The following is a 576,716-nucleotide window of genomic DNA, read 5'->3' as shown; positions in this document are numbered from 1 at the left end:
ATCTTAACATTTTGGTGTATTGAGATAGTTATTTTGGGATACTATTCAGAAAGTGCTATAATATAAAATTACTGCTTATTAATTGATGCAAATATGTGAATATGATTAACTTTATATATTTAGCTTGTAAAGACTTGCGTACTCTAGTGCCTGGAAGCCTCAAAGAAAGAGAGGAGAGGGAAAGGACTAGATTTATTGAGACAGTCGTTGTATTGATAATGCAAGAAGCAAGCTTATGTGATAAAACATTTATCTTGATGATGACCCCATCAAATGGATATTGTTCTCATTTCCATTTTTATTTAAATCATATAACCGAGGGCACAGAGCTAGGATGCAGTGGGTGACCTTGGGATTGAACTCGGTCTGTCTCACTCTCCAAATGCATATTCCTTCCATATTATCATGTGATTTCTGTGGTCTTACCTGAGACCTCAGAGAGAAGCATTTGTGTTGCCCTTGGAGATGGTCAAGCAGAGACGGCCACTGGCCATCCACTGGGTGCTAGCGTTGTATCCTTATCAAGACGTCTGATGGGCTCAGCCCTGGGTGAGCCACTAGGACCACTCACGGGAGCAGGCCCACCCCTGTTGCCAGGATGCTTTTCTGGTCTCCGTAAGACTCAGAGGAGGGAAAGGCCTTCAGAGTGTCAGCCATGGGAATGAAAAGGAAGGATGACTTTCAGAAACTGCAGATACATCTTTCCACAGTGTAGTAGAAAATGCAAAGCTGAGGAGGGAAAAATTCAAATGTCTGCTGTTCAAAGAGCAGAGCCTATGTTGCGTGAGTCATCTTTTTAACAAAATACTTCCCCCAGATGAAGTCTTAGATGGGAGATCCATACGCAAACACATTAAAAATGGAGGTTTTTTTGCAGATTGGTCTGGGTGCCAGATCTCTGCACGTTGGGATACTCCTTCCTCCATTTGGGAGCAGACATTTAGCTGCTCACACTGGTATAACCATCCCTCTAAACTAGTGGGTCACTAGGCATTTCCCTGAGTCCTCTCTCTGCCCCTGCCCAACATCTTCCAACCATCTAGCCCCTACCACTTCTGCCTTTGACTTCTCAACAGTCCAGAAACTAACAGGAAGGGCCTGGCTCAGAGAAGAGCTCTGGAACTCTGTTCTCCAGAGCCGTGGCTAGAACGCGTTCACTCTTTGCTCCCTGCCATACCAGTTGGGTTGGGTGTCACCTGTCTTTGGGTCTTGAACACCAGCCATACCCAACTATGAACATTTTTCTCACAAACATCATGCAGATTCTTCTTTCTTGGAATGCCCTCCTCTCCTCATTCTGCATGGTCAACTCCTACACATCCTTCAAGACCCACCTCTGTCACCTCCCTCATGAGGCCCTTCCTGCTATTTCCAGGGAGTTTTCATGGTTCCCTCTTAAACCTAACTCTGTTATGTTCCTTTTCATGCTGAGTGACAGACACCTGTCTACCTGCCTTTTTTCCCCCACCAGGCTCTGTGTGTTTTAAAAAGGCAGACTGAGCCCAAGTCATTCCCTCTCCAGTACATAGCCTGTATTAGGCACTCAGTCCGGTGGGATAAATGTCTCTAGGGCCCATCAGTTCATTTGCTTAAGGGCAAGCAGTGCTGGTTCTATATTTCTGAGGAGCACATTCTCTACATAATTAAAGTATCTTAGAGGAGGGCTTTGTCTAACTCATCAAGGTATCCCCTAGTTCCCAGGACAGAGCCTGGCACACAGGATGCCCTCCACCCACGTTTATAGAAGGCAGAACATCCTGAATCATGGTGCTTTGGTAAATAGTATGCATGTGTTATTACCACAACCCTGTGATATGGGCCAAACACTATACTTATTTGTCTCCTGAGGGTATCACATGAGGCTGAGAGGTGTTAAGTGGCTTGTCCAAGGTCACTGGTAGTAACTGGTGGATCTGGGACTTGAACTCCAAAACCCAAATTCTGCTTCACCTCTGCCCTGCACTCTGCTCCCTTCATGGGCCTGCATGGCTGGTGTGTGTGTATGTTACTTGCTCAGTAGTGTCCGACTCTTAGCGACCTCATGGACTGTAACTCACCAGGCTCCTCTGTCCATGGGATTCTCCAGGCAAGAATAGTGGAGCGGGTAGCCATTTCCTTCTCCAGGGAATCTTCCCGACCCAGGGATCGAACCCGGGTCTCCTGCATTGCAGGCAGATTCTTTACCGTCTGAGCCACCAGGGAAGCACATCTGATCCCCATCCTCAGATATCCATCCTCCAAAAGAACTTGCCAGGGTACCCTCCTTCAGTGCCTCGAGGCCAGGTGCCATAGCGCAGGACGGGGTCCACTGCCCGGGAGGAAGACTGGCCATTTGGGCTTTGTGCCCTCGGTGTGGCCGTCTCGGCCTCTGGGCCGCTAGGCACTGCCCCAGCTACTTCTGGGTCCCCTTCTTGTCACAGTCTGCCCCTTGTCCCTCCGTGTCCTTCACCACCCCCCACCCCCCATCTTTTTCACAGCTCTATTTCCCCTCTTGTCAACAGATCGCTCGACAAAATGTTTTCCATCATTGCCGGCTAATTTTAGCCCTTTATCGGAGTTATTTCCTTTGGTAAATAGCTTCCTGGCACGGGGTGGGCAGCCTGGCTCAGGCGCCAGTGAGCACAGGCGGGAGCAGGAGGTGTGGGGCGGTGGGTGGGCACTGGGGAGCCAGGGAAGAATCCAGCGACTCGGGCCAGGCCCGGCCCGTGGGGACTGCTTTCCGCTCTGCGGACAGGCGGCGGCATTAGCAGCAAGATGCTCATTCAGTCCCCGTTTCAATTTGTTCAACCCGTGCTTTGAGAAGGCGGCGGCGTGTGCGGAGGGCCTCGGAAGCAGACAATCAGCGGCAGGCGCCCAAAATAGCCTCGAGAAATCAGCAGCGTTTTTGCGCTGCTCCCGGCTTTTCGTGCCTGCGAGGGGAGGAAAGAAAGGATCCAGAGCATTTTCTGCGTCCAAACACACATCTCTTTTACAATAAGACAAATGACTTGTATTCCTGCTATTAAATCCAGCAGCGTCCCCTCCCCAACCCGCCACCCCTTCTCCCAAGACCTCGCCAACATTTCCTTTTGTGGCTGCGAGAGGAGAAAATAGCAGCAGCGGGCCTCTGCCTCCAACAGCTCTGCCGGCAAGCTCGGCTTTTACAAGCCGGGATTTTAATAAATTAACGCCACGCGTGCTGCTGCAGCTGCTGTAATGGCTTTCCAGAAGGTGCTGTGAGAGAGCCAGGCTCTGCTGGAGAGAAATGAGCCAGTGGTTTGCTGGTGGAAGCTTCCTGGCCCCCGTCAGAGGTTAAGCCAGGCGTCTGCAGGAGCCCCGAGTTTCTCTCCGAGTGCTGCCTGCTGACCCCGAGCCTCCAACAGGGCGGCAGGACCAGCCTCTGTTCCTGGAGGAGATTCTCTGATGGCCAGGGAGGCAGCGTGTGCCAAGGGGGAGCCCCAGGGGGCCAGCAGGAGACCTGGACTCCGGTCCCAGCCCTGCCTGACTCACAGAAGAGCCTCGTCCAAGCTGCCAACCCCCCGCTCCAGAGCAGTTCCTGGGAGGAATAAACTCCCAGAGAAGGGTGATCCCTCTCCTTTATAGCACATACCCAATGACAGCTTAACACTTACTTGTGGAATATTTTGACCATCTCTATCAGGAGTCGGCACACAGGCCCCTGGGCCAAATCTGACCCTTTGCATCCGTTCATAGCCTCAGCTGCTTTCACATTGCATTAGCAGAGTTGAGAGTTTGCCGTGCAGGGACCGGATGGACCCCAAAGCCTAACATATTTTCCCCTCTGGCTTTTCATTGGAAAAAGTTCATCAACAGCTGGTCTAGGTGGTTAAGTTCCGTGTAAGTAGAAACTGTATCCCCTGTGAAAGGTTTAGGGACATTCTCGAGGTTACTCAGCTAGTAAGTGGCCTAAAAGTAGATGTGCCCAAGGAAGGCTCAACATCCAGGGCTGTCAGAAAAGTTATCAATTAAATGTGCACGGATGGAAGTGAACGTGACAAAAAAGAAATCTCTCCCAAGAGTAAAAGTCATGTAACACATTGAGGGGTACGGTCAGATCTGGGATAAGGCTTCTGAGCAGGGACGCAGCTTGGGCACACTCACCACCACTTTCTAACCACATGGCCTTGGGCAAGTATATACTGGAGCTCTTCCAGCCTCAGTGGCCTCAGTTGTAGAATGGGTACAGTAATCCTTACTCTGCAGGACTGCTGTGAGGGTTTAGCATGATAATCCAAGCAAAACGTTGCATAGTGTCTGGTAAATATTGAGAGCTGTCTTCAGGATTTGTTCCCCTCATTGGTCTTGCTTCTCACCTGAGCCTCCCCTGATAATGTCCCTCCCCTGGCCTCCATCTACGTGTCCTTCCCAAAGCAGCTTATTTGGTTAGATGGAGTTGGAGTGAGGGCCCTGGGGTCCTGAGTGGTAACAGAATGCAGAGGCTGACATATTTAAGAATCCCTGGACCTGGGATTGGCCTTGCCCTTCACTGAGCCATTTTATCTTGAGCATGGTACATTGACCTCTCCAAGCCTCACTTTCCTAATCTGGAAGATGGAGGGAAATAGACCCTTCCTTGTAGGTGAGAAATAAAGACTAGATGCGTTCATGTGTGCTATCTATTTGGAACACTCAAGAATAATAGGTAGTAAATGCTTAGTTTGTACTCCCTTCCCAGATGAGCTGGTTTAGGTAGATTCTAGTTTTGTCCGAGTTGTCACAGGAAGGACTAGTTTTGGGTATCTCTAGGCCCCTTGTGGACCACACCTTGGGGGTGAAAGGCTCTGAGAAGTCTTCTGTCCTGTCTCACTGAAGTGGAAAGTTTCATAAAACTCAGAGGCGTAGCACGCCAAACCAGCTCAGCTACAGTCCTGGCATGAAGACCAACCAGTGACTTTGAAAATGTGTGTTTTCCTGGATAAAACCTCTAATTGGACAATTGTAGGTCTTCTGGCTTTATGTCGACTTTATGACTCTGAAAGCTCTTAAGCTGGGGTGAGGAAAAATTTATGAATGGGATTTCTCTATTTCTGTACACTCTGACTCACGCTGTTGACCCCACAGCGGGGCTGGGCTTCCATGACTTCTTCATTTCTCTTTGCCAGGTGGTCCTTACTCTGCCTGCTCCCTCGCTGAGCCACAGGTCCAGTGACAAGAACCCAGGCAAAGGGTTTCTGGCTGCTTAAAAATTTGTCCCATGCCCAGATTGATTTCCCAGGCAAAGGAATATGGTGCTTGGGAATTTTTCAGGGAAGCTTTACAGTTTTCTCTCAAATTTTGAAAGCTTGTTTTACCGGAGTTTTAAAGTTCTTCTCATAGAAAACTCTCATAATCTGTATTAAAGTCTTAGAGGAAAGGCTGATTTCTGGATAATAAACATTTTCTTCAGGTCTCTGCATCCAGGAATGTTTTGAAGGTAGGCAACAGAGCTACAAAAATGTGTCTGGACCAGTGTGGTAATGAGACCGACTTCACTCAAAAATTGTGTTAGTTAGGGTAATGTAAGATGTGAGTGTGAGTGAACTCTGGGAGTTGGTGATGGACAGGGAGGCCTGGCGTGCTGCAGGGGTCGCGAAGTCGGACACGACTGAGCGACTGAACTGAATTGAACTGAACCTTCTATAACAAAAAGACCCAAAATATATAAAGGCTCAACATAATAGAAATATATTTCTTGTTCACATAATAGTTCAAGGCTGATGTTTTTGATCAATGGGTGGCTTTTCCTCTATCCAGTGATTCAGGAATTCAGGCTCCTTCATCCTATGGTTTCACCATTGCCTCTAGCCAGTGGAAGGTGGAAAGGAACGTGGAGAAGGCTCAGCAGCCTCATAAAAGCCTCAGCCTGGAAATGACTCTCATCATCTCTTACGTTCCATCAATGAGGTCACATGGCCACACCTGGCTATAAAGGGGGCTGTGAGCAATGCAGTTGCTCCATGGGAAGTCCCTTCACATGGATAACTATATACTGTGGAAGGAAGAATCTGAATTTTAGGGGCAGATAATTCCATAAAGAATTAAATACAGCTGGGGTGCCATTGGGTCTAGCTCCTGGTCAACAGTGTCACTATCTCTGTCTGAATCCCCAGCTCTTAGAGCAATACCCAGCATGTAGTAGGTGCTCAGTAAATTCTGGAGCAAAGAACAAATGGATGAATCTATGACTATTCTCTCAGCTCTGTTCCCTTTGTCCCTGGCTTGAACCTCCGAAGAGAAAAACCAATTTCCTGGCCAGCTGCTTCTGGCCACCTGAAGAGTGCACCTGTTGGGCCAGACTCCAAGAGTTGATCAAATGTGCCCCCTCAAAGAATCCAGACACTTATCCAATTTACAAGTGGCTTTTGTTGAAGAGAGTAAAAGTTATCCAAATTTAGGGTCATCTCAAATAATCTCCCGTATGGATGTTAAACCTAAGCATCTACAGGATTTCTGATTAGAAGCTCCCTTAGTGGGCATCTAGGTCCCCAGCTGTAAAAATGACCCAGCTTACAACCCCACCCCCTTGACAGTGGCTGTCCAGCATTGGCTTCTGAGAGAGAATGTGCTGGGATTGATCGGCGAGGTGCTCCATTGGCAAGGGGAAGGAAATGGTTAAGCAAGTCCCATGTTCTTGAGAGATGATATCAATCTATAAAATACAGATTCCTATATTTTATATAGAAAGGAGATGTGGAAAGCCCCTGCCATGGAAGATGTAGGCTGGACAGCCTAGATAAGGGGGTGATTGGAGCCAAGGACTAACTAGATGAGGACAGAGAGGGGTAGACAATTAGAAGAGGGTACGCTGGAAAATTCTCTTGGAAATTGAGATAGCTAAGGGCAAGGGACTGCCAGTTACCGTGGCTACTTCTAAGAGGGAAAAGTGGAAGCAGAGCATGGCGTGGGGTGGGATGGGGAGTCTGAGACTGACGTGACTCCTTCTGAGCTTGGTCAGCCTCAGTGGGGTGTTAGGGGCCAAATTATGTTCTGCCCTAATTCCTATGCCTGAGTCCTGACAACCAGTACTTCACAATGTGACTGTTTCTGGAGGGAAGGTCTTTAAAGAGGTCATTAAATTAAAATTTAAGTGGGCCCTAGTCTGATATGACTCGAATCCTTATATAAATAAATTAGGACATAGATACACACACAGAGGGAAGACCAGGTGAAGGCATGGAGAAGGTGGTCACCTACAAGCCGAGGAAAGAGGCCTCAGAATAAACGAACCCTGCTGACACCTTGATCTTGGACTTCTAGCTTCTAAAGTTGTGAGAAAATAAACTTCTGTTGGGCTTCCCTGGTGGCTCAGACAGTAAAGAATCCACCTGCAATGCAGGAGACCTGGGTTCGATCCCTGGGTCGGGAAGATGCCCTGGAAGAGAGCATGGAAACCCACTCCAGTGTTCTTGCCTGGAGAATCCCATGGACAGAGGAGCCTGGGGGGCTACAGTCCATGGGGTCACAAGGAGTCCAACATGACTGAGTAACTAAGCACACAAATTTCTGTTGCTTAGGCCCCCAGTGAGTGGCAGTACTTTGCTATGGCAGCTCTAGAAGACTAACAGGAATGAAGTGAAGTCCGCTGCTCTTGCCCATGCCTCTCTCCAGGGCTTCTGCCATGCAGTGGCTGCGTGAACTTGGAGAGTGGGTAAAAAGGGCAGGAGGTTCTCCTGGGTCTCGAGGATGCCTTGGAGCCTACAGACCCACAGGCCTCCCGTGATGACCTGGGCACCACGGGTGCCTTCCAGTCTGTGAACACCATGACTGCCACCTCCTGGTTCCTCCTCTGTGCCTCCCTGTGTTGGCACCTGGGGGTCCTGAGACTCCTGGGCCATGGCCTCCAATCCAGGTGAGCTCGGTCCAGAGGGAGCCAGAAGTGCTGTGTCTCCAAGATCCTAAGATGACATGGCTTACAAAACACTGTCCATTCAGTAACAGTGTTCCAGGAGGCAGGAAATCCTCTGACTCCAAAGCGTGAGTTGTAAGAACAACCCTGATTTTAATCAAGGGAAAATGGGAGACCTGCCTGTCTTTGACGGAAAAGGCAATGGCAACCCACTCCAGTACTCTTGCCTGGAAAATCCCATGGACGGAGGAGCCTGGTGGGCTGCAGTCCATGGGGTCGCTACAAGTCAGACATGACCGAGCGACTTCCCTTTCATTTTTCACTTTCATGCATTGGAGGAGGAAATGGCAACCCACTCCAGAATTCTTGCCTGGAGAATCGCGGGGACGGGGGAGCCTGGTGGGCTGCCATCTATGGGGTCGCACAGAGTCGGACACAACTGAAGCGACTTAGCAGCAGCAGCAGCCTGTCTTCGAACCAAAGCAGTGGAGTCAGTCGGTGGTTCTAGCATAGGGCTGTGTGCTGTGACAGGGAGGGTCCTGGGAGAGAGTGGGTGATTCTGCCCTAGGCAGGGGGAGGTCAGGACCCTTGAGAGACACATGTGACGGGGAGAAGGCCAGGCCGACAGGGCAGGAAGGGTATTCCCGGCAGAGGGAGCAGAATAGACAAAGGAACAAGATGTATGCATATCCACATTAGCAGGAGTGTATGCAGCGGAGAAGATGGAGGTGAGACGGGACAGACAGACAGTGAGAGGCCTGGCTGCAGGTCCTCAACTGCATCTAGAGCAGAGGGTGGGAAGTGAGACTCAGGCCAGGTGGGCACCCCAGGCACATTCAAAAGAGGGGCTCCAAAGCGGATCTCTCATCACAGCTCCATCTCCTTCAGAGGCTCCCTTCATGAGAGCACAGATGCTTGGTAACCAAGGGATGGTCTATTTAAAGCTGCTTGTGAGTTTCTTCTAGAAAGTATACTGCAGGCTGGAGAGGGAGGAGGGAAGGAGATCCATCAGGAGGAAGAAGGCCCTGAGAGGGAATGGTCTGCCCTGAGCCCACCGTGGGATCTAGCGCCAGTCCCTGCCTCTCCCTGGGCCTCACATCGTCTGTACCTCATGGTGGAAAATTGTTCAGGCTCAAGGGGCAGCTGTGTGCGTTCAAAGCCGGGCTCCATCTCTTGTGGTGTATATGCTTTGGCAAATGACTTAAGTGCTGGGCCTAAGTTTTCTCTTATGTTAAGGGCATGATAATGGTGCCTACCTTTCAAAGGTGCTGTGAGTATTAAATGAGATAATGCACATAAAGTGCTTTTAACAGTGTCTGACAAATGCAAAACACTCAACATCAACTATTGTAAAACACGATGAGATGGTGATGATGATGATGGACTAGCTTTGTGGGCTTTAAACACGAAACAGTATTTTTTTCCAGCAGAGTTGGAACTTGAATGTATAAGAAAGATTACATTGAGCTCTTCTGGTTGATGCTGGTAGAGACCCTGAGCCCAGACCCTCAGCATCCCTCCATCCACAGGGCTGTCTCCCATCCCACCCAGGATACATCTACAGAACTCTCAGGCTCCAAAAACTCAGGTTGAAAGCGATCGTCTCAGAAGATTGCTGAGGTCTCTTGGCTGCTTTTTTTGGCTTCTCTTTTTAATCTTTTTAATCCTTCTGAAACCTAAATATACATCTGGAATAGCTATCCTTTACAGCACAAAACCATTTGCAAAAGCATCAGCTGAACCAGGACTCAGGGACAGTCTGGGAAAGGCCAACCAAAGTGGACACAGAGAGGTGAGAAATTTATTTGAGCAAAAATCCTGATTGCAAAGACCCACAGAAAACCTGGTACCACCTTCTCATTTTTTTAAGCCAATACCTTTTTAGTTAAGGAATTTCACATGCTGTAATTCATTCCAGTGCCCATCAAAGTCACCTTAGCTCTCCCAAAACGTGAGTCAAAACTTATCCTCGAGACAGGCCTTTTTAAGAGATCCCACACTTCACCCACAGCTGTTCTGTCAGTCAGCCTGGTAGCAATTTTCTTAGCTGAGTTTCTTTTATCTCTACTTGAATAAGAACATATTGATGACATGCTTCAAAAAGTATCCCACCTAGAATCTATGTGATCTAGTTTTTCAAATAATTCGCTTTAGGGCTCTAGAAGTTGAACTGCAATGAGTACCTTGCTGTAGTGGCGAATGATCTTAAACATATTATTCCTTAACACATTTCTCGTGTTACAGTTGTGGCACAGTTTTCACTCATGACCTTAGCCAAAATATGAGCAGTCTCATTAGCACCGTTGCAATATGCTTACTGTGATGTAAGCAGAACCTGTGTCTCAATTTAGCCCCATTAACAAACTCTATGACAATATGACCCACGGTGGCCTTCTCACTAAGAATGAGGGTTTTTTTCACCTCCACAGTTTTGTTTTTTTTTTGAGGTATAGTTGATTTATCAGATTATATAAGATGCAGGTGTACAATGTAGTGATGTGTAATTTTGAAAGGTTATACTCCATTTATAGTTATTATAAAATACTGGCTATACTCCTCGTGTTGCGCAACATGTTCTTGTAGCTTATTTATTTTGTGCATGGTAGTTTGTGCCTCTTAATATCCTATTCCTGTCTTTTCCCCTTCCCCTTTCCCTCTCCCCACTGGTAATCACTGTTCTTTACATCTGTAAATCTGTCTCTTTTTTGTTATAGTCACTGGTTTGTTGTATTTTTCAGATAAGTGACATCATAGAGTATTTGTCTTCCTATGCCTTACTTATTTGGCTTAGCATAATACCTTCCAAGTCCATCCATTTGTTGCAAATGGCAAGATTTCATTCTTTGCCATGACTGAGTAGTATTTCCCTGTATGTGTATACCACACCTTCTTTATCCATTTATCTGCTGAGGGACACTTAGTTTGCTTCCGTATCTTGCCTATTGTAAATAATGCTGCTATGAACACTGAGGTGCATGAATCTTTTCAAATTAAGGTTTTCATTTTCTTTGGATATATACCCAGGAGTGGAAGTACAATTAAAAATAGAATGGCAGTTCTGTTTTTAATTTTTGAGGAATCTTCGTATTGTTTTCCACAGTAGCTTTAGGAACACATTTTTAAAAGGTGAGTCGTGCGGATGTGACCATCTCCACCTGTCACAGTCCAGGGTAGTTTCTCATCCCTTTGTCTCTAGATGGTTGGCACTACCCCTGCCCTGTGTTTGGTGCCCTGGCCTTGGCTCTTCGCCACTGTAGGACTGCATCTTGTTCTTTCACCTCCAGTCCTAGCACAGGGTCTGTTTTTAGCTGGCACCCAATAGATGGTGCCTTCCAGGTGGCACAGTGGTTAAGAATCCACCTGCCAGTGCAAGAGATGCGAGAGACTTGGGTTTGATCCCTGGGTTGGGAAGATCCCCTGGAGGAGGAAATGGCAACCTACTCCAGTATTCTTGCCTGGAGAATCCCATGGACAGAGGAGCTAGGCAGGCTGCAGTCCATGGGGTTGCAGAGTCAGACACAACTGAGCAACTGAGCACGCATGCATGCAATAAACAAATATTGGATTGACTGAATGGAATTGAATATGGAAACTTTATGTGGCTAACTCCAAGCTGTATTCAACAATGACCCAGAAAAACCTGGATCCTGACTGCACGGCGGTTATTGATGGGGTGGGAAAATTACTAAGTACCATTATGATAGGGTTCATGACTTAACTGTTGAAAGATAAAATTCCAAAACCCATAACGGGCAGGGGTTTGCCTTCAGGATCTGCTAGGGCTGGTCTTGGGAGGACCCTGGAACACATCACCTGGAGGTCCTGAAATGGGAGATCTCCTTATTTCCTGGGACCTGAGAACCCACTGCAGAGCTCTTCCCAGCTTTTCCAGCATAAATAGAAGGCTGATGCCTTGTCATGCCCTGTTTTCCGAGTGCATACACTTTAGACGTGGACCCTGTGGCTTCCAGAGCACACTCCAATTTGCAGGCCAGGATGAGCAAAAGCTGGCAGAACAAGTCCAGTCTCCAGCCCTTTCTCGCTGCCTGCCCTCTGCTTCTCCCTCTGCATCTGCCTCTGGTCACACAACAGCTGCTTCAGCCTCCTTGGGCTTGTCGCTGTTCTCATGCCTTAGCAGTCACGTTCTCTCGACCTGGAATGCCCTTTCCCGCACCTCTGCCCCTTCTATATCTATTGAGCTCCTACTCATTCTTTAAAACAATAGCAAATGCCACCTCTTCTAGGAAGCCTTCCTAAATCTCTCCAGTTGGAATTTTTACCTTTTCATTCTCCCATCCTTCCATAGAACTTATACAGCATGTATGGTATTCTGCTTGGGTTTGTGTTATATCTCTTACTTCCATTGCTATCTTATAAACTCAGTGAGGGCAAAAGATTTTTATTTTACTGTGTACTTGCATATATGTGTGAAGTCCTTGGATTTGGATTTTAATCCCTAGGTCTTTATGAATATGTAAATTTAGGCTGTTAGCTAATGTGTCTGTGTCTGAGTCTTAGTATTCCAATCTATAAAATGGAGGTTAAAAACCCTTTTTTTTCATAAGCTTATTGTGAACATTAAATAAGATGAAGTAATAATAAAAATGAAATAATAGTGAGAGCTAACATTGATTAATTGCTCACTTAGGCATTGATCTTTAAACTCTTTACAAATTCATTTAAAATTATTCATTTTTTAAATTTTAGAAACGATTATAGATTTGCAGGAAATTGCTAAATTGGGTGGAGAGACCCTTTGCACGCTTTACCCAGCTTTCTCCAGATCTTACATGATAATAGCACGTGGTTAAATGTTACATGATTAAAGCACAGTATCAAAAACAGGAAACTGACATCGGCATGATGCTGTGCGAGCACAGTTCTGTGTCCCCTTGTGTAGATTTGTGTAACCACCACCACAATCAAAATGTGGACCTGTCTCCACAAAAATCTCCCTTACGCTATTTCTTCATGGTACCAGCAACCCTTCTCCCTTCTGCCGTGCTTGATTCCTGGTTATTAGGGTGCTTTCCACCTGCATTTGGCTTTCCAACGCAAAACACTTTTGTCATCTCAACAGCATTATTTGAATGGAATGACACAGTGTGTGACCTTGCAAGTTTAACCTTTCTCACTCAGCATAATCCATCCGAGTTGTTTTATGCACCAATAGTTCATTCATTCGTTGTTGCCGAGTAATATTCCATGGTATGGATGTACCGTGGTTTAGCCATCCAAGGACCTCTGGGTTGTTTCTAGTTTGGGGTTATTACAAATAAAGCTGCTACAAGCATTTACGTATAGGTTTTTATGTAAATCTAAGTGTTCACTTCTCTGAGACAAATGCCCAGGAGTATAATTTTTGGGTTATATGGTACGCATATGTTCAATATTTTTAAGAAAAGTCAGCTGTTTCCTAGAGTAGCTGTACTATATTTCACTCCCACCAGCACTGTAAGAATGGTTCAGCTTCTCCACATCTTTGTCAGCATTTGGTGTTGTCGCTGTTTTTAATTTTAACTCTTCTGATAAGTATGTTAGGACATCTCACCATGGTCTTACTTGCATTTCCCCAGTAGTTAGTGATGCAGAGCGTCTTTTCACATGCCTATTCATCATCTGTATATCCTCTTTGGTAAAATGGCTCTTCACATCACTTGTTCATTTTCTAATTGGATTGTCTGGTGTTTTATCATGGAGTTTTGAGAGCTCTTTTTGCTAGCTATGAGTCCTTGATCAGATATGTGCTTTGCACAGTTAGCTCAGTTAATCTGCAAAACAATCCATGAGGAAGATGCTAAGGTGATTTCAAGGTACTGGATGAGGAAGCTGAGGCCCTGAGGTCAGCACCCTGCCTGGCAAGCAGCAGATGGGCAGTGAATAATCACCGTGAGCTATGCAGATGAAGCTCAGACCGTGATCAGGTGCAACTTACAAGACTTTGGTGGAAATGGTGAGACTGCTGGAGATTAGGAGGGGAAGGTAAAAGTTGAAGCCAGCAGTGAGCTGTGGTTGTTTAGTCACTAAGTCGTGTGTGACTCTTGCGACTCCATGGGCTGTAGGCCACCAGTCTCCTCTGTCCATGGGATTTCCCAGGCAAGAATACTGGAGTGGGTTGCCATTTTCTTCTCCAGGGGATCTTCCCAACCCAGGGACTGAACCCGGGTCTCCTGCATTGCAGGCAGACGCTTTACCAACTGAGCTACAGTGGCGCTAGAGGTAAAGAACCAGTGTAAGAGATGTGGGTTCAATCTCCAGGTTGGGAAGATCCCCTGGAGGGGGACCCACTCCAGTATTCTTGCCTGGAGAGTCCCTATGGACAGAACAGCCTGTCGAGCTGCAGTGCATAGGGTGGCACAGAGTCGGGCACGGCTGAAGCGACTTCACAGGCATGCATGTATCAGCCTTGTTTAATGGGCTGAGAAGCTGAGACACAAGCAGTAGCACAGAAGTCTGTCTGGGAATCCCAGTAAACCTGCTACAATCATCCTTTCCTTTCATCCATGTCTTACATCTCTCCTGTGCCATAGGTTTGATGAACAGCTGCCAGTTTCACTGCAAAGGGAAGGGATTTCTCCCATGCCTGCCCTTTCCAGGGTACTGGGAAGCAGCCTGATGTCATGGGAAGCACAGAGCCAGGAGTTGGAATGCTGGGTGCTGGGCCCAGCCAAACAGTGAGTGTTATTGGAATTGAGCTCTTTGCCATCTCCACATCTATAAATTGGGAGTAACAGTAGCCAACTGGCAGGCTAGTTGTGTGGATTACATGGAGAGCAGAGGGTGAAACAGGCCTTGGTAGCACACATGGGTTCAGAATGGAGAGCTCTCTTTTCTATCTACGTGACCTTGAACAAGGCATTTAACTTTCCTAAGCCTCGTTTCCTTCTCTGGAAAATGGAGACAATCAGTTCCTCCCTTATAGGGATGGGGTGAAGATTGAGACGAAGCATGTAAAGCATTCGCACAGATCCTGTCTCTCAGTGAACACGGTTCATACATGAAGCACGTCTTCACACCAGCATCTGCTTGTCTTACGTCATTGTTCGGTCCCCAAGTTGTGTCCGACTCTTTGTGACCACATGGACTGCAGCACACCCGGCCTCCCTGTCCCTCACCATCTCCCAGAGCTTGCCCACATCTGTGTCCATTGAATCGGTGATGCCATCCAACCATTTCATCCTCTGTTGCCCTCTTCTCCTTCTGCCTTCAATCTTTCCCAGCATCAGGGTCTTTTCCAATGAGTTAGTTGTTTGCAAATGAGGCACCAAGACCAGGATATAGGTGCAAGAAGTTTCCTTGGGAGCAGATTCCAGGAAGCAGAGAGAGAGAGGAAGGGAGACAGGAAGGGAGTTGTTCTGTGGGCATCTGGGGCTCAGAGAGATGGTGGCGGACACACCCCAGAATCATTGCGCTGAGCAATGAGGAGGCTGCAGTGCTTACCCACCATCTCCCAGTCCTCCTAGGCTGAGGGTCACTCCTGGGGCAGTAATTCTGCCCTGCTTTTTTACCTGCTTTGCACTTGAACTAAGCATATTCCTACAACCAGAAAAAGAAAGAGATTCAGGAAGGCACGTATGGAGAGCCTGAACTTTCTCCAAGGGGACTTGGGTGGGTGCTGGCAGCCTCTGTTACAGTGCGTTAAGCACTTAAAACATTAACCCATTCTATCCCTACAACTACTTTAAGAAATGAGCTCTGTTTCCTTCCCCATTACGATCCAGCTTCCAAACACTCACAGACACATTAAGAAATGAAACTTCCACAATACCAATCCTTGCTCTGTGCAATGCACACTGAAATTTTCTGTATTTTTTATCACGTTATTTTAAAAATGCTATTTGTCACCCACTAAGCTGTTTTCATTACCCAGGAACGGACTGCAATCCACAGTTTTGGAAAAAAAAAAATGGTGCCCTAACATTTGATTTAATAGGACAATGTTGATGATAGTGATGATGTCATAGGACTGGCACCTAGCCTGGTGCCCAGAAGGTGCCCAGAGAATGTTGGTTTCCTTGCTTGCCCCTCTTGGCAAACCAGAGCCTGTGAGCAGCTGCCTCACAGGCTTACAGACAGAGGCAGGGGCTGGCCCAGCCTGTCTCCTGCTCTGACCCAGACTTGCCCCAGTGGGGTCTGCTTAGCCTCCTCCAGGGGGATGGGTACCCTCTTGGGCTGTGACCTCCAAGTCACCAGCTCCCCAGAAGCCAGCCCCTCCTTGGGAGATGAGGTTATGCCCTGTCCCCACGACGCTGTCACTTCCTTCCCTTGAGTCTTTCTGAGTGAGGATTGTTCCCCTAATCAGGATGGAGACGCAGCTCATTACAAGCTGGTGAGGCAACGGCTCTGTGCTCCAGGCCCGAGACAGGCTGTCTGGGAGCTTGGCCAGCTTCCCACTGCCCTGGACACCAGGGCAGTGGCCTCAGAGCAGAGCCAGCCCTCTGGGTTGGTTTACCCCCTTCCCAGGGGACACAGGCAGACAGACACTCTGCGGAGACTTCCACCGTTTCCACTATTGCAAAATTTCAGGCGTGCTCCGACGATGAATTTCTTCCGACCCTTCATGCTGCATCGAGGGCATCTCAACAACATCTTTAATAATAACTGGCATTTACCAGGCACTTATCCTGCACTGAGCACCACGCTGCACACTTTATATGCAGCATGTGAAGTTTGCGGTCTTTATAGCAAACTCACTATAGTGAGTTACAGTGTGATCATCCCCACTCCACAGATGCAGAAACTGAGGCATGGGATGTTTTCGTAACTTGATAAGCTCACCAGGCAGTTAGCAGCCGTCCCCGGATTCCACACCTGCTTTACACACCACCAAGCTGCCTTCAGGAACGTCACCCAAAGTCTCCCTTCCTCCTGATTTCCAACCCTGGCTTCACTCTGAGTGACGGCTAGGTGAGTTCCCTCAGATGACTTCACCTCTGGGAGCCCAGTTGCCCTCATCAGTTCCTACCCTTCCTTCCTCAGGCCGTTAGGAGGAGTAAATGAAATAACGTGTGTAAATGAATCTCCGACAGCTCCTGGTACGTTCATAGCTTCTCAATAAATCCACTTATAAAAGAGTCAATTCAGCTGTTTTCCCACTGACTTGATAGCATCCTGCAGCCATTTCCCACAGGCATGATGTCACCATCCCCAGGGGGATGACAGCTGATCTAGAAACCTCCCTGTGCTCGTGAGCTTCTCACTTGTGCCTTGTCTCACCCCACTGCCTGGCCACACTGACTTCCCCCGGGGAAGAAATCTCCAGCATGACTGCTGTCTCTTGAAGGGTTATGAAGAAACCGTTTATTTCCTCCAACGTCAGACCCCTTCGCCCAGGCTGGGGGGAATCGTTGTGTGGTGGCGGGAGGGCCTGGTGCCGAAATCCTCATTAGCCGCAGTTTAATTGCTGCCTGCAATATAGGTTTATAATAACAGTAAGTCTCAATTAGTTGCTTGTTACTTGAGAAACAATGACTGATCGTGGCTCTTTTGTCTTTGCCCTTGTTCCAGCTTGATTCCCAAGCTGGAGGAGTCTAAATGGAAACCTTGGGGTTCTGGGGGGTGCATGTGGAATGTTTGCACAGTGGGTTGAGCTGGAGTACGTGTGTCCATCCGAGATGTGCAGAGGCGTGGCAGTGGTCAGTTCTCCCCTGCCGAAGAGGCTCTGCAGAGAAAAGCCCAGGGCCTTGATCCTGAGTGGATGATGAAGATGCCTCTGCTCTCAGGGCAAGTGGGTCAGAGACGTGCCACCCTCTGCACAGACAGACCTCACTGTGAACCGTGCCTGTGACCTGCCCCTCCGCTGCCCTGGGCCAGCAGGGGCGGTGGGCGAGGGGGTGGTGAATGGGCAGGCAGCCCTGCCCGCGAACCATGGCAGTGACAGGCACAGCCGGACAGCTGAGTTACTTTCGCGGGCGAGGAGGGGGTGTGCCATTTCCTCTGTGAGGACAGAGCCCCGGTCTCGGCCACGCCTCTGATCCACAGTCTAAGGGGGCCTTCCTGCCACACCGAGGAGAACTGGGGCATGCAGGGACCCCCGGCTTCCCCAGCACGGGAGGCATGCACAGCGACCGGCCGTCTGCGCTCCATGTGGGATGCGCTCAGGTAAGGCCCTCCTTGACTTTGTTCCCGTCTCCTAGCTTCAGGGCATTCTTGTCTGCTGTGAACCTGCTTTCATGCTGCTTGGCCTTTTCAATTTTTCTTCTCTTGCACCTGTGAGAATATTGTAGTGCTGAGGAGCTATTGTCTTTGGAAGTCATGTAGTAATTAGAGCTAACCTGTGTTGGGAGCTTAACTGTCTGGCAGACACTTTGCTGCTTTAGACATATTTACTCATGGTCATCCTCACAGACAACTCCCTCAAGTAAGCTCAGTTCTTATCATCAGCCCTGATTTGCACGTGGGGAAACTGAGGCTCGGAAAGTTTATGTGATTTGCTGAAGTCACCCAGCCCATCAGTGGTGTAGCTGGGGATTCCCTCCCGGGCAATTTGGCTCCATGGCCAAGCTTTTGACAGCTAGGTAATCCTGCCTCTTATTGGAAGAACTTGAACCCTTAGCAAACTGGGTGCCTCACAAGGCAAATATGCTGGCTGATTTTTCTTTAATCAGCTCTGAATAATATGTTCTTTCATGGTCAGCTTTCTTTTCTTTTTTTGTTTTTAACAAAAATTCTTGTTAAAAATTCTTCTCCATTCCAAGTGTGTTCTCTTAAAGCTTCTCCCCCTGTGGACCCTCACGGGGGGCTCTGGCCAGACGCCCTCTCCTCTCACTGCTTCTGCAGCTTCAGGGATAAAGGAAGTGGGTGGGGAATCTTTGGGGCCTGGCCCAAGGGCTGTGACTCGGGCCACCCGCATTTCGAGGTGACCAAGTCCACTCTCCGAGCTCTCAGCCCTGTCCCAAGCATCCTATCCTTCCTTCATGACCAACTTGTCAAAGGACAAAGCCACACTGCTGAGACTGTAATTTGCTTTTTCCTCCCAAGTTCTTTGGTCTCTTTCCCCATGAGGATCCTTTCCAATGAAATTGCAAACTATTTGGCTGGAGGAAGCCACTGAAAATTCATCCTTTCTCATGTTTTCCCTCTTACCTCCTGTTCATTTCATCCGTCGGCCCCAGACACGATGCTGTCACACTGTCAATCATCTGGGCTCGTCTGTGTTTGGTGTTCATTTGGAAAATTGGGTTTAGGAGGCAGAGATGCTCCACTCCATCCCAGACACAAAGGGGCCCTTTGAAGGTGCAGAGGGTGTGGGATTAAGTAAGCAAGCAAACGAACGTGGCCTTGGAGGGAGAGGAGTGTGGGAGGGTGAGGAGGAAAAGAAAACGGCTTCGTAAAACTGCCTCAGTTTATTTAGACAAAGGGAGATTATTTGTGTTTATTCTGTGCTCACATCCCAGAGCTTCAAGGAATGCCCCTGGAATCTGCTCCAGAGGCATGAGGGTTCCGGCCAAAAGTCCCCTGAAGGCTGGTCTTTCCGGAGTGTCAGGTGAAATGTGGGCTTGGGGGCTGTCCTGTTTGAGAGCCCACATGAGGGGGACCTCGCGCATTTCCCCACTTCCCAGCCCTTTGCCTCTTCTATGCAAGTGCTTGCTTGTGCCTCTCCCTTCCCCAGCTTTTCACCTAGCTACGTGTGTCCAGAAAAATCTCAAGCCTCACAGGTCATAGCTCTTCTCTTCCTCTCTCCCCAAACCGCCTTGTACCCCTGTCTCAGTCTGGGGTCCTCCTAGACTGACCCTGAGGGAAGGATTGCAATGCACAGAGATTATTTGGGAAGTAATTCCAAGCAGCACTGTGAGAGTGGGGGGTGGTGAGGCAGAGAGAGGAGGAGGTCAATAAAAGGGGCATTGTGGGTGGGTAACTGTTGTCGGAATCTGGGGCTCAGTCCTGTTGGGGACCCTCTGAGGGACACCTCAGAATTGGCCCACTGATGGGATATTTATCTACCAACTCACAGGCCTTGTTGGTTGAGGGGTGCTCCTGGGGTGTGAGCACCCTAGTACCTCTGGCCTGCCGTGTTTGGTGGCCAGGAATCTCTCAGGGAGGGAATGGCCCTGTGCAGAGGGGCACTGTCACTGTGGGTGAGCTCTAGGCTCGCCGATGGTGAAGCCAGGGTGCCAACAGCATCCGCTGAAGCAACCAAATGCTCACACATCATGAGCGTTGGACCAAAGAATAACCTTGGGCAATGTTCACCTCTAACCAGTGTCATGTATATTAATCTTAAGGTTTGCCAAAACCTTAGAGGTAGGGCCGCTGTCATTGTCTACAGTATAGCATTGCGGCTGAGCACACGGACTCTGGAGCAGGAATAACTGGGTTCAAGTCTCATCTCTTCTGCTGAGAAGTTGTGTGAATGAGTGACTCAGCCTTGTGGAGCCTCAGTTTCCACATCTGAAAAATGGGAGTAACAGTAGTACCTATTTCATAGGGTTGTTTTGAAGACTAAGATAGTTACTACATAGAAAAGTTCTATAACACTAGCTGCCCTCCAGAAGGGATTCAGTGAACACTAGACACAATCGTTCGACAGATGACGATGTCAAATTTGAAGGGTTATCATGAGCTACACGGAGGATGCAAAACCTTAAGTCAGACTTTTGCAGCCACAAGCACCCTTTTCCTACTGTACCACAGGACTTTGTAATCATTAATTCATGAGAAAGCACTTTAGAAACTGTAAAATGCTTCACAAATACTTTGGTTATGACTATTTCCTGGTCCTTGTAACAGCAGATATAGTGTTGTTCTCTTGAGAGCGCCAGTCTAGCCTTTGAATTCTGCTCTCTGTCATTGCTGTAGAGCTGGCACTGGGCGCAGTGCCTGGGTGGATGTCAATTAAGTGGGTAAGTGACCCAAGGGCCCAGGACGGGCCCCACTGACACTTTCCATCAGACTTCCCTCCTTGGAACTTCCACTTGAGTCCAGCCTTATCTCCATCACACACCCACAAGCCCTGCTCGAAAGTGCTCCCTGCTCCGCCTGCCTTCTGCCTGCTCCAGCCCTGACTGTCACCCACACACGATCTCACCATTTTCCGCTTCCCCTGGCCTCTCCCTTCAAACCTCCCTGACCAGCCCCTGGCTCAGAGCTGCCCTCTGCTTGCTCCTACCTCGACCCCAATATCTGCCTCATCTCATGTCCCTGCAGCATGTGCAAGAGGGGGCCCCCAAATCTTGCCTGGAAGCTCCTGTGGGCAGAGCCGAGTGGCAACCATCTTTCATTCAGCTACTTAAGCACTGCGGTACCAGACACTATACCTCAGTGGGTAATTAATTGGAAAATCCAGACACAGAGGATGAGCTTGGTCCATGGCTGGAGGAGCTCAGTCTCAGGGGAGAATAGCATGCAAACAGCCCTAACGATGACAGTGAATCTTGGTGGGGACACAGAGCTGAGTGCCCAGAGACTAGGATCATCTCTCTCTGTGCGCTACAGTCAGGGAAGCCCTCAGAGGAATGACACTGGAGCTGAGCTCTGAGCTTAGGGTTGATGGGGTTGCAAGGAGAAGCCACCTTCTCTAAGAAAAACCAGGTTGAGACAAAGAGGAGGGAGGCAAGGAACCTTTGGAAGAAAGAGCAGGAGCTTCCCCGGGAGCGGGGGTATCATCAGGACCCCTGCCCTCCTCTATCAGTGTCTGCCCTGCCCCTCTTTATGCATCTTCCTGTCCCCATACAACCCAACACGGCTCAACCCCGAGCCTACATGACCACCCCCACCTCACCCCTTGGCTTCACCATATAGTTCCCAGTACCTGCGACACTTACCAGCCCATCCCGGCTCTGATCAACTTTGGCCAGGGATGCAGCGGCATCTTTACAAAAAGGCCACCTCAGCCCCTCCACCCTGCCACAGTGCTGGGAGGGGAGGACTGCATCTCTGCAATGGTTTTGAAGGGGAGTGTGTTACTTTTTTGTGGCTGCTATTAAAATCACCATAAACTTGATGGCTTAAAACAACAGACATTTATTCTCTCACTATTCCAGAGGCTGGAAGTCCAAAGTCAAAGTGTTGTCAGGATTGAGCCCGCCCCCAACCAGAGACCTCTGGTTTTGCCTCTTCTGGCTTCTGGTGGCCCCTGGCACCCCTGGGCTTGTGGCAGCATCACTCCAGCCTTTGTCTCCATCTTCACATGGCCGTCTCCTCAGTTGTTCCCTTGTGAGGACACTTGTCACTGGATTTAGGGCTCAACCTAATCCATGAGCCTCTTGGTGTGAGATCCTTAACTCAGTTACAACTGCAAAGACCCTTTTTCTAAATAAGAGTCATGTTCACAGATTCTGAATGAATGTATCATTTGGGGGCCACTATTCAAGCTTCCACAGTGAGAGTCTGACAGAGAAGGGAAAGGAGTGTGTCCCAAGCTGGGGAACAGCACAAGCTAAGGATCATTGCTCAGGAAACAAAGACCTTACACCTGCAGGGCTTGCTGATGGCAACATAGGGGCCTGAGGTTAGGTGGGACCAGACCACCAAAGGCTTTCTGAGTGTCATAGGAGCTTTGCCCTTTCAGCAAAGAGGGGGCCACTGATGGTTCTTGAGCAGTGAAGGAGGATCATAAAATGTGTGGTGGGCAGAGCATTGTGGCCACCGCCTGGAGCTGTATTAGAGGCCGACAAGAATGGAAGGAGGGAGGTAGTCATTCAGTGAATAGTGACAAAGCACCTACTATGTGCTCTGTCTTACGAGACTTGGAGAATAGCAATGGAGAAAAAGAGCTAAACTGCTGCTGGTCTATTGGGTCTTAAAACTAAAGGAAGGAAAGGAAGAAAAAAGAAAGAAACAAAGATTTTTCATAGTGTGTGCATGTGGGTGTGCTACGTTGCTTCAGTCATGTCTGACTCTTTGCAACCCCATGGACTGTAGCCCACCAGGCTCCTCTGTCCATGGGATTCTCCAGGGAAGAATACTGGAGTGGGTTGCCATGCCCTTTTCCAATTAACTAGCGATAAAAGCTGCAAAGGAAAATAAAGCAGAAATGGGTATAGTGAGCAATAGAAGTTTCCTATACAGGAGATCCAAGGACAACCTCTCAGGTGAGGTGATGTATGAGCAAAGCCTGAAGGAAGTGACGGAGGGAGCCATCAGGTTTCTGAGGAAACCGTATCCTAGGCAGAGGGAATGGTAAGTGCCAATATCCTGAAGCAGGAACATTCTTGGCAGGTTCAAGGAATGGCAAGGAAGAGAGAGTGGCTGCAGGAGAGTAAGAAGGGAGAAGCCGTCGGTGAGAGCTTCAGAGAGGAAGTGGGGCCAGATCACACGGGACCTTGGAGGCTCTGGGGAAACCTGGTGTTTACTCTAAGATGGAGAGACTTTGGAGGATTTTAAGCTGAGAAACATCATTGGACTTTAAAAAAAAAAAAAAGATTGCGCTAGAGGTATGTGGAGGGGTGATTAAGGGCTGGGGGAGAGTGTGGTGGAGGGGTGCTGTGATGGTAAGGATGAAGGATGACGTTGGCTTGAAACGGGTTGTTAGTGGCGGGGTAGTGAGAAGCAACCAGATTCTGAATGTATTTTAACGGGTTTGAAAATTATTTATTTATTTATTTATTTTTGGCTGGGCTGGGTCCTCCTTGCTTCGTGGGGGCCTCCTCTAGTTGCCACAAGCAGGGCCTGGGGTTCATGGCAGTGCACGGGCTTCTCACTGTGGGGCTTTTCTTGCTGCCGAGCGCAGGCTTCGGTAGTCACAGCTCGCGGGCTCTAGAGGGTGGGCTTGGTAGCTGTGGCGCATGGACTCAGTTGCCCCGTGGCATATGGGATCTTCCTGAACCAGGGATCATACCCATGTCCCCTGCATCAGCAGGTGGATTCTTAACCACTAGATCACCAGGGAAGTCCCTGAATATGTTTTAAATGTAGAGTTGATGCGACTTTCAGATGGATTGCCTGTAGAGAATAAGAGAGAAAGAGGAATTTTTAAAAAATGACTCCAAGTTTAGGCTTGAGCCGCTGGCAGGGTGGGGCTGTCATTTTCCCAGTTGAGGGGTTCCATGGAAGGACTAGGGAAGGGTTGACAGGTAGGGGACATACTATTTATTGGTAGTTTGGGAAATACTAAGTTATTGAATCTTGCTTTGTGCCAAGTGCTGTTCTAAACCCCTCAGAGGTATTGATTCCTTTGAAACTCACAGCCACCCCATGAAATGGGCACTATAACCACCCCACTTACAGGTGAAGACACTAAGGTACTGACAAGTTAATTAACTCACCCAAGGTCCCCCAGTTAGTGAGTTGCTGAGCTGGGATTAAGTCCAGGCATGTTTCTGACAGTTCCACAGGACTCCCACCAGTTTTTTGAAAGGTCAAAGGGGAGGAGGTGGACAAAGGATATTTATTTAAGAAAAAAACACCCAGAGGAGACACTGACTTGCCTCTGCCCAGCCTCCCCTCGGCCCCCACACTCATCTGGATCTTTTGGCCTTTGGAAGAAACTCTTAATCCTCCAGCCCAGCTCCGTCTAAGATCCTCTTGCCAGGAGGGTAAAGGGGCACTCCTCTGTGCTGAATTTAAATGTATTTACCATTTCTTCTTATTCTGTTTGTGAAATGCTGGCTTTGTTTCTATCTGCTTCAAAAAATACACTGCAGGGGAAAAAATGACTCGGTGGAAATATTTAAGTTTCTGGGCCCCAAACCATTTCTAAATATTATTTTTTTAAAAAGAAAAATAATAATAATGAAAAGTGGCCTAAGCTCTGCATAGTTGAGAAGGCCTGTCCAACAGGGTGAGTGAGCATGGGCGTGTGGGGGCAGGAAGGAGAGGAGGAGGGGGAGGGGGCAGATGGCCCTTCTCGCATCCCCTTCCTGGTAGTGGCTGCCGGCTGCATCCTTTGCTTCATTTGTTTGCCTGGAAAGCATTCATGTCAGAGGCTGACTCTCTCTAAGGGCCTCTAGCAAGGACCCTGCAAAATGGGTCATTTCTTTTCTTAGCTGCATCAGATTTCAGATTTGGATGGCCTTTGGGATTCAGGACCCAGGGCCCAGGCTGTGTAGCCTCCCCAGGACGCCCTGTTCTCGTGCACCAGACCACCCCCCCGCCGCCCCCGCCCCCAGCCCACCAGCAGCCTTCTGCTCATCTTGGAGTCTGTTCTGAGAGAGAGCTGGCGGATGATTTCAGGAAATCTGCAGGCCTGGGGAATCACACCCATTCACATTGAAGCAAAAGGTTAATGGGAATGAGCGAGAGGCCTGCATTCAGGGCTGATTTTAAATTCTATAATTTTATCTGTTTGAGTTCCATTTAAGTACTTAGAGGAAGTTCAGCAGAGATCTGAGGGTGGGGGGCTTGCTTGATTAAAGAGTTGGGGATAATTTGTGTGCAGCTTCTTGGCAGCACAGCCAAGCTCCTTTGTTTGGCTGTCAAGACCCCGCACAGGCTAAGCCTGCTTATTCACTTTTTACTTCAAAAGGTCTAGGATACTGGATGCTATTATGGGCCAGGTAATACTCTGGTTACTTTCACATTCGTTGCTTTATTTCATCCCCACCCTAATCCTGAAGCCTAAATGTTATCACACTCACAGACAAGGAAACTGAGGCTCAGAGAGGTCACCCTGCCCCCGGTTCCCGACAAGGGCTCTGTGTCCAGTGCTCCTCGGTGACCCCACCTCAGCACATCCATCTTGCGCCTCCCAGCACCACTGCTCCAGCTGCCTCAGCCAAGCTCTGCTCTGCCCCAGCCCTGTGTCTGTGCTCCGCGGGCTGCTCAGCTCAGGCTCTGGCCGTCAGTCAAATCCAAACCCCAAACCCTGCCCCAGGCCCCTCGTTATCCTCCAAGAAGAGAGGCCACGAGGAAGCGAGAGCAACCAGATCCCTTCTGCCAAGAGACGAGGTGTCCCGAACACCATGGGAGTGGGGAGCGAGGTCTCCGGCAATGTTCTATTCTTGTCTTGGAGTTGTCGTTTATTTTTACACTTTCTCAGACTAACTGCCAACCCAAAGGTGGGGGCACAGCATGGCCTTACCTGACGACGTGACAGGAAGGCAGACTCTCAGGCCTCACTCCAGATCCACTGAGTCAGACGATGCATTTTAGCAAGACCCCCAAGTGGTTCAGAGTGCATGCACCGACCTCAGAGGTGCGATCCTCTGGCTGGTGGGACTCGTGTGTGACCACGGATTGCTTCCCAGCTGGGGAGCGGGGTCTTGCCCACAGGTCTCTCTCTCAGGAGAAGAATGACCCCCACTACTCAGGAGGTGACTCCGAGCTGCACAGTGGGCCCTTCAGCTTCTGCTCAGATAGGCCCCCAGGGTTGGTTGTGACCCCCCAGTTCAGTTCAGTCACTCAGTCATATCTGACTCTTTGCAACCCCATGGACTGGAGCACGCCAGGCTTCCCTGTCCATCACCAACTCCCGGAGTTTACTCAAACTCGTCTCCGTTGGTCGGTGATGCCATCCAACCACCTCATCCTCTGTCGTCACCTTCTCCTCCTGCCCTCAGTCTTTCCCAGGGTCTTTTCCAATGAGTTAGCTCTTCGCATCTGGTAGCCAAAGTATTGGAGTTTCAACATCAGTCCTTCCAATGAATACTCAGCACTGATCTCCTTTAGGATGGACTAGTTGGATCTCCTTGCAGTCAAAGGGACTCACCCCTCACCAGATCCTGACTTCTTTCCCAGATCTCCCCCTTGTCTGCCCTTGGCACTGGGAACCCTCTCGGCCCAGAGCCAGGTCAAGATGTTTTGTTAAAACTTCCCACTCGACTAGGTGAGGGGCTCTGCCCTGCTAAGCAGTGTGAGGGCAGCCGTCACGTGAGGTTGCAGCTGGAAGTTGACCGGCTCTGCGTTTCAGTGTATCTGGCTATACTTGACCCTAGATGGCCGGCTTCTGTGGACGGTACTCCTGGCCCCAAAGGCGCGAGTAAACAGGTATCTCTCCCTTACAGCTCAGCTCTTTCCCTTATCAGCCTCGGAGCCCCTAATGAATGGGTATGGCTGGGCTGAGTTCATGACTGAGGGATGAGAAAGCAAGCAGGTCCACTGAGCAGGAGGCGAGGTGGGAGCGCAGATTACCAGCTTCTTAATCACCGCGTGGAAGAGAAGCTTCGTGCCTAAAGGGAGCCAAGGATAAAAAAATAATTCGTGCCTCTGGAAAACTTTCAGCAGAGGTTCCTCTAATGAGATAATTGACCACAGAACCCTAGTCTGATTTCTTTATGATCTTTCGTGTTCATTTTTTATGCTTATCAGGAGCCTAAGTGCCAGAGCTCTCACATCCCCCTGAGAGGTACCTCTCTCCAGGGATTGTGCTGCTGCTGCTGCTGCTAAGTCGCATCAGTCATGTCCGACTCTGTGCGACCCCATAGACAGCAGCCCACCTATCCCTGGGATTCTCCAGGCAAGAACACTGGAGTGGGTTGCCATTTCCTTCTCCAAGGGATTGTGCAGTGCCCATAAATGCATTATCCCCTTGTGTGTCCAGAACCACCCTATTCTCCCATTTTACAGATGAAGAAAAGAACAGTACCAACCCGAGGGACCACAGCCAGTAGGAGCCAGTATGCAAAGGTGCAGTTTTCTGCATCACCATGTTCTACTACATCCCAGCAGAGCAAATGGGCCATTTAAGGGCTTTTCAGAGCTCCATTTATCAAAGACATGGAGTCAGTTCTTCTAGGAGAACTTGTGTTTTAACTGTAAAAGCGTAAGTGCATTTCTAAACAGCAAAATGCCAGGGAGACGCTGCCTCTCCTTGGGTCTCGGCTCCCACCTCCACCGCCCTGTGGGCCCTTGTGCACGGCGCCCAGGCTGCCAGCTGAAGACCAGCAGATGTCACTGTGGAAAGCCAGCCTGAGAAAAGCAAGGCCAACTGCCTTGCAGCGCTCAGTGGTGCATGAATACAATGATGCTCTTGATGTCTTTTCAGAGGAAGGGGTGTGCAGGCCAAGTCCATGAGGCCTGTGAACTAGACTCCACCACACAAAGGTCCAATTGAGATGAGAGCATCCATTTCTTTTAGGGAAACTTGTCCTGTGTCAACCATGATCTGGGGGAGAAAAGATACCATATGCCATATGGGCAATTCCCATCTCTCTCTGTCTCTCTCTCTCTCACACACACACCCTCTCTCACTCTCACAAAATCTGGCTATCCTGACACTAAGCAGTAAGAACTCTCTTGTGAGAAACTAGAGTTTCCATCTCTCTCTCATAAAGCCAGCTCTGTTAGTTTCCAATTGCTCCTGTAACAAATTACTAACTCTGTGGCTTAAAAACAACACACATTTATTATCTTCTGGAGGTCAGTCTAAAATCCAAGATGTCAGCAGGGTTTCTGGAGGCTGTAGGGGAGACTCTTTCCTTATCTTTCCCAGTTTCTTTCTTTCTTTCTTTGCCTCTCAGTCTGTGGGATCATAGTTCCCTGACCAGGGACTGAAGTCAGCCACTTGGCACTGAACACATGGAGTCCTAACCACTGGACTGCCAGGGAATTCCCACCTAGTTTTCAGAGGGTTCCTGCATTCCCCGTCTGGTGGCCCCCAGCTGGCCATCAATCCCATCACTCTGACCTCTGTTTTCACCAGCCCATTTCCTTCTCCCCACTTCGGCCTCTCTTCTGTCTTTAAGGGCCCTTATGATTACACTGGAGAAGGCAATGGCACCCCACTCCAGTATTCTTGCCTGGAAAATCCCATGGACAGAGGATCCTGGTGGGCTGCAGTCCATGGGGTCGCTAAGAGTCAGACACGACTGAGCGACTTCACTTTCACTTTTCACTTTCATGCATTGGAGAAGGAAATGGCAACCCACTCCAGTGTTCTTGCCTGGAGAATCCCAGGGACAGGGGAGCCTGGTGGGCTGCCGTCTATGGGGTTGCACAAAGTCAGACACGACTGAAGCGACTTAGCAGCAGCAGCAGCAGCATGATTACATCGCGTCCACCTGGGCAATCTGGGCTAATCTCCCTGTTTTAAGATCCTTATTTTAATCATATCTACCAAATTACTTTTGTTGTATAAAGGAACGTATTCACAGATTCCAGGGCCTCTAGAGGGCTATGAGTCTGCTTACCGCAATAGCGTAGGCCTTTGTGAAAGCAGATAACACATGAAGTTTATTCATTAGTAACCACAGACATGTTTTTAGTCATTTACATTACTATAAAAGAAAAGCAAGAAATTCCAAGTATAAAAACGGGTACAAAAGTTGAAGGTGAAAGTTGACAAAATGGAAAGGAGGGGAGGGAGAAAAAGAAAATGCAAAACATATCAAGACCAGGTATGTAGAAAGACAAGGAAGGCCTGGAGAGAGAGAGTACGCAAGGAGAAGAAGTGGGAGGTGGGGTGGAGAGGAGAGAAATGCGCAGGGAGACTGGAGGGGTGGAAAGGTGTTACAAGTGGAGGAAACAGCATGGACAGGACAGGATGGAGACACAGACGGCTCATTCTTCCTGCTGCTGCGGCTGGTGGTTTGCAGATCGGTCCCCTTTGGTGGATACTGGGCTCTTTGAGAGCAGGGACTGTGTCTTCCCTTCTGGGTACCCCGAGGGCTTAGCAGAAGACCTGAGCCCTGCAAACCTCACCCAGCCTCCTACCCATTCAACATCCATCCAACATCCATGTGTCCTCTTATCCATCTAATGGGGATCTTTACCACTGTGTCTAAGATCCCTTGAACAATTGATTCTTAGCCTTGTGAGCCTCTATGTCCTCAAAGATCCTATTCCCGCTACCCTCAAAAGCTGAGAGGGAGGGAGAAGGCACAGCTCAGGCTGTCCACAGGGGCTCTAGTGCAAAGATTTAAACTCAAGTTTGGTGTTGTTGTTCAGTCGCCCAGTCGTGCCCAACTCTGCAACCCCATCAACTGCAGCACACCAGGCTTCCCTGTCCCTCACCATCTCCCGGAATCTGCCCAAGTTCATGTTCATTGTGTTGGTGATGCCATCCAGCCATCTCTTCCTCTGACGCCCTCTTCTCCTTTTGCCCTCTATCTTTCCCCAGCTTCAGGGACTTTTCCAATGAGTTGTGACTTGGCCCTTCAAGAAGCAACTGTCAGACCCGATTTGGGGCATCTGAAGGGGAGACCCCAGCTGCAGTGCCCTGTAAAATGGGAGTTCATCAGTTCCTGGCCTGCAGGACTGCTGGAAGATGTGTGGGGAGAACTCAGTGGGGTTAGCTGCTATTCGCTGGTAGGTTTAAATTACCCATGAGGTAAACTGAGTTTGGCCTTTTATGTATAAATGGCCTTCATGATTCAACTTTATTCTAAAAAGGATTTGAGGAAGCTTAAAATATATAAACTAATGTAAGATGATAATCTATAGGTAGTCAAGGAAGTCAGAGAAAAGCAGAAAATAGAGAGGGAAAATCAGATTATATCCAGGGCAATGAGGCCCACAGGGTCACATATGCTACCTGGATGTGGGCTACCACTGTGACTCTGAGCTTTCTATAAAATGAACTGCCTTCAAAGTTTTAGAAGTCTCTTTTTGCTTTATGATATGCACATAACATAAATATCCTCTCACAGGGAAAATGTCTCATTGCTTGGAGAGCTTTGTCACAGCCTGCCCGCACCCAGCTCTCAGACAGTGGCCTTCAGTCTTTGGGAGGAAGCCCAGGGGTCAGAAGAGCAGAATGTGGGCACTTATTCTTTGTAGGCCCAGCAGATGGATGGATGGATGGATAGATAGATGAATGATGGTTGGATGATAGATGGTGGATACATGGATAAATGAATGGATGGATGGATGGATGGATGGATGGATGATGTTTGGATGATAGACAGTGGATACATGGATAAATGGATGCATGGATGGATAGATAGACGGATGAATGATGGTTGGATAGATGGTGGATACATCATGGATAAATGGATGGATGGATGGATGGATGATGATTGGATGATAGACGGTGGATACATGGATAAATGGATGGATGGATAATGAATGGATGCTGAATGGGTAGGTGGATGGATGACAACAGTGGAAAGAGCCTGAACCTACCTGCCTATGTGCCTGGACATCACACACCATCTTGTCTCCATCCAGAATCAGGCTAACCCCCTCCTGGATCAGAGGGATCCAGCTGTCAAAGTTCTACAAGTGTCTGGGGTCCACCCAGTGTCTGGAGCTGAGGATGTGGATGGAATGGGAGGCTTTAGGAAAAGAGATCATGTTTTTAATCTTGCTTTAAAAATTATTGTTCTGAGTATGCCTTCTTGTTTCCTTTCCTACCTCCACCTGTACATCAGACAGGCCCTGGGTATGGGTGAGTCTCCCAGGCAATTCTGCCATTGGCCTCCAGGCTGGGAGTCTCCTGTTGTTTGTTAGGTGATGGGGAACCAGCCATCCCATGCCCTGTCCAGAAGTCTGCCCAGTAACGAAGCCTTAACGAGGTGGAAGGCCAGCTGAGCTGTGCTTGGGATCTGAGCCTCCCCAGGACTTGGAGAGGTCACTACAATTCTCCCAGTCCAGGTTTCTCTGAGTCTGAAACTTTTCATGGCGAATAAGAGCCAAACTGCCAGAGTTGGAATCTCTGCTTCTTACTAACTGTGTGACCTTCAGCAAGTTATCACACTTCTTGGTTCCCCAATTTTCATCAATAAGCATATCACTTACCTCCAAGATTTGTAATGAGGATCGAATAAGCTAATTCATTTGCAGCAACGGACATAGTGCCTGACCCACTGTAAGCATCTCAGTGAAAGTAATGTAAGATGGGTAAAACCAGAATTGCCTTGCTCATCTCTTAGGTTTGCGGTAATATTCATTCATTCACACAATAGATTATTGAGCACTTTCTATGTCCCCCACCTGGAACTAGGGCCTGAAGGTGAGCTACCTGTCTTTGGGAGCCCTTTTGTGAAAGGACTTTGCCAACTGCAAGCTTGTACAGATAGACAGAGGACTGTGCTTCAGTCCCTGAAACAGACATCTTCAAAACACGACCAGCAGCACAACCTTCTTCAACCAGAGTTTAGGCAGCGCCCCAGTTCAGAAAGCAGTGGAAGTAGGGCGGCTCTGGCAGCATAGATGAGCGTGTAGCAGGAGGCAAATCCTGCTGGTCCGCTGGCTCTGTTCCTCTCTGCTCCAGCCCCCGCACCTGGTGGCCCATAAGGCACCTTCCAGAAACCCCTTGGCTGCTCCAAGCACAGATGAAGCCCTCTGATTTGGCGTGGTTTGTGTCTTTCTTTTGGCTCCCACATCTCTCTCTCTCTCTAATGAATGTATTTTTTGAGCACTTTTCTGTTGACAGTAAAATAATGGCAAAGCACAGAGTTCTCGTATGCCCCCATGTCCCCTGCCTCCAACCCCACAACCTCTCCTGTGACCAGCATCCTGCGCAGGTGGTGCATTTGTTGCAATGCCTGCACTGATACAACGTGATCACCCCAAATTTCTAGTTTACAATGGGGTTCGCTCTCTTCTAAACACACTCTCTTGTTAGCTTCCTGATAGCTCAGTTGGTAAAGAATCTGCCTGCAATGCAGGAGACCCTGGTTCAATTGCTGGATCAGGAAGATCTGCTGGAGAAGGGAAAGGCTACCCTCTCCATTATTCTTGGACTTTCCTTGTGGCTCAGCTGGTAAAGAATCCACCCACAGTGCAGGTGATCTGGGTTCGATCCCTCGGTTGGGAAGATTCCCTGGAGAAGGGAAAGGCTACCCACTCTAGTATTCTGGCCTGGAGAATTCCATGGACTATAGAGTCCATGGGGTTGCAAAGAGTCGGACACAACTGAGCGACTTTCACTTCATCTGTCAGCTTGGTGGGTGCATTTCTGGATGCTGGCATCCAGGGGCACGCAGCTCCATGGCTGGGCAGCAGAGGTCATGCTGAATGGGGGTGCCTGCTGTGTAGCCATGGCTTTCCTGTTCTCCTCAGAGTCTCCATCTGGAACCTCCCCCAGCACCTTCTATATAGCGGATGCTCAAGCCCTCCAGGCCACAGTGAGGATTATGGTCAGGACTTCCCCCAATCCCTATGTGCCCTCTGTTTTCTGGAACTTCTCCTTAAAGACCCTTCTGACCACTATAAAATTTTTGTTTTTAATATCCAACATGATCCTCTCCTTTGTGACTTTTGGCCCACCTCCTGTTCCATTCCTTCATCCTCAAAATACTGCCCAGAGGAGAGACAGACTGTGGTGGAGGCACCAGATGGCTGTGTGCTTTCAACCGAGGCAAGCTCTGAATGGGCAATTCGCAGTCATCGTCTGAGATGCTGGGGCTGCTAGTGCCCACTTGACTATTCTGGCTGACTTCCCTCGACAGTAAATATATACAACAAGCACACGCATGTGCGTGCGCACGCACACACACACATATACCCTGAGTTTTCCAGCATTTAAATGGATTTGCACTCATATTCAAACTCCGCTTAGCTAACTTGCTTAAGTCCTCTGTGCCTCTATTTCCTCATCTGTAAAATGGGTACAACCATACTACCTCCTTATAGGGCTGTCATGAAAGTCAAATAAGATAATACAGATAAAGCTCTTAGGACAATGCAGGGCACTGCATGACTATTCAGTAAATGATGGCTGTTGTTTTTGCACTTACTGTTATTACAAATGCAATATTCATATATACTATAATATATATGTGTTTTATATAATATAGCATATATCTATAATACTGTATTATATTAACATTTTCTGAGACAAGCAGTGCTATAAATGAATCAGCTCTGAAAGGGGCAGCGTTGAAGGTAGCAATGGAATGATTCACATATCTATCACCCATAAGCCTAGTTACAACAGTTTTCAGGTCCTGAGTCCCTGAGATGTGCCAGTTGATGTGCTTTGAATATTATTTCACTGCATCTTGGCAAAGCAACCATTAGAGTAGGCTTGGTTTTTTTGTTTTGCCTTTCAGGAAACTAAACCCATAGGCCCTTCAGCTGGAGGCTCCAGCTCCCTCCGTACCAGCTGTTGGGGGACCCTGTCCTCTGCCAGCTGCAGCCCAGCCCTGTCAGCAGAACGCTGGCCTCTCCGCCAGCATGTTCTCCGAGCTGTTTGCTTTTACACTCCCCACTTTATCTGACAGCCCACACACAGCTCCATGGCTCGGGGGGCGTCTCCCCAGGCTACAGAATTTTTACAAGCAGCGCACAGTGGAAACATTGTCAGGCTTTTTTTTTTCCCCTTTTTATTTTCCAAAATACAGCCCTGCACCCTGTGTGTGAGTGTCCACAGTTAGGCCTGTGTGTCCTTCTTGGTGTTCAGAAGCTCAGAGCCTGTGGCTTCCGGCTGTTTATGTGTCTATTTTAGTGTGAGCCCACCTCTATTTACCAGTATGCCAAGAGAACCATTTCTGCCTTTCGGGGTGTGTGAGTGTGTGTGTGTGTGGTGTTTGTGGATCTCTGGGCTGCTCTGCCTCCCCCAGGCAGTGTCCAGAGGCTCACTTTCCCCTGCGTGTGTGTGTTTGTGAGCCTGTGTACATGCCTGCGTCTCTCCCAAGGGTGTCCAGAGACACGTGTAAACTATCCTTCACTCATGTTGTTGAGACTCTCCTAGGATACTTTGGCCCGGACAAGCAGGGAGAGCTGGGCATGGGAGTGTTTAGTCTGGAAGGCAGGCAGGCGGGCAGCAGAGACTCCCGGTGGAGCACCCTGGCGGCAAGCCGGACCCCAGGGCCCCTCCAGAGCTCTGGATGATGGGGTGGTGGTGGGGGACATGTTCCAGGGCCACGTCTGGGATCCACGGTGCTGGGTGTTCCTGCTTGGGCAGTGCTGGGCTCAGGATGATTCCTCTGGCCTGAGGACTGAGCCGGCTCTCGGCCAACCCCAGCCTCGTGGAGACAGGTTCCTTATTGTTCTTGTTTTCCTTTTCTGGGTTTTTTTTTTTTTCCAGTCCTCAGAAGAATAGATTTTCATGCTGAATTGAAGCTGGATTAGCACAGGCATATAGAAAGAGCTAAGTCGTGTCCGACTCTTTTGTGCCCACATGCAATGTAGCCCGCCAGGCTCCTCTGTCCATGGAATTTCCCATGACTCTCCCAGTCCTGGAGTGGGTTGCCATTTCCTTCTCCATTAGCTCTTCCCTACCCAGGGATCGAACTCGCGTATCCTGCATCGCAGGCAGAATCTTTACTGCTGAGGCACTGAGGAAGCCTGTATAGAAAGAGCAGGAGGCTTTAAAGTCCTGGTTCTGTCATACACTAATCATATAATATTGAGATGGGAACAGTTACTGAACTTCTGCCTTAGTTTCCTCACCTGTGAAGTAAGTATAATAGCATTACATTGCAGACTTTTTCAGGAGCCTAAACCATAAAATCTGTGGAGACGACCTCACAGATTCTCTATCCCTTTTCAGTCCTCTTGTCTCTGTGGAATTTTCTGGGTAACAGCTTAATGACGGGAATAGCAATGCAATGCTATGAATTTCTAGGAACAAAGCTTTTTATTTTATGACCTAGTTGAGGGGCAGAGAGGAGGGCTTAGCTTCCCAAATGTTTTCTTTTTGCTGGCTTAAACCTTCATATTTCACATTAGTCAGTGTTCGAGGGCATTTAAGGAAACTGGAGGAGGGGGAGGATGGACTTTCTGCAGAAAGCATGTACCTGCCTTCCCAACAGGAGCAGGTTCATGAGCAGGGATCTGGGATATCCCAGGCGCATCAGCTATTAGCAGGCTGGCCATGGGGGTAACAGGTTGCTGCATTCCCTGCATGATGCTTGGACACTGTTTTAGGCAGTGTAGACTCCTTGCTAAACAAGAGACAGACACGGGTCCTGCCCTCAAGAAACTTCCAGTTTCTTGTCTGGAGATAGAAAGTAAACACAGGGACCAAGGAAATGCATACTAGCTAACTTGTAGGACATGAAGTTAAATATGGGCATTGTGATAAAGAGTGAATGGTGACATGTGGGGTACATGCATGCTTTGTCGCTTCAGTCATGTCCAACTCTTTGTGACCCCACGGATTGTAGCCCACCAGGCTCCTCTGTCCATGAGGATTCCCAGGCAAGAATACTGGAGTGAGTTGCCATGCGCTCCTCCAGGGGATCTTCTTGACCCAGGGATCAAACCCGTGTCTCTGACATTGGTGGGTGGATTCTTTACCACTGAGCCACTGGGGAAGCCCCGAGATGTGGGATACCACTTACAAGAGGTGGCCCTAGGAAAGGCCTCTCTGAAGAGACGGCTTTGGTCCAGACCTAAAAGATAAAAAAGACAGCAAAACAAAGATCTGGGACAGGAGGCAGGGGTAGGGAGAACTTCTAAAGTCTTCTTCCTCTCAGAGTACACACCCAAGTCCTTACAGTAGCCAGTAAGTGCCTATGTGATCTGACTTGCTGCTCCATTGCTGTCCCCAAGTCTCCAGCCACAAGGGCTCACATCTACCTCAGGACCTTTGGACCTGCTATGTGTTCCACCTGGAGTACTCTCCCCACAGATATCCACATGCCTAGCTCACGCTAGGTCTTCAAGTCTTGCTTAAAGGTCAACTTCTCAATGGGCTTCAGACTCTCCTTTTACCCTATGCTATTTTCTAACTTACTTGTAATTTATTTATTTATTTTTGTATTTCTCTCACTCCTGGATGATAAGAACCATAAGGGTGGGTGTTTTTGTCTGGTTTTATTTGTTGATGTAAATAAGTACCTAGAACACTGCCTGGAGCATAACAGGTGTTTAATAAATACTTGCTGGATGGATGGGTGGGCTCCTGGGGACTCGAGGCCAGTCCTCATCACTAGAAGAAGCAATTGGTACAGTCTGAGTCTCTCCCATGGGTCCGGCCATGGGAGAGCCACGGGAGAGTTTCTCCCTGTGGTGATGGGGAGCCCCAGATTTGACATGAAGATGAGGGCCAAAGAAAAAATTAGCAGAAGAGTCCTGAGTCAAGTTGGGGAGAACAAGGATCTGAGGGTAGGTACCTGGGTGCCCCTGAGGATGATGAGAAACCTGAGAAGGGGCGAGTTAGGGGTGGGAGAGAGATAGAGATGAGTGGTGTGAGGAAGAAGTCCTCTCTGGGATACAGGAGGAGAGAGACCTATCTTAGCTAAAGCTAAGGTGTTGGGAAAGGGTGGAAAGATCCGCCAGTACCAACATGCATACCCAGACACACATGCCCACATTCTTATAATGTGGTCCCAGGCATCCATGCACAGAAGCACAGTGATGCTTCTCACCGACCTGAATTCATATTCACCTCTGCTCCTTACTCCCTGTGTATTCTGGGGTAAGCTACTTAACAGATCTGTGCCCTGTCTCTGATCCAAGGCTAAATATTCCTTACCTCACAGGAGTATTGTCAGGGTTATAACTTCATTATTAAATACATCAGCTTTGAAATCAAGTCCAAATTCAAATCCTGGTTTCAGTTTTTATGAGCTGTGTGTCCTTTGGAAGGTGACTTAACCTCTCTGATCCTCAGTTTCCTTAATTGCAAAACGAGACTAACATCAACCTTATAATAGAGTTATGGCAATGAAATGAGACAATCAATGGAAAGTAGAATATATGCTGCATCTGACCTGAAAGGACTCAGCACAAGGCCTGGCACATTGTAGATCCTCACACGCAAAAGGGTTGCGTGAAGAAGGCGAGACTGGCTGAAGTGCGTAGGATCGGCTAAGGACCCAAAGACTCATGTGTGTGCTGGGCCAGGGCTCTGTCAGCTTGGGGTCCATGCTGGCCATGGGAATGGAAGGTTTTCTGTGGTGAAGTTCCCTGGTCACGGGCCATAGGAGCTGCAATTCTGACCTCATCAGTACTGGAGAAAGGAGGCAACTTGTGCAGAGGACAGTGTGCCTCGGACTTTTATGTAAGGCCTTTTCCCAAGTGGAGGGTTAATCAGAATTGTCTCCAAGGTCCCTTGCCACAGTGACCGCCCACCTGTTTCCAGGGCTTTCAAGAGGGTAGCTGGGAGCAGAAGGAAGCCTGGTGAGAGAGGGGCTCCTCCTGGGGTGAGGAGGAGTCTCCCATCAGGTTCCTGTCTGTGCCCTGAGGATGGCAGCCAGATGGGCGGCTCGTCCTGCCTGCAGGGTGACAGCTCGGGCTCCGAGATGGGGAACCGAGGTTCCCATCCACCCCACTGCCTGTGGCATCTGAGACGGGTCCCTTAAGCCAAGCCTCTTTCCTATTCTGCAAATGAGATAATGGTAACTCGTGGCCATGGAGGCCGTGGGGAGGTGGAAATAAGTTTACTCCTGTGAAAAGCTCTGCGTGGGGCTGGCGCAGGGCAAAGGCCATGAAAATGAATGAGGGTTCCTTTCATCATGCCTGGGAGGGTCTCCTGTTGCTGACACCCTTGGAGCCGGTGCGTCTCCCTCCCACTCTGCCCCTGGGGTTTTGGCTCCCTGGATGCTTGCTGTCCTGGTCAGGAAGTGCCTTGCAGCCCGAGGCAGCCGGGGAGTTGGACTCGTCAGGCAGGAGAGGCGCCAGTGGACATTATGTTCCTTCCCAGGAATGGGAAATCGGTGATGTTCCTGGGCAAGGAACAGGGCTCTGGGGCGAGCACGCCGGGAACATCCACTCCCCCTCCTGTCGTGCTCCGAACCTCGCTGGCCCTGCTGGGCCCCGTGGCAGAGGAAGACACGTCACAGGGGCAGCCAGGCCTGCATGGGGCCCCTGGTGCATCTGTGCACACCCTTGCAGAGTATACAGTCCCACACGTTCACAAATAACCCCACAGCCCTGCACACACACAATAACACACTGACAGGCAACCTCAGATACGTGTTCATAGGTCCACACCCGCATGGCTACATGCTAGTTTCTATTCATTTGTACACATGGAACCCACAGGTGCTGAAGTTCCAGCCCTGTGTGCATGCACTGGCGTATATACACAGGATATAATAACTTAATCATTTCCATCATTTACCCACACTCACGGCTTCCCAGGTGGCTCAGTGGTAAAGAATCTGCCTGCTAATGCAGGAGACACAAAAGACACAGGTTTGATCCCTGGGTCAGGAAGATCCTCTGGAGTAAGAAACGGCAACCCACTCCAGTATTCTTGGGACAGAGGAATCTGATGGGCTATAGTCCATGGACTTGCAAAGAGTTGGACACGACTTAGCAACTGAGTATGCACTCATACCCAAAAATACACACACTTTTACCCACACAATCATACAGGTGTTGATACCCATGAATACACAGGTGACTGTGCATACCATAATTATGCACGTGCATGTAATTCCACACAAGTAACCATGTACACCAAGTCCCCTAGCCGTTTAGCCTTCTGGAAGCATCCATTACTATCCTGTCCAAATACAACAGCTCAAGCCCTGTCACTGCGGCTCTGACCAGCGCCCTCTCCCCAGCATCGCCAGCATCGGCTGCTCGCTCCACGGTGCAGCAGTCTTCCTGGCCTTACTCCAAGCGCCTGAGGCCAGGACTCTCCTTCCAGCGCCCATCTCCATTCCCAAATGTCACTGCCGTGGGACCTCGTGGCCACCAGGCTTTTGTGGAAAATAAGAGTGGGCAGAAAACAGGTCTTTTTACCCAGAAACCAGGTGACAATTCTCTGTCTCCACAGAGTACACTCCCTGCCTGTTTGGGGTTCTGTTTTCATTGCCTCTGCACACCCCTCTTTCTCACCACTCTGAGTCCTTTCCCCCCAGCCTGCACTCATCAGACCTCTGCAGGTCTTAGGGATCTAAGCCCAAATGGCCCTTTAGACAGAGTAATTTAGTCCTCTCTTGTTTCTCCTTCCCCTCTCGGGCCAGGAACCAAAGAGGCCCATTAAGACATTTTCCTAGACGACAACAACTACTACTGCTAACAATGTTAGTAATAAAGCTACGTCAGAAAAACTCCTCTGAGTTAACTGCCTCTCTCCTAAAAGGCGGAGTAGCTTCTGTGTTTGATGTTAACGGTATTTTTTCTTACATGGACATCACACGCATATACATACACACACACACATACACCCAGCTTTGAGGAATTAATTTCCTTTTTCCTGCTCTACCCCCCACTTCCCCCTCCCATCATCAGGACAGTTGTTGGAAAGGAGGAAGCTGAGCCCCCAAAGAGATCCCAGAATGGCAGGGGCGGGGCGGTGGGGAGGGCAGGATGGAGAAAGCTCCTGGTAGGAAGCGGGGCAGGGAAGACTGGATGGTCCCAGTTTTGGAAGGCCCCGTGTGTTCACTGAATCGTACCCTGCACTTCCCTGTCTCTCTGCCTTCTCTCTGCATCCTGGTTTGTGAGGCAATCCTGGCGCTCCTGTTGGTCTCCCCAGCTCTTTGGGAATTAGGGCCCATGTTTTCCCAACTTTGGGTCTCAAATATACCCACACAGCTTAGTGCAAAGAATGCTCAATAAATTACATATCTTTATCTTTAGTTCTCTGTATCTACATATCATTAATATTTATATCATCTATATCTATCTGCATAGTAGTTTAGAGCAGAAAAAAAAAAAGCTGCCTGGCCCAGCCAAAAATCCTTGGCCTGAACAGCAGAAAGCCTGATTTCTGGTTCTGCCTCTACCACTCCCTGGCTTTTTGACACTGAATAGATCATTTAGTTTCTCCAGATCTCTCATTTTTCGTGTGCGAGGGGTTGAACGAGAACGGTGGTTTTCAAACTGGATTGCCTGGAACCCTAGGGTTCCAGGAAGCTGCCGTGGTAGGAGCAGGGCAGGAAGAGAAGAGGGCAGTGGCCATCGGACAGGCTCTCACTCCTGGGAGTGCAGCTCCTCCTGGCTCTTTGTTATCTACTAAGTTTTCCCTCAATTGCATTTAAACAAAGGGTCCTATTGTTTACAAAAGAAAAAATTTATAAAGCACTGGCCTAGATGCTCTCTGAGGGCTTTTCCAGCTTTGAGGAGATAGGATTTCTCATCTATTTCATCCCAGAAAGTGCCCTTGTAAGGAGAAAGCAAAACCAGTTCTTTCTCTCTGGGTTTGGGGCTAGTTTTCCTTTTGTTTCTGGAGTCACCACCCACCTTTCACCTCCCCACTAAGACCAGGGTGTTCATATCACACACCCCCACCTTACCTCTACTTCCTCAGACAGCAAATGAGGACCTTCCCAGCACTAAACTCTCAGGGTTTTAACAAGACACTGGTATTCAACAAGTGGTGAATGCAAAGCCCCAGCATAGGAGGTGGTATCTGAACAGTGACCTCTGAGCAGTGGCTTTGGTGACGGCCAGCGTCCCAGGAGATGGCTGTGTCCCTGGGCATCCTGCCTGGCTCGTGGCTGGGGATGGCAAGCTCGGGGTGCAGACTGCTCCGTGCTGAGGAATCAGTGTGCTGTGAGGCATCTAATTAGCCGTCATCTTCCCAGGAGACAGCTCAGTTGTGTAATTGTTATTTCTATATTTTACACACCCTCCATCAGCAAGAGAGACTCGGGCCAACCCTTCACCAGCTCCATTGTTTGCTTGCCTTCCAGCTGTGCCAATTGCCCTCTTCTCATCTTTCCACGGCTCCCACCCACCAGGGAACATGCCTGCTGGCGGGCAGGGTAGGGGTGCAGGGAATGGCTTTCACATGTGTCTTTAAAGACCCATCTCCAAGACCAGCACACTGAGAGCAACTGTGTTGGCTGGATTTCCTGTCTGGCTCGGAGGTGGGGGTCGTCCGTGACGGCATACCCTCCATGTGCCATCTGTTCGTAGGCAGAGACGTGATGTGGTGTGAAAGATACTGGGTTTGCCATCAAACAGGAGCCATCATTTTCTAGCAATTTAATTTACCTCTCTAAGCTTTGGCTTCCTTATCAGTTAAATCAAGACCCCAATACCTTGTATCATGAGGCTATTGCAGGCTTCTATCATTCAACACATATTTATTGGGTTTCCCTGGATGAAAGAATGTTTGTGACAGGGCTTTGCAAACTGAAAATTTTGCTGTCTAGATAGGAGTTATTTTCATCATTGCAGTCTGGCGTTGATTATCGGAGGAGCTTTTACCAGGTTTAGATTATCCAGACTCATTACTGTGAGATTATCAGACAAGCCAACCTCTCCCCGCCTGCTGTTGCCTGTTTTAGTGGTTTTCATCTTGGTCAGTCAGAGAGGCTGATTCCTTGGAGGAAGCCCAGTAGGGAGAGACTACATCCTGAAGCTGTTATTGATGGCAGTTTTTTTCTATTCCATTAGGATACGCGTTTGACCTCTTTCTTACGTAGAAAACAGAATGAGCAGTGCTAGGCTAGAAGCCATCGGTGCTGTAAATAAATACAAGCCCAGGTCCCTGACTTCCACACACTCCATGTAAGTGGGAAGGTAAAGATCCACGTGCTGTTTAGGAAGCACCATTTCTATGAGCAAGGCACTTTGCCAAGTACGATAACCCATATGCTTCTCATCCAAACCCGTTAAATGGATATTACTAGCCCCACTTTGCAGATGACAAAACTGAGGCCCAGAGATCTTGTCACTTGTCTAAGGCCACACAGCTAGTAAATTCTATAGCCCGAAGAAGCTGCCTGCCTTTGACACTGGACTGTGCGCCCTGTGTCCACCTCCTGCTCTAGACTCTGAGCTCCTTGTGGGCAGAAGCTGTCACTATATCTGCTCATCACCATGCCTGGCAGAGGCCCCTCCTGAGATGCTGGCCCCTGAGCTAGCTCATTCTGTACCCCCAACTCGGCCCAGCCTCTCCCCACACACCTCGCCTGCTCGTCACATCCCAGAAGGACTTCGGCCTTCCTGATCTCCCTGCCAGCAGTTCAGGGCCCTCTGCTCAGCTGCCAGGTTGCTGAGGCAAGTGAAGGCTCTGACCGGGGCCTGGGGCTCCTGGCTGTACTCCTGGATCTGTCTCTGTCTCCCCAGACAGAGGGGGCGGTCCCTGGCATTCAGGGCCCCAGGCCCTCACCTGCCAGCAGGGCTGGGGGGATGCTCAGCCCGCCAAGCGGCTGCGCCGCTCGCAGCTGCCAGTGAAGATGGAGCCCGGAAGGCCTGGTCAGCGGTTGCCTGGGAGTTGAGAAATGTGCTGGCTCCAGCCTGGCTCCCTCATCTGAGAAATCAGGGGAACCTGACCCAACAGCCCGCTGTTTTGTTTCCGCAGTGTCTGGGGCAGCTGCGCAGATCAGGCCTGCCTGACAGAGCCGGGGCCAGGGAAAAGCAGACTGTTCCTTCCCTCTCCTCTGAGGTCCGTGTTCAACGGATCGCTGCCAGGGGAAGCATTCTGAGTGCTCTGCTCGGGCCAGGGCTGAAGTGCAGGGGCCAGGCCTGAGGCGTCACGGAGCAACCAGGCATGTCTGGCTTCGGCCTCTGTCCCCCTGAGGTACACTGGGAGGATCCCTGCTCAGAATTCGGGTGGGTCTGGTTTGGATTCCTGCCATGCTGCTTGCAGCTGTGTGCCCCTGGACAAGTCCCTTGACTTCTCTGAGCCAAATGTGGATAATAGTAGCAAACTTAGAGCATGGCTGTCAAGATAGACTCAATGCAATAATATATTTAAACTGCCCGGCACATAGTAGATGCTTCATAAAAGTACATTCCTTTCTCCTTCCTCACCAGGCTGAGGTTTCCTGACTTTCCCTTGTCCGTCACCTGTGTCTACAGCACAACAGAGAACCCAAAGCTCTGGCTTCTATATTGACCACTGTCCAGAAGTCTTGCCTTGTGGGTTTTGCTACGACCTGGGCTGCTGCCCACATTGCCCCACATTGTTCTCAGCACACATGTGAGGAAGGCAGCATTATGTAAACGTATCGGTTATGATCACAAATCTATATGTGATCATTCACAAACCTATGTGTTAACTCACTCCATTGATTCATCCATTTATTAAAAACCAAAAAACAACCTTCACTCAACTTTTCCTCTGAGAAAGGCCCTATCCTACACCCCAGGAATAAAACACAGTCCCTGCCCAGGGTCTACTAATGGGAAAAGTGGAACAAGTGAAGAGAGAAAGAAATTCCACGGACTAGATACACCAGCAGAAGCAAAGCACTGATTTCTAGGACACTTCAGAGATGAGTCCTCACTCAGCTTGGAGAACTAAGGTAGTCCTCCCAGAAGAGGTGGTGTCAGAGTACTGAAGGATAATTAGAGATTTTCTAGCCAGAAAATTAAGGGAAATTTTCAGGGAGAATTATCACAGGGAGAGAGAGTACACACACACAAGCCTATTGGCTAAGAGAACGTGCCTATGTGTTAGAGTTCATGAAGTACTACAAAAAATTTTCAAAATTTCAGTGACTTCATAAGTTTCTTGTTTATGCAATGGCCAGCACTGGTATTCCTGGTCAGATGGCTCTAGATGGCTCTCTTTCGTGCAGTGATTCAGGGATGCAAACACTATCCATTTCTGATTCTGCCATCCTTTATAGCCTTAGAATCAGCCACTTGTAGCCATGAGCCCAGCGGGGGAATGAAATGACTTTTGGTGAGTACACAGTAGTACCTCCATCGTCCTGCATGAAGAAGTTCTAGGGGCTAAAGAAAGTTGGAACAAAAGCTGAGCGACAGGGAGTGGTGAGATGTGGCTGTACTACAGACAAGACCAGAATGTGTGGGTGATATAGACAAGCTCAGGAGTTTTGATTTTTATCCTGAAAGTTGTGCAACATCATCAGAGATGTTTAAATGGGAAACTGCCATCATCAGATTTGCTTTTTTAGATGAACGACTCCAGCTGCAGGGTGGAGGATAAACTGGAGGGAGAGAGACTGCAGGCAGTAGAACCAGTCAGAAAAACATTCTAGTAACCCAGGCCGTCTTCCCTAAGGATGGGTGAGCAGTGGCGATGGGGAGGGAGAGAGAGCAATGTTGTCCTGGGAGGCAGTCTGGGTCATGGATTGGAGTCTGCTTTGCAGCAAAGCTTCAAATAGCTTTTGGGTTCATGTCTAGTGCAATAGCTAATTGAACCTCAAGCTCATGAAATTACAGTCAATACAAAGCAGCTTATTTGAGCTCTGTGTTTCCACAGGCCTGAATCTCATGCATTAGGGACCTGGTCAATAGATGTGGTCAGTGCAATTGCTAGTTTTCGGAGAAATTAGAAATGGTGGTGGTGTTCTCCGAACATCTATGTGTTTCTGTTTAGCACTCTTTTCTTCATGTCCACTTCTCCACACATTGGTCTCCCTTACAGAAGCAAGGACGTCCCTAAGTATTCATGGGAAAATGGAGATTTCCTTACCCTTGGAAAGGGGCCCTGGGTGTGTGGCTCTCTATGTTCCCTGTCTTCCCGATGGCCCCACATATAACTCAGGGTGTCCAGGAAAGAACCCTACTGGCCACACGGTCTTGAGCCCAGGGGGCTGCCAGCTTGCCCCACACTGTGAGAGAGAAGGGATTCACGTCTCTGCAGGCAATGCTTTGCTTGGAATCTTAGGCAGTGAGTTCTATGATCTTTAAGTCTTCTTTCACTTACTCAGAAGGATGCTGGAACTTCGGGCTACCTTGCAGGTTAATCTACACAATCTAGTTGGTCCAGGTACACTTGGTATGTAGACCCACACCTCGTGAGATGTGGCAGTGAGTTTCCTCCTAAGGGAGCTTCAGTGCCAGAAGTTGAAAATATTTAACTGGGCCAGATGTGCTCCCAGTGTAGCACAGCAGTTCCGAGTTAAGACTTCCACGAAGGAGCTAATGACAGTAACTCTGGGTCTCTTTTTCTGCTCCATTCGAGAATTGCGGTGTGGTCTCTGGCCATTTGAAGGACCATCAATTTCTTCGTGGCCTGACCGCTAGCCTCTGTGTTCCCTGACTACTGGCCTTGCCTGTGCTTTCAGTCTCTGCATGCTCTCTTCAGCCCCAGTTGACCTCTATGCTCACAAACCCCTGACGCCTACCCTCCTCAACATTTCCTGCCAGTGCTAACACGTGCAAAATGTTTTGAGGTCCTTCATAGCTACTGGTGCTTTTCTCCTCTTGGTTTTTGGTGACTTCTTAGGTTAGACTAGTAAACTGGTTTTTCTATCAGATATAGATTTCTGACTAAGTCATTATTTCTGTAATTTACTGAACACTTACAGAAGCATTCTATATATGTTGTCTTATTAGATCCTTGGAATAACTGTGAGAGGTGCACTTGTAAGAGACACTTACAGGATTGTCTGCCTGAAGCCTCTTTTTCTAGGAATCCCTTTCACAAATCCATACGATTTCAGTAGAACCTACCAGATTTCTATGTGGCCCCTCCCCTTCGGGCCCATGTGATTGATCCCAGGGTGAACACTTGTCAAAGGCTGGAACAATCATTCCCTTTGGTGGGAAGTTTGGTACTGGGACTGGAAGAAGGGAATCCATTTCTCTTTCAGGGTCTGAACAGTAATAAGCAGAACAGCGGGCCCTTCATAGCCGTGCTTTCTACCGCATGAACCAAAACAGCAAGCTTTGAGCTTGAGAAAGCAGAACTGGGCAAAAGCAATAATGCAGTATAGAAAAACAGATATGGTGGAGAAAGGCCAGAATTCAAAGGCTCAATTTGCCAATTACTAGTCATGTAGTTTAGATTAATAATACAATACTAATGCTAGTATTATACTATCCAATATTATTGAGTCCTTACTGTGTATCAGACACCATTCCAAACACTTTACGTGCAGGCTTATCTGTCCTCACAACAACATAAGATCGTTTCTGTTATTAATCCTATCTTTTTCCCATGAGGACATTGAGGCCCAGCATGATTTATAATTTGCCCAAACATACACAAGTGGTTGGGGGCATCTCTTGAGCCTCAACTTCAGTTCAGTTCAGTCACAGTCGTGTCCGAGTCTTTGTGACCCCATGAGTCTCAGCACGCCAGGCCTCCCTGTCCATCACCAGCTCCCAGAGTTCACTCAGACTCACGTCCATCGAGTCAGCAATGCCATCCAGCCATCTCATCCTCTGTCATCCCCTTCTCCTCCTGCCCCCAATCCCTCCCAGCATCAGAGTCTTTTCCAACGAATCAACTCTTCACATGAGGTGGCCAAAATACTGGAGTTTCAGCTTTAGCATCATTCCTTCCAAAGAACACCCAGGGCTGATCTCCTTTAGAATGGACTGTTTGGATCTCCTTGCAGTCCAAGGGACTTGCAAGAGTCTTCTCCAACACCACAATTCAAAAGCATCAATTCTTCGGCGCTCAGCTTTCTTCACAGTCCAACTCTCACATCCATACATGAGCCCTGGAAAAATCATAGCCTTGACTAGATGGACCTTTGTAGGCAATGTAATGTCTCTGCTTTTCAATATGCTATCTAGGTTGGTCATAACTTTTTTTCCAAGGAGTAAACGTCTTTTAGATTCATGGCTGTTGTCACCATCTGCAGTGATTTTGGAGCCCAAAAAAATGAAGTCTGACACTGTTTCCACTGTTTCCCCATCTATTTCCCATGAAGTGATGGGACCAGATGCCATGATCTTCGTGAGCCTCAACTTACTCATCTGGAAATAGAGTACTGGCCTTTGTATAGAAAAGTGTTAACATAACAGTCTGAGACTGCCATCCTTAGCAAGTTTTGTTCACAAGGTTGGCCCTTGTCTGCTGGATTTCCAGAGGGTTTCTACCATTCCCCAATAAGGATGGTACACTATGCCTGAAATGTTTGTGCAAACAATAAGCTTTGGCTTGAGGCCCCCTTGACACAGCTCTCCCTCATGTCTGTTATATGAAGCAGAGGATGTAGTAGACTCAGTACTTTGCAGAGGGTTTGGTCACAGGAGCACCTGTGAAATGCTTCAACCCTCTGTGAGCAGCCCCATATGGAGGGCATAGCCTCCGTAGCCCCCCGTGAGGCCCCTGGAGCCCTTCCACCACCACCGCTGTTCCTATTTTTAACCCTCCAACAATTGCAGTTTAGGATTGGCAGCCTATGCAGAATGGCAAAATATTTCTAGATGTTTCATCAACAAAGGAAGTATTTATTTTGAGAGGTTTTTCCAGTTTTTAATAAGGTTGTGCATGGGGAGGACACTTTCCGTTGCTATATTTTTAGGTTAATTCTCTGGGAAACTGACTGCCACAAGCCCGGTGACGTGGAGGTGGCTCAAACAAACCCACTACCGACAACAGACGCCCTAATGGTCTCCTGCTTCCTTTGACAGTGTGGGAAATGGAGGTTCGGGCGAAAGTGATTCCCTGGGTGTCTCCCAGGAGGCCCAGGGCCACCTTCTCCACCTGTGCCAGTGAAGCTAGGTGACCCACCACCTTCTGGCCTTGTATGTGAGCAGGATCAGGAGTGATCCATGGGGAAAACGTGGAGAAAAGGCTCAACCGTTGGGATCGCCTCCTAGGAACCAGCAACAGGGTGTAAACATTCAATTCCATTCAGACCTGGTTGGCAGCCAAGGGATGGCTTGTCTGAGTTCAGCAGGGCGGCGGGGGAAGAAGGAAAGTGACTAACGGCCTCCTGCTCACTTGCCAAAACCTGTGTGTGTATGTAGATGAAGCCAGGTCTGTAAGTGCCAATAAGAAAAACAGAATCCATTAAGCAGGTAATTGAATTCAAAAACACCATTTGGGCTTTAAAACATCTAAATGGTTCAGGGCAAATTGGGACTTGGGGGCTTAAGTTAGACAGATAACAAATTCCATCTCATAACTCAGTCATCTGGAATGGCATTCCCTAAAGCAGAGCTATTAATAGTAAGTGTTCCGGGAATAAAGATTGCTTTGGTCAATAAGTTTAGGTAATGTCCCAGTCAACCAAACTGAATGGATATCTTTACTCTAGGACTTCTCAGACAGAGCCTACTCATGCATATCATGAAACTCCAAGAGAAGATTATAGTATAGTATTTTAATATAATGTATACATGTATGTTTTATATATATATGTATATATACACACAAACATAACACTTTACATTATTATACACAGCATTCCACACTTCTTCACCTGAAGATTCCTCTTCCCATGCAGTATCTGATGGCATCATTTTTTCAGAGCCTGCTTTGGGAAGCACAGCTCTGGATAGAGTCACCCATTCCCTAGGCCTAGAGAACATTTTAGAATAGAAAAATCATTCTGCAAGGGAAAAGGTAAGACTGAAGGGACAGAGTTTGGCTAATCCAGTTCTCTGGGCCAGGTGGCTGGGTTGTAAGCTAAGGACTACAAACGTAGGCCTCAAGAAAGATAGCATCTTGACATCTGGTCCTTTGGGGATTCTCTGAACCTGGATGTGTTACAGTCCAGGACCCACACCCAGGTGCTGACCTTATGAAGGGACACTGTGGCAATGATGTCACACCAGGTGGCCCTGAGAAACTGTAGACACTAGGGATTTGGGGCCTGGAAAAAAAGATGGCCCAGGACACCTTTAGCACTGCCCACAATTCTCTAAATCCACCCCCTATGGAGAGGGGCTTGCCATTGCCTCATGACCCTAAGGGAGGAACATAGCCAGGGCCAGAGTTGAGTGCTTTGGAGAGGCAGTGTTTAGCACCACCCAAAGGAGAGCTCTCCAGGGATTGTTGCTATCTCTCAGGCCATGGGCAGGCTGGATCCTGTGCTAGTTGATACCATCATCTGGAAGCAGGGGCTGATGACCTCCCGGTGGGGGCAGGGAGCTAATGCAAACTCCAGATGAGAAATGATTCTGAAGGTCTCTCGCAACCCTGGGGGAGAAGGCAATGGCAACCCACTCCAGTACTCTTGCCTGGGAAATCCCATGGATGGAGGAGCCTGGTAGGCTACAGTCCATGGGGTCGTGAAGAGTCGGACACGACTGAGTGACTTCACTTTCATGCACTGGAGAAGGAAATGGCAACCCACTCCAGTATTCTTGCTGGAGAATCCCAGGGACGGGAGCCTGGTGGGCTGCCGTCTTTGGGGTCGCACAGAGTCGGACACAACTGATGTGACTTAGCAGCAGCAGCAGCCCAACACTGGGATGTTTGACTCCAGGTAATTCAACTTTATCATATTGACAGATGACAGCATTCTCCAGGCTCCTTACCATCTACGTTCAAGTTATCAGCAGGGCCATCTCTTCTACCTACAATCCAATTTCCAATCCATCTATTACTCTCCAACTCCACCACCACTTCCCCAGTCATCTTCTGCCCAAAACACTCTAGGAGCTCTAGCAGCCACTTAGCAGGTTTCTCCACATCTACTCTTGTCCCCTTTTAACCCGTCTTACACAGCAGTCAGTGAGTTAAGACTCTTGGAAGAAGGGCTAACTCCTCACCGTGACCCACAAGACCCTTCCTGAGCTGGCCTAACACCACCGGTCCATCTCACCTTGTCCTGCTCCCCCTTTTGCTTACCAGGCTGCAGGCTTATTAGCCTCCCACGACTGCAGCAGGCTCTCACCTTCTGACTATGTCTAAAACACGGGTTTCTCTGCTCTTCCCTTGTCTGCTTCCTACTCATCCTCCAGGTTTGGGCTCAAATGGCACTTCACAGGGGCTTCTGTGTTCACCTTAAATAAATATAGCCATAAATATAGCCTTCCATCCTCACCGCCTCTGCTCACTTCTCTTTCACAGCTCTTTGTCTATTTCTTTCCTAGCAATTACAACAATCTGAAGTCTAATTTTTATTTCCTGTCTCTCTTTTCCTGATGTATCTGTCTCATCCCTTCTTCCCATGTCCATCTCAAACGCAAGCCCCCTGGGGGGAGAAACCTGGTTTTGTGACATGTATTCCCAACTGGAACAGTGCTTGGTGAATTGCAGGTACTAACAAAACTTGGCTAAAAAAATGACTGAATCAGTAACCACTTTATGTTTGTTGGGGGGTGGATCGGGTGTCGGGGGAAGTGTCCTCTCGAGTTAACTTTAGGTAAAGGTCTCACTTTAGGTGAAGGATGCATGCTATGAGGAATTCCACTGGGTCTCCTTCATCTCCACATTCCCATGAGGGGCTGGTCCCTCCAGACTTGCCCCTCTGCCCCTTCCCTGCATGGTTCAGCCCCTCCTTGTAACACTCTAGGGAGGTGGCCACAGTCTGAGTAAGCTCTGGAGTGTTTCATCAGACCTGCACCAGAAAGCCCTCTCCTAAGTATGAGAATTGTTCGATAGAGTGTTAAGAACTCTTCCTCCCTGGAGTGCTTTTTAAGCAGGCTGATTTTCACCTTTCTGGGGCTGCCTTGAGTGACTTCCATCTGGAGGTGAAAAGTGAGACCAATTTGGGACTTGAATGACCTCGGGAGGCCCTCCCTGATCCCGATACCTCCATTCTTGTCAGACCTGGAGTTCCACCGCTGGGTTCTCGCTGTCTCCTCAATTATCTGCTTTGACTTCTTCCTCTCCACCTGGGCTCTGGATGCTCTAAGGCGCTGTGCTCGGAGTCGACGGCTTTGATTAAGCAGCTTTGATCTCTGTTGAGCATCTCAGAATAATATCTTTGCTCTCAGCATCTGTGCCAATTCCCGAAATAGTCTAGCCCAGCCAAGCAGGAGGGGGGCTGGATTGCAAAGTGTATTATAGGACAGATTTAAAAAGAAAAGGCAGCTGCAAACAGTCAGGGGGATGTGTGTGTGAGAGCGAGAGAGAGACATACTCCTGTAAATGTGAGCACCCAAGGCCCCTGGGAAATGATCACCATGCTCTCAGCATGCTCCAGCCCTGGGTTCACAGTGGCCGCCTGCTGCAAGAGTGGGCAGCTTGCAGCAGTCGGCTCCTGAGTCAGGTGGCAGTCCTGTGGCAGAAACAAAAACATCAAAGGCCTTTGCTTCTGTTTACTTGGCTTTCCTTGTTTTCACTAAGGCATTTGGAGATTGTCTGCCAGGTCGTGTTCTGCACGGCTGTCCCCCTGGTGTGGGTGGTGGTATGTGTGGGGGTCAGGGCAGGGCAGGAAATTACTGCAGTTTTGAGGTATTGATCGGAGATGCAATTATTAATTGTATGTTTGCCCCAAGATGGAGATGGCAGGGCTTCTCAGTACATGTGTTAGGTCTGGGTACGTGTTTACCATGAAGTTGGTATTTAGTGTTAGTCTCTCAGTTGTGTCCAACTCTTTGCGACCCCATGACTGTAGCCTGCCAGGCTCCTCTGTCCACTGAACTTTCCAGGCAAGAATACTGGAGTGGGTTTCCATTCCCTTATCCAGGGGATCTTCCCAATCCAGGGATCGAACCTGGCTCTCCCACACTGTGGGCAGGTTCTTTACCATCTGAGCCACCATGTAGCTTATTTAACGGCCTCCATGTAGTTAAACGTGTATGTGTCTACATGTCTTGGGTTGGTAAGCCGTCCCCTGGGTCTGTGCACTGTGATGCCCGCCTGTGTGCTTTCCCATCACAGAGGTGAGCATCCTGATGCTTGGGTACACGTGTGTGCACACATGTGTCCATGGGCTGACACACACATGTGCACACAGCGGTCTGTGGGTCAGGCTGTCCTGGAGGGGTTGGCATGTTCACAGGCAGAAGGCTGCCTGTGTGGTTACATTTGCATAGGGTGGACTCCAGAAGTGGGTGCTGCCTAGAGGTGTGTGATGTCAGGACACTTTGAACAGTGAGTCATGATGTCCTCCCCTTCGGCGCCATCCCCTGGGAGCCTGTCCTTGTCTACAGCTCCTCCACAATCAGAAGTGGAGGAAAAGCATCTCTATTTGGAACCGTTTGTTCCCCCATAGGAAGCAGTCCTTGGTGCTGGGTGTTGTTACAAGAAGCCTTTGTTCCTCTGGTGGCCACAGGCTGGTGGATATGAATGTATGCATCTCCTAAACCCCTCGTGGTGAGGGCCTTTGTACTGAGGCTGGGGGAAGTGAGAACTGGGAGGCAGACTGTGGTCTCTCATCCTTTCTGATCCAGCCCTTCATGTGGGTTCCTTTGCTCAGAGGATCCGCCAGCCGTGGGTCACAGGACAGCTGCGGAAGCCAGACCCTTGCCAGAGCTGGGAGAAGAAAGCTTCGGGAAGGAGAAGTCTGTTTTCTAGGGCCATTAAGCCCAGAGCTGGCTGGGGTGTGGACCTCAGCTTGTTGGGTTTCCAGAAAAGGGGAAATCAGTAGCAGAGCTGGGACCTGGGAGGGTCCCATATCAGGACAGATGGGCCATCAGGTCAGGACGGGCTGTAATCAGAGCCCTGGGTGATGAACGGTTTTTGGCATTCTGTGTGGCCCAGGGGGGCCCTGACGGAAGGTCGCATCTGGTATTTCTCAGTGGTGGCTGCCTGGAGCGCTATATTGAAAAGAATTCTCAGGCCAAGTGGATTCTTCTGGGGGAAAGATGATGAGTGTATCAGTTTCCTATTGCTGATGTAACAAATTATAAAAATTTGGTGGCTTAAAATGGTGCGCGTTTATCCTCTTACAATTCTGGAGGTCAGAAGCCCATCACAGGCCTCCCTGTGGTAAAATCCAGGTGTCCGGAGGGCTGTATTCCTTCTAGAGGCTCTAGAAGAGCATTCATTGCCTTGCTCTTTTCAGATTCTGGCAGCAGCCATATTCCTTGGTGTGTGGCCCCTTCCTTCATCTTCAAAGTCGGCAGTTGCTGGTCAGGTCTTCCTCACACTGCAGCTCTCTGAGCCTGACTCCCCTGTCTCTGTCTTACACTCACAAGGACGTGCGTAATTCCATCGGGCCCACCCAGATCATCCGGCATCATCTCCCCAGCTCAGGATCCTTAATAATCACATCTGCAAAGTCTCTTTAGCCACAGCACATCACGCATTCACAGGTTTCAGAGCTGAGGATGTGGACGTCTTTGAGGGTGTAATTCTGCCTGCCGTAGTAGGGATAGATTCGTAGTCACATCTGCCAAGGCACTGGAAGGTGCAGATTGGGGTGATGAGAATGCCAGATGCTGACCATCTCTAGTCTGGGAACCAAGAAAGGTAGAGTTAGACAAGAGATGTCAACGGACTGGGAGGGATGAAAAGAAAAGGAAGCTAAGATGTACTGAGCCTTCACTATGTGCCAGGCACTGACTGTAATTCAAAGACATGTCTCATTTCATTATCACCACATCTCTTTGATCGGGTGAAAAGGTGACTGGTATTCTATGGTGGAGAGAACTGAAGCCCAGAGAGGTTATGGGACTCATCCAAAGTTACCCAGCTGGTAAATGACACGGTAGAAATTCAGACCAAGTCCCAAACTAGCCCATGGCTGAAGCAGAGAACCAGGGCAGCTCCTGACATGGCTGTGATGGCCTTTCAAGTCGAACGGACTGCCAGAGGCAGCAGTGTCATCCGGGATCGATGACAGCGCCTGACGCGGAGTTTTTCTCTGGAGCCATGCCCACCTTGCAGATTATCCCCCGGCTTTGCAAGTGGGGTTGAGCGAGAGGCCAGGGCTGGGGGCTTCAGCCCCATCAGCAGAAATGCTAATGGCCTCCCGAGCAAATGTCAGAAAACGCACAGCCAGCATCTCTGAGTGTGACTTTACGTGAACGTGGTTTGCGTTCCAATTGTCTTTCATTGCCGACCTCGAGGGGCTGCAGAGGGAAGCCAGCTAGGGAAAAAAAAAAATGGACGTATGGGGTTGGAGCTGTTTCTTTTAATATAAATATTCTAATTGACACATCAGGATTGTTTGAAATGGGGCAGAGGAGGCTGGCAAGCCTGCTTCCTCCTGCTTTTTGTCTTTTGTGCAGACAAGTGTTGGGCAGCTGCTGGTGGCAGGCAGTGAAGTGGATTTATTACCATATCTGAGCTGAAGTCCCGTGGCTTTATGTGCCACGTGCCACAAACTGCTGGAGGTCAAGGGGCATAAGGGAGGGTGGGCTCAGTAGAGTTAGGGTGTAGGGCCTGGGGAGCTTGCCCAGGGTGGGATTTCTCGGAGTGCATGTTAGGATTGGTGGTGCTAGCCAGAGACAGGTGCCAAGAGATGCTTATTTAGAAAGAATCAGACAATTTTCAAATAGTAGTTATGCTCCAGCTACTATGCTAAATGCTTTAAATATAAAACCTTAATCCTATCACCAACACTTTGAGGTCAGTATTTCCCGAATTTACAGGTATGGTTGATGTGGCCCAGAGAGGTTAAGTAACTTGCACAAAATCACACAGCTTGAACATGGCAGAACCAGGCCTTGAGCACAGGTTTGACTTACCCTACAGCCCACATCCCTTCAAGCACTGCAAGAGGACACTGCCCCTGGCAGTCAACAGTTAGGCTCCAGAATTCCTCAAGAGTCTGCTGTAGGCAGGAGGCAGGTGTGCTGTGAAATGCCAGGCCTTCCTGCACCAAGCAAAGGTCAGGTAAGAGATGGCAGTTTCCCTCTGGGTGTCTGGCTTGAGCTGCTCTAGCTTGCCATCCTTGGGTCTGCGGTCAGGAATGGCCAGGTACATTTCCCTTGGAGAGCAGGCCTCAGCACACAGAAAACCACAGTCCTCATGCGGACAAGGCTGAGCACACACGGGCTTGCACCTGCGTGTGTTTGCCCACTGTTGCGGATCTCATAGGCTGACGGGCTCCCAGTAGGCATGGAGAGGCTGGCATTGCTGATGTTGCCATGGCAGAGTGCAGAACAGGCCTCTGGTCAGACCTAGGGGTAAAACTCTCCCTGTCCCCCTCTACCCCCAAGCCCAGAAATTCATAAACCTAGCTGCGGTACAAAACCAGCATCTGCGAGGATGGGGGTCTGCTTCCACCACCAGCCGCACCAGCACCAACCCCCACCGTCATTATGACTGTGGGACAGGCTGCTTGGCCCCCTTCTACAGATGAGAAAACTGAGGCTCAGGAAAACTAAATGACTTATGAAGCTTCTTCAACAAACAAGCGGCAGTGCTAGCGTGTGCATCCATTTGTCCCAGCTATCGAACCTGTACCCCCACCCACCCTGCTGTCTCTGTGGCTAGTCACACTTAGGTGATGAGCACTGGTCCCTGATGGATGTGGAATGGATGCAGAGAGTCCGACCTCCTGACCCACCCTTTCCTGGAAATGAAGAGGGAGAGAAGAGGTGGGAACTGAGTAGATTGGGGGGGGGGCGGTGCGTGGAGGGGCGGTGCCTCTGGCTTGTTCTCTTGACAGTACCGGCATTAGAGAATGTTTGGTCGTTCAGCCCTGATTGTGTGCCAGACACAGTGCTAGGGCTTTCCCGTCACTCCTCCCCACCATTGTGAATTAGGTAGCTGCCGTCTCTGGGGTCGCACAGAGTTGGACACGACTGAAGCGACTTAGCAGCAGCAGCAGCAGACTCATAGGAAAATGAGAACACTGAAAGGCTCAGTTTAATAGTTTCCTTGCGTATGCATGAGTCAGGGCCTCTCTCCAGGCCAGGCACCCTAATTGGCAGTGATATGCTGGAGTTGGCTAGTACCTTGCACAAGAGCCAGGTATTAATTTTCAGCAATTTTGTGAGCTCCTTGTTAAAAAATAGTCATTATTAAAAATTAAATTATATAACCTGACAATGAAATGCATTGTATTAAAAATGAAGGTAATAAATACTCAAAACTCATCACTTCTTAATACCTTTACTACTTCCTGTGCTCTTAAAGTTATTTACGTCTACTGTTTCAGGGTCATGGAAATACTATTTAAAATACTGTGGAATGGTTTGCTGTGCTCAGCTCTTCCCAATGCTACATCCAATGATGTCACATCCGTAGCTTGCAATCAGCCTTGAGGGTGGTATTTACATCACAGAAATTGGCAGACATGCCAAATCAGGGCTGGTTTTAGTTCTCCTGGAGACCCAGCTTTTAAACATTCACTCGCATACCACGACGTAGGCCTCCACTGTGTCAGGTTTCAGGGTGGGTCCGATAATCCGGAGGAGGGGGTCAGGGTCCTGGGTCTGGGTAACCCAGCCCTCACGGTGGCTCTTTGGCTGGCTGAATGTTGGTTTGGTCCCACCATCGCTGATGCAGCTAAGGTGTGTTAGGTAGCACCAGTCCCCCCAAAATCACAAGGGTGTTTTCTTTCTACTCTGCTGTAGCCAGCCTTCAGGATAACAAAGCTAATATCAAATGTTTGTCTTTTGAAAATCATGCCCTGGAAGTACCATAATTCAACCCTTGTATAATTATTAACCAAATGTAGAGAAACAAGAGCCTATGAATAAGTCAAGAGCAAATTAAAATTACCAAATTTTAACCCACCTGCCAATGCAGGAGACATGAGAGATGCAGGTTCGATCCCTGGGTTGGGAAGATCCCCTGGAGGAGGAAATGACACCTGACTCCATATTCTTGCCTGGAAAATTCCATGGACAGAGGAGCCTGGCGGGCTATCGTCCATGGAGCTGCAGAGTCGGATACAAATGAGCGACTGATACACCACCACCTAGAAACAATTACTGTTAATACTTTGGTGTACTTTCCACCTGATACTTTTCTATGCCTTTTGTGAATACTTTTGGAAGGGTAATATTACACATGATATTATATTACTGGCTTTTTTCATCAACATTATATTTCAAGCATCTTTCCATGTTCATGTTTATAGCATCTGTTTTAGTGTATCTATAGTATTCTATCACTTAGACTTACAATATCTCCTCCTCTTTGGGGGCATTTAGATTAATTCCAGCTTTTCTCAAATATAAACTGTGCTAGGAAGCATATTCTTGTCATGAAATTCTTGTATATCTCCTCAGGATAAATCCTCTAGAGTAAATGTGCTATGTTAAAGGACATCATACAATTCAGTATTTATGTCTGGTCAGTGCGTTAAACATTCCCATCAGTTTGACCATTCAGTTTGATATCAAACCAAGGAGGTCTAAGGGACTTTAGAAATGAGACTATCACTCCAGGTTTTCACATGGTCTGGAAAGAATATATTATAAAGGCCACTTATAACTCATTAAGAAGTAAACAATTCACTTAAAAGCTGGACAAAGTATTTGGACAAACACTTGCCCAAATAAGATGTGTGGATGGCAGGTATACACAGAAAAAGACACTCGGCATCACTGACAGTCAGGGAAATGCAAAATAAAACTATAACAAGGGAGCTCTACACACCCGTTAGCGTGTCCAAACACAGGAGTATGACAACTCCCAAGTGCTGGCAAGGATCTGAAGCAACTTGGAAATTTCCTATATTGTTGTTGAGAATGTAAAGTGATGCCACTACTTTGGAAAACAGTTTAGCAGTTCTTATGAAACTGAACACCTACTTACCATATGTTATAGGTCAAACTGTATCCTCATCAGAAAGGGATGTTGAAGTCCTAACCCCGGGTACCTGTGCACGTGACCTTATGTGCAGATATGGTCAAGTGAAGATGAGGTCTTTAGGGTGGGCCCTACTCCAACATGACTGATACTCTTGTGAGAGGGGGAAAATCTAAACGCAGACATGCAAAAGAGAACCCTCCATGAAAACACAGACGTAGAGGGAAGAGGGCTGTGTGAAAACGGAGGCAGAGATTGGAGTTAGACTGCACAAGTCAAGGACCGGAGCTAGACTCTGGATAAAGCAAGAAAGAATCGCTGCCTAGGGGCTTCTGAGGGAGCATGGCCCTGCCAACACCTTGATTTCAGACTTCCAACCTACAGCACTAAGAGATGGTAAGTTTTTGTTGTTTTGAGTCACCCAGTTTGTGCACTTTGTATGGCAGTCCTAGGAAACCAACACACCCACGTGATCTGGAACTTCCATGCCTAGGTATTTAATCAAGAGAAATGAAACCGTGGAGTTACACAAAAGACTTGTTTACTTATGATCACAGCAGCTTTATTCATAACAGCCCCAAACTGGAAACAGTCCAAATATTCAACAAATAATGGCTATGAAAACTGTATTAGATTCATATGATAATTCCACCAATTAAGAGGAATGAACTACTACTGGTCCATGCACCAACATGAATGGATCTCAAAAACATGCTGAGTGATAGAAGCCAAGCAAAAGAGACCACATACAGAATGATTCCAGCTGTATAAGATGCCAGAAAAAGACAGATTTAATCTCTAGTGATCGAAAGCAGGAAGTGGAGCTTTTGGAGTGATGGAACGGTCTGTACAGTCATCCTCCACCTTATCCACAGTTTCACTTTCCATAGGTTCAGGTATGCACAGTCTGAAAATGTTAAACGGAAGATTCTAGAAACAAACACATCATAAGTTTTAAATTGTGTGCCATTCTCAGTAGTGTGATGAAGGCTCACGCCATCCTGCTCTGCCCTGCCTGGGATCCACAACCGCTGACATAATCGGTTTCTGATGTCCAGCGGACAACATGGTCATGGCTCGAGGATCCAGGATCATACTAAGCACATTATCTTCCTTCTGACACACCGTGAGAGGGTCATAGGCTAACATTATGTCACAATGGCTACCTCATTCACCTCGCTTTGCCTCATCATGTAGACATTATTTCATCTCCCTTCATCACAAGAATAAAAAGGAAGACTATGGTACAGTAAGATATTTTGAGAGAGAAAGACCTCATTTACATGACTTCTGTTACAGTGCATGGATCTTTGCATGCTAAGTCGCTTCAGTCATGTCTGACTCTTTGTGACCCCATGGCTGTAACCTGCCAGGCTCCTCTGTCCATGGGATTCTCCAGGCAAGAATACTGGAGTAGGTTGCCATGCCCTCCTCCAGGGGAATCTTCCTGACCCATGGATCACACCCATGTCTCTTATGTCTCCTGCATTGGCAGGCAGGTTCTTCACCACTAGCACTGCCTGGGAAGCCCAACTTTTATTACAGTATGTTGTTATAATTGTTGTGTTATTTATCAGATATTGGTATTAATCTCTTAAGTGCCTGATTTTTAAATTAAGCATTATCATGGGTATGTATGTATAAGAAAAAACATAGTAACCACAGGATTCAGTACTAGGTGAGGTTTCAGGGTTTTGGAATGTGTCCCCCCTGGAGAAGACCAGAACACATTGTGTCTTGATTGTGGTGATGGTTACACAAATACCGCATTTATAAAGACTCATTGAACAGTTTAAATGGGTGCACTCTGTGTAAGTTTTTTTTTTCTTTCAATAAACTAGGCCTAAAGAAGCAAGGGTCATGTAGTTCTGATGGCCAAGGCTAAACCTGAACCCCATCATCTTAGTCTTAACTCAAGAGAGCCCTTGAGAGAAAACAACACCCCACCCGATCCACTGTACAGAACCATTAGGTTTGCTGTTAGACCTTCTTGACATGCTTGAAGAGCCTTCCCCTGGAAGGCATTCTTCACAGCTCATCTCCAGGGAGGATGTCTTTTCTCAAGGGTCCTGTATAAGCACAGAGATTAAGTAAGAGCTTGACTGAAGCATTTTCAACCTGCCTGGCCCCATCGGGGAGCAGAGCCCCAGTGCACTTCCCGTGGGACAGAGAGACAGAGCTATGTGAAGCCTGTGATGTGCAGGGGGCACATCCATGGCAGCACAGAGGACGCACTCACAGCACACCCCAACAGGCTGCCATGGCTGCAGAGGCGCCCGCACGTCTGTGAGCTCCCGCTGAAGAGAGTGCCTCGGGGAGGCAGGACTGCCTAGAGGTCAGGAAGCCCCTTCACCTAATGCTCATTGGGCCTCAGTTTCCTCAGCTGTAAAGGGAGCACATGATACTCTGAAATTTCACTGTGAGAAATGAGAGAGAAAATATGTGAAGCTCTTGGCTCTGTGTGTTTTTGTTATTTAGTGGCTCAGTCATGTCCAGCTCTTTTGCAACCCCATGGATGGTAGTCCGCCAGGCTCTTCTGTCCATGGGATTTCCCAGACAAGAATACTGGAGTGTGTTGCTATGCCCTTATTCAGGGATTCTTCATTCTTGACCCAAGGATCAAACCGGTGACTCCTGTATTGGCAGGTGGATTCTTTACCACTGAGCCACCTGGGAAGCCCTTAGCACCATGTGTTATGAGGCCGAAGCTCAATGCATGGGAGCTTGCTTTATCACTTGAATTATTATCACCAACCCTGCTTCACTAAAGAGTCTATCTTTGATCCAAGTGTAAAAATGAGGCAGGTAAACCAGCTGGTCATCCCCTTTGGCCTTCTTAGCCAAGGCAGGGCAGATGGCAGCCTTGACAGATGGCATCTGTTTCTAAAAACCATTTCTGGCAAGAGGAGTCACAAAGCATAATAGGCTATGCTTCCATTCTCATCTAGAAGGATGGATATCTAGTTAAGACAGACCCTGGAGGACCCTGAGGGCAGGCATACGGACTTTGTATTGTGTACCATGCTTTGCATTGAAATGTTGGAACAGAGAGTATCCTGGAGAAAGGAGTGACCTGATCAAGATGGATCTAGGATGTTAACAATATTAAATGAAGCCTTTTGGGGAAAAAAATGTCATTTGTGCCCTCTGTGATCCCAGCTGATAGGAACCTTCATCCAGGGTCTGTACCCGGATGCTCTGAGGGGGAGTGCTTGGCGGGATCTTGGCTCACCACCAGCACCCTTGGGACAGCTTCCTCCCAGGGCCCCTCTGGCCTGAAGGAGGCACAGCTGAGCCACAGTGTGAGTACTGGCAGGGTGCTTGGTCAGAGAAGCCCCGATCCCAACCCTTCTGCAGATGTGCAAAGAAGCATGTCATTGATTGGCATTGAGGTGTAAATGTCTGGACAAATCTCTGAATGTATGGTGATATGGAGTGCTAAGGCAAGGCTTCCTCCAGACCCTGAGCATTCTTGATTGGATGAGCTTGGGTGTACGGACGAGAAATATTTGTTTTCCCCCTCCTTTCTCCCCCTCCTTTTTTCTCCTTTAACTTCCCAGGTAATGCACATGTGAAACAATCCGTAACACAGAAGTATATGTGGTACTTCTGTGGAAGCGTGACTTCAACCTCCCTGCCTGCCCTTGCATGCCCTTCCCCCTGCCCGGAGGTAACCACTGCGAACAGTTCATGCGTTTACATGCATATATGTCCATATACAACTACAGAGCTTTTTTCACATAAATGGAACCATCCCGTACATAGCTTTCTCCTCCCCGCTTTTTCACTTGGCAGCTTTCCATGGCAGCGCATATAAATTCACTTCTTTCCTTCTAATGGATGCAAAGTACTCTATACTTTGCATGGACTATAATTTCTTTAGCTCCCTGTTGATGATTATTTGGGTATTTTCCACCTTTTTTGAGACTATAAAGCATTTTTTTTTCAATTTACAAACCTCCAAGGAAGGCAGAAGGTTGCCCAGCATTGAACCCTAGCCCTGCACAGTCAGCTTCTCAATCACCATGCTTTTTCCAGGCTCCACTTAAGGCTCCCCCTACGTCTCAGCCTCTCCTGCCCTCGGCCTTAATAACATGTGACATTTGGCACAAGAACCGCAGAGCCATGGAGAAGCTCCACTGTCTCTCTGATACGCTGTGTTTCTTTAAGAGTTCTTGTTAATGTTTCATGATGGATGGCGACGAAACCTGGGAAATGTACCAGCCTGGATTCTTATAAAGTATCTGCTCGAACTAACTTAATATATTCATTTATTCAGTGTGACAGTAAAGAGGAAAAAAAAAGACTGTGAATGCAGAACAAGCTCTGGAGGGAGGTAAAGGAGGACGAGAGGGAGGGAACTAACCTTTATTAGGCCCCAGCTAAGTGCCAGGCATTTTCCATTTATGTGCTCATGAATCCTCCTCATGTACCCACGCGCTTACTATTAATAGCCTCATTTTGCAGATGAGAAAACTGAGGTGAAGCCACTCATTCAAAGACATGCAGACAGAGAGAGCTGAGATTCAAACGCAGATGTGCCTGGCATCAAAACCTCGCCCTCTTTCCATCTAACTCTGCCACTCCGGTTGCCGTGTTACTGGAAGATACCAGAGATAGTGAGGCATGACAATAATAACTAACACTTATTGGGCGCTTGCTGTGTGCCAGGTCCCATTCTGAACACATTGTGCATATGAATACGTTTATATCCATGTGAGGTAGTGAACTGCTGCTGCAAGCATTTTACAGACAAGGAACGCCAGGCTTAGAGAGCTGACATAGCTTGCCCTTGGTTGCAGGATCCTGGTTGGCAGAGCTGGGACTTGAACCTCTGCTTTCTGCCTTCCACCTGGATGACCTGACAGGCTAGAGCTTTAGGGGTGACTGCCAGGATCAAAACAGCAGCCTGGCACACCTCTGGGGCCCTGATCGGAGGAGGAAGATTGTCCAGCTGTTCTCTTGGTTTCCAGGGAGACAGATGCCCAATGAGGGTCAGGGGGACCATTTGCTTGGCATTTGCCTTCAGAAGACCTTCCCGTGCCATGTCCAGTGGCCTTGCGGGACTATGGTTAGCTCATGTCACAGCTTCAAGCCGAGCTTCTCCCTGAACAGCAAATAGAAATGACAGAATGCAGGGCAGTGAGTGACAGCGTGCAGGGACCTCCATCGCCAGGGGGGACTGTCTGCAGGAGGAGCCCCGGGTCCATCCTCGGTGGTGAGGGCCCATCCCCCATCTCACAAAGGACTCCATCTCACTTGTCGTCACGGAGCTTCCTGCTGTACTGGACTCACCAGCTGAGAATTCACGGGGCAGAGGGACCAGGAAATGAAAAGCCGCTGAGAGGGGAGGCAGCCTGTGCGTGTGTTTGAGGGACAGAGAGAAGGGCATCCTGGAGAAATGCAGTGGCGTCTGAGAGATGCTAGCACTGAGGTTGGGGAGGGAGCCCTGAGCCAGGTTGTGCTGAGATTTGCGGGTCAGGTTGACATTTTGGATTTAACTCCCTGTTGGAAGGAAAGATGTTGGGGGTGGGGGCAGTGGTTGGTTGAGTAGGAGAGTGATTTGATCTGATTTTCGTTTTGTAAGATTCCTCTAGCTACTGAGGAGAAGGTGGGCAAGAGTAGAAGGAGGTAAACTCAAGAGAACCAGCAATATCTGTATCACCTGGGAACATGCTAGAAATGCAGACCCCCCAGACCTTGCCCCACATACGCAGAATCTGCAGGCTCTGCAGGGGTGACAGTGAGAATCTAAGATATGATCGGACTCAGGATATATTTTAATGGGAGAGCTGACAGTGTTTGCTAATACTTGGGATGTGGGGTGTGAGAGGCAAAGCCTCCAGGCTCTCACCGGTCAGCTTGAACAGCTGGTTCCATGAAGAAGCTGTTTACTCAGATGAAAAATTCTGGGGTGGGGAAGGCCTGTAGGGGAGTTCTGTCTTGACTGTGATACAGTAAAGCTGCCTTTTAGACATCCACGTAATACAGGGAGTTAGCTCTACAGATTCAGAGTTGCAGGGAGAGATCTGGGTTGGGGATATAAATCTGGGCATTTAATTCATGGGAACTTTGATTGAACATGACTAGGAAGGGCAGATGCTGAAGCTGAAACTCCAATACTTTGGCCACCTGATGCAAAGAACTGACTCATTTGAAAAGACCCTGATGCTGGGAACGATTGAAGGCAGGAGGAGAAGGGGACGACAGAGGATGAGATGGTTGGATGGCATCACCAACTTAATGGACATGAGTTTGGGTAGACTCCAGGAGTTGGTGATGGACGGGGAGGCCTGGCGTGCTGCAGTCCATGGGGTTGCAAAGAGCTGGACACAACGGAGCAACTGAACTGAATTGAGAGAAGAATAAGACCAAGGGCTCATGCTGGCCCTCCAATATTTCAAGTTGGAAAAAGCAGAGAGTCTAGGGTAGACTAGGAAAGCCACCATCCTGGTCATTCCTTTTTGAGCATCCAGTTTGTGGCAAGCACCTATGTGTGGTTTTTGTCTGTCTTTCTCAATGCAGCTACACAGGTGTAAGTTACTTTGTACATCTAATACACCAAAAAAAAAGCTGTGGTTCAGAGAGGGAGGTATGTAGCTGAGACTCTGAACTCCAATCAGTTTTGTTTTTATGTCATGCCCAAGGCTGATCTTCAAGTGGGTTCTGAATACTAGGGAAATGTGTCTACATCTGAGTTCCTGCCCATTTCCCATCATCCTTAGGCTCCCTGAAACCACGCCACCCTATATCCTGATCCGGCCAGCAGCATGTGGGTCAGTGATAGCAGGCAGGGTAGACCAGACAGGGGGCCTTGACTAGAAGCCTGTGCTAATGTCCCTCAGCCCCGAGCAAGGCTTGTCGGCTGTCCCGGGGCTCCAGAGGCCTGCACAAGCAGGAAGTGGGGCAGGGAGTTTTGAAGAAGGGCTGGGTGCCCTGAGAGGTGTGATGAACAACAAGTTGGAGTGATGAGACCTTGCCAAAGAGGAGCCTGCGCTGAAAGACGGGAGCAGCTTTCTGAACACATCAGGGACAGAGGCATGGGGTGATAGAGACCCAAATATTACATCTGGGACACAGGGGGAGACTTGGACTGGGGAACACAGCCCAGGATCAGGTATTATTAATAAGAAAGTTGTTTTCATCAAGCACTTACTGCGTACCAGACACTGTGCTAAGGATTTTTATATGTACTGCTATAATTTAATGCCAAATATTAATAGCTTTTATTCTATGCTATGATTCTGTATTCACTGTCTAATTAATTTTCACGACTCTATGAGGCAAGTACTATAATTATTTCATTTTATATCTTAAGAAACTGAAGCACAGAGAGGTTAAGTAACTTGTCTAAGGTCACACAGCTAATAAGTGGCAGAACTGAGATTTGAACCCAAGGTGTCTGACTTCAGAGTTCAGACTTTTAAATTACTATTCTATAGTGAGCACTTTACACATAGAAACTCACGTAATCAGTACGACAACCGTATAGGGACCATTATTATCTCCACTTTACAGAGGAATAAAGTGAACTTTAGAAAGCTCTGCTATTTATTAAGCGTCATGTACCCCACTCCAGTAGTCTTGCCTGGAAAATCCCATGGATGGAGGAGCCTGGTAGGCTGCAGTCCATGGGGTCACTAAGAGTCGGACATGACTGAGCGACTTCACTTTCACTTTTCACTTTCATGCATTGGAGAAGGAAATGGCAACCCACTCCAGTGTTCTTGCCCGGAGAATCCCAGGGATGGGGGAACCTGGTGGGCTGCCATCTATGGGGCTGCACAGTGTCGGACACGACTGAAGCGACTTAGCAGCAGCAGCAGCAGCTTAAACACAAGGAGCTGGATTACAGACCCTACTGTCTGAACTTTGAACCACCAGCCATAGCACCCCATCCATGCCACCTAATCAAAAGTGGGGCTGGCAGAGAGGGGACTTCGTGGCATACCCTTTGAGCGTGGAAGTCAAACTCCTTAAACCCCCTTACCAAGGATAAGAGGGACTCTGGGTCTGAATGAGCCTAGTAATGTGCTAGAGCAGGCTCTTCCTGATTCATAAAAGCTAACTGCATGAATTTCTTCCCAAGTCTGCAGTCTCAGATGTCACAGTAATTGCTTGAAATCAGTTACAGTGGGAGTCTTCACACCATGGAAATCAGCAAGGGCTACAAATCAGGGATTATTTTTTCCTGGAGAGCCAAGGTACCAGTGCACCACTGATTAGACTTGAACTGACATTTAGAATCAAGAACGCTCCACTGGGGCCAGAGGAAGGTCATGGAGTCAGGAAACCAGGTCCATCTCTGCACTGGTCCTGGGGAAGACGGAAATCAGCAAAAACGTTCTACAAATGGATACTTAGCAGTTCAAGTGTGCTGTGTTGTCATAACACCAGGCTCTGGAAATACATCAGTGACTTCAATAGACGTGTCCTTGATCTTGTCACACTTTGAGTCCAGTGGGAAGACGGATAAAAATAAAGAGGTGGAAGTGTACATTTTCAAGTTGTGATATTGTGGAGAAAACAGAGCAGAATCGGGTTGTACAAGGAGTCAGGGAAAGTGGTTGTCAAGAGTTGACATTTACACCAGAGACCTCTGGGATGAAAGGAGACAGCAAGACCCAGGTAATGGGAGGAGTGTGTGTGTGTGTGTGTGTATGAAGGTGAAATACTGGGAAGAGAGTGTCAGGTCAGGTGGAGTGGGTAGTGGGCAAAGGAAGCATAAGATATGGCCAGATGGTGTGTGTGTTGGGGGTGGGATGGGAGGGGTGACCTGCTCTGATTTCTGACAATGAAAAATGGCTTTGGCTCACGTGTGGCCAGTGGGCTGGGAGAGTATGGTCAGAGTAGAAGCAGGGTGATCTCTTAAGAAGAAATTACAGGAACTTGGGCAAGAGAAGCTGGTGGCCTAGACTATACGGGAACACATTTGAGGTGTATTTAGGAGGGACAAGCTGATGGATTGATGTGGGTTGCAAAGCAAGAGAGAGGGTGGAATCAAGGAGAGTTCCCTCGTCTGGACCTCAGTTTCCTTGACACGTTAAAGATGAGAGCCCAAAGCAGACTTTATGAATTCAAATCCTGACCCTAGCACTTGCTGGCAATGTTGCCCTTTACAAGTGACTCAGTCACTAAGGGCCTCAGTTTCCCCATCAATAAAATGGAACTCATAATCCACAGAGTTCTTGCAAGGTTTCCATGAGTTATTCTGTGTCAAGGGCTTAGTATAATATCTGAATTTAGTTAGCCTTGCCAAAAAAACAATGATTACTCTTAGGATTACTCTGTTGATCATTTATCTGCCTGCCATTAAGAAACGGAGCCTTTCAAGGCAAGCAGCTCTTGTTTGGAAAGAAAACATTCCAAAGAGGAGGACCATGGGCATCCCTTCTTTCTCTGTTTGTGTTCCCTTTCCCAGCATGAATGTGGCAGGCAAAGCTGTACGAAGTAAACACAGGTTCAGTGCTCTCAGATAATATCAGGTTAGACAGCACAGCAAAGGCCAGACAAACAGCACTGCTGGACAGGAGGAAACAGGCTGGCTTTATGCTGACCTCACCAGGCATGGTGTGCCAGCAGCTGCCCAGTGGGGCAGGACCTCCCCGGTGTGTGGGTGGGGCCTCCATCCGGGAGCCCATCACCTGTGCTGTCTGATCCTTTCTCTGGTGTGGCCCGGGATGAGTCACCACTATCAGTCACCACCTCCCAGCCTGGACACAGTGATTCACTGGCTCCCCAAATTGACATCGAGGGGGCAGCAAGAGGTGAGGGCCAGAAGAAAACAAGGAAGAACAGCAGTACTAGACTGGGTTGGGAGAGACTGGAGGGGTACAGGGCACTGGGGAGGGGGAGGCGGCCAGCACATGGGCGGGGGCCAGCAGATTCTAACAGAAGCCAGAGGTGACCAACCACCCCCAGCTTCGGATACCTGACTCAGGGTTTCTCAACCCTCTGACTCCCTGTCCGCCCAGTCTGGAAGATTTAGACAAGGTATATTACAAAAGTAATAGGTAACTCTGGTTTCTAAATGTAAAACTGCAACGTTGGATATGTTTCTAACCCATAACCAGAGTTGTGTCTGCCACTCTGAGATTCTGATGTGTGATGGTGTCGCCCTGCTAGAGAATGGAGAATAATTAGCCCCTTCTAATTATAATAGCGCTGTACCACGCTAAGTCGCTTCAGTCATGTCTGACTCTTTGCAACCCTATGGATCTTAGCTCACCACCTTCTCTGTCCATGAGATTTTCCAGGCAAGAAGACTGAAGTGGGTTGCTGTGCCCTCCTCCAGGGGATCTTCCTGACCTAGGGATCAAAACTGCATCTGGTTCTTTACCACTAGTGCTACCTTGGAAGCCCAATTATAATCGTATAGTAGTAGTAATTGGAGAAGGCAATGCCACCCCACTCCAGTACTCTTGCCTGGAAAATCCCATGGACGGAAGAGCCTGGTAGGCTGCAGTCCACAGGGGTCACAAGAGTCAGACACGACTTAGCAACTAAGCTGTCACCACCACCAGGTACCTCATAGAAATGTAATCATAGTGTTTTTTTGTTGGTGTCTGGCTTATTTCTCTTATCACAATGTGTTCAAGGTTCATCTGTGTCATAGCACGTGTCAGAATTTCATTCCCCTTTGAGGCGGAATAATGTCCCATTGTACGGACATAGCATGTTTGCTTACCCATTCACCCCACGTACATTTGGGTTGCTTCCATTTTTTTGGATTGCTATTGGGTGTGTTGAAATGATTCAAAGTCAAAAATACTGTATAATGAGATACATGGGTATCTTCTGTTTGTACGGTGTTTTTAACTTGTCAAAGGGCTTTTGAAACTCAGGTGTGTAGGTAAGAACAGGAGTTTGATGGCCAGATAGGCCTGGATTACAGTCTTGGCTTTGTCCCTTTACTAGATATGTGGCTTGGAATGAGGTTCTTAGATGTAGCATGGCACAGTGTCCTTATTGGAGAAGTGAGGACATTATGCCCAGTGTGGACGGTTATTATGATTCTAAATAGGAGAACAAGTGTGAAAAAGTTGAGCAGTTTGACATTTAATACTCAATGGCTTTCATTGTTAATTGTGTTGCTTCATTCAAATGAGAATCTGTGGTTACGTAGGATATGAAATATTTGTCTCCTATAATGGATAAGGAGACTAAAGCACTCAATGAATTAATGGTCAAGGTCAGATTAGAACCCAGGTCTCCTGAATTTCAGATGAGGGAGGATCAGGAAGATCACATTTAACTTATGTGCCAACCCCAATCGCTTGCCAGTGGCTGCCTGGAATGCAGTAGAGGAGTGCTGTGTTTGATTAGCAATGTCTGCCATGGGTGTGGGAATGGGCAGTAGGGGCCCAGCAGCCAAGTATGTGCCCCCTCTGGCCTGGATTATAGTTTATAGCATCTTTTACCTTAAGGGGGAAAAAAAACGTTCCAAAGAGGATTCTCTGCTGTGTGTGTGTTTTAAAACAGGTTCATTGCAGAGATAATAGGGAAAAAATGGTTGAATGAATGTTAGATTTCTAGTTTGCCTACCATCAAAGACCAGAAGGTTGTGGTCCAAAGCAGTTAAGAACAATATTAAGCTTGCCAGCTGATCCCACACCAGAAGACTGCTTGCTGTGGTCAGAGTCGATCTGGGTTTCAGAGTAAAGCAGCAGACAGCCCAAGGAGGCCTCACTGGCGAGACTGATTAAATGTATGACCAGCTCACTGTGTCCTCAGGGAGAGAATAGCAGTTGTTCCTTCTATCCGCCTTTCAACCTTTCAAAGTCCAAGTGGGTCTCATGGCCCTGACTGTCCTCCCATCCCTGCCAGCCACCATGTGCCAGGCAGCTGGAGGGACAGTTGTGTGGCCCTGCAGAGTCAGCACTCCAGTGGCACCAGACAAGCCTGCCCTGGAGTCTTCCTTCCATTCAGGCGCTATCCTATGGTGAAGCTGTGCCCGTTAGCTCCAGGATTCGGGTAGAAGCACAGAACTGCCCATAGCAGCACCCACCTGTCTCCCCTCTGCCTGTGACACTCAGGCCCTAGGTCCAGTGACAGGTGGACTATGCCTTTCGACTTCATTCCACAGCCTGGTGTACCTTCCCCTTGCCACACTACTGCCTGATTTCATGTACATGTGACCTGATGCCAGCTAGGGCCCTCCTCCTGACTTGGGGGACCGTTTATACTTGGCTTGAGACCCTCACTCTCTGCCCTGTAGAGGTCCAAGGTTCTCCCCAGTTTCAGTCAATTTTAGAACTCTAGTGGGTTCCCGGTAAGAGATCCATCTGCTCAGTCCCCTTAAGTTCCTCCACTCTCGCCTCTTAGTTTAACAGTCCTTTTCCCACTCTGTCCCTGTTGACTCTGCACCACATTTTCTGGGTTAGAAACCCAATCTTTTTCACACAAAGCGATGTGTATGTGTGTAAAGTATACCAACAATTTGCTGGCGAGACAAAGAGGGGGGTATGTATTTCAGAAATGCTTGTAACTTTTCATATCAAATATTAGATACTGTTTGGGGGCGAGAAACAAAAAGAACAAAAGCTGATGTTTACTGGGTGCTTATCATATGGTAGGCAATAAATACACTAAGCACTTTATGTGCATGATCTGATTTGATTGGCCCTACAATGCTTGGAATTAGACACTATTGTTATGTCCCGTGTGTAGATTAAACTCAGGCTAGGGGCTTCCCTGGTGGCTCAGAGGATAAAGCGTCTGCCTGCAATGCAGGAGACCTGGGTTCAATCCCTGGGTTGGGAAGATCCCCTGGAGAAGGAAATGGCAACCCACTCCAGTATTCTTGTCTGGAGAATCCCATGGACAGAGAAGCCTGGCGGGCTACAGTCCGTGGGGTCGCAAAAAGAGTCGGACACGACTGAGTGACTTCACTTTAACTTTCACTTTAGAGATGTGTTTGAGGTTACATAGCTGGGAAGTAGCAGAGCTGAGGAGGTGAACTCAGGCAGTCTGACTTCAGAGCCATCACCCCAACAGCTCCTGTGCTCCCCAGCCTTCCCCCCCGACACCCGACTGGTTTGATTTTTCGTTGTCTGCTTCATCCAGCACCCCACCCCCCACAACCCCCGCATCCTGGTAACATATTCTCTTTCCTTCCCACTCTCATTTCTTATCTTCCTCTCTTTCCTTCCAGATAAGTGTAGAAACTCCAAAACTTTCTGCCTCTGTTCTGAAGAACAGTTCAAGTTTCCCCAGCCCTTGGCTCCTAACGTTTTCTCAGATTCCATCGAGGTTCTCAGCAAAGCAAAAAGCCTCTCATATAATAACATCCACACACCTTTGATGTTAGGCGTGTGGACGCAGACGGTGCAGGTTTTCTGCCCTAGGACAGAGAGGACAAGTGTGTGGCATGTGGCTGCCCCTCCCACTCCCAAGGCAGGCATCACTAATTAATGACAGCTCTCCTTCCTGCAGAGCCCAGACACAGCACAGAGCTCCAGAAAGCCACCGCCAACTGAGCCAGGCTGTTGCATGGAATGAAACCTTCTTCCTTCTCTCCCACAGGGTAAGGCCATGACAGTATAGGAAGGGGACCAGACCATCCTTTAAGGGGAGAGGCGAAGCCTGATCCCCATCATTGAAGGAGACCAGGCCTGAAAGGTGGGCCTTCCAGCAGCCCTAGACTCCTTCTCTGGGCCTCCTTCTTTTAGCCTAGACTGTCTGTTGAAGGCTCTTTTGAGTGAGAGGAGAAAGTTAATCCTTTGTCACAAGAATGTTGGTCCCACAGCTGAGCACAGAGGCAGCTACTGGGGATCCCAAACTGTAGACAAACCAGATTTGTCAGTTTCTTGGCCCTGCCTGTGTTTCCTCATTGCTTTCCCTGAGTCTTTCGTAGTCTTGTTGCATATCTCAGACCATGACTGGGCTTCAGGCTGCTGATGGAGAGGCCATGAGTCCAAGATTCATTTAGAGCTGCCTAGAGAAGCACTCCCTCCCTCCAGCCCAAAGGATAGTTACAAGTTGACCAGAGAAATGAGTCTCCTAGAATAAGGAAGAGAGGCCGCCATCCTTAGAGCTTCTGGTGGGTGGTAGAGCTCTGAATTTCAGAAACAGAGAGCAAGATATCACTCAAATCTCAAGGCTCAGCCTGGTTGAACCTAAACCAGCAGCTACATCCTGAGGGCTTCAAGATACCAAGAGGCTCTTGCCAAGGAAGAGAATATTGAACGCCACCTGCCCAAGGAAGGGGAGGGAGTAGATGAACATTTATTGAGCACCAACTATGTGCTTGCAGTGTATAAGACATATTTATATCTGTTCTCATGTTCAATTCTCAGAGCAGTTTGTGAGGACTCTCTCCTCTTCACAGAAGAGAAATCTAAACTCAGAGAAATCAAATAATTTGCTTAAGTCACACAGCTACTGAGTAGAAGAACTGGAGTTCAGACCTAGGTGTTATGCAACTTGAAAGCCAAGGAGCTTATCACCTGTGCTGTATTTCCTGAGGGTAAGGACTCAGGGAGAGTAGCCCCAGGCCTGGGAGGCTGAGCAGAGAGAAAGCCATTGCCAAGACCATCACCATGTTCAGAGCTAAGGTGACCGCTTGACAAAACTGAGAAGTCAAGAGGTATGCATACTTGTGCCCACTCCAGGCAATGGCACCCCACTCCAGTACTCTTGCCTGGAAAATTCCATGGACGGAGGAGCCTGGTGGGCTGCAGTCCATGGGGTCGCGAAGAGTCGGACACGACTGAGCGACTTGACTTTCACTTTTCACTTTCATGCATTGGAGAAGGAAATGGCAACCACTCCAGTGTTCTTGCCTGGAGAATCCCAGGGATGGGGGAGCCTGGTGGGCTGCCATCTATGGGGTCGCACAGAGTCAGACACGACTGAAGCGACTTAGCAGCAGCAGAAGCGGCCCACTCCAGGGACAGCAGCTTCTGCCCTGTGGCTCCTGGACTCTGTGGGCTGCTGACGACTAGTCAGGGTCCTCTTTTCCTCCCATCTCACTGTTACCCCTCACTGCTTTCAGGCCTTTGCAGCTGATGCTATTCCTGAGGCTGAGAAGCAGGTGGGGCATTGTTGGGCGTGGGGCGGTGCGTGCCTCACACCCCTGCGCATGGCTTCCTACAGCTTATAAGCCTCTCTTTGCATGGCAGCTCCATTCAGGAAGCTCAAGGAAGAGCCTTGTGGCTTTTTTTCTCTAAGTATCTGGCTCTTCTGCAAAATGGAGATATTAATATTTACCTGAGAAGGTGGTTGCTTATATTAAAATCAATATGTGTAAAAGCCTTAAGAGCTCTGAAACACACATCACCATTGCTCTTATGATCTGCTCATCTCTGACTCATAAGATACAGATTTGAGGACAAACATATCTCGAACTTCACACCATTCAAAGTGTTTATCATCTTTTCTTGGAAGAGCAGAGAAGCATTATAGAACCAATTTAATAATGAAACATTTGGCAGAGTGTTCTTAGCAATCTTCTTATAAAGAACGTTTTTAATCAACCAAAGTCTAAACTATGAATATGGTATTGGTGATCAATTACAATCATACTTTGATTATTTCATTCTAGAATTGTGACTCACAGTGTAAATTCAAAGAAAAAAATAGCATCATCATTACCATCATTACCACACCATCATCATCACAATCTTGTGTCACAGTCAATCGGACCCCCCTCCCGCGAATACACTGCTACTCTCAAACCCCCCACATGCCTACCAGGGAGGTATTATAAATCTCCTTCTGCAAATATACCGCTGCACTTCCAAGAGGTTAAATATCTGTGTTAATTCAAGTAACGAAGTTTCAGGGCCAGAATTTGAACCTAGTTTTATCTGATGTTAAAAAAAATTCACATGCTGTTTCCTCTATATTAATTGACTTCTAGCATTTCCCCTGACTTCACTAGCCAGGGATTCTGATTCAGTTAATCTGGGGCGAGGCCCAACATGTATAATGGAAGCTGGATTCCCTGAATCAATATCTCAGTTCAGTTCACTCAGTCGTGTCTTACTCTTCGCGATCCCATGGACTGCAGCACACCAGGCTTCCCTGTCAATCACCAATTCCCAGAGCTTGCTCAAATTCATGTCCATCGAGTTGGTGATGCCATCCAACCACTTATCCTCTGTCATCCCCTTCTCCTCCCCTCTTCAATTGTTTCCAGCATCAGAGTCTTTTCCAAGGAGTCAGTTCTTTGCATCAGGTGGCCAAAGTATTGGAGTTTCAGCTTCAGCATCAGTCCTTCCAATGAATATTCAGGACTGATTTCCTTGAGGATTGACTGATTTGATCTCTTTGCAGTCCAAGGGACTCTCAAGAGTCTTCTCCAACACCACAGTTCAAAAGCATCAATTCTTCTGCACACAGCTTTCTTTATGGTCCAACTCTCACATCCATACATGATCACTGGAAAAACCATAGCTTTTACTAGACAGATCTTTGTTGGCAAAGTAATGTCTCTGCTTTTTAATATGCTGTCTAGATTGGTCATAGCTTTTCTTCCAAGGAGCAAACATCTTTTAATTTCATGGCAACAGTCACCATCTGCAGTGATTTTGGAGCCCAAGAAAATAGACTCTATCACTGTTTCAATTGTTTAAGAGCTAAAATGACTGCTTGACAAAACTGAGAAGTCAAGAGGTATGCATACTTGTGTCCACTCCAGGGACAGCAGCTTCTACCCTGTGGCTCCTGGACTTTCCATTGTTTCCCCATCTATTTGCCATGAAGTGATGGGACCAGATGCTGTGATCTTAGTTTTTTGAATGTTGAGTTTTAAACCAGAATTTTCACTCTCATCTTTCACTTTCATCAAGAGGCTCCTCAGTTCCTCTTTGCTTTCTGCCATAAGGGTGGTGTCATCTGCATATCTGAGGTTATTGATATTTTTCTCCCGTCAATCTTGATTCCAGCTTGTGCTTCATACAGCCTGGAATTTCACATGATGTACTCTGCATAGAAATTAAATAAGCAGGTGACAATATACAGCCTAGATGTACTCCTTTCCCAATTTGGAAGCAGTCTGTTGTTCCATGTCTGGTTCTAACTATTGCTTCTTGACCTGCATACAGATTTCTCAAGAGGAAGGTAACGTGGTCTGGTATTCCCATCTCTTAAAGAATTTTTCACAGTTTGTTGTGATCCACACAGTCAAAGGCTTTGGTGTAGTCAATAAAGCAGAAGTAGATGTTTTTCTGGAACTCTTGCTTTTTCTATGATCCAGCAGATGTTGGCAATTTGACCTCTGGTTCCTCTGTCTTTTCTAAATCCAACTTGAACATCTGGAAGTTCTTGGTTCATGTACTGTTGAAGCCTCACTTGGAGAATTTTGAGCATTACTTTGCTAGTGTGTGAGAGGGGTGCAATTGTGTGGTAGTTTGAGCATTCTTTGCCATTGCCTTTCTTAGGGCTTGGAATGAAAACTGACCTTATCCAGTCCTGTGGCCACTGCTGAGTTTTCCAAATTTATTGGCATATTGAGTGCAGCACTTTCACAGCATCATCTTTTAGGATTTGAAATAGCTCAAGTAGAATTCCATCACCTCCACTAGCTTTGTTTGTAGTGATGCTTCCTAAGGCCCACTTGACTTTGCATTCCAGGATGTCTGGCTCTAAGTGAGTAATCACACCATCATGGTTATCTGAGTCATGAAGATCTCTTTTGTATAGTTCTTCCATGTATTTTTGCGACCTTTTCTTAGTATCTTCTGCTTCTGTTAGATCCATACCATTTCTGTCCTTTATTGTGCCCATCTTTGCATGAAATGTTCCTTTGGTATCTTTAATTTTCTTGATGAGATTTCTAGTCTTTCCCATTCTATTGTTTTCCTCTATTTCTTTGCATTGATCACTGAGGAAGGCTTTCTTATCTCTCTTTGCTATTCTCTGAAACTCTACATTCAGATGAGTATAGCTTTCCTTTTCTCCTTTGACTTTAGCTTCAGTATCTGGGGTGGTATAAAGGACCACAACAAGCCTGTGCAGAAACCAATGGGAGCTCCTGGTGCCAGCATAACCCTTACCAGTCTAGATGTTTTCAGAGCTCCTCCTCCAGCAGCCTGTCCGCAGCAGAGAGTAACCACCACTCAGTATGGCTATTGTCAAGGGAGATTTGAAGTGATGACCTCGCACATGGGCGATGACCTCGCACACGGGTAGCCCTGGATGTTCACTTTCCCCCTGGAATCGAGTAGGTAGGCTCCCAGGCAGCTTCTAGAGCTTGTGACATTCTTTGTGAATTCAATGGGCACTGACGGCTGGCTCTACGATGATGCCCTCTCTCCCTGTGTTCCCCTCTGCCTTACTGTATTTCTTTTCGTTCCTAGGCTATACCAGGCTCTTTTCCAGTTCAGAACTTTTACACAGGCTAGTGAGGAATAGTCTTACCCACCCCACCCCTCAACCTCCACCTCTGCCTTCACCCAGCTTGACGAGACTCCACCCTGGCCTCTCACACTAGAATCATTTTGCGTGTGTGTTAGTCACTGATTCCTGACTCTGTGCGACCCTATGGACCATAGCCCACCAGGCTCCTCTGTCCTTGGGATTCTCCAGGCAACAATACTGGAGTGGGCTGTCATGCCCTCCTCCAGGGGGGTCTTCCTGACCTGGAAATTGGACCCGCACTTCTTACGTGTCCTGCTTTGGCAGGCAGGTTTTTTACCACTAGCACCACCCGGGAAGCCCTAGAATCATTTCAGGAAGTTAAAAAAAGAGACTGTTCAGGCCTCACCCCAAGTCAAACACTTCAGAATTTCTGGGGGTGAGGCCTTTCCCCAGTATTTTTATATCATTCTCCAGATTGTTTTTATATGTAACCAGTGCTGAAAACTGCTTATTGTAGTTAGTTCCTACTTGATTTAAATGTCACTTTCCTCTAGAAAGCCTTCCCCAGCCTACCTCTCCACCCCAACGTCCCCACCCCTGGACTGGGCTCATCCCTTCTGCTCTCTGCTCCTGTCATCAGGGTCCCAAGAAGCTACTGGCTCTCATGCAGAGTGACCGTGCCGGCCATGTTCACCAGCTGGGCCTCAGAGCCAGTGCAACCTGGATGTGCCTGCTCCGCTTTGCTGGCTGATAGAATGAGAACCAACAGATATTTTCAAAATTCCACAATTACCCACTGATGCCTGCTCTGTGCCAGACCCTGTGCTGGGCTCTGGGGATTTAAAGCTCAGTAAGGCATGGCCTTTGACCTCGTGATGTTCATAGTCAGGCAGGGAGGACCAAAGTGTGCACAAATAATTTCAACGTGACATCTGACTTGAGGCACAGGGGGAAGGTTGGCAACTTCTTCAGGCCTGAGGACACTAGTCGGGATAGCCAATACCCACTGGTGAGCTTTGAGGGACGCCAGGAGGTGGGGGGAAAGAGTGAAGGTGAGAAGACATCTTGATTGGTGGGTGGCAGGACCCAGGTCTGGGGCTGGGAGGCTGGAGGAGGAACCATTCTGGGTACCCTGTGCCCAGAACAGGTCCTAGAACATGCTAGGTGCTTGTTAACAGCTTCTTGAGTGAATCAATGAATAAATGACTGGACGAGACAAGTCAATGCCTAGTCTCTGAGAAACTGGAGAACTCATTGGGCAAGGATCAATGTGTGTTTTATAGATTTCTTTGTCATGAGCTTATAATGAACAAGCAGTGACCTCTAGGCTTTAGGTCCAGAGCAATGTCATAGCTAAAAGAACACAGTGCAGAGACCAAAAGGGATTTCAACATAGGTCAAGTCCTTTGTTTGTGTTTCTCAAACACCATGAAAGTGACTCAAAATCCACAGTCATGCATCTCAAGGTGCTTGCTTGCTTAGTTTCCACACTCCCATCCATTGACCTTGTAACTCTCAGTTCCCTTGGAGCCTATCTTAGCCAAAGCCTCCCAGATTCCCCCAGGGGTGAGCTCTAGGGGCACCAGGAGGTGGGAAGAGAGAGTGAAGATGAGGAGACAGCTCATTTGTTGGGTTGCAGTTCCCAGGGATGGGGGAGCCTGGTGGGCTGCCGTCTATGGGGTCGCACAGAGTCAGACATGACTGAAGCGACTTAGCAGCAGCAGCAGTTCCCAGACCAGGAGCTGGGAGAGGTCCCATGCTGAATCCCAATGAATGTCCCTCCTCCCTCTGTCCTCCCAGGTCCAAGGAGATACCTCCAGGGAGGAAGAAGGACAGAGGAGGCAGGGATTCTGAGCAGCCAGAACAGGGAGGGAACTGTGTGGGAATGTATAAAAGACAACATTAAAGAAATCACATATACACAAGATTTGCACTTCCTGAAATGCTATTTCCATCAATGACCTTGAAAAGTAACCTTGGTTCTTTCTATAGCCCAGAGGTGTGAAGTGTGTTTACAGTTTAACCCTGGTCTTGAATCATCTCAGTCCAGGTGGGATACTCCCTCTCTGTCCCTCCTTATTTGAGGCCCTTCGCATACCCCTGTTTCCAACCTCAGCTGAGGAAGGAGACTCTGAGCCACCTTGCCCTGTGCCCAAGCTGTGGCTGCCCAGAATTCAAGTGCTTTCCCATCAAGTCATCTATTCATAGAGTCAGAGGTGAGACTGCCAACTCCCTGGCTGTCTCTTCTGGGGTATTAAGTAGGCTTCTGTTGACACAAAACACTCAAAACTGAGAATAATGTCCCATTTCATTCTTAAATGATTCCCTCTACACTGCAGGCCTATGGGAGACAGTTAGAAGACCTTGGGTCTTTATCTATTGTCCATCCTCTTCGAGTACCAGTAAAATGAAGAATAAGCAGATGGATACATAGACAAATGGAGGGATGGGCAAGTGACTGACCACATGGCAATTAAAAGAGATGAGAGGTCTGGCCGATACACCCGCTGCACAGAGGGTTCATCCGGCAGCTAAGGTTTATCAAGCTACTCCTTGATGTCAGAAGCCGCATTGCGCCTTTCTGTGTAAAAGGTCATTTAGTTGCATAAGACATCTGCAAAATGCCCACATTCACTACCATCATCTTGGTCTCTTCAGCTCCATTTCATCTCACTTTCTTCCCCCTAAGCCCCAGCTGACCTTTCTGTTCTTACCTCACACATTCATTTTACATGGCTCTACCACTTCCTTGCGCTAGAGCCTCAGGCAAGTTCCTTACCCTCTCTGGGCCTCTATGTGGTCATCTGTAAAGTGCAGGTAACAATAACACTTCTCTCATAGAGCCTAGGGGTAACAGGATGAGTTAGTATATGCAAAGCACAATGCCTGATGCACAGCATGCGCCACTCCAAGTGCTAACTCTATAGATCACCCACTAAGTGCCAGGAGTGGGGAGCCATGCTGTTCACAGCCTTGCTCACCTTCCTCCACTGGAGACACCTGCCTGTGATGTGGCTCAATACTTGTGAGCAAGGGGCTTTGAGCCAGAGGTACCTAGCTGCATGGTGTGCGCTTGGCCAGAGGGTCCTACCCTGTCCCTTTCCCTTTGCTTCTTAGAAAAACCCCAGGTCATTCAACTGCCTTTTGAGGCCGGGTTCCCACAGGGGGACCCAGCTTGCCCATGATGGCCGACCGTGGATGGGACTCCTTCCTGCCTAGTCCTGGGTGATGCCTAGTGGGTCAGAAAGGGGCTCCCACTTGGGATCCAGATTGCAAGTTTCTCTGAAATGCTAATCTAATCATGCCTCTCCCCAGCATATCATGACTACTGATGCTCTGGGGAGAAATCCTCCTGCTTTCAACTTGGGACAAAGTCTCATGTGATCTGGCTCCTGCCCACAAAGATCCAAGACCAGATCTCATCATGTCTACCTTGCACTCTGACCCAGCCTTTCTGAACCTCAGTCCCCCCAGTATGCTCGCATCTCTGGCCTCTGCTATCACTCTGCCTGGAACGCTCTCCACCCACACCCCGACACTCCCCTCCAGGGGCTGCCCCGACCCATTAGATCTCTGCTTAGCCCCCGGCTCCCCTAGCTATTCTCAGCCCCGAAGTCTGGATATGCTGCTCCCTGGCCTAACCCTGAGCTCCCCGGCGGTCTCGGCCTCGCTGGGTTCCCCGTGAGGTCCGGGAGAAGGGCCCAGGCCTCTCCTTGTCCCTGCTGCATGCCCGGTGTCTCTGCTGGGTCTCCACACACCATGAGCTCCATGTGCCCAGGTACCTGCCTTTGCTCGGGGAGCTCTGGGAGCGGGGGACCTGTGCTCTCCCCTGCCCAGTTCCAAGGAGAAGGCTCAGCTTCTCTGTAGCTCCTCACCCAGGTTGTCTGGAGTCCTCAGGGGCCAGGGTGGCAGAAAGGGGCTGCTGACCAAGCACGTCTCTGACTCACTGGGCAGAGGAGGCAGGAGGTGTGTGCTAATTGCCTGGTCCCTCCGCACGCAAGGAAAAGCCCAGGCTTTGAAGCTGCAGCTGAGTCTCGGAGTGGGCGGGAGAGGCTGATGAGGTGATGCCGTGGCTGCGGGCACCTCTGAGCCCACAGGAAATTATTAATAAAGAAACAACAACCGCGGAGCACTTTGTGTGGATAAATAATGACACCCTGTCTTCTCTGGCAGCATGGCCTAAGCACTTCCCAGCCACAATCTGGTTCATCTGGCCCCCTTGGAATGTCAAGGCAATTAATGGAGGGGCCCCGTGCATCCTTCCAGCCCCAGCCCCACCCCAGTGCTGCCCACCTGGCTAGGCCAGCCCTCCTGGCCCCTCTCCTCAAAGCTCCTGTTAAACTGGATGGAGTTTGGGGACTCCATCTAGTCTAAAATGACAAGTTGATTACATGTACTTCAACTCCAAATGGGCAGGGTGAGTGGGGCTGGAGCCTAGGTGGAGAGGCAATTGAAGCTACATCCAAGCCTCTCATGAAACAGCGTGGTGATCAATTAGTGCCGTTTGCTATGTTTCTCTGATCTAGTTCTCAACTGTTTGTCTCAGACTGTTTGGCCTCTTTCTCGTCTCCCCAACAACCTGTACGTCCTTTAAAAGCTCATTACAGGTAACGAACGGGCTCTAGCGCACACGTGCTTGTGCTCACAGTCATTCCTCCATGATGGACGGTGTGATTTCTCCGGTCTTGTCTTCTTTATACAGGGCCTCTCATTTCACTGAACTTTTGTGTGTCATCCTTCAGCTGGGAGTGCCTCCTATTTATAGTGACTAAGGGAATCCTCCTCACCCTTTGAACTCAGCTGCCTCCATGAAATCTGTCTTGAGCATCCCCGTTCCAAAGGCATCTGGCGTTATTTACTCTCTCCCTGTCCCTGTGGCTCCTGTCTTCTCCTGCATCCAAATAAGCTTCTTGGGGTCAGCCTGAACCCCGCTCATCCCAGGAGCTCCCCTGCCCATCCCAGGAGCTCCCCCGCCCCACCTGCCCCTCAAGGCTTAGTTGCAACACTTAGAACAAGGTTTGGCACACTTTTTCCGCATAATCCCCAGGGAGTAAATACTTTAGGCTTTGCAGAACCATGGTGTGGTCTCTGTTGCATATTTCTGCTTTTCTGTTGTTTACAACCCTTTAAAAAATACAGTATACTAACTCATATATATGGCATTTAGAAAGATGGTAATGACAACCCTGTATGCGAGACAGCAAAAGAGACACAGTATAGATGTATAGAACAGTCTTTTGGACTCTGTGGGAGAGGGAGGAGGGGGGATGATTTGGTATAATGGCATTAAAACATGTATAATATCATATGAGAAATGAATCACCAGTCCAGGTTCGATGCAGGATACAGGAGGCTTGGGGCTGGTGCACTGGGATGACCCGGAGGGATGGTATGGGGAGGGAGGTGGGAGAGGGATTCAGGATGGGAACATGTGTACACCCATGGCAGATGCATGTTGATGTATGGCAAAACCAATACAATATTGTAAAGTAAAATAAATAAATTAATTCATTAAAAAAAATGTAAACAGCATTTCATCTCAGGGACTATTCAAGAACAGGCCAAAGGCTGGATTTGGCCCATGGCCTTAGCTTGCCAGCTCCTGATTTAGATAAGCAGAAGCTTTAGGCACTCCTACTGTGTGCTTGGTGTGATTCTAGGTGTGTGAAAGACAAAGATGTACAAAACACATCCACATCCGTAGGGAATGTCCTGACTAGAGGGAGAGACATTCACAAACAGGCCGTTTCAATAAGGTGATAGGGGTCCCCAAGAGAACTGTGGGGATGTAGATTTCCTGGGGAGGGTCTCTGATCTGAGCCTGAGCATCCATCGAGAAATGAGATGGAAGAGGGGAGGGGTGAGATCTAGGCAGAGGGGACAGCAGAGTAAGGGCATGCGGGGATAAACCAGCACTGTGTGTTCCGGGCACTCCAAGTGGAGGGTACTTAGCACAGTCCCCCGCACAGAGTACAAGTGCAGTGCTCGAGCAGCTCCCATCACAGTCCCGGCCAATGCCAGATCCTGAGTCGGCACTCAAGAAATCTTTGAGATTTGTGTGGTTGTTTAATTTCTTCTCCATATTTATTTAATTATCATAAAGGCACAGAGCTTGAATCCAACCCTTAGCAGTGAGACAGGCCCACTAGGGAATGGGTTGCTGGTCACAGTGACCACTGGCACATCTTCCTTGACGCGGGGTGTATTCCTGCCTCTGTCTCTACCTGACCTCAATGAAGCAAGTTATTCTGTTTCTCCAGGTCTTAACTCTCTCCCCATAAAACAGGCAGAATGATGGGACCTGCCTCTTGGAGGGACCTTTGGGACTCAGTGAGCCCTCGGCAAATGCCCCGTGAAGGTGGCCAGCAAGAGCACTCTCCCCTGTGTGGCCCCAGGACACGGAGGGCATTAGGGATGCATTGAGGGTGATTGGCACAGACTGAGCGGCAGACGGAGGGTGTGAGGAAGAATCCTGACAGAAGCTGAGAGCGTACACATCCCGCCTAGACCAGCTTGGGCTCTGGACTGGCCGGCAGGGAGGCAGAGTGCCCTTCATCTCTGAGTCGTTCAAGGACCAGGGACCGTGAAGCTCCCAGCAGGCAGCTTATGGCATCTTCCAGACAAAGAGGATTTAGGTCTCAGAGAGTCAGGCAGAGACACAGGGCAGAGTTCCTGAGGCACAAAATGTAGACTTGTTGTGTGAGTCTGTTTATTTACTGGCTCCTAAATGGCAACCCACTCCTGGAAAATCCCATGGACGGAGGAGCCTGGTAGACTGCAGTCCATGAGGTCGCTGAGGGTCAGAGACAACTGAGCGACTTCACTTTCATGCATTGGAGAAGGAAATGGCAACCCACTCCAGTGTTCTTGCCTGGAGAATCCCAGGGATGGGGGAGCCTGGTGGGCTGCTGTCTATGGGGTCGCACAGAGTCGGACACGACTGAAGCGACTTAGCAGCAGCAGCAGCAGTCTTTATCCAAAGGAAATTTGAGACAGATTGCAAGAAACATGCTTACAAGAGGGTTGCTAGAAAGAGAAGTCGGAAACAACTGTACCCCAAAAGCTGGATTAGACATTGGATCTGGTTCTGAACCTCTCTGCGGCTGAGGCATAAGCAGAGGCCAGGGAGAGAAAGAGAAGGGGACAGATACTAAAAGAGTACCATTATCTTGGAAGGTATTCTCACACGGCAGTTTATCTGATGATAAACATTATTATCTCCATTTACAGGACCAAGAAGTTAGAGGAGCTACATTGTGTTTTATAAACGTATTTATGCACAACTGTGTTTATCGAGCATCTACTATGTAGCAGGCACTGTGCCCTATGCCTTATACACAGAATTTTAATTCTTTTAACAATTCTCAGGAGTGGATATTATTATTATCCTCATTCAACAATAATCCTCTTTCAACAACGACCCTCATTTAACCAATAAAAATCAGAGAGGTTAACTGATTTCCTTAAGGTCACACAGCTAGTATTTAAATCCAGAGGAATTTGATTCTAAACCTCTTGTCTCACCACCCTCTTAACCCAACTTCTCTGACAATAGGCTCCTTCACACTAAGTCCTATAAGGAATTTCTCATATGGAGTCTTAATTGGAGGGAGAAGGGGACACTGAGTGACATAATAGTCAGTTATAAAGAAATCCCAGAATTGGTTTTAAAGGAAGGATTAAAAGTTTTTATACATTATCTTTTTTTAAAAGTAACTGAACAATTAATTAGGCTGTGCTGGGTCCTAGTTGTGGTATGTGGGATTTTTTTTTTTCAGGTTGTGGCATGTGGGATCTAGGTCCCTGACCAGGGATCGAACCCAGGCACCCTGCATTGGGAGTGCAGAGTCTTAGCCACTGGACCACCAGGGAAGCCACCGTGCAGTATCTTTTGCTTTGATGAAATAGCACACGTGCACCAAAGCTCTGTGTCCTCCCAGGACCTGTTTGCTTCCTTCCGTGACGGGCTAGGCATGGGCCCAGCAGGACTCAGGGGCAGGGACCCGGGCTCCCTCCAGGACAGGATGGGCCGCGGCTGTTAGAAACAGCACATCCATTATGATTTGAATTTCCCGCCCTGCCCTGCCCTTTCCCCTTCATGGGGCTGTGTTTTTATGACACTCAGTTTGCTGCTTCTTGGGGCCAGGCACCTCCTCCGAGCTGAGCCAGCCTTTTATGGCCACGGAGCTAATTAAGTAAGAGCAACTCAGGGGCACTTGGAGAGTGGCTCTGGTCCTCGTCAGGCCTGGGATGAGCGGCCAAGTGCCTCTGGCCCGGGGAGTGAAGGAGCTCTTGGCTGAGCATCAAGCTCTTCCTCTCTCCTGCTGGTCCCACTCACCTTCTCTGTTCCCTCTGATCACAAGCGCTGCAGTCAGTTCTTCCCCAGGCTACCTAGGGGACCTTCGGAGACCGGCCTAACCATCACCATGTCCCAAGCCTTATTTTCATTTACACTCTGGAGGGATTTTTGCACAAGAGGACTGTGAGCACGAACTCTCAGAAGGCACACATGTGTCTGCCTTCCTTTCTGGGAAGACAGCCCTTGTGCGTGCTGCCCTTGACAGGCAGGAATGGCGGCAGCTCCCAGACAGTTTTTCTCAATGGAAGGTTACCAGCAACCAGCCCTGCAGGTTGAATTCCTTTGCTCCCTTCTCCCAGCATCAGAATGGGGAGTTTGTTCTCCCAGGATTGTTATCCTGGGCCAGGCTTAGATTCTTCAAGAAAAAGGAGACAGTCCCAGAAAGGAATCTCAATGGACATGTGGTGACAGCTGGAAGTTTCTGTGGGTGAGGTCACCCAGAGAGCAGGTTTTCCTGAATTTTGGGCTTCCTGGGTATTTCTTCACTTCTCTGCTTGGCATGTCAGGCTTTCTACCCTCGGCCTTCACCCTCAGGCCCAGTGCCCGAATTCACAACTTCTCTCCTGGCCTCTTTGAAACGTGCCACCTGTTCACGGTGAGATGCAGCGGCCACTGGAAGGGGAAAGAGCCAGCCTACTTGGGATTGAATCTGGTGTCAAACTTTGGCAAACCTCGGTTTCCTCATCTGCAAAATGGGGCAATTGTGGGACCACCCTGTGAAGTTTGGGTGAGGATTAAAGTAGGGAATCCATGAAAAGGGATGAGCAAGGATCCTGGCACAGAATAAGAGCTCAAAATAAAGGGGGGCTCGCCCTCTAACCTCACGGCTACTATCCTAACTCTCCCAGGGCCTCTGTGGACCTCTAGTCACATCCCTCATACACACAGCAACTTCCTCTTCTTGTCTTAAGTACAGGAAACCTCCATGATCCTTAGCATAGCGCGGAAGACCCTACACAACCTGACCCCAGCCCTCTTTTCCATTTCCTCTCTCATCCTCCCCTCTTCCGCAACCTCCCCCAGCTCTACACTGCGCTTATGCACTTGAAACACTAATCGTATGTTCCCCAGATGCCCTGAGATCTTTGTAGCTATTGCTTCCTTTTCCACCTCTGCCATCTCCCACGTCGGTGTTGTTTAGTTGCTAAGTCAGGTCTGACTCCTTTGCAACCCCATGGATTTTATAGCCCCACAGGCTTCTCTGTCCGTGGGACTTCCCAGGCAACAATACTGGAGTGGCTTGCCATTTCCTTCTCCAAAGGATCTTCCAGACCCAGGGATTGAACCCACATCTCCTGCGTTGGCAGGTGGATTCTTTACCACTGCACCATATGGGAAGCCCCTCTCGTACGTCTCCCTTGACGAACTTCTATGTACCTTTTAAGGCTTAATTTAAATGCCCCCTTTCATGGAGAAATCTTCCCTGCCCACCATCACACACACACACACACACACACACACACACACCCCTCTCTCTCTCTCTTTCTCCTGTAGGGATCTTCCCCTGCACAACCATTGTACATGTCCCGCTGGAGGAGGCAACACTCTGAGTGAACATCCAGTGTGTTCGCCCCTCTCTCTTCTTCACAGTCCGAGAGGTTCTGGAGAGCAGAGACCATGTCATATTTCTGTATTCCTCTCGGCACAAGGCATGGCATACACTAGGTGCTCAGTAAGAACTAACATAGGTGGGACCAACGCTCGCATCGCTGTTCTCCCGGAGGGATGTGCGTTGGGAAGTCTCCCCTCCCCCGGTAAATCAGGGCTTAAGGGCCTCTGTGTACAGTCATGTGGCTTGGAGGGGGGTAAGTTGCCTCATGCACAGCCATTTCCAGGGTCCTGCCATTAAGTTAGCCCCAAGTTCCCCTTAAGTTGTTGATATTTGCACAGCAATTCATAATTTATAGGTTTCTTTTCACAAATAGCATAATTAGTAATGATTGATAACAATAGCCAGAATGCTTACGTTCACTCTGTGCTTACTCTGTGTCACACATTTGACATGGATGATTTTACTTAATCTTTATAAAAACCCTATGAGGCAGGTAAGTTTATTATGCCCATTTCTACAGATGTGAAAACAGGCTCAAACTGAGAGTAGGGACGGTGGCCGTTAACCTCAGGCCCTTCCCTACCAAATCCTGCGATCCCTCCACCCACCCTGAGAGCCTGGGGAGCCTGGTGCTCGCTTGCACATCAGAAGCTACCAGGGACCTCACTCCTCAGCTCCCTAAGTTCTTTCATTTTTAATTTTTGGCTACACCTAGGGGCACCATGTGAAATATTAGTTCCCCAAACAGGGATCGAACCTATTCCTCCTGTGGTGGAAGTACAGAATCTTAACCACTGGGCCGCCAGGGAAGTTCTCTCCACTCTCTAATTTCTGATTTAGCTCCTTCCCTGTCCCCTTGCTCCTCTCTCCTACCCCTCGCTCCGGAGCCTCAGTGGTAAGAATAATCTGGATTATATAATCTCCCAAATCCTGGTGTGTACACTGAAAAGGAAGCAAGCACTAGAGTGTGACAATCTTGGGTTCCAAACTGCTCTGCCACCTTCCATCTGGGTGTCTGTGGGCAGGTGTCCTAGCCTCTCTGTGCTTCCATATTTTCATTTGCAAAATGGAGATGTTACCACCAAACCCAGTGGCTTACTATGAGCATTTAGAACCTAGTTCAATGCCTGGATTATAGTAAACATTGAAATAAATGTTTCCCCCCTTACGTCTCCCTGAAAAAAAAAAAAAGAAAAAAACAGAAACCTTATTTTTTTTTTTAGAAAGCGATTTCTATGGCATTACGCTCAAGGAAACCATAGCAACCCGTTTCCTGCGGCTTGGTTTCCGGCCTTCCCCAGCTGTACAATGGTGCTGGGACACAGCCTTTGTTATCCCAATACCCCAGGGAAGATGGGAAGTCACGCGCTCTGTGGGGTGGAGGCATCTGCTAGGGAGAATTGCCCAGGCTGATGGTCGTGTCATTGCCATTGGCACCTCAGCTCCTGATGAGCTGAGCCTGGCCCCGTCCTGTCTCCCAGCGGTCAGGTCACAAGGGTGCCGTGGTTCCCCACTGCTGACTCAATTCATCTTCTAAGGCCTGCCTTGTTATGGGTCAGGCTGGAGCAGCTGGTTTTCTTTTTTATAGGGATAAAAGCAGCATTTGGTTGGGTCTGGAGAGCTTCCTGACTCTCCTTAGATCTTTAAGACATTTCCTAGGCCGTAAAGACACAGGGTGATTGTGTGCGCGTGTGTGCGCGCGTGAGTATGCGTGTGTGTGTGTGTGTGCGCTCGTGTGTGTGCCTAGGAAGCACGCCAGGAGAGGACGCAGCACGTCTGAAGGGCAGAATGAAGGCTTCCGGCTACAAAGAGGCTCTAAGATCGGCCTCACAGAGCAGGGAATTCTGTGACCCCACTGGCCTCCGAGGCACGCTGTGGTCTGGTCCGGTCCGTGGTGACACCACACCCAGCCGGCCTGGCTACTGGCACTTTGCAGAGAAGCTGCCCTGGGTACTTGGCGTAGTCAGACATGAACTGTGACACTCCAGCTATGGAAGGAGTTCCCAGCAAGCCATTCAGGCAAGAGTAACCTGGCTGCATCGCAGTGTGGGGCTGAACATCGACCAGGCCCTCGGGGACAGATTACAGGGGTCCCAGGCAGTGGGGAGGAGGGCAGCAAGGGGTATGGGGCAGCATCTGAGGTTGCTCTGGGTACCCAAGTGTCTGTGACTTGTTTAGTCGCTCAGTTGTTTCCAACTCCTTTGCGACCCCATGGACTGTAACCCACCAGGTTCCTCTATCCATGGGATTGTCCAGGCAAAAATATTGGAGTTCATAGCCATTTACTTCTCCAGGGAATCTTCCCAACCTAGGGATCAAACCCGCATCTCCTGCATTGGCAGGCATATTCTTACCACTGAGCCACTAGTTCATGACTTATGTAGCAAACTCAGGGCCTGCCCAGCCCAAAGTCTCCCCCTGGGCACGTGGTCCAGGCTCAACGATTGATGGAGCTCCTTTGCTTTATAGAGGAGAGAATTGACCTGGAGAAAACAGAGTTGCCCAATGTCACACAGCTTACTAAGCACAGAGGTATTGCACTTTAGAGACAGAATGGTTCTTAAACATGATCTGTCTTAATCTCCTCAATGGATAGATGAAGACTCTGAGCTTTCAGGGCAAGAAAGGAGTTTCTCAGGAGTACAGAGCAGAGAAAACCCACAGGCCCTGACTCCATGAGGGTGTAACTGGTCTACCCAAGGGTCCGTCAAACATGGCCCTTGGGCCAAATCTGGCCTGCCACCTGTTTTTGTAAATAAAGTTTTATTGGCGCATAGCCATGACCTTTCATTCCTACATTGTCTATAGCTGTTTCTGTGCTACTAATGTGTTGAGTAGTGACAGCAGAGACCATATGGTCTGCAAAGCCTAAAATATTTCCTATCTGTAATGGCTTATATAGGAGAAAAATCTGAGGAGGAGTGGATATATGTATATGTAATACGTGAACCGTGAACTTCCAGATGTTCAAGCTGGTTTTAGGAAAGGCAGAGGAACCAGAGATCAATTGCCAACATCCTCTGGATCATCGAAAAAGCAAGAGAGTTCCAGAAAAACATCTATTTCTGCTTTATTGACTATGCCAAAGCCTTTGACTGTGTAGATCACAATAAACTATGGAAAATTCTGAAAGAGATGGGAATACCGGACCACCTGACCTGTCTCTTGAGAAACCTGTATGCAGGTCAGGAAGCAACAGTTAGAACTGGACATGGAACAACAGACTGGTTCCCAATAGGAAAAGGAGTACGTCAAGGCTGTATATTGTCACCCTGCTTATTTAACTTATATGCAGAGTACATCATGAGAAACGCTGGACTGGAAGAAGCACAAGCTGGAATCAAGATTGCCAGAAGAAATATCAATAACCTCAGATATGCAGATGACACCACCCTTATGGCAGACAGTGAAGAGGAACTAAAAAGCCTCTTGATGAAAGTGAAAGAGGAGAGTGAAAAAGTTGGCTTAAAGCTCAACATTCAGAAAACTAAGATCATGGCATCTAGTCCCATTACTTCATGGGAAATAGATGGGTAAACAGTGGAAACAGTGTCAGACTTTATTTTTTGGGGCTCCAAAATCACTGCAGATGGTGATTGCAGCCATGAAATGAAAAGACGCTTACTCCTTGGAAGGAAAGTTATGACCAACCTAGATAGCATATTGAAAAGCAGAGATATTACTTTGCCAACAAAGGTCCATCTAGTCAAGGCTATGGTTTTTCCAGTGGTCACGTATGGATGTGAGCGTTGGACTGTGAAGAAAGCTGAGCGCCGAAGAATTGATGCTTTTGAACTGTGGTGTTGGAGAAGACTCTTGAGAGTCCCTTGGACTGCAAGGAGATCCAACCAGTCCCTCATAAAGGAGACCAGTCGTGGGTGTTCATTGGAAGGACTGATGCTGAAGCTGAAACTCCAGTACTTTGGCCACCTCATGTGAAGAGTTGACTCATTTGGAAAAGACCCTGATGCTGGGAGGGAGCATCAAGAGTAAAAACAGTAGCTAACAGTTGTGATGGTGTGACAGAGTCTCTTAGAAGGTCTTTTTGTGTAGGATTGAACCTCACAGCAACCTGGAGAGATAGGTACAGTTAGTGTGATCACTTTGCACAAGAGAAGTTGAAAGCTGGAGAGATTTAGGAACTTGCAGAGCCTGCTAAGTGGTGGAACCAGGCGTGAACCAGGGGAAGGCTTACTCTGGGGCCCCTGTCCTCCACCAGCTACAGGATCTGGGTTGGGAGAAGGGGGAGGGCAGCTCACTTGAATTAGGAGAGGTCAAGCCGTGACCCTGTATTTTTCTTCTCCGTCCCTTTGTCAAATGCTTAGTGACCACTTTTTGAGCAAGAGTCACCATGGAGCTGTGCTGGATTCTGTGAGTCAGAAGGAGAGAAGAGGAGAGAGAGAAATGTCAGGTGTGGAGCCTGTATCTGAGGAGCCCACCCCAGAGGACAGAAGGCAGCTACACAATTAATGACTGTTTTCAGTAGAAACTGGCAGTGTCAAAAGAGAAGTGCAGATAAGATGCCAGGGAATTCAAGGTGCTTCATGGTCTAGAATATGACATAACCATACGAATGTTCAGGATCAGGGGCTCCTATGTCAGAGCCTGGACCAGCCAGGCATGCGATGTAAACAAAGGAGCAGATCTCATTCGCATTTAAGACAAGGAAAACGCTCCTTGGGAAGAAAAAGCTCCCATAGTCCAGAGCACTAGGTGTGCAAGTGCAGACTTTGAACAGGAGCCAAACAGAACCTCTCTCGGGGCAGATAAGTCATGACCTCTGTATTATGTTGACTGGTATATACTGACATGAAAAGATCCCATGTTGCTAAATGTAAAAAGCAGACTAGAGAACAGATTAACATCTTTCAGTACTTTTTAAATGTATATGTCTACACACATAGAAATACACAGAGGGATGGCTGGCAGGAATTGCTCCAAATTTTTGACGGGATTTAGAGAGACTGTTATTTTGCTTCTCTGGGTTTTTTCCTCCATTTCTCCCCCCCACCTTTTTTTTTTTTTTTGTCAAAAAACTTCTATTACTTGCCTGAATTTTTATTTTTGATAGTTTAGAAGACAGATTATTTTATATGCTTTCCCAACTCACCATCTCCTAATTTCTACATTGCAAGATTCAACTCAAACATCCCCTCCTCCAGGAAGCCTCCCCTGCTTCCCAGAGTGGGTTTACCCATATCAGAACTCTTCTTATGTGGAGATTACTCTCCATTTATGTGTATACATCTGGTTCCTCACTGAAGGGGATACAAGACGTGAGCTTCCAGAAAACGGGGACTGTACCTAACCCATCTTTGTATTTCTAGCAATTACCGTGGAATTTAGTATACTATGTGCTCTACAAATATTTGAGGAGCCAAGGCCTGAATTTGGAGCTGGAGGCAGGAGAGGAGGCCCAGTGAAGAAGAGGCAAAGAGTGGACCCAAGGGCTGGAAGGGAACAAGAGGCAAGAACATTCCAGGCATTAAAGGGAGCAAGAGGGCATCCGAGGGATGGTGGACCATCCCAGTTGACTGGAGTGTGCAATGTTTCAGTGAGAATAGAAGGAAATCAGGCTGAGAAAGATGGGGGAGGCTATGGACAGGGGCAGGAGCGTCCGACTTGGGAGTTTAGATGTTGTTCCAGAAGCCAGGGCAAGCCCGGTCCCTCCCTTACAAAGCATCTTTTACTCCAGGTCATCATTCCTTTCATCTCCTGCTCTGCGGCACCACGACCATCCCACCCAGCCCCTCTAAGCCCTCTGGCCAGAGCTTTTTCCTGCCTTTCTGGCACTGAAAGCAGTGCTGGCTTCTGTCCCGAGCAGCGTGACCTGCTGCCCATGAGTCAGGGGCTCAGCCATTCCTCAGTGACTAAGGCTGTTGCTTCCCGCCAGTTTCCCGTAACCGCCTGAGTTAAGACTCAGTCTGAATCACCGTTTATTGTTTTTAGAGTTTTGTTTTTTTTTTTCTTTTCTCCCTACCCTCCAGTTTTTAAAATATCAACCGCCTCAGCCAGCCCAGTGGAGCTGAATGATGCTGAGGAACTAGTCGGCACACCCACACCCACAAAAGAGACCCAGAGCCCCACTCTGTTGAGGTAAGCAAGGCGGCTGTGGCTGTGGAGCCAGACAGACTGGTGTTCAATCCTGCTTCTGTCCCTGCCCACTGGGCTCCCCTGAGCAAGCCACTTCACCTGTCTAAACCTCAACTTCCTTATCTGTAAAATGGGGATGCATACGAGAGTGGCAAATCGTCTCAGTTGTGTCCAACTCTTTTTCACCCTGTGGACTGTCCCCCACCAGGCTCCTCTGTCCATGGGACTCTCCAGGCAAGAATACTGGAGTGGGTTGCCATGCCCTCCTCCAGGGGATCTTCCCTACCCAGGGATCAAACCCAGGTCTCTTATGTTTCCTGCATTGGTAGGTGGGTTCTTTACCACTAGCATCACCTGAAGAGCCACAAAATGGGGATAACAATGCCTACTTTAAAGGGCTATCATAAGGATCGGGGGTAAAAATCTGTAAAGCAGCAGGCACATGGCAGGCATCCTAGGAGTGGCAATTGTTGTCAGAAAGTGGAGCTCCTTTGCTTGGGAAGGAACTGATGCAGGAGAAAGCTGTGGGTCTCATGCCTTCTGCCCATCTGTCATTTCAGAAAGGCAGGGCGATAATGAGTTCCTGAAATTCACATTTCCGGAGTGCATTTTAAGCTGATGAGAAATCACTTAGTTCTATTATGAATAGCCAACATTTACTGAGCACTTAGTATGTGCCTGGCACTGTTCTAAGTACTTTAAAAATTTAGCCATCTTCATAAGCTCATTGAGGTAGGTACTATTATTATCTCCATTCACAGATAGAGAAACTGAGGCACAGAAAGGTTAACTAGCTTAGTGGAGAGGCAGAGTCAGGATCTGAATTCAAACGACCTACTTTCAGGGGACTGTATCGTGCACAGCAGCTAGTCTCTCAGGGATGTCCCTGGCCTGGGTGCTCTATGCTTTAACGGGGTCCTCATTAAATAATGGCAGTGTGCCATGCACTAAACTGAGGAGTCATCAGCTTTCAGTTTAATTTTCACAGCATTTATTAAGGATAGGGTTGATAGTCCTCATTTTCCAGCTGAGGAAATTGAGGCTTTGAGTAGGGCTACTGGTTAGTGGCAAAGTTAGTGCTTAAACTCAGTCTTCTCCTTCTCAAAGTTGGGGGTGGCTCCACCACTCCCGGTGAAACGGCTGGCTGGCTTGGCAGCAGGCTGATTTGAGTCTTTTTGAAGCTCATTGACCTGATTCTTTGACAGTAATGCCCCACTGGTCTGCCTAAATCCTCCAGAACAGGAGACCAGATTGTTGGAGTCTAGCGATGGATTCCCCATCTTGGGAAAACCATCTTTGCGCTGATGATGGTCTATGACTCTGAGGCCCCGGGCAGCCCCTGGCAAGTCAGGGTTTGAGGTCCAGGAATTCCGTCCACAACAGTGCATGTCTAGTATCCAGAGACTTGCATGGATGCCCACTGAGGACTTCCTGCAACCAAATGGTCAGGAAGCCACCTGGGGAATCTACACATACAGAGAGAAGGGGCTGATAATGCTAATGTGCTAGTAACAATTGCTTCCATGTACTGCTTGCTAAGCACTGGGCTAAACCTTTTACATACAGGCATTAGCTCCTGTAATCCAATTATTATCCCCACTTAACAGATGGAACCACTCAGCCTTAAAGAAGTTAGTAAGCTGCCCAAAAGGAACTATGGACTGGGCACTGGATGGACAACATGGCCTAGTTAACCCCTGAGGGACCCCTGGAGACTGGTATGTATTTTGCATGTTTTCAGTTGAAAACATTGAAGTTCAGAGAAGTGAAGGTTCGCCCATGGTCTCACAATTAGGATGGAGGAGGCCTAGACTCCAGCCTAAGTTCCTCTGTGGTTTGTCCATTATGATAGCCTGGCCCCGGCTAAAAGTTAGATGACCTGGGTTTTAGTAGCAGCTTTCTTTGCCTTTTATACACAAAATGGGAGGTGTTGGATTAAATTATCCTTTAAGTTTGTTGCAGTGTTAATATTTTGTGATTCTCTGAGGCAAGAATGCCTTGGATTTGGGGGAACCATAGGTGGTCTTGTTCTGAGATCCGTCTAAGCCCATTGACCAAGGACAGCTAGGGAGAGAGAATGGTTTGGTGTTTCCACCAAGCAGGGTGTCCAGGAAGCAGAAAACCTCATGGCAACAGCTGGGGGATGAAGGTTCAAAAATGTGTTTTCCTAAAAGAGAAAAGAGAGATATTGGGCTTCACCCCAGAGGCCTGCAAGCCCTGTACTTGCCCAGCATCAAGACGGAAGCAGAAGCCCAGAGTCAGGGACAGAGACATCCACGGTTTAATGGATGGGGGACCTTACGTGTTTGAACCAAGGTCCTGGAGCAACACCTCATTGTGTGCGGCAGATGGCCAGCAGGACATGGCAGTTGTCTTCGCTTCCAGTGGGGAGGGTGGACGGAGGAGTTACCAGATATAGGGGAAACTGACATCAAATTGGCTGTCAGTTACCAGGGAAACCAGTAGAGAAGCATGCCCCTCACTACCCTTTTGATAAGCTATCAAACTGGAGATGTTGTGATCTAAAGATTAGAACAGTCACTAGCTGGGGCCTGGGGGCAAGTATGTAGGCATTTACTGATTAGGTTCCATGATTAGAAGGGAAGGTCAGTCGAACGAGTGGAGCCTGGGGCTGGCCAAGCAGGGGATATACGGACAGCAAGAGAACCAGCATCCTGTATGGCCTGACCATATTGGAGACTTGGGCTGCCTTCTTCTTTAGCTACTTGTGTCCTGGCAAAGTTTGGATTGTTAGGTGCCCTACTTGGTGCAGAGGAAACCATGCCGTGCTGAGTTCAGCAAACTCCTCCACGCTGGCGTTACTTGTTGATTTCTCAGCCCAATGGTTGAGCTCATCCAAGAGGCCAGTGGACAGGACAGTCAGACAAGGCCCTGGAGCACCCCCAGAGAGCATCTATAGGTCCCCTCTGCCCTGAACACAAGACAGCACAGCTAGTTCTGCCTCTTTTTGGCTAGGTGAGTCACTCAGTCCCTGGAAATCCCAACTTGACTCCACATTTGTCACTCCAAATGACAAGTACAGGGCCACCTCTCACAGGTCTTCAAGACTGTGAGAAGGATATTCAATTAAATCTTCAACACTTTAACTCTATTAAGTTTAAAAAACCAGCCTTTACACTCATTAGCTTATCTGCTTCATTGTTGACAAGATCCTTTCTTTTACCTGAAAAACAATAGTGAATGGAGATGTTAGCAATTTGAAGGTTTTACATTCCTAATTTAGGAATACTAAATAAAAGTGAGCAAGCCAGTGTGCTCCTCCAGTGTTTTTCAACTTGCTCATTTCTGAAATCTAAAAGCTGGAGATCACTCAGAATATTAGTTTCTTTGTCTATAAAGTGGGGATAAGAATTAGGCCTGTTTGCCTTAAAAGGTTACTGCAGTGAAAAAAAAAAAGTGAGGTAATAGATAATCTGTATGTCCCTAAACTCAGTTCAGAATAGAGTTATGTTTCCTCTTATGTCAACCATTATGGTCTGAGTTACTTTATTGGACATTAGCCCTTGCGGCAGTGTCCCCCCACTATTTCTGAGGGGTTCTCCAGTGTATTGCTTTACATGTGGTCCAGAGGGAATCTCAGGGGTTCTGCCATCCCATGGTACCCTTTTGTCCCCACACCACAGGCTGGGTTATTTTTTTGTTAATTTTTTGGCCGTGCAGTACAGCATGCTGGATCTTAGTTCCCTGACCAGGGATTGAACCCATTGCCCCTGCAGTGGAAGCCCAGAGTCTTAACTGCTGGACTCCCAGGGAAGTCCTTCACAGTCTGGGTTATTCTTGCCCTGTGTGAGGTCATTAACCGCTTGGCTGGCTCAGCTATCATCACCGCTGGCCTTCTCTGAGAGCCCAGGGGCGAAGAGGAAGTGCTTGCCTCAACTCAAGGTCAGTCTGGGTTGCTCCCACTTCTCAGAGGAGAGGCAGATACTCAGTCATGCCCCCTTGAGCATCACATAAATGTTGATTATCACCAAAACTTGCTGTTTCCTTGAGCTGCTGTGGCTTCCACCATGGTAAACAGTGGTGGCGAGGTGCTCTCTGGCTCCTGGATGGTGTCCATGTAGCTGAGGGCAGCCCACTGACCCCCAGACCCCTCATGGCCTCTCCATACAGCAGGTCTGATGCAGTTTTCCATGGTGAAGAACACCTCTCCTTCATCCCTCAGCCAGTCCAGAGCCTCATCGCATTTCCTGCACCTCCAGGGTGATCAGCTATGGGAATACCCCTTCCCTTCAAGGGAAGAGGTTTCCCTATACGCCCAGGCTGGTCTTGTCCCCTGTGGCCTAAAGAGCCACTGGTTGAACCTTGCTGCACACTGGGCCATTATACGCATGGTCCCCAGCACAGTGCTGGTATGTGGCAGGTGGTCACTGGGTGTTAATTTCCCATCCTAAGTCCTTCCCTCCATAAGTACAGATTCAAGCAGGGCCAGGACCTGGAAATCCACTTCTCAGAGAAAGCCAAAGATTCTTCCTGTGGTCAAACTGGAATTGCACGGGAGAAGGGGGCAAGGCCCCAACGCTGACCCCAGTCTATACCCACAGAGGAGCCCCAGCTGTGAAGTCCACCCTGGGCCCTGCTTCCACAGCAACCCCAACAGCTTCATCCCTGAAGGCCCAGCCAACTTCTCAGCTTGGTGTGTTTGGATGACTTGTCCTACCCTCTCTGTTTGGAAGCTCTGCCATCTGGCTTTGAATCACCTTAATTTCCAGCCTAGCAGGAGTTTTCCTCTTATTTCAAAGGCCCATGATATCATCCATCTGCGGGGACCAGTTGAGGACCAATCCTTGGGAATGTCCAGACTCAGCCATAGATAGGGGTGAGGAAGCTGACTCCAGGCTGGAATCGTGCCCATGGCCACACTCCTTCCCAGTCTCTACTTAAACAGGTCTGCTGATGCAGCCAGGCTGAGGTTGGGCCCCAAGATACTGTAAATGAAGAGGAGGAAGGAAGAACTGAGTGACTAGGGAACAGATCGAGGGCCCGCATAAAAGGCCATGCACCTAAATGCCTACGTTCTGCAAAGATGTGTTTTGTGCCTCTAGACCTAAAACATGTTCTTTCCTACTTAAGAGTCCATTGATCTGTTTGGGGTTAAAAGACTTTCATGCAAATGAGTGAGACCTCCATGCAAGTCAGGGATGACTGTGGGTGCAGCAGGGACTGTTCCTGGAGACAGGGGAAGCAGACCTATCATCTCTGCCTCTAAGCTGCTGTGTTACGCTTGCCAAGTCACTGTCCCTCTCTGGTCCTCGGTTCCCCCATCTGTCCAGTGAAGATGCTCCGGCCCCTAAGGGGACCCGCTGCTGCGGCCACGGGAGTTGTATGAGGCTACAGGATTCCACCCTGTACCCATTGCTGCCTTTGGATCTGGGCTCACTCAGAGCTCCTTTCCAAAGAGCAAATCTCATTATATCACTTCCCAGCTTGCAATCCTGTGGTGGCTTCTCACATCCCTTAGGGTAAAGTCCACAGTTCCCAGCAGGTTGAGGAGATCTTGTGCACTCCCCTGGCTCCCTGTGCTTTGACTACACTGGCCTCTTTATTGTTCTATTCCCTGTGCTGTGCCCACCTCACCCTAGCGCCTCCCCATAGGCTCTTTCTGGGCTCTTCCTTTCTCTTAGGTCCCCTGCTTCTCCCTTGTATAACCCATCTCCTGCTTGTCATCATCATAGTTTGGTGTCTCTCCACCCACCATCTCCCAGGAAGGCAGGACCCTCTTGTTCCCCAGGTTGTCCCCAGCCATGTCGCCTGTGCCCTTAAGGAGGCACCAGACTGACAATCCTTGTCATTGTCACATCCTGGCTCTGTGACCTTCAACAAGGTACTCCCTTCTCTAGGTCTTACTCGTCTCACATAAGTGAGGGGGTTGGACTGGATTATAACATATAGTCATTAATGGGTGCTTATATTTTTGCAGGCCCTGGGCAAAACCCTTTATATGCAGTACAGGTAATTCCTACAGCAATCAACACTGTCATTAGCCCCATTTTACAGATGCAGAAATTGAAGATTAGCAAGTTCATCTCATTTTCCCAAGGTCACATGGCTACCAAGTGGCAGAGTCAGAGTTTCAACACAGGTTTGTCTGTCCGCCTCTGAACACTTAGGTCCTCTGCTCCTCCTTTGCATAACTCACCTCTTGTCATCACCATAGTTTGGTGCGTCTCAGACTGTGAGCTCACAACCACCTTGCCCCTTATCTAAGGGCACAGAGGCTCTTCACCTCCTCACCATATTCCAGGAGGGTGAGTCTGCCTAGAGTCTCAGAAGGGGCAGCGTGAAATTAAAGACAACTATGCTGTCAATACAGATTTCTTCCTGGAAGCAGGGAGACAGTGCCAGCCTTCATCCTCGCATCTTTGAAACTGTGGCAGCTCCAGCAGCCCAATAGCAACTGTATTAATAGGTGAGAACCAGAAAAAAGAGCTGGAAAGATTTCTTGTCCAGACAGCAGGTCTCCAGTTAAAGGCTTCCCTCTCACCCTGTGCTAGTTTTCAAATTTAAACTTCCATTGAAGTAGCACATGCATTCAGAAGAGAGCACGCATTATACGTATAGAGGCGAATGAATCATCTCAAAATGAACACACCCAGGTAATCACCACCCAGGTCAAGACACACAACATTATCAGCAACCAGCGTCCCCATCAAGCCCCCTCCTAATCATTACCTTCCAGGACCTGTGTGTTTTGATCTGAGGATATTTCCTGGAGCTATAGAGAAAGACTGGGAAAATAAGTTATTTTTTAAATTATACTTTCATCTCCAGGGAAATTGTAAGTCTGCTGGAAGGAGGTAAAGGAGGGGAGGAAGGAATTCAACACTAGATGTACTAAATCCTCAGACATGACAAATGGCTGCAGGTTCCAGACTGCGAGATCACAAAGGTGAGAGCCTTGCCCTTGCTGCAGGGTTAGATCAGGCCTCGTGAGGAAGTCACACTCAGCTAAATCTAGGAGATTGGGCCCAGAGCCTCTGTGCCCTAGGCCGCCCCTCAGCCTCCATTCAGATGAGACTGCTGGGGACTTTAGCACTCTGGATGTGACTGCTGGGGGAACTGCTTCCTGGTTTCTTCAGAAACCACGGAATGGGATGAAAGGGGAGATGGGGCCCACAGAAACACCCCCCATTTGAGGAGGGTCTCCTTCAGAGGTGGTCTGTTGTCAAGCTCAAGCGTCTCTATGTAAGGGGAAAAAATATCCCACCTAGGACTTTGAGCTGCGTGATCATGAAGCCCCCAAGACCCTTGCATGGGTGGGGGGGTTGGTTGTTGGCCTTATATTTGTCATATGTAGAGGAACAGCTTGAAGGTAGAGGAGAAGAGGGAGACAGAGGATGAGATGGTTGGATGGCATCACCGACTCAATGGACATGAACTTGGGCAAACTCTGGGAGATGGTGAGGGACAGGGAAGCCTGACATGCTGCAGTCCAGGGGGTCGTGGAGAGTCAGACACGACTTGGTGACTGAACAGCAACGAAAGAGGATCAGAAGACTCAGTACAGGGGAGGGTCAAGTGCTTCGGCAAGCACAGACACTGATCTAGATCTTGGTCTGTAGAATTCTCACTCATCCCCACAAACACTTTGGACATGGTGAGTTTAAGTGGTTTTGTGGCCACCCTCCTACTACACCAGGTGTGAGGCTGTTGTCGTGCTTCTCAGATGACACTGTGGAACTAGGGGGCACACAAAGCCCCGGGGTAAACCCACAGCTAGCGTCCTCCTGGGCATCAATTTCACTTTACATTTCGAGAATAGAACCTATAGGTATTTTTTAAAAGACAAAATGAGGATATATTATTAAATAGAATGACAAAATGTATCTACCTTTCCAAGACTTCAAAGGAAAGAGCTGTTGTCAGGAAGCTTTAGGTGGTTCCATTGTAGAGCTCATCAGTCACCTGGAAAACATCAGCCATTAGGGTTACTTTTTGTGGACAAGTCTCAGTGAGACTCACCAAGGGAGGCATTGGTTCAGTGTGTACAACATAGGGCGACAGTTATTACCAGGCTGTATCACTGAGAAGGAGGTTGGGCTCTGAGTAAGGGTACTTTATAAAGTCCCCCAGTTAGCCTGGGACAGTCCCCGCTTATGCCTATTGTCCAGGCGTGATTATTAATAGCATCAATTTCTGCTGCCAAAGGAGCCCAACTTAGATGAAAAATCATATAGTCATTCTAGCTCTGCAAACCTAGCAAGATGACGGGAGGAGGCCTGGAAGCTCAGTTCTTAGCTGGGAGTAACTCAACAGAGGGTAAGCCTTGTATGTCCCCGAAAGGTGTTCCCAGAGACTCTGGGATCTGTTCGGAGAATCCCGATGTGGTCTTTCCAGTGATCCACTCTTGGTCCCTGCCCACCCCACCCCAAGTCAAGGCAAACCTGCTGTGGACACAGATCATGTGACAATGCCAGGTCAGAGTCACAGAGAGCAGGCTGAGCCAGCCTCAGCCAGTTTCTGGAGCAGCCAAAGAGGAATCATCTACCGGAACAATGTAAATTCTAGTCTGAGAGGGTGGCATTGCCAAAGTCAAGGTGATGTGTCAGTTCCAAGGGATGAGGACAAAAGCATCATCAGGAAATGAGGCAAGAAGCCTGGAGCCAGGAATAGGATAAAAGTTTAGGAAGAGGTGTGCCAGGTAGAAGCAAGGGCTTGGGCATTGGGCGAAGGCTGTGACAACACTCGAGGCTGAGGGTTGGCACAAGAGGGGATGTGCTGGGTGGGAGACATCGACCAGGCTGGACAAGCACGCCCCAGACTGCATTCACAATTGGCCAGCGAAACTGCCTTTTCGTGTCTGGCTACGGTGGCCTTGCTATGATTATCTTATGAGTAATTATTTTTACTACTCATAAAAAAATTTATTCATGAGGGAAGAGAGGGATCTTTAAAAAGGAAAGGGCTTATTTTAGCATTAACCCTTTTCTGATTATTTCCTTGGGGACAAATTAATCAGCCTGCCCCATCCATTTTAACTAGCCTTGTCAGAATGTGTGGGTACTGGGTATCGATGTCAGTATGGCAACCGGACAGAATGTCTTTCCCAGGAGACGTTTGTCACGTGGGTGCTGAGTTCAAAGAAAGAGATTGTCGTGGTTGCCAATGTATGATATGGACCATCATATGGGAATCGGGCAAATGCTGCAGAAGATTCACTGGTATCAATCGTAACACTTTCCTTTTTCCTCCCTATTTCTGCCACCTAACAGTCTCAGGCTACCTCTCTGGGCCTTTCCTCTCCTGGCCAATGACTTCATGGCCAAAGTCAGGGCCAACACACCTGTGTTGAATGCTTGCTCCTTGCATGGAGCAAGAATATGGCACCCTGGCTGCTCTGTCTTGTTCCCCTTAATCCACTGTTAGGGCTGGGAGGCCAAGGGGACAACCAGCAAGGTGTGGTCTCTGCAGTTTTGGTTTCAGCAGTGTCAGGGGAAGATTCTGAACCCTGGAAGCCGAAAGCAAATGTGGCAAGTTGAGAAGAGGCATCCTGGCAGGTTGGGGCTGAAAAAAATGTGTAAGAGTTTCAGAGCAGCCCCAGAAGGAGTTTATTGTTTTGGTTAAGGATGAAAAGTTGGGCTTACCTGGAATGAAATCCAGACTTGACCACTTACCAGGTGTATGATCTTGAGCAATTTAATTAACCTTTCTGTGCTTTAATTGATATGTATACATGTAAAGTTATGGTGAGACCTACTTCTTGGGGTCATTGCAAGAGTTAAGTGAGACAACACATGTAAAGTATTTAGAATCAGTCCCAGCACATAGTAATCACTCAATCAAATACTGTAACAAAAAATTAATTAAATTTCTCAGCACTCAAGGGAGAATATACTAGAACATATGAAAACGTATATATCAATTCAACACTGTATGTGACTGTTTTGAGTGGAATGGATGCAAAAGCCAAAGTGAAAGCCAAACTTTCCCTCAGAGCTAGAAAAATGATACTGATGAACCTATTTGCAAAGCAGGAAAAGGAACATGGATATTAGAGAGCAGACTTGTAGAGACAGTGGGGGAAGGAGAGTAGCGTTGAAACATACATTACCATATATAAAACAGATAGCTAGTGGGAAGTTGCCCTATAACACAGGCAGCTCAACCTGGTGCTCTGTGATGACTCAGGAGGGTGGGAGGGAGGCTCAAGGGAGAGGGGATATATGTATACATATAGCTGATTCATGTTGTTGTAGGTCAGAAATCCACACAACATTGTAAAGCAGTTATCCTCCAAATAAAAAATGTTTTTAAGTTACAAAAAGGAAATTTTCACAAAGGGAACCTTTGTGAAAGAAGCAGATTCCAGTCACACCAGCAGGTATGAGGGAAAGCTCCTGGACAGGCTTTAAAGGTCTTCTAGTCCAGGTTCTTGATTTGCAGGTTGAGAAACAGGTCCCAGAGAGGGGCAGTGACCTAACCAAGGTCACACAGCAGTTTCCAGGCAGCATCAGGCATAGGAGCCAGATCCAGTGACCTCGAAACTAGGGCTCCTGTCACAACACTGCACAGACCAGAGTTTTCTTTCCTGGGGTCTGTTCCACCATCAAAGCTGAGCTTCACCCATGAGGAAGCCAGGAGTCCTACACAATGGCCTAGGCCAGGGCTTCTCAGATTTTAACATGCAAATGCTTCTCCTGGGCATCTTGTTCAAAATGCAGGTCTGGGTGGACCTAAGAATCTGCATTTCTGAAAGCTCCCAGGTGATGCTGCTAATTGGGATCAGACTTGGCCTAACAGGGCTCTAGGCCAGTGCAGTCCAATAGAAATATCATATGACCTGCATATGTCATTCTCAATTCTCTAGGAGCAACATTAAAAAAGAAACAGATGTCACTCATTTTCATACATTTATTTCACCCAGTGTATCCAAAATATTCTCATTTTAACATATAATCAGTATAAACATTATTAATGAGACATTTTACATTTTTTCATACAAAATCTTCAAAACTCAGGGTGTGTTTTACCCTTAGAGCACATCTCCATTCAGATTTGCTATATTTTAAGCATGAGGTTGCCACGTGTAGCTATTGGGTGCAGGGCAGTTATAGGTAATCCCTCTGTGGGTCTAGCCCTTTGCACCAGCTGACAGTAACCATCTTGGATCTTCCTCTGGCTTTTCCCACTTTGGTAGGCCCACCTAGCCCACTCTTTTACCTTTTTTGTGGGTGAGGACAGCCCTAAGCCTTGAAGAATAGCAGCCGAGGGCCGCACCAGCCCAGCTTCCTGTGAATACGGTAGCCTGTGCATGCTAAGTTGCTTCGGTTGTGTCCAACTCTTTGTGACCCCATGGACTGTAGCCCATCAGGCACCTCTGTCCATGGGATTCTCCAGGCAAGAATACAGGAGTGGGTTGCCATGCCTTCCTCCAGAGGATCTTCCCAATCCAGGGATCGAACTCGTGTCTGCCTGTGTCTCCTGCATTGGCAGGTGGATTCTTTACCCGCTGAGTCACCTGGGAAGCCAAGTAAGGAAGGCCAAAACTCACCTTCCCTTCTTTATCTGGGTAACCCTGGGTTTATCTGGACCCAAAGACCTCTGTGTGACTGGCACAGTGGTGTCGGAATATACAATTAAATGCTTGAGAGTCTGTGTGCTCTGTTCTCAATTAGAAGAGCCCAACTGAGAATACTTTCCATACGGCTCAAGCCCTGCCACTGTCTGGCCTGGTGGCTGGAAGGTTTTTCTGTGGGGCCAACCATGATGGTGAGAGACACAGGCCGTGATTCCATGGCAGAGTGCCAGCATGACATCTGTGGGCCCTCTGTGACTTCGGGCGCGGTTCTGCTCGTGCCAAAGAGACATCAATGGATCATCCGACAGCTCTGACCGTGCTCACACACTGGTTGGGAGGAATCCCCGCACCGGCCCGGGGCCTCACTGGGGGCGGTTTCGGGTCTTGTCTGAGCCAGAAGGAAAGCTACAAGCATCTTCCCCAATCTGTGGCTTGCAGGTGACTCACCAGACCCTTCTGTTCACATGTACCCACATGTACCCCCCTGGAAGCCCATGTCTGAGAAGCTGGGGCATTTGGCTCCTTGACCAAATGTTTGCATTTTCTTGCTTTTGTCTGAGAAAGCTCATAGTTTGGTGCTATCTAATGCTAAACATATGAATATCTGGGAACATCTAAATACGCTGTGCTCTACAGACAAAACATCTACACAGGGATGTTCTGATGAATGGAGTTTTCCAGTAAAGCAGATACTGTTCCTTGTTTCATTCCTTATGGTTGCAAAGCCTCCTAAACCTGGATTGACTTTTCCTCTACCTCAGCAAGTGGAGTGTAATGAGCAAAATCCGATCTTATCTAATCGTTGGCTGTCATTATTGCCTCCACCGACATTTTTGCGTCTTGATCGTATAGGCCATTTTATTTCATTCATTCAGTCGACAAATACATATCGAGTACCTGCCATTGTTCTAGGTTCTGAGGATACGTCAGAAAGAAGTCCCCACTCTTTTGGAACTTGAATCCAAGTGTGTGCCTGTGTGTTGAGGTGAGGGGATGAAGGACAGGGATGAACAAGAAATGAGCAAATGACATATAAGCTTGGTAGTAAGTATTCTCGGTGCTGATGTGCACTTAATGGGCCCCACGCTGAGGCCACTGGGCAGCTGAGACTCCTCAGCAGTGGGCTGACCCCCACTCAGAACAGGTTTTGTTCCCTGGCCAGGGTCCCTGCTGCCTGGGGGCCTGACCGATACCTTCTCTCCAAGCTCAACAGCTCCCTAGTTCCTTCTGGCTGAGATTTGCCAATTAAGCAGATCATTTGGTGCCCGCCTGCTCCGATATTTTCAGGTTCATTTTCTCTGTCGCTTATCTGCCACCAGCCCATCTCTGCCTGGCTCTTGGTTTCCTCTGTGATTGAAGCCATGACTATGTGTGATGCTCAGCCTCCATAGGGTCCCCTCGTGACGGGAGGGGAGGCTGTGTTTGTGGTGAGATAGCAGATGGACTATTTGCACCGTAAACTTTCCCCATTGTCATGAGGTTGGAGCAGTGATAGCTAGAGGAAATATAAACAACAATTTTCCCTGCACTTTTCTTGTCTCTGTCAGTCAGGTGTGCCATGCTGACATGAACACAGGAGTCATTTGTTCTGTGTTTGAAGCTGAAATGTGCCATAAATACACCATGGCCCTTCAAAGAGTTGGTTCACAACAGCCTGTTCTAAGAGGCCACCAAAGTCATCTTTTCAGGAAAATAAAACAAAAATATGTTTACAAAACATTGCCCTTGGGAAAAGTTGAAAACATTTTTCCTATTTATGATCTAGTCTTTTTCCACTTGACAAATATTGATTGCTCTCTCCCAGCCACACCCCTGCCCTTCCTCCTGTTTTAGGTGGGGTCCCAATTCACATGGGCTTCTGGTGAAATAACAAGTGTATTTGTACCTAGCCCAGGAGAGTCCAAAAGCCAGCCACGGAGGGGACATTCGAGGCCAGTCCTATTCTAGGAAGGGGACAGAACAGAGAGAAAAGACAGTCTTGGGAACCCACCGGAATAGGCTGTGGTCTTCATTAGAAAAAGTTTGTCATTGTAGCTGGTGAGAGAATGTTAGGAGACTGGATCTATCATTAAATATCATTAAACGATCCATATGAAAGTACCATTTGGGAGTCACAAATAGTCATTATTGGTGATTTCCAATAATGGTTCCATCTGAAAATGAACAATAGCTACTAGTTATTGATTCCTGCTTGTGTGCCAGGCATTGAGCTAAGCACTTTCCAGCAATGATGTCATTTCATCTTCACAGTATCCCCAAAGCATGGTGTCTTTTCCAGAGGCAGACTCTAAGATGAGGATTTGTGATTTCTTTAAAGAAGTACTCCCAGGAAAAAAGCAGGACAGGGACAGGGATGAAGCCAAGTGAGGGTATGTGTTTTGGGCAAAGTCTCAGCTCATCCTATGAAGAGCTGCAGAGCTTCAGTTACCTCTCAGTAACTCAAGACAAGAGAGCTGGGCTTTTGTGTGCCCACAGGCCGTCACTGGTAATGGGTGCCCCAGGAGCCCATGCTCAGGCTCCCTGGACTCTCTTGCACACCTAGGTGAAGGGGCTCCAGTAAGCCACTGGCGGCCTGTGAGCAAGATCAGAGGTACCACCAGTGGAGGCAAAGCAGGTGGAATCCGAGGGAGGGGAGGGCCACGGAAACAGTAAGGGGGCCCTGGCCTCCAGGCAGAACACCTTCAGAGTCCGCTGGAGGTGGGAGTTCATTTTATTGCCCTTTCACACGTGAGGCAGTTGAGGTTTAGAAGGATAAAAGGAACTCAGCTCTGGCCATGAAGAGGTAGGGCCAGAACTCTGCTGTCCCTAATTGGCCACTGTCATCCTCTCGGGGGCAGTTCCAGTGTCACAGGGGTCAAGCTGGTGGCACCTGGCTCATCCTTCCCTTAGACTGAGTTTTCAGAATCTACTTGTCTCATTTGGATGGATTTGGATAGCAGGGGTAGGGCACGGCGGGGCTCACCCCAGTGTCCGACAGCCATAACCGGTCGAAGTCCTTTAAGTAGGGAGCTGGACTTTTCATCACATTAGCTCTCCCGTGTGCCTCTCTAGGTGGGTAAAGGGGCTCTGTGAGATCTGCTCTCATGTCTCCTTCCAGGGGCCTAGAGGCTGTCCTCTGACTCAAGGGTGACTCCCACTCCCATGGCCATGGCTGATGGCAAAGTGCTGGGCAAGGTCACTGCCTGAGAAGGCAATCGCTGCTGTAATCCAGAGTTCACTCCAAGCTGAGCCAGACCAAGGGACGCATGGGCACCAGAATACCTGGGGAAGGCATCCCCTCTAGCTGTTGCCTCCGCCCACCCTCCCTGGCCAGGTGTGGTCACTTGCCCTCGGTGGCCTTCCCCCAGGGAGCTGAGTCAGAGCTTTCCAGCCCAGAAGTGGGAGGACACAGAGTCTGGAGGCTGGGTTGGAGTTCATAACTCCTGTTCATCCACTTACTAACTGGAGTGGTTTTTTGACTTTGTACCTCCATGCTGTCATCTATAAACAGGAAATGGCAATATTCTACCCTGCAAAGAATAAATAAGATGTTATCAGGCAGTGCCTAGCACGGAGTGGGCATTTGAGAAATGTTTGGTCCCAGCCGTTTTCCCTTGGTTTTGCTGGCACTGCTTCCTGTCCCATTACCTGTCTTAACTTTGGGTCATTGTGTGTAATTCAGTCCAGCTGCCCTGGTCTTGCTTGGGTGCAAGGTACAAGCCAGAGAAATGTGTCCTTTATTGTCATGTGTTTTGAAAGGTTTTGTCCCTTCTGGGTTACTCTCTGAGTGCTGTCCAAGAACACAAATGGCCTGCTTTTTTTTCCTCCATTGATCTTGACAAATGCAGAGCTAGCACCTGGCCCTCTCCATTGAATTCCATTATACTCCATATGCTGATAGCTCCTCAGATGAGCCCTCTTGGATGGCACACCGCAAGAGAAAAAGCGAAACACTACAAGACACGGAGATTCTGGGTCCTGCCCCACTCCAACCTTCTCCCCCATACATAGAAACACTGTCCTAGTTTTCAGCAGCCTAATTGAACATCCATCACATAAGGAAAAAAAAAAACCCTGGCTTGCCACCCACACCATTGTGCTAAGAATAACTTCTCTCCCAGCAGTAGAGCTGGTCAGAGTCATTTCCTAATGTTTCCATCTGGAATTAGGTGTGAGGATTCAGAAAGCGCATTTGTCCATTTTGAGTCTGAAGCTGGCATGGGCTCTGAAACTTGGAAGTCTGACAAAAAACCAAGAAACCTAGAGTAAACATCCAAACACTTAAATACCCCCAAATCTGTCTCCTGTTGAAAGCCTTTTTTCCCTTTTGTGTGTTGTTTGGATCTCATTGAGTCTGTTCTTCCTAGTCTGTCCAGGAGTCAGTTTTAAATACTGACTTTATTTACTGAGACGGGGTTCAGTTGAGCTCAGCATCTCACAGCCGAGTTCCCAAGCGCAGGACGTCTCGATGACCAGGAGCATGGGTTTACTGGTTTCAGGTTGAAATTGGCTTTTTAGAGTGATTGCATGCCTGGCTTTGGGGAAAGGATCATTTGTCGTTTAATCTTCCAAATAAATAGAATCATCCGTTCATTCAAAATCTATTCCCAGAAGGCAAGCTTTGTGCCGGACACCGTGCTACTTAAGCACCAAGACCGTGAAATACACACAGTAAGATATCCTTCTCGACTCTGTTGGAGGCTGGAGTCTGATACCTGAGATTCCCTAACTCCAGCAGCATGGCAGAATCATCTGGAAGCTTTAAAAAATATATATTATTTATTTATTTTGGGCTGTGATGTGTCTTTGTTGCTGCACAGGCTTTTCTCTAGTTGCGAAGAGCAGGGGCTACTCTTCGTTGAGGAGCACAGGCTCTAGAGCACCCCAGTTTCAGTAGCTGCTGCACGTGGGCTCAGGGATTGTGGTTCCCGGACTCTAGAGTGCAGACTCAGTAATCTGGTGCATGGGCTTAACTGCTCCGAGGCATGTGGGATCTTCCTGGAGCAGGGATCAAACCCTGTCTCCTGCGTTGGCAGGCAGATTCTTTGCCACTGACTGAGCCACCAGGGAAGCCCTGGGAGCTTTTAAAAAAAAGCTACTTTGTGGGTGTGTTTTCTCAATCCTTACAATAATCTTCCAAAATATTGCTACTGTCGTCATCTTGAAGATGTGGAAACTGAGGCACAGTAGCAGGAGTCACTTGCCCAAGGATATTTAACATCTCGGAAAGGGCGTAGGACCCCAGGCGCTCTGCCTCCAGAGAGCTGCACTTACCACTGAACTGTCCTGCCTCCTCATGCATGGAAGTGTGAGAGGGACTGGCAGGCCTGGCTGGTGGGGGCAAGTGGCGAAAGAGAAACTAGCAAGGGGAAGCTGGAGAGGTGGGTTAGGGCAGGGCAGGAAGGGCCTCGGGCGCCCAGACTAGAAGACAGGATTTTATCCAGTGAATGAGCGGAAGACCTGCCACCTATACCAATGAGAGCAAGAAGCCACTAGCTAGGGGGCTTGGGGTACATTTCTACATGACAGAAAGTAGGTCAGTGTTTTGGAAGGGAGCGCGGAGGTGCAGGCGCTCGGTGATGACAATCAGCTCTGACAGCAGCTCCGTGCTGAGTGGGGAGGAATGTGAGAAGGACCTCCCGCTCCTTCTCCCCACTGAACTCTTGCTTCAACATGTTATCTGGACCTCACGGGTCAGCCCCAGAGCAGCTGGCTCTGTGCCTTCCTTCCCTGACAGCCGCATGACCTCCCCAGCACCGGTGCCCACCACAGCCTTCCCACGCAGCTGCCGGGTGCAGCTCATCAGAGCACAGGGGTGAGGGTGGCCACGGAAGAACCAGAAACCCGCGTCCCTGCCCTTGATGTAAGCCAGGACAGAGGCTGCCTAGCCCCTCGGAAGCAGTAGGTGGTAACAGTTAAACATGTGATCCTGGGTTTGAATCCCAGCTCCGGTGCTTAACTGCGTGATTTGGGGGCAAGTCCCTTAACTGCTGTGAAGATCAGTTTCCCCACCTGTAAAATGGGGTCGCCATTCCTACCTTGCAAGTGTGTGTTTTAAAAATTGGAGCTATCAGTCATAACACCCCTGGTAATAGTGTCTAAGACTCTGAGCAAATGACAGCTCTTATTATGGTTAATGGCCATGACTGTATCCCAAGCCCCTGTGGGTCTTGATAGCCCAGAATGAGAGGCCCTTATTTTGCAGCTGAGAAAACGGAGGCCTGAAAGGGATCCATGGCTTTTCCAGGGTCACCTGGAACCTGAACAGCAGAACCGGGAGCAGGGGATACCTTTGAGAGGCCTCACCGAGCAGGGGTGAGAAGTTCAACTCAGGATTGGCCTCGGCCACTCCTAGCCTTTGCTCTTTCTCCCTCCATGATGGCACAGATACAGCCTTTCTGGAAGGGTTTTGTGGACGAATAAGCTGTCATTCCAAAGTGCTGAAAAGCACTCCAGGTGCCAAACCATGACTCTCCATGGATTTCAACACCTCGGCTGGCATGCCTTTCTGCCAGATGCACGCTGCATGAGGACTGCGTGTGTGTGTGTGTCGGTGTGTGTGTCTGTGTGTGTGTCTGTGTGTGTAGAGGATAAGGAGAGGGACAAGGAAGGAGAAAAACACACAGAAGAGTCCAGATTGTCCAGAACCTCTTTTTATACTTGAACCCCAGTACACTCTGGCTTAGCCCCCTGCCCTGTCACTCAGACAGAGCTGCCCTCGTTCTGCCCAGGTTCTTTGCAGCCTATGTTCAGTCACCTGCTGCGGGAAGGTGTGAGCCACTTTGCTCTGCAGCAATGATTTGCCCAGCCTTCAGTCAACAGAGTCAGGGACTCAGTCCCGGGTGGCTCTTGTCAAATAGGGTGTCATGGAAAACCATGGCATTTGGGATCAGACAATAAAGTTTTGAATCCCAGTTCTACTGCTTCTTGGATGACCTTGAACAAATTACTATTGCGCCTTAGTTTCTTCATCTGTAAAAAGGGAGACATTTTGGATTATTTGAAGACATTAAATGAGAGGACTACCCTGACATACAACTGTTTCATTCCCACCCCAAACCCTGCTCCCATCCCAGTGGCTTCCTGCACCTGGATTCCCGAGGTGCCCTGGGCCGATACTGTGTGTTGATTTGAATTGTGGATTGGGAAGTCAGAGAGGTACCAGGATGAAGAGGTGGTTGTTGAAAGCACAACCTGCCTCTCCCAAAAAGGCATCTTTGTGGAGAGGATGGCCTCGGGACCCCAGGCGTTTGGGAGGAAAGCAACCATGTCGGGGACACCCACATTTGACACCCTGTGGCAGAAGAATGGCACAGTGCCCTGAATGGATGTCTTGGGTAGAACGCGTATGCTCATAGCCTGCCTGTGTACCTCTCAACCAACGGAGTTTGGCAGGAGGCCAGGTGGGGTGGGGGCAGATGTGAACTGGGGCTGCAGTGAGACGCGCTAGACCCCGCTGTGCTTCTCCCAGTGAGCAGAACTGCAAGGCAGATGTTTGCAGATAGCTTCCATGACCTCTCTCTAGCTTCTTTTCCCTGCCTGGCCCGTTGTGTGTGCCCCAGATCTGGGGATACGGATCCCTGTCCCGGTGATGGTGGGTGGTGTCCATGAACCCTTCTCAGAGACGTAGGGGTCCCTATTGAACCCTAGCCTCAGGTTCTGGGTCTTCACTCAGTGTGTTAGCAATGGAAATGTCCACATACCCAGACACAACCACAGCAAGGTGTCATGCGGTGACCCCAGGGTAGGTGGGGGGCAGGTGACATGCGGTCGATGGGGAAGAACTGTGGCTTGAACTTACTGTATACCAGGAAAAACCATCATCATAATGGTGGTAGCAGTGATCATGAGCACTGATTAGTGCTTTACACATATCAATTCATTTAATCCTTCTAGCCACTGTAGGAGGGAGGTACTGTTATAAACCCCATTTTACAGATGAGAAAGCTGAGGCATTAAGTGGTTAAATAACTCATCAAAGGTTACATGGTTGGTAAGTGGCAGAGCTCAAGGCCATGCGGTCAAACGCATGCAGTCTAATTCCAAAGTTATCCTCTTTTCAACCACTGTACCCACCTCTACTGCCTCTCCTACTTAATCTTGCTCCAGAGTCCCAGGAGGTAACTGTAACCTCCTGCCACAGATGGCATATTGTTGCTGTTGTTCAGTTGCTGAGTCATGTCTGACTCTTTCTGACCCCATGGACTGCAGCACACCAGGCCTCCCTGTCCTTTATTGTCTCCCAGTTCAGTTCAGTTCAGTTCAGTCGCTCAGTTGTGTCTGACTCTTTGCGACCCCATGGACTGCAGCACACCAGGCCTCCCTGTCCATCACCAACTCCCAGAGCTTACTCAAACCCATGTCCATTGAGTTGGTGATGCCATCCAACCATTTCATCCTCTGTCATCCCCTTCTCCTCCTGCCCTCAATCTTTCCCAGCTTCAGGGTCTTTTCAAATGAGTCGGTTCTTCACATCAGGTGGCCAAAGTATTGGAGTTTCAGCTTCAGCATCAATCTTTCCAATGAATATTCAGGACTGATTTCCTTTAGGATTGACTGGTTTGATATTCTTGCAGTCCAAGGGAACTCTCAAGAGTTTTCCAGCACCAAAATTAGAAAGCATCCATTCTTTGGCACTCAGCCTTCTTTATGGTCCAACTCTCATTGATGAAACAACTGAGACTCAGAGAGATGTGGTGACGAGCCCAGGTCACACAACCAGTTAAGTATCTATGCTCATCTGTGGGACTCTTTTCACTACTGAAGGACGTCCAGGAGAGCAACTGAAACCTTGACATCATCTCTTATGGGTAAGAGGGAGGAGTATGCGTTGGGGGCACCCAGGTCTTTGCTCACTGCCCAACCCTCCACCTCAAGCACAGTGGCAGGCAGGAAGGAAAGCCCCAACCCTGCCCCTTTGCCTTTCAGACCTCACCCCAGCATCACCCCCACATCACTTTTCCAGGAGCCGTGACAGCCTCAACAGTCTAGGTTCTTTCCTGCTAACGTAGCACTTGCCTCACTTAGTGATTATACATCCATGTGATTGTGTAAATATTGTCCATTTTCCTGATTACATTGTAAGTTCTATGACAAAAAAAAAAAAGCCTTGGTCCTTATTAACATTTTATCACTAGTGATTAGCATGCTGTCTGGTATTCAGTGGAACTGAACTATGATTTAAGTAAATGAATGAATGAATAGAGCACCTACAAGAATCTAGACTCACACCAGGCCCTGTACTCCCATTATCCCACATCCTTGCAACAACCCAGTGAGCTAGTTACCATCATTCCCATTTTCCTGATGAAGAAACTGAGGGCCAGAGATGAAGTGACCCTTGCTCAGTCAATGGGAAGTGAAATCAACATTCACTTATGGGTTTGCCTGACTCCACCCCAGTCTTCTCGCTCCTTCACGTCACTCAGAGAAGAACCTGGAAATAGGAAGCAGTGATAAGGGGGGGAATTCCCAGGCTGTCCAGAGGTTAGGACTTTTCACTAGGACTTTCACTGCCAAGGGTGTGGTTTCAATCTCTGGTTGGGGAACCAAGATCCCACAAGCCACGTGGTGTGGGCAAAAAAAAAAAAAAAAAAGGAAAAAAAAAATAGCAGTGATAAATAGCCCAAGCTTCTGCTCTAGGGAAAGAAGAAGAAAATGGGTTTGTGGGTACCAGACAGGACTGAAAGTCAAGAATAAAGGACCAAAGTCAAAGAAAGAGCTAAAATGGTCATGGGAGGAGATTCTAGAAACCTGTGTTTGATAATTCAGGAGAAAGTCAGCCACGAAGACCCAGGTGCCTTGGAAGACTGGATTCTCCATTCTCCAAACTCAGCTCTTCAGGGTTTCTCCTTCTGCCTTGGGAAGGATAAAACCTTAAGAAGCAAATGACTGTGAGTAGGAATTCATTTGCCATCCCCAAATTTGAAGACAGTCTTTGTGGAAACAAGGAAGCTAGGGTGATATGCTTGACAGTCTGCTTTGCAGCCTTAGGGAGTCTGAGTGTGTTAGATTCATATTTGATGCATGTCCAGACTGCCTTGAGGAAAAAATTTTGATAAATATATCAGTGCATGTCTAAAATTCTTGCACAATGTGGAGCTTCAAGAAAGATGCCAATTTTTTTGTAAAAGACTGAATGGTGTCTTGCCCCATTGTTTGTAAAACCATCTTTCTAAGCCAAAAAATAATAATAATAAAATCCTTGTATATTTTATTCTTTTCCACCCTTCGAGCTCTAAGGTTTTATCTGCCTTGGATTGGGAGAGCGAGTGGAAATCAGCACAGCTGTTTATGTTTAGTGGCTTCCAATGACCTCAGGGCGCAAAAGATCCTCACGGGTGTCTCTGCTTTGTTGACAGTTCTGAGACCAGCTTTGAGCTCAGCCAAGGGGTAGTGTGAACGAGAATTCCTTTTCACATGTGCCCAGCAGTGTTCATTTCAAGCACACTGGGACCTACTTTCCTCTCCATCTTCTCTCCTTCTGCGAGATCAGGACTCCGTCTTCAGGCTAGCATGATGGCTTATAGAGACAGTTTGGTAGGACAATCAGAAAAGGACGGATTTCCTAGTCCCTCTGCTCAGGGGTGGTCTTGGCACTTCTGCAGAGGAGGATTCTATTAGGAGCTGTTTCCCTGGAAGAGAAGGAAAACAGGGAGGGTGTCTGGAGTAACTGTTCCTGCCTGTCTTAGAAGGAGGGAACCCTGCTTGTCAGTGACTTTAGATAGACAGGCATCCCTCAGCAAATGCAGGGGATTAGTTCCAGGATGCTCTGATTCCAAAATCTGCAGGGTATTCAAAACCCTTATATAAAATGGTATAGTATTTGCATATAACCTACACACACCCTCCTAAGTAAGTCATCTCTGGGTTACTTACAATACCTAATACAATGTAAATGCTATGTAAATACTATGTAAATAGTTGCTAGGGCATGGTAAATTCAAGTTCTGCTTTTTGGAACTTTCTGGATTTTTTTTTTTTTCCATCTGCTGTTGGTTGTATCTGTGGATGCAGAACCCATGGATACAGATGGCCAACTGTATATAGATCTTATATATATAACTAAACTGGATTTAATTGAACTAGATTTGAACTAAAATTGGATTTTAATCTTTCTTTGAGAGCTAACAAAGTTTCTGTCTGTTTGGGAGATGACTCAACTCCTCTACCTGAAAAGGCAGAGGGCAGAAGTGGATGTAAGCCAGCTAACTTCCCTATGACCAATATTTGGCACAAGGCTTGGCTCCCTATAGCTCAGTTGGTAAAGAATCCTCCTTCAGTGCAGGAGACCCCAGTTCGATTCCTGGGTCAGGAAGATCTGCTGGAGAAGGGAAGGGTACCCACTCCAGTATGCTTGGGCTTCCCTTGTGGCTCAGCTGGTAAAGAATCTGCCTGCAATGTGGGAGATCTGGGTTTGATTCCTGGGTTGGGAAGATCCCCTGGAGAAGGGAAAGGCTACCCAGTCCAGTATTCTGGCCTGGAGAATTCCATGGGCTGCGTAGACCATGGGGTCACAAAGAGTCAGACAGGACTGAGTGACTTTCACTTCACTTTGGTTCTCTGTAGAGGATAATGAGCTTTCCTTGAATAAATAAAAGATTCAAACAAGTAAAGATGTTTATTTGAAAAAATGCAGAAAAATCCCGTGGAAAAGTAAGTTGAAATCAATTATAATTCCAACCCTTTAAAGCAGTGATAGAAAAATAAGAAATGACTAGTCCCCTAACTTGCTCCTCAAAAAATTACTATTAGTAGTGTGGTGTGATGCCTGCCTTCTCTTTTCTCTTAATAAATGTATGTATTTATACATTGTAAACACACAAATACATTAGCAAATTTTAATGGTAGCCAAAGTGAAGTCCAATTCTTTGTGACCCCGTGGACTGTAGCCTACCAGGCTCCTCCGTCCATGTGATTTTCCAGGCAAGAATACTGGAGTGGGTTGCCATTTCCTTCTTTCCGACCCAGGGACTGAACTCGGGTCTCCTGCACTGTAGGCAGATGCTTTACTGTCTGAGCCACCAGGGAAGTCAAACATGTATGTAAATAGTAGCCAAACATGTATGTAAATAATAAGGTAAATATCGCCATGACATATACATTTTAAATAAAGGAGAAAGAATGAAAAATACATACTGAAGGGCTACATGATTTTTTTTTCAGTATCCACTGTTGAGATTTTTTTTCATGCCAGCATACCTTTTTCTGAGCACAGACCGTAAAGAGTTAACCGTGCTCCAAGCTCTCCTCCGAGAGCCCTGAACCCTGGGCACCACCACCCACCTCTCCCGGGGCCAGGAGCTCCTCTGCCGCAGATGCTCACCAGGCTATGAGCCTGGGGCAGGGGCAGAGGCAGAGGGAGGCAGGAAGGCTCACAGGAGAAACAGTAACGGAAAGAGGAAATGTGGGCAGGAAGCGGCCAGAGCATACTCGCTTCTCGCCTGGGAGCCCACACTGACCAGGGGTCAGGCTGCTTGATGCCATCTGCATGGCTGACTCTCAGGCAGCATTTGGGCAATTACCCGGCTGCTTTGGGGCTGCACGGGCAGCTAGAGTGGCTGTGTGTGTCTCTCTCAAAAAACAAACCTGGCACAGAAAGTAACAGAAGGCCTGGGTTTTTCCAGATTGGCCGTTCACATTGATTGAAATTGTCCAGGTTTTTGCCTCAGTCATCCCCCACTGTAAAATGTTGAGGGAGCAGTCTTTGTGGCATTTCATACAGCGACACTTTTCCATTTGCCTGTACCCAGGAGCTGTGCGTGTGCGTGCCCATTGTCGCTTCAGTTGTGTCCAACTCTCTGCGACTCCATGAACTGTAGCTTGTCGGGCTCCTTTGTCCTTGGGATTCTCCAGGCAAGAATACTGGAGTGGGTTTCCATACCGTCCTCCAGGGAATCTTCCCGACCCAGAGATCAAACCCACGTCTCCTGCGTTGCAGGCAGGTTCTTTACCCACTGAGTCACCTGGGAAGCACGACCCAGGAGCTTTACTAACAGAAAAATGCTTGGGCCTCATCCCCAGAGTCTGATTTTATCGGTCTAGTATGGGGCCTGGGCAGCCCTGTTTTTTCCAGTTCTGCAAGTGACTCTCATGGACAGCCAAGGCTGTGAAGTCAAGTGTGAGAATCCACAGATTCAAAGTCATCCGAGTTCTTGCTTAAAAGACAGATACACAGATTCAGAATTCTAGATCTGCTGGGGGTGTGTGATTAGGGTTCTGTTCCTTTAACCCTCAGTGATTCTTAGGCTTTTATTGGAGTGTAAGATCTACTATTTGTCATTTATTTCCCTGTTTGCTTGCCCTGTTCTCTCAATTTTTCAGCTGTTGAAAAGGGCAACCCTCAGGCTAGAAACAGTGGTTGCATCATCCTTTGAATCTTGAGAACAGGGGCTAAGCATGTAAGTTTTATTTGTTCCCTATCATAATGCCCAGCATATAGATGTCTCTCAACAATTTATTCATTGAGTTAGTGATTGAGGCATACCACAGCTGATAAGTGAAAGTAAAATTGCACGTGGCTCAGTCATGTCTGACTCTTTTCGACCCCATGGACTGACTATACAGTCCATGGAATTCTCCCAGGCCAGAATACTGGAGTGGGTAGCCTATCCCTCCTCCAGGGGATCTTCCCAATCCAGGGATCAAACCCAGGTCTCCCACATTGCAGGCGGATTCTTTACCACCTGAGCCACCAGGGAAGCCCAGAGCCAACAAACCAATAGTTTACTAAATATTTGTTTGACATTTAGTCAGGGCTATTGCCTTGGGCTTCCCAGGTGGCTCAGTGGTAAAGAATGTGCCTGCCAACACAGGAGATGCAGGTTTGATCCCTGGTTTGGGAAGATCCCCTGGAGAAGGAAATGGCAACCCACTCCAGCAGTCTTGCCTGAGAAATCCCATGGACAGAGGAGCCTTGTGGGTTATAGTTCATGGGGTCACAAAAGACTTGGACACAACTTAGTGACTAAAACAACAACAATTGTTTCAAACCCTTGTAAAAACACACACATTCACACATACTCCTTACACACCAGCCTTGCAAGTGGGAAAACCCACAGTCATCAGTTCTCAAAATACAACGCAGGGATCACTGCTGGGCATACAGATCTGCACACATCCATCTGTGGAAGAAGGTAGATTAGAAGCAAGTGCAGGGAAGGTGAGCAGACTTTCTAAACAGCTGTTCTAAGGTTCTTACCCCAGTTTCCCTGAAGTCTGAGATGGCTGGGCTCTCAATTCAGCCATTACCAAAAGATAAGCATTTGGGGCCAGCAAGAGATATTATTGGAAGTTGCCAACCCTTGTCATAGAAAACTAAGGAAAAGTGCATATTTGAGAATAAGCCCTTCTAACTTATTTTTACTCCCCAATAAACTCAAGAATGTTTTGCTTTTTATATTATTCTGGAGAGTTGCAATATGTCCCTTCATAATTTATAGTAGGGGTCTCCAAGAGCCTGTTGATTCTTTCCCCAGGTCCCTGCATATTTTTTTGTGTGTGTGGTAGGCTGTGGTTTAGATGTTTCAGTCTCTCTTAGGACTGTCTTCTTGGGAGGTAAGTGCAGCTAGGGGTCTTTAACACAGATAAAGGGTGGGTTGATGGGGTTGGTCACTTGCAGATCAGCCCTAAAGATCAATTTACACTCAACTAATCTACCAGTGGCTCTTGTATAGGATCAGAAAGCAGTGTACCTGGCACATCCTGACCTAAGGGTGGTTCTTACAGCCAGAGAGGTGCCAAACCCTTCAGATTCTGATTCAGTGGTCCTGGGAGCTTTGGCAATATGTTTCAAATTGGGTGGTTTTGAAAGTTGAGAGTCTGACAAGAGAAAAAGAGAAGGGTTGTCAAAGTTGGGATTTAAAATAGTGGGCTATCCATGATATATATTATTTTTAAAAAATAGCAATAAAAAGAAACTTGGATAGTGTGTTCTTTCCAAAGCAGTTTGCTGTATCCGAAACCAGTGACTCCTTTAGCTACCAATGCTTGCCAAACTTATTGATTTCAAATGACTTCATTCATGTTAACACAGCATCTATGTGGAAGGAGTAACTTTATAGGACATTTTTATAATTTGAGATGATCTTATTTAAGGAGGAATCTTGCAATTATCTCTTTTGCCTCAGGGAAAAAAACAGCTTTTCCTCCCATGTCTTGCTATAATGACAAAATTATTTTGCTGTAAAGAAAGAAAATGAGGGGAAGACAGGAAAAATATAAAGGGAGATGAAAACTGTTCCAGGAAAGAGCAAATAAAATTATTAAAGGGATGTGGAGGCCGGGAAAGAATTTGGAAACAGATAAAAGATTCACTTGTTTTCCATCAAGAAAGATGAGAAGTCATTGGACTTTAAGTTAAATAAATCACACAAGTTAAGGTGCATGGTCATATATTTACCAAATCCTAGAGTATTAGGAAGAGGTACTTTTTTAAAAAGAGTGCACTGTTTTTCAAATTAGTACCTATTTGAGGGTCTCAGAACCCAGAAAATGACCTTGGTGCAAATATGATTTAAATGGGAAACCCAAGATGGCAAATACATAGTAAATACGTCACTATGTCCATCCATTTCTGTACCCATGACAGACATTATTAATTGATCAGGCTGCTGTTTCCAACTTAATTAGATATATTCACCTTTGGAATTCCGTTTAGCACAGGGTGACAAAAAGTCAGTTAGCTAGAGATGGCCCTTGAGATGAACCCATTTTGCTACCTATGATTTAGTTTACTACACAAAGTGTGAGCTCCAGACCACCAGCCTGGGTGTCACATGGGAGTTTATTCTGAAATCAGAATCTCAGCCCCAGTCCAGAACTACTGAATGGAATCTGTATTTTAGCAAGATCTCCAGTAATTCTTATGTATATTAAGGTATATTACATATATTAAGCAGAGATATCACTTTGCCAACAAAAGTCCTATAGTCAAAGCTATGAGTTCTCCAGTAGTCATATGGATGTGGGAGCTGAACCATAAAGAAGGCTGAGTGCCGAAAAATTGATGCTTTCAAATTGTGGTGCTGGAGAAGACTCTTGAGTGTTCCTTGGACTGCGGGGAGATCAAACCAGTCAATCCTAAAGGAAATAAACCCTGAATATTCGCTAGAAGGACTGATGCTGAAACGGAAACTCCAATACTTTGGCCACCTGATGTGAAGAGCCAACTCATTGGAAAAGACCCTGATGCTGGGAAAGACTGAAGGCAAGAGGAGAAGGGGATGACAGAGGATGATATTGTTGGATGGTATCACTGACTCAATGGACATGAGTTTGAGCAAACTCTGGGAGATGCTGAAGGACAGGGAAGCCTGACAAGCTGCAGTCCATGGGGTCACAAAGAGTTTGACTCAACTTAGTGACTGAACAACAGCAACATATCAAAATTTAAGCAGCCCTGACCTGAAAGAGCACTGAATGCCTGATGCATTCCTCAGAATCACTTGGTTAAACACTTGGTAAACCTAGATCCTTGGGCCCCAACTTCGGGACTTTGGTTTATCAGATCTGGGGTGGGGCTTATCAAACAAGCTTCCAGGTGTTGATGCTGCTGGTGGTGATCTGGGGACCACATTTGGAGAAAAACTACATTAAGGCCATGGAAATACTTTGGAATCTCTCCATAATCTTTAAAGTCAAAGACTGCGATATATTTCCATAACTCTTGCTACATCTGGCAGAACCAGAATTCTGGATAGGAGAGGCTCCAAGTTTTAACAGAGCATAGCATCTCTTATGATTTTATGTACCTGGATCTAAAGGGCTCTCCCTCTGGTTAATTGCCCCTGGCATCTTTCACTCATCTGTCTGATAACAATCTGGGTAGCTATTCTGTCCACAGCATTATACTCAATGCTGAGAGAATCTAATGCAGGTTAAAAACACATTCCTGACTTCAAGAGGCCTTCTCTTTAAGAAGAAAATAAACATGAAACAATAAACAACAAGGTAGCATCAGACAGAAAAGGGCTGAGTGCTAAGTAAGTGACATGGCAGACTACGTGTAATTTAGAGGGAGGAATACCTGGAATTGCATACAAGACTGTGTGCAGTTCAGCCTAACTAGAGAAGAAAGTTGCTGCATAGAATGGATGGAGGTAAAATGGGAGAGGGAGCAGGCCAGGGTAAGAGGCACCTTATTTCTTAATACTGTTTTAAGAGACTATCTTAAAACTTTGAAGTTTCCTACTATCAGGATAATAACAAATCAATGCTATTAACATTGAAAATTAGGCTATAGGGTGGGCATACTGTGAAAAACCTGTATCTCAGAGACAGAGAAGTGAAACAACTTTACGTAAATAGAAATGACTGCAGGGTGGCGTGGGGGATACCAGGAGCAGTAATTTAATAATAGGGATAATAATACTAACTTCTACCGGTCTTTCGCATTGCCAAGTACCCGTGCTGCTGCTGCTGCTAGGTCACTTCAGTCGTGTCCGACTCTGTACGACCCCATAGACCGCAGCCCCCCAGGCTCCCCCGTCCCTGGGATTCTCCAGGCAAGTACCCATGCTACGTGACTGTAATGAACTATCTCATTTATCCAAACAATAACATAATGTCGTCAACTCGCCTCCTTACTCCCAGTAAGAACCGAAGCTTTGTAAAGATGTATCTAAGTCAAAGAACTTGCCCGATTTAAATCCAGGAAGTTCTACGGGGACGGAGTGGGGGCGGGGGAGTAATCCTCATCTATGAATCGCGAGGGGTCTGGCCTGCCTGTGTCATCTCTTCCAGCTCTCTGCTAGGAACCCACAGAGCGCCTGGGACAGGAGAGAAATCCTCGAGCGGATTGAAGTCGAGGAACCTGTGGGGTCAGTGCGTCCGAGGCGCAGACAGAGAGGGGTTCCTATCCGAAACGCAGCAAGATTTTAGCCCGAGCCCGGCCGGGGTCCTGGAGCTTCTCCGGGCTTCCTCTGGCCACTCTAATTACAGTATGTGGTAGGTTGCGAGGAGGAACCGTCTGGGGTCGGCAGGCTTCGCGGGGGTATTGTATTTGCCTATAAATACTTCACATAGTTAAGTGAAATGTGCAGCCTTTGAAAGCTGGAGAGGAAGCCATTCGGAGGCCCCCCGGCCCGCCTGGAGGAGCTGGCAGAAAAGAGAAGAAATGGCTGGCGCGTCCTTCACGCGGGAGCCTAAGGAACCGCCCTGCCCAGACCAGATGGGGGGCCGCGAGGCTGCAGGCGCGACTCCGGAAGCCTCAGACCGTTAAGGTGACCAGAACAATTTAAAAAAGGAAACAAACTTCCCCGGAGCCTTCCCCGCGGGGCCCCGAGGCGGGCGCTTGCGTTCGAAAGGGCATTTTTCAAAAAGGTTTCAGGACGCGGGGGGTGTGGACCCGCGGGGGAGCGCGCGGCCAGAGCCGCGCTGCAGAGCGGCCACCAGCCCGCTTTGTACTTGCGGCCAAGCGCGGCCCCAGAGTTTCGGCGGCGGCCCTGGGAGTTGAGGCCACGCCCCCTTTGCAGAAGAGCCGCGGCCGCCAATTGGCCCGCCGCGGACCAATCGGCGCGTTGAGGCGGCCCGGGCTGTCAGCGCGCGCCGCAGCCGCGCGGGTCGCAGCCTGTCCTCCCCTTCGCTGAGCCCCGCATCCAGCGCAGCCTTCCCGGGAAGCGCGGCTGCCGCTCGCGAGCGCTGCCTTGCCCTGCCCTGCCCAGCCCAGCCCTCCAGCCGCGCGTCCAGGTGCCCGCGGCCCGCGGCCACAGCCTTGCTGCGCTATAGCGCACGGAGCATGTGCAGACCCTCGGGCGCAGAAGTGCTCTCTGCCCCGGGGGGCTTCTGGCAGTGGTGACTGACTGTCACACCTAAAGAGACCTTTCGGGGGCTCTCGCCGCGCCTCTGCGTCGCGGGGGGACACTGCGGTGCTTGCGATCAGAGCGACAGCTGCCTCTCGCTGAAGACGTTCTGGGCTGCGTGCGCCCTCCCTCTCTTCCTCGTATCGCTCCTTCCCTCCCATCCGCGGTTACTAGCCCCTTAGCTCGCCGGATCACACCCGCAACCTCCCAGGAGCGGGAGGCGTGGGTCCCCGCCACCCCTCTTCGAGCGGGGCCTCCTCACTTCGGAGATGCAATGACAAGTTAATATGGGCGTCCAAGCCTCGGGGTCCCAGGAGGAGAATCGCAAGAGGCAACAGAACCTGAGCGCCCAGAGCTCTTGAACGGGCCACCCAGGAGGGGCGTGAAATCCGGCGGCAGCATCCGTCCAGGTGGGACCCGCTGAGCGCCGCGCGATCAGTCCTCTGCCGGATTCCCGCACCGCCAAGGCCAGCTCGTCCGATTGCTCCGAGATCCCCGACCCGGGGATTTTTTCTTTTTTTTTTCTTTCCCTCGGCTGGTGGTGGGCGCCTCTCGGGCCGAAGCCCGGCGCCTGCTCTGCTGCCCGCGCTGCCTTTAGCGGTCGCCTCCGCCGCCGCTTCCAGGGACGTGCTGGGAAAGCCGAAGCCCCGGGAGAAGATGCCGGCCATCCTGGTGGCCTCCAAAATGAAGTCGGGACTGCCCAAACCCGTGCACAGCGCCGCGCCCATCCTGCACGTGCCCCCAGCCCGGGCGGGCCCCCAGCCTTGCTATCTCAAGTTGGGAAGCAAGGTGGAGGTGAGCAAGACCGCCTACCCCAGCCAGATCCCCCTGAAATCGCAGGGGCTGCAGGAGCCGGCGGGGGAGGGGCTCCCGCTGCGGATGAGCGGCTCGGTGGAAAACGGGTTCGATACCCAGGTGAGAGGTGCTGTGTGCCTGGGGCACTGTTCTGGGGGGAAGGGTGAATACTTTTTTGAGGGTGGAGGTTGACACGGCTGGAGAGGGGAAAGGGCTACCCTGTGGGCTGAGAAGGGGACCGTTCCACTTAGGCCAGCAGATTGGGGGTTGCGCTTGGAGAGTGGGCTGGCCAGTGGGTGTGGCCCGGGTGACCGAGGTTTGCCTTAAGGAGCTCTGCGAGACGGGATGCGGGCTGCCTGCGGCTTCCTTTTGGGGGCGCGGTGGGGTGGGGCACGATCAGGGTGTCCTCAAAAAACCATGTGCCACACTGGAGATGTCAGGTTCTGCATGTCAAGGGGCTTGGCCCCAAGAAGACAGTGTCTGCTGCAGCGGCTGTGTGTCTGTCGGTTCTGCAGAGATTCTGTCCCTGCCGAGGAATGGTCCGAGACCTCGCTGGGCTCCACTCCCCCCCTGGCTTGGATGCAAGATCCAGGAAAAGAGGTCTAGGGGTGGCAGTGTACCGGCCCCCCTCGGCTTGGAGATACTCGGGCCTGCCCCATCCTTTGGGCTGACAGCATTCCAGGCACGGTGCTGGGACTGCAGTAGGACTGCCCGGTGCACCGGCGGAGGCAGGCAACCGGAGACTCCTAGCGTCTCGGCTGGCTGTAGCGATGGGGCGGGGGTGGCTGCCTTGGAATGGCGGCCCAAAGCTAAGCCCCTCCTTCCTGGGTAGTAGATCCCGGTGCCGGTAGCCCGGGTGACTGGGGGGTGCGGGTGTGGGGGTGGCTTGAACAGAATTGATGACTTCTACCTTTCCAGACCGAGCTCGCATCACCCAATTCGGCTGGGTGACAGGCCCTAGCCATGCAGTCTCTTTTAAGGAAATCAGCAAGGGCCAATCCGATTCTCCTGGCTTCCTGCCTTCCCTGCTCCTTTTTTCCCCCCTCCCTCTCCTGGTAGGAGGGAGCAGGGGCACGCTGTATTTTCTTGGCAGTTAGTCAGCAGGGACTTTTGGGGACAGGCCGACCTGACGGATGTGACTGTCCCAGTCAGGAGAGGCGGAAAGCCAGCGGGGGAGGTAGTGTGGGGCTGGTGTCAGGGAAGTGGCAACAGACCAGCTGACCTTTTTGGCACTTAATCTCTGCTGACCCTGTCTCCACCTTCTCCTAGAGCTTTTTCTGATCAGAGGCTAGAACTCAACACATTCCTAGCCTTTCTGATGGAGGAACTGAAGCTGGAAGCTAATTGTAAGCAGACTTTTGGAACTCCGGGCTGGAGAAGGCCCTCAAAGCAGATTACGCTCCCACACCAGGCTGATAAGCATGCCCCTTGCTGCTGCACTTGCTAAACATTTTTGGAAGCTGACAGGTTTGAGTGATGGCGTGTGGGAGGAAGGCAAGATTTCCCCCCAATGCTGCTGGGCCTGTCTCTGCTATAGGGTTTTGTGCTCTGAGCTCTTTTTCTGCCGTTCATCACAGGATTTGTTCAGTGGTCTCTGAAACAAGAGTGAGCCTGGGGGCTGTGCTCTTGTGAGGGTGTCTCCTCCATCCTTGGAGGCAGGGCTGATGGGGTGTGGTGGGGTGTGATGGAGTGGATGTGGGAGGCCAGAGCGGTGACTCGGGGATGTGACACACACCCTCCATCCTGATGAAGAGGGCCTGAGGAATGAGGGCAGAGTGGACTCAGTGATCATTGCGACCAGGCAGCTGTTCTACCGCTGTCCATTCGACCTTTCATTTAACACACTGGGTTGGAGGACTTTCAATGGGCAGGCTCTGAAAAGGTGATTCATTACCGTTTTCTAGAAAAATGCTCTTCAGCTGCTGCCAGAGGGGCTCGTGTGGTCTGGTTCCCTCAAGGCTTTCCTCCTCCCCCACCCACGGCCCACAGTCCCTTGTCTGCCCCCACCCCGCCTCCTTTGCTCTCAACAGGGCCCTGTGTACTGACCACGAGGGTGGTTTGGATGGACCTTCCAGTGGGCTACCTGTTTTTGACAGCCTGCCTCCCCCACTTTTTTTTCATTCATGGCCGGGCTTCCTGGTGGTTCTTCTTTGTGGCAGGTGCAGATCTTTGTTCTCATGGCCTCGCCCTGGCATCAGAGAATCACTGGCAAAGGGGTTTTCCTCTTCGGACAAGTCTTCTCCCTCTGGGCCTGACTCAGTGCATGTGCACCATCCAGGAAAGCCTCTCCATGCAGCTTGAGGACAGGGTCAGGCTTGGTAGTCCAGATTCAAAACCTGATATTTGTCACTAGAAGATCCTCCGGAGATGAGGAGTTAAGTGGCAAATGATATCTTGGGGCATTTGACTCCCTTTGTTACTCAGGGGCTTTTACTAGGCTGGGCTGTGCAATGGTCAGTAGCACAGGCTTTAAAGGTCAGGTGGATATCCAAGGTGTCCTGTCTCCACCATGTACAAGCTGGTGACCTAGTCCATTAACCTCTCTGGGCCTCAATGTTCCCATCTGTAACAATGGGCATTTAACGACCACACAAATTGTGAGAGGCTTAAGAAAAATAACATTTGCAAAGTGCCATATACACCTGTCTGTATATACGCATATACATACATCATAGATATATATTTATATACACATATAAGTAAGATATGTAAAGCCCAGTGTCTGGCAAATAGGAAACAATAAAATAAGCCATTTATATTGCTAAACCAAGAGATGGGGCATTGTTGAATGTAGATCTAATAGCCTCTCAGTGAGAAAAGGCATAGCTTATTCTGTCAAGCCCTTGAGAAGGTATCATTCAGTTCACAAGGGTTTACAGAACATCTGTCACATACCTAATATAGTACCAGGCATGGTGGGAAGGTGAGGGAAGTGCCTGACGTGCCAGGCTTTCTTTGTATGATCTCATTTCATCCTCACAGTAACACTTAAAGCAGATATGACTTCCTATGACAATAATTTCATGTAACATCTTCAACGACAGTAATATAATAATGGCAAGTCATCACATAGCACTCCCGACATGCCAGGAATTGTTCTAAAAGACCTCATTTGATTCTTACAACAATCCAATGAGACGTGTTATTATTCTCATTTTACACTTGGGAAACTGAGGCAAAGGCTGGGTTAGTGACCCCATGAATAGCAGGAGTAGAATTAGAACTTGGACAGCCTGGTTCTGGACTCCCTGTTCTTAACCAGCATGCTATAGAGAGCAGATCATAGGGACTTTCCAGTTACTCACAGGCCCTGACTTATAAGACCACTGCTCTAGCCACTGAGCTGGAGGAGTAAACAGGACTCAGCAAGCTTGAGTGAGTCTCTCCAGGTCATCCTGCTCCAGGGTGGCAAGCAGGGAGTCCAGCTGTGGGTGGTCTGGCTTGCAGGCTGGTGGTCTTCCCCGTCTTCATAGCTGCCTCCCTCTTTCATGTTCTGGTGGAAGTAGAGGGTACATTAGACATGGTCTGGGCCTTGGAGGTCTTATAGTCTAGATGGGAGGTATAACTGATGGACTGAAGACGTCAGGGCACAACACAAAGAGGGCTGAGAGGGCTATTTGGGGCTGAAAGGAAGGAAAAGGCCACGATGGCTGGAGAAGTCCAGAGAGCCTCACAGAGGGGGCTGGAGACGGTGGGTTCCGCGATGGGCAGGAATAGCTGGGTGGGGAGGAGAGGGGGTGAGATGAACATGTGGGGAAGGGGGAGGGCATGCAGTGGTGCAGAGCAGGAGTGGGTGTAGCCACAGGGAAGCCACGCCTTCACGTAACAGGTGATGACTTCATATTTAGTATCTTCCTTTCAAAAGGTGAGCATGAGCAAAGAACAAAGGCTTCTCGCAGTTGAAAAATTGGAATTGCCTGTTGCCTTCCTGGTCGATAGTGATCCTGAGCATGCGGGTAGTTATGGAGAGATGGTGTCCATAAAAGACCTGGTTCATAGCAGACCCTTGGGAAATGACAGTGATTATTATTATTAGTTTAAGCTTCAGAATCTCTAACATGGTGTGATATGGGGAAAGGAGACAGTTCTCATGGCTTATATTAGGCAGCAACTTATTTCAGCCAGTGATGGCCCATTCTCCCCCAAGCCTGTTCTCCATCTCCATCAAGTGTGAAAAGACCTGATGTAGCCAGCAACTAACTTTTAGGTGCAGCGCCCCTGTCCGCTCGCCAAGCCCCTCACCTTGAATCTCTCCCACAAACCTATAGCTTGGGCTCGACCCCTAGAGAGAGGAACTGTTCTGCAGCTGCAACATCCCTCCCAAGTCCCCCTCCTGGTGCTGGGATACCTGGGCCTCCCCCCAAGAATGAACATTTATAGCATCTGCTCTGTTAACATGGCGTATAAATTATGACCATGTGCAAAGAATTGTTTTAGAGACCTGCTCTGTGTTAGTTCAGAAACCCTGTCCGACCGACCTTCAGATAAGGAATGCTCATGAGCTATTTGAGGAGAGGTTAGCCTATTTTTAAGAAGCAGTTGCAGAGGGAAAAAAATTATATATATATATATATAATACTTTGATATTTCCTGTTTTTAGGAGCCTGGTGTTCAACTTGCAGCTCACTTCTTTAAAAAAGTAATTAAAAGTGATGGAAATCCTCTGTGGGTGTTTTAGATGTTTAAAAAAAAAAACACAGACAAGGCCCCCCGGGGAGAGAATGCAGCTCCAAGCTTGCAACCTGTTGCAACTTTGCCCCATTGTGTTTTGATTAGAATCCTTGCTCCATCATCAAAGTTGATTATGGATTTGATTAGTGCATTTTTCTGCTATTGTGTTATTCCCTTTCTTCTCTTCCTCAGTTCTTGGAGGAGAATGTGTAGTATGGTTATCTGCCAACATGCAAGAATGTTTATAGTTCACGTATTATTGCTTATTTCATGGGTTAATTTTCTGAAAACACTTTAAGGGTGGGACTGGTGGCTCATTTAGAGTATCATTACGTGTGTATATATGTGTGTATATAAATGCATCAACTTCTGGTTATGTGTATATACACAAATACACACACATATACAAATCTATACACATGGAACAGCTTAAAGTAATAAGCACATGTGAGCACACACACATCAAAGGCCAGACTGGAGGAATTACAGCCCAATTTCCAGCTTTCAGAATAGCTTGATTTGCTCCCCGCTTCTCATACTCCCTTCCTCTGTGACCGAGATGGAAGAACCAAGTCTTGGTGTCCCATTTTATTTATTTATAAGATGTAAGAGATGTAGCTTTGAGAGAGGTGTTTTAATTAGGCCTTAGTGAAACTCCTAAGACTTAGTGAAGCCAGTCTGCAAAAGCCGAAACACCTAGTGAGATTTTGGACATTTGGCTTGAGAGATTCTTATTTCTTAAAATCAGTCTCAGCAGCAAGGAAGGGAACAGTTATGGGGCATCTACTATAAGCCAGGTAGTAGTCTGCAGGGATTATATATATATATGTGCGTGTGTGTGTGTGTGTATAATGTATATTATATATATATAATGTATATAAAATTTAGTATGAGGCACAAGAAACTGGGTAAAATGTAAAGTGGCCCGTGAATTTCATAGGAGGAAGATGAAACCAAGGGAAGTTACCACCTGGAGGCAGTTTTTGTTCATATTTATTGCTTTATTAATATTTGGCTGCTCCAGGACTTAGCTGTGGCCTGTGGGATCTTTAGTTATGGCATGCAAACTCTTAGCTGTGGCATGTGAACTCTTAGTTGTGGCACGTGGGATATAGTTTCCTGACTGGGGATCGAACCTGTGCCCCCTGCATTGGGAGCATGGAGTCTTAGCCACTGGAACACCACAGAAGTCCCTGGAAGGCAGCTTTAAGATGGTTGCTTAGGCTTAATTGAGAGACAGACCTGGGTTCAAATCTAGGCTTTGGGCAAGTTAACATCTCTAAATGTAAGTGTCCTTATCTATAAAGCAGAAACAATGAGTCTTAAACATTGTCCGTAAAAATCCAATGAGATAATACTGGGAGGTTGCTAACACAGAGCCTGGTATGTAATAAGCGAAAAATATGTGATATTGCCTCTTTTTATTACCCAAGGTCAGAGCCAAGTTTGGAAACCAGATCTGCCTCATTGCAAGCTCATGTTCTTTCTACCCTACCTCTCTACCTCTCAAGCACATGGTTAATTATATGGAGAACAGGTGGTTTGCCCTGTGAAAGCAGAGAGCGTAGGGGAGCCTTTGTTAGATGAATGGGGAGCAAGAGTAAGTTAAGAACAGTGTCCTCTAAATGAGTCGTGTCCAGAGTTGTGAAGTGAAATCTTCACATTTTGGTTCCAAACATGCCATTTCTATAGCACTAACCAAGCTGAGGGATCTGCTGCAAACCAAACTTATGGGAAGCCTCCTTTGAACACCCAATCTGAACTGGTACTGTCAAGGTGGTTGAATGGAACTGGCCAATCTGATTGTGCTGCCCGGGACCAAGAATGGAACAATCCCATTGATTTGGCTTCTGAATGGCTTCTCATTGTTCTAAAGGCAGAAGGAAAGCCCTCTTCCCTTAGGGCTGGCATGATTGTGGTGGGAGCTAAACCTTGTGATCAGGTTGGTCATTAAGGTGCCCCAAGGCATGGCTGGGTGCCCAATGGTGTTTTACTAATAGCCACAGGGCCACTTTCAATGGTGACTCTGTCTCTTGGTCACATTGTTCAAAGAGATGGACAATGTGTTCCTGGAATGTCTTGGGCAGAATGGTTCATGTGATTTTGGGAACAAAACTGGGTCAGGCTTTTGTGCTTCAGTCCGCACAAGTCAGCAGTGAGTGACAGCTAAAAGTTTTTGCAGGAACCCCAAGTCGCCCACACAGAACCTAAAGAATGATTCATGACTTAGTGCTCCATTTCCCAAGGAAAACAGACCCTCTCTTGTGTTTTGCAAACAATGGCCCCACAGCCTCAGAATATTTTCTCTCTCCAAGTGAAACTTCAGTACCTCCCGTGAATTTTGGTTTGTAGGTGTGGGGGCTGGGTCAAGATAATGGTGAGGTTCTTTTGGAGCCTTGGAACCAAATCAAATACTCACAAGAACATGATTATAATAATGGGAACTGACACTGACAGAGCATGGCACTGGACATGCGTCATTTCATTTAATCCTCACAACACCCCGTTAGATAGACGCTACTTCCCCAAGAGAACAGAAATGACAGTCCTGGGAATCAGCAGCTTTGGTTCTTCAGATACTTTGCTGCATGACCTTCGGTAAGTTACATTTTCTTTTGAGCCTCAGTTGCCTCATCTACAAAATGGGTAGAATGATACTTGCTCTACTCTTTTTTTTGGAGAGTTTTTGTGATGCTTAATAGAGGTGATTATTATGCATGAGACACTGACCTCATCATCTTCCACAGTTAATACCCTTCAAGGAGAGGTTAAACTACTTTTCCAAGTAGCACAGCTGGTTAAGTTGTGGACCAGAATTTGAACCCTTAACTGTTTGACCTCAAAGTCAAGGCTCTGAAATAGCAAGTATGAAAGCACTTTAAAAAAAAAATCTGAAAAGGCGTTGTTAATATGGAATCAAAGTAAACTGCTATAAAATTTATTTTGGCATGGTATATATGATATCTGGCTCCTCCCCTCTGCCCCAGAGTTTAGAAATATTGAACATATTCATTCAATATTAAATAAATATTAGCTACTTCATCATATCATTTAACCTCTCTGGGGTTTGTAGAATTCCAAGTGCTCTCATGCCCCAAGGTCCAGTAAGGTGTAATCACTGTGTAACTGGCAGGGCTGATTCTGGACAGAAGAAGGAAAAATGGGGTATTTGATAAATTGTTGGCCTGCAGAAGCAATCAGATAAATTCAGATTATGGGTCATTCTTTAGGACACTGAGCCTGGGATCTTCCAAACCGACAATGTCATGAAAAACAAACAAGAAGAATATTAAAAGGTAGATGGGGAACTATTCTAGAAAAGGAGACTGAAGAGACATGATAACCAAATCCAATAAGAGATCCTTGACAAGCAAAGCCATAAATGCTAGAAAGGTCATTTTGGAGACAATGGGAGATACTTGAATGCAGATTGTGTATTAGGTAGTATTACTCCACTGGGGCTTCCCTGGTGGCTCAGTGGTAAAGAATCCACCTACAATGTGGGAAGATGTGGGAGACATAGGTTTGATCCCTGGGTTGGAAAGATCCCCTGGAGTAGGAAATGGCAACCCACTCTAGTATTCTTGCCTGGACAATTCCATGGACAGAAGAGCCTGGTGGGCTATAGTCCATGGGGTCACAAAGAGTTGGACACAGCTGAGCGACTGAGCATGATTACTCCATTGTTGTTAATGGTTGGAAATAATGCAAGAAAATGTCCATTTTCTTGGAAGATACATGCTGTATTTAGAGGTGAGGTATCTGTGTGTCAGCAACTAACTCCCAAATGGGTTCAGGACAAAAAAAAAGTATATGTGCAGATAGAGGGAGAAAGCAAACGTTGTGAAATGTTTAAAACTGGTGAATCTAGATACATGTGCAACTCTTTCAACTTTTGTTTGAAATTTTTCAAAATAAAATGTTGGGAAACAAAAAGAAAGCCTTGGCAAAAGAGTCTACATTAGCAATCCCCTTGACATCTGTGGTATATCCATGAGAACATATATGAGGTAGGAGTGTGTGAAGTAAGAGTGTGTGTGTGTGTGTGTGTGTGTGTGTGTGTGCACTCACAATAAAGAGCCTGGCCAAGTTTGTTTCACTGGGATCTGGACTTCTTATCTCCATTCTGGTATACCGTGAGAATCTTGGCTTAATTCCTCTTCTTTTATGAGGCTGGTTGTGGAAATTTTATGGAAATCATAAGATCCAAGTTTATTTGATAATCTCTTATAAAAATCTAAGACGTTTCCAAGGTTGAAAGTACAAAAGAGATTCTTCTTAATGAAGAAATTTTTTAAAATATGAAAACACCAGGTTGAATTTTACTCATCAAGGCATGGAGAAGGCAAGGAGTCTGAACAGAAGCAAGGTCCTTTCTCTGCTTTAACCCTCTTTCTCTCCTCACTCCTTAGAATTCCTTTGCCTGGCTCAACCCTTCTCATCCGTTAGCCATTCAAGGTCAGGCTTAGTGTCACCTCCTCCAGGAAGTCCTTTGCCACCACCATGGTCTGAAGGTAGTCTGTCTCCTGTGTGCTCCCATAGCCTACTCTGAGCTCCTGTAACTTGAACTATGATTGCTTATTTAGACAGACCACAACTTCCATGAGGTCGGGGGGGTGACTCTCATGATCTCTGCCAGTGCTACATCAGCAGGAATGCATCAACACGTAGTAAGTTCTTGGTTCATATTCCAGAAGGAAAGAAGGAAAGGAGGGGGAAGATAAAAGGAAGAATTGAAAAACAGGATTGAGTGTCTGTTGAGCACCAGCTGTGTTCACGAAGCTGTGGCTCAGCCATATGGCTCCTGTAGAACTGTCTGTCGGTGTATGAGCTCAAACGAGCCCGTGGTGGTGGGTGGCCAAGCATAGGAGACAGAGGGTGAAGCCAGTGTCAAAGCTCTCCAACCAGGTCTCGGGGAAACTTGCCTGGCTGGGTAGCGGGAAGAGGCAGATTGCTTTACACACGTTTCCTTTACACGAGGATGTCTACTGCATCCACGCTGTGGTTGCTCCACTGGAAGGTCTATCTGGATGTGATCATGGGGGTTCAGTAGACTGGAAAGTTTGTGTGGGTAGGACACTGTGGGCTCTGGAGGGCTTTGGCAGATCCCCCCACCAACAACTTGGAAAGGGGGACTGAGAAGTGTTCTAAAGGATTTTAGTTGGTTAAGAAAAGAGGATAGGACCAGCCTTCCAGGAATAAGGATGATAGCAACCACTCGTGTGCCATTTCCACACAATCTTCACACTCAATCTCAGTCTTCACACTCACTTTCTGAGCCTGATTTACCAGGAAGGAGGAAAGCGAGGGGTCAATGGGGAGATGCCTGAGAGAGGTCTTTTTCAGGTCACACAGCTGGTTTGAACAGTAGCAGGATTCCTACCTGGTGTTTCTGAGTCCAAAATCTGTGCTCTTAACCCCTGTCTTCTTCTGCCAGTAACTAGAAGAGGCCTGAGTCCCATACTGGGGTACTGCTTTAAAAAAAAAATCAAATCTCCAAGCCCTCTGCTCCTTGGAACCTGCTCCCTGTTACCCTGGCCTTGACCTTCCCACTGTCTCCTTCTTGTCGGGGCCTCTGTGCCTGTCCCAGCCTGTTGCTAGAGGTTCTGCATTTACCAAGTGAGGAGCTCCACTGGCTTTGGCTCGCATCTTGCTGCAGTCTGGGCACAGGCTCCTCTCACTGCCTGCTGTCCCCCAGGTCACCCCCGTGCTGCTCAACCCAGCAGGTCCATGTGCCTGACAGCTGGCAGAACCTCTTTCCTGTCCTCCTGTGGCAGCTCTGCAGACAGTTCCCATTGCATGCTGATTTGCTTTGATTATTTTCAGACCTGGGAGTGACGCATGTTGACGTCAAAGTATGTGGGCCACAAAGCATCCCCGAACTGTCAGACCTTCCAGTTTGTGGACTTTGCTTGTTAACTATCTCTGGACAGAGGAAACCCTGGAGGGAAAAATACCATTTAGGCGACGAAACCAGATTTGTAAGAATCAGGCTCACTCGGGATGTCTGCTTAGTGATCTGTGCCTCTATGGACTGGATATTTGGGGTGTCTGAGCCAGTACGGACCCTGGAGGCCATCTATTCCCATAGCTCCATTGCCAATGGTGAAACAGCCTAGAGAGGGGTGTGAGTTGCTCATGGTCACCCAGCTCGGAGGGCAGAGCCCAGGCCCAGTGTTCTCCCCACCTCTCTCATGGCAGTCAGATGTTCTGCTCTGAAGGGCCTGATGGCTTAAAGAATTGGAACCAGCCTTAAGCTATGTTCTTTCCTTCTCCATCTACTGAGTAGTTAAGATAAGTATTCTTTTCCTAAAAATTCCTTTATTGAAGTATAGCTGATTTACAATCTTGTGCTAATTTCTGCTGTACAGCAAAGTGATTCAGTTATACATACATATATATATATATATATATACCTTCCTTTTCATATTCTTTTCTGTTATGGTTTATTGCCATATATATAAAAATATATATTTATTGAATACAGTTCCTTGTACTTGTTGGATCTCGTTGTTTATCCATTCTCTATATAATAGTTTGCACTGCAAATCCCAAACTCCCAGTCCATTTTTCTCCCAGCCCCGTCCCCCTTGGCAACCACAAGTCTGTTCTTTTCATTCTTTCATATTCGAAAGCATTTGCATTTGGCTCAGTGGATCACAAAACTAGGACTTCTTTGTGGATGGCATGATTGTGGCAGCAGACCACCATTCAACATCTCCCACGGGCCAGACACTCTCCATACATCATCTCATTTAAGCCTCACCGCAATTAGATAAGGCTGGTGGCATTTCATCCGTTTCATGTTTGAGGCTCAGAGAAGGTCAGTAACGTGACTGACACCGCATGGAGTCAGCTTTGAAACTCTCTACTTTCACATCCGTGCTTTTTCTGCCCAGCATCTTAGACCCTGCTCCCCTAGGCTGGAAGTCAGAGAGACCCAGGTTAAGATCCTACCTCCCCATTTATTTACCAAGCATCTAACTTCCCCAGTGCTGGTGTAGGGCCCGGCACACTGTAAGTCCTCAGTAAATAGTTGTTGAACTGCAACTTGGACAAGTCAGTCCCACTAAGCCTCAGCTGCCCAAGGGAAAGTATAGCACTTCAGTGTGCCGTGTAGATCAAAACAATACTGTGTGTGAGACTGTCTGGTATGGGGCAGATAAGATCTACTGTGACTTACTGAGCTCTTGCTATGTGCTGGTCATTCTTCTAAGCACTCTCTATGGATTTTCCCATTTAATTATTATAAAAGCAATAATCTCTGAGGTAGGCACTTTGGTTATTATCTCCATTTTACAGATGAACCAGGGAAGGTAGAGCATAAGCAACTTGCCCAAGGTCACCTGCCTACAAGTGGAGGAAACAGGCCCAAAACTCAGCAACGCTAACAGAGCCTGCGTCCTCCCCCACGGCATGGTCCTCTCTCTGTGCCTCTCCTAATTCTAGTTGAGGGTGGGGAGGAGAGACGAAAGCACAGAGACGGAAAACAATCTGTTTAAGGTTCTTTAGCATGAGAGGTAGTAAAACCCAGATAAGACTTGCCTTCCTAAAGTAGCTGGGGCTTTGTTCTTTAAAAGATGCTGGCTTCCTTGGCGGCTCAATAGGTGAAGAGAATGCTTGCAATGCTGGAGGCCTGGGTTCAATCCCTGGGTTGGGAAAATGCCCTGGAGGAGGGCATGGCAACCCTACTCCAGTATTCTTGCCTGGAGAATCCCATGGACAGAGGAGCCTGGCAGGCTACAGTCCATGGGGTTGTAAAGAGTAGGACATAAGTGAAGTGACTTAGCTAGCACACACACAACTCTAGTGGGAAAGGACAAAACTATTTTGTCCTGGGAAGCTCTCACAAACTGGAGATGTTCACTAGGAATCAGTGACTCCCAATTGCCTTGGGGATCTGTGTGGCTTTCCCCTTGGGTCCCTGCTTCTCACTCATTTGGAATCATCTTCTCTGGATTGCAGAACAGAAACCAATATAAATTTGACCTAGTCCCTAGAAATGTTTACCTGGCTAAAAATATGCTGGCTTTGTTACATTTTAAGCCAAATTTAGATTTGAAGTATATGCGTTGCCCACACCCATGTATTAGGCATGAACTGTTGGTACATTTTGTAACAGGAAGCTGCTGGTTTTCCATTCCAGAGAACTGGAATTCAGTCAGAAATTTGTCATTTGCAAATGCCAGCTCTCACCACATTCCATTGCTGTTTTTAAGAACGTCTCGTCACCTGGAGTTGGAGGAAGCAGGCCATGGGTGAGGCCAGGCTGGCCAGGCTGTCTTGGTGTCTTTTCTCGGGGTCTGGTGCCTTCCAAGCGACCTCCGCCTGGCTCTGCCCAGGCCCAGGCCATCTGCACCGTGTTGCCTTTGGATTAGTGCATGGGCAGACAGGGTGCTTATTTTAGAACTGGAAGGAGAGGAGATGTATCAATAAAAAATAAAAGCTGGGAAGGAAAAAATCCATTCAGTGGTTTTAAAATATCTCTCCCTTAACAGGACAGATTATTTTTGTTTCTTAAAAACAACTAGGTGACTTGCTCCTAGAAACAGAGTTGGAAAGACTGTAAAAAAGGAGGAGGCTGTTGAGGTGGCCTGGAGGTTTCACCACCCTGGCCCATTTGCACAGTACAGGTCTATTTCCCCCACCTCCAGAGCCCCTCCTGCTCCTGACCGGAAGACTCTGGAACCTCAGAACTGTGTCACAAAGACCTTGTTGCCTTACCTCTTCATTTTATAGATAATGAAGCCGAGCCTCAGGGTCCTTGCACCTGCTGCCTGGAATGTCTTCCCCAGATATTGACACAGCTCCTTCCTGCCTCAGCTCAGATGCCCCTTTATCAAAGGCACTTTTTCTGACCATCCTATATAAAAGAACAATCCATTCTTTTATATCTCCTTGTTCTGCTTTATTTTTCTCCAGAACCAGAGCAGTCTACTGTAGACATGCTATATATTTATTATCTTGTGTCTTCCTCTATTAGACTTTCAGCTCATTGAGAACTAGGGCTTCACCTCTTTTGTTCACAGCTATCTCCCCCACACCTAGAACAATGTCCAGCACTTAGTAGGTGATTACGAAATATTTAGTAAATAAACAATAGGAACTTGTGCAAGTTTTCAGGCAGAGCTGGGACTAGCCTCTAGGTCTGACTGCAAATCCAAGATTCTTACTTACACCTACTTCTCTAGATGCTACTAAGAAATCTACAATGTGTCTCTTAAGATGGGAATGGGTTAAAATGTTCTCCCTTTGACAATTTTGCATCTTTTGTAGGGACTCCTACTGAAAAGGATGGATGAGTATCTTAGCACAAAGATCATTGTCTTAACCTCAAGATGTAGGTGAGTTAGGTTGGCTCGAAAAAGGTAGTATTTTTGATCAGGTTGGGGAAGTCTTACCCTATGAGCAGACTTTTACTTGGTCCAAGTTTAGGGCTGGATCCACAGTAGGAGAGCGAGCTGAGAATTGGATTTGCCAACATTCACTGCTTCCGTTTTGTCTTCTGGTTTGCTTCTTTCTCTTCTCCTCTCCCCCACCCCTTGTTCCCCTCTCCCTCCCTCCTTCCTTCTTTCCTTTCTTTATTCTGGCTCCTTTTTGTACTTTAACCCCTGTTAATAAAAACTATGATCTCTGGACTAGCTATAATGGCATCATCGGGAGCGTTGGTAAAAACACAGAACCTTGGGCTTAGCCTCTGACCTTATGAATCACAATTTGCATTTGAACCCAAACTCAAGATATTTCATAGGCAAATTCAAGTTTAAGGAGCAGAAAAGCAATTATGCCCTTACCTCGTCAGAAGTGCTGAAGAGAAACTTCCTTCCTGTAAATACTGTTTCCTCTTCTGTGTGGAGGCATGGACCCTGTTTTCTCTGATAACCCCTCCGATTAGGGATGGGAGGGATGGACAGGACACCCCCTGAAAGAGGGTATCTGCAGATTCTAGAATCTGCAGCCGACGCGTATCTTACATTGCTGTGTCTTATGGAATTCTCCAGGCAAGAATACTGGCGTGGGCAGCCATTCCCATCTCCGGGGCATCTTCCCGAACCAGAGATTGAACCTGGGTCTCCTGCATTGCAGGTGGATTCTTTACCATCTGAGCCGCCAGGGAAGCTCTTATTCATTGGGCTTTGTGGCTAATGCCTGGTCAGTGTGATGCAAGGCTGGCATCTGTCTGGTAGCTGCAGAAGGAAGAGAAGTCCTGTCTTTGACCTGGGCGTTAAAGATTAGAGGACCTCAGCTCTCCTCTTTGCAGTGAGCTCTGGGCTGGTTGAGATAGCATCTGGCAGCAACTGGAACCAGTCCCATCGCAGCCCTCCATCGGCTGGGAAGTCTGCTCTAGCCCCTTCAGCAAAGGGAGGACAGCCCCTGCCTCAGTCTGAATAGAGCCCAGCTCCCAGGATCCTTTGCTGTTTGGAAGTCTCCTAGTTCTCCTTGAATTGCAGTGGGAAATTGCATTGCAGGATGCCAGCATGTTGTGAAGGAGTGTGCCCCAGAGTACCAAGGGGAGGGGCTGGCTCTGGTGGTCATGCTGGGCTCTCTATCCCTGCTTAGAGAAGCCCTGTCAATGGGCAGGTGGCGTGCAAATGTAATCTGTCTCCCTGCTGAGGCGTTTCTTTCAGTCATGCTGCGGTTGGGTCCTGATTTGCAGAAAGCCCATTGATAAGAGCGGAGCAGATTAATTGAGCCCCTGAATCAGGCTGTTTGGTGAAATTATTGTCTAATGCTTTTAGAGGTGGGAGCTTTTTTTTTTTTTCCCAGCTCGTTCTGTGTAAATCAGAGCTACTTAAAAGCTGCTTACACAGTCACTGGTACCATAGAAACCAGCCATCCCTGCACACGCTCCTGGCCCAGTCCGGCAGGGGCCACTGTATGTGTAGGAAGAGGACTTAGTGGGCTTGCTCCAGTGTCCACAGGAGGGAGGAGGCCCTGGAGGAGATCAAGGGGGGCTTTCTATTCCTTCCTCAGCTCCCCTAGACTTGTCTCATTTAACCCCATCCAAGTCTCCTGGAGGAGGGACTTCCCCCACCCCCTCAAGTCCACACTGAGCCCTGATGGGAACAGAGAATCTGTCCAGTGACTGAAGGGTGATGAGTCTGATGCTAAGATGTTTGTAGGTATGTGCATATGTGTATGGGGATGTGTGCAGGCACAGGCATGCACAGGCATGCGTGTGTGCGTGTGTGTCCAGATGTTCCTAGAGGGGCTGGAGAAAGTCCATTCCAACCACTGGCCACACCATAGCATGTGAACAGTGTGAGGAGGCTGCAAGAGCACTGTTCTCAGAGTCAAAAAGCTTGAGTTTTCTCTCTAGACCCTCCTGAACAAGCCATGTGACCTGGGCACATGGCCAGTCATTCTTTGCCAGGACCACGTGGAGCTGTCAAAAAGAGAACACATGTCCAGACATCTCCCTTGCAGACACAGGCCTGGGGTGAGGCTTCTGTACCTGTATTTCTTAGGGCTCTGCAGGGGATTCCAATGCATGATCTGGGATGGGAGCTCTTGGATTTGAGACCGGCGTTCAGAGAAGTCAGGACCATGAAGTAGGTAAGAGAAAGTGGTCATGACCACACAGACCGGGGCGTAGACTCCAGCTGTGCCCAGGTAAGGTGAATGGCTGACGCACTTGCCCCTTCTTTCTCATCTGCTCTAGAGGCATGAACGTCTCAGCGTCACAGAGCTGCTCTGAACGTTCTGGTGCAGGAAGCATGCGGCCAATGCCTGGCATATGAGCTCTCCATAAATGTTGGTCTCAGGCGCGTGCATGCTTGTGTGTGTGTGTGTGTGTGTGTGTGTGTGTATTTTCTGCTGTACTCTCATATATGGATAGAAACCTCTCAAGGAAGTCCAAGGAGAATCCAATTGGGAAATGAGATGGCAGAGCTCAATTATATTAATGTAATTTGGCAATAAGGAAACCAATTAATTCATTCTTTCAGTCAGTTATTAACAGGAAACGGGAGTGTGCAAAGAAAGGTCCTGTGGGACCAGAAGAGGTGCCAAGCATGCCTCTCTCCCTTCATGACAGTGGTTCTTAAACTTCACTGTGCATCCTTACAACCCAGGTACTTGTTAAAAGTGCAGAATCCTGGGCCTTAGCCTCAGAGATGCTGATTTTGCAGATCTGGGTGAGGCCCGAGAATTTATATTTTAGGTAAGTATGATTAAGTGAACTTGCAGAAGATGGCCCACAGCCGCCACTCTCTGACAAAGGCTGGTCCAGAGGGAAATATCAACTTGGATGATTAAAGAGAAGGAGGGAGCTAGGTGAGTTGGGGCAGGCAAGGATGGGAGCCCGGATAAGCTGAGAGGAGCTAGGTTTGAATGTGAGATGCAGAGGAAATGTGCAAGATGCGAGATGCAAAGAAAACAGGGCAACATCTTCAGGGTTTGGTGTGCTGAGCGCAGGAGAATGGGCTCTGGTTGATGGGGAGTCCTGGCTCCTGTTCTTGCAGCCGGGGGCTGGAGTTGCTGTGGAGGGTGGGCATCACACTGGATGTCAGCCCCTGGAAAGCATTCACCAGGACTTCTGGTGAAGGACCATGAACCCAGAGTATGTGTCCCTTCATCCTCTGCTTAAGGCCCAGGCTGGCTGCCTGTAGGTTGCCTGGCAGTGCCCATAGAGTTCAGCATCTGTCCCTCTGTTGGCTCATTCAGAAATCAGAGCTCAGGAGCAACCTGGGGCAGGGAAACCTGGAGGGTAAAGTAGGCGTGAGATCCTCGGGGCCCCAGAGCGGGGTGGCAGAAGGAGCACAGTGCTGTATTTGAGCGTCAGCGTGAGCAGGGATGGGGCCTTAGTCAGTGTCCCAGGCCTCCAAGGGGCCTGGTGTCCCCTCGTTAAAGCCTGAACCTAGATAGTTCCCAGCAGTGGCCTTTGTGTCACCGAAGAGCACATTTCCTGAGTTGCCAGTGGCTTAGAAAGAGCTAGAAATAAGAAGGGATGGAGGGGAGACCCCTGCTTGTGTGCCAGGTTCCGTGCTACCTGCTCACATGTTTTGCCTCCTTTAGTCCCCACCTTGGAGGTAGATACCTGGAGTCTCGTTTGAGAAATGGAGAAAGGCTCAGAGAGGTAAAGCAACTTGCCTAATCCCACACAGCTAGGACTGGGCAAAGCCGGGGCTGGGACTCGCTCTGTCTGCTTCCAGTTAATCGCCCCGAGAGCCTCAGCGCACGGAGGGGAGGCCCTGCAGCTCTGCCCTCAGGTGCGGGCCCCTCGGAAGCCCCACTGCCCCGGCTGGGGGCGGGGGGCACAGGGAGGGCAGCGCGCCCCGGGGTCCCGTGACGTGTGGGACATTTCTGTGCCCTCCGTCAACAATCCAATCTTCAGTAATGTTGCCCCTGGCTGCCAACTGCTTTCGCCACAGCCAGATGCCCCCACCCCTGACACCCACCCACACAGGCGAAGGCTGCGGCCAAGGGCACCCCGGATGGGGAGGGGGATGTGCCCTCCGAGGGGCCTCTGCAGAGCCCCTGAATGGCCCCATTGAGGCGCAGGCAGGATGACAATGGCCAGCTGGGACCCCCGGTCTGGGTCCGCTGAGGTGAGAGGGCTGGGGCCAGGCAAGCGGTGCTGGCTCGGAGGCCAGATGCTGACTTCCAGGGCAGGGAGCCAGCGCCTCTGACGCGCTCTGAAATGCCAGCTCCGCTTAACGGGGAGCAGCCAGGGCGGGCCGCACGCCCCTCCCGTGCCGGGAGGACTGGGAACCCGGCTCCCAGCCACCATAGGCCAGCTCTAAGCCTCCGTCCTTGCCCGGGGCTGGGCCCTGCTCCCTCCACACTGGGGACTGTGGGGGGCCTTTCCAGATTCCCCTTGGTCCTCACGGTCATCATTCTCAGATCGTTTGAAGAAATAAGCCCCCTCCAGCAACTTGGAGAAGGCAATGGCCCCCACTCCAGTACTCTTGCCTGGAAAATCCCATGGACGGAGGAGCCTGGTGGGCTGTAGTCCATGGGGTCGCTAGGAGTCGAACACGACTGAGCGACTTCACTTTCACTTTTCACTTTCATGCATTGGAGAAGGAAATGGCAACCCACTCCAATGTTCTTGCCTAGAGAATCCCAGGGACAGGGGAGCCTGGTGGGTTGCCGTCTATGGGGTTGCACAGAGTCGGACATGACTGAAGCGACTTAGCAGTAGCAGCCAACAACTTAGGTGGGGTGGCTAGGTAAATCACAAGGCACCCAGTCCTGTTTGAATTTCAGATAAATAATGGATAATTTAAAAACTGTGTTTAAGTATATGTTGCTTGCTCAGTCATGTCCAACTCTTTGCAAACTTATGTACTGTAGCCCACCAGGCTCCTCTGTCCACGGGGATTCTCCAGCCAAGAATACTGCAGTGGGTTGCCATGCCCTCCCCCAGGGGATCTTCCCAACCCAGGGATTGAACCCAGGTCTCCTGCAGTGCAGGCAGATTCTTTACCAGCTGAGCCAGCAGGGAAGCCCATTTTAAGTACATATCAAATATTAACAATCAATAAAGACGGAACCAAGATTTGGGTCCATCTGTTGTGTCATGGGACACACTTAAACTGGAAAATTATTGGTTGTTTATCTGAAATTCGCATTTAACAGTGTGCCCTGTGTTTTCAGTTGTTAAGTCTGACAGTCCTATCTCAGGGAGCCGTGATGGGCACATGTGTGGGGGTACCAGGGCTCGGCTATATTTCCCTCTGTGCTGCTGAGGGGGCCACGTGGAGGAGACCTCTCCTCCACAGACTCTCCACGTCCTGCTCCCACACCTGGGGTGCTGGAGGCTGCACATAGTAGGTGCTTTACTGAAAGGCAGCCACTGCCCAGTTCTCTTCCTCACCCCTACTTCCATGAGCTGCATCTTTCTCCCTCAAATCCCGCAGTGGAAAAGGAAGCTTTGGGGTGCATTTTGAGTGGGGGACTATTTACTGAGCACCTCCCTGTCACATTGGGCTGAAGCCTGGAGACTCAATGATGAACAAGTCAGATGTGGTGTCTGCCCTCAAAGGAGCTTACAGGCTAGAAGGGGAAGTGTGCAGTGAACAAAAGAGCAACTGTGATTCAGCAAGCCATGATCGCTGAGGGTGGTGGGGGGAGGCATACATGGGCTCTCGACCCCAGGAGGGCATCTCACCCACACCTGCATGACCAGGCTGACACGAAGACTAGGGGCCTTGGAGTTAGAAATCCTGACTAGCCCTGTGGCCCCGGATAAGCTACTGAACCTCGCTGAGCCTCAGTTTTCCTCATCTGTTAAGTGGGAACAACATATGTCACCTCTAGGACTGGTGTGAGATTCCAAGTAAAATGGTGAATGTGAACATGTACTGCCAATGCAGGGCTCTAGACAGAGTCTGTGTGTGTGTGTGTGTGTGTGTGTGTGTGTTGCGGTGTGGAGTGCAGGAGTGGAAGGAGAGGGGAAACAAAGAGGGGCCAGGAATGCCTCGCCCCCTGCCTGCTCCATGCCCTTCTGTCCTTACTCCCTCAGCATGCTGGTTCTCTATCTGGCATTGTTATTGTCAGTCTTTTTTCTGATTCTCCTTCTGTCCCAGAGGAATAGCAGTGATATCAGATGTTTATATGGTATTTTACAGTTTGCAGAGCATAATGATTAAGAGCCTGAGCTGAGGATTCAAACAAGCCTGGGTTCAAGGCTTGTCTCACTCTGTGACCTCACAGAAGTACTTAAGTTCTCTGGGTTTAGTCTTCTCTGTCAAATGGAGCCTCACAGGCATTGAGACGATGGAAAGAGACCAGTCAGATAAAGCACTTAGCGTGGAGCCTGGCACACTGCGAGTCCCCAGGAAGTGAGCAGCTGCTACAGGCTGTGTCTGAGTATTGAAACATCCTTGTGAGGTGGTATTGTTAGGTGGAGGAATGATGGTCAGGGAGGTTAGGTAACCCATCTAAAGAGGCGTAGCCAGAGGAATGGCTGTGGAGGCTGCACCCCTGCCTTCTCCGGAGGCCTTTCTGTCGCCTAGTCTTCAGGGGCTCTGCTTCTAGCTCTCATCCAGATGCCCCTCTGGGGACTAGCCTCCTCTCTGGCTTCAGGCCCTCCTCGCCCGTTGTGGTCTGGTCCAGACACCTGGCTGCCTCCCTAAGATCTTGGCATGCCCACTTGTGCTGGGCTGTGCCCTGCCCAGCCTCCTGCGAGGTAGAGAGAAAGAGCATCCTCTAGGAACCTGAGGGTTTATGTGCCTCACGACATCCATTCTTCCTTTGCTGGGCTCGAAGTCTGAGATGTGGGCGTTTTTATTACCCTCTTAAACCTTTTGTCAGCTGATAGCCGCACTATTATGCTGTTGGCAGGGACGCTGCTTTTATTGTCTTGAACACAAAAGCAGCTTTGAAAAGAGGGGGCACTTCTGGGGAGCAGGTGGGGGTGGGCTCTCACAGGAGAGGCCTCTCCACCGACTGCGTCACCCTCCTGTGGGAGCAGACGGATGGCATTGCTCCTGTAGTTGGTACTCTGGTTCCTGATAGATAATGGTCCATAGTCCATGGTTGTTGAGGGGAGGGGAGAACTTGCTGTGTGCACAGCACTGGGGTGCGCTTCTGGCCAGCATTGGGTTCGGTCCCCTGACTACCTTCCAGGGTCAGGCCTTAGACCCATTTTGCAGATGAGCAAAATGAGCTGCAGAGGCTAGTTGATTTGTCAAGTGACTGGTAAATGGTAGCACCAGCTTTTGGGCTCAGGAGTGTTTGGCTCTGGCACCCATGACTGGCTTTCTCTTGGCTACACGTGGGTCTGCATGCGGCATCTTGGAGGTGCTGGCTGGGGACCTCAGGTGCTCCTCCTAGCTCACAGTGGGCATTAAGCCACTTGGTGCCACGCAGTGCCCAGCCTCAGGACAGAGGACCCAAGCTTCTAAGGGAAGTAGGACAAGAGCTGGTTTCTGATCTTTCCCTCTTTCCTTAAAGGAGTAAAGGAATTTGGATACATGGAGGGAGGAAGGAGAGTGGTCCAAAGGCCAGAAAAGCCTGTGCAAGGTCTAGAGGCAGCAATGATCATGTCTGCTGTGCCTGACGGATGACACTGAAGAGGCCTGCTTTGAACAGATATTTATATGGGAAGGTGGTGTTCAAGGCAGTCTGGAGAATGAGGGCCTTGGAGGCCAGTCAGGGACATTTGGTCTCAGTCCCAGAGAATGGGGAGCCATACTGGGATTCTCCGTAAGGGAGGGCAGGCTGAAAATAGTGTCTAAGGGGGTTCATCTCAGGACACCAAGATGAAAAAGATGGAGACTGGAGGCCTGACTAGGGACTGTCAGCAGTCTTGGTACCACTGTTGATGATGGCCATGGTGACAGTGCACACGGCTCACATTTGTTGAGTGCTCACTCGTGTGCTGGATGCTATTCCAAGAATTTTACCTGTACTAACTTGTTAAAAGACCACAGTGGACTTACAGGGAAGGCACTATTATCGGCCCCATTTTACAGATGAGGAAGCTGGCACAGAGAGGCAATAGAGGCCTGGAATAGGGCTGGAGAAGAACAAGTAGATCTAAGAGTCACCAGAGGAAACATAAGCTCAGGACTTGGAACCGTGTTGAGGAATGAATGAAGGAGGGGAGGCTGTGTAATGACTCCAAGGAAAGCTGTTGCTTTTTGATAGGAGCCAGCTTCCCAGCTGGTAGTTATGGGTGAGGTGACCACCCAGCCAGCTGAGGCAAGGTCGTAGTTTCCTAAGTGCATGAGATAAAACGTAAATGCAGTATTTGAAAGGCAGAATATAATGCACCAATGCCAGACATGGATGTCTCAGCATGGATGACGTCATCGGCTTCAGGACGGGGACGATGGCATAAGAGAAGGGCACCTGAGACGGAGGCTTGTGCCAGCCTCCATTTCCTTCCATAAGGACAGCGTGCTGCCTCAAAACGTGACTTCCTGGGCCCCTTCTTCTTGAACCCTTTGCCCTTCCTTCCTACTCACACCCAGTCTGATGCAAAGCAATTCACGCACAAGCATTTCTTCCAGCTGAGTGAAGTATCCCTCCTTCTAGGTCTCATGATGGCATTTTAACAGATCTTCAGAAGCTTGGCTGATGGAGGTGGAGAAGTGAGGAAACCCCTGTGGGCTGGGCAGGGCCAGGATGGGCTTACATATCCCCCCACCCCCAAAAAATATACAGTGAGCGGGCTGGAGTCTCTGACTGCGCTTGGAATCCACAGGGCTTCCCTGGTGGCTCAGATGGTAAAGAATCCGCCTGCAATGTGGGAGACCTGGGTTCGATCCCTGGGTGGGGAAGATCCCCTGGAGGAGGCAGTACAGGCACGAACCGCATGTTCTCCAGGTCTGCCGTGGAGGCCTGGGCCAGGCCCGCGAGCCTTTTCTCAGGCTGGGAGTGCAGGAAACCTCCCTCGGCCCTCCAGCCCCATCTCCGTGGTATGTAGTCATTGTAAGCGTGGGATTTCCCGTTAACTGGGCCAGAGTTGGTTCCTGACCTCAAGCTTCCTTCTGTGTGACCTTACTTTTCTCATTTGTAACATGTAGATAGTAATAGTATCTTCCTCATAGCGTTGATGGGGGACTAAATCAGAGAAGGCCTGTAACATGTTCATCCCAGGACCCAGCACATAGTAAGTGCTCGCTAAATGTAAGCTGCAGTTGTCATCCCAGCCCCACCCTGAGCCTTTCCAGGAGACTGAAGACTTCTTCATGGGTGCTGCGACTAAGCCGGGTAACCTGGCGGCTTGGTGCCCCTGATGTCAGTGAGCTCAGCCTGGGCCCCTGCCCACTCTCCCTGGCTCTCCCAGCCAAACACATGGGTGGTTTGGGGGTGAGTGTTGCTCTGGGAGCAGGCCTGTTCCCTGGCATCCTAAACAGGGTCTTATAGAGTTCCCTGCAGAGGTTTCCATCAGAGGTAATAATAGTTCTAGGGGCTTCCCTGGTAGCTTCGTGGTAAAGAATCTGCTTTCCAAGCAGCAGAGCGGTAAAGTGGTAAAGAATCTGCTTTCCAAGAGGGTTTGGTCCCTGGGTCGAGAAGATCTCCTGGAGAATGACGTGGCACCCCACTCCAGTATTCTTGCCTGTAGAATCCCCGTGGATAGAGGAGACTGGTGGGCTACAGGCCTTGGGGTCTCAAAGAGTCGGACACGACTAAGCAACTAAACAGCAATGATAGTTCTAGCCAATACTTATAGACCACGTAGGGTGTGCCAGGCATTGGGCTGATTAATGTAATCCTCATAGCTATTCACAAAACACTGCTGTTACCCATGTTTTACATAGGAGGAGACAGGCACAGCAGGCCAGGTCAGGTGCTTGTGCCAGGACTCATACAGCCAAGGTCAGAGGCGGGACTCGAACACCTCACTTCTATGCCTTCTGAACAAAGGAGTCTGAAGCCTTTTCCTCTACACTATGCATGAGAGTTTAATCACCTCCCGGCAGCCCGGGAGGTTTTGCTATTTCTCCGAGCGCAAGGGACCAGAGCCATCTGTTGGGTGCTTTTTTGAGGGAGCTGGTGTGACTTGTTTCAGGGTAAAATGCAGAGAAATAGCATCACTTTTTTTTTTTTCCCCCTGCATGGTAAAAATAAGCTGCAGGGATGGGAAGAACAAACTGAGGTTGGGAGGCTGACACTGTGGGGAGGAGGGAGCTTGAGTGCTGGGCGCTGCCCACCTGGGTGCCATCTGCCGCCATCTGCCCAATTTGGGGCCTGCATCAGCCTGACCTGCCAGCACCTGTCTGGCCGCCAGCATCAGCCATCAGAAACGGAGCACCTTTCCAAAGAGCTTTTGGCTCAAAGCAGTTCAAGGGGCAGAGAGAGGTCCATGGTTGGTGGTGGCAGTTCAAAACACACTGTCCCTTAGATGTAGCAGTGTCCCTGTCTCAGCCTCTCTGTATCAACCAGCTCCAAACAAACTGGGCATGGCTTTTGATCATGAAACACTTTTTTTTTTTTTTAATGAAAAACTAGAAGTTGTTGGTGAGGTTGAGATTATGTTAATGTATGCAGTTTCCACTGCTGCTAAGATTAAAAATAGCTTCCTCTTAGGAAAACTGGAGCTACTCACTGTCAGTCTGCCTTCTAGGCCACCTCCTGTTGGGTTCCAGGGCTGCTGGGCACAATTCTGAGGACCTTCTTGGCTGTCCCAGGCCCCGGAGATTTGCTGAAGCAGAAGATAAAGAGACAAGAGCAGAGTCTTTAAACAGAATGTGATCTGAGCTTCAGTGAGAACTCTTGTCAGCATTAAACACCTAGGGAATATTCCAGTCCTTCTCAGGAATGCCCTGGGGCACCTGGCATCTGTGCTAGGTTTGTGCTAAGCAAACATACTGATTGATTTGGAGGTTGGTTTCAAATTCAATAACCATCATTTGTTGAATGCCTACCATGGGCTAAGTGATTTTTATACATAAGATTTCTCATGTCTGCTCATAATACACGTACACGGTAATTACAATTGCTGGTATATCCATTTCACAGAAGGGATACCTGGAGGTCACTCTGTATATTTGACTTGATCAGAGAACTAATTGGTGGCAGTACCAGGATTTGGACTAGGTGTCTACACTGGTAGTTCGCCAGCCTGCCTTCCCCAGCCACCTGGATTCAGGCAACAAAATGCACGTGCACTTTTGACCCTTGAACTGCATGGGTCTACTTACATGCAGATGTTTTTCAATAGCATTGATAAATACTACAGTACTTCACGATCCACGGGTGGTTGAATTCCCAGATACAGAGGAACTGCATATGCAGAGGGCGGACTACAAGTTGTACTAGGATTTCCCACTCTGTGGAGGGTCAGTGCCCCTAACTCTGCCTTGTTTAAGGGTCAACTATCATTTGGGAAGATTTGGGGACCTTTTCAGAAACTCACGAAGCTCCTATCCAAATTGCTTACACTCAGGAGAAAGAGGAAGGGAACTTGCCCCGGGTTGCTCAGCCGGCAAACTGGCAGAGCCAGATCCAGACACACCTGCCACCTCCAAAGCCCAGATTCAATGACGTCCTCTCCCCCAACTCTGCTGATCTGGGTGTTGATCGCAGCTACCCTTGGTGTTCACTTTAGTCAGGTTTCATCAATAAAAATGCTGGTGGAGCCTTCCTTTAGAGATAGCTTAGGCAAAGCCTCCCCTAGGCTTTAGAGGGCCCGACAAATACTTTTTGAGGGGGTCTTGTCTAATACATAAAGAAAATTTCTTTCCAGAAGCCAACATGCCAGCGCCATTTGGACAGGCCAGCCTCATATAATTCCATGAAAGAACTTTGACCCCAGCTAGGAGGATCCACATTCTTGCTTCCCTGGAATTGGGGCCCAGCTATGGAGCCCAGGCCATCACTGGGGTAACTGCTGGAGCTCCTTGGGACATCTGGTCATCACCACGAGTGGGTAGAAGTTCAGAGGGTTCACTGAAAGGAGAACTGGGAACAGGGAGCCCCCCGCTTCCAGGTGTTAGGTGGGGTACACTGCCTGGTGTCAGGCTCTAGACGGAGTCTTTGATAATTTCTAGGAAGATACTCAAAAGCCTACTTTAAAGGACAATAGTGAGCACAGAGATAAGAAATTATGGGGGAAATAAAGGAAGAAGGGAGTCTGTTTATTAAACATCTTCTATGAGGTATAGTGTTCGGTAGGGTGGGGAAAGGGAGACCAGAGTAAGGTGAATAAGAAGGACAGAATCCATGCTTTCCTGGATCTTAGAGCCTGGTGAGGAAAACAGGCATGACTCACACCATTACACGGAGGAGGGCAGGGAACGAGGAAGGAGGCAAGGGGCCATCTGTCTACTAGAGAATTCCAAAGCACAGTGACATGGTGGGAGGTAGAATATCGTGATCTTAGACTTTGGGGTCAAAAAGGCTGGACTCAAGGACCTCCCTTGCTCCTTCCTATCTCTGTGCCGCTATACGAGACGCTTCACCTCCCAGCTTAGTTTGCTCTTCTGAAAAACGGGGATAAGAGTTCCTGCTTCCCAGAGTGCCTAGGAAGGTTCAATGAAATCGTGCACAGAGGGAAAGCCCGTAGTAGGAAATCTGACCCACATATGGTGCTCACTGAATGGTGGCTCTTACTAGTTATTATCTGACGTCTTAGACTTAAGTAGATCCAAAGCAAGTGGGGAGGAGGTCTGGGGTAAGTGGACGCTCTGACCGTCCATTCAGCAGCTGGCAGTAAAATTGCACAGGAAGAGGGGACTGAAAAATCCACTGTTTCCTCAGCCCTTAGAGAAATTAATGATGGTTGTGATGCTCCTTGAGCCACGAGGGAAGGTTAACTTCTCTCTGATGTTTTCTGACTTTTGAGAAGGTGAGGATATATAGCACAGAACTTCTGAGGGGGATAAAAGGGACTAAAATACGAGTTTAGATGCTGGTTATGTTTTCCCTGTCATGTGGCCGGGCCAGGCAAAGCAGGGGCCCTAGATATGTGTGTGCTGAGGCTCTGTCTGGAGCCTGTCAGCCTTGTCCGGGCTGGATTTCCAGTTTGGGAGTTGTAGATCTTAAATATGGGTGACAGATGTGGGAGAGGCGTATCCAGGAGATGAAAAGACAGCTCCATCTGCTTGGTTCTGGAGAAAGTAGGGAGACTGTGATCAGTGGGTGGTGGCTTTTCCTAGTGAGGAACTTGTGGCTGAGTTCTCAAGGGGGAGGCGGTGTTTACAGCCAACATAGACACCTAAACCGGATAGCCTGACCCCTGGCGTGGTGGCTGCCGTTGGCAGATGGGGCTTGTTTGTAAGGAGAGACCAGGGAGGACAGTTCCTGGCCACTGAGAGGGAACATCCCAGCCTCTCCCCATACAGGAGGTCACGTGGGTTTTGGTGCATGGGCTCTTGACAGCAGTTCTCTGAAGGTGTCTTAACTACTGCCAATGGGAGGCTTCTGCTGCTATGCTGTTTGGCTGCCTCTGGCAATGCAGGGCTCTATGCTAGAGCCCAGAGCCACCCTTGGAGCACAAGAAGTTAGGTGCTGTCCCCTGGGCCACACATTGTACTGGTTGGAGAAGAGACAGTAGCTCAGTAGCTGGAGAGAACACACAGCTTATACCACGAGGTACAATGTAATTAGAAACATAAACACATCTTCCCCTCTCCCCTTATAGTCCTCTTGGTCAGTAACATTTCAAATCATCTACGTGTATTGGACTTCCCTGGTGGTCTAGTGGTTTAGAATCCACCCGCCAATGCAGGGGACACGGTTCAATCCCTGGTCAGGGAAGATCCCACATGCCACAGGGCAACCACGCCCATGCACAACTACTGAGCCCGCACCCCTACAGCCCGTGCTCTGCAACGAGAGAAGCCCCTGCCAGGAGAAGCCGAGCGCCACGACTAGGGAGTAGCCTCCACTCGCTGCAATTAGAGAAAGCCCATGCGCAGCAACAAAGACTCAGCACAGCCAAAAATAGACGAAAAATGTTTTAAAAATAGTTCACATGTATCAGGTTCTATGCTAGTCTGTTCATGTATGTTTTCTCATTTAATCATAGCAACCCCATGAGACAGATTCTCACTTGATTCCCATGTTAATGTTGAGAAAATGGGTAAAGAGAAGGTAAGGTGTTCAAGGTCACAGATAGGAAATGCCAGAGTAGGAATTCAAACTCTGGTCTGCCCACCTTAAGAATTACATCAGCGGTCATACTGAGGACCCTGAATCCATCTGTTCTGAGGATCGATGGCAAATTTTTAAGGTAAAGTTTGCAAGCTGATGGCCCTTAGGCTGCATTAGGTCTGGGGATACATTTGCTTGTTTGGCAAAGCTTTTGGGAATAACTATAGGTAGTGTTCTCACCACAGTCCCCACCACTCCCAGCTGTCTCACACCCAGCGGGCTGCATGGCCCCTTTAGTGATGTGAGTTTACTCTTCTTGACTAAGTCTTTCTTTTGCTTGAGTAAATGTTAGAAGGAGTGACAGTGTCCTGAGGGGGAGATGGCCCTCTTTTCCCCTCTTAGTAGGAAAGAAGGGTTGGCAGCTCCAGACTTGGCCAAGCTGGGCTGAGGAATTTTTCAAAGCCTTGGGTTTTCAGCTCAAAATTCAGCTTGCGGGAATTTAGGTTTCACAGCGTATCTGAAGAGGAACATGGGTACGGAAATGCTTTATCCGGTCCTTGCAGAGGAAAAGGAAGATTCTTCCATACTTCTCAGTGCTCCAAGCAGACACACCTGGGAGATGGCCATTCAGTCCATGGTGAGGGGGCATTTGTGCTGTGCCCTTTGGGGACACCCCTCTATGAAAAAAGTGCTGCGGGAAGTGCTGGGCACGATGACTGCCCACAAGCATTAAGGAACAATAAAACTTATTTACAAATTCATTAAGGCAAACTGTACTAATTGTTGGTGGCCTTGACATTTGGAGGGTATTTTCTCAAAAGAAATAGGGTACATGGTGATCCATGTCCAGGGAACATCACGAGCAGAGGCGTGGCGGTCGGAAAACACAGGAGACTCAGGGAAGGAGACGTACTGATGTTCGGAAAATGCAGACCAAGGAGAACCGAACCAGTGGCAATCCTTGCCTTGGTAGCTCAGTCAGTAATATTAATAAACATTTATTGAGTACCTACTGTATATCCAGGGTGGGTTAAAGCACATTATATATATATATCAGCTCCTCTGATGCTCACAATAAGCCTGTGAGGGAGATACTGTTTCTATCATTAGAATCATGTTTGCAGAGCAGGAAACTGATGCAAAGAGCTCAGGGTCACCTTCAAAGTCATCTACCTAGGAAACCCAGGTGTCTGACTTCAGAGCCGACACCCCTGACCTTTGCCCCATGCTGCTCCTGATAGCAGCCAGCAGGGATGTGACACCATGGTAAGAGGCGAAGACAGTGATTTAGATCCATAATGGCACCATTTTCAAAGACTGGAGTCAGGACCTTTTCCAGAATGGCCTCAGACCCCTTGAACTTTAGCCCACCAAGCTCGTGGGCCCATGGGATCCTCCTGGCAAAAATACTGGAGTGGGTAGCCATTCCCTTCTCCAGGGGATCTTCCCAACCAAGGGATTGAACCTACTTCTCCTGCATTGCAGGCAGATTCTTTACCATCTGAGCCACCAGGAAAGCCTAAGAATACTGGAGTGGGTGGCCTATCCCTTCTCTGGCGCATCTTCCCAACCCAGGAATTGAACTGGAGTCTCCTGCATTGCAGGTGGATCCTTTACCAGCTGAGCTCCCAGGGAATCTGAATGGCCTCAGCCTCCCCTAACAGTTTGTCTTCTCCTACTTAGCCCTCCCAAGTGTAGGCCCTCCCCTACACTGGGGCCCTTATACTCCAGTCCAGCCAAACCCTTTTGGAAGAACATGAGCTGGGGAGTTACATGGGCTTAGGGCAGATTCTGGATTACCACTGCCTGCCTCTGGTGATTCTAGGCAAGTTACTTCACCTCCTCTAGCCTCATTTCCCTCATCCGTAAAACATAGGTGATAATAGCTCCTGCCCTCCCGGCTTGTTGTGAGAATTGAAGGAGGTAAGTACAAGGCATTTAACACAGGGTCTGGCACATAGTTGGTACCCAATAAACAGCTGCTTTGAAGACAGAATTAATTTCACATGTGGTCACCGCCTAGCTCCAGGACTGGCAAGGGTGTGTGTGTGCTTTGCAGGGTGGACTTACGGACTCCGTGCTGCCCTCCACCTGGGATGCTCCAGGTAGGACCTGGCGGCTAACAGTGGATGCGTTCTTCTTCTGCCCAATGCCTGTATCCTGGGGCACGGGTGCCAGGAAGGTTTCCGGAGCTGGTTCCCCTCCACTGCGGCCTGGCCTGGTGTGTCAGCCCTGCCTATCTCTAGATAGTAGGAGTAATGATACTTCAGTCCTGGTGTCCAGACAGCAGAGAATCGAGAGGCACCGGCGCCCTGATCCAGACAAATTCACCACGGGCAGGCCACACCCCTACCCTGATCCAGACCAGTTCCCCCACGGGCAGCCCAGGAGCCCGAGTTCCCCAACAGGGCCTGGGAAGCTGTGGCTGCTATTGCCATCTGGTGGTAGTTTGCGTTAATGCAGGTGTTGAGACTTAACAATACCATATAGGCAACAGAGCTCCTAGCATTCTAGGGAGTGAAGGTCCGCTTCAACGTGCTCATAGAACTGGGGGCAAAACTGAGATCCAGAGAGGGAAAACAGGAGAAGGTTAGGAGAAACAGCACAGTGAGAGGAGTCCTGTGGCCTGGTTCAGATTCCACTCCCCTCATTGGGATTTCAGACAAATGACTGAACTGTGAGTCTGTGTCTTATCTAAGACGTAGTGAAAACCCTTCCCTTCATCTACTCACAAAACAATGAGGCTCCGAAGAAAGGCTTTAGACACTGCAGAGGGTTCTGTAAGTGGGAGAGGCAGTGGTTATGAGGTTGCAGCAGCAAAGAGAGGCCGGTGCTTCTGAACTTGTGTGTCTTCCCCCAGTTGGAGTCTCCCCATATACACACCCCCTACAGAGCTCTTTCTCTCCTTACCCTCTCTTGACACAGAGATCAAATGCTCTCTCTTTTACTGCTTTATTGCAAGCTAAACAGTGGCTATTGATGCTACACAGCTGATTGGCTATGGCCCTCCTGGTGAACACTTCGGCTTGTTCTTTTTTAAAAAACAACTACAAACCATCTTAAACAGGGTGCTCATTATACCTTTATCGTTGCACAGTTGCACAGGAAGAACTGTAAGATGGATTCCTGAAAGCAGAATTGCTGGGTCAGAGTACATACTGTTTGGATTCTTGCTAAATTTGTATTGCCAGATGGCTCTCCGGAAAGTTTGTGCCAGGTTATACTCCCAGCAATAGTGGGAGTAGAAAGTATCTCCACCTGGAGAATGAGTCCAGGGATCAGGTTGGACAGCAGCTTAGAAGACATGATTCCAGAGGCAGCCAAGAACTCTCCTTCCTGCCCCCACTCAGGACTCTCCTCTTCTGTCCAGCCATGGTGTCAGGAATTCCCACTCATTCCTTGACCTGGGCATTGTCTCTGGAAGATTTCGAGGTCTAGGAACAGACATCAGGCCCAGAGGAACAAGTCTGGGTTCTGGAAAAGGTAAGAACGGAAGCCCATTTGCATTTGTTAGCAACTTGGTTGGGGCTGTGTTACGACTCGAAAGGGCTCCCTGCACTCTTGCCTTTGTGGACTCTTCCTCCATCAAAAAGAGATATTAAAAAAGTGGACTTTATGACCTCACTGGTATAAAACAAGTATAATCCAGGCAAGATTGTATGCATTTTTTTCTTCTGATTGCAAAAAAAAAAAAAAAAAATATTTCCATGGTCCTAAGCACAGAGTCAGACACGACTGAAGCGACCTAGCAGCAGCAAGCACTATGCCTACTGGGTAAGTTGGCCCTGGAAGAGGCCCCCAAGTGAGGCCTCCACACACCTGCTTCCCTCCTGTTGTCATTCTCCCTGACCCTGGCTCTTGATGCTGGAAAGGCATGAAATTCAGGCCATCTGAACACAGCTGACCATCACATAAAGCACCAGGGTACTTTCGGGCAAACACTAAGAACAGTGGAAATTTGCAGTTGCAAGAGTGTTTTCACCAACATGGTCATCAATATTAGGCCCATTTTACAGATGAAGAAATAGAGACATTGACACAGAGAGAAGAGAAATGACTTGCTAAAACCTATGGCCAGTAGAAATAGAACTGTAGAGTCGGCTGCTCCCAGCTCCCTTTAAACACTCCTGTAGGGCCAGCTCTGCTGCCCAGCTTCAGCCCAGATCTCACGATACACTTTAGTTCTCTGAACATAGTCAAGAGCGCGACTCTACAGAAGGCAAGGCAAGGACCGTGCCACAGCCTGTCAGGCTCGCCAGCGGAGCTCCACATATTTGGATGACACATGGAAGCCAAGTGCTTCTCAAATCTCTCCCTAAATAACTGACTTTAGTTTGTGTGTGTGTTTTTTTTAGCTAGAGTAAAATTGATTGTTGTACATGCCTGAAATCTCATTTTAATGTAAGCAGAGCATGATTAGAAATTCGGAATTAGATGGCTCAGCATTAATTACCTCTCTACTATATTTTTTTTAATTTATGGAGTGTGTTTACTGTCGTTAAGTAGGAGAATACTGGAAAAACATGGAAGGAGGACTGTTCAAGAGAAGGCAGATTTAATAGGAGCTGCAGATGGCAAAATTAGAATTTTTTAATTTAAATTTTGTCTGATTTCCACAGTCTTTTCATTCATCGAACCTCTTTGCCACACGTCCCCTCCATTTCTCTTTTAGGAATCCTGCTCTTACTCCCCTCTTGTTGCCCTGTGCACAGCGTCCGTCAGTCATATCTACCTTCTAGAACATTCCCCAGCCCTGAGAAGAGCCACAGGACTAAGCTTTGTGAAGCTAGACTTTCATTATGTCCCTCTTAAAAAAGCGGTGATGATGATTATCATTATCGTCTACCTTTTATTGAATACTTATTATGTCCTCACTCCTATTATTTTACCTGTCAGTGGTGCTTTGGGGTAGGGATAATTATACCCAGCTTATAGATGTGAAACTTGAGACTCAACAGAGGTGGAGTCAGTAATTTGAAGTCACGCAGCACCGATGAAGGGCTCAGATTTACCACCTTCCTTCACTCTGTGCCCTTCTCACGCAGGATGCCGGTCAGGAAAGGGCTGAGTCAGGCCAGCTCACTAGAAAGCTGGGAGCGGATAGGACCTGGGACACGGGCTAACTGCATGCTCAGATCATCCAGTGTTTGAGCTGCCCCGGGGAGGAAGCAAATCAATGCTTGTCCCCTTCCCGGCTTCCTTTGCTTCTCCCTGACTCTCTCTAGGCAGTGGTATTGATCTGGTTTCAAGTTGTTTGGTTTTTTATTTTAAACTAAAACTCAAGTAGCGTTGGGGTAGGCTATTCACTTAATGCATTGCCTCAGCAGTTATTTCCCTTCCAGGAAATAGCCGGTGTCGCTTTCCCTCCTGACAGTGATCCCATCTGGAAACCGAGAACTCTCTGCCCAGGTGGAGACCTGGGAGGGCCTGGAAGACTCGGCCGGCCTGCCAGGGCCCCTGCCCGCTGCCCCCGGGGCCCCCCTGACCTGGTGGCAGGGAGCTTGCACACAGCCCAGGAAACCCGAGCGCATAGGCTCCTGAGCGCAGCGTTTGCGGGATGTGCTGGGCATGTAATGAGACCTTCTGGAGGCTTTGTGGGAAGGCGCCGATGTGCACTGAGGCCTGGGGCAGGGCTGACCAACGCAGTGGTGGAGCCAGGGAGATTGAATTTCCTGCAGAGGGTATGGCCTCCAAGTTACATTTGGCTCCAGCTTGCTCAGAGGCCCTTCCAGATGCCCACGTGTGGCCTGGGGTCTTCACATCCGCCCCGAGAGAGGGCAATGCAGACCTGTTTCTGTGCATTTTACAGAGTAGGTCACCAGGGGTTGTGGAGTTCAGCTAAGCCAGCCTTGGTTATTGAGCAACTCAGAGAAAGACAGGGAGCCGGGCACTGGAAACCCAGAGCCCACCTCCAAGGAGTCTGGGAGAGGGGGAAAAGAAAGGTCTGTGACAATGGGAGTGAAACAGCATAGGCTGGGGCTGAATCCCACCTCTGCCGCTTCCCACTATTTAGCCTTTTCTGAGTCTCAGTCTCCTCACCTGTAAACTGGGTGTGATATCACTTGTACCATGAGCTCCTTGAAGACAGGAGCTGTGCCCGCCCTGTTGTCCATCTTATCCCAAGCACCTGGAAGGTGCCTGGTGCAGAGTAAGTGCTGGATAAACACCTGTGCAACGAGCGAACATTGTGCGTATTCAGTGTAACGATGTGGGCGAAATGCGTTGGGGATCATGGGAAGCACTTGTGGATGGGGGCTTTAAAACTCCCTGGCGGGCTGAGCACCACTGCTGTAGAGAACTGCAGACCAAGGAGAAGCAGCCTCAGAGGAGAACAGGGCATCTCAGCTGGGCTCCCAAGGCCGATCACGATGCTGAAAAGACAAAGATGTAGGTCAACACGATCGAGGATACTGACAGGCAGAGATGGGGGAAGGACTGACCATACTACAAGGCTGGTACCTGGCAAAAGACAGGATTGGAACCCCGAGATTCTAACTCTCAGACTGTCATGCCTGGACTCTTCCGAGGTCGTCTTTTACTCTTTTAAGTTTCACCGACAGATTGTTACAGGCATCTGCTGTAAGATGCTCTTAGAATTTCAAATGGACTTTTATTTTTAGCAGCATCTCACTGAGCGTTTGACAATGATTGATTCATTTCTCAATTTATTTTTAATAAGCTTAAAGGCTACAGTTGATAATTATTTATGGACACAGTTAATGCAGCATTTATAGTTCCTGACTCCACAGGCCTGGAACTCATTGTGTCATCATTAAAATGATGAAACCGAGAGGTGAGAGGAGGGGTTCATCCTCACCTCTTTAAACATCTGCTTCTCCACTCCAGTCACTGGCTCCCGCCACTGAGTTCCTGGTTTGACTAAACTGTCATTACGTTTTATTACAACTTTATTCTTTCTGTCCTAAGCTGGTTGATGAGGACCGGGAGGCAACCAGTAATTAAGCTCACCTGTCAAGAGTTTGGCTCCAATCAGAATGAAGTACATTCTGCAACTTCTCCCTTTCAATTCCCTGAATGTCAAGGCATCGGAATTAAGCTCCTTAGGGGAACAATACCTGACCCCAAAATGTTAGGAGAGAGGGTACCGAGATGGAAATTCAGTTAAGTTACCTACTTGCCACGACTTAGAAGAGCGGCGAGTTCTCAGGGCTGCTTGAGAAAACTATTCGTTTGTGAGGAAAATTGAGTTCCAAACCATAATAGCCAGTGGAAAGCAATTTCTGGGATCACAGCATTCAGACTTGATATTCATTTGTCCCCCAGAGAAGAAATTCAGGCGAGTCCAGAGACTTTGATGAAGAAAAGTGCAAAGTCCACAAAATATTTCAGGGCGGCTTGTCGTCTGCGGGGAGGCCTGCCTTATGTCTGTGGCTTCGGGGGAGCCATGTCAGAGACTTCGTTCCTTCTGCTGGGCCGTGCGAGCCAAAGGCTAGATGCAGCTTTGTTCTTGACTCTTGAAAATTACAGTCTGATGTACTTCAAAGGGATTCTAATGAGGACATTGGAGGCCCAAAGAACTCTGCTTTGCAGACTCCGTCTTCAAGGCGATGAAGTTTGGCACTGCTGATGTCTGTAGCTAACCTCTTGCTCATTCTGCCTTGCTTGTGCCTGATGGGGATCATCTTAAAGGGCGTTATCATTCTCACCTTCCTTTTTTAATTTATTTGACTGTGCCTAGTCTTAGTTTCAACACTTGGGGTCTTTGTTGATGCCTCGGGGGTCTTCGTTGCGGACTGCGGGCTCTCAGTTGCAGCATGCGGGATCTAGTTCCCTGACCAGGGGTCGAACTTGCACCCCTTGCATTGGGAGTGTGAAGTCTTAACCACTGGACCACCAGGGAAGTCCCTATTCTCACCTTCCTTTTTCTCTCTTCGCTTCTGATTCACTCATCTCACCCAAGTGTTTTCTCAACAGCTCCTTTCTGAATTCTCTTCTCTCTTTACAGACAAAGTCTGGCAGAAATAGCCTTCCTTTTAACATGTTCCTTTCCCTGGTGACTCAGATGGTAAAGCGTCTGTCTACAATGTGGGAGACCCGGGTTCAATCCCTGGGTTGGGAAGATCCCCTGGAAAAGGAAATGGCAATCCACTCCAGGACTATTGCCTGGAAAATCCCATGGACAGAGGAGCCTGGTAGGCTACAGCCCATGGGGTTGCAAAGAGTCGGACACGACTGAGCGACTTCACTTTCACTTTAACATGTTTATTAAAGATGTTTTCTGAAAGCCCATCAACCCCAACGTTACTTATATCAATGTTCCTTTTCTCTCACCATGGTTGTAGGTCTCGTTGTTGGGGTTTTTTGTTTTCTCATATATTTTCCCCTCACTTCCATTGGCCTTTTGAACAATTCTTTAGTCTTTGCCAGGAAAGAACTTGCTATCCCAGGCTCTGCACACGCTTGCCACCTCTGTCCCAGTAGCTTGCAATACTGATGAGAATCTAGCAAACTTCCCCACGCCATGTTGGTAGCCTTCAGCCACTCATTCTTTCAATGCTGTTTCCAGAACAGTCCCCAAAGTAGGAAGCTCCAGAATGTCCAGTCTGGAAGGGACTTAAACAAGAGCTCTATCCCTCGCTTCAGGTAGAATGACTGGAAGCCCAGAGAGGGAAAGCCAGTTGCCCAAAACCACACAAGAGGCAGAGACAGTCACAAGAGGGTCCCAGTCTTCTTCTTGGCCCTTTTTACTTTCCAGAATCATTTCTACATACAAGTGCTGGGCCAGAATCAGTATCCTCACTGAGCACAAACTGTACTTCTCATTTATAGAGTATCAGCGACGTGCCATGCATTATGGTAAGTGCTTTTAACATGTGTGCTGTGTGTGTGTGTGTGCGCGCTCAGTCATGTCTGACCCTTTGCAACCCTATGGACTGTAGCCCACCAGACTCCTCTGTCCATGGGATTTTCCAGGCAAGAATACTGGAGTGGGTTGCCATTTCCTTCTCCAGGGGATCTTCTCAACCCAGAGATCGAACCCGCCTCTCCTGTGTCTCCTGCACTGGCAGGTGGATTCTTTACCGCTGAGCCACCTGGGAGTCCCTAATTTTAACATATACTTGGTCTAATTCTCAGCAAGTGCTCTGTGAGGTGAGATCCATTTTACAGATGGAGGGACTGAGGCGATGGTATGCTGGCCTGGCAGGCGCTGGCTCTTGAGAGCCGAATGTGTGTCTCTTCCCAATTCCGTGTTCAGTGATTCCATGCTGCTAACTGAAACAGGAGTATATACACCTCAGAAATGGGTGAATGCTACAAACGAGGGCTTTTCTCCATCCCCTGCACCCTTTCCCCAAGGAGATCCAGTGTACCAGTGCACCCCTGGGCTTCATAAAAGCTAAGCAGCTTGCCCAAGGGTACACAGTGAGGCTGTGACAGCAACTCAGCCATTACCCCGTATAGTTAACAGGGCCAAGTTTTCAGACTCATCCTCTTGGGCGGAGGTGGAGCGAGACACCTCCTGTGTCTGGTCCACAGGATGGCGGTGGGGTGTGAGGTGCCCCCGTGCAGAGGTGCGTATCTAATTGGCTGGACCTGGCGGTCCTGGGAGCATTGCCCAGATTCACTAGCTCCAACCACCCTGGCTTCCTTGTCGTCTTGGGGTTTTTCCAAACTCATTCCTGACTCAGGGCCTTTGTCGTTACCATTCCCACCTCCTTCAATGCTTTTCCACAGATCAACACAGAGTCTGCTCCCTCCCTCCCTTCTTGTCTGTGCTCTTCCCTAACCAGCTCATCAAAAACAGCGCCTCAGCAGTCTCTGTTCACTTCCTGTAGTTTATTTTCATGCTTCTCGTCACAGCCTGTCTTCATAGCACACAAGCGTGAGCCATCTGTTTTTCTCTCCAGGGTCCAAGGTGTGTCCTTTCAGCATCCTGGCCCTGGGGTGCAGACTGAGGAGGGGTCAGACGGAGAGCTTAATGATGAATCCATCCCGCTGCCACCGTTCTTAGCGTAGCCTCAGGCAGTCAACTGCTAGCTCAGATTCACTTGGAGAGGTGAAGGGCTTCTCCTCGCCTCTGTGATCTCATGGAATCTTCGAAGTCTACCACTATCATCATGCTCTCTCCACCCTGGAGCTGTTTCTTTCATTTTCCCACCTTCCCCCCTCAAACAGGCCAAGAGCCACATTTGTCAATGCTGATTTGCTAACAAATAATTAATCAAACATTTTAAGAAGGAACCTTTGACCTCAAGAACTGATTACATTCCCGTCTTAGAAGGTGAGTGTGTGGCTGTGTCCTTTAACTCTTTAAGAGGATGACTGGGGCTGATTGAGTGTGACCTTTACAGAAGTAAATACGAGGAGATTCAGGTAACAGCCTTCGAAGGAGCAGCTCCAGGGATCCTGAGCTGGGGGCCTGTTAATTCATTCTGACCCAAGGGTCACACTGAAGCTGTCTCCCACTTTTCCTGGGTCATGCCTGGCAGTAAACACATTCTCTCTCTCTCTCATACACACACACATACACACACACACCTTCCTTTCTGATTTCAAACATTTTACAAGTCTATTGCGGAAAATTTAGAACACATGAATAGAGCGTAAAAGAATAGTTAAAAAAGTACTTCACCCCTGAGACAACAACTGTGACTATTTTGGTCAGTTTCCTTTCAGTCTTGTTTTTTTCCCCTACTAATTAGCATCTATGTATTTTCTGACCTACATTTTAAGAAACTTAATACGTCATGGACATCTCTCCATATGACTAAATATGCCTATGCAGAGTCACTTTTATTAGCTGGAGAGTATTTAGTATATGCAGGCACCATACTTCATTCATCACATTTGGACATTCTATGTTGTCTCCAACTCTAGATTATCACAGATGTGATGGAATTTCTCATTGGTATATCTTAGACCAACAGGGATTATTCTCATGGTTATTAACTTCAGTTACTACAACTGAACGCTGCGGTCTGCATGTTTATGTTGTTCTCAGCAGCCCCCACCCCCAGCCCTTCCAAATTCATATGTTGATTCCCTAATCCCCTAGGTTAGGGATTAAGAGAGGGGGCTTTGGGGAGCTTATTTTGATGAGATGAGGTCACAAGGGTAAACCCTCTATGATAGCAGCAGTGTCCTTACAAGGAGATGAAGGAACCAGAGAGCCTGCCTGCCCCCGCCGCTTCCCCGTGTGAGAAGACAGCTCTCTGTGAACCATGAGTGCCCTCACCATGAACCCCACCATGCTGGCACCTGGCCTCCAGAGCTATGAGGAATAAATGTCGTTTAAGTTGCCCAGTCTTTGGTGCTTTGCTATGGCAGCCGCCTCACTGAGACCCTTACTCACTAGAATGGTACCTACATGGCCACCTCTGGGCCTTTGCATGTTCTGTTGCCTCGGCTTTGATAGCCCTTTGCCAACTTTCCCCTCAGGCTTTTCCAAGTGTTTGTCATAGGTTTTTTTTTTTTTTCCTCCTCCAAGTCAGACATTTCCTTACATTTTAATATTTCTGAAATATTGAATGGCAATGACTGTAACAGCCAGTGTGTGCATTTGTGATGGGAGTGAGTCGTGAACTTGAGAAATATCATTATTCTTCGTCATCCCTCAAGGCTCAGCTGAAGAATAATTCCCTGGGTTGAGGTGGTCATAACCCCTCGGGCTGTCACTCCCGTACTCACACTGCCCTGCACTTGCCTGCTGGGTTGTTTTCCCTTGCACAGGGACCTCCTTGGGAACAGCAAGAATGTATTTTTCATTCCTGTGCCTCCACCTCCTGGCGGTTCAGCAGCTGGGCTTCAGGACGAGTGCTGAGGGCCAGGGTGGGAAGGTGGGAAGGCCGAATAGATAAATGGAATGATTTCCTTGTTCCAGGCCATTGTGAGCTCCTTTATTGAGCCCTTTGGGGGTGGATCAGAGTGCTTCACTTTTGTGGTTAATGCCCATTGCAGGCCACGGTGGATATATTTATTTGCTTTGGGTAAGGGCAGGGAGAAGACTCAGCAGATGGAGGTTTTGATAATTTGTGTCCATGTGGCTATAGAGAGCTTCCAAGAAACCACGTTACCAGCAGAGCCATTGTTTTCACTGTGCATCAGAATGACACTCCAGAATCAGGGAACATGCTTGAATTTCAGCTTTACAAAAGGCTCGGCCTGTGATATCACCTTTCGGCTCTGTCCCTCTCGCCTAGCCCAGGTACAGTGGCCGTGAATGAAGTTGGCCATTTGAGCTCTTCAGGGCCTCTTCCTCCCAATTTCTTCCCCTCCCCCACTCCCTTCTCTTTGGCCCGAGTTCATCTTCCCTTATCGGCCTCCACACGACTTTTTGTCTCATTCTTCATTGATTAACTCCAGAGAGAATACAATACCTGTTATGTGGGAACACAGGCTGTGCAAAGATGGGAGGAGAGAGATGGTCCCTTTCCAGCTGGGAAGGTGAGTGAAGGTGTCATGGGAAGGCAGCTGATCCTTGAAGAATGGGGAGGATTTGGGTGGGTGAGGAAGAGGAGTCATTCCAGGTTCAGGCAGGGGTCAGGCGTGGGCAGGAAGGTGAGGACTGAGGCTGAAGCAGACATTCATGTGTAATGTTCATAAAGTGCCTGCTGCTTGCGTGTGTGGGTGAACTGGATGTCCCCTGGGTCTCTAGCTCAGGTGTCAGTGTGGGCTTCCCTCATTTTTCCCTTGTGACAACCCAACCTTCCAACTTGGTACCTCTCCAAGTTCAAACAGAAAAAAACTCCATGAGCATGACAATGTTGGTACCCCGTATTAGTCTTACTGGGTATTTTGTCAGGGAAGTAGGGGAATTAGTTTATCTTGTATTCACTTCTGTTCAGTTCAGTGGCTCAGTGTGTCCGACTCTTTGTGACCCCATGGACTGCAGCAAATCAAGCTTCCCTGTCCATCACCAGCTCCCAGAACTTCTCAAACTCATGCTCACTCCATCGAGTCAGTGATGCCATACAACCATCTCATCCTCTGTCACCCCCTTCTCCTCCTGCCTTCAGTCTTTCCCAGCATCAGGGTCTTTTCCAGTGAGTCAGTTCTTCCCATCAGGTGCCCGAAGTATTGGAGCTTCAGCTTCAGCATCAGTCCTTCCAATGTCACAAACAACTGAAAATACCCAGTAGACATTTCTGTTTGCTCCAGAAGCCCTCCTTAGCCACACCATGATATAGAAGGGAAGGGAAGGGTTGCTCCCTCCTTCCCCAACTGTTGCTGGCCTTGTTTATCTCTTGAATTCTTCTCCTCCCTTTACATTCCTCTCCCTTTATCAGTCAGTTCTTACCACCCAACCTACATGCTACAAATCCCTCATGTTAATCAACAGCCCTCCCCATCCCACCCCACTCCACCCCTAATTTCTTGACCCGAGCCCTTGAGATCCACCCTCCTGCTTTATTTTCCAAACAAATGTATTACCATCCCCAAGAGAAGTTCTGGTGGCTATATAGTATCCCTCCTCTTATATGTCTGTTTTCTCAAACTCCCATGACAGCCCTTCTGTTGTCTTCGTTTTATAAATTAGACAACTGAAAATAAGAGAAGTGAATTGTTTTTCCCAAAGTCACATAGCAGCCAGAATGGCAGAGGTGAGACCTGAATTCTGGTATTTAAAGAAAAATGTATAATAACAATCTCCTGTATGTGAAGTGTGAGGAGGATGACTTTGATGGGAGAAGGAATAAACATGTATGTAGGGACTTGTATTAGTTTCCTAGAACTGCCATAAAAAACATACCCATGGCAGGGTGGCTTGAGATGCCACAAATTGCTTCTGTCCCAGTTCTGGAAGCAGAAGTCAGAAATCAAGATGTCAGCAGGGTTGGATCCTTCTGGCAGGCCTAAGGGACAATCTGCTTTACCTGTCTTCCAGCTTCTGGTGGTTGCTGGCAGTTCTGGAAATTCTTTGACTTGTAGACTTATCATCCCAATCTTTGTCTTTGTTTTCACATGGTGTTCTTCTCCATGGGTGTCTCTTTGTCTTCATGATCTTGTGATAAGGACACCAATCACTGGATTTAAGTTCAGTTCAGTTCAGTCGCTCAGCCAGGCCTCTTTATCCATCACCAACTCCTGGAGTTCACTCAGACTCACGTCCATCAAGTCAGTGATGCCATCCAGCCATCTCATCCTCTGTCATCCCCTTCTCCTCCTGCCCCCAATCCCTCCCAGCATCAGAGTCTTTTCCAATGAGTCAACTCTTGGCATGAGGTGGCCAAAGTACTGGGGTTTCAGCTTTAGCATCATTTCTTCCAAAGAAATCCCAGGGCTGATCTCCTTCAGAATGGACTGGTTGGGTCTCCTTGCAGTCCAAGGGACTCTCAAGAATCTTCTCCAACACCGCAGTTCAAAAGCATCAATTCTTCGGCACTCAGCCTTCTTCACAGTCCAACTCTCACATCCATACATGACCACTGGAAAAACCATAGCCTTGACTAGACGGACCTTCGTTAGCAAAGTAATGTCTCTGCTTTTGAACATGCTATCTAGGTTGGTCATAACTTTCCTTCCAAGGAGTAAGCGTCTTTTAATTTCATGGCTGGATTTAAGGCCCACCCTAATCCAGTACTTCCCTGGTGGGGCTTCCCTGGTGGCTCAGTTGGTAAAGAATCCACCTGCAATACAGGAGATCTGGGTTGAATCCCTGGGTCAGGAGGATCCCCTGGAGAAGGAAATGGCTACCCACACCAGTATTCTTGCCTGAGAAATCCCCTGGACAGAAGAGCCAGGTGGGCTACAGTCCATGGGGTTGCAAGCAAGTGACTAAACCACCACCACCTAATCCAGTACTAACTACATCTGTGAAGACCTTATTTCCAAGTAAGGTCACATTCTGAGGTTCCAGGAGGACATGAAGCTTTGGTCAGACACCATTCAGCCCAGTGTAGGACCAGTTCATGTAATTCCCAAAAGGTAATGGCAGGGCGGTTAGACTGTGAGCAAGGAACAATCATGAAGGCCTTTTGATGAGGATGACAGGATCCAAGCAAATTTCCACCCATTAACACCCCTGCCCCCTGCGTACTTCACATCTGACTGGTTCTGAGTAGTTCTCTTCACAGCTCCCTGCGCCCTGTTGCTTTGTTAAAGAGTTTAAACAGGGTGGGCTGCCTGCCGCAGGTGGGTGTTTACGAAATTTATTCCTTTATTTCCTTTCAGAGACTTTGTGCTTTTGGAAACTTTGCCTTGCTGTGCCCCATGAAACTGGCCAAAGCCTAATGCATTAGTCACAACAAATCTGCTCCTACTGGACACTGAAAAGACTGAACGGGACACCAGTTTCTTTCCAGGGAGTGCAGTATGGCTCCCTTGCTTCAGCCCCTTGAGTTCCTTGGACTTGTGCCCAGAGTCCCTTTCCTGAATTGTCCCCAGTGTAGGAAGAGCTGCCAGGGCCTGGTCAGGCCACCTCTGAAAACCTTTCCAAGGACAGGAGCCAGGGACCGAGTCAGGACAGGTCCGCCCGCCCCAACCACCGTCCCCCAGAGAGTCTGATCAGCCAGGCTGATCCCTGGGCAAAATCCTGCTGCCCAGTGAACTCATGTGCCAGCTGCAAACAGATGACAAAGCCCTGAGTGACCAGTTCAGTGCCCCGCTCTGACCCACCCCCAGCCAATGCTGGGCTATTTTAAAGTTACTTTGAAGCTGAGCGAGCCCTGGAACTTCAGGCCTGCTCTAGTGAGTGAAGCCACAGGCTCCATCTGCTTCTGTGGCTTTGCTGAGCCCTCAACTGGCCTAGGAGGATACGGGCGTGGGAGAGACAGACCCGCCTCAGTGGGTGTGCAGGAGCCTAGGGCTTCTGCTTATTTGGAACAGGAACTCAAGCAGCATGGCAGGGCTTCTCCATCCTGAGCCCAGCATGATGTCTTCAGCTTCTGGGGCTGTAGGTGGGGTGGGGACGCAAACATGGTGTGGTGACCACAAGAGAGTTTGAATTCCTGATTCAGAGGCTTTCCCCTGCTTCTGGCTAGCTGTGGGATCTCAGGCAAACTCCTTGACCTCTCTGAACATCCTTTTTTTGCAGCTATGAAATAAAGTGGATAATTCCTAGTCCTCACGGGGTTTCAGAAGCAAGAGCTGAGAGAATTCACATCAGTGCTGAAGGCTGTATAGTATATAAGGAGAGGGCATAATGAGAAATGTGTAGCCCTCTATGGCTTCCCAGGTGGTAACTAAAGAACCCGTCTGCCAATGCAGGAGATGTAAAAGATGCAGGCTCAATCCCTGGGTCAGGAAGATCCTGTGAAAAGGGCATACCCACTCCAGTATTCTTGTCTAAAGAATCCCATGGACAGAGGAGCCTGGTAGGTTACAGTCCATAGGGTCACAAAGAGTGGGACACAACAGAAGCAACTTTGCATGCACACACACATATCTGTACATAAGAATAGCTTACTTTTATTGAGGGTATAGTTCCTGCTAGACATTGTCCTGAATACTTTTCATGGATTGTAGTATTTAATCCCCATGGACTGTAGCCCGCCAGGCTCTTCTGTCTATGGAATTCTCCAGGCAAGAATACTGGAGTGGGTAGCCATTCCCTTACCCAGGGGATCTTCCCAACCCAGGGATCAAACCCTGGTTGCCTGCATTGCAGGCAGATTCTTTATTGTCTGAGCTACCAGGGAAGCCCAGTATCTGATGCACAGTGGCCCTCAGGATTTATGTTACTGCTTTCTCTGTTTTACAGGTGAGGAAACTTTGGCTTAGAGAAGTTAAGTAATTTGCTGAAAGTCAAATAGCTGGTTGTGAAGGCCAAATTCAGGCTTAGCAGCCTGTAGGCTTCACTTCTAGTGTATGCTTCTTCTCTTAGTTAATCATAATGATTTTAAAACTGGCTATTGGGACTGATTCTTAGACAAAACCTGAAAATACACTGCCTCTAATTCTCACAGCAGCCCTGTGATACAAATATTATCACCTCCCCTTTAGAGATGAGGAAATTTGAGATGGAAGATTTTGTTCACTCCAGTTATTGCTTACCTCCAATTCTGTTTGAGCAACAGTGAACAAAAGGGGGAGACTCCTGCCTTCATAGAATTTATATTTTTGTGCCAGGGAGACAGGGGATGAAATACATAGACTAAACAATTTCAAATCATGGTTCTGGGAAGGCATGAGACCTGAAGGTTAGAAAGAGGCAGCTGTGTGAACTGCATAGGGGAGAAGCTGTCTCAGGTGGGGAACAGCAGAGGTCTGTAGGGAACAGAGAGGAGGGAGCTCGAAGGAGTGGAGACAGGAACTCAGGGAGTAAGAGCAAGGGTGGTGGGGGTCAGGAGAACAGGAGGCAGTGGCCATGGTGAAAAGCCAGGTGACTCCTGTAAGAGGCAGCGTGGAGCAGGGACCCCTTCCTGCTGAAGCTGATTCTGAGGGCGATTGTGCTGCCATGTCATTGGTCACGTGTCTGGTGAGGGGGGATAGCCAGACCTAGCCAGGGCAGGGTGGGCTGGTGGGCAACCTCCTCGGTGGGTGGGTAGGTGGGCATCAAGACCACCCCAGGGAGGCAGAGCAACTTCCTTTGCTCACCTTCACACAGGCCCCAGGAGACTGTGTATCTTCATTTACTATAGATTTTGTAGGAACCCAGAATCCCATGGACAGAGGAGCCTGGCGGGCTACAGTCCATGGGGTCACAAAGAGTCGGACATGACTGCAACGACTTAACACACGTGCGCCATTTACAGAGAATTGCTGACGGGTGTTCTAAGGAGCCTAATGAGATTTCCCCCCCTGTTGAGACGAAGAAGATGCTTTGTGTGGTTGACCAGAATGAAATCATAGAACTCTGGGCCCAAAAGGTACAATCTTGTTCAACACACTCACTCAGAAGACGAGACTAAGGCTCAGGTGTTATTTATTTAGTGTTATAAAAGATTGTTGGTGAGTCTTGCTAGGGGAAACATTTAAAAAACAAATACACCTTCTCTGATTTAGTAAACAGAGTAAAAGAGACCGTTTGAATGAAGAGAGGCTGGCAGTAGAGCAGAGTAGGGCTGCTGGTCTGAGATAAGGGGTTGGTTCCCACACCTGGTACTTACTGGCTGTGTGTTCTGGGGCAAAGTGATATAATGTCTCAGTTTCCTAACTTGTAAAATATGGATAATAATGGACACAGCTCATGTGGACTGAATAAAGTACCATATATAAAGTGCCCTTCTCATAGTGAGTATTCAATGAATGGCTGCTGCTGTTAACCATTGTGGGTGGGGGCAGATGTACTAGATGGAGATGATTTAGTGATGCAGAGCATAGGAAAATGCTCAGGGATGGCAAGATGGTCTACAAATGTGATTGTCTTGAGCTCAGCCCTCCATAGCATCCCTCACAGTTGATTTTGATTAATTTCCCTCTAAAAGGTTGTTGTCTTATCATTTGCCTCTACTTCCTGAAAGGCCATTTCTAAGAGAAATAGTGCCCATGAAGCAAGAGTTCCGGCATAGGAATCAGAGGTTTGGAACAGAGGTCAGTCTTTTTCCTTTCAAGTGCAGCCCCAGGGACTTCCCTGGCAGTCCAGTGGTTAATACTTTGCGTTCCAGTTCAAGGGGTTCAATGCATGGTGGGATGCTGGTTTGATTCCTGGTTGGGGAGCTAAGATTCCACATGCTTCATGCCCAAAAAACCAAAACCATAAAACAGAAGCGATATTGTAACAGATTAAATAAATTTAAAATGGCCCACATTAAAAAAAGAAAAGAGCAACCCCAATACTTAATGCCAGTGTGTGAGCCTTGACGTGGCTCCATAGAGAGACAGGCTGAAGAAAGAGGTGTCCACCCTAACCCGGCTGTAACAGAGCCCATCCTTTGTCCCGTCACAGCTCAATCCTGGGGCAACGCAGTAAGGGGTATTGTACGGTGGTAAAAGTGAAAGTCGCTCAGTCGTGTCCAACTCTTTGCAACCCCATGGACTATACAGTTCATGGAATTCTCCAGGCCAGAATACTGGAGTGGGTAGCTTTTCCCTCCTTCAGGGGAATCTTCCCAACCCAGGGACCGAACCCAGGTCTCCCGCATTGCAGGCAGATTCTTGTGTGGTAAGGGGATGGTTTCTTTTATCTCACCAGATTGGTGTTATGGTTCAGTTGAAATCATCATTTGACAGGGATGTCTGTTCTTAGTCATTTCCCTCCTGGCTTCAGAGAGACTATAGGATCAGAAGATCCATGCACAACAGCCTTTGACGCACAGGCTCTGATAACTGACCATCCGCTGGTGACTTAGCATCAGCTCCTTCCTTTGATGCTGGGGCTGCAGGGGCTGGGGCTTGCCATGCCCTGTTTCCTTCTCTGCAGAATGCAGTCCCCATCTTTCTGTTATGAAAACAGCATCTTTTCAAAATAAAATTCGAAGAGTGAGAAGAATTGAGAGCTCTTTGCCAGATAGAATTTAGCTGAGAGGACCAAATCCTGTCCAATATCTGGGTTAAAAAGAACCAGTTATGAAGCACAAATGCAGTTGACTTTGGCCCTGAGATCTATAGGGAGAACTAGGGGAGAAAAGCCACGAATCAGCAGCATGCGCAGTATTTGCTGTGTGCTCTCCCAGTCATGGGCGTGAGGATTTCTGTCCCAGGATCCTATTGAGTTTGGTTTGTGCCTTGAGGTGTAGAGTTTGGAAAGGTACCAGTGCTGGTGGTTCTTCTGCTTTGGAAAAGAAATCAAAGGAAATCCCCATGAGAGTTCTGTTTCTTGGAAACCCGCTGCTCACCTGAGCCCTGTGTTCAGGAGGCCAGAGTGAAGTCTGAAGGACCTTGTGCAGAATCTGCCCACAGGGGCTGCTGCTCATCTGAGCCGCGGCCCATAGCCAGAGACAGCATGATGTCAGAGATCACCCAGGTGGGGGTGGTTTGGTCTTTGTTGTTCGCTTGCTCAGTCGTGTCCAACCCTTTGTGACCCCATGAACTGCAGCACACCATGCTCCCTGTCCTTCACTAGCACCCAGAATTTGCTCAAACTCATGTCCATTGAGTTGGTGATGCCATCCAACCATCCCATCCTCTGTCACCTCCTTCTCCTCCTGCCCTCAGTCTTTCCCAGCATCAAGGTCTTTTCCAATGAATCAGCTCTTCGAATAAGGAGGCCAAAGTATTGGAGCTTCAGCATCAGTCCTTTCAGTGAATATTCATTGTTAATTTCCTTTAGGATTGACTGGTTTGATCTCTTTGCTGTCCAAGACACTCTCAAGAGTCTTCTCCAACACCACAGTTCAAAAACATCAATTCTTCACTGCTCAGCCTTCTTTATGGTCCATCTCTCACATCCATAGATGACTACTGGAAAACCTATAGCTTTGACTAGATGGACCTTTGTCGGCAAAGTGATGTCTCTGCTTTTTGTCTTGTGGGGAGATACAGACAGAACACAAGTAAACACATGTATTAATACGTTTATTAGTAAGAGAGTGGTAAATTCTATGAAGAAACTAGAAAGGGTAATGTGTTCAAGAGTTGTTCAGTGCAGACCAGTCTGGGGAGGCAGCTTTAAAATTGAAGCACTAATGTTATGAAGAGCCAGGAGCTTGGTTCAGGCAGTAGAATCCCCAACACAAAAGCTCTAAACAGGGACAGGCTTGCCTTGTTCAATGAACTTGACAATGGCCAGTGTCTCTGGAGCATCTTGAATTAGTGGCTTGTTTCAGCTTTATACCTGGCATACTATAACCCCAACTGGAGTATCCAGGAATATCTAGAACTACTTTGGGGACAAGCAGAAATGACTGGTCAGAGGACTAATCCTTCTGTCCTTCCCACCTCCACATTTAACCTACCATCAAGTTCTGTTGGTTCATGCTCTTAGGTGAGTTTTCTCTTAAGTGAGTCTACTTCTCTTCATGTCCGTGACCTTCACCCTCATCCAAACCACCGTCTGTCTCCCCACGTTCACTGAAGAAACTCCTAAAGCAGATTCCTCACATGCAATCTTGCCTAGATCTAGTCCACACATCATGTTCAGAATATTTTAAAACCTCAAATCTGATCACGTGTCACACACATACACACGCATCCCTCCTTGGTACTTGTTCATGGCACCTCTTGCTCTCCTATAGTGATTTACAAAGCCCTATCTATGCAGCTCCCCTGTTTCCTCCCCTAGACTTGTTTCTAGCCATGCTTCAGTTCCCACGTTCTGGCTGCACAGTCTCTCATCCAGTTCCACCATTATGCTGTACTAGTTCTGACCTCAGGGCCTTTGCACAAGCCTCAGTGGTTCCTGATGTGTTCTCCTTCCATGCCTCTTGGCCTCAGCAACTTTTCAGGTCTTGCAGCATAGCTGGTCCTTCAGCAGGGATGGCTTCCTCATTCTTCCACACTGTAATACTATATAGATTCTTGTAGTTTCCTGGTCCCACTAGCACTTCACTTTTTTTTTTTTATACCTCTCAGCACACTTGTATTTACTTGTGATGTCTCTTTCCTGTACTAGTCTGTACTAGTCCAGGAGCTCCAGGAGGGCAGGAACCATGCCTGTCTTGTTCATTGCTGTGTCCTCCACACTTAGGAAGTGTCTGGAGCACAGTGGGTACTTCAGATGTATTCGTTGAAGTGATAAAGGGAGGGATGCTTACAAAGACCTTGAATCTGAAATGTTCTGCTTGAACGTGCTACTTGCTTTCAACAGAACGAAATAACAGGAGACTGTATTTTCTGTTCCCTTTCTCTACCCTATAGAGATGGTGATTGATATCTGGAGTTGAAGAATAAGCATAGCAAGCAAGAATTCTGGCAGATGCACAACCTGCTTAGGAAGTCTGTTCTTGCCTTCGACTATCAGAACAGTGTTATTTTCTTTGGCTGGAAAGAGTCTAAGACTGTGTGTACTCAGGGAAACGGTGTAGACCCACGGTGTGGAGTCAGGGCCAGGGGTGAGACTCCAATAATAATCAAGTGAAAGAGGGTTGTGTGAAGCCTGGTGGGGGACATTGCCTTTCTCAGTGGCTGAGGAATTGGAACATTCCCCTTGTGTCAATGTGGAAGTGAATGAATTAAGCTCCGTTTTTTTTTTTTTTTTTTTGCTTCGCCTGGAAAAATACCAGTGCTGTACTTACAGAGTTCCTGAAAGCAAAGCCCACGTGCCACTCAGTCTCAGCTCTGTGAGAGCCTGTTATAGGAAAAGAGAGGCAACATTCACAGACCATGGGAAGTATCACTGAAGTGGAAAAAGATTAGAGCCATGGATTGCGACACTTTTGAGGTTACTCACCCTTTTGAAAATCTGACAAAAGCAGTGGGCCTCCCCTCCAGGCCCCTTCTTCCTCCGTAAAATGTATATTCATATAACATTCTCCCATCCATGTAGACCAAGGAGGGCCATAGCCTCAGGTTAAAAATTCCAGTTAGTGGATCTGATTGGAAATTATGCAGAAATAGAGATGACAATGGAGTACAACTTAGGCAGTGTTTGGTCTGAAGAATAAAATAGAAATGCTCCATAATTAGATTTTCCATTCCTGAAGTTCTTTACTTTTTAGAAGTTGGTTGATGCAAGGTGACTCTGTATCAGAGAGAAACAAGATAGACTTCTAGGACCTGAGGGCAAGCCACGCTGAGTGGCTCCCAGATTTAACCACCCACAGTGATCCAGCTACAAAATAGTGAGCACCCTGAGCTCAGGATTTTGGTCTGTTACCTTCGCTGCTGGTCTCTGGTGTCTGACTCAGTGCCTAGCACTTACAGATGCTCAGGAAATATTTATTGAATGCATTTTTATTTATTGAATGTCTATCCTAGGTTGCCCCCATTTATACTATCTTCCTCTCCTTTAGTTTCATTCTGAATTTATCAGATTCCTTAGTTTTGATTTATTTGTCTAAGAACTATTTACTGAGCACCCACTAGCCTCATGGTGGACCATCACTGTTCTCTAGAATAGAATGACATGAGACTGAAGAGCTCCTGCTCTGGGTTAAAGTCTCAGTTCTGCTGCTTAAGAGTTTCCTCTACTGTAAAATGGTGTGAGAATTAGCCAAGGTCGTGCACCTCAAGCACTAAGCACAATTCTTGATGCACATCTTTGTGTTATGTTAAAAAATGTCAGTCTTTTTAATCATTTATTACCTGGAGCCTTTACCATCTACTTTATTGACTCCTTTTGGGCCCTCTTTACTTTCTGAGCCCACATTTCTGAACCCCAGAAGTTACTTGTTATCTGTAGAGCAGATAGTATGTATGCAAGCTTTAAAAAGCTCCAAAATATTCAGTCATGAGTATACTTAAATGTTGGGCACTCTTCTCTATTTTTCCCCTTCTGTATTTCTCTGTATTTTCAATTTTAGTTAATAAGCATGTATCATTTTCATCAGTTAAAAAGTATAAGAAAAAGTATTATAATGAAAATATGCATTTTCAATTTTAATAAATTCAGAGGTAGAAAACAAGAATATTTTATTAGATCTGGACTAGAGGATCAAATCAGGAACTCAGTTTGTCCTTTATGTTGTCCGAATGAAAATGCCCAGACACAAACACCAGAAAAGGAAGAATGCCCTCCTGAGCGGTCACGGCTGTGTTCAGTTTAGTGGATGTGGGGTGAAGAACTCGGACTCCTGACTTTGTGTCCCAGCTCTACCACCGCTGAACTCCATGTACAACTAACTCCAGAAACTGTTTAACTCTTTAAGCCTCAGTTTTCTCAGTCAATTAGGGATTCCCTGGTGGCTCACATGGTAAAGAGGCTGCCTGCAATTCAGAAGATCTAGGTTTGATTCCTGGGTTGGGAAGATCCCCTGGAAGAGGGTATGGCAACCCACACCAATATTCTGGCCTGGAGAATTTCATGGACAGAGGAGCCTGGTGGGCTACAGCCCATGGGGTCACAAAGAGTCAGACATGACTGAGTAACTTCACTTTTCACTTTGACTTTTCTCATCAATGAAAGAGACAAATAGAGAACATTTTCCTTGTAGACTGTTATGTGTGTGAATATCTTATTTCACACAAAAGTCTTTAGTATATTCTTTTTTCCAACTACATCAGTAACATCATCGTTCTTTACATTTTATGTGATGTTTGTCACAGTGGGCGTTCCAGAACTGAGGCATTTGAGGTGGCAGATGCTAAATGATCATCTGGATCAATATTGCCTTAACAGGACACTTGCACATTCTTACAGTTGTAAAGTCTCCTTCCCCTTCATTTTGGCGATCAATAATACTACTGTAAATGTTTTTGGTTTTTTGAAGTTCACAGGGTATTAATATACTGTAGCACTATGTAAATTTAAAGAAGTCATACATAGCATTTATTATCTTGGTATAAGAAAATGACATTCTGTATATTTTGTCCATGTATGGCTTCCCCAGTGGCTCAGTGGTAAAAGATCTGCCTGTCAATGCAGGAGACTCAGGTTCGATCCCTGGGTTGGAAAGATGCCTTGGAGAAGGAAATGGCAACCTGCTCCAGTATTCCTGCCTGGAGAATTCCATGGACAGAGGAGCCCGGCAGGCTACAGTCCACGGGGTCGCAAATAGACATGACTTAGCAACTAGACAGTGTTTATACATATCTCCACTTTGATGTCTGATCATCATCTTAAACTGATCATGGCCAAACCTGAACTTCGGATTTCTCACACCTGTCTTACCAACTGCTTTCCTTCTGCATGTCAGTAAATGAAACCAACATTTGCCCAGTTGCTCAAGCTAGAAGCATCCTTCATGCCTCTCTTTCCCTCACATCTCATATTCAATTGATGACACAAATTAAACTGTTGGTGGGAATGTAAATTGATATAGTCAGTATGGAAATTCCTTTAAAAATTAAAAATAAAGCTACCATATGATCCAGTGATCCCACTCCTGGGCATACACTGGAAGAAAACCGTAATTCAAAAAGATACATGCATCCCAATGTTCTTTGCAGCACTATTTACAATAGCTAGGACATGGAAGCAACCTAAATGTCCATCAACAGAGAAGTGGATATACACAATGGAATATTACTCAGCCATAAAAAAGAATGAAATAATGCCATTTGCAGCAACATGGATGAACCTAGAGATTGACACACTGAGTGGGGTAAGTCAAACAGAGAAAGACAAATATCATATGATATTACTTATATATGAAATCTAAAAAAAGGGGGGGTACAAATGAACTTACCTACAAAGCGGAAAGAGAGTTACAGATGTAGAACATAACTTACAGTTACCAGGGGTAAGGTGCAGTGCTGTGCTGAGTTGCTTCAGTCACGTCTGATTCTTTGTGATGCCACGGACTACAGCCTGACAGGCTCCTCTGTCCATGAAGACTCTCCAGGCAAGAAAACTGGAGTGGGTTGCCATGCCTTCCTCCAGGGGGATCTTCCCAACCCAGGAATCGAACCTAGGTCTCCCGCATTGCAGGTGGATTCTTTACCATCTGAACAACCAGGGAAGCCCATGAATACTGCAGTGGGTAGCCTATCCCTTCTCCAGGCCCCAGAAAGTAAGATTGGCGGGGGGGGTGGGGGGGTGATAAGTTGGGAAATTGGTATTGACATATACACACTACTATACACAAAGTAGATAACTAATAGGAACCTGCTGTACAGCACAGGGAGCACTACTCAGTACTCTGGAATGACCTACGTGGGAAAATCATCTGAGGAAGAGTAGATATATTTATATGTATAACAGATTCACTTTGCTGTGCACCTGAAAGTAGCAAGACACTGCAAATCAACAATATTCCAATAAAAATAAAACAAACAAAAACTCCCCCCAAAGCGAATCCTCACCACAGCCACCACTCGCGTTGCAGACACAGCTCCCGTCCTCTCACTCAGGGTGGATGTGCCAGCAGCACCCCGAGCCCTTACAGCCAGCCTCCTGTGGTGGGGCCAGAGGAAGCCCTGACAAGGAGACCTCAGGTTGTGCCATTTGCTTGAGCAGGGCCCCCGGCATCCCCCTGCTCAGTGACTCTCTATAGTACTGGAAATGAAGCCCAAACAGCTTAATGTCCTTCAGATCTCAGTATTAGGGGAGAACTAAACGTCTAGTCAAGGCTATGGTTTTTTCATTGGTTTTGTATGGGTGTGAGAGTTGGACTATAAAGAAAGCTGAGCGCTGAAGAATTGATGCTTTTGAACTCAGGTGTTGGAGAAGACTCTTGAGAGTCCCTTGGACTGCAAGGAGATCCAACCAGTCCATTCTGAAGGAGATCAGCCCTGGGATTTCTTTGGAAGGAATGATGCTAAAGCTGAAACTCTAGTACTTTGGCCACCTCATGGGAAGAGTTGACTCATTGGAAAAGACCCTGATGCTGGGAGGGATTGGGGGCAGGAGGAGAAGGGGACGACAGAGGATGAGATGGCTGGATGGCATCACTGACTCGATGGACATGAGTTTGAGTGAACTCCGGGAGTTGGTGATGGACAGGGAGGCCTGGAGTGCTGCAGTTCATGGGGTCACAAAGAGTCGGACACGACTGAGCAACTAAACTGAACTGAACTGAACTGAAACTTCTGTAAAGCACCAGACAGAAACTGTTTTAGGCTTTGTGGGCCACATAGGCTCTGTCGCAAAATCACCTCCTTCTTCTTTGCCTTCATCTTTGCGTCTGTTTCTTTCTCCATCTGTCTCCTCCTAAGTCTTTACAAATGTTGTAACAGTTTCCTATGTCTGTGAGCCTATTTCTGTTTTGTAAATGAGTTCCTTGGGGCCATTTTCTTTTTTTTTTAGATTCTACATATAAGTGATGTCATATGATATTTGTCTTGTCTGACTTACTTTACTTACTATGATACTCTTTAGGCCCACCCATGTTGCTGCAAATGGCATTATTTTATTTTATTTTTTTAAATGACTGAGTTGTAGTCCATTGTATATGCATACCATGTCTTCAGTGATGGTTACCAAAAGAGAAAGGCGAGGGAGGGTAATGAATTAGGCGTTTGGGGTTAACAGATGAACACTATTATACATAAAATAGATAAACAACAAGGACCCACTGTATAGCATCAGTTCAGTTCAGTCGCTCAGTCGTGTCTGACTCTTTGCGACCCCATGAATCGCAGCACGCCAGGCCTCCCTGTCCATCACCATCTCCTGGAGTTCACTGAGACTCACATCCATCGAGTCAGTGATGCCATCCAGCCATCTCATCCTCTGTCGTCCCCTTCTCCTCCTGCCCCCAATCCCTCCCAGCATCAGAGTCTTTTCCAATGAGTCAACTCTTGGCATGAGGTGGCCAAAGTACTGGAGTTTCAGATTTAGCATCATTTCTTCCAAAGAAATCCCAGGGCTGATCTCCTTCAGAATGGACTGGTTGGATCTCCTTGCAGGCCAAGGGACTCTCAAGAGTCTTCTCCAACACCACAGTTCAAAAGCATCAATTCTTCGGCACTCAGCCTTCTTCACAGTCCAACTCTCACACCCATACATGACCATTGGAAAAACCATATCCTTGACTAGACAGACCTTTGTTGGCAAAGTAATGTCTCTGCTTTTGAATATGCTGTCTAGGTTGGTCATAACCTTCCTTTCAAGGAGTAAGCGTCTTTTAATTTCATGGCTGCAGTCACCATCTGCAGTGATTTTGGAGCCCAGAAAAAGAAAGTCTGACACTGTTTCCACTGTTTCCCCGTCTATTTCCCATGAAGTGATGGGACCGGATGCCATGATCTTCGTTTTCTGAATGTTGAGCTTTAAGCCAACTTTTTCACTCTCCACTTTCACTTTCATCAAGAAGCTTTTGAGTTCCTTTTCACTTTCTGCCATAAGGGTGGTGTCATCTGCATATCTGAGGTTATTGATATTTCTCCCAGCAATCTTGATTCCAGCTTGTGTTTCTTCCAGTCCAGCGTTTCTCATGATGTACTCTGCATAGAAGTTAAATTAGCAGGGTGACAATATACAGCCTTGACGTACTCCTTTTCCTATTTGGAACCAGTCTGTTGTTCCATGTCCAGTTCTAACTGTTGCTTCCTGATCTGCATACAGATTTCTCAAGAGGCAGGTCAGGTGGTCTGGTTTTCCCATCTCTTTCAGAATTTTCCACGGTTTATTGTGATCCACACAGTCAAAGGCTTTGGCATTGTCAATAAAGCAGAAATAGATGGTTTTCTGGAACTCTCTTGCTTTTTCCATGATCCAGCGGATATTGACAATTTGATCTCTGGTTCCTCTGCCTTTTCTAAAACCAGCTTGAACATCAGGAAGTTCACGGTTCACGTATTGCTGAAGTCTGGCTTGGAGAATTTTGAGCATTACTTTACTAACGTGTGAGATGAGTGCAATTGTGTGGTAGTTTGAGCATTCTTTGGCATTGCCTTTCTTTGGGATTGGAATGAAAACTGACCTTTTCCAGTCCTGTGGCCACTGCTGAGTTTTCAAAATTTGCTGGCATATTGAGTGCAGCACTTTCACAGCATCATCTTTCAGGATTTGAACTAGCTCAACTGGAATTCCATCACCTCCACTAGCTTTGTTCGTAGTGATGCTTTCTAAGGCTCACTTGACTTCACATTCCAGGATGTCTGGCTCTAGATGAGTGATCACCCCATCGTGATTATCTGGGTCGTGAAGATCTTTTTTGTACAGTTCTTCTGTGTATTCTTGCCAACTCTTCTTAATATCTTCTGCTTCTGTTAGGTCCATACCATTTCTGTCCTTTATCCAGCCCATCTTTGCATGAAATGTTCCCTTGGTATCTCTAATTTTCTTGAAGAGATCTCTAGTTTTCCCCATTCTGTTGTTTCCCTCTATTTCTTTGCATTGATCGCTGAGGAAGGCTTTCTTATCTCTTCTTGCTATTCTTTGGAACTCTGCATTCAGATGTTTATATCTTTCCTTTTCTCCTTTGCTTTTCGCTTCTCTTCTCTTCAGAGCTATTTGTAAGGCCTCCCCAGACAGCCATTTTGCTTTTTTGCATTTCTTTTCCATGGGGATGGTCTTGATCCCTGTCTCCTGTACAATGTCATGGACCTCCGTCCATAGTTCATCAGGCACTCTATCTATCAGATCTAGGCCCTTAAATCTATTTCTCACTTCCACTGTATAATCATAAGGGATTTGATTTATTTAGGTCATACCTGAATGGTCTAGTGGTTTTCCCTACTTTCTTCAATTTAAGTCTGAATTTGGTAATAACGAGTTCATGATCTGAGCCACAGTCAGCTCCTGGTCTTGTTTTTGTTGACTGTATAGCATAGGAAACTATATTCAGTATCTTGTAATAATGTATAATGGAAAAGAATCTGGGAAAGAATATGTGTGTACGTGTGTGTAATTGAATCACTTTGCTGTACACCTGAAACTAACACAGCATTGTATATCAATCCATATTTCAGTTTTTAAAAAATGTAATAACTGGTCTTAGCTCATGGGCTGACATAAACAGGCCAGGGGCTATAGTTGGCTGCTGACCCTGTTCTCCACGAGCTGGCCCGGTCCTTTCTCTCCAGCCCACCTCTCACCCTCTGCCTTGCTCACTCTGCTGTAGCCTCGGCGGCCTGCGGGCTCTCCATGAGCACAACCGCCACCTTCTGCTAAGGGCCCGGCACGCTCCAACCCCGTTTCCCCAAGACACTTCGCGGCTCACTTCCTTCCTTTGTTCAAGTTCCCGCCAGCCGGTGTCTCCTTGGCGCTTGCCCCTGCCCGCAGGCACACTGCCCCTCAACCAGCTGTACCCATTTTTTTGTATCACGTCCTATACATTTACCTCTTTGGCAGTTCTGCCACTGTAGAATGTCAGCCCCTTGATGGCAAGCTGTCTGTCTTGCTCCACATTCTCTCGCCAACACCCAGAGTAGAACCTGGCGCTTAGTGGTCATTCAAAAATTATTTGTTGGATAAGTTAATAAATGTAAAAAAAAGTTCTGTTGCCAGATAGTTTTCAGCCCCTGTAATGTCCTTCATGCACAGCGAGGTGGCCCTTCTTTATAACCACTCAGCCCTGTGGGCTCTGGCTAGTGAAGACAGATCAGGTGAAGACACCACGCTGTGCCCTGGGTGACAGTGTGAGAAGCCAGTTCTGTGTGCCGTGGGGTCTGAAGGTGAATCCAAGTGTGAGCAGGGGAGGAGCAGAGGGAGGAAGGGAGCAAAGCCAGGCTTTGAAGTGAGGGGAACTGTCCAGCTCTCAGGAAGCTGACGTCACTGGAGCATCCCTGGCTGATAAGTGCTCAGTGGAGCCAATTCCTGATGTCTCCTGAGGATAGAGAGAAGCATCTCTTGGAACCATAGGAAGAGCACTGAGATAAACTGTCCCTCCCTGGAATATACAGCTAAGCCAGCCCACGATCCAGTTAGTAGAGACATTGAAGAGATGGTGCTTATCAGGCCCAGATGGGACATGGTGGAAAGGTCTGGTATTTCTGGAGCCACTGAATAGAACATAGTGACTTCCAGCCCCAGGCACAAACACCCCAAAATCTCCTGTGAGGGGTCCCTTTGGATTGGCAAGTGAAAGCGGTACATCTAGAGCGGGCAGGTATACCTTTCTCCCACCCTGCACCCCCACCTGGTCTTGTTCCATGCCTTGTTCCAGTCCAGAAGTCATTGCAAAAGAGAGGCTGGGCTCCTTCCACCCAGGGGGTGGATGGGATGCTGCATAGGTGGTCCCGTGGAGGACTCCTGGGCAACTTGGTGCCAACATCCTCAAATTTTGGCTCAGGGTCAGACAATGAGCCTTGGATCAAGCAGTGAGGTTGGCTGTAAACTGACTCATACACCAGTCAAACCCACCACTGCCCCAAGAGCCAAGTCGGGAAGTGAAAAGATATAGGAATCTCTTCCTTGGATGCCCCTTAGCATAGAAACTAGGGAGTGTAGGACAGGGGAGCCCGTTTACTGTCGAGACTGTAGAATTTTATGTCCAAGATCAAGAGTATAGCTCTTGATTTTAGAAAATAAGACAGGTGTAGAACATGGGGGAAATTGCAATGGTATTACAAATCAGACTGTCCATCACAGCTGTGCCTCAGGAGCTGGAAGCAGGAGGTCAGATGGCTTGGGATCTGATGACCAGTCTGCTGTGTGACTTTGGATTAGTTACTTGACCTTTCTGGCTTTGGTGTTTTCACTTGTACAATGGTAGCAGTAAGTCTTGACATCGTCATCTCACTGAGTTATTAGGATCACCAAGGAATTAAGAAAGTCTTTGCAAAGTTAAAAAGGCTCTAGTTATGTGTGACTTGATCCCTAATCAAGTTGTGTGAAATAGAAACAAGAAACATCCAATGAGCCCTGACCACGTGGCAGGCACTGTGCCCAGTGTTCACATGCGTGTCATATGTGATCCTCAACAGCAACCTTGAAAGAGAGCACTCCATGTATATGTCCCCATGAGCAGATGAGATCATAGGCCTCACAAGAAGTTAAATAACTTGCCCCAGGTCACACAGCTAGCCAGGGTGGACCAAAGTCTGAATTTAAGCAGTTTGTTTCCGGAGGATGCCCGGGACCATGGGGGCCTAGAGCCCCGATCTCCAGGCTGCCAGTCCAGCCTCTGCCTTGGCTTCCTTGGAGAAGATAACCACAGTCTGTCCAGAGAAGACAGATTCATCACTATCTCGTCTCTGCAGAAGGGTTCAATCCCTGCCAACTGCACAGAGGCTGTGGGGTCTTGACATAGCCTGATGTCTACCAACTCCGAGAGCCAAGGGTTCCAACAGGCTCCTATATCCCCTCAGTCGTGGGACACTGGAGAGATGCAGGAAATAGGAGCTCCTCCAGGTGATGGGGGGGGGGGTGGTCAGGTGAGGGGGCAGAACTTTCTCACTGGTGGGCCTCTCTCCTTGCATGTGGAGTGAGTCTCAGAGAAATATTTCCTTGAGAAAACAGAAGAACAGAGGCAATCTCTGAAGGGCAGGGCTGTCGTTTTCCATGTTCTCATCAGGAAGAAGAGAAGGAAAAGCAGTCAGCACTCCCTCCCCTCGGCCCCTCTTTCAGGAAGGGCACTGGGCAGCCCCACTGCAGGACAGCACAGCATGGGGAGGCACCGCTGCGGGGCAGGGCTCTTTGCTCAGAGAGCCTGGTATTATCCTGCCTGGTGGAGATTGGTGACTTCGGCCAACAGGAAGTGGCAGATAAGAGCTTCTGGATGCAAGCCTTTTCAGGTGGCCCAGGGTGGCGAAAGGACATGAAAATGAGTAGAAGAGGGCTTCTTGATAGAGCTGTGGTCTTAGTCCTGGACCAGAGAGGACCCAGGAAGCCTGGGCTTGTCAAACATCTGAGGGGCTGCCCAGAGGCAGATGAGTTTGGAATGGCCCCCATGGAGTGGAGGAAGGGGAGGCAGGGAATAGTGTCAGGAAATACGCAGGAATCTCATAGACGGCAAGCGTAATGTAACAAGCAGATGCTTCCAGAAAGGAGAAGAACCACCCTGCGAGCAGTGAGTGCTTTGTCACTGCAGGGGTCCAAGCAGAGGCTCTGGTAGAAAGGGAACCCAGGAATCCTTGAGGACCGCACTGCCCTGAGAGTCTGTGGTTGTAGGAAGAGAGAAGGTGGGAAATGGGATGGAATGGGATGGGAGTGGTGGCATATTCACAGGTCTGGCTGCCCTGGCCTTTTCCTGCCCTCAAGCTGGACCTCGGCTCTCCCCCCGATTCTGTCTTGGCCTTAGGCCCTGGGACCACCAATCTCACTGTTACTTTTCTTTCCCACAATAACTACTAACCCCCCAGCCCTGGCCTAATGCACCCTGCTTGTTGCTGGGTGACATTACTAGATAATGACTCATTCTGGCTGGCTGTGTTACCTTTCTCAGGTAATATGATGCCATCACCTGGTACAAAGCCCTTGCCCCTAGAGCAGTGGTTCTCAATCATTAGTGGGCCTCAGAGTGAACAGCAGGGCTTGTAAAAAACACAGATTGCTGTCATTGGAAGGACTGATGCTGAAGCTGAAGCTGCAATACTTTGGCCACCTAATGCAAAGAGCCAACTCATTGGAAAAGACCCTGATGCTGGGAAAGATTGAAGGCAGGAGGCGAAGGGGATGACAGAGGATGAGATGGTTGGATGGCATCACCGACTCAATGGACATGAGTTTGAGCAAGCTCCAGGAGATGATGAAGGACAGGAAAGCCTGGCATGCTGCAGTCCATGGGGTTGCAAAGAGTCAGACATGACTGAGCAATTGAATAACAGCAACAAGCAGAGTTCTTCATTCAGTAGGCCTGGCATGGTACCCAGAAATTGGCATATTTAAAAAGTATCCGGGTATTGGTGATGCTACTTGTCTGAAGACCACTCTTTGAGGATTACTGCTCTAGACAACCTAAAACCTTAGGTCCAAGGCTATGGATTCAGGCAAACCCATGTTGGAATCCCAGCTATGCTATTTATGAGCTATTATGATTGGCAATTTACCTAACATCTCTGTGCTTCCATTACCTGCTCTGTAAAATGTTGATGGTACCACTTTCAAAGAGTTATTGTGAGGTTGGAAGATAGTAATTAGCTTAGACAGTCTTGGGGACATGCTAAGTAGGCAAGTCCTCAATAAATGTTAGCAACTTTTATTTTTAGGATAAAACAATGGGGATTTTAGACATCTCATGTCCACCTCCATGGGACAGTGGTATCAGAGCAGAGAAAGGCATGCATTCTCCTCCAACCACACCCCATGTATTGGGCCAGTCCCATGTTATTCTTTCCCCATATACTCTGTGTGTGCTGCAAGGATGGGGATTCATCAGCAGTGGGGCCAGCCTTCAAATCTTGGTTTTATGTCAGGGGCCAGCCACATATTCTGAGTGACTAGGGGTGATTCTGCAGGAGGAGCCAGCTTGCATGTAGGACACAAGAATTAGAATGGGATCATCTAAGGTCTCTTGCCCCTTTTCTGTTGGAGTCCCAGAGCCCCTCTCACTTGTAACTCATATCCTGTTATGAAGATATAACTGATAGTTATAATAATTGAAGTGCAGACTTAAGTCTCTTGCTGCAAAGTCTCAAAATAAAGTGGGAGAATCTAGGAGTGACTTCAGATGGCCTGGAGCTGTTCTGAATGTTGCTGAAGAAAGGGATCCTCTGGGAAAGCACATGCCAGATTCCACTCTGTGGGAGACAAATCGTGAAGTGGGTTGCTTGGAATTATAGCTGGAGAAATGCTTCCTCCATAGAGTTCTGTAGTCAGCTTTGGGAAGTACTCCATTTCTGGTTCCTATTTGAGCTTCAGGATGCTCACTAGCGTATTTAAGCCTCCCAGGAGTCCTGCAGTTAAGAGACATATGCAAACTGTTGAACAAAGTAAACTTTGCTTACTATCAATTTTCGGAAACTAGTTCTAGGAATTTACAGCTTCTGGGTGCCTTCAAACATAGTATCCCACCTGATTTTCAAAACAACTCTGTGAGGTAAATATAATCATACCCATTTTATAGAAGAAGAGACAGAGAGATTTATAACTTGCCCCAGGTCACAGAGCTATTGAAAAACAACCTACCATTGCATGATCTGAGAAAGAATTTGGTGCATTTGATGGAATTTTATTTGTAGTAACAACAATCATAAAAACCAAGCAAAACAAGCCAAAAACCAAAACAAAACCCCACTAAATGGGAATGGTACCTATTTTATCAAAACCGTTTCAGTGGACTACATTTAGAGTATTTTTTCATGTTAGGGTCACATTATATTATGATTTTACCACAAAGAGAGATGGAACAGCACAGGTTAAGAGTGTAGATTCTGCATCTTAACAGAGTTTAATTCCAAGAGATGTCTGTTGCCAGTTCTGTGACTTTGGGTGAGTTATTTCACTTTTCTGTCCTGATTCCCCCTCTGTAATTTTCAAATCTATTTCATAAGGTTTCACATGAGGTTTTACATGCAGAGTCCTCAGAATGGTACCTGACACATAGAAATTCACTGGTGAAAGCATCAATTATTATTACTGCTATTGCTTTTGTTAATAATACTCTTATTATGTAAAGTCCACTTGTCTTGAGAACCCATGAGAGTGGATTTGGATAGCAGCCAATAAGATCTAAGTCCTAGCTTGGGCCTCTCATTAAACAGCTGTGTAACTTTGGATGGTTGACTTACCCTCTCTGTGCCTCAGGGTCCCCTTGGAAAATCATGCCAGCCGTCCAACGTAGTTCATAAATAGTTCTAAAAGTAGTTACCTGGGTAACTGATGAGGAAGTGCTTTGATAAACATAATACCAGATCACCTTGTGTTGTCGATGCTCACATTTGACTGCAGCATGACCAGAGAAAGCTGTGAAAGGGGGCTGGCTTGAAAGTACCTCTCTACTCTTAGTCTAGGATCTGAGAAATGGCCTCAATTGCTGAGGCCCTTTGATCAACAGCAGCAGTAATTAAGGCCAGAGTAATTTCATGGGCCTACACGGAAGCCAGACGTGAGTTAGTGGTGCTGGGAGTTTTCCTTTGCTAAACAATAGCGCCCTCATTCTGGGATTTCCCGGGCTGTCCTCTGTTGACGTTGGAATAGAGGGTGATTGTGTACACACATTCTCTCAGCTGGTGCATCTCAGACATCTGTTTCCTCCTGTTTTTCCTCATCTCAGACCCCGTGTCCTGGATCTAGAGTGCCAGGCCCGACCCTGTCCTCAAGGGCATTCATCGTGGTCACCCTTTTCTGGGGGGTGGAAGTGGGGAGGAACCCTGTTGGTGGACTGTGTACACGGCTGTGTGTGTGGCCATTCCCTGTGAGATCAGGATGCCTAACAAGAGTGGAATCAATTTACCTACCATTTTTGTTCTAAGGGGGGAAAAAAAAACCCACTGGGGAATAATTTTTAGCCCACTTGTAGGATATGTGTGGCCCTTTAATCGTTCCATCATGTAACTTCTCCGTGAAAATCAATTGCACTCCCAAGAGCAGAGTTATTAGCAAGGCGCTCGGTTCCTCAACAGTCTCCAGGAAGTGTAGACCACGGCCCCTTGGGAAAGATACTGCCTCTTAAATTGCTAACCTTAATCCCCGGTGACCAGCACTGGCCCAGAATGAAAGGGCTGATCCCACAGGGAAAATAAAATAAACAAAACCACACCACCCTCTCCCCCACCAAACCACAAGCACCGAAAACCAAACAAAGCAAAACCCAGCGACCCAGCACACCCCAGTGAGTCTGAGGGCAGATTTGTTCCAAACTGTTTCTCTGAATCACTCAGATGCAAAACCAGAACAGAGGACAAAAATTAGAAGCCCTTGAACTTTCTTAAGTGCTTTGACAATAGCTTTCCATATTTCTGTGCCCGCAGTTTTGTGGCAGAATTTTTTAAAAAAAAATTTTTTTTTCTTTTTTTTTTTTGCTTAAGTCATTTATTTCACCTTATGTGAACCCCTAGCCCAACTGAGTAGGCTAGATAAGCCCCAAATAAGTCTTTAAGTCACTTCCCAAAACATCTTCGGGTCCCCACGCCCTGACAGCTCCTTCAGGTCAGAGCTGGAGATGGTACTCTTCAGAGGGTGGGAGTTAGAGGGAGGATGGACTGGGTGGAGGCCCTTCAAAAGGGGGTCAGAGGTCACCCAAAGATTATGCAGTTTCTACCCTTTATCAGCTTCATTGAGGCGGTGGGAGGGGAAGGGGCTGGAGGAGGAGCCCCCAGGCCTAGGGTGTTGAGTAGAGCAAATAAATACCAGGGGCACCTGGCAACCCTCGGATACGAGGGATAAACAATCTCGCTCTTCAGAAAGGTGTCCTCTGTTGTTTGGGACCAGTTCGGCTGCCCTGTAGAAGTCAAAACCTCTTGCCCTGGAGCTTTGAAGTTAGCCTTTACTTCCTTATTTGTTCACCCTGATTTTTTTACCCCGAGCCCCTTATGTGTTCAGCAGTGTTTAGGTTGACTATAGGGAAATATAAGGCAGAACTTCAAAAGCTCTCCTTCTAGTAACCTTTAAAGGGAAATATCAGATATCCAAATTCTCAGCAAACAAGTGACCCTTTAGTCTGAGTAACCGTGGATTTCTGATTTCTTCCCAAGGGTCTTCCCAAGATGCCGTCGTGTCTGGTGCGTCTAGCCTCCCAGTTCAGTTGGGTTTATTTTCCATACATTTTGCATGTTCTAGTGGAAGGAGTTATACACAGGGATTCTTCTGGAAGATGGGGGGAAGGGGAACTGGATGATCTTTATGCCCCCTATAGCCCTGACATTCTGAATTTGTCAATTGTGTTTCATGACACCAATGATAAGCCAAATGCTATTCTGCATGTACAAAGATGAATAAAATAGAGCATGTGTTTCTAAGCAATTTAAAATCTAGTGGTAACAACATTAATAAATACGAATATCCATAACAGCAAATAAAATATACCATCCTAACTCCAAAAGAGGATGGGCTATTTTTATAAAGGCTGTCAAGAAGCTAGAAACAGACTGCTGGGGACCACAGAGGAGGGTGTGTTCTGATGGGGCAGGGATTTAAGAGAAGTTCACCCACTGCGTTAGTTTTGCTCAGGGTCCTGAAGGAACAACATTCTTCCAGGTTATCATCCAGCAGAGAATGGAGGGACAAGCACGTGCAACCTGAGGGAACAGCCCAGGCGAGGGTGTGGCGGTGTGCCCGTGGTAGCCTAGTCCAGGGGGTTGGACAGGCTAGGTGGTAGCCTAGTCCAGGGGGCTGGACAGATCACCAGGATGTTGGGAGGAGCGACTGGGGACCCTGTTCCACCCAGAAATCCTCAATCACCACCTGACCCCTGTCGCCGGAAGGAAGAAAGAAAATTGTGTGCCAGGAAGCAACCAATTAAACCCTGTTCATGGAACACATGACAGGCAGTGGCAGTTTGTATGCTGGGAGATGCCTTTACATAATTCTCTATCTTAAGAAAAAAGGGAAGAGGCAAGAGTGGAGAGAAGTCCTTTGCTCGCCCAGCCAGCCCAGCCTTTTCTAGGGGCGTGTTCATTCATTCATTCGTAGATTGTCACTGTGACAAGGTGTCTGCCCCCTTGAAAGCCATACAGCTTACTCTCAAACCCTCCAATCACTTCTGCAAGGCCCCCTGCAGACCCCCTCAGTGTTCCCAGGCTGACCTTCAGGTTACTTAGGCTGGCAGAGCGGAGACGGCACCTCCCGTGCTCAGGCCTTCCTTGTCCCTGGCTTTCGGCAAGAATTTGTTTCTTCAGGAAGGATTAGTGCTTTTCTAAACTTGGGTACTCAAGTCTGGAAAGCCTGCCAGCTGAGTACTTCCTCAAACCTTTTATTTTAATTTTTATACACCTTCTTTCCCCATAGCCAAGATCATAGGGCCCTTCCAGAGTGGGACAGAGACTTCAAATAAGCCTGAGAGCCTCTGGCAAAAATTTCTGCTCACAAGCCCTCTTCATTATTCCAGGGATGGCATTTCTGGGCTTTCATTTCCTGTATGTAGTTTGACAATAGCACAGACATTGCAGAGATAGGGGGTCAGGCAGACTGACCTGTCTGGAGGTGTCTGAGCTGGTTGAATAGAGTCAATCACTCTCCCTCTCTGACCTTTCTTAGCAGGGCTGTGAGGAATAAGTAAGTGGAAGTTGATCTGTGCCATGCTTAATAAATAGCTGCTAATATGGCTAGGATTTTCATTTGACAGGTGGTGCTGGACTTTTCTGTGGTCCTTTCCTATTCAATGTCGGTTATTTGTGGGGGGCGGGGGTGGGGAGGAACAGCGGACTCCCCTTGTCTAGCTAACTGGCTTATCCCTCACTCTGTGGTGGCACACTGCTTCTGGTCGAAACTTTGTCAGCCATGGGCCAACCACATAAAAGCTGGCATGTCCCCACAGTCCGCCTCATGTGTGGGTGGAAAGGCCCCAGCGCACATTCAGGCCCGTCTGGAGAGCCCGTGTTGTCTGCTGCTGCCTGGGCCAGCCTCCACGGCGTCTGAACTTTCCCCTGTTAGTCACTGCTTTGGCTGGGAGAGTGGAAGACCCCTGTTAAACTGAAGTCCGTTATCTGGGAAACACATTAAGCCATTAACAGCTGGACACAAATTAGTTTATCAGACAGGAGCTGGACTTGCAGGAGTTAGGAGTGAGAAGGTGCTTATGAGCAAGGCAAAGAAAGTTCATAGAGGAGCTGGTCTCTGAGATTCTAAGCCTCAAACTGTGCTTTCTGGCCTGACTCTTCTTTCCTCTTCATTCTGCCTTGAGGAACAAGATGGACACCCCCACTTTCATTCTTGAGATATGTATTAAGTGTCCACCGAAGCTTGGGCTGCAGTTCTGAGTAGAGAGGAGGGAAGACAGACATGGGAATGAGCCAGTGCTGGATGGTATGAGATGGATCTCTTGGATGCTGGGGATGGAAAGATCTAGAACACAGGACACTGTTAGCAAAGGGCAGAACTCAGCCTCTGGGGCTTCAGCACCACCAGGGGCTGCCCCAACACTAGGATGTGGAGTCCTGCCTCATGGCTACGCTGAGAGTGGAAGAGAGGCCACCCTCAGGGAGCTGGGCTAAGCTGAGGGTGTCACCTCCTGTGAGGGTCAGCGCTGAATTGTCAGGCCCACGGGCAAGGTCAGAAGACCACAGCCTGAAAAGAGAGGCCAGCAGCTGGGAGGAAGCAGGCCCCACTTCAGGGCAGACCCTCACAAACTTTATTCCCGCTAGCTTAGTCTTATGTGATTCACACGTAGAGAGGCTGATCTCTTTCTCTGAATTCACAGCTAAGGCCTCAGTGGGAGAAGACAGAAATGGGAGGAAGAAGAAGAAGAAGAAAAGTTCTGGGAGAGGCACCTGGTGAAAGAGAAACAGCTCTCCAAGGGATAGGAGGTTTAGGGTGCCATGTCTGTCTCTGAAAATCTGCAGAGTCCTGACACCTGGTGAATGCACAGCCATTACCCCTTGGAGTCACTCAGGGCGTCTGTGGATTGCTGTGACCTCAGTCTCCTTTTCCACACACCACTCCTCATTCAGGTCCTTATTCTGTCTTCCCTCTGTGACTTCAACAGCCTTCCAACTGGTCTCCTTCCCTCCAGCCTCTACCTTGTCAAAGCCATCCTCTTGTTATTTAATAGAGAGGTCCACCTAAAATGGGAACTTGGTCAAGTCACTCTCAGTTCATAAGAATTAAAGGCAGAGTTCCCTTCATAAGGACCTAGCCTGCTCCAGCCTGACACATCGCCCCACTTCCTGCCACTGCATCTTCACATTCTGACCACACAGAACCTACCATACTTTTTCAGTCCTCTTGAAACGTGCTATGCTGTCTTCTTGGGAGGCATGCCTCTTCTCTTCCAGCCTGCCTTCATCCTTCCCGATGGAGATCAGTGTCACCTCCCTGAATTTCTTCGTCTTGCTCATAACTTTTTTCTTTCTGGCCCAGCCGTATACAGCCGTGTACAGCCCTCTTTTGAAGCACTTGTTACATTGCACTGCAACTAGTTGTATATGTGTTGATCTTCCAGTAGAATGTATATGTGCATGGTAGGGGTGTGAACACACACCCTCTGTTGATTCCCAATACCCAGCACAGAGCTGGGCAAGTGAATCATGGTAGGTGATCAAGGAGTGTTTGCTAAAGAAGCTAGCACACCTGTGATCTGATGGGTGTGAGATCTGAAAGCCAAGGCCACGGGATTCATTCTCTTTAATTAAAGCTGGGGCAGGTACCCTCTCAAAAGGCACCCCCACCAGCTCCTCCCTGCACCAGGAGTGGTGTTTTCCATCTTTGACCAGCCAGATTTTGACTGGGAACCAAATGCTCATTCAGTGGCTTCCTAGAGACATGTGTTTTTTTTTAAATGTTCTAAGTATCCTAGAGAATGTGATAAACCTGTAGATGCTTCCCCAGAAAATGTACAAACACCCAGTCTCATAACATTTTCTTACAACCAGAAGGTCTCTGGACTCCAAGAAACCCCAGCTTAAAGCAGCTGCAATAGAGAGCTTGTGTTTTGCTCTCCCAGCCAATAAGCTTTTGTCCAGATTTATTTTCAGGAAAAAGAAAAAAGTTATTTTAGAATCTTGTTTTCCAAATACATAAGTATACTTTAATGTGGAATATGCTTTTTTAAATGACACCCGCTCTCCCCTTTCTATGTTTCCCTAGGATGTGCCCCTTCCCTGGAGGAGCAAAGATGACTGTCTGTGTTTCACTGTCCAGAAATATATGTGGAGATATACATTAAAGGGTCCCTTGCAGACATTCGGTCTAGGTCAGGGCCTCCAGCAGGATGTGGGGTGTGGGCTGTGCTGCCGGGGACTGGCTCAGTCCTCACTGCAGAGGAAGTTGCATGAACTTAGAGAAGGTCAATTGTCAACAGTTTTCATTTCCTTCAGCTCCCACTCTGCACCAAACACAGTTCCAGGCACTTTGGGGGAACAAAACAGACAAGGTCTCTGCTTTTGTGGAATTCCTAATCTAATGGGATGAGGCAGAAAACAGACAAGAATACAGGTGGGTTAAACTCACAAAGTGAGTAGAACGCGGAAGGAAAGATGACAGTCCTGGGGTAGAAGAGTTTGGGAAGGAGAAGGTCGCTATGTGAAAAGTCAAAATTCCCTTTGAGAAGGTGATGTGCAAATGAGACCATGGGTGGTTTAGGGGAAACGGAGACTAGGCAGAGGAACTATCAGGTGCAAAGATTCTGAGGTGGGAACGATTTCCACATGTGTGAGAAAAAGAAAGAAGGCCAGTGTTGCTGGAGCACAGAAGTCAGGGGGAGAGGCTGGGAAATACAGCTGCAAGTCACAGAAACAGAGTTAGGATTTTTCAACCATGAAGGGAAAGCAAATCCTGAAAAATGTAGTGAGGTAAGGCAGCATTTTGATCTAGTTGCATGTTTTAAAGATCACTTTGAGAAGACCAGTACCCATTTTATCACCTCCCCTCATTGGGAACAGTTTTGACTTCCTGAAATGAATGCATAATCAGGCAATCGCATGAGTTCTATATCAGCAGGACAGAACCAGAATTTCCATCCCAAGATGTCAGTGCAGCCCGAATCGGATATAGCACTGAGGTCTGGATGGCACGTGCCACCTTGCCATGGGGAGTAGAAGGATTGCTGAGCCTTTTCAGGGTACTGAACATTGCTAGGGAGACTCGGAGAGTCAGTGCTATATTAAGGGACCCAAGCCAAGGGTTGAGCAGGAAGGTGAAGAGATGCCAGCCCCCCAACATCTCAGAGGAAGGCACAGGGTGGAGGGGACCGGTCCCCGGTCTGCGGCAGGTGGAGGAGGCAGAAGCGGAAACCAAGGCCACATCGCCTTTTCCTCGGCCCGCCTGTCCTCGTCTGCCCCCACCCCCTCCACGGATGTCTTTTCTTTGGCAGCAGCAGCCAGGTGTGTTTGAAAACACACCGCGTCCTTCACGTAGCAGGAAATAAATGTTGCTGGCGGAGCAGCGTGTGGGCTGGGGTGGGGAGTGTGTGTGTGAGTGTGTGTGTGTGGTGGTGGGGGGGGGGGTGACAGGGGGCGGAGAGGGTAGCGATGGCATATTCACCTCCAGTTGCTCTTGGGAAGCGTGTGTGTGGTGGGCGGGGTGGGGGGGGGGTGACAGCGGAGAGGGTAGCGATGGTATATCCATCTCCAGTTGCTCTTGGGAAGCGTGTGTGTGTGTGTGTGTGTGCGTGCGTGCATGCATGGTGGGCGGAGCGGGGGGGGGGCGGTGGTGACAGGGAGCGGAGAGGGTAGCAATGGTATATCCACCTCCAGTTGCTTCTGGGGGTGCGGCGGCCCCAGAGTGACCACTGTCGGACAACTTGAGTGAGTTCGGTGCAGAAACAAAATGTAGACGGAGTTGAGCGCACGTGGAGAGGGGCGCGGGCCGTGTCGGGGCTCAGGACCCGCGAGGACCCGGTAGCCACCGACTGCGCTCGGGTAACCCCCACGGTTCCCGCCCCCGCGCCCCCGCGCCCCTTCGGACCTTCCCAATTGCTGCCTGGCTGCCCCGCCCACCCACACCCTCCGGGAGAGACTGAAGAACCTCTCCTCCGCCACCACCTCTGCCCCTTCCCCTCCCCCGAGCCCCCTGCCCCTACTCCGCCGCTCCCGCGGCGGGGGTCTGGGCCGTAGAAGCGCCCGGGGCCGCGCGGGGCAGCCCGCGGGCCGGCGAGGAGGCGGAGAGCCCGCCGGCCCCGACCCCCCTCCGCCGCGGCCCCAGCGGCCCCCGCGCTGCGAGGCGCGGGCGCTCGGACGCAGGGGGAGCTGTTTGATTTGGCGGAGGCGGGGAGGCCGGCGGGGAGCGAGCGAGGGAGGCCCGAGAGCCGGGTAGCGCGGGCGCCGGGCTCCCGGGGAGGGTCCCAGCGCGCGGCGGCTGCCCCGGGCGCCGGGGATGCCCGGAGGGGCTGGGGGCGGAGAGAACGACTCCGGACCAGGCGGCCCAACCTGCCGGGCGCGCGGGCAGGTGCTTCGGCCCCCTCCCCCTCTTTTTTTTTTTTTTTTCTTTTTCCTCTTTTCCTTCCCTCCTTGCCTTGAAGTAAGATGAGCGTGATGCTGTGGCGCTGGGACCAGAATAACACCACCATGAAGCTGGTAAGAGTGGCTTGCAGCCCTCGCTCCTAGGGAACTGCTCTGCTTTTTATTCCCCACCAACGGCCCCCACCCACCCACCCCCCCACCCACACACCCCGGCCCCGCATCCCCATCAGGGCTGTCTCCCATGATGGAAAGTCCCCGAAGTGCGTCCGGTTCTTGGTATTTCCCTTATTGTTTTGAAAATAGATTTCAGGTGGTGTTTCCTTTTAAACCAGGAAAGTCGATGTGCATGCGTGTGTGTGAGCGATTGAAGGCGGGTGGGATGGGCTGCATTATCTCCCAGACCCTTCCACCCAGGAATTCCTGGGGCTCTCTGGGGTTGTCCAAGCCAGGGATTGTCTCCTGCGTGTAGGTCTGTGCTCTCAAGGCGGGTCCCGGCTCAGCGTGGTCTGTCCCTCTCTCTCCACCCCGCCCTCATTGTGTTTTGATACTTAGGGGTGCTCGCGGGTGTTGGTCTCTATTGAGGGTTGGCTTGTTGGGGCAAATAAACGTTGAGCCCAGCTTGAATATGCACCGCGACCTCTTCTCCCGCCTCTCACAATGCCTTCGTTTTCTTTCAAGTTTGTGAGAACCATTTAGGCTGCAGGTACTTTTTCCCTCCTCCGATTTCAAAAATAACCGCCCATCACTCTGGGGACTACTGCGGAGAGCGGCGTTTTTTCCTCTCTGCTCTAGGAAGCCTGAATGGTTTCTCCATAACAAGGATAAAAAGTGATCGGAAGGCTCTTCATGGGTTTTGCTTTCGTGACTTTTTTATCTGATGGTTTCAGCTGGCGGGGACCTTAATTCCCCGTGGAAGTTAGCCAGAACTGAGGCCAAGTCAGTTACCCCCTTGAATGTCAGTCTCCTCACTAAATTGGGGCAAGTTTTCACCTTGTTGAGCGGACTGCGAGCATAAGAAATCATATTTGTAAGTTTCTCACCAAAACTAAGGGCTCAGTAGGGAATAGGTATTATTAATAAACTGGAATTAATACTTTATGGGATGAACTCTTTAAAGATGCTGCCCCCCTCTCCAAAAAAAAAAAAATTCACAGCAGCTGTATTGGATACTAAGACGCTAAGTCAACCTAAGCTGGTTCTTCATATAATGAACTTATTTGTTGGAAAATCGGCACCTTGCTTTTCATACTTCTTGTGTTATGTTTGGCCTGTCTCACTTTCAGCTACTATTTTACAACTTCGTTTAATGTGCTGTAACGTGAGCGGACATTATGCACCTTCACTGCACTGTCAGGACTCCAGCTCCCTAATCCTTGCCTGGAATCTTTCTCCAACCAGACTGCTGTGGGCGAGCCCAGAGTTTTCCCTCCAAGTTACACCTGAGATGAGATGCTGCTCTAAGATCCAGCGCAGGAAGTTTGGGTCCTGGTCTGGGCTGGCTAGTGATAGACAACCAGACCTAAAAGTTCTCAAGAAAAAAAGAAGTTATATCCCAGGCAGGGAAAATGTGGCGCATCACAGGGGATGGTTTCTACAGCTTTGGTGGCAGGTGGCTATGGTAAGGGCCGGCATGTCCTCATGGCTCCAAAACAGCTGCCCCTTTTTAGCTTGTGGAGGGAGCATTCCCCCACATGGGTCAAAGGTCAGCCTTTATTGGGTCTGTCTTGGGTCTTCAGATCTGAGGCTCACTTTTCAAATGAACTGTGAGGACCACCCAAGCTAGCTGTGGTTCAACCCAAGTACCCCTGTGCCAGGTGGGGGAGGGGCTGGAGGGGCTGGAAGAGCTGAAACCTCCTGGGAGCACTGGATGAGGCAATAGCTACTGTCCCAGGCAGGAGGAGCCACGGAGTGCACCTTGACATTCAGAGAGCCTCTGCTACCCTCAAGGATGGGCCCTCAGCTTTTCTGCAGAATCCTCGAAACCACGGCCGCGTCATTAGCTGACACCTCGTTAGTTTGTTTTGTGTTTCATCATTTGCTGATTTACCCGTTTGTTGTCCGTTGACACTGTGCAGAGAGTCCTTTCATGGTGGGAGGCTGTGCTTTTTGGGAAAGACTTGGCTCTCAGGTGATTCTTGGTTCGAATTCTAGCCTTGTCACTTACTAATCTCCGAATCAGTTTTCTTCTTCTGTAAAAGAGTTTTATAGCCCCTTTCCCCAGGTGTGAACAGATGAAATGAGAATTCAGAAACAGGATCTGGCACCAAGGTCTGATACGTACTGTGTGCATTGTCGCTGAGTTGCGTCTGACTCTTTGCGACCCCATGGACTATAGTCCACAAGGCTGCTCTGTCCACGGGGATTCTCCAGGCAAGAATACTGGAGTGGATTGCCATGCCCTCCTCCAGGGGATCGTCCCAACCCAGGGGTTGAACCCAGGTCTCCCACACTGCAGGCAGATTCTTTACCATCTGAGTCACCGAGGAAGCCCAAGAATACTGGAGTGGGTAGCCTGTCCCTTCTCCAGGGGATCCAGGGGATCTTTCTCAACCCAAGAATCAAAGGAGGGTCTCCTGCATTGCCTGTGGATTCTTTACCACCTGAGCTACCAGGGAAGCCCCAAGTCTGATATTTGGGTGTCTAAAAATGGGAACAATGGTGGTTGTTATTGTTATTTTCTTCAAAGGTAAATGTTCTGCTCTCCATTGTGTAGTTGGATGAATGGTTTTTATCTCCTAATGAGCTTGAAGAAAACAAACCTTTTTTTTTTTTTTTTTAAACCTTTGAGTCATTAGTGGTCCTCTGCAGCAAGGAACTCTAAGAAGTCAATTGTGTGTGAATAACCATCCCAGAATGGGGCCTGGGGCCAGAGGTGGGTGCCTGAACTTTTATCTCTGGTGCAGTTCAATAAACATGAAGTCAGTTAACCCTTAGCTTGCAAACTCACCGTTCTGATTGAGTAGTGGAACCAAAGGTTTTGCTTCATGTTCTATTTTAAGGTTAACTGGATCAAAATAAGGCTAAGAGTAATTAGAAGCAAAACTTGCATCTTTATGTATTATCTCCACAGGGGGATGTCAGAAAGGCACCTGCCCACCTCGGGTAGAAGCCAGTAGCTGGTAGAGTCTTCTCTGTCCAAATCCCATCTGACAGGGTCATGGAGCCTTTGATGAAAGTGAGAGGAGGTGACTGCTCAGGCCTGAAGCATCCCCTGGGAGGGGTAGGCACAGGCCTAGAGCATGATGTGGGTGGTTCTGACATCCTGATCACTGCCCTCCCCACCCTGCTTCCTTTCTTTGAGATTCTTTCAACTTGGGCAGGGCAGGGAGAAGAAAATGATGCCACTTTTGGAGCAGCTTGTGTCTTCTGAGAAGCGGCAGAGTCAAAGAATGAGGAGAGGAAAAGCGCAAGGAGGTCGGGGAGCGCCCTTGCTGCCTGTCCTCAGGCAGAGAGGTAGGCACTCCAGCTAGAGAGGCCCGCAGCCACAGCTCTGTTCAGGAACTGCTGGCCTTGGGACCTGGTTGCATAGCCTCTGTAGCCTTGCTCTGCTCATCTGTAAATGGGTATCACATTTGTCAACAGAGGTCCGTCTAGTAAAAGCTATGGTTTTTCCAGTGGTCACGTATGGATGTGAGAGTTGGACTGTGAAGAAAGCTGAGCGCCAAAGAATTGATGCTTTTGAACTGCGGTGTTGGAGAAGACTCTTGAGAGTCCCTTGGACTGCAAGGAGATCCAACCAGTCCATGCTAAAGGAGATCAGTCCTGAATATTCATTGGAAGGGCTGATGCTGAAGCTGAAACGCCAATACTTTGGCCATCTGATGCGAAGAACTGACTCATTTGAAAAGACCCTGATGCTGGGCAAGATTGAAGGCGGGAGGAGAAGGGGATGACAGAGGATGAGATGGTTAGATGGCATCACTGACTCAATGGACATGAGTTTGGGTAAACTCCAGGAGTTGGTGATGGACAGGGAGGCCTGGCATGCTGCAGTCCATGGGATCGCAAAGAGTTGGACACGACTGAGCAACTGAACTGAAACTGAACTGGGTATCACAGTGCCTCACAGAGTTACAATGAGAATTAGAAAGAAGTGTGTGTCAGACTTTGAACTCAGGGCCCGGTGAGTTGACAAGCAGTTGTTTCTGCAATTACAAGATGATCCCGTAGTGTGTGTGTGTCTCTCTGCACAGAGGAAACACTGACAGAAATAGTCACACTGTTATCAGTGCTCAGTTCTGGGGGTAGATTATCAAGAATTTTTTTTTTTTTTTGGTTTATACTTTTCCTTATATTTCAGTTTTTGTGCAATGACCATTATTTACATTTATCATCAAGGAAATACAGAAAATTGTACTGCCAAAACAATTATAGAATTGACATTCAGCATATTAATAGCTAACATGCATTGATCATTTACTTTGAGCTTTATTCCATTTCATCCTTGCCATAGCACTATGCGAGAGAAACTGTTATACCTGTTGTTGAGATGAGGAAATTAAAGTTCAGTTAGGTAAGTGACTTGCCTAAGATTCCAAGGTTAATTACACCCGTGGCTGATTCATGTCAATGTATGGCAAAACCCACCACAATATTGTAAAGTAATTAGCCTCCAATTAAAATAAATTAATTAAAAAAAAAAAGATTCCAAGGTTAGTAACTCATAGAACCTCTGTCTTGTCTGATGGCAAAGGCCTTGCCTTGAATTGCTCTGTCATAAAACTGTGAGTCGGTCCTGGGGCGCAGCAGGGCCTTCTGCTGAGCTGGGTATGTGTGAGTGTGCTGTGTACAGACCTGTGCTCACTGCCATGATTTCTTCCTGCAGGGGCCTCTCTGTGAGTTTCTACCCACTATTATCCTCTTTGATCAGGGAGATGCAGTGAGCGAGGTAGGGAGGAAAAGAAGCACAGTGTGCAGGGCCGGGTCATCACCCTTCAGTGTCCTGGAAAATGCTTACAGGGCCTTCCCTCAAAAGTGGGGAGAAAGTGGCTCTGAATGAAGAATAATTGAGAATAATGATGATGAGGGACTGTGCCTCTGACCTCTGACCTTTCCCCAGAGAGGCATTGATCACAGGCCCCCTGGTCCTGCCCGCAGCCAGGCTAACAAGCAGATTAAAAGAGGTCAGTGGGTTAAAGGGCCCCGTCTGCTTTTCTGCAGTTATACGGCTCCCTCCCAAAGGCAAGGATGCCACGGATGCTGCAGAGCCTATGAGCAGCCAGATTCTGTGTTTAAAATGCAATGATCCTTCAGCTCTTATTCAGTTTTCTGTGCATGGACTTACTCTTGTAGTGACAACTTTGGCTTCTTCCCTGGATAGAGCTCGTTGACCACTAATCTGAAGGTATTCCCCTCTTCTGCTGGAAAATACCAGCAATTTCAGCTCTCAGAAACTTTTAGAACTTTCTCCTGCTTTCCACTAATTGTAACTGGCATAGATTTTACCATTTTCCAGGTACTGAAATCATCATGTCCATTGTCTGCTAATTTCAAAAGTCTCTAGAACAAGAAATTCTATCCTTTCCTGGAGAAACCAGGAACATTTTCATGTGTATTTCTGCTGTGAGTAATGAGCCATCATAACCTTGATACGCTTTTTGGAATTGAAACCAATGCATGTAAGGAGGGTTTTGACTCTACTGGGAAAATAAAGAAATGAATATCAGGAGAGGAGGAAAGAAAACACTTGAAATTAGTAAGTGACTTCCTTAGGGTATCTTTTTTTTTTCCTTAAGGTAACTTTTTAAGGTAACATGTTTTCCTTCATTTTTGTGTTGATATGGTTGTTGAGATTTATAATTGGTCCCTCTGGTGACCCCGCAGTGCTCACATTACTTCTGCAATTATTTTTATGTGGAGCCAGCAAAAAAATACATATCAGTTCAGTTGCTCAGTCGTGTCCAACTCTTTGCACCCCCGTGGTCTGCAGCACTCCAGGCCTCCCTGTCCATCACCAACTCCCGGAATTTACCCAAACTAATGCCCATCAAGTCAGTGATGCCATCCAACCATCTCATCCTCTGTCGTCCCCTTTTCCCCTTGGTCTCAATTTTTCCCAGCACCAAGGTCTTTTCCAATGAGTCAGTTCTTTGCATATGTGTGTATATATATGTGTGTGTGTTTGCGTGTGTGTGTAGAAGATAAATGATGCAAAGTTCTTCGCATATGTGTGTGTGTGTATATATGTGTGTATATATAGAGAGAGAGAAGAGAGAAAGAGAGAAGATACATGATGCAAAGAGCTCACTCATTGGAAAAGACCCTAGTGCTGGGAAAAATTGAGGACAAGGGGAGAAGGGGATGACAGAGAATGAGATGGTTAGATGGCATCACCGACTTGATGGGCATGAGCTTGAGTAAGCTCTGGGAGTTGGTGACGGACAGGGAAGCCTGGCGTGCTGCAGTCCGTGGGGTTGAAAAGAGTTGGACACGACTTAGCGACTGAACAACAGCAACAACAACGTATATGTTTTGTTTCTGGCTTCTGTCATAAAATTCCAGTCACCCAGAAAGCATGTGGCTAAGCTTCAGGGTGTCTTCAGGGTGTCTAGGCTGTCCAGGATATGTGGACCAGATTGCCGTCATCCATCTAGCTACGAGCCTAGGGCTATTGGCTAGGTGACACAGGGGCTGTTCCCAAGGATTTTTCATTTTGATCCAGATGTTGCAGATGTGTTGGCTCATACTATAAAGTAGCAGCCAAGGAGGTGGCGAGGCTGTGAAAAGAGAGGATAGAATGCGTAGATGCTGCTGCTGCTAAGTCGCTTCAGTCGTGTCTGACTCTGTGCGACCCCATAGACGGCAGCCCACCAGGCTCCTCCGTCCCTGGGATTCTCCAGGCAAGAACACTGGAGTGGGTTGCCATTTCCTTCTCTAATGCATGAAAGTGGAAAGTAGATAGATATTGTTTAAACAGTGTAATAAGAAGGTGTTATGGGGATGTATGGGATGGCTGGGAGGATAGGCGAGGATGGTCCTTGCCACCACGGATACTAATTGCATCCGTTCAGAACCCTTTGGAGTGGGACAAGCATTATACGTTATCTCTGTTGTAGCAGAGAAGGGATGTGGGCTCACAGGAATATGTTAGGACCCAAAACACAAACAAATCTATGGGGAGGAAGGTGCTTTAATCAGAGATTTACCAGCTCACATATGTGCCCTGGATGTGTATCTGCAGAGGGTCCAGGGGGTGTCCTGGTTCACAACTGAAGCTCCTGCCAACTTCTCTGGCCTTGTTACCTTGGTGAAGTTTCAGGAATCCAGACTGCCCACTACCTCATTCCTGGTAGGAAAGCTCTTGTATGATAGGATCCTGTTTACTAGTGGATGAAACTCGACTCCTCCATGGCATTCAAGGCCCTCTAGGTGACAGCAGTGTTTTAAATCTTGCTCTGTAGGGCCTCCAGATAGAAGCTGTTTGTTCTAATCAGCATGGTCAACCCCGTAATTTTCCGCTTTCACTGCTCCCTGGGACTAAATGCTTCTTCCATCTGTCCATATTCTATTGTCTTCCAAAGCTCAAATCAAGTCTCCTTTCTTCTAAGAAGCCCTGTCTGACCACACGCCCTCTGGGATCTCTGACAGGCAGTGGTGCTAGCCTTCTTTGCACACTGCCCTGAGCTGACCACACGCCCTCTGGGATCTCTGACAGGCAGTGGTGCTAGCCTTCTTTGCACACTGCCCTGAGCTGACCACACGCCCTCTGGGATCTCTGACAGGCAGTGGTGCTAGCCTTCTTTGCACACTGCCCTGAGTCCTTGTGCTGCTTGTGTGTGTGCTGTGTCTCTGCTCCCAGACTTAGAGTGGCGTTTGGGGTGTAGGTGGTCAGCATCGCTTCCCTACCAGCTCTGCCACCAACCAGTCTGTGTGTCCTTGGAGACTATTACTTCATCTCTCTGCTCCGTTTCTTCTCTATAAAGTGATCAAACTTCAGGGGTTTTGAGCAAGGGACTTCCCAGGTGGCACTCGTGGTAAAGAATCTGCCTGCCAGTGCAGAACACAGGAGATGCAAGTTCAGTCCCTGGGTCGGGAAGGTACCCTGAAGTAGGAAATGGCAACCCGCTCCAGTATTTTTTCCTGGATAATTCCATGGACAGAGGAGCCTGGCGGGCTACAGTCCATGAAGTCGCAAAGAGTCGGACTTGGCAGCACGCACGTACACACGCACACACACACACACACATACACATACACATACACACACACGGTTTTGAGCAGAACAAAGCACTTAGTAACTGCTTGAGAAATGTTTGCTTTTGTTCCAGTGACAATAATGTGTTTCTTTACTCAACAGGTGTTTATGAAATGTTTCCTACAAACTGGGGGATATACTAGTAAACAAAAAGCTATTTTCCCTGTGTGGAGCTTATATTGTAGTGGAGATGATAAGCAAAATATATTTTTTTATGTTGATGAATGCTATGGAGAAAAATCCAGCAAAGTAAGCAGAAGGATAGGGAGTCTGGGAGAGGTTTCTCTCTTTAGAGTGGTTAAGCAGTGGTTTACCGCAAATGCGACCTGGTTGTGTAATAATAACAATTATCATTATTATCACCCCTCATTGTAATAGACATTGTAAGTAGGTGACTGGATAATTTATTATCCAAGCTAAGACATTTCTGAGAGTAAAAAGGGTACTGTGAAGAATTGTACAGGGATACAGATGTAAATCAAGTCCTGTCCTGGGCAAAGTGAGATGCTTTCCTGTGTGTACTTGGTTATTGCAAGTATCAAGGCTGGCTGGAACATAGTATCATGTCAGGCAGGCCTAGTTTAAATCCTGGGTTCTGCCGCCTTCTAGCTGTGAGATCTTGGCCAAATCATTTAATCTCTTTGCATCTCAGTTCCCTCCTATGTTCTGTATACCCAAGAGGGGTTTTGTGAGAATTAAATGAGATGATGCATGTAAAGTATTCGGTACAGGACCTGAAACAGTTGCATAATGAATAACAGTTCATTACCATGATCATCACCAGATCGAGGGCCCAGATTGTTCTTTTTCGTATCTTTACCTGTGCCTGGGAAGCAGTTGAGGATATGTAAGGTGGATGAATGTCAGGATTGACTATTTGGCTGAGCAGTGGACTTGGGAGATAAACTGAGTCAATCTGCTGGGTAATTGTTTCCATCCCTACTCAGAGAATGGAAGACTTAACACATGTTTGGGTGCTGGACTCGAAGGCTGGTTGGGAGACATTGTGCCAAGGCAGCCACAGGAAGAGCTGGACAGTGGGGTCCAGGACTGACTATCTTGGGATGTTAGCTCAGGAAAGGGCCCCCTGACTAGTAGCTTCCAACCATCCACTTCACAAAGACGGAAGTGGGGACCCAGACAGATGAAACGAACCGCCTCAAGGCCTCATAGCTTATCGCCAGTTTTAATGCATCTGCTAATACTCATCATGCAAACTGGTGCAACAAAAATTATAAAGAGAAGAGAGAGCACTTAGAATTCCACCTGGAAAAGCCACGTTTCTTTGGAAATGGGCCGCAGATGACGTAACCCCGCCATATCCCATTACCCGGTACTTGGCGAATCTCTGTATGAAACTTGTTTTGGTGAAACTTGAGCCTAGAGAAGCCAACTAAAGTATATTACTTTCTCACTGTTGAATGCCTCCTAGACTTGGGCTAACATTTAATCTAAAGAGTAAGGTGATATTTCCTGAGATAACAATGAGTTCATGTTTTGAAATGAAGTGAACTAGGTTTATTACATTGATTGGCTGTTTTTTCAAGTTCTAACTGCAGTAGTAAATGGTCTCTCCACAAAGTAATGTCTGGCTGCCGTATGGGGAAAAGTGAGGAGCTATAGACATGGGAGAGTTCAGTCTTCAGAAGTTGTCCCACTGCCTCTCTAGTTAGGGGACTATTCCAGATTGAACTAGGTTTTGGTTTAAAGAGGCCCATATTTGAACACACAGATTTCTGACCCAGGACAACGTGGGGACAGCTATTGAGTTACTTTGTATTTCCTGAATCCATGCTGCATGCCCTCTGCTCTCTCACCTTCTTAAGTTGCTTCTCACTCAGTGAAGGTTGGCTGCACATCTTCTTTACACAAGGTAAAGAAGAGAAGAGTTCTCAGATAGCAAATTAGTCAAAAAAGAGAAAGCATGTATATAATCAGATAATGCTAGGAATCTGGAGGTTGGTGTGTGTGTATGTGTGTTCAGCTGCGTCCAACTCTTCGTGACCCCAATGACTATAGCCCTCCAGGTGCCTCTGTCCATGGGATTCTCCGGGAGAGAATACTGGAGCAAGCTGCCATTTCCTACTCCAGAGGATCCTACTGACCCAGGGACCGAACCTGAGTCTCTTGCGTATCCTGCATTGGCAGGAGGGTTCTTTACCATGGCATCACCTGGGAAGTTTGGTGCATTATCCTTTAACTTAGTTCCTGGAAGTGTTCTATGTTATAAGAATGTACAGATTGATACACAGCTATAGACTTTTTCAAGGAGAAAATAGAGGTTTCAAGGCTGTGTATGGTGCAGTTCTGAGATGTTTCAGATGCTGAGCGCTATTGATTATATCTCCAGAGTAGCCACTGTGGATGAAGACACTGTGGATAAAGAATCCCCTTTTCATGCCCCCACCTTGCTTTTGCCTTGCCTGGACTCTGCAGATGCTTGCAGGGTGCCTGCCGTTGAGGCTTCAATATCTTTGCCTTCCCCACAACCAGCATAGCACCCGGCACACAAACCTGTTCAATGAATGGAGCAACTATGAAGTCACCAGTTTTCTTTCTTTTTTTTTTTTTAATGATAAGGCAATGGCTTTTTTTTAGTTTAAAAATTCTGTTTTATAGTGGATTTACAATGTTGTATTAATTTCTTCTGTACAGCAGAGTGATTCAGTTATACATATGTACATTCTTTTTCCTATCCTTTTTCATTATGGTTTATTATAAGATGTTGAATGTGTTTCCCTTGCTATACAGTAGGACCTTGTTGTTTATCTGTTCTATATGTAATAGTTTACATCTTCTAATTCAAAACTGCCAGTCCTTCCCTACCCCCGTAAGGCAGTGTGGAATCACGTGAAATGTGGTGTTGCGTACTATAAGGTTAGTGAAATAACTGGAGGGAATCTGAGCTGCAGAGGTTCCTGGGTTCTCTCTGGTGGTTCCCAGCGAGTCTGGGTCCTGGCTGCAGTTCCTTTTCCTGCCACTTGAGGTCCCTTCCAGGTTCAGTGTGGGTTGACTTTTTTGGGGTGTCATAGCTGCAAGACAGTGGCCGTTATTCCAGGAGGTTTCTGATGTCATGGCTCCCAGTGGCTCCCCAGGCATATTAGGCCTGGGAAGCATGAGCGGTGTGGATACGGGGCTCTGCCTTGGCCTCCCCAGAGGGTAGTCTTTCCCCATCTCCTTCCTTCCCCTCCATCCTCCTCCTTATACACATGCACAAAAGATGAGACCTTTACCTACCCTTGTTGGAGAATAGAGTTCTGGACTGAAGCCTGGAGCAAATCACCAGGCCCTTTAAATGGGAATTCAAGTCATCCTGAGGTTCAGTTATCTTCATGGTTTTCCTGCGTGTCCCTGCTGGGAGTTGGTGGTTTTGGGGCTCAGCTCTTTGGAGTTCATTCACCTTGTACTGTGTGTGGGGTGTAGTTTCGCTCTGGGAGTAGAGGGGGTGTAGGTTTGGAAGAGGCCCTTTTGATTCTGCTCCTTGGTGTCACCTGCGCAAGAAGACGAGCTGCAGGTCGTGCTGCCTGGCCCTCTGAATTTCCCTGGCCCAAGACTGTCAGCTGGAACCGTGGTCTTACACGTGCTCCAGGTCGTGAACATGCTGTCTGTCCCACGGGCCATGCTCTGTTCTGGTGAAGACAAAGATGATGGCGACGTCATGGCTTTGGTCCCAGGGTTTATGTTTTGGTGAGCTCCCAGTAGAGTGAGTGAAAGCTCAAGTAGTGGCCTGGGAAAGGCATTCTTTGGGTAGGAGCATTATTCTGGAGCAAGATTGCCAGGGCTGGCCAGCTGGTTGTCAGAAGAAGGGGAGTTTAAAGACTTCTGAGGCTTTTAACCTGGGAAAGCCAGGCTGTTGCCCTATCACTGCGCAAAATTAGGATCTCAGGAAGGGGAGCAGGTCAGAGAGGGAGGGGAACGGAATGTGATGGATTGCCTTGGCTGTGCCATATAATATCATTTTTTGAGTTTTTATTGAATTCTTATGTAAACTGTGGCCCAAATTGTGCAAGGGGGATGGATGTGAATGCAACATAAATCAAGGCTGTGCCCTCCCTCATCTTCCCGCCCTAGGGACAAAGACAGGTGACCTTTATTAACCTGGACAAAGATAGGTAGCCTTCACTAACCTGGATAAGCACTTTCTGGTATGCCGCCACTTTTAAAAAATTTATTTTTATTTATTTTTTGGTCAGGCTGTGCAGCAAGCTCAATCTTAGTTCCTTGACCAGGGATTAAACCATTGCTTCCCTGAAATGGTGGCACAGAGTCTTAACCACTGGAGCACCAGGGAAGTCCCTGGTGTGCCCCATTTAACTCCCCGAATCCAAGATTTCTGACAAATCGTGAAGATCATGACATAGATCTGAGACCAAAGGAAGGCTTCCTGCCTTGTCTTCTGTGAACTGGCCAGAGTTGACCTAACTGGACTCCCAGGTGGAGACATTGAGCAGAGAAAATGGGTCAGAGGTACCTGTACCCCAAAAGTAAAAGAGGCTGCATGGACTAAATTCCTGCCTTTAAACACAGTTTCTCACCTTCCACCCATCAGTAACCGGGACCCTGAAGAGCACTGGTCTCTGCCAGGCCAGCTTAGACACAGCGTGTCCCGTGGGTGTGCAGATGGCAGCCAGAAATACTACTGGTGCTTCCTTCTTTGGTGGATCTGGTGGGATCTTGGGAAAGAGAGAAAAGGGGAGCATTTCTGTTCCTCCCCAAGGTGCTTCCCTGCTGTCAAGCTCTCAGTCAACCACCTGGAAAGGCCAGGCTCACACAGGGCTAACGTGCTTCTACAGAGGCTCGGGCACGAGCTGTGTGCCAGCCACTCATAGGAGAGCCGTGGTCTAAAACAGGACTCCGTCATCATCCTGAGGCTGTAGACTAAGTGCTGTAGGAGAAGAGAGGGAGGCAGCCTGTCTGGTGCATTGATGCAGGCAGCAGGTATCGCATACTTGGTGCCTGTCACCATCGCCATCAGCTTGTTCCAGAGGTTACTTGTCTGAGCCTCAGTTTCTCTATCTGGAAGATGGGTAGAATCCTTTCCTCCAAGGGGTGTGAGAAATCTTGAGGAGAAACGTGGGTAGTGGCAGGATGGCATACATAGAGAGGTGCAATACACAGCAGTTGCCAGAGAAGTCAGACCCTGCTGAACTCAGACACAGCAAGGATGGGTACCGCAGGGAAACCTTGGAAACCTGGGTCCTGGCAGTGAGCTTGCAGAATAGGCAGAACTGGGGGCGGGAGAAAGGAAGGTGAGTGCAAACAGGGTGAGTGGCAAGTCTAAAGAGACTCCCATTTTTTAAAGTTCTTTTCCAAATTATAGAATATTGAGCAGAGTTTCCTGTGCTATACAGTAGGTTCTTGTTGGGTATCTATTTTAAATATAGCAGTGCGTGTATGTCCGCCCCTAACTCCCAATCTGTACTTCTGAGACTCTCGTGTTTTGATTTTACGAAATTTCTTTCATAATTTAGCAGCAGAGAGGATCATGAGTAGGACCACTGGGTTTTTGGAGACCAGAGAGAGAGGACTCACATTCTCTCCTCCTCCAAGGAGCCTGCTTGCCAGTCCTGCTTTTAACTTTCTTCATTTCTAAGCAGTGTGGTTCCAAGGACAATTTAACATGAGTATTTCCAATTTAATATGTCCCAGATGCGGCATTAAGTAACCCCTCACACCATCTCCTCTCCTCACTTCTGAAAGTTGGCCTTCCTCACCCTTGGCACTATAGACATTTGGGGCCAGACAATTATTTAACTCTAATTTATAGCAGCATCCCTGGCTTCGACCTATGCTAGAATATTGAGTAGCGGACCCCTCCCCCTGACCAAGTCATGACAGTCAAAAATGTCTCCGTAAATTTCCAGATGTGCTCTAGGGAGCACAGTCACCTCTGATTGAGAACCACTGCAGTAAATAGTCCTCCGTGTACCGGAGGCTCACAGCCACTGAGGACCCAGCCTGTTGTCCTCCTCCCTTGCACGCCTTCATCCCAAGAGCAAGTACTTCTGCTTGAACCTTGCCAACAGATCTAAAATCTAACCACTTCTCGTTTCCTCACGTGGCACCGTCATCTTTCATCCAGAGAGCTGCAGTGGTCTCCTGACCAGTCTCCACGGTGTTACCATTGCCTACTTACTGTCCATTCTCCATACAGCAGCAGAGTGCTACCCCTTCCTTCTGCTTCAAGCACATTTCAGTGGCTTCCCTTTGCACAAAGAATAAAATCCAAACGTACCACCTTGGCTTAGAGGCGCCTGCACCGAGCGCTCTGCCTACCTCCCCATCTCTTGTCTCTCCCTCCTTTGACTGCTCACGGGGCTCCTGCACCATCCTGCCTTGAAGTCACCATGTCTTTCCCACCTGAGGGTGGGGGGGCGGTTCATCTATGGTTCCCTTGACCTGGAATGCTCTTCTCCCCACTTTTTACATGACTGACCCTTTTCTCATCATTCAGGACTCAACCTAAATGGAGACCTGACCTTCCCTGATCTATCTATCTTATGCAGGTACTCCCTTCAAAATCTCAGTCCCTTGTTTTTTTCTTCCTCCATCACATCTATTGCGGTTAGTAATTGGCTGCCTCCTTAATTAGATGGCTGGCCTCCATGAAGGCAAGAAACATGCCTGACTGCTTCTTAGCCTATCTCTAGTACCAGGCACAAGAAAGATGCCCAATATGAGTTGACTGAATGAATGAATTAATCTTATCACCTTCGAGGAAGAGAGACACCATTACTCTAGTTTAAAATTGGTAGCCGTAGACCTCTGAAATTAGACTTCCAGTAAAATAAGTAATATACCAATTTTCTTCTTTGAACCTCTCAGGACTGTTAGCACATTGCCTAACAAAGAGCAGCTGCCCCAGGAATAATTGTTGAATGGATGAATGACTCAATCTTCTGTAGTAAGAATTTATATAATACGTATTATATGAATACCTAATGAATAAAATAAGCAGACTTTAACCGAGTAGTTGAAATTCCAAAACCATTTTTTGATCTCCTCAAATAGGGATGGTTTGATTATTCCCCCAGCCCCAACTCCAGTCTTGAGACGCTGATGCTATTTTCAGCTGTTATTGTTGTGTAGTTTTTCAAAGTAGTTGGAGTGTAATGCAAATGACATGCTGCCTGGCCCATAGTAGCATTCAGAACATGTTTGTTGACTTGAGTTCAGTCAGGCCACTTGAAAAAAGAGAATTAGGAAGGTCAGTGCACAGGGAAGTGAATTTGGGTCTCGTCTTGGGAATGTTTCAGCAAATCTACAGGTTATGATTAGAGAGAGAGGCAAATTTCATAGCCTTTAAGAATTTACTATCCGATGGGAGAGATGAAGACTTTGAAGAACTGGAGAGCATATAATTATGCTAAACAGCATAGTACTGTTTTGAATATCTTCTGAGTTGCTTTGATTTAGTATTGGGGCATTTTTTTCTCCTCTTTCTGGACCAGACTCAGCTGTAAGAAGCATGGAGAAGTAATGAAGATTCTTGACATTCTCAGACTGCTTTCTGGGAATCCTGCAAAGTCCCGACTTCTCTGATGACTCTTCTCATGGCTGAGTTCAAGAGCATTTTGCAAACCCGGGCTTTGAATCTGGGAAAATGCTTTATGACCGTTTTTATGACCTCAAAGCAACCCTCGAAGGCGAGTTATTTCCTTGTCTTTGCCAAAGGGGAAAAACCAAGGGCCTGGTAAATTGCCCAGGATCTCCCAGACTCAGATGCTCGCTCGTGGGCGGCTCTTGTGCTCCGGCCTCATGCCATCTCCTCCGTTTGATGTGCCTTGGCTGCCCTGGGAGGGCCTGTTGGCAAGCTCCGCTCCCAGCTCTGTGGACTTCGTGGTCTTTCCCAGGAAGGAGGAAGGCCCATTTCAGAGAACCATATACCGTTAGAGCTGTGACATTTTGGTACAAACTGCTAGTCCACTCCAATCCTTTCATTCTTGGGCCAGCTGACATCCATAGAAGCAAAGTGATTTGCTTCCTCTCACACCCTAACGTCTCCAAGCTCCAGCCCATTGTATTTTTTTGATTCCAACACAGTTGTCTCTGATTTAAAAAGTGTCCTCAGCACTCATGAGATTTCATTTTTTTAGAGGCAGGGTAGTGCTGTGGGCAAAGCAAGGAGGTTTTTTTTCTTTTTCTTTTGATAGGGCAATGGTTAAAGTAAGGCCTCTGGAGCCAACCTATCTTGGTTCTTGTTCCAACCCAGCTGTCCACTGTATGACCTTGTTTAACTTGTCGGGGCCTCAGTTATTCTCATCTGTGAAGTGGAGATAATCACAGTACCTGGGGTGTATTGAGAATTACATCAGTCAATATGTGTAAAGATCTCAGAATAATACCTGGAATAGCATAAGGACTATGAAAATGTTGCTCTAGTGTTTATTATTATGTGATTCCAGCTTCTCCCCGGCAGTGTGATTCTGGGCGAGTTGTTTGACATCTCTGAGCCTTGGCTTCCTCCTCTATGGGAATAATTCTGGCCTCACAGGATTGTTGAATAGATCAGAAGACATGCATATAAAGCACCTGCCTATAAGTAGGTGCTGAGTGAATGGCCAGATCTTTTACCACTTCCACAGATTTGAGAATGTTGTGTTTGGGAGGTAGTCAGACACAGCATCTACCACCAGGTTGATGCTTAAGTTGTTCCTTTCTCTTTCCATTTCCAGAAGGCAGGACTCTCGGGGTTGAATCTGCTGCCCCTTCCAGGGAAGAACTGCAGTTGCAATGACTTATTTTGAAAGAACATTGCTTTTCTTTTTTATTAAGCAACTATTGAGTACTTGTTGGGTGGCAAGCCCTGTTTGCACACATTGTCTCCTTTAATCTGCACAATAGCCCTATGACATAAGTGCTATGCTCACCATTTATGCCTAAGGAAACTAAGTCTCAGAGGATAAAACTTACCATGAGCCACACAGTTAGTGACAGAAGAAGCCACACTATTGAATCCAAATCAAGCTGGCTTGAAAAGCCTGTACCCTTAACCAGTCACTGCTGGGACCGTGCCAGGCCTCGGTTGCAGGTGAGTCCTGCGGGGGTGGTGACGTCACTCACACCAAGGACACCAGAGGAAGATGGAGCACTCTCCCAGGTTAACCATTACCACCTCCCCAGCTGCCAGGTGACAAGCGGGCAGAGCAGAGGAGTCCAGGACTCCTCCCCTTGCCCTCCCGCCCAGCCCAGGCACACGTGCACCAATCTGCTGTAGCCTGGGAGCGTGCCCAGCCCGCCAAGTTACCCTTCCTGCCCAGGTGCGGAGCCCGTGGGGAGTGATCTGCAGGCCTGGGGCTGGGCAGGAAGAAACTGAGCCTGAGAGCTGTTCTAAGACACATCTTAATCTGCCGAGGAGAGCGACCCTGTCCCATGGCTGTGGGTGAATACTGCCAGTAGGAGAGTTAGGGCGCTTTGAGTGCTTGCCTCGAGAAGTTCACAGGTGAGAACGTCTGGGACTGGTCACCTTCCCTAAGCTAGGTAAGAGCCAGGGGCAAGCTGCATGCTTGGGATGGAAGCCCAGGCTGTAGACCTCTGAAGGGCAGGCACTCAGTCCCCCAGGGGAGAGTGTGGCTGGGCTGAGGGTGCGGGCTGATAGGGGTGGAAAGCACATGGGACTTGGGATTGACTCATTCCGACTTCAGCCCTGCTGCCCATTGGTTACATGACTGCCGGCCTCGTTGACTCCCCTCTCTTACGGAGGCAGTCGTGCCTCCCCATCAAAGAGGATTTCCAGCGGGGCTTTGTGGTGTGCTGACTTGAGTAGAGGTGCCAGGCACCCAGGATTTGCCTTGCAGATGTTCCCCTTCTTCTGCCAACTCTGTGCAGCCCCACTGCTGGGCCCCCCAGGAGGGAGCGACCACTCTGGGCCTGCCGGAGTACTTGTTCTTCCCACGCACCACTCATTTATACCCCTAAGTGGTAGGGCTGTCTGCTTAGTTGCTCAGTTGTGTCCAACTCTGTGCAACCCCATGGACTGTAGCCTTCCAGGCTCCTCTGTCCATGGGGGTTCTCCAGGCAAGAACACTGGAGTGGGTTGCCGTGCCCTCCTCCAGGGGATCTTCCCAACCTGGGGTCGAACCCAGGTCTCCTGCATTGCAGGTAGATTCGTTACCGTCTGAGCCACCAGATAGTGGGAGGTGATTGAATTCAAAACCTGAAAGGAGAACCTTACTTTTGCTTGTTTCCATACCAAATACATATCTAAGTCCAGGTCACTGACTTTAGGAACTCCTGTGCCAGTGATCTTCATGGGTCCCTTAGCCTCTGCACTTTCCCTTATAAGGTTTGCTGGAAGTCAAAGCCCTTACTACCAGGGGAACTTGATTCTAAGTGGTAGAAAGCATGGCCCCTTCTTGGTGTCTAGCCCAGCTCTGTGGTCTGCTCCCAGGGCGAGCACTCCTTGGGAACAAGCACCGTTCTCTAGGACTACTGGTGACCCACGTTCTAACTGGCACGCACATTAGGCTTCCAGAGGGATGAAGGAAAAAACTCTTCCTCCCTACTGCCACCCCTCTGCTGCTCTTTGAGGAAGCCTGGAGGCAGAGGTCTTCTCTGCAAACTTGCCAGCAGTGATGGAACTCAGCCTCTGGCCGGGTGCAGGCTCTTCTTTCTTCAGGACTTCCGGCTCCTTTAATAGGTACCCTTAATTCTCTTATCTCTGCCTGCCTTCTGCGTTTACTGAAGCATAATGCTAAACCACATTCTTCCTTGGAAGTTACAGTTCGTTCTGGGGAGGTTTCGGGCTCTTTGAAACTGCAGAGTGAGAATTGGCTCAGATCATGGGGGCAGGTAGGAGGCAGTGGAAGACAGACAGGGAGCTCCTGACAGCCCAGTTTCCATTGAGCTGTTTTTTCTTTACTCCAGATGGAAACGCTGCCCTGAGCTTGTGTTGATGCCTCCTTTATAGAACAGCAATTGATTGTTGTTCAATTTGAAGAGGTTTGCTGCCCATCTCTGACTTAGAACTGGTACCTGGGTATATGGTTAATTTCACTTTTATGATGGACAATTTTAGAAAAGCCAATCAAATCAGGTAAAACTTCAGCCAAGTCATCATTTATCCATCCAGGAAGTTTTGGTGCCAAAGTCTGCCGAATCTTTTTCAGTTATTTTTCTGTACTCCCTTCAGTCTCCACTCCCGTCCCCTGGCCTAAGCTTCTTGCACCTGGACTATTCCAGCAGCCAGGTAACTAGACTCCCTGCTTCCAGTCCTGACCCCAGCTCTCTGTCCATTCCTCTCACGAGGGCCAGAGTGACCTTTTGAAAACTTAGATCCTTTTGCTCCCTGTTTAAAGCGTCCTATGACTGCCGGTTGAATGTCGAATAAAATCCCCTCCCCCTACTATTGTGGCTTGTGGGGTCTTGTGCCATTCGCCCCTGCCTGCTTCCTGAAATCACCCCACATTACCCTTTTCTATTTGAGAGCAGGCACTAGGGATAATTTCCTGTTCTCATAATTTCCAGCTCTTTCCCACCTCTAGGCCTTTGTCTTGGCTGTTCCCTTGCCCAGAATATTCTTTTATTTTTTCCATAGAGACAAGATTTATAGAGTACTATTTCCATGATTTTACCTTCTGGAATATTAAAAGTGTTCATTACAATGCCTTTTCCCCCTTATTTATTTTTCCAAACTTATTTTAAAAAATGTTTTAAATGTATTTACTTTTAATTGAAGGATAATTGCTTTACAGTATTGTGTTGGTTTCTGCCATATATCAACATGAATCAGCCATAGGTATACATACGTCCCCTCGCTCCCACCGCCCTCCCACCTCCCACCCCCCACCCCTCTCGGTTGTTACAGAGCCCCGGTTTGAGTTCCCTGAGCCATATAGCAAATCCCCATTGGCCTTCTCTATTTCGGATGATAGTGTATATGCTTCCAAGTTACTCTCTCCATTCGTCCCATACCTCCTTCCTCCCCACGCCCGTGTCCATAAGTCTGTTCTCTACATCTGTGTCTCCATTGTAGCCCTGTAAATAGGTTCATCCGTACCATCCTCCTAGATTCCATGTATATGTGTTAATATACAATATTTGTTTTTCTCTTTCTGACTTACTTCACTCTGTATAATAGGCTCTAGGTTCATCCACCTCATTAGAACTGACTCAAATGTGTTCCTTTTTATGGCCGAGTGATATTCCATTGCATATATGTACCACAGTTTCTTTATTCATTCATCTGATGATGGACATCTGGGTTATCTCTTTGTCCTAGCTATTGTAAATAGTGTTGCAGTGAACTTTGGGATACATGTGCCTTTTTCAATTTTGGTTTCCTCAAGGTATATGCCTAGGAGTGGGACTGCTGGGTCATACGGTAGTTCTTTGGGGAATTCCCCGGTTTTTTGAGGAATCTCCATACTGTCTTCCATAGTGACTGTACCAGTTTACATTCCCACCAGTGGTGCCAAAGGGTTCCTTTTGCTCCACACCCTCTCCAGCATTTATTGTTTGTGGATTTTTTGATGATAGCTGTTCTGACTGGTGTGAGGTGATATCTCAATATACTTTTGATTTGCATTTCTCTTTGCGACCCCGTGGACCGTAGCCTACCAGGCTTCTCTGTCCATGAGATTCTCCAGGCAAGAATACTGGAGTGGGTTACCATTTCCTTCTCCAGGGAATCTTCCTGACCTAGGGATCGAACCCAGGACTCCTACATTGGAGGCAGACGCTTTAATCTCTGAGCCACCAGGGAAGCCCAATAATGAGCCATGTTGAGCATCTTTTCGTGTGTTTATTAGTCATTTGTATGTCTTCTTTGGAGAAATGTCTACTTAGATCTTTTGCCCACTTCATTGGGTTGTTTGTTTTTCTGGTATGCAGAAAACTGCATGAGCTGCTTGTATATTTTGAAAATTAATCCTTTGTCAGTTGTTTCATTTGCTATTATTTTCTCCCATTCTGAGGATTGTCTTTTTATCTTGTTTCTAGTTTCCTTTGCTATGCAAAAGCTTTTAGGTTTAATTAGATCCACTTGTTTATTTTTATTTCCATGACTATTCTCTTGCCTAGAATATTCCTCCCTGGCTCTTCACATGACACTTACCTCTCCTTTTATTCTCAGAAGTCTGCCGTGCTCCCCACCACACTCCATCGTAGCGGTGCCCTCTGCAATCACTACCCCTGTCACTCTCTTTCCTTCGCTTGTGACATACCACATGCACGGACACATCTTGTTTATTAATATATTAACTTATCGTCCATCTCACCCAATTTATAGGTAAGTTTCATGAGTTCAGGGACATATCTTTCTGGTTTTCTGCTGAGTTTCTGATACCTACCACAATATCTGGCTCAAAGGTGGAAGCCAATAAATATTTGTTAAATGAACAAATGGCCAAATGAATGTGCAAAGTACTTCGCAGGGTCCTCTGAAAGGGAACATCTGTACTTGGAGTTGGAAGGAGGCATCCTTTTCACGTCACCTGAGCCAGCCAGTGTTCCTCTTCCCCCTAGCTGTCGTTAGCATCCCACATCAAGTATACTGTTGTCCTGTGTGTGTGTGCTCAGTTGCTCAGTTGTGTCCAACTGTTTGTGACCGTAGGAACCATAGCCTGCCAGGCTCCTCTGTCCATGGGTTTCTCCAGGCAAGAATACTGGAGTGGATTGCCATGCCCTCCTCCAGGGGATTTTTCTGATCCAGGGATCGAACCCATGTCTCTTGCATCTCCTGCATTGGCAGGCAGATTCTTTACCACTGAGCCACCTAGGAAGCCCTGTGTACTATTGTTACAAGGGTTACTTTGCATGTGGAGTCTTACATTGCATTTCTCATGTCCTCTCTGAGGTCCTAGTCTTGTGGACAAGCTGTAGCTGCCAAAGAACCCAACCTCGCTGCCTTATGCAGTGAATATGACCTCAGTCCCCCTAAACTGTTACGGGCCAATGTGTTAGTTACAGTGACTATTACAAACATTTCCCCAGAAAACTTTTTCCCTTATCAGATGTGTTCTAGGATGTGTTTTGTGGCATCTTGGCTAAAAATGACCATGGTAGGTCCACAGGGAATTTGGACTTATCCTGCCCAATTAGCGGTGAGTTACTTCCTTGGCCTTATTCTCAATCTTTACTCCTATGTCCTCTTACAGTGGGTTTTGGGCAACTCTTTAAGTGCCAGTAGCATTTCTGTGGGATGGCTAGGGAGAAAATCACCCCCCTCCTTTCCCTGTCTTAATAGTGAATATGCATCCTGGGGTTATCTGAGATTTCAGCCATAGCTCTATGGCTGAGGGAGTCAGCCACAGCCAAGTGCTGCTTTTATTTGGCACCAACTGTATGCCAACACATTGTTTCTTGACTTTTTTAGAAGCCAACTTCTCAGAGGAGAGCTGGTGTGTTTGCATCCCACTGAGGGCGTTTGACCCCTTGTGGCCACACCTGCTCCAGTTTCAGGAAGGGGGCATCCAGTCGGAAGGGAAGAAACCTATGACTCTGAGTATTGCTCCGAAGCCCTTATCTCCCACTTGACACTGGCTGCAAAGGAGGGGAGGTAGACTGTTCATTCTAGCTTCAGGATCATTTATGTTCATGAATATTCACAAGGATCCAAAGTAAACAAGTAGTTTCCAAAAGGGTATATCCAGATACTAACCTTTCCCTCCATTAACATTCATTTCCTGGAATAATTTAATACAAGCCTTTCTCCTCCAACCCTCGGATTATATGTATTGAAAATTGTATTTAGATAAATCAGTTCAACTAAAAACAATCATTGAAATTAATGATTTCATTTAGAAGGCGTAGCTGCATCTTTCTGTCTTCCTCAGCACCCCGTGGAATGAAGAGGCCGCTTCACTGGCTTCCCTTCCCAGGCTCAGGAGTGAGGCAAAGGGGCTTGAATAACCTGCCCAGGACCACAGTCTCAAAAGCCTGTTGATATTCCTGATGCTATCAGTCAGTCTTCCTGGAAGACCAGATTATTTCCAAGACCCTGAGAAGTGGGACAGAAAGTTATGTAAAATGAATTATGAACATTCTCAGAGTCATCTCATATTATCCTGATAAGATCATTTGAAATTCCCCAGAAAATTTATTTGTAAGATTGGACTTAAGTCAAAGTCGCCCAAGCTTAGTCATTCTGATGCCATCTTTATAGTTTTGCCATATTTGTCTACCACTTGTCTTGCTTATTTACTTACCATCTTTATTCATGGTGACTACTTAATTTAAAGCAATTTGTTTAAAGAGCAAATGATATATTTCATCTACAAATGCAAAAGCAGAAACACTGGGCATAATAGAAAGTAATCAGAAAAATAAGTACATGGCTTAAAATAAGAGATTCACCAGTGTGCAGTCTAAAATTTTACAAAGCATACTCCCAGGGGTTCATCTACTGCTCTTGTGAAATACAGACTTATAAAGCAAATCTAACTCTTATTGACCAGAGAGAAAGGAAGGCAGACCAGGGAAAGAAGGAGGAACTATTAAAGCTCACAGAATGGTCAGAAGGCTTTAATCTCTTAGTGCTGAGTTTGCCACCTCATAAATGTGAAAATTTGTCTGAGGGACAGGTCTGCTTTTGTCATCCAGATTTGCTTTGGGACAAATGTTGGCGGTTATTTCTTTTTCCCAGCATATGATTTTGTAGATACTTGGAGCCCTTGGCTGTGGACACAAACTGTTGGGTAATATACACTCTTGTCTGTCAGTTCCACAGGATTGAGCTTTGAGAGGTACTGTGGGAAGATGCCTACTTAGGCTGAGTCAAGTATAGGGATGAAAATAAATCTGGATCTCTGGACTCATGTAGTGAGTAGCTCCTACAACCAGAGCTAAGTGTTAAACTACATCTAGATCATGTGATAATTACTGAGCTTGGGAAGCTGAAGAGCGCAAATTGGGGACTCAATAACTTGGTATCAGTCCAGGAGCTAGGAACTGTACTAGGTAACTCAAGCAGGAAGATATTTAATATAGGGAATTGGTAACATACAAAATTGTTAGGAAGGACAGGAGTTAGGAGGGTACAATTGGGCTTGTCAAGACTGAACCATCACAGCTGTGACTTAGAGCGCTTGTTATGTTCTAGAGCTGTTATACTCCACCTGCCCACCTCTGATTCCCATCAAACTGATGACCAGATACGGAAACCTGGAGTCTGACTCCACAATCACTCCCATTTGTTGTAATTTGCCTGCCAGCCCCCTCTGCCTCACGCCTGCCTTCCAGACCTCATGCAGGTACAAATCATTGGGCAGAACTTAAATCACACCCAGAACCCCAGCTGCAAGGGAGTCTGGGTGATGCTTTCAAACTCTGCAGTATGGAGGTGGAAGAGAATGTAGCAGGGGCAGGAATGAATGCCAGTAAGCAACATAACCATGGAAGGGTAAGGCAGGTAACTAGCCAGGGTGAGTGTGCAAATCCCAGTAACATAGTGACAAGCAATACCAGCAAGGTCACAAGTAAGAGAGTCCGGTATTGACTTGACCTGGACCTTGCAGAATTCTGGTCAGGGTGTGCAGGCGAGTGTGGTTGAGAGGTTCTAGATCAAGGAAAGCCAGAGGTGGGGCAGTGCAATGCTCCCAACCTATCTTCTGGCATGAAGGCTTAAAAATCTATACAGTATCCTTCTTTCTTGAAAGGGCCCTAGGTTCCATGCATTATACTGGATACATTTTACATGGAGTATTTCTGTTTTTCCTTTGTTATTGTTCTCCTGTTGTTGTTCTCCTCAGAGGTCCTTCATAACTCACCGTGAGACTTTGCACGTCCGTTAGACAGCTGAGCCCTGATGCTATGCCCAGGTGAGACTGACACTGAGACCCGTGTGCCTGGTGACCGAGCTGCACTGCCTCTCTCAAGCAGGAGGGAAGAGAGGCTGAAGCAGAGACTGAGGCCAGGTTATCATGAGCCACAGACGCCAGGCTTCAGACTCGGGACTGATCTTGAAGGATAAGCATGGTCACTAACAGGCAGATTGGGAGGGAGCTGGATGTGGTGGGGTTGCCCCATGGATCTAGCGGAAGAATGTGGTCTTGGTCCATGTGAGAAAAGGCCAGAGGCGGCAGTAGATGAGCTTTTGTTCCTCTAGGTTTTTCCCTTCTTCATCACTGGTTTTTCAAAGACGGTGAACTCTTTACCTAACCGCTCCTGCAGGTGATTGTAGATTTCACTTTGGTTGGTGAAGCAGATTCCTTCTGAAAAGCATTTTCCCTTCACTCACTGATTGTTCTGATCTTAGACTATGGCCCAGGATCAACATTCCAATACAAGCCATTCTCTCTTTCTCTTGTACTTTTTTTTTTTTAATGCTTTGACAATGACATTGATGATTTGATTTAACTTCCTACCTGAGCTTCTGTGATCAGGGTAGTCAGTGGGAGTGGGCCAGCTTCTGTGGAAATGGGCCATGAGGTATGACAGTTCTACTTGAACGGAGCCAGTGTTTGGACAGTGGATGTATTTTCAGTTCAGAAATACTTGGTTTAAATTCCTGCTCTGCTCCTCTTTTTGGGAGTTATACGACTATGGGCCCCTTCAGCTCCCCTGAGCACCGGGCTTCTCTACAGAGTAGGGATACAGTGCAGCCCCCCATCCAGTGGTCGGAAGGACTCAGTGAAGTCATGTATGTGGTTAGCATACATATGGTAGGAGTTCTGGAAAGTCGGGCTCACCTTCCCTTTTCTGCTTTTTGGGAGTGGTGGGAGGTGGTGCTGACCAGCTGCAGTCAGTTGGTGTGTACCTGGTCCAAATGACTCAGCCTTCTAGGGTTTTCTCTCCTAGTGGCCCTGGTCTGAACCCCTCTCTCTGGTCCCCAACAGCCTCAGGGTAGACAGAGACACATTCCAGATGCTGCCCAAGAGAAGGGCCAGTGAGCCAACCCTGGGTCACGGTTGCCTCCCAGTGAATAAAAGCCCTCACCGAACACCACGTGCTGGTGTTTGAGTTCATCTCACAGCTGCAGTGCCCCCACCCAGTCCTGAAGATGCGTCTCTCCTTTGCCATCATAGATGGGAGTGCACTGCTTCTCAATCAGTGAAACCCTCTGACACGAGCTCCTCCACAACTCCCACTTCTCTGCCGGTGCAGGGAAGCTCGAGGCTTTTGCAATTCTCCAAGCATCTGGCCCATCTTATCCAGATGACATTTGGAATTTTAATCTTCTAGTTATGAGTTTTCGTAAATCTGGTTTGAAATCTCACTGCCAGTCTCCTCTGCTGTGGGAAAATGGTTTTAGAGGGATGTGGGCAGAGGGTGCTTCGTGCATGTGTGGGGGTAACTAGAAAGTGAAGGGGGCTTCTTGCAAGGGGCTTTGGGGTCCAGAACTCACTCTGTCCAAGCACTGTGTTGGGTGCTTTAAAGGTTATCCTGAAGCTCCTTTCACATGATGCCCATTGCACATATAGAAGGCAAACTGAGATTCAGATATCTTAAGCAACTTGCCTGAGGTTACCAAGTGAATGGTGGAAGTGAATTTTTAAGTCTAGGTTTAACTGACTTCAAAGCCTGTAGCTTTTCCAGTACACCTGACTGCCTCCCATTTATCTATGGGTTCCTGAAAGTGTATCCCCAAATCCGTGGATCTGAAGTCCTGGGACTACCCTTGCTGGTGTTCTTTTAACCCCTTCAGCACTCACTCATCTCCTCCAGACTAGAGAGGTGAGCACAGGCTTGGGCCCCTGAAAAACTTGGCCAAGGTCACACAAGAGTTGGGACTTCCTGTTCAGGTCAAGCGGTAAGATTGAACGTCTTAGAAGGGGAATGACATGGATCAACTTGAGCAGTTATTGAAGGCCCACCCTGTGGCAAATGGGACAGTCTTATCCTCTTTCTCTTGGTTGATTGGAAGCATTCTTATGTTCTTGTGAACTCTCAGAGACCCTACTGTTACACCTTCAAGAACCTCGGGGATCCTTGGCCCTCATATTTGGGGAAACCAGAGGAGAACATTTTTATAGGACTTAGAGGTAAGGGGGAGAGTAAAGAGAGCCCTCTGGATTACATATCTTCACTGAATCCATTCTACAAACACCCCATGTTCTGTCCCTGTCACCAACTCTGGCTAAGCAGCAGCAATGCCAGGTAAGTAGAGCAAATCCTACAAGGGGTCCCAGCGTGGGCAGAAGCTTATGATTTGGCATCAGTTGCCCTGCCCAGTCTCTGAAGACCAGCCTAGCTAGGTGGCGCGCTGCAGCTGACCAGACATCTGAACTGGTGTGAGGGACACGGGGACCTGGGGATCCCCTGGAGCTTCAGCAGGTCTGGCCCTTGCCTTTGCCAGGACAGCCTAGCGTTTGCTTTTTCCTTCTGCAGAGCATCTGAAAACTGTTAAGGGAGCACAGTCCTAGACACACCGGTAGCAGGAAGAGAGCAGGTTGTGGGTGCCTTTCAGACCCTTTCTTTGTCTCCTCCTTGCCTTGTTCCACATATATTGACGAGGGCTCCAGAGCCCTGAGAGACTTGACTTCATGAGGACTCGAGTGTGTGGATGGAGCAGTCAAGAGAAGGCTGGAACACCCGTCTTTTCAGGAGAGTAACTTGATGGAGAAATTGTTTGAACTCCTCACCCCTGGGTTTCTGCCCAGGGCCTCAGACTTGGATAGAGGAGCGTATCTTGGCGGCTTTTCGGAGCACAGGGGAGACCCTCATCTTGTACTGAATTGACACACTTTGATTGATGCAGCAGTGACACAGGTGATGGTTTTATAATGTCCCCACCCCAGCACCCTCCCCTTCACCCTGCTGCTCCTCTGTCCTCCCCACAGCCTGACCCAAGTTCCCCTCGGCCAGAATGGAGTGTGTTGTGCTCGCTGGTGGTTCTGTACAGACAGTGGCACCGGGCCCACTTTGGATAAGCCCAGTGGGGTTTTGTGGGGTCCTCTGGATGTTCCAGCACTTAGTGGATGGCCCACAGCCTCACAAAAGGAAAGAGAGCTCCGGCTTGCTGCCCCCTCCTAAACACATCTTAGAGATCTTCGCTATTCTTAAATCCCCAGGGTTTGAGAAACAAGAAACGTTCCCGTTTCCTCGATCGTATAAAGGTAAATCAGTTCTTCTCATTTCTGGGTAGATACCCTGTGACCGGTGTAGTAAATTCCTCTCCTGACCAAATGGTTTTACTCTGAAAATCCAGGCCCTGAGCTGATCTTAAGCTTGTTTGTTGTGGTCTTTAGTTGCTAAAGTGAAAGTTAATCGCTCAGTGTGTCCGATTCTTTGCGACCCCATGGACTGTAGCCCACCAGGCTCCTCTGTCCTTGGAATTCTCCAGGCAAGAATACTGGAGTGATTTGCCGTGCCCTTCTCATGTCCAACTATCTTGGGACCCCATGGACTATAGTCTGCCAGGCTCCTCTTTCCATGAGATTTCCGAGGTAAGAATACTGGCATGGATTGCCACTTCTTTCTCCAGGGATCTTCCTGACCCAGGAATCAAACCCATGTCTCCTCCATCAGCAGGTGGATTTTTTTACTGACTGAGCTCTGAGGGAAGAAGCCCCAGGTTTAACTTTAGGCGAGGCATTCTGCCCTTGACATGTCTAAATCCATAGTCTATCCATGGGTGTTTCAAAATTCAGTTTTACCACTGAGCCATCAGGGAAGCCCGATCTTAACCTTAGCATAGGTTTGTGTGTATGTGCATGCACAGATGTGTGTGTATTTTCTTTGGAACTTCTTTGTGCTTCCACTGTGATTAAAACGTAAGGCTGTGTGGAAGCAGAGTTGGAATCTCCAAACACGTGGGATCCCAGACTCTAGCCTTGGGTCATTTCTGTAAGCTTGCAGCTGCAAAATATTCCCCCATTCTGGACAAAGCTTGAGGCTAGATGAACGCTGGGATCTTACTTCAGGACCCAAAGTATCCTTTAGTTAGTGTCCAATACATTTCTTCATGGAGTTCTTAGGCCTGAGAATTTCAGAAGCACAAGAGAGAACTTTATTTTTTCAGGGGGGTTTGAGTTTTAACCCCTGAAGTAAGCTTCCAATTTATTTTTCCTTGTCCGATTGCAATCTCCCAGGTTGCTGACAGTTCGCCTTTGAAATGAGTCAGCTTTGATCAGGGATACGGCAGCCAGATGGGTCATCTTTGCTGCCTGTGGCTTAGTCCAACCAGTTTGGCAACCGCAGGGTCCCATCCAGCGTGGAGGGTAGAGAAAGGCAGACACAAAGGCGGCTGTGATGAGGGACCCTGCCCCTGACTCTGATCAGCACATTGGCCCTCTGCTCCCTGTACCTGTTGGGTCTCCCAGCAAGCAGCTTTCCAGCCAGCCTTCCCCTGCTGTGGGGAGAAGGCTTTTGCTCCCACCCTCTCCCTTTGCTAAGAACTTTGCTGAGTCTCCTCCAAGCATCCTGCCAGATTGTTAAATGGTAAACAGGTTGTCTTCTCCACCTCCCACTTTCCTGTTCCTCTTCCCCCTTTATGGCTTCCCTCTCCCCAGGTAGGTTGCCAACAGGGCTGCTCGGGATCCTTGTCTTTCCCAGTAGAGAAAATTGGCTTCAGGCTCCACTCATGGCAGTATGACATCAGTAGCCCACATCATGGACCACTGGAAGGATGCGGCTGGGCTGGCGCCCTCTTTGGACATGACGACAGAGGGCAGCGAGTCTGTCCGAATTTGAATCCTGACCCCATTCCTTACTTAACTGTATGGCCTTGAGCAAGTTATGTCACCTGTTGAGTTTCAATTTCTTCAAAATGTAAAATGGACAGAATAATAGTCCCAAACTATTGCAACTGTGAGGATTTCAGCCTAAGTACCTGTCAAGAGCATCTTATAGTGTTAGGTCACACAGTAGGGCTGAGTAGATGAGAGTTAAGATAATTGTTTTTCTTTTAATAGTCATCGTCATCATTGTCCCTCATCACCGTCTGTCTGGAGAACAGCCAAGTGGGAAAGGACTGCAGCTTTGTTCTACAGACTGTTCAGGGGAAGTTGAAACACTTTCATTATATGTAGACTCACGGAAGACTTATTATGCCACCTTCTTTCCTTGAAGGGCTGGACGGATTCATCCCTGGGCTTCTACCCCAGCAAGCAAAACCAAAATTTAACAAGAGGAAGAGCTCTGAGGCAGTGTCAGATAGCCTCCTTAGGAGTTGAGAGTTTAGAGAAACTTGGCAGTGGATTTTTGTATCAAGGCAGAGGGAGATCAGGCAAGAGGGCTTCCAACGCTACGACTGCCTGACTCTACTTCCAGTTCCGGGACGCCATGTGCTGTTTGTGTTTTGAGGAAGGCCACCTAGCACAGAAGATGTCACACTTTTACAGCAACTTCATGGCATTGCTGGGGCCTCCCCTGACCTCTGTGATCTGTAGACTGATTTCTTATCATTATATCTTTTAAACTAAGGGTATGTCCATGCTTTAATTTTGGCTTGGATGAATGATTTATTCAGAATACTTAACAAAGCAGTTAGGCCTCATTGTGCCCGCCTAGTGTGTGTTCATCCTGGGAAATGCTTTTGTGGGGACAAGAGAGGGTCGGTGGGGATGGGCAGTTTGCAGGACTTTTGCTCTCCCACACTAATAAGCCAGCTGGGAAAGCCTGGGTTGCTCAAATTTAGTACATGTCTTCATCTGATAGAAGCTAGTAAGCCTGACTAGAGCACAGAGGTGAGCAGGCCTGTCCTCTGTTGGTTCTAAACAGTCATTGTGATCACAGCGAATGGCATCCTTTCCTTTTCTCTCCAGGTTTGTCATGTCCTTGTGCAAAGACAGTTGTGCATTCCAGACTGGGGTTTATTTTAACCAGCAATACAGATGTTTCTGCTCTGGTGCATGATTACATTAAAGCTCAGCCAGCGGTTTACCGTGGCAGGAGACTGCCAAGGTTAATATTTCTGCAGTACATTCCCTTCTGTTGGTTCTTGGCACCAGCCAGCTCCCAGGTGGGCATCTATCAGAGCTCTGCAGTGGAATCAGAGTATATCTATTGCACTCGGATGGAGCCTCTGACCACACAGAGTGCCTTAAGTAGGGGGCACCTGTCCCAAGCAGGGGCCCATGTCCTCTGGTGAATATCAGCTCACCCTTTCATGCCCCTCCCTAGTTGTAGAAGTTGCCACAGCAGCTCAGTTTGGGATGGGGGCAGAGGACAAGGGAGCACTTGGCAGTGAGAAAGAGTGGGAGCATAGCTTCTTGATGAGGACAGATGTGGATTCAAACCCTGCGCAGCTCAGGTGAGTCTCTTACCTCTTAGCGTGTCCTTCTCTGTACCAGGAGTAGTAATCCCTGCCTCAGAAGATTCAGTGAGGACTCAGAGGTGTTGCCTATAATTAATTGGGAGGAAGCAGAGTGCCCTGGCTTCCCAGATGGCTCGTGGTAAAGAATCCACCTGCCGATGCAGGAGACTCAAGAGACGCAGGTTCAATCCATGGGTCGGGAAGATCCCCTGGAGGAGGAAATGGCAGCCCACTCCAGTATTCTTGCCAGGAAGATCCCATGGACCCAGGAACCTGGTGGACTCCAGTCCATGGGTCACAAAAAGTCGGACCCAACTGAGTGCACACACAGAGCGCCCTGGCTCGGGAAAGTGCCTGATGAGAGCGAGAGCTGCCCAATGACTACTTGGAAACACCCTAGTGGCGGAGGCCCACAGGCCCAGGAAGCTCAGAGTGCTTCTCCTGGCTTTGGCAGTGGAGAAACTGTGTACAGCAGAACCGGTTCTTCTGCCTGCGAGCACCCAGGAGCCACGTTAAAAATAATAGCAGCCTGACTGGTTTGGCGTGTGCTTCCTCTGCCTCTCCCCATCTGTGGCTGGTGGAATTGGGAAATGATCAAACAAGCATGGGCCTCGTCTAGGAACATTTGGCAAAGGTCAGAAGAACTTGGAGGAGGGGAGGGGGGGATGAAGTGTGAGACAAGGGTGAGATGTTTTGATGTCATCTGTGGCCAAGTGCTTAATGACTTCCACTGTTGATGTTCTGAGTTCAGGTCTGCTGGTCGGGTCTGAGGGGAGGAGCCCGACATGCACTTCAGGGTGATGTGGGTGGGTGGATTTCTTCACCTCTCTGCTGCTTTGTAGGGTTATCTGGTGGAAAGTTTGTAATGGTCATCCTAGCTTTGTAAGACTCTAGTGAAGAAGGGATTGTCGAAAAAACACTTATTTTCAATTATGGTTTCAGCCAACTTATGTCTAATTGTCTAGGATTCTTTTTTTAATCAGTGCTGTGCAAACCATCTCTCTCACACCCCAGTGCAATGGCCATTGAGATTCCTAAGCCTGAGTCTTGCAAGATATCCAGGTGCTTCGTGAGTCATCAAGAAATGACAGTCTTGTTTATTGCATTTGAAATGCAAGGTAGATTTTATGCCCATCTTGAGGTAATCAATTGATGCTTTTGGGGCTTCCCTGGTGGCTCAGAGGTTAAAGCGTCTGCCTGCAATGCAGGAGACCTGGGTTTGATCCCTGGGTCGGGAAGATCCCCTGGAGAAGGAAATGGCAACCCACTCCAGTATTCTTGCCTGGAGAATCCTATGGGTGGAGGAGCCTGGTGGGCTACAGTCCATGGGGTCGCAAAGAGTCGGACACGACTGAGTGAGTTCACTTTCACTTTCACTTCACTTTGAACTATGGTGTTGGAGAAGACTCTAGAGAGTCCCTTGGACTGCAAGGAGATCCAACCAGTCCATGCTAAAGGAGATCAGTCCTGAATATTGGAAGGACTGATGATGAAGCTGAAACTCCAATACTCTGGCCACCTGATGTGAAGAACTGACTCATTGGAAAAGACCCTGATGCTGCGAAAGATTGAGGGTGGGAAGAGAAGGGGACAACAGAGGATGAGATAGTTGGATGGCATCACTGACTCAATGGACGTGAGTTTGAGTAAACTCCCGGAGTTGGTGATGGACAGGGAGGCCTGGAGTGCTGTGGTTCATGGGGTTGCAAAGAGTCGAATACGACTGAACAACTGAACTGAACTGAGGTAGTCAGTTACCAGTGATCAAATCTGTGAACAGTATTCAGGGAGGGAAGCACTTCCTTAATCAGAATATTGTGATAATCAGGACATTCCATTTCTTGGCAAACGACTGAATGATAAATGACATTGTGGACAAATGGCCATCATGTTCCCCGCTGTTCTAAGTCATGTTCCCGTTCATGTTCTTCATCCATCATTTCCATTCTTCCTTCTGTCCTTTCATCCATCCACTCATCTATCCAACAAAAACTTACTGGCACTCAACTTGCAAAGAAATATGGAGATAAAGATCATAACTCCTGCCCTCAGAGCCCTTCAAATGTAAAGTAGGAGTCAAGACCCTTAAGAACCTAGATGGAAAGCCTAAGGAAAATTTTTAGGGGGAAGAGTGGTATTTGAATCAACTGGTCTTTGAGAAATGCACGGGATTCCAATGTGTGAAGCCTGTGCATTCCTGCTGCAGGATCAAGGACCCAGAGGCTGGAAAGAGGTGGTTCTCTATAAGAAATTGCCAGTGGTGGCACTGGACTAAATTCAAGGGGAAGACTGGAAAATCAGGAGCAGAGGCTTAAGTAACAGTTCTTGAAAGTCAAATTTAGACTTTGAGAGTTGACTCTGTAGGCACTAGAGAGGGCTTTCAATGGCAGGTGTGGCCAAGGGCAGGCTTTCTGGCCCTCCTTGAACGTGCTGATAGATTTTGAGAGGGCTTCCACTTTTTAAGTTAGGTGTTGGCCGAGAGATTGGGGGGCAAGTCTTGCAAAGGGTCGTGGCTGACTTAGCAGCTCCAGGCTTACGTAGCATCACCCACGATTCCTCCTCTCATGGCTGCTGATTTCTTTCCAAACCTCTCCTTCCTTTTCAGTTTTTCTCACTCTTATGGATAATTTCCCACTGTGTTCAGACACTCCTGTAAGACCTGCTCTCCAGCTTCACCTCTCAGTCCTCTAGGAATTTGGGAGTTCGGAGAAGGGGTTTCAGCCTCCATGACCTCTTCTATCTTTGGAATCTGTCCCTTGGCTATAAATAAGGCTGTTGCTTGGTGCCAGTATTGATGGTATTTGCAGCTGTCCTCTGGGAGACCGACTCAGACGAATAACCCATTTTCAAGAGGACATGGCCATTAGGTGACAGCTATTTATGGTTCCTATTGACTAGACCCAAACCTGAACTGTCGCTGACATTAAAATTTCATGTGCCGGGAGCCGCCTTTCCTTATCTGGTTGTCTCTGTCCATTTATTTGAAACATCTAACTGTGTTTAGCTAGGTTCTTCAGAAAGAGGAGCTGCGGAACGTTGAGGGAGTTCTGTGTTCTGGTGGCTGTGACTTTCCCCAGGGGACCTCTCATTCCCGCAGCAGCCCTCTAAACTGGGGTATTTGCACCTCCATTTCACAGAAGAGAATGCTGAGTGTCTCAAGGTAAATTGCTTGCCAGAGCCACCAGGTCAGTCGGTAAGCGACAGAGCCAGGATTCAAACCGACTTCTGCCTGGCTTCAAAGCCTGGATAATTTCCATGAAGCCATGCGTGTCTGATTTCTGAACTGGGAGTGTCACCCCGGAGGGTTTTATTTATTTATTTTGTCCCCTGATAGTTCAGTCGCTTGGAGTTAAGTACTTGATTGAACATGCGATTTTTAAAAGTGTGTTCATGCTGAATTTGCCTGGGTAGTCACAGCGTTCCATCTTCATGGAGTTTCTTTCCCACACCCTTAGATGAAAATAAACAAGGCCCTCAAATGTCAGGCGAGATTCCTTCTGGCTTTATAACCTAGTGTGTTCTGTAGCTGGCTGAATTCTCCAGTGAACTTCTCATTGGAAAATATTCCTTTCCTGAATTCTGTTTCTCCATCAAAGGGATATTACGTGGTTTGTGATAACTCTTTCTTCGTGGCCATGACATTGAAGTGCTGAGGAGGAAATGGTCCTGCACCAGTCATCTCTGGTGTCATCAGATCTCTTTCATCCCAAGCACCTGTACGTCTTCACCCTAAACATTGAAACATGATCAGGCCTGGGACCAGGGGAAAAGAACATCTTGATTGCTATAACATGTTAATGGCGACTCTTAGAAGGAGGAAGGTGTAGTGGTTAAGTACCTGGTCTTTGAAAGTGGAAGACCTGAGTTGAGTTTCAGCCTTGCTTCTTGTTAACTGCTGGACCTTAAGCAAATAACATCTCTGTATCTCCGTTCTCTGATCTTTAAAGTGAAGATTCATTTCTGGGGAGGGGGTGGAGAATTGATTATAATATTTTCATATCTTTTTTTTTTTTCTGGGAACAGTGAATTCTATTTGTATCGTTTGAAGTAAACTTAATTAGCAGAGGGCATTCTGTCCTTGAAAAAGCCATTCAGGTTATCAAAGAAAAGTGCAATTGTTTATCTGTGGAGTTAGAAGTTAGGATGGCTCAGAGCGTAAAAAATCTGCCTGCAGTACAGGAGATACAGGAGACTTGGGTTCAATCCCTAGGTCGGGAAGATCCCCTGGAAGAGGAAATGGCAACCCAATCCAGGATTGTTGCCTCAAAAATCCCATGGACCGAGGAGCCTGGCGGGCTGCAGTCCATGGGATAACAAAGAGTTGGACACAACTGAGCGATCAAGCACACAGAAGTTAGGGTAAGGGGTGAGGGAGGTTAGTAACAGAGGGGAAAGGAAGGAGCTTCAGGGACCCATCATCTGTTGTGATTCTTATTCTGGGGATAGCCCTAAAGCATGTTCATCTTGTAAAAATGTGTTCCAGAGCTTAAAACTTGCTTTGATTGCTTTTCTGCATATGTTATATATGACAATATATTTTTAAAAATAGAAGTCAGTAATCCCAGGCTCCCAGTCCTTCCCTCCCCTACCTCCCTCATATTGGTTTTGTATGCCACCACTGGCTAATATTTTGAGATGAGAAAAAGCAGTGTTAGAAACCTTCTTTTGCAGGACATACTTAATAACCGTGTTGCCCTACTCGCTGAATAATGCAGATTTTCTAAATATTAAGAAGTAACTTGGGTGTTGATGAAATGCTCTTCTTTCTTCCTTTCAGAGGCAATCTGTATGTAAAGCATGATCTGATAGTTCTCAGTCCTGCCAGGGCATCAGAATTCTCTAGAGAACTTTGAAAAGAAAGGCAGGTGTTTGGGTCATTCAAACCTACTGAATCACTCCTTGGAGGTGGGATGTGGGCATCTGGGTTTTTTTTAAAAACTCCCCAGGGGACTCTGCACTGCTCATGTAACCAGCATATTGGATAAATATCATGCATGGATTGTGGACAAAGCCTGTGAGTTTTCTTTTTTTTCCTGCCATGGGATGAAAGCTGTCATAGCCCCTGACCATTCTGTTCATTTTTACAGACAGTCCTGTGGTCAACTAATTTGCAAAGACGGTCTCAGATGAGAAATTAGAATACCCTGTCTAATATTTTTAATGTATTTATTTTTAACTGGAGGATAATTAATTTACACTATTGTGTTGGTTTCTGCCATACATCAACATGAATCAGCCATAGTTATACATATGTCCCCTCCCTCTTGAACCTCCCTCCCACCCCATCCCACCCCTCTAGGTTGTCAGAGAGCACTGGGTTTGAGCTCCCTGCATCACACAGCAAATTCCCACTGGCTATCTATTTTCCATGTGGTAACATGTATGTTTTGATGCTACTCTCTCAATTCACCCCACCCTCTCCTTTCCCTACTGTGCCCGCAAGTCTGTGCTCTGTGTCTGCATCTCCATTGCTACCCAGCAGATAGGCTCATCACTACCATCTTTCTAGATTCCATATATATGCATTGCTGCTGCTGCTGCTAAGTCTCTTCAGTCGTGTCTGACTCTGTGCGACCCCATAGACAGCAGCCCACCAGGCTCCCCTGTCCCTGGGATTCTCCAGGCAAGAATACTGGAGTGGGTTGCCATTTCCTTCTCCAATGCATGAAGGTGGAAAGTGAAAGTGAAGTCGCTCAGTCCTGTCTGACTCTGAGTGACCCCATGGACTGCAGCCTACCGGGCTCCTCCGTCCATGGGATTCTCCAGGCGAGAGTACTGGAGTGGGGTGCCATTTGTTTTTCCCTTTCTGACTTACTTCATGCTGAGCAGTAGGCTCTAGGTTCATTTACCTCATGGGAACTGACTCAAATGTGTTCCTTTTTATGGCTGAGTAATATTCCATTGTACATATGTACCACAACTTCTTTATCCCAATATTAATCAAAGCCTGAACGTGAATCCAGGCGCCTGCAGAGGAAGAGTGAAAGCGGTCCACCCTCCTCCACCCCCCAGGAGGGAGGCAGAGAAGAAAGGTCCTTACTCCATGGGTCCTTTGGTCCTTTCCGAGCTCACTGCCTGCTCTTGAAAGCTATGTCTTTCTTTTGTGGAGCACTTCAAGGGCCATTTTGTAGGACCCCAGATGAACCCTTGTGTGTGCTTCCTCCAAGAAAACACCAAATCTCTTGTCCCAGCAGTGGGTGAAAGTGAAAAGTGTTAATTGCTCAGTCATGTTCTACACTTTGCAACCCCATGAACCCTCTGTGGAATTCTCCAGGAAAGACTGCTAGAGTGGGTAGCCATTCCCTTTTCCAGGGGATCTTCCTGACCCAGGGATTGAACCAAGGTCTCCTGCATTCCAGGCAGATCCTTTTCCATCTGAGCTACCAGGGAAGCTCCTAGCAGTGGGGGCTGCAGGCTAATATCAGCCTGTAATCATCTCCTGACTCCGTCACAGAAAGCGTCAGGCATACCCTCACTCCCTCTGGATTCTCAGGGCAAGAGCTGGATCTCAGAGCACAACATCCCGAACTGCAGGCATGTTCATCTTGGGCTCCCCAGGAACTCCACTGAAGCACCCCAGACCCAGATTTGAGTAGTGGGTACAGCATGTGTTTATAACACAGAGTTCTGAAGTTGTAGCCTCCTTCTCCAGATTCTGTTTGTCTGCTTTTTAATCTCTTTATATTCTCTATCCGATGGATCAGGGAAGGTCTTGCAGCTGGCTCTCCAGGATTTCTTTGAAATCCTGCATTTTGCACATTTGTCCCAGGCTTCCTTTGGTGCCTCTGGCTTAGAGGCAGACCACTTTGTCACGCTGAAGTGAAGTGAAGTCGCTCAGTTGTGTCCGACTCTTTGCGACCCCTTCGATTGCAGCCTACTAGGCTCCTCCATCCATGGACTTTTCCAGGTAAGAGTACCGGAGTGTGTTGCCATTTCCTTCTCCAGAGGATCTTCCCAACCCAGGGATCAAACCCAGGTCACCCAAATTGTAGGCAGATGCTTTACCATCTGAGCCACCAGGGAAGTCCCTTGTCATGCTGAGCGACCTGCATACTAGCCTGTGGAATGGGCTGTCAGATCTCACAGGCTCTGTTTTGAAACCTTGAGTAAGTGTGTTAATCTCTCCGAACCGCAGGTGCCTTATGAGTTACTAACTCAGATTGTGATGATTAAATGACAAATACCTGTCAAGGTCTTAGTGCCTGACATATAGGAAGTGCTCCCTGGTACCCGTTATCCAGTTTAGTGCAGCTGAAACTCTGTCCATCTTGGCTGCCCTGTTTAAAGCTTCATTTGCTGATGGGCAGCCAGCCGGAGGGGCTCCGTCACTGCTGCTGCTTGGAGAAACACTTCTCTGGCTCAGCCAATTCCTTGTCTAGAAGCTTCCAGGGACGGTCCCATTAAGAAATGCTCACAAAAGCAGGGTCACCAGAGCTAACAGAATTAAGCAAGTTATGAGGCAGTAGAAAATGCAGTTAGATTTGCATCTGTGAAGCAGATGGCCAGTACAACATGATTGAATTAGTTGTATTATGTTGGCGGAAATTAATTTGTCACTTTATTTTTTTTTCTTTTGTTTTTTTAAAAAAGAGAGAGATGTGATTTTGTTATCTCTGGCAAAAGTGATCTGTAGAAAGAGTGTATCCTTTAATGGAAAACATGGGATATGCAGTAGGGCCTTGAAAAACCCTTGTCTTGTAATTGTCTGTTAGTTGGTACAATTATGTAGAATGTAGCCCAGAAAAACAGAAATGCTGCCACCTACTGCTGGTGAAAGCTGGCTTGTGTTTCCAATCATAGGAAGGATGGTTTTTTCCCCTCTTAAAAATCTCAAATCATGGGGCCACTGTGAATTATATGCACTTCGGAGACTTTTTTACTTACTGAAGATCTTAGGATATGGTGTATTCTAATTACGTTGTTTATTACAACGTCTCACATCATATTTTGATCTGGTAAACTTGAGAGAACCTCAGGCATTTTGATTCCTCCTTTTAAAGGTGAGGAAGAATCAAATGCAGAATCTTTTTTTAAGAACAAATGGGATCTTTTGGGTTGGGGCCCAGGGTTGTTAACTAGGAGATTCCCAACACATTCTTTGGGCACAAATAGTTCTTTCATGGCCCTTTTGAAAGGATCAAAGCAAAACCTGGAGTTTTGAATGGCCCCCTTTTTTTGTTAAGTCCTTTTATCCTTAACAGTTACTAATGAGCATTCTAGGAAATCCACCCTTGCAGGAAGTTTCTTGTAGATAATAAGGGAAGCATAGACTTTATATACATGGCGTACGTGAATAGAGTGTGAGTGTGTATAAATTATGTTTCTGAAATTTTGTGATCCTAAGTTTAACTTTGTGGTTTAGTCGCTAAGTTGTGTCCGACTCTTGCGAACCCCTGGACTGTAGCCTGTTAGGCTCCTCTGTCCATGGGATTCTCCAGGCAAGAATACTGGAGTGGGTTACCATTTCCTTCTCCAGAGGATCTTCCCGATCCAGGGATCAAACCCAGGTCTGCTGTACTGCAGGCAGATTCTTTACCGACTGAGCTATGAGGGAAGAAGCCCCAGGTTTAACTTCAGGCAAGGCATTCTGCCCTTGACATGGCTAAATCCATAGTCTAGCCATGGGTGTTTCAAAGTTCAGTTTTCAAACCTGGCAGCATAGTCAGTTGTGGAGCCTTGAATTTTATCTTCTTACATGAACTTTTAAAGTAGATTTTAATTTTCAGAAAAGCTGGGAAGATAGCACAGAGACTTGCCGTATACTCCACACCCAGTTTCTCCTGCTTTTAACAATATATCACTAGAGTTCATTTGCTGCAATTAATGAGCCAATATTAAAACATTATCATTAACTAAAGTCTGCATTTTATTCAGATTTCCTAAGGTTTTTTCTTTGTTTAATTTGATGTCTTTTATTTTTTCTAGACCCCATCCGGAACACCTCATTGCATTTAGTTGCCGTGTCTCCTTAGGCTTTTCTCGGCTGTGACACTTTCTCAAACTTCCCTTGTTTTGGATGACCCTGACAGTTTTGAGGAGTACTGGTGAAATATTTGGTAAAGGGGCCCCCTCCCAATTGAGATCACTCTGATGCTTTTCTCATGATGAGACCCCGACTGTGGGTTTTGGGGAGAAAGACCACAGAGGTCAAGGGCCACCCTCACCACCCTCTGTCAGGGCACCTGCTGTCAACATGACTGACAGGTGTAGAGGTTGACTTTGCTCATCCTTCTGGGTTGGTCTTTGTCAGGTTTTCCAAAAAGGTCCTCTTCCCCACCCTTTCCATATTGTTCTCTGTGTGCAGCCCACGCTTAAAAGGAGTGGCAGTGCATGTTGCACCCCCTTGAGAACAGAATATTGACATAAGTTATTTGTAATTCTCTTTGCATGGGAGATTTTTCTCTTCTCTCCATTCATTTATTTATTTATTCAGTCTTTTATTTCTCAGGCTTCCTTGGTGCCTCAGATGGTAAAGAATCTGCCTGCAATGTGAGAGACCTGAGTTCAATCCCTGGGTCTAGAAGATCCCCTGGAGAAGGGAATGGCTACCCACTCCAGTATTCTTGCCTGGAAAATTCCATGGACACACGCATGTGGACTCCTGGATATTTGTTTATTACTTTGTGTTTTAATCCAATGCTTCCTTACTCTTGTTGGTCAGTTGTTCCAGCATTGGCCATTAGGTGCTTTCATTTAGCTCCTGGGTCCTGGTGACAAACCCCATCCACGTGTTTTTGGTGTAGGGACATATCCTTCCTTTCTGGCACTATAATATACTCCAGGCCTATCTTGAATATTTTCTGTTGCATTCCAAGATAATCAGCCATTTCTCCAAGGAACTGTGGCTCCTTATATTGTAGGTATATGGTATGAAAAACCAGGATATGGACACTGTATGTGCTTGTTGCTATTGGGATATCTTTGGTTTTAGATCCTTTAGAAACAAGGAAATAAATGTGTGCCTACTAATCCATGTGTCTATAGATACTGTATCTAAGTTAAGATAAACATTAGTTTATAACAAGGAGAAGGCAATGGCAACCCACTCCAGTACTCTTGCCTGGAGAATCCCATGGACGGAGGAGCCTGGTAGGCTGCAGTCCATGGGGTCGTGAAGAGTCAGACACGAGTGAGCGACTTCACTTTCACGCATTGGAGAAGGAAATGGCAATCCATTCCTGTGTTCTTGCCTGGAGAATCCCAGGGATGGGGGAGCCTGGTGGGCTGCCATCTATGGGGTCACACAGAGTCGGACACGACTGAAGTGACTTAGCAGCAGCAGCAGCAGCAGCAGCAATTTATAACAATATACTATTGACATATAGGTCAGTATGTAGTTGTATTTTTTTATTTAAATTAATTTATTTATTTTAATTGGGGGGTGATTACTTTATAATATTGTAGTGGTGTTTGGCATACATTGACATGAATCAGCCATGAGTGTACGTATGTTCCCCATCCTGAACCCCCCTCCCACCTCCCTCCCCATCCCATCCCTCTGGGTCATCCCAGTACACTGGCCCTGAGCACCCTGTCTCATGCATCATACCTGGGCTGGCGATCTGTTTCACATATGATAATATACATGTTTCAGTGCTATTCTCTCAGATCATCCCAACCTTGGCCTTCTCCCACAGAGTCCAAAAGACTGTTCTTTACATCTGTGTCTCTTTTGATGTCTTGCATATAGGGTCATTATTACCATCTTTCTAAATTCCATATATATGCGTTAGTATACTGTATTGGTGTTTTTCTTTCTAGCTTACTTCACTCTGTATAATAGGCTCCAGTTTCATCCACCTCATTAGAACTGATTGAAATGCATTCTTCTTAATGGCTGAGTAATATTCCATTGTGTATATGTAGCACAGTTTTCTTATCCATTTATCTGCCAATGGACATCTAAGTTGCTTCCATGTCCTGGCTATTGTAAACAGATGCAGTTGTATTGAAACTCTAAACCGTTATTTAGTTTATAAACTAAAAATAGTTTATAATTTATATAGAGCTTCCAATTCAAATCAATTACCACATGGATCATTTTAGCCTTCCTCCCTTGCTTATCTGAAACCTCCCACTCCAGCAGTGAGAAATCCCTGTGAAACTTATTAAACACCCTTGTGCCTCGGCCCCATGTCCTGAGATTGATTTAGATGCCTACCTGGGATCCAGGCATCTGTATTTTAATAAACTCTAGACAGGTCCGATTTTTCCATCATAGGCTCATGTGCCATGCACTCATCTTTATAGCATTTGCCACAAGTGCCCTCTGAATCTTTTTCTTTATTTTTAGTTGACATCTTTATTTGATTAATGCCTGTCACTCTCTCAAGACAAGAAGTTCCAATGTCTGTTTTGATCGTCATTCTATCCCCAGTAAGTGTGTGTGTGTGTGTGTGTGTGTGTATAATACATTATATATGTATAAGTGATGTGTTAAGTCACTTCAGTCATGTCTGACTCTTTCCGACCCTATGGAGTGTAGCCTGACAGATTCCTCTGTCCGTGGGATTCTCCAGGCAAGAGTACTATAGTGGGTCTTTGATAAATATTTGTTGAATGAATGAGTAAAATTACATATAGCATGATTGAGGAGAAAAGTGATTTACTGAACTGTTCCTACATGCCAAATGCCTTTCTAGATGCTTTAGAAATATGGTTCAGTTTGGAGACTTGAACTGGGTCTGACTGAGTGGGAATCGCGCCCTTTCTGTTGAGGAATCCCTACCATAGGAAGTGCCTGGTCTCCTGCTTTGCATGTCACTGGAGCTCCCATTGGCCTGCGTGCAGCTGTGTGGGTGGCCCAGGAGGAGGCCAGAGGGGGCGAAACGGCAGCACCCATTTAGAGCCTCAGTTCTCCATTAGGAAACCGACTCCTATTTGGTTTGGGGAGGGGGTGTTTTTTCCTGCCTTTTCATGTTTACAATGAAGGTGACATTGATTTACAAGTCAGTGGGCTGAAGCAGGGAAGGGAGACTTCCATGGATGGAAAAGATCAATTAAATGATTATCCCAGCTGCCACACACTAATGCCTTTCTTACTGAAATTTAGAATCCAGGAAGCAGAAGGCCGCCGCATTTAGCCTTTTACAGGAAATCTAATTGCCAACTTTGTGATGCCAAGGTTTATTAAATTGGGAAGAGTTGATATTAGCAGCTGGCATTTCAGGCATTACGGAAAGCTTCCCCCTGGCCACCTGGAATTCTAAATGACTTCCTCTATTTCTTTTTAAGTACTTTGGCTGAAGTTTTAGGAATTTAACACTTTTGTGATTCATATCTTTCTGTTATTTGGGGGTGGGCGGGGCGGGGGAGGGCGGTGTTCCAGGGTGCTGGGGCTTAAAACTCAGCAAGAAGTCAAAAATAGTGAATTCCTACTATGTGCTAGGCACTGGGCTGGTGGCTGGGGATTCCAGCCAGGGGCAAACCCACAGATTTCTGTCTTTTTAGAGTTCTCCACCTAGAATGCTCGTCCTCTAGATCCGTGGGTCCCAGACCGCAGTTGCATGAGAATCACCTGGAGAGCTTGTTCAAGTCCAGACCACTGGGGCCCAACCTCAGCGTCTCTGACTCAGGAGGCCTGGACTGGGCGCTGAGAAGCTGCATTTCTGACAGGTTCCCAGGTGATGCTGATACTGCTGGTCTGGGACAACTGCTGCCCTGAGACTTTGCAGGATCGCTGCCGTTTTGCTGTTAGGTCTTGATTTCAATGTCCGTTCCTTAGGGAGGCCATTCTTGAGTTCCCTGCCATAGCGTCACTCCATCTGTCACCATTCAGTCTCTGTTGCATTTTTTCTCTTTTTTTGGCTGTGCCTTGAGGCTTGCTGGATCTTAGTTCTCAGACCAGAGGTTGAACCCATGCCCCTGGCAGTGGAAGCACAAAGTCCTCCCCACTGGACTCTCAGGGAATTCTCATCTCTGTGTTTTCTTTATAGCATTCTTTATAGCATTGTTCTCTGATACTAACTTGCTGATTAGTTTATTGTCGAGTGTCTCTCCCAGTTCTTGTCCTCCGTAGAAAAAAGCCCCATAGAGTATTCTTACTGCTGCCTCCTCCCAACCTAGAGGGGATACTTGCTGCAGAGTATGTGCTCAGTGAGTACTTGAATGAATGAAGTAATCAATACAAGCATAGTGAGTCTTCGGAGAGAGGGGCATAGGACGCCATGGGAGTGTAATAGGTAGCCCTCAAGTGGGGAAAGACATTTCATTGCATCCTACACAGAGCAGTTTCTGCGCATGGCCTTAATATTTGCTTCAGACACCGCACACCAATATTTTGCTGCAAAGTTATAGGCTGTGGGGTCAGCTGGGAGACTGGTAGGCCACTCTAGATTTGCTTAATTTTTCCATAGCCTTTTTATGGTCCTGTCCCCACTGAAAACAGGTGATCTAAAGAGCAAGTCAGGATTGAGTCTAACAGGCAATTTGAGCACAGAAGGTTTGGTGAGCTCCCAGGTCTCAATTGCTGGACTTAACAGGAAGTGAGCCGTGCCTGAAAAACTTCTAGGACCTTCCTCCTGAAGCCTCCGCTTATTGAAATCTGGAATCCAAGGGCCCTGCACATGCCCAGTAGCCTTTTCAAAACCTCTGCAAATTTGAATGAAGGCTCACACTTTTCCTTTGCAGGAGCAAGATCTCTGGGTAGAAACATGCAGATTTCTGTCCATCAGCCTTTTAGAAGAGATAGAAAGGCAGGCATGCTTGTGCCTTCTTTGACAAAAACAATGTCAGGAAGAAGAAAACACACCCGAGGGTACCACGCAACTAATGGTTTAGAGAAAGGTTTTCAAAACCCCTCTGCAAGAGCTGAAGCATCAGGCTTCTTCCCTTGTGCCGCCCGGTTCAAGTGAAGTCTGTTCAACCCTCAGCCTTTGCCAGGCCTGAGTGAGAGGGGAGCGAGTCCCCAGGTTCGTGTGTCTGGGACAGCAAAAGGAACTGTGATCTCTTTCCCTCGAGTGTGTCATGAAAATAGAAACACAGTCTGATTACTTTGGAGGGCAAAGTGCATGCCATGGGGGAACTGGAGGCGGGGAAAATGGCCGCAGGATGGGGCTGAGGGCCAGCGGGCCGCCCAGAGCGTTGGGGTAACACAAGTGGCCACTATTCAGGAGGTGGCCTGTGTAAGAAAATCTGACCACAGCGGGAGCGTGACTTCAGCTAAAATTAACCTTCGAGGCTTCACGTGCCTCCGCAGTGCTTTGAACTAGACACCCTGGGCGGGTGCAGGCCCTGGACTGCAGGGACTGCGGGCTGTGGGTCGAGCCATGCCTATAAGCATCAACTTGTGGGTTCCTGCCCGGGGCCAGAGTCGGGAGTCCTGCGACCATTATAGAGTGGTAAGCCACCTGGAGGGCCACCGGCAGGGGCCCTGGGGGCAGGTGATGAAGTCTGTCTGCATCTGGGCTTGTGTTTGGAGACAGCTCTAGTTTGTTTTTTGTGCCAGCTGGGACCAGGAGCGCTTTCATCTGCAGAAGCCTTCGCTGAGCTAGCTGTCACCTTGCTGTCGCCTTGTACTTCCTGTGTCCTCACAGGGTGAGGACCCAGTGGTGTATTTTTAGAGCAGATGGGGAAGAATCTGTCTAGAAGTTGTTGATGTCCTGAAAAAGATACAGTTGCCTAAACCAAAGGCAACAGCCCCGGGGTTGGGGTTGGCGGGGGCGGCGGGGGAAGGTCGAAGATGCTAACAGGTGTGGCAGGCCTAGGCCTGTGTTCTCACTTGTGGGTCTCAGCAGGTGCAAACCGGGAGTGAGACTGACCTGTGTTAAGTGGCTGAAGAGGTATAAGGGAGTACTCAGGGGCTTCCCTGTAGAAAGGATCCGTCTGGGAAGCGATCACTCGTTCTGTGAGAGTGGGAATGGCCCAGACAGGGACACTGCTGACCTCTGCCAGCCCTGGTCGGGCAACCTGGACAGGCTGTTTCAGACCGGATGGCGCTTGCCTTCTGTGACTTTCCACCGATCCTGGGGCTCCGTTTGGGAGCTTGCCACACAGCGAAAAGGCAAAATGTACTTCTTTTCCTTTCTGCCTCCTTCACCCTTAGAGCATTAACGTGACCTTCAGGCTGATGGCCACCCTGATGCTTGTGGCCGAGGGGTTCTCTGGGTGGATCAGACTGGTCACTTGGCTATGTTTCCTTTAGTCTGCAAACAATGGTGTAGTTTATTGTCTTCTCCCCCAACCCAGCTTTCTAGGCAACATTATGTTATAAGATATAGTAAGGGCTTATTTTCTGGGAGTGTGTTTTCCTTATTTGTCTCGTGATTACTGTGTGTACCTGACCTTGGAATGCCTGATTGTAAAATGTATAAGTCCGCACCATGTTTGCTTAGATCAGCAAGTAGTCTGTACCTTCCTGTACGTGCAAGGGTATGAATGAAGTTGGCATGAACGATGGAGGAAAAATCTCCCTGCATGAAGCTATCTTCTGATGCAACTTGGAGGCCATTTTCCGTATGACCTGTCTATGGAGCCTTCCAGGTATTTTTTAGCTCCTTCCGTGGCCTCCCTCCTCCAGGCGTGTTGGCTTATTAGAGGCCGGGCCCTGCTGGTACATGGACACGATTGTGTCTTTTGCTTTAGAGGTCTAACCACACCCAGGCCAAGCGTCTTTGGGTTATTATTTTTATGGTGACTTTTCAGCTCCAGGACCTAGGCCCACTACCCCAGGGAAGAGATTTCTTTTGAGGTAGGATGTTAAAAATAGACATTTCGGTAGGAGGAAGTTGTGGTATGTGGTTCTGAGCATCAGTGAACACTTCTCACGTGTTGCATGGGGATTTCCATCTGCTGCTGAGTCTGACAGGACAGACATGGAATTCAAATCCCGATTTTCTTAGGAAGAGGATTCCCTCCCCTTCTGTCCTAGAACTTCCTGCCATCCCAGCCAGCCAACGACCTGGCCTGGTGTTTGTTCCTGCCGAGCTACATCCCCATGGTTGGGCTGAGTGAGAACACCTGGGCCGCCGTGCTGGTGCTCAGCTTTAATCGGCTCAGCTCTCCTGTTCCTCATCTGTCAAGTGGGGAGAAGCAATGTGGCAGTCTCCCCTTTTCCCCAGAATTGTGGGGTGGCTCAGGTTAGACTGTCTCTACAGAAGAGCTGTCTAAACTGTAAGCACCGCAGGTGGGAGGCAGTGGCTGAGCTGTAATTAGGACTTTATTCTTCTTCTTGAGACGAATCAATTGGGGCTTTCTTCTAGGACTTTGTAGAATAAATAGTATCTTTGTGCAAATCATTCTTTTGTGCTGTGGGCCAGGTTGGCCCCTTCTTTCCCGGGGGCCAGCTTGGTATCTGGTAGTCTTCCTAGTGACAGCCTATTGTAGAAATACAAAACACAGAAACCCCAAGACTCCCCAGGCCTGAGAGCTCTGACATCTGGGCTGGAGAGGAGCCCAGGGCACAATGACCACTTCCACTGTGGCCAAGTCTCTTGGCCATGGAGTTGCTCAGAAAGGAAGGGGACTCCTACTAAACAGAGACTGAGCAGGGCAGCGTGTCCTGGGGCGGAGCAATGCCAGCCACTGCTGGGAACTGCCTGCCTCCAGAGATTTTTAAAGCCTTTGTCACACAACTTTCCCACAAGTGGCACTGTGCTGTCCTTGCCAGGCCTAGTGCCTCTCTGCCCAATGGGATGCCGCTCTGATAGTTTTTGAGGATGCCAGACCTTCTAAGGTTCACCTGGGAGCCCCTGGACCTTCTTTGATAAGCATTGTCATCCCTCCTTGGGTACTTGTGTGCATGGGCTCAGAGGGGCTGCACATTTTTCTCATCAATTCTTAATATAAGTTCAGGAGACCTGGGTTCGATCCCTGGGTTGGGAAGATCCCCTGGAGGAGGGCATGGCAACCCACTCCAGTCTTCTTGCCTGGAGAATCTTCACGGACAGAGGAGCCTGGCAGACTACATTCCACAGGGTCGCAAAAAGTCGGACATGACTGAGCGACTAAGCGCACACACACAAGCACTTGGTACCACTGTCTCCGTTTTACTGATGAAGAAACTGAGCTTGCCTTTAAGTGACTTTCCTAGATTTGGGTACATTCAGAGGTGCAGCCAGGATTTGCTCTCAGATCTGGCCTCACCCTTGTAACCACGGCACATCATTTTTTCCTGGTCACTAACAAAATTCAAAAAATTCGTGGATGTTGTCTTTCTCCTGTGCCAACCATAAACCTGCTTGGAAGTGAGCAAGGAGCAAGGAGATGTGGTACCCCATTTATTTTCCAGGGCCGCTCAGCTGTTCCCCTGACCCCTTTCTCTAGGTGGAACCAGAGGAGAACCCCATCACCTTCCTTTGTCCTCGCCTCCAATCGCAGCCCCTGATGCAAGAAAGGAGCCTGCCCCAACCTCCATGTATGGGGTCTTTTCTGGACCTGCTTTTCCCTGATGAATCAGTGTGTTTTGGCTCTTGAATCTCAAGAAACCTGACCTGGGGGAAATCCTTCAACTATCATCCTCAGGTTTCCTGGGTAAAGGAGCATCCTTAAATAATTACCAAGAATGCACACAGTTTGTCCTGGGGGTTGTGAATTTTAATGAACAATGTATTGTTTATATAAGCCGCTCACCTGCAGTGATCTGATTGGCCCTGAAAAATCTTTTTAACATTTAAAGAAAACCTCTCTCCCAAACTTGCCAGTGTGATTGCCTTTCCCTGTATCCATATCCTGACAGTAAAGTATTGATGACCCCGTTGGGAATGTAAATGTTGGCTGGGAACAGTGACTCACCAGGCCATCCCTGGCAGAGTTGCATACCTGGGACCTCAGAAGCCTGGTGGAATGGAGTGGAACACTAGTCAGGTGAGTTTTGATCACCAGGGTCAGGCTGAGACAGGGCCAGGACCCAGTGCCTGGGCACCGGGAGCTTTGTGAGCTGAGCCAGTTGGGACACCTTGGTGGGTGGCGGAGTCAGTGTGAGGAGCAGGAAGGGGCGGGGCAGCTTGTGGACCATAAATATTTGGGAGACTAAAGCCAGAATCCAAGAGACTGTTGTGCAGGAGAGGATGAGGCAGCCAAGAGGGCCCGTCAGCCAGCATTCCTGGAGTGAGTGCCTGTCCACGAACACCCTGTTCCGTGCCGCACAGGGATACGGAGAGCTGGCCGTCCACCCACTTGGCTCTGTGGACAAAGCTCTTCACTCTTGAATATGAGTCACCTAATCGTGGCTCTCTCCTGTCCTGTCACCCACTGAGACACAGGACTTGGCACCTCTAGGCCTTCCTAAGGATTCCACTTGCCCTAGAAAGCACTGGTAAGAATATAGATTTTTATTGAAGATTTCAAAGGATAGAGTTTATATCATGTACAACTTTGTCAAATGCCCCCTTGATCTCGTTTCCAGGGCTTCTTCCCTCCTCCCACCCACGCAGCTTCTCTGCTTCCCAGTCTGTCCAGCTGCAAACCTCTTGTCTCTCTCCCCCTGAATTCTTTCTTTCTAATGCTAAGCTTTTTAGCACTCACCTAAATTTGCACACTCATACCCACTATTTTACGTAACAAAAAACCCTCCACCTTCTTGTGGGGTAAAGGGGAGAGGGAAAAATAACGAATATCCCCCCCTACCTGTGTATGCCTACTGGTGGTCAACAGTGGGCTCACAACTGAGAGAGAGCACTTGCTGCTTTCCAAGATCAGTCCTCCTACCGAGGCTGACCTCAGACTACCAAACAGCATCTCTGAATTGAGTTCGCAAGTTGTTGTTCAGTGGCTCAGTCGTGTCCGACTCTTTGCAGCACACCAGGCTCCTGGAGTTTGCTCAAACTCCTGTCCATTGAGTCGGTGATGCCATCCAATCCTGTCATCCTCTGTCGCTGCCTTCTCTTCTTGGTCTCAATATTTCCCAGCAAGAAATGTGCATAATACTATTTCCCTCATACAGATAGCAAGAGTACTGGAGTGGGTTGTAGTAGGGATATAATAGATGTAAATCAGTTTAAACATAAACAGTAGTAAAATGTAGAAAGATGAATGGAAAGTGATGAGTTTTGACTCTGACCACCTTTAAAAATTTAATTGTAAGTTTATATAATTTAATTTTAAAGTATATATAATACTGTTTACGTACAGGCCAGAAAGCCTGAGTGAATCTGTGATGACACAGCGATCTGTGTTAGTCTTGCAGCGGTGATGGAGGGATGGATGGATCACAAAGAGCTGCAAGGAAGTTCTTGGGGTTGGTGGAAATGTCTGTTATCTTGATGGTAGTGGTGGTTTCATGGGTCTGTATAGATCAGAATGCATCAAATTGTACAGTTTAGATATATGCAGGTCATTAGATGTAAACTAAATCTCAGTAAAATTAGAAAAAGAATTTTAAATTAAACAATTTTAGATGAGATATTTTCTTTTTTCAGGATGTTCCATTTTCTAAGTTCAGCTTTATCATACAAAAGAGTACATTTTTATTTGCTTCATGTATATTTTATTGTGATCTCATGGCTGATTTGACTGTATATTTTTAGGTCCATACAGGGCCGTATATTTAAGTTTGGGGATAACATAAAAGCGGTTTAACTTAAATTATCCTAACTTTCTTCAACTATAACTTTAGAGTTAGATCACTGGAGGTTCTTCTGTCACTGAAATTCTGTCGTTGTGATTATGGATGAATTAACTGGTCTCTTGGGATTCAGAATCACCTCATAAGACAGCACTGTAGCGGGATCAGGAATATCTACTGATGGAGATCAGGAATGTCGCATCATTTCCTATTCATCCTTTCAGAGAATGTTTTGAATAAATTTCAGGCTAATTTGGTAATGCAAAGTTGGACAACCAGAAAACAGTGCGGCCCAAAGGTGAAAACTCAGTCTTTGGTATCTTATTTTTGATGCAACTGTAAATGGGAGTGTTTTCTTAAATTTCTCTTTCTGATAATTCCTTTATCACTAATGGCTGGTTAACAACCAACTCACAGATTTCCTGAAAGTTTAACCAATCAACTCTCCTGAGCTAGTGCAAGGCTGCTGTAGCATATTGTGTGTGGGGGTGTGTGTGTCTTTTTAAATAGCACTTTAATATCCAGAGAAGGCAATGGCATCCCACTCCAGTACTCTTGCCTGGAAAATCCCATGGACAGAGGAGCCTGGTAGGCTGCAGTCCATGGGGTCGCTAGGAGTCGGACACGACTGAGCGACTTCACTTTCCCTTTAATATCCATGGTCAAGTGGGTCCTGCTACTATGTTGCTGGAAGTTCTCCCAGGGAAGTGTCACTTACCAGTGCCCATTCGATACCTTGTGCTAAGACTGGTCTGAAAGATACATGAATCATCATCTTGACTTAAGGGGCTTTATGTTATAGGCAGTGAAAGGGAACAAATTCATTCATCCATCCCCTGTATTCATCTGCCTGTCCATCTGAACATTCACCAATCTACCCCTCTCTTTCTCTTCCATCCATCCACCCATTGACCCTGCAGTAAATCAGTAAGTACTTGTTTATTGAGCTCCTGTAGTGAGTCAGGCATTGTGCTAGAGTTTCAGAGGTGTGGAAAACTTGTTCTCTACCTTGGAGAAGACCCTGTTGGACATGTCAATGGTTATAGTAGCCATGATGAAGACATGTGCAGAGTGCTTTTGGAGCCAGAGAAGAGGGAACAAAGAATTTCCTGATGGGAGTGAGACAGTGAGTTGGGAATGGCTTTACAGGGATTGACACCTGACTGGGCTTGTAAGACACCAAATAAGCATTTGCCAGGTGGTGGGGAAGAGATGGCTCTGCTGGAGAGAGAATGGTGTGGGCAGAGGCACAGGGCTGGGAGCTGGTACACAGGTATATCCAATTGTAGGTGTATTAGGAGTTCAGAGGAGGGAGAGAAGCCTGGCAGTCAGGGCTGGTTTCCAGAAAAGAGAATCCTGCTAAACGGAGGGGTGTGGAAGGACACACCAGACCAGAAAACCCACAGGTGGGGACCGAAGGTTAACATGGCAGAGACCCCATGTGTGAGTGGCGTACCAGAGGGATCTGTGGGTGGGGGGCATGGAGACAAGGCAGGAGAGGAAGCTCACATTTAAATGTTCTACCTATATGCCAGGCACTGTGCAAGCCCTTTGCAAACATTTTCATTTAGTCCTCACAATAGTCCTTGTAGTAGATAATTATCCCATATTACAGATGTGGAAACTGAGGCTCAGAAAGTGGTTTGCTCAAGTCACAAAGCGTTGGCATACTGTGCAAATATGTGCGGTCCCTTAGATCTAACATTTCACTTTATGCACTCAGCAGTCCTGTGAAGAGGAAACTGAGACTCAGAGAGGTTAAGCAACCTGCCAGAAGTTACCTAGGACTCCAAGGTAACTGGGCCCAGTGGAGCCAAAATCCTGGGGAGCCTGTGCTTAGGGAGCTAAACTGAGGCATTCTGGCAGGACAGAGGGTGACAAGAAACAATGGTCGGCATCCCCTTACCTGCAGCCTGCAGGTAAGGGGAACTGTGCGGGCTTGGAGGACCAGAAGGAGGCTGAAGTTTAGAAGGTTGTTTCATGACCAGACTGGAGGGAGGTCTATATTGTTACCCAGGTTGTCACCAGCCCCTCAGGTGTGGCCACCCTGCCAGCCAGCTCTCAAAAGCTCTTGAGTTTGGGAACCTTCACACGCCAAGAGTGTGCTCAGCAGCTCCCCCTACCGGCAGCCCCGTCTCCTCCTCCCCTCCTTGCCCTCCTGGAGGGGCCTGGTTCCCATCACAGCCAAAGGGGAAGCACTTGGAGAGAAAGTATCTCTAATCAGTCAGTAACTAATGAACACAGGAAGGGAGAGAAAATACTCGAAAAATTTCAAGTGGGCTCTGATATTTGACTTTCTTGGAGATGCTAGACATCCTGGTCAAAAGCTACTCAGATCTTCTAAGGTTGGAGTGGGTGAGAGGGGGGTTTATTTTGAAGCCTCTGGTGGTAGGTCTTCATCCTTATGTGGCCTTGTTTGACTTTCCAGGGAGGCCCTCGGGAGATCTGGGTGCACATTTGAGGTGAGAGCTGGTAGCCGTAGGACCAGGTGGCCTGGGTCAAATGGAGCGTCGCCTTTTATTAGCTGTGTGACCCTGTGTACGTTTCTTAACCTTTTAGAGCCTCAGTTTTCCAGCCTGTAAAATGGGGATGATTCATTTAGTCCACAGGTATTTGGTGAGTCCCTACTGTGTGCCAGGCACCATATTGGATGTTTTGGAAAAATTCAGTGAGCAAAATAAGAATTTCTGTTCTCCTGCAGCTGTCACTCTGGTGTGGGAAGACGTTGTAGATGACAGGTACGCAACGCCTGGCACTCAGCAGGTTCTCAACAGCAGCCCAGCTCCCCTTGTGCACAGGTGGTGGCCATCAGCTGGGAAATGAACAGGAAAGGACTGTGTGTCCTGTCGAGAGTGGTGCAGAGCAGCATTCATCCCAGGAGCACAGGGCACAAGCACGCCAGGGGCATCCCAGGCATCAAAGGTGACTCAGCCTAAGGTGTGGGGTGAGCAGGCACCTGTGTGCTCCTCCCCGAGATCTCGCCAGTGCCTCCCAACAAGTTCGCCAGCCTGGTGTATTTTTCTAGAGGCACAGTTGCAAAACCTCCGGAGTTGCTGTACACACCCACCTGTGACTGGTTGGTGTTCCCGCAAGACAATGCCACCATTGTGTGGCTGTGGGCCCTTCCCCCGCAGCCCTGGCTCACTTCAGGCTGGAGAAACTGGGCGAGTTTACTCCTGAACATTTCCCATCTGGATACAGCCCAGCGGTGGGAACCCCTGTTGTATTGGCCTTTTTATTTTTGTGATAGTGACACTGCTATGATGTTGGCTTTGTGCTTTGGTGACATGGGAAAGTGTCAGCCCCCCTCTTGGGTCCATTAGGCGTGAGTGACAAGTGGCCAGCTCTGTTCCCAGGGGCAGGAGCCAGGGACACTGAGGTGGCTGCTGTGCAATGAGCCTTGCGCTCTCTGCCTGCTTTTCCCACGCAGCTGTGACGCTCTCCCGTCTGTGGCCGGCGGTTCCTACGTGGGTCTCTGAGGAGCTGTGTGGCCTCTTTAGGAGCCAGAGTCTCTGCTTTCAAAGGCTGCATTCTTGTGTGTGAAATTGGGAAAGTCATTTCCCCTCTCAGCCTCTGTTTTCTCATCTGTAAAATGGGAGAAATGATACCTGCCTCGCAATGAGTTGGGAACTAAAGGAGTCGATTGTTGGGCAAGTGCTCACAGTGCATGGCATCGTCCTCATGGTAATACTAACTGGCACCACCATGCTGTGTGCCCTTGCTATGCGCTGGGCATTATTAGATGTCCTCTTTGCAGTCTTATAAGAACCTGAATAGCGAGTTGATCCATTTTACAGATGAGAAAATGAAGGCCCAGATGTATAGTTTAAGGAACTTGCCCGTGATAACTTGCAGGAAGTGGTTGAGGCATGTCTGAAACATAAGCAGTCTGACTCTAAAAGGCGCTCTTCTTTTATCAGCTCACTGTAGAATTTGGCTGATGGTAGTTAGCATCTTGTACAAGAGCGAGATCTAGCATAGGCAGCTGCTCTGGCAGAGTTTGCTCAATGCACTGTGGCACGCTTGTGGCTCTGAGCACCTTATGTTGACTTGACATCATTCAGGGGTAAAGCAGAAAGAAAGGTGTTGTGGAGGTGGGGGAGGGGAGGGGTGGAAATTCAAATTAGTGGCAAGCTCTGCCCTCCTCTACTTACCTGCTCTGTGTTGACATGTGTGTATCCCTTTGGAACAAGAGTATACCTGTGGACTGGTGTCAGGGTGCATCTGGTTATGCAGGCAAGTAGGTTAGAGATCTCTTTAAGAAAATTGAAGCTATCAAGGGAACATCTCAGGCAAGGATGGGCACGATAAAAGACAGAAACAGTAAGGACCTAAGAGAAGCAAAAAGATGAAGAAGCGGTAGCAAGAATACACAGAAGAACTATACAAGAAAGGTCATCAAGAGCCAGATAACTCAAGAGCCAGACAGACATCCTGGAGTGAGAAGTCAAGTGAGCCTTAGGGAGCATGCATCACGACGAACAAAGCTAGTGGAGGTGACAGAATTCCAGAAGAGCTATTGAAAATCCTTAAAAAAATGGTGCTGTTCAAGTGTTGCACTCAGTATGTCAGCAAATTTGGAAAACTCAGCAGTGGCCAGAGGTTACTGCTGTTAGAAGCAGAGAGAACCAGCAGTGGGCGCCTTTGTCAGCCTGCTTCTGTCTTCTGGGTCCAGACAGGGATACATACTCCTTGGTATAAACAAGTTCCTGTGAATCCGGTTCCAAAATGTATATTGAGCTTGGGGACTGGCAGTACCATTCGGCACATGCTCAGGTTGGAGATACAGACCCTGGTCACATCTTGGTGCTCTGGGAGCCCAGCTTACTAGCAGTCTCACTGTCTAGAAACCAGCTAAGAGCCAAGAGGCCTCCCCTTCTGACCCTCAGAGCATCAGAGGGGTACCACGAAAGCCTGCACACTTAGATGTATTCTCCTCAGTGGAAAAGTCCCATTAAGGCCCTGGCTTGAATGGTACTTCTTTTCCTCTACACCCAATTTTAAAGGACTCTGGGGTCTTAAAGACAGTCCAGTAACTCTGCAGCCTTAAGGGCATCCTGGAATGCATCAAAATGCTATTCATAGTGATATCCATGGGTCCTCAAGGAAAACATGGAATTGGGTTAATTTAAAAAGCACGATTCATGATAATCTTAGGAAAGAGTCCCAGTGACATAGTTAAAAACGGTGGCTTTCAAAAGAGGAAGCTCTCAGCAATTTAGAATGACATATTCCCCTGAAACGTACATTAATTTGAATATGAATGCATGCGTGCGTGCATGCTAAGTTGCTTCAGTCGTGTCCGACTCTTTGCAACCCCATGGACCGTAGCCCATCAGGCTCCTCTCTCCATGGGATTCCCCAGTCAAGAATATTGGAGTGGGTAGCCATTCCCTTCTCCATTTGAAGATGAGTAACCACTATTTATTCAGTGTTGGGCTCCAGACGCTGTGTTAACCACTGACATACATGCTCTCTTGTGTCTATAAGGCATACCTGCATATCACCACCATGTAAGTGAGGGCCCCCCTGACTCACCATGGGCCACCGGACTGGATGGCAAAGATATGGATGGAAGAGTCATTGCCCTCCAGGGTGAGTATGTAGTAAGAATCAAAGTCACCAAGCAAAACCGGATTCTTCCTTTGAGAAAACAGCAGCCCCAGTGTTTGGGCTCAGCCTCTGCTGTCCTCTGTGGCCTTGAGCAAAAGATTGGCTTCTCTGGGCTCCCTGTCTTTTTCCAGTGTATAGGGCTGGGGCATCATTCGCCCGTTTGAATGTTTATTTCAAGGCAGTGATTTTAATCAAGGCAGGGTCTACCTTAAGAGAGGATATCTTAGACTGTGATGGGGAGAGCGGGAACATGGGAAAAAGCCACCAGCTAATAACTTCAGGCCCCTCACTTCACCCCAGGCGGTTGGAATGATCTGTGGACATGTGACCACACCTGTGGGGTAGGACCAGGCTTCTTGCTAGCTGCTAGGGATGCAGAAGTGACTGTGGTAACTAGCTTTGCCCTTAGTAACAAATGGTGTATTTTGATTTTCTTAAAACTGTGACTGATTGAATAATCACTCTTTGTGTATTCAGGTGCTGGGTGGACACTGTACGATTGTTGCCATGTCATTTTTGTACTTTGGGACAATCAAAACTAAGCCATTTTAACCACACACTGCACAGTCATGGAAGCAATATGATGTTGAAGTCTACAGTGAGACCTTGAATGGAGTCCAGACAATAGGTTCTCTTTACAACTGATTGGCTGGAAACCACCTCAGATGCTATTAATAAACGACTAGTGTATCTTGAATCTCCACACTGGCATTTCCTGCTGAGAGATTCATTTGCACCCTTTTCCTCCTGTAACTGCTGTGCTAATTCTATCTTCTGCCTTTTGGATCCATCAGGCAGCCCAACATGTTGGTCTGGACTTAAGAGTTGTTACGGTAACGACTTTAAGTGCAGTTATTGTATAGAATTTGGGGAGGTTTCTTCCTTCCAGTGCTAGCCATCCCCCCTTCACTGGAGAGCTAATTGCAGTAGAAACTTGGCACCTTCCCCATTGGTTTAACAACAGTGCAATTTTTTTATCAGTTTTCTTGTTACAACTAATAATCAGGTTCTTTACCTCACTTGATCTGTCAAGACTTTCCCTCTTTGATTTCAGCCTGTTTGATATGAAATGAGGTGGAGCTGTAAGCAAACAAACGACACGCTGCTTGAAATCCTGTCAAGGCTCATAAAGTGAATCAAAACGAATTCGCTCTCAGCTGTCATTGTCTTCCTTCCCCTTTTTTCTTTTTGAGCTTTGACAGAACTCCTTTCCCTCACCAAGTGCTTCTGGAGCACTGACGAAGTCTCCCACCAGAGCCTGTGGGGAGAGTGGTGAACTCAGTGAGATGAGTCAGAGTGGGAAAGACTCCTGCGGATACTAGTGGGAGACAATTCTAGAGCCTGTTCCTCTAGAATTTTTACTCTGGAATGATGTGATAATTTGGAGTTGGATGTGGTGATGATGGTTTTACTCTTTCCCAAAACTGTGTGGTTCTTTGCCTTGCGCATTTCTACTGAAAGGTCACCCATCAAGGATCGGTGGGCTCCAGGGAGCCCACCTAGAGCAGCAGCAGTTCTAAGTCTCTAGAACCCTGGGGAAGGAGAGGTTCTGGAGAAGTTGATTCTGGATGGCTGAGGCTCAGACAGGATGCCCTGCGTGCTATCGCCCTTGCTTAAGATCTTTCAAACACACTCTGTTCCATTTTCTGTTGAGTTTCTGAACCTGATGAAGTCCTTAATGACTAAGGATGTGGTGAGCTTATTTTTCAAAGGTACTTCTAGGAAGAATGGTAGTTATTGCATGGGCTACTGAAACAGTAATTGAGGGGGAGGGCCCTGAGCTGTGTCAGTGCTTAGCATGACCCATAAAAACTGTATTTCTTAAAATGAATCTAGGCATTTTCCTGTGACTCATTTCTTCAGAAAGTTGAGAGCTAGGGAGAGGAAACTCCAGATAAATTAATGATTCTTGTTTGGGTCCTGATTAGTGAGCTTGCACTATGGAGTGATTTATTTTCTCTATTCCTTCCTCTTTTCAATCAGTAAAGAGACTTGAGATCCTGGTTTGAGTATTTGCTGAGAGCTCATGTTAAGTCACCAGTGTAATCAGTTTCTCAAGGATCTGCCTTTTTGCTCTCTGCTCAGCTCAACTCCACAACCACTTACCAAGCCCCTCCTGTGCCCCCTTCTTGAGAGGCACGTCTGGGCCCAGTGATGGGCAGGACACCATCTTTGCCCCCAATCTGCGAGTGGGGGTGAGGTGATGGTGCCAGCGTACAGGTTCCCTGCTTTGTATGCAGCTTGGGATGCAATTGGGTAATCAATAGTGAACTTCATGGAGGACCAGCATAGGAATGGAGTTCTGCTGCGTGGTCCCGGTGGAGGCCCTCAGATGGGTGGGGTGGCAGGAGTTCAGAGGTGGGGGAAGTGTGAGGTCCAGTTTTCCTGGGGTAATAATAATTGTAATTATTCCTGAGCACTTGCTCAATGTAGGCACATTACACCATTCAGTCCCTATGACACAGACTGGCTACTTCTTTCTGTAAAGAACCGGACAGTAAATATTTGAGGATTTGTGGGCCAGAAGTCTGTATCACAATTATTCAGCTGTGCCATTGTGGTGTGTAAGCAGCTACAGATGGCAGATGGATGTGGCTGGGTTCCCACAGAGTTTTGTTTACAGAAGCAGGTGGCCCATTGGGTTTGGCCTGTGTACAGTTGGCCAGTCCCTGCCTTATTGTGTATTTGGTATGATCCCCATTTTATGGAGGATAAAACTGAGGTACAGAGAGGTGGACAGAAATTCACTTGCCAAGGGCCAGCTTGGCTTGGTCAGTGCCCAAGCCCACGCTCTTAACTTTCACACACACCACCTGCCCTGCAAGGTTGGACACCGGCTGGGGAAGAGTGGGTGGATGCGAAGACTGCCTTGAGCCAGTGTGAAAAGTCTACCTTTAGCTCAGTGGGGAGCCGTTGATGATTTTTGGAGCAGGTGACAGGATTAGAGGTGTGCTGTTGGAACATGCAGTGGTGTGTAGGTGGATTCACCACCTACAGGAGTTCACCTACAGGAGAAGAAGAGCTCTTGTTTTAAACAGCTTTGAGTAGAGACGGTCACTTCTCTAGCAGAGCCATTGCTGGCCACTGTAGAATTAAGTTCTCCCTGGTATACCAGATACCTGCGTGGCCTCCCCAGGACTCCACACTGTGTGTGTGTAGGTACCCTTGGACTTGCTGAGAGAAGCTTGCTTAACCTTGGTTTCCTGCTGATCTGTGCACACACATGGAGGGCTGGCTTTAGAGAGAGTATGTCTGTTTTAAAATACCCTTAATCACCTAAGAAGGGAATAAGCAGAGGTACCTGAGTTGCTTCCCACTCAGCGGGGTTCTTGCCTATGGCCTGTTCTCACCTCAGCTGGCGGTTGTGGGGCAGATGGCTTTAAGCTTTGGGATATTCTCTTGGTCTCTGGCAGCCCACTCCAGTATTCTTGCCTGGAGAATTCCAGGGACAGAGGAGCCTGGTGGGCTGCCGTCTGTTGGGTCGCAGAGTCGGACACAACTGAAGCGACTTACCAGCAGCAGCTTGGTCCCTCAGACCCTCAACTGGTAGGATCCCTCCAGGGCCTGAGACATCCCTGGGGGTATATCTCCTACTTAAGGATGGATGCCTCACTGTCCATACCAGCCTGGCCGGTTTCTGGCCTGCTTGTCTTTTCCATCTACCCTGGTTTGTGATTGCAGACAGAGTGCTCCAGACTCTTGAAATTGTACCTTGTGACGAAAGAGAAGGGGAGTGAGTCCTTGACTCATTTGTGTCCTGGAGGTTCAGGGTAGAGGCTGTGGCTGGTTTTGTTCTGGCCCATTTTATAATGCTGGGAGTCACCTTTCTCGTTATTCCTTTTATTTACTGGACACTTAGCATGTCTCTGGAGAAGGCAATGGCACCCCACTCCAGTACTCTTGCCTAGAAAACCCCATGGACGGAGGAGCCTGGTAGGCTGCAGTCCATGGGGTTGCGAAGAGTTGGACACGACTGAGCAACTTCACTTTCACTTTTCACTTTCATGCATTGGAGAAGGAAATGGCAACCCACTCCAGTGTTCTTGCCTGGAGAATCCCAGGGACAGGGGAGCCTGGTGGGCTGCCGTCTATGGGTCACACGGTGTCAGACACGACTGAAGTGACTTAGCAGCAGCAGCAGCAGCAGCAGCATGTCTCGGATTCTGTGTTCTTTATGTATATGGACTTGTTTCACCCTCATAATCACCTGATGATGTGTAGGTGTTATTATTTCCCTCGTGAGCACACCCAGGCCAAAGGTCACAGATGTACTAGGCAGCCTGGCAGCTAATGTTTAAAGCTGTCTGCTCATGCCTCCTCATGACCACCCACTGCCTCTGCTTCCCGAGCCCCACGTGGGTGAGGACAGGGGCTTCCAGGTGGCACTTCATTGAATTCTAAACAACTACCTTCTGAAGTAGGCCTGGCTGTACCCATTTTACAGCTGGATAAACTGAGGCCCAGGAAAGTCAAGTGACTTGGCTAAGAAAAGTCACGTGACAGCAAGGAATCGATTTGGAGCTTTTATCTACATGTAAACAGTTCTTTCAGCGTGAACATAACTGAATAGAGGAATGAGTCTTGTCAGTAGGAGGGTGTCATGGAGGGGCTGAGTGATTTGAATAATTTATACTCATATTCAGAGAAGCAGTGTTGAGCGCATCTAAAGGATTCTAGAGCCAGTCAGCCTGGGTTCAAATCCTGGGCTCTGCCCCTGCCCGGTGACCTTGGATGAGTTCCTTTACCTCCCTGCACTTCAGGTTTCTCTTCTGAAGCATAGACGCAGTAGTGGCATCTACCACACAGAATGAGGATGCAGTGAGTTAATATGTGTTAAGTATTTGTACCAGTGTGGGGCATGTATTAGGCTCCATGTTAGTTGTTACTCAGCTCCTACTCTGTGTAAGCCACTATTTTTAAAAAATATGTTGTATCAGTCCTCATAAGAACTGACAAGTACACAGTATCGATCCCATATTGCAGATAGGAAAACCTCGGCTCAGAGAGTTAAAGTGCTCAGCTAAGGTCAGACACCCATTCCTCCACACCTGCCCATCGGGAAGTTCTAACGTGCCTCTTGCTATTGTAGGTCCTTGGGCTACATCATTGAACAAAACAACCCCAAACCCCAACCCTGGGAAGCCTCTAGAGTTGGGACTTGAACCCTGGTCTTTCTCTTTCCTTTTGAATGTTTTTCCCCTTCCCTCTCTCCCTCTTAACAATTTCATCCAGGGATCATTGACCTTTCAGACTGGCCGTTGTAGTGATCAAGATGGCACTCCACTTCCTTAGATATTTCTCAGTGCTTGTGAAATTGAAAAATGATCTTGCTGTATTAAATTTTTGATCTGACAACTTGGGAGTCTTGAGGGAAGAAAGTAATGGACAGGAGTTTTCTGTTCTCAGCACTTGATGAAGTAGAAAGGGCACATCCACCTTGTCCACCCTTGAGAAGAGGCCTTCACTGTCCCAGTTGGAGTAGTCAGAGGCGCCCCTCCCTGGAAGGGTCCTGCTTTGCAAGTCCAGGCACTGGCCCTTGAACCCACATTTTGGGAGTTTTGAAGGGCAGCACCCCATTGTATGAGACTCCTCTGATGAGCAGAGTGTTGGGAAGAGCAGGATGGAGGGGGCAGGGCTGGGGCAGGGGTAGGGCTTCCAGTGCTCTGTGAGTCCCTCGAGATCTCAGAGCAGGCCGGCTGATGGAGGTGCAATGATGGGCTGCATCATTGCAGTGGAAACCTCAAATGGGTTAGTGCATGAACTGCAGCCGCTGACATGACCCAGCTGAGAGAGGGGACACTTCTCTTAATGAGCAGCCATATGTTCATTTCCCTCCTGGGGGAAAAGAAGAAAAGGTTCTGATAAACACCTTGATGTTCCCCCAACAAATTCACAAGTCCTCATAGGAAACTTAGCACGCAGACCTGATGAGGAGCTTTTCAGTTTTGTTTTCAGCTTGTGTCACCGTGGGAGAAAGTTTTCAGGCGAGAGTCCTCCTGGTTTGTCGGCCTGTTGGAAGAAAACATTCTTTGTGCCCGTGGCTCTGTGACTGGGAGGGGCGGGTCTGTGTGTCCCGCAGAAGGGTCTGCTTTCCTGATCCCGTGACCGCCCAGCCTCTGCCTTGCGGGTTGTGCTCACCAATGCTGTGTTTAAGTGTGTTGGAATTTGCTGGGGGATTTTTGTTGTTGTTGCCGTTCACAGAATCCCAACAGTGAACACGATGCCGGGCTTTTAAATTAAGCTGATTAGATCTGAGATGATTGTGAGGCCATTAATAACTCCACTCACACAAGAGTAATTGAAGGGTGCTGTGTTTTGGTACTTGGCTCCCTTACAAGGGACCCAGGCTCCTGAGAACTCCTTTCCCTGAAATGGCCCATGAAAAGATTGCCCGTTGGGTGGTAACCTCCCCATACGTTTTCTCAATAAAGAGAAAAAGATGCGAAGGGGCCGGGTCGGGCGGTGGGGTGGGGGAGACCGCGCCTGCATTTAGAGCCTCAGCCTCTCAGAGCCGTCTGGTGCCGACTGTTTAGTTCCGTGTCCCCTGTCCCATTCAGACCTCTGCGTGTTTTGAGGCTTTCTTTAGCTTTCTCCTGAGCCTTTGACGGCAGATCTCTCAATAGGTGAAAGCCCGGCTCTGGCCAGCTGAATGCCCCACGGGCACAATGCACTGCATGTTAATGGCGAGGGCTGGCCCCAGACAGCTCGCTGGCGGGACAGTGGCTCCTGTGCTGGCCCTGCAGCTGCTGGGAACGCTGAGATGGGATCTGACGGGGTTCCTAAAGTTGCCTGTGTGCTTTCTTGCAGATCTACACGGACTGGGCCAATCACTATCTAGCCAAATCAGGCCACAAGCGTCTCATTAAGGATCTCCAGCAAGATGTGACGGATGGTGTCCTTCTAGCCCAGATTATCCAGGTTGTAGGTAAGAGCAGATTTGACCTCGGGGGGTGGGGTTGAGGGGGGTGGGTGGATGAGTCACCATGGAGACCAGTCCAACAGGGGTCGAGTCTGGCAAGTGGGGATGGAACCCTGACATCATCTGAAAAGGCAGTGTTTGTGTCCCGCGTGTTGACGGTTTATTTGACTCTGTTTTGTGCCGGAGGAGGCTGGGCACCAGCTCGTTTTGCCTGATAAGATCACCTACAGAGCAATCTCATCTTGATTTCTCCAGGAAGAGACTGGCCATGGCTGGGGGGAAAGGCTTGTGGTTTATAGAGGGGCTGTCTGTCCCCCTTCTTCCCTCCTATCATCTTTCTGGCTCTCTTATTGCCCCCTCGATGATGTGCTTTTTTGTGGATTATTCTGGAAATATTTCCAAAAAAAGAAAAGGCAACATGAGGCTGCTTCTTCCTTGTGAACTTTAATTGGGTCTCAGAAATCAAAGGCTCAGTCTCTGCAGAGGGCTGGTTCTGGTTTTAATACTGGGGGAAGGGAACTGGAGCAGCGGGATTTTTAATGCCTTGGCCGTGTGCTGCAGGAGAAGAAGAGTTATTCTGGGCAGGCACGTGGGTGGAGGCTGTGCACAGCTTTGCCTTGGTTCTTCGGGGAAGCACCCCAGTGGTCCTGCCTGAGAACTCAGAGCAGACCGTGGAGGCGGGAGGTCAATTAGATGGCATTAGGCTGATTGTTGTCGCTGGCAGCCTCGGCAGCCAACTCATGCCAAGGGAGAAGAAAGAAAAAAAAAAGAAGCCCCAGCCCCTCGGGCGTGTTGTTATGGAAAAGTTGCTTATCCTTCAAGTATGAGAGGCAGCCGTGTGTAGCTGTAGCTCTGCTCACGTCTGTGGAGATCGTACCTAAAAATACAGGCAAGTAGGCCTAAGGTGAAACTTTCAGAGTGCCATTTAGAGAGAAAGATGCTTCCTCACTGTCCTAAGATTGAAGACCAACTTCCGTTGGTCCTTCTTTTTCTTTCCTTTTTCTCTCCTTCCCTGCATTAGTTTGCTGTTGCTATATAACAGATTGCCACAAACTTAATGACGTAAAAGAATGTCTGTTCACTACCTCACAATTTCTGTGCATCAGAGGTACACACACGGCTTAGCTGGGTGACTCTGCAGGGCCAGAGTCAAGGTGCTGGCCAGGGTAAGTTTTCATCTGGAGTTGACTGGGTAGGAGGGTCAAGCTTGCTCAGATTATTGAGGCCACTCCCATCTCCTAGAAGACCCTCTCAGTTCTTTGAGACATGGGTCTCTGAACATGGACTCTGCTACCTGTTTCCCCGTCTTTAAAATGGACACATGGAATTCCCTTGTGGTCCAGTGGTTAGGACTCTGTGATTCCACTGCAGGGAGCAGGAGTGCAATCCCTGATTGGGGAACTAAGATCCCGCATATTATGTGGTGTGGCCAAAGGGGAAAAAATGATTTTTAAAAAGCAATTAAAACAAGTGAAATAAAATAGGCACAGCCATGCCTGCTTTTGGGCTTCGCTGATAGCTCAGTTGGTAAAGAATCTGCTTGCCATTCAGGAGATCCCAGTTCGATTCCTGGGTTGGGAAGATCCCCTGGAGAAGGGAAAGGCTACCCATTCCAGAATTCTTGGGCTTCCCTTATGGCTCAGCTGGTAAAGAATCTGCCTGCAATGTGGGAGACTTGGGTTCGATCCCTGGGTTGGGAAGATCCCCTGGAGAAGGGAAAGGCTACCCACTCCCATATTCTGGCCTGTGGACTGTATAGTCCATGAGGTTGCCAAGAGTCGGACGTGACTGAGTGACTTTCACTTTCATACCTGCTTTGTCTGATCTTGTGGCAATCTTGTGAAGTGTAAAGTAGACATCAGATGTGAAACGTGCTTGGATACTGTGAAGTGTTTCTGGATAGGACTTGGTAGCCACTGCCTCAAAAGGTATGTGTAGAAAGATGAAGAGGCCTTGGAATCGATGTCAGAGTGTGTCATGATAGACCAGTTATGTGTGTCAGGGCCCAGGGTTGGTGAATGTGTATGGCAAACTTACTAAGCATAGTGCTATGGAAATATAAGCTATGGAGATGTAAGCTGCTGCTGCTGCTAAGCCACTTCAGTCATGTCCGACTCTGTGCGACCCCATAGATGGCAGCCCACCAGGCTCCTCCGTCCCTGGGATTTTCCAGGCAAGATCACTGGAGTGGGTTGCCGTTTCCTTCTCAAGGGGATCTTCCTGACCCAGGGATCGAACCCGGGCCTTCTCCATGGAAATGTAAGCTAGCATGGTTTTTATCATTGCTCAGGAGGATGCTTCCATGAATCTATTCTGATGAGATGAACTCCCAAGACAGTGACCTCTCTGAGACTGAGCTACTAGACTGTGATTTCAAAGGCTCAAGTTAGTACCACCAATTCCCAGAATTGGAGTCCTAGAGACTCCATCTTGTGCTGAACAGAAGTCCAGTGGTTACAATTGCTCTTTGGCTGGAGACCTCCTCCTACTGATTCTTGAAAAGTCAGTTTCCCTCCGATCCCCTACCTAGCTCTCTCCCAGGCAGAGCTGGAGGGGACCCTCCTCTGTCATCCCACTGACTGCTGTATTGGGCCTGGCTCTCCATAGGTCTGGCTCTGAGTCATCTTCCTTCATGGGTTCACAGCACTGAACGTGGTGTCTGGTGTGCAGTGATGTTCACAAGAAGTTGAGCTGATTAGTTTAGGGATGAGAGTGTCGCTCACTGCAGCCATGGCTTCCCTAAGCCTGCGTTGGCTTGTTTCCCACAGGCGGCCTGGATGTTTCCCCTTCTCAGTGTGTAGTGTTCTCCTGAGTATTCCTCTCATCTCTTTGTCACCCTCCTCCTTTCCAGGATGGGCTGCAACTCTAAGGTTTGGAAGTGAGTGAGTGAGTGAAGTTGCTCAGTCGTGTCCGACTCTTTACGACCCTATGGACTGTAGCCTACCAGGCTCCTCCCTCCATGGGATTCTCCAGACAAGAGTTCTGGAGTGGATTGCCATTTCCTTCTCCAGGGGATCTTCCCGACCCAGGGATCGAACCCAGGTCTCCCGCATTCCAGGCAGATGCTTTAACCTCTGAGCTTTTAAAAGCCTCAACCTGATGTATGAATTGCTTCTAGGAAAAGTAGTCAGCAGACTCTATTAAATGCTTCCTAGGATGGGCAACTAACTACCTCCACAGCTAGTTCTAATGATGGAGAGTTAGAGTCTTTTAAAAGCTCTTCTTTCATTAAGTCAAAATCTGCCCCCTCCATGGTAGTATCTCCCTGCAAGTGCTGGTTGTACACTCCAGGGCTACAAAGAGCAATCTGATCTGAGACAACTAGAGCATCAGTATAACTGAGGGCCATTGTGGATTAGAGTTGGACTGTGAAGAAGGCTGAGCGCCGAAAAATTGATGCTTTTGAACTGTGGTGTTGGAGAAGACTCTTGAGAGTCCCTTGGACTGCAAGGAGATCCAACCAGTCCATTCTGAAGGAGATCAGCCCTGGGATTTCTTTGGAAGGAATGATGCTAAAGCTGAAACTCCAGTACTTTGGCCACCTCATGGGAAGAGATGACTCATTGGAAAAGACTTTGATGCTGGGAGGGATTGGGGGCAGGAGGAGAAGGGGATGACAGAGGATGAGATGGCTGGATGGCATCACTGACTCGATGGACATGAGTCTGAGTGAACTCCGGGAGTTGGTGATGGACAGGGAGGCCTGGCGTGCTGAGATTCATGGGGTCGCAAAGAGTCGGACACGACTGAGCGACTGATCTGATCTGATTGTGGATTATACCCATGGAATAAAATAGGAGTGTACAAATCTATATGCTGCTAGATAAATAAACAGATGATATATCAATGGAAGAGAAGAGAGGCCTCAACAGGAGAATGCTGGCTGATGAAAGGAGAAGGAGTTGCAGCTGTGATGGTAAACGTTCGTTAAGGCAAGAATCACCAGTGGGAGCTGAAATCCAAGGGAGAACGTTTGATGGAGAGCAGCTGTGTGCGTGGTCTCAAAGTGGCTCTTCACGGATGCTGTATTAGTTGCAAAGGGAAATATAGTTACCACATGGGAGAATCAGGTGTCATGACCAGGTGACCAAACTACATCCCTGATGAGAAGCAGCTGGATGTCATGTGCTTCCTGATAGGATACCTCAGAAAGATTGCAACATCACTTCACGTTGTATTGTACTCAGGGGTTAGAAAGCCTGAAACCCATCACAAGGACTCTCAGATAAACCCAAATTGTGGAACATTCTATTGAAAAAAAAAAAAAAAAAACCGCCTGAATTGTTCCAAAATGTTAGTGCTGTGAAGGACAAAAAAATGTGGCTGAGAAATTGTTTAAGAAGAAAGGACACTAAAGAGACCTGACAGCTAAATGCACTGCATGATGCTGGACTGGATCCCATTCGGGGGAATAAAATGCAATAAAGGACATTTTTGAGTCAATTGACTAAATTGGAATATTGGAATTAGAGCAATGTTAAATTTTCTGAAATTTAGAATTGTACCGCAAAAAAATATCGTTGTCCTTTGGAAGTACACACCAAGAATAAGGGATATGACCCTTGGAGGCTACACTAGGGCTTCCCAGGGTGTGTGTCAGTCGCTTCAGTCATGTGTGACTCTCTGTGACCCCATGGACTGTAGCCCTCCAGGCTCCTCTGTCCATGGCATTCTCCAGGCAAGAAAACTGGAATGGGTAGTCATTCATTCCCTTCTCCAGGGGATCTTTCCAACCCCAGGGATCAAACTGGGGTCTTCTGCATTGCAGGCAGGTTCTTTACTGTCTGAGCCACCAGGGCTTCCCAGGTGGCTCAGTGATAAAGAATCTGCCTGCCAATGCAGGAGACACAAGGTTCATGTGTTTGGTCCCTGGGAAGATCTCCTGGAGTAGGAAATGGCAATCCAGTCCAGTTTTCTTGCCTGGAAAATTCCATGGACAGAGGAGCTTGGTGAGCTTCAGTCCACAGGGTTGTAAAGGAGTCAGACACAACTGAGCCTACACTAAAATGATTCAGGAAAAATAATGACTACCTATAGAGAGAAGGAGGGTGTGAGAGAGGAAGGGAGAAAATGAGAATGGATGATGTTAAAGGAAATTCTCTGTACTGTTCCTGTAACTTTTCTGAAGGTTTGAAGTTATTTTAAAATAATTGAAAAGAACTCATCTAAATAAAGGTCCATCAAAACTTGCAGGCAGAGAGATTGTCCTTTTAAGTCACAGCCTCTTCCTAGATCTAGGAGGGAGGAAGATTGTGCATAATGATAAAGGGCTCATGTGCTGTGAGGCCTGACCCATGATTAGGGAAAGGAGATGCTGGGTTAGCAAGGAGGGAATCAAGGAACGTTTCATCAAGGAATGTATCTATAAGCCAAGACCTCAAACTGGGAGTTAGCTGGGTGAAGTGGTCAGGGAGGGCTTTCCTGGTAGAGGGAATAGTGTGCAGAGATGCTGGAGGGTAGAGAGCCAGAGACTCAACAAGGCAAGTAAGGCAAGGTACAGGGCTAACCCAGGAACAAAGCCAGTGGTTGAAGACTCGACTTTCAGGTTGGGGAATCTAACCTTTTCCTCAGCTAGTTCTGATGGTGGAGAGTTGGAATCCTTTGAAAACGAAGATGTTTTATGTGAAGGAAAACCTTCAATGCTCTTCACAGATGCTACTCTAACTAAGTCTTCATCGAGCTCAGATAGGTCCTAGGCCCTAGCCTTCTATTTATCCATCCCCCTCTTCCCAGATAGTGGGATACCTTGGGGCCCACACTTTTGCATCATTGGCTTCTACCCGTTGGGCAGAAAATGAACCCTCTGCTGCTGCCTCTTGCTGCCCTTGCTCTGGTGACTGAGGGTTGAGTGTCTGTGTTCAGCCTCTTATTAGTATGATTATCTTCTTGAGTCCTGAACTGCCCAAAGCCGGCAGTTGCCTGCCAGCCCATCAACGGTGCCATGTCCGTGAGTTATTAGAAAGGTTTACGAGGCCAGGATAAACAGCATGAATCAAGAGGGAGAGACAGGCCTCCCTCTCTCTGCTTACATTGCTGTCACTCAGGGAGGATGCCAGAAGGGGTTGGAGTGAGCAAAGGAGAGAAGGGGGGCGGGAGGAAGAGAGGACAGAAGAGAGAGAGGGAAACAGGATAAACAAAAGAGGCTTGGAGAGAAGGAGGAAGCCAAGACAGAGGGGAAGAGATTCCCATCAGAGGTGACAAGGGCTGATAGCAGATCATTCTCGACCACCATTTGGGCTGCCTCTGAGCACAACGAGGAAGTTCACACAACCTGCAGGACTCTACTTTCTGTTTTTGACCTGCTACCATGGCATGACCTTGGGTAAGTCATACGCCTTTCAGTGAGGGCAGGCAGTTTCTCTTTCTGGACATTGGCAGGATGGCCAACTGCCCTGAACATACATAGGTGCCAAGCATAGATGCTTGGGCTCCTGAAATGCTCTGAACTCTTCCCAGGAGGTCTTTTGAGAAGTGACGAGCTTGATTCCATACTTCTTAAAGTGCACTGATGCTTTCCAATGACTAACTTGTCACCTTGCATGCAGACAGGTCCGCATATTAGAGCTTGCTGGAATAAATACCACTGGCACTTCAGCATGCCAGTTTTAATGACTTTAATGAGGACTTTGGGGGACATGGCTTTGCTTCTTTGGTTTTCTACTTTGGGGCTGTAGCCAAAGACCCCCTATGCTGAGTTAGTAAATTCAGCTCTGAAGACCAAGCTCTTCTTACCAGCACAATGAGAGCTTCTATTATTGCTTTAAGTATTTATGACCACTGCAGAAATTCTTGATGGACTTCCCTGGTGGCTCAGCTGGTAAAGAATCTACCTGCAATGCAGAAGAGCTGGGTTCTATCCCTGGGTTGGGAAGATCCCTTGGGGAAGGGAAAGGCTATCTACTCCAGTATTCTGGCCTGGAGAATTACATGGACTGTATAGTCCATGGGGTTGCAAAGATTCGGACTTGACTGAGCGACTTTCACACTTTCACTTTCACAGAAATTCTTGAGAATTTAAAGGAGAAGTATTTATATTACATGAAATTGGTAACTAGGAGGTCTGGGCTTTTGCAATTTTTATTAAGGATTTATTTTGAGTTTGGGTTGAGTCATTTGAGCTCTTCCCATGTCTTCTTTGCTGCTGCTAAGTTGCTTCAGTCATGTCTGACTCTGTGCAACCCCGTAGATAGCAGCCCACCAGGCTCCACCATCCCTGGGATTCTCCAGGCAAGAACAGTGCAGTGGGTTGCCATTTCCTTCTCCAATGCATGAAAGTGAAAAGTGAGAGTGAAGTTGCTCAGTCGTGTCCAACTCTTTGCAACACCATGGACTACAGCCCACCACGCTCCTCTGTCCTTGGGATTTTCCAGGCAAGAGTACTGGAGTGGGTCTTCTTTGCTGCTGCTGCTGCTAAGTCTCTTCAGTCGTGTCCGATTCTGTGGGACCCCATAGACGGCAGCCTACTAGGCTCCCCCATCCCTGGGATTCTCCAGGCAAGAATACTGGAGTGGGTTGCCACTGCCTTCTCCAGGGGATCTTCCTGACACAGGGATCAAACCCAGGTCTCCCACATTGCAGGCAGGCGCTTTAACCTCTGAGCCACCAGGGAAGCCCAAAATATTACTTTGAGCCCCTTTTTTGGTGGGGTTGGGGGTGCGGCAAGAATACTGGAGTGGGTTGCCATTCCCTTCTCCAGGAGACCTTCCTGACCCAGGGATTGAACCCGGGTCTCCCGCATTATAGGCAGACGCTTTACCATCTGAGCCACCAGGGAAGTCAAAGGTATATAAATGATCCTTAAAATGACTTCTCAGGATTACAGTTACCCATCCTTCACTTTAATGAGCATCAATGAGCTGGGTATTGATTGGAACCCAATGACTTATAACTTTGGCCATCACGAGTGTCCAACTGGAAGATACCTGGAGTGGCCTTGATTCTCAAAAGCCATATATTTATTTTTCCAGTGTTGTATATCAAAATCCAAGGTCAGAGTGCTAGCCTACCATAATTTCCAGTGTATGAAGGAGTGCCAGGTGTCAAGGAGCTTTCTTTTTTTTCCACCTTCAGGACATACATTTATATACACACAAGTGAAAGGGCAGCTGCCTCAGAATAGGCAGTAAAACTTCGATTCATTGAAATATTCAGAATAGTCCTTAGTTCCCCTCAACAAATACATGTTGAGTGGCTACTATGCGCCAGGCACTGCATTAGGCTCTGGGCTTATAGCAGAAACCAAAGCAAAATGAAAGTCCTTGGTTCTGTGGAACTTACATGCTAGTGATGCCTTCTGGCTGACTGTATTTTCTGGCGAACTGAATAACAAATATCTGTGAGTCATCCCACTCATTGGGCATCTTTTATGTGCTTTTTAAAGGCTTTATGGCACCTCTTTGGGGAGGAGGGAAAACCAGGTGGAAGAAGCTTCCTAAAATGCCTATCCCAGTGTTCTTAAGAGCTAAGAAAACTCAAGTGGCTCCCGGAAGACCAAAGTCTTCCCAGATGGGTCATAGGCCTAAATATCTATTACTCTGGGCAAATTCTAAAGAAGGGGTAGATGAGGCTGAATATATACTAACCAGCCTGTCTCTGGCAACTAGGTTTTTAAATAATGTCCTACCACTAGCTTGCTTTCTTATTTTTTACTCCTCTCTCAAGGTAGAAATGCTGGAGGAAAAAATAAACCCAATGGAGATAACAGTGAACTATATTTAAGTACAGGTGTTCTAAAACCTTAGTGTCGTGGGAAACTGTTTCTGTTATCCTTTTCAGATGCTTTTTTTAAATGTCTTTTCATGAAGTTTTAGATGTTACAGTCATTAAAATTGGATGTGATATATATAAATTTTGCAAGCACTTACTGAGCTGTAAGGATACAAGTGTGAAAAACGAAATCTACCTGTCTGCATAGCTGGGGGAGGCTAGAAAAGGAGTTACACATTAGGTGGCTAAAAGCAGCATAGAGGCAGTTTCCAGGGTGCTGGGAGAGCAGAGAGACCTAGTGGGCCTTATCCTGCTGGGGTGGTGACATGTAAGGGGATGTGGGATTGGGAAAGAATCTTAAAAAGTCTTCAGAGAACGCAAATCTGTTGTCCTTTACTGTGAAGTCCTAGCTAGGTTTCTGGGTTAAACTCAGATGGAAAGATCAAAAAGGAAAATTTTATTTTATGTATTTTTACACAGATGATAAAGAGTATGTATACTTGGATTAATGATTGCTACCATACAAAGAGGGCTTCCCAGGTGGCTCAGAGGTAAAGAATCCAACTCTCAATGCAGGAGACCTGGGTTCAGTCCCTGGGTCAGGAAGATCCCCCGGAGAAGGAAATGGCAGCCCACTCCAATATTCTTGCCTGAGAAATCCCGTGGACAAAGAGGAGCCTGGTGGGCTACAGTCCATGGGGTCGCAAAGAGTCAGACACAACTGAGCAACTGAACGACAACAACCATGCACCGAACTCTCACCGTGCCAGGAACTGCACTAAGCGTTTTACTGGTATCATATAATCTTCTTTTCACAGCTCCTCCTGGAAAGTACGTAGTATTAGCTCAATTCTGCAGATGAGCCAACTCAATTTTATAGGTGAGGCAATGCAACAGAGAGGTTGTATTACATGGCTAAGATCACACAGCTCAGAAGCTGTAAAGTTGGGCTTCAAACTGGGGTATCTTTGCCTCCAAACCTCTATACATACTGCCTTTCTTGTAGCACTGCAGTTGCAAACCCAGGTGTCCTCGGCTGTATCTTACAAGGGCTCCTTTAGCCTGAGGAGGAAATTCACCATGGACAGCTGGGCCTTTCTTCCTTGTTTTTATTTGGTTTCCAGCTCATGCAGTTCAGTCTCTTCTATCACTTCTCTAAGTAGGTCGGCGCTCTCTTGACTTCAATAGAATATGTTCCAGATTTAATCTGCACATACTAAATGGCATGGATGTGTCATTTTTAAAGTCTCACTCTCTTGTTTTTCCATTGGGAGTAGGATCCCAATGGGAATAAGATCCACTTTGGGAATAGGATCAGGACAGGCAAAAGCAACCTTAATATTTCTGGCTAAAAATGGAGTGAGAGGCTACCATCTGTGGCTTTTGTCCCCAGAAGCTGCAGTGTGGCTACATGGATCTCACTCTGAAGCACCCCATCTTCTGTGGGGAAGTTGCAGTTGCCTTTTCAGAGCCTAGAGCACAGTCATAGCTCAGTCCATTTCCCAGCGTGCAAACATTTCCACCCTGCCCCATCACTCCAAGACTGTCGCCAGTGCAGTTGTCTCTGCCTTAGATGACGGCGACCTTGCCCCAGCTGTCCCTGGAGGACAGCAGCTCGATGAGTTAAGTCCTGAAGCTTGCTAGAAGCGTCTCAGTATTTCACATGCCTGTGCTGGTTGGACAAATCCCAGAATGGGCCTTAGGATTTGCCTGGCCTCAAGGGTCCTGAACATCCCTGCTTGCAGTGTCTGTGATAATTTGTTTTTCTGACCCGTGTTTCTTTTTTCAGCAAATGAGAAGATCGAAGACATCAATGGCTGTCCGAAGAACAGATCGCAAATGGTAAGTGATACACGGGCAGTGAGTGTCTGTGTTAGGTTAGTAAGCCCCGCCTCTAAATGATAGAGGCTGTCTTGAAAACATTCACACCATGAGCTTTACTCTGGGGGATTATATTAATAAACTAACAGCCATTTCCAAATAGCCATGGTTTGCCTCTCTGACATTTGTTGGCGTTTACTGAAAAATAACTGTGATTTTTACGTAGGTCGTGAGACAGGGAAAATGAAATACGGTCCTTGTTCTTAGAAACAAGTTATACAGAACTGGTGCAAACATATCCTTGTTTAGAACTTGGGCCGCTAGGACTCTTTGCTTTTTCCTCAAGGACCTACAACCTTTTCTGTTTGTGTGTGGTGCTGGGGCACAGAGTGATGGGATCATATGACCCAGAAACTGGGGCATGTGTTCTGGTTGCCTTTAGAGGTTAGAATGATGTGAAATCAGAACTGTGACAGGCAGTGTGAAATGTTTGATCACATCCAGACCACGCGCAACGTGACCGTGACAAGTGACATTCCCTCTGGTGTGATATGCTTAAGCTCCGATATTATAGCTTTAAAAAATCTTTTGAAATCTATTTTATTCTTGTTTCATGTTCTACACATAAATCTTTGACTTAAAATTCATGATCACTGTTGAGTTCAGAGACCATTGAATGGTGATACTCCGAGTACTCAGTTTTCCCCTTTGCAGTGCTTTTCAAATGTATTTCCACAAAAAATGTATTCATAGAAGTCTTTTAAGATGACACTGTGATACTTGTTTAAAATATGAAGGTGGCAACTGAAGGACAGGTTTGTTTTTTTTTTTTTTCTGGATGTTAATTTTGCTTCCAAAAATCTTAAAAAAAAAAAAAAAAAACCAGACGTAATTTGTTTTTCTCACCTCACCCTGCTCCTGTTGAGTAGGCACGATTGGATAGTTTCATTCCAGAATACACTGAAGTGATTGGCATTCCTTGGGTTAGCTGTTTAATTTTCTGAATTGTTATCCCAATGAGTGGACCGATAGCTTTTCAGTCAACTTTTTTTTTTTCACACACACAGTTCCTTGTTATAAAGAGAAGTGAATGTCTCTGGTGGGGGTGGGAGGAAGGGCTGTCATTTTTCATGTTAAATTCTAAAACAAGTTTCTCTTTTTCTCCAGTTCCACTGGAGACTGTGTTTCTTCTTGTTTGGCCCAGAGAGCAGCCAGTCCTCACGTAGGAAAGTCCCCGTGCAGACATCTCATGGCTGTTTTGACTTGTGGGAAAGCTTGGCTGCTATTTTTGCTAGAGCTACTGCAGCTGTCTGGTGTATTAATAATTGAGAAAATTTGGAAGATAGAAGACTTAATTTTAGTGCAGGCATTTTACATATGCAGTCAGAGCATCCCATGAAAGAGATGCAGTATTTCCCTCTGGGGTAGAAATGGATACCTTTGTTCCAGTCCACGGTAATGCAGATGTGGACCTGGCCGGTGAACCTCGTGAACCTTTTCTTGTGTTCGGTCCATCTGTATTTTCTGTACCTTCTATCTGAGATGTTTGTTGTTAAAGTCTACTTTCAAGCTTCAGAGGTCATACCCGTCACCTCGGATTCTTCTGTGCCAACTTAGTAAATATGTATCCGTGCCACATTGCACCAACAGTTTTGTGGTTTCTCTATAACTCTTTCAGCTGTAGAAGTCTTGGGTTTTTGTTTTGTTTTTTTCATGGACTGTGTGTTTTTTTTTTTAAGAACACTGGAATATGAAATTCTAAAATTGTCTATGATAATTAGCTCCAGCTTAGAGGTGGGGCGGCAGACCAGGTCTGGTGGTCAAAGTGGCAGAGGGTAGTTCAGCAGATAGGATGCGAGTCCAGGGAAATGTCAGAACCTGTGCCGCAGCCCCTCCATCCCGTGGGAAGTGAGGAAGATGAGGATAAGGGCTACAGGGGCCCTGTCCTTTCACCTACATCACAATGACAGATCCCGCAGGCAGCACTCGCCTCGGGCACACGGCCCGTGCAGCTTACACACAAGCACGGGCGTCGTTCCGGCCGGTAGGACGCTCTGTGTACACCCGTGTGGGCACGTGCATCCTACTCGTGGGAAGCACCACTGGGGAATATAGCATAGTGGACGGGCCACCATTTCTAGATTCCTGGAAGGTCAAACTCCCAGTTAGGCTTCCCAGTTAGGGCGGTCAGTGATAAAGATTTGTTGTTTGCTAAATGTTGCCTATTTGGAGGAGACCAGAAGGCAATGCGTATGGAGAGCCTCATGTTGACCAAAGGAAGATGACACGGAGGGGAGATTTGGGGAGCGTACCTGCTGGGAAGGTAGCTGTGATTGTGTAGGGCTAATCTTCTTCCACCCTAAGAGAACAGAGCATCTTCAGGGGCCTTAAATAATGCAGCCAGAATCAGGTTTGCTTCAGAGCAGGGGAAATGGGTGCTATTTCAGCTTTCAAGGGGCAAATCATTTCATTAATCAGTGGGCCTGCATGAGAGCTTCGATTTTGCAGGTGGGGCACCCCCTCCTCTTCTCCTATTCCTTTCCTCCTGACCCACCAGGCTACCTGGAGCTCCACTCTCGAATTCCTGCCCTCCAGGCTCAGCTTCAGGTTCTGCTCTCTCCCCAGAGAATGTGGAAGTGAAAGCGTGTAACTGTGGCCTATGGACTAGAGAATGCCCTGGGGCCTTGGTGCAGAATCACGGTGGGCATGGCCCTGAGTGCTTTTAGCCCGTCAATCAGCAGAGGCTCACAAAGTGCCCACCGATGCCAGGCGCTGAGCAAGGCCTCGTGAGTACCCAGGTGAAGGAGATGGGATCCCTGTCCTCAGGGAGCTCAGTGATGGGTGGGCAGGAGACCGGAGAACCATCTGAACACTGGAATAGTGCTGTTCCCATAGACGTCTATGCGTGGTACATGGGGGACTGTTCCACTCCAGGACAAGGGGAGCTTTAGGAATAACTGGGTGAGTCTTGAAAGGTGAGAGGGTTCCCCATGGGGGATAAGGAGTGGAAGAGGATTCCTATTTCTGGACATGCTGTTCACCTGAGGATGTCGTGGGCCCTGCACAGGCAGTTTTTTAGCATTTGCTCAGGGGTGCTACCACGTGCCATCAGCTGTGTCTGGTGAGACTCTTCTGGGCTTTTACCGAGGTCAGCCCTTTGTCCTGTTGTGTCTGAGGTGACGGATAGAGCATGGAAGAGCCCAAACTAAGACAAACCCATAGACATGGCGGTCTTTTCAGGCCTGGACCAAATCTTCTGTAGTCATCGCCACTCCCCAGGTGGCAGCATTTCAGGGAATAGCTCCATTGGACCCTGGAGTGAAGTTTTCTAAAGGAAAATATCCATGGTAATCAACCCCTGTGGATGGCAGGTGGGGAATGGTGGTTGATATCAGCACTCACATGCATCGATTCACTGCTTTAAGACCTTTCACATAGGAAAGCATATCACTTCCCATTTCTTTGAAGAGACCCTGGTGCTGGGAGCAGAGGGCTATCCTCAGGGACAGGCAGAGCCAGGGCCATGGGCATCTCCTGCTGCCCTGTCGTAGCCCTCCTAAAACAGGACTGCGTCTGCAAGCGAGATGCAGGGAGCATGACGGCGGCTTCCCTTTCCCAAGTGAGCCCAACCTCAGCTTGCGTTGAAGGAGTCCTTTGCTCTCTTTCAGTCTGACCTAGATGCTTTAGGGGCCAAATCCTCAGAGATGGAGCTGTAGAAACAACACTGCCCACCCCACCCCTCAATCCATCCATTTGGCCCTTAAATAGGTTTGTGTCTGTGTGTCAGAGCTGGTTGAAATGTTTTGTCTGTTTAGCATTGCCATGGCAACCCTTGGGGCATCTTTTTGGCTTTCAAGTGGTGTGCTGAGCGGAGTTCTGTGTGTGTTTGGAAGGAGAAACATTGCTTGGAGCGCAGCCAGCGGGCGCTGGGTCTGCCAGTGCCTCGCGCCTTGAACCCACTGTACTCCAAGACTCTGGCTCACTTTGGAGCCCAGGAGAGGACGCCGCAGGGGGTGGCTTTCTGTTTTCATCATTATTATTTTAAGTAGTTTGGCTTTGTGTTGTTGATTCAGAGAGGTGCAAAGTTAGCAAAGCTGCGGGTCCTTTCAGGCCCTTTCAGCGGAAAGTCCCGGCCTGTTTTCCCCTCTGGCTCTGGCCTGGGGTCATCTGAGGCCTCCTAGTCCTGCCTTGCCTGCTAACCTCCTCCTGGGCTCTCTGGGAGTCCTGCCTTCTTCCCTCAGCCCTTCTAGACCTAGGGCCTGCCTGGGCTTGGGAACCAGACAGGCCACTTTCTGATTCCTTCTCTGCTGTCTGTGGCCTTGAGCTAATTATTTAATCTCTTGAAGCCTCTATTTCCTGTTCTATAAAGTGGGCTTGATAATACAAACCTCATAAAGTTTTTGTGAGGACCAATGAGGCTGTGGAAGTGATGATAATAGATGGGAGTAATAATAGTGAAAATAAACTCTAAGGCCCGTCAGAGTGTTTGCAGTGTGCCGGGTGCCTCAGTGCTTCACAAATACCCTCCCAGCAGCTCTCTGGGGTAGATGACCTCATTGCCCCCATTCTCCTTAGCACCTGGTCAGCACTCAGTCAAGGGTGTTTCTCCAGTCATGATGATATTAGTAGTCAGGAACTAGGGGACAGAAAACCTTCAGAAATCTGAGAAGATCTGCTGGCGTTCTTCTTGACTCACTCACGCCCTGGGATTTTGCATACGGTGTGAGCCACTCAAGGGTCACAAAGGCCTCTGGGGCTCCACAGACCCCACGTTTGATGCCCCTGCTGCTTAGGGCACAGGTCTGCTCCTCACCCTGTCCTTTCAGGGGGCCCCTGTGGACAAAAGTCAGCACCTAAGTTCCCAAAACAAGAGGAATTTGCCCCTAACTCACTCCAGTTTTCTTGACTGGAGAATTCCACGGACAGAGGAGCCTGGGGGACTGCAGTCTATGGGGTTGCGTAGAGTCAGACACGATTGAGCAACTAATTTATTTACAGAAGGATAGCACACTGGCTTTCAAACTTCTGTTCCATGAGCAGAACCCCTCCCCCCAAAATAAAATGATATGTGGCACCCCACATGTAAAAGTAATAAAAACTGAATGACCGCTTTACATGGGATTAGGCAGCAAAGGGGAGGACCATTATAGATCTCCCTTTGACCAGCCTTTTCCCTCCCCTTCCCCACTCTCACATTTGCCCCTGAAGCCCTCTTTTAGAAGACCAGCTCCTGAAAATACACAGTGCAATGAAGCCTAGGGCCCCCTACCCAGACATCAGGTTCCAGCTGTAGTCAGGTCTAGCCCATCCTCTGGAGAAGGCAATGGCAACCCACTCCAGTGCTCTTGCCTGGAAAATCCCATGAATGGAGGAGCCTGGTAGGCTGCAGTCCATGGGGCCGCGAAGAGTCGGATACGACTGAGCGACTTCACTTTCATGCATTGGAGAAGGAAATGGCAACCCCCTCCAGTGTTCTTGCCTGGAGAATCCCAGGGACAGTGGGGGGTCCTCGTGGGCTGCCGTCTCTGGGGTCGCACAGAGTCGGACATGACTGAGTGACTTCATTGTCATGCATTGGAGAAGGAAATGGCAACCCACTCCAGTGTTCTTGCCTGGAGAATCCCAGAGATGGCAGAGCCTGGTGGGCTGCCGTCTATGGGGTGGCACAGAGTCAGACACAACTGAAGTGACAGCTGCAGCTGCAGCAGCAGCAGCCCATCCTCTGGTCCTCCTGAATCTCCTCTAGAAAAAGAAACCATTAACTAGGCCATGTTCACCTCTGACTTGTGGAGGTTACAAGGCATCCAGACCAAAAGCATGTATCCTGGAGGCCAGCTGCTCCTGGCGTAGGACATGGTCCTCAGTCTCCCAGGGGACAAATCTCTCTAACAGGGTGGTTTTAAGGGGACCTGCCTCTCTAACAGAGTGGTTTTAAGGGGACCCATCTCTAACAGGGTGGTTTTAAGGGGACCCATCTCTAACAGGGTGGTTTTAAGGGGACATGACTCTCTAACAGGGTGGTTTTAAGGGGACCTGCCTCTCTAACAGAGGGGTTTTAAGGGGACGCATCTCTCTAACAGGGTGGTTTTAAGGGGACCCATCTCTCTAACAGGGTGGTTTTTAGGGGACCCATCTCTTTAACAGGGTGGTTTTAAGGGGACATGTCTCTCTAACAGGTGGTTTTTAGGGGACCCGTCTCTCTAACAGGGTGGTTTTAAGATGTGCGTGAGATGGTCTGTATGATGTGCCCACACACTGCTGGGCACAGAGGAAGCATGCAGCCAGTGTTAGCTCTTAATAGGGTGATGGTTTGTCAAGATACCTCAGTACTTTTGCCTGGAGAATTCCATGGACAGAGGAACCTGGTGGGCTATGGTCCATGGGGTTGCAAAGAGTCGGACATGAGGAAGCATCTGAGCATCAGTATTTTTCAAGAAATAGATGTTTTAAGAATGGCCAGCTTTGGGTGAAGCGTTGGTTAAACAGCATGGCCCTGGGCCATCCACTTGGCCTCTCAGCACTGCTCTTCCTCCCCCAGGAAATGTGGGGAATAATAACTGCTTTATGATTAGAGGCAATTATTGTTTATATTTTGCACATGGAGATCGAACTTTAAAAGGTTATTTTTTTGCCTCAGATCACTCACCTAGGAGGCAGAGTAGGAGTTTGAACCCAAGACTGTCTGTTTTGAGAGCCTGTGATGGTCGTTTCTGTGACAGAGGACAAAGAAGGGACGTAACAGTCTCCACCTCCCAGTCCCTGTTCTGCTTGTTCTCAGTGGTAGATGCCGTAGAACCAGCTGGATTTAGCCGGGAGTTAGCGAGAAGGCAGCAGAGTATTTCTGGAGAAGGCCTGAGTTGACCTGTTGGTGGAACTCAAGAGCTAGAAAAAGGAGCAAGTGGCCCCCAGAGAAAGGCAGTCTCTTGAGGTGCCCAGGGTGAGCCCTGGCGCCAGGTACCTCCAGCCGTGTCCTCCATGGAGCTTCCTGGGCTAGGGCAAGACTGTCTGCAACGAGATCAGGTTTCCAGCCCCAGTGACCTTGGGCCCTCCCAACAGCTGTCAGAAAGCCAGCCACATGCCTGGGGAGTGTCTGAGATCCTTGGGCAGCTGAGTTGCCTCGTCCCTAGGCCCTTGGTCCTATTTTTACATGGCCCTAAGGCCACACACGTTACAGAACCAAGAAGGAATAAAGAAAAGTCCATAGGTCCCCTAGAACTTAAAGTGGAGGGTTGGAAATTCCAGGGCAAAGATGGGCAGGAAGCACCGACTGCTTCCTCTTCAAATAGCACAGCCAGTATCATTGTGTTATGGCCAGCATTCTCTTTCAAAAATGATGGCCATCTCCACATCTGTCTCTTTCTTACCTCTTTGGTCACTTCTCTGTTCAAAACCATCGTTAGCTCCCCATGGAAATTTGCATCCTCTTGAGTACACATTGGAAGGACTGACATTGAAGCTGAAACTCTAATACTTTGGCCACCTGATGCAAAGAGCTGACTCATTTGAAAAGACCCTGATGCTGGGAAAGGTTGAGGGCAGGAGGAGAAGGGGATGACAGAGGATGAGATGGTTGGATGGCATCACTGACTCAATGGACATGAGTTTGGGTAAACTCCAGGAGTTGGTGATGGACAGGGAGGCCTGGCATGCTGTAGTTCATGGGGTTGCAAATAGTCAGACACAACTGAGCGACTGAACTGAGTTCACAAAGAAGGGCCTTCACGATCTAGTTACTGGTATCTCCTGCCACTTGGCCACTCACACTGTATCCTTAGCCACACTGGACTTGGAGTGCCCCACGGAGGCCATGTACTCGCATGCCTCCCATTTTGATGCAAGATGTCCAGTCTGCCCAGGAGACCTGATGAGTGTCCCAAATGGGTGATGTAACCTTTAATATTCAGGTCAGCTGTTAAGTAATTGAGATAATTAGGTGTCTTTGCCCCTTGTGTCCCCAGATGTCCAGTGCCTGCATGTGTCATAACTTGCTCTTTGTGGTTGTCGTTGAATTGTCTTCTTAAAGGAGATGCTGTGTCTTTCACCTGAGGATCTAAGCATCTATCACTTAAAATACTAGTATATAGTAGGTGTTTAATTAAACGGATGGATGGATGGACAGACGGAAAGACCAAAAAAGGAGCTGGCCTGGATGTGTTCATGGGGTTAAAGGATTATAATACAGTGTTATTCTCATATCATTATCTACTATTGAGCAGTGATTTGAGTGTTCACTTGGAAGTTCTTCATTCGATTTAAGAAATGGATATTTAGCACTGTTCTAGAACTATCTTTCCTTCTCTTGATTCTTTTCTTCCTTCATTTATTCAGAAGATCCAAGGACCTTGTAGCTAATTTTTCACTGACTGCATTATTTTATGTTGCTCAAGGTAAGCGTTTTTAGGCCTCCTTACAACTACCAGAGATGGTTAACAGATGATAATAAAAATGAAGGTAATCACTGTTCTTAGTGCTGTATAGATGTTAATCCACTTTATTCACATAACAACCCTATGGAGTGAAGAACATACCTTGTTCGCTGCACTGAAGGGTATGGAGAACTTAAGAGTCTGATGCCATCTGCTGTGCTGTGCCAGGGGCCACGTGTGAGTCATGTTAAAGAAACTTGTCCATTTCCCCTCGTTCTGTGCAGCCTAGGGTTTCTGCCTTCGGGTTCTGTCAGGGTTTTATATTATTATGATTTTATATTATTGTGTTGTTAGTCAGTCGTGTCCTGTTCTTTGCAACCCGATGGACTGAAGCCTATCAGGCTCCTCTGTCCGTGGAATTCTCCAGGCAAGAATACTGGAGTGGGTTGCCATTTCCTCCTCCAGGGGGTCTTCCTGACCCAGGGATAGCACCCGGGTCTCCTACGTTGGCAGGTGGATGCTTTACCATCTGAGCCACCAGGGAAGCCCATATATTAATAGCAAATACTTACACACGAAAGTGCAACAATGTTCTAGACATTTTATTTTCATTATAACTGATTTTTTTAATCTTCATAAAACTCTCTGAGAGCATATACCTTTATTATTTCCATTTCACAGATGAGGAAACTGAGGCAGAAAGAGGTTTAGTAACTTATTTTAGGTCACACAGCTAATAAATGACGAGCTGGGGTTTGAACCCTGGAAGCCTGGCGTTATTCCCTTTAGTCTTATACTAGTCTACATATAAGGAAATGGATTGGAGAAGGAAAAAAAAACAAACATGTGGAGGTGCAAAAATTAGATTTGTGATGCTATCTCCTTGTATAAGGAAGGGCAGAGTTTTGGGATGAGGCATTCCATCAGAGAAGAAGATTTGGGATGAAGAAGAATAAGCCTGGACCCCGGAATCAGAAAGACCCGGGTCTCACATACTGGGCAGTTGTGCTGGGCAAGTTGCTGAAAATTTGAATCTTTTCCCTCATCTGTAAAAGGCAGAAGATTATGGAAGCTCCCTCTAGGGTGGCCAGAGATAAGTGAGAGGTGGTAATAGAAGCACCTGGCATCATCCTGTTTCATGAAGAGAGCACATGAGACTGTCATTCCCTTCCCTGTTTACAAGTCCCACCTTTCCCAAGTATTGTGCATGAAAAAGGTCTTTCCTATTCAAAAAGTAGGTACTGGTGTGGTAGGCTGAACAATGGACCCCCAAAGATGTCTACATTCTAATCCTTGGAACCTGTGAATATGTTCTTTTAAATGATAAAGAGGATTTTGCAGAGGTGATTAAATTAGGGATTTCAAGAGAGGAGGATTATCCTGGATTAAATGAGCAGGCCCAGTGTGATCACAGGGGTCCTCCCAAGACAGGAGGCAGGAAGGTGAGAGAGAAGATGTGACCATGGAACACAGAAGCAGGGTCAGAGGAGAGAGAGGAGGAGAGGAGGGAAAAATGAGAGGCAGGAGGAAGCGCAGAGGGAGAGAATGAATGAGAGAGAACGAGGTTGGAAGATGGAAGAACGGGCCATGAGCCAAGGAATGCAGGCGGCCTCCAAAAGCTAAAAAAAGACAAAGACGGGTTCTCCGCTAGAACCTCCAGCGTAAACGCGGCCCTGCTGACTCCTTGATTGCAGCCACTGAAACTGATTCTGGACTTCTGACCTTCCAGAGTTTTAAGGTAATAAATATATGTTGTTTTAAGTTATGAAGTTTGAGGCCATTTGTTACAGCAGCAATAAGAAACTAATACACTATGGGATTGAAACGAAGTAACTTACTGTTTTAGGAAGCTATTTATAGCAGAGGCTCATTTTACCACTGTGAGCCTCTTGGTTCCTGAGTTGATTGGAAGTTGCTTCCCTCCATGGAACACTTCAGAATGGAGATGTGCACATCTGTACACTAACACAGGTCATTGCAGGAAGGTGTGGGAGGCGAAGGCCCACATTTAGTCTCCAGCACTGTGACCATGTGTGGGCCGCCTCAGATACCGAGCTGTCGTGGGAATGGCAAGTGCCATTTCATCTACTGTTTAGAGGTGGATACACGGTATTCCTGATGCTCCACAGCAAATGTGCGTTTGTCTTGTAGTCAATATGACATTTAAGCACACTTTTTGAGAAACACAGTTTATAAGCTTAGGTAATCCCATCAAAGCTTTGTAGTACATATAGTGTGGGTTTTTTTTTTTTTTTTTCTTGTTTTTATCTTTTAGTTCATTGAAAAGTTCCATATTTGCAACTAGGTATATTGAAAGTGCTCAGATGATGTCAGATGAGTGAGCTAAACAGTAAATTCTCCAGATCTCCGGGAGCTTTCCAGAGAGTGGGACGATGGTATCTGTCAAGTTTTAATATGTGAAATATACTATGAACTTTTAAATGCTATCAAGAAACTTGAGTCATCCTAGGCCCCCAAATTTTCAGATCCAGTCTTTTCTTTCTCAGTTTTTTAACTTTGTTATAAAGGTGGGTGGAAACGACGCCACGATTGGAGGTTCTGCAAAGCCTCTTGTGCCAGGCTGCTCCAGCTTTAGTGAACAGGGGGTCTCCTGGAGGGCTTGCAAAAGCAGTGCTGGAACCCACCCCTAGAATGTCCCATGCAGTAGGTCTGGGAAGGAGCTCGATAATTTGCATTTGTAACAAGCCAAGCTCTTGGATGATGTAAAAAAGTTCTCTTTGGGGATATGACTGCAAACATGCATTTCAACATCTATCAGTTTGTAAAGTTCTTTAAAAATTTAAAAGTTAATCTATCTAAAGGTTAATTTTAACTAATTTTTTTAGGAACACTATGTAATTTTTATTTTTTAAATGTTTTGATATAATTTTTTAACACCAAAAACATTTTGTACTGGGGTATAGCCAATTAACAGTGTTTGGATAGTTTCAGGTGAACAGTGAAGGAACTCAGCCATATGTAGACATGTATTCATTCTCCCGCAGACTCCCCTCCCATCCAGGCTGCCACATAACATTGAGCAGAGTTCCATGGGCTGTACAATAGGTCTTTGTTGGTTATCCATTTTAAGTATAGCAAACACTGTGTATTTTTGATTGGGATATAAATGACATGTAACATCACATTTGTATCAGGTGTACAAACAACGATTCAGCATTTGTGTATATTGTGAAATGATCACCACAGCAAGGTCTAACTAAATATTTTGAATGAACCAATCAGTTTACTTTTGGAAAGATGAGGATGCATTAGACATCCTCCTGTCTGAGAACAATGGTAAGTTCTAAATCCGTAGGATCTGAATTGTACACGCGGCTGTGGTCTTGGAGTTTGCAAGTGTCTTCTCTACTTTCCAGCTCACTTAACCTCTGTAACCCTTGGTTTCTTCCATTGAAAACCCAGGTGATAATCCTTTAGCACGTTGTCCTTAACTGCCTGGCATTAACTTCTTTGAGGGCGGGGTCCCTGTCCATCTGCCCATACCATGACCTGGCATCTGCTGGATGCTCAGAGAATATTAACTGAAGAAATTCCCATTACACCTACTTTGAAACTGAGGCATTTTAAGTGTCAACCTGTGGTGCTCAATATGGTTAAAGAGCTTAGCAAATGTGAGAAGGGGTGGGGAGAGGAGAGCTTCAGATCGTCCTGAGCTGAAAGAGAAATTGGATGGTGATTTATAACCATGTGGACTGTGCTTTATATAAAAGTAATCCGGCTTCACGCTTGGATCCATCTCCCTATGCATGTCTTCATGGGCTTCTTATGTTTCAGACTAGCCCCAAAGGGGTGTTTTTCCTGTATTCATCTTTGTATTTTGTTTATTTTTCTATGAACCAGAACTTAGTGAGAAATTCTTGTTGGCCCTTTGGTAAGGCATAGTTAGCCTGTGGTGCCTGCATTAGGAACTGGTCAGTAGAGGACTGCCAGTGTGCTCACTTAAGCAAAGAGTAGAGAACAGTGGCCAGCAAGCTGAATTCAGGTTCCAGAAGCCCTTTTGTAAGAAAAACTAAATGGCTGCCAACAGTTAGATAAAAATCAATATACTTCACAGTGATCTTCCAACTTTTTTTAGGGGGAAAAAAGTTGTCAGTCCTGGATTGATCACAAACAGTGATCTTCCAACTTTTTTTAGGGGGAAAAAAAGTTGTCAGTCCTGGATTGATACTCCACTGACTAAATCTGGATGCCAGCTGCCTCCTTTAGGTATATGTAGAATGCAAGGAGATCAAACCAGTCAATCTGAAAGGAAATCAGTCCTGAATATTCATTGGAAGGATTGATGCTGAAGCTGGAGCTCCAATACTTTGGCCACTTGATTCGAAGAGCCAACTCATTAAAGAAGACCCTGATACTAGAAAAGATTGAAGGCAAAAGGAGAAGAGGGAGGCAAAGGATGAGATGGTTAGATAGCATCACTGACTCAGTGGACATGAGTTTGAGCAAACTCCGGGAGATAGTGAAGGACAGGGAAGCCTGGCATGCTACGATCTGTGGGGGTCACAGAGTTGGACACGACTGAGCACCTGAACAGCAGCAGCAACAGGCCGCATTAGCCACACTCCCCACCGTTCCCTACTGTCTTACACCCAGGCTTTCTTACTTAGTTTTTGCCTACCTGTTTCCTGCACACATTTGAGGTCTTTTACCCGCAAACTGTTATGTTCTCATAAGTTCTAATTCCTGATCTTTCTTAGGAGATCTAAACACTGGCATATGGCGGTTTTAAAAAATCCTTTTGGGGAGCATTTTGACATCAAAATAATGCTGTAATCTTTATATTGATTTAAATAATTCCTGCCCTAGAAGATTTCAAAACACTGTAAAAGAACATCAATATCGTCCACAAAACATGTCCAGAAGGATGTTGGAGAAGTCACGCCCTCCTCTGTGAAGTGCTCTTCATCTTTCTGATGTAAAGATTGGGCTTAGTTTGAATGGATTAATTATTTGCCTATCTTTCTCCAAGGAAATGAATGACGAAACTGGGTGATGATTCTTCTCCTCCGCAGCAATACTGAACTCCAGCTGTTTGGTTGTTAATGCCCATGTGTATAGGCTTCATAGCTTACAAAACATCGAGTAAGTGTTTGCATTCCAACCCTGCCATTTAATAACCGTGATTTTAGGAAGGCATTTAAACACTCTATGCCTACATGTCCCCATATGAAAAGTGATAATACCTACCTTATCTAGTGGTGAAAATTAATTGAAATAATAATGTATGGAGAAGAATCTAGTCCAGTGTTTCATGTTTTCTAAGAGTATAAATATTAGTTTCTTGGGAGGAGTCTATAAGGCTTTCAAGAAAGGGATAATTATCTCCATTTTACTAAAAGGAAAACTGAGGCTTGGGGAAATTAAGTACTTTTGCTTAGAGGGAGCCAAGAACCTCTGAGAAACGTGTGGTGCCTCAGATTTCACCTCTGGTCCTGAGAACTCCTTGACTCGCATCTCCTCCTTTGAAATATCCTCTTAGTACCAATGCCGTCACAATGCCAATGATGACTCCGTGGCATGAGTTGGCTTTTCCTGCAGAGTAGATTGCCACGTTGGTGCGAATGTGGGAACAGTCATGTAGAGTTGGATAGGAGGGCAGAACTTGACCAGAGCTGCTGCTTTCTCACACTTTCCCCTGAAGGAACAGGAAGGAGAGAGGAGAGGGCCTGTGACCTGGGCTTCCCTTCACTATTGTGAAGGATGACTAGTGCTCGCCTTCTTTGGGAAGTTTCGAGATGCAGCAACTTGGAATGAAAGTCTTCCCCTGGCCCCAGTCTGCTGCTCTAAGGGGAGAGTGCAGAAGAAATTCTTAGAACCAGAGCAAAGGGCCTTTGAGGGGTTAGCTTATGGATGCTGTATTTTTTTCTGACTGTGTATATACCATCAAGATGTATCATCATCGGTCTTATGAAACTCCTTGGAGAGACACTTGCAGAGATTTGATTCTGAGTCTCAGAATTTATAGATTCTTTGTCAGTGGCTATAAAGTGATGAACTCTTATGATCACCTGGCAATATAATTTTAGCTTTTAGGGGGAATCATCTTCCTAATACGCTGATAACAGAGAGAACCATATGAAATAGCCAGTCTTTAACTATTTTCTACCTACAAAAATGGCAGTTTTATCTGGTCCAGTTAAATACTTGACAAGGATGGAAATAGTAACAGATTAGCATTATATGACAAGAATTGTCACCATTTCTTCACAGGTGCACTAGCAGTATTTAGCCTTGGGAAACTTGGAGGATATCCTGTAATAGAAGCCTCCTTGTCTCATTTGCTCTCCTCTTTCAGTGACTTTGCCCACACCTCCAACACTCTGGTAGCAGCAGTAAACAGAGCTGAGTTATTTTAATTCTTGATTATATTCTTAATTACTTTTAATCTCATATACTTTTTGATTGGTTGACAAGTAGCTCTTTGCCTTGATCACAGATTTTGAAACTTGAAACTATTGACCAGATCTCGTTTCTTGGTGTACTACTTGCAAAATCTCCCAAATTCTTTATTAATGTTCACTAGGAAGCCATAACAGCTTGTGAATAAAAAAATGGATTTAAGTGTGATGTATGTGAAAGGTCCTAATATTATGCTTGGCATGTGATAATGGTATTATGCCTAGCAGCATCTGAAATTGGAGTGGGCACAATGGTGATTTTTTTTTTTTTGGCCACATCTCACGGCTGGTAGAATCTTATTCCCCAACCAGGGATTGAACCCAGACCCTCACAGTGAAAGCACAGAGTCCTAACCACTGAATTGCAAAGAAATCCCCAAATATGCCGTTTCTCTTTTTTTCCCTAATGGTGATTTTTTAGTTACATCTTCTGCAGAAATTAACACAACAGGTGATATGTATTAAAACAAGGAGAGGCTAACAGAGCAGTTGGCGTCCCTTCCTTCCAGCCTTCAGCACAGTAAGAGTGCGAAGTCTTGCAGGATTCTGAGTTGAGTATTAAAACATTTAAATGTATCTGGTTGGCTTTGCTTCCCTGGTTATCTGTGCTACCAGGATACATCTTGCACTCGGTTATTAATATGTCATGCTATCCTCGGAACTGTGGGGCAGGAATCCATGGATCAGCTTTGTTGTGTGTCTGGCTCTTTTGCAACCCCGTGGACTGTCGCCTGTCAGTCTCCTCTATCCATGGGATTTTTCTGGGCAACATTACTGGAGTGGGTTGCTATTTCCTCCTCCAGGGGATCTTCCTGACCTAGGGATAGAACCTGTGTCTCTGCATCTCCTGCATTGTCCACCTCTTTACCACTGAGCAAGCCCAGTCCATGGGTTGGATTCTTATGAACAACCCACAAGGAGCATAAACAATGGACATTGGCAAGTCGGCTGAGCCACAAAACTGAGTTTTTCAGGTTAGTGTGAGGGAAGTGGTCCCCAGGCTGGCCTTCATCTACAAGCTAATTATCCCATTACTCTGTTCTTTTGTATGTGTTGGCTTTGTGGGTGATAGCGATATCTCCACAACTGAAGATTTACTGCACTCTTCAGGTATATCAAGGATCTACTCTTTGGCTTTGTTTTGCATTTATGATCTGCTGCCTCTTGAAGACTTTGTGGTGTCTTATGAGTTTAAGCATGGGAATATGACAAAAACTGGAGAAGGCAGTGGCAACCCACTCCAGTATTCTTGCCTGGAAAATTCCATGGACAGAGGAGCCTACGAGATAGTTATTAATATCAGCATTCCTGTGCTACAGATGATGACTTTGAGACTTGATGCAGTTAACAGTTTTCTTAGGTTTTTAAGAGTAGTTTCTCAGGGAACTCAAATCTAGTGTAGAGTTCAAAATCTGTATCAATAGATCCGGACAGGATTAGGGGACAATTATTAGTCCATGGGTCGGATACTCATGAACAACCCACAAGGAGAATAAACAATGGACACTGGCAAGTTGACTGAGCCACAAAACTGAGTTTTTCAGGTTAGTGTGAGGGAACTGGTCCCCAGGCTGGCCTTCATCTATAAACTAATTATCCCATTACTCTGTTAATTAGGGGACACCTAATACTTGTGATAGAATGCAAGTACCTCCAGGAGAGCGGACTGGTGAGAGGATAGTAGCAGGCCCCTCTGTCTTGGCGTGAGGTGGTTTATCAGCATCTTTGTTAAGAGACAGTTACATGTCAGGTGATAGAGAGGAAATCCCAGGAGGAGGAATAGAAGGCAGACCAGATAAGCTTGTCTAATTCTCTCTGTTTTGCCAGAGGCCAACTCCAGACACGGCACTGGGCATGTATGGCCTGAGCACTATTGCTAAGGGACAGTCATATCAGAAGTGACAACACGCTAACAGAAACTGCCAGTTATTGGGCACCTACTGAGTACCACGTACACGTTTCCTCTCATATAATCACCGCCACCACCCTGTATGATCCGTGTAATGCCCGTTTTACAGATCAGGTCATTGAGGTTAAACTGCTGATGATCGTAATTCAGTAAATGGCAGAATCAGGATTTGAACCCAGATTTGTCTGACCCCAAAGCTTGTGATACCATTCTAATGGCAGAAAGTAAAGAGGAATTAAAGAGCCTCTTGATGAAGGTGAAAGAGGGGAGTGGAAAAGCTGGCTCAAAACTCAACATGCAGTAAACTAAGATCATGGCATCCGGTCCCATCTCTTCATGGGAAATAGGGGGGAAAAGTGTAAGCAGTGGCATATTTTATTTTCTTGGGCTCCAAAATCACTGCAGGTGGTAACTGGAGCCATGTAATTAAAAGATGCTTGCTCCTTGGAAGAAAAGCTTATGACAAATCTAGATAACATATTAAAAAGCAGAGACATCACTTTGCTGACAAGATCCCTATTGTCAAAGCTATGGTTTTTCCAATGATCATGCATGGATATAAGAGTTGGTCCATAAAGAAGGCTGAGCACTGAAGAACTGATGCTTTTGAATCGTGGAGCTGGAGAAGACTCTTGAGAGTCCGTTGGACAACATGGAGATCAAACCAGTCAATCCTAAAGGAAATTAACCCTGAATATTCATTGGAAGGACTGATGCTAAAGCTGAAGCTCCAATACTTTGACCACCTAATGTGAAGAGCTGACTCATTGGGAAAAACCCTGATGCTGGGAAAGACTGAGGGCAGGAGGAGAAGGGGGTGAAAGAGGATGAGATGGTTGGATGGCATCGCTGACTCAATGGGCATGAGTTTGAGCTAACTCTGGGAGTTGGTGATGGACAGGGAAGCCTGGTGTGCTGCTGTCCATGAGTCGGATGTGACTTGGCGACTGAACAACAACAACAAAGCCTGTGTTTTATCCTGTAAATATCACCCCTTAAGCCCTCATCACTCTCCTCTTAGCATCTGTGTCAGCTCTTGACGAGACCTCCACTTGGACTAATCAATCCCTTTGGGGAGTGCTAGGAGTTAGGGATCGTTACTCTGGCATTGTAGCAGGAGAAATGACGTGCAGAATGATTTCCTGAAGAAACACGCACAGAGGCATCCTCTGGGCCTCTCCCATGATACTAACCCCGCAGGGCGTTTCGCCCTCAGGAGGACCGCTGAGTCTGGAAGCAGACACATTGCGGAGCTCAACTCTAAGCATCTGATCTGGTGCCTCCAGAACGAGGGCTGATTTGGAGAACTTAGCCATGGCTCCCCTTCCAGGTCTCTCTCTTTGTTTCAAGGGGAAAATCGAGAAGTCAGAAAATAATTGGGCAATGAAACCATCCTAGGCAGTTGGAAGCAAAGTGGAAAAAGATAGCTACTGGAGGAATTCGAGATTCTTGTTTTCAATTTTCTTCTCTAGAGAGTTTTTTTTCCGTATCCATATGGACTTACCCATTTGCTGTAATAGCAGAGAGGCTCCTATAAAATCTTGTTAAAAAGGAATTCTTGACAACATCTTAGAAAGCCCAAGTTATAAATATCTTAAAAGATAAGGAGGATACCATTGCCAAATTAAAGGAAGCAACTGGGCAAGGCGTTAAAGCAGCAGAGAAACAGTCTGACAGAAACACTCAAGCCCCATCCAGCCCCTGAGTCCCTCATTCTGAAGCTTTCTCTTTCAAAGCCACCAAGAGAGCTAGAGATGAATTTCTGAAAGCTTTGAAGCTTGAATGGCCAGAGCTGGGACAGCAGGTATGGAGCGCTGTGGCCAAAGATGGCCTTATGTGTCTGCCTAGCATGTAGCAGCATGTGGGGCTTGCAAGGGAGATACTCCTGAATGTTTCCCCACCTGGGAGAATTGGAAGCACGGGCTACCTCCCATCTTTCTGGGGCTCCCTTCTAAAATTAGAACTACTTTGTCTGGGCCCTGCTGCTGTGTCCTGCAGTGGTGTGCACCCCCAGGACCACGCTGTGGCCCGTGACCATGTGACCATTTGAGGTGGTTGAACACTGACATAGGTGGAGAAAAATGTGAAACTGGGCAATCACGCATCAGGTCGTGGTCCCCAGAAATGCAGAGCAAAAAGACAACACTGGTGAGACAGGCATTCAGGAGGACAGTTCCCCAGAGTACTTTTGGGTCTGGTTTCATGGTTGGATTTCTTTTATTTTTTTCCTTCTATTTTTGTTTTTGGAAACTGGCAAGGGGAAGGAGTGTCAGGAGACCATGGAGGCCTGGTAGATAGGAAACAGACCTTCCCAGTAAATGTGACCACAGGCGCAGCCCTGCCCTTCCCACCCCTCCCCATCTCAGTGCCCAGTCCGGGTGTCACTGAAGCCCCACCTTAAAGGCACTGCTTGATCCATCCCTGACATAGCATAGCTCATCCATCCTGAAGCTTTCAGACCAGCTGGAAGGGCTTGACCTGGCTGCTGTTGCCATGGTAACGGAGTGCCAAGGCTTCCCTAAGAACAAGAAGGACCCTTGCCTTCTCTCCATTTCTGCTTCCGTTCCTGAATGTGGCCCAGTGCTCTGCTTTGGCTCTGGGTCCTCGCTCTCTGCTCTTCTCCATTGCTCCCTGGCCTCTAGCCATTTTGACTCTCTTTTGGTTCTCAAAATGTGCGAGGCCGCATCCTGCATGAAACCTGTGATGTGGGTGTTCTTGTCTTCCCCGCTCTCAGTCCTTGGCTCACTCTTACGTCTCAGCTCAAATTTCCCTTCAACAAACATATCTTGAGTATGTACAATGCACCCTATGCTCTTCTGGGTGCTTGGGGTTACATCAGTGAAGAGAACAGACAAAGGCCTTATTTCTGTGGACCAACTTTCTATCCCTTCCTTGAATTCTCACCTGACCCCCCATCCTTCCAGGCTTGATCAAGTCCTTTAGTACATGACAGATGCTATCAGTGTTCTGTTTATTTAATGCCAGCTCCCCTACCTTAGACTGTAGACTCTACAAGGTCGGGAATTATGTCTCTTTAATTCACCACTGTATACCCAGTACCAACACACTGCCTAACACCCTGAAGGTGCTCAGTAGATATGGGTGAAGAAATGGATAAATAGATGGATGAATGATAATTGTTTTTGTTGACAAGTAGCAGTATCAGGTGTGAGGATCACACATACTTCTGGAAGAAAGTTGTTTGTGCTAAGAGGCTCAAGAAGAAGCCATACAGTGCTTTTCAAGTCCTTAGAACTTACAGGTTCTTGCTCAGCTTTGTCTGAGGTCCGGGTGTCCCACTCCCGAAGCTCTTGAGATTTCATGTTTGTTTGTTTTTAATGACTATGACCAAGCCTGACTCGAAAGCAGCATCTGTTTGGCTCTCTTGTCAATTTCATCTTCTCAAGATGGAGACCTCCAAGGGGCTTGGTGAGAAACTGAACTTATCAAAACTAGCACCCCATTTACTCGGTCTGCTTGGAAGCCTACCTTCCCCTGGGCTGCGGTAGAGATGGTCTTCATCTGGATTAATCAGTTTCATGCACTTTGCAGTCAGCTATGCTGGTATTCAGAGTGAAATGCTACCATGACAACTGCCACAACAGATGGTATTTGATCAGTCTCTAAGCTACAGAGGAGATATACAGCAGTGCTTCTGAGGTTTGCATACTTTACGTTATCATGAGACCCAGTCCGGCCTGAACCAGGACTGAAGTGTAAAGTTTTCCATTTGCCTGCTAGCCCCCTCCCTTCTCTTTCCAGTTGTTTGCCACTTGTTTTGATTTTCCTTGCTCCCTGCCTGGCCTGGATGTAGATGTATTTCTGGATGTGGGAGAGCTAGGCTACAGCATACTTGGTACATGGAAGTTGCCCTGCAGGTCTAATGTTTAGAGACTGTTGAGAAGCTATTCAACTGTGGGTTGGAGATCCTGGCTGAGAGTGAGGGGAAAGGCTTAAAATTGCCAGCCTTTCTCTCTCGGATGTTCTTGGACCACACAGGGTGGAGGCCACGTATGGCCCCAAAGCAAGGGAAACCCTGGGAGTGCATCTTGGTCTCAGTTTGTCCCCTTACTCTGCCCTCTCTTTCATCCAGCTCCTTTCTCCTCCCAGGGTCTCTGGTGTAGTGGTCCCATTTCTCAGCTTCCCGTCTCCACTCTAGCTAGCATTACAAACTCCAGGAGCTTGATCTCAGAGCTCTTGGACCCATTTCTATGGCAACAGCTACAGCAGCCTTCTCACCCAGTGCCCCTCCTCACCCCCTCCACAACACTGGAATGTCAGACTTTGCACAGATTTTTTTTTCAGCTAATTTTGGAAAGCAGTTTATATTGGCTGCTACGTGTTAATGAACAACTTCGGTTATATTTACATACTTTGCTGGTGAAGAGTCTTTTCCCTCGCTCTGCCTCTCAACTTTAACAGGATCCGCATCCTGCATTAGATGTCTGGATCCCATATGAACCACGAGCCTCTTTAAAGATGGGCACCTCATTGTGCTGTGATGGGATCCCCAGGGGCTGCCACTGGCCAGTCCCCTCTGGGGATGATGTGGTGGGAGTGTGCAGTCTCAGTCATAAAGGAGGCTGGATTGTGTACCTGAACAGTGTTTATAAGAAAACCTTAAGGTGATTTTGAATCACAAGAGAGCCTGGATCAAAGAAACAGTCTCCCCTTCTGATCTCATTCCAAGTGAAGCGGGAGGTTGGAATCCACATCTGACCTTGCTCCCCAGCCCCGTGCCCTTCCTGGGGTACAGATGAAAAGAGCGTGGGTCTCTGCTGCCTTGTCAGGCATGAGTTTTAACCTTAATGGAACATTATTAAAGAATGGATTTGAAACTTGAGGAATGTGTTTTGAACTCCTCCTGTGAGCAGAGAATTCATGGTAGAAGGGGAGAAAAAATTCAGGGCGCTTGACGGGCTTATGAATCGTCTTTTAAATGATGAACCAAGTTCTTATTTTTAGGTTTTATGTTTTCTGGGAGTGCAGCTCAGCCATCTGGATAGTGTTCCCGTTTCATCTCCTCTTTAGGAGAAAGCATTCCTGGTGCCCTGGGGCCTCCTCTCTTCACCTAATGGAGGGAGATCCTAATGTTTCCCTTGTTTATTAGATGCTCTGGTTCTCCTGGAAACAGAGGGGAGTCGGGGTGTGTGTGGACCCTAAAGAGGACGATTGTGTAAATGTGGACTCCTGGACTGGGAGGAGAGCTCTGCACCAACACCAGCAAAAGAATGGAGCGTAGTACCTGGCACAAAGCAGACATCGCATAATTACCTTGATTGAATGAGTGATTAAAAGAATCATCTCAGATTTCTCACTCTTGGGACTGCTGACATGTGGGGTTAGATAATTCTTTATTGGGAGGGATCTGTGGTAGTAGCATCTGTACCCTCTGATGTCAGTACACTAGATGTCAGTTCCCTTCAGGGTTATGACAACCCCGAATGTGACCAGATGTGGCCAGATGCCCCCTGGGCGGGGAGGGTTGCACAAAATTCTCCTTTCCTAGTCTCTTTTACTCAGCGAAAAACTACTGATCTAAATTATGAAATTCGTTGACAGAGTGATAGGACTGTTAAAAAAAAAAAATCAATGAGAGATGAAGTGTTCTAGGTAACCCATGTATTCCTCCCCTTAACAGAATTTAACATTTAAAAAGAAAACCCGTGGATCAATTGAAGTGTACCAAGGCTAGCCTTGCAAGAAGAAATTACCACGGACTTTAAATGATGACACATGCATCGAATGCTCCATAAATATGCTCCTTGGAAGGGAAGTTCTGTAGAATTGCCATGTTGTAGAAGAGCAGACGGAGAAGGCAATGGCACCCCACTCCGATACTCTTGCCTGGAAAATCCATGGACAAAGGAGACTGGTAGGCTGCAGTCCATGGGGTCGCTAAGAGTCGGGAACAACTGAGCAACTTCACTTTCACTTTTCACTTTCATGCATTGGAGAAGGAAATGGCAACCCACTCCAGTATTCTTGCCTGGAGAATCCCAGGGACCGGGGAGCCTGGTGGGCTGCCATCTCTGGGGTCGCACAGAGTCGGACACAACTGAAGCGACTTAGCAGCAGCAGCAGCAGCAGTAGAGCAGAGCTTTCCCTGACTATCTTGGTAGGTGTCCTTTTTTTGTGTTCAGTATCACACTGCCACAGTATTGGTGAAAAAAACTTAAACCTACCATCTCAGTCCACCCACGTGACACTTACCAGGATAAATAACAAATACACTATTTTTGATTTTGCATTATTAAGTTCAGGGGCAGTCAGCCTTTTCTGCTTCTCATTTTCCATGGGGACATGATTGCCAAAACCTCCTTTCTGAGCTGAGCACCACAAAATATTAAAAGAAGTAGGTCTGGGTCCTGTGTAGTGCAGGGAACTGTATTCAGTGTTCCTGTGATAAACTATAAGGAAAAGAATATGGAAAAGAATGTATATATAACTAAATCATTTTGCCGTACAGATTAATACAACTTTGTAAATCGACTATACCTCAGTAAAAGTAATTTAAAATAAAAAAATAAACATACACACACCCCCCCCCAAAAAAAGTGGATAGGATTATAGGAAGAGACAAGTGGTAGCAGGAGAATTTTATCATTTTACCATGATTTCAATATTAGTGCCTTTGTATGGAGGCAAAAATCCTTTTGACTGGTTTTGGCCCATTACCACTGTGTACAATAGCATGAATTCTCAACAGCAGGGTTTCATAATAGAGTGCAGTCACACTTAGAGGATTTTTATTGCACTTCTACACAGAAGCTGGCTGCTCTAAAACACCTTTGCACAGGATCCTCCCAGCCATTCTCTTCCTTCTTCGACCACCCCCTTCCCCCCGACTTGCCTCCAAGATGGAAACACCTGAATTGTCACTGTCCGTCACCCTGCTCTGGAAAGAAGAAAGGAGCTCTTAAAGCCATCTCATTTTTCCTCCCGCTTTGTAAGATACGACTTTCTGCCATGGTGGCAGGCAAAACCCATAGCATCAGCATTTATTTTATCTGTGGGAAATTGCATTCTACCCCTTTTCCTAGAGATGAAAGAATGCCTCCCAGATGAAGACCCTGGAAGCTGGGAAAGAGATGGGAACCTGAGCTTTAAAAAAAAAAATGCGAGGATGGAGCAGATTCTTTTTCAGTGGATGCAGTTTTATTCAGGTGTCCCCAAGCTTAACTTAACATGTTTAGAAGCTGTGAAGACTGAGAGCAGAGAATGCCAGACATCAGGGGAGGGTGGACATGAACTTTAAGAAGCCTGTCTTGGAGCCAGACTGTACCAAATGAGAGCTCGTAAAATGGAGACACTTTACTCTGTGGCTACGAAGGAGCCATCAGGATGTTGCTTGGGGGAGGAGAGAATGGTCACAAGCACACTGTGATAGTCATTTATGGGTCCAGAACAAACCCCTTGGGTCAGATACTGGTTTGAGCTCATAAGTGTGTGGCTGGAGCCTGGGAAGTCGGGCAGAGGCTGGGGGGTTGTAGAGGTAAGGAAGACGTGAAATGCAAACTCTGTGAAATCCGAAGTTCCCTCTGTCAAGTCCAAAGCAATTTCTTTTATTTATGGTTACCACTGACATGAATCAAGCCTGAACATTTTCCTGTAGACCTAAAAGTAATTAACCCTGACAACTGAAGTCAAATTAGACCTTTGGGAATGACCTAATTGCTCTTTCCTGTGGTGGGGGGGCCAGGGGGGACGTGAGCTTGCCCTTGGCTGTAGCATCCACCCTGGAAAGCCTGGAAGGCCTCCCAGACTCTGGTGGGGCCGGGTCCCTTCTTGCCACAGAAGATACAAAGGACAGAGAGGTTGGGTGAGCTGGCAGCTCTCCTCGGTCCTCTGCGATGCCTGCCATCCTGAGAATTTTGTGAGTCAACACTACCCAGATTCCTGCTGAAATTCCCATTCACTCTTTTTATATTTGACTGTTCGCCTCCTCGGGGGCTGGAAACCTCTCCCAGCTGCTGGTGGGGGGGTGGGTCTCCTAACCTCATCCCCACCTCCATGTTTCTGGCAGCTGCTCAAGCGTTCAGGATAGCGCTGGTGACAGTGATCCACACGAGAGCTCCGATTTCACCCTGGTTATTTTTGGCAGCCATGAGCAATCCAAGGCCTCGACTCTTGGCACTGTGTGTGGTTAGGATATTAGGTAACCTTTTCCTGTGCAAGTATAGACAAAGGAGAGTCCTGACCCGCATCCATCCATCCATCTGTCCATTTGGCATTTTCATGTCATTTTTTTCCTCTTCGAGAAACTTAGCAAAATGCACAATAAACCCTCTCTCTGACATAGCCTCTTGTTCCTAATAAGCGATGGCTCTGGAGAAGGCTAAACATTTAATGAGTGTATACTATTGTTTTTTTTTTTCCTCCTAGATTGAAAACATAGATGCCTGCTTGAATTTCCTGGCAGCTAAGGGAATAAACATCCAGGGACTCTCTGCGGAAGGTGAGTGAGCCCTTGTCATGAAGGTACCCTTTCACTGTTCGAAATGCCCAGCTGTTACTTATGGATGACGTTTATAGAGTTCAGCCAGTGGGTCCTGGTAGGCTCTTCCAGTCCTGTTTCTTTCTGGTTGTGAGATTGCTCAATGCTTGTCTACACTTGAGGATGCCACTTTTTGGACAACCTGAAGAATCACTCCGAAAGGGCCGGTCCAACCGTGCCAGCCTTGTCCGCCTGGCACAGAGGGAGCAGTCAAGACGGAGCTGGTTCTCTCTGAGAAGGGTTTCATCACACAATGCCGATTTGATTCACATGACCGGAGAGTCAGTTAATTATCAAGCCAGGTCTTATCTGTGGGAGAGAGAACACTTAACCACAGAACATATTTAAATCATACAGGTTCCCAGGGAAAAATGGGAATCTTTTTTTAGATTAGATTTAGATTAGAATTAGATAAGAATCTAATTCTTATCTCTTACTTTTATTAGAAGAAGCAGCACTTTGCCTAGCTCCAAAAAAAAAGCACGTGATTTATTAATGAGATGCTCCATTCTGACATCCTGATTAGTTTTTAATTAACTCCAATTTGGTGGCTAATTAACACATTAGTGTTTGCTGGTGGTTTGCTGTTCAATTAAGTGTTGGTCTGGAGATGGCTGGTCTGAATTCTTAGCCTCCTCAGGCAACGTCTCGCTGTGGAAACTCGCTGTCTCTCTCTCTCTCTCTGTCTCCTGTTTGTAAATACAAGCAGCTGCCAGCTCCAAGGCTGCCACAGGCCCCGGCATCCTCCCAAACTCATTAGGCTGCACCTGCCTCCAGTTTTCCCAGAACAGGTAGAGCCGTGTGGGCTTCAGATGACACCACCCTAGCATGCTTGTGTTTCGCAAAGTTGCCTGTTAGCGTCAACTCGGGTGGTTAGGGTGGAGAGGCGGGGAGCGCTGAGGAAAGACGCAGCCCCGTGGAGCAGGTAAGTTTGCAAACGTGAACCTTTTGGGCCCTGTTCCTTACCTTTGCCCTGCTGCGTGGTGAAAGCTTGGTTGTCCTGGCTGGGTTTCTGGACTGTAGTCTCGGTTTTGGAGGTGGGCGGCCACTATTGGTATCTTATGTCTCTGATGGCATTTCCCCAAGTGGGACCTCTAATAGGCTGGGGCTGTCCCGGGTCAGACACGATCACATTGCTGCTTCCAGAAGTCTCTGAGTGAGTTCTTGGTAATCAGCCTTCATCTCAGCTCAGAGAGAAGGGTCCATGGAGGATTGCTTGGTCTGGGCTGTGGGCCCTCCTCCACCGGGGATGAGACCTGGGCTGAATGGCATGTGGCATGCACCTTGCTGGGGCGTGGGTGGTTGTTGGTCGTATTTTCATGGAGACGTAGGGAGATGCAAATTTCTGTTCCAAGGAGCACATGACTTCTTCCTGGAAGAGAGTGCTGGTGCTGGTGTAGGTGGCGGGCACACATTCCTTCTAGTTCCTGGGCGTGATTAGATCCCAGGCGTGTGCCCTCACAGCAGAGCATCATCAGGGGCTTCTACAAGTTATGCGTAGCAGAAGGAGCTCCAGGGGATGTAGACCGTAGGCCAGCTCCATCTCATGTGGTCTGAAGGTGACCCTAGCCACCCTGCCATCCATCTACCCATTGTCCTGCCTTCTGCCTGCCCTGGCTCTCCCCCGTGCCCACCTGCCCCATCTTCTCTATACCTTAAGGCATAGAGAGTCTACTCAACAAATGTTTGTTGAATGAATAAGTATCAACTGCGCCCAGGTGGCTTAGTGAAAAGAATCCACCTGCCAATGCAGGAGATGCAAGAGACCTGGGTCCCATCCCTGGGTCAGGAAGATCCCCTGGAGGAGGAAATGGTAATCCACTCCAGTATTCTTGCTTGGAAAATTCCACGGACAGAGGAGCCTGGTGAGCTACAGTCCGTGGAATCACAAAAGAGTCAGATAACGACTGAATGCACACGCACGTGCTTTGAAGGCTCTTATCTGCATCAGCTCCAGCTCTCACAACAGGTGATGGAATTTACAATAGACCAAGTTATAGATGAGGAAATTTTGCCTTAATGAAGTTGTGAAGCCTATAGTGAGTGAGTGGCAGGGCAAGGTGTTGAACCCAGGTGATTTCAGAGCTCATGTTCATGGTGTCTTTGGGGACAGCAACTTGGTGAAATCCAAGCATGCCATGTACAGGTGAAAGAAATCAAAACAGATGTAGAACCTTTGTTCTAGCAGACACTGTCTCAGAAGATGCTGGGCAGCTCCCAAAGGCACATCCTGCAGAGGGACCAGCCCTGGCCTCTGGTCAGTGGTGGGATGTGACCCCTGTGAGTCTCTGAGCAGAGAAGAACAGACTGGAACCAGTGGGTTGAGAATCAGTCACTGGGCTATAACCATGAAGTGAGTTTTTCAGAAACTGCCCCCACCTGTGCTATGCTAACCCCCATCTTTCGTGCTGGGTTGAGGCTCATTTAGAATCTGGGCCAGAACCTATTTCTCTTTAGTCTTGCACAGTTATTAGGAGATGCAAGAGACATAGGTTCCATCCTGGGTCGGGAAGATCCCCTAGAGGAGGAAATGGCAACCCCCTCCATTATTCCTGCATGGAAAACTGCATGGACAGAGGAGCCTGTTGAGCCTTAGTCCATGGAGTTGCGAAAGATTCAGATGCATGCACGTGCTTTTAAGGCTTTATGTCATAAATTTAAGAGTAGATTTATGTCAATATTTAAGACTCAGTCTTGTTCATTTTTCAACTTCAGTCTCCAACTCAAAGCCTTTTCCTGGTGTTCCCCCAGAGCAGGTGGCTTTGGAGGACTGAAGCGGGGTGGGGCATGATGCCTTCCCTTCCCTTCCCTCGTCCCTGCACCTGAGCAGCCAGGATCAGGGCCAGAGCAGAGAAGCAGAGTTCTGCCAGTGATGAAGCTGCTGTCATTCTCTTGGGTGACTATCATGGCCACTGTCCCGGGTGGGGGTGTCTGTGTGCCCAGCCGACCCGGCACTCAATCCCACACTGCTTCCAGGGTCTGGTGGTCTTGGTGATCTGGAGGGAGATTTGACCAGCTTTTCCAGCTCACCCCCAGCTGGCAGCATTCACCTCCCATCCCCCCTGATTAGGACTCTCTCTGTCCATATACTGAGGTGGTCCCAGTAAGGCTGTAGACTTCAGCCTCGTGGGTCCTGCCTAACCCACCATTGAGCAGCAGGGATGTGTGGGCTCTGTCCTCTGGCTGTAGCAATGGAACAGACCTCCTGGCACCTGGATGTCCCCACCTTATGGTCTCTCTCCAGCTGTTTCCAGCTTAGGAGGCCCACAGGCAGCTCTGCCAAGTCTCTTCTAAGCAGGTGTCCCCAAGGGGCCCTGGGGTGCCAGCCCACCACTTGGAGTAAATTTTCTTGGGGCCTCCACTCCTTTGACTTGAAGAAGTGCACGGACCCCACCTTCTTCCTCCTTGGGTGACGGGAGGGGATACCCTGTCTCTCAGATCATCAGTCACGACCACCCTCGCTCACCCTCAGTGCCACTCTCTCATCTGGATCTTCTCCTGATTTGGGGTTGGGTGGGGCGAAGTGGGTGATACTGGTCTTTGATGGTAAGACTGATTCTGGACTAGCATAGTCCTGTGGGGGTGGGGGAGCGGGTGACTGGCCCCAAGTTTTGTCAGTTCCTTGAACTTACAAATCAAGAGTACTGAGAGCATTTTATCCTCAAATGAGTCTTAGTCACAATTTCAGGGTTATAGGAAATACCTCCATTTGACATACTGTTCAATTATAGGAAAGGAAATCATATACTGAAAACTCACCATGTGCTATCACTGGGCTGAGAGCCGGATACAATTTTTACCTGATTTAATACCCCAGCAACCTTCTGAGGTCAGGATTATATTACCCTGTCTTAAAGATGAGGAAACTGAGGCCACAAGAGAATGTTACATGTAGCAAAAGGGAGGCCCGCAGGTAAGCATTGATCAAGCTACTCATAGGTATTGATTTAAAGGCCTGGTGTTGTCTACTGCTCACCTGTACCCACACTTCCAACCACGTGCATTACTACTAGAAAATCATTATAGTGTTTAAAGAATAATGTCATATTAATGCTTTGTGTTTTGCTTTTGAAGATGATTGAGCACCCCAAGGTTCCTCTGATTGAAATAAAAAAAATCAGTGGTTGGAAAGCCCCACAGGCACATCGCCACCCTTTCCCAGTGACTTAAGCAGGTTTGGAAGCCGGGAGGGTGTATGCACCTGTCCTTGAAGCGTTTCAGCAGCTCAGGGCCCTGCCCTGACCTGCCTTTGAGAGAGCCACAGGGAACCTTCGTTCCAGGGCAAGACAGCCAAAGCCTGTGAGCCACGGCTGCAGGCCAAGGTGAGCCCTGCGGAGACGCCGCTAGTTTGCAGCTTCTCGCACCTCCTCGGTGTTTCCAAAGGTCGGACCCATCCACTTGCTCCTGGAGACTGGCCAGAGTCCTGTGAGCTTGGGCCTCACCCTGCCTTGGGTGATTGTCTAGATCCCTTCAGCCCCTTTCCTACCACACTTCTGTCACCACTGTCTGTAAACCTGTCCCTGGGAGGAAGGCCTGTATCCCTGGGAGTATTGGGTTTTTTTCCTTTTGCAATGAGAACTCTTTGGATTAATTCTCTTAACAACTTTTATAGATAACATGCAGCAGTGTTAATTTTCTTATGTTGTACGTTACATGCCTAGTTCTTATTTATCTTAAAACTGGAAGTTGGTACATTATTGAGTGCCTTCATCCAGTTCCCCCACCCCCACCTTTGGTAACCACAAATCTAATCTTTTTTTTTTTTAAATAAAAACAATTGTTCACTGATTAGAGACAAAGTTTATCTTCAGAGTTCATAAAGAGATCCTAAAAACTCAATAGAAAAGGAGTTATATCAATACAACAAGTTATTCTCTGAAGAGGAAATGCAAATGGCCATTAAACATAGGAAGAAGTGCTTCACCTAACATTCTGGAAACTACTAAAGTAACCTGATACACCTACTTTTCATGCATCAGATGATTAAAAATTGAAAGATCTGATAATATCAAGTGATTGAGAGGTAGGTGCTCTTATCAACTTTCCTTGTAGGAATATAATTTAGACTATTCATCTGGTTGATCAGATTCCATTAAAATCTGAACTATTTGTTACTCATGTATTCCACTTTTCTATGTCTCTCTTTGAGATTATACCTGGGAGTTTTGAGAACACTTGGCATCTGCGCTGCCTGGCCCTAAGCCCATTCTCCCGGGATGGGGAAGCAGAGGTTGCGAGGGGAAGGCTTTTCTTATCCAGCGCACATTTGCCAGGCACGTCCTGTATACCAGGGGCAGTGCTAGGCACCAGGGTACATGGAGAGTCATGTCAGTCGTACAAAACCAGCTTCAATTCCAATTAATAAGAGAGTTGTGCCGGTGGGATGTACAGGATCCAGTCAGTGGTACCCAAAGAAAGGTAACAGTCAGCTCTACCTGGGGCCGTCAGGGGGCGTCACAGAGATAGTGATGCTTCCCTTGGGTTTTACAAGATGAGTAGGCTTTCACCAATCGGAAGGGGAAGGTGAAGGGGAATTTAGATAGATGTTAGGGCATAGTAATGTGATGGGCACAGAGGACTTGCTTTTTATCAGTCTTGCAGGTTGCAGGCAGGATGATGCTTCCAGGTGCCTCTGACAAGGAGTATAGGGGTTTGGCATGAAGTCGATCCCTAGGTCAAGAAGATCCCCTGAAGGGAAGGGAAGATCCCCCCTGAAAGGAATCTTCTCTAAGCAGCGCAAATCCCAGGTTGCTGACTTGATTAGTTCAGACCTGGGTTTGTGGCCCTGATAGCCAGAGACCTGATGCCGAGCTCTCCTCCTCTCATTTGGAGCCAGGAAACCGGAGGTCTTTTCGGACCCTTAGGGTAAAAGCAGCAGGCGGATTGTCTCCATTGTCCTCCTTCGGGGTCTCTGGAGTTCTGCAGTTAGCGGGACCGTTTCTGTCCCTTGCCAGCAGGGGGCGCTGTGGGCTCTACTCCCACCGCCTCATCCACTTCCCCTGTGGGCACTGATGGGCTTGATGAACAGAAGGGCTGCCCTAGTGGGGTTACATAGACGGCACAGATAGGATCCACAGCCCCAAATCAGCTGGGTGACCTTACACCATGGCTTAAGGGGATTGAATAGGAATCCTGAGTCTACAGTGTAGGCAGCCTTCCCTTGGCTCCCAATCCCTTCCCTACAAAGCAGCTTTCTTTGTATTCGATTATTCCAATGCTTGTGCCTAAGTAAATCAGACTTGAGGTCTCTTTTAAATAATGTTGAAAGAAAATAACTCTGTTATTCTCCCATCTTGCCCAACATGCTCTACAGCATCTATGCAGATTAGGAGCAGTGAGTGGGAGTAGAGTTCAGTCGGAACCCAAGGCGATTGAGTCAAGGCAATACTGAATTTTAGTGGGAATTGGCCTATGGTCTGTATAGTTTATTCTTCAGTTTATGGGCAGGTGGCCATAGGAGAGAAACCAGAGCAGGGCTTTCGTCCTGGTTTCGATGCCCCGCTAGCTCGTGTCTCCTTAGACAAGCCATCTCTCTCTCTCTCTCTCTAGGCAAGAGTACTGGAGTGGGTTGCCTTTCCCTTCTCCAGGGGATCGTCTTGACCCAGGATTCAAACCCAGGTCTCCCACATTGCAGGCAGATTCTTTACCATCTAAGCCATCAGGGAAGCCCATCTCTCTCTAGGTCTACTTTTTTTTTTCTTTCTAAAGATCAAGAGTGTGAGGATAGTTGATCAGAAATAAAATGATGCTGTTTTTCCAAAGCCTTAGCAGTGTCTTGGAGAAGGCAATGGCACCCCACTCCAGTACTCTTGCCTGGAAAATCCCATGGACGGAGGAGCCTGGTAGGCTGCAGTCCATGGGGTCTCTAAGAGTCGGACAGAACTGAGCGACCTCACTTTCACTTTTCACTTTCATGCATTGGAGAAGGAAATGGCAACCCACTCCAGTGTTCTTGTCTGGAGAATCCCAGGGACGGGGGAGCCTGGTGGGCTGCCATCTATGGGGTTGCACAGTGTCGGACATGACTGAAGTGACTTAGCAGTAGCAGTAGCAGTAGGGAGTGTCATGGGGGAACATTTTTGTGGGCTGGTGGATTTTGTTTTTAGAGAGCCTGTGTAGCCAGCTTACCAGGCCTTGTGGCACACAGACAAATGCCATTTGGAAATAAGAAAAGAACACAATTCTAACTATTTTGGATACTGTCTGTTAAAGACCACCCATGGCATGAACTGTGTGTCTCTTAACTCCAAACAGAGCATTCACTCTGCTTGAGTCTGTGTTCTGAAATGGATAACATGGTCTATCCATAACAGGACAACGCCTAGCAATATATGCAGGTGAACCTTAAAAACATGCTCCATGGAAGAATAAAAGTGTAGTTGCTTAGTCATGGCCAACTCTTTTTGACCCTATGGACTGTAGCCCGCCAGGCTCCTCTGTCCATGGAATTCTCCAGGCAAGAGTACTGGAGTGGGTTGCCATTCCCTTTTCAGGGGATCTTCCTGACCCAGGGATTGAACCCAGGTCTCCTGAATTCTTCCATGGAAGAAGCCAGATGCAAAAGACTACAGGTCACATGATTCTACTTACAGGAAATTGGCCCAGAATAGGCCAATCAATGAAAACAAGATTAGAATTTGCCTGAGGGGATGGGTTTGGGACTTGATTACAGATGAGCACTTTTCAGGGTGCTGGAGAATCTAAAACTAGAATTTACTAAATTTACTAAAGATCATTATACACTTGATTTTGTGGTTGTAAATTATACCTCAATAGAGCTGATTTCTTTTTTAAAAAGAGATGCTTACTGAGTTTTCTCTAAAATGAGATGATCATGGTTGGCTTTCTTCTTGAGGCCTATGACTGTCTGGAGGGGATGTGTAGGAAGGAGGGACAGCTCCTTAGGCTTCTTGTAGGTGAAGAGCCCTGTACTCTCCAAAGGCAGCAGGTACAACAACCTTCTTTTCTGAACCAAACAAGGAAGTACAGAGACAGGCTTTTATTTTCTCATTTAATCCTGTTCATCTCCATAGCATCCCTATGGGGAAGGTGTGGCACACATTTAAAGAAGAAAATGAGGCTCAGAGAGGTTAACTCTTGGAAAAACTTTGAAGTCTTCAAATGATGGACTTGAGAAATGCAAACCGCGGTCTTTGTGGCTCTAACAATCAGTGATCCATATAGTAAAAATGCTTCCTCCTAAGAAACAGTGTATTCATGAGAGCACTGGGCCCTTTCACAAATAAAAAGAGGTTTTCGGGAAGAGTAGAACAGTTCTGAGCAATAAATGACTGAACGTCACAGGGAGAGACTATGACAAAGCCAGCTCCATTCATCTGCCCTGGGCTGGGCAGGTGGATTGTGAGGGAGCCGACGTGGACACACCTACCTTTTGCAGGAGCAACTCCTGATCCTCTGGCTTTGCTGTGGAATTGTTAGTTCCTCCTGCCTTTGTTTTTCTTGCGTGGTTTTTAAAAAAATGTATTATGGAATGTTTGACACATTCCATAATAAAAGAATACTTCTATTATAGAAGGAGAATAAAGAATATTTCTGTGCCTGTGAGCTAACTTAATAAGTAAAACACTATCCACTATCTGGGTGCTTTTAAATTCATGACATGTGATGGGGATGTAAGCAAGCCAAGTTATACCATATTGGGTGACTGAATGAGATCATGTATGTGAAAAGCTTCATTGGTATATGCTAATTAGTAATAGCTCTATAAAAGACACTGAAATCTTACATAGATTTCATCTAGCATGATTATAGCTCTATTTTCATCATCCAGGGAATTCTATTTTTAGAGGAAATTGTTTTCCCGAGTTCCTTAACAGGTCCTGCCCTGCCTGCCAGCCCTTGATTCTGGCCCTGCCCCCTGTCATTGTCCAGCTGAGTTAACCAGGGGGACATCACCTTACCCTCCACCTTCCCACGAGGAAAATGCCCATTTTCAAGAAGAACATGGAGACTCAGAGGTTGCATCTTGCAAAACCTCAGTCTATAGACTGAATCATCCCATCCAGACCTCACGTCCTGTGACATGGGTGTCCTTGTCAAAACATTAGACGCAGCGGCAGAGCAGGCCGTGGATGTGTTCTGCTTTGGTTTCCTTAGGATGGAGAAGGAAGCAGGGGTGAATGGTTAAAGCTGAGCTTACCCAAAGAAATGGGAGAGGGGGGGATTTTCCCACAGTTGGGGAACTTTCTGTGCTCCCTGCATCGCACACAGTGGTTTATAAGCATCTTGACTTGTCCAGGTGAGCCCTGGCTTATACCTGTTGTCCTAATGTAATTAAGAGTGTCTTCCTCTCACTCTCAAAAATGCCATATGATAAGATGTCACATAGTAAAAAAAATAAATAAATAAATAACCATAATTTTTTTAATGCTGATTAGAAGTCAGCCTTTTTATTATTTTTTAAATTTTTAATTGGAGGATAATTGCTTTGCAATGCTGTGTTAGTTTCTGGTGTACAACAATGTCAATCGGCTAAAAGTATACATATATCCCCTCCCTCTTGAGCCTCCGTCCCACCGCAGCCCTTGTCCCACCCGTCTAGGTCATCACAGAGCTCGGAGCTGAGCTCCTGTGTTATGCAGCAGCCTCCCACTAGCTGTCTGTTAACACACGGTAGTGTATTATAAGTCAATGCTACTTTCTCAGTTCATCCCATCCTCTCCTTCCCCCACTGTGTCCACACGTCCATTCTCTGCAGAAGCCATTATTTTTAAGGCGTGTAGCTGGAGCTCTATGGGAAGCTCCCACAGGATTCTGGAGCTGTGGTTGTCATACAGGAACCAGGACCGGTCAAAGACGTTTACCAGTGTGCCTTCCCCTGTCTGCTCAGATTTGATCTGCAAAAGCACCTTGGCAGCAGGGCAAGCTGTGAGTGTTGTCAGGTGAGGCCCAGCGAGATTCAGTGACTTGCTCAAGCTAGAACGTGGTAGCAGCAGACTGAAATCCATGCCTTGCTTTTCCAAAGCCGGGCTCCTGATGGTTTTCTCCCACAGTCAGCACAAGCTAGCTCCCAAAGAGTGAAAGCTGGATTCTAGTAGTCTGTATTGTCACTTTCTTCAAGAGCCTGGAAAGAGGAGCTCTCCAACAGGAAGTAATTCAGCCTGACCTAGTCAGCAAATCACACCCAGGGCACTGGCAGGCTAACAGGGGATAAGCCTTGCTTCTCAAAGAACCCCATTCATGCCTTCTGCCCTTCAGCTGGCCATTGGAGGAAACTCTCGTTCCTTTATCAGCATCCTCTTGCCAAGCCTTGGGTAACCTGAAGATGTGTGTTACCCACACCGGGGGTGGGGGCTTCCCTTCCTCCAACCCCATTCCCTTTAACTCCCTTCCCAATTCAGAAACATTCAGCCTAAGGGTGGAAGTAGAGAAAAGCAGACACATTAATTTGCTGACAGAGGTCCGTATGGTTTTTCCAGTGGTCATGTATGGATGTGAGAGTTGGACCATAAAGAAAGCTGAATGCTGAAGAATTGATGCTTTTGAACTGTGGTGTTGTTGGAGAAGACTCTTGAGAGTCCCTTGGACTGCAAGGAGATCAAACCAGTCAATCCTAAAGGAAATCAGTCCTGAATATTCACTGGAAGGACTGATGCTGGAGCTGAAACTCCAATACTTTGGCCACATGATAAAAGAACTGATTCATTGGAAAATACCCTGATGCTGGGAAAGATTGAGGGCAGGAGGAGAAGGGAACAACAGGACGAGATGGTTGGATGGCATCACTGACTTGATGGACATGAGCAAGCTCTGGGAGTTGGTGATGGACAGGAAGCCTGCTGCAGTCCATGGGGTTGCAAAAAGTCGGACATGACTGAGTGACTGAACTGAACTGAAGGGTGGAAATGAAGCAGAGGAAGCCCCCAGGTTCCCCCTTCTCTGTCCCACATGCTGGGTGGCCATATTGTTTTACCCTCAGGGTCACTTTAGACCCTGGCCATCAGCATCTGGTGTTAAAAGAACTGTAGAAAAGGAGGGATTGCCCAAGGAGATATACCATTACATCCATAGCTCCTGCCTGGAAATAAATATTTCATTCCTTCTCTGAAGCTCTTTATGCACGCCTTGAGGCAAATACATTTTAAAATCTGAAAAATTCCATCTGGAATGAAAAATTTTCTTAGCCCCACTCTACACACACATTTTTTTTTTTTTTTTAATGTAGGGGGAAAAAATGTTTTTAATGTGAGTTCTTTGCGGAAGCAAGCCCTATGGCTTATCCCCATACCCACCCCAAACTCAAGTTGTTTATTTGATGGACAGGAGACAGCCATGTATCTGAGGGCAGGATGATTGGGCAAGGTTAGGTGAGGATTTTGGAGTGGGCCGGCAGCTACTTGGCACGCTCCGGGTGGCTTGAAGCATGGAACTGGGATTTGGGGGTGCTGTGTAGACACCAGTGAGTTTCCCCTGGTGCCTCCATCCCTCGAGCCCTTCCTCTGCGTTCTGGACAAGCACAGTCTTGCTCGGGACTCTGTCTTTTTCGGTTGTGTCCTTACTGAGAACTTCCTCCTCGCGCTCGCCAGACATCCCAGTTGCAACTTGCCTCAGGTACCCACTCTAATCCCAGTGGGGAGAAATCAGCTAATTTCTCTGTGGTTTAGGCCAGATTTTAATTGACTGTGATACCAATTAAGTGTTCAGGAAATCTGTCCTATCCTAGAGGAATTAAAACTCATGCGGGGGCTGATACTGCCTCCTAAAAGGGTGTGAGACAGGGCTCCCCAGAAGGGCTTCCTCCTCTAACCAGAATCTCCCTATTGTCTTGCAGAGATCAGGAATGGAAATCTCAAGGCCATCCTAGGCCTCTTTTTCAGCCTCTCCCGGTACAAGCAGCAGCAGCAGCAGCAGCCACCGCCGCCCCAGAAGCCGCACCTCCCCTCGCCACTGCCACCCCCCGGGTCCCAGGTGGCAGGGGCCCCCTCCCAGTGCCAGGCTGGCCCTCCTCAGCAGCAGGTGCCAGCCACCCCCCAAGCCCCGTGCCAGCCTCACCAACCAGCGCCACATCAGCCGTCAAAAGCACAAGCCGAGATGCAGTCCAGGTGGGTGCTCCTCATCAACTGATAATTCGGCTTTTCTCAGGGTCTTCTTCACACTGACCCCCTTCTAGCCTGCGCCCCATGTGGTTCGCATTTGCGCTTCTGTAGGTCTGAGAACTACCAGTAGTTTGTGGGGGATCAGCATGACCTTGAAATGAATGTGCCTGGTGGAGATGGGGGCTATTAGAGATCAGAGTCGCCAGGCGCTCCTGCCTTAAACTCTAGCCTGTTAACACACACATGCTCATAGGCAATAAACAGCCCCTAAAATAGATTTCAAACTTCTTCTGCGTGTCAGCCTACAGGCTGGGTGTTCAGTGTTATACATACAAAGCAGTTTCACTTAGTGGAGGCAGAAGTTCTCCAGCAGATACCTCTGTTTTGCCAGAAGAGAAATCCCGAGAACCCAGAAGAAAGATAGCAAGTGTTTTTTAGCAGGACGAGAGGCTGCCCACTCCTCTGAGTGGGCCAGTATCTCCTGAGGGGGAGCCGTTCCCAGTCAGTGTGCCTGGGTTTTGTTGACCTTGGAGACGGAGGAGCAGTGTCTGCTATGGCCCTCTGCTGTTTGGATCAGGACCGAGTTTTTGTTGGTGTTTCCAGAGCATCTTGCAACAATGGTATACCAGCAGAACGACAGAACAGTTACCGTCTACTGGGTTCACATGCTAATAGCTGCATTCCTAAACAACACCGCAAAAAATCACCTCATAAAACATTTAATGAGGGGGAAAATATAGAGGAGGGGATTCGGAACTAGAAAGTTTTTGACTCATAGCAAAGTTTTGGAGAAAGCTTTTTTTTTTAAGCTATAAAACTTTAGCTATCAAGCCTAAATGCCACCACTCAAATTGACTGGTTGATTTCATTGACTGTGTGCTACAGAGTGATGGCTTTTTCCTTCCAGTACCAGCACTAATAATCATAGGTTTTCTCACACACCGTCATACCCTTGGTAGCCATTTGTAGTTGGGCGAAGCACAAAGTGGTTGAAACAAAGCAGCTGCCCTCGAGATGGTTAATGGTCACAGCTGTATTTCCCCGGGAGAAGTGCTGCTTCCCAATTGTGATTGTGTTAAAACCAGCAGTGACAGATGTGATGTAAATCAGAACCCCTAATTAATTATCTAATTATATCCAATTTCATTGTGAAAATTTGTGGGCCAGTAGGGATGCCTGGACTAGCAATGAGCCCTGGACAGCCAGGCAGCCAGCCTCCACACCTCTGCCCTGAAGGGCCCCCTGGATGAAGCCATTCTGTGATCCCTAGTGGGGTCAGGATGATCACATGATCTGGGCATCATATCCCACACTGCATGCTGCAGAGTGCATATTCCCTGGAGAGCAACTTGCAGGGGAAGGGTTCTATGGGGGGGAAATTGGTGCCTGTTCCCTACATCCTACTGGAGGAGGCAGGCAGAAGTGGGAAGAGAAATATCAGAAGTGGTAGTACAATAAGATAATGGGATTCAGAGGGATTGGGTTCATAATTTAAGTTGGGTTGATAGGTTTCTCTGAGGAGCTGACACCAAAGTAGAAATAGGAGTGATGGGGGCTAGCCATGCAGGTGTGGCATAGATCAGGGAGAGGGGGAGCAGCTGGTGCAAAGGCCCTGTGGTAGGAGTAAGCTGGGCAGGTTGGAGGAGCCGAGAGAAGGCTAGTGTGGCTGGAGCTCCGTGGGCGAAGGGGAGTGTGAAGTGAAAGGCAGCCTTATAAGCAAAGAGAGCTGCCACCATTGACATGAAAGACAGTGTGACCAGTCACCCCTGGAGCTGTGTAGTCCCATAGCCCTGAAGCAAGGTCATAGTGACAGCTATACAGGCTGAAGAGTTGGTATTTCATTCTAAAGGTAACTAAGCCAGTGGACAGTCTTGACCAGGAAGGAGACTTAATTTACAGGTTGTTTTTTTTTTTTAATCACTTTTGTTTCTCTCTAGAGAATAAGACTGTGGAAGGGTCAAGAATAGAAGGAATGACCCCAGCTCAAGAGGCTTTGTGATCTTCTAGGTCAGCGGTCTCCAACCTTCTTGGCACCAGGGACCAGTTTCGTGGATGACAATTTTTCCATGGACCAGGGCAGGGTGGTGGTGGTTTCAGGATGATTCAAGCACACTGCATTTGTCGTGCACTTTATCTCTATTACTGTTACATCAGCTCCACCTCAGATTGTCAGGCATTAGCTCTCAGAGGCGGGGGAATCCTTGCTCTAGGTGACAGCGGCTTAGATCAAGGTGGAAGAGCACGTATGGAGGTAGACCAGTTCAGGCTATTTTAGAGGATGAGCCAACAGGACCACAGGTAGATTGACTGGAGTGAGGGAGGGAGGAATCACAGATAAGTCCTTGATTTCCGGCTTGAGTGGTTAGGCAAATGGTGGCATTTACTGAGATAAGGAACCTGGGGGGAGTAGGGGGAAGGACATGTGTACCCTGGGAATCTTCAGAAGAAGATGTAGAAAGCACTCTCAAACTGAGCCATGGAACTCTTCTTATAAGAGGGTCTCATTGCGTATGGTTCCAAGGAACACGTGTTGAAAAACACTGGGCTTGTGTCATTGAGCTTTGATAGCCCGAGGCATCCTTCTCCACAGTAAGCTTTTGTCCTCTCAAAAGAACCAGATGTCTCAGTCAGGATACCCATCTCCCAGTAAGAAAAAGCATCCTCTTGTTCATAAATGCTGTACCTAGGGGAACTTCCCTGGCCATGCAATGGTTGAGACTTCCACTCCACTGCAGGGCGCACGGGTTCCATCCCTAGCCAGGGAAAAAGGATCCCGCATGCCGTGTGGTGTGGTCAAAAAACTGCAAGAGCGAAAAATAAATGCTTTGCCTAAAGAACAGCCACACTCACTTAAGCCAGGTTTTAATGTCCATTTTTTTCAGAGTGGTTCCTGCCATCGTCCCCCCCGACCCTGCAATGTGGTGATGAGACAAGTCGGGCCCTGGAATCGTTCTGTGTCCTCCTTCACCCTTTACTTGGCCTCCTTCACCCTTTATTTGGCCCGTATTGGGTTACCTTAGCAGATGACTGGTTTTATCCGTGACATACTGATGCTTTCTAGTTTTCCTTCCGGAGGATAATCTTGTTCTCAAAGTCTAGAGATGTGATACTCCATACTCATGCACTGGCTGTAAATTTAAAAACAATAAAGTCACTTCTCTGGCTTAGTTCCATTGTATTTCTATCCCCGAATTCTGATAACCCAGATCCCAAGGGTAATGGTTCAGGACCCTTGATCATTAACGTCAAATGTTGATACAACCCCCAAATACCAGGTTTGTGTTGATCCTTCCTTAGAGCTCCACCAGGCACAAACATGCCTAAACATCATCCCTCTCAAGAGAGCAAATACTGAAACTTGACAACTTTAACATAATGTTTATTAATTTAAAAAAAAAAAAAAAAAGAGTTGTGGAAGCTGAGCAAGGAAAATTGAGATACTGGCATGAAGGAGAAAGTAGTTCCTCCATGGTAACTAAATGGAGACTCACTTTTCTTCTCATCAGCTTTTCTCATTAATTTACATGATGGCTGAGAAGTCAATCCATCTTTTACCTCGTGAAGTTCCTCTCTATCTGTGTCTCCTTTACATCGTTCAATATTTAGCTTTTTAGAAAAAAAATACAAAAAGAATTGCTTTTTTAAAAATTCATTCTCTTCTGTCTTCCTTCACATCCTAGGTTTTGTGACACCAACATTGTATTTCTCACCTCAGATCCTTTTATGAACATGTTATAGGTGGTATGGACACAAGAAAGATAAATATTTCTCTCTTTCATAAGGCAGTAAATAAGTTGAGCCATTTATTAAGTCCATCCATGATTCTTTATATTCATAAGTTTATGGTTCAAAGCCCAGAACATAGCAAGTTCAGAAGATTTGAAATGGTCATTGCTGATACCATGGAGAGCAAACATTCCCAAGACCAGCAAAACTTGAAAACATCTCCACCCTTATTTGGGCTTTGCGGGTGGCTCAGCTGGTAAAGAATCTGCCTGCCAATGCAAAGACACAAGAGATGTGGGTTTGATCCCTGGGTCAGAAAGCTTCCCTGGAGAAGGAAATGGCAACCCACTCCACTATTCTTGCCTAGAAAATCATGGACAGGGGGTTGGTGGGCTACAGTCCATGGGGTCACAAAGAGTCAGACATGACTGAGCACACATACCACCCTTATTTAGGGTCAGATTAGTGGGATATTCAGGACATTCCTCCAAAGAGCACTCCAGTAGAATAAGCATGTGGAGTAGAAACATCTGAATACTTTAGAAAGGTACAAAGTTTACTTGTCAGAGACCCCTGGCTTTAGGGTCTCATTGTAGAAGACTGTGTAGTGACTGATGGCAGAAAAGAGATTTGGAGTTAAGAAAAAGAAAACCACAAAAGTTCTTAGATAATCTTGAACAGCAATTTCCTTACATTGGAATTTTATCAAATTAGACCTAAGAAGAAGGCTGCATGTTGTAGAAAAATCGGGCAGAGGGAAACCCGGAGGCTTTTTTGCTGTGTCTCGGGACTCCTGTTGATAATTTGTCTAACGCATCTTCTCTCCTCTCATGCATCTCTTCCACTTTTTTCTTTCCTGTCATGCAGTGCATCTTCCAAGGACTCATCACAAAGCAAAATCATCCGCTTCACTCTGGGTCAGAAAAAGATCTCTAGGTTAGACCTTGTCCACGTCCTGCAAAGCATGGTTTCAACCCGGCCCCTCATCCCCTTTGTCCTGGCTGCACTTCCTTTTGGTCCTCCGCTCCCTGACATGTTTGCGGTTTGGGAAAACCAAACATGCTTTGGCTGATGACCAAGTGCTGAGTGTTAGAGACTTGAGAGTGGCCTGGGGCTGAAGGGGTGTGTGTGTGTGTGTGTGAGATTTAGTTGTACTTAATGTTTCTGCATCTCATTGAGTCTTTTTGTCTTTGATTGCTTGGACATCAAAGTCCATTCTGATTTAGAGAGGTGAGTTTTTAGATGGCTTTCTATAGTAACTTTATGATGAGTTTGACTCCCTGCTCTATCCTGGCCCTGATCCCACCTCACCTGCATCTTGTTTTATGTGTGTGATGCTTTTTGTTATTGGTGCTGTCGTAAAATGGCTAACGTGGGGTTGGTTTTCTCCTGAGTGTTTAAGACCTGAAGCATGAATCTAATTGTTCAGAGGAGACGAAGCAACAAGGCAACTATGTCTCATTTTTATTTCTGGATGCTCTTGTGTATATGGATGGATCACCTCAGTTTCCTGAAAATAAAAACTAGGCCTGCTCACTGATTAATTCTCTTGACTCAGCTTGGCGTCTACCGCATCCTGTGAGGACCCGTGCCAGGATACGGGAAACGCCAGTTATATCCTTGTACCTACTGTGTGTTAAAGGTATCAACAGCTAACATTTATTGAATGTGTATTAGGCCCAGTATGGATGCGTTATCTTAATCTTCAAGTCAGTCTCCTTGCGGTAGGTCATGTTATTATCCCCATTTTACAGATGAGGAAACGAAAATGTAGGAAGTTCGGTAAGTGATCAAAGTCACACATAAAGCAGAAAAAGCAGGACTTGAGCCCAGGTAATCTTACCCCAGACCTCAGTGTAACCACTTCGGGGCAGCTCTCCCCTCCACCTCCTCCTCCATGAATTCTGGTACGCGACTTAGCAGAGCACACCAGGGGTTGTTGATGCTGGTTTTTAAAATCTTACATTTCAACCATTCCTCCTGGCCTTTTGCCTCATGATGTCCTTGTAGCATCCTGACAGAAATAGAATCTCGTCCTCATTATTCTCAGCTAGTATTTCTTTTCATTGAATCTGACTTCAAGCTAAAGGGATGCCCAGACTGTGCTTCTCTCCGTATTCGTGTAACCCATGGCTACAGAAGGTCTGCTTGCTACCCCCGACTCTCTTAGGCTCTGGCTGAGTGCCTTTTCTAATAGTTAACTTTTCTAACAAGCTTACACGTGGGGAGGCCCAACTCAGGATCCACCTGGCTGTGGGGAGAAGCCACAGGGCAGCTGCTTTTCTGTAGAACAAGTCAGCCTGTTAGGCAGACTTGGTACTGGGAGACCTGCCGTCATCACTGCCTCTCATAGCCGTGTGTCTTAGTCTGCTCATGCTGTTATGGCGCATCACTGTAGACTTGGTGATTCAACACAGGTTTATTGCTCACAGCTCTGGAGGCTGGGAAATCCAGGATCAGGGTGTCAACCCCGTTGGGTTGGTGAGAGCCCACCTCCTGCTTTCCAGAAAGAACAGGTTGTGTTCTTTCTGTGTCCTCACATGGCAGAGAGCAGAGAGAAGCAAGCTCTCCTGTCTCTTCTGAGGCAGCTCCACCTTTGTCTTGCTGATTGCCGAACGTAGGGTAGGCAAGGCGTGAGTGGGGAAGCTGAAAGAAAATGAGAGAAGCCATAGGAACTGCAGACATGCTTTATTCTGCTGTGGCCGTTGCAGCAGACGCACGGGCTGCTTCAGGTGGTGTTTATATAGGTACACGTGAACAAAGGTGGCACGTGGCCAAGTTAGTACGTCATGATACTTGTGCGCATTGCCATAAATGACCGTAGCCGTTTCATAACCAGGCCAAGTCATTGTTTATAGGATGTGGGGCAAGAGAGCCTGACTATTGCCATCTTGGCTAACTGCTATTCCCCTGTAAGCTTCATGACCTCATCACCTCCCCAAGACCCCTCTCCACATCCATCACACTGGCATGACAATGTCTGCATTTGGGGAGAAGGGAACACAGACATGCAGTCCTTAGCACTGTGCCACAGAGCGACTGCTTTCCCTAACTGCACGAGGCCCGAGCCAGATAGGTGCCCACTGCCCCCCCACACACAGTGAACTGGGATCCCATTGTGTGTGTGTGTGTGTGTGTGTGTGTGTATCATGCAAAGTCCATACGCAGGAAAGGAAGGGGGTGGGGATCGTGGAGGAAACCTGAAATCTGGTGTTTGTTCCCACGATGTGCTTAGTTCTGAAAGAGAGAGAAGACAGGAGCTAGTTGGGAAATAATCTAATTGAAAGCACATGCGCATCCCCTGAATGATGTCTTATCAGTCCCAGATGATGGAAGGAGGTGGAGTTGCAGGGAGGGGTGGGAAGAGAGGAAGAACTGAATAATGGGCTTGTCTGCCCTGCCCTGGAGGCGTGCTGGGCACAGGACTTCCAAACTGACCCAAAGGCAAGGTCTGGCTTTCTATCAGAGTCCTGGTGCTATGGACTGCAGCCCACCAGGCTCCTCTGTCCATGGGATTTCTCAGGCAAGAATACTGGAGTGGATCGCCATTTCCTCCTCCAGGGGATCTTCCGAACCCAGGAATCAAACCCTCTCCTGCAGCTCCTGTATTGCAGGCAATTCTTTACCTCTGAGCCACCAGGCAAGCCCAGCCCCTCACCTAGATTTCCTTTTGGATGCATTTTGTTTCTGATGAGCCTGATAAAGGGATTGTTGTTGTTGTTCAGTCACTCAGTCGTGTCTGACACTTTGCGACCCCATGGACTGCAGCACACCAGGCTTCCCTTTCACTAGCTCCTGGAGTTTGCTCAAACTCATGTCCATTGAGTGGGTGATATATAATGATCATCTGAATTAAATTCACCCATTCCAGCCCGTTTTAGTTCACTGATTCCTAAAATGTCGATGTTCACTCTTGTCATCTCCTGCTTGACCAAAGACATCTTCTTCTATTATTTGCCTGACACTCCTCCTTGCCTTCTCCTCACCCCCACTTTCCCACCACTAGCCTAGAGCAAAATCTTAATATTAAGATTTTAGCTGATCAGGCACCACCGGGGAGTTGCAGTAAAGTTCGGTTGCCAAAAGAAACAGCCCTGCCTACCCTTCTGGCTGAGTTGGACACCTCTTCCAGAGCTCTAGAAATAAGCCTCTTTTCAGGTGCAAATACTGATGAAGTCTCTGGAAATAAGTCTCTTTTCGGGTGCAAATACCGGCCTGAGCCAGACACCTAGACAGGCACCAGGGGTGTTGAGCTGGGAGGGAAACCTCACCTTGAGTCTACAGGGAAGGAACTGATGGAGGGAACTGGTACAGGGATGAAGAATTTCCATGAATTTCCACCTCTGATCACTGTGTTGTGTTGATAAGAGATCTTGGTATCCCTGGTGAGCCTCAGGTATTTAGGCCTGTTCTACCTGTGGGAGGCATTGAAGCCTGATGACTAAGAGTGCAGCTTTGCAGTCAAACCTAGCAAACCCTGTGCTCACCGCTTACTATGTTACCTGGGCCGATTAGTTAATCTCCATGAGTTGGTGTTTCCTTGTTGGTAAAAAGTAGTTCTGCCTCACTCACAGTGCTGTGTGGATTAAATAAAGCCATTGCCAGGCCTTTGCTGCCTGGCATGTATCAGTCCACCGTAACTAGCAGATAGGCTACTGTTGATGATTTCAGCTGATCTGGTCCAGCTCTGGGGTGTCCCACAGGGCTGATCTCTACATGACCATCTGGTGGAGAGGAATCAATGTGGCTAATAGTTCAGTCCTCTCCACCCAGCTGCTGAAAAGCAGATGCTGTGGAGTTGAGAGACTTGGCATTTAATCATCTTGTCTAGCAAAAAGCATCTCCGATTATGACCTCTGCCGTCTGAGGTCTTTAGCACGTGCACACAAGCTGCCATCTTTCCAGGATGGGGGGTGGGACATCTGCTCCTGGCCTTTGAAGTGGTTTGTGGGAGAACCACTTTCTTCTTCTCATTAGCAAGTACAGCAAGTGGAGCCAGAACACACACGCAGGTTATGTGCCAGGAATGACAGCCTTACCGCCCTGCCCACTTGGCTCTGCACATACGTGTTGGAGACATTGACCACGGGCTCCCAGAGCAGCAGGGTTTTCCTTCTGCTTCTTTGTTAACGCCTCTTCCCTTAAACATCATTTTTTCAAAAAGCAACATGCGTGTTTCAGAGAACCCATCTGTGTCTTCTCATTTCGTAACTGTTGTCTAGACTCGGAATGGTCACAGGAAGCAGAGTCCCTCTAGCAATGGAGCTGTTGGAACCTTCCGGCACTCTGGATGAGGCAGGGTGTGGATGATTTGAGGTTGACTTGCTGCACTCTCTCTGCTTGTTCTGATGAGTCGGGCACTGCGGGGCAGCATCTGTTCTGGTACCTGCTGCTGTTCCCCATGAGCAAGACCCAGCTCTGCTTTGCTGCTACTGCTACTGCTGCTAAGTCACTTCAGTCCTGTACGACTCTGTGCAACCCCATAGAGGGCAGCCCACCAGGCTCCCTGTCCCTGGGATTCTCCAGGCAAGAACACTGGAGTGGGTTGCCATTTCCTTCTCCAATGCAGCAAAGTGAAAAGTGAAAGTGAAGCTCTGCTTCGGAAGGATGCTAAATGGACAGATAGCAGCTGCTCCCAGGCCAGGAGAGAAGTGGTCCTGATGCGCAAGGATGTTGACAAGAATCAGCTTCAAAAGGTTGGCTGGGAGCCTGTATCATTGGAGACTGGAAGCTACTCTGCTTTTCAGCTCTAGCTCTACTCTCAGCCTCCAGGATGACTGTTGCCTTGCTGGAGGACTGGACCAAGTCCAGTATTCATAGTGTGATGCTGAGGCTGGCCGCACCTGCTTTTCTAGCCTCGTTTCCTCCCGCACTGCCCCCGCAAACCCCAGCACACACCAGCCCTTTCTTTCCTCTGTGCTTTTCTGTAAGCTTCCCTCTTCATAAGCCCTCTGCCCCTTATCTTCTTGCCCCCTACTCACATTCCAGACACCGATTCTTTCTCTGGGTTGCTTTTATTTGGAACCTTCCCTGACCATCCACCAACTTCCAAGGTCATTATTTCCTTCCCAGAATTACTTCTCACCTTTCATATTCTTTTATCAACACATATGTAGTTTAGCTAGAGTCCATCAGCCCTTAAGATCTAAATAAGACCAAGCTCGAACCCTGTGGTGGTCTTTTGGGGCTGCCATAATAAAGCACCACAGATTGGGTGACTTATAAGCAGCAGAAATTTATGGCTGACAGTTCTGGCGACTGGAAGCCCAAGGTCAAGGTGCCAGCCTGGTTGGATTCTGGTAAAGGCTCCCTCGTCCAGGTTGTGGGCTGCCAACTTCTTGCTCTGTCCTCGCATGGTGGAAGAGGCGAGCTAGCGCTCTGGGTCCTCGTTTATAAGGGCGTTAATCTCATTCATGAGGCTCTGCTTAATGACCTCATCAACTCCCTAATACCATCACATCGGGCGTTACAATTTCAGCATACGAATTGGGGTAAGGAAGGACTCAGGAACTCAGACATAGCATATCCCTTCTTCAGTTTGTGAAGTCCAGTGTCCTCATGCAGATGGCTCAGGTATCTTTGGTTCTTATGGACACCTTTGGCTTTGAAATCCTGTGCTTTCAATTCAGTCTGAATGAATTGAGTTTGTGGATTGACTCATCCCAAGGGATGTTTCGGTTCCCTCCTGGGTGGATCCAATTGAAGCTCTTTTCCTTACTTCCTACCCGCTACACATTCACTTGTGGCCTTAGTTTGTGGGGCAGACTCTGCTGAAAGTTTCAGAGGAATGGAGGGGCTTGCTTTGGGGCAAGCAGCTGTCCCACTCCATTCACAATAGAACCCAAGTTTTAAAGTACAGTGTTCACAAGGATTCCTTCTGACACTCAGAAGGAGTTACTTGGTCTCCATCCAGTTTTCCCATTTGGTCAAGTTAAGGGTGCTGTTCTTACTAGGGTGTGATGGTGGTGAGGTAGAGAGTGATGTGAGTTGGCTTGAGCTTTATGGTGGCTTTTGATGGCTCGGTATGTGCTACCCATCTTTATTTGCCATGTCAGCTGCCCTTGAGGCCTTCCAGACCTCCTCTTCCAGGTCTCAGAAAACTTGGCACAACCTGCAGCCGTTTAAAGGATGGGTCCATCTGTGTAGCACCTCTGGGTTCTGACTCAAGGAGGAGATGATGGTGACCGCACCTGGGAAACCAGAGCTGTCTCAGTTAATCCAGGACTGAGGATGTCTCAGTCTGGGGAGTGGAGCTCACAGATGGCTCAGAGGTACCCCAGGTGTAAGTCTTTGTCACAAATACTTGGATGAAGGAGTTGTTCTTCTCCATTGTTCCTTAGGGAAATGATGAATCCTGTTTGCCAAAGCCTGCCATGCCCCTTTGGAAATGTTGATCTCCAACTCTTGTGTGTGGATTTTTGTCCAGGTCTCTTCTGCTTCTTTAACTTAAATCTATTTCCTTCTTTATTTGTGCAATTCTTTTTTTATACCATTGCATGTTTTCTTTATGACCGTGTCCAGTTCCTTTAGGAATCTATGCTTAGCAGAGAGGAGGAGGAGGGGAACCAACCTGCAATGAGTACTTAAACAGCAGGCTGGACATTAAGTCCCATTTCAAGTTTACAGTTATCCCATGGGATACTTTACTATTATTCCAAAGTGACAAACACAGAATATGAGTCTCAGATTATAACACTGGCCCCATATTATGTCTGTATTTGAAAGGAAAAAGCTCATTTTATCCACTATATCACACTGCTTCACAGAGGACCGGGTTGCCCACCTCATTCAAAGATGTGGCCATGCCATCCATTCCTGATTTCTTGCCTCTGTAAAGGCTCTGTGCTGCCCTGAAAAATCTGTGGTCCAGTCCCAGGTTAGAGCAGGGAGGCCTCTCTGGCAACTCTTTTCCCTCCTTGATGCTTTTTGCTTCCCTTTTCTTTGCCAATTCCACACTGGATAAACGGCTGTGGCCTGTGTTAGCCTGCACCACTTAAAACTGTTACTATGACATCATCTTGGAACAAGTCCATCATCCTTTTCCAGGCCTATCTGTGGGCAAAAAACTCGTGCAGAGTCCAGCCTGGAGGAGCCCCACATCAGCACCTGCAGCAGCTCCACCTCTGGCTGTGAGTCCTCAGATAACACTGTCCATCTTGGAGGCTTTACAGGATGTTGTTTGCACTGGAATCAGAACCTCGAGGTACCAAGATCCCTTTGCTGGGCCTCTTCTGATTGGTTAAGCTGGCACTTCTAGTCCCCAAACACAGGTACTGACATTGCTGGTTCTGCATCCCACTCTGTGCCTGTCTTCACGGGGTGACTATCTTCTCCAAATGAGATGGGGAAACTTAACAGAGAGGTAAATCCCCCTACTGTAGTGAGAAGTGAGGTCTTCTCTCCGCCACTTTTTTGGGGGAAAACTCACCTCCTTCCTTCTCTCCTAGCTCCCAGTTAAGGAACTGGGCCAGCTTTTTCTTGACTGTATGAATTTTACAGTCCTCTCACACCAGCTCATGTTCTCTGCTTACTCTACAACCATCTTTCTTGCTTAGCCAACAAGAAAAAAGTTTAAAGTGTTTGCCTGCTTCTATCTAAAATGCTTCCAGACTGCAGACTTCTTTGGTGCTTACAGATTTGTGTGGAAAGAGAAGACTGAAAGCTTTATGAGATGAAAATTCAGACTTATCACTAAATCTAATGCTGGTCAACTGAGGTTCCAGGGGCTTTTAAACACTGCTAAGTGGGTTTTAGCTGAAAGATATGACTAAATATTTCATCATTTATTCATCTTTCAACTTTAATGATTGGAAACAGTCTGCCCAGTGGTCCCTGAACAAAAATTCTGATCTGGGGAGTCTTAGCCGTAACTCTCTGGGGAATGGGCCGTAATATCTTTAGACACATTACTAAAGATTAGTTTACTGATTTTATTCCCCAAACCACCCCAAAAATGAAGTGTTTTATTTAAAGGGAAAGTGTGTGTTTGTCTTTAGGCTAACAGATTCCTGCTCATTTTACAGAAGGAATATATGATTTTATCTATCTACTTAAGAGAAGCTGGGCTTCAATCTCAGAGTAATGTCTACGGAGACAGGTTGTCAGGTGGTTGAAGGAAAATGTATGTCTGAACAAATGTTTCCATCCAGGCCATAAGTTTTCATCGCAGATGTGTTAGGTTCTGAGGTAGCAGTGCCTTTTATGTCCATCATAAGTTAAGTCTTTTTCTTGATACTTACATCCCTAGATTATGACCAAAAAAACCATTTTCAATATCTTTCAGAAGAAATGCACACATAAAGTAAACAGTTTAGTGTCTTAACCGGGCTTTATGTTCCACTCTTGATAGAATTTGAGATGACATGGTTTGGTCCTATTGAAAATTAAAATTACTCATCCAGGAGAAAAACGAAGATGAGCTTTGCTTTATTATTATTATTGGTCATCCTGTGTGGCTTGTGGCATCTTAGTTCCCTGACTAGGGATTGAACTAGGGAGCATGGCATTGAAAGCCCAGAATCCTAACCACTGGGCCACCAGGGAACTCCTGAGCTTTGTATTTCTCATCAGCAAACATAGTCGTATATTTCTCTTTCTGTGCTCAAAGGAAAACAGCCCATACTTTACCTTTGGACTGAGGTCATTATAGCCTAGATGTTTGTGGTGGTCTCACTGAGTCCTTGGACTAGCAAGCCACCACAGATCCGATGTCTTGAATGGTTTCTCTCACCTCTTGCATGGCTGCCGTTCCTTCTTCTGAGATGCTGCTGTTTTCCTGAGACTGAAGCGATGACTCCGTTGCTTTTGCATTTTAGACTTCCAGGTCCTACCGCGAGGGTATCCGCTGCAGGCAGCGAGGCCAAGACACGCGGAGGGTCAGCCACTGCTAACAACCGCCGGAGCCAGAGCTTTAACAACTATGACAAGTCTAAACCGGTCACTTCCCCACCCCCCCCATCAAGCAGCCACGAGAAAGGTAAGCCACTTTCTTGGGGGTCCTTTCTGACATCTTCCTTTATAGCAGATCCAGTTCCTTGGGGTAAGTGTGGGATTGCAAATACAGTGAGGGGAACTGTTCAGAAGAACATGCTTGGTTGGCAGGACCTTTATTAGCAGAGGTATTAATAAGGTGGGGAAAATATTACATTTTCATAGTTTCCAGCAGGAATAGCTATGTTTGTCTGGGTAGGGCCCAGAAGACTCATAGAAGCAATATAAGAGTTCGCAATTTGAAAATAAATTTTCATAGAACATGCTCTATAGAGTAGACGATTCTCTAGAAATGAAGCTTTGTGAGCTGATAGGTTTTTACTCATCAGAAGTGATGTGAGGACAATTAGGAACAAGAGGATTCTCCCCCTTTGAAAAAGTCAGAAGTGTAGAGTGGCTAAATGAATGTCTTGGCTACACAGAAGGAGTAGGCAGCATTCCTCTTGGTATGCTGATACTATAACTCTTACCAAAAAAGGATACGTTTTTTTCTTTTTTTGACCGTGCATAGTACTGAAGTTTTAGGTTATGCGGAAAAGGTAAATAGCCCCGTGGGGACTCTTGCATAGAAGCTAATAAAACAGACCTTTGCTTGCTGCAGTCTGTGTCTCATGAGACATTGGAGAAATGGGGAAATTGAGACAGCTTTGAAGAGTCTTCAGTAACAAGCAGAGCCCTCCTTTATTCCTCCCAGGCAAAGTGGGCTGGACTTCTTGGGGGACCTTCTCAGGTCCCAGGAAGCATTCCCGGGCTTGTCCTGATGTTACCCCTCCTCCCCTGGTACCTGGGAGAGCTGCCTCCTGTTTCCTAAAGTATTTCTGGAGACTGGCAGCCCTTCCACCGTGAATGAGATCAGAAACCCCGCACTCATCCCTCCAGCTCACGATAACTTTGTCTAGTAGACCCTGGGCTTCCCCTACACCCACCCCAACCTGGAACACTGGAGGAGACATGAAGGAAATCTACATAGGGCTGACATATATATGGCAGAAGGTTTCCCCAGCAAGGCAAGGGGAACTCTGCACCAGGGCACTAAAGCTACAGCCAGAAGTTCTCAACCAGTGAGGACTCTGATCCAGCCTTCCGCTTTTGCCTCAGGCAAACCATTTCTCTTCTTTTCTTTGTCCACCTCCCTTCCCCCTGCTTCTTTCCTTTTCTTTACTATACCCAAGAATATTCTTGTTAAAAGTGTGTTTAAATTACAAAAACAATATATGCTTGTAAAATGGTACAAGTTTATATCAAAGAAAAGTTCTCCTTCATATGTTCCCTGAAGGACACCAGTATAAACTATTCTGTGCATAACCTTCCAGATGCATTTATATACATACATAAGATAGAAGAGAACTGATTTTGTTGCGCTCCTATTATGTGCCTCATTGAATCCCCCCAAGTTGTATTGTTATCCCCCCTTACAAAGGATGGAGCTAAGGGAAAGAGAGATTAAGTACTTCCAGCAGAGAGAGAGAGGTGGAGATGGAACTGAACTCAGGTACTTTGGTTCCAGAATCACAGTTTATACAGTGCTTTTCCTGAAAGTAGAAAGGAAATGCTCTAAGCTTTGCTCATTGAGAGTTGGTTAGAGGTGTGCAGGTTGAAGGAGGTGGGGAGAAAGGAGAAGATGTTGGGGAAGCCTGTGCGGGGACTTTCCGCTAGATTGGCCTGCCCTTGTTCCATAATCCTTTGGGGAGAAGAGACATAAAAAAAGTTACAAGGATGGATGTGAGGCCAGTGTCCAAAAAATTGAGAAAATAAGGAAAAGGTTCGCCGTGGAGGGAACACACGCAGGAGGGTGCAGGGTTGGTGGCTGGACCTGTGTCCCAGGGCCCACAGGACGCAGGGTCACTCAGGCAGCCCAGCTGGGGCTCCCCTCTGACATGGGGGCAGCCACCAGTCTGCTTCTGTCCCGGGCAGGGGTTGCTGTGTGCACCCCAAGCGAGCAGACAGCTGGGAGGCCTTCTGCAGGACAGTGGCTGTGGATTCTGACAGAGGCATCGTCCCAGGGAAGGACTCCAGCGTCGAAGGAAGGAAAGTCATATTTACTTGTGGAGCGCGTAATATTTGCCAGGGACTTTGATTTTCGCGATATTACTTGATCTTCACAAACATTCCATGAGGTAAATATTAACTCCGTTTTATAGGTAAAATGAGGCTAAATGAGATTAGTAACTTTCCCTGACTACTAGTTGAGTGCTGCAGTTCATGTCCGCGTCTAGCTCCTAGAATTGAACTCCGGCTCTGTCCTGTCCCCTGGGATGGCTGTGAGGAGCGTCAAGTGAGGGAATATGCCTGAGAATGTTCTGGAAGCTGTAACATGCTCACAATCCTATAAGGATTTGCAGTGATAAAAATTACTGCTTGGAGGGTCAGGTGCACGTGAGGTACATTTATTAACCCTCTCCTGCCCTGAGGAGCTGAGGGAGAGCAAGCTTGGGACAGGCCAGGGTACTTTTTATTACTTTTCCACTGTCCTGAGGTAAAGGGTTATGGAATTTTACCTTCAGAGACTGTCATTATTTCCTCCTTCTTTCTTCATGGCCCCTGTGTTCTCTCTTGAATCTGACCTTGCAGACTGAAGTTGGCAGCTTGCATGCAAAATATAGTTTGTGGTCAGGGAACAGAAATAACTCAGCCACCTGGCCATGTGTAAGACACAACAGGTACTTACGTGCATTAGGTATCATTCTTCACCTGGAGAAAGCTTGGAGAGAGAAACCCTCATGAGCAGATAAATTGCCATTCAGTGTGGTTGGAGCTATAGTTGATGTGTGGACTGCTTTCCTGTGAGGTCAAGTCTGGGATAAGAATAAGAATCTCATTACCTGTCCTTCCTTGAAGCTTTCTTGTGGGTCAGTCAGACCTGGGCAGCACTGTGCTCTGGCTTCTCACTCTCAGATGAACCAGGTCATCTGCTTTTCTCTGTGACCCGTGGACCTAGGATTTCCAGTCCTAGAGTTTGCTCTAATCATATCAGTAAGTTCATTATTCTGTCAATAAATGACAAAAATATTTCAACATTTAGTCCCAGTTTTAAAAAAGGATTAAGAGGAATAAAAGGAAATTGTAATGAGCAACTTTTCAAAAACCCCAGAGCACTTTATACTTTGTGCTAAAGCATTCCTCTTAAAATCTTGTCCAAAAATACAAACTCCCCTTTTGTCATCCTCACTGAATTTAGTTCTGATTATACTGAGCAATCAACTGAGATGTAAAATAAAAGAAAATAACAGGTAGTACTTCCTTCTGAGTTAGGAAAAAAACGTCAGGACTCACAGAGTTCATTACGTTGTCCCTTAGGGTGGCCAAGGACATAGGTGACACACAAAACCCAGAAACGTTCTGTGCAGCAACACATCCTGTTAGTTTTCCTAGAGATTTAGGTTCCAGATTTTACAGGTTTGGAAGAAAGTTTGCAGAGCCTTAGGCTTTAGAAAGCTTGCTGGTTGCCTGTTGCATCGTTATCACTCTCACGGTTTGGATCCACCTTTGGATTTGCACTCCTGCAGGCAACAACCAGGCCAAGCCTTGCCTGGCCTGAGTGTGACAGGAGGACCCTGCAGAATGCGTCTGCAGCATCAGCTCTGAAATGTCTGTCAAGGGATGGCAGGGACTTAGGGTGGCCCTTCACCTCCTCTTTTGGCTCTGAGCGACTTTAAGGCTCCAGGCCAGAATTTCAGATTTTCAGGGGAGATGAAATAATGTTTTTTTTTTTCACCCCCCAACATGTGTGGCATGATCTGTTTTCTCTTCCTTCCACTCCCTCACTTATATCCTCTGAATGGGTAACACTGCCAGAAATTTAATACATTTCTAAAATATTTAGTCCATCATAGAAATTTGGAATGCTTAGTATTCCTAGACCGAATTCTATGCATAAGGAGAATGTTCTTTTCTGAATAATAATGTTTTCTTCATTTTATAGAAAGAATATCTTTATTTTCAATACAAAAATAATTAAAATATTCAGGCAATACAAATTTATTGAAAGAAAAAAAAAAAGCCTATGTAATCCCACTTCCCAAACAAAGCTACTGTTTACCATTTAATTCATATTCCTCTTTTGGGCTTCCCCAGTGGCTCAGTGGTAAAGGATCCACCTGACAGTGTAGGAGATGCAAGAGGCGTGGGTTCAATCCTGGGGTCAAGGGAATGGCGGCCCACTCCAGTATTCTTGCCTGCAAAATCCCATGGACAGAGGAGCCTGGCGGGCTACAGTCCATGGGGTCGCAAAACACTTGGACAGAACTGAATGACTAAACAACATTTTTTTCATGCATTTTAAATCATAGTTAAATGTATATACTGTAACATTTTGATAAATTTTTCCTAATGTTCACTCTTTGCCAGGAACTATTTGAAATGCTTTATATAGGACACTTTAAGTCTTGTAAATAAAATCAACAAATCATGGACAGACGTTTTTTAATGGATCATTCATTTTCTTTCTTCATAAAATTGTTGCATGGTATTCCATTGTATGAACTTACTTTAATATTTTCAGTCACGGTCATTTCGATTGCTTCTAATTTTTTGATGTTATAAATAGTTTTGAGGTTAGTGTCCTCATGTGTCTTTTTTGCATGTATACAACTGTTTCAGTGAAATTGCTTTTTGAAGGGTATGTGCACATTTTACATGTTTTAACAGTGTCCAATTTTGTTCCCCAAAGGTTATCCCTATTTATAATTTCAAGCAACAGTGTGTGAGAGGATTAGTTTCTCTCCACATTTGACACTTTTATTTTCATTCTCTTGGGAAAAAAATATTTTGTCTTAGAAATGAAGCAAATTATTTTAAGATGCTGAAATATATAACAAGATCGTTTGCTAAAAACTAATTTTGGTACTTTGCTGAGAGTCACAACTGGTGACTGTGGCATAACGCAAAAGCACTTGGGTTTGAGATCCAGCTCACTCCTACCTAGCACTCAAGACACTTCTCCAGGCCTCAGCTTTCCCTTCTGTAAAATGGGTCTAAAGTTCTCTGTCACTGAGTCACTGTGAAGTAATGAATTCTTTGATTTTAACTGGCTGTTTGGCTCCACCAGCACTTTCTAGTGGGTTCCTTTCTCAAGTCTTCATTCTCTGTGTCACTTTCTTCTTCCTTGTTCACTTCTGCCTGTCCTGAGCAGACAAGGAGAGCCAGACACGGCTGGAGATAGGATTTTAAGAGCATTTAGCACAATGTCATGTCTGAATAACATTGGAGCCATTGATTTGGAATCTGTGTGGTGGAGTAGAAGGATGCGCACTCATCTTCTGCAAGAATTCCAAAATTACAACTTGCTACTGAACAACCATCGACAGGATAATGTTAGTTCCCACCAAAAAAAGATACCCCATGTCCAGGGGCAAAGGAGAAGCCACAGCAAGATGGTAGGAGAGGCAAAATCACATTTAAAATCAAACCCCATACCCACCAGAGATCCTTGGAGGACTCAAACAAAACCTTGTGTGCACCAGGAGACCCCACAGAGGCTGAGCCAGACCTGCCTTTGAGGGTTTGAGTGTCTCCTGTGGAGGTACAGGTCAGCAGTTGCCTGCCACAGGGGCAGGGGCTCTGGGTGCAGCAGAGCTGGGTGTGGCATAAGCCCTCTAGGAGGAGGTCGCCATTAACCCCACCATAGAGCCGCCAGAACACAGGACTAGGGAAACAGACTTGGAGGGCACAAACAAAACCTTGTGCGCACCAAGACCCAGGAGAAAGGAGCAGTGACCCCGCTAGAGACTGACCCAGACTAGCCTGTGGGTGTCCAGGAGGCTCTGGCGGAGGCGTGGGTCGGCAGTGGCCTGCTGCAGGATCAGGAGCACTGAGTATGGCAGTGCATACACGGGACCTTTTGAAGGAGATCCCATTTTCTTCATTATCTTCACCATAGTTTGGCCTCAGGTCAAAAAACTGGGAGGGAACGCAGCCCTGCCGTCAACAGAAAATTGTATTGAAGATTTATTGAGCATGGCCCCGCCCTTCAGAACAAGACCCAGATTCCCCTACAGTCAGTCTCTCCCAGCAGGAAGCTTCCATAAGCCTCTTATCCTTATCCATCAGAGGGCAGACTGAATGAAAACCACAATCACAGAAAACTAATCAAACTGATTAGACAAAGGACCACAGCCTTTGTCTAACTCAGTGAAACTATGAGCCATGCTGTTTAGGGCCACCCAAGACAGAGGGGTCGTGGTGGAGTGTTCTGACAAAACGTGGTCCACTGGAGAAGGGAATGGCAAGCCACTTCAGTATTCTTGCCTTGAGAACCCCATGAACAGTATGAAAAGGCAAAAAGATATGACACTGAAAGATGAACTCCCCAGGTCAGTAGGTGCCCAATATGCTGCTGGAGATCAGTGGAGAAATAACTCCAGAAAGAATGAAGGGACAGAACCAAAGCAAAAACAACACCCAGTTGTGGATGTGACTGGTGATAGAAGTAAAGTCTGATGCTGTAAAGAACAATATTGCGTAGGAACCTGGAATGTTAGGTCCATGAATGAAAGTAAATTGGAAGTGGTCAAATAGGAGATGGCAAGAGTGAACACTGACATTTTAGGAATCAGTGAACTAAAATGGACCGGAATCAGTTCAGTTCAGTCGCTCAGTCAAGTCTGACTTTTTGCAACCCCATGGACTGCAGCACGCCAGGCCTCCCTGTCCATCACCAACTCCCAGAGTGTACTCAAACTCATGTCCATTGAGTCAGTGATGCCATCCAACCATCTCATCCTCTGTTGTCCCCATCTCCTCCCACCTTCAATCTCTCCCATCATCAGGGTCTTTGGATGGCATCACTGACTTTATGGACATGAATTTGAGCAAGCGCCGGGGGTTGGTGATGGACAGGGAGGCCTGGCGTGCTGCAGTCCATGGGGTCACAAAGAGTCGGACACGACGGAGCGACTGAACTGAACTGATAAACTTGTCACTTGGTGGTTGGCAAGGCAAGCTCTTTATCAGGCTTAGTGAATGGGACAGGGAAGCATGAAAAAGTGGCCCATGTTCTGCTGTTAATCAAGATACTGACCTAAAATTACAGTTTAGATGAAGCTGATCCAGTGGTCCAGGTCACGCAAAAGAGTGCATGGCTGCGGTGCCCGTGTTTCATGTCGCCTTATTCATCACCATTTGTGCCCAACTTTGGGCTGGAGGTTGTGACAGTGAGGACTGGGTGCTGGACCGCTTGAGGGAGGGGTGGTGCTTACTCTTGTTGCTCGGTCGCTCAGTCGAGTCTGAGTCTTGAACTGCATGAACTGCAGCACACCACGCTTATCCATCACTATCTTCTGGAGCTTGCTCAAAGTCACGTCCATAGAGTCGGTGATGCCATCCAACCATCTCATCTTCTGTCACCCCCTTCTCCTCCTGCCCTCAATCTTTCCCAGCATCAGGGTCTTTTTCAATGAGTCAGCTCTTCACATGAGGTGGCCAAAGTATTGGAGCTTCAGCTTCAGCATCAGTCCTTCCAATGAATATTCAGGGTTGATTTCCTTTAGAATGGACTGGTCTGATCTCCTTGCAGTCCAAGGGACTCTCAAGAGTCTTCTCCAACACCACAGTTCCTTGTGGTATAATAGGGATGTGCTCAGAGTTGTGAAGAAGAAGGCTGAGGAAGAGAGGCAATATCATTTGTCCTGATTTCCATCTGAAAATTTTTGCTGAGAGCAAAGGAAGGGGAGTTTGGGAAGGAATGACGCATCCACCGTTCTGGTCGGGAGGACCTGTGTGGGCTCAGGTGTTAGTAGCCTCACATTTTAGTAGCCTCACAAGGTCCTGCAGAGGGAAACTTCTGCAAGATCATTTCAGTGTTGGGGTAGGGGTCATCAGGGGACCCCTGCCATGCCAGAGCTGTCACCCCAGACAAGGGGAGAGCTTGAGTACCTGTCTGGGCTCATGGGTAATAGTCACCTCAGTTTGGGGATCAGATGTGACGTCACCACTACCCTTCAGCCTGAAGCCATCATTGAGCCATCTCAAAGGTTTGAACCAGGGTATCATTGTGTTTAAAGAAGTCTCTCCTGTTACCTAATGAGTCAGGTTCCACTGCTCGCTGCTTTACAAAATCAGTTCTCACAGATGTTGATAGAAAGGAAAGGTACCTTTGACCAGAATGCCAGCAATCTGGGGAGATGGTTGACTCACTGTTCCCCCAAAACCCACCTCTGAAGATTCAGCTAAGCCTTGAAAGCTTTTAGAGGGAAACAAGGAAGTAACCTGAGTTAATCACTAAGATGGGGGTCAGAGTCCTCACCATCCCCCCATACGCAGACTTGTGTGCAGCCTTGTCGACTCCTTGTGGTCTTCCTCTAGATGTTATCTTGGTCACACAGTTATTTCTGAAGATTACTGAAGGGGAAGCTAGGGCAGAGATCTGCTTCGTTAATTACTTATTCTTCATTCCTACTTCTTTGATCAACAGAAACCACCAACATGTTAGGCAGAGTATTATCTATCTATCAATAGATCTGAAAACTGTGTTCGGGCCAGAGATGAGTAGGTCATGGGGGTGCTGGGTTTAAAAGTTAGTTACAATGTCACTTTGCTAAAGTGACAAGAAAAGGGGCTTCCTGCTGAGGGCGGTTTCCTGCAAAGAGCTGAGAGAACCATCTAGCAGTGAAGCTCAGTGACTCAGCTGTTAAGGTGGGCAGGCAGGACGAAATAGATGCTTCCAAATCTAGGGACTTCACGTGGCACTGAAGGGGAAAAGCAGGTCTGGCAGGGCCTCGCACCAGCTGCACCAGTCTCTTGGGCCAGAATACAGTTATCTCGGGAGAAAAGTTTTGGGCCCTGCAGTTAAACCGAAAGTGTTTCTCTTGAAGGCAGCCAGCTGACTGAGTTCTGGCCCTGTCATCTCCCAGGAGTGTGGCTTTGGGCAAGGGCACTGCTCACCAGGGCATGTGCCCAGGGTCTCACTGAGACCATCAGAGGCCACACCTGGCACCCTTCCACTCCACTGGAGACTGTCAGGAAGGTTGTAAGCAGGGCAGTGTGGGCATTTCTGTTCCATGGGGTGGTCCTCACGGCAGTGTAGACAGCAGTCCACGCAGCATCCAGGGCCCATCACTGCCCCCTCCCACCTCGGGTGACAGCTCAGGTGTGAAGAAACAAGATCCACAGGGGGCAGGTGGAGGAGTTCCTCTAGATTAAAGCCGCGTGTCCCACAGGAGCCAGTATTTCCTGGGACAGCTCCATCTGCCTAACTTCTAGGGTTCCCGCAAGACTTGGGCCCGATCGGTAGTCATAGCACTCAGAGAAGTCCAAAATGATGGTGGCCTCCAACAGGCATTTATTCTTCATTTACAGCTGTTGTCTGTCCAGTTGTGGTGTAACTATCCAGGGTCATTTTTATCTTGAGCAGTGTTGCTTAGTAACATAGCTGACATTCTATCTTTATCAAGTTTCCAGGGGAAACAGAGATAGAAGGTCAACGCAAGGTCAAATTCTCATGCAGAAGGGGAAAGGTTTTGTTAATCCTTTCCCAACATCAAGTCACCTCACTTGGCAGAGATTCAATATGTTCATCTGTGAAGCAGCAACAGGCTCCCCTAGCCCTGGTGATGGGAGAAAGTCAGATATAAAGTGTTTGTTTCCTCCTTTTTTGTAGAATTCAGTTCAAGTTTTCTTTCCTTGTCTCTTCTGTTGGTTGAAGACGTTTGTATGCAGGGTGTGACTTGTTTCCTAATAGCTGGAGTTTATTGGCATCGTGCTCATTTACGTGGCTTGAAACAGTTAATGCCTTCTGATCTTTCTCAGTGTTGTGGAGTCAGCTGGTTTGCTGTTAACGGTGCCCTTTCACAGGTCAGAGGGTGGAGGTTATGGCTCCTGCACTAAAGGCAGGTTTCATTTTTCTAGTTTGCATCTCACACCCTGATTCCCTCTTGTTCTAAACAAATTATCGACGTTGCCTAATTGAAGAGATGAGAAGTCCTAAAACACACGGCCTCTCTCCAGAAGAGTACCTCCACAGTGGCATTTTTACGCTCCAACATGTGTATGCAGATGGCCCCGGTGTGATGGGGGAGGGACCAAGCCCCACGTGGTCTCTCTGTTAAGTCCGAGGTGAACAGCTCACGTCCCATGGTCTGGTGGGACCGTGAATTCAAGACTCCATCATTCCTCAAGGTCTGATGAATGGGCCTCCGGCACCAGCATCCTTTGAGGTCGTTGCTTAAGAGAGAAATCCTGAAGCTTTACAAACCTAGTCCTTCTAGGTCAGATTTCTGAGTTAGAGTCGGAAAGTCTGGATTTTACACCTTATCCTTCTTACATCACTGAAGTTTGAGAACCTCTCTCTTAGGGGGAATTCATGGTCCCCTTTGTCGGGCAATTAAAGGGCAAGCTACCTTCTAACTGCCCTGCAATTGTCAGCAACTACTTTGTTGTGTGTTGTTAATAGGTAATAGAGATGAGCACAGGAAGACACCCAGACTAATGCCTAGCATATAGCAGGAGCTCAGTTCATTGGGAACCATTTGCACTGGCATCGCAGGATCTCAGTTCCCTTATCAGCGCTCGAAGCCGTGAAGCAAGAGGTCTTCACCACTGGATCACCAGGAAAGTCTTCAAATGTAGCTAAAAACACATGGTCTTAGTACTTGCTAACACATTTGAATATCACTTTATAGTATGCAGGACACTTTTATGTAATTAGAATTATTTGATGTGCGTGCTTTTTATTGTACACGTATTCACATTTAGTCTTAGGAGTCAGCACCTTATACTTGTAGACCTACCTACTTGCACAGGGTCTTTGGATCTTTTGATTTCTTGCTATTGCCTCACTAATCTCTAGTGAAGTTCTTAATTTAGAAAAAAAAAAAATCATTCAATGCTCCCTTGTTTCAGTTGAGCTAATGGAAAATAAGGAGATGGATTTGGATCCCAGACTTCGGTTGGAAATATAAAAAGGAGAGTTGCCCCTGTGGAATCTAGATACAGTAACAGAGGGAACTCAGGGCAAGGAGGTGGTCACAGGGAGCCGTTGGCTCATCCGCTCTCTGCGTGGAGAATCATCTTCTGGCTCTTTGTCTGCCTGCACTTGGAGAGTCTGGTGTTACTTGGTGAGTATAAGACATGTAAATCTTATAAGAGTATAGGACATGTACTCATATATGTCTGGTGAGAGGAAGGGTGAGTGCCAGCAGGACCACCTGGGGAGGAGCCTTTTTGGTGCTCCTTCCTTCACATGCTCCGTGCTCGCTTCGGTCCTGCACCTCTAGCATTAAACTAAAGTCAGACCTGAAGGTGAAAGCACTCTGTCTGGCCACCTTCGGGAGCTGTTTTCTTGATCTACTGTGTAATTCAGAAGAGCCTTCAAAGGAGGAGACACATCAGTCCCTCCAAAGTGTCAAACTAATAATACTCGAGCCATCGTTTTTGCAGGGAGAAGAATAAGAAGGATGTAACCATGTTTGTTTTTCTCGAAATATGGATGTGTTTCAAAGCCATGCGTGAGCTCATGGTTCTGCTATACATCCTTCCTCAAAAATACGATAAACCTGGATTTTTGTTACAGAATGAATGAGTCGAGAAAAAGAAAAGAAACCATTTAGGAAGATGAAAGATCTATTTGATTGGTCTTATGTCAGGAACTGAAAATAACTGGTGGATGTTCATCTCATCTTCAGGTGATGAATTTCAGTATTTCTTTCGCTTCCATCTGCTGTGTGGAAAGTGTCACACACACACAAATTCAATTTAATTTCAAGGATCATTGGTAAGGAAAAGTATTTATGTTTCTGGGTGCTCCCCTGGTCATTTTTATCCAGGTGTCATCTGCAGCCAGGGCTTAGTTTAGTTGTTCATAATGTTCTTCTTTTTTAGAAAAATATTTTCCTTCACCAAGTTAGGTATTTGACAGTGTTTATTAACGTGAAAAGATAAATATGAGTAGGGATAAATGAGATTAACTTTTCTATGAGCATATGGGGACTGTATTCACAATGCAAAGTATAAGAAGAGAATGCTGGTTAGAACAGGGACTGTTCCTGAACAGTAAAACTTTGACAGCTTGGGACTTCCTTGGTGGTGCAATGGCTAAGACTCTGTGCTCCCAATGCAGGGGGCCCAGGTTCCATCCCTGGTCAGAGAACTAGATCCCACTTGCCGCAGCTAAAAAGATCCCGTGTGCCGTGACTAATGCCCTGTACAGCCAAATAAATACATATTAAAAACAAAAGCCTTGACAGCTCATGTAGCTGCACCAACTAGGTGAGGAGTTCCTTGTGAACACGTGTGGCTGCCTCTGTGCTGAGGACGTGGCATCCTCAGGCCTAAATGAACCTGACAGATAAAATGCCTCTTTCTTAGCAGCAGCTTGCTGTCTGCAAGCTTCCGAGTCTGTGCATTTCATTAGGATTCCATCACATGTCAGAGAACCGTCTTCCGATGAGGGTGTCAACTGAGGATAATTGAGAACATTTGTCTCCAGCATAATGGTCACAGTCCATCTCTGCTGTGGTGGAAGTGATGCATGGGCCATCAGCCGGTGCCACCCCATGGAGATAAATGGTTGTGCCATACAGTGGCTTATGCCAAGGCATTGTGGGCATAGTTTACATTCTTAGTGTCCCAGGACCTCCTGCCATCAACGGTGGCAGCCGTGTCAATTCATGGGATTGGCAAGGCTCCCCAGACTTAGTGGAGATTCCAGAGATCTTTTCAGTGAAATCTCTTATTCGAGATTTCCATCAGCGGCCTGTCCTACTTCCTTTATAAGAGCAAAGGTCAAGAAGCCCTCTCCATACCTGAGGCTCCCTCCGCCTTTTGCAAAATGGGAGAATTAGAGCATTTTTATGAAAGATGAAAAGGAGTAGGCAATCAGGGATCCGTAATAACTCACCTTGAATAAAGCAAGGATACAAAAAAAAGTCCTTTAGCTCAGAATAGTCCAGGACAGTGAGTCTCTGCTGCCCCCTACTGCCCAGGTTTTGTATCGTGTTCGAGTCTAGGAGGAGGGTGCCTCTAGACTGTCTCAACATTTTCTTCCAGACAGAGTCTTCCAACCAGTTGTTCTCACAGTTTTGTAGAATGTATGAGGACTGAATAAAACCCACATCGTGGCGTGATCAAGTAAGGTGGGAAAGCTTCCTCTCCAGTGGTGAGGAGCTGACAGCAGGCAGCACTGAAGTCAGTCTCCGCAAGGATGTCCACTCTCGCCCTCCAGTGGGCCACCAGCTGGTGGATTCAAGACTCAGGATTTGCCCTAAGGATAAGGGTCTTTGAAGGTACTTGCTGCTTTTTGCTGCAAGAAAAGTTATGCTAGATTTGGCTCCAGTTTTAAGAGGTGGGGAATTCTAGCCAGACCGTACAGTGTGGAGTAATAGTCCCCCTTCTTATTTGGCTGCATATCCGTGTACTTGAAATTCTTCCATGTGTTCAGCACGTGTTCAGGTGCCTCCTCTGTCTTGGGCATCACGCTAGTAACTGAAAATTTGAAAGTGAAAAAGCAGACAATGATGCTTGCCTTCATGGAACCAACAGTCTGGTGGAAGAGACAGGTGTGACACATAGCCCAGGTGGCCTCATCACGCCGTGTGATACTGGCTCTTGAGAAGAAGAGAAGAGCTATGAGGAAGAGTGTAGGAAGAATAAACCTAAGTCTCTGGATTAGGCAGAACCTCATCAGAGTGTGAGACCCAGAGAGATGTTCTTTGCTCAGAACATCCATTCACCCACTCAACAGTTAGGAACAAAGATGTTATAGGGAACAATCTCATGGAGAGGGACCTGTTTTATGGAAAGAGACCGGTTTCCTTTTAGAAATGGTCTGTATACTGGACCAGCTTTTTTTCTCCCTCTAGCCACAGAGGGCAGGGCTTCCCTGGCGCTAAAGAATCTGCCTACAGTGCAGGAGACCCGGGTTTGATCCCTGGGTCAGGAAGATCCCCTGGAGAAGGGAATGGAACCTACTCCAGTATGCTTGCCTGGGAAATCCCATGGACAGAGGAGCCTGGCGGGCTACGGTCCATGGGGTCATAGAGTCCGACACGACTGAGTGACTAACACACACACAGCCACAGAGGGCAGAAATAAAAAAAGACAAGGAGGCAAACTTGGATTTCATTTTAAAAACAAAAAAGTTTTTCACTCTTGTCTTCTCACAGTTGAAAAGGCTGTCTGGGGTATAGGGAGTCCCCTGACTCCAGGGCAACAGATATGGAGGCTAAGTCATCACTCCCTAAGGTTCCTAAGGAGGATTCCTTACATCAGCAGGTAGATTGGAACAGATCCTCCCTAAGATCCCTTGAAAAGAGAGGATTTGATGATCCTAGGCAAAGGGTAAAGTTGGTGTGATTTTAGTAGGTCCTAGAGGGGCCTGGTAGTGACACATGCTCCCCCACAGTTTGTTGGGGTTTCCAAAGCCCCACCTTTGGATTGGTTCCATTGAAGATCTCCATTCATCCCAGCCATATGCTTTATTCTTCATGCTGCTTACCCTTTAGGGTTCATTAGTGAGCAAAAGTTGCATTCATGCAGATAACAGCCTGTATGTGATTTGCGATGACTTCCATAACTCCATTCACATACTTGGGGAAGATTTCTCCCTTAACTTCAGATACATTGGCCAAACTCATGTTCTGAGGCCATCAGAGAGGCCACAGACGAGGATCCCTGCCAGATGGAAATAGCTGTGACCACCGAGTGAGAAGTTATGGGTGCTTGGTTTTAGCCACCTAACATTGAACTCATTTCCGTTTCTTTGCCCTCTGCTGCTGCTGCTAAGTCACTTCAGTCGTGTCCGACTCTGTGTGACCCCATAGACAGACAGCAGGCATCAGGCTCCCCCATCCCTGGGATTCTCCAGGCAAGAACACTGGAGTGGGTTGCCATTGCCTTCTCCAATGCATGAAAGTGAAGTCGCTCAGTCATGTGCAACTCTTAGCGACTCCATGGACTGCAGCCTACCAGGCTCTTCCATCCCTCTGCTGAGACAGAAGATAGAAGGTGTCCCTGCACAATTGTTTTTTAAAGCCTATTTTATGTATGTGCTGTAGGGGGCAGCATTCATTAGGGAAAGCCAGAGACAGAGTCTACCTTCTAGGAAGAACCTGAGCCCTGTTTGTTAGGAATTCTGTGCACCTGAGACTCATTCTGTCCTGTTCATGCACAAATGAGGCTCTGGCCCTTTGGTAATAAACCTCCTTAGCCAGCCAGGATTACTTTGCTTCATACTAAATTCATCTGGTCTCAAGTGAGTACCCCCGGGGGCAGAGTGACTTTTCCACGTAGGACTCAAGTGCTTGGGTGAGGAGTCTAACCCAGATTGCCTGACTCCAAGCTTTTGCTCTTTTAGCCAAGTTCAGAGCAATTTTGGTCTCAAAACCCTCCCATCAGAAATAGTGATTGTTTCCCCAGGAGCATCTTCAAATGCATGTGGGATCTAAACCTTGTGGGAGTGAACCTTTTTCGGGACGTTAGCCTTGATCAGGTTGGTGAAGCAGGTTCTGACTGGTTGGACTCCTATCTCCTCTGGCCCTAAAAGTTCTGGTTTCAAATAATAGCTATTATTCCTTGCAAGCCTATAGGTCGATGGGTCAGCTCTGTTGAGGCGTTATTAGGCTCTGGTGATCCTGGTGGGGCTTGCTCCCACGTCTGAGGCCACCTGGCTGGTGTTTGTGGTGCTGGCTGGGTTGTACTGGCCTTGGCTGAGCCAAACCAACTTTTTCTGCTGGTCTCTCGTCCTCCAGCAGGCTGTCCTGGCTGTTCCATGATGGTGGGCAAGTTCTGAGACAGGGTCGACGTGTGCAAGGCCCTTTGATGCCTAAGCTCTGAAAAACAACTTCAGTTCTCTTCTGCTTCACTCTGTTGGCCAAAGCAGGCCACCCAGTCTACCCAGGTGCATGAAGGAGGAGATGCTCTGAAATCACCTTGCAAAACATACAGGATCCAGAGAGGGTTGGAGACCTAAGGCTGTCTTTGCAGTCAATCTCCCACACTATATAAGTTGAAGTATATAAGTTTTAATGTGTGTGTGTATATATATATACACACACACATATAAATATGTATATATTTATCTATTGATATTAATTAGATTGATTTGACTTGTTGAGGTAACTTATACTGCAATCACAAGAAAATACATGTATAATATCATATATAAAACGAGTCGCCAGTCCAGGTTTGATGCATGATACTGGATGCTTGGGGCTGGTGCACTGGGACGACCCAGAGGGATGATACGGGGAGGGAGGAGGGAGGAGGGTTCAGGATGGGGAACACATGTATACCTGTGGCGGATTCATGTTGATACATGCAAAAACAATACAATATTTTAAAGTTAAAAAAATAAAATTAAATTAAAAAATAAATAAAAATAAAAACAAAACAAATAAAAAAAAAGAAAGAAAATGAGAATACGGTGACCTCATTGAAGGTAAAGCTGAGGGCACGCAGTTCTGCAAACTCTCAGGGAGGAGAGTGGCTGAAGCATCCTTGGTTATTTAGTCCCATGGAAATTCTCTCTGACCAGCAGACACAAGCCATTCACTGCAAGGATGAAAGCTGCCTTACTTTATGAGACCCCCCCCTTTGCCCACAGTAGAAACTACCTGTGAAGTAACAGCCTAAGCCTGTTCTCAGGCCTCTGGGATCCCTGATCTTCAGATCCCCTTGCTCCTCTGCTTTCTCTTTTCCATACCAACTGGCACAAGTTGTCACATAAGGAAGATGGTCTAAATGTCAGCCTGGGATGCAAGACACCGGGAGTCTGGCCCTAGCAAATCCTCTTGATGGCTGTGTGACTTTGATGGCTTCTTCAACATCTCTAAACTTCTAGTTCTTCAGCTCTAAGATGGAAGAAAGAATGGCACCAACTGCAAAGTTATTGAGAGGATTACCAGAGCTAAAACATAGGGGGGAAAACACCCTGAATTATGGATATAATGATCACTGAATGTGTGAAGTCATGAAAGTCACGAATGACTTCAAGGGGCAGAGTAATGGCAGTGGCTGAACTGAGAACTCCAGAGAGCCGGTTCTTCATGCCTGGTCTGTTGCTTAGGATCAAAAGTCTAAAGCCCCCTCATAGAACCTCTTCCTGCTTAGCTACATCTCCATGGTGAAGGATGTTTCTGAAAACCAAGGGACCAAGAAACACGCAGTACCCTTCCCTGAAAGAACAGCTTGTTAGCAAATGAACTCTTGTCATAGCTTGGTGAATATTCACCTGGTTCTCTTTTGGTCCTGGTATCTTAGAAATATAGTCTATTGATTCTTTAAATCCCCCCACTGCCACTCATTGAAGGAGGGGCAATTTAAGACAAAATTACTGATTTAGACAAGCAGGCACATTGGAAGAAACATTCATTAGGTTGCCTGTTTCTTTCTTTTTAAATAAATTGACTACTAAAAAAGGGAAAGAAGATACATCTTTCAGCAGAGTTTTAAGCAAAACGACATTAGCCAACTTAATAATACTCCTCTAAAACAACTTTAAAGGTCATGATGGATGATTTTTGCAGAGTGTTTTGGAACAAAGGACCCTTGGATCGGTAAAGGATTTCTTGCTGAATGTGATTCTGTTTTTCCTTTTGTTTATCCATCAGTCTGGGTCGTCTGATCATCTTAATGCATCTAAAACAGCAGTTTGAAATAACCTGCTGCCCTGCTCCTGGGAGCCAGTGACTGAGACATCTTTGGAGAATAAGAAGAAAGACATTATAGCTGAACTAGTGACAACCCAAGGAGAGGAGTGGAACTCAGAGCCTGGGCTCCCTTCTGTCCGGGCATGCCAAGATTCCATGGCTGTAGCCTTGGGGTGTCCATCAGCCTTAGTGGTCACATCTTGGCAACCAAAGTAGCTGCTGCTGGCCGGAAATCGATCAGGACTGTTCACGCTCATTAAGGAGTCCCTCAGTTCAGCCCCTGGCATGAAACACTTCAGAAATCATCAAACAGCTGAGGTAGAAGCTAGATTCCTTGAAGCGCTTCCAAAGGCTTTGGCATATCTGCCTTTTGGATGAACTTCACTAAACAGAAAGCTTTTCAGGTTTGGGTCCTGGCCGGGGGAGCTCCCTGGGCACCCGGCATAACATTGAGGTGGTGGGGGAAGGTGTGAGGAGGAGGTTGGCTCTTCCTGGCACACCACTCTCTCCCTCCCTCCCTTCCCAACTCCTCCGTATTCCTCCCCCCTGCCCGGCCCCTCCACCACCACCCCGCCTCCCCTTACCTCTTTCTCACCTTCACTCTCCATCTGCAAAGATAACTTTTCAACACTTGAAGAAACAAGCATTTCAGAGACACTGGGTTAAGGAGCAAATACCTGGGTATCCTTGGAGTTAGCACTGTCCAACAGAACTCTGCAGTGATGGTGGTATTTCACATCTGTGCTGTCTAATGTGATAGCCACGAGCTACAGGGGGCTGTTAAGCACTTGAACTGTGGCTGCCGAGAATTGAGGAACTGAAGTTTTAGTATATCCACTGTTAATCATTTGGACGCCCACATGCGGTTAGCAGCTACACTGCAAGCACCTCTCTGGGTTCTAGTTCACGGAGCCACCAGAGGGTCTGCTGCTGAAGTGCATCGTGAGAGAATGGCTTTCTAGTCACAGAAGACCATCGTATGAGTCCAGTTATGTGAAATGTCCCGAGTAGGCAGGTCTATAGCAACAGAGAGTAGCTGTGTGGTTGCCCGGGCTTAGGGATCAGGGTGGAGGCAAACAGGGGGCGTGGAGAGTGACTATTCATAGATTCAGACTTCCTTTTTGCTATAATAAAATGTTTCAAGATTAGTTGCACGACTTCATAAGCATACTAAAAACCAGTGACTTACACACTTTTAGTGGGTAAATATAAACATCATGAATTATGTCTCTCTAGGGGGTAGGCTACCCACTCCAGTATTCATGGGCTTCCCTGGTGGCTCAGATGGCAAAGAATCCACCTGCAATGTGGGAGATTTGGGTTCGATCCCTGGGTTGGGAAGATCCCCTGGATGAGGGCATGGCAACCCACTCCAGTATTCTTGCCTAGAGAATCCCCATGGACAGAGGAGCCTGGAGGGCTACAGTCCATGGGGTCGCAAAGAATAAGACACAACTGAGTGACTAAGCACACAAAGTGGCTTTTTAAGAAACGGCTTCCTTTCTTTCCACATTCGAGCAGGCGTTCTGACCACAGCTCTGCTCCTGCTCGGTGGGTTTTGTTGTTAAGCACCTTCCCCTTCCTGGGCCTGTTTGCCCTCAAAAAAATAAGGGTATTGCCTTTGCCACCAGGGTAAAGCAGAAGAGATTTCCCAGTCCTCTTTTCCCTGTATCTATTTAGCTTTAATCCAGGTCAGAGGGGCTGATCCCTGGGACAGAGAATGAGCCCCCACCTTCTAAGAACCCAGTTCCAGAAGCTCCCCCAGTTTCAGGAGAGCCCCAGACAGTGAGCCAAGCTTTGAGGTGGGTAGCAGAACAGCCTGCTCTGTCTCTTCTCTCTGGAACCACAATGTAGAAAGCTTTTGGTTGCTGGAGTAGGAATTTTAAGTCATGGCTGAGATATTTATCTTTCTGCCTTTGATCCAGATAAAAGCCGATGGTAACTTTGAGTTGTCATTTGATCTAATGCACAGGAACAGGTTTCCGTACCCTCGGCGAGTGCACAGATTCCCCGGGGGCAAGGAGAGATTCCTGGTTGTGAAATGCCCGGCAGCTTTCTGTGGTCTGTGGTTAGGGGAGCCTGTGGTGTCTCTGGGAAGTCCATTTCTTCAGGAGCAGGCTTGTGCTGGTCTTTTTCTTCTCCCACCTCTCGTGTGGGCTTTTGTAAAACTGGCCTGTCAAAGTGTCTAAAATCAGAGACAGGAGAGGACGTAATTGTTATCTTCCTCTGCCTCCTCTTCATTGCTGTCAGAAAGCCTTACCTGAGTGTCAGCAACAGCTGTTACAAAGGCCTGCCTTATAAATAACTCCGGGGCCTGCTTTTGGTGTAGGTGAGATGGTGGACTACGAACAGAAAAGGACCTCTTAACAATTGTCATGAAGATAACAGTCGGGGCAGCTGCTGGGTTTTCAGGTTTTCTTCTGTGCCTGTGAGTGTTTTAGGTACTTTGCATGCATAGCTTCATTCAATCTCTCACAACACCACCAGGGATTGTCACTGTCTGATCCATTTCACAGATACAGACACAGAGGCTCAGAGTGGTGGAATAGATTGCCTATGTCATGCAGCTGGGAAGGGCCAGAGTGAAGATTTGAATTAGGATCTGCTTGATTTCATAACTGGTATTTTGCCTTTAACCACCGTGCTCTCATATAAGCTAGCTTTGACTAAATTCACCAATCAACGAGACCCTTTTTGTGTCAGGTACTGTGCAAGTTGACTCAGACGGTAAAAGAATCTGCCTGTAATGCAGAAGACCTGGGTTCGATCCTTGGGCTGAGAAGATCCCCTGGAGGAGGACATGGCAACCCACTCCAGTATTCTTGCCTGGAGAATCCCCATGGACAGAGGAGCCTGGAGGGCTACAGTCCAGGGGGTTGCAAAGAGTCAGACACAACTGAGCGACTAGGCACATAGCAGACACTGTGCAAATTACTGGAGCTGCTGCTATGACCAAAACTAGCACATGCCGGATGAGTTGCAAATTAAGTACAGGGGAGAAAGCATTCTAGACAGTTGCTGTTTAGTCACTAAGCTGCGTTCAACTCTTTGAAACCCATGGACTGCAGCACACCAGGCTTCCCTGTCCTTTACCCTCTCCCAGAGCCTGCTCAAACTCATGTCCATTGAGTTAGGACGCCATCCAACCATCTCATCCTCTGCTGCCCTCTTCTCCCCCTGCCCTCAGTCTTTCCCAGCATCAGTGTCTTTTCCAGTGAAGTTGGCTGTTATCAGGTGGTCAAAGTATTGAGTTTCAGCTTCAGCATCAGTCCTTCCAATGAATATTCAGGACTGATTTCCTTTAGGATTGACTGGTTTGATCTTGCTGTCCAAGGGACTCTCAAGAGTCTTCTCCACCTAGGCAGAGGGAACAGCTTGCAGAGGTGGGGAGGGTGGGGTGGGTGAGAGAGAGAGTGACAGAATCAAGGGAACAGAAGTTGAGAGCTTTCTTCATGTTTCTGAAGCAGGCACAGTGATCTTAATTCTACCCAGCAGATCAGTGCTAGACTCTTAAGTTCCAAGCAGGCAGGGAACATGCCTCATGTTTAAGAAATCCTTGCCAAAAGAACAGCTAGTGGTGGAAATGGGATCAGAACCCAGGTTTCCTGAATCTGTGTAGTGTTCTGGGCAGTCTTCTTACTCTTGAACTCTCGGACAATTCCAAATTGGTCTTGGACAGTGGGTGACTATGATACTGTGGTTTATAATAAGAAATATTTATTTGGCCTTCATTCCTATTTCTGGCAGAGAGCTCCTAAAACCCTTGGAGTTTCCTATATTCTGAGACTGTTGAAGGTGTCTTTTGTTATGTTAATGAGGTGACTAAGGATGGGGGCTGGTGACCAGTGGAGCCAACCTCTGGATTAAAGGGTTGGAACTTTCAGTCCTATCCTTGGCCTCCAGGGAGGGGAGGGGCCTGGAGACTGGAGACTGATTTCAAGCAGCAGCGGCCAAGGACTTAATCAATCATGCCTCTGTAATGAAGCCACCATAAAAACCCAACAGAATAGGGTTTGGATAGCCTCCAGGCTGGTGACCCAATAGAGATACGGGGAGAAAGGAGGTCATGGAAGCTCCTGGTCTTTTCCTGGTACCTTGCTCTAGGTGTCTCTAACACCTGGCTGTTATATCCTTTTATAATAATAAGCCAGTGATCTTGTAAGTAAAATGTTTCTCTTGAGTTCTGTGTGCTGCTCTAGCCAATTAGTAGAATCCAAGGAGGACGTTGTGGGAGCCTTCAGTCTAGCCGGCCAGTCAGAAATGCAAGCTTGTGACCGAAGTTTGAGGTTGGTAGACGGCTTGGAGTGGGAAGCAGTCTGGTGGGGTTGAACCTTTAACCTGTGGAATCCATCACTAACTCCGGGTGGATAGTGTTAGAATTGAGTTAAATTGTAGGACACCCAGCTGGTGTCAGAGAATTGCTGGGAGGTGAGGTGAATCCCATCCAAACACACACACACACACACACACACACAAACACACTCACACTGAAATTAGTATTCAAATCCTTTTAATGACCTAGTATACTGACTTGGGCCAGTCAGGACAGAAATCAATTTTTATAACATTGCTGCCTAAGAAATCCCAGCATGGGGGCAGAGCCGCCCAAGGAGTTTTGCTGACCTGATGAGCTTTCAGTGAAAGAGAAGGCACGTTGTGGTCCAGTGATGGTTTTATGTGTGGACACAAGGAACGTGACCGAGCTGGGTGGTGGTGACGTCCCAGGCCAGCTAAATCCCAATGAGTTTCAGTGTCTGCGGACACACGCAATGGCTTCTGCAGCCAACCGTGGCGGTCCTGATGGGTGAGATGATGGGTTGCAGGGTTCATCAGTGAATTTCTACTCAGTGAGATCTCAACCAAAGGGCTTCTTTAGTGCCTGCATTCTAATTTCTGAGCAAAATGTCTAAGTTTGAGGAGAAAGAAAGATGAGTTAACTGTCAAAAGCAAGATGAGCTAGGGCCAATGTTTTTGAGACAAAAAAAAGTAGAAGCAAAATTTATATCTGGATTCTAGGACATTTTGGCCTCTTTGTTTGCAAAAGCATGATGCTTGTGCATTTCTGTATCTCTTGGAAAAGGCTATTCTGCTTTCAAATGCCCACAGCATGGAGCAGATCTTTATATTCCCCTTAAACATATGTGGACTTCAGTGTCTATACTGCTACTGAAGTGTTAAGTAAAACAGAAGTGTGTTTAAATGTAGTATTTTAGAATGCCTCTTTATCCACCCCAAATTGGTCACTGTGTTTCTTTGTGTTCCTATAACCTGGCACAGAAGATACTCATTCAGTGAATTACTGTGTCCTACAGAGTTCATTTTGTTTTATTTTTAATTGAAGTATGGTTGATTTACAGTATTGTGTTAGTTTCAGGTGTATGACAAAGTGATTCAGTTGTAGGTATGTATATGTGTGTGTGTGTTGTTGTCGAGTCGCTAAGTTGTGTCCGACTCTTTGCACCCCATGAACTGTAGTTCACCAAGCTCCCCTGTCCATGGGATTTCCCAGTCAAGAATATTGGACTGGATCGCCATTTCCTTCTCCAGGGGATCTTCTCAACCCAGGGATCGAACCTGCATTGCCTGCATTAAGATATTTAATATAGTTCCCTATGCTCTCCAGTAGAACCTTGGTGTTTATTTTATGTATAGTAACGTGTATCTGTTAATCCCGTCCTCTTGATTTAGCCCTCCCCCGACATTTCCCCTTTGGTAACCATAAGTTTGTTTTCTGTGAGTCTGTTTCTGTTTTGTGAATTAGCTTATTTGTATTATTTTTTAGATTCTACATATAAGTGATATCATATAATACTTGTCTTTCTCTGTATGACTTACTTCACTTAGTGTGATACTCTCAAGGTTCGAGTATGTTGCTGCCAGTGACAATATTTCATTCTTTTTTATGACCCATTATATGTATATGCCACATCTTCTTTATCCCTTCAGCGATTGATAGATACTTAGGTTGCTTCCGTGTCTTGGTTATAGTGACTAGTGCCCCTGCGAACATTGGGGGCGCATGTATCTTTTGAAATTAGAGTTTTCCAGATAAACTTTTCCAGATATTTGGCCAGAAGTGGAATTGCTGGATCATATGGTAGCTGTATTTTTAGTTTTCTAAGGAACCTCTATACTATTTTCTGTAGTGACTGCATCAGTTGACATTCCCACCAACAGTGTAGGAGGGTTCCCTTTCTGGAGAGTCCACTTTAAATGCCCATCCTCATGAACACCATCCCATTAGTTTAACTGGAAATCCTCCCCTGGGGAACATGACCCTGTGGCTGTGTCTCTTCCTAACCCTAGGATGGTTTTCTGGGGATCCAGGCTGTTTCTTCCTTCTCCCTGTACCCTGCCCGCCTTTGCAAGGACCATCACATTGTGCATTTGCTCACCCAGCATATTTGCCTCCAGACTGGCTTCCATGAGCTGAAAATTTATTGGCATCTCAGAGGGAAACTTAGATGAAGCAGACACTTTGAGTGCATAGTTTTATTTAAGACAGGGACAAGTCATGTAATTTGAGTTGTCCAAGGGAAACCATGCATTCCTGGCTGCTATTTTAAGACTCTCCTCCTAAACTGATATCCTTCAGGTTTATTTGGTTTAACTCCTGCTCTGGAAGTTGGCTTGTTTCTGCTCATCAGAGTTGTCATGAAAGCAGCTCCTCCAGGATTCTCCTGGACAGCTGTGGAATAGCTGGCATTTTTCTCTCCTTTACTCTGTATTGACAGCAGGTTTGAATCACTCTGCCCTGTTTTCTGTAACATAACCAGGTCAGAAATCATTTGAAAAACATTGACAATGCCTAATTTGATCTACTTTTCAATAAGAGGGTGACACTGTCTGGTACATTGTATGTTTTTGTGATTGGAGATGTATTAAGAAGACAAAAGGACCTCCCTTTCTGCCCTTCCTATTTCCTGCTGACCAGCATGGGAATGAGGAGGGATCCTTTCACAATTGGAAAGATCCTGTCCACCCTCTGCTTCCACCCACCTTCTTGGAAATTCTTGGAGACTCTGTCTGCTCCAAGCTTTGCTGCTGGCCACCCTAGTTGGGTCTTTGCTTCCTGGATCTCTTAAACTCACCCAGATCCCTGGCAGAGCTCTTCCTCTCCATCTAGAGAGTCAGAAGTTCTCCAAAGGAAAATAAGCTAGTAAAAATTTAGCCAGATCTGCCCACGTTTGCGCCTGCCCCACTGCAAACCCAACTCATGCCTGCCTTTCCCTGAGAAGAGGACTTTGAAGCACAGAGGAGGGGGAGGCAGGCAACCCTAGTTCCAGTTCAAGGTCAGCTACTAACTTGACGAGTAACCTTGAGCAGTAATCAATCATGCACACTAGACCTTAGGTTCTTCCTCTTTCAAAAAGGGCATCACCCCAGCCGACTGAGCATTTGCCTGTCAGCTCGAATGTAGGTATTGCCTAGTCTCCCAAAGCGAATAATGCTCAGGATAAAACTTTTTCTTATCAGAGCCAAAGCAGGGACTTCACCTATGGGAACAAACTGCCATTTAACCTGGATACCAGCTGTGTGGGCACAATGACCCAACTTGTACCCATGCCGGAGAGCCGACTTAGAAATTGTTAGGATTCTCACAGGACTGTTGACTGTCATGTCAGTAGCTCGGTAGCCGCCATGATGGTAGTATTTACACCGCAGAAACCAGCACACACTGTAAATCAGAACTTTTTTGGTCTTCTTCCAGAGTTGGTAGATATTCACTAGCCTACCACAGGATTCAGAGGAAACTGATTTGCCGACTCACGGGTGGAAGAAGACCCAGAGTCCTCCGTCATCTTTCTGAAAGTGTTACGTTTTGCTGATTTTGTTTTGTTGGGATGAGGCTGGGGTTACATTGCTGTCGGTCAGCAGTGTTTCTCCGGAGTTCCTGTTTTGCTGACATACTCGAGCTTGTGGATCACGAGTCTTCCCGTCCTGTGTTCAGTATCCCTCTGTTAGCACTGGAACCACCCCCCAGTCATTCTGTCTTCAAGAGTGACATAAGGCTTTGGGTCTAGATTTTCTTTCTGAACGTTTAGGGCCATGGAGGGGTTATGGTGTTGCAATACAAACAAACACCTTCAAATTGAAAACTGGATGTTCCTATTCTTAAAAAGCCCTTTGGCTTCCCTGCCACTGGCAATTTCCAGTGGCCATGTTTTGTTTTGTTTTTGAGGCTCTAGCCTCCTACTCTCTCATTCAGTTGTCCTCCTCCTCTCCTGTGCTGAGCAGTGCATCTCTAAATGTTTTCTTGGCTCCTTCCAGACCATACACCAGAGCCGCATTTTCCCCACTCAGGGTGGCCCATATCCAACATATTTCCTAAACAAAGCTTCTAAGAGGAACTCTGGTACCAGCTGTTAAAATCCTACTGTTTTTTTTTTTTTCACATTCCTCCATCTCCAAAGCCTGGGAGCTAACCACCTCCAGTTAATAATTCATTTTGGCCTCTCACCTTCCGAGATGGCCCACGTTCTGTGAAGTGGGTTTCTCCCAGGGCTTTTCTTGCCTTTCGAGACAGACCGCATTCTGCCTATGGAATGTGTATCTCTGAATAATCCACTTCTTATCTTAAAAAATAAAAATAATTCCTTTTAACTCTAAGCTGGTGCACAGCTTTGCTGTGTCAATTTAGTGCATTCATTTGGTGCATGTGTTGAGTGTTGACTTTCTACCATTATGGTTTCATGAAGTCCATCGGGGACGTAGTTTGTGGTGGGAGGGAGTCCGAGATCACAAGTTATCTGATTTTCATGAAGAAAATGACTTGGGTTGAGAAGGGGAGACTTGTAAGTGAAACCTGGAACACGTCATTACCGTCTCTCCCGTGTTTGATTGTTTAGAGGGAGCTCGCCTGCCGTCTCACTTGGCTCTTTTGCCATGTGGAATAGCTAGCGCTTTCATGCAGGGGCTTTTATTGTTCAAGTAGGCAGCCTCCGTCAGTGCTGTTTTCTGCCCTCCTCGTTCTCACTCTTACCCCCACCCCCACCTATCTCACCTTTTAGGTTCCAGCTTGGATTTGTTTCCTCTAGAAAGCCTTAGCTAGGCTGAGTGAGAACCCCCTTCTCTGTGCTCCCACAGCATTCTCCGTTGTCTTCCTCAGTGACCACGTTTTGTTTTAAGACTCTAACTTCCTACTGTATTGTCCAGTGGTCATCATGCTCTGTGGTTATCTTGTCCATCCTTCCTTTGCAGGTGGGGACTCAGCTGCATTCTCCTTTCTGTCCATTGCCATCACATAACTTGGTATCCAGAGACATTAGATAAATATTTGTTCATAGAGTAAATGAATGAATTCATGACTCAACTACAAGATAATCATTTACAGCTCAGACACTGGAGCCAGTAGACGTGCACCTCTCCTTTGACGTGGGACCAGCTACGTAATCTTTCCAAGCCTCAGTTCTCTCATCTGTAAAATGGGGATGTTGAAGGATCTACTGTTTCAGATTATTGTGAGGGGTAAATTAGACAATGAAAGTCAGTTACTTAGATTAGTGCCTTTTATACAATATATGTTAAATAAGTTATTGAGCTGGGATTTTTTTTTTTTTAATATTTATTTTGCTGCTCCAGGTCTTGGTTGCAGCATACAGAATCTTTTTTGTTGTGGCATGTGGGATCTAGTTCCTCAATCAGGGATTGAACCTGGGCCCCCTGCACTGGGGCCACAGAATCTTACCACTGGACCACCAGGGAAGTCCCTATTGAGCTATTTTAATGACTAAATCATGAGGCGTTAAATGATAAGGAAGTAAACTGATATTTTTTGGTATATGTATCAAAATGCAACAACTTTCAGCATTTAACTGGAAGGCAAATTATCCTCTTTCCAGATAACACTTAAAGCTATGTCTGTGATTCTTCAGTAATAGATACTGATGTTTACAAGTGCAGCTTGAAGCATCACATGGAGCTTTCAGATAGACCCAGGTCCTAAGGAAGAGAAATGGGATAACATGCTTTTGAGAAAAAACCAAATCAATAAGCACTGAAACATAAAAGCCTCTGTTTCTGCTGTTTACTGGCTTAACTAGTAAATACAGTTAGCTAGAATATCTCTCTTCAGTTATTTAAAGCATTTCTAATTAGCATCTTTGCAGTAACAACCGAATGATGTTTATCTAATCCTTATGCATGCATTCAACCACTTGATCAAGCAACATTTATCCTGTATCTGATACTGAGGAGAAAAAGATGAGTGAAACAGAGCCCCTGGCCTTGAGGAATTAGCATTCTAGAGCAAGATCAGCAAACCATATCTTAAATGGCCAGATGGTAAATATGTGGGACTTTACGGGGCATGGGATTTCTGTTGCAAATACTTAGTTCTGTCATTGTACTGAGGAAGCAGCCATAGACAATACGTAAAAGAATGAGCATGGTTGTGTTCCAATAAAGCTTTATTTACAAAGTTGTAGGCATCAACAACAAGGACCTATTGTGTAGCAGAGGGAACTGTATTCAGTGTCTTATAATAATCTATAATGGAAAAGAATTTGAAAAAGAATATATATATATTATATACATAAAATGGAATCACTTTGCTTTACCTAAAACTAATATAGCATTGTAAATCAACTGTACTTTATTTTTTTTGTTGTTGTTGGTTATCCATTTTATTTATTTTTATTATTAATTAATTTTATTTTATTTTTAAAATATAAATAATTTGTTTCTGCATGAGGGCTTTCTTGAGATGCTCAGACTTCTCGTTGTGGTGGCTTCTCTTGTTGCAAATCACAGACTCTAGGGTGCTTGGGCTTCCGTAGTTGCAACTCATGGGCTCAGTAGTTGTGATGCATGGGCCATTTGTGATCCTCCTGGACCAGGGATTGAACACGTGTTTCCTGCATTGGAAGGTGGATTCTTAACTGCTGGACCACCAGGGAAGTCCCTTGGCTTTGATTTTGTAGGTCTTTTTTCCCTTCTCTTCCTCTTTTGTTCTCTTCTCTTGTGGTTTGATGACCATCTTTAATGTCGTGTTTGGGTTGCTTTCTCTTTTGTGTGTGTGTCTGTTGTAGTTTTGAGGTTTGCTGTTCCCATGAGGTTTTGATATAGCAGTCTATATGTGTGCGAGGTTATTTTAAGTTGCTAGTCTCATCCGTGCCTAGTGGCAATCCTTTAGCATTTGTTGAAAAGCTGGCTTGGTGGTGCTGAATTCTATTAGCTTTTGCTTGTCTGTAAAGCTTTTGATTTCTCAAAAAAATCTGAATGAGAGCCTTGCTGGGTAGAGTATTCTTGGTTGTAGGTTCTTTCCCTTTATTGCTTTAAACATATCATGCCACTCTGTTCTGGCCTGCAGAGTTTCCACTGAGAAATCAGTTGATAACCTTATGGAAGTCTCCTTGAATGTTCTTTGTCATTTTCCCCTTGTTGCTTTTAGTTTTTGTCAGTTTGATTACTACATGTCTCAGTGTGCTCTTCCTTGGGTTTATCCTACCTGGGACTCTCCGTGCTTCCTGGACTTGGGTGACCATTTCCTTTTCTACGATAGAGAAACTTTCAGCTATTATCTCTTCAAATAACTGCTCAGGTCCTTTCTCTCTCTCTCTTGTCCTCCTGGGACCCCTATAATGAGAATGTTGGTGAGTTTAATGTTTTCCCATAGGTCTTTGCCTCTTTCCCCTTACAGAAAACCATCCAGTTCAATGTATGTGCTTTCTTTCAGTTGTACGTGTTCTTGTAAGATGTTATTGTCTGTTGGGTATGGTATATTTATTTATATAAGTGATATGTGCTCTAAGTCTCATTATTTCCTTCCTGTTTTTACTTGGCGTGATGCATTTTGCTCTGGTATGTGTAATTGTTGCTTCTAACTGTAGTACAGTACTCCTTCTTATTTTGCAATTGGGTCACCTCTAGCTCCTTACCACCACAAACAGTGGAATAAACCTTCTTAGTGATGTCATCCTGTGAATTTAAGTGGAATTTTTTTTGAAACATATATCCAGAAGTGGGGCTTGCTGGCCACGAAATGCAATGACTTATAACTAAGAACTGTCTTACTCAAACTTACTACTTATCAGAATAATGCAAAGTTTTTAAAATAATAAGATATTATTTTACTAAGCTGGCAAAAACAATAAAGCTGAGAATACCAAGTATTGGCAACCAAGTATTGGCAGGGATGTGGGGGTAGTAGGACCTCTTATGCAGTTGGTGGGCGTGTGAACTGGTGCAAAAAGGCTAGAGAACAAGCAACTGTACTTTAATTAAAAAAAATAAAAGATTTGGCCATCAGGCCCTGGTTTGCTGCCCTCTGTCCTAGAGGAGATAGGTACTTAGATTGAGGTGAGTCTGGACCAGGCAAGGTCAGCACCAAGTGCTAAGACCTGTGAAGGATAGAGAGATAAGAAGAGGGTGATCTGAACTGTGAGCCTCACCGGGAGCCATGGGTAGGCGAAGTGGGAGTGCTGGGTGAGTAAAACAGAGCAAACCAAGACCAGGAGGAAGAGCTGCGTGGCTTGATGCCGAAGTAGGTGATGCTGGGGTAACCAGGGGTCAGCTGTCCCGGACCTGCACTAACCAGCACAGATCCTGGCAAAGAACTTCCTGCGCTCGGGAGAGCTGATGGAACCTCCTGGAACCCACCTGAGGACTTCTGTGAGTTCCTGGAGACTGCATCGCCCCAGATGCTCCCTGGGGAGGCTATCTCTGTTTTACCTGCAGCCTCAACACTGAAGCCTGTTTCCTTGCTGGCTTCCAAGAAACACCTACTTACAGCAAACATTTCCAGTTTTTTAGTAGCTTTTCTGGCAGTTTATGGTAATGTCACAGGGAATGACATGCTGACATCATGTGTCCCCTAGCTTGCTTCTCCTGCCCACTTCATGTCCCTCTTTTTCTCTTTTTGATGGAACCAAGCAATTATTTCTTTTATCTTCTGCAACATATACAGATTCCCTTAGGACTTCAGCCTCTGGCCCAGGTAGCTTGTTAAGGAAAATCTCCCTACAGATACAGTCTCCCATTCTAACAAAAATTCTGGTGTTCCCTTTACCCTAATAGACAGCGCCTTCCCAGAAATAGGCTACTACCCACTGTTTATCCCACACCCACCCTTGACTCCAGAGCTTTGGACCCAGGTCTATTAATTTTTCAAAGGCGAGTGATGGGGGACTTCTCTGGTGGTCCAATGGTTAAGAATCTGCCTTGCAATGCAGGGGATGTGGGTTCGATTCCTGGTCAGGGAACTAAGATACCACAGGCAGCAGAGCAACTAAGCCTTGCACCAGAACTCCTGATCCCGCACACCACAACTTGGTAGTCTACGCACTGCAGTGAAAGATCTCACCTGATGCAACTAAAAGCCAACGAAGCAAATAAAAGAAAGAAATTAATTAAGCTATTTTTTAAAAAGAGAGAGAGAGAGACGGACAGTGAGGGTGGGGCTGCCAGCTATAGCCTCTATGTTAGGCCTTGCCTTGAATTTCATCTTTGCATTTGCCTGTGTGTTTTCAGGCCAGTGACTTGATCTCCCTGAGCCGGATTTGTTGTTTTGTGAAATCGACTCGACACTGCTCTCCTCGTTATGAAAACTCAGGGGGAAAATCTCATTGCCAGGCTTGGTCCTAGGTGGTATGGGGCTAACGCTAGTTGTCTTTTCCTGCCTCATGTCCTCCGCTAAGCCCCAGGGGGGGTGCATAAATTTGCATTTGGGTCTCTGTCACTCGTTTACATCTTTGTTACTGTGCTACATGTCTCTTGATAGAGGAAGTTTAGCCATTTGCCTTCAACTTGTGGCTTCTGGACTGACCGTTGGGAGGGACTTGATCAGTAGCTGGTTTGAGATTATTTGAGACCATCAGCTTTGTTTTGGCTTCTCAGCCAAATTTCACGAAGAATGAGCATGGTGTCTGCATGTCTGTTTTTTTCCAGCGTGGACTGAGAAATGACTTATAAGGAGCCTTCATTGTGGAAATAAATTCAGTATGTGCGCCGAATGAAGGGAGTACGTGTGTGCTGGGTGAGCAGAGAGGGATAACATTCTGATTGAGTTATATGTCCCATTTTTCATTATGCCCAGAGGCAATGGCTATGCCCTCGGAACTCCTGGTTGTAATTAGTATCATGAGTGCCTTTGGCTGACCAGATTTTACCTTGATCACGTGAAGAATCTATATATTTTAATTGTAATCATTTGGTTTGGGTGCCTGGACACTTTATTTCCTTTTAATACTTTGTAAAGAATTAAATTCTACAAGTTCCATCCAGGGACTTCCCTGGTGGTACAGTGGGTGATAATCCGCCTGCCAGTGCAGGGGATATGGGTTTGATCCCTGGTCTGGGAAGATTCCACATGCCTCAAAACAACTAAGCCTACACACCGCAACTACCGAAGCCCATGTGCCTGGAGCCTGTGGTCCGCAAGAGAAGCCATCACAATGAGAAGCCCGCGCACTGCAGCAGAGAGTCGCCCGCTGCTAGCCGCAACTAGAGAAAGCCCGTGCAAAGGACTGAAGACCCAGCACAACCAAAAATAAGTTTAAACAATTAAAAGATGTGGGGAAAAAATTAAAGTTCTGTGCAAGGGTGACAGAACATAGTTTGCCTGACTTCCGGGACTGCCTCTTGCTCCCAGACTGAGTGAAGTAACCCACTCTGCCACCCAGAGTTCTATAACATTCTCCTGTCACAGTGACTTCACACTTTGTTGTTACTTCTGCTTTATGGTCTGTTTCACTCGTAAGAATTAGAACCCCTTAAAGGTATGGATTTTATGTCCCTTGCTTTATCTCTAGCACCTGGGAAATGACCTGGACTAGAAGAGTCAGAAATGTTGGAGGGATGGGATGGGATGGGATCTAATGGATGCAGGAACAGATACTACATGTTGTGATTGTTTTAGGATTCCAAGTAGAAACATCACCAAATAACTTTGAGCCTCAATCACATCCCTGGTTACTGTACCTCCAGAATTCGTTATTCAAGATGACAAAGATCTCCTGGAACAACATTTAATAAGCTTTGGCATGTGTAAGTGTGTGCTAAAACCTCCAAGCCAGTTCGTGAGCGAGCCTGGTTTCCACATTATATATCATAGCTCTGCACGCGGGTAAGAAGCTTCTTGAATCCTTTTCACCGTCATTCACGTGAAGAGCCTTTTGAGTCTTACAGAAACAGAGTACATGTTGCCAGGAGTGTCTGAGTCATCATGGAAGACAGTGAGAGCCGTGTATTAACTGGGTTGTCTCCAGCGAGCCTGGGGAGATGGACGAGGTACACAGGCCAAGGCCTGCCTTGCACGGGGCCCTGGTTTGGAGAGATCAGAAGGAGCTTGCCAGCTGTCTGCAGTCAGCCTGGATGGGGCCGTGGGAAGTTTCTTGCCATCCCTGGGTGCTTTGGAATGCACAGGGCCCAGGAAGCAGTTTTTTCCTCTCTCTATGAAATTGGGTCAGGAAGAGCTTTTAGGGTGCCCCCTGGTCCCGCTCCGCTTATGAAGACAGTAATTCCACCAGTACTGGTTACAGCTGTCCCTGACTTCAAGAAAGCCCAATATTAGTAGGGGGATAAACGTGAATATGTATGTAGGTATTTTTGCAAAATGTTTTCCCATCATTACTCCTTTGCTCCTCATAGTGAAGGAAGAGAACTTCGGTCACCATCTCTGTTTAGTGGAGTGCACGGGTTAAGAGCATGAACTTTAGTGTTCACATTCTTGCTTGGTCACTTCCTAGCCACGTTAGCAAGTTGCTAACATCTCTGAACTGCAATAAACCTGGTTCATAAGATGCTTGTGTGTGAATCAAATAAATCATTAATTAAATGAATTAGGTGAATGAAATTATTGGGTGGGCCCAAAAGTTCATTTGGGCTGTGAAACCCCAAACAAACTTTTGGGCCCACCCAATATTGCATGAACTTAGTACAATATCTGGCACTTGGTTAGCACTCAGTGAATGGTAGTTAGGGACATTAGTTCTGTTTCTACTTATGAATAAGCTGAAGTTCAACCAAACTAAATGACTAGGTCAAGGTTATGAAATTGGACTTGACCCCATTCATTAAATTCTTTCCGGCGTGATTCTAAGGGTGCTGTTGAGTAGCACAGAGCAGAATAAAACAACTACCTTCCCATTCTTGCTACTGCATCACGATTCTCTTGTTCTGAAAAAATGTCTCAACTTTACAGCAGAGTTACTAGATTTATCTAAATGAGTGCTCCACTTACAAAAACTGAAGTCTCTGCCCCCAGCTTGTCACAGCTAGACCTGCTGTATAGAACTAAATAGACACCTGGAGGAAATCACTTCCCGATTTGGGTGAATAAAGCTGATGAGCAGTCTTTAGGGACATTTTCTGCCTCCATGGGTGTTTTTCCCCCCTACCCCCCAGAAGAAAAAAATCCATTTTTCCATTAAGAAGGCAACTGTCAGGTGCAAAGGCTCAGAAGTCGGTAGAGCTGGGCATAGATCAGCAATGGCCATGAAGCCCCGGAATTATTTGATCTATCTGATACCACGTGTCTGCATACTTGGCAGAATCAGGATAAATGACTGCTTTTTTCCCCTCCTGTTCCTACATGTTGGGCATATACAATCATAGATAGTGAATAATAGTCCAATTCAGCTCTCAGTTTCTGCATTGATTCCCCTGGAGAAATATAATAAGTTAGTCCTTTGGTTGGTGGCTGATTTTGATTGGCAGAAAAGATAACAGCAAAAAGATTACATTTTGCCAGCATCCTAAATTCTGAAGAACAAAAGCCATATTTAAGTTATTGCCCAGCTGTTTGACATTCCCATTTTTTTTTTTTAAAGAACCTCCTAGAGAGAAAAATTCTCTCTTTCCTCTGGGAAGGAGTTAAAGGTCAGAGAATTTCCATGTAGCATTTCTGAGAGCTGTTGACAGAAGAGTTGATGAAAATACCACTGTTTTATACCCAAAAAGGAGCATGTACTTTGAGAGTCCAGTTTAGGGTCTCATGTTCAGGCAGGTAGACTGGGAGTGTAGCCAAAGTGTGTGAACTTTGAAATAAAATTGCCTGGTGCTAATCTGTTTGATCTTGAGGCACTGAACACCTTGTCCTCAATTTCTCCATTGGCAAAGTGGAATCGTTATTATCTATCTCATTAGATTTTTAAGGTAAATGAAAAAAGTCAATACAATAAAAATGCTTTCTAGCATGGTGTCTGCATAAAGTGCAGACCTGTCAGTGTTGGCTATTATTCTTATTAATATAGGATTATTAACGTTGTTAAAGGTTTTTTTTCTAATGGAAACCTTTCGTCAAATAAAATCTTACACGTAAAGAGAGCTGCTCTGGTAGAAGTGGAGCAGAGAACATATAAAAGCAGATTGGCTCAGCTCCCCTTTTCCACAATTGCAGGGAACACTCCCTCCCCCGTCCACTCCCCTGCTTGGCCGTGGAGCCCCGAGGGCCCCCATCTTCCAAGCTGTCTGGGTCTTTGACCTCTCACTGTCCACAGAGCAGACCTGAGTCCCGGACCTGCCCTGACTGTAACCCTTTCTGATGGTTTGCTGTCAGTGGGCCAGAAAAGCAAAGAGAAAGGAAGCTACCTGAGTAAGAAGGTGTCTCCCATTTCTGCCTTTTCCCAGATCCTCTCTTCTCCAGGCTGAACGTCTCCATCATTTTGGCCACTCCTTGCTGAAAATGGTTCACGGTCATCTTCAGATTCTAGTCCTTATCCTGGGCAAGTTAAAAATTCCAGCATGTTGTAGTAAGATGAATTCTTTAATAGCTGGATGCCTGTCACCTGGGAAGCTAGTTAGGGCTTCAGCCATTTGGAAGGGTCTCTCTGCAGAGATTCTGAACTGGGAGGTTTGGGGTAGGGACAGCAAAGCTGCTTAATTTAACAAGCCCCAGAGTCCTAAGTTCAATGCCAGCTATAACGTTTACTGATTGGGAGACCTCAGAGAAGTCATTACCTGACCAAGGATGTGTTCCTTTTTGCAGAAATGAGGGACTGAAGGTAGTGATCTCTAAGAAGCCTGTCCAGGTCCAAAATCTAAAGTTTTCCCTGTTCTAGCTCTGGTCTGAGCTGTGCACAGCTGGGCGAGACCCTTACCTCGTTTGTTCTGAATGCCATCCCTGTGTTAATACAAGCCGAGATCACATCAGTTTTCGTGGCTCCCGTGTGTCAGGACTGAGCCATAGTGAGCCTGTGGATAGAAATCTTTTCTGACGTCCCCCTTCACAGCCATGACTGCTGCTTCCTGTTTTCATGTAGCCTTTTGACTTTAGTGCCAAGCCTTATCCTAATCCTTTTGAAATGAAAAGGAACAGGTACATTATTAAGGATATTTAGTGTTCAGAAATGCATGTCACTGCACAAATCTCATGATTGCATGAGAACATTCTGCAGTCTACTAGATTATAGCTTCCCAGGGGGTATAAAGACGCCTCTTCTCCCTTCTCCTTTGCATAGCTCTCCTGGTTAGTGACTGTTACCTGTTGGACTGCTGTCTTGTCTGATTTGGGTTATGTACCTATCTTCTGCCCGCCTCCATTAGGGCAGTTTACCAGAATACATCCTGTGATAAGGCTATTATTCCTTTAAGCTATTCCATAAGATCAGTTCTATGACAAAAATACATACAGGATTCATACTATCCTCTATCATTTTGGATATCCCCAGGGCAAGTGGGCATATTTAAGGCTCTGAGAAGTCCTGAGACAAGAACATTGATTGCTCTTTAGCCATCTGTTTTCTAAACTTACCTGAGCCGAGGGCCCCTCTCTCTGTTGCTGCCTGTTTGTACTGTCTGGTTTAAAACTTGGTTTGGAGGCCCCTGTTTTAAAGAGCCCATCCCTTGCTCCAAGAAAAACCAAGAAGACTGGACCAGCATCTTAGGCAAGGAGAGCCTGTAACATTCTTTAGCCAGCTCTGTCTTGGGGGGCAGAGGTGGGAAGAGTGTATTTATAATAACATACAACCATCGCGTTCTGCCAAGAGCTGTTAGCTGTGGATAGTGGCCTGCGAGAATGAGATTTGCCCCCATAAAGTGTTTATCGTCTCTGTGAAATTTCATACACCCTTAAAGCAAGGGAGAAGGCTTTCTACGGCCAGTTTTGTATGTTCTTATAGCCATATATGGTACAAGATAGAGAAATGGCTTGAGAAATTAAAACAAAAGCTTTCTTCTGAAACATATTGCTTGGGATTTTGAACAAATAAGTTCAAGAGAGAGAAAAGAGTTGTTTTGAGGGTGATATGGCTTTAAGATGCGAAAGATAAAAATAGGACCGTTTTTTTTTTATTTTTAAAGAGATCTTCCTTTGAGTGTCAAGAGTCAAATGATTTGTCTCCTTACCCAGTGGAGTGGGAGGATTTACAAATATGCCTGGGGCATCTTTTGATGTAAAGGATATATGGGAGGGAGAGAAAGATTTTAAGAGTTTATTCTCTTTCTAAGGTGTTATTACCAGGTCAACCATAAGCCCAGTTGTATGTTAATATTTCCAGCAAGTTAACTTTTGTTAAGTTTTCCAGTTCTTTAAGGCAGTAAGTAGGATTTGAAAATGTACCTTGTGAAACTGGAGAAAATGTGGTAATAACTATGCAGGAAAATGGCACTCTCTTATAAGAAAATAAGACTCCTTTTAGCTCCATTTAGGGAAACAAATGACCTCTTTACCCATTTGGTGCTAGTGGTAAAGAACCCTCCTGCCAGTGCAGGAGACATGAGAGACACGAGTTCGATCCCTGGGTCGGGAAGATCCCCTGGAAGAGGAAATGGCAACCCACTCCAGTGTTCTTGCCTGGAGAATCCCATGGACAGAGGAGCCTGGGGGGCTACAGTCTATAGGGTTGCAAAGAGTTGGACACGACTGAAGTGACTTAGCACACATGCATGCATGCACGCACACCCATAGCTTCACTTGGTTTTACGCAAAGGAAGCCACTGAAGAGGAAGAATTACCTTGTCATACATTAAAACAGAACATAACTGTAATGGTGGCAACTGTCAAGGGCCTCTTCTTCTATTTCTTCTGGGGGGAGAGTCACAGAGGGGGAACTGGGAACAGAGTTGGCTTCAGGTCACTAGGAGAGTGCATTTTTACCTTCCACACATTTATTTTTGGTTACACCCTCATAAGGTACTGGCCTATTTGAACACAATCTCTTTGGTGACTTGGTATAGCAAAAATTTCACCATTCATGGGAGAAAAAGCATCACCAAGGATTCTAGTCTTCTGAGTCCACTTAGCTGTAAGAGAAAACTGGCAGGGTTAGCCAAGAGGGATAAGTGAGGCATGCCTGGTTTTTAACTTGGAGCCATATGGAGGGATTCAGTGTGGGTGATCATTGTCGTTTGTTTATTAACATCTGGGCACCCGTCACTGCACCACTTATGCTAAGTGAAACAGGTCAGTCATAAAAGGGACCAAGGCATGAATTTCCAACAAGCATTTCTGGGACCTGGCACATCAGTTATTCTTGTAAGCTAAGTGTGACCACTCACTGCAACATGGGGCAGCAAGGGTTAGGACCCCAGAGAAGGCCTGGCAGAGCCTTCTGCATCTTTAGATGAAAAGAGATGGCTTCTGGTTTCTGGAGGTTTCCTAGAAGAAACAGACTGGGGGGTATATGTCTAGGTAGGGATATGGGGCAGTGAGGGGGGCAAGGAAGTACTGCAGTCAGAAGCTTCATCAAGGAGTCAGTGATGGCCCCTGTGAGGAGGAAAAAGCCTAGTGGTGTAATTTGCTACAGTTTCTTCAGAAGGATCACTCTTCTTTGAAGTAGATGTTATTTTTTCCAAGGTAGAATAAAGTAATACTTGTAAAGCAATCAAAATTATGTACTTTTGTGTGATGCGTTAACCATCAAACTGACAGAGAAACTTTAACAAATATTTATTGAACTCTTATTGTGTGCTGCTGCAGTCCACAGGATCACAGAGTGTTGGACACGTCTGAGCCACTGAGCAACAAATTGTGTGCCAGACCCTGTGCTAAAACCACTGGAAGTAGAAGGAGTAAACCCCTCATCTATTTAGGCTGTGGTGATCAGAATTCTGTTACTTGGACCCAATTACAGACTTCTTTTTTTTTTTTTTTTTTTTTTGTGAAAATTCCTGCCTTCTCCCTAGACCCTAAACACCTTTCTACTTACTGTCTCTATGAATTCAGCTTTTCAAGGGCCTCTTGTAAGTAGAATCAAATGATATTTGCCTTCTGTGACTTGCTTATTTCACTTAGAGTAACGTCTTCAAGGTTCATCCCTGTTGTCAGTTCAGTTCAATCACTCAGTCGTGTCTGGCTCTTTGCGTGACCCATGGACTGCAGCACTCCAGGCTTCCCTGTCCATCACCAACTCCCAGAGCTTGCTCAAAATCATGTCCATTGAGTTGGTGATAACATCCATCCAACCATCTCATCCTCTGTCATCCCCTTCTCCTTCTGCCTTCAATCTTTCCCAACATCAGGGTCTTTTCCAGTGAGTCAGTTCTTCGAATCAGGTGGCCAAAGTATTGGAGCTTCAGCTTCAGCATCAGTTCTTCCAATGAATATTCAGGACTGATTTCCTTTAGGATTGACTGGTTTGATCTCCTTGCAGTCCAAGTGACTCTCAAGAGTCTTCTCTAACACCACACAAAGTTCAAAAGCATCAGTTCTTTGGTGCTCAGCTTTCTTTATGGTCCAAGTCTCACATCCATACATGACTACTGGAAAAACCACAGCTTTGACTAGACAGACCTTTGTTGGCAAAGTAATGTCTCTGCTTTTCTCTACTTCTGCCCTTACGCTGAATGTTTCTGAATTTGGAAGGGAGTTAAAGTGATGGGGGTGGAGGAAGGGAAGCCCAGGTGGAAGATTGACTGGTTTGATCTTCTTGCTATCCAAGGGACTCTTGAGTCTTCTCCAACACCACAGTTTTCCAAATTTGCTGACAGCAGCACTTTCACAGCATCATCTTTTAGGATTTGAAATAGCTCAGCTGAAATTCCATCACCTCCACTAGCTTTGTTTGTAGTGATGCTTCCTAAGGCCCACTTGGGTTCACACTGCAGGATGTCTGGTTCTACATGAGTGGTCACGCCATCATAATTATCTGGGTCATTAAGATCTTTTTTGTGTAGTTCTTCTGTGTATTCTTACCACCTCTTCTTAATATCTTTTGCTTCTGTTAGGTTCATACCGTTTCTGTCCTTTATTGTGCCCATCTTTGCATGAAATGTTCCCTTGGTATTTCTGATTTCCTTGAAGAGATCTCTAGTCTTTCCCATTCTATTGTTTTCCTCTATTTCATTGCACTGATCACTTAGGAAGGCTTTCTTATCTCTCCTTTCTATTCTTTGGAACTCTGCATTCAGATGGATATATCTTCCCTTTTCTCCTTTGCCTTTCACTTCTCTTCTTTTCTCAGCTATTTGTAAGACCTCCTCAGACAACCATTTTGTCTTTTTGCATTTCTTTTTCTTGGGGATGGTCTTGATCACTGCCTCCTGTACAACGTCAGGAATCTCCATCCATAGTTCTTCACGCAGTCTGTCTATCAGATCTAATCCCTTGAATCTATTTGTCACTTTCAGTGTATAATCATAAGGGATTTGTCATACCTGAATGGTCTAGTGGTTTTCCCTACTTTATTCAGTTTAAGTCTGAATTTGGCAATAAGGAGTTCATGATCTGAGCCAGTCAGCTCCCAGTCTTGTTTTTGCTGACTGAATAGAGCTTCTCCATCTTTGGCTGCAAAGAATATAATCAATCTGATTTCAGTATTGACCATCTGGTAACGTCCATGTGTAGAGTTGTCTCTTGTGTTGTTGGAAGAGGGTGTTTGCTATGACCAGTGCATTTTCTTGGCAAAAGTCTGTTAGCCTTTGCTCCAGGTATCTCTTGACTTCCTGGTTTTGCATTCTAGTTCCCTATGATGAAAAAGACATCTTTTTTTTTTTTTTTTTTGGTGTTACTTCTAGAAGTTCTTGTACAACTTCATAGAACCATTCAACTTCAACTTCCTCAGCATTAGTGGTTGGGGCATAGACTTGGATTACTTTGCTATTGAATGGTTTGCCTTAGAAATGAGCCGAGACCATTCTGTTGTTTTTGAGATTGCACCCAAGTACTGCATTTTGGACTCTTCTGTTGACTGTGAGTGCCACTCCATTTATTCTAAGGGATTCTTGCCCACAGTAGCAGATATGTTCGCTCTTGTCATCTCCTGTTTGACCACTTCCAATTTGCCTTGACTCATGGGCCTAACATTGCAGATTCCTGTGCAATATTGTTCTTTACAGTATCGGACTTTACTTTCATCACCAGTCACATCCACAGCTGGTGGTTGTTTTTGCTTTGGCTCTGTCTCTTCATTCTTTCTGGAGCTATTTCTCTAATCTTCTCCAGTAGCATATTGAGCACCTACCAACCTGGGGGAGTTCATCTTTCAGTGTCGTATCATTTTGCCTTTTCATACTGTTCATGGGGTTCTCAAGGCAAGAATACTGAAGTGGTTTGCCATTCCCTTCTCCAGTGGACCACATTCTGTCAGACCTCTTCACCATGACCCATCTGTCTTGGGTGGCCCTGCACAGCCTGGCTCATAGTTTCACTGAGTTAGACAAGGCTGTGATCCAAGTGATCAGTTTGGTTAGTTTTCTGTAATTGTGGTTTCCATTCTGTCTGCCTTCCGATGGATAAGGATAAGGGGCTTGTAGAAGCTTCCTAATGGAAGGGACATCCCTATTATTGCAGGTGTCAGAATTTCCTTCCTTTTGAAGGCTGAATTTAATACTCCATTGTGTGTGTGTGTGTGTGTGTATAAAGAAAGAGACATTGATATATCTCACACTTAGATGATTCATTCATTCATCCAAACAGTATCCATTGTTTATGCATTGATAGACATTTGGGTTGCTTCTGCCTTTTGACTATTGTGAATAATGTTGCTAGGAACCTGGGTGTACAAATGTCTGTTTAAGTTCCTCCTTTCACCTCGTTCAGGTATATACTCAGGAGTGGGACTGGTAGGACATATTCTATGTTTAATTTTTTGAGGAACTGCCATTGTGTTTTCTACAATGGCTGCACAATCTTCCATTCTCACAGTAATGCACAAGAGTTCCAATTTCTCAGCATCCTCAGAAACACTTGCTGTTTTCTTTTTAAAAAAAATAATAGCCATCTTAATTGGTATGGAGTGGTATCCTCCTGTGGTTTTGGTTTGTGTTCCCCGATGACTAGTGATGTTGAACATCTTTCTGTGTGTGTATTGGTCAATCATATATATTCTTTGGAGAAATGTCTGTTTAAGTCCTTTACCCATTTTTATATCATGTTGTTGTTGAGTTATATGAGTTCTCTATATATTCTGGATATCCGATGTATGATTTGCAGTTATTACCACTCATAGGTTGTTTTTGCATTCTGTTGATTGTGTCCTTTAATGCAGAAAAGTTTTTTTTAACTTTGATGAAGTTCAGCTTACTTGTTTTTTTGCTCCTGCTTTTTGTGTCATATCCAAGAAATCACTGCCAAAATTAGTGTCATGAAGTTTTTGCCCTGTGTTTTTCCCGTAAGAGTTTTATAGTTTTAACTCATACATTTAAGTCTGATCCATCTTAGGTTAATTTTTTAATATGGTATAAGGTATGAACCTAGCTTCATTTTTTTGCATGTGAACATCTAGTTTTCCCAGAAAATATGTTGAAAAGATGACTTTTACCCCATTGAATATTCTTGAAAATTATTTGACCGTATACGCAAAGGTTTATGTCTGGTGGCTCTTGTCCATTGGTCTATATGATTGCCTTTGTCAGTATTGCAGTGATGGCTTTGTAGAAAGGCTTGAAATCAGAAAGTATGAGACCTCCAACTTCGTTCTTTTTCTGAATTACTTTGTCTACTCAGAGTCCCTTGAGATTCCACATGAATTTTTGTATGGATTTTTCTATTTCAACAAAAACATCATTGGGATTTTTATTAGGGACTAACTTAACAGAGCAACTTTAAATAAAATATTTGTTTATATAAATCATCATTCTTATTCTAACTTGGATGTTGGGAGCCTATGGAATTATAGACACAAAATGATCCTTAGAAAATATGGATTCAGAGCCCAGCTCCTTCTACTCCATGCCTTTCCCCTCTCTGACCACTTTTGTTGGCAATTCTCTTGACCCCTTTCTCCATCTTTCTGTACCTCCAAGGCTCCTCTCCAGGGAGGAGTTGGAGAGAAACTATATTCGTGCCCATGCCTTTAATATTAGACATTGATTACAGCAGTATTGAGAAGGTTTCTCAGGCCAGGCTGCAGAAATCCTGCAGAACCACTAAGTGGATTGAGCGAGATCCACTTATGTGTCCCTCTGTGGTCTGGTGGCTAACATGGTTGTAGAGAAACTAACGAGCAACTCTGAAAGTAATCTGCAGCCTGTGTGGCTAGAGTCCATGCACTTAACAACAAACTAGCAAACTAGCAAACAAACAAAACTGGTTTCAGTTATCCTAACAAATTTGTATACTCAACACTGACATCTTAACAAATTATAGGAAATTGTATAGGCCCAATGTATAGGCCCAAAATTATAGGCCCAATGGTCAGACCTTTTCCTGAAGATTCAGGCTAGACCCAACCTCTGAGCAGGTTTAAAATCACAGTAGGGTGACAGGAACTAAGATCAGCTGGCCTAGATTGTGCTCCCTGGGTGCCTGTTACCCCAGCCAGACCACCAACATCTCCCTAACTAGGAAGCTGGGGACAGAAGGGACCAGGGGCCACTGCTGGTCCTCGTGGAGGAAGAGAGGAAGAAATACTTGTTTATCTGCCTTGGACAGTATTTTCATTTAGAAAGTGTTTTGGTTACTGTCAGGGAAAGTTAAAGGCTGGTTGCCAGAAAAACCAAATTTTCCCTTACCCACAGGAGGATTAATGCTCTCCTTAAACTCTTTTCTTCAAAAAGCCTTTTCTCTTCTTCAAAGCCCTCCTGTTTCTGCAGCATTTCAAATGAGACTTTTCCTTTTTGCGGTGGTTTGTCAGTTGGTGGTGGGTGAACCTGGTGAGCTGGCCTTTTAAAGCTGAGATCAGACCACGGGGCGTGGTTCACAAACTCTGTTCGGGGGCCCTGTGATCAGCATTCCAAGTCCAAACTAGGGGACTTCCTTGGTGGTCCAGTGGCTAAGACTCCATGCTCCTAACGTAGGGGGCCTGGGTTTGATCCCTGGTCAGGGAACTGGATCCCACATGCCTCAACAAAGAGTTCTGCTGCAACTCAGACCTGGTATAGCAAAGCATAAAATACAAACTAGGGCAGAATTTACCAACATCTATTACATATAATAAGTCATGGAATTTTGCATATGGATATTTGGGATGTTTATTGGGCATGATGTAATGTATTATTCTTATTATATTCAGTAGTCTGAAACTTAAGACCATTATCCTTAGAATTACTTTTGGCACAAAGACCTGATTATGTTCCCAGATCTGACCAATTCCCAGCAAAATGTCATGCTAAACAAATACATATAAATAAATAAAGCTCTAACAGTAGCCATTTCAGATTAGTTTTAAACCTAGTCCTTTTTGGGGCCTTCCGCCCTGTGGCTCAGACGGTAAAGCATCTGCCTATAATGCAGGAGACCCGGGTTCAATCCCTGAGTCGGGAAGATCTCCTGAAGAAGACAATGGCAACCCACTCCAGTATTCTTGCCTGGAAAATACCATGGACGGAGGAGCCTGGTAGGGCTACAGTCCATGGGGTCGCAAAGAGTTGGACACCACTGAGCGACTTCACTTTCCTTTTGATTGATTGCATTTATCAAAAGAATAGATTGAGTATGAAATAAATATTTTAAAAATAGTTATATATTTTACATATAAAATCAGTATTTCTGATTTAATGAAGCAGTGTTTCCCCAACTTTAGTCTTTCACAAGCTTGCTGTGCGAGTCTTGCCAAATCAGTAAACTGCTTGTGTTTTTATTTGTTTCATAGTTTCCTTAAATCAACTCAAATTAAATCTGCGTCTGAACCGTCCCATGAAACTGCTGATTTATATGTGAACTGCTTGTCTTTTATGATATGCAGCAGATAAATAGGTAACTTTTAAAATATAAACATGTGAATCCATGTGTCATCAGAAGTGTTCATCTCACTTCCTTCCGTGGACCACATACCATTGTTGGGAGAATGCTGGTGGTCAGAGCATTTCTTTCACGCTTTCTTCCTTTCTCTCTCTAGAGTTATTAGAGAGAGAAGTGTTCTTAATTTTAAAGGACTCACCCCACCCTCTCTCTCCCTCATTTGTCTTCCTGGAACACCAGATTTTAATTCACTAGCAGCTCATCCAAGGTTGAGTATTTCTTGGGCCTTTCCTGGCAGTCCAGTGGTCCAGGGCACAGGGGCGTGGGTTTGATACCTGGTCAGGACACTAAGATCCTGCATGCCACATGGCCAAAATAAATAAAAGTTTGAGTATACCTTGACCCGGCCCATTTTCTGCATTTACTGGTAAGGGAAATGATTGAAGTTAAAGACACACCTGTATGTCATAGCAGGCGGTAACCATAGAACTTAGCAAGTGAGCCTAGCTGTGTTCTTGGGGCCCAGCCTCTCCAGGCCTCTTGGAGACTCACTGAGATTCAAATGGAAGCAGAGCTGAAAGGACTCTAGAGAAAAGCCTACCCTCTTACAAATGGGGGATGGAGGGGCGGAGTGGTATACCTCAGCTGGTATCACACTGGCCACTTTGCCTGCCTCCCCAGGCCTCTCCTGCATTTATCTCACACACTCAGAAGCCTGGTAGGAATCACAGAAGCCTAGTGTTAGAAATGGCTGCTTTCCACCTCAGCCAAGGTCTGAGGTCACAGGTGTGATACCCCAGGAATGACAGAAATGTGTCCAGTTCACCTGCACAAGACCACTCATGACCTGGAGCCCCTTCAGTGTTTAGGGGAAGAGATGGTGAAGGACCGGGCAGTCTGGCATACTGCTGTCCACGGGGTCACAAAACGCCGGACACGACTGAGCGACTGAACAACAGCAGCAACTGGCTGTGACCTAATTCTAAAGTATTGATGGTCTGATGGTGCTCTGGTGCCCAGTAGCCCTACTCAGGGAACTTCTGTTCCAGAAACCAAATTCAGAACCATCCCCTCGGACTATGTCTTACAGCTATAATGAGCAGCCTTGAAATGTCCCCAAGATCCTATAACAAGGGGAACCCAGGCAAAATGCCAAGTGGAAATTCTGAAGCTCTGAGTCCTAATCCTTAGTTTGGACTGAAAGGTTGTAATAAAACCCTAATGACTGATCACAGATTTTGAGTCTCTCTTGCCTTAAGTGTGACTTGCAAATGTTACAACTACCCACCAACAATTCAGAAACCATTTAGTATTTTCTATGCTCTGGCAGGCTTAGGGAAACAAGGATGTATGGGGGCAGGTCTCTGCTCTGGAGGGATTCACAGACCAGGGGAACAAGCCAACCCATAGCGCCTCCTCCATGAAGCTCTCCCAGAGTCTCTGGGGAGAATCAGGAGATCCCAATCCTCGGGTCTCCCGGAACTATGTGCCGCCCTCTACAGCCTTGACATTGCTTCTGTGCTCTGTTTTGAGGTCTGCTGCCTCTTTGAACAGTGAGTTCCTAAAGGCCAGGGGCTATATTCCCAGTGCCTGGTGTAAGTAGGTGGCCCTCCAAATGCTTTTATAAAAAGGGAAGTTTGGACAGTGTTCTGGAGAAGCAGAGTAGGTAAAAATACCAGGTGATGATGCAATGAACCGGTAGTTCATTCAGCCCGAGGGTCTCAGGGAGCTTGACAAAGGATGAAGGCATTGAGCTGGGGTTTGAAAGACAGGAGTTTCTGGGAGCCATCTGGGGACAGCCTGGGAAGTGACGATGCATCCGTCATGTGAGCCCCTTCTTGCACCTGGCAGCCTTCCTGAAGGAAACACACGTCTTTGATTGGCCTACACATTTCTCTTAGACAAGTCAGGTGTTTGGTTAACTCTGGATCAGTCTCTAACTGGTTCGTAACAACTGATTGCTAGCTGTGCATGTTAAGATTTAAAATTACACAGAAATGCTAGGCAGGGGCATTTCTTGTCCAAATTATTTCAGGCGAGCTTTGTAAGAGTTCCAGGGAATGTGTGGGAGCAGAGAAGTCACAGTGATGCATGTGCTTCTGCTCAGTAGGGAGTAGTTCTGAAACTTCTTTAGAAAAGAAGAGCAAACCTCTGATCCCGATTTGCTGTAGCTCCTATAAGGACATTGTTGCAATCTCCCATGCCCCACTCAAAACCCTTTTCTCTGGGACTTCTTTTCTACCAAGTGATAAAATGTATGTATTGATTATATGAATTATCTGTTCCTCCCCGCTAGAGTGTAACATCCATGAAGGCAGGGATCTCCGCGTTGTCATTGATGTATCCCAGTGCCTAGAAAAACGTGTGGCATATACTAGGCACTCATTAGATTTGTTTTTAATTTTTTAAAAATAATTATTTTGGCTGCCGTGGGTCTTCGTTGCGACACGTGGGCTCTTCATTGCTGTCCTCGGGCTTTCTCTGGTTGTGGCAAACGGGGGCTACTCTCTAGCTGCGATGTGCGGGCTGCTCATTGCAGTGTCCTCTTATGTTGCGGAGCACAAACCCTGGGGCATGGGGGCTTCAGAAGTGCGGCAGGAGGGCTCTCTAGCTGTGGCTCAAGTTTAGTTGCCCCGCCGCATGTGGGATCGTAGTTCCCAGACCACGGAGGGAACCCGTGTCCCCTGCATTGGCAGAGGGATTCTTAACTACTGGGCCACCAGGGACGACCCATCTTTGAATGTTGATATCAATGAATTTACTGAATGTATGAATGAATATACTGAATGTACGAATGAATGAATATTTCTGCCTCAGATCTGAGCCCAAGTAAAGGGAAGGACAGCAGTCCTGAGAGGGTAGAACTCGCGATTGGAGGGTCACTGCTGCCCTCCAGAGAGCTGGCCTCTGTGGCATAGGCTGCCTCCTATCCAGTGGCTGGGCTGGTTTGTCCCCCACCATGGATGTCGTGAATATACTCAAGCAGTAGATGAGGTAGATGCCCTGAAGTCCTCTGGTCATCTAAGTGGCTGTCATTTAGTGTTCTTTATTGCGGGAGGTAGCTGGGATGCAGTCCCAAAGAGCACTGTGTCGCGAGACCTGAGCCCAAATCCCACACTGGACCATCTCCTGTGGTGTGATGGAGGGTCAGTCATAGCCCTCTCCAAGCCTCAGTCTCCCCATTCTTCAGACGGGGGCAGTGAGCCCCTCTTCTCAGAGTGCCTAGCACGATACCTCCTGAGGCCAGGAGGCCCTCCATGAGCAGCGTGTCCCACCCGAGGAGACCCTCCGAGGGGCTGGCGGTGTGGGTGGGTTCCGCAAGCCTGTTTCCCAGCCAGTCCCCAAGCTCTCCCCAGGAAAAGATCCAGCAATGCGCCGTGCGTTTTGTAAGGGAGGATCGCACAGCAGCCCCTGCTCCAAACCCGAATCCCCGGGAAGTCAGGAAGATGTATGTGTTTTAAAACATTGGGAGGTCTGCGTTGGATCACCCCGGAGCTGCGGCTTCCCGCCGCACCGCCCCCCCTCCCCCGGAGCAGCTGAGAGGGAAGGGAGGCCAGTTCGTCTGCCGGGAGTGCTCCCGGCTCGTGTCCCACAAGGGGCTGCCTTCGCTCGGCTTTGGCGGCCGTTGACTTTTAAATCATAAAAAGCCGCTCTTATACACAGTTTACTCTGCTGCTCGAAGGCGGTGGAACGTAGGTATTTAAAAAAAAAAAAAAAAAAAAAAAGAGCAGAAGAAGCAGCCGTTAATCCCGCCAGGCTTCTGGGCACTGGAGCAGTTGCGGATGACAAAAGTTAATTAGAAACATGAGCAGTTTAACCGAAAACACTTGTGACAATCGGAAGGACAGCCTCTCGCGTTGGAGAAGTTTTCTTAGGGAATCGTTGCGGGAGAAAGTGACTGCGGCCGGGTAAGTCGTGTCCCTGTGACTTTGCAAGTGCGGGGGACGGGCTCTTTGGGGGCCGAGGTGCTGCACCCTGTCTGCGCTGGGCAGGCGTGGTCGTGGGTGGGCGCGGGGATGGGCTCACAGCTGTGTCCCGGCCCCCTTCCCTCTAACAGCTGTCCCTACGTGGAGGATGGCGCTGTGTGGCTTTGCCTGCTGCCTGAGCAAGGGAGCTCTGACGTTCAGGTCATCAATCTAGGCTGCCTCGGTGCCTAGCAGAGTGCCAGTTTGGAACCTGCCCGTCTCCGAATAATTCCAGTTCCAATTTGGAAATGTTTTGAGGCTTTTCTGAGAAAAGGGGCTGGCTGGGAAACTACACCCTGTGTGCCAAGGGGGAAGCCTTGACTTTGAGATAACCTGCGTGTTTTCCTGCTGACGTGAAGCCTCGTGCTCAGTTCATACTCTTAAGCTCGAAAGCCTTTTTTTAAACTCCAGCCTGCACCACATTGGTAACTCTTTTAAAAGTGCCAACATAGGGAAAACGTATATGCTTTGATGGGATTTAGCAATTTCTGTGGGTAATTACGTCTGTCAAGATTATCCTTGGTTTCTCTTTTTTCTGGATTTTTTTTTTTTTGGAATCTGTTCTGTGTTAATGTCTCTGGTACATTGTTTACTTAAAGTTGGATAATCCTCCATTGTTTGTCTCTGATACATTGTTTTCTTAAAGTTGGATAATCCTCCATTGTTTCCCTTTAGTTGGATAACGGGGTTATGGGTTGAATCATTCAAGACAGGAGATATTTCTTGTACCATTCCCGCACAATCAGTGGTGGTGTGGATTTTTGTTTGTTTTCCCATGAAGTGTGTGCTTAATTGTGCCACATGCATGTGGATGTTAAGGTCGGTGTGCATTCACATAGCATATGCCAAAATGTGGGGGGTGGGTGGGGGGCGGGGGGAGGAGGGGATGTGAACAGTACTTGATGGAGCGTGGGAGAAAGTCAAGGTGGAATTTAAATTGAGACACAGGTAGTGGAGCTACGTGGCATCCGGGTTGGAGCGATCGGCCGCCCAGCCGTGGCCGACGCCCTCTCGTGATGAGTGCAGGTCCATGCGTGTAACTCAGGTCTCCCTCTCTTCCCCGTCTCCGCAGAGCCTTTGGCGAGCCCTGCATCCTCCCACCCCGCAATGAGCGAAGATGCGCCCGCTGCTTTGGAGGGAGGCGGCGGGTGTGGCCCTGCTAGCTGCGGCGCCTCCTCGGCCATCCCCCAGCCCGGCTCGGCCTCCAAGCCCTGGCGCAGCAAGTCGGTCAGCGTGAAGCACAGCGCCGCGGCCGCCGCGCTCTCCGTCAAGCCGCCCACGCCGGAGCCCCCCCGGCCCGCCCCTGAAGCCCTGAAGCCGGCCCCCAACAATCAGAGGTCCATGCTGGAAAAACTAAAACTTTTCAACAGCAAGGGGGCTTCCAAGGCGGGCGAGGGCCCGGGGTCGCGGGACACGAGCTGCGAGCGGCTGGAGATCCTGCCCAGCTTCGAGGAGAGCGAAGAGATGGAGGCGGGCGGACGCCCGCTGTCCGCGGCCGGTCCCCTGTCCAACAGCCCCAAGATCGCCCTTAAGGGCATCGCCCAGAGGACTTTCAGCCGGGCACTGACCAACAAGAAGAGCTCCCCGAAAGGCAGTGAGAAGGAAAAGGAGAAACAACAGCGCGAGAAGGAGAAAAGCAAGGACCTCACCAAGAGAGCCTCCGTGACAGAGAGGCCGGACCTCAGAGAGGGGCCGAGAGAAGACCCCAGCGGGGCCGCCCTGACCGAGATGCCCAAAAAGTCCTCCAAGATCGCCAGCTTCATCCCCAAAGGGGGGAAGCTCAACAGTGCCAAGAAGGAGGCCCCGGCCCCTTCCCACAGCGGGATACCAAAACCAGGGATGAAGAGCGTGCCCGGGAAATCCCCAAGTGCCCCCACGCCTTCCAAGGACGGGGAGCGAGCCCGGGGTGGGAAGCCGAGCTCGGGGCTCCCCCAGCAGAAGCCCCCGCTGGACGGCAGGCACTCCAGCTCCTCCTCCAGCCTGGCATCCTCGGAAGGAAAAGGCCCCGGAGGGACCGGCCTGAACCACAGCATCAGCAGCCAGACTGTCAGTGCGTCCGTGGGGACCACCCAGACCACAGGAAGCAATACTGTCAGTGTCCAGCTACCTCAGCCCCAGCAGCAATACAGCCACCCCAACACTGCCACCGTGGCGCCTTTCATGTACAGGTAGGAGCAGCTGCCCCCTCCCCGGCCTTGCCCAGCCCTGGGCAAGGGGTCTTCAGGGGCAGGGGTCTTCCGGGAACATTGAGGCTGACAGCTCAGGGGCCCCGTGATCAGCTCCTGATAGAGACATACGTGGTGTGCTTGAGGGACAGTTAATTCAGTGTGGCTGGGGCGTGGGGGTAGGTTAGAAAGCTAAAGATAGGAAGGAAAATGTGAGTGATCCTAAGATGCAGAGGAGTGGCCCAGGCACACGGGGACCCAGGGGCTTGGCAGAAGCAGCCTGAACAATAGCTAGGAGGGTGGTTTGGTTTCACTTGACAGGCTCCGAGGTCAGTCCTAAAGCATCCTGAATGTACTCTAAACGATGAAACACAAAACCACCTTGCTGCGCAACTGAGACTTCTAACAGAGAGGCTCATCTTGAACTTCCAGAACCTCACAGTTTGTTACCCCATTGCACGTATTTTTTTTTTCTTTTCTTCTAAAAAATTTTTTTTGTTTTTATTTTTTGGCTACACTGTGTGGATTGTGAATTCCCCAACCAGGGATTAAATCCAGGCCACAGCCGTGAAAGCCCAGAATTCTAACCACTAGGCAACCAGGGAACTCAAATATTTTTTCAGTCCCTGCTACGTGCTGGGATTTTTCAGAGGGGAGAACAGGATGAGGAAGAAGGGTAACCATAAGGAAGGACTAGTTCTAGAAGAACCAGAGAACCTGGGTTGTATTTGGGGTGACAAGCCTGAGTGTTTCCACAGTCAGTCCCTCTGCCTGTCTCTGATGGCACATCCAGGGGACCACAGGAGACCACGGGGAGCCCAGTGCTGTTGTTCTGGGTGTTGTGGCCTGTGAGAACCTCTGGTTACACCACGCATCTGTACAGGATGGGGGACATCGTCTCTGTGTGATGCTTGATTCTTGCGATGAGTCCTGTCTGGGCAGATGGAAGCCACCCAGCCCTGCTCTTGGGGGGTCCCAGAGCCCTGTTCACAGTGCTCAGCTTGATCCTATGCTCGAGATCTGCCGGGCAGTGGGCCACTCTGCACAGCTGAGTGATAACTAAGAGCCGTCCATAGCACCGAGGGGACCAATGGTTCAGTGTCACAGTCCAGGCTCTTCCTTTACAGCTTCTACGCAGCTTATACACACACACACACACACACACATACCCATAGGCGTGAGTGCACATCATGGTCAGTCACACGTAAATAAGGACACAAGTACACACTCACACATGAAATGTGCATGCACCTTAGCATGTATTCACACGTGTGTTCGCATACCTGTTCATATGCACAGACTCGTGGCCATACTTTCCGCTTCCTCAGTCTGCGTGGTTCCCCAGTAAATTAGATGTTTCTGCTCTCTCTGCCTGAGGTGAGTTCTAGTTCTGTTACCATTCCTGCCAAGAGTTGATAGGAAGACTGGTTCAAGCGATTGATTGCAGAGTCAAGCTCACAGCATCCAGCCCGTGAGGGAAGGTCAGGCTTCTGACGAGAAGCTGTTTCCTTTTCCTTGTTCACTCTCCCCTTCAGGGAGGGTCACACCAGATCTTTTTAAATGGGAGGTGGTCATCTTTGTATTAAACCAAGTCATCAGCTCGGCTAACAGTCCTGAGAAGGGTACCAAGGCTTAGATAATGATTCAGCACTGGTCTCCATGCTCAACTTTTTATACAACTGTTTTCTGATCGTGGAGGCAACTGAATTGCTTGCCGTGAAATTTTTATCATTGCGGTCATGTGGATAATCTTAAAGTCAGGCATATTCACGCTGCTATTCCCAGATTTTTGATTTGCATTTTCAGAATTAAAATATGTGACAGTCTGATCACGGTCAATTCCACTCTCTTCCTTTTTTTTCCTGGCTGTAATCATTTGAAAGATTCTAAACCATTTAACCTCTATTTTTTTTCTTTTAATATTTCAAGATTTTTCTATGAGAGGAAAAGCTCTTAATGGTAAAGAGCTAAAGTCCAACAGATGGGAGGGAGAAAGTATCCCGTGTGTTGAACCCGGAAGTTTGTGTTCACCCCGTGTGATGTCCTTGTTCCTCCTCTGAGGTGCCTTTCCTCTGGGTGAGCCCGGGAGGGGGCTGGAGAGAAGAGCCCTGGGATAGGAGTCAGGTTGCTTGACTTGGTCTTTTGTTCACTTGTGCATCCCTGTGTGGCCTTGGGCCCTGGCTGCAGGCACCGCTGCTGAGTGTGCACCACATGTGTGCAGAAACCCAGATCACTGGATCGTTCTCACAACTCCACGAGCTGGCTACCTTTTTTATCCCCATTTTTCCGATAAGCAAACTGAGGCCTAGAATAATTAAATAACTTGATCTACGTCAAAGAGCTGGTAGTCAGAAGAGCTCGTGCTTATAGCCAAGTCTCTCTACCTAGAGGGACCCAGTACTTAACCATGAAATAGTCTTGACTGTAAATCACTGCCTCGTGCTGAGCCTCATCTGTAAATTGAGGAGACAGGACTAGATCAGAGGATTTTAGAAAGTGGTTTAGACTCCATTTATGCTCCAGGTTCTCTCTCTCAAGTTTACAGCTCACTGTTTATTACTTAACAGTGCTCCCCCCAGAACCTCTCATGTTAATGATGTTACCAAGAGGAAAAGGAAAATAAATCATTTTTTTAAAAAAATCACTTGGAATGAACTATAGTTACCAATTCAGAAGACACACTGGACACCTCTGTTGCTTTATACTTCGCTAAGTGCTTTTGTGTGGCTTCACCTGTGAGTTTTGTAGCAGCCAGGGGAGGTCGCTGTTGTAATCCCATGTCCAGATAAGGGTCCCGCCTCTCTACAAGGTGCAGTGATTTCCTGAGATGTACGTGGCTATCAAGACTGCAGACTCCAGCCAGCTCCATGTTCAGACCTCCAAGTCCAATGCTCCTTCTCTTACCCCGAATCTTTCTAGACTTAAAAACTCATTTATCCATTCAGCACACCCTACCTGAGTGCCTGCTTAGCATATGAATTGGAGCAGTGTTCTTAAATGCCCACATCAAAAGAGCCAGTCTTAGCCTTCAGAGAGCTCTTAATCTAATGGAGGAAAGGTTTATTAATTAGATCTTACTGTAATAAGTAGACATCAGGAGAACAGAAACGCACAAGAGGTGGAGTCATCCGCTGGCCAAGAATTGGGGAAAGCTTCCAAACCAAGATGACACCGGGGCTGTGCCTTCAAGGCAGATCAGGAGCAAACTAAGGAAGAAAGAGGAAAAGAGCCTTCAGTCAAAGGGCACAGTGACTACAAAGACAAAATTGTGAAGGGCTGGGTATGAGCTGGGACTGGAGAGAAGCCACATGTGGGTGGAGCACAGGGCAGGGCCGTGTGTAAAGGCAGGAGCGCCAGGAGACGGGTTGGAAATGAAGGAGGAAGAATCCTGTGAAGTAGGGCATCCTCTATCACAATAAGGACTTTAGGTCTTATTCTGCGGGCAACGGAAAACCATTAGAGGCCTTTAATCAAAAGATGAAAGATCACATCAGGGTCACTGAGGTCAGTGGAGAATAGAATGGGGGGTGGACAAGACCTGGAAACAGTCTAAAACAGAGATCACAGTTCAGGTGCCTGCTTGGGCCCGCAGAGGTGATACCACAGAAGCAGCACCCTGAGTGGTTCAGGGTGAATGGGACTCCGGGAAAGGGATCCTCACGCCTCCCCAAAGGGGACCGCCACCACTTTTCACCAGCAGGTGGCGCCCTGCAAGAAAGTGAGCTCAGTCCTTCCAGACTTGCTTTTACTGAGAAAAGGACAGAAATCCAGATTTTTTTGGTGACCTCTCTCCAGTTTTAAATGTGGACATGAATTCAAAAGCTTTGAAAGATACTAGGCAGACCAGTAAGAATCATCCGTGGGCTGGTTTCTATATCTGGCTGTCATTTGTAAGCTCTATGGCTGGAGGCAATATACCTGTTCACCGGCCTGGGCAGAGATGATGAAAGCTTGGATTCTGGTCAAAAGAAGGAGAGGAACACAGAGAGCATGGAAATCCTTTAAATTCAGAGATGATGGGAATGGGGAACCGATGGCGTCAATAGGAAGGCAGAGGTTGGGGGGAGTGTAGATGGATGATGTGGGGCTTATCGGTACCTCCCCCACAGTCTGTTTTAGGCAATTCACATTCTTGGCAAACACTTTTTCATAGAGAGTGAAATCTGGTTGAATTAGCTGAGGATGCCGATGAATGAATAACATTACCCCCAGGGTTATGTATCCGAATGTAATTATATTTGCCTGGCACGCCTGAATAAGCAGAGGTAATTGTGGCTAGAGCACATTGCTTGATTGTCTCGATTTGCTTGACAAATAAGGGCATGGAGAAGGTTTGGGGAAGTACAGATTTCAGTCAAGTGTTGAAATAATGATCAGTGAGACCTTTCATCTCAGGAGATCTGAGCTCTGAATCAGACCTGGAGGGCAAACACACCTGCTTGGCACCCACTCCTGGCCGGTTGTACAGTCACCTCTCCAGAGACAGCCGTGTCAGGAGGATCTGGGCGGGGGGCGGGGGTGGCGCACGGGGCTGCCAGTGGAATCATCTTCATGCTTGGCTTGCTGGCATCGCTGGTTACTTAGAAGTGGCTCTTTGGCACAGGTTAAATGATCCAAACCGTCGGGTACTTGCCAGCCTTTCGCTGGCTAGATCTAGCTCCCCAAAGGGGACGCAGAGACACGTTCCCCAGTGAAGGATTGCAGACCCTCCATTTGGGTGATGAATATTTCATCTTTTACACTTCGGTGGCTCTCTCTGTTTCTGGGACATCGCTCCATGTGCATCGATGAATTATTTAGAATCTGTCTGCTGGTCTGCTCTGTTCTAAAGCTTCTCACCAAAGGAGGGGCTCACAGGGGTTGTGATCAGAGCACAGTGGTCCAGATGGGGTAGTTACTGCTTGTGACAAGTATGTCTGCTCTGGTTTGTGTGTGAAGGTCCCAGACAGACACCGAAGGGAATGTTACTGCCGAATCCAGCTCAGGGGGTGTGACCATGGAGCCCAGCCACTACACCAAGAGTGGACAGCCTGCCTTGGAGGAACTCACTGGTGAGTACAGAGCCCTGGAACTTCCCTGTCTCGGGGAAGTGAGGCCTCCCAAGCAACCACCGCTGGAAGTGCTGAACCCAGCTCGTCATGAAGTTGCTTCACTGTTGCTTTGATTGATGAGCCAGACTGATTTTCTGTCTTCCTGCTTCCTTTTTTTCCCCCTCTTCTCTCTCTCACTATTCCCTCCTTCCCAGACTATAAAAAGTCTTTTATCTGTTGGTGAATTCTGCTTTAAGCCATACTCCACCCCACTCATGTGGGGGCTCTGGGCTTGGGACACTTCACCTTAAATCTCCTTGTTCAGTCTTCAGATAGATTTGCTTTCCAAAAAGAGTTAGAACTCTAAAATGTTTTGACTTTTTTCAAATTTCCTTTCTAGAAACACTGATTGAAAATTGTTCTGAGCATCCTCAGACAGTTGGAAAGAAGATTTCAGCATATTTCTTTTACCAAAAACAAAAGTCTAAATTTTATTTAAATGTAACCTAGCAAGGAGCGGCTTCCCTAATCATTCAGATGGTGTTAAGGAATCTGCCTGCAATGTGCGAGACCGGGGTTTGATTCCCCAGTTCGGGAAGATCCCCTGGAGAAGGGAATGGCAACCCACTCCAGTATTCTTGCTTGGAGAATTCGATGGACAGAGGAGCCTGGTGGGCTACAGTCCACAGGGTCGCAAAGCGTCAGACACAACTGAGCGACTAACACTTTCACTAGACAGGAATGATGATTAAAGGATGTCATATCATATAAAAACATAAAATCTGCAATTGTCATACAGTTAATTCCACAAATATTTATTAGCGTTATACCGTCACAGTGTTCATTTAAAGACACAGAAGTAGCATCAGAATTGAATTCCTGCTGCAGCGCATTCTGAGCCACCGCTTTCCCTGTGCTTATCCCTGTTCCCAGCTCTGTGCCCTGCGTCCCAGCAACTTATAATCAGGGAAGTGAGTGGGAAGCCATATACTGAGCAGTGGCTGTGTTATTCTTTGCATATCATACCACTTCCTGGGTTGGGTTAAAAACTAAATCCATGTTTAAAATCCATTTATTAGACTAAGTATCTGTGACCGCCCCATTTTAATAGCCATGGCACAGCAGTGGAGTTGGTATGCAGCCCGTATGATCGACTCATCCACCCGTTTGACCATTAACTCTGAGTGTTCATTTCAGAGGATCTAAGAGGTTTAGCTCTTTCCCTCTGGCTCTTGCTGGCCGGGCACGTTGAGGAGACAGAGAAGTTTCCAGCCATTTGTAAGTGATCCATCTTGCAGTGGTTTGGGGCCCCACATTTGGGATTGATTTTACATTTCCTTCTCTCTCAGGTTTTAGCTCCCTTGCATGTGAGAACCTGGATGGTGCAGGAAAAGGGTCAGCTCTCAGGAGAAGGGTATGGGGGTTAATGACTGCTCAGGTCTCCACACACATTCCAGATCGTGTTCATATGTGCACACATCAAAAGAGTCGGGCCAGTGATCCAGCAGCTGGCATGGGTCAGACGTGTGTCTTGTGGAGGAGTGTGGATTCATGTCAGACCCAGGGGCTCAGTGAAATTTACATCTGAGAAGTGAGGGCGGCAGCCGGAGACCATTCCACGTAACACTTAAATTTCAGAGGGACGGATGGCAGCCTGTGATCTTTTCAGTCCTTTTTCTTTTCCTCCCCATGTCTCCTGTGCATCAGGACAGCAACCAAGTGAGAGCTCAGAAAGCCTGAGATGCTGTCTATGGGTTTGGGGACCAGAACTGTGCAGCCAGTCATGGCTAATCAAGTGCTCTTCGGTGTGAAGTCGAAGGGTTTTAGTTGCTAAGGGAACTTTCTGAACTGGGATAACTTGTCTTTACATTTAAGCAGTGACACTCACACGCGTGGCTGTGTCATGTGTGTGAATGGTTTTGTGGAGACGTCACACAACAGCGTGCGTGTATGAGGTTGAAGTCAGCTTATCTACAGCCAGTCCCTTGAAATGACCACAAATGTGTGTGTCCAGGAATTGCCGTTTATGAGACTCTTTGATCTGTTGCTTAGTTCTTTCCCCTTACTCATGCAAGTAGGTGGACTGTCCTGTGGTGCTCTACCATTCACACAGTTACAGGTGAGATATGCAGCTCGGATTGTAGCATTAGGAGGAACCACATCCACTCCTTATCCAGTCCGTGAATCCCTTCTGTCATTCACTGACAAGTTGTCTTTCAGCCTCTGCTGAAATACTTCTTGTGATGGAAAAGCTATTCCTTCATGAGGCAGCCCTTCCATACCTAGCTGGCTTTACCTGGTAATGGAGTCTTTTATCCTTCCATTTCTAAATCACTGGACATAATCCAGCCTCCTGAAGCTCACGGACAATTTCCATTCCTTTCCTGCAGCAGCATGTCCCCTAGCCTCCCTCTTCCAAGTAAAAACTCCCAGTCCCATCCGTGTTCCTCATGTTAACACCCTGCCATCCTCACATCTGCTCTGTGTGATCAGAACGTGCTGTTCTCTCCATCGTAGTGCCTGGCTTGGGAGGGGACTGCCCTGGGCAGGTGAGGAGAGTCACGGGTAAACATGGAATGGTTCATAGTAGATGGGCTTCCAGGGCCCAGTCATTTCCCTTGGGGCACGCTGTGTGTTTATTTCGTTCAGACAGTGAGTTGGGATGGAGATCTTATACTGAGCCCATCTTCCAGTATGCAGAATGGGCAGTTTAGAACATCATCACCTGAGCAAGGCAGGTGGATTACTAGTCTGTGCGTCTACATTGCCCTTGGAATCTTTGAGGGGAGCATATATTTCCCAGTGGGACTCCTCGGGGGAAACAGTTCATTCAGATTCAATGAGCCCTGCATTTAAGCGGTGAAACTCATGTGTGTGGTTGTATCATGTGGCTGTACAGTGAATAATTTTATGGAGACACTATGTCGTAGCTTGTAAGTATGAGGTTGAATCCAGCTTATCTACAGCCAGTTCCTTGAAATGACAACAAATGGATGTATTTAGGGATGGACGTTTATGGGACTATTTGATCAGTTGCTTTGGGATATCACGTGTCATCTCATCTGATCCTTCTAACCTAAGGGAAGGACTTTTATCCCCATTTTACAGATGACATTCAGAGAGGATAAGTGATTTGTCCAAGGTCAAGTGGCTAATAAGTGGCAATGCCACTGTGCAAACCTTTATCTGTTGGAGTGCAAAATCTGTCCTTTCTCTTTCACCCTACACTGACCAAACATTTTTGGGGCAATAAATATTTCTTGAGCATATCTAGATTTGTGTGGGGGTTACCACGAACAAAGGTGAGTTACCACTCTGTGTCCAAGACCTTTGTCTTAGGAGACTTAACACAGGCAAATGTGTCATTTAGACGTCAGTAGGGACGTGGACATATGCAGACCTGCCTCAGAGACATTACCAGTTTGGTTCCAGACCACTGCAGTGAAGTAAAGACTGCAAGAAGGCAAGTCACACAGATTTTTTTTGGTTTTCCAGTGCACTTCTCTGGTGGCTCAGAGGGTTAAGAACCCACCTGCCAATGCAGGAGGTGTAAGTTCAATCCCAGGCATGATGCCCTGGAGAAGGAAATGGCTACCCACTCTAGTATTCTTGCCTGGGAAATCCCATGGACAGAACTGCCTGGCTGGCCACAGTCCACAGGGTTGCAAAAGAGTCGGACACAACTGAGCGACATGAAAAGCTGTGTGTTTCCACTATATTCTAGTCTATTAAGTATGCAGTAACATTATGTCTAAAAAAACAACGTACTATTTTGAACAACGTACTTAATTGAAAAATACTTCATTGCTAAAAAAATGCCAACCATTGTCTGAACCTTCAATGAGTCATAGTCTTTTTGCTGGTGGAGGGTTGGAAATATTGGCAGAATCACCAAAGTGTGACACAGAGACACAGAGTAAGCGAGTGCCGATGGAAAAACAGCACTGACAGACGCGGTCGAAGCAGGGTTGCCACAAACCTTCAGTCTGTAAAGATCACAGTATCAGCAAAGCACAATAGAACAAGGTGTGCCTGTAAATATAGTTATTATACTGTTGTGCATGATTAAGTTAATTAATGAAGATAATTTGAAAACTGGTGCCTAGACTTAGCTTCATAATAAATGTTCCCTGCAGGGCCTGGAGCCATCCAAAAGATCAGTACCTTTTTTTGGCAGCCTTTACACAGATAAAATGTGGCCAAACTGGCAGTGAAAGATATTTAATTGATGGCCCTGTGGATAGATGCAATTACATTCCTCCAAAGCCATTAGGGGAAGGTAAAGTAGACATTCATCACTGCTTTCGTTTAAAAACATGGACGTTCGTATGTACTTTAAAGAACTGGGTGGGAAATGCAGGTCTGACTACTTTTCAGATAAGGGAAAAATGCCTTTCAAATTTCTCTTGGTTAGGAGCGGGGAGAAAATTGAAAACACTGACGTTTTCAAGGCCAGAGAGTTTGCTATAGCAAATTTCTTCATAGAATCAATCATTGAACCCAGCCTCCAGGTACCACCGTGTTGAGAATAACCTAAGAAGTGGTCATCTGTCTCAGAAGGAGAGTTAATTCTATGCTTTTTCTTAGCTGCCTGTTGCCCTGTTGATGACACTTGCTGGAAGTTCCACTTGGTGTCTGCTGAAATCTCACTTGCTGTCGCCCATGTGTACCATATTCTGTATGGAGCTTAATTTAGAAATACTGCTCAGTACTTGAAATAGTCATCAGCTTTAAAAGACCCTTGATGGTGGTCTTCTCAGCTCTCCTGAAATTACTCTGAGGGAAAGATGTGTGATTCCTCTCATCACTATTGTAGTTATTCAACTTTTCTTCTCCCCCCATAAGCCCAAACAAGACAGAATGTCCAGACACCCCCAGGCCGAGGCTTCTCTGAGAGGGAGTGTGGCTTCCTAGCTTGTATGTGGCCTCTTTCTCCTGGGCCGTTTGTGCCAGCTTCACCTCTCCAGACCAGTGGAGAGGTGGGAATTGTTGGGAACATTTAGTGGGAAATGTTGCCCAGGAATGGAAGTCCCTCGTCCCCCAGAGAGAAGCCTGACTCTTCTGGAACGTTGCCCACTCGGCAGCACCAGCTGGCGTGATCAGGTGGGCGCTGCACTTCGGGATCTTCATTTAGTCCTGCCACAGTCCACTGAGACCAGCACTGCCAGTGTCTTCTGTTAGGACCGTGGCGTGTGAAGGGCGGAGAGGGTGACCTCTCCTCTTCCTCGTGACCACTCAGCCAGGGAGGAGAGGAGCCAGAATTCGAGATGACGTAACAAATCAGGCCAAGAAGGCAAACCTCTCTCTGTAGAAATATTAATGATCAATAGGTGCAGATCTTTTAGCCACTACAAATGAGCCATCTATAATGTTGCATCAGGGCTTCCTTGGTGGCTCAGTGCTAAAGAATCTGCCTGCCAATGCAAGAGACACGGGTTTGATCCCTTCCCAGAGGAAGATCCCACATGCCTCGGGGCAGCAAAGCCCAGAAACCACAGCTACTGAAGCCTGTGCTCCACGATAAGAAAAGTCACGGCAGTGAGAAGCCTGCACAGCACCACAGAGTGGTCCCTGCTCACCACAACTGGAGAAAGCCTGAGCCGCAGTGAAAACCCAGCACAGCCCAAAATACATAAATAAGTAATGTTGGGTCAGTAGATAGCAGCGCCTACTATGGAGGAGAAAGCAAAAGGCCTTTCCCACTTCTGTGGGCAGGGCTCAGACCTAACATGTGTCTGTCTTTATGGGAGACAGTGTGGGAATGTGTTTACTGTCTCAGACTCTGTCTTTGTCTCATAAGCTAGACCTCACCTATTGCTGGAGGGACCTGCAGGGAGATGACAGACTTCTCTACTTAGGTTTAATGCCTTCCTTCGGGTATTCCTCCATCCATCCATTCATTCACTCGCAAATCCTTCTTGAGGATGTGTGATGAGCCAGGTCCCGAGCAGGCAGCATGGTTATGGTCATGGACACGACTGCTGTTCCCATGAATCTCCCCATCTACCTGAGAACTTAAACAGTCTTCACCTTTGTCTCTCCAGGGGAGGATCCCGAGGCTCGGCGACTGCGGACGGTGAAGAATATTGCTGATCTGCGGCAGAATTTGGAGGAGACCATGTCCAGTTTACGGGGAACTCAGGTTACACACAGGTACCTGGAGCGTGAATCACTTCCCTGAGTCGGCTGGTAACTTGATTATCACATGGCTGCTCCTGCCGTGGTGTGTTCCTGCTCTAGCCACATAAGTGATTTAGTTAATGGAATAAATAACCTGGATTGCCAATGTGCTGAAATTCACTGAGCATACCAGATGGCATGCAGAAGTGTCAGGAGCAAAAATCCATAGAGACGGATTCCTTCCCAAAGCAGGAGGGATGTGGCAGACCAGCTGCGTTGAAATTTCCCTTTGCTTGCGTTTTCCAAAATGATATTGGGCTGTTAAAATGAGCAGGTGAACTGTACTTGACCTGTGTGATAAAATGAGTAACTCGCATTCCTGCCTCTCTTCTGATCCCCAGCACTCTGTAACGCTGTTAGTCATGCACGTGTATAAAGCACGTACGGAAATATTTATAAAAGCGGAGGATCATGTTTAAACCACAGTTTCGTTGGATGAACTCTAGGATTACATTGGAAACATTTATCAGCTTCTTTTCACTGTTGAGCGAGAAGGTGAAGAGGATGCAGCCCTGGGCATCCTTCATGATTTGGGCAGAACCAGGTTTTACGGTTTGTGTTTGGCCTTGACGATCAAGGTAGAGGCCTAGTTACCCCTGTGAGCTCCCAGGTCAGGGAGGTCTCCTTTGCTTCTCCAGTTTCAGTCTTTTTGATAAATGAACACAGCGGGAGATTGCTGGGCTCCCCCTCTGCCTGCAGCTTTGGCAGAATAGGATTAAGCACCATGGTTTCTTGAAGACCAGGGCCTAAACCTTGCATGCATGTGAAGTCGCTTCTGTCTTGTCCGACTCTTTGCTACCCCATGGATTGTAGCCCACCAGGCTCTGCTGTCCATGGGATTCTCTAGGAAAGAATACTGGAGTGGCTTGCCATGCCCTCCTCCAGGGGATCTTCTGAGCAGGGATGGAATCCACGTCTCTTATGTCTCCTGCGTTGGCAGGAGGTTCTTTACCACTAGTGCTGCCTGGGAAGCCCACCTAAATCGCAGGGGTTCCCAAGATGAGAAATGTCAGGCAGGCTGCTTCCCGGATCGGAGGGAAAGAAAAGCAGCTGGGGTACCTAATTGGTTCCTTTCAGAGGTGAGTACCCCAGGGTGGGATGGTGCTGGCCTGGAGCCAGGCACTGGCCTGCCCCTCTGTGATGAGATAAGTCACCTCCGTCCTTCCACCATCATCACTGAGACTGACTGAAAGTCGGTTCCAGCAGTTTGGTGGATTTCTTGGCTCAAGCTAAGATGCTGATCATGAGAGGAGGGAAAGCGTCCATGCTTTCTTCTGTAGGAAAGGACTCTCACTCTCTCTGCCTAGTTAACACATTATTGACCGGGGGATTTTTGCAGAAACTAGCACCTGTGGCCAGCGATTTGTTACATCAGTGAATATCGAAACACTCCCGTCAATAACGTTCGGGTAACCAAAGACGTATTAATACCTCTCTGGTCGATTAGTTGTTAAGAGACCCCGTGTTTCTCATCTTGATGGTGTGGCAAGACCCGGGACGAGCTCAGTCTCCTGGCAGATTCAGACCCAGCTAGTTTCATGCGTCACCAGCCCAGACACTCATCTCTCATTTCTGGTCTTTTGCCCCCAAAGTTTAATTGTCATTTTGGACAAAAGAGGGGAGAAGCAAATGTGTGGGGGAAATGCATGTTACAGAGTGAGAAAATCAGGGCCCTCCCCACCTGCTCGGTCTGGAGAGAGCTGAGGACGTGAAATGTCTTAGGACCCCGGGGAGGACGGGTACCTCCCGCCTTTAGGAAGGAAGAGATGAAAGGCAGCATCCAAGGACAAGCGGGCAGGCGCTATGTCCCATCGTTATCAGTCCAGCATGGTCTGTGTCCCTTCCTGGGTTACAAAGAAGACTGGTTAAGATCATTTCTTTAAAGTAACTGGGGGCCTGCCCTGGTGGTCCGGGGGCTAAGACTCCATGCTGCCAATGCGGGGGGCTCAGGTTCGATCCCTGGTCAGGAAACTCGATGCCACATGGCGCAACTAAAGATCCCTCGTGCTGCACCTGCGACTCGGCACCGGCAAATGAGTGAATGAAAAGTAAATATTAAAAAATGAACTAACTGGTCGTGGGCACTTGTACCACGTTTTAGGGGAAAAGTCCCCACTGGGCTTTTCGCAATGTCACTCAGGCATGCAGCTTCATCTTTTCATTTTTAACAGCAGAACTACACTGGGTGGTACATTGGTACCTTATTTTTTGATCCTATTTTGTATATGGGAAGTATTTCATAGTTCTAGAAAAGAAATTAAAGAGGATGTAAACACAAAGACTGCTGGGCACATCGGGGTCTAACGCAAGGCCGATTTTATGTCTCTAGCACGTTGGAAACCACGTTTGACACCAACGTCACCACAGAGATCAGCGGGCGCAGTATCCTCAGCTTGACGGGCAGGCCCACTCCCCTGGCCTGGAGGCTCGGCCAGTCCAGCCCTCGGCTGCAGGCGGGAGACGCCCCCTCGATGGGCAATGGGTACCCTCCCCGAGCCAATGCCAGCCGCTTCATCAACACCGAGTCAGGCCGCTACGTGTACTCTGCCCCCCTGCGGAGGCAGCTGGCCTCCAGGGGCAGCAGTGTCTGCCACGTGGACGTCTCGGACAAGGCGGGAGATGAGATGGACCTGGAGGCCATCAGCATGGATGCGCCTGGATACATGAGCGACGGGGATGTGCTGAGCAAGAACATGCGGGCGGACGACATCACCAGCGGGTGAGTACCTGTGCTGCTGCTCTTCTCATGGAGTGGTGGCCTGGCACCTGCCTTCTCTTCTGCGGGACTTCCTAACGTTCTCTGGAGTGAGGTGTTCGTCACTCAGTCATGTCTGACTCTTTGCGACCCCACAGACTGTGGCCCGCCAGGCTCCTCTGTCTATGGAGTTCTCCAGGCAAGAATACTGGAGTGGGTTGCCATTTCCTTCACCAGGGGATCTTTCTGATGCAGGGATCAAACCCGGGTCTCCTGCACTGCAGGTAGATTCTTTACCGTCTGAGCCACCAGGGAAGTCCAACGTTCTCTGGGGGAGAGCAAACTGCCTTCCTCATGTCCTGTCCATGTCGAAGGCTGTGTGCTGTGGAGGGGAGCCTTCTGGGCCGAGAGACACACGACCTGGGCTGCAGTCCAAGCCTGGCGGTAACTCGCTGGGCGGTCCCAACCAGGCTCCAGACCATACTGTGTCAGTCTTTTAGCAAACCGTATGGGTAGAATCCAGACCCCTGAGCCTGGTGGGTCTGGCCCTTCAGTTCAGTTCACTTCAGTTGCTCAGTCGTGTACGACTCTTTGCGACCCCGTGAATCACAGCACTCCAGGCCTCCCTGTCCATCACCAACTCCCAGAGTTCACTCAAACTCATGTCCATCAAGTCAGTGATGCCATCCAGCCATCTCATCCTCTGTCGTCCCCTTCTCCTCCTGCCCCCAATCCCTCCCAGCATCAGGGTCTTTTCCAATGAGTCAACTCTTCCCATGAGGTGGCCAAAGTACTGGAGTTTCAGCTTTAGCATCATTCCTTCCAAAGAACACCCAGGACTGATCTCCTTTAGAATGGACTGGTTGGATCTTCTTGCAGTCCAAGGGACTCTCAAGAGTCTTCTCCAACACCACAGTTAAAAAGCATCAATTCTTCAGCGCTCAGCTTTCTTCACAGTCTAACTCTCACATCCATACATGACCACTGGAAAAACCATAGCCTTGACTAAACAGACCTTTGTTGGCAAAGTAATGTCTCTGCTTTTGAATATGCTATCTAGGTTGGTCATAACTTTCCTTCCAAGGAGTAGGGTCTTTTAATTTCATGGCTGCAGTCACCATCTGCAGTGATTTTGGAGCCCAGAAAAATAAAGTCTGACACTGTTTCCACTGTTTCCCCATCTGTTTCCCATGAAGTGATGGGACCGGATGCCATGATCTTCGTTTTCTGAATGTTGAGCTTTAAGCCAACTTTTTCCCTCTCCTCTTTCACTTTCATCAAGAGGCTTTTTAGTTCCTCTTCACTTTCTGCCATAAGGGTGGTGTCATCTGCATATCTGAGGTGATTGATATTTCTCCCGGCAATCTTGATTCCGGCTTGTGCTTCTTCCAGCCCAGCGTTTCTCATGATGTACTCTGCATAGAAGTTAAATAAGCAGGGTGACAATATACAGCCTTGACGTACTCCTTTTCCTATTTGGAACCAGTCTGTTGTTCCGGGTCTAGTTCTAACTGTTGCTTCCTGACCTGCATATAGGTTTCTCAGGAGGCAGGTCAGTACCTGCCTCTGAGGGCTGGCTGTTCTCCATTCTCCTTCTGCTGCAGCTGGTTTTGTGTTCCTTCTCATCAAGCTCTTCCCTGCCTCAGGGCCTTTGCACTGTTTCTCTGCCTCGGTCCTGTCGCCCAGATCTCTATACTGGTTCCTTCTGGCTGCTCTGTCAGCATCTCTTTAAAGGGTCCTCCTTGACCTTTCAACTTCAAGTCCTGTATGTGACTTGTCCCAGGCCTATTCTCCATCACTGTATTTATACTCATTTGGAAGCTTATCAGTGTTAAGAATTATCCTGGGTGTGTGTTTCACTCACTCGTGTCTGATTCTTTGCGACCCCATGGTGTGTAGCCTGCCAGGCTCCTTCGTCCATGTGATTATTGTCAGGATGGGTTTGTATTTTATTGTCTCTCCGCCTGCTCCTGCTTACAGCAGTAAGTGCCATGATGCAGCAGGAGAATCCGGCTTGCCCACCACTGAATCCCTAGTGCCTTGTACAGGTAGGAGTATATAAACTTTGCTGAACTGGCAAGCACACAGCTGCATGGATGAAGGAGCAAGCCCAACCTCCCTGTAACATGCGAAGATAAGGGGAGTGAGGAGGTGATGTCTGAGCCAGGCCGTGACCCTGTGTGGCCTGAGGCTTGGCTTCCTGCGTTTGCCCCAGTTGCAGATCCCCGTGGAAGCTGAACAAGCATTCATCTACCCCGCTTGCCCGTGATCCCTTCATCTGTTAACCTGGCTTGCCCAGAAGTCCTTCAAGATCTTTCCCTCCTCTAACATTCTAACAGGTAAAATTACAGATAATAAAAATCAGGCATGATGATCATGCCATTCATTTTCCTGAATGTAGTGATCAAGAACCCCGTGGGTGAGTCAGTATTTTCTTAATAATAGCTCGTTCTCCCACTACGTGCCAAGCATTGTGCTTTATATATATTATCTTCTTCCCTCACAGCAATCCTTTGAAGTAGGTAATATCATAAATCCCCATCTTATGGAAGAGTAAACTGAGGCTCAGGAAGGTTAAACCACTTGCCCAAGTTGAGTAGTTAAGAGGCAGGGCTCAGGGCTAGTGCTCCTGAACGCAGCTCCTTAACCAGTGTCCCGGCCCATCTTCTCCAGGATTTCATTGCCGTGTTGAAATAACACAGCTACTTGAGTTTATTTCAGAATTGATTTACTTAGTTCTACCTGTCTGTCCAGAAGTGTTCTTTTATTTAAAGCTTACAGATAGGGGTACTTTGGCTTTCTGCCTGTTGCTTGTAGAACCATCCCACGGTGAAATCTTGGAAGACAGGCGCCTCCAAACTCTTACTGTGCAACAGCTTTCTGCTGCCCTCATAGCTGGGACAGTTAACGGTAAATCAAATGATCCCGTAAACTTAGAGCATCATTTCGTGTCTCTAGTTTTACATGAACAGGAAAACAGTGTGCGTGAGCATGCGTGCCAAGTCACTTCAGTCGTGTCCAACCTCGATCCTCTGGACTGGAGCCTGCCAGGCTCCTCCGTCCATGGGATTTTTCAGACAAGAAGACTAGAGTGTGTTGCCATGCCCTCCTCCAGGGGGATCTTCCCAACCCAGGGCTTGGCCCACGTCTCTCTTGTCTCATGCATTGGCAGGTGACTTCTTTACCACTATAGCGCCAGCTAGGAAGCCCATGAAAACAGTAATATCTGCGTATTACTAAAATTGCATATAATTTAATCTTTTAAATTATTTTAATAATTTACAATTAAATTTTTATTAAAATTAAAATAATTTATAGTTAAATTTATTTAATAATTATTTTAATTCTTATTGTTAAGAAGACCATTGGTATTCAGCATGGTGTCAGGGTTATCTTTATCACTTCCCACTGTGATATACAACCAAACATTTTGGGATTATTTTGAGATTTTCTTATTTAAAGAAACATTTATTCTCTTGTCAGGTCAGTCTTTTAATAAGTGAAGGCATGTTTATTTTCATGTACTACCAACAATTTCCACAAGGTGGCGACATTGAAACACCCTAAACTGAAGCTTAGGGATGTTACAGTGAGACATTCCTAGTCTCTTTAGCTATTCAAACCAGAGCTGTTATGCCTGCTAAAAAGCACAAATGTTTACGTTTCACTTCCTGCTTTGGGAAGCTTACATTTTTAGCAAGTGAGATAGCACTTAGAGCAAGTGTAGATACAAGTGTGGAAATGTAAGCAAACCACCCAATTATTGAAATCGGAGCACGCTGGTCTGTTTCTAACTCCCTCCCTCTCCCCCCACCAGTTACTTTTAATGTAGAGGCTTACCTGCACAGTGAAGAGAGGCGGCCCAGATGGCATCTCACACTCCTCCTAGTCGTGACATTCTAGAGCACTAGTGAAGCACGACTCCACTCTGTGGAAGTACGTGTGAGTTTCTCCTTTGAGGTTCAGTTACCCACTTGCCTTTATATGCAGAGCTCAGGGCACACCATTTAATGTCCTTTGCACTCCGTTCTTTTTCCTTTTATAAACATGACAAGGCTGTAGATATTGAAGGACCGGCCCTTTAGTCTGTGCTTCAGAATCTGCCCAATAAGCCAGATTGCTGAGGCAGCTGGTGTAGTGGAAAGAAAACAGACAAATATCAGGTAAGATTGAATCCTGCTCTACCACTGCTGAACTCTGTGACACCGAAGCTCGTTATTTAGCTTCCCGAAGCCTTGAAGCACTACAATGAATTTCGTTTCTAACCTTCTGCAGTTAGATTTCTCTTTGAGGTTTTATCTAATTAATGGCAAACGTCTGATGAAGACACACAGTTTCAGACAACGTTCAGATGTCATATCAGCCTCAAAGATCCCAGCACTTGGGAACCGTGAAATGACTACAGTTTTCACCCAGATGTTTGCTTGACTTAGTGGAAGCAGCCTTGATGCATGAGTATTCTATAAATCAGTGTGGAGGCTCTTTGAGGAAAGTTCTTGTAAAAGTTTACAGCAAGTTTATTTAGTAAGACTGATGTGGAAGTAAATTCTAGTTTCGGAAAACCCACGGCCTTTGTTTTTAAAATGACGCTGGACCTCAGCTTGGTCGAAGAGCTGTTTTTTGATGTCTCCAGCTCCTTGTTGCTCCTGGATATGAACGCATGCGCACCTGTGTACCATTAGGGTTTCCCTAAGGCGGGGCTGACGTTACGTGATTTCCATGGAGTTTACTAAGGAACTAAGGGCACACGCCTTTGGCCTCTGTGTGCTGTGTACTCACTAAACCCTCCTATTTCACTTAGCATGTGCCAGGCATGTCTAAGTACTTTATAAGAAACCGCCTGACCTCACCACTTCATTTTATTAGACTGATAAATTGGAATTCAGCTGTGGTTAGTGGAAAAGGAATTAAAAGTAACAGACGTAGATGTCTCTTACTAAGATTTGGTCTGTGAAGCCGATCCATCTACTCATCTTCCCAAACTTCAGCGCTCCATATGGTATAGAGGGAAATTAAAGGGACAGACTTAGAGTCCATATGTTTGGAAAGTTTTTTTTTCCTTTTCAAAGGAGTCGTTGAGTTGTAATAATGTTCCATACTATGAATATACCTCCCTTCCTGGAAAAAAGAAAAGACCATTTAAATTCAACATCAGAAACTTCTCTAAGAGTCTTTGATGGCTTTCCATTGCCTGTGGGAACAAATGTCAACTTCTTAACAGGGAGGCTGCTGATGGTCTTTCCCTCAGCCGCCCTCCCAGCCTGCACCCTGGCCACGTCGGTCCTCAGGTGCCCCGTACTCCCCAGTGTCCGGCTTGTGCTGTTTGTTACCCACGGTCGTCTCCTGCATTTGCAAAGCCTTGTGCCATAGGACCTGTCTCTGTCTCCCTGGAATTTCTTTCCCCTCAAGCTTATCTGACTTTTCAAAACAGAAAAACCTCCTCTGTGGTGCGCTCCTAGACTCCCTCAGGCAGAGCCAGCTCTGCCTCATTTCTGGTGGCCTTGATCCACACCCAACCTTGCGCTTGAACCTTTTGCTTTGCACAGGAAGTGTTTGAGGGGGACTGTGTTGAGGAAAGAGTATGGTCTTGAGAGGCAGGCAGATTTGAGATTTAAACTTGCCTCTGCCAAATGAGGGCTTCCCTCATAGCTCAATTGGTAGAGAATCTGCCTGCAATACAGGAGACCCTGGTTTGATTCCTGGCTCGGAAAGTTGCCCTGGAGAAGGGAAAGGCTACCCACTCTAGTATTCTGGCCCGGAGAATTGCGTGGGCTGTATAGTCCATGGGGTCGCAAAGAGTCGGACACGACTGAGCGACTTTCACTTCTGCCAAATGAACTAAGAACAAGTTTTCATTTGAGAATTAGACACAGACCCTGAGGATCGCCTGGGAGAGTCCCGGATACTCGAGAACCGTCACGCACAACGTGTGTGTGCGTGTCTGTCCTCCGCCACACGTGGAGCTCCCGGAAGGCAGGCAGTACCCGTGATTTGTCTCAGATTCTAGCACAAGTAGGAATTTAACAAATATTTTGTGAATGGTCTGTCCTTCATGCCTACCCTCACAGGACTCTGGGCTTATATAACTTGCCACCACCAACTGTGTTAGGCAGTCATTCTATTTACAGAACACTCAAGAGAAAATCAATTTAGCCTCTGGTATTTCTTTTCAGTGCAACGCATAGCTCCACCTAGTGGCGCATACAGGGTGTGATGCAGTGGTTTTGATTGCTTCTAACTCAAAGAATCATTTTATTGGTTTACAACTCAGAGCTGGTGTTATTCAAGACTGAGAGAGTGGAGAGTGTAGTGGTTGGCTCCTCTTTGAATGTGGCCTGGCCAGAAGTCTAGTGCAGGAGAGAACACGGGGCTGTGAGCAAGTACATCTTCAGAGTTGGCTTTTCGATGATGGCAGTCTTCTCTGCTGGGTGTCAGGGGTTACTCCATCAACAGATGCCACACATGCCTGCTGGGAGACTTCACCCCTCTGAAGCTGAGGAACCCATCCTCACGAATCCTTACCCCTCCATAGAAATGTCATGGCATGTCTTCACTCCAGCTGTGATGACAAAATACCATAGGCTGAGTGACTTCAATAACAGACATCTGCTTCTCATAGTTCTGGAGCCTGGAAGTTCATGATCAAAGTACCAGCATGGTCACGTTCTGGTGAGCACCCCTTGCTGGCTTGCTATGGTCCTCCCAAAGCAGAGAGAAGCAGGTCTGGAGTGTCTTCCTCTTCTAAGGGCCTTAATCCCACTTGGGGGCCCCCACCCTTGTGACCTCTTCAAATCCATTTAACTTCCAGAGGCTCCATCTCCAAATACCATCAAACTGGTGACTAGGGCTTCACCATATGATTTTTCAGGGGTGGGGGAAACACAGACATTTAACCACACAGGGTGTTTTATGCTTCCGTGCATCCTTCTCATGCATAGCACCCTGTGTTGCCTTTCCCATCATTGCTTGCCAGGTCACCTCCTCCAGGAAGCCTTCCCCGATTCTATCCAGGCAGAGCCAGTGATTCTTTCTTCTGGGCTCTGATCATCTTCGACATACCTGTAATAGCACTGACAGCATTGCACCAGAATTATTACACATATATAATGTGTGTATAAAATCAAACCAGGCATCCATACAAAACACCTTTTCAGATTGTTTCAGTACACTGATTATGAGAAACGGACAGAGCCCATGCCTGTTACCAGCTCTTAAAGGTCAAAGTGCAGTCTGTCTTACGGGCTCCCCTGTCTGCATTGGCTAGCACAGTGCCTGTTCCATAGTAAGTGACCAGTCGATACCCACTGACTAAAGGCTACAGGGACCTTCAGTGAAACAAGAGCGGTCACAGGCCTCTGAAAGAAGATGCGCCTCAGGTTGAAGCCCCTTGAGCTTGACGCCCTGGCCACATGGTCTTCCTTTCCATGGCTCTATTTATTCCAAACCTGTGCCTCCCTCAATCCCAGCGAGCTGGACACCGACAGTACAAGGGAAAGAAAGTACGAAGGCCATACGCCGTGGGGACGGGAGCGAAGGTGCCCTGTTCCTCTCTTCCTTCCTTCAGAGACCGTCTTGGGACAAATGAGGGAAGCGTTTCTCATCAAGTCAGCATAGGATACAGCCGGGCTCTTTCTTCTCTGCTAAATGTTTCTCTTGGTCTTTCCAGGCCAGACCTGAAGTCACTTTGACAGGCTGTTGTTCCTGGCAAACTGATAGGGAAGGAAGCCAAAACACTCCTTTTGGCCAAAATGCACGCCAGAGCCAAGAGAAACAGTTTTAGGTGAGGCTGTCCTGAAAGGCGCTAAGTCATGATAGGGTCCAGCGGATGTGGCAGGTACCTCTGAGACTTGAAAAGGTGGGCTCATGTTTCTCCAGGTTGATCCCTCTGAAGTGATCTTGGTTTTGGGGTTCCTGGAAGGCTTGGGAGTTCCAGGTCTCCCGTCGGACACTGGTCAGGTCTCAGTGATGTTCGGGAGGCTGAACTGCCATGGAAAGGTGGAGACTGCTGTCTAGACAGATCTGTAGGGCCTTGGGCAGACCACTTGTCCCTAATGCCCTGCATTCCTTTTATACACACTCACACATCAAAAATCCAGGGAGCTCCCTAGCGGGCCAGTGGTTAGGACTCTTTACTTTCAGTGGGGAAGGCACAGGTTCAATCCCTGGTTAGGGAACTGAGATTTTGCAAGTCATGTGATGTCAAAAAACAAAAACAAATTGCAGTGGTGCTCCAGCGTGAGGCCTTAGGCCCGGGGTAGCCCAGTCTGCCAGTGGTGGAACCGGGCCAGTTCCCAGTTTTTCAGCCTCTCTGTTCCTCCCTGCTTCCCTTGGTGTTTCCTCACTTCCCTTGGTGATTTATACAAGTCTTAGCAGTGTATGAATTCACAGAAACCAGGAATGCTTGGCCCCTTCTGATACTTTCCTTGGTGTTAAAAATCATAGGCAAACCCTGTGACCCCTGTTTCCCTGGGCAGAGTGAGCGAGCACAGGGGGTCATGCAGCGGGCAGGATTCATTTCCCGAAGTGTCGGTGAGCACACGCCAGCTCTCCTCACCTGGCTGTGATGTCATCTGACCCGGGCAGCGCTGCGGACGGATGGCCCTGGCTACTAAATGAGTAGTCTGTCCCCAGTGGCTGGGGCGGCATCGCTTATGAGCACGTCTTCTTCCCCACACCGCAGACTTGCTTGATTTACTGAGTGTGGGCAATCACTCAGCCCTTGTAGGCAGCTGAGCAGGCAGTTTAATCAGAGGAGAAAGAACAGTTGAGCTCAGGACATGGTGAAAGTAGAGAAATTCTCCAGCTTCCCAAGCCTGCTCGCGCCACTGTCGGCAGTGACGATAGATTTAGCAGGCAGAGGACAGAACTCAAAAAAGATTTCCTGGAGAACAGCCCTGTGGAGAAATGAAGTGTGGTCCAACTTTGACATGGGCAGCTCAGACCGTTACTCATAAGAGCAAATGTTGGCTTAGTAATTTATGGGGAAGAGAGGGGGGAAAAAAGTGGGGGGAGAGGGGTGCCTTGTCTTCTCAGGAAAACTGGGCCCCGACTGCTTGGGAAATTCCTAGCTTGCTTTGAGATTGATCCCTTCCCACTCCCACCCCTGACCGCAGAATCCTGCAGGGAAGGAAGGGGAGGAGTGAATGAAAGTGGGCGCTTTGGAGAGAAGAAAGTCTTCTGAAGGGACTGCCCGCCGCCTGCTCCCATCCTCAGCGACATCCTCCCACACATGGGCTCCCCTGGACCTGGAAACCCTTCCTGGGGCCTGCCTTCTGGGGGAGGCTGCAGGCAAAAGGCAGTAAATTGCCATTTAAAAAGTGTTTATGGAGTTTGTTGTGTACTGGAGACTGTGCCGAAGACAGGAAGGCTGAGGGAAATGAATGAGATGCAGAGCATCCCTGAGGATGCTCATGGAACAGGCAGGTGACAGGTCAGTGTCAGGGCCGGGAGCTCCGGAGAAGGGAAGCTGCAGTGCCTTCCAAGAGGACAGTGAGTGGAGATGAGGGTGTGCTGGGAGCTGGGGGCCGTGGCACGAAGGCCAGCCTGGCTGCTCTGCTCTGGGCTCGGTGCCCCGGAGCACGCTCCCGGGCCCGTCTCAGAGCTCTTGTGTGGCTTCAGTGAGTTCATGCCCGTGAACTTGGCCCAGAGTCTGCGTGGACAGAGCACTCAGCACTGTGTGTGGTGTCCCCCACCAGCAGCAGCTATAGCACCTTCAGGACCTGTGAGCTGAGCCTTGAAGGATAAGCAAGCAGCCAGGCAGACCGAGGTCAAGAACAAAGGCATGAAGACATAATGGGTGCGGGGTGTAGTTCTGTAAGAGTGGTGCGTTGTTTGGGGGTGGGTTGGCTGGAGATTCAAGACGGGTGGGGGTGGGCTCAGGCCAGGAGCTCTCAGAGCCCAGGGTCGGGTGACGCAGCTCTGGGTAAGGCCAAGGTCCCAGGAATGGGGACATGGGGTCAGAGAGACTCTCTTCTAAAACTCCGCCTGACCTGGGGGCATGGAGGCGCCAGAGAGTCAAGGCCAGCTCCCGGGCTCCAGCCTGCGCGGCACTGTCTGAAATAGCTGATGTCTGTCCATCCTTTGCCAGCTTGCCCTCTTGCCTCTTGGCACCGCTCACTGCCCTTAGACTGTCTCAGGCCTCCAGGCCACCCCCGGACCAGGGCCGGCTGAGTGTTTCAGCAGAGTATGTGGCAGCCTCTGGAATGTAATTCCCTGGGCTTTAGGAAAACCCCACTCCCACAGCCTTCCAATTCTTGCCCTGGAGAATTGCTCCAGGCCCAAGGGGGAGGCTGACCTGTGCTCAGTAGTTAAGTCTAACCCAAGACAGATGGTGGTAAATGTTCACAGTGGGAGGCAAGATGTGGGGGGTCTGACAATAGGGCAGGCCCCGAGGGGACCTCTTCTGTTCTCACTTTCTTCTCTGGGGACCAGGCTTCCCTCATCTACAGATGAGAATATTAACGCCTGGAGTTGCGGTGACCAATTGAATGAGGTGACATGCGCAGAACTGCTAGACCCTTCCACACCGTTCTCATAATAGTGATGGTGTTGCCCAGATTAAATGGGATAGGATGCACATATAATACCCAGTTCAGAGCCTGGTGCGGGGTAACAGTATGCACTATATCCCATTCCCTTCTGCCCTTCTGTTGGAACAGACTTCCTGCCCTTCACAGGGCTCTTCGTTGGTGAGCATCATCAACGCAGCCGCTTTGGCCTTACTCAGATCAGCCCCACGTATCCAACCAAGGGAAAGTCTCCATTAATCTGTGCTGCAAAGAGACTGCATTTTTAATTATTTCAAGTCAACACACTTTTAACGAGGGTCTCCTCCATCCCAGGCCTTGCTCTGGGGTCTCTGACCGACAGGATCAGTTCTCAGGCTGACCATGTGGTACTCCTTCTTTTGCGATCTCACTTTTGATCAATATAGGTCCTCGTCAGGATAAAGCGGGGACTGTGAGCTCACAGTTACCAAAGGATGCTTACACATGCAGGAAAAACATATGCCCACTCCGCAGCTCTCGATGGATGATGGAGTAGGGGCCAATGTATATCACACATCTTCTGTGTGCCAGGTACTATATATATTCCTGAACTTTATAGGATGTTTTCATTTTACTAATAAGAAAAATGAAGAGCCAAGAGGCTGATTGTTAACTTCATTGCTTTTAAGCCCATGAACGAGATTTTTAACAGAAGGCTGCCCTTCCCTTCTTTCCCTTCGTGTGCCGGCATTTCATTGTGATCTTGGTTCCTCTATTTGTTCTAGTAGAGTATTTTCTGCTTTCTTCAGGACTACCCTCTCTAGTAGAGTCTGCAGCCTTCTCTGTCTCTACTCAGTGTTTTGCAAAGGTACCTTTTTAAAAAAAATTTGTTCAATCGTTTACTTATTTTTGGCTGTGCTGGATCTTCGTTGCTGTGTGTGGACTTTCTCCAGTTGCGATGAGCAGGGGCTACTCTCTAGGTGTGATACATGGGCTTCTCATTGTGGTGGCTTTTCTTGTTGCGGAGCTCAGGCTCTCCAGTGAGCTGGCTTCCGAAGCTGCAGCACGTGGGCTCGGGAGTTGCGGCTCACAGGCTCCAGAGGGCGGGCTCAGTGGTTGTGGCACATGGACCCAGTGGCCCTGTGAATGTGGAATCTTCCCAGACTAGGGATCGAACCTGTGTCCCCCGCCTTGGCAGGCAGATTCTTGAACAATGGACCAGGGAGATCTGCAAGCGTACCTTGAGTGGAGAGATCTGTGTCACAGGTAGACCCGAAGGTCCTCTGTATTTCCTGTTTAGCCTTTGCATGGCTCTCATCTAGAAAACCCAGTCTCATTTATCTTTGTCTTCAGCTTATAGAGCACCGAAAGCACCCTTTCCAGCTATTTTGCAAGGGCCAGCAGCTACAGAGTGGCTCTACAGATTTATGATGGCAAGGTTGGAGGCCACCAAGCTCGAGTTGAGGTAAAGATGAAAAGAACCATTTGGACGAGGTTGGGAGTATTTTGGCCCTAAAATAGACCATATGTGCCTGAACTGAAATCAAGATAAGAAACTGAAATTTTGTTGAGAACTCATGATCCTCTCACCATGCTGCTCTGGAGACATGGTCGAATGGAAGAAACTTGAGATTCATGGTCAGAAGATCTGACCTTCATATTCCTTGTGTGACCTTGGCGAATTGGGTTCCTTTTCTAAGCCTGTTTCCCACTTATTCAGTGACAGCCTGCTTCTTCAGTGTACAGAAAAAGAAAGGAGATAGTGTTTTGAAAGCATTTGGCACATACAGAATGGTCGTTCCTTTTGGGGTTTTGGAATCATCGCCTCTATTTGCTTTCCTGCTCTTTTATCCTACTTAGAATGTTAATTAAGATGAGGTAATACCATTTCTTATTCTTAAGCACGATAGCCAGATACATGCTAAGTGGGTGAGAGTCTGTCTGTGTATTAGGGTTCGTCAGAGGAAAAAACGGTGTTGCATCTCAAGCCCAAAGACAGCCTAGAGGTGGAATTTTCTCTTCCCTGGGAACATCTGTCTTTTATTCTCTTTTGACTTTCAACGGATTAGATGAAGCCCACCCATATTTTGGAGCATAATCTGCTCTACTCAAAGTGTACTAGTTTAAATGTTGATCCCCTCTAAAAAGCAGCTTCACAGCAGTATCTAGGCTAATATTTCCCCAAGTGTCTACGTATCACAGACTAGCCGAGTTAACCCATAAAATTAACCATTACAGCCTGCCAGCAGGCTGTGTAGTGTGATCAGTAGGAATGAGTCATCTGGGTCAGGAGGCAGCTTACCTGTGGTCTAGAGACAAAGAGCAACACAGCTTGTAGAAACATCTGTGAGGGCTCGAGGCTAAAACATCCTACCTGGGATATGACCACAAATCACGAGTCTGTGCATGCCTTGGAAAATCATCACACCCCCTCCAGAATTCCCAGGTCCTGATAAGAAATCTCCCCGAGAAGTAGAGGTTTTGATCTTTCCTCTTAATCCTGACATGGGCGCCTCTGGAGGGATGATGATTTTTTTTGAGACTCCAGAGTAAAATAGGATTCAGAGTCTGAGGAGAGGCCCACATCTGTCTCCAGGATCTTCCAGCTATAAATCAAGCCCATATTCACCTCTTGATCTTATAACAAGCTGGAGACGGGGGTCTGTGTTTCCCTCTGCTGCAACGTTGGAGTCCGTGTCCCAGTTCCCAGAGCTTTGTACTTGTCATTGAGCAGGCATCTGTTTTGAAATGAGAAATCTCACATACTTGGACAATGAAGTTTAAAGGGTAAAGTCAGCTCAAGTTGTTAGGAACGTGGGACAGAATAAATGTGGTGTTGGCTCTGCTGAGATGGGAAAAGGCCACAGAAGTCAACCAGCCCGCCTGCTAGCATGCGACTTTTTGCCTGTCCTGCAGCAGTGGTACCGGAATTCACAACAGCTAAGCTGCTTTGGGGTCTCTCTCATGGGCTAGGCGCTCAGTGGAGCTCATTACATGCGTTATTTCACTTGTCCTGTACATCAGTTTTTTGAGATAAGGGCTGCTTTTCATCTTCTCTTTATGATTGAGAAGACCAAGCTCAGAGAGGTTAGGTTACTTGATTAGGTCACACAGCTGGTAATGTTACTCAGTCCAGACTGGTACCACTCACTGCACAGCAGCCCAATATATTGAGGGATGTGTTGTTGGGTAAAGGAATGGCAACTTTATTTAGAAAGCCAGCAGATGGAGAGGATAGTGGACTAGTGTCCCAAAGAACCGTCTTATCCAAATTAGAGTTCAGGCTTTGTTTACACTGAAAGAGAGGGCACGTGATTGGTTGGTGCAGACTTCTTAAGGTCAGAATCCTTCGCTCTTGCAGCAGCCCACTGTCAGTCAGATGCTATGTTCCTGTAATCCTCAATAAGACACATGTTATCCTCTGTTCTACAACTGTTTTTCTCTATATGAATGGAAAAGTGAGCCTTGAGAAGTATCCTGTCTATTTCAGGCTATAGACAACATTCTCAACTTGTAGCAAAAGTAATAGAACACAAAGCAAAAGAAACAGATCCAATATGGAGTCACGTTTGTTCTTCCCTATTACAGTAACTGATGGGACCAAGTGTTTAACCAGGCTGAATTCAGAGCCTGTGCTCCAGAACGCTGTAGTATGGCTTCTTGCTATATCTCTAATTATGTGGAGGGCAAGACCAAAAAGGAGGAGTGGGCATCTGTGAACATTACAAACCCTTGTTTTCCCCTGTGCCATATTAGGGAGTGTTGAAACCATATAAACAGATGGAGGGTGATGTTCAAAGGGTAAGGCTTGGAGTGTTGAGCTGCATTCAGACTTTCACTTGGCCAATGCTTGTGGAAGGACCAAAGAGGCTGTGGCTGAGGTGGGGGCAAAAATGGATACTTTTGTTTGCCTCAAAAGCATTGTTTTGAGTTTCCTTTCAATTAAATGGCTCAGGTTTTGCTATAGCATTAGAAACACTTGTATCAACAGTCTCCAGGTACTGGCCCGCAGACAGTGAGTGGGGGCAAAACTGATGTGTGTGTTTTGGAAACAAAAACCAGTGAGCTGGTCAGAGTCAGGAAGGTTCAGAGTTTGAGCCCTTCCTGTGTGGTGGTTTCTTGAAGCACCTCACTGCAACGTGGCTTCAGGCCATGAAGTCTCATCAAAGTGGGCGTTTTAGTCACCGGCGGTTTCCAGCCTTTGTGCATGTGATACGTGAACTTCTCTGAGGAAATTGTAGTCGTGTAGCCTCCCACCCGCCGCAAACCCAAACAAAACATACAATTACAAGCTCAGCGCCACCCGGAGACCCCAGAACCATGCACGGCACGTTAGAGCTTTATTAATCGAGTGACTTTTGCCTTACGCTGTGGGAGTTGTTAATTAAAACCACTCAACCGTTGAGTTGGAAGAGAGGGAGGGAGACAGAGAGATTGAAGACAGCTAACAGCCGGGCTTCCCTCCCGCCTTGGCAGGCTGGCGCAGCTATTTTAGAGGTGGACATAGGCTTTACGGTTGAATAAACCCTTCTCCAGAGGTGTGTGTGAGGTTTCCTGGGAACGGCTTTCGTTTAATGCCCTGCAGCCAGGCCTCCTGCGCACAAAGCTTCTGACCAAGTATGCAGAACAGTTAACAATAAGGATCATGGTGATAAAAATAGCGGCTACCCTGTATTACTGTTTAGAGAGCGTTTCTAAATGCTGGCTTGGTGTGCAGCGCTTTATACACCTTGTCTCTTGTCAGCCTCACTGTCATCCATGTGGTCATCCGCTCCTCCCAACAGGGATGCAGGGGCCCGCAGGGCATCCGTATCTTGCCCAAGGTCACAGAGCTGGTGAGTTAGGGAGCCGGGACTCCCACACACCTGACTGCAAAGCAGAAGGGCATCCACCCTGTCTCAGGGTGTTCATTGAGAACCCTGTAATCTGCGTAAACATGTTAAAAATCTAACCCCTCTTGTCCCCCCCAAACCTGCTTCTCCTCTTATATTTCCATATCCATTTCTCTTCCACAGCCAGAAAATCAGAAAGAATCTCAGACTCTTCTGTTCTGTTGTTCCTGGAAGGCTGGTCACCAGGGACAGTGGATTCGCTCTCTTCACTGTCTCTTACCGTGGTTTCTTCCAGTCTTTCTGCTCGTGTTTCTCCCCCAGATGACTCCATTTGCCCTTTGCTTGCTTTCTGCACCTCGGATCCCAGTGCTTATCCAACAAGTCCATCCTACTCTTGGGTGAGAAAACTCCTTCTAGAGTATTAATCTGATTACATGATCCCTGCTTATCATTTCTCAGTGGCTCCACCTTGTCTAGCGGGTAAACTCTTGAGTTTCTGTGGCTGTTTAATAAATGACTCCAAAATCTGGCAGCTGGAAAGCAGTGTTTGATGATGCTCACAGGTCTCTGTCTCAGGATTGGGACAAGATTATGGCCGAGATGGCCTGTCCGTGCTCCCCACGTCTGGAGTCTCAGTGGGGAGGCCCCCAGGGCTGGACCTGGCTTAATAGTGGGGGTCCATGCTGTTCCATAGAGAAGGCGATGGCACCGCACTCCAGTACTCTTGCCTGGAAAACCCCATGGGCGGAGGAGCCTGGTGGGCTGACGTCTATGGGGTCGCACAGAGTCGGACACGACTGAAGCGACTCAGCAGCAGCAGCAGCATGCTGTTCCAAAACTTGTTCACTCACACGTCTGGCACTTAGGCTGGGACAACTTGAAGGTAAGGACACCCGTACCTCTCTCTGTGGCTTGGCTTCCTTTGAATCTGGAAGCCTCCAAGCCCCAAGGACAAGTGTTACCGTGAGCAAAGCAAAGGTGGCCTTTTCTCCTCTACCTTGGAAGTCGCAGAGTGTCTCTTTCACCCAGCTGTGTTGGTCAAAGCAGTCACAGGCCTCCAGATTCACTAGAGGGAGTGTAGATCCCACCTCTCAGGGGCACCCTGAAGAAGACCATTCGGGGTGGCAATGTTGTGGAGCCGTCTTTGGAAAGTATATCTGCCCCATCCCACCCCGTGCCTTGTCCAGCATGCTGAGACACCCGGCCCTCCATGGTCCTCCATTGGAGGCTAAGTTTTGTGAAGACAGAGCTTGTCTGTCTCACTGACCACGTATCTCCTGTGCCCAGCACAGTGCTTGGCACAAAGGAAGCCCTCCTTTTCATGGGGAACTAATGAGGGATCTGCTTGCCCTGGCCCACGTCTTGTCCTCTCCACTGTCCCCTGAATGCCCATTCCTCCCCCACTGGCATTCTGGTCCTGCCACTCTGGACCACTGACCTTTTCCTTGGTGGATGTACCATGCGCTCAGACCTCTGTGCCTTTTACACGTGGTTGCTCTCTCTCTGTCCATAAATCCCTCCCTGCTCCGTTCCCACCCACCTGCTGCAGTCCTTTAAGAATCTGCTGAAGCTGGGAAGCCTTCCCTGACGATACCAGCAGACGTCAGCTTCCCTCCGGTGGGTCCCAAACAGCTGGTAATGCCTTGCAGATGGCTCATCTCGGTTCCTTTTGCTTTGTCTGTTTGTATAACTGTCTGTCCCCTAGATTAGGATATCTGTGAGCAGAGGAATTGTGTCTTTTCACACCTGCATTTCTAACATCTCCTGCCAGACCTGCTGTATATGCTTAGTGATGTGTTTGGAATGAAGGGAGAGAGAAAGAGGGTAATTATAACAGTGGTACCACTGGTACTGATGCTCCTGCTGTTGCTGCTAATAACGGCACCCAGTGGATTGCTTTTAATGTGGCAGGTGCTTTTCAGGCATTATATCATTGAATTCTTAGAGAAATCCTAGGAGGCCGATAACACTGTTATTATCCCCATTTTATACACATGGAAACTGTGGATAAAAGAGGCCACTTGTCCGAGGTCATCCGGCTACTAAGCGATACAGCCAGTTTCAGGAAGCTTGAGGACTTGGTGCTGCCACCTGCTGGGTTTTAGGTTATAAAGATATCTCTTTATAAAGATATAAATCCTACCTTCAGCTGGATTGGTAGGATAATAATGTGGGAAGTGACAGAGTATCTGCTGGCTAGACAGTGTCTCTTTTGTTCTTGGTGCCAGGTTTGAAGAAGTTCAGAATCAGGCAAGGGTTTGTTTAGGGAAGGGTGACAAGCAAGGAAAAGGGTTTGAATGTCATAGACATGTTCATAGAAGCTAGATCTGCTTGACATGGAAAATGCTTAGAAGAGCAATAGGTTCAAAAGGACCAAGCTGAGACTGTAGGTTAGACTTCCATTTTTTATTTCCTAAACACAAAGGTGACCATTAAAAAACATGCCGAAAATCAAAGCTATCCAAAGTGGGCTGGGCTCATTGTAAGAACGTGAGCCTCCTGTTCCTGAGAGTAATCAAGCAGAATCCGGAAACCTGTTTCCACGCGTTGCAGAAGGAATTGTTGCATGAGATGAGAAGCTGAGAGAAGGGACCTGTAAAAGTTCTTCCCAGAGTAAGATTCAGGGTGTTCGGTTCCCATGGAAATCACTGAGGTTCTAATAAGGATGGAGCAGAGCTGGGTGTTGGGCTCAGGAGAAGGTCTCTTTGACAAGCCAGGTTTCCGCAGGTCACGCTGGCCTGCGGGTGGTAGCCGGCCCCAAAGCTATTCCTTCTGAAAATGTTCTCACACAAGCCCCCTTCAGATAAGCTCAGAAGTCAGACCCGCCTCCTCCCCCGTCTGCAGGTTCTGGACTGGCGGCTTTTGGAGGGCCTGTAGAAGATCACTGTCAGCTCAGCGACTGCACACCTGCCCAGATGTTCCCTAGAGTCACACTCTCTCGGTTGTGTAATGAAATCAACAGGTTCTTAAAGTGTAAAAAGGTTACAGTATGGAGTAAGCTCGCTCTAAGGATGCAAGGTTGGGGGTCTCTGCTTTGCCCCTGCTCAGTTTGAATGACTATTTCAGCCTATCCATCTCTCATTCTTATGAAAGTAGAAACATTTGAACAAGTGGAAACCTCAGAAAGTCAGGGACCCCATTCCTTTGTCTGTGCAGCTGTTGTGACTGCGGCTCCTACAGCCGTGATGGAAGGTAATTCGAGTATCCTTGTAGACAACCAGCGTTTGCTTGATTCCCACTCCGGAGGTCCCTGCTCCAGGTTCCGGCTCCCTCTAGGCCCGCCCTTCCCAGCAGCAAGCTCCAGCTGCCCAGGGGGTGCCCCGCCCCTCCCTCCTCGCACCACCCGCGGCTCTGTCTGTCCCCAGGCTGGCCCGTTTGCCTGGATGCTGGACTCCTGGGTATCTCCTGCCCCCGTGACCCCCTGAGCTCCAGCAGCTGCCTCGCTGGGGGAAGATGCACCCCTGTCCTTCGTGCAAACATGTCTGTGGCACTGTCCAGGTCCATACTGTTGAATTCGAGGGGTAGTTTTGCCTTTCCAACTGAACTCCCTGCTCCGCTGGTTTCACTTTTTACTCCGTTTTAGAAAAACCACAGACAATGGGAATTCAGCCGCGGGACAACATGACTGCCTTCAGCTCCGGTTCAGGAGTCACTGAGAGTGGCACTGACATTGTTCCCTACACGGGGAACTCTGTTCATGCCATGCTGTCCCTATAATGGGACCTGTGACCCCTCCTTCCAAGCCTTTTTTACTAGCTTTCCCTGCGTGGGGGGCCCCCAACTTCCTAGAAGTCTTCCTTGAAGCCTTTAGCTGACCTAGCCTCTGTGAATATATTTAACTTTTCTCTAAATAGATTCAAGGATGTCTCACTTCTTTATATTCTCTAAATCCTTAAGACACATATTTTATTTATATTAAAACAACTTAATTCTGGGTTATTATTTATTCTTTCATTTAGTCCACGAAGAACATTTGTTAGGTACCTATCTCAAGAGTTCTAATCACAATCTAGGGACTGTGGGCAGTGAAGCAAAAATATAAGCTCAAAAACAATAATTATGATAACCATAATTATAATAATACTGGTCCTACACTTATTGAACTTGTTGAGAGACTGGAACACAAGGAGATAAATAGATAAATCAGCTGTAACAAAATGGAAAATAGGGAAACCAAACTTCAGTTTTACTATAAAAGATTTGTTGAACATGATAAATTTATTGAGCACAAAAATATATTAAAACAAAAAGACACAGCAGTGACTACTTCCTAGCTGTGTTTCCTTGAGTAAATCACTTAAATTCTGAGTGTCAGTTCCTCATCTGAGAAATCCTCAAACCAAGTAATCTTGCGGACCTCCCCCCAACTCCTGATCTAATATTCTGTTGTCCCGTAAGACTGTGTATTACAGGTTTTCTTCTTAATGCCTGGTTGCATTTAAAGTTTTAGAGGTACAAACTTTTCAGGTTGGTATCCTAAGTGGGAGGTGGGGAAGATGATTTTTTAAAAAAACATCTGATATTTCAACACCAAGATGATAGAGAAGGCAGAGTATGGTGAAATGAGACCGCTGCATGTCAGTGTAGAGGTGAACACAGGGGTTTTTGAAATTCTTTCCCATTCTGGTTTATCATGATATTGAATACGGTTCCCTGTGCTATGCTGTAGGACCCCGTTGTTCATCCGTTCTGTATATAATGGTTTGCATCTGTTCTCCCCAAACTACCAAGCCATCCTTCCCCCGTGCCCCTCTTCCTTGGCAACCAGAAGTCTGTTCTCTGTGTCTGAGAGTCTGTTTCTGTAGATAAGCTTATTTGTGTCATATTTTCAATTGCACGTACAGATGTTATCATATGGTATTTGTCCTCCTTATGACTTACTTCGCTTAGTATGATAATCTCTAGTTTCATCTGTGTTGCTGGACATGGCTTTATTTCACTCTCTTTTATGGCTGAGGAGTATCCCACTGTATATATAGACCATGTCTTCTTTATCCCTCCCTCTCTTGATGGACACTCAGGTTCTTTCCACGTCTTGGCTATCGTAAATAGTGCCGTAGCGAGCATAGGGGTGCACGGATCTTTTTGAATTATAGTTTTCTCCAGATAAATGCCCAGGAGGAGGATTGCTGAATCATATGGCAACTCAAGCATGGTGTTTTAATCATTGAGGAGCACATCATTTGTTTTTTGGAGTTTGTACCATGTTGGACCCCAAGGCACATTTTGGAGTAGGACAGACTTTTACGAGCTTTGGTAGAAAAGGGCATTTTTCTGTGGCTCAGGGACTCAGGTATTATCTGGGGTATGCTCAGGTGGGGGCTGGGCTCCCTTTTTTTTTTTCCCAGTGGCCCTTAGTTTGTACATGAAGCCTTTTCACTTTAGGATTTTGTTTTGTTTTTAGGGTTTTTGAGAATTTCGACATGCCCTGTTTAAGTGATTTACCCAAGGAAAGGATTATGCATTGCAGCTGTTTGGGGGGAAGGGGTGGCACCCCAAAGAGGTAGCCATGAGATCTGCCTGCCATGGCTCAGGGCAGGGAGGGCCCTTCTGTGCTGTCAGCCACAGGCTGGTTCTCTCCATGTGAATGTATCCGGGGCTACTGTTGGGACTGTGCAACGCATGCTTAGATGACCTCACTTAATATGGAGGGCTGGTGCTTACACACTTCAGTCTGAACTCTCCAGAAAGAAAATGACTGGTTCCCCTCCTCACAAAACTTTAACTCAGTGTTTTTTGGATGTTAAAAAAAAATTAATATCCGTTAATGTAAAGGCAGCACACTCTGAATTGAGAGGAGAGGGGGTGTGAGAAAAAGATTAGGTGTGTCTTTAGAGAATCAATGTCTCTTTAGTAGTTCCACATGAACCAAAATTCTGCCAAACTTTATAGAATACTTTATAAAAAACATTGGGCCTTTTTAGTTGTTTGTTTAAAATGGTAGATTTATAACATCAAATATGCTTTTTCAAACTCCTGCCCCACCCCAGCTGCGGCCCACTCCCGTGGAGAGCCGCCGCTCCAGGCTGCCTGGGTTCTGATTCTGAAGGTGACTGGTGTTCATGGACAAATGGAAAAGTGCACAGGGTCGGGCATCCTGTGTTGTCAGCTGTTGTGTCTACTGAGCTCGCCGGATTTAGTGGCAGGTAATTCGAGTATCCTTGTAGACACTCAGTTTTGGCTTAATCCCTGTGTTTGAAGGCCAGAGGCCTATATACATATTTCTTTGTGGTTGGAAATATATGTATTGAATTCCATTTAGAGCGAGTGCCCAGAATAATGAGTTTCTTAATGAAACTGTTATCTGGTAGAAATTTATCATCTAAGACCACACAGTGAATCAATCCACTGTACATTTTATTTACTTTTTAAAAATATTTATTTGTTTATTTTTTGCAGTATCGCATCTTCCTTGCGGCATGCACAGCTTCTCTTCCGTTGTGGTGTATGGACTTTCCAGTTGTGGCACGCGGGCTCAGTTGCCCCACCACATGTGGGCTCTTAATTCCCCAACCAGGGATGGAACTGTGTCCCCTGCATTGGAAGGCAGATCCTTAACCACTGGACCGCCAAGGAAGACCCCACTGTACACTTTAGATCCTTTGTAGTGGCACTTGGAGGTCTGTGTGAACTAATTTACTTGCTCCAACCCAAGGCTTCCTGGCAGATACCTTCTCATCCTACAAGTTGCCACTTGAGGGTTCCTTCCTCTAAGAAGCCTTTTCTGGCCCCGCGCCCTGGTCTGGCTCTTGCTGAAGCCCATGTAAACATTCACACGTCTGTTTCCCCCACCCAAACACTGAGCCCCTCAGGGTCAAGGAGTGGATCTGATTCTTGTATCCCCAGCACCCAGGCCAGCACCAGCCTTTCAGCAGGGGCTGCATAAATATTTATTAAACAAATGAAACCAGCTCAAAAGCGGGACCGTCTAGAATAGCAGCCTGCATATGGCTCTAGTGTGGTGCTTCCTGTGGCCCCCCAGCTGTTTGCAGAAATCTTTGCTGAGGCTGGGTGATAGTCCAAGGCCTGCTTTATGCCTCAGACTTCAGAAGAGCTTGCCTCCCAGTTACATTAGTCACCTTGGTCCTCCTCCTGTTCTCAGGGAAAGTGAAAGTTGCTCAGTTGCGTCCGACTCTTTGCGACCCCATGGACTATACAGTCCATGTAATTCTCCAGGCCAGAATACTAGAGTGGGTAACTTTTTCCAGGGGATCTTCCCAATCCAGCGATCGAACCCAGGTCTCCACATTGCAGGCAGATTCTTTACTGTCTGAGCCACCAAGGAAGCCCCACCTGTTCTCAGTATTGCTGGGCATTTCTTTCGGGTGGGGTCTAGGTAAGACAAAGTGAAACGTGCATAAACCGAAATTCAAGTGCCAGCTGGCTTCTCCTCAGTTTGACGGTAACTCTGGTTATTACTAAGGGGTGTCTACCAGGAACCAAAAGGGAAAGAGACTCTGGATGTCTGATTCCCACCACCAGGAGCTCTAGTTATCTTGGAAAGGAACACACAATCCAGAATGCTGGCACAGATTCTACCGACTTAAGGTGACAAGTGAATTTGTGTTGTAGAGAACTTTAGAGGTCGGGAGTCATGTCAGAAATCGTGGGAATGATAAGGTGTAGCAGCAGCCAGAAAATTGGCAAGCATGTCCCAGTGCATAAGAAGTGCCTAGGAGGACAGACAGGTTCTCTTGAGCAAGCAGAAGGCTGTTTCAGGGTCAGGGCATCTAGTTATGATGCCCCTGCTGAGCCTTCCACAGATGGCCCCGGTCCTCTGCGTTCTCTCCTGCCCCTTCCCTGTCTGGGCTTCCACAGTTGGACTTAGGCTTGCAGTCCACAACCAAGTGATAATATTTTAGAAGGGCCGTACAGTTCTAAAAACTCTTATCAGGCATTGATCTGAGATGGAGAGGCCATTAGGAATCAGGAATCGGGTACACTAACCATGCACGCGCTCCCATAATATGCAGGGCCAAGACTAGTTACTGTGAGGATTAGAAATTTAAGTTACTGTTACACTGTAGTCACGTTTTGGTGACTCTTGAACTCTTAGGGAAACTGAGGTCAGTCTAGCTCACAGTTCCTCCATCCAGGGCTCCAGATTTAAGGCAGCATTTCTGAAAGCTTGATCCTGACTACAGGAAAATTATTTACCAGAGAAAGAAAGGAAGTATGGAAGGAAGGAAGGGAGAGAAGGAGGGATGGAGGAAGGGAGAGAAATTTACTTACATATCTGTTAAAAATATAGGTTTGGGGGAAGGGATGAATAGGGGAGACAGGACATCTTTAAGGCAATACAACATTACCTGTATGAGACTGTGATGATGGATACATATTATTATGCATTTATCAGAACCCTGAGAGCACAGTGAACCCTAATGTAAACTATGGACTTTGGTTAATAATATATCGATATGATTGATAATAATGTTAGTTGTTAGTATCAAATAATTATTAGTATCAAATAATAATGTGTCAGTATTAGTTCTTCAGTTTTAATAAATGTACCACATTGATACAAGATGTTAGGGGAAACTGGTAGTAGAGGGGAAGGAGTTTAATGGAACTCTGTATTTTCCTCCGTGAAATTTCTCTGTAAACCTCAAAATGCTCTTAAAATATAAGGTCTATTTAAAAATGCAGGGTTTGGGCCCCACTAATGGCATTCTGCATCTGTGAAGCTGGGGCCTTGAAGTCTGCATTTTTCTCAGGTTCCCCAGATGATTTGGGTATATTCTCAGGTTTGAGAATTCCTGGATATCAGTCAATCTCCTTTCACCATCTGTTTCATTCCAAGAAAGAGCTTAAAGGGGCTTTGTCTAGAGAGCTGTCTCCTGTGTGCTAGAATGTGTTTCATCTTTCAGTAGGTGGACAAAAAGCTTCCTGCTCGTGCTAGAAATACTTGCTGTGATCCCACACTGACAGTTGAACCACAATAAAGAGAATTCAGGCCAGACCAAATTCCAGACATGGGGACTGTCAAATTTCCAAAGCATGCAGCCTTTCTTCAGGAGGGTGCCCTGCCAACGCCCATTTAAAATAAGCATAGTTACAGGTTGTAATGGAAAATTTATGTGTGTATTTATTTCAGTGGGCTTCCCTAGTGGCTCAGTTGTAAAGAATCCGCCTGCCAGTGCAAGAGACATGGGTTTGATCCCTGGGTCAGAGAGATCCCTTGGAGAAGGCAATGGCAACCCACTCCAGTACTCTTGCCTGGGAAATCCCTTGGACAGAGGAGCCTGGTGGCTATAGTCCATGGGGTTGCAAAGAGTCAGACATGACTTAACGACTAAACAACAAAAATTTATTTCAATAGGAGTGATAAATAAGGGTTAATTGTTGTAATCCTGGGCTCTCTGTGTGATTGTATATTTTATTAGTACAGTTACAGGATCCTTAGGCAAGTTAAACCAAAATGCTCTGGCAATCACGCTAGATGGAATTTTGTTAAGCTTGTGAAAATCCACATTGCATCTTGCAGAAGATGCAAGAACTATAACAGCGTGTTGTCATCACCACGCAGGAATTTTACCACTTGCTCAGTCTCTCCTCCGCTGGAAGTTTGGTGGGGGCAAGCCCAAACCCACTGCAGTGATAAAGTAGAGTCTGTATGCTAAAATTCAAGGTGACTTGTGAGTTATAGCGATGCCATGTGCCACTGCTGTGTCCATTTACAGCAAAGACAAGTGAACACTTTGCTATTTGTAAACTATATATGTTGGGGGACAGACCCAGCTGGGATCCACTTCTGCTCTAACTCTGCAGAGGGGCCACTAACATGGGGCCAGGTTGGGGTGGGTGTGGGTGAGCTAACTAGAACTGGATACTCATTTTGTATATATGTGAGGTTGACCTCCACAGCTTTCACCGGTTTCTCTAAGGAATCCACAACTCAAGAAGATTTAGAAATTTCTGCTTTAGATAATGATCTCTAGACTATTTTTGGTTGTGTCAAAAAAGAGCTTGTTCCTCTGTGAGATGTTGTATTTGTTTTTTAAACATATATGTGCTTTCTCTCTGAAATACTGTGTATACTGTGATACCTGCCTATACCCAGGATTTACAAGTGACATGATAAGAAAGAAAACAGAAGCATTTTAGTTTTCATCACTGTGGGTCATCTTATGCCCCCCACTAGGGAGACCACTGCCTGAGGTCGTTGCTTTCCATTCTTTCATGCATATTAGAACCTCCTAGGGTACTTGTTGAACTGCAGAGTCTGATGCAGGAGGACTAGGGTACCATGGTTCTGTAAGTTGCCAAGTGATGCTGAAGCTGCTGGTTCAGCGGTGGGTAGAGGGTGAGGCAGGTGTTGATGTTTGTGGCATGACCCCCGCAGCGTGCCTTCTTCTCTCTTCAAGCAGCTTCGCAGCACCTGTCTTTTGGAAATACAGTCTATGACATCACTTTCCCCTAGTGACGCTTAACTGGGCCCCCTGGGACTCTCTGACTCCTCCTTCCCTCAGGCCTGCCTTTTCCTGCTCTTACCTCTGTCCCCGTGGCCTGCCAGGATTGAGCTCTTGTCTGACTAGCTTAGCAACATCTTTGCAGCACTCCCCAGAGAGGTGTGCTCTGGTGACTAAGTAGCCAGGGTAGGCTTCAGACCTCCTGAGGCCGGCTCACTTCTGTCACAGGCTTGCTTTCCTGCTGCACCAGGGTCAGAGAATTGAGCCTGGACTTCTGGCTCGCTTCGCAGCCAGGACGGACTCTGTAAGATGGAGTGAGATACAGATGAGCCATGGAAGAAGCGGGTGCCCCTGGAGCTGTGGATGCTCCAGGTCGGCGGCTGCTGGCCGTTGAAGCAACTTCCCTGCAGTGAAAGTGATATCTGCCTGCCATGGCCCTGTTCTGTGCTCTGAGCCCAGGTGGGCGCTCTAGGAGTGAGCGAATAATGGCAGATTCTGCTAGAGAGGGAAACTGAAGTCTCCTATCCTCCTTAAAAGTGCAAGATACCAGCTTGGGGATTTCCTGGAGAAGCAGCCGTCCTAGAGTACAGTGGGAGGCGGTGCCCCATCCCTGCGCTGGGCAAACAGGTAGGAAACTGGTCCTGTGGATCTGCACCTCCTCCCCTCTGCCGGCAGGATTGTTGAAGGAGTTCCCCAAAAGACATGAACACCATAGAAATGTTTCTTGATTATTCGTGTTGCCTATCTGTATTATTTATGCATCAAATCTTATTATTGCAGGGAAACCTAACCAAGAAAGACACTCGAACCTTAGACTTTTTCTCCAGAGGCTGCCGTGGGTTTTGTTTCATTGCATGTCAGTTTGGGATGATCCATGATAGGGCTTCCCTGGTAGTTCAGATGGTAAAGGATCTGCCTGCAATGCCAGAGACCTGGGTTTGATACCTGGGTCAGGAAGATCCCCTGGAGAAGGAAATGGCAACCCACTCTAGTATTCTTGCCTGGAGAATTCCATGAACAGAGAAGCCTGGAGGGCTACAGTCTATGGGGTCGCAAAGAATCAGATACAGCTGAGCAGCTAACACTCACTCACACACACACAGACACACACACACACACGATAGAGAAGCAGCAGCACCGTGTTCTTTGATTAGGATTCACCTTTATCTGGTTTTTGTGTTAAAGCTGTGTAGTGGCTAAGAGCTGAGAATTGCTCTGTGATATGTTTCTTGTCATTGAAGGTGGAAGCAGTGGGGGGTGGCTTGGTAAATGTGTGATATTTGTCTCAGCTTTTATGCCTAAAAACTGAGGGCAAAGTGGTTCCCATAGTAACATTTTAGGTGCCTAAATTTTAGTGCTTCAGTCTTCTTATTTTGCTCGAGAGGAAAACTGAACTCTCATAAGTCTCCCAAAAAGAACACTGAAAAATTTAAAAATCTGGTTTTTTTTCCCCAACCATATTTTTGCGTTTCAAATATGTCTCCGCTTCAGCTCAACGTAGCAGATTGTTTTCTGTCATGAAATCAACTTTCTTCAAAAGGATTCGGGCGGCTTTGTTAGACTCACTTGTTGGTCTGTCCTTCTATGACCCAGAGTGGAGTTTATTCATCGCACTTCTAAGAGGCTCTAAACTAAAGGGATCCTTTTACAGGTTTGTCTAGAAACTCAATTTACATCCTAATAAACTTCAAATATAAATGTCAGGCCTTTTGTCATGGAGTGAAGAGCAGTGTGAAAGCATTTGTTGTTTGAGGACTTGGCTGCTGCCAAAACTCAAATGCAAGGACTTTTCAGCAGCCCACATCATTTTTTTTAACCTTATACAACAAAGTATGTGTTGATACATGTGTTCATATATTTATATTGATGTTGGCAGGGAATAGCTTTTATGTATGCAATTCTTTTATTCCATTTTTCTTTGCTGTGTTCACATTTAAACCAAAAGTGTGTCCAAAAAACACAGACATGCTGCCATGTCTTTGAAGAAAAGTAATCACTTAGGCTTGATTCTTTTTTTTTTCTGTTTGTATTGCTTTCATTTTTTGCATCTGAGAGTTTTTCACTTTTTTATGTTGTACTCTAATAGGAATACACTGGACTCAGTCAATGTACAAATTGCTTTCCCTTCCCTTCTCTTACCTCCCCCAATTCTTGTCAAAAAGTGATTTCCTTTGTGATTATTGAGAGCCCCTTTGTGTTCCTTATGCTCCATGTTGGGAACTTCAGGATCGAGGGGTCCTCTGTTCCCCCCGCTCTGAAGGTGGCTCATGCCAGTTTCACTTGTTCGACATTGGTGCCTCACCACGCACATTTCAAGGTGACGAGATCTGTCGACAACGCTGGAATCAGAATCTAGCGTATTTGTTCTGACAGGTCCTATGAGAGTCCAGAGCTTTTTCATAGCTCCCGTCAGTTACTCGGGATGCACCTATTCTGTTGATAAAGTTCCTTGTCCTAGGCATGTTGCCTTCGCAGGTCTCCTTTAGTTTGAGGGATGGTGAGGTCTACTCTGCAAGGCTGATCATTCCCTGAAGGTCTGGGGTGCCTCAGATGGGATCCAGACCAGTAGCATGTTCTGGAAAATCTACAGGAGGAAATATCAGTGAGACATTGCTCACCAAAAATAGAGTGTTGAATGATGGAGGTATCGAAAAGTCAGTGTTCTCTTTCAAACGAAAGCCTGAACCCATTATTCATGGGCTTACTACCGTCATGGCTTACCCAGCTTCCAGACAAAGGTCTCAGCCCCTCCTGGCCGCCAAGCCCTTCCTGACTGGGCCCCAGACCCCTTGCAGCCCAGCTCCTGTCTTTGTTCCTGCTGTTTTGGGAACAGTGAACTACTTGCCATCCTCTTACCTTCCTCCCAGCGTTTGTACTTGTCATCTATGTGCCTAGATGGATCCTCCTCCTTTGACTGGCAGACTCCTGTGCACCCTTCAAAGGCCAACTTAAACAGCATCCCTCTGTGACCTCCGTCCCCTGTGTGGGCAGAGCCTGTTGTGCATCTGTCTGTACTGTCCATCTATCTACTGCCGCTCATCATGTGGTAGGAGCTGCCTACTTACGTGTCTGAGAGCCTTGTCAGTTTTGAGCTTCACCAGGGCCGGGCAGGAGTGAGATCTCTGTAATCCCAGCCTGGCATAGGGCCTGGTACACAGCATTTGTGGAACTGGAAGGGAGGAGGGACTGCAGTGTCGCTACTCAGCGACACAGGCCGTCACTGCTGCTTAGAGTAACGGTTGTTCAGTCGCTAAGTCATGTCTGACTCTTTGTGACCCCATGAACTGCAGCACGCCAGGCTTCCCTGTCCTTCACCATCTCCTGGAGTTTGCTCAAACTCATGTCCATTGAGTCGCTGATGGCATCCAATCATCTCATCCTGTGTTGCCCCCTTCTCCCCACTGCCTTCCCTCTTTTCCAGCATCAGGGTCTTTGCATCAGGTGGTCAGAGTATCAGAGTTTTAGCTTCAGCATCAGTCCTTCCAATGAATATTCAGGGTTGATCTCCTAAAGGGCTCCTGAGGTAGCAGACCCTGGGCATTATAATGTCTCAGTCAGCCCACCGTGGCCCTGTGAGATTAATCAGTAGTTCCAAGTATCCTGCAGATGAGGAAGCTGAAACTTGGAGAAATTACCTGCCCCCAAAAGTGACAAAGCTGGAATTTGAACCCATCTACCTGCACAGTGATCTTGACCTGTTTCATTGTCTTCGTCTAAAAAATAGAGATAAAATTAACACTTGCTAAGACTCTTTTGAAGATGTCAGGATTTCTGTGAGGCACTTAGCACAGCATCCAGCCAGCATCAGTAACCCTTAGTACTTGCTAATAGCGATGCACACAAGGGCCCTCAGCTGGCATGAGCCTGGGGAGACTGAACCCAGGACTCACTGATGACACAGCCATGCTCCCAGCTCTGATGTTCATGAGCCACCCTAGCCTTGAAAAGCAAGAAAAACACCCACAGACACCCTGGCTCTTTAACAGAGGCCCCTCCGCTCCATCCAGGGACCTCTGGGGAAGCAGCAGAAGGTGGAGGATAGTGTTGAAATCGTGCAGGTGCTTGGTGGCTTAGCCAGGACCCCAGCAAGCAAACATTAGGATGTTACCAGCACCTCATTAGGCTCCCGCACTAATGATTTATTTCCCCAAGGAGAAGGAAAGTGTGGCCCTGATGCTCAGGGATTTGGTCCCTAGATCAGCTGGTTCTCTTCCTTGTGACCTCAGGCAACTCATTGCATCTCCACCCAATGCAAGCCTCTGATAAAGCTCGCAAGATGGGACCCAGCCATCCCACCCAGCCTCCTGAGCCTTCAGGACTACAAACCTTTCACCCTTCTGCTCAAGGGCTAGTGCAACACACCAATGACTGCGTCATCTCTAAATTATGCTTCCTTAAACTGAACTGATGAACGTCTATATTAATGTATTCAGTACGAAATTTGGGTTGAACCAAAGTATGTGTATTTTTTATTGAGACCAGAAGAGTTATTTAAAGATATATTCAGGGCTTTTTATACTGTATTTGGTGGAATCATAATTATAGAAATAAGAAATTTAAGTTCTTGAGTGTGAGGCTAGTTAACTTGCAGTGAGAGGACATAAAATTTATTTTGAATATTATTTTAAAAATTATGATTTAATACATTTTTACAAACCTATGGAGGATGAGGTAAATTCCCTCTTTTCCTTAACCACTTCTCCTGACTCCTCCCTCCCCCCGCCTCTCTCTTTCTCTCATACACATGCATACATCCATAAAATGAATGGAATAGATTTGTAAGGAAACTGGATTGTATCACGCTGGTAGCATTCAACTCTGGCTTCCAGTCTTTGGTCCATTTGAGAAGGCAGAGGATCCTGATTTATCTCTGACTCCTCCACTGGGGAGGAGTCATCTGTCTGCCTAAACAAGATCAGAATTCCCAGTAGCAGCTGCCAAGCTAAATTAGCCTATTCGGTCACACAGTCACATCTCTCTAAGGCCCCCCACCTTTATCAGTGGTCAGTTTTTGACACCTTGCACCTGGCAATACCAGGCTGGAGGCTGCAGCACATCTCAGCATTCCAGCTCTGGAAGCGCACCAACCTCTGCTCTTGGCCTTCACAGAAAGCCAGGGCTGTATATGTGCAGGCCTCCATCTACATGTCCAGGTACGTGTGATTGCCCGACCGTGTGTGTTGTTTCACCAGCAGTAAAAAAAAAAAATGCAGCAGGGAAATGCAGGCTTTAATTAGTTTGTTTGTCCTTTGACAAGATCTCCCCAGTTGAAAAATTTTTGTTTATCTCTATGGCTGAGCAGGCTTTGCTAAAATCGAAATTAACTGCCTTGCTTAATGGTGCAGTAGATTGTGTTTTGAACAGCTTCCACCGAAATCTCCTTGAAAGGACATTTGATCTAGAAAGTCTAGCCTCTGGCAGAGTTACTGCATTTTGGTGTAGGTCCTTTTGTTCCTCCTTAGGCTAGTTGTAGGATGCACACATGGAGCTCACCACTGTATCTACTGGGTAGTGGGTGGATGGATGGACAGATGGGTTGACTGGCAGGTGCTCAGTTGTGTCTGAACCTTTGTGGCACCATGGACTTTAGCCCATCAAGCTCTTCTGTCCGTGGAATTTTCCAGGAAAGAAAACTGGAGTGGTTGCCACTTCCTCCTCCAGGGGATCTTCCCGACCCAGGGATCTTCCTGACCCAGGGATCGAGCCCACATCTCCTACATTGGCAGGCAGAATCTTTACCATTAGTGCTGCGTGGGAAGCCCCTGACTGGCAGGTAGACAGTTCAATTGCCATATGACTTAGATGTCAAATTTTCTGACGTTTAAGAGGAAGGAAAACCTGTAATTGGTTTCCTCCCAACACGTTTTTGCTAAACTTCGCCCTATGACAGTGTCTTTGGATTTCATTCAACAAAAGCAATACTTGTTAAGCGCTTAGTATGTGTTAGGACGTGGAAAATAGATTTGAACAAAATAAAATAGTCCCTTCTCAAAGAGCTTACTATCTAGTGTGGGAACCAAGAATCAAAAAGTCATTACACAGGGTTTTCCTGGTGGCTCAGTGGGAAGGAATCTGCCTGCCAATGCAGGAGATACACGTTCAGTCCCTGATCCCGGAAGAGCTCACACCCTGTGGAGTAACTAAACCCATACACCACAAGTACTGAAGCCTGAGTGCCCGGAGCCTGTGCTCTGCAACAAGAGAAGCCACTGCAATGAGAAGCCCTCACACCACAGCTAGAAACCCTTGCAGTCGCAAAGACCCAGCACAGCCAAAAACAAATAAATAAAAAAGTTTAAAGTCATTACACAAATCATTATTTAACTATAGCTATGATGGCTGGAATTTTTTGGGTTTTCTTTTTTCTTCTTTATTGAGGCCTAAGTCAAGTACCATAAAATTCTTTTTATTTTTTTAATTGAAAAATTTTTTATTCTTGGCTGCACTGGGTCTTTGTTGCTGTGCATGGGTTTTCTCTAGTTATGGCGAGGGAGAATGGCTCTCTATTTGTGGTGTGCAGTGTCAGTCGCTCAGTCGTGCCTGACTCTTTGCGACCCCATGGACTGCAGCCCACCAGGCTCTTCTGTCCATGAGATTTTCTAGGCAAGGATACTGGAGTGGGTTGCAGTGGGTTGCCATTTCCTTCTCCAGGGGATCTTCCCAACCCAGGGATCGAACCCGGGTCTCCTGCACTGCAGGCGGATTCCTTACCGACTGAGCTACAAGGGAAGCCCTTTTCTTTGAGCCCCTTTTGGGGAGGGGGCAAGAATACTGGAGTGGGTTGCCATTCCCTTCTCTAGAGATCTTCCCGACCCAGGGATCGAACCGGGGTCTCCCGCGTTGCAGGCAGACGCTTTACCGTCTGAGCCACGTGTGCAGGATGCTTATTTACCGTGATGGCTTCTTTTGTCACAGAGCACGGGCTGCAGAGCGCAGGTTCAGTAGCTGCGCCTCGGCATAGTAGATCTTCCCAGATCAGGGATCAAACCCAGTCCCCTGCATCGGCAAGCGGATTCTTATCCGCTAGACCATCGCAAGTCCCTAAAATTCATCATTTTAAAGTGTACAATTCAACCACAAACAACTGGTTTGACCGACTTCAACAGATATTCCGTTATGTTGGCTTTGTGATCATTAATGTCACAAATAGGGGTGAAAGGGGCCACCAGAGAAGTCGGTTCAGATGCGGTATCCTGGACGCTGCCCTAAGGGAGAGTTCTCGTGACCCGAAGCAGAAGCCCTCACCCAAGACGGCTCCTGTGAGAACTTTCTTCTGTAACCCTACTGGTTCTGGAAAACTTCCACAGCATCCTATAAGTCCATTTTTCTAAGACTATATTCCAGGAAGTTCCTAAGCTAGACATAGAAGAATCTCAAGTATTGAGAACCCTCAGGATCAATCCCATATATTCTAAAGCCAAGATACCAAAGGCAGTGAAACATTCCATGATGTACTGATAGCTCAGCTGACTGTTGCAGCAAAATAATCACTCATTCATTGGTCTTCTCACGCCCTGTTATTGGACTTGAAAAGTAAATCACTTGTATTTTCAGATGCGTTGTAAGTCTGATGGAGCCCATGGGGGAATTAAAGGGCTCTGAGTTTGATTTCTGGCTCTGCTCAAGTTTTGCTTTGCATTCTCCTCTGGAGATGGGGATGATGGCACAAGCAGTCTCCTCTGAGGGGTGTCTTGGAGTAACCAGGGTGGATGAAGTAGAGCTGCTTTGGACCTGAAGTACTGCCTTGTGCGTGCATGCATGCATGCTCAGCCTCTCAGTCATGTCCGGTTCTTTGCGACCCCATGGACTGTAGCCCGCCAGGCTCCTCTGTCCATGGGATTTCCCAGGCAAAAAAGCTGGAACAGGTTGCCATTTCCTCCTCCAGGGGATCTTCCTGACCCAGGGATCGAACCCATGTCTCCTTCATCTCCTGCAGGCAGATTCTTTACCACTGAACCACCTGGGGAGCCAAACTACTTGCTACTGGTAGTTAATCTTTCAGGAGCTGATCTGATTGGTGGATAGTCAGTTATCTATGCAGAAAGTCTCGAGGGGTCTTCCCTTCCCATGACAACACTGATTTCATAGGAAGATAGCTCTGTGGCATCAACCTAAAGTTTAGATAAGTAACATTACTGTTATTCAGAGAGCTGGGACACCCCCCTAAGACATCAGTATCAAAGGTGAAATTTACCATTGCACATACTTTAAGATAATCACTATTTTAATAACATCTTCTGTTTATGTGATCCTTTACAAATTATAGAGCACTTTGATACTCCTTATCTTACTAATTCCCATGCCCATCTGGTGACGCAGGAAGACTGTGATATTCACAGAGTTTAGATGAAAAATCCAGGACTTGCCCATGATGACAAAGCTGGCTCTTGTATCCTCCATCTTTTCTTACCATCCTTCTTAAAATCTTGCCTGCTTTTTCCCCTATGCTGTTCTGTAATATTTTCCCCTATGATTTGCCAGTGACTTGTCAGTTCCCTTCAGAGTACTTAGGTAAAACACCTGCTTTTGTAATTGCTGACATTAAAAAGAATGTCATGAATGCATTTTTTCACTAGTTCCCTTCTGCTCCATAGATCCCTGTGAGTTTGGGTTAATCAATCTGAGTTTAATTTTTGCTAACAAGCTGGTGCGGAGAAGGCAATGGCACCCCACTCCAGTACTCTTGCCTGGAAAATCCCATAGACGGAGGAGCCTGGTAGGCTGCAGTCCATGGGATCGCTAAGAGTCGGACACGACTGAGCGACTTCACTTTCACTTTTCACTTTCATGCATTGGAGAAGGAAATGGCAACCCACTCCAGTGTTCTTGCCTGGAGAATCCCAGGGACGGGGGAGCCTGGTGGGCTGCCATTTATGGGGTCACACAGAGTCGGACACGACTGAAGCAACTTAGCAGCAGCAGCAAGCTGGTGATCCTTTGGGTTGAATCAGCTGAGTTATCTCTAGGCTGTGATCAGTGACAGAACCTCCGGAAAGCCTTGGTTCCTTCTGTCTTAGGGCACAAGATGGCCACTAAGGGCTTCTGGATATGAACAGCAAGATGGTCCATGACTTGCCCTTAACCAGATATTTGCATCATCCCTTTCTCCTTTCAAAGGTACATGACCGATGGTGGACTTGGCCTCTACACCCGCCGCCTGAACCGGCTCCCTGATGGGATGGCTGTGGTGCGAGAGACCCTGCAAAGAAATACCTCCCTGGGCCTCGGAGACGCTGACAGGTAAGCCTGCTCCACTTGGGGTGGCCCAGATGTGGAGGTGACTCCAGTGGGGCCTGAGAAACGAGGGCAGTCATAGTGAGAGCCAACGTGTGCTGCTTTAACCTACCAGAGGCTGGGAGGCCTTGAAGCCAGGCCTGAGGTTAGGAGCTGGCCCAGCAGGTGGAAGAGGGCTCCTGACCGGCTCTCGCATCCTGCCTCTAGGTGGTGGATGATGGTTCTGACAGCAAGAACCCAGGGAGTTCAGGCTGGGAAGGTTTTTGTTGTTGTTTTACTGTTGCTACTGCATCTTTATCAGTTCAGCAGGCCCTGGGAATCTGCTCTGCTTCCTCCAGTAGCCAGCTTTCTAGGTATTGCATCTTGGCAGGAACAGAGTCCCTGGTGATGCACAGAAGGTCTGTGTGCAGAAGAGAGTTCCCCTGGCCATGGCTGAGCAGGCTTCCCCCTAACTCTCTGTTGCCTGGTGACAAGAGGCAGGGCTTAACCATGTAGTTTATACACTGCATGCTGAGTGGTTGTCATGATTGGGCTTGACCAGTCTTCATTGCTTCAGAGACAAAGAAGAGCTTCAGAAAACTCTGTAATAAAGAAGAACATTTGGCCTACAAGTTTCTAGTCTTTGACACAAGCCGATTCTGTGACTATGAACTATCTGTTAAGGAAGGGGTTTGGACTGTATGGTTTCCAAGATCCCTTCCAGCTTTGATGTGCTGTATTTCTGGATTTCAATACCCTTTAATGATCTGGTTGTTGAAGGATTTTTTCTGGCATACTTGACCTCTTGCCACATCTGGGTTGATGAGACAGAACATGGAATTTAGATGTGAGCGGTTTGAAATCACTCTGTTCTTTTTGGAGGCGAAGACTCGTGTGTCAGAAGGCCAAATATTTGTTGCACCAAACCAGCTTCTTGCATTTCTCTTAGCAGGACATAGTTTCTAACAGAGAGTGAGATGACTTCTGTAGTTTCCTGGCTTCAGAGAAATAGGGCAGCATTATTAAAGAGACAGACCCTGAAGTTTCCCCCAGAAATGGAATTTGCTGAAAAGGAATCTTCACCTTCTCTTGGGGAAGACTTGGAGGCTTGGGCTGGTGTGAAGAGTGCTGAATTAGCTGTCAGGAACTTGGCACCTGCCCAAGGCCTAGGCTCAACTACCAACTCAACCATGTCCTTCTCAGAGTCTCCTCCACCTCCAAGGTATGATTTATACCGGAGAGGACTAGAGACTTACCACTACAGTGCCAATTCAAGTTAGCTTTTCCCCTGTGATTTCATTTAAAGTATTGGTTTAAAAATTCTATAGAAAGACAAACCATTTGAGAACTACTCTAAGGCTAAAACTCTCTATGACCAAAGTCTTTAGAGTAAATATTAGCAAAAGAAAAATCAGTTGTTGTAACACCCCCATTGGAGCGTTCACAACTAGTTAAATTATTTTGTTTATTGGTATTCTCTTGTAAACATGGAATTGCTCGGTAAATCTATTAGCATAAAGTGATGGCCTTACAAGGTACATTTCCCCTTGTAGCAAAAGCAGTGTCTGCACAGGCAGTTTAATTTAATGCTTCAGTGCAGGGTTAATGACATGATTACGGATCACAGCTGAGCTTGCTTTTGCCCTTGGAGGTGGGAGATTTGGGTTTGGGCTGGAAAGATGGGCGGCATTTGTTTTGTTGCTCCAGCTCAGTCTCCACGGTTAACAAAACAGACAACAGTGTCTTCTGGTTTTCCCCAAACTGGAATTGCTCAGATGTGATCATTTAAGACTAAATGGATAATGAGCCAACTTTTAAAGAAAGAATTCAGGTGGCTTACAAAAAAAAAAGATTTAGTAATCTCATAAGTCTTCTATTTTATGTAAGTTTGGACCTGTAGGCAGTGAGATATTCTGTATTACTCTTTTTTTTTTAATACTGCACTACCATTTATTTATTTTATTTATTTTTGGCTGTGCTGGGGCTCCGTTGCTGCACACAGGTTTTCTCTAGTTGCAATGAGTAGGGCCCACTCTGCGGTTGAGATGCGTGGGCTTCTCATTGTGGTAGCTTCTCTTGTTGCAGAGCACAAGGCTCCAGAGCACGTGGCTTCAGTAGCTGTGGTGCACGGGCTTAGTTGCTCTGCAGCACGTGGGATCTTCCTGGACCAGAGATCGAGTCTGTGTCCCCTGCATTGGCAGGTGGATTCTTAACCCCTGGACCACCAGAGAAGCTCCTATATTATTCTTGGATATGTTAAATTACTTTTTTCAAAGTTAGTGTAAACAGGCTGTAATAATGCTTTAGCTTTGGCTTAGTTGAAATAGTAGTAGATTGGTTTCTTCCAAATTCTTCATGTAAGTGTGCATAGTAAGTCACTTTAGTAATGTCCAACACCTTGTGATCCTATGGACTATAGCCTGCCAGGCTCCTCTATCCATGGGATTCTCCAGGCAAGATAGTGGAGTGGGTTGCCATGCCCTCCTCCAGGAGATCTTCCAACCCAGGGATCTAACCCGAGTCTCTTAGGTCTCTTGCATTGGCAGATGGGTTCTTTACCATTAGCGCCACCTGGGAGGTCCTTTTCTTGTAAATCTTCCTAAAACTATGTTCTAAATGCTGCTGCTCCTGCTGCTGCTAAGTCGCTTCAGTCGTGTCCGACTCTGTGCGACCCCATAGACAGCAGCCCACCAGACTCCCCCATCCCTGGGATTCTCCAGGCAAGAATACTGGAGTGGGTTGCCATTTAATGAGTGTTCCACAAAGTGCAAGACTAACATTATTGGTACAGAAATAATTTTAAATGGTAGATAGGGAAATACTTCTTTTTAACCATTACATTTTAATTTAAAAAAAAAAAAAAACCCTTGCAACTAGCATCTCAAACTTATGATTTTACACACATTTCTTAGGGTCACGATAGTGTACACTTGGAACAATTTAATGTAAAATATCAAGGAATAATATCACAGATGGTGTGCAGATATATTAAAAAATAAAAAGTACCATGCACATGGCTGCAGGCTAGGTCGTCCTGTTCCTATCCCTAACTAGAAATATGTTGTTTAAGTAATTTAGACAAGTGGAAAAAAAAAAAATGCAAAGAACCTTTCCAGAAGTCTTCCCTTCTAACCTAAAAAAAGAGCTAAGATACTTCCATGAATTTTTTTTTTAATAAAAAGCCCAGTCCTTAAGGATTCACACACAAGCAGTAAATTACATGAGTTCTACAAAAGAAATAGGAAACAGAGAGATGATTTCTGATGAGACCTCAGCAAAGGGATGGCAAGCCCACTGTGCCATCACTTACAAGCAAGAACATCACTGACCTTGGCCCTTCAGCCCCAGAGAACAGCTCCCGGGAGGCCCTGAAGGACACCCACCCACCCACTCACCAGGCAGGCTGAGGCTGTTGGCGGCAGGATGTGGCTGGGGTATCTTCAGGGTTATTAAAAGTAACTGATAGGAATGTGTACTTTCGGAGCCTGGGAGACAGAGACCATGTCTGCTGGTGAGTCTCGTATGTCACCAGCCGGCTTCTGAGAAATAATAAATGACGATCGTAAATTCAGGATGCCAAGCCTGCCCTTGATCTCCTGTCGCTCTTTAGGATTGCCACCCGTGGGCTCTCGTTTTGACCTGATAGTCATCGGGGAGACTTTCAGCAAACGAGCCAGCCGGCTCTGAAGGAAGGATCAAAAGGGACAAACGGAGGTGGCTTATTACAAGCTCTTGGCCCCAGATGACAGATACGTAAAGAGAGCTGTGACATGGAGGTCTGTGGACTAGCAGGCTGGGAGGAGGAAGGGATACGACAAGGAGGGCCCAGGGGCTGAGCTCACAGTCACAGGGTTTGTAGAACTCAGGCCGGTTGCAGGCACTGCTGTCTCCTGGGAACCCGTCGAAAGTTCTTGAACTTCAGCAGGTTGAGTGCTTTCAAATATTAAAGCTCAGCTCTGGGAAAGTTTCCATTCTCAGGTCCCTTTCTCTGTCCCTTGAAAGCACGCTGTGGCCCTTCCCCGCATGCATAGTGCCGTAGTGTGCAGTGGGTTGAGGCAGTTAGATGCTCCCCCCAAGGTCACGTACCTGTCACTGACAGCACGCAGAAGACAGAAGCCAGGCTCCTGTGCACGTGGACCCCGAGCAAGACTTTGCAGTTACTTGGTAACTTTCTTCTCAACCCTTAAAACACCAATTGCTTTTGTTCATTTGGTTTAGTCGCTAAGTCACGTCCGACTCTTGTGACCCCATGGACTGTAGCCTGCCAGGTTTCTCTGTCCATGGGATTTTCCAGGCAAGAATATTGGACTGGGTTGTCATTTTCTTCTCCTGTGAATCTTCATGACCCAGGAGTTGAACCCAGGTCTCCTGTATTGCAGATGGATTCTTGACTGACTGAGCTACAATTTAAGTAGTAAGAAAAAAAAAAAACAAATGTCATATGGTAAAACATCAGCCTGAGACTTGAACAAAAATGAAAATTTCCCTCTAACATCACCAAACATAAAGGAGAAACTATTTTGTTTTCGTTTTTGTTTTTTTTTCTTGTTGAATTACAAGATTTTCTTTGCCCTCCAAATTCTGTACAGTTTACTTATGGAGATGGCTTTTCAGTTGGGCTTCAGTCATTGTACAACTTGACTGTGCATTTGGGACCCAGGTCTCAGTGCTCAGACCCATCCCAGCTTCCGCTTGAACAGGGAGCCCTGCAGTGTGAGGATATAACTGTGCAGCCTGGTATCTGACCAGCCTGCCAAGCCAGGCCCCCCTCCCTCACTGGGAGTGTCGCAGGATCTTCAAGCCCAGGACTCTGCTTGGCTTTGTGATTTGTGTGGGACAGCTTGGCCTCCTGGCACCCAGCAGTGCATTCACAGATTCGGGCCCGACTTGGAGAGAGGAGCTGAATCCAGGACAGAGCTCCCCAACCAGCAGCTGGAATTGGTAGGCGCCCTCACCATGTGAGGTGAGCTATTTCTTAGGCATCGCCCCTGCTGGGATATGCAGACTGGAGGGAGCACCGAGGGGAACTTCTCCCATTGTCTTCCCTTTCAAGCCTGGGATAGGGAGAAAAACAGCCCCTCCAGAGACACCCAAGACCTAATCCCAGCACTTGTGAATATTTTATGACTTGTGGCCAAGGGAATAAGTTTGCTTCGTGCATGCTCAGTCATGTCCGACTCTGTGTGACCCCATGTACTGTAGCCTGCCAGGCTTCTCTGTCCATAGGATTCTCCAGCAAGAATATGAAAGTGAGTTCCCAATTCCTCCTCCAGGGGATCTTCCCGACCCAGAGATCAAACTCATGTGTCCTGTGTTGCAGGTGGATTCTTTACCACTGAGCCATCCGGGAAGCCCAGTAAGGTTGCTTATCAGCTGACGTTTTAGATGGATTGCCCTGGGTTATCCAGGTTGGCCCAGTGTAATCACAGATCCTTAAAAGTGGAAGAGGCAGGAGAGGAGGGCAGACTGATGAGGTCTGAGAGGTACACCATCCATCCTGGTTAGCTTTGAAGATGAGGGAAGGGACCACAATCAAAGAACACAGGTGGGGTGGCCTCTATACAGAGAAGGCAAAGGAACAGATACTCCCTGAAGCCTCCAGAAATGACCTTAGCTCTGCTGACATTGTGAGTTCAGTCGTTGGGACTCAACTCAGATGAAGAACTGTAAGATAGTACGTATTTATTATTTTAACCCCCCCAAGTTTATTATAATTTGTTATAGCAACAATGGAAAACAAATACAAACTTTTATCAGAAAATAATAATAACAGGTATAGTTGCCATTTCCTGATGGAGTGCTATATGCCAGGAACTGTGTCCAGCACCTTACAAACATTTGGTCATTAATTTTTAACCTTGACCCTTTGAAAGGAGTTATTATCCTAGTTTCATAGACTTGAGTCTGTGAGAGGGTTCGTAAACTCACTGCAGGTTACATTACATGCACACCTGACTGGCTGGTGTCCGAGCTGGGACTGAAACCCAGGCCCAGCAGACCCCTCCACTGCCAAAGGCTCTAACCACCTACCATCTGGCCCACTCATCTGCTCGCTCAGGGAGCCCCCTGTGGGTGGATTCCTCTTTAGCTCTAGCCCTTCTCTCGGTGTCATCTCATTGAATGAGGCCCTGCTCACTAAAAATGTAAGCAGTGCCCAGATGGCTGGAAAGGTGAACTCCATCCTTCAGGGACAACGGACAACAGTCTGCACTAGAGGGAAGAGGAGATGCTTCTTACCTGCTCTCCCTGCATCCCAGACTTTGCACCCAGGGACGCTGCAGATGGGCTGACCCTCATCCTTTATCCTGTCATGATCTCAGGCCTCAAGGAGAAGGCCCTTTCATTACTTGTGGAGGATAATTGCTTAACAATGTCGTGTTGGTTTCTGCCATCAGTTCAGTTCAGTCGCTCAGTCGTGTCCGACTGTTTTGTGACCCCATGGACTGCAGCACACCAGACTTTCCTGTCCATCACCATGTCCTGGAGCTTACTCAAACTCATGTCCATCAAATCGGTGATGTCGTCCCCTTTTCCTCTCATCTTCAATCTTTCCCAGCATCAGGGTTCTTTCAAATGAGTCAGTTCTTCGCATCAGGTGGCCAAAGTATTGGAGCTTTAGCTTCAGCATCAGTCCTTCCAATGAATATTCAGGACTGATTTCCTTGAGGATCGACTGGTTTAATCTCCTTGCAGTCCAAGAGATTCTCAAGAGTCTTCTCCAACACAACAATTCAAAAGCATCAATTCTTTGGTGCTCAGCTTTCTTTATAGTCCAACTCTCACATCCATACATGAGCACTGGAAAAACCATAGCTTTGACTAGATGGACCTTTTTTGGCAAAGAAATGTCTCTGCTTTTTAATATGCTATCTAGGTTGCTCAAAGCTTTTCTTCCAAGGAGCAAGCATCTTTTAATTTCATGGCTGCAGTCACCATCTGCAGTAATTTTGGAGCCCCCAAAAATAAAGTCTGCCACTGTTTCCCCATCTGTTTGCCATGAAGTGATGGGACCAGATGTCATGATCTTAGTTTTCTGAATGTTGAGTTCTAAGCCAACTTTTTCACTCTCCTCTTTGACTTTCATCAAGAGGCTCTGTAGTTCCTCTTCGCTTTCTGCCATAAGGGTTGTGTTATCTGCATAGCTGAGGTTATTGATATTTCTCCCGCCAATCTTGATTCCAGCTTGTGCTTCATCCAGCCCAACATTTCTCATGATGTACTCTGCATATAAGTTAAATAAGCAGGGTGACAATATGCAGCCTTGACGTACTCCTTTTCTTATTTGCAACCAGTCTGTTGTTGCGTGTCCAGTTCTAACTGTTGCTTCTTGACCTGCATACAGATTTATCAGGAGGCAGGTAAGATGTTCTAGTGTTTTCATCTCTTGAAGAATTTTCCACAGTTTGTTGTGATCCTCACAGTCAAAGGCTTTGGCATAGTCAATAAAGCAGAAGTAGATGTTCTTCTGGAACTCTCTTGCTTTTTCCATGATCCAGCAGATGTTGGAAATTTGATCTCTGGTTCCTCTGCCTTTTCTAAAACTAGCTTGAACATCTGGAAGTTCACGGTTCATATACTGTTGAAGCCTGGCTTGGAGGATTTTGAGCATTACTTTTCTAGCGTGTGAGATGAGTGCAGCTGTGCAGTAGTTTGAACACTCTTTGGCATTGCCTTTCTTTGGGATTGGAATGAAAACTGACTTTTTTCAGTCCTGTGGCCACTGCTGAGTTTTCCAAATTTGCCGGCATATTGAGTGCAGCACTTTCACAGCATCATCTTTTAGAATTTGAAAGAGCTCAACTGGAATTCCATCACCTCCACTAGCTTTGTTTGTAGTGATGCTTCCTAAGGCCCACTTGACTTCACATTCCAGGATGTCTGGCTCTAGGTGAGTGATCACACCATCGTGATTATCTGGGTCAAGAAAACCTTTTTTGTATAGTTTTTCTGTGTATTCTTGCCACCTCTTCTTAATATCTTCTGCTTCTGTTAGGTCCATACCATTTCTGTCCTTTATTGTGCCCATCTTTGCATGAAATGTTCCCTTGGCATCTCTAATTTTCTTGAATCTCTAGTCTTTCTCATTCTTTTGTTTTCCTCTATTTCTTTGCATTGATCACTGAGGAAGGCTTTCTTATCTCTCCTTGCTATTCTTTGGATCTCTGCATTCAAATGGGTATATCTTTCCTTTTCTCCTTTGCCTTTAGCTTCTCTTCTTTTCTCAGTTATTTGTAAGGCCTCCTCAGACAACCATTTTGCCTTTTTGAATTTTTTTTTTCTTGGGGATGGTCTTGATCCCTGCCTCCTGTACAGTGTCACAAACTGCTGTCCATAGTTCTTCAGGCACTCTGTCTATCAGATCCAATCCCTTGAATCTATTTGTCACTTCCACTGTATTATCATAAGGGATTTGATTTAGGTCATGCCTGGATGGTCTAGTGGTTTTCCCTACTTTCTTCAATTTAAGTCTGAATTTGGCAATAAGGAGTTCATGACCTGAGCCACAGTCAGTTCCCAGTCTTGTTTTTGCTGACTGTATAGAGCTACTCCATCTTTGGCTGCAAAGAATATAATCAATCTAATTTCCGTATTGACCATCTGGTGATGTCCATGTGTAGAGTCTTCTCTTGTGTTGTTGGAAGAGAGTGTTTGCTATGACCGGTGCGTTCTCTTGGGTTTCTGCCATGAAGCAACTCAAATCAGTTATAACTGATGTGTGTGTGTGTGTGTGTGTGTGTGTGTGTGTGTATGTATATATCCCGTCCTTCTTGAACCTCCCATGCACCCTTCCATCCACCACTGTATGTGGTCACAGAACACCAGGCTAGCTCCCTGCATTAAGCACCTTCCTGCTAGCTGTCTATTTTACACACAGTGCTGTGTATATGTCCGTTCATCCACCCTGTCCTTCCCCTGCTGTGTCCACAAGCCCATTCTCTGTGTCTGCGTCTCCGTTTGAGAAGGCTTGCTCTTATACAATGCTGGGCCAGTTTACCCTTGGTCTCCTTGCAGGTTTGGAGGAGGGGTCTCCGTTTGAGAAGGCTTGCTCTTATACAATGCTGGGCCAGTTTACCCCTTGGTCTCCTTGCAGGTTTGGAGGAGGGGTCCATGTTTGTGGATTCCGACCTGCTGCCCACTTGTGCCATTTGCCAGAGTCCACAATTTCATGATTCCCGGCCAGGCTTGTCCTTCCCTTGAGTGATCCCAGAAACCAGGGCCCCCAGAATCTACAGAGAATCTGCAGTCATTCGAAGAATTCTCCCTGCTTCTGACTTACCACTGTAGTCCCTGTAGCATGGCTGGAGTTCGTCTACCCAGAGTTTGGGGGTCTGCAAGGGTGCATGGCTGGAGCCGTGGTTTAAGGAGAGCTCCCCTAAAATGTTCCTTCCCTTCCCCTTGCTCTCTCCCCTCTGTGTCTTTTGTGTGCTGTCGTTTCCTAATCTTCCCATCGTCACCAAGTAAGGCAGAGGGGCCAAGTTTCGCCTTCTTTTATCTCATCACATTTCATGCCGTCTCTGGCTATTTCCCCACATCCAAGTGGTGGGAGTGAGAAACTTAAGACCTGCTCTGCCCCACTGCCCGGCGGGGCTCTCAAGCCCCAAGGAGGGTATGGCCATGCAGCACAAAATAATCCAAATTAGAAGTCAGTTGCTTGGTCACATGAGCCACATTTCAGGTGCTCCCAAGTCCCACATGGTTCAGGGCTACGCTGTTGGAAAACACAGACACTCTTCAGGAGATAGCGTTTCATCACTGCAGAGAGTTCTTTTGGGTAGTGCTACTATAAACCAGCTCATTGCTATTTCTAGAGGCAGCTGTGGGGTTTGCCGTGGAGGGACCAAGTGGCTAGACAATACCTCTGAGTTTCATGGCTTTGTCTCTAAAATGAGGACAGTATTCACATGCAAGGGTCCCCAACCTCCAGACCACGGACTAGTACCTCCTGTCAGATCAGTGGCAGCATTATAGTAGAAATAAAATGCACGATAAATGTAATGCACTTAAACCATCCCCTGTCACCCCCAATCCATGGAAAAGTTGTCTTCCATGGAATCAGTCCCTGGTGCCAAATAAGTTGGGGACACTGTGGTATGTGCATCACAAGACCATTGTAAGGAGGGCCTGAGGTGAAGGTAGGGAGAGTCCTTTAAGAAGTACCAGACAAAGATAAATGCACTGATTTTTCCTCAGTCCTGCAAGCCATTCCAGGCAATCTGGGCTCTACCCCTCTGCCATTCTGTTTTCTTTATATTTAATTACTTAATAGTTAAGCCCTCTTCTTTCTATAACAGCTTAGAGTAACGATGTATAATGAAAGAACAATCGTAAATTAAAATAATGAAGCATTAGGACAGGGCAGGGGAGTGTAAGTGAGAATATGACATACAAAAAAGGGAGAAAATTGAGAATACAGGTGTACATAAGGTCCTACGTGGTTGCATATTTTCGTGGTAATTCACCATGGAGTTTCCCACCAGCCTAAGTGAAATGAACTTTGCCTTGTTCCGCCACCACCTTTCCGGTCTTTGTCTTGTCTTGCTCGTGACAGTCAGTTGATCTCTCTGTGTCCTTCTCGATCGCTCTGTCACCCCAGCCCTTCCCCTCTCCTCTCTCCTTCTGCTGGCCTGCTCCTTCTTACTGCCTTACAGCTGCCTGTTGTGTCCACTAGTGCGCCCAGCATTTTCCTCCTCCTGCATTCCAGGGTTGTACTCCATTCCGTGGGGAGAGGAGATGCCTCTAGCGTAGTGCCCAGCGTCAGGAATCTCCGCTGTGCTTGCTTTCCACCCCTTCCCCCTTTCTCCTCCCTGTGTGTAGCAAGAGAACAGAAACTAGGAGAGAGTGAAAGTCATTTTAATCTAAAAGCTCTTAAAGGAGCCTCAGGGGCAAACCTGTATTTCCGTGGTAACAGGGTAATAATTACTGCACTGGCTTTTCCCAGGTGCCTCTTTTCTGCTGGTACCACTACCTTCCTTTTTAAGGGAGAGTGTCTGCTTGTGGAATGGGTGGGCAGAGGCCACGTGTGCTGAACAGGGGGCTAGTGCTGACATGAAGCAAGCCATCTGCTCCTTAAGCTACAAAGGAATTCTCCCAGGGGGTTGTAAAGAGAAGAGAAAGAATTCATCCAGTGTCTGTGGGGTGTCATTTCTCATGTATACAGTGTTTCCACTTAAAAAAAAAAAAAGCTGTATAGTGGCCCCACAATTTCACTCCCTAATGTTGCTCAACTTCATAGCTTTGTTCCAGGTTACACCATAGGAGAAGCACAGTGGAGTGTGTGTGTGTTGGGGGATGGAAAGGACAAATGCTTCTCCAAAGTACTTTTTCCAAAAGTGGTTCCTTTTCAGTAGTTGCTTAAAGGTAATTTGGAGACTCGATCGTTCTTCTGTCTATGGATGAGATAATATCTAGCAATATGAAAGCAAGAGAGGTCAAAGAAAAAAGTCCAAACGGAGCACCTTTTTCTGTGCTTCCTCCCCCAGCAACCTGAAGCATAGGCCCCCCACCCCAGGTCAGAATCTGACTACACCTGTGCTCTGGAACAGAAAATAGTATGTTTCCATCCGAGTACCTAGACAAGTCTTTACATCGGTCAGTATAGGCTAGGTTGTGCCGTGTAACAAGCAACTCCCCAAACCTGCCCTCAGTATCTAGCCACTGTATGTCAGTGGGAGACTGTAATGTACATCATTCTCACCCTAGGACCCAGAGTGCCAAAGAGATGACTGTTTGGAGGACTGACCATCCCCATGGCAAAGAGAAGACATGCTCTCTCTTAAAAGCTCCTACCTGGGAATGGCCTCCGTAACTTCCACTCATTTGTCTTTGGCCAAAGGAAGTCACAGGGCTACACTTAAATACAGAGATCAAGAGTACATTTTTGCTGGGGACCTGGGAGAAGTGCTTAGTGACCATCACTGTGTATCACATGTAAGTGGCAGTCTGAGCCTAATGCCAGCCCCACCCCACCATTATGTAACCAACTCCGAATCATGCAGTTCATCACATATTTACTACATACCTATCAGAAGCTGGGCACCATGCTGCCTAGTCTGGTTGATGGCCTTGACTATCAACCAGATGGGAGAGCGTGAGCACATAGATGAGGACCACGTTGACTGAACTGACTGATGAATGTTAAGCAATGCTATGGGTCAGTTGTATTTCAGCAAAGTATTTGGACTGTGTCTTGATATATGACAGTTTATAGGAAATGCTGATGGTTGTTTAATATTGATGGAGCATCTCCCATGCACTAGGCCCTGGGGATCCAAAGGGAAATCAGACCATCATCTCTGCTCCCTGCCCTCAAGAAGCTTGCAATCAAATTGAGGAGAGCAGAGCCTCAGTAAGCCACATGCTAAGTGCCAAAGAGATTTATGGGACCTGGAAGGACTGGGGTAGCCCTGGGGGCTAAATGTCATCCTGTGACGGGAACTTGTTGTTACTGTAATAAGCTACAAGAGGTTTCTTTTCCTGTCAGTGATGATTTGAGAGATCCTTTAGAAATACTACCCAAGTGTCAAAATAGGTCTGCTTATTTTATTATCTGTTTGGGATTTTCCTTTTGTTTCCTTTAATATCTTTGTCATGTTTGAAGAGCAGCCTAGCTGTGATTTCTGTTACTGAAATATAAGAGCTGATGAAATAAGCCTGGTATAGAAGGAGTCCTTACGCCAGCTGGAGAAAGTGTTCTGGCTAAGTGTAGCCTTTAGGCTGGTCAATACGGGACACTGTGCCAGCTCAGAGTTTCTGTTCAAGGTTACCTGGCATTCTAACGTATTTTCCCAGCACTGCCTCTTCGAAGAGAAGCTTACCGTGCAAGGTGGCATGAGAGGGTCCCCTCTGCAGCCCTCTCACTCTGCCGATGAGGAAATCGAGGCCGGGGGAGATTGTTAGAGGTCCAGTGACCACTCTGTCCTCCAGGCTCTGGGGAGCAAAGCTGCGTCAGCGAGAGTTTGGAGAGCATGAACAAGTAACTGATGAAAGTGCACATTATCTCTTAGGTGAAGATGAATGCAGTCCATGCAGGAAGGGATGGAGTGCTCTAGGAATCAAGAGTATTGTCCTGGATCTCTTCTGCCATCACTGAGCATCTTGAGTAAGATGCTTCCCCTCCCTGCACCCCTGTTCCTTCATCCACATGGTCTGACCTACTGATGTTTAAAGTCCTTGAGCTCCCAGACTTGGTGTTCTTGTTTGTCACTTGAAGGACAGAGTACAGAATGACTCAGGACTGTGCTCATCCACACAGGGCCGGGACCCCACCAACCTTTCAGCTCTGATGGTCTCGATGACAGCTGTTGTTGTGTGATGGCATTTCGAGTAAGAATACAGTGCTCGCCCCTGGTCCCTGGTGTGTGTAGACCCCTCTTCTGCATGTAGCAGATCTCCTCCAGAGGAGAAAAAGCCTCAAGGTCCATCCTCACTGTGCTTCAAGGCTAAGCCAAGAGGCACTTAGCAAGGGAGGCGGGTAGCAGTGTTGCTGATGGCAGGCACAGGCTGAAGGACCAAATGACATCTTGCAAAAGGGGAAGGCAGGGCAGACAGAGCTGTGATCAGAAGTGGTGGGGCCTGCACCTTCCTGACACTTTGGAGAAAATCCATTCATTATACATGATAATGGGTTTTGCTCTAAACTTGGAGCGTCACCAAAACTATATTAGGAGCTGAAGTTCATGGGACTGTCGTCTTGTTTTCATCAAGATAAAATTCCAAGTGACTGATAAGCCATGAATTGTATTTATTTTGGTGGATGTTTTGACTCAGGACTTAATTAGACTTGGAAGGACATTGTTCCCTAAATCAGCACTAGCGGGGGCCCTGCCTATCTAGAGGGGAGTGGGCTGCCTTGAGGATGAGCCATTGGGGGGTGGGGGGACTTCCTGCACTATGATTTTTTCATGCAGTTGGCAGGCTTTGTATGGTCTACCAGAGTCCTGCAGAGCAAAACTAGGAGTGGATTTGAACAAGACCATGAGCTTTACAGATAAGGAGACAGGCTCTGAAAGGTGACATTCCTTCCCAAAGCCACATTGCCGTAAGGGGCAAGGATAGGATTTGAATTCGGAAACCTTTGCTTTCCGTCATCCAGGTTGCCTCCCTGTTTGTTCAAAGGCTCGATGCCATCCTTCCAGAAGGGACCCTCACTGGAGGCTCCATGAGTGAGGGGTGATCATCTCCTTAGGACCTTACACCGGCTGAGGGTGCTTATAAAGGTAACAGCCCGGGGACCTTTGAGACAGTGCTCTTTTCAGTCTGATTTTCTCCACCAGGAGGCTCAGTCTTAAGAAAGCCTGAGGGTGTGGCCCAAGCCAAAACTCTAGCCCTTCCCTCAGCAGAGTATAGGGATGCTTGAAGCTATGGGAGTGATGTTTTCCTCTTAGGGACATCTGACTTCTTTGGTTCCAGAGCTTCCAGCAGAGGTTTCAGAGTTGCGTTGGTCCTGCTGGTCACACCTAGTGGCCCTCAGGGTCTGTCTCCTCTGGGAGTGGCCTCTGCCGTGGACCCCGGTGGCCTTCGTCTCAGGATGTCAGGAAGAGGAGGCCGGCCTTGTCCGAGCCAGCTACAGCCTTATTGTTTTCCCTCGTCTTCTGCGTGCTTTGATGTATCTCCCTGATTAATCCGTGGTGCTCAGTCCTGTAAAATTGCCTGAAATGAGATCTGAAGAGGGACTCTGACATTTTGAGGGATGTTGCAAGATTGTGTGGTGGAGATTAAATGGGGACTGAGGGAAATGAGATGGTTGCATGGCTCGGTGGGCTCAGGGCCCTTGACTTGAGGATTTCTGTTGCTGCCTCTCCGTTTAAGCTTCTACCCTGAGATGTGGGGAGAGGGACTCACAAACCCTTGGGTGGCAAAATGAGGCTTAAAAAATAATCCTCCCTAGCTGCCTCTGTGGGCTTCCAGGACACGACCCATGGGTCCCTCACGAGGGTGCAGTGGCTTAAGCCCTAGAGGAAGCGAGCAGCAGACCCGCAGGGCATCTCGGCTTGGGCAGGAGTCTGGGGTGTCATCCTGTACAGGTACAGGTGGCTCCAGAGGGTGAGTCCTACGGGGTGTCCTCCTGTTGGCCCGAGTACCATGCGGGCGTACGTAAGTGGGTCTCCAGGTACCCGCTGCCTTGTTCTGCAGGAGCTCCTGCAGGAAGAAATGGTAATTTCTGGATTTGTGGTGTGGGACAGCTCACCAGGGCTCTGGGTACACCAGGGATGGAGGTCCCCTGGGAGGCTGTCACAGCTCCTCCCTCGGACTCTTGCTAGTTTGCCGTCTGTGGCTCTGGCCTCTGAGCCTCATTGTCAACAATGGCTACGCTTCTAGGGATTCTCCCCCTAAATGCTTTAACCTCCCAGAGAACCCAGTGAGGAGTTTGCCCCGTTTCACAGATGAGTCCTGGGTCAGTGGATCTAAGTGACTTGCCTGGGGGCACATGGGCAGTGAGTGGCAGAAGAGCTTAGATTCCAACCCCATCTTCTCCCTGGGGTACTGTGCTGCCCGTCTCTAAAGGAGGAGGGTGTGCCAGTGCTGAGTAATCATGGATTCAGCTGGGTATTGGAATTTTCGGGAATGATCTCCTGGCTTCCCTTACCTGCATAACCCCCATTCATGCTCCAGGATTGGCCCCAGCCCTGTCTTTCCTAGGAGGCCTCCTTGCCCCCTCTTCTCCTTCTCTAACCCCAGACAGGGTCCTCTGGGGACCTCTCATCCATCCGGGTCTGCCAGTAACCTATGTTTTGCTCTCCGGTAGCATTTAACATGCCTTTGGAATTGTCTGCTCCTAGGTGTGGTCTGTGGAGAAGGCAATGGCACCCCACTCCAGTACTCTTGCCTGGAGAATCCCAGGGACGGGGGAGCCTGGTGGGCTGCCGTCTATGGGGTCGCACAGAGTCAGACACAACTGAAGCGACTTAGCAGCAGCAGGTGTGGGCTGTGTTTTCCCAGTGTCTCAGTGCAATATAGGAGACACAGGAGACGCTGTATTGGAAAGATACTTGATCCCTGGATTGGAAAGATCCCATGGAAGAGGAAATGACAACCCACTCCTGTATTCTTGCTGGAAAAAAATCCCAGGGACAGAGGAGCCTGGTGGGCTACAGTCCATGGGGTCCCAAAAAGTCAAGCACAGCTGAGTGATTGAGCACTCACAGGTATGGTATCCCCCGCTAAACTAAAGGGAGGAACCAGAATGCTGTCTTACTCTATTTAGCATTCCTGGACTCTGCACAGGCCTGGCATATACAGTAGTAGATGTTTGCTGTATAATTAGTTAATTAATACTATCCTAAGAATGATTAATAAGACTTACTGAATCTTTAGGTTTCCTCTCTTTCTCATCTAGTTTATGGGTGAGTCTTGGGCATAGTCCCTTCAAGTGGTCTCTCAAATCTCTCTGCTTCTTGCTATCTCGTCTGCCATCACATGGGCCCAGGCTGCCATGGTTTCTCTCTGAACGCTCACTCTGGCCTCCTGACTGGGCTCACTGTCTCCTCCATGACCTTCATGTGGTGCTTTCTCCACCCAGCAGCCATTGTGACCTTCTTAACACAGATCCCACTACCCCTGCCTTTAACTACCTCAGTGGATTTCCCCTGCACATAGAATGGAATGCAGACTTATTAGCGTGGTCTCCAGAGTAGGAGGCGTTCTGTTGTTCCACTGCATGCGTGCTCAATCGTGTCCAACTCCTTGCAACCCTTTGCACTGTACCCTGCCAGGCTCCTATCCATGGGACTTTTCAAGCAAGAATACCGGAGTGGGTTGCCATTTCCTCCTGCAGGGGATCTTCCCGACCCAGAGATCAAATCCGCATCTCCTGAGTGTCCTGCATGGCAGGCAGATTCTTTACCTGTTGAACCATCAGGGAAGCCCAACCCCTGCCATCTTTCTGGCCTCATTCCACTTTTCTCTCCCCAACTCAAGTCCTGGAACTTGCCAAGTATCTCCTTTCAGAACCTTTGCATATGCGATTCCTTCTGCCTGGAATATGCTTCTCACCTTCCCCCCTTTTTATAAGGCTGGCTCATTCTTATCCTTCAGGTCTAAACTCAAATATTTCACCCCCTTCTCCGAAATGACTCCTGACCACTCTCTCAAGGTCTCAGCTGTTAGTGTCTTTTGCAGCATCCAGTTTATTTCACACCCCTTGATGGCATTTGTGCTGATTTTTCTTTATTTGTCTGCTATGTCTTCCTACTAGGCTGTGTATATCAGGACAACAGAAACTAGGTTAGTTCTGTCGGCAAGTGAATCTCCTACCTAGCACAGTACCTGACTCAGAAGGGTGCTCATTATAGATGTTTGTGAATAACTGACTGACTGGCTTTGTGATGCAGGGCCAATATGCAGAATACTTAAAACCAGTGAGATGCAGGCACCAACTGACCAGGGCAGGCACTGATCAATCAGAATGAGGTATCAGTGGCAGTAAACAGCTCTTAACCGCCAATACAAATCAATTCTAGAGCTGTGGCTTACAGTGATCCATCCCACACAGCCTTGTCCAGTCTTCAGTTAACCACAGCCCCAAACTGGACTCAAAATTGGGTTTGTTAGTGTCCAGGAGGTTCTCTGGTGGGAGACCGAATGGTTCGACCTAGCCTACTATCTTTCTTGGAAAAAGATTTCAAACCTATGACCCCCTGACATGTTTAGACTCCAACTTGACCACCTCCCAGCCACATGACAGAGATCAGTTAACCATCCTGAGCCCCTGTGCTCTCGTTTGTAGAATAGAAATAATGAGCCCACTTCGTCGAGTTGTCGTGCAGGGGTAATGTTAGCACAGTGCCTGAGCCCAGTTAAATCCCCTCCATGAACAGCAACCGGTTTGTAAAGGATTAGAGTGCCAGTCACACACATGGGGAATGAGAGACACAGGAAGGTTGAAGAGCCTCAGCTGCGGGCCCAGGATGTGAGCACAGGTCCTGCAGGCCCCCTCGCAGCACTGTGACCCCCTGCCCCCATCACCTCCCTCCTGCAGAATACCCTTCTCTTTGTGATTCTGCTTTGGGGCAGTCTCAGCTCCCGTCTCCCTGCTTCTCCTATCCTGGGGGAACTCTGGCAGGAGGAAAAGCGGAAGATATCATTTAAGGCCTGAGCCCTGCCATGAGAAACTGGCACAAGCTGAAGTAGTCAGCATGCCCAGACAAGAAGTCTCACTCTTGAAACTGGCAGCCTCACCACAGTAGAACAACATCAGAGGTGCAAACCTGTTCAAATCCTCAGCAAAGGTCTTGAAACAGAACTTGAAAGGGTTTATGACCCTGGGGATTTAAATGTCTCTCTAAGCCAAGCTATAATTCCGGCTCTGCTTTTAGAAGTAAAGATCAGAGCCATAATTTGAGGAGGGCCTCAGAAGGCACACTGATTATGTTTCAAGACAAGCTGTGGGCCCTAGGTGCTGTGGGTGGGAGGGCCTGGGGTACAGACCAGGCAGGGTGCATGGAGGGAGGGGACCGGGGAGTAAGGCAGGGTGTCGAGCTGAGGCAATTAAATGCCCTTGCTTCTCACTTTAAACAAAGGCCTGAGATAGCCTCCCAGAGGGCTGTGCTCTTAATGATCTGGAATAAAAGGCTAGAGAGCAAAGCCAGCAAGCTGGTAGAGCTAATGCAGGCGCTGGCCTTGAATGTCCCTGCAGGAAGTCTGGAGCTGGAGCCCAAGGCCTCTGTCCACAAGCTGTGTTTATCATGCTAATGACCAACCACTCCGTCCCTAGCACCCGCCCCCACCCACGTCAATCCTAGACTTCAGATCTGAGCTCCACTGGAGCCAGAGAGCCGGCCCCTTTCTCCACAACCCCCACCCAACCGCTTCATGGCATGGTCTCCCATGCTGTATTTCCTGGCACTGACCCTCAGCTCTCACGGCCGCTGTGCTGTTACCCCACACATCAGTCCCAGCACAGCCGCAGTGATCTCCCCAAAGGCAGATCTGATCGTGTGCACCACTCACCTGCCAAGAAGCACCTGGAATGGTTCATCCAGCCTTGGCCCCAGCTGCCACGCCAGCCTCGTAACCCGTGCAGCACCAAACCCTTCACAGCCGCCCGCACACTCCACAATGTTCCAGGTCTCTGTGCCTTTGCCCATGGGATGCCCTCTGCTGAGAATGCCCTCTCTGACCCCGCTTTGCCAGGCTAACACATACACATCTTCCAGCATTCATTTCCAATGTTTCCTTACTTGGCACCTCAGACTTACTTTAGTAAGTTTCCTTACAAGGAGCTCCCAAACGGCCCTGTGCAATTCTTTAACTTCTGACAAAATCTTGACTATTTTTTTTTAAATGTACTAAACTTGAAAAACAGGGATTATCTTAGTTATTGCTGAGTTTCTAGGACCTGATAATATAGTGTCTGGCATGCAGTTGGTGCTCAGTCAACATTTATTGAACTGAACTCCTGCTTTTTAATCAGATGAGTTACGTCTCCCCAGCCGGAGACCTTGGCTTTTCACTATGGACACGGTTGTTTCTCTTGTTCCTCAGTGCTGACTCACCCTTAGCAGCATGGGTGGCACAGAGTAGGTCTTCATTGAAGATCAGGTGCCAGTCTGACTGAGATGACTCAGGCATGGCTGTCCCTTCCATCCGATGGAGCACTTACCAGGGAACTTAGCATATGTGGGCTTCTGGGCTGACCCTATGGGTACCCAGGGGTCGGGAGTGGTGCCTTCTTTAAAAATACCAAAGGCTTCTCCATTATCTCAAAGACCAGCTCATGAAAGGACGATGTAGGCAGAGGAATGTCGAGGGGACGTTTAGGTGGATCTTGGAAAACAAGTTGGGTATCTGAGTGGTGAGGAGGATAAAGAGCCATCTAGATTTGGCAGGGTGGAGAAGGCAATGGCACCCTACTCCAGTACTCTTGCCTGGAAAATCCCATGGACGGAGGAGCCTGGTGGGCTGCAGTCCATGGGGTCGCTAGAGTTGGACACAACTGAGCGACTTCACTTTCACTTTTCACTTTCATGCATTGGAGAAGGAAATGGCAACCCACTCCAGTGTTCTTGCCTGGAGAATCCCAGGGACGGGGGAGCCTGGTGGGCTGCCGTCTATGGGGTCGCACAGAGTCGGACACAACTGAAGCGACTTAACAGCAGCAGCAGCAGCAGCAGATTTGGCAGGGAGGGAAATGGGATGAAGGGAAAGGAAGTCCTGTCTCTGCAGGCTGACTGTGTGTTTTCCAGGCTGGCTAGTGCTTTGCTTCAATACAGAAAGCCTCACCTTTAGTAGCCATGTCCCCCTGTGCCCTTCAGAAGTCACCTCTCCCAGCTCCAGGCTGCAGCAGAGGTCATCTCTGTGCCCTTTGAGAGGAGCTTTCTGAAAACAGACGCTGATAGACTGAGGCAATAGCTGACCTATCTGCAGATACCCTGGGGCTCACCGTAGTAGAACTGACCTCCTCCTAATGATTAAACACTACACAAACACCCAGTGACCAGGGTGTCCTGCCGTAAACGGGCTGTAAACCCTGGACTGGGGCGGGGGCAGGGGAGCAACAGCTGTTGTCCCACCAACTGGAGGAAAGGAGGCTGGAGAAATGCTTTCTGCCCTAAGCAACGAGCCCTGGGGCAGGTACCCAGAGAACAGACCCAGAACTTCACTTGCCACCAAGAGGGAGGTGGGGCGAGGGAGTGGTGGGGTTCAGAGGTCACTGAGAATGGAAAATAACAAGTGCCTCCCTCCCCTCTGCTGTGTTAGATGCATTAGTGTGCATCAGTGTGCATCCCAGCCTGGTGGTAAGTTCGTGTTGCAGATGGAGAAATAGAGCTAGTAACCCATGGGGCTGGGTTCAAATGAGGTCTTATGTTATATTCATCTGCATACCCATTATGAGGGGAAAACTATCACCACCACCTTCGAGTCTCATAATGCAACTGACTCAGAGAGGCTAGGTCATTTGTCTGGAGTCACACAGCAAGCAGGACTAGTCCCAGGTCATCTGGCCTGCGTGCACAAGCCCTCTTCATTATCTCAAATGACCACACACTGCCCCCAGCCACTCTTCAGAGGGGGTCAAGGGACTCAAAGGGCCAGGTGTGGGAAATTGCCTCTCCTATCTGTAACCACTGCTTACCATCTCTAGGTTACCACTTGAGCCCAGCAGGAGAAAGAATCACACCTGTACCTGTTTCTGCCTTTTGACTCTCCAGGAAGGAGGCCGCTGGGACTTCCTGGTGGGAAACGTTGGGGGTTCACGCCCAACCTCCTGTGCACACGCTTCTTAGTGGTTTAGAAGGGCCAGACCAGGGCTGTAGGCATGAAGCCTCTTGAGAGCTGGGGATGAGAATGAAGCCTCTTGAGAGCTGGGGATGAGAATGAAGCCCTCTCGACCAGCCCACTTGTCACCAGTCATCTTGATTTATTAGAATCCACTGTTCCCATTCTTCAATGAGTAAAACTACCATTCCATTCATGGGATTTAGGGTTTTTAGCTTCTGGTTTTGTCATATTGTTAATAACAACAATAATGGTAATAGTGTCTAGTGGGTACTAAGCCCATAGAGAACTCGAGTGGAGTTAAGAGATATTTGAAAAGAAAATATCCAGAAATGCATCCAGCCTCACCTGCTGGCAAACCCTGGAAGCCCTGAAAGTGTGCTCTCAAACAGTGTGGGGCTCTGCACCCCAGAGGCACAGCCGCCTGCTGGCTCTCCAGGATCTCAGCTGGGTTCCCAGCAGCGGTGGTCACTGTGCCGACCCTACTTTCTCCCCCGCAGCACCTCCAAAAGCTTAATCTGTTCCTGCTGTGTGTCGGAGGGGAGCCCGCCAGGCTTAGGTATCCTTCAGAGGACCGGTGTTTCCAGGGTAATCCACTCCTCCTTTGCGCTCTGCTTTCCCTTCTGTGAAATGGGCGTATGACGTCCTGGGGTCTCCTCTCCCGTGCAGCTCACCAAGCAGGGCTCTGACCAGAGCAGCCGGGACCCTCCCTGCTGCCAGTGAGGAGATTCGGTGCTAATGGAACATGAAGTGATGTGCTGAGGGCTGGCAGTGTCGATGCTCTGATCAGGTTACAGTTAATTCTCTCAGAACCTCCTTCCATGGGAGGCACAGTCTTACTATTACTAGTCTCATAAATTCCCTTTCCCTGACCCGGGGCCTGAGTGTAACTTGAGGTGGTGCTGAAAGAAGATAGCATCTAAATCCACTGGGCTGCTTTACAGGCTATAAGCTTTAGCTCCCTCCTCCCCAAACTTGCACTGGCCCCTCTCCAGGTGCCTTCTGATGGGCTTTGGGGAGTCAGAGTTCCTCACTTGCCTCTCCTTTACTCTCATGCTTCTTTGGATTCAAGACCTCAAACCCGAGGCAAAATGTAGTGGTTAAGAGCAGAGGAATAGCCCGTCACCCAAATAATTTGGTCTGCATAGCCCAACCCCTGCTCAGCCACTTGCTAACCAAATGACTTAGAGTAACTTACTACAAATAATTAGAGGCCCTTCTTAATGGAGTTGGTGTGAGACCCACCAGTGAGAACCCCAATAATTGAGAGCACTTATTCAGAAGGAAGATTCAGCTCCAAGGCAGGGCAGGAAAGAACTTACCTTCTGTTGTATGTTTGCTAGACTGTGAGCCTCTGACCATAAAGACCCTCTGTGTCTGTCTTAACACTTTAACAACCAGGTCCTGGGAGGTAAATGTCTCGCTCTAGAAGCCCCATCCATGTCTGTAAATAATTTCAATGCCAAGTGGCTCTGCTTATTTTTTTTTAATTTACTTTATTAACATTTTCTCCATCACTTCTGAAGACAAAACAAGAAACAAAACAAGAAACCAAATCCTGAATTGTAGAGTTTGCCAATTTCTGTGATGTAAAATATCCCACCATAGATGGCTTTCGTGTTGTAAAAGCAGAACAAGGGGAAATGAGTCCTTTCTGGACTGAGAGCTGTTCAATTCGGAGAGGAACGCAGCAAAGGGAACTGACATTTCTGAGCATTTCCTGCGTGCCTGGTGGCAGGCTAAAGGCTCCAGGTCTCAGCTTATTTCATCCTGCCAAACTCCTTCCCACAAAGTCAGTGTGACCTTTACTTTTCACGTCAGGAAACTTAAATGAGGTGGAGAGAGGTGAACTTATGTGAGGTCCGACAGCTGGAGGAGCTAGGTTAATCATATTATAGTAGCAGCAGCAGAAATAATAGTAGTAGCAGTAATAACAGCAGTAACATTAGAAGAAGTAATAGCAGCCACTAACATTTATATAGGACTTACTATGAGGCAGGTGCTTTACTGAAATCTCCTCACTTAGGCCTCATTGAGGTATGCTTGAGGTATGCTTATTTTGCAGAGCAGGAAAGTAAGGTACAAGGTTGCTAAATAATCTGTAGTTGGAGATGGAGCTGAGACTGGAACCCTGGTCTCCATAGACCATTTTTCTTCTTGTTTTCGAGAAAGCACTAGCAAGCACTTTGTAGAATACAGAAGAATTAGATTATTAAGGAAAATGGTGGCCCTTCCTTTCCTAGAGATCTTTAGAATGAGACTTGTTGTCCACATGCACAGAGTGTGTAAAAGGAATTTTCCTGGAGCTGTAGGGCAAGGGTGCAGGGACCCATGAGCCCAGGTGGCACTCGTGGTAAAGAACCCGCCTGCCAGTGCAAGTAGGTGCCAGAGAGAAGGGTTCAGGTCAGGAAGATCCCCTAGAGAAAGAAGTGGCAACCCACTCCAGTATTCTTGCCTGGAGAATCCTATGGACAGAGAAGCCTGGCAGGCAGGCTACAGTTCACAGAGTCACAAAGAGTCAGACACAACTGAAGTGCCTTCGCTCACTCATAGGGCAAGAGTGCAGGAACCCTTGAGCTTCCCTGGGACCTAGCCACATCTCTCCAATGCCGATGGGGCTGGCAGTGTTATTATCACTGAAGAAAGAGATCTGCCCTTCTCTGGAGTGAATGACAGGTTAGAAAAGGCTCTCAAAGTCTAAATTTAGGCAGCAGAGTGTATTCATGGTATTCATGGTCACCAGGAAAAGACAGGTTTGACAGGTTGGCTGGAGGACAAAAGCCAGTCCTTAAAGAAATCAGTTCTCCTAAGTCAGGTTCAGTATTTATCTCCATTGATTCATGTGAGCCTGTGGATCAGCGGCTGCAGCAGGAGTGCTGGGTACGAGGAGGTGGCTCTGCTGGGGTCTGCCCCATCAGCCAGCATTAGGGTAACTGCCTACTCCACCCAGCCCCGAACTTTGGATCTTGGCTTTGCGGTGCTATTGAGAATTTGTCAAAATGTTTTCTGTCCACAGAATGGGAGAAGAGCATCATTGTGCTTTACTCCTTGCTCTGGTCTTATGAGAATGCATCAGTGCTGGAGCCCTGTTTCATGGAGGCAGGAGGTGGTGGTGGTTTAGTCCCTAAGTCGTGTCCAACTCTTGCAACCCCATGGACTATAGCCTGCCAGGTTCCTCTATCCCTGGGATTCTTCAGGCAAGAATGCTGGAGTAGGTTGCCATTTCCTTCTCCAGGTGATCTTCCAGACCCAGGGATCAAACCCAGGTCTTCTGCATTGCAGGCAGATTCTTTGCCACCTGAGCTACGAAGGAAGCCCAGAGGCAGGAGAGCAGAACCCAGATGTTTCAGAAATCTTAGTCTGTGTATTTGAAGCCTCACTCAATTAATCTGCTTTTGCATTACTAGGTAGGCCTCCTTATTTAAATGTGTATTAAAATGTTCAGTTTTCTCTCATAGTGACTTTTCATTTTACTAAAGTTTGTGTGTCTGTCTTCATTTGTCTTGGTGTCTTTTGTCTCTCACCTTTATTGTCCTTTCTTCAGCTATTTCTTGAGGTATAAAACCTTCCAGAGCTTTCCCTGCCCCCTTGACAGCCAGCAGAGATTTCAGGGACACAAGCGAAGCATGCTTGCAAATCAGCACCTTCAGTGCTACACATAGGACTCTGCTCAGGCAAAGACAGAGGCTCAGATGAAAATCATTCACACCACACCATGTCCACCGGGTAGCCAACACACTCTGGAAAAGAAGTTCAGTGCTGTGGAGATGACTAAATTTAGATTTGTGTATTTCTTTTTCTGCTTCTTGTGTCTTTGATCTCCTTGGCAGTTGAAAATTGAAGTTCCTCAGATCTTTTTCCCCCTGGTTATTTTCTAGATAAACCATTTGCACAGAGCTGTGTGTGTCGGCACATGCTTAATTTCCCTGGCATCTGATAAATGTTTTGAAATACAGTAATGCTGGAAGCTCTTTTCATTACCTTAAAGTGCTTTGCGTAAATAGAATTGATTCTTTTCCTCGACTGCTGTGGTGTTGCTGCTTTTTTTTTTTTTTTAGTGGATAAGCTCACTCTAACTAGCTTCCCTTCTTATCACTTCCATCCTGTTCAGCCATCTTTTCTGCTCCTTCCTGCAACGTTTGCTGGCAAATGAGATTTCATGGTTCCGCTTGGCTGCACAGGTGTCTGTGAGACCTCCCTAATTGTGGGATGGGAACTGGGGATCCCTGGTCTATAAGAAGAGAGCTATGGAGTGGGGAGGAGTAAAGCGGAATGTGGGTTGGGGGCTGGAGATCTGAGGTCTCACCTTGGATCTGTCAGTAAACTCTCTGATCTCAGGCAAGTTACTTCCTCTCTGCCTGAACTCACCCCTAAAGTGAGAGAACTGAGCCACATGGCACCTAAGTTTCATTTCAGATCTGAACTTCTAGAGTGACCTCATTTAATCAGATAGCCAACCCTGTGTAAGATTTGGAGTCTGGTGATTACAGATGAATTGCATGGAGGTAGGTGCTTGTTGAATTCAGCAAAGTCTGAACAGAATTCTTCAGAACTTAAAACCGATGAGCTGTGAGATCCTGGTGTGACTTGGAGCTCCCATGGGCTGGACATAATTGCTTGTCAAAAAAAATTACATAAAATGCAAGCTACTTAAGGAGGTTTCTGAACTGGGAAGTGGAGCTGGGTAACTTTCCATTGGTATATCTGCATCCCTGCTTCCCAGAGCTTTTCCAGAAGCACTGAAGGTGTCTGAGCTTACCAGTCCCTGTAAGGGTAAAGTTTAAACTCTGTTACTGGCTTACTGTGAGCCTCAGCTCCCTTTATTCACTGCCCCTTCACCGCTCCCCTCTGCATCCACACTGAACTGGTTGCCATTCTCTGAAAATGATCCTTTCTTGCTTTGCAGAGGCTCTTCCCTCCATCTCTGTCCCACACCCACAGCTTGGTTCTTATCCTTCAAGGCTCACATTAAGTGTCACCTCCTCCAGGAAGCCTTCCATAACCACCCCAACTCCCAAGGCCAGATTAGCTGATCCTCCTATTTGCTTCCTTAGTACCTTGGAACTCTGCCCTATCGGAACACTAAACACAGCATATTATAAAATGTCTGCTGCTTGCCTGTCACCTCACCTGTACTCCAAGCATCTTGAGGGCCAGGCCTGACTTACCATCATACCCTCATTGCCCAAATGAGAGGCTGACCAGCTAGGTAGATGAGTGTTAGCTCACCCAGCTCAGCTTGTCCGTGGAGCCAGAAATCACTCCCAGGGCTGCTCGTCTCCAAACCCCACCTCTTTTCTGCTCTAAGACTTCTCACCATGACCCCCTCTTCCCCTAGTTTTAAAGTCCACCTCTCTTGAGACAGACTTCCCTGGTGGCTCAGACGGTAAAGTGTCTGCCCGCAATGCAGGAGACCCGGGTTCAATCCCTGGGTTGGGAAGATCCTCTGGAGAAGGAAATGGCAGCCCACTCCGGTATTCTTGCCTGGAAAGTTCCATGGACTAAGGAGCCTGGTAGGCTACAGTCCATGGGGTTGCAAAGAGTCGGACACGGCTGAGTGACTTCACTTTCACTTTCTTTTTCTTGAGACATCTTCTGTAATCTCATAAGAAACAAATTGTGGAGAAAAAATGGAATTTGTGTCTCAGACGTTTGATTTAGAGCCTCACAAGACTCTGCTCCATGTGTAAGACTGGACCCGAGGAAACTTAACGTTGATTGACTTGAACAGCACAGGGCCCGCCTTGCTAACAGGGCTCAGTAATAGGCTTTTATCCCCCGAGAGTTTGCCATGACCTTCCCATCCCAGATGTGTTTGTGTTAGGTATTAGGTACTTTTTTGATTGGTTGGTGTGTGTGTGTGTACATGCGCATTTTGGATTCCAGCACCAATTTTGGTTGGTTGGTTGTTGGGGGGAAGGGGGTGTGTATGCACATTTTGGATTCGAGCAGCCTTATTTATCTATTTTGGGCTGTGCTGGGTCTTTGCTGCTGCGAGGGCTTTTCCCTAATTGCGCCAAGTGGGGACTACCCTCTTGGTACGCGGGTTTCTCATTGCTGCAGCTTTTCTAGTTGTGGAGCACAGGCTGTCGGACGTCAGGACTTCAGTAATTGTGGCGCACGGGCTTAGTTGCCCCAGAGCATATCATTGGCAGGCAGATTCTTAACCACTAGACCACCAGGGAAGTCCCTCCAGCAGCTTTGAATGTCCTTGGACTTTATAGGAAGGGACCCAAGTCTGTAATATGTGTGCAGCCGTGGCTCTTATCAGAACACAGACATACCTCTCATTACTGCTAATTGCAGTTCTCCACGGAGTGATCTGGACTCAAACTTCCTGGTCTGTGACTAGTAACCTATGTTATAACATTGGCTACATACGATACATTACAGTATCTTCCAGGCAGCTGCTCTTTAGGTAAATTAATACCTGGGGCTCTTTTGCCTTTTCTAGGAATCTTTAAGTTCTGTAACAGGCTTTCATTTAAGGCTGTGCAAGGCTTATTTCACCAGATTGCTATTTGGAAGTTCTAACAAAACACCTTTATGAATAGCGGCTATAATACCTTTAATCCTCTAAACTTCCTGATGTTTTAAACTAAGTGGATTGCTAAGAATGAAACCAGGCTTTCCTGTCTCTCTGGTCTCTTCCTCTCCCCAGCTCTGCAGAGGTGCTGGGGTGCAAATTCTTTCTTGTTATTAGGGCACTGAACTAGAAAAGACCAGGGAATACCATGCGGTTTCTCCAGACTCCAGGTTTTGTAATTACTTGGCCTGGTCTACAGCTTTTTTAAAAAACACATTTGGGTGAGGTTTCTGTTTCTCAATAAAGATCAGATTTTTTTTTTTTTTTATTAAAAAATTTTTCTTTTCCTTATTAAAAAAAATTAACATGTTTTATTATGGAAAAATAGAAAATACAGACAAGCAAACAGTAGGGGGGGAAGCGAAATGTCATCATAACATATGACCCAGTGAGAGGCAGCCTCAGCACCTTGATGATGTCTAGACTATTTTTCTGTGTGTGTAAGCAGCTTACTCATCTTGTGCTGTGCTGGGCTTAGTCACTGTCGTGTCTGATTCGTTTTGACCCCATGGACTGTAGCCCACCAGGCTCCTCTATCCCTGGAATTCTCCAGGCAAGAATACTGGAGTGGGTTGCCATGCCGGCCTCCAGGGGATCTTCCCAACCCAGGTCACCCTCATTGCATGCGGGTTCTTTACCATCTGAGCCACCAGGGAAGCCCTTATTCATCTTATTTTTGGGGAAAAAAAGAATTTTCTTGAGCACTTGCTATGAGCTAGGTGCCGTTCTATACTCTTTACTTATATTGAATTGCTTAATTTTTACAGTAAATCTAGGAGTAGGAGTTATGTTGCTTAAGCTATATGTCCACTATATGTTGCTTAAGCAATATGTCCAAAGTCAGGGAGCTAGAAGTGGCTGGGGATTGTAACTCTATAGTTCTTAATTTTAACTGCTGTACTATATAACAACTAAAAAATGAAAAGAGTTTTTATCTTCTACTTTTGTAGCTTGACACTACCGTGTAAACACCTTTTTATATCAGGATCCATCGGCATCATTTTTGACAGCTTTCCATTCAATAGTGGAGCCATAATCAGATGAACTCTTTCCCCACTGAGGGTTTTTCAGGGTGTCCCACTCCTTTTGTCATCACAAAGAACAATGCAGAGGCCATTCTTGGAGCTAAATGTTTGCATTCTACTGTGAGCTGCAAATAAAGACTGTATTCTATATTTTCCTTATAATTCTGACATTTGTGCATGCAGATGACACTCTTGGGCATTGTTAGAAGAACATAGTCTTAAGTATGTTCTGGCTACTGGTGATGGGGCTGCCCTGAACCATTCACACACTTTTCGTCCCCGCATCCCATTGTTCCTGGTACCATGTTTGGGGAAAGGTTGGCTGAAGAATGGAGTTTCTGTCTGGGTGCAGCTAGCTGCCTGCAGCTGAACCTGCAAATTTAGTGTCAGCCTGTACTATGCTCTGAATTGAATGAGTGTTTTTGTCTTTCTCTCTAAACTTCAAGAAAAGTACAGAACTGGGATCTCCTATGATGCTTTCTACCCTTGGAGCCAACTACTCCTATAAAAAGGGAAGGAGGAGGGGGAGAAAATACAGGGCCCATCGTATAGGCTATTGTCAGTGTACTTAATACTCGACGGGCGAAGTGGCTATTGGTGATGAAGAAAATTCTCCCCAGTGTGCCAAGTACCAGGCTCAAGGCCAAAACTCAGAGGTGATGAGGTGGTTTCAACCATGGCCTCTGCTTAATAGGGTCTTAGCAGCAGTGTGCCCTTGGGCAAGTTACTTACCCCACTGCTTCTCAACATCCTTATGTATTTTAGGGATAGTAATTCCTAGTACATAGGAGATAATACCTACTGTATAGGGAATGTCAGAAGAATAAGATAAGATTGGAGAATTTAGCACCTGACTGCCATTATAAGAATTCAATAAAAATGAGAGCTTAAAAAGAAATCCCAAGAAGGATACTGACTTAGGCATATGGCAGACCTGTTCTTCAGCACTGATTAGCTTTGTGGCCTTCCATAGCTTATCTCACGTGGCAGAGCTGTAGACCGTCTGTGAATTGAGGATAATTAAAAAAAAAATCTATCTTACTAGACTATTTTGAGTTTTGGTATCAACAGTGGACATCCGTGGCACACAGTTGGTTTTCAGTACCTGTAGCAAAATTTGTAAACACTTACTATATGCCAGTAACTGTTTTATTTCTCTTCCCTCATTCAAAACAGTTTTCCTCTGAGAGACTGATGGTCAAGTGGAAAGAATGTAATTCTTAACCACTCTAACTTTTTAGCTACCCTCTCCACTAGGCAAATGAGTTGGGCTCTTGGCCAAACCTTTTATTTTCCCTTTGACTTAGACAAGATTGTGGTTCAGAGATTGTGAACCTATTTTACACTCCCTATAAACTCAGAAGGGAAACAATGACATACCAAACTAAGGGCCAGGACAGCTCTTCTTACAAGAGACTCAAGGTTGTGAGAAAGGTTCTATGGGATGAGGTTTTTACAGCGTTGAGGATAACACCTGACACCTAGAAAGTCTACAGTCCATTCAGGGGCTGTCCCCAGCAGGACACAGAGGGAGCTCAAATCAACAAGGCGAATGAATTTTCTCTTGCAGAGGGATTTCAGCAGGAGATCTAGGGGTGTAGACTTGCATAAGTGTTCCTGCTTAGAGGGGTCTTAGAGAACATCTGGGGTGGTGGTCAGCTCACTGAACAGGCCAGCAATCTGAGAGCCTCCATCAGGCAGTGATTGAGCTGCACTCGGCCCTGAGTAGTGTCTTCTCTGCTGCTCTGCGGGACACCTCCAGCCTGAGAGCTGAGTGACCTGGGGCCAGAGGGAGCATCTTGGGTGTGTGGAGTAACAAGACTGGAGTCTCCCAACCGACCGCTGGCTTAAATCCCAGCCGCTCAAGGCTGCCTGTGATTAGCCCCTATGTGTTCCCTTTCCAGCTTTTTCCCCGTCCCCGGCTCATTATCTCACCCTACACCGGACACACTCAAGGATGTCCTTGCAGCTGGAGCCACGTGTTAAAAAAAGGCCAGAGTGGCTTTGAAATATTTTATTTGTTACCCATCCATCTTCATAGAGATAGATGATATCCCAGCTGAAAAACAAATATTTGAACTCTTGGGGTTTTCCCTATGCATCCAACCCCTTATGGCCAATGGTATTGTTTTCAATTTCCTTTAATGTTTTGTTTTTTAAAAGACCAAATTATCAAGTGGATTTGCTTCTTGGTTTTTTTGTTGTTGTTGTTCTAAGTAACCGGATTTATTACCATCACCACAGATGCAGGAAGGCCTAACTGAATTATTCCCCAAACACCAGACATACTAACCTTCCAGTCTGCTATTACTCCTTATTGGCTGTGGGGATAATGACAGGAATCTTTGTGGCTGTTATTATTAGCCTAGGGTGTTTGGCATGGTGTTTTATCGGATGATCGAGATTTTATTATGTGGAAAGCTATAAATAGGCACAAATTTAAAATGTTGCACCAAATTGTCAACTTTCAGCATGGCACAGCATTCCTGTACAGGCAGCCTAGGCACAGATTTATTCTGACTTTATAAGCAGTAATCTCTTTTCTCCTCTCATGTGCTCCACAGCTTACTATGCTTTTCTTTCATGTCATGTATCACGGCTTGCAATTAAATGCATGTGTTTTTTTATTTGAATGTCTGAAATCCCCACAAACACCTCACTATAACCTCCATGAAGAAGAGAGGGAGACCATTTCTCTTTTTCATACTGCTGCTTCCCCGGCACAGTGCCTGATGCATAAAGGTCAGCACCCAGCCGATATTTTAAGGAGAAAAGCTTAAATATCACTTCCAGAGATGCCTTTTCTGACCACTCTATTTAAAGGAAGTGCCTCCGGTGACTCTCTTTTCCTATACCCTGTTTATTATCTTATCACTTTTCCCATAGCATCCAGAATGACTTTCCTTGTGGAAACCATGATGTCATAGTATTTGGTAAAAGTCTAATTTGGGCCAAGCCCAACAACATTAGAAGTAGCTAAAGGACTCTAGGTCACCTGTTAACAGTGGCCCTGACCCACTGAATGTCGTAGTGGCATCTGTTGGCACAGTGACCTGGAAATGTTTGCTATTCTGAGCACATGGGGTCATGGAAAATGGGCAGGATTTGTCCTCTGAGGCTGTGGGTCTCTTATAGTTTTTGACTGTGAACAAGACAACTAGGTTATCTGAGTTCCAGTTTGTTTTTCTATGACATAAAGATAATAATGAATGTGTCCACCTAGTTGTGAGAATTGAGATGTATAGACAGTAAAGTGTATAGATCTGAATTGTTGTTTATCATTGAAAATAGCTTTGACCTCATGTGTCTTTTGTTGGAAATGCTGCCATTTGGGAGTTGGTTTGTTGTTGATTGGCACCCTGTTAGAAAAGGCATCTCTGATGTTGGATCGAGGATGAAAAGTCTAGGTTTATGATTTTAGGCCAAAGGTGCTGGCACCTGGGGTCATGTTCTCTAGCCTCCCCTGTCCAAGGTTTTGCTAACAAGCCTGTAGTTTCAGATTCAGAATGGGAGGGAGATAAACACAGATAACAGAGTGGGTACTCTTCCTGGTGAATGAAGCCCTTTGTTTAGAGACAGAGGAGTGTGTGTGCGCTTTCGCGTATGAGGACCCACAAGTGTGAGCTCCAGACGAACCCCAAGAATTAGCAAATTGAAGGTAACAGAAATTGCAGACCCTCAAGATAAAACATCCGACGCTGAAATGTGGCTCATTCTGTCTTTATAGTAAGATTGAAGGATAGTATCCTTCAAGTATCCTCTTCCCTGGAAAAGGAGAGTGGGACCCACTATCTGTAAATGCAGAGAATAAGCCATAAGCCCCTCAGCAGGAAAGGGAGATTTTTCACTTATCCGATAGATTCTGAGCCCCAGCAAAGAACTGGGGGAAATGGAGGAGTTAAGCCACACTGGCAACATCTCCAGACTGACAGCACCTTCACTGATACGGCACCAGGATCACCTGTTACTAATGGGTAACATCTTGTCTTACCCTTGGCCCTGGGAGGAGATCTCTCAGGAGGAAAGCAGACAGTACTCCTGCCCTCAAGGAGCTTACTGGTTGTTTGTTTTTTTTTTTCTTTGAAAATAAACAAATAATGCGCTGACTGGTTAAGTACCATGGGGTGTTATGGAAGGTAACTGGCTCAGAGTCTAGAGGGAATCCCTGAGGAGGTGACATTCCACCCACGACCTGAACAAGGAGATGGAGGCAGACATGGGGAGATGTGGACGGAGAGCATCACAGGCAAATGGAACTCAGCGCAGGGCCTATGAAATAGAAAGAGACCTCGTATGTGCCAAGGCCCATGTGGGCCCTGTACTTGAAGTTAATGAAGGAGAGGCGCAGAGTGGCAGAGGGAGTAGGCAGGAGTCAGATCCCTTTTAGGCTGAGGGAACAAATTTGGATTTTATCCTAATGAATTTGGATTTTATTCTGAGTTCCCAGGGAAGCTACTGAAGGGTTTTAGGAAGAAAAGCAACTTGACCCGATGTCTCCTTGAGTCAGATCACTGTCACTACCGTGTGGGTGAGGGATCCTAGCAGAGCAAGAGGGAAGGCCAAGCAATCAGGGAGGTGGTTGTTGAAGGAGAGAGGCAATGGTGGCTTGGACCAAGGTTATCTTACGGAAGATGCTGAAGAGTGATCAGGTTCAAGGTGTATTGGAGACGTATAGGCAAAGAACTTGCTAGGGGATTTTATAGGAGCTAGGAAGGAAATACTGATTAAGAGATGACTGATGGGTAGTGGTACATTGACTGGGAAGGGGAGGATTCCGATTTGGGAGTGGAATGCACACCAATTAGAAGTTGGAAACAATCGTTTCGCCTGAGATGCGTTAGATTTGAGATGTGTTGCATGCACCCAAGGGGGTCAGGATAGAAAAGCAAACTTCAGAGTGGTCTGTGCCTAGTCTTTGAAGCTGTGGATGAGATCACCTAGGGAAAGGCTAGGTAGGAACGAGCAGGGGACAAGAGACAGAGCCCGAGGGGTCTGGAGAGGAGGAGCTTGAGCAAAAGGACAGAGAGGCACAGCCAGTGAGGGAGGAAGTAGCCAGGTGCAGATGATGGCATGGAAACCTGTGAAGAGACCCGTTCCAGAAGGAAGACACTGCCAAACCTGGCTGCATGCTGCTGAACACTTAGGCAGCAGAAGGATCTTTGGCAAAACTTAAACCACTGATGTTCTTGGGAGAAACAAAACAGTTTCAGTGGGGTGATGGGAACACAAGTCTGCCTGGCAGGTGGAGGAGACAGTGGACCTAGAAGCTGGGATGGAGACAGCTTCTTTGACGTGTTCTGCTGTAACATAGTCGTGGAGGAGAATATGGACGTGGGGTTAAAGAAAATTTTATTTGATGAAATAGGTGATATATTTCCTTGGCCAGTTAGTGGGGAAGAGCCAGTAAAAAGGGCAAAAACGGATGATGTTGAAGATGGAACAAAGTAGACTCATTAGTATTATTTTAATAAAAGTATTTATAGAAATAAGTGAACATCTTTTTTAGATTCATTTCAGTGGTTTTCTGTTTTCTGTAATTACCTGCTATATTCTAAGAATGCAGTTTTATTCTGCTCTTTGATACCTGGGTAGAGTTGATCAGCTGCATTTTGATTTAAAAAATAGCTCTGTAAGTTAACCTGAGAACCTTCACATCATTGATAACATTGTTTCTGTGGAGAAGAATGTTATGTGTCCTAGAAGGTCTTTGGAATCTGGCCTGTTTGGAAACCAGGGTCAGAAATAACAGGGGAAGACTGGCTCTTTGGAAAGAGTCAAAGGGCATCTGCTCCCACAGGGTTGGCTGACCTGCCTTCCTCTCTTATCTCCTCCTATTGCTGGAACGCTTAGCTATAGTGTGTGTTGCCTTTCAGAGCATGGGAAAGCCCTACCTAAACCTTACCCTGCAGATGCAGAGAATTCAGAGCGTTTTGTATTAAAGATGGGACCTTTTAACAGCAGGGAGAGGACCAAGACCCTTTTAAACTGCATTGTCTCATGTAGTAAAGTCACCCTTGAAAAAGTTGTGCATAATTGAAATTATATATTCAGTGCTGAAGGAGATTTACAGAAACTTGTACATGAGAGGAGGTTCCTTTATTCCCCTGCCAGTGCGTCCTTTCTCAGAGGAAAAGCCTGACTTGCCAGGCTCTCCTCAGGGACCCTCCTCCCTCCCTTTAACCCTCTGACCTGACCTCCTTGGTTTCCTTTGCTTCCCTGCTCACTCTACTCCAGCTACACGTGGTTCTTGAATGTGTAAGTTGTATCCTGTCTCAGGACCTTTGCGCTGACCTTTCCCTCTCTCTGAAGGCTCTTACCTCCAGATAGTCACCTAACCAGCTGCCCCACTTCTTTCAGATCTGCAGGACTCATCCGTTCCGGAGACCTTCCCTAGCTACCCTATGTAAAATTTCAGACACCCTCCTTGACAAATCACAGCCTCTTTCCTACATTACTTTTTTCTCCTTAGCACTGATCACTGTAACATACTCTATAATTTACATTTGTCTCATTGATTGTGTAGTTCTATCACTGAACAGTAAGTTCCATTTGAGTAAGGAATGTTTTGTCTATTTTGTTGATTTGCATAGCAGGGTCTCGGTAATATCAGTTAAATGAATAAATTAGTTACCTTGGCAATTAATGTGGATGGTTACATATTATATTAGCTTATAACAAAGAACAACTGCAGCAAACAGTGGAAATTTTTTTGTGTGTGTGTATATGTGTCTTTCTGTATGTATGTCTCCATATATGTAGTCTCATTCCACCTAAAGTAACCCAGAGGTCAGCCAGATTCTCAAATAAGTCATGTTGTAAAGATAAATTCAGTTTCAGAGACAGGGATGGTTTAAAGCATCTTTGTCAGCCAGAGTTTGGGTCCATCCTGACTTTGTCTCAGTAAATCTAGGCTACACTGCCCTCCCCTGAACCCACCCCTCCGGGTCCCGGCCTCAGCCTTCCACTCACCACTGCAGAGATAGGCTCTGGCCACAGGTTTTCACCTGGGGGAGGGCCCTAAGGGATGAGAGGTGAATGATTAACTTTGGTCGAGACTCCTTCAAGATTACAATCTCGGCTCCTGGACACACTTGATTTTTCTTTCACCTGGGAAGCCCCACTAGACCCTCACTTCCTTTCTGAGCTGACCTTTTATTGTCCCCCTTTTGGGGTGGGGGTGGCTCTTCATTCCCCCTTTGAAAGGCTTTTGTTTGCTGAACAAATGTTGACCACCCTGAGACCTTGCTCTGGGCCAGTTACTGCTTCCTTGCCTACCCTCTCCCCTCCCCAGACACACACACACTCACACAGAACCCCCTACCCCTTCCCCAAGTCCCCCGACCCTGAACTCTGATTGGAGAGGCAGCCCGGCCAGGGGGAGAATCTTTCTCTGGGAAAGCCTTTGAAAGCAGCCGGGAGCCAACTGGTAGGATATTTGGAGAGGGAATAGGGCTTTTGGAGAGCATCTTAGTCCTTCATTTTAAAATAGAGACTTGTGGCTCTGACATTATTTTGCTTTTGAATTTTCACTAGTAAAACAGTTGTTCATTGTTCTCTGCATCTGTTTACATAGTTTCTCCTGAATTCCTTGATTACAGGTTTTAATAGGGATTAGTTGGTGCAACCCCTTCCCATCCCAGAACTGGAACTCTCTCCCATCCCACCTCCCCTCCCAGCTTATATACCATAATGTTTAAAGTAGCCATGCATACACCGAGCTTCCTTTAAAAAAACAAAAACCAAGAAATTAATGCATATTTTTGTTGGCACTGCCTCAAAATTGACATCACCAGAAATAATTTGCGTCATTGTTAATTGTACAAATAGGTGTCTCTTCCTTCCCAGGTTCCGCAGTTATCTCTGTAGGCTAATCATTTCTATCAAATGCTCCGCATTCAGTTGTGGGTGGAATTAGTTAAGAAATGTTACGGTCAGCGATTTCTGTGTCATCGTTAATAGCCGCAGCATTGGCGGAGAGACTTTTCCTAACATTTTAGCACAATCCACGGGTGTTTAGAATATCCTTTCACGTCTAGATTTTATTCAGCTTGACCAACTGTTCCTGGCTCCCTTGGGACCGTATGAGGGCCCTTCCACTAGGTGCTTTACGGTAACAGTTTCCAAGTTTGGTGTTAGCTTTTGCTTTGCTGAAACTTTTCACAGCTGACTTGATACCAGCACTCTGGCCTGACCTCTCGCTCCTTTGGCACTTTAGGGGTTAATTTTGTTGGTGGATCCGGTTTCTTTCCTGGGCAGGGGAATGGAGATCCCCCTGAAGCTGGAACTTTAGTAGCCGACTGCTGGTGCCTGGGATTCCCTGGCCCGGTGTGGGCTGGCTCGGCTGCCTGCCTGGCTGGCTGGCTGGCTGGCTGACGGAATTGCCATCGTGAGATTCATTCAGCTTCTTTGTCTGCTTCCTCCGAGGATCACAATGTAGAATGCTCTGGCCTAGGAACCTGACAAGGTAGGACGATATTCTGAAACTCCTAGGGCTTGGGGCAGGGTGTGGTGCTCCTGCTGCCCTGGGTGGCACTGGAGAGTGGGCAGAGCAGCCAGCGGTACGGCTGCCAAAATTGCCGTGGGCTACGTAGTTGGGGGGGCTGGTCACGGGTCTGGAAACTCATCATCTTTTTCCTTCTCACCCCCATCCCTTTTTATTTTAACCTTGATAGTCCTAAAGGCAGCTGGAGCAAATGTCCTTGGTTCACCTGGACATTTGGGTAATGTCAGTGTATTCCAGACCATCTTATCAAATGAAGCTGCTGAGACCAAAACACTGGCTCTTTTAGGTCCGTATTTCAGCTTTTAGGGGGAGACCTTTGAGCCTGGGTGGGGTGGGGGGACGGGAGAACTGGAGAGAGACACCGTTGGGCCCGGGCAAGGACTGCTGGTGGGGCAGAGGGCTCTGATTAAAACGACTTGCAGTTGGTTTTGTTTGGAATCTAAGAAGCCGGGTGAACTTGTGGTTGTGTTTACTAATACTGCAAATTACCGGGTAGGACCTTTTTTTTTTTATTATTCTGGAAACTAGGCTCCAGGAAAGATGGCATAGATTTAAGTAGGAGTCCTTTTCTTGTTTGTTAGGACTGCTCTAAAGCTGCCCAAAGAGGAACATTTCTATTTTTAAGTCGGACAAGGGGGAGAGGAAACAATGTTCATTGCCACCTACTACTGGCCAGGTATCTAACAGACATTGTCTCATTTAATTTCTCTTGCAAAGCCAACAATATTATTTTTAATTTGAGGGGAGGCAGTGGGAGCCAGGAGAGGCTAAGGAATGCACTCAGGGTCACACAGACACTAGGTGGGACTGGCCACCACTCTGCCTTCCTTGTTGGGCTTGGCGGATGGCTCAGGATGGTTTTATCTGTAAGTTTAAATGTGGGTTCAGCAGGATGAAGGGCACTTTTTATTGTGGAGGACGTGCCAACGTACACGATACTTGCAAGCATGGCCTGCCTGGGCCTCTCCGATTCGGCTCATTTCTGGAGAGGGGTGGCATCAAAAAGAACTGCACTTTGGCAGCAAGACCTACCTGAGAGTTTGCTAATCTCTTTGAGGCTTTTGGACTCTAAATAAATCTGTGACTGGATTTGTTGCTCATTGGATTTATACGTGGTTGAGGGAGGAGGTGGAAGCCCAAGTGAAAGTCAAACGTGGGAAGGTCAGTAGCCTTGAAGTTGGCCTGGGGCTGCTGGAGTCCTGGAGTCCCCACCCCGGCCTGTTAAGGCTCACTCAGGCTTGGCAGTAGTCGCTCACATGTGTGCCTGGGGTGGCTAGTTGGCTAGGGTGGAACTGTTTTTGGGTCCCAGAGCTGATTTAGAGTGTTTGTTTCCTGACTTGGGCTTCCTTCCCTTCCCATCCCATTGGCCTTAGAAAGGGTAGCTGAAGGGTAGTCCCCTGACAAGTTGCCCTGAGTGAGGCAACTGTTGTTCTATCCTGGGCATTCAGGTTTCCAGACGCCTAAGATGTATTGGGAGGTGACTGGGAGTATGTGTGGGTGGGTGGGTGGTGGTAATGGAACCACCACATCTTCCTTCACCAACAACTCTAGACCTAGGGCAGCCAGTCTGGGATTTCTTCCCTACCCCAGCTTTTCTATAATTACATGGAGAATACTTTGATTCCATTAAAAGGTGTCCCAGGTTTGGGGAGGGCAGTTTGGAGGGAGAATGAATACATACATATGTATGGCTGAGTCCCTTTGCTGTTCACTTGAAACTATAACAACTTTTTCATCAGCTATATTCCAAGACAAAATAAAATTAAAAAAAAAAAAAAAAAAGGTGTCCTGGGCTTTTTGCATAGCAGTTGGGAGTTCTGAGTTCTTATTTGATTGTAATTCCTTGAAAGCCTCTTTGCCTCTGCTCTTACATAGAATGAGAGCTTGGGTTTTAGAACCATGCCAATCTAGCTTCAAATCCAGCTCTTTTTATTATCTCTGGCACGGTGGGCAGGTCACCATAGCCTCTGTAAGCCTCAGTTTTCACATCTGTAAAAGGGAACATCAGTAGTTTGTGCCTTATAGTCTAATAGAAGTGTGTGGGGGTAATGAATGTAAAGTGCTTTAGCAAAATCCCTGGAGCCCACATTATAGCTTTTTAGCTTCTGTTCGCCAGTATTTTCATGAGCCATCTGATAGGCTGAGCTGTATATGATATGCTGAATTCTGTTGATGTTTAGGGTACTCTTATCTTCTGGTACACAGAACAGCAGAATTCCAGAATTTGCTGCAATCTTTGGCAAAAGCCAGGCGGCTGTGGACCAAGTGTCAGCAGCTTTCTCTGGTGGAGCCTTGGAGGAGAGAGGCCTTTGTGCAGCTGAGGCCAGCAGACATGCTGGTGCCTATGCTAACAATGAGGGTAGAGGGCATCCGGACCAGAGCCCTGGGTTTGGTAGCTCAACCAGCCCCTGGAGCCAAAGGAGGAATTTCACGCTTACTCAGGGGACCACCTACTTGTTGAGGGAATGAGTTACCAAAATGGGACAAAGGTGCCGTGGGGTGAAACTCAACCCCTGACATTCTGAGTGCTACTAAATCCCCTCGGAGCCTTCTTTATGGGGTTCCTGTTTCCCTCTCTCCACCTCAAATGATTGGCCTTGCACCTGGCACCGTCTGTAGAAGCTGCTTCTCCCTCGGGACCCTGCCCATTTATGGCAGCGAGCTCTTGCACTAGAACTTCATCATCTTTTTCATATTGTGGGCCTGCCTCTCCTTCTTGTGGTCTTTGCAGAGTCCCTGGATCCCACCCTGCAGCTGACAGGAGCTGGCTATCTCCTCTGTGCCTGGAGTTCTGGTTTGGTCCCCAGGAAAGGCTTCAGGGGCCTGGGTGTTGATCAGCACCAGGTCACAGAGGAGGAAGTCTGGGTCTTCTGGAGGTGAAGATACTGACAAAGTGAATGGCAGGGCCCGGGTTCACACTGAGATCTGTTAGATGGGCCAGAAAGTTCATTTGGGTTTTTCCAAAGCGTCTTACAGAACAACCCAAACTTCTTGGTCAGCCCAATATTTTACTTTTTTTTTCTTCAGAGCATGTGCTGCCTCCATCTAGAGCTTCAGAGGCTTATGGTACCCTGGCCCACTGCTGGATGAAACTTAATTTATTTGGATTAGTATCTAACTCTGTCCTGGCTTTTCATTCGAACTCCGGTTCTGGGTTATTTTGTACTGCAACAGCAAACTGTATAGGCTGATTGCAGGGGGAAAACCTGAAGGGCGACTTGCTTGCTCATAGCTTTGTTCAAGTGGCTCTCTTTTATTTACTAATATTTTTTCATGTGGGAAACTTGAATGCCCTTCTAATACACATGACAAGTGTTCATGAAAATGTGTCAGTTGAATAGATAAACAAGATGGTTGCGCATTCTTGGATCTGTATGTGAATCCCAGCTTCAACAATTCCTAGCTGTATGACCTTTGGGCCTTTCTTTCCAAGGGTCAGTTGTCTCATCTCTCAAATGGGTATAGAATTAGTCTCAATCTCATGGTACCCAGGAGAAAATATAGGTAAGCCCTTAACACTAGTTATTATTTTTATCATAGAGTTGGGTGGATTAAATGAAAGAATGCAAGTAATATAATTAGCACGGAGTCTGGCGCAGCTTTAAACTTCAATTAAAGTTGGCTCTTATCATTCTCAGATAGGCAGCAAAAGGATTTTGCTGGAGTCCTGTTGCATTCTTTGAAGGTGGATTTTCTTAAGGGGCCCCAGCAGTGGTTAGAGGAGGTGATGCTGCTGAGAAAAGCTCCTGGGGAGGAAATAGTTAACATACCTGTCTGGTGGGAAGTGAAGGTAGCCAAACCCTTTCCCTTCCCCGGGGGTTACTGCTAAGCCCTGGTTGGACTTGCTCACTCATCCACACCAAAGGATCTCATTCCGCTGGGCCCTGGGGTTTCACGGGAACAATTGCCTTGAACAATAGCCAGAAAACAAGTTCCACCAGTCTGGGGTTTTGCAAGTGAATGCAGCTGTCTGGCAGGGGGCACGGGGCCCTGGAAATGGGTTCTGCCGTGATTCCGGAGCAGAACTGGAAAAGTGAGCAGGTAAAGCCGCGACCCAGCCCTGGGTGGCTCTACAGCACGAGTTTAGTCACCAGGAGAGGGGCAGGCGGGAGGGCGGGGGCTGGCCAAGACAGTTCCTGAGAATGTTTAGGGCCTTCTGGAGTAGACCCAGTCTTTGGGTGGGGGTTTTGGGTGGAGGGTGATTAAGATCCCTTGCTTAGTGAAGGCTGCTTTTGAGGACCAGAATTACAGTACTTCATCTCTTCTAACCTTCTGTGGTTTATTAGTGAGCAGGGAACGAATATTTCTCTACAAGCCGATTTTTTTTTTACAACATCATTTAAGCATGTCTTTCCCTTGCATAAACAACATTATCTCACAGGGAGTCCATTTGGAAAGTCTAATGACCCTCCAGATCCTTCAGTAACTCCTCTTCTCAGAGCAAGAGTCTTTTGCTGAAAGCCAGGATTCCTCATGCCTGGATGTGTAAATCCTAGTGGAAAAATCTGTTTAATCATCCTTCTAACCTTGGGGTTCGGTTTTGCCTTTTTACTTCATGGAAGATGAATTTGTACATATAGTATCACATGAATTCAGAACCATTGCAGATTCCTGCTGTTGAGATGAAGTTGTAAATACAATACCACATTAATTCAGAACCATTACAGATTCCTGATGTATCTACAGACTCCCCAGAAGAGCTTGATGTTAAAAATTTGTCCAGATTAGAGGTGATTTCTCAGGGGAGCCTGGTGAAAGCAGGTTCTGTGGAATGCTAACTCCCCACAACAGTGAGGGAAACAGGGAGTGTGAGAGGCTGGAATAATTTATGATTCTTTCACCTGCGTTTTTCATAGCTGATAGCTTGTGTTTGGGCTGTTAAAATTGTGCTTTAAGTCCTCTGAGTGGCATTTGAATTCCTGACACAGTGATGTCAGCATCTCTTGTAAGACTCTGAAACTGGATCTCCTTGTTTTATGGGCCTTTCCATTTTTGAATAAATTTTCTGGTCACTTTCGAGAGCCTTGACTGTGGTTCAAATGCTGTGTCTTGGCCCACACAGGGTCTCTCTGATATTATGCGTGATTGCTGTCAGTCACTGGAGGTTCTTTTCAGACGAGGCTGGTTAGCAGACAGAGATTTCAAAGCTGACGTATGTGTCCTCTCCCTCTCATGAGTCGTTGGATGACTCTTCAATGCAGACAAACCATGCCCAGTACAGTGCCTGGCATTTGGTAAACACTGCCAGTGGTGGCTTTATACGTTAGGTAAGATTGCATCTTGTTCCTTTGTGGATAGTGTGGTCATGCAGAGCCTCTATTGTGGATTGGGTTGTAATGCCTGTGTATTATGGGGTCAATCAGGTAGCCTTGTTGTAGTTCAGTTGCTCAGTCATGTCCACTCTTTGCGACCCCATGGACCGCAGTACCCCAGACTTCCCTGTGCTTCACCATCTCCCCGAGCTTGCTCCAATTCAAGTAGCCTGTATGAGTACAAAGGCTCAGGTTGGGGTGGTGTCAAATAGGAAAGCTGAGGTCTGTCTATAGAGGGCAGTTACAACTCATCCCTAAGTCCTCCTGTGTGTAAGATATCGACACCTATCCCAAATATTGAAAAGACTCAGCGTGGGCTTCAAAAAGAATCACTATGAGATGAAATCAGCAGTGAGGAAACCCAGAGACTAGAGTGTAGTGACCTCTTTGGCAGCTTTTGCTGAACGAAAGGAGATGCTCTGATCAGTGGGGACCTTCAGCGCCCTTTGCCTCTACTAGCTTTTCTCTGAGCTTAACCCCCCAGGATGCTGGTTAGAAAGCACCCTCTGGGATTGCTGTGTCCAGCTCCTTCACTGGAGACAGAGAACTAGAGGGTAAGTGAGGTGTCTGAAGTCTTCTAGGAGGCAGTTCTGGGGAGGGCAGGGGCCAGGGCCGGGCTCTCCTGGCTCCTTGGCTTTGCCACCTGCAAGCCTTGAAGGAGAGAAAGAGCGCCAGCGGGCCTGGGCTTTGGCACGCTGCCGACTGGCGCCTTATGCTGGCACTTGGTTGGTGGTTTGAGGGGCTGTTGAAATCTGTAGAAGTGTCAGAAACCGGTACAGTTTCCGCTTGGTGTCCTTTGCTTACCTTCCTGTTTTACGTTTTCCTCAGGCTCTGAGCTCTGCCTTCTTGTCTGCCACATCTACCGGCTTTGCGATCAAGGGTGGGGACCACTGAGTCATCTTCGTATCCCTGATACCTTGCGTGGTGCCTGGCACGTAGAGGGTGCTGGCTGACAGGGTGAGATGAACAAAATTCAAGGTCCCTGGTTCCGGATTCAAAAACACTGGAGTTTAGGAGTCTTGAAGAAAAATAGCAAGTATTTGATGGAATTCTTTCCACCCACCATTGGCAAAAATAGGTGAAGGTCGTTTTCCAGTCTGATCACTTATGCCTGTAGTCGTGACGTATGACCATCAGTGGAGGACTTTTCATCGAGTAGAGAAAAAAGTACGCGGCCGTGATCTGGGTAGGAAAGGATGCTTTTTGTTGATGGTTCTGAGAAGTCAACAGAAGCATCTTCTTGCCATTTCTCTAGATGTCCCAGCCAAAGAATTTATAGGGCATAAACATCATATGCTGTTTTGGAAAAAAAAAGGGAAACCAGCCAAGCTGTGGGCCCTATGCCCCTTGTAGTTTCCTGTTATAGAATCTGGGGAGGAGGAGGCCCTCGGGCTCTTCTGGTTGTTTCCCAAGGCTGTTGACCACAGTGCTGTTTCCACTAACACTTTTGGAGCAGTTTTGAGTAGTCTTGGCAATCTTACAATATAGAGTGAAGGTGAAGTGGAACAGGAAAAACTGGTAAAGAGAATAGATCTGTCTTGTGTTCATTTATTCTTCTGGTCATTCATATATAAAAATCATTCATTCATTCACAAAATGAAATCTTCTTTAATGTTTTTCTCAATGTCTGAGGAACACTTTTGTACCCAAAGAGAGTGTCTTAGAATTAATTAGGTTTTACTATTCAATTTATTAAACTTTAATTTTAAACCTGTGTTCTCTTACAAATCTTATCTGTAAGTCAAGTACTTTGCAAAAAGTAAGAATGTTTCCACCTGTTATTTTGATTAGTACTTTATTAATTCAAACTTAACAAATTGTATTTGACTGATTAGTACTATTTGCGAAGCTAGATAAATTTCCTGAAATACTTTAGATCACATTTGTAAACTTAACATACCTGGCTTCCTCAAGTTCTTCAAACGTTGGATTGGATAGACTTTAGTAGCCTAACAAGCAAAATCTTTCTAAGCACTTAAACAATCTTTGCAAATCAAATAACTTATGACATTTGTAACTTCACTTTGTCCAAAACACTTCAATTCTTTGTACAGTCTGAATCCAATTCTTAAATCTTTCGTCTTAAAAATCTCAAATGAAAAATCAGTACTCATTTAGATTCAAAGCACAAGACATTTTTAGATTCTCTAACATGCCATATATTTTTAAAAATAGTATAAATTGTATAGATTATCCCAATGATCACCAAGCTTTTACTCTATAAAATGAAGCATTAATATTAGGATTTATTTCATTATCTCCCTTCATCTTTTTAGACCGTTCCAAGGATTTAAAATCACTTAACTCCCCAGAGGGGAGGAAGTTCATCCTACCGAGTGGGCTCAAAACCCTCACGTGGATTTTCACAATCAGATTCACGAGCAGGGTGCAGGAATGGCCAAAGCATTTCCAGAATGATTGTTCTGGGCCATGGCTGAGTGCACTGCAGTTCTTTCCGTCTCTCGAGCCTCTTCGCTGGAATTTTGTGTCACCACACTGCAAACCCAAATCCTCTGAGTTACTTTCAAATTTCAGCCATAATCAGGTTTTGTAACCTCTTTCAACATTTATCTTCTGACTTGGGTCAACAGACTTATACCCCGTCCCACGTTGTACCTAATTTCCTTTGCCGCTTGATTGGATTCAACGAATGTTCTTACTGCCTGAATGAATTCTACATGCTTTCCACATTTTTCCCATCTGACTTTCAGCCACGCGTCTGGAGTCGTTTTACCAACAAATTGCAATCCCCCATTAGTTAGCACCGGCGTACCAAGTGACAAAAGCATAAGCAAGCTAGTTTTGAGTAAAAGAAAGACATTTATTAGATCTCACTGTTTGGTCTCCCAGAGGTGGCTTCTGACTTCTGGTCTGCTGGATGCAGGAGCTCATGTGGTGTCATTGCTCTTGCTTCTGCTTCCCTCCCTCCCTGCTAGCTGCCTAAGAGGCAGCCAAGGATGAAGGGCCCAGCGGCAGCTTTAGGCTTCCTTTGCTTTTCTTCCAGACTGTGCATCATTCTCAGCATCTCCCGTGTGCGGAGTGCTCTTTTAGGCAACGTTGAAGAGATCATGCCAGCACTTTATAAGAAGTTCATGGGCAACTTGAATCTCTGAGAGGGGGCTAGCATACCATGCATTCTCTTCTTGGGACCACATTGTTATCACAGAGCATCTTATGGAACTAGTTTTCCTTACGATGCTTCTTGGAACTCCCTGACAGTGATCTTGGTGGCCCAGGACCATTTCAAATATCCTGAATTTTAGAGAAGGGACAAGTTGGAGCTAAGTGACTTTATATCTAGAGAGATTCGCCAGTGTCCCCAGAGAGCCAGAAGTGAGGGAGACATGGCTTAGTTTTCTGAGCTCGGGGACAGCTCTTGTTTCTGGTGCACAGACAGCGCTGGGGACCCCCGGGCAGCTCGTGCTCAGCATAGACCTCTCTTGCCATTGCTCCTTCATCCTCCTTCTCGGTCTCCCCACTCCCACTTCTCTGTGGAGTAGATCCTTGATTTGCCCCTTCTGGGCTGACTTAGTTGCTAGGACCCCTATCAGCTCAGGGTGGCCCCGTGATGCTCTGTGCAGAGACATGGGAGAAGTGTGTGTGTGAGGAGTGCCGCATGTCCCCCTGCGACAGCATCTCAGTGTTCAGAGGGCACAGAGGAAGAGCCGGTACAGTTTCAAGGCAAAGAAATCTGGAGCTTGGATTCGTGGGCGCCTGTTACTAACTTCCCCCCTTCCTCCTCTCCAGCCACGCTCCTCTCCTGCATGTCTTCTTTCTTCATCCTTGGATTATAGGAAATTTCAGATACCTTCAGTGGCTAACCCCGGAGAGCAGATGCAATTAGAGACTCGGGAGTTTCTTCTCATCATGAGAGAGGTCGGAGTCCTTTTTCATCTGTGATGTCACCCTTTTCCCAGCAGAGCCTTAAACGGTTGCCAGCCTAGGTCGTGTCATCCACATCCATGTGTCACCCATAGAGCAACTGAGGCACAGCGGTTGTGACATGTCAGAGCACAAAGTGGGAAGGAAGCGGGCTCAGAACCCACTGCTGGGGCTGCCTTTGCATCAGAATGTGCCCCGCCTGGCCTGCATACATGCTGTATGCCTGGAGATGGGGGATGGGGAGGCTGGCATTGCTGCTGTATCACTGCCCTGGAGGTGGTGGTGGGGAGGGTGGGCATTGGGGTCAGGGAGAGTTTCCCAGCCAGCCCTGCCCTGCATTTGCTGAGAGCCCTGGACGGTGCTCTCAAAGCCTGTGTCCTCATTAGGAAGCTAAAGCCACCCGTGAGGGAATAGGAGCGTGGCTGAGAATGGGTGCAGGTACTGAAGAGTTAGCATTGGCAAGTGCTCAACGAACGGCCAGGTGATGCAGGCCAGAGGGAGCACGTGTTCTCAAATTAGACAATTCTGCCTTAAACCCAATTCCAAAGTGGACTGAAGGGGGGCACTGGGCAAGATACTCATTCTTTCAGCCTTGGTCCCTTCACCCGTCAACTGGGGAGGGGAACGGGTCCCTTGCAGGTGTGATGTGAAGAGCGGAGATAGAAACGACATATCGGAAGCACCTGGCCCGATGCCTGACGCCCAGGATGCACTGCTTACTATCACTGGGCGGATCCCTGCGGGTGCTTAGAAAGTAAGACAGACCATCAAAGAGAGAACGACTGGAAAACTGCAAGAGCCTGCAGAATGAACCCAAATGCGGCAGACTGTGAATTCAGAGGAGGGGATTGTCAGGGTGGGCTGGAATATTTGGAGAAGGCCTTAAAGGAGGATTTGGGACAGGATGGAGGCCGGGCCAAGCCAGTGGAATCACAGGCAGGAAGTTGCCTGAGACCTGGAACTGCAGTTCCTGCGAATTCATGCTTAGTGAGCCTCCTCCTGAGCTCCCACCCTGCCCGCCTTTACCCTCCCTGCGTGAGAACCACCTTTGCATGTTTCCCCTGCACTTGTGTGGGACCCTCCAGGTGGGCTTTAGAAGCCAAATTGGTGGGCTGAAGGGAAAGGTGATGAAGACAGCTTTCCACTAAGCTTCGTCTTCCTCCCTGATCAGCAGAGCTCAGACAGGCATCCTATGAGCTGGCGGAACAAATCAGAACTTCCTTTTCATTACTTGGGAGCGGTGGTTTGGGGTGCTCCTGACTTTCTAAATCTCAGGGGCGTTTCTTTTTGTGTATGTGTGTATATATGTATATATATATAATGTATGCCATAGTTTTTAAAGATTATTATACTCCATTTATAGTTATTATACAATGTTGGCTGTATTAGCTATGCTGTGCAATATATCCTTGTAGTTGATGTATTTTATACATAGTTTGTACCCCTTAATCCCTTACCCATCGTGCCCCTTTTCCTACTTGCTCTCCTCACTGGTGACCATCATTTGTTCTGTGAGTCTATCCCCGTTCTGTTACATTCACCTCTCTGTTGTATTTTGTTAGATTCCACATGTAAGTGATATTCTGTAGCATTTGTCTTTCTCTGACTTATTTCACTAAACATAATGCCCTCCAAGCCCATCCATGTTGTTGCAAATCGCAAAATTTTGATCTTTTTTATGGCTGAGTAATATTCCATTGTGTGTACATACCACATCTTCTTCATCCGTTCATCTGTTGATGGACACTTAGGTTGCCTCCATATCGTGACAGTTGTAAATAATGCAGCTTTATTGGGATGCATGTATCTTTTCGAATTACTATGTTTGTTTTTCTGGATGTATACCTAGGAGTGGAGTTGTTCTGACACTGGCATTCTGAGGCATCAGAGAGCCGCTCTGCGGGCCTTTCGGTGAGGCACGGCTCCCTGTGGAGGGCTGAGTGGTGGAGAAATGTGGTTATGTCGACGCTTTATCATCACACAGCCCCGGATGCACATGTTGGCCCTGCCACTCCTGCTCCGTGACACACCAGCTCCCGAGCCTGGGCTTCCTCCCGGGGAAGTGGGCCCTGTCGTTTGCCCGTGCGCACTGACAGTGGACATAATAGAGAGCCGTGTGTCGTCACAGGAAGGGGGGGCAGCTGGATTCAGGTCCTGCCCGGCATGCTGTCTGACTCTGTGCCAGGTGGCATACCTTCCTCAGCCTTGGTTTCCCTACCTGTGGCCTAGAAAGACAGTAATACTTAGCTGTTTCCACTCCGTCAAGTAGAGCAGTGTCACGGTTTATGCTAGAAGCTTACTTTATAGGTTCCTTAACTTCCCACTCTATGTGTCTAAATCAGCAGGTATTTATTGAGCACCTGCTGTGTACCTACCACCCTGCAGCCAGACCTGCTGCCGGGATAGGGAGCAGGTGGGAGGAGGGGACACTACGGATAGAGGGACCAGGGAAAGCCTTCTGGGGAGGTGACTCTTCAGAGAGGAGGAGGGGGAAGGCATCCAGGAAGAGGTACAGTAAATGCAAAGCCTTGAAGGCGAAAACCCAGAGCTGGTGAGCAGTAAAGATGGGCGTCCTCGGCAGGACTGACTGGAGGAGGGGCTGGATCACAGGGTCTTGAGGGCCAGAGTAGGGAGTCCTGAGAAGCCCTGAGGGATTTGAAACAGCGGAGCAATAGATCTGACTTGTGTTTTACAGAGACCGTTCTGGCTGCTGTGGGGAAACTAGATGGCTGGGGACCAGAAGAGGAGCCTGGAGCCCAGCTGGCCTGTTGGCAGTCACCAGGCAGGGCAGAAGCAGTCAGAACCTCTGGGCGCAGGGGTGGGGGCAGCCGTGCACACCGGGAGAGACTCTGCAAACAGAGGCAGGAGGACCAGGGGGCGGCCCGAATGTCTTGGTAATGGGAAGCAGGAGACGGTAGAAGGAAAAAGAGGAATCTTTGCTTGGAGATTTGACTTGAGTGGTGCGGGATGAGGATCTTGACGGATTTGAGGATTGAGAAATGAAGGACTCTATTTTTGATGCACCTTGAGATATTATCAGAGTTGTGTGTGTTGTGTTAGTCGCTCAGTCGTGTCCGACTCTTTGTGACCCCACGGACTGTAGCCCTCCAGGCTTCTCTGTCCATGGGATTCTCCAGGCAGAAATACTGGAGTGGTTTGCCATTCCCTTCTCCAGTTATTAGAGTTAGAACTGCCAATAGGGTTGATGGGTTTCTGCCGATTTTTGCACTTCCCTTCTCTTGGCTTTCTGTGCCAGGAGTGGGGTCCAGAGAATCCTACAGCAGCTCTTCTTCCCCCTCTGAGCCGCAGGGAGGACACCCCTGCTGACTCATTCTCTGCCCACTTTCTGCTCCATTCCCCAAACTCCCTGCTCCTCCTCTGTCTCTGGAGGTGGCCCTTGGCTTTTGAAAGCTCCCCAGGTGATGTTGAGGATGGGGTAGATAGTGTGTATGTGTTTAGTCACCTCTGCTCAGGAAAGTACCGCCTTTTAGGGGAAGACACATAACACCCACTTCCCCAGCTGCCAGACGAAAGCAGTTGGATGTCACCCTTGAAGATGAGTCACATTAGAGGCAAAGGAGCTTTGTCTGGGGCTTTGTGCACCAGGAGCCTTTGGGGATGGTACACGTCCGTCTGTATCGTCAGGCTGAGCTGGTGCGGCGTGACGTGCTCAGGGTGTGTTTGTCTTGGCAGCTGGGATGACAGCAGCTCCGTCAGCAGCGGGATCAGTGACACCATAGACAACCTCAGCACGGATGACATCAACACCAGCTCCTCCATCAGCTCCTATGCCAACACGCCTGCCTCCTCGCGCAAGAACCTGGATGTGCAGGTAAGGAACGGGGTTCCTCCCAGGCTCCCCCAAGGCCCCTGCCAGTGGAGAGCCTTGGGCTTATGGGCCACGGGAGCCATTTAGGGTGGGCAGAGTCCCCAGGTCCGTGAGAAGAGGCCCAGCCTCCTGCTCACTGCCTGTGGTCTTGTCTCCTGATTGTGTCCTCTCCTTGCAGGGAGAGGGGGGGTGGGCAGCGGGGTGCTCAGAATAGGAGTCGAGGGGACTCACTGCTCTCACAGCGGTGGCCTTGGCAGAAATCACCTTTCCTTCCCGGAACTCAGTTTCATCATCTATTTAGAAAACAACAGCAACAGGGATATTGGACTCAATTGGCCATTCTTAGCGTGGAATGTATGTCCACAGGACAAGGGTGGGCCTTGAGAGCCGCGAGGTGGGGGCAGGGCTAGAGCCCTGGCCCAGAAGACCAGTACGTACCAACCAGAGGTTGGGAACTGCTGCTTGGTGGGTCCTATCCTGCCAGTGTGTTTTATTTGGGCCACAGGATCACTCAAGGTTTTATAAGTTCATTATTTCACATAAAAAGTGAGCTTCTGATTTGTCTTGAAAAATCAGACGGTATTGCCTCTTTGAGGCATTGTCCACAACCAACAAGTGTCCAAGCATCCCCCCACCCCATACACACACGCTTTGGACAGGGCACCCATGCCCCAGTGTGTTGGCCAGCTGCACCCTTGCCTAATTGTGCCGAGTCACCGAGGTTTCCCACCCCTGCTCTAAACTCTCAGAGCTAATGTTTCAGAGGCAGTGCTTCCAAAGCAGTTTTGTGGGGGCGTGTTTGTGTGCGCTCACAGCATCCCTTGGCGGTCAGAGGGGTTGGTTCTGACGAGCCCAATTTACTAGTGGACAGGTGAGGTGACCATCCTCACACCTGGTTGCTTGCGCTGGGACTGACCGGCTGTGGTAACCTGGGAACACGTGGGCTGGGACCCTCTTCATGATGAGTCCCTCCCACCTGTGGGGGCTGTGGCCTCAGGTGAACCCCTGTAAAGGTCCGATGGGGACAGAATCTCCCAGGAGGGCCTCGCGAGGGCAGGGATGGCACATCCCCCTTCTCTAACTCCCTTCTTTTCACATCTGCTTCCTTTCTCTGCTCTTTCTCCCTCTGGACAGATAGGAGCCTCTTTCAGAGTCTCTCTGCTTTCAAAGGTATCTTTTTCTTTGAGGACAGGGCTAAATAAAGGATGTGTCAGAGTGTGGGAGTCATTCTGTCCCACAGAAATGTAAACACTGGCCGCCTGATGAAATCTGTGAGGTGTTGCTTCTGGGATTGCCTGTGACTTCTTGAGTTTTCATTTTTAGCCCAAGTTTCTAATTATTGTTGGTGAACGAGGGAGGCTTGTAGTGGTTGTTAAGGGGGAAAAAAAAAAAAAGCTGCCTAAATGAAAGGGAGCATAAAGATTTGGGGAAGCAGTGCTGAAATGTTCCATGTCTTGATCTGAGTGGTCCTTACGTAAATATGTTAATTTCATACAATTTCTTCAAGTTATATACTTAAGATTGTCCATTTAGTGTATGAATGCTATACCTCAATTTTTAAAACTTGATTAAAAAAACCTAGCCGTACCATTCAAGGGATGAGTGTTTAGTTATTAGATACAGATTAGAGACACCAAGCCAGACTGTGTGCCTACCACTTGCCAAATGTTATAATACCTACCCTTTCCCTTTCTTTGTGGACACTAAATGATTTTTTTGAGACTCCTTCTAGTTTCAAGGTAACCACCATCAAGCTTCTAGACTGTCCTTAGAAACTGAGCTGTGGAACTAAGAGAGAAGGAAAGACAGACAGACACAGAGAGGAGAGAGAGAACGATTTGTAAAGTAGATTTGCTCACTTGCAAGGCAGGAAGAAGCTTGCTCCTGACATGCTCGCTGAGCCAACAGAACACTGTCAGAACAATCTCCTTGTCTTTGTTCCCTTCTCACAGAGCTGGAATTAGAATCTATTTTCCACACCGACACAGAGTAAACATCTGGAGTTTACAAATGATGCATTTGAATTTGGTTAATGCCAAGACCCCCTCCTCTCTGATCAGCTCTTTGCTTTCATCTAGCAAAGGTTACATCAGAAAAGCTTCAAGGATATGACACAAGCATATCTTTTGATCAAGAGCAGAAAGTTAATGTCAAGAGTATTGTAAGGAGTTTACGATTCATTGGACTGGGTTTGTTTTTTGTATTTTGTTTTTTTGCTATAAAACTACCTGAGTTTAAAATATTTGAATAAAATTAAGTAGATACCAGAATAAAATGTAGATTTGTAACCACAGTTACTAAGATTCCTATTGAGCTGGTTTATTTGGTATCTCTTTGTCTCTGTCCAGGGAGCATCCCTGAGTATCTGATCCACATAAATCACCTCCTTCTCTCCTCCCCTGTGCCACTCTGAGGAAGGCTAAGGACCATTACTCCACTCCAGGCAGCATCAGGCAGTGGGAACGTGTCTGCTGCCATCCTCCCAGGGCTCATTCAGGTTCCCATCACACACTGGTTTCCTTGGACAAACGGGCAGCACAGACCATCCCAGAGGCAGGGAGAAGTGGTCCACTGTGTCGGAAAAGCAGGTTGAGGACAGGTTGCCTGCCTAGGTTTTCATGTTTGAAAAGCCTCTGAGGACCAGCCAACATCTAAGGAACAGGGAAGCAATCGCCTGGAAGCCTACGCAGCAGCCTCGTTCAGCTGTATCAGAGAGGAGCTGGGTCCCGGAGGAGTGATCCTTGGGGATGGAAATCCCCTTTGTCTGTGGGTGACTGTTTCCTCCAGTGTGCTGGAGCACAGGGAGGGTCTTTGATGGGGGCACCCATGCCCAGACACCCAGCACTTACTTCTGCTCACTGTTCCTCAGTGTGCTAGGCAGAGAGTCCCCCAGCCTGAGCTCTGACCGCCTCTTGATTGACTTTCTCCAAGAAAGCTGGGGAGTCTGCTTGTAGGGACGGGGAAAAAAAACATGGCCTTGAAGTCAGGGTTGAGCTCCCAGCTCTGTGACATCCTTGGATGAGCTCAACCTCTCCAAACCTCTGCCTCCTCATCCATTAAAAAAAAAAAAAAAAATCACAGTAATTAAGACTTATCTTGAAGGGTGAGTGTGAGAGAGATACAGACATACTTTATCTGAACATGCTTTCTTGGAGCCAAACTTAATAACAGAGAGACAAATTCCCTGTTTACCTTCATGCAAGACAGAACTAGGTTAAATGCTAACATGCTGGAGATTTTCAGAGGCAGGACACTTGGTGATAGAAAGCTACTCTTGGGCCCTCCACATTGAGCTCCTGGCAACCACTGTCAGCTCTCTGAGACACTCGTCTGACTACCATCCCTGTTTCACGCACAAGGTTGCAATCTCAGGGAAGTTCAGCCACTTCCTCCAGGGTCACACACGCACAGGAGTGGCAGCACCTAGGACTTGAACTCAAGTCTGTCAGAGCCCAACCCTCTGCTTTCCCCCCACATCCCGCCCCACGGCCGCACCTCACTCCCCAGTGCCTGGGTTCCATTCCCTCACTCTCAGAAGACTGACCCCCCTCTCCACAGTCCCTCAGGAGCCTGGGCTCTCGAGGGAAGAACTCTCCCATCTTCCAGGCTCTCTCCCTTCCTCCTTGATTATGGGTCTCTCCACTTCCCTCTTGACTATTGAATGAGTAAGTGGACTTACAGGTAGGGGCCGCAGGGAAATCTACCTAAAGGAGGTACCGATTGAGAAGGGAACAGTTGGCAAAGGGGAGGGTGCGTCTCCACGTGGCCGTCTTGCTGGGCCTCCTGTGTTAAGCTCTGGGAACAGAGAGGCTGGCCCTTCTTCGTCTTTTAATCCCTCCTGGTGCCACCATGTGATCTGGCCCAGAGCTCGGAAGGGGATGTGAACTCAAAGCCAGCAGTGTGTCCGGGGGCACACGCTGCAGTGCAGAGAGCAGCTGGGATAGCTTCCACCCTGGACCGTGTTGTGGGGGCTCTGATGGTTGGATGACTGTTCTTTCCAGAGGGGGATTCAACCTGTAGTTAGACTGGGCATGTGTAGACTCTCTCTGCCATTGGTAGGGAATCAGAATTCTGGGGGTCCCACCCAGAGGCAGGAACTGCTCGAGAATTGGACTTGGGGAACCACTGACCAACCAGGTTGGAAAGAAAAGTTTCTGAGAGTAGGTGATGTGTTAGGCACCCTGGCCATGCAGCATCCCCTCATCCTTGGGCTTATCATTTGGGAAGGCAGCATAGCATGGTGGCTAAAATACGGGCTCTGCACGCAGGCTCCCCAGAATCCTTGCACTGCATGATCTTGGGCAATCTTCTTTTCTACTCTGTGCCTCAGCTTTCTCATGAACTGAAACTTCCTCACAGGGTTTTTTTGGTGAAGATTAAACGATACATGTAAAGCACTTTAGCCCAGTGCTAGCACACAGTAAATGCGTAATAAATTTTAATTGTTATTGCTATTGCTATTAGCATCACTATAATTTGATCAGAGAAAATAAGGTATAGGAACATTAAAAGAATAATTAATGCAGTACCCCAGGATGTGGTTTGTGCTAAGTTTTTAGTACCTCTTAGTGTATAAAAGAATGTGTTAGAATGTATTTGAACATAAGCTCCAGGAGGTTAATGATTTGTACTTTGTTCTCATTAAGCATAGTACTTCTGGTACCTAAAAACTTGCTTGATACATTGTGGTATCAAGTAAATATTTATTGAGTGAATGTTTCCAAAGCCAAGATATTTTCTGCCTCAGGACCTTTGCATGTACTCTGCCCCCTACCTGGTATGCTCTTCCCTTAATCTCTTCTCTCAGTAACTTTCTGTTCATTCTTTAGGACAGATCTTCAAAAAGGCCCTACCAAACTGCCATTCCCTATCCCCATCGTCATAATCTAAATTACATCAGTGCTTGTAATACTCTCTCAGACTCCTTGTCCTTTTCCATTTATATGTCTTGTATTTCCAAGCTTCAGGAGGGATGAGATCCAATCTTACTCACAGATCCTCAGACCTACCATGGTGCCTGGCAAACCATGCGTATGGAGGAAATTCTGGTTGAATGAATGCACTGGAAGGTTAAGGAAGGACTGCAGGCTGGGGTGCTTGGGACACGGAGCGAGTCGCATGAGTTTCTGCTCCTCTGTAAAACGGATGAAGATGAAGACAGTTCTGTAATACTTACCTTCTTACCCTCCTTGACCAGGTGGTGGTCCAGATTGGATGAGGTCATTTTGTTAAAGTGTGCGATAGCTCGAGAAGCACGTGTTCACTGATTTCACTCATTTAATCATCGAGCCTTGATTGTTCACTTGCTGGGGACATGCCTCTGTCTGTGTCCCTTGCCGCAGCTGAATGACGAGCTTCTCATAGCCCGGGAGTGTGTCTGTCCTCTTCTCTCCATGCCTCGTACCTAGCGGGAACTTCAGCATGTTTAAAGAATGGTCGAGTAACCGAAGGCACCCGTGAGATGGCAGAGGGAGAGAGAGGGGCGGCTGTGGTGGTGACAGAGAGGTGGTTGAACTTGGGCTGCTTGTCTGTATGGAGCTTTGTTCCCATTCAGCCAGTGTATTCTCTGGAGGAAGCCATCAGTACCGATCTCAAATGACAGGCATCGGGCCAGATTCTTGCCAGGGGGTCATTCTGATTTCCTTCTTTGCAGATGTTGCCCACTCTTGGTTGTGAAGTGTGGCACGTACGGGACTTGTATCTCAGGGGAGCCACCCCAAAGTGTTGCTGACCTCGCTTCCCTTCCCTGGTCAGTGCACTCCTTCGCCCTGCTGAAGTCTGCTCGGACTGGTCCCAACCCCAAGGGAGGCCCCCAAAGCTTGCTTTCTGGTTAGCAAGTTACGCCTTTTAACTGCAGCAAATCATTAACATCACACTTCTGTCCCCTCCTGGGCTCAATGGCCAGGAGGTCAGGCCTCTTCCAAAGAAAGCTGGCTAATTATATCCCCTGTCTGCACAGAATCCCACAGGAGGAGCAAGCCGTGGCAGATGGATGGAGCTGGGCTGGGAGCAGGCACCCTCTGGCTTGTAGCACCCAGGGATGTGACTTCTGAGGAGTCCCTTCTTCTCTCAGCCCCTCTCTGTCCCTGATTCGAGGGGAGCTAGCGGCCTCAGTCTCTCCTCACTCTCTCTGTCAGACTCTCTGTGTGATAGACTGTGGTGCTCAGGAGCCGGCAGAACAAAGGGGACCTGGGCTGGGGGACTGGGAGCTGCAGAGAGCTCGGGCTGCTGGAGTTAGAGGAGGCACGTCGCCAAAGGGCAGAGCTGGGGGGCTCAGTTCTTGCCACAGCCCCGTCCTCTGGTTCTCCTGCGTGGAACTCTCCCTCTCTTTTTCCTCTGGCTCCTTTTACTCTCCTCCCTCACTCCCTTCTCAGACATATTCATATTCTTCACTTTCCTTGGACCCAACAGATCAGGTTTCCTAACAAGATAACCAGTACAAAGGCTTAAACATTTTAAAGTGGGCATGTGTATTTTCCCCCTAACTTGTCCAGGGCATGGGCCTTTTTGCTCTGTAGTGAGGGGCTCCCTAGCCTGGGGTTTGAGAAAGACTGATTCAGAGGGTCTCCTTCACAGACTGACGCCGAGAAACACTCACAGGTGGAGAGGAGTTCCCTGTGGTCCAGCGAGGATGTCAAGAAGTCAGACGGGGGCTCAGACAGCGGCATAAAGATGGAGCCGGGGTCGAAGTGGAGGCGGAACCCGTCTGACGTGTCTGATGAGTCCGACAAAAGCACGTCAGGCAAGAAGAACCCCGTCATCTCACAGACAGGCTCGTGGCGGCGAGGCATGACGGCTCAGGTCGGCATCACCATGCCAAGGACGAAGCCGGCTGCCCCGACAGGCACGCTCAAGACCCCCGGAACCGGTGAGTCAGAGGCTCGCGCTTTCTCGCATGCACACTTGTCAGTTTCAAAACCGGGAAAGCAGTCACGCTAGCAGGGCTTGATGTTTTCAAGTCCCTGTAAATGTTCAGGTATTACTTCTTAGGGTTTGGACTCTGCTCATAGCCAGCTTTCAGAAAGATTCATATCTTTGCCTTTTTCCAAGTGGAAATTTGTGAGCATGAGAGCCTCTTAAAGTCTGAGGACGGTTCAGCTGCTGAGACATGTTCAATTGGTTGAAGCATGGTCAGGCTCTGAGTTAAGGTACCCAGTGAAGACTATTCAAGGGCACATGGTTATGAGCTGTTGATATGCTGAGTCAGTATTGCCCGTGATTTAAGGATGTGTATAAACAAGGGCAGAGTTTTTGCAGGAAGGCAGGATACCCACTGAAAATGTTAGGGACAGCTTTTTAATGGATAGAGGGAGAATGGTCAGTAAAAGACAAGGTCTCCTTCCCAGATGTGTCAGTGATTGGCTGGCTTTGCTTTATTCTGGGTAAATGTAGACTGCTTTGCAAATGAGGAAAATCACTGACATCTCCTAAAGGCTCATGGTGACAGTCGTAGATGAGATTATCTTTATAAAAAGCTCTCTCCTCTGTCTCCCAAGGGGACTGTTTTCCCCAGGAGAAAGCAAAGTAGTTCTTTGGAGTAGGGGAGAATTTTAAATAGTCTGAGTTGACTGAGCTGGCTTCTTAATATGGAGGCTAACTTTGCTGATTTCTGTCGCAGGAAAAACAGACGATGCAAAAGTGTCTGAGAAAGGAAGGCTGTCACCCAAAGCCGCCCAGGTGAAGCGCTCCCCATCAGATGCTGGCCGCAGCAGTGGTGATGAATCCAAGAAACCCCTCCCCAGCAGCTCCAGGACGCCCACCGCCAACGCCAACAGCTTTGGGTTCAAGAAGCAGAGTGGCTCTGCCGCTGGTCTGGCCATGATCACAGCCAGCGGGGCCACCGTCACCAGCAGGTCAGCCACACTGGGCAAAATCCCAAAGTCATCCGCGCTTGTCGGTCGGTCCACTGGTCGGAAGACGAGCATGGACGGGGCTCAGAATCAGGACGATGGGTATCTGTCTCTCAGCTCCCGGACGAACTTACAGTACCGGAGTCTGCCCAGGCCCAGCAAGTCTACCAGCCGGAACGGGGCCGGGAACAGGTCTAGTACCAGCAGCATAGATTCCAACATCAGCAGCAAGTCAGCCGGCCTGCCGGTGCCCAAGCTGAGGGAGCCTTCCAAAACAGCCCTGGGCAGCTCTCTGCCAGGTCTGGTCAACCAGACCGATAAGGAGAAAGGCATCTCTTCCGACAACGAGAGCGTGGCTTCCTGTAACTCGGTGAAGGTGAACCCGGCACCCCAGCCTGTGTCCAGTGTGGCTCAGGCCACTCTCCAGCCAGGGGCCAAGTACCCTGATGTGGCCTCTCCCACGCTCCGCAGGTAAGTGGCTGAATAGCACTGAGTGGAACTGGAATATGTGATGTGGAATGGCATCCCGGATTCATAATTTCCTGTTTCTTAGCTGAAACCAACTCTGGTTTTCTCTGCTTCAGTCCTCGAATAAAGCTGTTTGGTCGGATGCTGCCAGCAGCTTTGAGTATTTTCCCGTGTTGGTGTGAAAAACACAAGCCTCTGAAATCCATCATCCTGCGTTTGAATCCTAGGTCCACCTTAGGTAGCCACCATGTAACCTCTCTTAATACTTCTGCCTCCATTTCCTCATCTGTAAAATGGGGATGATGATACCTACCTGTGACCATTAATCTATGTAGCCATATTTAGCCCATAGTAAGTACTCAGTAAAAGTTAGTTACCATCAAAGAAGAGTTCCTAACACACCCTTAGATCTAGAAGAGGTCAAGGAAAATAGGGTTTTTTTTTTTTAAAGCTGTAACTCAGATTCCTCATCATTATACCAGATAGTGATCTTAGCCTGATCTTTTCCCCAAATAATCCAGTATCCCCCCACACACGTTTTTTTATACTGCATGCATGATTCCAAATTAGTCTCTGAAATGTTAGCTTCCTTTACAAAAAAGAAAAAAAAAACAATTCTTAACAGCAGAAGCGTTTCTGAAAAATAGAATTTCCTTTCAGTTTACACAACTTTTTGCCACATTATAACATACAGTGGGCCATCTTTAAAACTGCAGCCGCATAGGGCACGTTCATCCTACCTTTTCAGGAAAGAGTAAGTCCCGAGGATAGAAAATTTAGCAGTGGAAAAATAAAACTTATGTGCACATGTACATATTTGGGAATGGATAGGAATGTTTGCAGAGCCTTCAGAAGAAGCATTCCACTTGAAGGGTATAATGAAGCAGTTCACTGTTCTTTGTCTAGACTTGATTATTAGAATTTCAGTAATGATTATTTTTTCAGGGGAAGGTTCTATTGGGCTGTTCTTTGTTGTTTTAACAGGTTGCCTTGTAAATGAAAATTTTCTCTGCTTCTTGCCTCAAGTATTATATGTAATATTCTCTCTTTGGTATTATAGATTTCCTTTAGTAGCTACAAAGGCATTTTACTAGGCCCTGAGGCTAGTGTAATAGAACACTTGAAAATGCATGCAGCTTCTTAGGCTCTGAACTGAGCACCTTTCAGCCCATTCCAAGCAATTACATTTTTCCTAAATTAGGTGTTCTGAATTCTCTCATTGTGCATGAATATGAAGGAGAGGAGTCTTAGGTGAAGTGTGATAGCTCTCTTCAAGTGGTGTGAAGGACTAGCAGAAAAAAGATTGGACTTTTTCTGTGTAGTTACATATAATAGGATTAGGAGCAATGCGTACAAGTCAGGAAAAGGTGGATTCGATTTTGGTTTTGTAACAACTGGAAGTGCTTGGCAGTGGAGCCAGTTAGCCTTTGGAGTAGAGCAGTGAGGCCCCTGTCACTGCAGGCATGTGAGTAGTCTAAAGCCAAGGTTCTGCAACAGAATAGTTCTTTCTCTGTCACCAGGCAGAAAGTGTTCTTCTCCTGTCACGAGACATTGTAGTGAGGGTGGATGATGTTTATTTATTTCTATAGTAATTGAGATCTGTAAGGACTGTTTAGGCTTCCCAGTGGCTTAGTGGTAAAAAAAAATCTGCCTGCCAAGCAGAAGACGCAGGTTCGATCCCTGAGGTGGGAAGATTCCCTGAAGAAGGAAATGGCAACCCACTCCAGTATTCTTACCTGGGAAATACAGGGGCAAAGGAGTGTGGCGGGCTACAGTCCATGGGGTCGCAAAAGAGCTGGACATGATTTAGCAACTAAACAACAAGGACTATTTAGAGAGGGTGGTGGTGGTGGTTTAGTTGCTAAATTGTGTCCAACTCTTGCGACCCCATGGACTGTAGCCTGCCAGCCTCCTCTGTCCATCCAGGCAAGAATAATGGAGTGGGTTGCCATTTCCTTCTCCATTGGAGAGGATAGAAGATCAAATTTACATGACTTGACTAGCTGGGTAGAAGGCAGCCTGTCTAGTATGTAGTGGGTTTCATTTCTTTTCCGAGATGCCTGTTTCATAAGAGTTTTAGCGGATGGAATCAGGCCATTGTTATAAGAGCATGGACTGTGCTTTGACTTTAAGGTAGTTGCTCCATCCTACCAGAGAACTCTCTGCCTACGGAAAAGGGGAGTGTTTGTGCCATTCCCTCTGTCCTTGGTAGCACACTTTCGATCATGAGCAGTGGGGGAGATGACGTGCAAGGGCATTTCTGTGTGTCTGTCGCAGAGACACCGTTCACACCTGGCGTGTCTGGTCTGACATCTTGTGAACCCCGCAAGGTTTTGTGCATATCACTGGGCAGCACTTGCTATCTGGTCCTAAAAGACACCTCCTTCTTGCCCGGCTTTCGTGCAAGAATAAATCTGGAGGATACATTGCCCAGGTTGCCTCCAGATCTAGACTCCTGTTCCTGATGTTGCCTGTTTGCTCAGAGATCAGAAAAACCAAATCCTTCGGAGCTGAACTGTCATAAATGGGGGCGTGCTTTGCGCCTGGGGTCACAGATACAAAGATGATTAAGACAACTGGTTTCCCCTCTAGATGTTCCCTGGAGAGGGGCAGTTTTCTAGTTACTCTATTTATGTAAAGAAAGAGAAGCAAGATCTTGAAGTAGCGAAGGATAGGCCAGTAGAAGATTACTACCCGTCTCCCTTTCGCTCAGATCCAGGGTCTCAGCGGCAGCCTAGAACTTGAAGGTGGAGCCTTTGCTCCACCAGCACCTGGCCCGTTGTATCTTTCCCAGGGGACCACCTCCAGCCCTGGGAAGGACCCCACCTCCCTCCCCAGGGACTCTCACTGGCTCCTGCGCCCCACTCTACTCTGACAGCCCAGTGCCCCCGGCCTTGGGTGTTCAACCCACACAACCCTTTGTCTCTTCACAGACTCTTTGGTGGGAAGCCTACCAAGCAAGTGCCCATCGCCACAGCCGAAAACATGAAAAACTCGGTGGTCATCTCCAACCCTCATGCCACCCTGAGCCAGCAGGGTAACTTAGAGTCCCCCTCGGGCAGCGGTGTCCTGAGCAGCGGGAGCAGCAGCCCTCTCTACAGTAAGAACGTGGACAGCACCCAGTCCCCCCTGGCCTCCAGCCCCAGCTCTGCCCACTCAGGCCCCTCCAACAGCCTCACCTGGGGCACGAACGCCAGCAGCTCCTCGGCCGTGAGCAAGGACGGCCTGGGCTTCCAGTCGGTCAGCAGCCTCCACACCAGCTGCGAGTCCATTGACATCTCCCTGGGCAGCGGAGGGGCGCTGAGTCACAACTCCTCCACCGGCCTCATCGCTGCCTCCAAGGACGACACCCTCACCCCCTTTGTCAGAACCAACAGTGTGAAGACCACACTGTCGGAAAGGTTGGTGCTGTGCGTTTGGCTGCCTTTATCTCCCCGAAAGACGCCCCTCCGAGAGTCCAGACATTATGTTAGGAAGCCCAGGTGTTGTTTACCTTTGCTGGGCGATTTCTCTCTTTCGGATCACTGCTGTCTCTCCAGGGGGAAGCCAGTTTGGGTTGGAGTAAGCCGGGCTCTGCTTCCTGTTATCTTTCTCACTGTGGTTACTCTCAGTGCGTGGAGTTGCTGCAAGTCTCCTGGGGGCAGATTTCATGCTTCCGTTTTAAAATGGCATTCCACCTGCGAGATCCTTCCTTTTTATCCTGTTTGTTCATCACCTGCTTCTTTCCCTGCCCTTGTAATGGTGCGGGCTGAATCAGTGGCGGCTGCGTCCATGGAGTGTGTGGTGGGGTGCTCCTTAAGCACCTGAGTAGACGTGGCAAACACCCTCCTACCACAGGGCTGCTGGGCAGAGTGATAGGAAATTACGCACCCAGAGTCTTCCCCAGAGCTTCGAATCTCACTGTAGCAGTGATAACATATCTGCCTTCTCCACATGGGGAAGAAAGCCAGTATCAGCCCTGGGAATGAGGAAAATGTTCTGGTCATTGTGTGTGACGCCCTGCCCCCTTCCTTCCGATCTAATGCTGCTTCTCTTGTTTTCCACCTGCCTGGCCTTCTAGCCCTCTCTCTTCCCCTGCCGCTAGCCCTAAGTTCTGCAGAAGTACTCTGCCCCGGAAACAGGACAGGTAATGACATCGTAGGCTGGGGACCCCACCGAGCCTCTAGCATCCTCTGCCCCACCCTGTGTCGAGCCGGATGTTTTGTGTGAGGCTGTTGGCCTGCGGCTTCCGCTTGTGTTCGTGGCCCCGCTGTACTCTGTGACCCACCCCCCAACCCGAGACATGCCCGTGAGGGTCAGTTCCGCTGTCCACAGAGCTCGGGAAGAGGTGCACTGGGGCCGGCCCCTCTTCTCCCAGCTTGGGAAGGAACCTCAAACCTGCCACCTGGAAAGGGGCGGCAAAAGCTCTCACTGGCATGTCAGCCTACCCCGTGGCATGCTCCTTGCTCCCTGGCTTCCTGCCCTTTTGCCTCCCTCCCTTCCCCTTCCAGGCCCAGACACGATCTACCACCCACCACGTGGCTTGGCCCTCACCTTTGTCTCCCCTCTGCCCCTTCTCCCCACGCAGCTGGCTCTTTGCCCTCTCCAAGGCCTTTGCTGCAGTTTGGCTCTGTGTCTCGCGGGCTGTTGTGTTCTGGGTGCCCATTTTCTGTAAAGATAAGAAGAACATGGGGAGTGCTGTTGGCCCCCAGCTGCCCTGTGGGTGGGCCTCAGAGATGGATTATTGACTTTGAATTTGTGGGGGAGCCATGGCTTGGCCAAACATAATAAGCAAATGTTGTTTCATGCTAGGGGGAAAAAAAATTAGCGAAAACCCTCTTCACCATGTCAATAGCAAAAACGTTGCTTTGGTCGGACTCAGAGACCAAGCCTTTTAAACCTCGGTCTTTGGAAATCCGAATGTTGCTCTGGTCGGACTCAGAGACCAAGCCTTTAAACCTCCGTCTTTGGAAATCCGAATGCTGTGACTTTGTCAGCCAGCAAGTTGTAACATGCCCCAACTCTGCCCAAGGCTCAGCTTCTAGCTCCACCCAATGAGGGCCTCGAAAACTGAGAGGGATCCGGAATCCACTTGTTACAGATGAATTCCAAATATGCAGACTGCTGGCCTCTTGAAACCATCCAAGTCCCTTCTTTCACTTGAAGTCATCACCGGAGGCATCTGGGGGTGGGCCAGAGTGGTTACGGGTGCAGGGAGCCCTAAGCGCTGGCGGTACCGATGGGCGACGGGCCGAGGAAGGCGTGGGCACTGCTTCAAGGTGGGGGCAGCCCCTGGGTTCGGCTCTGAACCCGTGGAAAAGGAAGGAGCAGTCGGGGCCGAGTGGCTCGGGCCCCCTGGTGCCGGGGTTGGAGGTGCCCAGGTGTGAGCACGGGCCTCGGTTTCCTTTGTCGCTGTGGCTGTGTTGCATGCAGTGGACTTCTCCCCGGTGAAGTGAGTCTCTTCCTCCAGATCTCTTGGCCCCCCTGAGCCTTTCCCACCTCACGCTGCCTGCCCTCCCTGTGCTTCTCCAAGGTTCTCACGTTTGTTTTAACTTTCCTACAGTGACCCGCACCTTGATAGGAACACTTTGCCTAAAAAAGGACTCAGGTATCTGTGTTTCCTCCTTGCATCCGTGCCATCTGCTGTGGCTCTGGGGCTTGGCTGTGTGACTCGCTCATGGCTGATCAGGGTGCGGGTGGGCTGGGGGCCCCCGCTTTGGCCCATGCGGCAGGACCCTGTGGACTATGGCTCTCCCTGCAACCCTCTTGTTCTCATCTCTCCATTTGTTGGCTTCTTTTGCTTGAGCAGGGGCTGTGCTCTTTCGGGCTTACTGTGGTCAAACCATCTCATGACAACCATCCCTGAGCATACCCGGAGAGCAGTTACTGCTACTTCTGGGGCCAGTGGGTTTAATCGCTGATCACTTCGCCATGACCATTCCATCCACGGGCTGTCTTCTGAGAGAAAGGATATGACTTGTAGCATGTTGATTTGTCAGCCAGGACATGAGCAAAGGAGAGAAATATTCCCCTCCCTCCCCACCTGCAGTTTGAGGATTTCTGACTTTTTGGCCCATAGAAAGTTGCTAAGGACAAATGCTTTGCACTTGTCTGAATATTCTAATAAAAAACCAGGCCAGTTTTCAATGCCCCACAAGATATGGGGTGATCTTTTTTTTAATGTAAAGAAAGAAAAGACTTTCTTTCCAAGAGGGAGTGTCCTCTCATTCACTATAAGTGATGGCTCATTTTTGACTCTGGTCCTGGTGTAACAAGATGCTATAAGTCACCACTGCTCACGCCGTTCACCTCACTTTACCACCCAGAAGAACTTCAGTCCCACCGCCTGTCCCGTGATCTTAATGTCATGTGGTTGCAGCTGTCATTTCTCTCGCTCTCTACGCACCTCGTTCTTTGTAGCATCAGCTTCACCCTGCACTAAGCATTAAGAGCTTTCGCAAAACATGGAAGTTGGAATGAAATGTTTCATTGCTGTCATGTATGTCGGTAGTTAATATCCAGCAGCTCTTAAGGCTGAGAGCGTTTTGACCAGTAATGGAAGGTAGGTATCAATGCTTCCTTTCAACAGGAGCTCCAAGTGCAGCCAAATCTAAGAACCTAAGAAGTATTGTAAACTCCCCAGCAGGCCTCCCGAGGGAGGAAGGTTCAGCCTGTGGCCTTCGAGGGGGAAGCTGGCAAGGCCTGTTGTATTTAACAGTTTTCATCATGCCTGTGAGAGCTACTTGTTGGCACTCGGGCTAGTGTTTAAATCATATCCACTCTTCACATGAGTTTGACCTTGATGCCCCACTGTTGCTTCATGTGGAAGCTCACTTCTGAATATTAGCATTTCATAATCCTGCATATATTTCCGGAGCAGATCTATCCTATAAAATTATGTAACTCTAGCTTTTAAAAATTGTTTTTTTTTTTTTCTTAACTCAGAATGGAGATATGTGACATGGTATCCTCAGCCAATTAATGGGACCTGGAAAGTCCAATCTAGTAAAAACATTAAGGAACAACCATGTCTATATTCCGAATTCTCACTGGGGCTCCCTTTCTGGCTCACCCACTCTGTACACACACATATCCGGTAGTCACCCCACCAGAATCTGTCTATAAGTCCAGAGCACTCTGGTCACTTGGGCACTTTGGACATTTGAGATGCTGCCTGTGGGCATAATGAAGAGAGCATGGGTTTGGGGACCAGGCGCATATGGATTGACACCTCGGTAAAACGGGAATAATAGCACCTGCATTGCTGGGCGAGTCTCAGGCTTCAGCGAGATAATGTCTCTGAAGGCACCCGGCGTGTTGGAGACATTCAGTAAATCATGACCAAATTTGTTTCAGAAGCGACGAGGAGGTGGGCCTCGTGTGAGACCCAGTGATTTGGGGTCCCCTTCTGAAGACGCTTTTCTGCCAGATTACAGCCGCTGCTGTCAATGTTGGTCTCACACCTTCTGCTCCGTGTCTGCTTTCTGATTCTCTGTGATTCATGGCCGCTTATTTGCGCTTCAGAATGCAGATGCCAGGAGCTATCTAATTAAAACTTCCTCAAAGCTCTGACAGCAGCTGGTTTCATTGCCTCAGTCCTGTCAAGGTGGGGGCTTTGAAATGACACCGTCATGAATCAACATGTTACAGATACGCCCAGGGACGGCTCTTTGAGCATTTACCAATCTCGTCCCCTTTATGTAGTTCCCTTTAGGAACTGCCGTTTTCCCCAAAGACAGCCAAGTAGCCAGAAAGGTTTGGAGAAAATCTGTGAGTTGCAGAATGTGTAGCCATCTGATTTTTCAAACCTCAGACTTTCTTCTTACATGTTTGGCTATCCATTTTCTTTTCATATGTTTATTATCCGCTCCAGGACGCTCATTCTCATGAACGCTGTTCCTAGTTAATCCCAGCCTGATTTCTGTCTGTCCAGGTACACCCCCACCTCCCAGCTCCGCACACAAGAAGACGCAAAAGAATGGTTACGGTCCCACTCTGCAGGAGGCTTGCAGGACACCACCGCCAACTCCCCTTTCTCCTCTGGCTCCAGTGTAACTTCTCCTTCTGGAACAAGATTCAACTTTTCTCAGCTGGGTGCGTAGCCACTTGGCATTTAACGATGCTGATCGGCACCTTGGGGAGGAGGTTATCTTGCATTTTGAGAGACATGTGGTCATGTAGCTCTCAGTATCTGATCAGCCCTCAGCAGTGAAGTTTGATTACAGGCAATTGATACCAAAAGGAAAGAGAAAGGTTTCTTGCTTCTCTACCAGTTATTTTCTCTACATGGTTGATGTAGGTAGGGCAGACTATCCATGGAATGAAAAGCATGTATTCTAATATCTCTGAAGAAGTACGTTCCACAGCATATCCCATATTTGGTCATCCTCCTTGCTTTATTAAACCGGAAATAAAGATCAAGTTTTGATTGAATGAGTATTCTTGGAAGTACCTACTGGTGACATAAGGCTTTGACTGGCACAATGAGGAAAGGAAAAGAATTTGTAACACAGTCCCTGCTGGCATGTCAACGGATGATTTTTTAGAAAGGCAGACACCCACACAGACTCATCAACAGGTAAATGAGAATAGTTCACAAAGTTTTACGTGAAATCATGTAAAAACTGAATGTGATCTAATAGCAAGTATTATACAGAGAGAAAGGAAGGACTAGTCCTGGCTTGAATGACTGAAGAAGGTTACATGGAGGTGGCAGGATGAGAGCTGAGCCTTCCAAGATGGATACAGAGGGAAGTATTTTTTTCCAGTCTCATCTCATTCTTCAGAGAGGCAGCCTTTTCTGATTATTGTGAATAAGAAACTCAGTCTTTAAGGACTTCTAATCAAGGAAGGCTTAACTCTTCATTTTTAATGAACCGAATGCACTTCTAAACTATTTTACATTACTGAGTGGACAGGAGTTTAATAAGAAAGCCAGTTTCAGCTAAAGTACATGCACCCCCTTTGCACTGAAGCTCTGCAGGCACCACTATGAAATCTCCCCATCAGAGACAGTGAGACCTGTGTTCCTGTTGTTCTTTTCTCGGCTGTAACTCTTTGAGGCAAGAGTTTCTTGTCATGCACAAATGCTTCCCATCTGATCAAAAGCCCAGCTGAACTATTTTGGGCTTTTGGCTTTAGAGAGAATTGTTCCAGATGAGCCCAGAGAGTAATTAGCTCATGGCTGGGAGGTGACACTAGCTTGTCTGAACGTGCCAAGTGGGAAAGCTGGGGCCTGGAGCCTCGCTTTGGAACTGACCCACCTTTCCTCCCTTATTTTTAGCTCTAAGTGTGTTTCTCAAATGCTGATGTGACTACCTTTGAGAAAACAGACAAAGGGAGAGGAGTTGACGGGGCCAGAGATGGCCAATCGTCAGCAGCCTCCTCTCCGTCCCCTTTAGGGACGTGAGCCTCCAACCTTTTGACTGACTCCTTTCCTTGCAGCGAGTCCCACCACCGTCACCCAGATGAGCTTGTCCAACCCGACCATGCTGAGGACCCACAGCCTCTCCAATGCCGATGGGCAGTATGACCCGTACACCGACACCCGCTTCCGCAACAGCTCCATGTCCCTGGACGAGAAGAGCAGAACCATGAGCCGCTCAGGCTCATTCCGGGATGGGTTTGAGGAAGGTAAGCAAGCCAGGAGGTTCACCCTCTTTCCTGGCGTGCAGAGTGGTTAGCGGTCCTCTAGGCTGAATTCGCGTCGTCAATGCAAGAGACCACCCACCTGAGTTTCCAAGTCACCCACTTGAGCTGGGGAGATCTGAACAGTAGGGTCTGACTCTCAGTTAACCTTGCAGGTCTTTAGGGAAGAGGCTGCTGACAAAACCCTGGTGAGCCCTGGAGTTGACTGAGTTCCACTGTGAGGCTCTGGCTCAGCTGCTGGTGCACCATCTTGGCAACACCAGTTACAAGAAAGTTCATTTTTCTGTGCCGACGCACCTGGATCACTCTGGGGAGCTGTGGGCCGCCATACTTCTCCACTTCTCTCCAGAATCTTCTATCTCTTTTCTCAAGCACCAGTTTTTTTTTTTTAAGTTTGTTGCATTCAGTTTTGCCCCTTTCCTTCTTTGCTTGCTAACTGGGAATATTTGGGGTAGGATTTTTATGTTTTGTTCGATTTAATCAGAATTTGGGGGAGAAAACTACTGTGGGCACCTTCATCAGCCATCTTCCTACTTCAATTCATTTCTCTTCTTCCTTCAGGCAAGGTGTGAGTTAGGGGAGTCAGCAGCCAAAATGTCAGGCACGTCCCCCCACCCGCCTCCCAAAAAGCAAAGGTGAAGTTGATAATATACTTGTGTCTTATCATCCCTGGTGTCTTACCAGTGATGAACATGGTTAAGGACATGGGGTAATACTACTGGGGTTTGAATTCCAGCCCCACTACTTCTTAGGTATATGATCTTGGACAAATTAACTTCACCTCTCTGTGTCTTTGTATTTTCACTGATAAAAATTAGGAGTACCTGGGTCCTGAAATTCTGAGAATTAAACAAGAATATATATTTATAAATGTCAATCCAATAATGCTAGTACCTGTCGTAGCTGAACACTCAGCTTCAGCACTGATGTCCTGGCAGCTGAAAGTCCCCAGCCAGAGGAGGGCCAAACGAGGCTGAGAGCCCTAGCCCTGGCTGTACCTTCTTTGCCAGCGACAGAATGGAGAGGGGAGTCATAGGCGCATCCCTCTGCTCCTAGCCCCTGTGAGAGTGGGAGAATGTGCCCAGCGTCCTCCAGGTAGAACAAATGAAGTTGTGGTTGTTGAGGAAATGCCTAAATAAGTCCAGAGGGGGAGAAATGCAGGACGTTGGTCTCTGCTCTGCCCAGGGTTCTTTTTAACAGAAGTTTTAGAGTTTAGTTACAGAGCAGTTGCCCCCTGGTTGATCTTCCTTCGTTCTCTCCACTCTGATTGTATCGTTTGCATCCAGTGGCATCCAGGGATCAGACACTAACTAGTCTGTAAATCCATATATGGGAACCCACTGGGATGGTGGATTAAGGAGGAGTGGAGCCTGAGTCACTGAGAATGTTTTGCTGGATTTAAGAGCTAGAAATCAGTGCTTTAACCACTCAGAGCATAGAGGAGGGCATGTTGATCCTAAGGTGAAGGAGTAGGTCGTTTGTCTTGAACTTTTTTCTGCTGAGTGGGCGAGCAGAGCATGGCCACGAAGCATTTCCCCACCCTCCTGATGATGACTCGAGTCTGGAGTGTGCCCTCTTCATCTGCTCTGTCCTGTATGTAGCTGAGTGAACAGTGTTCCGTCCTGCAGCTTGTCCAAACAAGCGCACTTCATCTCATAAAAGGTCCAGGGCCATTACAGTGTCATCATCAGATGGCTTTTATTTATTCCATCTGGAATCAAGCTGCTGTCAGGCAGCACAACTGTGGGATATCTGGGATGTTAAAGTGACATTGATAAAAAGGGCTTGCCCACAAGCAGTGTCTAGACTTTTGTAAACCCTGATGATTCATGGTGACGTGGAACTCACATGCAGAGGTAAAGTCAAATTCAGGGAGAAGGAGTAGGGGCTGTTGTCGATGTATCAGTACTATTTTGGGAAATTTGGTATCAGATTGATTATATTTCTTCCAAAGCTGTTAAATTACAAAAGCAAAATAGGGCTCATGCAGTTAGGTGTTTTTAATTCCACTGGCTGAAGACTTTTTCCCCACCTCTTGAATATATAAACTCCTGGTGTTGCAGAAACATCTGGGAAAAAAATTCATATCTCATGTTTGAACCAAATAGAATCTCCTCATAAGAGGCAGTTAGGTATATCATATGCCAGAAAGCAAATATTAATAGAAATTTAGGAAGAATTAGCACAAGTCCTTGTGTGAGGTTTTTGTAGGATTTAATTAACACTTGCCTTTTGAAGGAAATAAAAGTTATAAATATGTAGATGAGTACAAGCATGGCCCAGGTGCAACCTTTCAAAGTTATTTCAGGTAAATTAATTTCCATCAGGCACATTATGCAATCTTCAAGTCAGCTTTAATAGCGAACTTTAGAGAGAGGCTTGAGGCATTTTTCAAATGAATGTCTTTGGAGTAAAAAAAAATCCAGAACTTTACCAATCATCCCTAAGAACTGATGCAGTCTAAACCAGTTTATCTGGAGCCCACAGAGACAAAGCCACTTATTAGTAAATAAATCCTGTATTGCAGCTCTCCTGTGCTTCTCGCCCCTGAGTTACACTTGGATTCAAGTCCTGGTACCTCCACTGTTAGCACAGTGACTTTAGGTAAGGGACTTGCTTTGGTCAGCCTATTTCCTGTTCACTAAAATGTGGAAAATAATTGTACCTACTTCAAAGGACTGACATGAAGATTAGGTGAGATAAATCCTGGAAGGCATTTGGTAGAATGACTTTGAAAGGGGTTTTTAGTAAGTACTCAGTCAGTGGTAGCTACTGTAACAGTTGTATGTTTTGTTTTATCCTTCTCCCCGTGGGCCATTTCAACCCCGTTTTGTTTATGGCAAAATTGAACAGAAGTGACTTGGGGACTTTCTGTAGCCCAGACTACTAGATCCTGAACTCCTGAACTCTGAGCCCTCTGTTTTTTCTGTTCAATCCTTTTCCTTGGCCATAGCTGGGCTCTCTTACGTGAACCTTCATCAGTGTGGTCTCAGTTATGCTTTCTTAGCTGGTTGAGAGGGTGGCCCAGTAGCCACGAGAACCGCATCTCATCTCACTGACTCCTTCCACAGCCCCCAGTAGCAGAGGGGGATCTAGAGTGCGATGGCCAGATTCACGTTCTCTCTCCACTCCTGACTACCTGTGTGTGCTTGACCACATCTCTTAACCCCTCTGGACCGTAGTTTACTCCTGCATTCATTAGGGGTGGAAATTCCTGCCCTACTGGGAATATTACCTACACATTCTCTGTGAGGTTGAGGATCACTTCAAACAGTAGTATAAGTGAGAGTGCTTTGATTAGTATGAAGCTGAATATGTACATTATATATATATGTGTGATGCCCAAGTGTGACAGCAGAGGCTCTTGTTTGCTTTGTTGGCTAGAATATGCCCAGTTGTCATTCCATCATGTGATTTCACTCCTATCTGTCCTTTAGGTTGGGGTGAAGTCACATTCTTCTCAAACACACTCTGTGTGCTTGCTTAGTCCCAGCTTGTGCCTGTGTAGATTGAATGAGGGCTTTAGGAAACCATTCTAAGTATATCAGAAGGCTTTACCAAAAACAGACAAGTAAACCTCAGAAACCAGTAAATGAGGTCACTCAAGGGCAAAGCCATCTCCAGATTTCTGGTCCGCAGATCCTGTTCCTGAATGCTGTAGGACCTTACACGGGTCGCTTACCCTCTCTGGGTTTCAGATAGTCGGTGGCAGAGGTAGTCTAGATATTCTCTGGTTCCTTGTACCTTCAGATTTTGGGAAGTATAGGTCTAGGGAGGAAGCTGCAGGGCATGCCTCTGCTGCTCTGGGCTTTTTAAGTCTTGTGTGCGATTTGTTGTCCAGAAGTATCCCAGCCGCATAACCCAGGCTCTGCCTTGGCTCAGCGTACTTGAAGGAGAGCCAGCTGCAGTGATTCAGGCAGCCACATTCAGCTCAGGGTTGATCTGGAAAGCAAGGACTCTTCCTTTGGACCACAGCCTTGCTGTTGCTAGTTATGAGTAAGAGGAGTTAATTATAGAGAAAAGTAATTACCTCTACCCGAAGCCTGCCAGATGTGCCTCTCTCTGCGTGCGGCCCCAAGCTTGCCCTGAGATGTTGCTGAAGGCAGTGTCAGTGAATCCATGTGTATGAGGGAGAGAAATAAGAGACAGACTTGCATTTTTCAGCAGCCAAAGTCCACACAGAAGCCCTGTGCAGGCCTCTGGAGCCAGCGTCTGGCAGGGCAGTGGGATGGAAGGGCGGCTCCATGCTACTCACATCTCTTCCTCCAACTTGGCCTCCACTGTCATTTCCCCCCTAGTGTCTGTGTCATGGGGCTAAAGTAACTTACCCTTTTGGATCATTAGACCACTAGGTTGGGGCATGAGAGACTTATTTTAATGTGTGGACATATTAACACTGAAAGCCATTATTGGCCATTAACACCTTAAATTGACTTTTTAGGGGCACAGGCCAGGTAAATGATAGATGGAGGAAGAATAGAGGGAAAGATCTAGAACCCCAGGCATTGCTGAGGAGGGTGGATGTAAGCAGCAGTGCAGGGACGGCCTCCGGGCAGCTGGCAACTTCTGAGAGAGGAGAGGACCAGAAATGCAAGCCCAGGATCTGTGTAGTCCGAGGAGAGAGGAGGCTGCCCTGGTGGCCATCTGGGAAATGAGGTCAGATTCCTGAGAAGATGACGTGTGAGCTGATCCTGCTGGAGATCTGAATGGGCAGGGATGGGAAACTTCCTAAACCAAGGGAGCTGCCCTGGAAGAGACTGTGAGATGGCAAAGAACTTCACAGGTCATGCGTGAGGGAGCTGGGCAGGATTCAGAGTGTGATAGGAGAGCCTGAAGGAAGGCTGGGGATCGGGACGTTTATTGGGAATACATTGTGGAGGCACCAGGGAGGTTGGCGCAGCCGTTCATGAGACATCTGTGGGCAGGTAGCTTCCGCTGACCGCTGATCCAAGTTGAGGTCACTCCTTGGGTGGGAAGTGAAAGCTGTTTAGTACATGTGCGCTCCTCCCCAGCTTCCCACTCTCAGATCACAGGTGAGAGTGCGGTGTGGTGGGGAGGGGAGGGTCATTCCACTCCTGATCAGGGAGCCTGTGACCAATGCAAAGGTCTGTGATTTCTCCACAGGCATATTTCTATCTTTCAGGCAGTTTTTTGGGAGATTACTAGGAAAATGTCATTAAAGAGTCTGGTTTCCAAGAAGAGAAGTCAGCCAGAATACCTAGTCCTGATAAAGACCGTGGCTTAAAATTATATGAAAACAGATAATAAAATGTTTCCATGGCTTGGGGCGGAGGGGAGCGTGGGGGGCAGGAGGTGAAGGAGGAAAGTACAGGATGGTTCTAAGTCCCAAAGTCCAGTCACAAACAAGGAAGAGGACACTTTGTAAACATGACAAAAATCAGAGGAAGAACCTAAGTTTCAGTGGATATGTTTTCTAACCAATGTTCTACTACATGGTCATCTTGAATGAATTTACTGTAGCCAACAGCCAGCCTCTTGTGTTCAGAATAATCAGCTCATCATCTTTCTTCTTGTACAAAGGACGGATGCTAGCAAAATATAAAATACATTTGCCACACAATTTTAACCGTAAGGGACACATAAGGAAAAAGAAAGGGATAAAATCTGCTGGAACAAAGCAGGTAGCACTTGCCTCTGGGTAAAGAACTGAGTCACACAATTGATGGCAGTGAATATGCTTCTTAACACTTCTCTGTACTTGAAACATTTAACTTATTAATTATGTATTATTTTGATAGTCAGAAGGGGAAAGTATTTAGAAGGTTGTAGGAAATAAAATGTGGCAACAGAAAAATGACTCCCATAGAAAATTATTCCTTACTTGACTTTGACCTGTCACCGAACCAGACAAGGTTGGGTCACGGTGAGGTTGTTGCTCCAAGCCTGGTGTGTCTTCTGATGCCTAGTTTCTCCTTCCCTTCCCCTTTCGGGCTGCCTAGTAGCCAGCTGTACAATTGACCTTTTCTTTTTCTTTTTCTCATAGTTCATGGATCCTCACTCTCCTTGGTTTCCAGCACGTCATCAATTTATTCTACAGTGAGTATAAATCAATGCTGTATGGCTATGTATGTCAAAATAAAATATAAGCATGTCTCCTAGAGAAAGTATTTCCATCATAAGGGGATCAATTAGTTAGGGAACACAATTTGAAATTTACAAACAGCTATTGATTATAATGTACCAACCAATAAATCAGAGGCTGACTTTTGTTAAAGTGGCATTGTGCTTCAGGTAGTAACTGGTTAGAATGTATGAGATTCCTTTTACTGTTTTTTCTTTCTTTTTTTAAAAAAATATTTACTCACTTATTTGACTGCATGGGGTCTTAGTTATGGCATGCATCATTCAGGATCTTTCGTTGTGGCACATGGACTCTCTAGGGTGGCACACAATCATAGTTGCTCCGTGGCATGTGAGATCCCAGTTCCCCAGCCAGGGATCAAACCCGCTTCTCCTGCATTGGAAGGCAGATTCTTTAACTATTGGACTACCAAGGAAGTGCCAAGATGGCTTTTTCAACTTTGTATCTCCCTGTTTCTTTGTCTGTAAAGTAGAAAGAATAGAAGTCCCTACTTTGTGGAGTTGTACTGAGAATTAAATATATGAAGATTACTATTCACTGCAACATAAATTCCTGGAGGACAAGGACTTTTTTCTGGTTTTATTCCTAGTGCCTAGAACTGGGCCTAGCACATAGTGTTCAAAGAACAGGTTTGAATGAAATAAGAAAATGCAGGTAAAGCAGTGAATAGAATGCACACAGCACAGAGGCAGCTCTCATAAGTGACAGCTGTCAGCCTTGAGAGGGCTACTGAAAAAAAGCCACATGTGACCAAGTAGTACTGGATTTGTTCAGGATGCTTTCTGTAGCTATGTGCGTGACTATTTATCTTAAAAACTTTCATTCGGGAATTCATATAAAGGAAAAAAACATTTGATTAATTGGAAATTGGGGGTTCTTTAGACCTTCATTCCATGAAGGACAGATGTTTTAATAACTCAGATTTCGGTAATGCCAGGTATCTGGGCTATGTTGTGGGCCAAAATGTAGATAGCCCCTTGTAAGTTAAAGGCCATCCCAGAATCAAGTTAAAGAGCCCAGGGCCTGACTGTTCCTTCTTGGGCATGCAGCGAGCAGACAGACTTCAGTGGTTCTTGACGTGGTGTGAGTTGAAGGACCTAGAAACATTCTCTTCTGTTCCTACCACCTTGTTCCTCCAGCTCCAAAATAACCTCTTTCCTCTGCTACGTCATCTTGTCTGAAATGTTATCAGAGTCTGGGCTTTCATCTTAAAGGCTTTATATATAGTAACTTTGGAAAGGGGTCATTCAAGCCATTATCCAGGAAAGCACAAGGATGGCCTTCTAACGGTCAGCAGTTGAGGCCTCTGAGTCTTCCCCTCTAGAATGAAGCTCTGTGACGTGGGTACCAGAGAGGGTACTTGCAGACCTGGAGTCACTTCCTGCACAGTGTTTACTGGCCCCAAGTACATGCTGGGCTCTGGGCTGAGCCCTGAGGTCTCTCCCCTCCTCTCTGAGGTGGGGATAGTAGCCTGCTGCGGAAAGCAGAATCCAGAGGCGTGGAAGGCACGGGGCAGGGGACGTGGGACTCCAGTTCCACAGGCTTGGTGCGGTGTTGCTGCAGCAGACATTTCGGTGCCGAAGCCCCAAGTTTTCCCAGGGTTTCCTGTCCACACGTTTTTCACTCAGAAAAGCAACACTTAGGGGCTGGCCTGCATCAGCCAGCCTCAGAGCGAAAAGGACAGGAGCTCTTCACCTGTGAGAATTCGATGGCAGGAAGCTATCACGTGCAGTTCCCGGCTGCTGCCCCTCCGTGCCGTTCATGCCAACCACTGGGAGTTCTTCCAGCCACAGGCTCTCTTTCGGTAGCTCTTGTTCTGGTGTGTGGACCTGAAGCTGGTGTTTTCATGAAATTTGAAATTGTCCTTTTGGAGTTGATATAAATTCACAAATTACCAAAGACCTAATAATACTAATACTTTTTAATTCCATGTTTATCTGGATAGCAAGAGACCTGAGGCCTAACCCTAGTTTTTTCTCTTACTGTTTGACTTTGGACAAATTACCTCCTTATTCTCCATTTTACCCTTGGCCTCAGGGAGCTAGGCCAGGTGGTCTCTGAGGTCAGTGAGTCAAGGGTTCCCATGTACTGTCCTTTCCATGAGCCTTCTCTGAGGATATAAGTTGCTTTTGCAGACTTAAAAAAAAATAGTCTAACCTTTGAATGTTTTCATTGATGGAGTGGGATGCTCATTCCAAGGAAAACTTCAAGTCTGACCAGACTGCTACCACCAAACAGTGGTGTGTGGTCCCTTATCTATTATTAGCTCCTTGATGATGATGAAATGCTGAAACAGATGCTTAGGCACCTTTGCAAATGTTAAGGTAAACAAGTTCGTATTTGTTGTCTAGAAAGACATCTTTGGAGTCTGTTATGTTGCCACCAACTCAGACCAAAGAGTCTGTTTAATACCCTGGTGTTTTAAAGGCTCTTATTGAATGATAACATGCTTCCCCCTGCCCCTCCTCCTTTGAAATCTCTAATTCTTAGATGCTCAAGAATGTTCATTCTGGCTGAAATTTGCCTGTAATTTTAATTACAAAGGAAAGAAAAGACAGCCTGATGCTAAACAAATGCCACAGGGAGGTCATGGCCAGCTCTCAGAATAGAAAAAAATTGCGGAGGGCACATCTGGCATTAGACTTGCTTTCTTGGTCAGTAGGGAGCGGCAGCTGAGTTCCCAGGGGAACTGCTCAGTGGAAGCTCCAAGACCCAGAGCTTCACTCCGAGTTCCCAGATGTACACAAGTGCGGTGGCAGCTGGGGGCAAGATACAAAACGCACGATTTCTCCAGGCTGCTGTTGAGAACGCTGGGCCCAACCCCAGAGACAGGTGGGCACAGGGACAGACAGTGGTAGCAGCCTGAGTAAAGAGCATTAGTTCTGCTGATAGAAGTGCTTAGAAGTAGGGCTGGTCCTCTGTGGATGGTTCAGCCTGCTAACAGACCTCCCACTCGCCTCCCAAATGTTAGACAGCTGTGACGTTATCACTATTCACTTTTCTCCTTTGGATCAGACTCAGAAGTCAGGGCCTTATTTCTGGAAGGCCTCCAGGAGAATGTCACTATAGTCAAAGAGCCAGGAGTATGTGCTGGTTAAGATCATAGGCTCTGGAGCCAGACTACCTTGGATCCAATCCCAGTTCTACCACTTATCAGCTGTCACCCATGGGCAAATTATATTAGTACCTTCTCAAAGGGTTGTTATGAGCATTCAATGAATAATAAATGTCAAGTGCTTAGAACTGTCTTTGCCATATAGTAAGTGTTTAATAAAATGCTACTTATTATTACCAGAATGTAAACAACATGAGACATGAGGGACTTGGTCATGTTCATAGCTGTATCCCAGATTATTAAAACGGTGCTTGACACATAGTTGGAAATCAGTAAATATTTGATAGGTAGTGGTGGTGGGGATGAATTGATGGACAGGCAGGCAGACAGACAAAGAGGGATGGCTGAGTAGTATCAGAGAGGGAAGAGTAAGCAGTGAGGACATCTCCCAACCGTCTGAAAGCATGTCTTAGATAAGGAGATTGTCCAGCTGTGTGACTTTAGGCAAGATACCTAACCTCTCTGAACCTCAAAAGGAATACCATCCTACTTTGTGGAGTCACTGCAAGGATTAACCAACTTGGTCACAGTGTACCTAAAAATTAGTTTCTGCTGTTGGGAATCAGCCTGGAGAGAGGGCCTTCTGGGGCAAGATCACAGGTGGGGAGCAAGGTGTGAGGGGCGGTCAGACCAGCTACCCACTTGTCCCAGCTGATGGGTATAGGAAACTGCAGGGCCTGATGAATCGTACCCCTCTGCGTTCTAACCGGCAGGAGGAGACACCAGAGTCAGATGCTGATCTTTAAAAGTAATGGGTTTGCCACTAGTGAAACTGGATTAGGACACACATAGAGGACTCAGGACATAATAGAGTCTTTACTGATCTTCACTCACCTACCTGGCTGCTCCACCCCAAGAAAGTACAGATGGTGGCGTGTGGAGAGAAGGCCATTGGACACTTACAACATTTCCAAGAAAGCCTGTGTTGGAGGTTGTGGGTTTCCTGTGTTGGAGGTTGTGGGTTTCTTCTTATATGTGCCCCTACAGGAACTCCAGAAGAGAGAAAGAATGGTTCCCCCTGCAATAGGTTCCCCCCAACCTACATGGGCTCCCCCTATGGGAAGAGATAAGTAGCTTATAGTCTCTGGCTGGTTGATTGCTGTGTCACCACAGACCCAGGGCTCCGGATGGAATGTTTTTCCAGTAAGAGAGTCTACAGGCTTTGTCCTTACTCCCCAGGGTCACAGGTAACTGGGGGCTCCAGATGGAGCATCAGGAACATGCCGGCCATCTTCCTTCTTATAAGCTGGGGAGTCTTCAGGCTGGCTGATGGGGCCTCCCAGTCCCCTTCACTTCTGGAACTTTCTTGCCCTGCTGCTGTTTCTGCTTCAGTGCCCTAGGGAGATGAGAGGGAGGAATACAATGGGGCAGAATTAACCTATGAGCTGTCCTCCCTGTCTCCCAGGTAGGATTACCAGATTAAATATAGAATGCCCAATTAAATTTGAAATTCAGGTAAACAACAAATAATTTTTTAGTATAAGTGTGTTCTCACTGTTGCATGGAACATATTTAAACTAAAAGAAAAAAAAATCTAACTGGGTGCCCTGTTCTTTTTTTTCTTTTTTTTTTTTTTAATTTGCTAAATCTGGCAAGTCTTCCCCTGGCTTATCCCCTTCTCATCACCCCGTCTCCCTGTCATCTCCACGTGGAAGCAGGGGGCTCCTCACAACCAACATAGCTAGAGTATTTCCTAATTCTTCCTAATTTCTTAAAATAATACACTTTTTGTATTTGGCCTTTCTGATTGGTCACATGAATTGAACCGGTTTATTTAGAGACGTTCATTGGAAAAGAAACTAATGCATCTTTAAGACTGCTGCAAGTGTCCAAATGTGGCCCTCCAGTTGTTCCTCAACTGGTCTAATTTCTTCTGTTTTTCTTTACAGCCAGAAGAAAAATGCCAGTCAGAGGTAAGGAACATTTTGCTAGTTGGATTTCGTCTTTCACTATGGTCAGTTCCTTCTCCCAGCTCATCCTGGAAGTGGACTCCCAAATCAAGTAACTCTGTTCCTTGTCATCTTTAGATCCGCAAACTACGGCGGGAACTGGATGCCTCCCAAGAAAAAGTTTCTGCTTTGACCACCCAGCTGACAGCAAATGTGAGTGTGGACCCAGAGCGGTAGCCGTTGTCGCCCCTGAGCATTATATAGGCAGAGTGGTGTAACGAGAGAGACACGGGCTCTGGTATCGAGGGTGTGAGTGTCAGCTCTGACACTTACTGGCTCTGTGCTTTGAGCAGACTCTTTCACTTCTGAGCCTGCCTTTGCTCTTCAGTGCGCTGGGAGATGATAATACTCAGCTCTCAGTGGTGTAATGTGATCAGTACCTGAAATAGATTAGGTGCTCAAAATGGTTCATTTTCCTTTCTCTTTCTGGAAATTTTCATCTTAAGAGAGAAAAAGAAGAAAATCTAAGACTCCACAATAAATGGCTGACTGCTCTGTAATTATTATATAATATACACAATTACGTGTTCAGGAGGCACTGCCAACCAGCATTCAATTCAGCAGCTGTTTAAGTGCCAACTATGCCCCGAGCAATGTGGGTTCAACAGCAAAACAAGCATAATCACTGTCATCTTAATGTTCTTTCTGTGGTACAGCAGAGAGACAAAACAGTTTTGCTATGACATGATAGCTGTTATGATAGCAATAAAGGGGGATGGTTGTGGGAATACCTAAGAGGAATGCCTAGATCAGTTTTGATGGGGCTGGGAGAAGTCAGGAAAGGCTTCCTGGAGGAGGTTACATCTTAAGATTGCTGGGTAGGGGAGGATGTATGGGAAGGACAGCATTCTAACCAAAGAGAGTAATTTGTGCAAAAGCCCAAGGTGAAGATGTTGCTGCATTTGGAAACTATAAGAAGCTCAGTGTGCTTAGAATCTATGGTGTGGATGTGGGGGAAGAGGGCTGGGGTGGAAGGGAGAAGGAAGTGGGAATGAGGGTAGCATGGAAGAAGGGCAAAGGTCAGGCCACATCATGAACACATTCATCTGTTAGGTGGTTAAGTTAGCTTCCTAACTGTGATGTGGTTACAGGATTTGCGGGGTCAGAGTAGAGGCAGAGATCTCCTACCACATCAGACCAGTCTGTAAAGGTGCCCTGCCAGAGGGCTGTGAGTCATCAGGGCTGCGGCTCAGAGGCAGAGCCTGAGGTTTTGGAAGGTGCTGAGATGCCTCAGAGGCAGGGCTTCCTGCTTGGGAGCGCACAACCAGTCTAGGACCATAGATTGTGAGTGTGAGCCCGTCAGAAAGCCACCTGCGTGATCCCAGCACGCTGTTAAAATGAAAAGCAAAAAGCTGTCTTCCTTGGACCAGGACTGTAATTAGTAAATATCTGGAGCTTTTGCCCATGTAATTCCTGGTTTGAGCCTGAGTCTACTCGAGGAAACTTTCCATTTCATTTTAAAGTCTGCACATGAAGTACCTAGCAGAGTGCTAGACCTTAATTATAGGCTCAGTAATTGCTAACTACTCTGAACTAGTCATTCTCCTGTGCTTTCTTACATTCTGGAAATCTGTGCTTTTTTTGTGTGTGTGCTTTTTTTTTTTCTTTTTCTCCCCCTTCCTTTTTTTTTTTTTTTTTGCTTTTTTTCCCCTAAACCCTAGTATACTAGGCTATTGTGTGTTTTTTCTAATCCTTCTTTATTTTCTTAACTTTTTTCTCTATTACTGTATCCTAAAAGATCAGAAATTTGGAACTTCCCTGGCGGTCCAGTGGCTAAGCCTCCATGCTCCCAATGCAGGTGGCCTGGGGTTCAATCCCCAGTCAGGGAACCAAACTAGATCCTGCTTGCTGCAACTAAGACCTGGTGAAGCCAAATAAATAAATAAATACACACAAAAAAGAAGATCCGAAATTGATATTAGATCTAGAACTTGAGTTTTAGAGTCTTTTTCAAAGACTGAGACATTATGTCAGGAATCAGATGCATGTCTACAAATCAGAACCAGTGAGCCAGGGGTCTCCTTGAAACACATGAGGTTTGACAGCAGGTGATTTGGAAATACTGCCCTTATTAAGAACTACAGCTGTCAATGACTGCCCCTTACTAATTGAAAAATAGTAATTTATTTATCAATGAACTTGATTAATTCCTCCAGTGACCTCATGCTGCCCCCAAGGGACCTTTCATTGGGCCATTTGGAACTCTCCTCTGTGATCCAGAAGAGTAAGAGTGAGATCCCTCACATTACTATTATTTCACTAATCCGGTTTGCTCCTCATAAAAGCCACTGAATCCCATATTGTTTTAAAGTAAATATTTAGTCTTGCCACACACCACAGGCAGTGCTAACGTGTTTCACTGTCTGCCATCTTTCTCGCAGGCCAAGCCGTGTTTGTTTTTTCTGGGACACACTCCTCAAAGCCACCTTCTCTGGGTGTTTTCATCCCACTTGTGTTTGTTCTCCCTGGGAATGTGAGAATGCTGCTTGCTGAGAAGGCTGTTGTGCAGCTCTGGACCAGCCTCCTGGCCCGTATTTTCATAACTGAGATCATGACTCAGTCCTTTTGCTCACCAGCAAAATGCGATCCTCTGGTTCTTTGGAGCACATGTGGTTTCTTCTTGAGTTTGCAAAAACACTCTCTCGATAAGCAGTCTTCGTGGGGTCAGGTTTTTGCTTTTGTTTTAAACGAAAAAGTTTTCATGCCCACAAATAGAATCTTGGGTGGCAGTCAAATGAGGAAGTGAAATAAATGGAAATTCAGTCATTTACATTTGACCTTGTCATTCCTTTGAAGTGCCAGGGTAGCAGTCAACTTGTTCACCTCCATGCCCTGTCTTCATTCACTATGTGACTGTCTCCAATCTGGTTGGCTTTTGTCCTGCCACATTCTCCAGAGCAGACTAAAGTGTATCACTTTATTTTAAAATGCAAAGGCATTTTCTCAGTTTTTCATGAGAGAGGGCATGCAATCAGAAAGAAGCTGGCCAATCCATTTAACATTTGTATCACAAGTGCTCCTGTCCCCTGCCAGCTCCTACTGCCAGTGGAAAAGAGGCTCAACAGTTGATCCTAGAGGTGTCTTATCCTCAATCTCCCTGTTTCATGAAGTCTAGTAACAGAGGCCTCCCACTCACCCCTCAAGTCTCTCCTCCCTAATCTGAAATGTGTGCTGACCCTGATCCCCTTACAGTCTAGGGTGATGGCTCCTCTCCCACCCGTGTCTTCCTCACTCTGTGCATCTATCGTTTTTGTCTCGAGAATTTTCCACAACCATAAGGTCTCACTTCTCCCAAGACTCAGGTACCTTGCTGGTCCTTCTGGTTCCTCCTGTGACCTTCTGTGTATCTACCCACCCCACTCCAAGGACCTTTTCTTCATCTCTCTACACCTGTGTTCTCAGAATATCTGTTCCCAAACCCCATCTGTTCCCCGCAGTCTCTAGTCATGCCTGTGTTTTGCAATTCCCTAACAGCTTATAGATCATTTTCAACCACATTGTGTCACTCAATGCTCAGAATCACCCTGGGAGGAACAGAGATGCGGCTCCCATTTTACAGATGAAACAACTGAGGCCTGCAGGGTTAGATGACTTATCCATTCTTTATCCTTGGTTTTAACAATATTATCAGGATCCTCAGTCAACTCACTGCTCTCTCACCTACTGCTCTATGGAAGAAGGTTTAGTGTTGGAACACAGAGTTGCATCTTGCCCTTGAAGAGGGTTGTCTGCCTCAGAGAAAGGGGCAGACAAAAGAGCATCACATCTCTCAATTCTAAGATACACATTTTTTTTTTCATGTTTCTAACATCTCTTAAAATTGGATGCATATTTCAACTATAATTGGCAGCATTTTTAAAGCTGTCTTTGTAATATATAGGATAATGGCATGTCTGATGCTGTCTTCTACAGAGATATATAAAAGTGCAGGGGAGCCCCAGGGAAAGTCCTCACTCCAGGGGGACAGGGGGCAGGTTCTCTGAGGTGGTAGCAGATGGGCCTTTTGGTGGCTTTTTATTAACCAGGATTATAACAGGCAACATCTGCCAACCACTTTGTTCGTCCATTCTGTAAACATGCTTAACGTGAGCCTCTACTGTGAGCTCGGTGCCTGGGGAACGAAAGGTATCCTGCAGTGTAGTAGAGACCGGCGTAAATTAGTGATCCCAAGTGTGTGTGTGTGTGTGTGTGACTGTGATCCCACAAAGTACACAGTAGACCAGTGTGCTTGTGTGAGTGAACAGGAGGGAAGCAGCCCAGTCTGGGAGTCTCATGAAGACATGTGCTGAGCTCTCTCGAGATGTGTGTGTAAAAATCAGCTGGGGAGGCAGCTAGGGGAAGGGCATTCCGGGCAGAGGGGAAAGAACGCAGAAAGGCCCTGAGGTGGGAAGAGGCACGGGATGTTGGAGAACGTGAAAGGCTAGAGTAACCAGATCGCAGAGAGTGGTGGGGAGTGGGGGCTTAAGAGGCTGAAGAAGTCGACAGGGGCTCACCCACGTGGCCCCGGTAAGATTTCCTTCTTTAAGAGCTGGCACCGTTTAGGCACGCCTGCCTTGCAAGGTGGATTTCCCAGCTGGCTCAGTGGTAAAGAATCAGCCTGCCAAACAGGAGACATGGGTTTGATCCCTGTTTCAGGAAGACCTCTTGAAGGAGGAAATGGCAACTTGCTCCAGTATTCCTGCCTGGAAAAGCCCACAGACAGAGGAGCCTGGCAGGCTATAGTCCGTGGGGTCGCAAAGAGTTGGACACCACCTAGCGACTAAACAGCAACAGCAAACCTTGCAAGATAATGTAACCGCAGGGAAATGTGTCTTTCCCCTCTAGGCTCACCTCGTGGCAGCCTTTGAGCAGAGTCTTGGAAACATGACCATCAGGCTCCAGAGCTTAACCATGACGGCTGAGCAGAAGGTAAAACAGGGTGCTTCTTCCCTCCCTGCTTAGAATTAACAGACCTAAAAACATGATCCTGTTTTATTCCAGGAAACTGTATAGATTGTAGTGTGCTTGTTGGACTATTGGAATTGAATCTGAAAGAACAGGATTTATTGAGTGAAAATATGACTTGGACGGAGTGGTGGTAACTGCACTGGCAACAGATCTTAGTCCTATTTGCTTTCCTGTGCTCACAAACGCCTGTTGAAAACTGATCCAGGCTAATGTTTGTGACAAAGCTTTCCTGCAGCTCCTTCATTCTCTCCTCTCCTCTAAGCTGATGCTAAGCTGACTTCAGTTGAACTCAGTACAGAATGATTTGGGGATGACCAGTCTATTTTTCTGTTCCTCAGGATTCAGAACTGAATGAGTTAAGAAAAACCATTGAGTTGCTGAAGAAACAGAACGCAGCTGCCCAGGCTGCCATTAATGGAGTAATTAACACCCCGGAGCTCAATTGCAAAGGTAAAGGAAGAAAAACAGCTTTCAGTCTGGAGACCTGCCTGCCCTTAGGAACCCTCCCCTGACAACATATGATGCAACCACCCTTCCAGAGGGTGGGAGTCTGTGTCAGTTGGACAGGTCTTAGAAGACACGGTGCATCCAGTTAATTACAGCTTCTAGGAAGAGAGCTGTTCTGGCTTGTCCTCTTCTCTGATATATCTCAAAATGGAAGAAGATGTATCTCTATTGACCAAGTATCAGAGTATTCCACAGCCTTAGTTTCACTAATGCTTTGATATTTACAGACTGACGTGTTGTTGTTGTTAACTTGGTCAGTCGTGTCGGACTCTTTGCAACCCCATGGACTGCAGCACGCCAGGCTTCCCTGTCCTGTACCATCTCCCAGAGTTTGCTCAAACTCCTGTCAACTGAGTCAGTGATGCCATCCAACCATCTCATCCTCTTTTGTCCCCTTCTCCTCCTGCCTTCAATCTTCCCCAACATCAGGGTCTTTTCCAATGAGTTGGCTCTTCGCATCAGGTGGCCAAAGGATTAGAGCTTCAGCATCAGTCCTTCCAATGAATATTCAGGACTAATTCTCTTTAGGATTGACCGGTTTGATCTCCTTGCAGTCCAAGGGAATCTCAAGAGCCTTCCCTAGCACCACAGTTTGAAAGGCATTAATTCTTTGGCACTCAGCCTTTTTTATTGTCCAGCTCTCACATCTGTACATGACTACTAGAAAAACTATAGCTTTGATTATATGGACCTTTGTCGGCAAAGTAATGGCTCTGCTTTTTAATACACTGTCTAGGTTTGTCATTGCTTTTCTTCCGAGGAGCAAGTGTCTTTTAATTTCATGATTGCAGTCACCGTCTGCAGTGATTTTGGAGCCCAGGAAAATAAAGTCTGTCACTGTTTACATTGTTTCCCCATCTATTCGCCATGACATGATAGGACCAGATGCCATGATCTTTGTTTTTTGAATGTTGAGTTTTAAGTCAGCTTTTTCACTCTCTTCTTTCACTTTCATCTACAGGCTCTTCAGTTCCTCTTCACTTTCTGCCATAAGGGTGGTATCATCTGCATATCTGAGATTATTGATATTTCTCCTGGCAATCTTAATTCCAGTTTGTGCTTCATCCAGCCTGGCATTTTGCATGATGTATTCTGCATATAAATTAAATAAGCAGGATGACAATATACAGCCTTGACATACTGCTTTCCCAATTTTGAACCAGTCCGTTGTTCCATGTCCTATTCTAATTGTTGCTTCTTGATCTGCATACAGGTTTCTCAGGAGGCAGGTCAGGTGGTCTGGTATTCTCATTTCTTTAAGAATTTTCTACAGTTTGTTGTGATCTACACAAAGACTTTAGCATTGTCAATGAAGCAGAAGTAGATGTCTTTCTGGAATTTTCTTGCTTTTTCTATGATCCAGCGGATGTTGGCAATTTGATCTCTAATTTCTCTGCCTTTCCTAAATCCAACTTGTACATCTGGAAGTTCTTGGTTCACATACTGTTGAAGCCTCGCTTGAAGGATTTTGAGCATTACTTTGCTAGCATGTGAAATGAACTCAATTGTGAGGTAGTTTAAACATTCTTTGGCATTGCCTTTCTTTGGGATTGGTATGAAAACTGACCTTTTCCAGTCCTATGGCCACTGCTGAGTTTTCCAAATTTGCTGGCGTATCGAGTGCCACACTTTCACATTATCATCTTTTAGGATTTGCAATAGCTCAGCTGGAATTCCATTACCTCCACTAGCTTTGTTCATAGCGATGCTTCCTAAGGCCTGTTTGACTTCGCATTCCAGGATATCTGGCTCTATGTGAGTAATCACACCATCATGGTTATCTGGGTCATGAAGATCTTTTTTGTATAGTTCTTCTGTGTATTCTTGCTACCTCTTCTTAATATCTCCTGCTTCTGTCAGGTCATACCATTTCTGTCCTTTATTGCGCCCATCTTTGCATGAAATATTCCCTTGTTATCTCTCATTTTCTTAAAGAGATCTCTAGTCTTTCCCATTCTACTGTTTTCCTCTATTTCTTTGCGTTGTTCACTTAAGAAGGCGTTCTTATTTCTCTTTGCTGTTCTTTGGTACTCTGCCTACTGACGTGGGGCTGCCTGAAATGGGTTCATCCCTCATTTGTCCCGGGAAACATTTTGGAAGGAATTGCTTTGTCCTTATGTATGTTACTTGGGGTGGTGGGGGAAAAGGTAGGCATGAGGAGTTACATCAAAAATGAAATGGAGAGTACTGATAGGTGATAGAGCTGACACTTAGGGAACATTCACTGTGTTCTGAGCACTACGCTCGGTGTTTTAATGATTTTGTTAACCCATTTTCTGTCCACAACATGCTTATGAGGGTGATGCTGGTCCTCCCTCCACATTGTACTGAGGGGAATAATGAGTTTTAGAGCCGATGATCCCATCCTGAGGCCACTGAGCGTAAGAAACAGAAATGGGGCGAGAACCCACGTCTGCCCTGAAACCAGCTCTAAAGACAGAGCTGTTGGTGTCGTCTTGTGCTTGTGGGGAACACTGTCTGCAGGGTTTATTTTGGTCTCACTGCTTTTGGGGCAGTGTTATTTCTGGTACCAGTGTCAGCTCAGATGGCAGGCCTCCTGGAAAAGTGAGGCTAGGGGTGACGTGAGAAGGATTGATAAGAGCTGACCAGGCAGAACAGATGGAGAAGAGCATCCCAGGAAGAGAGAATAGTAGCTGTTAGGTGGTGAGAGGACATGGGCATGGCATGTCCAAGGGCATGAAAAAGCTGGTGCAGCAGGAGCAGAGAGAGCAAAGGAGGGGGCGCTCACAACACAAGTGACTGTTGCTGCAAATTGGGGGCACATTGTCGTGTCTAAAGCTCAAGAGAGCAGGTGTGGGGGAATTCTCACTGAGCCTCCCCTGACTTCTGTTGGGCAAAATGAGAAGAGTTCTTTAACTGATCAAAGAGGGCATGGCCCCCACCTACTCAAGGACCTTAAACTCAGCGTCTGGGAACAGCAGGTGAGGTCTAATGGGAAACAGCTAGTAGTCCCTGGGTGTGTGAATTTGGGTGTAAATCCTGGGGCAAAGGAAGGGGCAAAGTCAGCAGCTCCTGACGTCTTGGATCTTGGGTCTCCAGGGAATGGAAGCTCCCAGGCCACAGACCTCCGCATCCGCAGGCAGCACTCCTCCGACAGCGTCTCCAGCATCAACAGCGCCACTAGCCACTCCAGCGTGGGCAGCAACATAGAGACCGATTCAAAGAAGAAGAAGAGAAAGAACTGGGTGAGTGTGCCTCCAAAGACTGTCATGCCGACTAACAGAGTTGGTCTCGGGAACAGTGTGCCCCGGATATAAAGCTCTTAACTTCACAGCATAGACCCTTGGGAGTCGATCCAGTGAAGTGGCTTGTGGACAGGTTTCTACTAAAGTCAGTGTCGTGCTCAGCCAAGCACTAGGATTCATGAAATAACTGCCTCCTTGTAGTTTTACTGTCTCACAAGACTTTATGTGAAGCGCTCGTCTTTTATTTCATATGTGTCATTTCTTCCTCATCATAGGCTGGCCACAAAGTTCCAGATACTAGAGCAGGGCTACTATTACGTGGTTTTTTCCCCTTAGTTCCAAAGTGTTTTTTGGAGTGTGTATCACTGGCCATCCCATCATTAACCGTAGTCCTTATCTACTTATTTACATGATTGCCTATGAGAGCATTAAATCACCCACCCTTCTGTTTAAAATGTTTTTGACCCTTTGCTGAAAGTAAAAGTTTCATGAAGTGGTTGTTAGCAGTTAGTGAGCGGTTGAATTGGGAGGGGGGGCGGAGGTCATAACTCAAAACAGCAAATTTAATAGAAGCAGTCTCCCATGCAGTGTTTCTCCATGTTTCCATAACTCCCTCCAGCTACTTGACTTTCTGTACAATGGCCTCTTGAACAATTTTTCCCATTCTTCATGGAAAATGCCACTGTCCTCTCCCCACTCAATTTTCAGTTCTGCTGACCGGCTATGGAGTTCCGATTGACATTCACTGCTCCCCGACTTCAGTGCAGGGACACCCCAGGTTGATCTGAACTTGGCCAGGACTCACAGAGCCCCGTTTGTCAATGCTCACAGCATCGTGTGTTCATAGTAGCTTCAGTGTCCGCATCCATTCCATACACTTCTCATTCATTCTGTGTTATCTTGGATGGGTGGCGAGGTCCGGTGATGGAGGAGTTGAGGATTCAGTCATTTTGATTATTAATGACTTGCATTGGAGGCAAGCGGAAAGGCCAGTTCCGGGTGATTCTCTCATCTTTCTGATTAAATCTTTCCTTACATTACTGATGGCTTTTTGTCAACTCATTTGCTGTGACTTAAATAAAATTAACTCATGCTTTGTTTCTAATACACTGTTGCTAAATATGGTCTGATTATCAAAGTGATGAGAGAATTATTTTCTATGAAAAAATGTGACTGTCCTTTTTCCTTAATTAAGGAAATAAAACTTAAAGTTTTTAAGACAGCTTTTGATTATCAGTGCTATTGGGGAGGATGGGCAGTTGGCGTCCTCATTAATCCCAAAGGTCAATGTTGTCTGATCTTTGTAAGCTCCTCCTTTACCTGGCATCTTACCAGAGGTTGAGCAAGGATTTAGGTGGATGTGCGCAGATCCTTCCGTTTCTCTGACTACTCTCTGGAAATAAGACTGGAAGTAGGAAATGGGAGAGAAATGGGATCCAGACTTGACCGCAAGCTGGATGTGCAGTTTGTTATGGGTGAAACTTTGATGGGAGAAAATTCTCATTATTTCTGAACGGCCCGTTTTCTGAATTTCACAGTGGTTAAGGAAACTCCCAGAATGTGTTTTCGGAAGGGAAAAAAAAAACTTTAGAAGAAGAAATTTACTTTCTAAAAGAACGTTTTCAAGATGAAGCTGTATTTTTTGGTCCTAGGAAAGTATGTGCTTATCATGGCTTTCAGAGAAAGCATCATACTTGTAATTTTTTTATGTTCTCAGAATTTTCAGATCCATTTCATGGTTTAGGGAATTTGTGATATACCAGTTCCTTTTTCCCAATATGGTTAATACATTTCTTTAAAATATCTTTTTTTTTTTTGGAGCAAGGATCGACATGGCTAATTTTCTGCTTTTACTATGTGTATAGAAGGACAGTAGGAGCTACTGAGTACATAGAGAGCTATGCGGCCATGTTAGGACTGGTGCAGCAATAAAGCTACCCTTGCTGAGAAAACAAGACATGCTTAAAAAAGAAAAAAAAGACTTAGAGATGACTGATTAGAGGTGGGAAAGAATGAGGAGTGTAGGAAGATGGGGCCGTCATTTCAGCCAGCCAAAGAAGTTTGTAGAGCTTAGATTGTAGGCACCTCCAGACACGCTCTTTCTCTCCTTCCATAATTGGAGAAGATAACTCTTAAGCTTTGAAAGATCCCTGGTCCTACCAGACACCTCCTCTCTGTATGGTGTTTATTATGAGCCATGCCATGTCTGAAAAGTCCGAAGCTTTCCCTGTCTCTGGCTTTCTCTGTTAAAAATGTGTCTTTTTTCCTCCCCCTTCCCCATTTTTGCTTGCGTTTTCTCTGGCAGGTCAATGAGGTAAGCAAGACCCACGTGAATATCAGATACCAAGCTAACCCATCCATTGATATGACTAACCTCACCCGCATCCGTCACCGTGTCTGAGCACCCCGCTTTGTTGCCGTGTCACCCCCTCCTCCCCACATCGTCTGCTGAGCCAGGCTCTGTCTTGCTGTTGGCATCTAGTCTTGACCCAAGAGTAGGCATGGAATGTCACCCGCAGGACCAGTCCCCTGAGCTGTCAACACCAGATAACTCTTCTTCCCTTAATGCACTGATTCAAGAGAGCTGTGGGGAACCTTTTCCATGGCTGGGAGGAGAGCGCGGGAGAAGTAATTTGCTGTTCTGCATGTCTGTTTGCTGAGGCCTGAGGGGTGGGCCCGGCATCTGCCAGCCTGATAGTCTTGTGTATTCAGTTACGCAGCTCCTTCAAGCAAGCCTTCGGGAAGAAGAAGTCCCCCAAGTCAGCGTCCTCCCATTCAGACATTGAGGAGATGACGGATTCTTCTCTGCCTTCCTCACCGAAGCTACCACACAATGGATCCACGGGCTCCACTCCCCTGCTGCGAAACTCTCACTCCAATTCTCTGTAAGTCTGCCTGCTGGGGTCGCTCTGGTCATCTTTGGCCCCTGAGAGCTCTCTCCAACAGCAATGGCTAGGAGTCCTGCTACGCTCTCTCTGCTCTTTGGGGTCCTTTGTGTATTGCATTCCTGGGACTCTGCATGTTCTTTCCATGTTTCAGGACTGGAAAGTTTTTCGTTCTGCTGGCATTGGTGTGGATAATTAGCTGGCTGGTCTTGGGCAAGTGGTTTAAACTCTCTTTGTTTCCATTTCTCTCTCAAATTGGGACAGTGGTTGTCTCCTTATCCTGTCCTAAGGATTGAACAAATAAGTAGATGTGAAAAGCTGCAGCCGGTATGCTCTGTTGGGGGGACGATGGTATAAGTGTTGGCAGTTTGGGCTGAAATTCTGGTTCATTTGGGTGGCAGGGCTGAGAGAGACTACACTTTCCTTCTTGGATCAAAATTTAGTGTTGATTCTTTCTCTAAGGTCAGCAAAAGCTAGAAGTTTAAAAAATAGAGTGATTCAGTGACCATTCTCTTTACCAATATGTTGTAGCATGATTCAACACCCTGAGCTCTCCCAGTTGATTGTAAATGAGTCAGTTTGTACAGAGCTCTTTGGGAACACAGCTGGTTGAGTGAGACAGGCGATTGCTCACTTGGCCTTGGCTTAGGTGCCGTTCCCCTTGACACAGAGTTACATAGAAAGGAAGAATCATCTGCTCTTGCCCAGACAAGCACCCATGGTTTCTACTGAGCACCCACTCATCATCGTTCCATCAGTGCGCAGGGAGACACTTCTGTGTCCCATCTCAAAACATGAGGCCCAGACTCTGGGGGCAAGAAGCTTGGTCAGGAATGGCTTGGGACAGACAGGCGGGGACCCGGGTATCTGCTCAGAAGGCGGCTCAGCTGACTCCCTGCAGCAGCAAGAGAGATTGCCCTTGCCCCACAGGACTAAGTTCCCTCAGAGCCCTTGGTGTCACCAGGCAAGAAATGGAAGAAGAACTGGCACTCAAGCGGGCTGCAAGGGCAGTGCCCATGAGACGAGACAGTGCCTGGGAGAAGCGGACCACTGCCGTTGGGGTCAGATCAGCCAGTGAGCTAGGGGTTGTGGGTGGGGAGTAGACACCTGAGTGAGGTGGTGGACACCTCAGTTTCCTCACTGGTGAAAGAGGGATGAGTTCCATCTCCGTCACTGGATTCTCTTGAGCGGGGGAGTCAGATCCCTTGCATGCAGGGCCACCTCCTTCCTGTCTCAGGAGGCCAGGGCTGTGGGGCCACCCCCAAGCCCACTCAGCCAGCCAGCCTGCCCACAGAAGACAGAGGCCTGCACCAGCATCCCAAGTCCAGCTCACCCAGACGGGTACAGGAAAGGCAGGTGAGAGGGTGAGCCAGGACTAGCCCATCGCCTGCTCGGACCACACGGAAGACAGGCAGTGGGAATGAGGAGGCAGAGTTTAGGGCCCAGACCTTTATTTATGAACCCACCCTCCAGTGAAGAATGGTCTCCATTTTACATAAATCAGCGGCTGCTCTTCTCTTGGTGGGGGGTGCCCTGGCAAGAAGGTGGGGACGGGCACTTCCATTCTGTGCAAAGGTGTAAGCCCAGGCAGCACGGAGGGTTGGACCGTGGCTCCTGCCCAGCACCCTGTGTGCCAGCATACGGGTTAAACCAGTTCTCTGGAGCACGGTCCCGTCTGCCCTGCAGGGTGCCCAGGAGGCGCATAAAGGGCCAGCTGCCCATGGCTCACCTGCCATCATCCCGGTCCAGTTGTTTCCTGAGCAGGAGAATAGGAGAGCCCTCATCTGTTCTTTGTGGGTTGATACGGACTTCTCATATGTCAGCCTGTGTGAGCAGGACACTGTTTGAGATGGTTCTGGAGACACCAAAGAGGATGTTACCCAATTCCCACCGCTGGGGATTAGGGCTCGTGGGGACATGACCACGTGGAGCTGATTCCACTCCTGGGGTCTGCTCTGTGCCAGGCGCCATTCTTGGCTCCAGCGACAGCAGTGTATAAGAGAGTCAAGTCCCCACTCCATTGTAGACCCCATGTGTCAGGGGGCGAGACGGTTGTCAAACATGGAAAGCTGGATAAATGAGAAGAATCTGACAGTGCGAAGGGTTCATGCTGGGAATTGAAACAGTGTGTTGGGATGCAGAGGACCTTGACCGCAGCTGCAGACAGGGTGGCCTGGAAAGGCCCCTCTGAGGAGGTGATGTTTCAGCCAAGACCTGTGTGCCAGGAGGGATCCCTGGTTAGTTCTTATTGGTAACGCTTTGACAGACTCAGTCCCAAAGTCAGAGGCTTCACCCGTGGCTATCGATCGCTGCTTCCCTCCAGACCTAACACGGACATCCGTCTTGAGCAGGCGGCCTGCCACGTGGCGATGCTGGCACCCAGGCTCCGCCTGTCCTATGGGCCCGTGTCCTCTGTGTGTCCAGCCCCAGGCAGGGAGGGAACAGTGTGGGAATCCTGCAGGCAGCCAGGGTGCACCGGGCCTCTTCCCACTGACCACTGAGCAGGGCTTACAACCTGGGAGGGGAGAAGTGAAATAAGTGTGCCCCGTGGGGTGGGGGTGGGGGCCCTCAGTGAACACGTAGCTGACTCTGCCTCCCAGCCAGCAGGGCAGCTTTCCTGGTGGGACCCGGAGCCAGGCCTGGTGTGTCTGAGAAAGCTGGGTACGGCCAGCGTGGCTGCCGCATCGTGGGCATGTGGAAAGTCGTGGGGAGGAGGCAGCACCAGTCTAGAACATGTGAGGCTTTGAAGCTGTAGGTGAGTTTGCGTCTGATTTCCTGTGTGTTGCGGAGGCCTTGGAGAGTTTTCAGCAGGAACGTGAGATTGTCTGAATTAACATCTCACAAGTGGAGTGTGAGGAGGGAGACCGCAGCAGAGGCTGACAACACGCTCCCCTCGCTGCCCAGCCCCCGCCACCCCCCAGTGCTCTGGCCTGTTTCCTGCTGTTTGAACTCGCCACTCATGGTCACCACCCCTGGGCCTTTGCCCTTTCTGTGCCCTCTGCCTGGCACAGGCGGCTCAGTGTTACCCTATCAGCAAGGCCCGGCCTAGGCACCTCGTGTGAAACCACACCCACCACCAGCCAGCACTCCCAACAGTCCCCTTCACCGTTGCAGATATCACCCCCTGTTACGGAGCATCTCCTTGGTTATCTCTTCTTTGCCCCAATTCTCCAGTCTCCAGGTGAAGCTCCATGTAGTTAGGTACCCTGTTGGTTTTGCGGGCATTCAGATATTAGGTGGAATGAGTAATTGATGCTAATGGTGAGTCCTGGGTGGACTTAGGATATATTCCGAAAGGAAAGCTGATAGCACCCGGCGATGGGGCATGTGAAGGGAAGAGAAGAAATGTTGAATATTCCTAGATTTGCAACTTGAGGACTTGGGGATGTGGAGGTATTGTTTCTGGGATGAGTGGGAGACACACACTGGGCCAGGAGGGGACCAGGAGCTGTGGTTTGACCGTGTGAGGTGTGAGATGCCCAGGAGACATCCTGTGGAAATGCCAACCGGCCTAAAGTTCCTAAAGGTTGAGATTTGGGAAACATGAGCTCACAGGTGGTTCAAAAGCTGGGAAACTGGAGGGATCCTCTAAGGAACTGAATAGACATGGAGGAGAGACAGAGGGATAAGGACTGAGTTCTGGGACTCTCTGATATTTGACGTTCAGGAAGAGAAAGTAGAGCAGCCAGGGAGGTGAGTGGAAACCCAGGGGCAGACAGAAGAGTCCATTTGGAGGAGGGAGGAATAACTGGGCCAGAAGCTGCTAGGCGGCCAAGTGCGTTGAGGCGAGGGTGGCAGCCATGCACTCAGCCTGTGGGGCTCCTAGAGCCCAGAGCCAGAGCGCTCCCTCCAAACCCAAACCACTTTCCCCAGAGGGACCGGGTGGGGCCCACTCTTGGCTCGGTAGCTGTTTCCTGACATTCCACAGCATCCGCGCACACTGGAGATGTTTGTTTTGGGTCTGGTTTTCCAAAGGGTGGGCAGAGAGCAAATGGTTCTTTCCAGCCTTGAAGGGTTTGTAAGAATGTGCAGATCTAGACATGAGAGGGCGTTCAAAGAAGATACCAAAGGCAGAGGAGTCAGAGCTCGGAAAAGTTCCTACAACGTGGGCGGAAGGAATGGCCATGTGGGAAGGCAGCGCTTCCCACACTCGGGATGTGTTAAATTAGGTATGCCCCCAACCCTGCTTCCTGGGCAAGATGGCAGGAATATGGTGGCATTAAGTGTTAGGGGCAGAGTAGGAAAAATTAATATCAAGTTGCTTCAGTAAGCAGTTCACGGAGGGGACGAGCGTGTGTTGAGTGCCTGCAGGATATAGTTCTAGAGCATGGCCCTGGGGTTAAGCAGACCCACCAGATATCTTTGTGCTTCTCACGTCTTTAATAGGCATGTCAATTGCTTTATGCCTCAGTCTCCCTCTTCTTAAAACGGAAATAACTGTAGCACCTCTTCCTGAAGTTGGTAGTATCCATAGTACATTAAATAGTACGCTGCAGATGCCCAGTGCGGTGGTCCATGCATTCAGTAGCTGTTACGTGGGGGTCAGTGTGATCAGATGCAACAGACGAGAATCCTGGTCCTAGAGGAGTCAGCAGTCATGTAGGGAGCGATTATCGATGACACAGCAGAAGTCTAGGGGAGGCGGGAACCAGGGGGAACATCTGGCGTGGGCAGTTGGCACAGGGACTGACTCTTAGTTGGGGCTCATTTTCAGCAGCATCTCTGAGCTGTAGGGCACCCCTCCTGGGCAGCCTTGCCATGCTGTGTTTCTGAAAAGTGACCTATTTGGGGGTGGTGGAGGGGGGTTCATGGGGCGGCCTTGAATTCTTGGTAGGGTTACTCGTAACAGACTTTCTTCCTTTGTAAAGTTATTGTTTGGCCAAGCTTCACAGAGTAATGCATGTGATAAATTCCACAAAGCGGGTGCCAAGGAAATGTTGTCTCTCTTTGCTGAGAAAGCTTTCTGGGGAAAAGCACAGACCATGTGAAGGAGACTGGAGCAAAATGCCTTGCCATGTGACAGACAGACAGTGTGAACCAAAGCCGATTGTTCTTTGCAATGACCTGGAATCTTCAAGTTTGGATGAGACAGGGTTTGGCTAAGACCAGAGTGTCACAGTGGAATTTTGTTCAGACTTTACACTCCATTTAAACCAGGAAACCATAGTCCTCTCTCAAGAATGAAGCAGTTTTTCCAAGATCCCCTTGAAAACCTCCCAAACCAAAAAAATATATGTATATTATATATATGTGACTATATAGTTAAACCCCACAGACCACAGTCACAGAGAGCTGGGAGAGGGTGGCAGTGGGCGGAGGGGGAGGATATGATTTCTAAAGACATTACCGTCTCTCTAGCCCAAATCTGTCTTAGTCCTAAATCTGTGGGCCCCAAATCTGTTTCTCACAGGTATGAAATGGGAATAATTAGGAGATTTTCAAGGGTCTGTTGGAGGTCTCCGAAGATTTTTGAAGTGAAGTTTTATTGGCTGCTGACAACTTTTTAAAAAGAGGTGGTTTTGTATCTCTCAAAACAGTTCAGGGTGCAGGTCAAGAAAACAACCACAAAAAGATTTGCCTGTTCAGGTGTTAAATTTTTCTTCTAGTCCTTTCGGTCCCCCAAATACAACTGTGTCTCTTTTAACAGTGATCACGGGCCTCCTGTTTGGCAGTTAACATGTCCAGTCTCTCTCCTGGTTTCACAGGTCAGGTTTGGTTTGACCTCACATCCAGTGCTTGGGTCCTGGAGAGAGGGCTCGCATGATTATTTCTGCAGACCACATGCTCACCATGTCATTCAGAGATAATCAGCTTCAGCTTTGTGACTTTCTGAACTTGGGCTTTTTTTTTTTTTTTTTTCTTTCTTTCTTTTTTCTGTTTTCGGTCCAAGAAATGTCCAAGCTTGCTCTTCTGGATCACCCTGCACCTCAGCTCCTATCATTGAAATCAACAGAACCTTTTCTAAATTGAACTGTCTTTTCTAACACTGCAATTCATCACTACTCTTATGATCTCCCAGTTTGTGCTGATTTGCCAGGTAGCAGAAGGACAGACCTCAGTAATCAAATAAGGAACCCAGTCTGGAAGCACCACCTCTTAAAACAGGGACTCACGGGGTCCCACAGTCCCCTGATCTGGTGTCCAGCCGGGGTAGGACTGCTCACCACTGTGTTTCAAATAAAATTTTGGTTTTCATGTCATACCATCCTCTCTGCTAATGACCTGAGATGTTTTTTCTTCCTTGCCATGGGCTTATTAAGCAGTGTCGGGTGGGGGAATGAAAGAATGTTTCTCTCTCTGAACACCTTTAAAGGAATGGGCTTTAGAACATGACCAGAGACAGACTAACATCGCCCACCTGTATCTGTCGGTTTTTTCCCCTTTTTGGCAAATAAAAATCACCCTCAGCTATCTGCGCCTGGAGGGTCTAATCTTTAAAATAGACAGGGGACCTTGTTTCTCTGAGGAGGTTTTGATATCAAGGGCTATATAGTGTCATTGTAGGGGCCCAGCTTGTGTATACTTCACAGAGGGTGTCAAAGTCCCAAGTTACTGTTCTCTTTGGCTGGCTTCTGTTTATCCCTGAATCTCTGGAATTTGGCTAAAGGGCATACCATTCAGATTGCCAGAACTCTGCAAACAGTGTAGAGAAGCAATGAAGTCTGTGAATTTCAGGTGCTCTTGCTATTGTCACTTCCAGGAAGCTTCCCTCATAGCTCAGCTGGTAAAGAATCCACCTGCAATGCAGGAGACCCCAGTTCAATTCCTGGGTAGGGAAGATCTGCTGGAGAAGGGATAGGCTACCCACTCCAGTATTCTTGGGCTTCCCTTTTGGCTCAACTGGTAAAGAATCCGCCTGCAATGCGGGAGACCCCAGTTCGATCCCTGGGTTGGGAAGATCCCCTGGAGAAGGGAAAGGCTACCCACTCCGCTATTTGGCCTGGAGAATTCCATGGACTGTATAGGCCATGGGGTTGCAAAGAGTTGGACACAGCTGAGCAACTTGCACTTGCACTTTCACTTCCGGGAAGCACCAGGGAGTTGGATATACGGGGTCCTTTGCCGTCTGAGCCACCAGGGAAGCCCCTTTTATATAGGATTACTCCTGAACAAACCTGATGATGTAGTGGCCGGGGGCAACTCAGAGGAGCTGCACTCAGAGCTACCTTGGTCAGCAACACTTCTCTTTCCCTAGCATTTCGGAGTGCATGGACAGCGAAGCTGAGACGGTCATGCAGCTCCGAAACGAACTGAGAGACAAGGAGATGAAGCTGACCGACATCCGCCTGGAAGCCCTCAGCTCTGCTCACCAGCTGGACCAGCTGCGGGAGGCCATGAACAGGATGCAGGTGAGCCCCAGGCTGCAGGGGAGGAGCTGTTCCTGCCACGCTCCCGCCCCCCGCGGGACAGCCTTCTGCACTTCCGGGTTGGACCCTTCGCCCAAGGCTCAGCCTGACGCCTCTTCCTGCGCCAAGCCCTTTCGAGTCCTGCAGCTGGGAGTGTTAGTGCGGTGCCCTCTTCTGAATCCCTATAGATTTGTTCTGTCCCCAGCTCCTCTCACCTTCTGATGCAGACTGAAGGCATCTGCGTCTTCTGAGCTATTCTCTTTTGAGTCCCTTCCTCTGGATGTGTGAGCACCAGTTCTTAACACACAGAAGGTCCTTCACAAATACAGAGTAAAAGACCCCTGTGGGTTCTACCAAATCGGACCTCAACTGGAGAGCAGTGTTTCCCAAAGGAGGTTCCATGGAACACTCATTCCACAAGAGGCTGTGTGAAAAGAAAGCTCCTTGATCAAATTTGTTTGAGAGATACTGCATGCTCTGTGCGCCTCTCAGATTTAAAATGCGTACCAGCTCGTTAAAGGCTCTGAGATATCAAGTCCTGCAGTAAAGGCCTGGGTTGAGAAACCCAGAGGTTTTCAGACTTCTTAGATATGAATTCTTCCACCTACCACCCCTACTCTGGGAAAGATTTCTGAGGCCTTTGTCAAAGAAGGCCAGCTCTCAGACCTTCCCCTGCCAGAGAGGCCTTCTGTATACAGCAAAGGAACCACGTTGAACAATGTCTCTGAGAGTGTAACTTTACCTCGGCCAGGATGCACATTTGATCCCTGCAGGGAACTTTCAAATTCCTTCTCCAGAAAAGGCTTGGTCACAGTATATCCGCCCAGTGAGTGAGTTTCTGCCTTCCCCTTTACAGAGTGAAATAGAGAAGCTGAAGGCTGAGAATGACCGGCTGAAGTCAGAGTCTCAAGGCAGTGGCTGCAGCCGGGCGCCCTCCCAGGTGTCCCTGTCCGCCTCCCCCAGGCAGTCCCTGGGGCTCTCCCAGCACAGCCTGAATCTCGCCGAGTCCAGCAGCCTGGGTGAGTGGGGTCACAGGGCCTGCAGTTGGCCCTCTGGTCTCTAAGCAGGAGCCCCAAGATGAGCAGATCAGCAGATCCAATGGAGAAGCAGAGGCGTGTGTGCACTTAGGGTGTGTGTCTGTGTGTATGTGGGTGTGCGTCCGCTACCAACATGAGCCCAGCCGTTAGACTGCTGTCATGCTTTGCTCCAGTGCCCCAAGATCGCCAAGCCATGAGCTTGGATCCCCTCGCCCACCATGCTGAGTTGTGTTTGATCCATTCTCAGAGGCTGACCTGCGAGCTGTATGCTGCCTACCACCCCCTCGTGGTAAACGGTCCCACTTGGGATGACGGCTTGGTTTATGACCTTCCTGCCTTGGGGCTGGATTCTAGGCTGGCTGGATAATTAGCGAGCACCATCTAGGTTTTCTTTGTAAGCCTACCGAGGCTGACGCTTTTGATTTCTTATCCATGAGGCTGCTCTTGCTATCGTTCTGGTTGAGTCTCCCTCGCACTTCCATTCAGCAAGGTGCATCAGCCCGCTGGCTCCTCGGTTGGCCCGCTGTTGGTTCTGTGGTTGCACTCTCCATGCTGCCCCCTCCCCTGCCCCCGCCCCCACCCTGTGGCCCCTGCACGGCGACACCCGGTCTGTCCTGCTGCTGTGCCGACCAGCAGCGGGGGTGTCAGGAGGCCGGCTTTGCTGTCCCATGTGCCTAAGGCTGTCGATGTTTTCCATTCGCAGACATGTTGCTGGATGACGCTGGTGAATGCTCGGCTCGGAAGGAAGGAGGCAGGCATGTTAAGATAGTTGTCAGCTTTCAGGAGGAAATGAAGTGGAAGGAGGTTAGTTGGATCCCTTACCCTGCTCAGCCTGCCCCTTCCCCAGGTAGAACTGCCTAGCGTAGTGATTCCATCATCACACCCATCATCTCGGAGCCTGGGTGACTTAGAAATAGTACTAACGCTTTCCCTAACTAACCCTAAATCCCCAGCAGCATTTTGATACCACAAACGTGAACAATCGGCCCTTCCCTATCTCTTGTGTTTGGAAACTCTATAAAGAGTCCTTAAAATTGGTCCAGGTTGCCCCACTTTCAAGTATCTAACTAAACATTAACATCAATCAGAAACGGCTTGTCCGAATTTAGTATGTTCCCAAAACTCTTCAAAGGCAGCTAAGCACATTTATTTAGCACAGAAGGTACAGAAATAAGCTGACCAAATTCAGCTGACCAAGAGCACCAGTTTTATCCAGTCGTCAGAGGTTGCTGACCAAGTAGACCCTGGGAGACAGAGGTGGCCAAGCCCAGGAGCGTACAGGTGCTGGCAGTGGAGATGGTAGGACATCCTGATTTGCTGAAGCTGGGGCATCCGAGTGTTATGTTCTCTTCCAGGGTCCAGAGGTCATAACCTCATCAGACTGTTTTAGGGTGGGGGGCAGGGGTTGATAATCAAAGTTGATTTTTAGTCATTGATTAAATCCAAATGATGCTGAGAATGACCACCTCTCCCATAAGTAAGAGGCCTCATGAGCCTCTAATGTAAGTCCCTTGAAGTTTTTGCTTGCTTATTATTTCTGAGTATTTTAGCCAACATGCTATTAAAGGCTCTGAGATCTTGGGAGCCCAAAGTGGCCATCAGAACACAGCGTCTCTAGCCAGACTTCTCTGCCAGAGGATTCCACATGTGGGTGGCCATCTAGCCTCACTGAAGAGGGGAGCTGCTAGGGGTCTGAGCATCATCTAGTTTAGAAAGATCCAATAAATAACTCCATTTTCAGAGCTTGGCTGGTAGAGCGATAGATTACCAAAGGGGAAGTCATTCTTATAATTTATGATACCTGTGAATGCCTTTTATTCTAATGATCATCAACACAAACAGATCTAACACTTTATAAAACTTTGTCCCTTTCCAAAATGGTGTTGTTCTGGATCACCACAACATCTAGATGAGGTTGGCTGCCCAGATTTTGTCATCTCCACTTTACAATTGACAAACCCAGGACCCCAGCATCACTTACCTAAGGCAAGTGGTGGGGCCAGATCATCGCACTGCAAGACAGGTGCTTTCTTCTCTGCTGATGTTGCTCAGCTGGCAAATACACCCCCAGCTCTCCCCACTTCTCTCTACCCTCCTAATTATATATTCTTATCAGCATGTCAGGTATTTTAAAACCAAACAGAAAAGAATGTTCTACTGGTTTCCTTTAGTCAGTGTGATCAGTTAGCCCCTACTATGCAGAGCTCTGTGGGCAGCGAGGCAAATGAAGTAGAAAAATATTATTTTTGTGTGTGAACTTCTGGGAGTCTTACTGGTTTTCAGAACTGAGCATGTTTAAAATTTTAACTAGAAGAAAAGAAATCAATATCATTAAAAAATAGAAGAAAAGAAAAAAATCCCAAAGGAATTTAAGATCTAACAAGGAGACAAACTTGATAGACAAATAAGACAAATGCCTCAAAATAAACAAGCACAGACTATATCATCATATAAGTTGTGTACAGAACTACTGAAGCAGTGTGACTGCTGAGCCTGGTGTGTTAATCATTGAAGGCTTCCTGGAAGAGGTGAGTTCATAAGCAAAATTTGGAAAGGGAGAGATGGCAGAAAGGAGAGAAGAGAGTATTCCCCACAGGGGATACGTGATCGACATCCATATGAGGTACACGTTCAGTAAAAGGTTCTAGATTCTAGAAAGGAGACCCTCTCTTCCTGACCCCTGGGTTGTGATAGAGGAGGAAAGTGTTTAAGACAGTTGCATTAGGTCCAAGTCACATCTGGTGTTAAAGCAAATAGGAACTGTGAGCCCCTCTCAAGCCACTGGTGGCGTTCTAAGACAATCCGAGTCCTCTGCTAGCCTGAGTCAGAAAGGATCCACCTGTTTTTCACCTGTGGCCATCTCACCCTTAGGATTCCAGACCACACCTCTTCCTCATCGGCTGCATTGGAGTCAGTGGCAAGACGAAGTGGGACGTGCTTGATGGGGTGGTTAGACGGCTCTTCAAAGTAAGTTCTTCGTGGAGACAGCCATCCAAGTGAGGGCCTGGGCCTCAGGAAAGGAAAGGGTGGTTTGTTTCCTGAACCTGGTCATTTCTTGGGCTGTGTCCCCTCTCCCACATTCTTCCGTTGCTGGGACTTATGCCTGGTTGTCAAGGGAACAGAAGGAGGATGCTAAGTACAGACTGGTGACAGGACCAACAGACGAGAACGTCTGCCCTTTGCAGAGGTTGGCCAGCCAGCGAGGGGCGTTTCGCCAGCCCTGAACCGTTGCACGAGCCTCTCAAAGTGAACTGCTAATGGCCACGTTCTGTCTTCACCTTAGAACGGCCTGTTGGATGCGTCTTGCACCGTGTGTTCTGGGGCTGGGGCCAAGACATCACATTTCCACCCTTCATTTTGGTGAGGGGATCTGATCCACCTTGCCCAGGGTCCTGTGCCAACATTTCGGAGTCTGTGATTTGTGCTGTGTGTGACACTGACTTCTGACCCAGAGCTAGTGTCAAGGTTGTTGGCACAGTTACTTTTCTGTTCGTTCTAATCACATCATTGGAGTGGGTGTTCGCCAAAGGAGAAATAACTAATGAGCATCTAGGTGAACCTTGATGTATTGGTGATCTGAAAGCGCTTTTAGTACATTTTTTGGGCTATTGCCCTAAAGTAGGTCAGTGACCAGAGTGTTCATTCATCACATCCCCGAGTATTAATAATAGCCCACATTTTTTCTGTGTCAGAGACCATATTGGTCTGGTTGTTGGTCTGATTTCGAAATCTGACTTTTAACCTAGTATGCTCTAGTTTCCCAGCATCTAGACTGAGGTGGCTTCACACAGAGAAAGTTGTGTCCTTGGACTCAAGCTTGCTTCCCATTTTGGCAGACCAGTCTGCAGAAGTGGGACGGGGTAAAAGGGTGGAAATGGCTTAGGGCAGACCAAGCCTGCTGCCCCGGCCGGAACCTTGTCTCTGTTCATGGGCAGTTGGGACATCCTCGGATTAAAATGACCACAGATCAGGCTGAAAAGAGCCAGGGAGGTGTCACAGGTGAGAAGTGAGACCATTAAAGGCAGCAGCTTGTTATCAGGATTCCATCTCAGTTGTTTGGCTACCACAGAGCCTGTGGACTTTGTTCCAAGGTCACTGACCTAAAACCTCTCAATCACTCATCTAATTTGGAACACTTTCCAAATTAAACACATGTTTGTTTATGTAAAACTCTAGAGCTGCTTTTTTTTTTAGCAGCCCGGAGTTTTGTTCCCTTTGTCATTTAGTATGGCCCTTGACCTGAGCCAAAAGAAGGGACTGGTGGAGAGATTTCTTATCAGAATTTTCATGCATTTCATGCACTTCTTCATGCATTTTCCAGCCCCATTCACAGGCCCCAGTGTCTTTAAAACTTCAGCTGAACTTAGAGGAAAGGCACCATAGCTTCTCTGCTTGGTTTATCCAGACTACACGTTCACCATCTTGTGAGAGTTTGCCACCCTCCCATCACTAACCACATAAATCTGTGCTTTAGGGGGCCTGTGATATGAGGACACCGCCCCCTCCATTGAAAGTCAGCTCTTCTGCCCCCCATTCCATAGGTCAGTTTCAACTCAGGCATCAGCTGGGGAAGAGGAGAAAATGATCATAAATCACCCAATGAAACCGTGAGTCTTCCACAGATTTTTTCCCCACATCTTTAACGGGGTCTTTATTTGATTTTTTCCAGGAGTACATCATTCACATTGACCCAGTGAGTCAGCTGGGGCTGAACTCTGACAGTGTCCTTGGCTACAGCATCGGGGACGTCAAGCGCAGCAACACCTCCGAGACCCCCGAACTGCTTCCCTGCGGCTACCTGGTGGGGGAGAACACGACCATCTCCGTGGCGGTCAAAGGTAATCCGGCCACGTGCAGGAGGGGAGATTCCAGAATTGCATTGTTTGTTCTGTGACTTGGCACAGGAACCAGTGGCCAGGATTTCATTTGTGTGTGTGAATGTGGGTTGTATTTTTTTTTCCCTCTGCCACCACAGTTACACTTACCTAAGCAACAGTCTTCAGCATTTTCAACTACCATTGGAAACAAACAATTTTAGTTTATTGCTGAAATTACATAACAAGAGGTCCCATTAGCCTTATGACTCTGACATAATGGAATCTTAATGTTGAAATGGGGCTCTGCTGATACCTGTGAGTTACTCTTGCTGGCAAGCCTTGGACACGGTCCTGCTCTACAGATGGGAGAGGCCACAGGGCACTGTGGCCAGGGAGGAGTCACTCAGAAAACCCCAAGAAGCGCTGACGCTCCTGCCCACGCAAGATGCTACTCAACCCTCTGATTGCCTCATCACCCAGAGAGGCTACACCTCAGGCCAAACTGTATTCTCTGGAACTTTAGACTCACAGAGTATGTGGGGGGAAAAATTTCATGGCCAAATAATCATTATTCCCATCTGAGTTTGGGGGTGGTGAACAGGCATATGGGTTCTCTAAAACCTCTGTCCTTTAATGTCCTGGGGCTTCCCTGGTGGCTGAGACAGTAAAGAATCCGCCTGCAATGGAGGAGACCCAGGTTCTATCCGTGGGTTGGGAAGATCCCCTGGAGAAGGAAATGGCTATCCACTCCAGTATTCTTGCCTGGAAAATTCCATGGACAGAAGAGCCTGGTAGGCTACAGTCCATGGGGCTACAAGGAGTTGGACATGACTGACTAACACTTACCACTTTAATGTCCTGATTCTTAACTGTTAAAAAGGCTGAATGATCCAATCTTATACAAATGCATATGACTGCAAAACCCCTTTTTCCTATATTTTATGAACCACCTAAAGAAGAGATTGCTAAACACTGTTCTAAGCTCAACCTTCACAGCATCTTATATCTTCCCCAGAAGGTACTGATTTTGACTGTAGTTTGGGGGCTGTTTGATGCAAACTTTGTCTCCTGGTTGGGAGGTTTTCCGAAAGCACCCAGCATTCTTCATCAGTAGGAAGGAAGGTCTTGCTTCTCTGATGACAAGCAGCAGGTTCCTGTTTGAGCCACATACACAGCCTTATTTGTTAGCATTCATTCCACAATTGTGGCCTTGGGCTGCAGGTGACAGAAACCTACTCAAAAACTAGCTTTAGCCAAAAGGAAACACACAGGCTCAGGTACTTGGAAAATCCAAGCATGGACTTCAAGCACAGGTGGAACCAGGAGCTCCAGCAATGCCGTCAGGACCAGGCTTACCTCAGCTTTGCTTATTTATTGAATTTTCTGCACCTGGCTGATCAATGGCCCTGACTCATCCTTCTAAACTTAGGAAGCTTTTAAAAGAGGACAAGTGTAACAGGAAATTCTTAGGGGTGATTCTGGCCTGTGTGTGCAAGCTAAGTCGCTTAGTCATGTCTAACTCTTTGCAATCCCATGAACTGTAACCCACCAGGCTCCTCTGTCCGTGGCATTCTCCAGGCAAGAACACTGTAGTGGGTAGTCATGCCCTCCTCCAGGGGATCTTCCCAACCCAGTAATTGAAACTGCTTCTCTTAACATCTCCTGCATTGGCAGGCAGATTCCTTACCACTAGCACTACCCGGGATTCTGGCCCACTGTGAATCAAATACTCATCACATTACCAAACCAGTCACAGGGACCAGGGAGAGGCTTTGGCTCAGCCTGGCCACACACCCAGCTTTGGTAGATGCAGGTGCTGGTCAGCTCTGCTTGGACAGCTGGAATGAACTCCCTACAAGAGCCCCACTGCAAGGAGAGAAGGGAGGGCTGCCAAGCACACCCTAACAACAGCTGTCCACCCCGAGAACCCTTTAAGGAAAGCCTGATACGCCATGACCTTAAATTGCCTTTCATCCACGCTGGCGAGCAGGTGAACACTGGAAATGCTGACAGGTAAAAGGAGTGACCCATTACTTAGATCAGACCAAACAGTGGCAGGATTATCTGCCTCCCATCCAGGCCACCCCACCGTGGAGTTGCAGGTGGTGCTGCTCTCAGCACATGAGGTTGTTTCAGCATCTCCAGGGGTGAGCTCGGGCTTGTTTTTAAGTGATACCTGACTCTTCTGTGTTTCCCTGTAGTGCCTGACACTTAGGCCTTCAAGGCACTAAAAACCACCAAAGGATTTGAGCTGAAAGAGATCCATGAGCTGCAGATGATTCACCTCAGTGGTACTGGGGCAAGGGCTGTGGCTTTATGTGCTCTGAAGTGAGTTCGTCTGCAAAGTACTCCTTCCCTTGGAGTTTATGGCAAGAGGCTGAAACAGCACTGAAGAGCAGAGAGAGGGGTTTCAGTGTGTTTTAATCCCTGCCCTGTGTTGTTGTTAAGTTTAGACAGGAGACCCCACCCCTTCCCCCATACTTTGCATCAAGCTTTGAGCCAGTGTAGGCGCTATTGAGACCAGTTTTAGGAAGGTTTTAGACCTGTACCCAGATGTCATTGGGGATCCTTCATCAGGGTGATTTGTTTTTTGTTTTGTCTCTAAGTTGTGTCCAACTCTTTTTAAAACCCCATGGACTGTAGCCCACCAGGCTCCTCTATCCATGGGATTTCCCTGGGCAAGAATACTGGAGTAAAAAAAGAATACTGGAGTGGGTTGCCATTTTCCTTCTCCAGGGGATCTTCCCAGCCCAGGGATCAAACCCACATCTCTTGTGTCTCCTGCATTGCAGGTGGACTCTTTACCACTGAGCCACCAGGGAAGCCACTGGAATAGTCACTGCATTGGTTGAGGAGGATTGGAAACAAGCATATACTTGCATTATGGGGATCTGTTTGTAATGAATTAATTATGTAGATGGAAAAATGCTATTATAAAACAAAATAAGTTCCTTTCAATTTATTTTTTCCTATATATAATGGTTTCTTGAGGTACTTTTTTAAAAAAAATTTAATTATGAAATTATGATAACACATTTACAGGAAGACTTGGAAAATATAGAACAAAGTTATATGTAGTTCTATTATATTACTATTATTTTTTAATCAGATAAATTAAGTTTTTAGTTGGAGTTTCAATATCAAACTTTCAAAAATTAATAGAATGAATAGGCAGAAAAGTAGAAGGATATAGTAGACTTGAAAAGCACTATGAACCAATTCAACATAATTAAGATTTATACAGTTTTCACACAGCAGCAGGATATAAATTCTATTCAAGTTCCCATAAACTAAACCAGGAAACAGTGGAACATATCTAGGGACATATAAAACAAGATGCAAAAATGTCATGGTCTAAAGGTATTGAAATCATACAGAGTCTGTTCTCTTGTGGAATTATGTTAGAAATCAGTATCAAAAGATATTTGAAAATAACCAATATATTTTCAAGTGCAATGCGACGTTTACCAAGAGAGATCTTTGACTCAGCCATTGAAAGTTGAGGTGCTTTTTTAATAGAATTACCTTAGGTTCTGGACAAGTAACCTTGGCTGGATCCTCTCTTGAGAATGATATCAAGAAAACAGCTCTTAGAAAGCCAACAGCCCTGAGTAATGAAGTTGTTCCAAGAGAGGAGGGGGAATGATCCTCATGTCGTGGGAGAGGCTCAGAGTAGGTCTGCCAGTATTTACATCCCCAAATCAAATGATCCCTGCTTGCATTTTTTCTCTTTTTAATAATAAAAGTGTTGATACCTTCGTGGTGTATCTCAGTGTGGGCACGCAGGAAAGAAAGAGGGTGAAGAGGCAGCCCACGGGTCCAGGTAGACACGGGAGATTCACAATAGATCTCAGCGAGCACCACCGCTAACGGTAAATCCCGACAAACAATCTAAGCGCAGCGTCTTAGGAATTCTGCAGAGGACAGATGAGAACCAAGTGTCCAGACACGAAAGGTAAACCTGAGTCTGGAACCATCAGCCTAGGCAGGGGCCAGAGTACAGGCTGCTGGGGAGCAGGAAGCCTGCAGTGTCCCTGGGTGGGTGGGGGTCTCTGATGAGGGGGCTGCCCAGAAAAGGGATAGCCCAGGGTTTTGGCAGGCAGAGAGAGCCACCCGCTCTGCCAGGCTGTGAACACTTCCTGTCTCTCTCAAACACAGGGCTCGCGGAAAACAGCCTGGACTCGCTGGTGTTCGAGTCGCTGATCCCCAAGCCCATCCTGCAGCGCTATGTGTCCCTGCTCGTGGAGCACCGGCGGATCATCCTCTCAGGGCCCAGCGGCACTGGGAAAACCTACCTGGCCAACCGGCTGTCAGAGTACCTGGTGCTCCGGGAGGGGCGGGAGCTGACCGACGGGGTGGTCGCCACCTTCAACGTGGACCACAAGTCCAGCAAGGTGAGGCGGTCGTTCGGAGGCTGCTGCTCAGCCCTTTCAGAGCTACTGAGGCCACCACCACCCTGATGGCAAAGCAGCATTTCCTACAGTGCTCACCTTTGCTGGTTATAAAAGTCTGGGAAAGGAGGGTAGAAAGGATCCAGCGGAAAGGAAGGCTATGACCCCAAACTCGCCAGCAAGAAGTTCCACGTGTAAGTTGATGTATTGGGTTGGCCAAAAAACTCATTCAGGTTTTCTGTGTGAGTTTACGGGTTTTCCGTACATTTTGGGTTTTATGGAAAAACCTGAATGAATTTTTTGCCCAACCCAATAGTTTATTTCTTACTTCCCTGCTATGAGTTGGGCATGATGCTCAAAGCTGGTAGTTCTTTAACCCAGATGCTTCCATTTCACTTTACCAAGAATTCATCACATGCCTACTAGATTCTCCTGTTTTCCCAAAATGAAACCTTCTTTTGTGGAGCAACAATAACAATACGAACAACAGCTGTCATTTACAGATGGCTTGCCCCTGAAAGGGGTCTCCCCACAGCAGGACCTTCAAGGAAGTAGTTGTCATGATCCCATTTTACAGAGGAGGAAACTGAGGCTTGAGGCCGATGGCCACGTACCTAAGGCTACTCATATGGTACTGAGCAGTGGACTGGGGCTCAAGTCGATGTCTTAAACCCCAAAGTCAACAAATAGGCTTGGTTCTGCCTCTCAGGGAGCAGTGGAAATGCTTGGACAGTCTGCCTTGGTCCCAGCTTAGGGTTGCGAGGTGTCTTCTCAACCCTGGCTTCAGTGGCTGGTCCTTAGCTCTCTGTTTCGGCCTTTCCCCATTGCACGTTCTTCTTTTTCTTCCTTTTTGGACTTACCTCTCACTCCAGCCGAGCTGGGCTGTGTTCTACTCCCTGCTCCAGACACTGCCCTGCCCATTCTTCACAGTGAAGACCAAAGCATATCCTTTCACTCAGACCTTTCAAGACCCCCTGTGCACGGAGATGGCCTCCCTGCACCTGTTCATTGTCTGTCTGCCCCAACACTAATCAGCAGGTCATGGCGGAGAGGCAAACTTTGCTGTGTTGATTCGTCAAGGGCTTATAAGCGGCTCTCAGGTGGTGCCGTGGATGCACAAAGATGTATAAGGCACCTGCCCTCAAGGAGCTTCCTGGGAGGCTGGCATAGTAAGAAATATCGAGAAAAGGGGCAGCACTTCCAGAGAGTGATAGATCGTGTACAGAACCATGCCTGGGCACCCTCACAGTGCTCTTGCCGGGTTTCCTGTTGCCTGGAGAATTCCAGAAGGCAGAGCTGAGACTTCCCCAGTCTGCATTCTTCTGCACCCAGACTGAGGCCTTGAAGTGCCTCGGGGATCAGCACGTGATCCCCGAGTGGTCTCAGGAAGCACCCCTCTGCCTGTACCGGCCCAGGTGATGCCCCGAGCACGAGCATCTTCCTGGGGGCGTTCACGAGCTCCTTCCCCCCTACTCCCCTGGGTTCCACAGGAATTGCGCCAGTATCTGTCCAACCTCGCCGACCAGTGTGCCAGCGAGAACAACGCCATGGACATGCCTCTCGTCATCATCCTGGACAATCTGCATCACGTCAGCTCCCTGGGCGAGATCTTCAACGGGCTGCTCAACTGCAAGGACCACAAATGGTGAGGGCGGCTCCGGACGTCGCGGCCCCGGGAGAGCAGCGCATGCGCATGGCGTGGGGCGGGGCTTGTGGGAGGGGCTGACACCAGCCGGTAGCCATGTGCTTAGGTGCACGGGGACCCTCTTCTCCATTTCCTTCATCCTTCATTTCCTCCACAGCCCTTACATAATTGGCACGATGAATCAGGCTACCTCTTCTACTCCCAACTTGCAGCTTCATCACAACTTCAGGTAAGGTGTCTCTTTTCAAGTACCTGTTACATGCCTGAAACTATGCTTATTTTTCCCAGCTTAGTTCACTTGACTCTCACAAAAGCCTCAAGTCATTAAATTTATCCTTCTAAGTTTACAAATGGGGAGATTAGTTGACTTGTTGAGGAGGTCATACAGCCAGTCAGTGGCAGAACCCGGGTCTCTTGTATGCTATGTCCTGGGGTAGCGGTTGGTACCTGGGAGACAGCTCTACTCAGGGGCTGTAGGCAAGTGGACTGCATGTCACCCGTGGCTCATCTCTCTGTCCCAAGTGACACAGAGCGGTGAGAGCTCCTTAGAGTGTCTCCACTGGGCGGGGTCTCTGGCCTTCAAGCTCCAGCTGCTGGGAACCTTTTGCCCCAGCCACGTCCTGCGCTGCCCCACTACTGCAGGGTGGGAGGTCTGTTATGCTCAGCTGTGGCTGCTTGCCTTTGCCACTGCAAAATGCCCTTTGCTCTGGCACCTAGCTGGCTCCGTATACTCCTGTCCTGCCTGGACCCTTAGATAAGGCTGAACAGCTGTCACCCGGGATGAGACCCCTCCTCCGGTCATTTTCATGGCCACTCTGCTGGCATCTCTGTTGAAAGTAGACCTGAACTGTAATTATCCGAGAAATACCAACTCCTTTGGGTCACTGGGATCATGGCTTATCTCTGCATCCAGGACGTCCTGGTCTTGTCCATTCTCTTGAATGTCCCTCAAGATCATTCTCTTCCCCCCTGCCCCTCCTCCTTCCCCCGTCACTGCCACGCATCTCCCAGAATCCTGTTTTAGTCATTTTCCAACAAGTATGCCTACCTGGACCTTGGGCCACCTGCAGGCCATCCCCTATATCAGTGACAGCTAGAGTGAGCATTCTAGAATTCAAACCTGACCCTAAACCCTAATGCGAGAAGTCCTCGAATGGCTCCCCAGAACAAAATCCAAGCCCCTTTGGGTTGGCGGGTCAAGTCTAAACTCTGGTTACACTGCACCTCTGGCAGTTTTCCGAGACGCCCCATGCTGTTGTTCACACCCCTGCTGATGCTGCAGCCTGCACTCCACCCACCGCCCGCCCCACCCCCACCCCAACGCCTGCTCTTCCTTCTGTTTCTGCCTTGCCTCATGCAGCTGCTCCATCCGCCCCCTCTGGTCTCAGCTCAGACATCCCCTCCTCTGAGGAGCCTTCCCTGACTCCCCAGGTTTCGTCAGGTCTCATTTCTTTTATCTCCCTCCTCCGCTAGACTGTGAGCTCCTGGGGAATAGGAACTCTTGTCTCTGTCATTGCTTACAGCCCCACAGCCCAGCACAGGGCCTGGCACAGCACAGGAGGCAGTTAGCTAAGTGGTCAGAGCTCAGCCTCTGGAGTTGGACTGTCTTGGTTCTAATCTTAGCTCTTCCTCTAAGATTGTTGACTAGCTGTTTGATCTTGAACAAGTGAGATTTTCCATCTGTGCCTTGGAATTTCTATCTGTAAAATGGATAGTGGTCATATCTGTAGTGTGGGGTTGCTGTGAGGAATTGTGAGTTACTATACATACAGTCGGAGAAGGCAATGGCAACCCACTCCAGTACTCCTGCCTGGAAAATCCCATGGATGGAGGAGCCTGGTAGGCTGCACTCCATGGGGTTGCTAAGAGTTGGGCGTGACAGAGCGACTTTACTTTCACTTTTCACTTTCATGCATTGAGAAAGAAATGGCAACCCACTCCAGTGTTCTTGCTTGGAGAATCCCAGGGACAGGGGAACCTGGTGGGCTGCCGTCTATGGGGTCGCACAGAGTCGGACACGACCGAAGTGACTTAGCAGCAGCATACATACAGTGGGGACTTCCCTGGTGGTTCAGTGCTTAAGATTTTGCACTTTCAATGCAGGGGACATGGGTTCAATCCTTGCTCAGGGAACCAAGATCCCACATGCCTCAGAGAGGGTGAGAGGTATGAAGAGAGTAACATGGAAACTTAACATTACCATATGTAACTGGAGAGCCAGTGGGAATTTGCTGTACGACTCAGGGAACTCAAACCAGAGTTGTGTGACAGCCTAAAGGGGTGGGATGGGGAGGGATATGGGAGGGAGGTTCAGGAGGGAGGGGGACATGGCTATATACCTAGGGCTGATCCATGTTGATAATTGGCAGAAAACAACAAAGTTCTGTAAGGCAGTTATCCTTCAATTAAAAAATAAACTAAATAAAAATGTATCTGTGCAGTGTTCAGAGGAGTCCAATTTCAGTATTAGCATATTCACCTTCCAGCTCTAATGAGCTTTGATTCATGAAGTTGACCCCGGGCTTTGCCGTGGAAAATTTGTGACTCCTTCCAGGTGGGTGCTTTGTGCCAACCACACGGAGCCCGTGAAGGGTTTCCTGGGCCGGTTCCTGCGGCGGAAGCTCATGGAGACAGAGATCAGTGGGCGGATGCGGAACGTGGAGCTGGTGAAAATCATCGACTGGATTCCCAAGGTCTGGCATCACCTCAACCGCTTCCTGGAGGCGCACAGCTCCTCGGACGTCACCATAGGTAGGGGCAGGGCAGGCGGGCACGCTGGGGCCGGAACTGCCACTCCTGGAGCCCCGGCCTCCTCGGATGGCTGGCCCTGGGCCCTGGCAGCTGGACGCTGCACGGGCCACACAGATGGAGAAGGGGACATAGGATGGCCACAGCCTAGACAGACCCCAAACTTTCAGTCACCCACATCCTGGGACTGTGTCTCTACCCTTCTCTCTCGCCCAACTCTCTGCACTGAGAGGCAGAGAGAAGTGTCCAGCTCTAGGCTGGTATAAACTTTTAGGCTACGTGCGGGGCCCCCAGCCTGGGGCTCCCCCAGATGGAAGCCACCCTGTAGGATTGGCTTTGCTTTATGAATAATGTTATTAACATTCCTGAAGCTTAGGCTTCAGAGAAAAGAAAAAAAAAGAAAATCACTGGTCATCCCACCATCCTGACATAATCATTGTAATTTGAGCTTATTTTTTCTGTCCGTGTCCATACATGTTTTATGTACTCTCAATCATAGTGTACATACAATGCATTCTTTTTGTTTTCCATTTCACATTGTCTCATGAGTATTCTTTGTTGCTCTCCAAAATAATTAGATGAAATAATTATTTTGTGATATAGTCAGATGTGGGTATGCCATCACTTCCTTAATCATTCCTATTCTCATGGACGTCTGCCGTGCTTCCATTTTCAAAGGTTAGACAATACCACAGAGACCGTATTTCTCCAGAAAGTCTCCCCTTCCCTTGGGGTGATTCCCACCAGGCGCGAGATCCCAGGGTAGGGTTAGAGAGCCCAAGGGCCCACCACGTGGCAGCTGGTATTTCTGCTGTCACTTAGAAAACGCAGGGTCCCTCCTGTGAGGGGTGCTTGGGCTGGCTTCTCCTGCTCCCCACCCATTTCAATTGGACGGCTTTTCCCTGTGGTCCCCAGGCCCCCGGCTCTTCCTGTCGTGTCCCATCGACGTGGATGGTTCCAGGGTGTGGTTCACTGACCTGTGGAACTACTCAATCATCCCCTACCTCCTGGAAGCCGTCAGAGAAGGACTCCAGGTGAGAGCACCCTGCCCGTTGACCTCCTCAGCTCCAGGGACGGTTCTCATGACCAGCACTCTTGTCTTTATCTCCCCCCAACCCAAAACTGACTGATGTGAGGTGGCAGCTCCTCACCTGTGAGGCCATCCTCTAGCCCAGTGTAGGACGCACTGGGCTGCAAATCCTGGCTCTGCCATTGTTAGCTGTGTGACCCTAAGCAAGACATCCAGCCTCTCTGTGCCACGGTGCCCTCATCCACGGAAGAGAGAACGATCACACCCCACCACAAAGAGTGTTGCCAGGGTTCAGTGACATCATGGCCAGCAAGTGCTCAGCGTCATGAGTGCACAAGAAAGGAAATATGTCGAACTTCACAGTTTGCTTAAGTAGTCTTATGTCTGCTGTTTGGTTCAGGCTCAGCATTTATAATGAGGCTTGGGCAGAGGTTTTTTTATTTTAATCTCCAGTTTTAAGAGATTTTCAAGAAAAAATTATGACTTAGAGTGAATAAGTGACTTGCCCCAAGGTCAGGAAGTGAAACTTTAAGAATCTAGGATTTGGCATTCTCTGCCCGACACCAGGACCCCTCAGAGATAGATGACTCTGGTGCCCATGTGACTGTCCATCCCTCCTGCCCAGTTGCAGCTGGAAAGCCCAGACCCTGCACTTCTCACTCAGCCTAGGGGTTAATGCTAGGGGCTTAGCGGTAAATCGGAGTTTGCAGTAGTTTTATTGTTGAGTCTGGAGGTAGCCTGAGAAGGTTGTCAGCTTTCAGGACCACTCTGAGGAATTAGCAGGTTGAATAGTCTAGAAACCAGCTTAGCAGCTGGGTTTCTAAGGGCTGTGTTTGCTTGGTACTGGGCAGTGGGAGACACATGCTGCTGTTAAAGGACCCGTTTCAGGGGATGGTGCTGTGTGCACACCCACATGTACGTGTGATGGTACACACAGGACTTGCACACCTGCGTGCATATGGGTGATGGCACACTTTAGTGGGGTTTGTCATTTGCGTATATTCAGCTGAGCCTGTCATTGTATCCCTGTAATGTGTAACAGAACTGATGGTCTCCAGAGACCCTCAGGACAACCAGAGCTCAAAAAAGAAGATGGTGTGCCTCTGGTCATGGGTATTTCATTGGCCTGGAGCATGTAGGCTACAGATTTAAGCCACAAGTGATTGTGAAGGCAGAGGGTAGCAAGAAATGAGGCAGTCCCTTAACCAGTCCCAAATCAGTTTGTTTGAAGATCATTAATCAATGGCAGCATTTTATATTTTTTAAAAATTGTAATTGACATATGATATATTCATTTCAAATATACAATACAGTGATTTGATATTTTTATGCATTATGAAATTACACCATGGTAAATCTCATTACCATCTGTCACTATGCAGAGTTATTACCATATTATTGACTAGACTTATTTACTTCACAACTAAAAGTTTGTATTCCCTTCAGCTATTTCTCCCATTGATGGCAGCATTTCTATTTTGCTGAAGGTGGATTTTATGAGGGAAAAAAAGAGTAAGACCTCAGATCTCTGCAGTGGAATCTCTCTAGGTAGACAAATTCACTGGCCTGGGTTAAGTAACCATCATGTATTCTTTACTCAAATGGATTTGTTAGGACCACAGACCCAAATGGCCACCCTGTCACTCCTGTTTTTTGGGGCCAGTGGAAGTATTCCCTGCCCCTGCTAGAATCTTGAAGTCTTTTTCATTCCAGAAGCCTCTCTCTGTTCCCATCAGGGGCTTCCAGGGACTATAGTAGGCAGGCACCTCTAGGAAACTCACACTGCTGGAAAGAAGCGGAAGGAACTACAGCAGAGGGAGAAGCAGGTCCCTTCTATTTCTGCCTCACCACCTACTTCTCCCCTTTGCTTCTTTACCTAAATATATCCTCTGTGTGCTTGGAAAAACTCATGGGAGCTGTTGAGTAAAGGTTTCCTGCCGAAAGAGGCGCTAACGGGGAGGCAGAAGCTCGGTCTGTGCTCCAGCTGTGAGCTGTAAGGTAGAGGCCCCTCGTTGGTCCTCACCAAGGCTGGATGGTGCTAACGCCTTGCTGCTTGGACCTCAGCTTCAAAGAAGGCCTGTGGGCACAGCTATAAAAGCACAGTGAGATCTTCCCTGCCTATCCTGGAGAGGTTGCTGATGAGTTGGTTATAAGGGCAGTAGTTTTCTTTCCTACAAAGATCAAAGAGTCTGCAGGTGAAAGGGCTTTGGGGTGTCTGTGAAAGAGCCCATTTAGGACAAGGGACAGAAACGCACCACCTCAGGAGATCCACTCGTTCTCTGTGAGGCAAGAGAAGTCATCCGCCCCTTATGCTGTTGAGGTCGTTTGAAAGACAGTCTTGCAATAACATGGACACAACAGGGAGGCAGCCAGAGTTAGCCTTATACCACGTTGCTCAAAAATGAGCCCTCCTGCCCCAAACCTGTGACTTCGTGCCGTTCTTTAGTCCCGGAGACCCCATAGAATCTGCAGATTCGTGAGGAACTTTGGGATGTTCTTTGTGTCTCTAGTTTTGAAGGAAAGTTTGCTGAGATTTATTGAGTGGCTGTTGCCTGCCAGACACTGTGCCAGGGGCCCGACAGACATGATCCCATTTAGTTCTCACAGCCCAGTGTGCACCTCATAGACAGGAAACCAATGGCAACCCACTCCAGTATTCTTGCTTGGAGAATCCCAGGGGCGGCGGAGCCTGGTGGGCTGCCATCTGTGGGGTCGCACAGAGTCGGACACGACTGACACGACTTAGCAGCAGCAGCAGTTCACTTGCTGGGGTGTGGATGAGCCACCGTCGTAGACTGTAGCTAACTTCTCAGTTACTTCCAAGATTTTCCAGGCTGTCCTAAGGCCCCTGCTCTATACCTTAGATGCTTCAGGTGGCTCAGGGAACCCAAGTATTTTGTTTCATAGCATGAAGTTATACGTAAGATTTCATTTGACAAAAAGATTCTATTTAAAAAAAAAATTCAAAACTCCTCACTCTGCTTGTTACCTGGAGTCCCGTGCTTACTGTGTGCTGGGCACTGGTGGGCCATTTACTCCTTCCTGACCCTGCGAGGTGAGTGATGTGGCCATGAGGTGAGTGCACTGTGGTTCAAAGCAGGCAAGCCCTTGGCCAAGGTCATATGCTGAGAAGGGGTGAAGCCCCCAGATTAGGCTTAGGCAGGACTACCCATGGTGGTAGACAACACAGAGACCCCGCTGCAATCAGGTCTCACCATGGGCTTGCAGTCAGCCCCTCAGTGGGCACTGCCTTGCCTAGAGGAGATGTGGCATTGCCCCCTAGTGGATACCAAATATCATTGCAGGTTTTGACTCCTAAGTCTTTTTCCCAATAAAATTTGTGTGTGAGCGTGCACACACATGTGGGCATGCGTTCACAATTGCTTGGAGGTTTTTGCACAATCTGTACCTTGATGCCCTCGTGTGTGATAAACATGTGCATCCAGAAAGTCATAAATCAGAGTCAGTGGCTGAGGTTTCAGTTTCCAATGTCAAGGATCTCTATTCCTGACCCAGTGGTCATGCCAAGCTCCTCCCTGCTTTGGGGAAAGTGAATGTCCTCTCTGTCTGTCTGTGTGTACAGCTGTCTGCTATTTCCCAGAGCTGCCTCAGGGCTCTGCCTTGGGACCAAGGAGCTTTGTGATAGATCCTTTGCTTGCCACGGTACTTACCCAGCCATTCATCACTTGGACTTGAACATGTCTAGCAGCCAGTGGGGAGACTTGTGAAAATATTCCTTGTTCTTGCAAATGATGTTAGATGCTCCTAGAGTGCTTTTGTCTTATGACTCAGCCCCCAGCCCTGTTCCTCTCTAGAGCTGTCGATGTAAACACTTGCCAAAGTATCTAAAGCCTGCAGAGTCATTCAAAAGACTTCTGCTGGAAGAGGGGAGAGCAGGGATCATTGATCGGATGACCCAACCTACTCTGAGACCCTGGATAGAACTCCCTCCTCTAAACCTGAGATTTCCCAACTGTAACCTGAAAAGTGTGGGCCAGGATTTTTTTCACCCTGGCTGTGCAGAACTACAGAGCTCCTCAAACTACCGAATAATACGGTCTGGGGAGCAGAGCAAAAATTTAAAAGCCATGGGGCCAGACTCTCTATGAACTTGCTGAGCTTGGATTCTAGACTCTGTTATTCTGCAGCTCTGACCGTCTCCTCTTCATCTTGGAGGATGGAGACAGAAGCAGGAACTGTCAGAAACGACGTTTGGTTCAGCCTCCCACACGTGAAATCTGGCATGGGAAAGTCAGCTGAGCTCTATAGGGAAAGACCTTGGAGGGAGAAGCTAAAAGTTGCAGAAATATTTCTAATCTGCCAAGACTTCTTCAGTTCTAAAAATCCCCAAGTGCTTGTGTTTCCCTTCCTCCCTGACCCGCACATGTGCACACTTGCACCTTCACGTGATCCCCTGCTGCACAGACTGTGAATCGCCTTTCGAATGCCAGACTGAATTCTCCGGCCTCGGAGTCACCACTGCCCCGGGTTAAGGAAGATTTCACAGTAGACAGGGCTGGAGGGCGCTAGACGGGAGGGGCCCTGGTGTCTGAGGGCCATGAGCTCATAGGAGGCTGTGTCTCTGGAGTGGAGTCGGAAGCAGCTGTGAATGAAAGGAGGTAGGGGGGGCCTGTCTGCAGTGTGGGCAGGGCAGGCATTTCCCGGAGAGATCAGAGGTGGCTTAGCAGTGGTGAGATGGCCAGAGGGACAGCAGGTCCAGCCCAGGTGACGTGTCCTCGTCGGGCGGATACCTGGCCTGCATCTCCTGGCGCCGGTTTTGGCCGAGCCACGTGACTCTTGATACCATTGAGTGGTTCAGAGTGGAGTTCATCAGGAGGGGTAGAGAAAGGAAAGGCTCAGACAAGGATGCTGGGGTCCTAGCTCTGAATCCAACTCTGCTCTGAAACCTTTTACAACTGGCTCTTCTCTTTAAGTCCCAAGTTTTCCAACCAGTAGATGAAGAGGCTGGGATAGGTGACCCCAGTTCCTTCCAGCTGAGTTAGCCTGTGACCTGGGAAAGACGTGGTTCTAGCTGTCAAATCTCAGCTCTGCTGTACTCTCAGCCCTCTCTTCCCACACTCCCCCCTGCCTCAACTGTAAGAGTCCTGGAAGGACAGACAGACAGGCTGCGGTCCACATGTAACTCCACTCCCGAGCCCCCTGCACACCTGGTGGTCCAGAGGGCTTTGGTTCTTTGTGCCCCTACAGAGGGGTGCCCTTCCAGAGCCACAGAGGGGGCACTGTCCTGGGTGGGCACATCTCATCCTGGCTATGAGCACAACTTTGCCATGCCTGCTCAGGCTCCAGTGGTTCACACGCCTGGACAGACTTGGATTCCAGTTCTGCCTCCTCTCCTTCTGGAGCCCGCTTGAGTAGTGATACTTTCTCTCGGAGTCACATGGTGGTAAAACAAGATATTTGTCAAGTGTTTCTCACAATCCCTGGCGTGCAGTGAGCTGTAAGGTGTGGTGGAGGGGGTGGCCTTGAAGAGGAAAGCTACAGAGAGGGCCTCTCTGTATGATGTGCCAAGCTGAGCCTTGGAAAGTGGTGCAGCCTAGGTTTTTGTTGTTTAAAAGAATGTCTATGTTGCTTGTAATTGCCAGGAGAAGTCACTGAAGTCACTGTATTATTAGATATTTCTGACTTAAGAAAAGGAGCTTGGAGGCATGGCACTGGTCTTACACAATTTTGTGTTAATTTCTTCTTTAAGAGGAAATCAGTTGTCTTGAACAATTCTGAGAAATACATGAGGGAGGAGAAATGGTTGCAAACCCAGGACCCACATGGAGCCCCTTTAACAATTTCCTGTTCTAAAAGTGACCAGTACCTCTGCAGAGGGCCCCTGAAAGTCAGACTCCCTTCAGGAAATGGAGTCTTATTAAGCCAGGGCCATTGTGGTTTCCACCTGTGGTCCTGATGCCCAGCACCCCCATCTGTGTGCCATGGTGGGGGGGCCTCCTCAATGGGACGAGAGCATCTCTTTCAAGCTCCGCATTCAGTGACATCACGTTGATAAGTGACTGGCCACAGTGAGAGTATTTATACCATGGAAACTGGCAAATGCTTCAAATCAAATTTTCAAGTTGGATCACAAGGCTCAGCGTTTAGGGTGACACGGTGAGCCAGTGGCAGAGGTGAGGTGACCTAGGTCAGGCTCCTCCAGCGTTCTTACTCCTGGGTCACACCACCTTTGGTCTCAGCACCTTGGATGATTTCCTTAGGAGAGAATTCTGCAAGTGAAATTACTCCATTAAGGTAAGCATAATGATGCTGGGTTTGGAGAGTTTTTCAGAAGGCTGCAAAACCAGGACTGCAGAGGGGTCTCGGCCCACCTCCTGACTGCTCTTTCTTTGTCTGTTTCCAGCTGTATGGAAGGCGGGCCCCCTGGGAGGATCCCGCCAAGTGGGTGATGGACACCTATCCTTGGGCAGCCAGCCCACAGCAGCACGAGTGGCCCCCTCTCCTGCAGCTCCGGCCCGAGGATGTTGGCTTTGACGGCTACTCCATGCCTCGGGAGGGGTCAACCAGCAAGCAGATGCCCCCCAGTGATGCTGAAGGAGACCCGCTGGTGAGTTCCCTGCTTCCAGAGCAGCTTGGCATTCACTGAGCACTCACTGTGTACTGGGTGTGATACAGGGCGTGCTGGAAATTTGGAGATGACCGAGCCCCGGTCTTGCTTAGGAAGGTTAGACCCATCCCAAGCTTGGGACATTTTGGCCAATATTTTCTTCCTTGTATTTAGTTTTTCACTAATGCCTTTGACCCCCGTGAAAGTTTGCAGGTAAAAGGTTATGAATTTGGTTTTTCCCCCTAAACGTCCCTACACCACTCTCTGCCCTCTGCTTTGAGTTCACCTTTACGATGTCTGGTCCTGTGCCGTTAGACCCTCCCACTAGTGACTGAGCAGAGGCAGAGCATGCTAAGGGCAGAAGTTCGAGCCAGAGTGTCAGAGCTCAGGCAGAGGGAGGTCTGAGGACAGGAGGGGCTCGTGGAGCAAAGGCCAAGGGGGCCTGAGTGTGGGTCCCCAGGCCAGTGACATGAGTTAAGTCCTTAACGCTGCCTGAGCATCTTTACTCCACAGATGCTAAAGCAATAAAGGCCCTTTAAGAAGAACCTGGGCCAGAGGCTGTAACCCTACAATTCTAGTACTCTCTGCCAATGTAAGACCCATGCGTAGGCATACTGTGAAATTAGAGCTGCATCAGAAGTCCTATAAAAGAAGGTGGAAGCACATACACCAGAACCTTGCATGGTTAAGCGAGTGGTCATGCTATAAATTCAGCCCTGAGCTCTCTTAGCAGCTTGCTGCTGCTGCTGCTGCTAATTCGCTTCAGTCGTGTCCGACTCTGTGTGACCCCATAGACAGCAGCCCACCAGGCTCCCCCATCCCTGGGATTCTCCAGGCAAGAACACTGGAATGGGTTGCCATTTCCTTCTCCAGGAGGTCTTTCCAGTCCAGGGATCAAACCCACATCTGCTGCAAGTATCCTGCATTGTAGGCAGATTCTTTACCGCTGAGCCACAGGGGAACCATTATTAAAAGCGAAAGTCCTAGAACTCTTTCTGTGGATTCAAGCCGATACACTCTAAGTTACATAAAAACAGAATTTGGGACATCTAGAGGATAGAATGGTCAGCTCATCCCTGGACTGTCTTTTCTTAACCAGAAATATTTGTGTCACTAAACACAGAAAGCATTTAGGTAAGACCCAGGGTTCTTAGAATAGTTACACAGAATTCTCCTGGCAACCTCTGGCCCCCAGAGGTCATCTGTGCCGGCGTGGCCACCCCTGCACATCAAGTCAGCTACTTGGTGCTTCCCCCAAGTCCTGTTCTCTCTGCCCAGGGCCACAGATCTTGGTTTTAATAGCCCTCTTGTTTACTGACCTCTTGCCCTCCTGAGACCAAGGACTCCAGGAGGACAGGACTGTGTTGTTTTCACTCCAGACCATATACTGCAGGTACACAGGGGATGTTTGATGAGTGAATGAATAATCCTGGCTGTGAAGGATTTTCCTTCACGTTTCTGCTCCACCCCATCGCGCTTGTGCCCATGCGGATGGACACCAGCCTGTGGTGCTTCTGTGACTGGCTCACCCAGGCGTACTCTGCTAGGCATCCTGAGGGGCGGCTGGCCAGTGGGGCAGCCAGATTTCATGCCTGGCTGCAGCAAATCTGAAGATAGCTCGGAGACGCTATCTTCCTAATTTTGCTAGATCCAATATAAAAGATATACACACACAATTTATAGTTGTAAATAAGAGTCGCTTTCAGTTCCCCATCTCCATGTCAACACAGATGACCCACAGACTGTGAATCAGGGGAGATACAAGAACATTGCCTTTGAACTCTTAGGACAGGTGATGATGGTGGTGATAGCAGATGTATCACATTTATTGAGTAGTTACTATGTGCCGGGCCCTATGCTAAGGATTTAGCACACATCCTATCGTTTGTTACTTCCTTCAGCCCGATGGGATGGGCACTGCTATTCTCTCCAGGCTATAGATAAGGAACTGATGGATGAGATATATTAAATAATTCCCCAAAGGTTTCTGAGTCGGAATCCAGGCCTCCGTGGGCTCCAAGGCTCCACCTGTAGCTGGTGCTGTCCCCCCTCCCCATGGAAGCCTTGGTGGGAGCTGAAGCCACAGGTGACTCTAGGGAGCCCTCTGGACAGAGCTGGGGCTGCAGACGGGCTGGATGCTTACTGAAGGGGAGCCATGGGCCTCGAGGTCAGTGGTGCCGCTGTTTGCGTTCCAGAAGCTGGGGCACTTGGCTGGCATCTCACCCAGGCTGAGGGCTACGCTGGGGTGAGGTGCTCTTCCCAAGGGTGAAAATATAGAGGGCTTTGGGTTTTCCGACCTCTGTGTCTGGTCATCCACAGCATAAGGTAATAGAGTAGGTATAATTATTCACACATGACCAGTGAAGAAACTGAGGTGTAGAGGTTAAGTCACGTGCCCCAGTCGTTCAGCTCAGGGTGGTGGAGCCGAGATTTGAATCCTGGAAGCCTGGCTCAAGAGTCCATGGAGCCTGGCTCCACCATCTCTATGGTGGGCCACAGCACCAAGGTGAGTCTGGAGGATGGGGCATGAGCTTCGGAGAGGCCGGAGGTGGGCGGCTCTGCGCAGACCAGGAGCCCGCTTATGCCCCTCGCTCTTTCCCCAGATGAACATGCTCATGAGGCTGCAGGAGGCCGCCAACTACTCCAGCCCCCAGAGCTACGACAGCGACTCCAACAGCACCAGCCACCAGGACGACATCCTGGACTCGTCCCTGGAGTCTACTCTGTGACGGGGGCCAGGACCCGGAGCCCGCCCTCCTCCCTGTCCAAGCTCCCCCATCCTCCTCGCCCTGCACCGGCCTCCCCCGTGCCCCCTTAAGACGCCCTCCTGAGCCAGCCCCCGGCCGCCTCGTGAGCACTGCGGGGAGCCCCACGCCCCTCCTCGCCCTCCAGCCTTGACCTGGGTGCAGACGCCCCGGGCTGGCTGCCTCGGGCCCGAGTCCTTCACAGCGAAAACTGCCCTATCTTCCGTTTTCATTACGGTTCTGCCTTGTTGCCGTGACCTCGGAAAGGTACTTCTCGGGAAAGGACCATCACCGTTGAAACGAGAGGGTGGAAAACAGCAACAACAACAAACCCTCCTGAAGCTCTGAGACCAAGCAGCCTCCTTGCCCTGAGCTGCCCGGAGATGGAAGCAGAGTTAGAAACGGAGACAGCAGCCCGGGTCCACCCTCCCCCCCACCCCCAACCCCGCCGATGCCGTTCCACCCTGCCGACGCCCTTCCACCCCGCCGGCCCCAGAGAGACCCGGTGCCCGCCGGGGTCCTTGCTCTGGACGCCCTCAGCAAACCACAGAGCCACATCACAGGGCGACCTTAGTAAAAGCAAATTGTGCTTTCTCTTCTGTTTGTTTTCGAAATGGTGCTCTCCTTACCCGAGAGGTATTCCGCCTGTCCCAGCTCACCCCCACCTCTCAGATCTGTCAGCCTCCGGTTCATCCTCCAGCGAGAGTGCACGGCCGAGTGGACGCGGCTGTAAAGGCCAAGCTGCATGTGTCCGAGTCCTTCTCCCACGGAAATGCATCCGGTCTTGTTCCTGCTAACACTGTGTACAGTCAGAACTGGTCTACCTTGGCGAACCCATCACCTCCTTTGAAGATGAGGTCGACTTCTTCCTTTCTGACTCTTGATTTTGAAGGGTTTTTTTTTCCCCCTCTCCTCCCCCTCGTGGTCAGAATCCATCCTTTGGTGAACGTGAGAACCGCAGGAGTTAGCTTTTGGTTTGGTCCTGCTGAGTTTTGGTTTTCAGTTGTCCATCTTCACGGTTCTACACACTCGCCGCCTCCTGCTGGGGCTGCGGTCGCTGCGCCCTTGAAGGTGGGGCCAGCACCCCACCCTCAGCGCGTGGGTGAGCGGGCCCTTGCCTTGCCTTCTCGTCCCTGAGGCCACAGGACGCATGTCGACACCTCCAGCGTGCCAGCCCCCAGCCTCAGGGCCGGGGTGGGAGGTCACCTCGCAAAACACTTGCACTTTCCCCAGTACCAACGGGACATCACACAAGTCAACAGGGGCGGGTGGCCGCCCCCTTCCAGAAGCCGCAGCCTCCGGTGATGAGTCTTGCCTGACCTCTTCGGTGCTGACCTTCCCAAAGCGATGCCTTACTGGTTTTGTATTCACCGTGATCATTGTTGAGTGTTGTGCCTGCCTGGGGTCTGTTTTTCTGTTTTCCACATCAGAGCAAACAGGGCTAACAAGTCATGTACTCACTAGGAGAACTCAGTTAATGTGACTTTTCTCATCTGAAAGACTCTTTCGTGTGGATGCGCGACTATGGAAAATGCAAAAGGAGAAAAAAATCAATTTTTTTTTTAGGTTCTTATCAGCTAACATCCTGACTAGACAGCAATCTGTCTTGTGCAGGAAAAGGCAAAAGTTCCCGCAGTGTTACATGGCATTGCCGAGTCATGCTCTGCTGGTACATGTCTTCAACGTGCTGATATTTTCTCTACAGAGTGTGGTCAGTCTTTGAGTCATTTGTTTCTGTTTTATTTTTATCAGACCCCCAGGGGGGGTTTCTCTATTAATGATCAGGGTTTTTAACTCCATTTTTTTTTTCACATTTCTGTTTCCAAACGTCCCTCTCCCAAACATGTTATTTTCTTCCCACAAGAGCTTGACCTGAAACCACTCACATGACATTGGATGACACCATTTACTTCCTCTTTAAAATGAAAAGTGAACTGTGTCCCACTAACAGGTGAATGGCAAACCTCTCGACGTGCTCTTTTCTTTAATCTTAATTTAAAAAAATCTTAGCAGACTGGGTTCTGCTAAGCCTTCCTGAGTCATCTGGGTGTGTGAGTGTGTCTTACTCTGTTTTGTTTTTCATAAAATGTTCAAAGCATGTATTTTAGCCTGTGACCTCGGGGCCACCACCCTGAGCCTTCTGTGTAAACCTGAAGAACAGTCCTCCTCAGTCTTGTCTCCCGGCGATGACCTTATACGCTCATACTGTGAATTTGGGAGGAGGCACAATGAACTACTCCTCCTCGTGGGCAGTTTTCCCAGTCACCTGGTGAGTAGACACCTGCCAATATCCTTTGAAACGTTTCTTTTGATGACTCCCTCTTCACTCTTTATTTCTTGCCCAACCCCACAGACTTCCCTCCCACCGGGGCTGGGCCCAGCGCCGAGACCTCTGTCCCTGGTGCTGCCTGGCAGCCGCATGGTGGTGTCCGGGAGCGGAGCCTTGCACCATTCACAGCTCGGTGTCTTTCCTAACGTTTCGGGAAGCAGGGTTGTCTGGTATGCACATTTCTTTCTGTAGTCCTGCTTTCCTTTTGTGTCGCTCACCTTTGACAAAGTGACTTTGAGCTCATTTAGGGCTCTGTCCGAAATGCTTCCATTTTTTGCCTTTTTCTACAGTTAGGCTAATTTTGAAAATGTCTGAAATTCTATGCAACATTTGTGTTGAGTTACCGATGGAAGCCAAAAGTTTTCTTCCCAAACTGCCGAGAATTTTACAGGCCATAAATGAGATGGGAATTCCTTTTAATTTAAGGAGGCGGGTGGGACAGGGGTGGGACACGGAACGAGACTTACCTAGATCTTTGTTGTAATCTTGGGGACATTTTTTTATTTTATTGTTGATGCTTAAACTTCAAAATTCTGTGTATTCAGATTTGATTGTGGCGAATCTACTTCAAAAGAAAAAAAAATAATCCAACTTTGTGGATATGAAATGAAAGGTTTGCTGTTTTGATCTAGTTGTTTCCAGTGGAGCAGTTTATGAAATATGTTCTATAAGATGTACATTTTTTCATTGTAACATAGAAATTGTAAATAATTGATTAAAGTGCTGCATTTTGATGAATTTTTTCTAGCCATTTTTAAAGAGAAAACTAGGAATTGAGTATTTTGTGTACGGTATGTTTCCTTCCTCCCTCCCTCCCTCCCTCCCTATTTAATTTTCATTGATCATGAGGTTTTTGGATTTGCCAATGATCTGCCGGAGATCATGCCCCACGCCATAGAGAATAAAGCTGATGATTGTACCAGTCTTAAATTATTCATGATTCAATAAAATTGATGCTTATTTATTCAGATGAGTGGTTTGACTTTTCTGTGCTGGATAACGTCCTCATCAGAGTTCAGTTTCATGCCAGGGAGAAGTCATCCTTCTTTGGATGCAGCAAACACAGGAAGAGCTCCCCAAATCTGCAAACCCGTCTTTGCCACTGTGTCATCAACGTCGTGCCTCTTCTCAATTCCTCACCTCGGTTATTTCTTGCATGGAGCTCATTAGCAATGCAGGACTTCGGGTTCCTCGCAAGCATTGAGTCACTGAGGACCTTGTGGAAACGCAGATCCTGATTCAGCAGGTCCAGGGTGGGGCCTGTGATTCTTAGTTTCTAATAAGCTCCTGGGTGATGCTCACACTTGGGTCCTACACTACACTTTGAGGCAAGCCCTATCAGTATCCAGCTGCCCCACCCTCCCCCCAGTGGACCCCTTGGCACAGGAAAGATTTCTTTTTAATAGTTTTATTCACGTATTATCTTTGGCTGTTCTGGGCCTTTGTTGCTGCATGGACTCTCCTCTCGTTGTGTATTGAGTACCTGCAGATGGCCAGGTGCTTTTCCTGAATGCTCCAGTATAATCTGCAGAATGACCCAGAGGAGGTAAATATTCTTACTCCCGTTTTATAAGTGAAGGAAAAAAAGATAAATGGCTCAGAGAAAACAACTTGCCAAGGGTCCTGTAAGCTAAGAAGTGAGAGAGTTGGAGTCTCAGCCCTGTATTCCAACCCCAAAATCCTGCTTCTCACCTTAGGGGCCATTCCACACTGCAGGTGATACCCATCACAGAGCACAGGCAATGGGAGATGTTATCACATCTAGGCCTTCACTTTTACCAGCAACAAGAAGAACTGTAAAGGCTTGACTTGAAGTGAGGCATGTGGGGTCATTGGGAAATGGATCCTACCCAGTGGACTCAACTGCTGGTGATGTGAAACGTCCAACTCACTGTAACCTGCAGCAATGGCCCAACCAGGGGTGGGGGGAATAAAGAATCTACATGTTGAGAGTACGCAGTTTGTAATAGCTGTCAAAATGAAGGGGAGCTGGTACGATGGTGTGTCAACCAGATATCCTGAATTTCCAAGGTTTTCTATGTCAGATATTCTACCCATATATAAAATGGGATATTATTCAGCCACAAAAAAGGAATGAAATTGCACCACTTGTAGAGATGTGGATAAACCTGTCATACAGAGTGAGGTAAGTCAGAGGAAAAAAATATCATATAATATCACTTAACATGTGGAATCTAGAGGAAAATAGTAAGGATGAACTTACTTGAAAAGCAAAAATAGAGACACATGTTGAGAGCAAACTTATGGATACCGAGGGGAAGAAGGGAGGGTGGGATGAATTGGAAGATTGGGACTGACATATACACACTGCTATTTATAAAGTACTATAGATGACTAATGAGAACCTGCTGTAAAGCTCAGGGAACTCTACCCAGTGCTCTGTTGGCCTAAATGAGAAGGAAGTCTAAAAAAGAAGGGATTTGGTATATGTATAACTGGTTCACTTTGCTGTGCAGCAGAAACTAACATATGACATTGTAAAGCAACTGTACTCCAATTAAAAATGTAGAGAAAAATTGTACCCCCTGGCCACACAACATACTCTGATGTTATCCAGGAAATATAATGAGCATGCTTAAAAGCCGCAGTGAGTTAGATGACTTTGTCACATGGGTGGGACGGGAGCTAGGCATTTAAGTACTTACCCTGTGTGCCAGACCCTGCACTGAGATGTCACTTCCTCCCGTGTAATCACAGCATCTCTAAGAGGTGGAGGGTGGATGGCTATCTCATTTCCAGGGAGAAAACTGAGGCTGAGTGATAATTAATTTACTCTACAAAAGAACTGGAACCCTGTTTATCTGATTCTAAAACCCATGCTTTTTCTGCCACACGATAATGCAGTCACTTTAGGTTGGACTTTGTGGGGAAAATTATACATCCTTCTGCGTGAGTTATCTATAGCTGTGTAACAAATTACCCCCATATTTAGCAGCTTAAAACAACGAACATCTCTCAGTTTGTATGGATCAGCTTGGTGGGGCTGGGAAACTCAGAGTTCTTCACAAGGCTGTGTTTGACATATCTCAAATATTTATAAGAAATATTTAAAGCAAAAACTATAGAAAGCATTATATTTAATGGTAAAATGCTGACTGTGTTCCCTTTCAGATTAGGAGACAGATAAAGATGACTCCTTTCACCAGGTAACATCATAGAAACCCCATCAGTGCAGAGAAGCAAGAGAAGTAAGTCCTGAAGATTGGAAAGCAAGAACCTGGACTGTTTTTCTTCATAGAGAGCATTCAGTACTTAGGTCACCCAAAAGAATTCACAGATAAATGATTAGAAATAATAAGTTGAAAAAAATTGCTGGATACAAAGTCAGTGTAAATTTATTTAATATCTATATGCACCTGAATTTAAAACTAAAAAACTTTAAAATCCAATTTAAGAGCATCAAAAATAGCAATGACCTAGGACAAAAGAGTCTGAAATGCAGTACTTAGGTCTAATCTCAAAAACAACAGAATGACCTCAGCTTGTTTCCAAGGCAAACCATTCAGTATCACAGTAATCCAACTCTGTGCCCCAACCACTAATGCTGAAGAAGCTGAGAGAGATGACTCTACACATGGACATCACCAGATGGTCAATAGTGAAATCAGATTGACTATACTCTTTGCAGTCAAAGATGGAAAAGCTCTAAACAGCAAAAACAAGACTGGGAACTGATTGTGCTTCAGATCATGAACTCCTTATTGCAAAATTCAGACTTAAATTGAAGAAAGTAGGGGAAACCACTAGGCCATTCAGGAATGACCCAAATCAAATCCCTTATGATTATACAGTGGAAGTGACAAATAGATTCAAGGGATTAGATCTGATAGAGTGCCTGAAGGCAATGGCACCCCACTCCAGTACTCTTGCCTGGAAAATCCCATGGATGGAGGAGCCTGGTGGGCTGCAGTCCATGGGGTCGCTAGAGTCGGACACAACTGAGCGACTTCACTTTCACTTCTCACTTTCACGCATTGGAGAAGGAAATGGCAACCCACTCCAGTGTTCTTGCCTAGAGAATCCCAGGGACGGGGAAGCCTAGTGGGCTACCGTCTATGGGGTCGCATAGAGTCAGACACGACTGAAGCGACTTAGCAGCAGCAGCAGAGTGCCTGAAAAACTACAGACAAAGGTTCGTGACATTGTACAGGAGGCAGTGGTCAAAACCATCCCCAAGAAAAAGAACTTCAAAAAGGCAAAATGATTGTTGAAGGAGGCCTTACAAATAGCTGAGAAAAGAAGAGAAGCAAAAGGCAAAGGAAGAAAGGAAAGATATCTATCTGAACGCAGAGTTCCAAAGAATAGCAAGGAGAGATAAGAAAGCCTTTTTAAGTGAACAATGGAAAGAAATAGAGGGAAACAATAGAATGGGAAAGACTAGAGATCTTTTCAAGAAAATTAGAGATATCAGGGGAACATTTCATGCAAAGATGAGCACAATAAAGGACAGAAACACTATGGACCTAACAGAAGCAGAAGATACTAAGAAGAGGTGGCAAGAATACATGGATGAACTATACAAAAAAGATTGTAACGACCCAGATAACCACAATGATGTGATCACTCACCTAGAGCCAGACATCCTGGAGTGTGCAGTCAAGTGGGCTTTAGAAAGCATCACTGGGAACAAAGCTAGTGGAGGTGATGGAATTCCAGCTGAGCTATTTCAAATCCTAAAAGATGATGCTGTGAAAGTGCTGCACTCAAAATGCCAGCAAATTTGGAAAACTCAGCAGTGGCCACAGGACTGGAAAAGGTCAGTTTTCATTCCAGTCCCACAGAAGGGCAATGTCAAACAATGTTCAAGCTACTGCACAACTGTGCTCATTTCACATGCTAGCAAGGCCATGCTCAAAATCCTCCAAGATAGGCTTCAACAGTATGTAAACCAAGAACTTCCAGATGTACAAGCTGGATTTAGAAAAGGCAGAGGCAGAGATCAAATCGCCAGCATCCATTAGATCATAGAAAAAGCAAGGGAATTCCAGAAAAACATCTGCTTCATTGACTACACTAAAACTTTTAACTGTGTGGATCACAACAAACTGGAAAATTCTTTAAGAGATGGGAATATCAGACCACCTTACCTACCTCCTGAGAAACCTGTATGCAGGTCAAGAAGCAATAGTTAGAACCAGACATGGAACAATGGACTGGTTCCAAACTGGGAAAGGAGTATGTCAATGCTGTATATTGTCACCCTGCTTATTTTGTAACTTGTATACAGAGTACATCATGCAAAATGCCATGTTGGATGAAGCACAAGCTGGAATCAAGATTGCCGAGAAATATCAATAACCTCAGATATGCAGATGATACCACCCTTATGGCAGAAAGAAAAGACGAACTAAAGAGCCTCTTGATGAAGGTGAAAGAGGAGAGTGAAAAAGCTGGCTTAAAACTCAACATTCAAAAAATGAAAATCATGACATCCGGTCCCATCACTTCATGGCAAATAGATGGGGGAACAATGGAAACAGTGGCAGACTTTATTTTGGGAGGCTCCAAAATAATTGGGGATGGTGACTACAGCCATGAAATTAAAAGACGCTTGCTCCATGGAAGAAAAGCTATGACAAACCTACATCATGTATTAAAGAGCAGAGATATTACTTTGCCAACAAAGGTCCATCTAGTCAAAGCTATGGTTTTTCCAATAGTCATGTATGGATGTGAGAGTTGGACCATAAAAAAGGTTGAGCGCTGAAGAATTGATGCTTTGGAACTGTTGTGTTGGAGAAAACTCTTGAGATTCCCTTGAACTGCAAGGAGATCCAACCAGTCCATCCTAAAGGAAATCAGTCCTGAATAATCATTGGAAGGACTGATGCTGAAACTGAAGCTCCAATACTTTGGCCACCTGATTCGAAGAGCTAACTCACTGGAAAAGACCCCGATGCCAGGAAAGATTGAAAGCAGGGGGAGAAGGGGATGACAGAGGATGAGATGGTTGGATGGCATCGCCAACTTGATGGACATGAGTTTGAGTGAGCTCCAGGAGATGGTGAAGGACAGGTGTGCTGCAGCCCACAGGGTCACAAAGAGTCGGACATGACTGAGCGCCTGAGCAACAACAATGCAATGTGTATGGATTAGATGGCTCAATGGTGTGGAGACGTCAGTTCCCCCAGAACCAAAATGGTCTACAGAGCTGATGCAAGCCTGCTCAAAGAATTGACATAATTTTTATGGAATTGACAAGATAGTTTTATAATGTATATTGAAATGCAAAAGATGCACAGCAGGATCCTCTATGACCCACCTCCCAGAATATTGGAAATAAAAGCAAAAATAAACAAATGGACCTAATTAACCTTAAAAGCTTCTGCACATTAAAGGAAACTATTAGCAAGGTGAAAAGACAGCCTTCAGAATGGGAGAAAATAATAGCAAATGAAGCAACTGACAAACAACTAATCTCAAAAATATACAAGCAACTCCTACAGCTCAACTCCAGAAAAACAAATGACCCAATCAAAAAATGGGCCAAAGAACTAAATAGATATTTCTCCAAAGAAGACATACAGATGGCTAACAAACACATGAAAAGATGCTCAACATCACTCATTATCAGAGAAATGCAAATCAAAACCACTATGAGGTACCATTTCACACCAGTCAGAATGGCTGCGATCCAAAAGTCTACAAATAATAAATGCTGGAGAGGGTGTGGAGAAAAGGGAACCCTCTTACACTGTTGGTGGGAATGCAAACTAGTACAGCCACTATGGAGAACAGTGTGGAGATTCCTTAAAAAAACTGGAAATAGAACTGCCTTATGATCCAGCAATCCCACTGCTGGGCATACACACTGAGGAAACCAGAAGGGAATGAAATGCAAAAGATGAAGCATAGTCAATGAGGAAGAAGACCAAGAAGGGAGAGAGTTCTCTACCAGATATCAGGACTTTGAAAGATCATGAAGTCCGTGTGGTATGGTGCAAGAACTCACAGATGATTCAAAAAAACAGAATAGACCTTCCCCAAATAAACCCAACACACTCTTGCTTTACTGCATGGAATAGTGAATAACGTCTCAGACCAAAGGACCTAGTTTATGGAGACCTCGTTGTAGTTTTGATTTGCATTTCGCTGATAATTAGAGACGTTGCGCATCTTTTCATGTGCCTGAGGGCCATCTGCATGTCTTCTCTGGAGAAGCATCACAAGGCACGCGCTGGAGCAGACACTGTCGATGACTCGATCCACAGCCCTGGCTTCACCTGAGTCAGCAGTGGACAACTGAGGCCGACAGCATCCCACCGCAAGGACCTGCCTCTGAGACCTTTCTCTGGTGCCGCAGAAGCCTGTCCACTCAAGTGCAGAGCAGCCCACAGAGGATTTATGCCCTTGGGGACAACTTGAAACCAGTAAGATACAGTAGTTAGTAGATTAATGGCCAGCTTTCCCGTCCCTCTTTGGGATGAGTGGGAGGCATGTTCTACAGCGCTCTGTGAAAAGTGAAAATGTCATCACTCAATCATGTCTGACTCTGTGACCCCATGGACTGCAGCCCACCAGGTTCCTCGTCCACAGAATTCTCAGGCAAGAATACTGGAGTGGGTTGCCATTCCTTTCTCCGGGGGATCTTCCCAACCCAGGGATCGAACCCAGGTCTCCCTCACTACAGGCGGATTCTCTACCTTCTGAGCCACGGGGAAGCACCATAGAGCTCTTTGGAGGCTCCCCAAATGGGATTGATTGATCCAGTTGCCCACAGTGGCAATCAAGGAACGCTTCCCTGGCTTTCTCTCCTATCACCTTGCTGGTGCCCTGAGACACCTGGGGCAGTAGAATGAGTCCACCCTAAACTCTGTGCCTCAGGCGCTTCCTCTGCCTCGAAAGTGCTTCCCTCACAGATTAACAGTCTACACTCAAGTCCTTTCTTGGGATCTGATAAGACAACTAGCATCTGCACTCTGAGTTGTAACTAAGGATTGAATTATGTTCCCTAAAATCATATGTTGATCTTGAGCGACAGCGATGTAAAATGACAGCCACCATGGGCTCAGACAATTTACGCAAACCGAATATACAGCCTTAAAATAGAAGAGTGGACCCAGATATCCAGAAGCCCCTTGTAAGATCTGTAACAAAAATTAATCTGAATGGAGTTAATAGTTCTAATGGAGTGGTGGACCCAAGAGCCACATCAGCTAGCAAAGTGGCAGAATTCATACAGCATTAGAGCTGTCCTGTAAGAGCTCCAGCCCCTAACGATGTCTAAAAATATGAAGCCTCTTCAGCTGCCCTGAAGGACAGTATTACAGCAGTTAATCAAAAAGAAAAACCACAGGCCTCCCATACCTCCGTTCGATTTAAGCAGTCTCCATTTTCCACAGTAGTAAATTTTCTAGAAGCGTCGTATAGACCTCAAAGTACAGGAAAGGAAGCTCCCAATCAAAGGCAGCGTAAGAAACTTGTTGTTGTTTGGTCGTAACTGATACTAATTTTTTGTCCACTTGAAATATATGTTGTGCTATAACAACAACAACAACAACAAATGTTGAAATCCTAACCCCCAGTACCTCAGAATGTGACCTTATTTAGAAACAGGGTCTTTGCAAGTGTAATTAATGAAGAGGTTCTACTGCAATAGGGTGACCCTTAGGGCACTGTGCCCACTGTCCTTATACGAAGATAGCAGAAGGATATGAGGGACGAGGGCCACGTGCAGATGGAGAGACAGGAGCTGCGCAGCTGCAAAGCAAGGATGGCTGCTGCCCGCTTCCACCAGAAGCTGCGAAGAGGCAAGGAAGGATTCCACCCAGAATCTCAGAGGGAGCACAGCCCTGCCAACACCTCGTTTCAGACTTACAGCCTCCAGAACTGAGAATAACTTTCTGTGCTTTAAAGTCACCCAGTTTGAGAGACTGAGTTACGGAAGCTCTAGGAAAGAAGTACACTTAGATACCGAACAGAAATACGTGAATACATATGTTGTTATTGTTGTTCAGTCACCCGGTCATGTCTGACTCTTAGCACACCAGGCCTCCCTGTCCCTCACCATCTCCCGGGGTCTGCCCAAGTTCACGTCCATTGCATCATGGACATGGTGATGCCGTCCAGCCATCTCATCCTCTGATGCCCTCTTCTCCTTCTGCCTTCGATCGTTCCCAGCATCAGGGACTTTTCCAATGAGTCGGCTGTTCCCATCAGGTGATCAAAATACTGGAGCTTCAGCTTTAGCATCAGTCCTTCCAATGAGTATTCAGGACTGATTTCTCTTAAGATTGGCTGATGGTATATTGAACACCTTCAGACCTGAGGGACTCATTTTTTGGTGTTGTATCTTTTTGGCCCTTTATACAGTTCATGAGGTTCTCACGGCAAGTATACTGGGGTGGTTTGCCATTCCCTCCTCCAGAGGATCATGTTTTGTCAGAACTCACCAGTACGACCTGTCTGTCTTCGGTGACCCTGCACAGCATGGCTCATAGCTTCATTGAGTTATGCAAGCCCCTTCACCATGACATGGCAGTGATCCATGAAGGGGTGAATTCAGATATGTACCAAGAAATATGTACACAAATGTTCAGAGCAGTTATCATGGTCAGTACAAGAAGACCTGGGAACAGTTCCCACATCCACTGACAAAATTGTGATGTCAGTGTCCCCCAGCCATGAAAATATTTGTGGGTGGGTGCTGAGTGAGTGCTGAATGAGAGCAGTCAGAGACAAAATGATGCTAAATGTGATTCCATTTACATAAGGGTCACACTACCGTCAGGCGTGGGCACACGTGTAGGTTTGTAAAACTATTGGGTCAGCCAAAAAGTTCATCCAGGTTTTTTGTAACATCATTTTGGCCAACCCAGTAGAAAGAAAAGCAAGGACGGGAACAGTGGTCAGGAAAGCTAAGAGGCTCTGGGTTGCTGGCGGCATCCTTTTTTTGGTGACTTGGGTGGTGATTTTACAAGCAGCTGCTTTTCTAATAGATCATGGAGTTATGCATCTTTGTGCACTTTTTCTTGTGAGTGTTTTACTTCACAATAAGTTTGTACAAAGTAGACACTACCCCAGGTGCCCGTGTGGCCACAACACCCAGTGAGTGCCGTAGGGCAGTGGAGAATGATGTGCCTGGTCGTGAGCAGACTGAAGTTCCCAAATCCAGAACTCAAGGATATTCGCTGTGTCCACCTTGACACTAACCCATGTGTGAGCTTGCACAGGGTAACACCAGTTCCCTACACCTCAACCCCCTTGGAGGTAATGTGAGACTAACCCCACCTGTCCTGCAGGATTCAGGGAAGAGATGCATCTGGCGGTGCCACATGCTGCGAAGAACTTATTCCATCTTCCTCGTCCTCCCAGCTCCAGCTCCCCTGGCCCTGCTGTCTCTGCAGTGTGCCAGGGAACGAAGTGCCTCACCGCCAGATGGCAGAACCGGATCCAGTATGGAAGGAGGCGGAGAGGCCCGTCTGGAGCCCAGGCAAGGGGAAATGTCCTGAAGGTCAGGAATAGGGACCAGGCTGCTTTCTAAGACAGTAAGTGCCCCACCACCGTGGAAGAGCAAGCACAGGCTGAGGGACCCCCTGACACAGCAGCAGCAGGGGGATCCCAGCCCTGGTCGGCAGGTGAGTTTTGGGGGGTCTTTGGAGCTTACTTGGCAAGATTGCTTCAGACGAGGCACAGTGGAAAGAGCATTGCTGTCTAGAGCCCTGAGTGCCTGGCTCCTGTCCTGGTGTCTCCCTCGGATGAGGGCCACCTATTCTCAAGGCCATAGTTTTCCCATCTATGTAATGAACTAGTTCAGTGTTTCCTGACTACCCCTAGCCCAGGAACCACACGGCCTCCCTTTAGTGCGTGGGGAATCAGAATGTGTGGACGGCAAGGCCTCTCCCAGTTCCTGCCATTCCAGGCAGCAATTAGGGGCAGCCCTTTCTACTCACAGGGCTTCCTTTGTGGCTCAGACGGTAAAGAATCTGCCTGCAGTGCAGGAGACCTGGGTTCGATCCCTGGGTTAGGAAGATCCCCTGAAGAAGGGAATGGCAACCCACGCTACTATTCTTGCCCGGAGAATCCCATGGACAGAGGAGCCTGGAGGGCTACAGTCCATGGGATCACAAAGATTTGGACATGACTGAGATCAGCCCTGGGATTTCTTTGGAAGGAATGGTGCTAAAGCTGAAACTCCAATACTTTGGCCACCTCATGTGAAGACTTGACTCACTGGAAAAGACTCTGATGCTGGGAGGGATTGGGCAGGAGGAGACGGGGACGACAGAGGATGAGATGGCTGGATGGCATCACTGACTCGATGGACGTGAGTCTGGGTGAACTCCGGGAGTTGGTGATGGACAGGGAGGCCTGGTGTGCTGCGATTCATGGGGTCACAAAGAGTCGGACACGAATGAGCGACTGAACTGAACGGAACTGAACTGAGCGACTATCACTTTCACTTTTACTCACAATGGCCACCAGGGGGCAGCAAAGCCCAAGCAATGCCAATTCTCCATTGGAATGGAGCTGCTTTTGCAAAAATTTTTTCTTTTAAAGAATCTATTTTTTTTTTAATTATTCATTTATTTATTTGGCTGCATTAGGCCTTAGCTACAGCACATAGGATCTTTGTTGTGTCGGGTGGATCTTTTGCCGTGGCTCACAGACTCTCTAGTTGTGGCATCTGGGCTTAGAAGTTGCAGAGCATTGGCTCAGTTGCACTGCAGCAAAATTTTCTCTCCCTCCTTCCTCCTGCCCTCTCCCTCTCTCATTAAAAAAAAAAAAAAAAAGAAACCACTGGATATTATCCTCAGAAAATTGAGTAGTATTTTCCCTGTATCCTATGCTTGGAGGATGAAGCTGCATTCCCTATAAAGAGAACAAGAAAAGAAATTATTGTGTGTTAGACACCTTATTAAGCCAAGTAATTTGCCTTCATGTGGCCTAACAATTGTGTGACTTGGTATCATCATCCCCACTCTATAGAATGTTTTAAGGGACTTGTGCAAAGTCTCACTAATAAGGATCTGAACTCACAGGCAGCCAGATTCCAGAGCTTAGCGTCCCTCCTACACCACAAGGCACCCTCCCCCTGCAGCTGCTGGGACGCTCACATCCATAATCTCACTGGTGTCCACCCCAGTCCCGCATATTAGGCCGAGAAGGCCCTGTTGCACTCAGAGGAGGAAACTGCAGCTCAGAGAGGGGAGGGAAATTGTCCCAGAACAAATCCTGAGCTAACGGTGCCACGGGAACAAGAACCCAGGTGTCCTGGCCTCCTTTCCTGAGCAATTGGGGAAGAAATCAGGCACACGAGCTCTGGAGTTGGATAGAATAGGTTTAAATCCCAGCTGCCCTGTTTGTAAACCGTAACCCTGAGGAAGCTGTTACTCCCTGAGCCTCAGTTTGCTCATCTGTAAAATAAACATGAAATACCCACCTGTAGATGCTGTGTCCTATCCCAGCATCCATCTTCCTCCCCTTCCTAACTACACCCTGATACTGCGAAAGCATCTACCCCTCCCCCCACAAGGTCATGTGACTCAAGGAGCCTGACTCCCATCCCATGGTGGGAGTCATGGTCTAACGTAAAGACCCTGGTGCATTTCCTAAGGCATGGGTCAGAAATAGACCTAGGATGCAGTTTGTGGGAAAGTCTTTGGGGGAAGGGGTCACTTATGAGAGAGTTTCTTATTTCTTAAGAGAGATCCTCAGGGGAGAAACGCTTCCTCTTCCTCTGACTATTGTCATGTCTGAAAGGTGACCCCCCAACCTGGCGTAGTCATCTTATGCCCCGCCCCGAGGATGAAGCAGTGTAGAGGGGAGCAGAGCTGAGACAGAACCGGGTCCTGTGGTCCAGCCACTGACTCATCCATGGCAGGAGTCCCCCATCTCTCTGGACGCCCAGTTAAATGAGATAATCCATGGAGTCCGAGGAATCCAGGTTTCTGTAAGTAGACACTGGGAGGAGGCCTGACAGAGGCTTGAGGGAGGTCCACCCGCTGTGACGAGTCCTGTAAACCGCCGAGTGCAGCGCCTGGTGGCTGCCAGCACTAAACCGATGGGAGCTGCTTCTCCGCTGGGGGTTGCTTGCCCACCGTGGGACAACACCACCAAATACTCTGTGCGGTGTGGAGTGCTGGCCAAGACCCTGTGTCCCGCATTGGCCTCCCTGGGTCTAAACTCCAGTTCTGGCACTTACATCAGAGGTGTGTGATCTTGGGCCAGTCATTTAATACTTCAGTGCCTCAGTTTCCCCACCTGTGACATGGAAATGACAGTAATGGTACCTGCTTCTTAGGGTTACTGCAAAGGTGAATGAGCTGAGATCTGTGAGGCTCCCAGAAGTGTGTGACACTGTCGTAAGTGCTCAAATGTTAGCTGCTATCGTCATCGCTGTTCTGAAAAGGTTACCGAGATCTTGGCAGGCTGGAATTTATTTTGACCTCCTGCCTAGTGATGATGAATGTAGTTTATGATAGCTCAGTTGGTAAAGAATCCACTTGCAATGCAGAAGACCCTGGTTCGATTCCTGGGTCAGGAAGATCGGCTGGAGAAGGGATAGGCTACCCACTCCAGTATTTTTGGGCTTCCCTTGTGGCTCAGCTGGTAAAGAATCTGGCAGCAAAGCGGGAGACCTGGGTTCAATCCCTGGGTTGGGTTGGGAAGATCCTCCAGAGAAGGGATAGGGTACCCAGTCCAATATTCTTGCCTAGAGAATTCCATGGACTGTATAGTCCTGCTGCTGCTGCTGCTAAGTTGCTTCAGTTGTGTCCGACTCTGTGTGACCCCATAGACGGCAGCCCACCAGGCTCCCCCATCCCTGGGATTCTCCAGGCAAGAACACTGGAGTGGGTTGCCATTTCCTTCTCCAATGCGTGAAAGTGAAAAGTGAAAGGGAAGTCACTCAGTCGTGTCCGACTCTTAGTGACCCCATGGACTGCAGCCCACCAGGCTCCTCCATCCATGGGATTTTCCAGGCAAGAGTGCTGGAATGGGATGCCATTGCCTTCTCTGAGTCAGACGTGACTGAGTGACTTTCACCTTCACCTGTGATGGCAGTGCTTCTAGTCACCAGAAGAGGGACCCCTTCCGAGGTCCAAGAAAGATTTTTTTTATTTAAACTTTTTATTTTGTATTGGAGTACAGCTGATTAGTTCTCCCCTGGTAGCTCAGTCGGTAAAGAGTCTGCCTGCAATGCAGGAGACCAGCGTTCGATCCCCGGGTCAGGAAGATCCCTGGAGAAGGAAATGGCTACCCACTCCAGTACTCTTGCCTGGAAAATCCTATGGACAGAGGAGCCTGGCGGGCTACAGTCCATGGGGTCACAAGAATCGGACACAACTGAGCAACTAAACCACCACCGTAGACGATTAACAACGCTGTGATAGTTCAGGTGAACAGCGAAGGGATTCAGCCACACATGTGTACGAGTGAGCTCTTAGCAATGAATTGTCGCAGGAGATGCGTACTGGCAAAGCGAAAGACTTTATTGGGAAGGGGTGCCAGGGTGGAGACCTAGGGTGAAGGAACCAAGGAGACCTGCTCTGCCATGTAGCTCGCTGTCGTATGATTCACGGTGATGGGGTTAGCTTTCTGGGTTGTCTCTGGCCATTCATCTTGCCTGTGCCATATTTGGTGCCATTCATCTTGCCTGTGCCATATTTGGTCTGACTCAGGTCCTTTTTGGTGGCATATGCATCTCTCAGTCGCCATGGATTCCAGCATGAGGGTTTCTAGGAGGTTGGTAGGACATATTATGGGCTGGAGTCTCCTCCCTCCTTTTGGCCCCTCCTAAATTCTCCACCTAGTGTGTTCTTTATCTGGACCTCCTGTTATGAGACAACTCACGTGAGGTGTTATTATCATGCATGGCCAGGATGGGCAATTTCAGCTACTGGTTCCCTAACTCTAGGAGACCTGGGTTCCAGTTCAGACACTGCCACAAACTTGCTGTGTGACCTTTATAGAAACATTTCCATCTTTGGGCTCAGTATGGTCAGATATGTAAGAGAGGGACCACACCCTTGAGAGCTCAACTGCTGACCTCTTCCATCGCTCCCTGGCATGTCTTTGCTCTGTGTCCAGATGTGAGTGGGCCCTAGAGCCCCTCAGGTACCAGGATGGTGAAGGAACTTGGCAGGTGTCTGTGGGTTAGGATCCTTCCTCCTGCTCCTGTTAGGAGCTGACTGCGGAAGTCCTGGGGCCACAGGGAAGTGCAGTCTGTTTTAACGCAGCTGTCATCTTGAAATTCTTCCTGAATTTTGAACAAAGGCCCCTGGCCTTCCATGCCGCCCTGGGCCTCGCTGATGATGGAGTGGCCTGCTGTAGGTTCATGTGTCTGAGCCCTGAGTCCATTCGCTGAGCTGGGTGTGGGGTTAACCAGCCATGCCGACTGAGAGTGGGGAAAACTGGCTTGGCAGAGGCAAATAGACATGCTCTAACCAAGAGGAGGGGCTGATGCCTCATGGGCAGTTAGACAGGTGCCCACATCAGTATGCAAGTGGGAAAGGTGCAAGGAGGGGTGGAAACTCTGTGCCAGTCTAGTGCCTCCTTACCTTGAACCTCCACAGTGGGTGCATTTTTGTGGAGAGCATCACACAACCGTGTTAGTGATACTCAACCCTTTCCCATGCCAGGCACTGTGCTATTTCCCATTTCATCCTCGCCGCGACCCCATGACATGAGTTTATTAACCCAGTGCTAATGATAAGTATTATCAAGTTAATACTAAAGTTAACTAAAGTTAACTAACATAAGTTAATAGTAAATATTAGTCACTTAATGTTAAGAGGCATTGTCTCTTCATCCCAACAGGACAACCAGCTAAGGAGTGCCACCCACAAGCCCGTGATGGGCACAGTGGGGTGAGAGGCTTCCTGTGTGTTCCTGGCATCCTCTGCTCCCACCCTGCATGGTCCCCATCACTCCACTGCAATGGCCGGTTACCTGAGTCTCCTCTGCAGATGGTGAGCTAAAGGTGTGCTGGACAACCATGGGGTTCTGGGACCGGGCACAGAACTTGGCTCCTGTCAGTAAAGGCGATAGGGACAGAGAATAAAGAAAGATAGAAGGAAATGCAGATGTTTAAAGGACTGCGCATCAGGCAGAAAAATGAGAAGGAAATGGGGAGGAAATTGAGATAGAAGGAAGCCAGGTGCAAGGAAGTTCGGAAGGTAAACTCCATAGGTGTGCTCGGGAGATAAAGTTACATCAGCAAGGATAGAAAAACGGCTTACAAATGGTGACCAGCAGAAGCAAGCAGTCTTAACAGTGCATCAGACTGATAATAGAACTTCGTATAATTTAGTGGAATATAATCTTGTATTGACTTGTAGGCGTGCTGATGGTTGTGATATTGATATTTGCATTCCAATACTGTTTTGTGAGTAATGCATGTAGGTTAAAGCAAATATATTGTGTGCGATAACAATCATTCTCACATATTGTGAGAGAAGAGAGATTAAAAACATGCAGTAGGGAACCCTGTGCTGCTGTAGATCATAAATATGATTTCTCTGTCTCTCTCTCCCTCCCCTGAAAGGGCAGAGAAGCAATGATATTACAGTACAAATCAACACATTAAGCCACCAGGTCTTGATATCTAAATACCGTTTCCCATTTAAAAAAATAATCCTGAGCTTCTTGGAGCAGTGGCTGATTCCAGGTATGGGGCAGAAAAATTACAAGGTGAGCCTGGAAGTTGGTTGTCCCAGAAAGCACGGAGGCGCTCAAGAGCTACTGGAGACATATCTGAGGGTCACAGAGGCCAGCTTAAAGGGACTCCCAGTGGCTGAGTCTGAGATCATTGAGCATCAAAAAAACCCAATGATACTGATGCATGATAACATAATTTAATAAGACAAACATCCCTGGATCCATGGAGATAGCCAAAGGTTAAAAGTGCTGCCACTCAGAGGTATAGTGTTCAGCCTCAGGCCTCCTTCTGTTGCCAAGAAGGCATAAAGAGACCATCAGGAGGAATCTGGGGAAACAAAGGTTAGGAACAGTTCTACATACATAATATTGTGAAGTAAAGACTCCAATACTTTGGTGACCTGATACAAAGAGCCAACTCATTGGAAAAGACCCTGACGCTGGGAAAGATCGAAGGCAGGAGGAGAAGGGGGCAGCAGAGGATGAGATGGTTGGATGGCATCACCAACTCAATGGACAAGAATTGGAGCAAACTCCAGGAGATAGTAAAGGACAGGGAAGCCTGGTGTGCTGCAGTCCATGGGGTGGCAAAGAGTTGGACACAACTTAGCGACTGAATAATAACAACAGCAGCAAAGAGACTTCATGGTGAAAGTGAAGTGAAGAGAAAATCCCTGACTCTTTGCGACCCCATAGACTATATAGTCCACGGACTTCTCCAGGCCAGAATGCTGGAGTGGGTAGCCTTTCCCTTCTCCAGGGGATCTTCCCAACCCAGGGATTGAACCCAGGTCTCCCACATTTCAAGCAGATTCTTTACCAGCTGAGCCACAAGGGAAGCCCGCTTCAGGGCGAGAGAGGAGGCATTTGCTCACCTGTGTTTTAAATGGGAAATTGCACTAAAGTTCCAGATTTCCTGCTTCCCCCAGGCAATCTGACCCTCATTCCCGCATGGAAACAATCAGCTGGAAAGAGCAGCAGACTTTGGGATGGGCTCTGCGTCCTGCGGCTCACCAGTGCTGGGCCCCTTCTCTTTGTGTCGCCTGCCTGGTCCCGAAGTCATCAGTAGTTATGACCGGTACTTAAAACTGCGCCTCTGAGAGTTAGAGTCTGCGTTAGGAGTCAGAGTCCAACCACCCTCCCCACATCATGCAGCTACCTCCTCTTTAGCCCCCATTCTGGGGAGAAGGAAATTATCACATGAAACAGGGGGAGAAGTAGATTGAACTGGAGTGAGACCACTCCCTAGGCATAAAGAGTAGGATTTTCCAAAACAATTCAGTGGAAGGCTTCCTGATTAATATATGAAGAGGGAGGCTTTTTTGGGGTGGGGAGGGGCGGGGAGGCTCTTTTGAAGGGAGGCCAAATATAATGATGGGACGGAATTGAGGGATAGGGTTAGGAAGCAGGTGAAGGGTTTAAGTTCTTAAATGCTGCAGAAGACACTGGTGGCTGTGCACCCAATAATTATCCTACTCTTCTTCTGACTCACAGAACCCCAACTTCATTCAGGCAACAATGTACCCCACCACAGAAAGTGAACCATGATTCAGTTCAGTTCAGTTCAGTCGCTCAGTCGTGTCCGACTCTTTGTGACCCCATGGTCTGCAGCATGGCAGGCTTCCCTGTCCATCACCAACTCCCAGAGCTTACTCAAACTCATGTCCACTGAGTCGCTGATGCCATCCAGCCATCTCATCCTCTGTCATCCTCTTCTCCTCCTGTCCTCAATTTTTCCCAGCATCAGGGTCTTTTCAAATGAGTCAGTTCTTCACATCACAAGGCCAAAGTATTGGAGTTTCAGCTTCAGCATCAGCCCTTCCAATGAATATTCAGGACTGATTTCCTTTAGGATGGACTGGTTGGATCTCCTTGCAGTCCAAGGGACTCTCAAGAGTCTTCTCCAGCACCACAGTTCAAAAGCCAAAACGGCAGCTCCTTTGTTAGTGATGGGTTTGGTCATGGACCTGGATCCAGTTCTGTCCAATGAGACAGAATATGTGGATGCTGTCATGTGAAGAGGTGATGATTGGAAATACAACAGGCATCTTGCCACCATTGGGGGAAAAAAAAACAAAAACTCAAAAGCCAACGTGCTAAGGAAGGTTGAATAAAAGGATGAAAAGAGCATGGTATTGATGATGTGCTGATGGACAAACCATCTCTAGGCTGCCCTTTATCCCGTTCCCATGGACTAGGGGAAACATTATGTTTGTTTACTACTATCGTCTCTTTAATGGTTCCAGGCTTCAAAAAGCATGGTGGGGGTGGAGAATCTACAGACAAGGCAATGAGGAAAGCGTGGCCTGGTCCATGGAGAAGTGGCAGCATCCTGTTGAGGAGAGGGACACAAGAGTCCTAAGTGATGATGAGCAACAGATAAGAGGTCACCCTCAGGACTGCTGGAAGGAGTTGAGTCATTATAGCTCCAGGAAACACTGCCAAGCAGACAACTTGAAAAGAATTTAAGAGGAAAACCCCTTCTTTCTCAGTGGGAGATGACCTTGAAATGAGAGAGGGAAGCTGATGATTCAAGGTGGTAAGAAAGTATAAAGTTATTAGCATGCAATGCTCTACCTATGGAGCATGATAAGCCATGCCAGAGAACCTAAGTTTCAGGCATGATCACCTGATGAAGAAACATGCTGCTGCTGCTAAGTCATTTCAGTCATGTCCGACTCTGTGTGACCCCATAGACAGCAGCAAGAACACTGGAGTGGGTTTCCATTTCTCCAATGCATGAAAGTGAAAAGTGAAAGTGAAGTTGCTCAGTCGTGTCCGACCCTCAGCGACCCCATGGACTGTAGCCCACCAGGCTCCTCCATCCATGGGATTTTCCAGGCAAGAACACTGGAGTGGGTTCCCATTTCTCCAATGCATGAAAGTGAAAAGTGAAAGTGAAGTTGCTCAGTCGTGTCCGACCCTCAGCGACCCCATGGACTGCAGCCCACCAGGCTCCTCCTCCATGGGATTTTCCAGGCAAGAGTACTGGAGTGGGGTGCCATTGCCTTCTCTGGGAGGAAACATGATGTTTGATCAAAGGCTGTTTTGGTCAAAAGCTCACATCCTAGATGAGCTACTTGATGACTTGTTTGTGTTGTCACTACCAGAGGTGGTATAAACTAGTAAAGGTTGAGGGTATGGCTTCTGGAACAAGACTCTTTAGATTTGAAACTTTGCTCTGTCACTTGCTGGTTGTATGACCTCTGAGCCTCAGTTTTATCCAAGCAAGAATACCAGAATGGGTTGCCATTTCCTCCTCTAGGAGATCTTCCTGACCCAGGGATCGAACCTACATCTCTTACATCTCCTGCATTGGTAGGCAGATTCTTTACTGCTAGTACCACCTGGGAAGCCCATCAGTAAGTGTAAAATTAAGTTTATTATAGAATCTACCTTATAATGTTGTTATTAGGAATAACTTAGGCAATAAATAGGTTATTTGTAGACTAGTACCTAGTAAGCAGATTTTAAATGTTATTACTCTGTCTACCTGTAACCTTGACCTTAAATAAGAGAAGTCCACCTTCATATCCCAGTTTCTGCCACTAGACTGGAATCCAAAGCAGTGTGCCCATCTTTGCTTTATCAAAACTCACTCCCTCTTTGTCCCCACTCCCCCTCTGTGGGAAATCACATTTTCCCTAATACCCCCTCGCTCCTTGGCCCCATTCAGCATGTATCCCTGAGTTCACCCCAAGGTTCATTCACCCAGAGAAGGCTTCACCACCTAGATTACTCCTGGTCCTTGTCTTTTACCTGAACTCCAGAAGCGCCTGTTGTCAGAGCCCTGTCCTGCCTGCCTGTTTGCCAACTTGCTCAGTGGCTGCCATGTCACATCACAAAGACTGTGAGCCCCGGCATGGGGTGCCAGGCATGGGAACGCGTTCCGTGTCTTCCTCTGCATCCTCCCCCACCACACACACACCTGATCTGTGCCCATCAGAGCCTGCTAGATGTGTGACTAACATCATTCAATCATGTACCTCCCTCTCATCTTCACTCCCACCCCAACTCTAGTCCTAATCACCAAACTCTTTTTCCCTTTTTTTGGGGGGTGGGGGTGGGGGTTGTGCAATGCAGCTTGCTGCAGTGGAAGCACAGAGTCCTAACCACTGACCTGCAAGGGAATTCCCTCCTTCTCTCCTTATGTATCTTTTGTCAACCCACAAACATACTCCAGAATCTGCAGACTTAAAAAACAAAGGAAAAGGCAAACCGAGAACCTCCCTTAACACCACATCCCTCTTCCAACAGCTGTTCCATTGCTCTACTTTTTTCTATAGCCAACCTGATCGAAAAACTTGACTATTCTTGTCTCCTGGGACTTTCAGACTTTTTGATCATGACCCATAGTAAGAAACACAATTTACAAAGCAACCCCTGTCCTTTACACACACAGAGTGTGTAAGCACATACACTCACACAATCACCCACACTCACACACATGTACTAGGACACATACAGTCACACAAACACACATATGAAATAGAAACAAACATTTCATAAAATATTATTCATGGAAAATACACTGAGACTTTCCATTCCATTCAATGCTATGTTATGCCATTTCAATTAAAAAAAAAAAAAAAAAAAACACTAACTAACTGCTATAGACTGACTGTGTCCCACCACCCTACCTGCTGCCACCAAATCCATATGTGAGACTTGGTCCCCATGGTGATGATATGTGGAGGTGGAGCCTTGGAAAGGTGATGAGGTCATGAGAGTGGAGCCCTCATGAATGGGATTAGTGCCTTTATAGCAGAGGCTTGAGAGAGCTCCTTCACTACTTCCTCCAGGTGCAGAAGGCATCCTCTCCATTTGAGAAGATGACTGTATACCTGGAGGTGGTCCTCACAAGACACTAACCCTGCCAGCACCTTCATCTCAGACGTCCAGCCTCCAGAACTGTGAGAAATAACTGCTGTTGTTTATAAGCCACCCAGTCAATGGCATTTTTATTGTAACAGCCTAAACAGACTAGTGAAAGTGAAGTCGCTCAGTCGTGTCCGCCTCTTTGCGACCCGTGGACGGCAGCCCACCAAACTCCTCCGTCCATGGGATTCTCCAGGCAAGAATACTGGAGTGGGTTGCCATTTCCTTCTCCAGACTAAGACACTGCCTAAACTGTTGCTCCACTTCCTTTCTCCTATTAACATTGTGACATTGAGAAACGTTTAAATATATTTAAGGTCAAAGGACAGTACAATTAACTTTGTGGTTACAACTGAGAATTTACAAATATTAACACTGCTATGTGTCCTTCGGACTTAAAAACATGTCCCCCACACTGCCTCCACCCAGCTCCCCTTTCTCTTGCTCCCTCTTTGGAAGCAGAAATTGAGCTTGTATTCTGGCTGTGTTCTTAAACTTCTACTAAATCTATGTGCATCTACAAAAAGATATATTTTTCTAAGTATTTGAAATTTTTGTACGTCACATTTAAGTTTTGGGTTTTCAATTCACGTCACTTTTTGCATAAGATGTGAGCTCAGGATGGAAAGTGTATAGGATTTTGGACACAGTTGTCCCAACATCCTTCATCAAAGTACATACTCTCTCTCCATTGAATGAAATGCCTTCTGTATCAAACAGCAAGGTTTTGTGTATTGGCTCTGTTTCAGGGGCATTTCTTCTTTAATTCACTTCCATCTAGCTTACATCACCATCTCTTGACTAAAAGCAGTCTTCTCAGGGTCCCTGATTTATGTCTAGTGAAGTTGTTTCTATTTTCATCTTAACTGCCCTTTCAGAAGTTTCAGGAGAATTGGCATCCTCATACTTCTTTGACTCTAGGACAACCTACTTCTCCTGGTTTTCCTCCTGCCAAGAGGGCTGCCCCCTTTCCATCTCCTTTGTGGGTGCCTTCTGCTCTACCCAGTCCCAGCACTCCTCCTTCTGCAACCCCTCTTTGGTTCAAAAACAAAAGAACACAAATATGTTTCCAAAGTAGAGAAATGAAGCCAGGCATAACCAAAAGAGGAACATAACACATCCCTTTTTATTACCCATCACCTAATTCCCTACAGGCTTTCCTTGTGGCTCAGCTGGTAAAGAATTGGCCTGCAATGCAGGAGACCTGGGTTTGATCCCTGGGTTGGGAAGATTCCCTAGAGACGGGAAAAGTTACGCACTCCAGTATTTTGGCCTGGAGAATTCCATGTCCATGGGGTTGCAAAGACACAGATACAACTGAGCCACTTTCACTTTCACTTTCTGCTTCCCCTCAGAGGTACGTGGACTATTTATTGGTGGGGGGGAGTGCAGAGCATGTGAGTTGCCCACACGCCCTCCCCCCATCCACTCTCCCCTTTATCTTCTGTAATCTAACTGCTCAGAAGTTAGATTAGGAAACATAAAGCAGTGACCAGCTTCAACTGGTTTTGCTTCCTTAAAAATAGGTTGTTGATTAATCAGACCTGGAGTCACTTCGGAGCTAGCACTGCGCATGTGCAAGATGGGACCGCCCCCCCCCACCCCCCCACCCCATCCCCACCCCCCCACCCCATCCCCACCCCCCCACCCCATCCCCACCCCACCCCGCCCAGGTCTACAGGATGATTCCAGAATCAAGAATCTTCTCTCTAGGGAACTCAAAGAATAGAAATGTTGCCACCCGAGTTCTTTAGGAAGCAAGAAGTCCTTCCAATATAAAAAAAAAAAGTCCTGCTTCAAAGCAGTACAAGTAGCTCTGTTACCATAGGTGGACTGATTCCAGACTAGCCAGTCAGCTTCCAAGTTCAAAATTCACTTAACCCTGGATAGGGCAGACAGCTTTGATCCCGGCCTCCTGTCTCCTTGTCAGTCGACCCCCTAATCAAGCATTTTCTTTTCTCAAAAGCCAGTGCCATGGTATTGGCAATGGCAACCCACTCCAGTACTCTTGCCTGGAAAATCCCATGGACGAAGGAGCCTGGTGGGCTGCAGTCCATGGGGTCGCTAAGAGTCGGACACGACTGAGCGACTTCACTCTCTCATGGTATTGGCTTCTATGCGTGTTAGGCAGCAAGCCCTTGCTAGGTAACGTTTCCCTCCCACACAGCTGTCTGCAGCTGTGTGACTGAGTTCTGGCTTGAGATGGAGAAGTGGAATTGGTGTGTGCAACTGCAGAGATACTCCCTCAAAGAAAAAGACCGACTCTTCTCCTGTTTGCTCCTTTCTGCAGTTTGGTTGCCAGAACAGCCGCTTTGTTGTTCATGTCCGCTTTGGTGTTGTGACATGTTGTTCGTGTCACTCAGTCATGTCCTACTCTTTGCGACCCCATGGACTGCAGCACACCAGGCTTCCCTGTCCTTCACCATCTCCTGGAGCTTGCTCAAACTCATGTCCATTGAGTTGGTGATGCCATCCAGCCATCTCCTCCTCTGTTGTTCCCCTTCTCTGCTGCTGCTGCTAAGTCACGTCAGTCGTGTCCGACTCCGTGCGACTCCATAGACGGCAGCCTACCAGGCTCCTGTCCCTGGGATTCTCCAGGCAAGAACACTGGAGTGGGTTGCCATTTCCTTCTCCAATGCATGAAAGTGAAAAGTATAAGTGAAGTCGCTCAGTCGTGTCCAACTCTTCCCAAGCCCATAAACTGCTCCCCTTCTCTGCCTGCCTTCAATCTTTCCTGGCGTCAGGGCCTTTTCTAATGAGCTGACTTTTTGCATCAGGTGGTCAAAGTATTGGAGCTTCAGCTTCAGCATCAGTCCTTTCAATGAATATTCAGGACTGATTTCCTTTAGGATGGACTGGTTTGGTCTCCTTGCAGTCCAAGGAACTCTCAAGAGTCTTCTCCAGCACCACAGTTCAAAAGCATCAGTTCTTTGCCTGGGACCCTCCAATATGGGGGAGTGTTTTCCCACAGGAAGTAACCGTGTGATGCCAGCTGGCAGTCCTTCAATTCAACTCAATGCTGATGCTCTTCACATGCAGATATGTCAGCTGCCAGGAGCAAGTCTCAGCCCCACAAGACTTCAGGTGCCAATTGCAAGTGCAGGTCTTCAGCTGTGTTTCTGACCAAGCAGCTGTAAATCAGAGGTCCCCATTTCGCCCACCTTGATTTCCATTGATTTGCTAGCGTGGATCACAGAACTTAGGAAACCAGTTTGCTTATTAGAGTGTGTGTGTGCTCATTTGTGTCTGACTCTGCAACCTCACGGACTGTAGCCCTTCAGGCTCCTCTGTCCATGGAATTTTCCAGGCAAGAATACTGAAACAGATTGCCATTTCCTACTCCAGGAGATCTTCCCTACTCAGGGATCAAACCTAAGTCTTATGCATAGGTAGGCCGATTCTTTACCACTGCACCACTTGGGAAGCCCCACTTACTAGGTTATTGACTTACTATAAAAGAATACAACTCAGGAACAGCCAAATGGAAGAGATACACGGACTAAGGTATGTAAAAAGGGGTGTGGATCTTCTAGGCTTTTTGCCAGCCTAGGAACTTTCCGAACCCCTTCCTTTTGGGCTTTTATGCAGGCTTTGTTATGTAAGTTGATTGATTAAATCATTGGCTATTGGTGATTGAACTCAATCTCCAGCCCTTCTCCCCTCCCCAAAGGTGGGAGTGGGACTTAAAGCTCCTACCTTTTAATTGCCGTGGTTGGTTCCTGTGGTCCCATTCTTAGGTATTTTCCAGAAGTCACCTTATTAACATAAACTCGGATGTGGTTGAAAGGTGTTTGTTATAGATATCAAGACACTCTCTTACCACTTAGGAGATTGTGAGGGTTTTAGGAACTCTGTGTCAGAAAGGGGGACAAAGACCAAATATATATTTCTTATTATAAGTCATTATATCAGAGACCCTAAGACAGAGAAGGCCTGAGATGCTGTTCCAACCCCAAAGAACTTGTATACAGGAGAGGAATATGCATACTGCTGATGAGTAGTTTCAAGGGATTAGATCTGGTCAGCAGAGTCCCTGCAAAACTATGGATGGAGGTTCATAACATTGTACAGGAGGCAGTGAAACCTTTGTTATTTGGGATTTTTCTCACATCCAAAATTGACCTAGCTCAAGCTAGATACCCTTTTGGAGTCTTTATTAACACGTGTATCTTTCTTTCCCATAAGTGAATTCATGTATGAGTCTGTGGCTGATTTTTTTCACTAAACAATACAGTTCACTCCTTGGTCCTCATCACCTTCCATACTTCATTCATTCCTACAGCTTGTGGATCCTTTTGGCCCTCACCCTCTCTTCACCCTCACTGTCACCCCCCTAGTCCAAGTCACCACTGTTGTTGTTCAGTCGCTAAGTCTTGCCCAGCTCCTTGTGACCCCACCGACTGCAGCACGCCAGGCTTCCCTGTCCTTCACTATCTCTCAGAGCTTGCTCAGACTCATGTCTATTGAGTCGGTGATGCCATCCAACTATTTCGTCCTCTGTCATCCCTTCTCCTGCCTTCAATCTTTCCCAGCATCAAGGTTTTTTCCAATGAGTTGGCTTTTCACATCAGGTGGCCAAAGTATTGGTGTATTGGAACTTCAGCTTCAGTATCAGTCCTTCCAATGAATATTCAGGGTTGATTTCCTTTAGGATTGACTGGTTTGATCTCTTTGCAGTCCAAGGGTCTCTCAAGAGTCTTCTCCAGCACCATGGTTTCTTTCCTTTCTTTAATGAGTAGGCAGAGCTAAATTTTTTTGTTGTTTCACTGTTGTCATTATTTTGGTCCCTGAGGCTTGCTAGATCTTAGTTCCCTGACCAGGGATTGAACCCACAACCTCGGCTGTGAAAGCTTCAAGTTCTCACCACAAGACCTCCAGGGAATTCCCCTACCATAATTTCTAAGTTTTGCCAACTGATCATTCTGCTTCCACTCTTGCCTAGAGGTAGAACCAGTTTATTCTTCGATCCATTTTTCACCTAGTGTTCAGTATGATTTTTTTAAAAAAACTGAGCCAAGCCATGTCAGTCTGTGTTAAAAACCCTTCAGTACTTTCCTGCCTTATGTAGCATGAAATTGAAGCCCTTTAACAGGCCTACAAAGCTGAGGGGCATCCTCTGACTCCACTTCTTTTTCACCGCTGCATGTCTCTTGATTCCTTTCTCCATCGTCAAGCCCTTTGCTGTCTCTGTCATATGTCATCTGGAGCATCCTTCCCACAGTATATGCCCCACTGCCGCTGCTAAGTCTCTTCAGTCATGTCCGACTCTGTGCGACCCCATAGACAGCAGTCTACCAGGCTCCCCCGTCCCGGGGATTCTCCAGGCAAGAACACTGGAGTGGGTTGCCATTTCCTTCTCCAGTGCATGAAAGTGAAAAGTGAAAGTGAAGTCGCTCAGTCGTGTCCGACTCTTAGCGATCCCATGGACCACAGCCTACCAGGCTCCTCTGTCCATGGTATTTTCCAGGCAAGAGAACTGGAGTGGGGTGCCATTGCCTTCTCCGATGTGCCCAACTAGTACCTGCTAAAATGTCACCTCCTTAAAGAGGCTTTCCCTTAGCTCGCTTTGTGCTCTATTTCTCTTATAATCCTCATCACAATTTGTAATTATATATACATCTGTTCACTGACTTGGTCAGTCTCTCCCTCTCCTGCTTTCTCCAGAACCAAGGACCCTGCTTGTTTCAAGTATCAGTCCATCCTCAGGAGCAACCAGAGATCCAGACACACAGAAGGAACTCAGTAAATACCTGTCAAATGAAAGAACCCCGGTTTAGAGTTAAGAAACTTTGGTTCAAGTACCATCTTAACTGCTTACAGGCTGTGCCACCTTGGGGAAATCAATCAACTTTCTGAGCCTATGGGGAACATGCGGAAAATGAAGCCTGCCCTGATTATCTCATAGGATTGAGGTGAAAATCAAACGAGATGAGGTAAGGTCAACTTTTTAAACTATGAACAAATATGAGGGGTTAATTTGCTGTGGAGGTGGAGAAAACATGATGTGAGAACTTAGAATGAGAACCTACTTTCTCAAATACCTGAATGTAAAGTAGGCCTCTGTAAACTGGTCTGTCCAAGGCCTTGTTAATAATAACTGTTGATTCCTGGTCATTTCCTCCCATTATACAGCTGTAAACGGAGGGTTTTCTTGGCATACAAACTTTAGCGCTACGTACACCATCAGTTCCAGTAAATGAGTCCTTTTGAATTAAGAATGAGGAGTTTAGTGGCAGCTGCTAGCTGAAATGAAAGTTTTTTGCTAAGAACAATAAAACCTTCCCTTCCTTGCCCCTTGATCTGCTTGGCTTAGTTTGCTGGTGATGGCTGGGGTGTGGTATTTACAGAAAAGTTAAGAAAAGTGCAGGAGGTGGCCTGCTCTTTTGCTCTGGATGCCTACGTGGTGTAAATAATCCTCTTTTAATCACAGTCTAAACATGTTCCTAAAACAAGATGTTGGTGCCAAAAAGAATTCCAGGAGGCATTACTCTGATGGTGGGGGGCTTGGAAGGGGGAGTAGGGATGAGTGGGTTAAATAATAGAATCATCAGCCCCACTGGGTTTGGGCAGGGGGGTGGAGTACACACTTTTGTTGTGTGGATTACCAAAGAAAGAATTGAAACTTCGCTTTTCCTTTTAATAATCACCTTACTCTAATAGTACTTCTGCTGTTTAAACTGTAAAGAATGTGGTCCTGTTTTCTCCTTCACAACACATCTATACAAACACATTGGATTTTTTTTAAAAGAAATACTTTATTGGTGGATAGTTTTAGATATCTACAAAGCTGCAAGAATAGTACAGAGTTCCTGTATCATCACTTATCTTCCCTAATGTCAACATCTCACTATGGTACATTTGTCACAGTTAAAAAGCGATATTGGTATATTATTATTATTATCAATTAAAATCAAAGCTCTATTCAGATTGCCTTAGTTTTACCTACTGTCCTTTTTCTGTCCTGGGATCATATTTGATTGGGATTGTTTTGCTTTTTTGTTTGTTGTTTAAATGTTTTTTAAAATTTTTCTATGAAAGTATAGTTAATTTACAATATTGTATTTGTTTCTGTGTTTAGCAAAGTGATTTAGTTGTATTTATACATGCATATATTCTTTTTCAAATTGTTTTCCCATTTAGGTTATTAGGGAATATTGAGTTTCCTGTGCTATACAGTAGGTCCTTGTTGATTATATATTTTAAATATAGTAGTATGTGTATATATAAATTGGAGAAGGCAATGGCACCCCACTCCAGTAGTAGTATGGGCTTCCCTGGTAGGTCAGATGGTAAAGAATCTGCCTGCAATGCGGGAGACCTGGGTTCGATCCCTGGATTGGGAAGATTCCCTGAAGGAGGGCATGGCAACCCACTCCAGTATTCTTGCCTGGAGAATCCCCATGGACAGAGAAGCCTGGTGGGCTGCGGCCCATGGGGTCACAGAGAGCAGAGAGTCGGACACAACTGAATGACTAAGTACAAGTGTATGTCAAGTCCAAACTCCCAGTTTATCCCTGCTCCCCATCTTTCCCCTGGCTGGGATTGTTTTGCATCAACATCAAAGTCATTTAAAAAAAACCAAACACAAATGTAAAAACAGGGAAACCATTTTTTTTTGGTTTTTTTGTTTTTTTTTTGAGAGCATAAGTTTGCAGGCTTACAGGTCTTTGCCAGGAAAACCATTTCTTTTTTGTGTTTTCAGCCACACCATACAGCATGAAAGGATCTTAGTTCCCCAACCAGGGATCAAACCTGTGCCCCCTGCATTGGGAGTGTGGAGTCTTAACCACTGGACAGCCAGATAGGTTCCATAAAAAAATTTTTTTTAATTTATTTGTTTTTAATTGGAAGATAATAGAAAAACCTTTTTATAGTTATTTAACAACATCTTTCCAAATTCAGACTGTGGGTCTCCAGCTAAAGACACTTTTTAAAAGAAAGCATGAATATCTACCCGAAGGACCCTACGTAGAGGCTGCGATTGGTAGTGGAGTGAGGAGAAGGAGCGGAGGCTTGCATTCTGTGGCGCCACTGCCCTTAGTGGAAAGAGATTGTGCTGGAGTCTCTGCCATCTCAGTAATTAGGTGAAAGTTATGCACCCTCATTTTCTTGTTCTTTGCATGCAGGTATTGATGCTTCCATGGGGGTTTGTAGTAAATGTGAGTTGCAAAGTAAATGAAAGTGTTAGCAATATGCCCTGCATACTAGGACTCAGTAGCCATTACAGTTATTCTTTTATATTTAAAGAAAGGGAGCAAGGCATTTTGGAAATGTTTTACTCAGGGACTGCTTGTTTCAGTTCATTGCCGCTGAATAAAAACACCTTAATGTCACTGACCACAAACACACTCAGCCACATTCTTCCCTCTATATGGTTTCCTCTTCCTATGCCATAAAAATCATACCATCCTTCAAGACCTGGGGCAGATTTCTCCACAAAACATTCTCAGATGCTCTCAATGCTGGGAAAAGGGGATAACCAAGATCTATGAGTCTGTTCCCTCATCTGTAAAATGGGATTTAAAGTAGTCATGGTGGATTAAAGGAAATAATGTACATAAAATGCTAATCACCACATCTAGCACAGAGTACGATCCTCTGAAATAACCAACATAACAGCAACAACAATAATAGCTTTTATTTAAGACAGGCAGTGAGAATGGAAGGAACAGTAGAAAATCTCTTAAGGACTTACATACCAGGACAGACCTTGGAGGTTGATCCCTTGTATGGAATGGATGAGAGGAAGAGATGGGGAATGGCACTTGTCTCTAATTTTTGAGCAAGAGAAATGAAGGCTTTCTTGGAGTTATGGACAAGACTTTGGTGAAGTTTTTTAATTGTTTTGTTTTTGCTTTGTTTGAATGGAGTGTTGCAACTAGAAAATATGCCAGTAGACCTGGGCATGGTGGAATTTAACAGGTTCTTAGGATACCTGAGGGCAGGTATCCAAAGACTGCTGACTGACTGGGTCTGGAGCTGAGGGGAGAGATGTCTGAGTGCCATGTTGGGGTGTGATAGCTTATGGTGAAAGATGTTGGATTCGTGATCTCCAAAGAAGAAGATTTAGCTTTGGGACCAGGGACCAGGCTTGATCACACAAGAGCTTTTGTGTAGCAGAGTTTTATTAAAGTGAAAAAGGGACAAAGAAAGCTTCTGACATAGACATCAGAAGGGGAACGGACAGTGTCCACCCTGTCTAGTCTTAGCAAGGGAGCTCTATACTTTTTAACTGGTTTTACAATAAGTCAAAAGAATGTCTCAAGGTTGTAAAGATCTTGCTAGACCCACTCCCACAACTTACATTTTAAGATGACAGGATTAGTCAGAAGTTTCTTGTTAAGGAGAAACATGTCCTTGAGCAAGATACATTTTTATATTGACTAAGACAAAGCAATGTAGAAAAAAATGTTTGTCCTTTTCTCCTCCTTGAGAACTCCAGACCCCTATCTCCTGGGGAACCCTGGACTTCTTATCAACCTCCCTGGGAATTGACTCTCTCAGGTGCCCCATCAAACCACAGAGAGGGGGAGATCACTGGCGTAACTCGTAAAGGAAGTGGCATCAGGGACTAAAGATAAAAATCTTGGGAAATATCTACATTAAGAGAAATACAGAGGGTGACGAGCCCAAGGATGAGGCTTCTCCAGCTTGAGGGGCTGAGAGACATCCGGCAGTAGCTAGAGGGGAACAGAAGAGGAACGAGATTTTTCAGGGCACATTGCAGGGAAGGTCACGTATCTATGCTGATAGGGAGGTGCTAATGAGAAAGATGGGCTGAAGATGGATCGAGGATATCTGGAGGGAAGGGAAGAATTGACAGAGGAGTGAGCAAACTGAGGACGTGGGGAAGGCACCAGCTGGGGTTGCGTCTGAGTTTTTAAGTGGGAGTGGTTTGAGCTTAGCCAAATATTAGGTCGGCCAAAAATTTCACTCAGGTTTTTCTGTACGATCTTACGGAAAAGCCCGAACAAGCTTTTTGACCCCACCCAGTAGTTCCCTTCCATCTCTCCTCTAGTAAAACACTTTGTATGTTTAAAGGATGGACTCTCAAAGTGTGATGTGGGACCCTTGGGCGCCCCCGAGATCCTCCCATAGCACACAGTGGGATTTTCTGTACAATAGAGGCTGCATGTGCCGTGGTGTCTCCTCACGGCTAATGGGAGTCTTGTGTTTCTTAGAATTTTCTAAGGCGGTGACTTTAGATTTATGTATATGTTTAGTGATTAACTTAGTTTTTTTCTCAGTACTTCTGTTGTGCTTTTACAGCTGTCTTCAGTTATACCTGCTATGACATCTGTAACCTTATTATCATCCAGTAAATTGCTGTTTTGAAATTCCCATATTTTCCTTGCATCTATGCAGAACCATAAGAAGTACAGGTGGTTGTCTTGTTTAGCAATAATATTTTTAAATTTTTGGAAAATGTTCCACTCTGTGAGATTTTGCCAAAAACTACTATTATTTTATAATTTTATATTTTATTTTAAATGAAAGAAAATGTGCAATATATTTTTCTTATATTTAAGGGTGAATTGTTGACTTTTGAAATGGAGACTAAAAGAGTCACTTTCTCAGTCCATTGCTGCACTGTCTACTTCTGAAGATGCTAAAACCGATAAAAATGACATATCAGAGTTCAAGGAAGGCAGGAATATACTACTCCCATTCCCCCAAAAAACAAAAATGAAAATTGGATGAAACAGTAGAAAAAGAAAGAAAATATGGTA

General features: G+C 47.4%; 1 protein-coding gene, 1 non-coding gene and 1 pseudogene across 7 annotated transcripts; 2 read left to right on the top strand and 1 right to left on the bottom strand.

Moving 5' to 3' along the window:
* Positions 1 to 10,102: 10,102 nt before the first annotated feature.
* On the bottom strand, positions 10,103 to 10,237 carry LOC138986275 (small nucleolar RNA SNORA1). The gene has a single exon (XR_011463133.1). It is a non-coding gene; the product is annotated as a small nucleolar RNA SNORA1 (small nucleolar RNA).
* A 111,787-nt stretch (positions 10,238 to 122,024) lies between these two features.
* Positions 122,025 to 545,456, top strand: NAV2 (neuron navigator 2). 6 transcript variants are annotated; one of them, XM_070365222.1, is made up of 39 exons: positions 122,025 to 123,178; positions 257,669 to 257,786; positions 268,276 to 268,328; positions 293,387 to 293,459; positions 305,290 to 305,560; positions 310,148 to 310,216; positions 319,096 to 319,256; positions 368,885 to 369,980; positions 374,916 to 375,028; positions 381,052 to 381,160; positions 383,517 to 383,906; positions 418,728 to 418,850; positions 469,041 to 469,179; positions 475,777 to 476,044; positions 476,795 to 477,497; positions 480,428 to 480,895; positions 481,555 to 481,620; positions 483,037 to 483,081; positions 485,407 to 485,567; positions 486,918 to 487,106; positions 493,126 to 493,178; positions 498,229 to 498,252; positions 498,367 to 498,441; positions 503,113 to 503,196; positions 503,574 to 503,685; positions 506,803 to 506,948; positions 509,661 to 509,833; positions 517,029 to 517,182; positions 518,036 to 518,198; positions 518,920 to 519,020; positions 521,088 to 521,183; positions 522,886 to 523,054; positions 527,192 to 527,427; positions 528,915 to 529,069; positions 529,227 to 529,298; positions 531,624 to 531,820; positions 532,733 to 532,851; positions 539,212 to 539,415; positions 542,019 to 545,456. In XM_070365222.1, the coding sequence occupies exons 1-39, from the start codon at positions 122,921 to 122,923 to the stop codon at positions 542,142 to 542,144; spliced, it is 7,332 nt and encodes a 2,443-aa protein (XP_070221323.1). In that variant the 5' UTR covers positions 122,025 to 122,920; the 3' UTR covers positions 542,145 to 545,456. The 6 variants fall into 6 exon arrangements, with proteins under 6 accessions (XP_070221323.1, XP_070221322.1, XP_070221325.1 ...); XM_070365221.1 differs by having other exon boundaries at positions 122,026 to 123,178; positions 475,753 to 476,044; XM_070365224.1 differs by lacking the exon at positions 310,148 to 310,216 and having other exon boundaries at positions 122,026 to 123,178; positions 475,753 to 476,044.
* A 5,911-nt stretch (positions 545,457 to 551,367) lies between these two features.
* LOC138986216 (ubiquitin-conjugating enzyme E2 variant 1-like) lies at positions 551,368 to 552,786 on the top strand (annotated as a pseudogene).
* Positions 552,787 to 576,716: the final 23,930 nt, after the last annotated feature.

This window comes from Bos mutus, chromosome 29, assembly GCF_027580195.1.
Source record: "Bos mutus isolate GX-2022 chromosome 29, NWIPB_WYAK_1.1, whole genome shotgun sequence".
In the NCBI taxonomy this organism is placed as follows: domain Eukaryota; kingdom Metazoa; phylum Chordata; class Mammalia; order Artiodactyla; family Bovidae; genus Bos; species Bos mutus.
Note: the sequence above shows the minus strand (reverse complement) of the source record. Positions and strands in the feature narration are given on the sequence as shown.

What these genes read in the sequence shown, in the direction of transcription:
- NAV2 (XM_070365221.1), top strand. Translation starts at nt 122,921, where the DNA reads ATGCCGGCCATCCTGGTGGCCTCCAAAATGAAGTCGGGACTGCCCAAA. An exon ending in GCCTCTCCCACGCTCCGCAG is followed by an intron (nt 477,498 to 480,427) that starts GTAAGTGGCTGA and finishes GTCTCTTCACAG; the next exon opens with ACTCTTTGGTGGGAAGCCTA. An exon ending in CCACCCAGCTGACAGCAAAT is followed by an intron (nt 498,442 to 503,112) that starts GTGAGTGTGGAC and finishes TTTCCCCTCTAG; the next exon opens with GCTCACCTCGTGGCAGCCTT.